The sequence below is a fragment of the Syngnathus floridae genome, chromosome 4 (genome assembly GCF_059516105.1).
Source record: "Syngnathus floridae isolate MCC-2025c chromosome 4, RoL_Sflo_1.0, whole genome shotgun sequence".
NCBI classification, from domain to species: domain Eukaryota; kingdom Metazoa; phylum Chordata; class Actinopteri; order Syngnathiformes; family Syngnathidae; genus Syngnathus; species Syngnathus floridae.
The window spans coordinates 12623076-13127216 of NC_142416.1; the positions used below are offsets into that span (position 1 = coordinate 12623076).

Here is a 504141-nt window from a genome sequence, read left to right on the forward strand (position 1 = left end):
ACTACTTAATGATAGGTGTGTTACCTGCATGACTTGCGGTATTTTAAAATGTTTTATTTGAAGAAGAGCTATTACCAACTACAATGTGCGGATAAGAATCTAAAGCATTTCTTTGTTCAATGCTCCTGTTGTCAAATAGTTTGAGTCTGTGCGTGTGTGTGTTTGCGTATGTAGGCGTGTGTGGGTGTGCGCGTGTGTAATTATGTGTGTGTGTTTGATCGACAGCAGGGGTGTCAAACTCATTCTTTTCGCAGGCCGCATTGTAGTCATAGCTTCAAACTGACAAATAACTCATTTTCAATTCAGACAAGTAAAAACTGGTCAAATATTTAAAAAAAAGATATTATCAAAAGTGAAGACAATTTGCAATTCTAGTAATGACACACGAATTTTATACATAATTTGTCTTCGCGGGCCACATAAAATGATGTCGCGGGCCGTATCTGGCCCCCGGGCCTTGAGTTTGACACCTGTGATGTACAGGGAGATAAACATTGCACAAGATGCCTCCATTAAGTTTTGTTTTGTGCTACCATAGGAACCTCTCAAAGAATAGTCGATTGTCACTGCCAGTAAGGTCCATTAACAACGTTGAGGGTGTTTTCACCATTTGTTTTGTGTAAAGTCATTACTTTCAATTTGCTTCAAACATTTAGGTCATTGTTTCAGTGTTGACAGCTAAGGTGCGTATTATCATTAGAAAAGAATGCAGGCGCAGCACCTTCCAAAATAATATGTCATGTATTCTATCAATAGCTCTTCGATGTTCTCAAACATTGAACCAGGCCTTCTGGTGTTGATACAGTTGGTGTTTATGCATATGGCAATGATGGTTATCAAGGGCACATTGAGTCCCAGGAGTTGTCTGACCCTCTTCATTTAAACCACTAGTAAAGCGGCCTCTTCAGAGTGGAAACTACTGACCACGGTGATGAACAGCAGAGCTATGGTTCACGTGATTTCCTCCCATAAGCGCATGTATCATTTAGAGAGTTATGTTTTTTGCCTTTATATTAAACTACGATAATGCATTTGAAACCGAAAAATTTATTTGAAGTTTCATGAAGCTTTAAGAGGTTTCACAACACTGGCTTTACTTGGCCATTGAAGATTAGTCAATGTATTTTCCTCCAAAAAGTTGTAATGTGTTATAAAGTAGATAGTGGACTCATTGGCCTACAAAATTGAAAAAAAGGTTGGCAATACAACAAAAGAATTGAAAACCACTGGTAACTTAAAACAAAGACAGCTGGATGGAACTGAAAACATTTCTGAGTAAAAAAACTTCCTTCAATAGAGAAGCGATGTAAAGAAAGTTCCTACTAGCATCCAAATGATAAAATAACATGACCGAGTTTTGTTCTTTTAAATCAATTGGTGCATCATAGGAACTGTTTTTGTCCGTTTTTCTTTTCCGTTTGTGAGTGGTCACCTCAAATGTGTCTATTAGGTTTGCTGTATCAACAACACACTCTCATTTGAACTTCTTTCAAAGTGTTAAAATCCTTTTTGATTGCATCAACAGAGCAGCTGTTTTGAGCATTATGTTGCACCATAACGGCCACAGTGGCAGGAGTTTCAACTATACGGTGGTACAGTCAGTCTCCCAGCTCAATGGTATGTTCAGATTTATCTTTATTTTTTTGTGTGCATAAATTCAACTTTATTTAAATTTAGAGACCTGAGGCTTTTGAGACTGTCTGTTAAATGTTGTTCCAGTTCATATTTGGCAGCGATCCATGGTTCAAGGCTTGCAAGGTCACTGAAGGAGAATGCTAAAATGCCTCATCGTATGTCAGATCTTTCACACTGTTTAATTTTGTGCCTTTTTAACAGTTGTGTTGGTGTATTGCTATTTTCCCTATCAGAGGATGATTGGTTGTAGTTTCTGGTGTACTTGATCACTATCGAGTCGTGTACATACACAGACAAATTTTTTTTTACCTAAAATGTATAAGTCCGTTTCTATGTTAAAAACATACAGACTAATCTAATATATGGTCTACTTACTTTGACTATTGTGCTATCTTTTTTTAGTATATTTTTTATACACCATCAATAAGGACCCCTGCTACGTTTTATGAACTTGACGTGTCTGGCATGAGTGAATTATCTGGCTGAGCTATTTATGCTCTATTTACATATATTGCTACAGAGCGGCATGGCGGGGCATTGGTTAGCATGGCCGGGCACTGGTTAGCACGGCCGCCTCACAGCTCAGAGGATGAGTGTTCGATTCCAGCTCCCTGTGTGGAGTTTGCATGTTATCCCCGTGCCTGCGTTAGTTTTCTCCGGGCACTCCGGTTTCTTCCCATAAACATGCATGGTGGGCTGATTGAGCACTCCAAATTGCCCGTAGGTGCGAATGCGGATGGTTGTTTCTGATTGGCTGGTTCAGTGTGTCCCCCGCTTACTGCCCGATGACTGCTGGGTTAGGTGCCATCACGCACGCAACCCCCGTGGGGATAAGTGGTACCTTTGAGGTGCATGCAGCCACATTCTGTATTACAAATGGAAACCAACCCATGATGACATATTATGGGAACTTATTTAATCCTTTCATACACATACAAACCAGTTATACATGAGAGCATTTCAGACACAGCTGAATCATTGTGGTTGTTTTGAAAACTCTGACGCATTCACTTGAATGCTCATATGATTATGTCACACAAAGGAGTCCATTAAATGGCTAATTGAGATGATGATAGGCGCGGAGGTTTAATACACAACCACTAAAATCAACTTTCACATTTGTGTGCTCAATTGGGCAAGTCAGGTGAGTTCATTCAAAATCCTGCGCTTCTCAGTTGGATGATTCATTAGTGCCTCCTCGTGTCACAAGCAGAAAAATGACAAAGGACAAGACAGAAAGTGAGCAGCAAGTAGATCAAGATAGTACACACACTTCACTTTTATGTGTAAAATTTCCATTTCCATTTTTTTCCACATTGTTTGATTTTTGAAGTGGTTTCCTTTAAGATGTAATGATTCTCATTCTGCACATCAGAAGCAGCTTTCTCCTCTGCTCTAAATAAATTTTGCTTTAGAGTGACATGCATCATTCCTATGCAAAATCTCCTTTTACAGTTGTCTTTATATTACAGGCGCCCACAATGTGTTCATCCACGTGTATTCAAACAGGGCTCCTCCATACCGAGATCTGAGTAGATGAAACCACAGTTCATGGAACAGGTGCTAACCTGACTACTTGCTACAACCTAGTGTACATGGTGGTAAATTACAGCTTCAACACCGAGAAAATCCAATAGAAAAAACAAGCAGTGTACAAATATTAAGCGAAAAAATGATAATAATTCCAACGTTTCCTGTTGGGATAGACTAAATGTAAAAATGCATGAAATATCTCTGGCAGTCTGCAATGGAAACACGCTTGGAAATGGAGTGAGCAATAATACTTGGCTGTGGGCTTGTCTGTGTCCCTCTCACAGTCTGCACTACAGTCAGGCAGACGTGAAAGCTCGAATTGCAAACGGCTTGCAGCAACCCAAACTCGCCCCAAACGCAGACAAGATCCAAGTACAATAAATTCAATATAAAAAGAATAAATAGATGAACATTTTATGCAAGCTGCTGATAGCACACGTTTCACGCATTTAGATGTAACAATACAAAGTATTACACTTTTATTTCCATAACGTATATTAATACTGTACTGCTTGCAAAGATGAGAGTATTCTTTCCAGTAACACAGCAGGGATTGTGTTGTGATGTGTTTTGTCTGAATTGTCGGAAGACTGAAGTTATTTTTATCTGAAATGTGCTATCACACGGTGGTAATTTGATTAAAGTCCAAATCACAGTGTGCATTTAGGTCCTAATGAGCTCCCCATGACCTTGTACCAGACATGGACTCATTACATGAAGCGCCAGGTTTGCTTCTGTCACATGTGGTTACGGTCAACATAGGAATTAAAGAGACTAAAGCCCCCCAGCACTCCTGCCCCTCCTTGTAATACAAGAGTATGCCCATTCCATCCACTGGATTGGGGAAAGGTCATTAGGAGAGTCGATACCTCTACAATATACTATTGGAAAATAAATGGGAATCATTTACATGCATTTTATAATACTGGGCAACGTTTCATCTAGTTGTTGATTTGCTATCATTTATCAAAGAATCCTTGTACCCCAAGCATCTTTTGATTCCATTATCAAATTTCCAGTATGTGCAGTGGTCGTCTTACACTACGTGAATTTGGAATGCTTAGAATAGCAGAGTATCTCCAGTGTACAATTCACTACCACTATGTTCAGCCTTCCTCTCCTCAAAGGAAGCCTGCAGAAAACAACTAGGTGGTCATAAATAATCTAGATGCACATCCATTTTTGAACCCACAGAGAGAGCTTTGACCTTCTGCACATTTGCCGCAAACCTTCTAATGTTAGACCAGGCATGCAGCTATTGCTATGGTTCTTGAGAGTAGCAAGTTTATTTTGAGACAGGTATGTGCTTCTTCAGAGAGATTGTTTGTGGTCACCTTTCCACATAAGTAGTCTGCTGCATTCTGTACATGTTGGCATCTTTAAAGTGAAATGCTGCACTGAGAGATATTAGGGTGAGGATTTGGACGCTTTGCTCAGTTGTGCATTCACTGTTTGCTTGGCAAGCAGAAGTGCCATAGTGATACTTGAGCATTCTCATTTGTTTATCTTTGCAGAACAAACAGAGAATTCTGAAACCTCAGCAAATGTTATTTTGATGAATCGTTTTGTAATTACAGACATGCCACGACAATTATAGCCTGCAGTCAAATTATAGCTTGCAGTCCCATCAACGGATTAATTGAAAAACAAGTACCCATAACCGCTACACACAGAGTGTAAGCATGCCGTGCCAGTCTAGGTCTGACAACACGATATAATTTCAGTTGGGCATCAAGCCGAATCATGAATTGTTTGTTTTGGATCAAATTTTTTAGAGTTAATAAATTTTGGAGTCAAATTTAAGCATTCATTGGTTCATAAGGCTGATATGTTAAGTCATCGATTAATACACAAAATTGTTTATTTCTTTATCTATCTATCTATCTATCTATCTATCTATCTATCTATCTATCTATCTATCTATCTATCTATCTATCTATCTATCTATCTATCTATCTATCTATCTATCTATCTATCTATCTATCTATCTATTTTTTTATTAAGTCATATTTCAAATTGGATTTTGAAAACTATTATTTTGTGTTTTTGCTCTCCAAAATGCTGTTGTCAAATCAAGGAGTGGTCAAAACCATATGGTAAACAGGTGACCCTCAGACCCTTCTATTTTTTTTTTTTTAAATAGGTTTGATCCCTTCTAATGCGTTCCATGCAAAGTGGTTTTCTGCAGTTTTTGGTTCTACTACTTCTAAGTGCTATTATTTTTACCCTCTCCTTTCCAAAAACCATCAACTATGTGTGCTTTTAACATTGTTTGCCCCCCTTTCCCTCTCCTTGGATACCCTTCCAAACACTTCCCCAGGTCATCACAAGTTTAGTTCTCTGCAGTAGATAGTCTGCTAAGCATAGAACTAGATAAGGCAGCTTGTTCCTGCTTTAAGGGAAGGACAGAAGAGCACAGGGGGGCAGAGAGGGAGAGATGGGAGGGAAAGATGGGAGGAGCATGAAAGGAGGGCAGCTGGAGCAGGAGGCGACTTTGACAGTTGAGTTAGAATGAGACAGGCGTGCTTGCTTGCTGGAGAGGGTGAGTGAGTGAGCAGCAGTGCTGGCAACGGACTTGCTGCAGTGCAGGTGGATCGCGTTCCTGCTTGCTTTAAGAGGAAGATTCAAAGGCACAGAGGACAGAGGTTTGTTGCGCTTTTCCCTTTCACAAAAACTGAGAGTAGCCCGGTTTCTGCTCTGTGACAGACATAATGAGCACAGTGTTCTCCACCAACAGGGCTGTTATCTCACTGCCCTCTATTCCTGTTGACCGTGCAGTTGTGATGGTTCCCAGAGCTGCCAGTACCAGGGAGCTGCATGCATGTTTTTAAGGTTGTCTCTTTGGCTGTTGCTGTAATCTCATGCAGCAATGCTTGAGATTCAGTCATAAACTTAAAAAATAAAGAGGGGGTGAACATTCCATTTTGGCTGCTTCAAGTGTGTAGCACACGAAATGAAATAGCCCTCATCCCTCCTTTCACTGGTCCCCCTTTTTAAATACAGAGATGAATAGAATGGGACGAGATGAATGGACCCGACATCGCTTTCTGTGTGCACAAGAGAGGTGCCGCCCTCTCAAGTGTCAGCATGCTTAGCCAGTGGATGCAGAGTGTGTATTTGTGTGTGTTTGTGTGTGTGTGTGGGGGGGCAGTTTTCAGATGGGGGCAGGGCTTGTTGCAACTGGCCCTCATTGATAAAAGATAAGCTATTACCTGTGTTCCCCTCTTCATATCACATATGTGTGAAGAGTTGCAGAGTTTTAAGTTGCTTCATACCATTCTTTCCCTCATACGTATGACGAGGTGATTTTATCAATACCTTCAGTGCCTGAAGTTTGTAGTGAGAAGACTCCTTCTTGCTCTTTCTGGCAGTTGCTGTATGTGTTATGCCAAAGGCTCATATGAAATTTTAGATCATTTTTTCTTTTTATCATAAACCCTTAGCCCTACAGTATCCCCCTTTGGCTTGCTGGTAGTGTTATTTATTTCTAGCAATGTGTCTGCTGCATGCACCACATGCACAGATCCTCCCTAGTTTAAACATGATTAAAAAATGGACCATATCACCACAAGTTTAGTCTGCCTTTTCATGGGGATGGACGTGCTTTACACTCACTTTTTTCCTGGAATTAAAGTTCATAGCTCAGAACTTCTCCTTTTCTGGTTGTCATGGTAACACAAAGCTTAATTCACTTGGCAACACCCCCCACCCCTAGTAGATGGGGGTTGGGTGACCAGTGGCTCATCTCATAACCCCATTTCCAATGAAGTTGCGAATGTTCAAATTGAACATCCTTCTTCTTCTTCTTCTTCTACTTCTTTTTCTTCTTAATATTATTATTATTATTATTATTGTTAAAGAATGGAGGTTGAAAAGGATTTGCAAAATGCTTCAACTTCATTGATATTTGGGTTTGTACATATGATACAAAGGTCCTCCAAACTCCAGGTTGCAATCAATAGGAATGTTTAAAGGTGTGGCAGTTATAAAGCCACTAGTTGTTGGAAAGATCTGTTGAAGTGCCTCTGCAGCACTGTTTGCGTGCTGCTTCCCTATGACATCTCTCCTTGCATACATGCCTGTGTATGATCTGATTCCCTCTGCAGTGGGAAACACCAAATATGATGCAGCTGAAATTGAATTACCAATTGATGAATTGTAATTAGTAAAAATGAATGAATGAATACATTTAAGTGCTTGACATGCAGTTTTTTTAAAGTCATGTGATAAAGAAAAACCAAGAAATTAATCAAACAAATACAGCTGACGCCACAAAACATGAAATCAATCCAGAGTCTTTGCCTGCAAACCACAGTACAGAAATCTGCCTACCACCTCAGTTTGGGTGAATTTTGCCACAAATCTCTGCGGTGTGTTTTGACTGGCAATGGTTACTCTCATTGGGATTGAGGAGGGACCTAGGAGATTAGGGTCCAAGTTGTGTCTTGTTCTGCAGTCGATTTTGAGATAAGAACCTTTTCAAACTGGTGTTTAGTGTTGCCACTAATGGGTGTTTCTACACTTGCTGACGTCATTCATGCATGCACCTACATGCCGTAAAAAATTAATCATTGACCCACACTGGCTGGGTAACTGCTGTGTTTATTTCGCAATATTGCTATCGACTTAAATTGTCAGACATCCAAAAACCACATGATAGATATTTTTGCTCCAAGTAATGGCGCTGGATAAAAATAAATGAAATTAGTATAACGAATGAATAATTATTGAAAGTTGTAATACAGTGCGCTTTTCTGTAATAACAAATTAAGATCAAACACCCACGACAAGCCTTAACCATGCTGTCATTAGCATTTTACAAACATCAGTTTCAAATCCATTCATTACCCCAATTTTTTCTACAACTCCAAGTGAGACGCTTTATTCGTTTTTATGTATTTTAATTCTAACCAAAGTTAGAAATGACTCCGTTCAATACTTCCACATCAAAGTGGTTCAGAATTTTGGCCCAGCAACCTCATTGAGCCACAAGAGCACTATTTATTTTCTGCCCTGTTTCTCTTTATGACCATTGGGGAGAAAAAAAAAAAAACACTGGTGAAATTTTGCAAACCGGTTCAGAATGAGCACTGAACCAATATTAACAAAAAAGACTAAGAGGAAGCTTACATGTGGGATTTGATAGAAGAACTAAACACCCCCTAGCTTTCATGTGAATTTGCTCTCAGGGCTTCAAACTCACTGTGATCAAGTTTCTCTGCTAGCAGTCAAGATCACTTTGTTTTGTTATTGTTGAGGTTGCTCAGAGTTCAATTTCTTTGCACAAATTAGTCTTGGTTTCCCTTTCCCTGAAATAAAAGTTGAGCGTTTTATCAGATTCAGTCATTTAATGTTTTTAGAAAGGAATTGCTGTATATTGTTGGGACATAGCAAATCACTCATGTCTAAATATAGATTGAAATGGATGAATTATGCCACATAGGTGCTAACCCCTAACCTGTCCTGACACAGCCGTTACCATCATGAGTTATGACGTGTTGGATGAAATTACCCCATCACTTACCATTTCAGAGGTCATGGGAGTGTTTTTCTGAACTGGTTTTAGATCTCATTAGATAAATTTAAAATGATCTAATAATGATTCACTCTGAAATGGCTGTGACTGTAAAGACTTTTTAAATAAACAGCACAAAAGTAAGAGCATTTGTTTTTAGATTATTTCTTTGATGAAACAATACTTGGCAATAAATATTGGAGCCTGTTTATTACCCCTTTAAATAGTGCCACATTTGTAAGGAGCATGTATTTGTGGGATGAGCAGCAGAGATGGGTATGTGAGTTGCGGCTATGAAAAACTACCCATGTCTTCTCTGCCAATACCAGACAGCTTATTTTTCTGTTGCTATTTGCTCTTGTTTGGTTTTTGGTGTATTGGATAATTGAAGTTTGCAGAAACAACTTAACCACTTCATTATTTAATATTCAGGACTCTCACTCCTTCTCATGCTGCTTACCAGCCTGGCCACACACTGCTATGGATGACATCCTATTCTTCAGCATTTGTTGCAAGTCCGCCAATGTGGTGTGTTGTGAAAAGCATGCCCAAAATGTTCTGCTCTCCAGTCTCTGCTTGGTAGCTGTCTCTGTGGCGTTTGCATGTTCTCCTTATCATTTAATGGGATTATCCTGGTTTACTCCTACATTCCCAAAACCTGTACCCCAAGGTGATTAAGCACTCTCATGCAACAATGTAAATGTGAGAGATAATAGTTGTCAGTGTGTCCTGTGACTGTGCCTTGGACTGGTGACCCATCCTGCCTCTCACACAAATTCTGATGAGATAGACTTTAGATCACTTGAACAGGATATGGATAGATGAGATAGTTTGTTATTGTTGTATCAATTCTTCTCAAATTCCTTCCATGAAAGGACTTGAAATATCAATTTCAGACTTGTTGACGAAACAAGGAATTGAAGCCATCTGGACTGAATATGCCCAGTTTGATGTGAACAAAGTAAGAAATTATCCAATGACAATGAATGGTTCATTTCTATTTTCTCACTATGTTGCCATTTCCTGTGCAGCTGGTTCCGTCACAGAAAAACAGAACCTAAGAGATGAGAAGTGTAAACAGCAGTCCTGCCAGTGGGCTGGGCGTTCCCCACTGCTGAGACATGTACAGTCAAATGAACTTTGTTATTTCGTAATCTGAAGCTGCTGAGGAGGCAGGGTCGCATATGTGATCACTGCAGGTTTATGAAATAGGCATTTACAAAGTACTAGCTAATATTGCACAAAAAATGGGAATGTTGATTTGAAATTTTTGGACCAAGTTTTAGAATGTCAGAATTACATTGTGGTACAGTAACACTGTGAGCCACAGGGCACCAAAGTACCTATTAAACATGGTGGGAGCAGAGGTGGCAATTTGTCCAGCTCTCTGAAATAGCTCTCTCTATTTGTACTGACAAGCAGTTCCAGAGATTTACAGTGCAGCCATGACCCTCAGCAGACACTGGGTTCACTCAGGTTCCACTTGACATCTCGTAGGCCATGGCCCCAATAAAGTATTCTCTTAACGGGGGTTGGAAGGTTTTCACACCTGACAGTAACCTGCTTCTACGACTTGTCACAAATGGGAGATCTGCAATGTATTTTTGCAAGGCAACTTGATTGTTAAGGATAGTAAAAAAATTGGATATTTACTCAGTTCTGGGATGTATTTGTGTGACAACGGCTCACCAGTTTGCCTTACGGCCATAGTGTTTTGTTTTGTTAGCATAATGTTTTGGGCAACATCCAAACCCAATCATGCAATGTCTTCTTTACATCCTGAGAGGAAAATGAGCTACTCCAGTAGAACATATTCCTGTGCAAAATTGTTCTATTTGCTTTAAGGGAACACATTTTTTGAACAGCCAATGGAGATTGAGAAATCTGAGATTGTGAAAATTAAACTGTTGAGAGTAAATGTGAATAATATTGAATATTTTCATAAATATGTTACTTTCCTATTATTTTTACAAAGCTCTTACGTCATTTCACAACTGTCGTTTTTGAATGTTTGACAATGGGTACGTTGTGAAACACGAACTATTTGTCATCGGCAAATATTGAATGAAATAAATTCCCCCAGTCATTTCTCTCATACAAATGTAGAAACATGCTAACCACAATTGATACTAAAAGTTAAAAATAATTACCATTATGCAACTTCTCACTGGAAATGAAATGAAAAGCGGTTTTGTCTTTAAATAAATAAATATAACTTTGGCAACAAGATCTTGTAGTCCTTCAGGACCATCAAGTGATCAAGTGTCGTGGTATTTGAATAACAGTTAAGCCATCCCACACATTTTTTTTTTAAATATGCAGCAACACCTGATTATCACAATATCACAGGCTTACTGATCCATCCACTTAAACATTCACGACAGAACGAGGGCATACACAGTTTTTTAAAATATACTTTTACTCCACAGATTCTTTTAAAACGTTTTTAAAACATATCTAAACACACTTTTTAAGTAACACTTATCAACTCAGTCATAGTGAAACATCAATTCATATGAAAATTTCTCCAAAATCTTAAATAGACATATTTGTTTGACAATACATGGTCAGCTTGCCAAATGAATCATGTTGATGCTAGTCCACAATGTGCACATTAAATGCTGACATTAGCCAAAAAGTTCCACCCTGTCAGCGATTGCTCCTATATTGTCTCTTTGCAGTTAAGTAACTAAAATAAGTGAAGAAGTTTGACCAATATGCATTTCTAACAGTATAACATAGTGTTAAAACTATGAATATAGGCTAAAGGTCAATGGGTCAAATGTCTGCTTTATGGAAGTGAACATCTCAGAGGCACCTTATCTGGAAAGTGACTTAAATGAGAGTACACAGGTATGTCTGTGTCTCGGATAACTAGCGCTCTTAATGCAGTTCACCACTTCAAAGCGGACATCTTGGCTTTTGGCCACCACACTCGTCATCAGTGCATGGAAAGAAGCTCATTCTGAGTCTGATGCTTGCCTCATGCTGCCTGGGGTCTGGCAGGTAAATGGATCAGTCTTATGGAAGTCATTAAAATTCCTTGGAAACATGTGGACACTTGTTTATTTTTCCGCCTGTCTTGAGAGTGGCAGGCTGCCAGGATAATGCACTGTCCTTCCTTGTCGTCGGAGGAGATGCGAGTGGTGTGACAGAAAGTGAGGTGGGAGGAAGAATGGCAGTTGCAGAAGAAAGACGGCTAGAGGATGAAATGAAGTTGAATATGGACGGAGGAATGCAAAACACTGCCTGCTGAATGGTGGTGAAAATGAATAGCTTTAGTGGCATGAGAAAAGAAATAGACTCAAGTTGAGAAATAAACTAGTAGTGTTTGGTATGAATGTATATCATTACTGTATTTTCCGCACTACAAGGCGCACCTAAAAACCTCCAATTTTCTCAAAAGCCGACAGTGCGCCTTATAATTAGGTGCACCTTATATATGGACCAATATTGAGCCACTACAGCAGGCGTGTCCAAAGTCCGGCCAGTGGGCCAAATGTATATAACTTATATATGGACAAAGTTTTAAAATGGGCCATTCATTGAAGGTGTGCCTTATAATCCAGTGCGCCTTATATACGGACAAAGTTTTAAAATGGGCCATTCATTGAAGGTGCGCCTTATAAACCAATGCGCCTTATAGTGCTGAAAATACGGTAGTTATTTTGCTTGAATTTTGTGCGATTGTAAAAAAGCCTTCGGTTCATCTTCAAACAAAAAATCTAATATCACAACTGTCACCATGGCATAAAGGGATGTGCCCGCCGTCAAGCTGCTTTTAGAAAATCTCAAATCTGATCTAATCTAAATCTGCAGTAATACTTGCCAGTGGAAAAGCCACAAATTCGCAAAGTGTGCTTGCGTTCAAGACTGAGGTCTGGCTATTGGGCTGTCTATGAGCATTTTACAGTTACACTGGCCGGGCGTTCTCCCTGATTGGTAAAACAGACAGGAGCTCTTGAAGGAGATATTAATTCTCAGCTTTTGTAAGAGCAGTCTGTATGCTCCATTAGCCAGTTTCTAAATCAATTTGGAAGATTTTTAGCGCAGTAAACTTGTTCAGAATGTTGTCATGACTGACAAAATGTGCAAATACCACCGTCTCTTCTTGTATACTATCTGAAAAGCAGATTTAAAGGACCAGGGTCGGATTGTAATGACACCACAGGGAGGGTAAAGAAAGAAAAATCAGGTCCTGCTTTGTTGGACCATAGCGATGGTTTCAAAGTAGCAACAGCTGAAAAATGTATCAGTGTGAACGCTGTTGCTACAGATACTCCCGTCATCGTGGGACAAGAGACAAATATTACGGCAGCTTGCCATTATTGACGTCACTCTCTATCTGTCCATCTCCTACCTACATATTTTTCTGTGTTGGATCATCAAGTGTGACCGACCCTTGTTTTTGTTATAAATACTACACCACAGAGGTGCAGATGGGATTTTGGAAGTGGGGGGGAAAGGGACAATGTTTAACCCTATCTTTGAAACCCTGACCCTACTTTGAAACCCTAACCTTAGTTTGAAACCGGGGTGTATGGCATTTAAGAGAAAACTTCTGGCTGGGATGAGTCAGGGCAATCCATGGACTTGAATGTCGAAAGCTGAAAGGTCTTGAAAAAATTGTAAGAAACCACTTGCATGAAACCCAGTTCTCTTCCACGGTGGTCTCATCGTGTGTGGTTGCTTTAGAGGCCCAGAGAGAGAAGTTGATAATTGGTCTTTTTCAGGTTCAATTGGAAGGCTGCGTTCCACAATATCATGAATGAAAACTTTTGTGTAGAATAGTGTTGAAGTCCCTTTCCACATTGGAGAAGTATTTCCCATCTTCAGTCAAATGCTTGGTCAGCTCCTGCCAATTTCACATGAATGAATATACTTTCAAAAGGATAACACCCACACAGTCACCAAAGCTGTGACTTCTGAACCTGTTCCTCTACTGGACCCCACATCCTCACAGGAAGCTTGTCCTTCCTTCATGCTCGCATGTGTGCCCATACACACTTGCATCTGTGGCAACTGGCATTGCATCTGAGGTGGATCCTCACCCAGGCAACTGCCAAATAACATGATAATCAGACACGGATGACAAAGCACACAGACAGATAAGCTCAGGAAATGATAGTTAAACTATGCCCCAGCCTTGACTCCCCCTTGAGCATTCAAGAACCTCTGACTTTGGTCATCCTGACCAAAGTGTGTGTGTGTTTGTTTTATGTAGTCTTTGTTGCCGGACTTGACTTATTGTGACCTGAATGTTCAAAAAATTGTTGATGAGGTGAAGAAGACTCTTAGGAGTCTCCAACAAGGTGCTTGACCTTCTCCGTGTCATTGACTTTCCCTCTCACAGACGGATGCTTTGTTTTGATTTGTGTAGCGAACCCCAACAGGCTTTTGGCTGACGGGGTCGAAATCACGGGGGACTCGCTTGAACACATGAACTCCGGACACACCACTCTCTCACTTGACAGTTTGTTATTGAACGGTCAGATGTGATGGAAAGGGTCAAAGCACAGAGCGGGGACAGTGACTCGCTGAGAAAAACGCTTGTTCTTGTTTCCCTTCCTGTCATGGTACGGACGTGCTGAGATTCTCTTTCATACAAAACAAAAACTCCCATTGGCCAAATTCCAATGTGTCAAGACCACCCTTTTGATCTACAGTGCAACACACATGGGTCCAAGATGGAACAGATTTTCTGTTTTACTGAGCAACAATTTAAATAATATCGCAAAATCCTTAATCATAAAGATAAGCCGATGAACTTGATGAACGGATTGTGCACACAAACTGCAGTTATGTTGATAAGTTTGTATGACTACAATTTCCCAATTATAGTTGATTGGAATCACTGCAAGGCTGACTTTGTTCGTGGTTTTTAATCTAAGGTTCATCAGATACTCGATGATTTTGATACCTGAAGGTTTCTGTGGCGTTTTGAAGTCTTCAAAGTGAACAATTTGTAATATCAGACTCTTTTTTTTTGAGGCCCTGGGCTGGTGCTCCCCACTTTCATTTTGTCTCACTGTCTTCACTTTTGCCCTTTTTCCTGCTCGGATGGGGTCATCGCTCTCTGCGGATGTTTGTTTGCCATCGCCATGGAAACTGGTGAGTGCGACTGTGAGTAAGTGGCCCCTTGTGCAAATGTGTGTGTGCTAGTATGATTAGACCGCAGTTGTAGTTCACAAATAATGACCTCACTTAGACACAGACCCCAAAATATCAAATCTGTCTTCCCCGTCAAATTGTGTAATGGATAGTCCCGGAAAACAAGCCAGCACTCCGGCCCCCTCAAAATGCGTGCGTGTGCTTGCATGTGAGAGAGAAGGAGCGCTTGACCAGAGACCAGTTCATTCTTTTTCGACAGCAGGGAAAAAAAAGTATAATTGATTTCAAATTTAATTCCCTAATAGTGCAATACTATGTTCATTGGAAACAAATTCCGAAACCAGGAGAAGAAGAAAAGGGTAAATGGAGTTCATGAGCTGACAACGGAATTCAGTGTTCGTGGAGTGTGCCGTCTGTGCTGCATTGTACTGGCTCATCATTGATAAAAATGTCTCTCTGCGTGAAAATGTGCAGCGCCAAATGCAAACTCAATTCGTGCAATTCAAAGTTTGAAGGGAAAATTATGACTATGACTAACTAGAAGTCGCCTTTTTTTGTTTAACTTTTTATTTATTTTTTCAGAAAAAAAACCCGGCCTCAAAAATATAAACTCTTCCAGGAGACAAATAAAGTAGGGGCCCTCACATTGAAAGCAATTTTTGGCATGACCATACACCTACACGCCCTTAAATTGTATCACAGCTGCTTGTGCACCAATCACTGGGATTGCTCAGTTATTTTGGTGCATACTATAATGACTTGAACATTAAATCTACTTCCTGGTTAAAGTAGAATTTTTGCTGCAAGTGCAAATAGACAGGACAGTTTGTACTGTCCAAATATAGTCAGTAACAAACAGGAAGGTGTTTGCGGAAAACATCAGTGATAGTCTTACTAGCAGAACAGTGGAGTCTATGTAAAAGGAGCAGTGGCCTTTGAAAGTCTCTTCAAACCAGACGTTGATGTCAACAGGCGCTTTGAAAAAGTCATATAAGTCACACAAAAGCTAATTCAGCACTCAGCTCCTCATTGTGCCACGTATCCATGGAGCTGCAATGATCGTTTGGCTATTCACGCTGTGGTTGATCGTAAAGCTGGTGACTTTGTGTGCATATGGGCCAGGCCAGAAAATGAAAAGAATGAATTGTTTTATCCACTTGGTGTTTTACAGTCCTTGCAGGTTGGTCTAATTTTTATTGACTTCTTTTTAGTCTTCACATTTTTGAATTAGTGTCCACATTTTTGCGTGCTTTGCTTGTATGACATCATTTTGTGATATTTCTAGTAACAAATTAAAACATTTTCTCATTTATTGGGTTTGAGGCATTGCAGGCCATTTTTTTTTGGCATTGTGGCGGTTTTGAGATGCAAAATTATCCTTTTGTGGCTTTGACAACCACTCATGGAACACAAACATATCCACATTTCTTTGACTCTCATGTCAAAGTCTTAACCAAAGAGTCCCCAACATGGATTTGATTAACTCTGAAAATGTCACATCTGCTTTAACCATTGATGATGACATTGGATATGCTCTCTCTATATATCTATAGTATATGAGTCATCTCACAGTGACATAATTATAACATGCCATGCACTTCAAGGAAAAAAATATTGGCAGCAAATGAGAACAATTTCAATGTGTTGCCTCGTCAGTCCTGCATAGTGCCTAAATGAGTAGATGCAATGAGTGCCCTCGTGTCAGTTGAGTTCAACTTGAGCATCTGATGAGATGATGACCAGGCAGAGACTTCCTGTCGTCACTTCCACAACTCATTAAGTCTCAATCAATGGAGGAAATGAAGCAATAACTCTGATGTCTTTGCAGATCCAAACGCACACGCTGCTCCATCACTTGTCTGTCTGCTGTCAACATTTGAGCCACAAGGCCAAGGTAGACTCCTTCCACACAATGTTTGACTGCATTCTCCTTGCTTTGTTTTTTTGGTCCCCGGGAATGCGACAACGTCTCATTGCATTAAACATGTGCATCCGACTAAATGCCTGCTTAATCCTCAAAAATGGATTAGTGGTGATTGAGGATCACTTCCACGCTAGTGTGAAAGTAGACAGGCTGTTAAGAATGGCTGGAGTGACAGCTCTCGCAGTATTTAGGTGTACACATGGATGTGTATTTGGATATCCACACTAGGTGGTGTAATACGTGGGCCTGTTCAAGCCTCCAGGCTTAAAGTTATCAGGGCAACAACCCACCACATGAGTCATAGAAGCTGAAAACCTGCTGGTATTCTTCTGTTTACATAAAATGGAACACTGGGGGTTTTCAGCATATTTTGTAATTAATAAGTAATTTCTTTATAAGTGAAGAAATAGATGTTATTTTATAGAGGAGGATCATTTCTGCTAATTTTCTGAGAAGTCTCCACACCACTATGGCTTTTTGTTCTTGGAGAAAAACAAATGCAAGTCATGAACTTTATGTTTTTCATTCCAGTGAATGGATGCCAGGATGCATTTAGTCTTGGTTCTCCTCTCTTGGGGTTTGTTTTTGTCACAAGGGTCATGGAGGGGATGAATGACTTCATCACTGTATGGGATTACTTAAGTGTAGGGGTGGACAGATGATTCATTAAGCAAACTTTTCAAAAGGTTTGCACAGCGGAGGCCGCATTTTGCTGCATGCATCTAGTTTGACGTCATTGGGATTTATTTTAAGTTGACATGAAGCAGTGATTTTGATCATCTCCAGCCTGTGATTAGGTATCTGGGGGAGACAGACCGAGCTTTATCAGTGAGTCACGTCTGTCACCAACTCCGTCCTGCTGTAGTTGTCCTGGTGTTTTGTGTTTGTGTCAGTCAAATGAGAGCAATGCTCGGACTTTTATAGTTTAGACCGGACTGACTGGCAGGATCCCAAAATTTGGGGACAGCCACACAGTCATTAAAAATGCTCTATTAAAGTAACGAGAAAATGCCTTAGCATATAACGGGATAGGCTCAGAAAGCATTCCAGCTGTTTAAAATAAAACTTGTCACCCTTCTTTCATCAGTAACATTAAGAGAAGGATGTGGGGCACATATAATGTGAAAATTCACAGCCACGTACTTGAGCTTGAGAATTTCTACCATTTTTTTTAAAAAACGATTGCAGCGCATGGTGATGTCATCATTCATGATGAGGTAGAAAATGTTTCCCATCTGTTCAGTAATTTTAAGACCAACACAATTTAACGTTTCAGTTGTTGAAATATGGGTCAACACCCACTCATTGTTTTTCCATTTGTTGAACAGGCTGTAATAAAAAGTGAAAATAAATCAATTGCTTTATCATGATGTGCAGTAAAATGTAATTGGAAGTTCCTTAGTCAATGTACTTAAAGAGTGAAATCTGGATTAAATAGTTATAGTGATTCCTACGGGCCATGCAACCTTATTTTAGGACTTATTTAAAAATGCATGATAGACTCACAACTTATTTGCACACTCTCCGCCAAGAGATTCATGCTGCTTTAGCAGAGGCAAAACTGTTACATGTGTTTAAAAAAAAAAAAAAGTCCAAACAAGTTTTAGGTGTGGCTAAAGCCTGCCACTTTTATTTTAAGTAAAAGTTATGACTCAAAACAGTGAAGCGGAAATATTAAGATAAAAAGGCTGGCCTTGGTCCATGACTGGCAGGTACTAAAAACAACTGCTGGTTCCATGCAGTGCATGAGAAATTCTGTATTGCGCAATCTTTTTACTATTGCTTTCTGAAATACAAGTTCTGAAACATCTTACTTAACATGAATTGGAAGAGCAGGTTTTAGAGCTTAGAAATCATTTTAAGACATTTATTCAAAGCACATTTGGCATTGTTGTAGATTGAGTAAGGTTACTGGCAATGTTTCACCCTGGCAGGTTTAGAACCAGTTCATCGATAGGTGCAATTACTTCCTTTTTAAGATACCAGAAAAACAGAGCCTCGTTGACAGTTAAACTGAGTGCTGTTAGTTATGTAATCCCCAAACAAATCTGTTTTGCACAAGAACTTAATGCTTATGTAGTGTGCTAAAATAAGACAATGCAGCACATTAAGCCATGTCAAAGTGAGAATATAGTAAATGTGGCCAATCCCCTAAGGAAACTGCATGAAATTATAGTTTGTCTTAAAAGTGTAACAAAATAAAGAAGTGGCTTGCTTAAAGATGAATCAAAATTTTGATTAAACATCACATATGCTCAATTAACTCCGAGTGACCCTTGATGCTGACTTGCGATGTGACAGAGGATCATTTATATTTAAATATTGATCTTTGGCAAATTTGTCACCTGAGGGGCCATCCGAGTCTAATATGTGTCTTTTGCAAACAACTTTACAGTAAGTCAGTCAACTGCAGAAGGCTGTGCGGTCTGCGGCTGGACGGCATCATAATCCCCGACCTCTAAGTATAGTTGCCCGGAGACAGTTGTGGGCTATGTGAGGTTGTGTCAGTAAGAGATGTAAAGAGAGCGAGGATTGTGGAATGTGGAAGAGTGTCTAGGCTTTGAATTGATCAAAGAAAATGAGCAAAGGGGGGTGTAAAAAGTGCAGAGCGGGAGAGAGCGAACGAGAGAGGAGGTGGAGGAGGCAAGGGTGGAGCAGGAAGGGCGATTATTGTGTCAGCCTGCTTCTGATTGGTCGTGTTTGGCTGTGTGTGTGTGTTTGCACACGGATGTGTGTGCATGTGCGTGTGTGTGAGAGCCACTGGGCGGGGGATTAAGCCTGCATCACGTGGTTCCTTTAGCTTCTTTTACACACATACCGTCATTTGCAGAGGGCACACACACACAAACTGATCCTCTCACATATAGACTCACAGCTGTTGATTCATCTCTCCCTGATGAACGGCGAGGAGCAAAGAAGCCCTGCAGGGAGCTGAAGGAGAAAGCAGCTCTGCCGTTTGCCCCATCGCGACTCCACTTGAGAGCAGCTACATGGAGGATCTAGATTGACAAGTGCACTGATTTGTTTTTACGATCGCTTCCTGGTGTTCCCTTAGGTCATTCTGCTCTTGCTCTCTCTCTCTCTCACACAGCTCTCTTGCTTTTCTTATTTTCTGAATCTGTGGGAGTTGATGCAAGATTTCAGGCAGCAGGTTAGAGGACAAAAAGAGACATGTGCTTTTCTTTTGGTTTTGCCACCTACCACCACTGCTGCTTCTCTCCCATTCATTGACCAAGGAGGAAATAAAAGGTTGGTTGGGCTTGTATATTTACACCTGCTTTGGCTTTCCAAGTAGGCTGTCCTCAAACTGTCTGCTAGAGTTTATTTTACACAGCCACATTGTTGTTGAAACGTGTCTCGTGTTGTGTTGCACCGCAGCTGCACCTCCCAGTCATTCCATCCCTGTGACTGATTTTCAGTTTAAGGGGAATTCCACGCTAAGTTGGGTTGCTTGGGCCTTCAATGCCGCACTATAAACACACATGGTGCTAACTGTGCAGTGAGTGTGAGCGCCAGAGGAGATTAGCGCTACTTATTATCTCATGTGTGGAGTCTTTATGTGAAAGGCAACTCAGACGAGGTGACTTGGCCTCACTGCGGCACCAGAGCATTATTTTGTGAAATACAAATAAATGACTCCGAAAAGTTTATGCAAGTTGAAAAACAGACCTGCATGTTGTGTGCGGCTTTCAGTTGCTCCGATTTTGCCTCACTGCTAGCTCTGTCTTCCTTGTCATACTGGCTTGCTTAATCGTGGAAACACGCCCCCTCCTGTGTCTGCGTGTGTGTGTGTGCATGTGTGTATCGGACTGCAAGGCTATGTGTGGATTTTGCATGTGTGGATATAATTAGCTGCCCTAGAGATTCTTTCCTGGTATTGTTACTTTTGAGGTTGTAAAGTAACCCACAAGGCTGTCTATATTTAGAGGTGGCAGCCACACAAGCAGTTATAATTTGGTGTCTCCCCCAAGCATGAAAAAGTTATGCAGGTGGATGTTTATCAGTGGTATTGCCTCCACCAAGGCAGTGACAGTTCTAATTTAGCTCAGCATCACATTTGAAACCTTAAGACATTATCACGACCTGCCGATGTCTCATTTTTATTTAGTTTATTAATATTAATTCATTAAAACATCTGCTTATGAGGTGCCTTGCATTTGGCTGGCTGTCCAGGGTGTATCAAACTTTTCTCAAAATCAACTGAGATAAGCTCCAGGTGACCTTTGACCTCCACAAATTTTCTGCAAGTCAGTTGATGTGTGTTGAACGGGCGATGAATTTGATGTCACGTAACCCTTTCTAAATAACAATTGACCAACTCTTTCCAGTTCATCTCCACATTGTGATGGATTGTTCCATGAGGGAAGGTTTCCAAGAGCTCACAAAATTTACGCTCTTTTTTCCACCATGTGGAACCTAATCAGTATTGACTGTTGGCAAACGCAGGTACTAACACGTTCTGTTTCCAGCTGGTCTTCCAAATGTACCAACCTGATAACCATATGCTTGACAAAAAACACTGCGGGGCTCTCAGTTTCCCAGACATGACAAAACACACACACACACACACACGCACGTAGGCGTGATTACTGTTGACTGTTGTGCTATTGGGACCATGATTCAGCACAGTTCTCATCTTTTTGGTTGAAATGAAATGAACAAGATTTATATTCGTATGAATGATATTCACTTTGTTGGGACAAAATCGTAAATCAAACTTGCTCTTTTTAATAATTTTTAATACTTGATGGCCACTGGCCAATCCTTTGGTTGCTTTCACATTATGCCTGTAGTCATTATCTGTCCAAAACACTTCTGAATTATTCTGCTGCTTTTATCAGCAGTCACATGTTTTCTTTGGCAGCCATACTGGCCATGGAACAGTTGAGCAGCCAGTTGTCCCATTACTTTTGAGCCCTTAATAAATGGAAAGCATATTTGCAAACTGTTGTTAGTCCTACACCTAATTTGGATGTACACGCAAATATCCTCAAATTAAAGCTCAAAATCTGTCATTTTATTTTAAATACATTTTTATGATATTTAGAGCCCCAACAAAAAGAGAATGCATGGTTGCTTGATTCATGTGGAAGATGGAGTGATGTGTGTTGTCTGAGCTGCTGGCTCTGGACCAGCTCCAAATGTCAGTGGAGCACTGGTGCATGACGGGTGAACATTCCTGCTAATAAACAGTAAGCTGTTGTAATTGAGATCGAAGGGGAAGCTTATTTTGTAAACTAAATGAAAGATGGAATGCAGTCGCGCATCAATGTCACTCAAGTTTCATATTACAGTCAACAAGCGTAATACAACAGTGCCGCAGGTCTGACATGAAGATGTCTGTAAGAAGTCTTGTTTCATTTAATCGTTATTCTAGAAGCAGCAATTAGCGCTGGTGCTGCTGCCGAGCTGCTCTGGTCTTGTCAGCCCTAATTCGTTGGAGTGGAGTGGAAAACACTGATTCAATCACCAGCGTTATGTTAATTGGACTAATTCAAACTCATACGTGCAGAAAAAATCTGATCTCACTGTCCGCTCCCATCTGTTGCAAAGGTCCAGAAAAAATAAAAGCAGGAATTGTGACTAAGCGGGGTGAGGTGTGCAACACACCATTGTCACAGGTTTTCGAGGTCATGGTCACCTTGCCTGAGCCTGCAGATTCCTCTTGAATAAACACAGTCACAATGCAGCACTGTATTCCAACATCACATTTCATATGAACTCAACTTGTTACTCGGCATTGCATATGGCATCTGATTTATCGCTAACCTGTGTGAATATGACTGAATTTGTCATAAAATATTGATCAAGTTACTGCTGGATATATATATTTTTTCTCTTACAAGCATGTCATGTTAGAACGCCCCTCAATATGGCTAACCACCCCTTATGCTCCCGAACAGTCACGCTCTATCTGGGTGTGAACAGAGATGGGGTTCACGATGGGGACAACATTCTATTGACAGAGACCGAAAAGAGAATGTAAAACAAGGGGAGGGGGCAACTCATGCCGCTGGATTTATTACACAATCCTGCAACCCTGTGTGTGTGTGCGTGTGCTGTATTTGTTCCCACTCCTAGAGTTTAGGGGGCTTATTATATTTTGGTAAGGCTGCAGCTGTTGTATTTTTTGACATGCTGAATTCCAGGCATTTAGCAAATTCTTGGCATCCAGACAAATAACTCTTTGCCAGATATCATTTTTATGCACTTTACTGTTAGTGTGTGTCTTTTACTTTCTGGAGCTAATCCAATTAGGTTGATCTCTCATGTAAAATAACAACTTTAAATGTTGATGTGTCAAGTATTTGTTGTCGGTGGCACTAAGATTTTCTATGATTGTTCAAAAGACTCCCTTACAGGCAAGCAGGGGAGGCGAATTTAATATCAGGTTACATAACAGTCTTATCCATGCACGGTTTCCTTAGGAGGGAATGCGGTCAGCTTGTATTCATTTTGGTAAATTCTCATCCTCTGGATTCCTTCCCTAAATTTCTTCCTCTCATTCCTTCACCCTTTGAACCAACACCATCTGCTCGGGCTCACATTGGCCCCACCCCTCCCTAATACACAGGCGGCTTATCCTCAGCAACAACAGCCACTGATGCAAATTTGTATTTTCTCTCTGGTCCTCTTTCCATCAATTTCGCTTGCTAAGGAGGTAAATCCCAGCTACCCATCAGTTTATCTGTTGTTTTTTCCCATATGAAGGCAAAATTGTGCAATTTTCATTAGCATCCTTTGACCTGACAAACACTATTATTTACAGTAATTCAATGAACGTAATCTTTTTTAATTAACTGTAAAATTGTCGCAGCTGTCATCTGATATGAGAAAAAACAATAATTATAGAGAAAGAGCATACTCATTGCTGTGTTGATGTGTCCTGGTGAGTGTGACTCAATTTGTACGGTTTATATGGTCATAAGTGCAAGCTAATTAAATTGGAGTGCAGATTTGATTTAGTAGTGTCATGTGTAACTTCTTCAGGTTGTTAGAAGATGCCAAAAACAGGAACAAAAATAGTTTTGTTTTCATTTGAATCTCAGTTTCAGCTTGCTTTCAAATTGAAGGAGTTATTTGCAAAAATAGTTTTTACTGGGGGGCGTGTTGAGATTTGGATTGCCACAAGCCATGCTGTATGACAAAATGCCATTTTTATAGTTGGTATTGAATTTTTATGGACTGGATTTTTCGTCTAACCTCTTGACCTCTCGATATCTATCCTCAGGCGTGATTCAGAGCGGCAGCCATTCAGCAAAGAAGTGAAAGGCAACAGGGATGAGTGTGGACAGCCACCAGGGGGTTGTGACCACCCCTCCCACACCCAGTGGCAAGACCAAAGAGCGCTACTTTGATCGAGTCAATGTCAACGATCCAGAGTACCTCCGAGCCAGGAAAATGTCGCCTGACCTCCGACAGGACTTCAACGTTCTGGAACAGAAGAAACGGGTCACGCAGATATTACAAAGCCCTGTAAGTTCAAATAACCCGTTGTTTCCACTACTTCAGCACACTTGACACAACTCTTTTGTACCAATCAGGTATTTTGAAATGCATTCAAAACTGTACTACTTGCTGGCTTATGAGACAATTTAACTCCTCTTAGGCATTTTATAGTTGCTATTGTCAGTATACGATAAATCTCCCAAATTGATGCTGGGGTCTACAACCGACCAGAATGAAATGAAAAACCAGATGAATTCTTTCAAAACCCACACGCTAATAGTTTGGATAAGCACCTCCTATGGACTTTGCCCTCTTCTGAAACCCCATGCATAGCATATTCAGCTGTATTTTTTAGCAACTGGAAACGGAATGCCAGTGGCAAGCTAAAATCCTGAAAGAAGCACCATGTGCCACACCCTTTGCCTCCAGAATTCCTCAAATGCCCTTCAGGCCAGCAGCCCTCACGTTGGATCAGGTTTTGCTGTCGTCGGCATCCTAGTGAGAGCAGAGCATATTCTTGCCAATGCTCGTAATGCTGTTGTTTGCTTTTCTATCCCCGGCGGTCCAGGTTCGTGAGAATTATTTGAGTTGTGCCAGATAAACTTGAGATAAGTACTGGAGGTACAGTTTGTGATTTCGGAGCTCTTTAGCAATTATTTTGATGCACAAGGTTGTGTGAGGGCACAATTAAATGGTGCTGTGTACGTGAACAGTATACAAGGTATTGTCTTGTCTCTCTGTTGTCTCCAGATTGAATTGGCTCCAAGGCAAAAACCTTCATAGCAACACGATTTAAACACAGCTTGGTGTCGTGCTTGTGCATTGTGCTTTGTAATTTGCCCCTTGAACACTTCATATCACATTTTGTCAAGATGGTACAACAAACCTAACCTAACCTGTCATTTTAGCCCTAATAGGGTCTGGAATATTTGTTCAACACTGTTGACTCAAGGCTGATGTTCAACTGCTCTAGGTTGTATGCAACTTGAGTCACTCAGATGTGACGATGACGAATGATAAAAAAGGTCAATCAAAGTTTGGTCAGATGCTATCAAACTGAATTGCAGATTCGCGCTGACTTTTTAGTTTGGGTGTCAGCAGGATTGCTGAAACTATGGTGGAAAACAGCTCTGAAAAAAAAAGTGCATCACTTGTTCGCTTACAATTGCACATTTGAATTTCAGTCGATTGTACATTCCCCTCCAAAAATACAACCACAAACTAATAACATTCAGTGCTACAGTGACACTGACGTATATGGGACATTAGATATGGCCATTGAAATCCAATGCAAGGGCTAAAATTTGCCCTTGACCAAGATAACCATCAAGACCTATGACATTTGCACAGTACAGAGTGCCAAATGGATTAATAGTAAATATTGATGACATCATTTTTTTGGACAATTTTCTGCGACATGACACATCGACTGAATGGTTATGCACTTTACATATAGTCAGTTAATGTCTCTTTTGGAATAAGGCCCAAAAGTTCCAAAGTGTTGCTTTCTCAGTCTCTTAATCCAAGTCATCTTTTAGCAGCAATACAAAAACAACATCGTGTATGCGTCAGTAGCTCAGTGGCCTCCTTCTCACGACTTGTCTTCCTTTCGCAGTCTCTCCTCCTTTTTGTTTGTTTGGATTCCACTCTTCAAGGACTAGTGGAGTCGTAGATTACATGCTTCTGGTGCTCAGATTGCAGGTTGCGTTTAAAGTCAGACCAATATAGACCAGGCTTGGAGCAACTTAGCCGTATCTATCATGCAAGCGTGTTTACTTTTGGAAGTCTATAACATTGAATCCTTGACACTGTCTGGATTCATAGACATTGAAGATCCAACCCGCCATAACATTATGACCACATAACACAATAAAATGATAGCCAATACAAGAGCTCTATCAAATCTGCTTGTACAGATGATGTTTTTTTTATTTACACTGACATATTACGTAATTATCACAGTTAAAAGCGTGTATAAAATAATTTAGTTGCAATTGCCTCCCTGAGAGAAAATGTGTTTAGCTTCGATTGAACTTTTCTAGGACAATGAGATGCATACAGAAACTGGACTACCACTATCAAAAGCACACCTGACTGTGTGCACACATAGATTTAGATCACAGACGTGATCTGTGAGTTGAAGATAAACTAGAAAAGGTTGTGTACTTCAGATGATGTCACCACTGTGAAACTAAATGGGTGCTTAGAGAAGGAAACTAATCAACGTGTCCAGTTTTAGTGTGCGCTTTATTTATTTTTGCTAAATGGAGCAAAATAATTTATGACATTTTCTTGAGGGGGTTTGAGTTGTTTTTATTTGCCTGTTTTTTTTACATATATACAAAACTAAAATGGATTTGGATGCAAACCCTGGCAGCAGATTTGCAAAGCTAAATTTTTTGGGGGCTTCTGAAAATTTGTTTGCCGTGACTCATTCTGTCGTCTAAAAGGTCGAAAGATTAGAGCGCCTGAAATTGAATTTCAGACGCAGTTTCTCATGCTCCTTCTATTTTCTGCACCTTGTCATCTGACTTTCTGAATGCGTTCTCCACTCTCCTGCATTTTTTCCGTATGCGGAAACTTGACGTTACTCATCTCACGGTATTTTTATTATGAATTAAAGGAAGTGTGAATATTACTCGCTTCCTCTGCCACTTGTCAGCAAGCATGAGTAGATAATTGATGTGGTTTGGCAGCCTGTGCTGAAAACCGTCTTGCGTGAGGCTTCATATAACGGCTGCCCTCTATTAGGTTTCTTCTTCTCTTTTAAAGCCCCGATGGGCTCTTTGATAGAACATTAGTGGTTGAACTTCCTCCAGAGATTTCTTTTTGAAACCGCTCTTATTCCCACAGAGCCAGCTGTGTTTCACGAGTCGTTCCTCAGCATCTATTGGGTTATGAACTTAATGAAATTTCCTCATTGCCCGCACAGCATGAAGGGGTTGGATAATTTTGTGCAAAAGGCAAATTGATTTGGGAGTTAGGATGCATTTTAATAATTTCTTATCTCACTAGCTTCAAGAAGAAATGTATGACTGTAGAGATATCTACTCTGCACTTGTTAGTTGTTTTCGACACTTTTTGTGTACTGTATGGAAATTGGCTCAAAATATTATATTATATTTTTTTCTTTGAGTAGCATTTTGGAAAAGCTCAAAATAAAAATAAATTCTTTGAGGAGCATTTTTACATAGCAGTGATTTAATTTAAGGAGCTACTTTGCAATTTAAGTGACCTTTTTTCTGCAGGTTCAATTTGGGGACCTGAAGCAATAAAAATCTGACAATATTGCTGTATGGTGAATATTTTAGGATTTGAGTATCTGACAAAATGCTATCACATAATCAAATTATTTTCAGCTTGATAAACACGATATTTGATTTAAAAAAAAATATTTTTAGTGACATCAGCAATTATCTGGTTATGTAGCAGCAGCTCATGTATAGACATAGTGAGTGAAGCAACATGCTTTTAAAACAAGCCGCATGATATTTATAGACCAGGTCCTGTTCCACAGATGCACTCATTGAGGTTAAATTAGTATAATCGATTGCGTTGCCTGGCCTGCAGGCAGACGCTCTCCTGCTCTGCAACATTGTCACGTTGTTAGCTTGTGAGTAACGTTGTGCTCACAAAACAGGCTGTGTCTAAACAAGTTTTAGGAAATAGATTTGATGATATTTTTGTGGCTTTTGGAAATTATTTTCTTCAAATGTAGCTTATGCTACCCTACTGAAATCAATTGTACTATTAGGACTTATTAGGGAAGGAAAACTGATGCCAAATAATCAGTCAATGAGCAATGAGTGACCTTTTTTTATTTCATGTAATACATTTGTGCAAGTTTAGGATAAACTTCCATTTTGTGCTTTGGGAATAGCAGCCACAGATGTCACAAACCTCACCTGATGCTTTATTTTATGATTATTGCAAACCTCAGCAGCATAAACAACTTCTTTGTTGTTGTTTTTGTTGGTGCAGCAGCGGTCAGGGGGGTGGTCCAAATATTAATGATAGATCCACTTTCAGCCCTGGAATTAATCTGTTTGCATGATGCAGTCAAATCCCTGCTGTCATAATCTTTTTGAGAATTTAGTACTCACACAAACTGTTGAACAGATGCCTGCTAGTGTGTGTGTCATTCTAATGTGCGCATTTGTGTGCCTTTTGAAAGGCAGCTTTCGCTCTTCTTTTTATGAAGCTTGCTTGGATGGGAGGCGAAATAACTTTTAAAATCACCAGAACAGCCCAATTAGAGTCAACCCAATGCCCTGAGAATAAAACCAAAATACCAATCTCTGCAGCTGGGCTTTGATTCTGTCTTTCGAACACAAATGTGATGGCAAACGAGTCTCTTAAAAAGAACTCTCTGAAACACAACCCTGAACCGTTCACAGTCAGACATCCGCTTTGAGGCGGTCACCACAGCAACACTGCCACCAGGGACAGAGGAATGTTTGGTCATGGTTCAGACTCAGCAGTGCACCGGGACTCTCGGTGCTCCCATAGAGGGGGTTGCTCCAATTTTCACAAAACACCCTCACACGGGCCTGTTCTGTTGGCAGACCGCCCACGGATGAGCCTATGGTTGGCGTGTTGGAGGCAGCATCAAAGTGCAGGATTTTCTTTTCTGCAGACACAGTTCAGAGAAGTCGCAATCAAAACAGCAATACTCTTTTAGAGTATGCTTGTTACTAGACTGGAAATGGTTCCATGACCCATTTTGCTAATTATATAAAATATTTTACTGTATGTATAACCCACATTTTGCAATGCATTTTTAAGTACCTCAGGTATTTCTCACTGAGCCCAGGCAGAGGCTCAATCAGTGAGTTACGTAAACCTTGATTCTGATCCAGAAATGGAGTGCAACCTGATAGAATGAGAAGTGAAGGGAATCTTCTCTTCTAAATGTAAATGAATGGCAAATGTGCAATCCAGATCAATTTCGGACACTGAAAACATTGAGCGGTTCTCATTCTTTTCAAGTTACAGAATGCATTAAATTGATTTCAATTTTGATGACTCCAGTACTGTGTCTCTCACAAAACAAAATTGATCAAAACTGCAGCCGAACACTATATTCAGAACCCAATTAGTAGATAGTGTGTGGCTATTCTATTTCCCACACAGGATGAATATCATTCTATACGTATGTCCACCTTTCTATTTGTAATGTAGTCATCAACAAAAGCCTTGCTCGGTCTTTCATTTCATGACAAGTTTGGCTCAACTTTGGATGTTTGTATGGTTTCTCATGTTAATATGCTTTTCCACGGATTTAAGGGGTGACTCTGATCTGGATGTCAAGATTAGCCTCACAAACACAAAAGACGGCACATGCTGTTAGCTATTCAGCCTATGGAGTGTACTCTTGTTGATCAGCCAATCAGTTTCGTTGAGGCTGCCTTCCTGCTGACACCTAAGGAGCATGACTAATCTGTGATTAAGTGCTGCTTGTGTCCCACATCTTGTTCCCACAGTCATTCTTCCACTGTCTTCCCTACGTGTGCTCTAATCTGCCATGCCTCAAGATCTTTACACACAAGTGTGCACATGTGCCATCATTTATCCTGATGTCCTGAAAATTGAGCACATTGTCATCTAATATCTTCCTTTCCTGACTTCCATCCCCAGGCCTTCAAGGAGGAATTGGAAAGTTTGATCCAAGAGCAGCAATGCAAAGGGAACAACCCCGCTGGTCTGTTGGCCCTCAGACAGATTGCAGACTTCTTCATGGCGAGTTCAATGGCCGGTTACAACACTTCCCCACTAAGTGAGTATTCATTGCCATGTGACCTGTCACCGTGGTGACCAGTCAACAATATAACACACACCCAGAGTTAAAAAAAAAAAAAAGCATATTTAAAGACTTTCCCTTCTTGAAGGCTGATATGCTGATCTAGGCCCAGACACCGGAAGAGCCATGCATTTTTCTCTCACTTTAGATTCTCTTGGAGTTATGACTTGCAAACTACTTCCATTTGCACATGTGGAATGTGCAACTGAATGCTGGATCATATGTTAAAGGGATCAGAGCAGCTCAGTCTTTTAAGTTAGTATATCAAAGGCTGCAGCAGTAAATGAGCCAGTACATGCTGAGTATTTTCAGAATCGATTATTCCATCAATTAATTGGATACAATTTTATTTACATTAGACTGTGTTAAAAATATTTCCCCCGCAATTACAGTTTCTTAACCAATATTTTTTACTTGTATTATTTAGTGATCATAAAAGAACTAAACAACAGTTAAGCAATATCACACAAGATCGATCATTGTTTTCAAACGTAAAAGCAGATGTTTTCAAATGTCTTATTTTGATTAAACACAAAAGATAAATAAGTCTTCTTTCATGAAGGACTTCAGAAATCAGAGGATTATTACATTTGAGAGCCTGAAATCATAACATTTGTACAATCTTTTATAAAAAAAAGTCTCCAAGCGATTACTTGATTATTAAAATGCAAGGCGATTAATTAATCGATTAATTTTTATACCTCTATATCATTAAATAAAAGCATATTTCTTTATTGCATGCATTTTATTTTGTATTTTCCTGTTCAGGTTTGGGGATGGTCATACCCATTAACGACTTGTACAATGTGGAAGCGAGTGCCATGGTGAAAGGAGAGAAGCTGACACGCTGTAAACTGGCCAGCCTCTACAGACTGGTGGACTTGTTTAACTGGGCCCACTTTGCCAGCTCCTATATCACCGTAAGATTCCCTAAATTCATCATTTAGAGTACAGGTGGACAGGTCACTCTTTTTATTAAGTGTACTTGCACAATATATCATGAGATACAATGACACCCACAGTACTTTTTCATCACGACTCCATCTGTTGGGTCTATTGGTGCATTGTCCAATTCAAATAAAGTTCTCAATTTGTTCAGTCTTTTTACAGAGCCGCATCAAATTAGATGGTTGCTTTGCTGGTTTTGTGTTTTTTTTGTTTTGTTTTCTTTTGGGCTAATGCTGAGTGTTATCAGTGGAATGGTGATGCAGGGCATTCAGTAGAACTTCATTATTATGTTATCTGGTTGAGTATATACTTTAGAGAAATAAAATCAGTATTTTCTCATTCCAAAGGCCCGAATCAGCAAAGAGCAAGATCACATCCTTATCATCCCCAGAGGGCTCTCCTTTGCTGAGGCGTCTGCATCAAACCTGGTAAGACTCAAAAAATCTTTAATTGCAGAAAGTCAAACATGTTTTTAAGACACAGAAACACTATTTAGTACTTATACCAAAAGACACAAAATGAAGAAACCTGAAGTGTTCTTGGCTTTGTCCTCTGGCTGGACTTTGCTTTCAAAATGACTGAAGCACATATTCGTTGGCTGTTTATGTTAATAATTAACATTGTTAAAAAGCCTTTGGCCTTCGCTGAATTCACTGCATTCCTGTTTTACTGGATTAACATTTTACTGCCTGTATATTTTGTTTTAAAAATAGGCTACATGGAAAATTTTCTGGTTTAGTATTGACACAAATGTACCCATCATTGCTTTGCTTCAAGACATAAAATGAGCAAAACCACATACTGTAGCCATCTGACAGTGACTAACTAATTCGATTCTGATCCCAAAATAATGGCAAAGTCCAAAAAAGAAGAAATACTGTAATTGTCTGTGCAACATCTGTTCTAACGTTTTGATTGAGCAGTGTGGCTGCACTGCATCTTTCAAATCCAGCTATTAAAGATAAATGTCCCAAATACAGGGGAAATAATTCACTTTGAATATGTGTCATCATGATGGTCACTTCCATTCTGCCTCACCTCCACATGTCTGTTTGAGATCCAATGTCAATTCGAGTACTTTGATTATGGACTTTTGTTTCCAGGCAATTATTGGCAAAAATGTTAGAAGTTTGATCCAAATCCCAGCCAACTATTTTAGATGATGGGCTCTGTTCCCTAGGTTGAAGTGGTCAGCTTGCTTCCTGTCAACACACACCAATCCCTCCCCCAATGCCCCTCACTCTTGAGTGTTGTTGCCATTTTTAGACATTTCTTATCATCGTCGTTTAAGCATGTCACATTTAATAGCTTTCTGACACGTCCTTTGACATATTTTGACATGCTGTGGATATCACAGGGGCCTCTTTGCTGTAGAGTTGTGTGAGTGAGCAGCAACTATTGAAGGTCATGGCGGTGAAAAGTTACTGGACATGTGATGGACGCAAATCAATTTTCACTTGTCTGACAGCTGCTTTTGTCTGACTGCGTCGACATCAGTAGTGGTGGTTCGGTTTTTGAAAGATCAATGAATTATCTACCCATAATGTAGTTTCCATCTGAGTTAGGAGACGCCAGACCAATGTTTTAAAATGACCGGTGCGGTCAACAATCAGTAAACACCAAACTGAATATTGTGTGTAAATTGTGTCAAATGCCAAAGTGACATGTTTGCAACTTGCAACAATTTTCTACTGCTTATCCTGTTAAAAGGCTACACATTGGACTAACCACAAGCTGGTTAATTTAGTTAACCCCAAATGGATTTTCTGCTTGTTTTTTTGAATGGGCTTCTTTTAGCTGGAAAGGACACAGGACTGAAACAGAAAAAAACTTGTAGTCTGTGTTCAACAGGGAGATGTAAAATTGATTCATGTGCGTCCAACTGCATGATGAATGCCCTTTCCTGTTGCTACAACTCACACTCACAGTTTTTGTTGTGAAAGGGAAATGCGAGCTTGTGGTTTTCTGCTTTATATCAGAACAACATGTGCATGATGCCTGCAGGCCACAGAGGCTTTCTGTTTGCGATTAACTTTCAACCGGACCCTCACATCTGCACACACTTGGGTCATTTCTTTTTCTTCCGCTTCACACATCTGTCTCTCTGACCAGGTGTCTTCATTCTCTCCCGTTTGTCTATGTCTGCTATTCTCTCTTTCGGGTCGTGTACCTCTATGCTGAATCCAATATCACTCCCAATCATCCAATAAGGGAATGGTAATGCAGTTGCCTTATCGCTACTGTATCATGTTGCAAGTAACAGTCTAGTGCGTTTCCTATGGAGGGGCTTGTCGACGTGAGGAGCGGTTGTTAGTGTGATTTATGGTGTTGGTTCTATTGCTTTTGTGGACGGATGGATTTATCTGCTAGATATGTGTTACAGCAGAAGTTATGTGAGCTTTCAATGTAAAACCATTTGATGGTACAAAGGTTCTGGGGGAGAAAGGTTCAGATTAAACACTTGGGAAAAAGTCATGCTGACTCCAGCTGCGTTCCTTCCTTCCCCAGCTGAAGGTCAACATCATCGGCGAGGTGATCGAGCAGGGTTCCACCAACCTGAGCATCGACTCAGCCGGTTTCAGTCCCCACGCCGCCATCTACTCGATACGGCCAGACACCCGCTGTGTCATCCATGTGCACACTCCTGCCACGGCTGCTGTAAGTCTCTTTAATTTCGTACAACCAGGTAGCCCGTGAGGTCACCGGTAATAGGAGTGATCATTTAAAAATGTGAACAGAGATTTGTGTGTTGCATATATTTTTCCTGTTCCCTATATATGCACAAATATTCTGCTCCCGAAACCATTAACATAATGATTCACGAAGATTGATATCATTATTAATAATTACACACACTATTGTGTCAAGTCAATTTTATTTACGGTATATAGCCCTTCATCATAGAAGAGTCTCAAAGGGCTTCATAAACCCATATTTGACAAATATTAATAACATCCCCCTAATCTTAATCCCTTAATTAATCTTAATTTATTATTTCAAAAATGGGGTAAATGTGATTTTCTCCAAAATGATGCTGTTTATTGTACACAGATTACTGACTATGTACCTTCTGCCATCTAGTGGAAAAGCGTGTAGTTGTTTCACACGCCTACAATACATTGGTGGGATGGATTGGTGCACAAAGCAACTTTATTGTTGACAATACATTGTTTCATTAAATATGGATAATTTTGCTTGCACAATGGTTGGGAATCATTGACCTATTTTGATCTTATTTCTCCTCCCTGCTTTGTAGGTGTCCTCTATGAAGTGCGGCATCCTGCCCATTTCTCAGGAGGCACTCATCCTGGGTGACATCGCCTATTTCAATTACAATGGCAATCTCGATGAGCCAGCCGAGCGAAGAGAGCTGCAAAAAGCACTCGGGCCTACAGCAAAGGTGAAAACGCCTTTTAAACATAAAATAATTTAAATCATGCAAAGGGTGGGTGTTTTTTCACACTTTTAGTGTTTAAGCTTTAAAGCTAAACAGACATCAGTCCAATATCAAATATGTATGGCGAAAATAGCAGTACGTGACTTGTCAACAATTGAAAACAATTGAACCATGAATAATATGCTCTCTTTTTTAAAGGTTCTGGTGTTGCGCAATCATGGCTTGGTTGCTCTGGGTGAATCTATGGAAGAGGCCTTTCATTACATCTACAATGCGCAATATGCCTGTGAAATTCAGGTACAATCAGACTGAACAACACTCAATATGGCTGACATTTTTGCAAATCTTTGTTTTCACTTTTTTTATCTCGGTGTGTCCAAATCTCCTACATAAATGCTCGGTAGAGCAAACAAAAAAAAAAGAACATTAATCCTGCAGCAAAGCCCAGCTTAATTTCTATAAATAAATCCCTCCCAAGCATGTTTTTTGTGCTATGTGATTTATTCCTTCGTGTTGTTGAAGTCCTGTGTCTTTTGCAAAATGACATTTTGTCCTTGTGCAGATTAACAAAGAGCATTTCTTGCACTAATTCAGCATACGGAGGATTTTAGTTGGCAAAATTTGATTGACAGATGTTTGTTGGTTAAAAAAAAAAAAAAAAAAGCCCATCTGTCAAGTGTGTTGCGCAAACTGACATCCATCTCCCCTCCTTCTTTGTGGCTGCTTTTAGGTAAATGCCATCTCTTGTGCTGGCAGCATAGACAACCTGATTGTGCTTGACCAAGAGAAATACAAATCGCGAGTGTACGCCGTGGCCTCAACCGTTTCCGGAATTGTAAGCAGCCCGTACAAGTGGAAGGTCGGGGAACTGGAGTTTGAGTCACTGATGAGGATGCTGGATAACCTGGTGGGTCAATTGGTAACCATTTATGATTTTATCCTGATTGTGACCGAGCTTCCATCTTTGATTATGTTCTTGATGTTTGCTCTCCAGGGCTACAGGACAGGTTATGCCTACCGCCATCCCATCATGCGTGAGAAACCGAGGCACAAGAGCGACGTGGAGATCCCCGCCACCGTCACGGCGTTCATGTTCGAAGAGGATGTGGACGCCACGCACTTTCCCTTCAAATTCCTGCAGCAGCGGCAGCAGCGGGAGAAGACGCGCTGGCTCAACTCACCTAACAGTTATACCAAGGTCAACGTGGAGGGTGGAGATGACCGGTACAACCACAACAGGACAACCACGGTAAACACAAGTTACAAATTTCTTATCAACAAGATTCACAACTTGAGTTGTTCACATGAATATGGGTGTAGTTCTTCCGTTTAATAATCAATGTAATAATTTTTCTAAAGATGCCAGGGTCTAACTACTATAACACTCTAGCATCATACTGCCATCTGCTGGTTAAACAAAGCACTATTATACTGCATGGAACACCAACTTCATTTGCCATCATTGACCTTTAGTCTAAGTCTTAGACTCACCAGGTCAGGTCTATTTTAGGTATTACGGTTCCTTTACAAAAATAACTATATATATTTTTTAATGGAATGGAATTCCTCCAACCATCCATCTCAGGGGCAGGTTCATGGGATGATTGGTAGAATAATCGATTGTAACATTATTTGACAATGCCATACCTATTATTGTTATTATTATTATTATTATTATTATTATTATTATTATTATTATTATTATTATTATTATTATTATTATTATTTCCATTTACAGTGGATGAAAGCAGAGGAGACTGGAACGCCAATCAGGATTGAGGACCCCAATCAATTTGTCCCTCTCAACACAGACCCCAAGGAGGTACTGCAGAAGAGAAACAAAGTGAGTCTGACATCACGTCACACAATTCCGGATGATTTAACAGCCAAGATTCAACAGCCCTGCAAGTGTTATGTAGTTAAAGATGGGCTTCTGAATGTTGTGTTTTTTGATGACTGCAAGTTTAGTTATTTTGCTATAAATCTGATATTGTGTTTACAATCCTTGCAATTTTCTGAATGTTTTGGTTTTTGATGACTGCAAGTTTCATTATTTTGCCATGAATCTTATATTATGTTTACAATCCTTGCAATTTACCCAGCAGAAATTTTTAGGTTAGGGGAAGTATATGCTAACGTTGCCTGAACTGCATCTTTTCTTTTCTGATCAATAGTAAAAATATGCACATGAGAAATATGCAGACCATGAGTGTGGGTTAGAGTTAATATTCTTCTTATTCGTATTCTTATTTTTGTTTCACAGATCAGAGAGCAGAATCGATGCGACCTGACAACATCAGGGCCGCGCTCACAGCACCTTGCTGGCATCCCAATTGATCAACCACGACAGGTAAGATGCAAAACACACAATGACATCATGATAGAAAACATTTAAAAGTATAAATAAATACCAACTAATTTGTAGGAATTACTATTGTAGGTTTGCTTTGAGGGTTTTATTGCCAAAGACCATGCATAGCACTGAATGCAGCTGATTTGTTGTAATCGACTGCCGGTGATAATCTTGGGTGTAGTCTTAAATGTTTGCAGGTCCAAAATGATTACACAAAACTGATTAAATAGTAACACCTTATAGCCACTAGAGGGAGACAAGTAACAACATCCTGCTGCAAATGCTAACCAAAGTGCCATATTCAATTATTTTCTATTTCTTCTATCTTTCAATGAATTGATTGTATAAGAAAATTGCTTAAATACTTTACGATTATAAAATGATAAAAAATAATTCACACCTTACCTTTTAATGCTGACATGAGTCTGGTTGGTATCTTGTGTTGAAGGCTGAAGTGCAGATACATGTTCTGGTAAATACCCGCAAATATTAATGAATGGTTGTTTGCAATATATTTCAGAATTTTCCTCACTTTTATATAGTTTTGTGTCACAGCACCAAGAGCATGTTTTGTTGTTTTCGAATAGTCACAAGCACATTCACCCATTGTGTGTTGTATTCGTACAACAAATCATTGTGCTGTGTTCTTAATTGGATGATAACATGTAATGGTGTGTTTGAATACTCAAATGTAGAGATTTTATTTCACTGATGTGGTTGGATCGTGGTTTGTATGCATAGCCTGCATGTTACCACAATGGCAATGTGTGTGTGTTTCATTGTCTAGTCTGTGCAGATTTGGTTTTCCCATCTGGGTTCAAGATGTCAGAACGTTTCTGTCTTGAAATGAGTCAAGTTTGAAGTGGTTATTCAGTTTTCCTCAGTTGAAGAGCTTTTTTTTGTGGTAATGATAAAATATAGACTGGAGTAGATTCATTCTTCTATACTTACTGTATCATTCTTTTTTGCCTTTTTGGGGTTACTAGAATGTTTATGTGTGTGTATATGTGTTTGTGTGTGTCCACGGCAGCCATACGTGCCCACAGAGGAGGAGCAGATGGCCCCACTGCCTCCCAACCCTTTCAGTGAGCTGTCAGAGAAAGATTTGCAGGAGTATCACAAAAACGTGGAATTGAGGCAACTGGGTCTCGGTAGGTGGTGCACGGCCACACACAAATTTGCTTTTATTTTTTGTGACATTTGGTGCTTTACTTCATTCTCAATGACAAAAATAAAATTCCAACACACGTGCGCTCTGAGAAACGTAACAATGTCGCTATCTTGTTTCCATACCAGATGAACCACAAACATCATCTTATAGTGGTTTAGTTATAAGATCAAATATTTGAATATAATGGCTCATTAAATGTGGATTTCTTAAACAGTAACTCACAGAGCCAAAATACTAGGCACACTATATACATATATAGTGACTTTTTTTTATCATCTTGTAGCGAAGCTCATTGCACAATGCACCTAATGTGGTTGTTGTGTGTGTTTATAGAATGTAGCTTAGCAGCAGCCACTAGGGAGCTAAAACAACACAACAAACACACTCCCAATAGACCCTTTGTTTCTGTTCACAGACACACCTAACGTACACACCAAACACCAAATGCTAATCATATTGAGAGGCATGGGAAAAATCAATAATGAACAAATAGAGAAGAGGCGGTCTCAACAGTCTGCATGCTACTTAAACCTGCCACCTTGCATTTAGTACGTGTGTTCATTCATGTATGCGCGTGCGGACAGTGCAGTAATACAGTGTCAGTGTAGCGTGTGGGCACAAGAGGCCCAACGATGGCAGAACGAACAGACAGCAGGTCTTCACACCAGCCTCAAGACTGCCGGTCATTGCTATGACACCGTTGCCCCTCACAGCCCTGTGAATCCCCACTGGCCAATCTGGATGCCAGCTGGAGACCGTCTGGACTGGCCTAAAACATGACTTGGCTACACACACACACACTATATGGTCATCCAAAAAGCCATTTCATATATTTCAAAAGTGCATATGAAATAAGATGTTTGCACTCTTGAAATCTCACTTGTATGGAAATAGGTTTTCCACAGGCACACACTCACAGACATAAAGCAAATCAACTTATTCCACAGCCTGTTATGCAACATGAATGCATGTACGTGTTGTGAGCCAGGCCTTGGCTTTCTGAGTGTGTAAACTTGAACGTGCTAATTAATCTGTCATTGTGGTTTGGGTGCAGCTTTTGTGCACTGTTAAAAGCATTCAAGCCACTTTTGCTGGGCTGCCCTGGCACATTAACTATACTAACATTGGCACTCATAGGACATTATGGTAATGCATAAAATAAGAAAATATGTTCATAACTTAAGATTTGGGCAGTTTGGTAGGTTTAAGAAGTTAAAAAAAATAATAATGGTCAAACTCCTGCAATAAAAAGAAAATAATCTGAAAGCTCTTTGAAGGACAATAACATTTTAAACTGGCAGGCTAATATTTTTACTCAAAGAACAAGTTGGATGTTTTTGTTTTGTATTTATATATTTTTTAACAGATGGGCATGGTCATCCATCCCAGGTTATCAATCGATGATGTAAAATGGAAATTGCAAAAAAATATAAAACAGAAATTAGTTAAAATATTTTTAATGACAAAATTACATTTTTATATAGTATTCAGTATAAATTTTGCCCACCACTTGTTGAGAAGCTATAAATACATATGCCAACGCCAGTCTTGTTCTAATGCTTAAAAAAAAAAAAAGAAAGAAAATAATTACATCAATTATGATGGTAAACTCCATAGCGAAATAGAACATCTTGAAGGACCTACATGTATATAGTGTACTCCTGTCAAGATAATAATGTCCAGGTAAGAGAAAACCCTGAAAGGAATCCAACAAGGATTCTGTCAAATTTTCAGAAGAGTATCTGTCCATGTCTGAATCCTAACTTGTGTGTGCTATCACTAATCTCTTGACTCACCTCCCCCCACTTCCCTCCTGACCCTTCATCCCAATCCCCGCATCCTCTCTGGACCGGCTCGCCCCCGCTGTTTTGCCACTGCTTCAATCCACGTCCACGCACCACCATCCCGCAATCCGCTCATCCCACACCCGCTCACCCCGCCACCACTACCTCCCCCCTCCACACAGATGGCGAGCACGAACTAACCTCGGACGACGGCTCCACGCTCTCTCAGTCTGTGTCGCTCACCCAGTCCCCACAAAGCACTCCAGCTAAAGGTATCAGTCACGGCACCAGAGCCGCCTCTTTAAGTTCCTGCCCTGTGCATCTGTTAAGTTCAAGCGACTTTCTCACGGTAGCTATCACTCATATCCATAGTGTTGCTTTAGTAGGCTACACACTTGGAAATCTATAATATGATGTCAAATTTCATTAGAAACAGTTGTGCTAGCTACAACACAAATCTTAATAATAAACGATGACACAACTTCGAAGCAGCAGCTGAGTCACGACAAATAATCTGTGATTCTTATCAAAAGCTTCACCATTACAATAAATTCCGTATATAAAATGTCTACTTTTATTTAGCTAATAGGCTCGAGCAGTTCATTTGTAATTTGGGGGAATAGTGATGCTCGCTATCCTGTTTCCATGGCAACTTGGTGCCAATTGCGATATAAAGCATTATGATGTTTTCAAAAGTGACCTTTTGATGAATTCTTACAACATACCTACAGTAATACCTGAGCTTGTGTTGGCTACTGCTCACACACAGGTGCTCACGTGCACCCCACCTCACTAGGATCCACCTGTTAAAGGCACATGCATGTACTGTACACAGACACTTCTATCCAGACAGTATTTTCTAAACATCTTGGGATTGCAATTAGTTTTATTACACTGCGGTACATTTACAATACGTTTACATTTTATTATCAGCTTTTGCAGGAGGGTCTGGAATACCTCCTCCACCATAAATGTGTGTTCACTGTACCTTTCTCTTCTATTTGTTCCATACGTCCTTCACATGTGAAGCCAGCAGCATTACCTCATAGGGCCGCTCCTACTTAAATAGTAGCTGACAACATCACAGGATTTACTTCATGTCACCTTCCCTCATAGCCCAAACATACACAACCACACACCAGCAGTAGCAATTAACCCATAGCGCTGTGCGGACTCGCGGGAGCCATCTTTTATGATGGCGCTGCTGTGAGGTCAGATACTTGTGCTTGAATCCGGGTCAGTTGTTCCATGCTCCATTTTCACGATGGCCTCAGTGTATTGTTTGCTTTTTGTTTGAACCACGAAAATAACCTGAGAAGTGGTGATAACGTTTCATTATATTTATTTAATACCAGTGCTTTCTTGGTGTTGTTGAGCCCATAGGAGGAGTTGTACACTCACAGGCTCTTAAGTGAACAGACGATATAGTCTGCTGTAAAAAAAACGAGGCTTTATTTTTTTTATTTATTTTTTTTAAAGTGAGAGTAGGACAGGCTCTTTAGTCTATGAGGTCAATGGGTTTCACGCTGCCATGTTATGAAATATGTAGCGCACAAGTACAGTGGCAATGCAGCAAACACCTGAAATGTGTGTCCAAGCCAGCAGCGACATATTTACGACACGAGCGCAGTGTAGAGTATTAAAAGCATGCTTGGTAAATGTTAATGAAGTTGAATTTAATGTGCCGGTGTTATAGTTTGAACTCAGATGATTTCACTATAATTTCTTCCTCTTCTTTCATAATTATGAGTGTTGTTGACTAGCCTGCCACATTGGAATGAATATAAAAATCGCCACGTAAATGAAGCAAGGCTTAAATAAGTAAAGTCCTCCCAGTTATGGGCTGCTGTATTTTAGCTTTGCATCTGTATTGTTTCCTGTAGGCTCACAAATGATTCATTATTAGTATGAATGACAATCTCGTGTGTTCACGGGTCCTTTTCCCCCAGCAGTCAACCACGCGGGCCTGATGAACGGCAAGGATAACCACTGCGACGCCAACGATGAGCTGTGCAAGCGGGTCAGCCAGCTCAACACTAGCGCGGAGAGCGTGGAAACGACGGTGCGCTCGGCCGACAAGATCGAAGAGGTGTTGTCTCAGGAGAGCTCGCCCTCCAAGTCGCCCAACGGCAAGAAGAAGAAAAAGTTCCGCACGCCGTCCTTCCTAAAGAAGAACAAAAAGAAAGAGAAGACAGAGGCCTGAGGGCCACCAAGATGATAGAAAGGGGAGGGCATCTTTTTATGTTTTGTCTTTTATGCTGTCTTTGTTTTCCTGGTTTTTGTGTTTAATCCTTTTCAGAGTTTTTATATACAAAGAAATGATTTGGAGAAAAAAAAAGAATTGGCAAAAATAAAAGAAAAAACTTTCCCACGCAAATGGACGGGATAGTGTGGTCGAGCATTTTCAAGTGAATCACAAATGCAGTACTCAAAGTTGATTCAGTGACATCTCCACAACTGTGCTGAAATTAGAATTGTTAAAAGTACGATCATTTCAACATAATTCTCAAGTCAAGAGTGTATACTGCACATTTTTTTTGTTAAATCCTCATCTGGTGGTCCTCTGCCTTTGCATTGAGTTTATAATCACTAAGAGGCTTCATGACCGATGACATCACACTGGACAACTTCTCCCCATCAGTGGCCACAGGGTATGTGTCCATTTGTTTACTGGCTCTTCTTATTTTGCACCATTCTTCTCGTTTTTGCGCTTCTGCGGCATCGACACACATTTACTCACCAAACTGGAGTCATGCGCCTTTTAGCGTTAACATCTCAAAAGAGCCAGTCGGATACTATTAATTTACATATGTAGCATTTTCCTACTTACTTTTGGGACAAACCGGAATTTTTTTTTAGTGTAGTTGAAGTCATCGCATGAAATCTGACCTTTTTTATTGAACATTTTGCTTGTATTCAACATCCTTTTGTACTCATTTCTAGGCTTTTTCCAGGCGCCTATTTTGTCTTTTGCCAGGAGGAGAAGTGATTGCTCACACTATATTTTAAAGTAGAGTACATAAATATAACACAGATATATTTGACAACTGGATACGTCGGCTATAGATTTGTAACTATATATTTTTTTATTTTATTGTGCTGCACTTTCCACTGTAGTAGGATGGTTTCACCCGTGAAAGAGACTGTCAAGTCGTATGTGGTCAAAAACCAAGCAAGTAGCAAAGCAATTGATACAAGTGAAGACTCAGAAAGTGAAATCAGTATGAAGGAGAAAAAGAAAAAAAAATAGGCTTTTCATGTGCAAAATGATGTCTGCACTCAGCAAAAATCAGGAAGTGTGTTGTGCTGATATGTCTAACCTCTGCAGTCGCCAGCTGAGAATAACAGGAGTATTAGGACCTCACTGAAGTGGTGAAAATCGAGATATTACCAGATACGAAGTTGTAATGGGAGAAAAAAATGGCCGGTATCTCCATAAAAATGGAATTTTTCACTGCAATTAGTATTAAGTAATGGTTTAAAACATTTCAACATGGAGTAATCTTTTTAAAACCTCTTGTAATATTACAAACAAAATTACATATTTTATGATTGACCTATTTTCCCTGTAAAATGATTATCATTTTCTTGTAAAATTACAACAGTTGTAAAATGATTGAATTCTTTGTTTCTCTTTTACAACATTATTCTTCAATTTAATTCTTGTAATCCAGCATCTGTCACAAAATTACACCTCGCAACATTTCGATTTCATTTGTGTTTTATATGTTCAAATTAAGTCGGTCCTGACATTTTTATTCCTCTAGGGAGGAAAAAAAGATGATTTCATTCTTGTATATTAAGAGTTCTTCTAATATTTTATCTGTGTCGTATATTTTTCCCCCCCGCAGTCTGGCCCTAATCCTCCTGTGTCACGAATGAAGTATGAAGCAGGGATGACTTTTGTATAGTGTTGATATACGTGCTTAAAGAGTGTGTGATTTAAAGCCATATTGTATTGTTTTTGGACAAGGGGTTGTGAGGCTTCAATGACCCTGACAGGACCTCTTGTTTAATCCCCTTAATGACTGCACGGCCCCTTCTCTCGGGTCCAATAACCAGCACTCTTCTTCACTCCTCAAAACGCAGCTTTTCACACGCGCATTCAATCTCGTACGCCCGTTTCACTCCCCTCGTGCAACGTTTTGGGTAAATGTGGTATTTGTCGGATGACCCGTCGTTGACCTGAACTCCAAGTGTAAGAAGGGAGGGAGGACTTGTAGCATGCTTTCAGCTTTTTTCATCGCATCGTCGTCTTTGTCATCCTCCATTTGTATGGCTATATTTATTCTATGTTTATTCATTAGATATTTTATGGGCATAAATTGCTCCCGGGTGAACCGAATGTGCGTTCCTTCAGTTTGACTTTTTGGTTTCTTTGCACCTTGCGCTACCAATGCTTCCCAATTCATCTTTTCTGTTTCAATAAAAAAGAAAAAAATGATAATAAAAAAAAAGTTTGCTTTGGTATGCCACAATGAGCCAAGCGACTTTTTGATCTGTGAACACCCCCTTATATAAATGCTAATCTATGGAATTGCTTTTAGATGTATTGCTAATCAGTGTACATTCACAAATAAACTGTATTTTGCCAAAATGAATGCTCATTTTCATCTTTTTATGCATCCACATCACTCCATGTATTGTTCTGCCTTGCGCTGTATTCATTCACAATCATGTTCTTTTGCATCAAGTGAGCCAAGTTAAATCTAAACCATTGATGCTTGCACAATGATCATTGGCTGCATTGTAGCGCTACAAATTGGAAGAGCTCAACTGTGAGGAGGAAATAACTGGCTCCTTTTATTTGTCTTGGATGGGAATGGATATACAACCTGTGTGTCTGTGAAATGTTCAATCACATTTGCGACAATGGTTGTTGAGTCTGACCAATAAACAATTGGACAATAACAGGCACAGGATATGTGGACCTTCTTGACAGGAATACCAAAGCCATGAGAAGAGGCCTTGAGAATATCGTGAGAGACATGCACAAGCTTCTTTGCTCTCCAAATAACTGCGTACCATTTCATAATGCGGCTGCTATTGAGCCACCCGTACTGCAAAAACTGGGTCAAATGAATAACCTGCAAAACAACACCCCAAAATTGTTGCCCGCCCCTTCCCTGACATAAAAAAAAAAAATCTTGTTTACTGGGTGTTCCATTTGAAATTTGAGGGTCAAATAAATAACCAAGAAAATTAGGTTATTTTTGATCCAGCTGTTATTAGAGTGTAAAATGAGTTTGACCATATTTTGTCTAAATTTTATATTGACTATTTTCAGTGTCCCTGAAATTGCTGTCCACCCTTCCCCTTTAAGACATCTAGTTGCAGAGAAAATATTTCCATATAGTTTTTTTTCATCATATCATGTGTCTAGTTAGATAGTGTCAAGTTTAGCATGTCCACTCTGTCACAGTGAGATGATAAAAAGAATATTTCAGAGAATTCATATATATTTGATGAACTGCACACATTAAGATTTTTAACAGAATCATGACGCTCAGATCCACCACGTGGCTTAGCCAAAAATGTCAGCAAGGTCAAATATTTTGCTGTATGCATGTATATTGTCTGCTTTGTGTTGATATATATACTGTATATTTTTGAAACATGTTCTTATTTAGTCTTGTGTGTGAGTAGTCACATTGTTGTGAGGCATGTGGCAACCATTTTGTTTCCTGCAAATAGCCAAATATGTTTCCTTGCCCTTTAAAGTCCAACAGATACTTCCAAAGAATGACCCCCACTCCTGAAATTCCATGCTACTACTCAATGGCTGCCTGTCTTTGTTTTGCACAGCCAGTGTGCCTTGACTGCATTGCCAATATGAAAAAAATGGTATCCAAATGATGTGTTGTAACCTTGCTGGATTATTCTTGATGTGCATTGTAACATATGTACTGTATATCATACAGAAGACAAAAAAGTACAAAGTGGTGATATAAGCATTAATATGAGTCTGCAATTCTCTGTGTTAAGATAAGAACAGAGGAGGATGGATTATTATGTTGCGATCAGTTCAACCATAAAGTGCTCGTATCTCAAGTCTGCGCTCACAAGTCAAAGGAAAAATGAAGCAGTCAGATGACGTCTGGTATCTCCTAAATCAGATCTTGGCACTTTAAGGCACTGCTGTAACATATTAAGTTTATTCTTGTAATATTATGATTTAAGATTACAACATTTTCTGGTAGAGTAGTATTCCAACTTTATTTTTTAGTTTAGTACCTTTTTTTTTCTTTAAAAAAAACTTTTTTCTTGAAATAATATAATTTATATAAGATTAATTAAATTAAAATTACTATCTCTCATCATTTTGCTTTTATTTGTTTTAAATTATCATTGTAAGTGAAAAAGTAAAATCAACAAATAAAATCTATTCCTTTGGATAGTCTGTCTTACTGCCAGAACAAGACTCTGCTTTTCAAATGTCCTTATCTATGCCATAGTGCTTGGTGGTGACTTCATCCTTTAAAATAAAAATCTGATGAAGGCAAACTTGGTGTCATTATCATTTCCATCAAATCATAGTTACACAGTTAAAATGGTGATTCCCCAAAAATGACAAACAACTGTGTAACCATGTGTCACGACTCGTCCCCGTTACCATGGTTTCTGTTTGCGTCGCCCCCTCCCCTCCTGTGTTACCTCACAATCAATGTAACCAGTCACCTGCCTGTTACCTGTCTTGTATTTAAGTCCTGTCTGCCCCTCACTCCCGTCAGATCGTTGATGTCATCTCATGTCTTCTTGTTTCTTGGTTCCTGTCTTTGTCAGTTCTGTTTCCGTGAGCCAGTCTGTCGGTCGGTCCGTTGAGTTATGTTAGTTTGCCGGTTCTGTCGGCTTGTTCCCCTTATCCTCCCTTCCAACTACCTTTTTCCTTCAATACACCCTGGTCCAAGCTGCATTTGGTCGCCCAGCTCCATTCCGATCCGTGACACCATCAGGATGTAAAAGTAAGTGTGTAAACAGATTCAATGACATTTTAAAACAAAACAACATCTTAAATCTTTGCTTTTTAGGAAAGCTTAACAATAGTTTGTCTTCTCTGTAGGAAATGAACAATGCAGACAAGTATGTACAGTAATGAATTGTACTCTTGATTATAATGTCATCTCTTATGGCTTCGGCTTGATCAACCAATGAGCCGTGTTTCAAATGAGTTCATCAGATTGATGTTTTGTCCAAAGCAAGTTGCTAGCCAGCAACCATGACAGCCGCCATTCAAGCCAGAAGCTGATCTGCAAGACAGTTGCACTTCTTGTGGGTCACCCCCTCATATTTCATAATATCCAATTATGGGTATGATAAAGAAATAGTTTTGGACGGTGTTAAAAAAAATGTGGCAAGCTTTTGCGGGTCACATAAAATGACCTTAAGTCTGACACTTGTGCTTTAGATACTAACTGAAGTGTGCTATTGCATGATGTCACATACGCCTAATAAAGGCTTGACCTTTAACTTTTGTGACTTAAGAGACATATATTTCATGACTTTGCAAGTTGCACTGTAAAATGTTTCCTTTTTCCGGATCATACCTTCCATGCATGAGAAGAAACAATGTCATCCTCCACGAGCACGAGCCAACAATCTATTTTTAGAACGGCAGTATGCTGGAAGCTAACAGGGAAACTTAACTCCATTGCAGCCCTATTAGAAAGGCGTCAAGTAGGGGAATGAGAAGATGAAATGGACCAGACCCAATTTCTCGTGGTCAAAACTTTGTGAAGAATTGCGGCTGTGGCTTGTGTTATTTACAGCCCGGTGTGTGAGCATGCCCAGTGAATGTGATAACCCTAGTTCAGCACTTGATTTGGCAAAGCTCCTGATATAAACAATAAAACCAGATCCGACGACTCAGCAGTATTTTGCGAGTGTCATGACTGCGGCTCGTTCCGTCAGCTCGACGGCGGCTGCTGACAGTGTCACACACACACATCCACTGCTCTTCCCTCCATCAAGGTGATTCCAGTGCACTCAAAGCACGCTCATCTGATTTGTGATCATTATCTTGTGGCAGCATATGGAAACACAGCAATAAAAGAGATTACACTATGGATCCCCTTTGGAGAAAATTGGTTCCAGATCAATAACGGTTCATTACATTAGTGTGCTCTTGTGGCAGGAAAACATAATAGAAAGGATGGAAAATGGTTGTTTATTGGTTTTGCTCCAGAAAAAAAAAAGCTATTGGCCTTGCACACCTCCAATTTCAATCACGTCCATCATGGTGAATGCAATTTATTGTGACAGAAGGACTGATCACTCTTTTCAATCATAACACTATTTTTACAATAAATCACATATACACACAACATAACACTTATTTATGTATGGGTTCACAGTCTAATACAAGAAGTGCATGCAAAATTAAGCTTGTACAAAGTTGATAATGCTAAATTTCATTGGCGCTTTTTTCAAGGTAACAGTTCTAGACAACTCCAACCTACAACCAAAATAATATTTTAAAAGGCAACAGCGATTCTTTGTCAAACAGAATTCACAATTTTGTATGTTTGTGAAGGTGGATTGTTATTTATTCATTTTGTTTAAAACCAGCACTTTTTTTTATTACATCCGATTAGCTTTCATATGTCAACCTAATGTCACGATGTACACTTTATTCACATTAGTTTTGAAATGTTAAATCAAAATGATGAACATTTTATTATTAATTGGTATTCATTTTAAAAATTCGCTATTTGCTCATCCAATCAGATTTTTAGGCTTACTCTGGTCATTGTCTATTGTCATCTGTTCAGTCACCGTCTCACCAATGGTGTTGGTATTTTGTAAGTAGATTAATAGTGAGTTGTGTAATGTTCCTACTAGAGTCTTATCATAAATATGCCTTTTTGAGAGTCATTAAAAATGTTTTAGGACACGTACTCCTGGGTTTTCTTGCTCGCGTTCCTGTACTTGTGTCGACCATTCAAATATTTTCTGTCGTTTAGATCTAAAAGAAAAGTAATTAACAAATGAACATCCCTTTACGTCGACATCCAGATTTGTTTTATTCATGCATTTTATTCTGAGTGGTATTAAGATGGAGGTGATTGTGCTTGTTTGGGGAGGAGGGTGATTTGTTTCTCTGCACTAGACAGCATCATGCTGTGAGTGTCACAACGATGAGCCTGATTCCGTCATGATGCATGTGCTACTGTTGTTGGGTTTTGTGGAAAACAGGCTAGACCTTTTTAGGGCAAACCCCCACCCACGAGCACAATTGCCTGGACCCAAACATGCCCACGCAGACACCTCGACATGACTCCCAGGCTCACAGCTAGCGCATGCCAGCAGGAGGAAAACACACACACACACGGGGGGGCAGTTTGTCCACACCCCATTGGACCACCCACACACCGGCTTTCTTGTCTATGATAGCATCACAAATAAGCCTTTTGTTATTGTGTTGCAGGTATTGTGGTTGTGTGATGTACAATTAACACTGATCAACAAATATTTTTTGATCAGAGATTCAAGTTTACTACTTTACATTGTTGCGTCACTCCAAATTGTGATTGTTTGTCAATATGTGCGCTGTGATTGGCTGGCAACCATTCCAACGTTTGCTGCCTCTAACCCAAAGACATCTGGAATAGGCTCTCGATCACCCGTGACCTGAAAGAGGACAAATTCTATAGATAATAGACGGACTACCTTTTGAAGGAAGTAAAATACAGGTCGTATCATGTTGTTGTGTTATAATTCCTCTTCCCTCTTGCTTGCCAGGCGTTTTTTAGTATTCAGGGACAGAGACACAATAAAATCCAGAACAAAAGTGGACAGTGGAAGGAACAAGCAGGTGATGGATTGGTCTGTGGCATGAGCTCCTGAGTTGGCTGGGAAAGTCAGACTGCGTTCAGAGGGAACGACGTGAGGAAATAATTGAACTCTAGTCATCTTTTACATGCACAGCAGATGCTCTTTGACGATGTTTTATGAACAGCAGATTTCACAGGATGTGTCAAACAATAAATTACAATGTTCATGTTTTGCACGGGGTAATACAATGCATCGAAAATGCAAGCGTCAAAGCCCTTATTTTCCTCAGGAAGGTGTAAAACATTCTTGCACTGTAGAGTATATGGAATGTTATCCTCTAAGATGATATATTTATAGGTATGATGCGCATGGACTTCCTGAACATTTTTTTCCCTCCGACATAAATTAATCTAAAGTCAAACGCATCATATTATAATTCACTAGACCTGGTTGTCAGGAACGCTGGCTCAAATCTATCCTGCTCAGGGTTGCTAATAATAAATTTCTTTTTGAAAATCTAGGGGGGGGAATCTCAGGATGAATAGTGCCATTGAAGTGGTGTTACATGATTGATCTGTGGAAGGAGTAATTTTTTTTCTATAGTTGCCATGAAAAATTTTAATTGAAGACATGGGCAGCATCGTGAATGAGTGGTTTAGGTCGCTCCAGTTTGCAGGTTCTGGATTTGAAAATAATTTGTGTCTGTACAACTTTGGTGGTAATGAATGTAACTCAAACATTCGTATCCTTATAATTAATATTATTATTAACCATAGGCGGATGGTATTGGACGACGAACCCTATCCTTAAAGAAAATATACCACAGTTGTTTAGGAGTTGAAGTGGCCTCAATGCTCCTGCTGATTTAAGCTGTGGAAGCAGATGGAAAGCAGCTTTATGCTCTCCTACAATCAAGGGATCTCTGTGACAAATGCGGCCACTGCACACAAGAATTAGTGGCATAGATTGCCTATGGGCCGCACAATCATTTGTCCCGACTATTGACTCTCTGCTATGGCTTATATATAGGCCACTCTGTCACATCCTCCTCCCATTGTACAATGAGATTGTATCCTTTTTCTATTGGAAATCTCATCCTCCAACCCAGATCAATAGCCTCCTATTTCCTCATCACTTGTCGAGGACTCAATAGAATAATGCCGTGGACTGGACTGCTCGTCTGCTGAATTAGTGTGACTCATTTGACACAAACTGTCCAAACTTTCAGATTTTGGCCAGTTTTTTTTCATTGTTAAAGATGCATAGGCAGCATTGCAGTTTATAATTGCTACACTTTGCCTCAATCAATGTCATGATTTGTACAGAATGGATTATTGTGTGCCATACTAGGTTTAAAATAAAATCATTATGGCATACACTTGCACACATGACATTTATGTATTGTTCTCCCAGATTTTGCAATTAAAGTGGCTAAAACAGGGCTCGGAAGTTTCTTTCCCACTGGGGGACATTGACTATATCGGTAGTAATAAACAGTTGTAGGAATCAATGACACAAACAGGATGGCTCTGAGGTGTGAGTGTATGCGTCCTCAGCAGAAAACTGAAGCTCACCCTCAGTTTGTCATTGTGATCTATAGTCCAATGATGGCACACACACACGAAGTGACCTTTAACCCGCTTGTCACGATAAACCATGTTGCAGGAAGGAAGCCCCGCATGATACAAAAGTGTGCTGACCAAGTTATGTTCTGGGTGGTTTTCCGTTTCATTTTTATAGGTTGAGTAGCTAAAATGTTTTGAGGGTGAACTGGGCCAGACTGCTGGACTGGACTGGACTGGATTGCAGTGGACTATAGCACATCATTTTATTGCCTTAGGCCCTGACTCCACTGGATGAACTGATTGGACCAGACTGTGTGAAATTGACCTCCACTTTGAACTTGGCCAGACCTTACAAGAAACATGTTTTAAGGAAAGCTGCAAATAGACTCCAAGAGTGTCATTCAATAAATAGAAAGCCTTGAGGTCAGGTTACCTGAGGAGGAGCTACATACATATGTAGAGAGGTCTTTGAGAGACATCCATCTAATTACTGAAGACTTCACTCCAATATAATCCTTAAGAGAACCCAAGAGACATGATCTCAAGCCCGTGACGCAAAAATAAGTGACGTGTCCCAATTCTTTAGTCAACACCTGCTTGTTTCATTTTTTGCAGACAATGGCAAGTACCTCCCCTTTCAATTAAGCATTCGTGATTGACAAGGTAGAATTGGATTTGAGTCCAATACCTTCCATCCCACCCTGTCTTCTAGCCCTAGAGAATATGCAGTCTCTCCTCCTTGATAAATAAATAGATGAGTGTGCTGTACGTTCCACAGGGTACGAATCTCCCAGTCACACGACTTCCTGATGTGCACGTTTGCTGACAATGCCTCAGCAAGGACACTGTATCGTCTTCCTACCCTCTTGGCTTCCTTCCTCTAGCTGGATGGAAGCAAGGAGGGTAGGAATAAAAGGAAGATGACTAAGACAAACGCCAAACTTGGGAAAAGGGGTGTTCCTGTCATAAAGGGGGTCAATGAGGTGCAACCAGGCTACTGTGCTGGGTCTTGTGGGCTGATCGTCTTCTTTGTATCAGCCACTATGTCTACAATGGGCCACTAATGGGGGACTTAGATTACCCTAAGTGACACTGATTAATGTTGAGAATGAAGGCAGATCTTTCTTTCTCTTATCGGTGCAAGAATTTAATTACGCCTTTAAGTTTGACAGAAAGATTGCCCTGAAGAGACTTTTCTTATGACTGCTTATATTTTCCCAGATTCATGTCAAAACTAGATGTTTAGACTTTAGAATGCAATTTTATTGGAGAGAAAAAAAAAGGCATGATTATCATATGACTAGAATTACATGAACATGTATTTGCTCTTTTGCATGTGCGCCCTACTTTAATGTGTAACACAATCCCAAAAATAGTAAAGTAGAGACAGCTAAACTAAGTAATCATAAAATGCTGTTTTAAATGATCTTTATCAAGGGAGAAGAATCTATTTAAAGCAACCTGACCTTGTGTGCAAAACGACTTGCCGCCCTTGTTAAATCATAAATTTACTGTAGTCAATCACATTTGTCAGTTCATTTTCACTGACCACACCCAGACCTATTTAATCAAGTGGGCACGGTCCTATGAGCTTCTTCTCTTTGGGCTGTGAAAATTTGGAGCAGCATGGAGGAGGGACGAAATTGTGACTTCTCAGTGACCGTTTTTGTGCGAAGGTGGAAAAAAACGCACACAAGAGAGTAAATGTGTGGAATGTAAATACCATATTTGAAATGGGAATACAAAATGTGGTTATTTGTCGGCAGGAGTGAAAGGAGTGAAAATGGGGGAGGAGGCTGGAAGAAGGCGGGATACAAGAAGTAGCTGTAGCTTCATCCTCTCATTGTCACGTTGACCCTCCCTCTACCCTCCCACTCAGGAGTCACACTGACCTCCATTCAGCGCATACTAACGAGGGTTCTGTCACCCCACGATACCCACACACGACCCACTGTAGCACATCAGCACATGCACGTGCACACAATGCTCTCATGAAGTTTTCTCTCATTCTAATCACATGCCATGTTTTCATGCAGGCAGCCGTGTAAACAATCTCTCCTTTATCCTTTTAGTACAACATACACAAGCACATGGAAGACACAAGCCCACGACAAGGCAGAACCACATTAGAATGTAAACAGTCTATTCATAGAGTATACAGAGAGTGTTATTATGGAATTTAACCAATGTTTGATGGATTTTTAGTATTATCAATACAAATGCACCCTTTGTCATAATTGAAGCAAAATTTGTAGTTGCATGGAGTAAAGTGCCTTTTATTGGACAGAGACGCTCTCTGGTATTTCTAGTAATTATTTTTTTTTAAATCACTAATAAACGTTGGCAGGGAATCATTTGAAAAGAATCCTGGCAGACAGCCATGAATGTCTAATGTTCCCTCTCACCTCAGCTTTCATATAAGCTTCATATAGGCATACTGTACACCTACGCACTCTACAGACACACAAAGCTATTAGACTTCCTCCCATGAATTACTTTAGCCTTCATCGGAGATTTTACACACTTGCATGTGCGCACATACTCTATTCAATCGCGTTTGCCCTTAGGGGCACATATTTGCAACATTACATTGCTCCTTTTGAATGGCAAGCAATATATTCCAATCTTTTTGGGACTTTATCATGAGCGCACTTTGAATTGTAAACAGCCCTCCAAGCCCTCCCTGTCTTTTCTTTCTGCTCAACCAGCGCACACACACACACACACACACACACACACACACGCACACACACACGATAGGCTACATACTTTCTGTACAGTGTAAGGGACATCTGCCAGAGAGCCTACGTACGTCCCCACTGCCCATTATAATGCACACATTGTGATGAAATCCCTGTGAGTCTGAAGTGGGCTGACAAGCGCCTCACTGTGAGCGTGGTCCCTCCTCATAAGCCATTGTAAGCCTTTCCATATCACAATAAAAGCTCCCCCTCCTACCAGACAGGATATGGGTTAATGGGTCAAAGGGACGGAGCACCGCTGTGCATTACATCGGAATTATGACTCGGCCTCCCCTCATCTTGAATATCTGCTATAATCACCTGCAGATTATCCGATACTGAATGCCGGCCTTAATCAAAGTACGCTTAGGGAGAGTAGACAAGGCATGTTGACATGTTATGGTGTAGCCTAAACATGGCTGGGGTGGGCTCACAGCTAATTACGCACATCGAAACACTGTGACAGTGTTATCTTAGTACACTTCTCCAAACAAGGGCAAGCCTTGTGAAAACATGTCAAGCTGCTCCGAAGGGTTGTCCTCTAAGACAACCAGAACAGTACAGTTGCGATTGATTCAATTCCATAAAATGATCTGGATGGATGAGAATATTCAGGCATAGTCTGGGTTTGGTTAAACAATGATGGTTATTTCACTGAAATGATGGACACGCTTGTATGTACTAGCCACTTAAGTACAGGTGACAGAACCATATCAGATTGAAACGAACTCACTAGACCCATCTGACTTTTTCTAACCAATCAGCAATTAATAAAGAATTTATTATGATGATGATTTTGATTATGATTAGTAGTAGTATTATTATAAAAACTGCATGGTCGATCACACGTTGCCATGGGATGGCATTGCACGCTCAATGTCAAGCCCGAATAATATAGTTGATCACACAAGTGCTCAGTTTTCAGGGTAGTATTGGTATTTCCGCATTTGAATCAATGCATGTATTTCTTTTATTTTTCTGGTTTATCTGCTACTCTAACACTTCTTATCATACATGTCAATTGTTTTGGGGTGTTTAGGCTTAACAGAGGGGAAAAACATATTGAAGAGCTGGAAGAGTTTGTTTGTCAGGTCAGCTTAATCTTATCATTGCATTTCTCTACAGTACAGCCCGTTTGTTTTGCTTTGTCAGACCGAAACAGTATGCAATGCTATTTCAAAGTGAAACATAATAATATCTTTATTATACAGTACTCAAAGTAATTATCTTGCTGCCTATCAGCACAAATTAAACTTTACATAACTTTTACAAGGGGGTTTAAGTCCAGCACTCCCTCCCGCCTGCATTCTTTTCACCTTCGTAACTGTGCATGTGACCTGGTGAGGAGCAAGGGTCATGGGCCAGTGTTGTGGGGGTGTTAAGGTTTTGGAATGGAGGGTCCATCGGCTCTAAGCCTTTCTTGTCCTGAGCAGAGCCCCCCTTGTCAACCATCTCTTTCTTTGAGCAGCTGAAATGAACTCCATGGGAGGGCACAGCGCAACATCGCAGGCGTCTGCTTTGCACCACCCCGCCCAAAGCCAAGGAGGGCCAGCCATCTGCACCCTTTGTCTAAGAAGGGGGAGAGCGCACCCTATTTGCTACTCCTGCACCCCTACGCACACACATACAGAGCTCACATGAGCAGCAATGGAGTTAAGCATATTTCTCAAGAAGAAAGAAGTCTGTTTAGCCAAAGCCCCTCCTCTCACTCATTCACTCCCTCCCTCAGTATGGAATATCAACGTTGCATCGTCTTTTTTCTTTCCCGTCACACATTGTGGTTCACAATGAGCGGCTGTGTTTGCTTGGGAGTTGCCGAGTGACTTGTCGAAATTGTTCACATAGCTCATTGTGTCTGTCCAGACCTTTATGTTTTTAAGACGAGGGGGGGGGGGGTGGCTCAGTCTCCCTGGAGGATCACGCTTGAATAACTCAGCAGACTGATGATAACTTCTTACCAAAGTCACTCTCACTAAAATAGTGTCATATTTTAATATAAAACATGATGCAAGGTTGGTCAATGACACAATGTGTCAATTACTTTTCAACTCAATTTAGTTTGTACTAAGTGAAAGAAATCCAATACGTCACATCTTACATGAAATCAACCATGGAAATGGTCACAGAGCAGGGTTCATGGCCAGGAGGCTTGTACAAAGCACATCAAATAACCATTGAGGGGCTATAAACGTATGTGAACAGAGAAGAGATCTCTGCATTGGATAAAGCACAGATGTCCAATAGGGATGCCACTCCTAAATGAGACTTGGATCCTTCTGGCTTTTTTTTTTTGCAGTGAATTGAGAATATTGAGCATGTTATCACTCCAGTCCCATTGTTTGTGCAGGATGGCTCAGTGAATAGAAGACCTAGTTTAGGGCTGTGGAGGTCTGGAGAACCCGCTTTGCCACTCTATCCCATTGGCCCTCATTGTTTGGCTGGGGTTCTGCCTCGCTTGAGGCCCACCCCAGACCTACTTACCCACAAACAGCAAACTGCTGAGGTTATTCTGCAGCCACTGAAGGTCGATGGCAGGATGGAGAGTCATGTTTTTGCCAAGCATGGCTGTTTTCAACGTCAGCCAGTCTCACTCACAAACATTTTGTCAGTGTGTCACTATCTCAAGTTTTGGAGACTGAAAACATTGGAAAATCCAACTTGATTGGTTGGTTGATTGGTTTTCAGGCTATCACGATGGGAATCATCAAATAATTGCCAAAGTGTCAGCATCTAATGAGCCGGAAGTGAAATTAGTATTAAGTAATGTGCTATTGCCTCTACCCACCCAGTGAATGCAAGCTTGATATTAACTTTCTACCCCAGACCAAATCTAATTGAAGTACCTTTCACTTTCAATCCTAAACTACCTTAATCACCTGCTAATTACAGACATTATCATTTGGAAGATGCAGCGGCAACTTGTGCATTTGGTTCTGGAAATGACACTAATTATAATGTATCCAATTTGTTGGCCAAAAGCAGAACGATTCGCAGAGGGGGAACATTAATGAGAGCATTTATCATGATTGCACAATGTCTCCCAGATTGCTTTTGCTAATCTTGTTTTTCACTGTTTCCTCTTAACTTGATGATAAATAAAGACATATTTTACATAATGTTTGCTGATGGTTTACTTTAGGCTATGACACACAGATATAGAGGTTGACTCACAAAAGTCGTGTGTGCGGGTAGAAGTGTCCATGTTTCACAGAGCCCAACTTGACATCATCCGCAAGTGGAGATCTTGCAGTTCCTTGTAAATGGACATTGCGCTTGCTGATTGGCAGCACAGCAAGTCCGTTATGCTTCTGCCCTGAAGACCGTGCGCCCCACCTGCACTGAATTTAAAAGGGGAGCCGCTTTGATTGGCCGGGATTCAAGTCAGCTTCTTTTACTCCCACAACGGCGCAAACACCCATATCTGAACGCCAAACGAAAGAAATGTGCACACTTAGCACTTTGTATTACACCTGCACTGGGCACAAACATTGAGCCCTTGATCCCAACCCTGGTGGTAACCAAGGGGATAACTAAAAGCATGATGCAGTTGAATATCATTACTCAGCACTTTCTGGCACACCTGTCTTTGTATGTTATTCCCGACTCATCATTTTGGAAGACTGGCAAACAGTGTCAATACATTCCATTTCCTGGCATTCTAACTTGCTTGACCCAGGCGCTTTGCATGCCAGTGGGGTGCTTTCTTTTGCTGACAGTAACAAGGAAGGATTAGGATTTAGCAGCTGCAGTCATGAATTGAGGGTGCAGGGAGCAGACTGTGCCCAAGACCATCATGGGGTTCAGTGGCTGTCTAGAATATGACATTGTATGCATGTGCCTATATGACAGAGATATTCTCTGAACAGGGATCCGAAAGTGGAAGCCACTGAGGTTTAAATATGCCCCAGGTTGCATCAGCACTAGTCCTTCAGGGACTAATTAGATGCAGCATTTGATGAATGAATTGTCAATGTGAGCAAGAGTCTTGGTATACCACAACGTTCCCTCTGGATCTTTATTCTTCAACCAAACAATTCTATGGTGTCAACTTTGTGTACACAATATTGGAAAGATCATTTTTTTGTGTGTAATGCTAATCAAGGATCATAAAAGCTTGCCTGGATGTGTTTGGTGTTGAAGAACCCAACCCCACCAAACTCCTTCTGCGTTTACTCAAACTAGAGCAGAACTAGAAAAGCGATTGTGAGCGAGTAGGTCTTGACTGAAGTCCATTGAGTCTGACCTAAAAAATTGTTCTTCTGGATGAATTGAGTCTTGAAAAAATGTGGAAAAATCTTACCCTTTTCTTGTGATTGATCAAATTATAAGGAAGTATCAGCCTCTTTGTTATTGAATATTTCTATCGTAAAATCCAAATTACCCCAATTAAAAGACCACCATTTCAAAACCTGTAGATGTATTGAAAGAATCCATCCATTCAGTCCTACTCTTCAAATGTATTGTGGTACAGTTGTCTTTTGTCATACTCAATGAACCAGGAAATTGTCTGTTGACATTTTTTTTTACCTTTGTTAACAGGTTCAACATTACACTGGAGGTCTGCGCTCAACTGAATGGCATTTTCATTTGATCTCTGTGTTTACCCCACAAAGAGACTTTGACTGAGATGAGCCTATTGGTTTGTTTTAAGATGGCTCCAGTCTGACTGACGTCGCCACAGCCTCTTAAAGTAATGTTTCAACCACTGCACCGGCTGCTGGTGCTTCACTACGAAATGGAAAACATGGCCCTAGTGTGTCGAAAAAATCTGCACACCCACAATAACCCTACTGATTAGACTTGTCAGGAGGATAATGGGTGGAGCTATGCTGGTAATTACATGATGTCATGATTAATTGTAATGATAACACCAAGTCATGTAGTTTACAGTATTTAAACACCCCATGTGGGAGGAACAGACGTGTGGGAGCTCCTTTCATGCGTGAGTCATTGCAATACTTTGACTACACGTGAAAAAAATTATTCTGGGATCTGAAGGGCAATATGTCCTCACTAGATTCCGTTTCGAAATGTATTGTGGGCAAACCTTCAGCCTCCACGCCACACCTACACTGTTAGTCAACTTGTCTTAATCATTTTTCGACAAAATTGATTATTTAATTCTATGGAGAGTTATTGTGAATATTTATAGATGGATAGTCGTCATCACGATCTGATTTCACTGCTCCAGTGGTTTATTGCTGCAGATCAAGGTTTCACATTGACAGCTTTAGTTCTGATAGGGCAAATGGTCAAGGCCATTAAAAATATCAGAAAGATTACATGTTGAGATTACACGTTTTACCATCCTGCCATGCATTTTCTGTTTCGGCTAGCCTCGTTGGAGCGTATTCCACCTTTGAGTGAGAGGCAGGGTGCACCCAGGACTGGTAACCAGTAAATTCCAGGGCACGTACAGACTTCCAATTATTCTCACGTAATCACACCTTTGGGCAATATAGAATCTTCAATGACATTTTTCATGACTGTACACATTAACATGAATGATTTAGTAATGTGGGAGGAAGCTGAGGTACCTGGAAAACACAACGAGAGAAAATGCAGGAGATCTGAACCCCAAATTCAAGCCTCACTGTGGGAACTGTGAGGCAGATATGCTCACTACTTATCCACCATGCTGCTCACACATCTTACCATTTTAGATCAAGCACATTTTATGTTGTCATTTTCATTCCCAGTGCATTACATTTAGACATACTAAGTCCTCTCCCGAAACCAGTAACACAATGCAATAGATCAATTGTGTGCAAACACTAGATGACCAACAAATGTACTTCTTTGTGCAGTCTGTATCCGGAGGTGGAAATGTAAACTTGAGTTTTAGTATTAGCGTATGTAACAAAGTTGAAGAGGCAAAACAAAGACATTTGGAATTTGAACCCCTGACCATCTGGGTACACACACACAAACACACACATGAACACACACGTATACACACACATATACACACATACACACATACACACACGACTCCTCCCGCTGTGCTCCGTCTTATCCTAATGGGATTGCTACGGTGGAAGTACCCCAATAATGCAAATAATTAAATCAGCAAGAACGCAAAGAAAGGTTTGTACTCCTCTTGCAGGGACCCCCACCACACACACACACACACACACACACACACACACACACACACACACACACACACACACACACTACTGCCTCCCAGCTCAAATCACAGACAGAAAAGCACTGGGCGGCTAGGAGCGGTGGAAGAGGGGGGGGTACTAGGAGATTTGCCGACAGTACCCAGGCAGGGGGGAAGGTTCAGGAGTTGGAAAGGAAGAAGTAAGTGGCAAAACGGAGTGTAGGAGAAAAAATGAGATGCTTGATCAAATCTGTCAGATGTTCACCACCATCACAGACACCCTAATAAAACAATTCAGATGCAAATGCAACATTTAGAAATGGCTTGAGAAGAGTAATGGGTCATTTTTGGCTTTGCAAACTGAACATGACAATCCACAATCCTGGGCAACCACTACTAGTGCTTGAGTGACCTTTTTTCACAGCAGTATTTTGGCATTAGCAAAAGCAATAGATGGTAGGATATGTGGAATGATATTAACTAGGTTTTGTTTCTATTGCTCAAATATAAGGATAGATCGACAACGGCATTAGGACTCCTGGACATGACACATGGAATGACACGTGACACACGGGAAGCGAAAAGATGCACTTAGTTATTCCCTAATTTCATTAACTTTTTGACAAGATTCATCCAGAGGAACTTTCATCAGTTCAGGCACTGATTACAAATTTGTCCAAACTGTCTTGATAAATTGAAGGATTAAAACTCACAGCTGACATACAGAGGAGTCCGTATTGATTAATGAATTAAGAGATGTGCCACAAGACTACAGTCATAGCCATCCTTTTTTGTGACACTCTTCAAGCTAAAAGTCACGTTTTGTAACCCCACCTAATTTGGAAGGATGTCCATTTGAAGCACTCTTCGCTTTGACCAAGCTGAACAAGCAACAACCATGAGCTCATGACTCTTTTCCCATCCCCTTTCTTCATCCCTCCAGTAAAGTCCCCCCACAGACATGACCCCCACTACTGCTCCCCTCCCACACAGGTCCTTTGAACCTGCCCTCTCTTTCTCTCGCTATCCGTCCCACACACGCCCTCCTTCCTTGCTCTTCATCTTCTCCATCTCCTCTGTAATTTCCAGAGTCGGCATACAGCCCCAAGGCTCTTTAGCTAATGTGGCAGCATCCTACATCAGACTGGAGGGCTTGCTTTAACAATTTTAGGGGAGTGAGATGACCTGAGACAGTTTGTCTGAAGCCGAGAGAATAAATGACAGGCTAGTGAGACCAGGAGCAAATAAATTCACACTTTCTGTTTGACATTAGAAGACTTTGAACTCTCTACAGCTATGTACAGTAGATTGTGGTTTTAAAGGCCTTTTCATGCCACTTAATATTATAATTTCAGATTCTTAGCAAGATTATGTTTAAAAAAAATGCATATTGTATTTTGACATGTAATGCAGGGCTTTTATTCAACATCAGACATGCACATGGCAACTAAACTAGTATCACATCAGTCCAAAACCTAAGATCATAAAAAGCGATGATTTACTAGGGTATGTTAGTCCCAAGAAATCAAACCACCTGTATATCAAACTAGGGCATATTGAACAGTTTGTGACACCGATACAATTAGTATTACTTTTTAAGAATCAGTTAAGGATTTGATGCCATTTAATTTTTACGTTGTGAATTGACCCAAATGGACTTTTAGGAAATTTGCTATAATCATGTTTTTTACATTTTGGCATTTGCTGTTTTACTGTATCAAAAAGGGGAGGGTGACTATCATGAGTGATGCTTTCCATCACAATATGTGTAACTACGGCCCTGGACTGAGCTATGTAATCATTTACGGCCCAGACATTGCTGACAACGGGTGATACTCATGTGAACTGCACGACACATTGACCGATGACTCTTCATACGTGTCACTGTAATATGCTTCGATTGTGCAGCGACATTCGCACATATACTCATGTATGCTGTAAAATCCTATCAGGAACTCAAACAATGAATCGCAAAATTGTATAAGACAATCCAATATATATTTATTTAGATAGCGCTTTTACAACAGCTGCAGCTGTAACAAAGCGCTTTACCTGACATATAAAATGATAAATACTGTACACTACTGAGTTTGACAGCATGTATGTTTTTCTGTGTGAACATCTTAACACAGTATTATTCAGCCATTAGATTATAGTTGTTACGAATTGCTCCAATTTCTTGGTTTGTTTGTGTGTGTGTCTCGGGGAGATTGTTTGAGCAATCATTAGTGGAGTCAGCCACCTTCTCATTTGTCTGCTTGTGTACATTTCTGCATGTGTGCAATTGCAGACTTTTTTTCCCCCTCTTTCCCGCCGTGTCCATTGTTGCCAGATGTCAGTGCCTGGGAACAGAAGTGAACAATAGTCACAGAGAGCCAAAGGGCAACTGCATGTTCGGGGAAGGGTGACATCAGTATGTCATCTCACAGGTTTGTACTTCACCACTTCTGCCAGTACAGCAGTGTTTGTCAGTAAGTTGGAGCTGTTTCAAATGTCTGTGCTAACACTGACTGAACTATCTCGAAAGAGCATGGAGGTGAGAATTGAGATGTGCAACAGTAGTTGCATCAGCAGCATTTCAACGAGGAATTGGGTGGGGTGCATTTGTCTAATGTGTTGTTTTGATACAGTATCTCAAGGAAGGGCTGAGAATATCCTGGAATGGAGATAATACCCAGGAAGCCTTTCCCCCCCAGCGGCCACTCGGTTTGAGCCAAACAAAAGCAAAAGCTGCCTGGGATCTTGATGGAAGACAGATAAGTATCTTCATTAGAAAACCCTGACAAAGCAGGGACCCACACAGATCACAGCTCCTGGGAAAAAACGGACCGTAGTGTCAGCGGTGGTGTCAATGTGAGGTCAGTTAAAGAGGCTGACACTGCTTTGTCACTCTCACCTTGTCATTTTCCTTGATTAAGCCTCCCCTCAGCGCCGATGCACTTTGTTTAGCGCACAGTACAAAAGCACCTTTGCTTGCTCACTGTCTGTTTGCACAGTGTCACTATAATGTAAGTTAAAGACAGACAGCGGCATCTATTGTGCTGCAGCTGCGGGCAATTGCGCCTCCGGATCTGTGAATGTAAACGACAGACAGCCACCCTGGCTTGGTTGGTGGAGAGCCAAAGAATTACATAATTGGCCCATGGAGGGAACAACAGCAGGCATGACACGTATTCAGTGTTTGTGTGTTTAGGTTTGACCTCCCACCGAGAAGCAGTACCGCATGAGAAAGATGAGGACAGGAATGAGAGGTTAAGAATGAGGGTTGCTTTCAGGGCCCTTATTAGCGACACCACACAGGCCGAAACAAAAGAGGTTGATTTAGAACCGTGCAACTCTCACACGTCACCTATACTATTTGGGAAATGCATCAACATTTACATCATGTGTATTAGTGGGCCCTGTTTTATTGACGCTGGACTTCAGGCAAATTACAAATTACGCAATACACTTTTAAAGTTGATTCCACAAACTCCACTCTGGGATGAAACGAGAATGGAGAAAACAAGAGTGCTCATTTTGTTTTGAAAAGTCCAACGCACTGGAAAATGTGGCTGTAAAAAGGTCAGATTTATGAACGACCCACTTTTGAAATCTCTGCTAGGACAAGTGTGTCCATTTTGGAGTGCTGTATTGAGAGAGTTTCTACAAGTGTTTCTACTTTAAACTTTTAGATTCATGTCATGCTAGCTCAGTGATGCCGGTGACGAATGTTGCCTAATAGTCTCAGAAAAGCACTTGCTGAAATGGTCTTTGAGAATGATGTAAGTCCTTGACATTTATGAAAATGTGAGATTTCACAGGGAGCAATAAAAGGGTGAGGGGAAAAAAAGATCCATTCCAGTCCACCGTTTTATAAAGTCAATTTGTCATCCGTTCTGATGATGCATATGATTTGAGGGTTTCATTTTGTAGGAGCACTCTATCTCGAACCCCTAAAGATTGCCGAATGACGCAGAATGGCTCCAGCAAAACAAACCCGCATCAGATTTTTCTCATACCATTCGAAAGGTTAAAAAAAGATAAACATTTCCCAAACTGCTGCCGCAGTCTTTGCAGTGTGAAATGTTTCAACGTTAGCATCAGAAGTCGACCATCAAGAAGTTGTTTTCAACAAAAAAATGATGATGCAATAATAGCTGGGTGTCTATTTTTGTCTTCTTAAATGTAAAGAATATTATGTTATATACATTCCAAACAAATACACATTTAAATGAAATGTAAGAAAGCTGTAATTATTATTCGTGTCAGACACTGACAATAAAATGCTTTACCCCTTTCTTTCCATTTCTCCTTTTGATGCCTGAGCTCTGAGGCTTTGGCTTGTTGCACTGTCTGGAAGTGATTAAAGCAAAGTGCTCCCTTTAATCGCAGCGATAGCATGAGGAGAATTTGTTGAATTCTTGTTGGTGGGTGTCTACAACAAGGAACATCCATCTAAACCTTCACATTGTGACCACAGTCAGCTCGTGGGACAAGCATCTTCTTTGCAGCATTCCATTACTTACTTGAGACCTGCTGGTGTCCCTTTCTATGACCGTCTTGCTCTATTGTGGACATGAAGACGTTTGACCTAATAAACATTGCAATGTCCTTGATGTGGCAAAAGAATCAATTGATCTACTCAAGGTCTGCAGCAGGCAGAGGTGCATGAAATATTTTTCCAAGGTTTTGCTCAAGTTAATTTACTTGATAATGACATCTTATTTGCTGTTGATGTGCTTCTGTGCACTTTTATTTCATATACTGATTTGCTCGCTAACAGTCAATCAGAGTGATCACATTATTGTTGAACGGCCAAGTGAAGTGACAATGCTCCAATCGCATATGGATTGCTGCGTCCCCCGCATAATGCAGAAATGTCTCGGTGCAAGAGGAGCTGCTTTGATTAGTGACAAATGTAGCCAGCAATGTTCATGTTCACAACGGCGCAAACTACCCTTTTTTAAATTCCCCTAGTTTGCATATGTCTACCAACATCCGGTCTAACATGGCTCTGTGCAGATTTAAACCGTGCATCATGCCAGACTTGCACCAGTCAGGAAAATAGAGGCCTAAGAATTTGGTCAGCCCTCTTTATGGAATACCTCCTTTTGAGTACAGTATAGTAGTATCCCTGCCGGCCAAAAACGACACCATTTTTATCTGCTCCACCATAGGAATGTTCAAACGGGTTTCGGTCTTGACAGCCGGGCCTTACAAAAGGTGGAGCGGGGACCTTCAAATGTCCTGTGTGTTGCACTTAAAAGTTTCTGTCCGTGTGAACTTTACATCAAACGAACACAGGCTTCCACCGGCACTTTGAAGTGGCAAAGTAGGTGGGTGTTTGAGCTGTACACAGGCCCGCCTTGACATGTTCTGGTTGAAAATGGACTTAGCCACAAAATAGAAATGGCCCTAGATCTCTCAAAAAGAGGATTCATTGGAGAAACTTGCACAACCTTTTGTGATTATTATCATCACCGCAATTACAGTAGCACATTACAAGAATTTAAACGCAAAATATTGACAATAAAATAATGACAAGTGTGGGTGCGAGTGAGGATGGTTGTTTGTCTCTGTGTGCCCTGCCATTGGCTGGCAACCAGTTCAGAGTGTCCCCCGCCTCCTGCCCGATGACTGCTGGAATAGGCCCCAGCATGCCTGCAACCCCCGTGGGGACAAGCGGTACAAAAAAAATGAATGGTTGGATATTAATATACTCCTAACACTATAAAAGTATCCTTGTTTGCGAGGTGTGTTTATTTGAATTGCTAATAGTGTCCAAAGCGAGAAAAAAAACTGACAGATGAATGAGGAAATAAGATTTATTGCGACTCCAATAAATATTGAATGAGCAAGACGTATTAATTGCGTCGTGACTTAATTGATATTCCTCCCATAACTTGGGACTTGCTCGAAACCTGAAGGTTACGATTTGAGTCTTGCGACTTGCACAGGTGTGATTAACTCCTACTGGTTTTTACATATGAGCGTGTGCGGGTACAGGTGAGCCTCAATCCATAGATATATTTTTTAAAAACCCGACAAGCACAAGGACCATGCAGAGATCCTAGATTCGAGGGGGCGGGATTAAGTTTTCTCATGGACCAGCATCCACTGACATTGGCTGCTGCTCCACATTGGACAGCCCGCATTCATATAAAAAAAAAAAAAAAAAAAAAAAAAAAGCTCAGGATCAATCTGACACAAACAGCTTCCACTCACTGGCACAAGTCTCACGGTTTTTCCTCAGAAGCCACGCAAATTTACAGGGGGGAAAATGGCCAAAACTGAGAGTCAACGAAGAAGTTTGAAAAGCGAGGAGTTCTTCTTTGATTGCGAGGCGTCTGTCTTGGATCAGCAAGACTTGGAGATGTCCAGTTGTCCTTTCAATGACGTCTTCAACCCCAAAGACTCCCACATGGATCAGATCAACACTTTTCTGAAAAATGTGCAAGTATTGTTGGAGGCTGCTCGCTTTCTCGAGAGCGCTGAGAGGAAGGACGGAAGTGAGTTGATGTGTGCTGTGCGATGTCGTTCTGCATTTGACGAACACACTTTATCATGTGCAGTCAGACAACAAAGAACTGAGTTAATTCAACTAAGATTTAGAGTATTGTCTACGCTTGGTCACTACCACGCTCACAAGACGGCTTATCCTTACAATAAAAAGATGTTACACCATCGTACGTGGATCTTTTATCTGCATTAAATGGCATGCGATCCACACTGGAGTGTGTATGCACTTCTCCACGTAGGAAGGGATTTCTTATTGATCTTTGCACAGTTGAAAATAGCAAAATGTGACATATTGATTGGATGAGTGGGTGTGCATACTGGCTCTCACTCAGATGCAATACATCTGACCACATTGCAGCGCGCTGCTAGTCACTTCTAGGATGATGTCATTGCGCCCCCGCAGAATGTCATAAAAAGCCTCCAACTCGCATGAGCAAACGTGTAGGACGATGCGATATTGAAAGAGGTGCATTCACAAAACCAGCATTCTAAAATGATGAGTTTTACATTGCGTTCTATTGATGTTCTGCCGGATGTCATTTAAATGTGATTATTTTTGTTCTAAAGTTTTTATAAAGAAACAGGAAATGCAGCTTTTATTAAATGAGTACTTTAGGTAAATTACTGGAAGATTCGCTCGTACAGTTCCTGTTTCTCCACAGTTCTCTCGATTGTTTGCTTCCTGCTATTTGTGGGCGTGTCGCGCTGGGTTCCACATGGCGCAAAATCGCTCTCTGATTGGATAGAGGCGAGCTCAACCCTCGAAGTCTGTCAAAGATATCTGCCAATCAAAGACACGGTCAGCAGCTATGTCACGTGTTGCTGGGCCTGGCTTTGTCTGTTAACCACGCCCCTAGCTCTTGTTGCCTCATGGGACTTGTAGGTCTTATCGAGCAAAAAGAATACATACTTGAACTTTCAAGTCACTCTCTGTTCATTAATAATATTCAGATCATCACTGTTCAGTTTGCTTTACTGTATATACATGCATATATGATGTATGTATGCATGCATGTTTACATACTGAATGGCCTTAGTCGGAAAAAGACACACTTTCCCAGAATGCCCCTCGCTGATTGCGGACCCTCCTTCTTTATGTCCCCGCCTCCGAGCTGTACAGCTATGGAAAGCAAACAGGAGAGAGGAAGCGAGCAGCAGCAGGCACTTGCTGGCGCAAGTCACCCCCGGGGATTTTTTTTATTGTTTACATTTAAGTTTGTAGCAAATAACAATCGTATTAATGTGGACGTTTTACTATTCTTATACGCTGATTTTCTGACAACCCAGCAAAGGATTGGCTGCAGCTTGCTAGCTTGTCAACTCTGGAAACACGATTTCGCATCCTTGCAAAAGACCCCAAATAAGAGAACTAAAGGACTTTTTTTTTTTGCTTTTAATGTACATATATTGAATTTGTTGCACTTTTAACCGAAGCACTGTCTTCCGTGTGTTTTGTATCATTGTATTACTGCTGTCAATGTTAAACGCTAGCAATAAGGTGAACGACAGCAAGGCTCAGGAAAGAATGACGGCTGTTCAGCTAATGAATATCCAGCGTCTATTGGAAGCCGCGGAATATCTCGAAAGGAGAGAAAGAGGTAAAAGACATGTGACATTGTCGACAGGAGCCTATTAAAGTCTTTCCAGGAAAAGTCCCCGTGCAAAATATGATTTACCTCCAGTTTATTTATTCAGTTTATTCAGTGTTCTTAGAAGAGTGATGTTGAATTTCGCTCATGGCTAAAATGCTAACCAAATATATTATTCTTCAAACAGAGTGTGAACACGGATATGCATCGACGTTTCCTTCAAATACGGACACAAACTACCAGAGGCAAAGGAAATTCCGAAATAAGAAATTCAGCAGTAACCACAATAGGTAAGAAAACTCCTGTGCTCGTGACAGTGCGAAAGTACACCTCCATTGCTTTGTGCGCTTTGGGGCAGGAGGGCTCGTCCTTTGCAAAATTGAGTCACTTGGAATTGTTTCTATAGTTAACATGGTGGTTTTGGCATAACACAGGTCACTGATTTAAATTATTGACTTAAGGCGGAAACAATAGCATGTGATTAGAGTTTGCACTGACCCAAAGTTAAATACTTGAGCCCCTCAGCTACTTGATCACAACATTAGATGAAACTAATTAGAGCAAATACAAGACCATTAATTCACACAGCACCAATAATTCAGCTCACCAATCATGATGACGATGATGAATCATTTTGATTGGCAAGCACAGTAAACAAGTGATTAGCACGGCTGCCTCACAAGAGGCGAGGGGTTCTCATCGCAGCTCTGGCCTTCCTGTGTGGAGTTTGCTTGTTCTCCCCGTGCTCGTGAAAGTTAACTCTGGGTACTTTCCGCATTCCATCAACATGCATGTTGGGCTAAATGAAGACTCGAAATTGCCTAAATGTCTGTGAACGTACTATGTGTACGTGTGAATGGTTGCTTATTAATGTGTCTTGCAATCGCAGACTAGTCCAGGGTGGTGCCTTGTCTCTCAGTAAACTCAGCTGGGGTGGGCTCCAGCATTATGGAAAATTGAATATATCAACAACTCCTCCTCAATAAACTGTGCCATATTCCATTGAGTGGTGTCTTTTAATAATGCACCACTCATGTTACTAAATTAGGTCATCCACATAGGTCTTCGATTGTGTCTCACTAGCTGGTGCAGATGTTTCTAATGAAGTGTCTGATGCATGAACACTAAGGATTGATTTTCATGCATGACATGTATGTCACAATATTTGCTGTTGATGAATGTAACTTGCATTTAGTAGAGGAAGCAAGTCTCCCAAATGAAGACCCATTGGCATTGTGTTCTCTTTGGTACAGTGCTGCTCACGTGAATCTGTCATCTGATCGCCATACATCAAACGAAAGCCCCACTCGCTTGCTCTGAATGCTTTAATATTAATGTGAGAGCGAGCCAACAAACAGGAACTGCGCATTACTCATAATCAGCACAGAATGCTGCCTACTTCTGCATGGCAACAGTCAGGATCATAATTGGATTGAGGTGCTCCTCATAATGCTTCCGATGAACAGGGCATTTGTTTAAGAATGCAAATGATGTTGCACAAGCTGGTTGAATACAGACTCAAAGTCACCAGTACGGGGAGGAGTAGCACTGCAAATATATTTTCAAATGTGTAGTTCCTCATAAGATGTTTTCATTAGAGTGATAATGCAAAAGTGAGCATGCCGGCCAGTGTGATCACATCCTTGATTTTCATGCAATTCACATTTTATATTTTCTGTGTAATGTCTCATGCTCCATTTTTACCATTACTTTGCTTATAGTTACCATTATTCCCTTTCATGGGAAACATATGAAATTATCAATCTAGCTACATGTTTGTTTTCAGTTTTGCACACCATCGCACAAACGCATTCAAAACGAGGTCAGTAAAGTAGTGCTGGTTTAATTTTCACGTCATTCATTTGGCAGCACGCATGACAAACCATTTTTTTGTTTTAGCATCATACAAGCCCATTTACCTAACATGAGGATTTTCCAAATCGCCCCAGCGCATAATTTGACAAAAACGTATTTTATATTTTTTTCCCCCTAAACATTTTTGGGGTACTGAGCACCTCTGCTCTGTCATTGACAGGTCATTCAATGAAATGAAACAATTAATAAATATAACATTACATTCAGTATTTGTTTTATTTTTTGGGTTTCTGAAATAATGCTTGAGGTGGTTTTATAAGGAAGATGACAAAATGATAGGAGATAGAACATTGCCAATTTCCACAAACAGTTTAAGTTTTTGTGGCCTTCTTACTGCCTTCTCTGTAACGTGATAACGCTTCAAGTGATGGGCTTATCTGACTGTCCTCACTTGCCTACCGTTTATAGCCAGGGCGCTTTATCTCATTGACCCACTCGTTCTCCGTGTCTACATGCACATGCAAGTACACTCGCACAGACGCACGCATTTGTGTGTCCTCCCTCCCCCTCGCCCAAGTAAGCATACTGCAGTTGTGGATGGCCTGGAGCCAGTTCATTATCTGGTTTGAAGTATTGGTGAGCTGCAGACATGTTGCTATCTGATTCAGGATGAAGGGAAAGTCTTTGTGATGATAAAGGGCTATAGGACAGCAAGCTGACTTAGATTGATCCCCATGAATGTGTGACTATATAAAGGATGTCCAGAGTGCCAGCCTCATGGCTCAACTCTGAATAATGGTGTGTCTCTTAGAGTAATGGACAGTGTAGGTGACATCAGTGTTGCTCCAGTTATTTTTTTTTTCTTCTCCCCACATATTCATTTGGATTTAACACTTGGAGATTTGAGCCGATCCCAAGTCAGAGTTTGTTTGGCCTAATATATTAGCAAGTCAACCTGGCCATTAGTGGCCTTGTCATCTAAAATCATATCCACTGCCTCAGCTGACTGCACAGCCACTCTTGCATACCTAAGTAAATGAACTAATATAGTCTAATGCAGACATATGGTGTTTCAATTTGTCAATTATTAATCCGGAAGAGATCATTTCATCCAAGGCAGTCGCACTGAGCAATTGCACTTTCCTCCTTGTAAATCCAGGTTACAATGATGAGAGATGTGATAAGAGACATACTGTAGCCTGTTTACCTACCTCGAGGGCAAGTTACACATGTCACCCCCCTTCAAATCCAGCAATCCTTGAGCTGAGGAGTCGATGGGAACCCAGCCATTCAGTCAAGGGGAGGGGTGTTTTGTCTCCTTTCAGTATGTTGCCCCACAAAGGCAGTGTTAGGGACCATCTCAATCACATTTAATTTTCAACGGTGCACTGCACCCGGCTTGTTGCCCACACAGGGCATGCACATGTTCCTCATAGTCTCCCCAACAGCCCATACACGTGTGTGTATACACGCACACACACAAGCACACACACACATTGTGCAGTGTCAACTCAAGTGAATGCAAGTCACCGTTACATGTGCAGCCCCACTGTGCAGTGTTGTGTATTATTGAGGAGGAGATGATGATAGTGCTCTCCTGCCTGTCACATTGATGTTTTGATGGTGCAAAGGCTTCAGTGGGTTCTGCTCGAACGTTGTTGGAGAGTCTCTTCTTAGTGATGTCTATCGGATCCAGCTGTGCATATTCCTTGGAAACTGGCTATACTATGAGACATCTATTTTGTCTATCTTTCCGATGGATAGTTGTATTTTTATTCCAATTTTTTTTTCATTTTGTAAATCAAATATTTTATAAATATGTGAAATAAACTTAGATAAAATTGCAATTAATTTAATGTAATTTCAAGCAAATACGTTTCACTATATCAGGATATTTGTTTTTATGAGGATGTAAAAATACCAGTACAGGGATATAAAATTTTGTCCATACCGCATAACACCAATGCAGAGCTTAATCATCATCATCATTATCATCATTCACCATGAGTAATAATTCAGTTAATCACATTTCATTATTAGGACACCATGCTTTGGCTTGCTTAATACACTACATTAAAGCATTCAAACATCTGGCACTTAACCCTACCAAAAAAAAATGCTTTCGGAAATACTGCACTCTGTCAACCATACTGTGTACAACATGTATTGCTTTTCTTCTTAATATAGTGTATTTAAACACCTATTAATGTTCTCTTCCCCTGCAGGTCCACACACAACGAGCTGGAGAAGAATAGGTGAGTGGACCCTCCCAAACATTTCATCTTCAAGTCCTAACACACTTTAATAGGCCCTTTTTTTTTTTGCTTTTTTAAATTCAAGCTTTGCTCCTCAACACGTTCCTGTAATCAAGACTAAGCCGCTCTTCCTTTCTTTTTTTATTCTTCACCACATTTACAAAGCACATTTTTATACTAAGGTCTTTGATTAAACACGAGTGCAACCACCAGACCAGACATACAGTGATCGTCTGTGGAAGATTAGATGTTTTGTCAGTTGGTACATGCTATTGTCAGCTTTATATACAAATCATAAAAGTGTCATGTTTGAGCTTGAACATGCCTTCATGTATCAAGTCTTATGTAAGATGGTGGACAGTGGGATGTAGGGGTTTCCTCTGAACATTGCCATCTCTGGTATCTTGAAGGCCATTATCTAATTTGAATTTTGGGTGCCTGCTGCTGTTTACTATTTTATTTTAAGATTGTTGACCGGAACCGTCATTCCACAAAGAGCTTTGTGTGTGTGACACCTTAAATAACAGACTTGCACGATTTATAGTATAGAGGAGAGAAGAGTGTGCCTTCCATTTCATTATCTTTGAGGATGCAGGAACACTGAAAAGATGCAAGAGGTGTAATTCACATAGCACCTCGGCCTGTTGTTCTCACCATCTTCCCTGGTGGAGTCCAGTAAAACGATTGGAACGTTGGTTTCAGTGTGTTAAATATAGACCAGTTGATGTGTGATGTCGCACATGGCAACGCAGTTGGCGGGCGAGTAGCTCTGGCAGATTGGAGCTCCCATGCCGGTTAGAATTTTTTTTATGGGTAGTATTTCATTTATACAAGCACGTTTCATTGTTTGTTCATACAACATACTGAGTGCTGTTTATGAGTCCCTCCACATTTTTTTGTTTTCATTCTTTGAAGCATTCCCTTCACATCCTCCCTGTCCTGCTTGTCCTTCGCTGTCCCAGGCAGGCCTTCAACTCTGCCAAAAGCTAGATATACAGAAATGGATCTCGGATCTTGAATCATCTGATATTTCTAGGAGTTCACTTCCTCTCCTCTCTGTATAAGTAAAAATGTATTTCTGGTACCAAAGAAAGTGAGTCGAATTGATGTGGTAATCCATCTTTTTTGAAAGCGCACTTGTTAAAATAATTTATAATCCCCCGTCTTTGCCAGCGGTTAATCCAATTCCCTTTCAGGACATGCCCCCACTGTAAGATATATGTATCAGCCTAAGTTGTTCACCCGAGTGTTTCAGGCTTATACCACGATTCTTCTAAGGCAGACTTACAAGTTGTGAAAAAGTCCCAGTCAAGCTGAACCATGATGGAATTCACGTTTAGAACAGTACGGACTTCCTGGATTTGTTGTTGCTCGCATGCCGGTCAAAATAGTCTCTTCCATTCTCATCGGTTCCGTCACCACAACGTCGGGCTTCACTGTCTACGTACTTCGATCATTCTTGAAAACCAAGTGTCACACATGATGGATAATTTTTTTTATTCGAGTGCGTACAATGAAACGCAAACTTGTTAAGAAGCGACTCGACATTATAGTAGGTTGAACATTTTCTTCTGGTACATATCCTTGCTGGAGCCTTTATAATAGCGAGAATTGAACTGAGCTTTGTTGCGAGAGCCCTCGGGGCGGGATGAGCCGCTAAGCATGAAAAAGCCCGGGCTACATTTTCTGTGGCTGTGCTAAAGCTCTCTGTTCCCTGCCCAGTGAGTGCAGCCCATTCTCAGGCCTTGCCGCAAGCCCCGGGACTGGGACCATTTGTCCCGACCAACGTGACGACTTGTAAGCTTTTCTTGGCTGAGAAAAGCCGCTTAAGGGGCTTGATCTTTGGTCTGGTGAGCCCAGCTGCAGCATGTGCACGTGTTGGAGCACGTTCATCAACCTCCCTAACAAACGCACGCACGCGCACAGAGGCCGCCCGGTGCGATTCTTTAATAGCCTCGCTTGATGCTGGATTAACAAACGATCGAGTCAGAGGACAAGGAACTAACTGACAAGCTGATAGGATGAGCAGGGACGTAGTCAAACACACCTGACTAAGGGTTACTTAAAGCAGCACGCAAGCCTAATCTATGCTCCCTTGTGTGCCAGATTGTGCATGGTGAGCCTTTATACCCTGTACAGTAATTAACGCAATGAAATATGAGCCAGTATTAAGGCTGCAACTTCAGTCCTGATGAAATAACGCTTGAGGGATGGTGAAATTGTGTCGACGATTCATGTATTTATGCTTCTGATTTCCTTTGAGCACAAGAGAAGTTCCAAAGGAAGCCCTCTATATAGCATGTGCTAGTTTTCCCCCTGGTTTGATCAGTAAGAAGATTAGATTATCGGAAAAGCTTTTAGAAAACACGGTTTGGGTTGATTGACTGACAGTTGACCAGTGATGCGACCAGAGAAGCAACTTTGCCTTTATCGGTGTCAAAATCAAATCTGTACCATCAGGAGATGCTTGAGGGGCCGAAAATGAAACAAGGCAGAAAGGAAGGAAGGAAAACAAGATGCTAGCAGAAGAAACATGACTCAATTAGACTAAATCTGACTCCAGCTTCTATTTTTAGCTTTACAGCTGGGGCAACAGAGAGAAAACACCACCGCCTTCTGACCAATCACATAGGTTAGCTGTGTGCCACCAATGAGAGCCTTGCGATGAATAAGCAGTGAAAAAGGTTGTCACTCCTTATTTCAGTTAAACGGGCTCTGGTTGCTACCACAGACAATTGCGATAAACGCAACATTGGAAAAAAATGATGATTACTTTTTTAGTCGCCTGTTGTCCTGGTGCAAGTGTCTATTGCCTTTGTGGATGAATTGAGGAGTGTGCGCTGCTGGTGACTCTGTGAAGGATTCAATCTGCCCCCATAGGCCCCGGTTCAAATCCAGATTGACAGTTACAAATGCTCTCCGAAGTGGGATGATTATTCACGAGGCCATGCATGACATGCCCAGTGGAACTCTTGGGATAGGACATGGGTTTTTAACACAAGACGCGGGTCTAAATCAGTTTTTAGGGTACTGCTGCTCAGAGAATTCATAACGAACGTGATGACAAATGGGATAGTTAGCTGTAAAGTCATCCGAAGCACTCTGCGGAAAGGTGACCCCTGATTGACTCACACGGATGGAATTGGGCCGCGGAAAAGAACACGTCCCTTAATTTTCCGACCCAAAATATGAGTATTCTCGTCCGACAAGTTTTAAGAACATGAATCAAAACACAATTCCGCATGACTCAGTGCTACCATCCCAGCCCACTGGGACAGTGGAAAAAACATAAGTGCCTTAACACAAGGATGTATTTGCACTTTAGTTCTGACATTTGGATTACATACAGCCATTGCTGAACCACCTACATGTGTTATACTACCATCCCCCAGAGACAACATCTGGCCAAATCTCTCTCTTTTTTTTTTCCCCCCTTCATCAGACTCATTTTAGAAGCCCATCCATATTAGTGTTGTAATCCAAAGCTCCTAACCCACACCGCTCAGGTCACACTGGGTTCAAATGGGAAGTTTGCATTCATCTGGAGGCTTTCATCCAATCATAGACAAAAGTAGATGCTATATTTAATATATTGATTATTCAAGTCAGATGTTGCATGCTTGGATACAACTCGGAGGTACAGTGCAGGACAGGGATTAGGGGTTAGTGAATTTCAAATCACATGATCTGTACGTGTAATTAGGAAAGAGATTTAGACAGTACATGCAATTGTTGTCATACTATGCTTGTTTGTTGTAGGTTTTAATCTGAGACCTAGCACCTCTTTGCCCTTGTTTTGATTTTTTTTTCCATTGCTTGTTTCTCATCGGAGCAGATTAAAAGGCAGTGTGCACGTGTGAACTAATCCATGAGTTAGTGATGGGTTTCAGCCCCGGAGTCCCTTGGCCCCGTCATGCAGCTAGCACATTCCCCTGCCGCCCCTCCCCTCCTCCCTCAACAGTGAACTTTGCACGAGCATTTGTGTGTGTAAGCGCGTGTTTTTGCCTGTGAGCGCTGCTTGAAGAGGGTCAATTGCTGCTCTATTGTTTTATTCTAAATTTTTTTTCCCCTCCTTTTGCCCATCAGTCCTTTGGTCCCGATGCGTCATGTTGCTCTGTCTCTCAGGGTGGCCTCGGCAATGAACGTGACAACAATATTTGTCCGCTTAGTGATCAACTGCAATTGCACGTTATTTACTACTTGTGGTCATGGTATTGGTTAGGCAGGGCAGGAGGTTCTTTGAACATTTTATTGTCCCCAGTTTGCAGTGTCGTGCTGAAAATATATTTGCATTTTGCTAAGGTTTTTCTTGCTCACCCAAATATTCTTGCTCACAATAAATCTGGGGATTGAGGTCACAACTGCATGCTGAAGTACTATTAAACAACCCACTCTAACGCTGCCATGAATTTTCCTTTGCGTTTGTTGGTATGTGAGCAGAAAATATAGTAGGTCAGTAACGGATCATATGGAATCCCTTCACTCGTCAATGTCATTGAATGAGTGAGATGAACAGAGTATTCCATTTCAAACTACCAATCAGTCTTTAGCATAGCTAGAAAAAAGTTGAAGTAGTTTTCAGACTATTATAAAAGTTTCTTCTTATATATGGTCTATTTTTCACTCACCATTACTAAACTTAGAATTAGTCCTGACTAGCTCCCGTTTTGTGCCAATGGGCAGTTTCTGGGCAGATCTCACATGCACACACACACATATAACGCACCCCTCTCCTCCCCCACGCTTTACATCTCTCACCTGCTCTATCTCGCGCCAGCTCTTCCTGTATCTCTCCCATCTGTCTGGATTTCATAAAGACAAGAGGGACGTATCGGCCAGACCAACAAGAAGAGCCTTCAGTTTCTGAAGGGAAATTATTCTTCTAATCTGACGTGTACGGAGGCGTGATGGACTAACTTTTGTTTACAGAAAATAAAAACAACTTTTACAAGTACACATAGCTGCCTTTGACTCAGGCACAAGTAGAAAGGAGAAATGTTATGAGCAATGTAATGAGTACACACTGTAGTTGTGGGATTTAAAAAAAAAAAAAAAATAGAATGAGCACTTCAAACATCTCTGAAATCCTCTATAACAAATCAGTTCAGAAAAAAAAAAAATCAATACTCAAGGACATGACTTATTCCACTGCTCTCCTCATGACTAATGTTCCATTTGTGCTATTTGAGTTGACTTTTTAGGGCAAGAAGCTGTTTGAAACGTCACGGTCATTTTGATGTGTCGCCTGGAGAAGGCCCCATACAAGCTTATTGGTGGATACTTTTAACTGAAGCTTGTCAGCCAATAAGAGAAGAGGTTCCCACAGCAGCAGGCAAAACCAAAAGGTCCAGGAGATGTTCAGAATTAATTTTACTCGAATCTGAAGGTGTTTTTTTTTTCTTTTTTTTTTTTTATTAAAGCAGATTTTCTATAGGCGATATCGAACAAAACGTATCATCATATTTTCAAAATTCTTGGTGTGTTGTACTCTGGTAGAAATTTCAACCAAATTAATAATTTTCACTGACGTGTCAACTTTAGGGGGAAATCTTGCTATGTCGCTAATATTACTGGTAAACTGTGACTTGCCCATTATCATAGGAAAAACGTTGGAATACACACATGCAATGTTGACCCTTTTTTTTCTGGCCACTAGTGGTGTATGGATTTTTTTGCTATGATCCAGAGCACTGGCATTTCAGTTATGGTTCTTCCTAATTGATGAGCAAGGCCAGCCTGATCTTGTTAAAGGAAAATAACGACCCTGACGTGTGAGCATGCCTAAAAATAGGCTCACTGCCAAATCCAGAGGTTTTCTACTTATAGTTATGCCACACATCCATACGTAAGTGCAATTTACTGAACTTTATGGTTCATATAATAAAGCTGTGGGTCAACGCCCATGCGTCAGGCCCCAATTTAGCAGCTATGCTTAGTAGCTCTTTAATGACTGTTCCAGCAGTAGTGAGTGGTAGGTTCCCCGTCAACATGAACAGCCCATTCAGTCAGGTGCTACGTGTTGTATCGGGGAACATGTGACAATGCGCATGTGAACGAGAAAGTGAGAGAAGGATGCCCAGCTCCATGAAACACAGGCACAGAAATACTTTGTGGGGGGATGTGAAACAGTATTGTCCTAGCAGTGAGGTTCTTATGAAAAGAAATGTCCTGTTTTTTTTTGGTTTTTTTTGCTAATCACCGACCCATCATCTTGCTCCACCAGCTCAGAGAAAAAGACAGTATGTTAAGGAGCAGTATGAAGTTAACTTGGTATAGCGATTGTACATCCAGTGACGTGCCTTCGGCAGTTCGCTGGGACTAAGAGCAGTCAGTCAGTGACAGTAAAGCATCATGCAGGATGGATGGATGGATGAGCTACCACGTGAGCTCAGCCCTTCCCTTCTCGCCATATATATTGCATGTCACCATCTGCACTGTGGCTTTTCTTTGTGTATGATGTGGGAAGAAATTGTCGTACATAAGATTTTGCTTTGATGACCGGTCTGGATTGTTCCAACAAATGAGGAATGTGTTCAGCTCAGCAAGTACAATAGAATACAAACTGCCTGCACGTTGACTGGGGTTGATTTGATTGCATTCCTCCGTGACGGGAGATAATTTGACATTGACTTCATGTTGTGCCCAGTGGATGTGGATTAGACTGCTTCAAATGAGCTTTTGCATTACAAAATATTCTAAATGTCTTTGTCATCACTCTGAATTAGGTTTTGGGACTGCTTCAAATGAGCCTTGACAATAAAGAAGCTGTAAGAGCATCGAGGGAAAGTCGAGCTCTTTTTTTTTTCCTCCCCATGAAGATCATCCTTTGTTATAATTATGATTTCCTTTGTAAATCAATTTAGGGGGTTCACCTCTGAGACGGACAACGCTGATATGTAATTAGTGTAATAACTGGATGAAGGGTCAGATTTTCTCTCCCTCCAGATGAATTAGAATTGGGTCAAAGTGTGTGTACGTTAAGGGCTTGAGAGCGTGGGGGATTTGCCATGATGTGTATTGACTCTTATCTGGGCTGCAAATGTGACCCTGCCTTTAAGAGCATAGCCAGTGATAATGTCAGACATATTCGGTTCTGAGAAGTTATCTATTATTTATGTATTCACAAGTTTTAGAATCTAGGGCAGTCTTTTTTTCCCCCCCCTCCGTCACTCGTGCTTTAGCTTTAAGTGTTGCTTTAAGACGGTTTTGATTAAGTCGAAACACGGTTTGGTTTATCAGTGCAGCTTTTAAAAACAAATTACAATGTTCTTTATATTTGTCCTTAGGCTTGTGCTTATTGCAACTAATTTATTCAAAGCTTAGAAACATTTGCTGAAATAGCAATGTGAGTAATATAGTCAAATTTGCTTTTACATTACCTTCATGCTATCAGAACTAAAATATTGAACTACATTAGTACAAACAGATTCCCATTTAAACTCATTTGATAACTCGTTGGATTATTCCTAAGGGAGGCAATGACGGCTCTTTATCATAATTAAAGTTTTTTTCGCGGCATCTGTTAACATGCTAGACAGTTGCTCATCATATGTACCAGTATGTGTGTTCAGAGATGATAGCAGAGTGCGGAAGGAGGCGAGTGGTGAACTGCACTCCTTTGAATTGACAAAAAGAGATGTACATGTGATGTGCGTTGGTTCTGTACCAGTAGGTGGGCAGCTCTCCTATACCAGATGGGGGAAAGAATCAAAGTGCTTCTGTAAAAATAAAACCCACATTGAAGTCTGTTTGCTCACATTTCAAAGCTGGAATGAAGCTGCTGCAAAACACATTTTAGAACAAAAAACAACCAAACAAAAAAACCACTGCATTTACACGTTGCTGTAAACGGGAATGAGTTAGTCATGCAATTGAAAAGGCACTGCTCTTGTGATTGGAGGGGAGGTGAGCAAAGGTGGGGTGAGCTGGGGTGCGGTGACCCATGGTCGGTTGGCTCCTCGCTCACATGTCGAAGCCAAAAGGCAGAGCTGCCCTTCTGCGTAACCATCTGGGGACCGTCAGGAGCACAAGCCATAAGAAAACATATGTACACAAACATGAAGAGAATGGGGCAAACATAAAGTAGAACTACCACAAAGTGACGCATTACCAGATCTGTATAAAAAAACCACACATGTAAATATTCTATTTTAATTGACACTGTTTTGCAAGGGTGTCAAACTAATTTGTGTCGCGGGCCGCATCATAGTCATAGTTTTTTTTGGAGGGCCATTACGACTGTCAACACCTTATATTACATACAGTATAGGCTACACACCAAATTTATGAATAAGTTTTGAAATCATAGACTAGTAAAAACTAGTTAAACAATTAAAAAGATGAATAGTAATACAGATTGCTAGTAATTTCATTTTTTTTTTTCTCAAAGTGAATACAATTTGTAATTTTAGTATTGACAGTAGTCCATTCCCAATTTGTCATTGCGGACCACATAAAATGATATGGCGGGCCATAACTGGCCCCTGAGCCTTGAGTTTGACACCTGTGCTGTATTGTCTTGGCCAGAAGTAGGACACATTGTTTTAGTAGTTGAACCTGGCTTTCATTTTTTGGATGTGGATATTATTCTGGATACCACAGGAGCCTTCCTTTACAATACACTTTATAATTATTGGCACCCCTGATAAAGCTTTTATGCCTTCTACTAAATTCATTTGTGGTAGGATCTTGATTCTGTTTGTGGTGAACCATTTCTACAATTTTCAGGATGAGAGTATGCTTCTTCAATAAAGAGAAATGTTTGAAGGAATTTAACTCATCTAAGCAGGGGTGCTGATATTTTTTTGATGGCACTGTATTTTTCCTCGATGTTCCACCATTCTATTCTGAGGTTGTCACTGGTTTTTGAGGACTGAAAGGACTCCGGCTGTGCTGTGTAACTATTTATGGTAGCAAGACAGCTCTCATATTGTTAATAGGAAATGGCTTAAACTGTGTGTCTCCATGATAACGTATCAATTGCAGGGCTTAGGAACCCTTTGGAGGGGGGGCCCTCCCAATAAGCCACAAACTCATGGCCTTTAACCTCCTGGTGACACATTTCAAGATAGTGCTGGCAGGACAAACGAATATGATAAACCTGCATCCGCTTTTAGCTATCTTTAGTCATTAGCTTGTTCCCTAACCACAAACGAAAGGATAATGTTTTTTTTACAAATATTTGCTTTTCAGGCTCGTTTGACATCACAGTAAATAGACAGACTGTCTGTCCTCCTCCTGGTCGTACGTGATCAGCTGAGTTCTCCATCAATCATCAAAGTGTTCCCTACAAGAGTCTGGCATGTGTCCAGACTTCAGGACAAAAAAGCCATGTAGATGTTTTGCAATCTTGTCTATCACTGACAGACACGTTGAGAGTGCTTGAAGGCAACATGCTGCCAATGGACCACTTGTGTTTCTAAAACAGGAGATCACATGGTGCAGAAGATAGTGTTAAAAGCAACATAACCAGAACTTGGAGGGCTTTGGGTTTACAGACTGTATCAACAATTTGACAAAAGGAACAGAACCAGAACTCCAAGTGCTTTGGCAATACAGACTGGATCAACAATTGGACATGATATGCAGGTCTATAAAGTAAAGCCAGTGCAGAAGTATTTGATCAGTTGCCAAGACTTCTTCCCAGATCTTTATGTTAATTACATGTATGTCCTGTAGCAATGATAAAACAAACTGAGCTTCAGGATGTGGCTTCCTTTTAATGTGCTAACATAGTAACCTGTCGGCCCAGCTAGAACGATGCATGTGATTGTGAATTGTATTTATTGTCTTTTTAGATACAGCATGTTCTGGTGCTTTTTTTTTTTTAAATGGCAAAAATCTGCAATCGCTCTGAAAGTTGAATTCATCGATCAAAATGTTCTCCGAAAAGCTACTCGTCCTACAGTTGACATGCTGAAATTATTGTTGGCCTAGTAGACCATAGGCTTTTTAGTCTTTATCCAGACAAGCAATGTAGGTTTTTTTTCTCCTACATGACTGCACGACAGCATCATTGCCATGTGAGTGTTAAATGATTCTTGTGATTTCTCACGGCCTTGGCAAAAATTGCGCAACAAGTAACGCCTCACAGTCTCAAATAGAAATCATGGTGCAAGAAACCAAAACTGAATTTACCAAGACAGCATGCTGTACTCTGTGGATGCCCCTGCAGATCCAAAAGAAGTGTGTTTGAGGAAAAATAGGAATGAGCAGTGGGGTCCGTGGTGATTGGATGCCTCTTGATATGCCATTGTGATGGTTTTAGTCCTGGTCCGAGCGGAAAACAACAACTTGGTGTTTGGGGTCTGGAATTTGTTAACTGAACTTTGACATGGCCAGACAGGTCTTCAAATGACCTGCACGTTTACCTTCATTATCTATCACGCATGCCGTTGTAGCTGAGCAACCCAAAATGCACAGATGTAAATTACTATTTTTATCAAGACATTTAAATACGATTGGGCAAATCAAGTAAATCTCTTGTGTCTGTTTCTTGTTACCAAGCCATTTTTTTAAAAGCCAATCCCGAGCAGCCTGTCGCATTATTATCCTTATTTAGCCTGAGTTTTGGACAGCAAAACTAGCAGGCTTATGATCTGTCTCTTCACCAAGCATTATTGATTTATTCATTTGTTTTATGAAAACGGGCCATGCATTAGCGAGCTGACCGGCACGGTGCATGGTCCCAGATGGAGCCAGGCTTCTTGGAAAGAGAGATGAACTGTCAGCTGATAACACGATGGTTGAAGCAGGGCTGTGGGTGTCCATGTGAGGCAGACAGACTTTGCTAGGCCCCGTCGGTAGAAGATAAGGCGTTGACAAAAGACCCGAGCCAGACTGATAGACATCATGCTCACAGCCAGATTAGAAGCATACTTCACGCGTGTTTCTCTTGACCTCCAAACTTTGAGCACTACAGATTGCATCATGGCACCTCCTCCTTCATTCAGACCACTCTTCTTGCTGGTGTCGAGTTAAAACGCACCCTCATGCATACTTGCAATACATACCGCTCTAATGGTTTGCACTCTTGTTCTTATCAGCGGCATCCATGTATACCTCAACCTTCCATTCATGCACACTGATGGATGGATATTCCGGGCTGCATTCTTCTGCACCAGTCTTAAAGCAACAGAAAGTAGTTGAATCCCAGTTGTTTTCATCTACTGAGTGTGGGTCACTAGACTGAGCCCCCAGATTCCTAATAGCCCCCCGCCCAGCCCTTCAGGCGGGCTGAAAGGGCAGCTCCTGTTAATGGAGCGCTGATTGCGTTATAGCCATAATTATCTCTCTTTATCTCTCAACTTCGGGCCATTAGCCAGGATAGATGTCACCCCGGGCCTTTCCCCAGACACCCAATAAGGTGCTGTCTAGATGATGGAACGTATGGGCCGAGAGAGGTCCAGGAAATGCCATTACACCTTTCCTCTCTTCACGGCACCTATCATCTAAAACATATTTGTTATGGAGATGAGCGGGGTAACCTAAGCGGCCTGAGAGAAATGCCAACAAAGTATCATGTATCGCCCAGAGGCTGAAACCATATGCAACTTGCTGAGGTGCTTACTATCACTTAAAGCTTGTTGATATTGCAGGAAACTGTTGGAGAGCTTCTGCTTTCTTCAAGTATGCATAATATGTGCCGTTTCATATGTCTCAAGATTACATAGCACATCTTGCGTTAGGGTGCTGAAGTGCAAGTCTTTCCCATCTCCTCATTAGCACTCGACTGTGAATGAGTTGCTACGGTAAAGTCAGTAACGGTCGACATCTGTGTTTAGCCTTTTAAAATGCTCACTGATTCACACTGACATGCGATGGGGGAAAAAAAAAACTAAAATGGTGTGTACAGCAGAACCTCGATTTCATGGACTAAAGGGGCAAAGTAGTATCTACATTTTTGATGCTAGTTTTCATCAGATTTGTTTGAATTTCAAAGAAAATTCCGCCATTAAATGTAATTACTTTGGGGACTTATCCATCACCGTCATAAAATCTTTATTAACTGTATCAGCAATAATTTAAGTAAAAAAAATTTTAACATCACCCAGCAAGTAGAAGACCAAGCAACAAATCTAAATGATAATCCTTACTCATTAACATTAACAGCATGCATTGCTTTTATCGTTTTCTTCCCTGTTGTCTAAAAATTCCCCTCCCTCTCTATTTTAACTATAGACGGGCTCATCTGCGGCTGTGTCTGGAGCGCTTGAAGGCCCTCATCCCGCTGGGACCGGACTGCAGCCGCCATACCACCCTGGGCCTGCTCAACAAAGCCAAAGCACATATAAAGGTGATTCAGCTATTCCATTTTATCCACAGTTTTTTTTTACCAGAATTCCTGTGGTGAGTTTAATCCTATTCTAACTGATTTTAGACACTTATCCATTGTACTGCTTTCACACTGGAGCAGCCTCGCTCGGCCTTGAGTGAGTGAGTGAGAGGCGCGGTACAACCTCGACTGGTTGCCAGGAAATCACAAAAGACAAATCATTTGCAATTCAGCGTCTTCAATTAAACAAACATGAATGTTCTCGGAATGTGAGAAGAAGCCACAGTAAAAACGTGAGAACCACATGCAAACTCCACACTGAGATTTGAACCCAAACTTAAGATCTATAGTGTAAGATTTGTTCAAAGATTCCCAAAGAAGCTCATCGTATCGAGAAAACGTGTGCGTCTAAATTGGGAAACTCAACTACCTCGTGTTGATGTGAGCGCAGCGTGCATGTGCAATAGGGAGAGAGATGGAACAAAGGCCACATTGTTGCTGCCTAGTTGATCGGGCAACATCCACCAACACTCGACTCGTCTGCTGCTGTCACCTGGTTTCACCAACGATGACCCCATTGTTTTAGTTTGTCTCCGAGAGTCGCGCTTGTCACCAGTGACATAACGCGAATGAAAATAAAGGGGCTCTGAGGCCAAGAGTCAGGATACACTCTGGAGTGCTTGCTTCTCAATAAGTTCTTCAGTGAAAGTAACTTTTCTGCCTCACCTGTCAATACATGTCAATTTAACCCCGCCCCCTTTGTCTCCTGCTTCCAGAAACTTGAAGAAGCCGACAGGAAGAGCCAGTACCAGCTGGAGTCTCTGGAGCGTGAGCAGAGGCACCTCCAACGCCAACTAGAACTGCTGAGAGGAGGCGGCGGAACGGCCGTGGAGGGCGAGAGGATACGCATGAACAGCGTGGGCTCCACTCTAGGTTCTGAGCGCTCCGACTCCGACCAGGGTCAGTTGTTGTTTTGATCTACTTGCAGTAAAGCCGACATCATCATGACAGGGTCTGTGAGCTTCAAACTGACATTTTATCAAAGGACCAAGCAAATACGAGTAGAAATGAGGTAACATTAGTGCTAGCCGCCAAGTTAATGTCAACTGAATTTACTCTATCTATAATTTACAACTGAATGATCCAACTCGCATTCACCCTGTTGCTTTCTGTGGACGTCAAAAGCAGAATTGACATTTAATCATCTTCAGCAAAAACTACTTTGAGTTGAATTTGTCGTACTTCCTTTTTTCAATTTTCTAAACTCAAATGTAGTCTCACTAAATCATGTGCCACTATCTACTGGTTAGCAGAGGAATTACACGCTTCCTTTCTTGCTAGCGTCACTCGAGTAATTGACGTTCCTCTCTCTGCCACAGAGGAGATCGAGGTGGACGTGGAGAGCACGGAGTTATCCCACGGAGAGCTGGACAGTCTGAGCACAGCCAGCACCAGCGACCTGGATGACCACAGCAGCCTGCAGAGCATGGCCAGTGATGAGGGATATTCCTCTTGCAGTGTCAAACTTGCCTTCTCCTCCTAGAAGCTACACAATGCCACCACTGCAAACACCTCCTCTTCCTCTCGCCCCTCCTCTTGCTGCTCCCATCCAACCCTCCTACCCGGTATATCCGTGCTCCCATCCAGCCGTGCCCACGGGCCTCTGTTCGCCTACTTGCAGTGTGCCCATCACCATGCAAAGGCACTGTTAAAGCTGAACCCAGTATCTTGGACAGGTGCTTTCAAACTTTTTGAGTCTGGGAACCTACTTGGGAGACATTTTTATGAGGAGCCCCTCTTAATCCTTATGCCTACTAAATATATTTTAGCTACCACGTGAACCCCTAGAAGCAAAAATAATTATTGTCTACCGTATTTTCCGGACTATAAGTCACTCCGGAGTCGCACCAGCCATAAAATGCATAATAAACAGGAAAAAGACATATATAAGTCGCACCGGAGTACAAGTCGCATTTTGGGGGGAAATTTATTTGATAAAATCCAACACCAAGAACAGACATGTCATCTTGAAAGGCAATTTAAAATAAAAATAGAATAGAGGCAACAACAGGCTGAATAATTGTACGGTATGCTGTCGTTACATGGCACATAAACAACAAACTGAGAACGTGCCTGACGTAACATATTAAAAGTTATTCAGATAGCTATAGCATAAATAACGTGCTAACAAGTTTACCAAACCATCCATGTCACTCCAAATCACTAAATACATTGAAATCTTCATCCTCTGTGTCACTTTTAAACAACTCCACTAACTCTGGAGGGAGAAGATGCGGCACTTCCTCTTCTACGTAGCTTACGTCAGACTCATCGTCAGTTGCAGTTCCAATTATTCCACAGGCCTAGAGCGCCCTCTGGCACACTGGTTTCGTGTGAAATTAACATGTAAAATTATATAATAGTGTGTTAATAATTTCACACATAAGTCGCTCCTGAGTATAAGTCGCACCCACAGCCAAACTGAAAAAAAACTGTCTTATAGTCCAGAAAATACGGTAATTTTTCTACCTAAACACAGTGTTTCCCCAAAGAGTAAAAATCTGAAAATAATTGACCCCCCCAAATGGTCCTAATTGCTTACAGATGACAGATGATGGTAGAAAAGCACTACTTTTGTCTAAATGAAGCTCCTCAACTTAATATCATTTATAAGCACTACGATGCCTCAAGATGGCACCAAAACATTTTTTTTTTAATTTTTCCATTTTTGTTGCTTTGGCCCAAGCATAGAAATAGCAAAATAATTCGGCAAATAACAAAGGACACATCCCTAGAAATATTCAGCAAATTCCAACCCTTTAGTCAGATTAATGTGGTGCATCACAGGAGGAATAATTTGTTTACTGCGTTTGTTTTATTGGGCTGCCCGTCCCTATATCTAGGTTTGCACTTTCAAAAAAAAAAGAAACCACAGCATAATTTATTGAAAACGATTTTGCGGCTCACGGACCCCCATTTGAGACCCCTGATCTAGGACCCCTAAAATCTGGTTTTATGGCAAAATACTTTCAATTAAAAAATGTAAACCCATGCATACAAGCCCATGTATGACCCAAGATGCACTTGAAGCCCATTTGCTGTTGAAGTCGCTCCAAGCTGATGGGTGATTCAGGCCGATGGAAAGCACACAGCGCGGTAACATTACCCCACGCCGCCTAATCTGTCTTATCTTGGACACTTGACTCGGTGCTATTGTGCAAGTCCTCCATCAGCTGGTAAAGCAAAAGCGTCCGCTTCCACGCGCTAGCCCGGAGCAAGACGACCACACACAAGTCATTCCTGGTAAATGCGGCGCCTTCTCCCTCATGCTCTCTCAAGCGATGAGCGATCCTGCACTTAAATACTTTTCAGCTGACGCGGCACAAACTACAGCAACAAGATACGATGGGAATAGACGTCCACCTTTTCTCCAGCAGTAACAAGCAATAACTCTTCATCTTTTTCCCTTTGTGACCGTCCAAAAAGAAGCAAAGTCATGTTTTATTTTTTTTCCCTTTGTATATACAAATAGCTTACTGAATTAATGTTAAAGTTGAAAAAAAGTTAGAGCTCATGGATAGAACTTTTGCCTCTGTTGCTGACTTGTGTTTATTGTGCATTTGAAAGTGGAAGCGCGGTGGACGTGGCTTGGACACTTAGTTTTTGCTGGTTGACATCCTACAAGTTAATTAGTGTGTTGCTGTCTGGTGCTGCGCAAGGTAACGGGTTGGAAGCTGCAGAGTTTAATTTATTACACGTGATATTCTCTTGGAGTGTGTGTGTGCGTGTGTGTGTGTGCGCGTTTGTGTGTGTGTGCGCGTATGGCATTCCACTGGTGGTCAGGTGATCCCACGTTAGGGAAAATAAACGGGTTGTCAAAGTTAGCCATCCCAACTCCACTGGCATTAAGAATTGCACTTCGCCCGCTGTTTTTTTTTTTTCCCCCTCTCTTCTGCCCTTTGGATTTCTAACAGAACATCATTTGAATATTTATTTCTCCATCCCTCTAACAACAGACAAGAGGGAGAAAAATAACTTATTTTTGTCCTGTCTTACTTTAACTTTCAATGCGTATTCCTGATTCCTTATTTTAAGAATAATGTATTTTATGTTTTATTGGTCTTTGGGGGCATTTGGGAGGGTAACATAATGTAGCCATTTTCTTTTGCTTTGGATGTTTATTCAATGGACACTTGAAATGTAAATGACCCCAAAGCTGCTCTTTAGTTGCTGAGCCTGTTTTAAGTCACCTGTCTTGGTTGGAGGTCGACCCCTGCCCCCTCGCCGCTGCCAGCTTCGCACTACAAAGTCACGTCCACATGTTATACAACTGGCTTGGCTTCACTCCAAAGCCAGTCTGCTAGTCAAGTGGAGACTATTGTGAGTGTGTGTGAGAAAGTAGGCTAAGGGGGCGGGTCTTCGCCACAGGCATATGCTGAGCCAGCTACTACCCAAACTGGGGTCTTTCAAAACGCCACTTTCCTCATACAAGAGGACTTGTCTTTTTAGTTGATAACATGTGTCTTAGACTTACAACATCCCCATAAGGTGATTCAACAGAAAAACAACAGTAGGGTTTCAACTTGTTGGCACTCAATCAGAAAGTGACCACTGGTGCTTGATCCTACAAACACAAATGCCAAAACCACATCAGAACACCTCAGTGTCCTCTCTCTCTCTTTCTCTCTCTCGCTCTCTCTCTTTCTCCCTCTCTTGCTCTCTCTATCATTCTACCTGAGGGACAGCATACATTGATTCTGCCCCTCTGTGACTTTTTAGCCATCTTTGTTTCCATTTTCTTCTCACGTTACTTTCCCAAGACTGCTGTTTCACTTCTCTGACTCTTTCAACGCTACAGGGTGTGTCAGAAATGTTTCAGGACTTTGTGTCACAAATTATGTATTTTTCATTTTAATGTGTGGAGCAAACAACATTTACATGCAGTGAGTATTCGGGTCAGAATTGAGGTTAGTGAAACAATTGGAATAACGTGCCTCAATGGACAGAACTTACATTTAAAGAATCCCGATTGAATATATCCTGCAGATCGACATCATTTCGTGCACAGAGGTAACCCGATTGCATTTAGAAGCCGAGATATACAATGCGCTGAGCATCTGACAGTGCCTGGTCGAGAAGAACATCGTCATGTTAAGCGCCCTATTCACGTGACCTTATGGTTTATTTTTGTTATATTACATCTTGGGCTCAAGAAGGTCCTCTTAAAATTCTCGGTATTTGTATTAGTAACTGCAGGGAATTACTTCCATAGGAATAAACTTGTCATTTGGTTTTGAATTGCGATATTTTGTGACACAAGTCCTGGAATTATTCTGACAAACCGTGTTATTTTTTTGTTTTGTTTTTTTTACATCTGCTGAGGATATGGTCCCGAACAAGCAACCTTGAGCGTGTGGTTAACTTTGCAAGTGGGCTTTGTTCTGCTTTTAAGAGTCCAAGCAGCCCCCCCCCAAAAAGTTGATGTTGCAGTTTTTGTTTTGTTTTGGGAAACCACACTCCATTCAAGTGTCGTTGAAGAAAACGGGTCCTTGAGGTGAAGTTAAGGCAACGAGATGAGTCCCTTGCGGGGAGTCGTCCGGTTGTTCTCAACCTGTGACCATTCTTTGTATAACATGCACTCTGATGAACGTGTTTTGTTGCAAAGTTGGAAATGCAATACTTACAATAAAAACGAGATTTTCAAACCTAAACCACTGACTCAACCTTTCCATAGCATTACACAGATGTATGATATGATCGATGTGCAGACTTTACGCTTCAATTGAAGTTTAATAACCATTTTGAAATGAATACCATTTTATGCACAAACATTTTAAAATCAAAGAATACAGAGTCAGTGCATGCATAGGCATTAATTCGTTTTCCTCATTGTAGGGCCACAAGATTTGTAAAAGTAACAGAGATGCCAGATCTTTTGCAGATGAGGTGTAATAAATAAAGTCAATTATGGGAAAGAGTTGATCATAAAAAAACATCACTTTTCTACTTTATGACTGATTTAATTCTAATTAAATGTAATTGAGCAGTTATTTAACAAAATATGCATTGAATGTTATATATTTACGTAGAATAAACTATGTTAGTTGCAGCACATTTGTAACCCTGTGAGGTCATCTGTTATGGAAAATGGATGAAGACTGGAGAACATAAACTCCACACGGGAAGACCAGAGTCAGAAACGAATACTGCACCTCTGAACTGTGAAGGTGAGCTTTTAACCTATGCATCACTGTGCTGCCTGTTTATTTACTTCAATTGGGGCAGATACACATAATGTTTAATTCAAGGCCGCAACGGTGACGACCTTTACGTGTTTTTTTCAAATGTGCTTTGAGGGAGGCTCGACCTCCCGTGTTGAACAAAGGCACCATGTCACTGCATGGAGAGAGTCTTCTTTCAATGATGTCAAAGTCAACAAGTTCCTCCTAGATCTCAAACAAAAGAAAATCCTCTTTATAGTGAGTAGAGCGCTAAAGGTCATCATACACCTTCAAACTGACGTTCGCTTAAGGCGATATTTAAAAAAGGTTGCCTTTCAAAGACAGATCCTATGTTTCGATCATACTGCAATCTTTTTATTTTTCCTTTAGCCCTCCCTTGTTGATAAATACGATACAGTTGATGCACCCATTATTTTCCATGCAATGTGAGCATTAGTATCTTTTTTGTGTAGAACTGACAGACATATTATTTGATGTTACGAACAGTCGCAAAGAACTGGTTTCTGCAGAAATACGTCAAACGGCACAATAATGTACGCCCAGTTACCACTTTCTTTACATTAATTGTCGTGGCGTCGAATGGCTGCTCGCATAAATATTTGTTAGCGTAGTAGTGATAGAAGACGCGAGTTACGACGCCAGTGCGCATTCTGGGTTACGTCGTCCTTGTCGTAAATCGAGGACCCACTAATTTTTTTTAACCCGTGAGCAGTAGTGCTTTGCGAGGTGGATCGGGGTCCCCAACCACTGGTCCGTGAGTCATTTAATACCGGGCCGCACAGAAAAAATATATATATTTATAGTATATATAATATATTATCGACGATCAATTAATTCATGTCAAGACGCTCGTCACGGTCACATGACATGTTTCCCCAGTCGAGCCCGCAAAGTTAGCAAAAATGAGTAAGAATTTATTTTGAAAAATATTTAAAAAATGTCGGGATTCTCTCCCAATTACATCCATCGGTGCACCTGTGCCTCTTGACACAGGTAAATTCAGGTCAAGACGCTCGTCCCGAAGTTAGCAAAAATGAGTAAGAAAAAGAGATGTTTATAAAGAGGAAAAGGCCCAATGTGGAGACAGTAGAAGAGGCTACAACTTCTGAAAAAAAAAAAAAAAATCTGGATTAAAATCAAGGCAGAATATCCCAAGATTGCCACAAAAGCACTGAAAACCCTGCTTCCTTTTCCAACGGGATTTTCTGCGGTTACAGCAACCAAAACAAAGCTACGGAGCAGATACTGAATGGTGAGTTTTATTTTTATGCGCATTGTATTTGTTTTTATGCCAGTTTGATCATTTTATTTCATCGTATTTATTTATTTATTATACATTTATTATTTATTTATTTAAAGGCCGGCCCGTGAACATATTGTCTGACAGGTAACCAGTTTGTGGCGCAAAAAAGGTTGTCTGCCTGATGAACAAGTCTTTCATTTTTCTGAATTTCCTTTCACAACAAACAAACAAAGAAAGAAATAGTTATCTAAGTTTAGTTAGGATTTTATAGCGACAACGTAAATGCAATTATCTACTGACGTGTACCTCTAAACAGCATGTTTTTATTTTTTCTAATTTATCTATGTACCTAAAATAGCGTGTAATACCAGTAATACCGCAAACGCCGCTAGGGGTCAGTGTCGCTCTACAAACACCTTGCTGTTCTGCCTCATTGGCCTGTCTGTCAGTCTCCAAAGGGTAAGTAATTTTATTTTCAATATTATACCATGCTTTGATATTCCATGCTTAACTAACTTCTCTTCATTCTGTATTCCTACGAGTTACAAACACTAAAAACTCTTGCCATGCCTGTCGAGTATTAATAATTAAAAACACTCTTCTTTTTTGGAGCTATGCATTTACAATTATGCACTTGTCTTCACTGCTATGCTATAGGTGTACAGAATTCTAAGAGTGCCACCATTGCATACACTAAAAACATTTTGCCATGCCTGTCGAGTATTAATAATTAAAAACACTCACTCTGTTTTTTTGGAGCTATGGATTTACAATTATGCACTTGTCTTCACTGCTATGCTATAGGTGTACAGTATTTCAGAGCGCCACCACCATTTGCTCTGTCAATTACCTTATCAAAAAAAAAAAAAATAGTGGAATATGTGCATTGGAGACATTTATCTAAATGAGATAAAGACGGAATGAAAAAAATGAAAAATTACAAAAACATTTTAAAAAATGTTGGCATTGTTTTGTTTCCACATTGGTTGTGAGTAACCTTATCTAGGTATATTAAATAAGGCGGAATAGGTTCGCCCGAAAAATCGTCAAATAGGTAAATGTATATGCCAAACTGCAACTATGCAGCTGTCCAACATGTAGTATTGAAGTCATAATTTTGGTATCGTGAGACCAAATAGACTTTGCTGCCAAATAGAAGAATTATATCCATACTTTGAAGTTGTTGGAATGAAATAAGAGTGATGGATGACACAATTGAGCATCACAAACAGGGAGTGGAGTGGGGGGCGTGAGCTTTGGGGTTTCTCGCCCCCAACCCCTTAAGTCCCATCATGACTCATCCTCAGTAGCTCATCTTGTAGTTGTTTTCACTCCTCTTTCCTCGCTGGAGCGCATGCCACCAATTACGATGCTGAAAGTCCTTAGTGGGAGTCCATGGGGGATTGCCAGGAGTTAAAATAAAGGAGGCCAGCGGGGCAGTGTGATAGAAATGGGGAGGTGGGTGGGGTTACTCCAATGGTAAGCATGAGTCATTGTCCCCAAGGCGACTGGTCATTTGACATTGGAGCAACTTTGATGCTCTCTCGCTCTCTTTATCGCTATCTCTCTATTTCGATCTCTCCCTCCAGAGCAGTCAGTCGTGATGACAAGCTGATGGATCATTCATGCTTGGAGGAAGTGGGCACCCGCAGGCACGTACTTGGCAGTCGAACAGGAAGTGGGACCAGGTTTCATGAGAAAGGGCCTTTTCAAAAGTGTTCACCAGTTGCACTTTGAAGCTGCTCATTAGTTGAGGCTTTGAGTTGGAATTAAGAGTGCCATCTCATTTCTCATTCCAATTGCGGTACATTGCTCTGGCAGAAGGATTTCAAACCTGTTTTGATCTTTTGAAAGTATTTCATTCATCATTTTAACGTATTAGACATTCTTCCCATGTTGTTTTAAAGGAAATACAGTGCAAGACGCTTGAATAAGTGAAGTTTAACACATTAAACAACTCAACTGAAATACACTTCAACTAGATAAAGTGGGGTACATGATGGTGAAACCAAGGATAACACAAATAAATAATCGGAACATGCTGCCGTTATCCCTTCATTAGCGATGTCAACTGTCTGATTTGATTAGCAAATAAAGAAGTCTTCGCCTAAAACCACATGCTTGTAAATTACTGCATAGAAATAGAAGACCGACAAATAAGCAGCAACTGAACATTTTTTCACTGCAGGCTTCCTGTCCATAGCAATCTACCGCCTACACTACCTTCCTGTGTGCCATGCATTGTGACAGCCAGCTAGTCATGCATGGTTCAGTGACAAGGTCTCAGTCTGCTTCACACCCCCACCCCCAACCCTGTTTTGCTGTCCTTCAGCGGGATTGTTGCTGAATGGGAAGTAGCACTTTGCTGATGAGTGGCATGTCATTTCTTGCACACACACACACACACGGTGACATACGCACATCAGCATACTTCCACTGAGCTGACTCGGTCACCATGTCACATGCTGACCTTGTTTGACACTCAAGGTGAATGTTCCGCTAAGCTTTGCGCTTCCTCCACACGATGTCATTTGACCATTATTAGCTCTTCCTTGCTCACAATTTGCCGTCTCTGTGCAGTGTGACAGCCTGAGGCTTGCTCGCAGCCCTCCGAGGGGGTGACGGCTACTCAGCTGTTAGAGGAGGGCCTCGGGCAGCCTTCAATCTCACGGCTGCATTTATTCTTAAATCTTTGCACTCGTTGCTCCCGCACTGTTCACACTTGATGGTTCGCTGAGAGCCGTGAGTCATTTCTACGCATAACCAATGTGGATGTGTCTCCATTTTAAATGCGGCTGCATTTTACCTGAAAAACAGAAGCACGACTAATGTTTTATTCGTAGCTTGAACAGCGGAACTTCTTAATTTGTTTGTATTTGAATTCTCCCATAGAAGGTATTGGATGTTCTCAATTCCTGGTTCTTTAAATCATTCCAAGGACTGGGATTGACTAGGGATTATTGTGCGATTTATTTATTATTTCCTAGTTTGAGTGAAGAGGCTCTTCAGCATTGTTTGCATTTTGTAATGTGTTAATGTTCTCTAATGATGTGTCTGATTTCCTGTTTTCCTCTATGAGAGTTTGCACTTTTTGTTTCCAAGAGTGATGCTAGTGCGGAGAAGAAAAAAAAAACTGATGGAAGGGCACGGCCGTTGCAGCAGCTGCCCAAGTGATGTCTCAGATGATATTCATCCACACTCGTGCTGTTGACTCACACTTGCAAGCCTTGGCAGGTGATGTGTGCGGCCGCAAGATGAGCACAATCTGTCATAGATGAGATAGGCGAGGCGAGGCGAGGCTTCATGACAGAAAGTAGTTGTTTAAAAACAAATCATGAATAATTTATAAGAACTGACTAAGAAAGTTTCTATCATATGATTTGATAGAAAATCAAGTTGTTTTCAACTTTGTAACTGTAATCTGGTTTGGCTTGCGTTTACACCATGTCTGGGCGTGTAGGCAGGATGGTGATAGATAGCTGTGTCACATATGTCAAGCAGGGTACATGCATGCCGACAATCTGGACATAATTGAGCATTTCTCCTCCCTTGCGATTAAAGGCCCAATTCCGGGATGTCGCAAACATGGATTTTTCCAGAGCGATTATACTGTGGTGTGGGTTGTGTTCAGAGTGTCTTTCGACTTTTTTTAAGTACTCCTTTCTGTCGCTTGTCATGAAATGGAAGAGTATTGTATAACACTTGGAGGAAATGAAAAGTAGAAATTGATAGAGCACACAACACACATAGGCCTCATTCTTGCTTTGGGGTTTATGATTATGTGTTTTTATGAATGTAGCTGTGTGTCTGTAATAGAACAGTGGCATGACCACAACAGCATGTGTCAGTGATGCGACAGAGATGCATCATGAAGTAAATTAACCACAAGTATGTGACCTTAGAAGACTTAGAAGATGTTTTCACTGGGACCACATTGCTCTGATAAAATGATAAAAAGAAAATGATGTCCCATTTTAGATCAGTACAGTTTAGAAGTCCACTGAGAGAAACGGCAGCAATTTGTGCAACCTACATTTTTTTCTGAAAGGCAGAATCACCTTTTTTTACCCCCAGGTCTATTCTTTCCTATTGCCGTTTGCTATGTATATCTAATTTGATGATAGTATCTAATCTTCGACCACATTATGCCGTGGGTCTTGAAAATGTCACAGCGCTCTAAAATGGCTGGTAGTGAATGAGTCAAAGGAGTACAATTGAAGAAATGTATTGGTGATGTGAAAAGAGGGTTGGGGGCGTGGATGGGTGCTTGATGACTCACCCGTGTTGCTCCTGTGTGTGTGTGCGTGTGTGTGTGTGTGTGTGTCACAAGACGCATCGTCGGCCTCAGTATTTCTCAAATTCTCCCATTTCCAGCTTTGTGTGTCTTTTTGTAGTAATCCATTGTTAGAAAATAAATACCTCGAATTCCATCAGGCTTCTGAATCACACACAACCAGAACAATGTTTTACAAAAGATTTTCCAGCTACATGATTTTGTCATTGCAACATCACACAAATCGTGCAGACAAAATGAACAAAATTATGACATCATGAGATGTCTCAATTCTTTTTTTTTTTGTATGTTAATAAATGGCAGGTTTGAGTGCAGGCAGAACAAAACACGTGTGGGTTGGGAATCTCAAAGCAGATGCAAATGAATCAATAAGACACACTTCACCTTGTCAGCATGCAATCACTCAAACACTGAATAACCTGAATCAGTCACAAATGAAAAAACTTGTCAGCATAAAAAAAAAAATCGTTCATTTTATGATTCAGTCAATGAATAATTAACGATACAATGACAATTGCAGCCCTGAAACGGCTTCATAAGCAACTTTTATATTTTATATGACTGCGGGTTTTGGTGCCTTTTGATTTGCTTTCATTTATAGTTTATTTGTTTGCCATTCCAGGTCCAAAGCCCAGATAAAAAAAAAAAAAAGAAAGAAAGAAGTTTGTAGGTTGTGTCAGGAAGCGAATCCAGTGCAAAGCAAATCATGCAAGTGACTGTTGGGACAATTTCAAAGTCACAACAATAAATAGTAATCTTTGACTTCGGGACAGTTTGGGTTATGGGCCGCAAAAAACAGTATACTTTATTTTACTTTGTGTACACATAAATTGATACAAATCAGATGTAGATTTTGTGACAAAAATATGTGTAACTCCAATATTTCCTTTGATCAGCAAGCTTGTGACCCTCCATTACCCAAGACGTGTCCACATAGCTCAATGAATTGAAGTTCTGCCGCCACCGCTGTGCATTAATAAGACATTTCCTTCATGCAAATCTGTATGGAGAATTTTCCAACCACCTACTCAGAGCAAAGAGCGGGCAAAGCTACTTGTACACGGATAACAGCTGACGATTTCTTCTGTGCACTTAAACCACCCAGATAGGTTGATGGTACTTCAAGACAAGAATCATTTTACCTACGTCAAGAGTTCACCTCGTCCTCTGTGTGAGGATCTTAGTGAAATTCAAATTTCTCACAGTGAATCTATGTGGGTGTGGGTGTTTTTCTGCATTCCTAATACCTCAAAGAATGCGTATTTGTTTTGATCAGCCAGAACTAGAGAGTCCTTTGTGTAAAGGAGTCTCTCAAACATTCCATTGTTTGCTTCTTTGTCTCCGAGCAGCATTCGATTGCAGCCGCAGCACCCTCAACAACGACAATATCATAACTCAAGTGTAGTTAGCACCAAACCAATTAGAGGTGAGACCGTGGTAATGTAAGAATCCGGTCATATGCCCGATGTGCGACGTCATTGGCACTTAATCATACAAGCATACAGCTGCTAATGAGACCTTGCTGGTGTGACACAGTTGACATGTTGATTAGAGACTCCGGTTGTCCCTCTCTCATGTTTATGTGGCCGACAGGAAGTGACACAAGTTGAATCACGCCGCATGCATCTTAATAATGTCTTTTCGAAGGCGCCGTTGTTGCATCTTCAACAATGACTGGAGGGGGGAGGGGGGGTTATACAATCTAAAAATAGAACACACACAGCTCTCATTGTGATACATTATGACATTTAATATAGTTCTATGAAGATAATAATGGATACCTTTTTCAACTGATATTACTGTGAACTCATAATGAAGCATCTTTGTACTATCAGAATATACAGGTCTTAGATTGAACTTCATTATACTGTGCAAGTCATATCAAGGCTGTCTGTTTGTATCGACTTTATATTAAGGTTGAAGTGCAAACTGTAATTTCGTTCGAAACTGAAACAAAAGGTCAGTCACTACCAGTAGCAAACACTGCTTGATTACAACTGGAGGAAAGAACTGGCTGGATTTACATTGCATGGTTGGAGCGACACCATTTTTGTTCTCATGTGACAATTCAGATATGTTTCAAAGCAGCATTGTCTGTTTGTGTGAAAGCATGAAATCAAATATTCTGAGATCGGAATTAGTAGGCCTTGCATGCATCGGATATCTGCCTGTGTGTGTGACTCTTAGGATAAGTGGATTTATTAACTAAAGATTGTAGATAATAGAAACGAAACGTCTTGCTGACTCGTCACGATTGCATTTTTAATAGCTGCAATTGTCACTGAAGATATTGATAACACAATTGTGACTAGTCAAAACGACCTATAGCGAAATCTGTAATTCAGTTTTACTTCCAGTCCACAGTAGAATCCAGAAATCCGCAACATCATTCTGCCTTGAAGACAAATGATGTCACTTTTGCCATTTATAAGTAGGCAATAAATGGTTTTCCTTTTTCAGATATAATCTATATTTCAATTTCAGACATCCACAAGCAAATCCTTGCAAAGAGGATATTTAGAATGTGTCTCTGCAAGTGCATGTGACATCCATGTTAATGTTTTGACGAAGATGAGTCACCACTCGATTATATATGACGGCTTGCTGAACGTGTGTGTGCTTCTTTCCTCGCTGTCTTGCTTTTGGCTTTTCTTCCCCTCGTATATTATTATCTCTTTGTTAGTAGATGAGTGTGTCCCCGGGCCGTGCATGGTTCAGCAAAATCAATCATTTCCAGTATTTCCAATCCAATTTACATTAGCTCTTTCTGAAAAAACAATCACCATCTTTATAGAAATGATAATTGACTGAATTTTGCCCCAAAGCAGAAACAATTTGGTCCTATTTTCCCGTACCCATCCATGCAATATTCCTAACCAGTTGAAGAATTGCTTCCTCAGTGTGCAGCAGGTAGAGACACACACGCGCACGAACCAAAAACCTCATGCTGTCTGACGTCAGAAAAATGTTGAAGACATAATTAGAAGATAAAACTGCATCTAAATTGGTAGCGAGAGGCTGGGCGGAGAGTGTATACACGTGACATCAGCATGAAGGTGGATCACTGTTCGCCCCCTAATGATGTCATTTATTCATGTGCGTCAGACAGATAAGGCAAAGCAGACAAAGAGAAGGAAGGGGTCCCTTCCACTATCTGAGGTGCTGTGACATTGCTTGTTTGCGAACCTGCAGGCTTGTCTATTTACATTTGATTGAGCAGTCCAAAAATGCACTTAACATATGTTATTTTCACGCATACAGATTCACTATGGCCATCCAGTCCAAATCTGAGGTTAAGGTCCTCAATTAGAATTTAGAAAAGGATGGAGTGTCCTCTCAAAATAGGGAAAGACATTCCTCAATCAAGTGGAGGAGTTCTTGTAGCTATTGGGTGAGAAGTTGGATCAGGTGTAGAGATGCTGGGTTAGTTGACTCAGGCATCCTGTTAGGATTCCTCCTGGACGCCACCTGGGTGGGGAGGTGTTCTTGGACATGTGCCCTGGCATAATCCGCGGAATAAATTGGATTGATGGAATACAGACTTTTATTCCTTTTATAGTCTTCCATGATGTAGCTCAATGACATGTTCCCAAGCAGGCGCATGGGCAGACTCCCTCAAAGCTGTCCAATATGCAGACTATACAACCTTCATCCCAACTCACACCACCAACATAAATCTAAAATAAACATCCACCCCCCCTTGACATACAGTAAGAAGGCAAAACAACATCCTTCCAATACTAAATGCACACACACGTCACAAACATCACACTTAGCCAACCTGTGAGATGATAGATGATAGACAGAACCTTCCAGCTCTAAGGGGACCAGGCAGAGTTGGAATCAATCCCTGAGGGATTTGAGTCATCCAAAGGCCCAAAGGGAGAACTGGTGCCTGCAGACGTCAAGGCAGGTTTTCCGAGAAATTAAAAACTGTTCCCTTCAGAAACAGGAATAGCATCAATGTGAGTGTGAACGTGTGACAATAATGGTTGCCATTTAGGTGTTATTCTTTGAGCAGAGTCAGATGACTAAGGCTACTTGGGAGATATTGATTCTCATACTTGCACCACTGAGAAAAAGACATGGTTATTAACCTAGTCTATCTTTATTTATTTATTTATTTATTTATTTATTTATTTATTTATTTATACCTTTCGGCTGACAGGTTGACAATGGGTTACACCATCTCTCTCAAAAGACTTTCATTTCTCTCAAGGGAGTGTCACGTGACACATGGCAAATATATCTACAACAACACAAACAGGTGATTCACATGAAAGGCACGTTCATACACAGCACCAAGGGTGTGTTTGTTTTTCCATTTACAAACACGAGACATGCAGATGATGGTTAAGCACACCTTTAGTTATTTATGCCAGGCCTTGTATTTCCTACTTATGCGTCATCACGTGAATGGAAATGCTGGAACGTTTACTGGTTTATTATTAAGCTGGAAACCTTGTCTGAGTGCTGAGTCAATGTCCGTCACGCCTCCCGTCATCACTTCCACCCATGTAAAACTGCATACTACCGCCATGCTTGAGGTCATTTGCAAAATGAGAAGCACTGTGGCATTTATAAGAGGAACTGTAGGAAATACCCTTGTTGATTGTCTGGAAAACACTTCGATAAAAACATCACTACGCATTTGACAAGTCATGTTATTTCCCCTTTATTTCTAAATTAAGATGAAAGTGATTTCAAAGGGAATTTTTGGTCAAACCACACACTTTCTCTGAGATAAATGAATTTTCGACTATTTTTTAAAAAAGTATATATATGTTGAAATTAGCAGGTAATGTAGCTATGTCCAATATCTTCACCGTTCAATACATTTAGTGGCTTTCTGGGTTTCTCACAGAAATCTTTTAAAGTGGAAAACCTAACAGTCTAAACCGAGGTGGTGATTGGAAATCTGAGTTTGAGTCCGGAAAAGACATATTCGGGACTATTGACATGAAAATGACCAAGTAAAAATGTGAATGGTTATGTTTTTCAGTATAACACAAGAGCCCAATACTGAAAATGCAGAACTCTCCATTTTGCTGCAGACTGCTTGAAAGGAGCAGAAGCACTTGAATGTTGATAAACAGATTGGACTGAATTTCTCTCTGTTGTCTTACTCTAAGGCTGAGCCAGGATTGTTTGCTCGTGCCTAGAATCTGCGGCTTAGCTATCCAAGTGTGAGAGAAGCTGTCACATCGTTTTTAATGGGTTATTGGTACCAGGATAGATAATCAAATTTAGAAACTCCAGGAAAAAGACTCCATACGTATCATCGTTTTCCAGTTGTCACTGTTTATTATAATTGCTGTTACATGATTTTCCTATGTAAATGTTCTCAACTGTCTATTTTGAGATGACAAATGATAGTTGTACTAGCGAAACTTGATCACGCCACAAACTTTACTGATGACTGTTTTTAATCAGCAAGAGGGGAACTAAAGTATTTTTTGGTGGAAGTACACTAAAAGGGAAACAACAAGAGAAACCGTAATGTGAATATTATTACATTACAACCATTCTCTGTGTAAGACTTTGGTTGTAAGACATGACAGGAAGATAGAATCTTTTTATAATACCGAAACCAAAAATATTCATGCAGTTAAACTCAGGATAAGATCATAATTGTCGGTGCGGTTGGAGGAGTATTGCAAGTTTTGCCATCCCTCGAGCCCCCGACAAAAGCAGGTCCACTTCCCGTTGAGGAAATGCAGAGCTGGTCCTGTGTCATTCCGCAATGTAGGGCAGGAAGTGTAGGCTGGTCAGAAGGGACTCATTTCTTTCAGCGTGCCAAATGTGCAACTCTGTTGTTTCCATGAGCTTTATAATCAGCTGTGGTAGTACTTACTGGATGTACAATGTTGTTTACCCACACAGGAAGTCTCCAACTAGTCAAACCTGTTTCAAGGTAATAGGAGTCAATCGTAAGTCACAATATATGAGCAGGGACTAATGTTAAAGTCTATAAAAGACTGAATGAATAAATGATTAGCTTATATCTGTAATTCCACGTTATCATAATCACCGCACATGTATGAGTATAATTTAAATGCAAATTAGAATTATGATGAAATGAAAATGAGCAGGCAGTTAGGAGTGTCATTTTAATCGCAAAAATCCACAATGAAATGGACATTGTGTAAATGGATTCTTTGCTCATAAAAACAATGTTTAATTCTAAATCTGATATATAAAAACGTCACAGTGAAATTTATAGTGGCGTCATAGTTTATAAGCAATTTCCACTCTGGGAAGGTTTCATTACAGTTGTTTCGGAAACAGGAAGTCTACCTTATTTGTCTTATTTACCTTCCTCCTTTTTTGTGCGTCTACAACAGTGTCCAAATACTTCCTCTTTTTTTTTTCTGAAGAGTAATATTCAGAATTAAAATGATGTATCTAGCATTTTATTTTTATCTCTCTAAAGTCCAGCTAACTTCAGATTACTTCATGATACATCGTAGAGTTTTATAAATTAAGTTAGCTTTTCTTTGAATACTTACAACATTTATCCCAAACGAAACCATATCCAATGCCATAAAAAACGATTTGCCCCTTTTCTGATCAACACAATTTTCACAAAGACACTGAACCCCCTTTTGCCGCTGATGCTGCACCAAAAGTTACTAATCCTTAAATTGATTTATACCACAGAGAGTCCATGTATAGAAGACACAAGGAGTGAAAAAAACAGATGAATCAATAATGCAAAAAAAAAAAAAAACATTCTTGCACGTCATCACAGTGTCTACATCACCACGCATTCCCTCTGTCTTCATTCAAAGGAACACACTAGAAACACAGAAATCACCACCAAAATCAACATGACCTCAGACAGGCATCAGCCCTCTTCAGCAGCAAGCCTCATTAGCACACTGCCGACGGCAGCTTCTAATATGACTCCAAATTCACACAAGCAACAGCATGGCGGTGAGTCATTGGGTGAAGCCCGACTCGTGCAGCCTGGCCAAATGAAATGCCAATTTAAGGGAAAATAGAGCAAAGTTTGGAACGAGCTACATAATTGCTTTTGTGAGTGCAGTTGCTTCACCGGCTCTATGAATCTTATTGACTGATATGAGCCAATAAATTATATGAGAAAGAGCTCACATTAGATGGAGATGTTCGAGAAGACTAAAAGCTACTTGAGGAGAGATTTATCAGGTTTTCGGTGGGGGGTGAAACGAAAGTACAAGATGGCGGTATGAGTCAAGAGGCAAGGTACGTAAGTGTCATTAAACGTAAGAAAATAAGACACATTTGCTAGGTGTTGGTGGGGAGGAGGTGCTCATTCCTCTGACTCAAGCTTTCTCGCTTTGGCGGCATCATTTTTGTCACTAGACTGCAACATTGCAAAGGAAAATTAAAAGCCTCTTACAAATTCACCGCTGTCATTTTCTCCCTGCCATTCAACTTGTCAATTAACAATCTATTATACACGGTCTTATGAAATGATAGGAAAAATAATTAGCCTTCTCCTTCATGGATGTTTGTAGTTCCACAGGGATCCATCTGTAGATCTAAAGACGTTGTTGGAAACCTAATCATGTTTCTCCAGCTGCTCCCCACCCATTTATAATGATTAGCAACCCATTAATCAATATATCAATACGGGCTACTAATCAACTGTGACAACTCATTACGTAGCGTGGTCAATACACCAGTCGTTTTAGTCGATAAATATTGTAATAGTTGCGTATTTCATTTGAAGCTTTGAAGCTGTTAACTTGGATTTTGTCAAAAATTGTGTTAATGGGTCAAATTGTAGCTACACTATGTAAAGTCACGTATAATCACACAAATTGTCCATCTGGTGTAGAAACCGTAATGTTTAAACATCAATGTTCACAACCTGGATCCGGCACTCCGTTTCGCTCAAGGAATCCCATTTGTCTAGCAAATTCCTTCGTCTGCGTCTAACCCCGCCCGACTCCTGCTCCCTGGAGGACGTCTGCCTGCCTTGTCCCCTTTCATCAGACCTGGAAAGAGCTCATGATAAGAGGCTTGAGCAGCAGCCTTGATTGGATTCAGGTAGAAGGCCTCATTTGCAGCCATTGATCGCTTCCTCTGTGAGCAGACATCACGGAGCCTTTCACATTAAGTCAAGTCCATTTTAACATATATATATATATATATATATATATATATATATATATATATATATATATATATATATATATATATATATATATATATATATATATATATATATATATATATATTTATCTCGGGGACACGAGGCTCCAGTGTTTACATACAATGGCAGTAAAACAAAGACAAGAGATAAGTCAGTTTGCTCTCATCTCAGGGGAGGGATTTCTGCTAAATGTTCCATCAGTCAATGTCACTGCTTTGTCTTACAAAAGACAGGAAATTACTTTGAATTATTTTCTTCATCCTTTTTTTAAGAGCCCAATTGCTTTTTGGCAATCTACAAAATTATGATTGGCTTGTAGCTGGAGGGGACATTGGTGAAGCACATAAACAAAGCATTTACAAGCAATTCAGAGAACACAAAATGAGACTTTAATGATATGGCATGCAGCGTGCGCTCACACTGTTCTGGCATAAGAGGTAGAAAAGTGGACAAACAGGAAGAACAGAAAATAAACTGGGTAAATAAATGATCAACGGTGAAAAACAAATGAGAAATGTTTGGTTCTAGTTTGCGTAATAACTGTCGTGTGTCGCTATATATTTTTTCTTTATTTGGATCAACTTGCTATTTTGTCTTATATTGTCAGTTCATTTTATAAAAACCTGAAACATCTTGTGAAGGGAATGCATAAATTTGTTTTTCCTGGAAACATTTGCAAAAAACGTTTCATGCTGAATTATTTATCACCATTTCATTGTATTTTTTTTTTAACACGTGTAAAATGGCGCCCAGTGATGCATAAAATTCTTCGCGGTGTGACAAATTTAGAAGATATTCATTTTAGTACATCAGAGAACGTGTCTCAACATGATGTACCTTTCAAGGTGGAGCAAGCGGCAATATTAACAGCTTGTGTGGATTTGGATTTTTGAATGAATGTATGAAATTTCTGCCTTTTTATTTTTTTTTACTAATTTATTGTTCCTTATGGTTGATTGTTGTGAAAAAAATCACTGTGAATTCTCAGTGGATAACAACATGACTAAGATGAGATTCATCACTTTTAATGTAGCTCCCCCGTGTTGTTGTTGCTTCTTTGTTGCTTGGGAAGTAAACCGGTCGCTGCCCTCCAACCCCCATGATGACTGTATAAGGCGCTCCCTCAAGAGCTGGATGTCCTCAGTTGTGTATATTTCAGCTTGACCACTAAGTTGAAGTTTTTTTTTTTATTATTACTCTTGTTGCACATCATTTCTCTCATCGTTGACTCAAGAGTGGGATTCGTTTTCTCCCATGCTGAGTCATAGAGTGTCTTTCAAATGTCACCTCAACTCATTAAAAATCATGTAATTCTGTATTGTGTTTTCAGACACAATCATTTCTTTAACCACCTATTCAGTTTGTTATTTAATTGACATTCATTCCGTTTGCCATTCCAACTGATGAGTCTTAATCATGAGTCATGACAGTGGTGGGTGACCATGGACAACTAGTTAAGGATCGGCATTGGTGATAATATCCGTGGCGAGGACAGTTTGGGATAATATTGATTTTTTTTTAACTTTATTTTGTCAGTCCTGTGTACACAAATATGGCAAATAGTCAATGCTGACAGTGACTCATCCTGTCAGTCACTGCCACTGCAATTTCAAGGCGCTCCCTACATAGAGTATGTGTCATTGAAATACACAGATACAAGCACTTTATTGAAATCGAACCCATTCTTACACAATCTGATCCGGTGTACATGATACTTTGTGTCACGTTTTCCAGAGATCACCATGAAGGTGGTTTAAGTTGGACAATGGTTGAATTGCCCGTGAGTCAGTCATTCACCTTCATCACATGTTAATGCCAATTCACAATCATGTTCAGTTATTTAAAGGCTTCCATATAAAATGATGCACCATGAACTGATTTACTTTAATCAGTATTAAAAAATTCATAGTAAGGAAAACAAATTAAACACAATTGTTATTTTGTAACATGCTCGCATTCCAGATTGGTGTAGTTGAGTCTGACATGCTTTTCCAGAATGAATTCCTTGATATAACGTATAATCAATTTGCATTTATTCAATTTGGAGCAACCCCACTTGCATTCTTAAGCAAATTTTTGATGAAATCTTCATTAATTTTTGCACTGCATTTATTTACTAGTCCATGAGAGCAATCTGTTTCCTTTTTTAAACCAATCAACCAAGTGGTCATATTTTCTCTCATTCATCTGATTCCCATTTTGCATTTTGAATAGGATGCTTGCTGCCACCTGAACAGTTTCTTGACGACCTTTGACTCTACCTCTACTTTGGACAGCCCTACCAAAAAAAAAAAAAAAAAAAACACACTGAACAACTTTATCAAGATGCAGCGGTTCCTCGCAATCAAGACTGTGGGTTGCGATAAAAGTAGTGTCTTGTTCCATTTGATGGCTCTATGAGAAGAAAGAAGGATTGCGAGGAGATGGGTTTGCTCCCAAAATAGAAAAATTATAACCTTTCACTCCTTTCAATCAAACAAGCCTTGCCTGTAGACTCTGCGTATTGAAGTGGTTGGCTTGGGAGCTCCAACCGACAGGAAATTTAGAGTCAAAACCACCTACGCCCTTTACTCCCTCCTCCTTCACTAATTGAGGGGAGGTTAGATGTCGTATGAGTCACCAGACTGTCCCCCTACCTTAGAGACCTACTTAGCCAATGTTGTGCAGAAGTTTCAAAACTCTGTTCACATTCAAAATTGGTTCCTTAAATCATGGGCCATGAAAGATGGAGGCTGACTAATTCTGTTACACGCTTTCTTATCTCCCATGATCTGTTTTTCTCTTTCTCGGCTTTATCTTGACTTGGGACCGGCGCTGGTGTGATCTATTGACTCGTGTTGTGATGCTCGCTCGCATCTGAGATTGGAATAGCTACAGGCTAGTCAGAAATGTTTATCATTACACCGCCTACGGCAAGCTACAGACTAAAATTAGAAACTGATACTGCCACTGGCACCACAGGCACTTCAGCCCTAGTTACTTCCAAAAAGGGTGTGACAAAAAGCAACACAACTTGCTTGCTTTATTTTAAACCACTTTTTATAGCGTTACGTAAAGGCACAATCATGAGCAAAATGATTCTACTGTCACTCTACTATATGTTCGCTGTCTGTTTTTATCCTTCTTCAAATGGAAGCATCCACCTTGAGGTTATTCCAGATAATATTTTTAGAATGTTCCACTCTAATGTTCCTTTCAAATGCACGACTCTCCAGCAAGCCCATGTGTGTTCCCGTGCAAAACGTTCCTTTCTCTGACACACTGGCACCTGCCTCCAATGATAACAGTGTGTGCCTACACTGTGTGCGGTTTGCGTACGTGTGACAGCCGTGCCCACTTCCTGTGACGTGTGCTACTTCCCCCATCGCATCGCCACCCTCTCCCAGAGCTCCTATCTATTACATCTTTCCAACCCTGCCTCTGCATGTCTTTCCATCCACTGAGTGGGAGCACTTCTGTTCTGTGTCACTGTGAGAACAGTGTTAATGTAAGCGTGTGTGTGTGTCTGTCTGTCTGTCTGTAAGGCAGATCAGCACAATCTGTAAGGTCCTTGTGAGTTTAATCTCATCTGAGTGAATTGGGTTTTGTGCCTCCCACACAGGTGATGGGAGGGGAAGCCGGCTGGACATCACGGGGGTGAACAAGCAGTGTAGGGGGGAAACGAAAAACAGGCAGGAGAGAGGGCGTGGGAGGCACTCGACAATATTGCGTTACGAAAACAAGAAATCTTATGTCATCATCAGCATTTGTGTAAGGGAAAATTTGTGACATTTCCTTTCATTACCGTAACATACTCCGGGGTTTACATACACAGTGGCTGTTCTCAGAATCACTACCGATCCGCTGTCTCGTGCTCTGGGTCGCCATTTTCTTGTGCTACTCAAATATGTAGTGAGTTTAGGTTATCACTTTATCATTAGTATTCAACATTTATCATTTCACTGATAAATGAAATATAATCCTAATGGAAGAGTGACATTGAGTAAATATGTAATTCCCAACACAGCCAATTCTAATTTTGCATTAATACTTACCTTTTTTTTTTTTTTGTATACAATAATTTCTTCATGTGGGACAAATAAAGGAATATCTCATTTGTTTGGCACTTATGCATGTATTACTTTACTTTTACTGCCTGAAAAGTAATACAAAATTATTACATAAGTGTACAGTACTGACTTGGAATCTTGGAGCAGAACTTCACACTCAGTGTGTATTCTATTCTTAAAGCATCATCCTGCCTGGTTTCTTTTGTGTAAACTATATGAACTCTAACTCTGACTTCCTTCCTCATTCGTTATTGCGAACCACTGCAGTGACATGGTGTACATGCATGTGATTTATTCATTGTAAAAAGTTGAACTTTGCAAAAGAGTTGCAATGGTGTTTGCTGTGGAAATGTCAAGTCTAGGTGTTGATGTGATATTTGTCAGTGATCCTCTCACCTTCTAATGTTCTAATCCAACATCCTGTCGGAACAGGAAGAGGCTCTGGGAACGGATTTAGTGCAAGAGGAGCCATAATGTCTGTGATGATGAGAAATATGGAGCAGAGGTCCTTTTGGATAGAAACAAGAGCTTTGTGTAATGTTCCATGTATGTAGGACAAAGTGTTGTATAGTATTTTGTATCCTACTGAAAAAATTATCCAATAATCAAATAGTCAGGTAAAATATATTTTGCTTGATTAGGGAGCAATTGAAAATAAAAAAGAGAAAATAAAACAATTAATACTGACTGACCAGAGTTTCCCTTTTTTATAGCAGTTTCTATTTATTAAATTCTCATTGTACATAGCAGCAACTTTCTTGTGTGTAAAGATTTTTCATGGGAATTTTTAAATACAAATACAGTATACATTCCGTTTCAATTTCACATTCCTTGTATTAAAAAAACAATGGCGTTAATTTAAAAAAAAGCATTATTATCCTTTGTACAGCTTCAATTGAGGAGCTAGCATTTTTGCAAGTGCCATTACAGGTTCATGGCTGTGCGTTTATGAACTTAGACCAGTTGAGAAGGAGCAAGACCAATCTACTATAAGTTTTCTTCAAACTAAAATGAAAACACCAATATTTACTTCATTCAACTTCACTAAAACACTACAAAATATGACCGCTTGGACGACTATTAAATTTAAATAGTTGATTTTGCTATGAATTATTCTGGCAGCAACTTTTGCAAATAAACATGAGGAATAAATACAAGAGTAAGAGAGTAAATATTTTGAATGAGTTCTCTCCTTTCTGCAAGAAACAACAATAAAGCCTCACCTTGTTTATAGGGAATTATGACACAGCTTTTCAAGTGTGAGCATGCAAGATTACCGTATCGGTTCATTTTAACAAATGCACATTCAATATGTGAAAATTACAATGAACACGATTTCCAATTAAACCCAAACTACAAAATGACACTGGACACTATCCATGTATATGAATCATCAAGTGAAGAATACAACAACACCGCGTAGAATTCCTTAATGAAATCCCACCACACGCATTTCTCTGGAACGCAAACAACCGAAATGTGTCACATCCCGAGGCCCGAACTATTTTTATCTACTGAAATTTCACTTGGAGTGACGTTCTGTGAGAACAATAATGGATTTCAGCCAAAGGGTGAGCTTACTTCTACTGCATTCGCATGTACTTATTTGATTTCTCTGCCCTCATTTGTCTTGCCAAGGGATTGGCTCGTCTGGAAGAGTCAAGTCATAACGGAGCCGAGTGTGTGGGACTGAGGAGTGACTCAAGCCTTTGAAGCATGTGCGTATGTGGCTGACTGTGTTTGTGTGCATTATGTGTCATATGTGCCATCAGATCATGACTTGAATTCATACATGCCAAACATTCCTGTTGTATTCGGAATCTGGCAAGAGACTAGCAATCTATGACATGCAACTTTCTACTCTACAGAAAATTCAGTTCTGCAACATTTGGCTTCACTATACGACACACTTTTGCAATTGACCATGAAAATGTGCTTAGCTGTTCATCTGTGTTGAAGTAATCAGTCACAGTAAAGGAAGTAACGAGATATTTTCTGCGTGCCGTATCTAATCAATTTTTGAAACATTGATATTTTGAAACTTGGGTGCAAACTGTGATCAAGTCATGTGATTGAAATGAGTCACACAGCCCTATTGGGACATGGAGGCAAACCAGGAAACACCTGTGCCGCTGAGGAGGGGGTGGGCCTATTGTGTTTGGGTGCTTTTTATAAGTCACATGGAAAACGGGACTATCTGGACAGGAAGTGGCATGACGCATTCGCATACCATACCAATAGCGTCTCCAAAAAGCATTATGAAAATGAACAGTCTGACAACATTTGCATGAAAAATATTTGACGAGAACACTATGTACCTCTTGGGCAAAAACACCAGCAGTCAGATTGAGCATACTGGATTGCACAGTGCATTTGAGAGGAGAAAAAAAAATTCATTCTTCATCCCTCCAATGATTTGGACAACTACAACTTCATGCATATTGGGCATTTTAATTAATTAGTACACAATATATGTATCCGTGTATTAGACATATAACAAAATGAGATACAACTTCTGTAACTGTATTCACCGGTAGCCACACATTTTCGCTCACAATGAAGAGCTTTGGGTAAACCAAACACATCAGCTAACGTGCTCTTACGTGCACGTTAGCAAGACACACATTAACTATGTTTGATCTTGTCATTTGTTGACTTCCATCATCACCACTCCTTTGTGCTCGCAGCCATGCTGCAAGAGTGAGAGCAAAGGCAGTGTTTAAAAGAGCGACTGGTAAAATTAAAATTAAAGTAAAATTTATTCATTAAAAAACTAATAAATAAAAATTCACATCAAATAAAAACACCCTAGTAAAAAAGCCATAATTTCTTGAGGAAGAAAAAAAGCGAAGCCCCCTTTGGGGTCTGTGTTCACGTGCCTGCAACAAGAGAAAAAGAAAATATCACAATACTTGCATGCAAATCTTCTTTACCTTCTGTGAATTAATATTATTGTGAATTGGTTCGCCGCATTAAATCGTGTTGAATTAAGTCATTACATTTATGTTATTATTAAAACATTGTCGAGTGCTCGTTGTTGCTATTAAAACATTGTCGAGTGCTGGTTGTTGCTATTAAAATGCATCCCACACAGTATTGTTTTGTTTTGTTAGGGACCGGATGAATTACTGGTATTTCCAGAGATATTTCTGAGAAATTCCTGGTAATCTTCCACATAGCTCTGTTTTTATGGGTATGACAAAACATGAAAAGGCTTCCATTCATGTCTAATTAGTTCTTACATCACAGTACAATTACGGTCAAAGTCATGAGCCATCAAGGAAATTATCTGAAAAGATAAATAATGACATAGCTGAATGAAATCCTGTTCCCGTGTAGGAGCTCATGCTGCTCATGTGTAAACCAGCAGAGAGGGAGAGAAATAAGAGAAAGCTTTCACAAAAGCAAGCAGAAGAGACATTATGTTTGTCTGGCTCACACGGGTCCACTGTTGTTATTTGCAGCTGACACCAGCAAACCCCATAATGAAATGAGGGCTCGGGAACGGATGGTGGGGCTCGGCGCACTCATCAGCCGTGATGTCACAAGCCCAGATTAGACCTGACCATATGGCACACTGCCTGCTGGCCCGCTTAGCTTCAGCCTTTCAGACATCTTTCCCTCCATCCAAGCCCACACCAAACATGCACAGCACTGTCAGACTGGTTCATCGATTCATTTGGCTTCTTCAAACAAAACCCACTCTCTGCTTCGTGATGCCGTGATGACCGAGATTTTAACCTGATGTCTGACACAATGTTACCGCGGCTGAACATATGGAACAGTATGTGGTATTCAATACAAAGTAATTTAATTAATTGGCAATTTTCCATTTTAAATATGGTCTGAGTAGGTGTTTGTTTAGACTGACTCCAAGGACACTCCCACACTGTGCCGGAACCCCGGGCTTGGCAGAAACCAGTCTGGCGAATTGACAAACAAGCCTTGCGCTGTCAGGTGATCAGGTTACGCCAACATTTTCTATGTGAATAGGACCGTAAAAATATCATAATAACCACATAGGCAGATACAGAACCTCTTGTAATGTAGAAAAGGGTTATTAAAGGGGTTATTAAAATAATAAAATAAATTGAACACATATCTTTGCTGTCGAGCGGAAATCCCATAGTCTAAATATAGTAGGTGCATATTTTTTCACAAATCCATTGGTCAGTCGCCATGTGGTCTGTTATATTTTTCAAATCATTAGGCAATAGCTTGTGAGTAAATCAATTAACTCTCTTGGACACACACGGCAAGTGTCAGTGTTAGAGAACTCCACCTCTTTTTGACTCTTCAGGTAGCCTACAATGTTTAAAGCCAAACAAACAGCACTTAGTGTGTATGACCCAAGCCCGGAGTCCTGGATTGATTGCATGTCATGTGAGTGCACACAGCGGGACATTTTAACCTGTTAGTTCATTTGTCGGCTTAGGCTTACATGCCAGAGGATATAAGGCGGGTTCATTCAGCTAGACGTGAGCCTAGTAGGAAGTTAATGTTTGCTACTCATCAAGCCACTGAGCTCTCTGGGAAGTCTCCTATAGCACAGCAAGGCAGATTCGAAAAACAAAACGTTTTTCATACTAATGACTCCCCCATCAAGATGTATTTGCTTATGTTCTGTTAAAGAACTGAACTGTGTAAATAGTTAATAATATTGGCCAGTATACATAAATAATAGCAAATCACACTTTTAAGGGCAGTTTTTCTCATTTTATTTATTAGAATATTGTCACACACAACATGCCGCAATAAGATAATCAGATGCATAATTATGTCGGCGCCAGCGTTCATACTACCTCTCAAGGCTGAATAGTCACAAGATGACTCCACCATTTTGTCAATACTGTTTACTCATAAAAACAACACATATATGGGCAGAAGAGCTGTTCCTCTTTGAGGTAACCAAAATGTCAGACACAGCCCTCATGCAGTTCTACAACCACAGTGCTGATCATGGGCAGTAACAATAAGTTGTTGGAGATGAGCTAGTCAGCTTTCTGACGACTGTGGATGTGCCCTTGGGCAAGGAAATACTCCCCCCCCCTATACTCCAACACACCCTCCTGTATTCAAGAGGTGCAGCACTTTTCTTGCATGCCTGTACATACGTGTATCATCTAGTACTCCAAAATTGTTAAATCAATAGCTCTCTGCGAACATGTCAATCAAAATTAGTGGAGAGCAGGCAAGGACTGCTCTGCTGGTCTAAACAAAATAAGAAGCACTGACCTACATTTGTGTCCTAAATTTAAATATTTCTTTCCATCATTATTTCTTTATTCCAAAAAATCTATTCCCTTCATTCAGTAGCATCTTTTCGTCTACTATCGAGCCACGTCAATCTGTCCAGTGCCTTCGAAATCAGAAGAACAGGTCGATGTTGATGTAACTAAGCAAAGAGAGTGATTTCTATTGGGTATGTTTCTCATAATGCCACGGGGTATGCACAAGTCACTAGCCTGTGTCATTATGGGTAAAAAAAAAAATAGAACAGAAATAGTGCACTGCAAACAGTAAAACACCAATAATTATAAACACTGTTTACTTATTTAATTTTAGAACATTTATGAATAATATTGGCGAAATGCTAAAAAAAATACTAAAATATAGGCCAAAGGCTAAATAAGATTTTTGTTTTACACACACTTGCGCAAGTCAATACCCCATAATATTAGGGAATTGTTTGTAGTATTGAAAAGCAGACTTTTTTTTTTTTTTTTGCATAATGTCTATTGTAGTCTAATGGGTTTGTGAAGAATTGCATCGGGTGCCAAGATGACACCAACGACTGTAAACAAATTCCATGCATGTTCCTCATTGCGCAGAAATATGATTCACATTCCCACACCGTGAACGCTCTTGTGCTCATCTGTGGTGATTTCAATGTTTTCTGTTTTGATGAGATAATATCACAGCAATGCTTCTCGAAACTGATCTTAGAAACGAGTGAGAAGAGGACGTGAGATGAGTAATAAGAGTTAATCAATCGCTGTGGCACGTCACATAGAGGGAGGAGTTACGCAACTGTCGTCATCCTCGCGGGTGGGTCTTTAGCTGCAACCACGCCTCACTGCTGTCCATATATGGCTCGTGACGTCACGCACAACGAAGTCCCATTCACTAGAAAAAGACTCCGCCGGAATCCCCTTGGAGGCAATGTAGGCACTGAGGCGCGCTGGGCTCATCGTTCGCCCGCAGCCACTCTCATTCAGGAATCTACACGCATTCTTTGGGCAATAATAAACATTAAAAAAAAATTAAAAAATGAAAGTGTCTAGCATCGACGGCCGCCACTTGCGGAGGATCATCAGGAAAGAGCGCGGGAGCTGCCTTATCGTGGACTGTCGACCTTACTTGTCATTTACGAACTCCAGCATCAAAGGCTCCGTGAACGTCAATCTCAACTCCGTGGTGGTCCGGAGGTCACGGGGAGGACCGGTGCCTCTGCAGTTTGTTATCCCGGACGAGAAAGCCCTCCTCCGGCTCCGGGAGGGGAGCATATCGGCAGTGGTGGCTCTGGACGACCGGACGTCCCACTGGCAGAAGCTCAAGAAGGACAGCGTAGCACAAATAGTAATAAACACCCTGACGCATGTTGCCAGTGGGACCAAGATTTGCTTCTTAAAAGGTAACGAACTTTTTTATTTTCCCAAAAAAAAAAGAAAGAAAGAAAGAAAGAAAGAAAGAAAGAAAGAAAGAAAGAAAGAAAGAAAGAAAGAAAGAAAGAAAGAAAGAAAGAAAGAAAGAAAGAAAGAAAGAAAGAATAGTGAAGATAATTTGCTTTTACGCAATGACACTGACTTTTATCGGAAATCACGCACAATCAGTCAAGGCGATGACATTGATGCCAATGTATTGACACACAATTACATGTCATTGACACAAAATCTTTTCCCTTTGACAAAAAAAAAGGAGAATAACCTAAAATCAAATTAATAAACAATTGCAATGACGTTTTTCAATTGGAGCTACACAATCTCTTTTGGCCTTTTAAAACAACTATATGATCGGTCTTCTTCCTTAAACTAAATGTGCGTCAACGGAGCCGATGAGTCAGTGCTGACAAATATGAACAAATTGTGAAACCGACTCGCTGTGGCAAGAAACAATTGAAGATCGAGAGGAAAAAAATCTAAATAATTAGCCGGGTTTGTGATCATGTGTTAAAACACCTCAATTTCAATTTGTCGCCTTTACATCCTGTGGAAGTGAAAAGGATTAGCGAACTCCAGTAATTAATGGGGCTCTTATAATCAGTTTATAATCCGGCGCTAAATCTGTTTCATAAACTCTGTGGTTTCACAAGGTGTGTATTCGTTTGTTAATTATTTTAAATGTAATTCTTTGTGCCCCCCCTTCTCTGACACCCCTTCCGTCTCACAGGAGGATATGAGAACTTCCACACGCAATACCCTGAACTTTGCACTGAAGTGAAAAGCATCGAGCTGAGCGGAACCGAAAATGAGAAAAGAGCCAGCAGTGAGAAACTTGGTCACCACAAACCAGATTATGATCAGGTGAGGGCAGCACATCCTCATCCACCCCAAAGCACCTCCCCCCAACAACAAACACATCCGTCTTTTTCTAGCATAACATCTAACAGAATAATATAACACTAGTGGTTTATATTTGGCATACCGTATATATCTGTTTACAAACATACACGGCTGTGACATTTTGTGACCTATTTGCGTCCCAGAACGAAAGTAGGCCAGATGGAGGAAAAACACACCCTTTCATCCATGACCTTTCCAATATCTCAAATATTGAACTACTATATTGTGTGATTGTTGTTGACTCCTTCAGGATTCCTTGTATTGTAGTGAAACAAATCGTAAATCATTCAATCGAGTTACCATCCCAACACTTTCGGATTTACGAGGTGTTGCTCATGTTGCAATCTTTTTACTCTTCTTTTTGACTCCACGACAACATTCTTACGAATATCGTATGAAAAGTGCAACATCAAGTTCCACATAGCAGCTTTACAATCATTTAGATGGGAGAAAAGCATATTGATTTGCTTCAGGTTGACAAGTTTTTAATCAAATGGATGCGTCTGTCCCAATATCACACCTTGTTGTATATTGGGCCTACTTATCTTGACTCACATTTGGTTTCCTCCCCACCCATTTCTCACTTTCAGGGTAAACCTGTGGAGATCCTGCCTTTCCTCTACCTCGGTAGTGCCTACCATGCCTCCAGGCAGGACTATCTCAATGACCTTCACATCACTGCCTTGCTCAACGTGTCGCGCAAAGACATGCAGCCCAACAAGGTCCACTACAATTACAAATGGATCCCGGTGGAAGACAACCACATGGCAGACATCAGCTCCCACTTCCAAGAGGCAATAGAATTTATCGGTGAGTTAAATCTTTTAAGATGGCAGTCCAAACCGTTTTTCTCAGGGCTTCCACCTGAAGGTTTATTTCGGATTCATAATCCTACATGTTTATTTCTTGTCTTGACTCCCCGCTCAAAATCGTGTGCTCAGCCAGACTATTTGGCAAGGGACATATATGCACCATCCCAAGGAAAGAGCTTTCCCCAAAATAACACCACCTTCAGCTTGTGTATATTTATAGTTGCAGATTACACGCAAGACTTAGAAATATTCTGTCTGAATTAGGCGACTCCTATGCATAGGTGTTTATTTTTAAAAGGCGTCTTCGTCAGCCTCAAATAAACCCTCACTGCCACCATTCACAAATAGAGGGCTCCAAGAAACCCAGTGGTAATCAGTTTAGCTTGATCGCCTACCCCCAAGCTTCCGCCAACGCAGCCAACCAGTCCCATCCATTCAGGATTTGCCGAGGTGTTGACGCCCTCCTGGTTCTTAGCTTTAAAAAGATATTCGCATGTTGTCATGGCCTGCTCGCCTAATCTCCAGTGGATGTGGTCGTGCTGTGAGGTTGAATGAGGTGGAACACACCTCGGCAGCGGTTGGTTGCTCACTCACAGGTGGGCCTAAGAGCAGCAGCCTGTGGTGAAAAGAGTGTGTGGGAGGCTGACGCTGGATCATAACAGCAGCAGCAAACGACGCACACAACGTGTTGGTGCTTATTTATAGACTGGAATAAAAAGCAAGGACAAAGCCCAGCCAGGAGCTACTGGACTGACCATTATTGGTTGGCTGCTATTGTGTATTGTTTGAGGATGCAGCCTACATTTAGTCTTCATTACATAAGAGAGCTAATTGTACCAGGAGCAGGATTAACCTACATTTAGCCTACAGTAGCTCCAAAATTCATCTACTAAGCTCCTGAGTTAGTTCAATTAAGTGGAGATGATTGACAGTTTGCGGAAGGGGTGGTTAAGCCTTTTCCAATTTTGGGCTATTTTTGGCCTGACAGAATTTATGGCACAATAAATGATTATATATTATGAACATCTCAAGGTTAAATGTGATACAGATGTTTAGGGGATAAAAATAAATGTTGTTGACCTTTGACTGAAAAGACAACACTACCAGCTTGCTCATTAAAACAACCATCAAGGCAAGTGGAGCTGATTGAAATGACCTTTAAGTTAAAAAAATCTGTTAAAGGTTCCATGCCAGTTTTCTCCAATTTTTAATCTAATGGATTTGTGAGATAATTTGGTTTGGAAATAAGGAATCCCTTTTCAGGGTTTTTTTTTTTTTTGAGAAGGTGCCGTTTTCTCATTAATGTTGAAAAAATATTCAGTATGTAAATAAGCTCTGTTCGAATAGGGCTGTGGTTCTTCTTAGTTTTATATGAAAAACTCCTTTCCTCTGATTGGTTAGTTGTCGATATGCAGGTGTTTTGTCACCATGTTAGAAAACAAATTGCGTATTACTCTACATATGTTCCTAAAAAGAGAAGCTGGGAATAAGCAAGAACTATGATGTTAGTCGAACTGCACGCTTCGCTACGACATGGTGGGTAGCACCCAACACCCGCAATGGTTTAGGAGGACAAGTGTGGAAAAATGACAGATTTAAAATAATAAAAATATACAAAACCTGGTCCCTGCAAAGGTTCTCTGTGGTATATGTATACTTAGTAAGTAGGAGTAAATGGCAGGTTATTTCTTCAGTCCCTTCAAATGTGATTTATTATTTTCTATACACCCCTACAGTGTTCCCAGTTGTCCATTTGAATGTCGATTGCGATTGTAGAGCTAGGTTTGATTTTCAATATTATGTAACCTGCTTGAAGAAAATTGCACATCCGTGTCCAGTGATTGACTTGTTTGCTTTTTGTTCTGTGTCCAGATCACGTAAAGCAATCTGGGGGAAAGGTCCTCGTCCACTGTGAAGCGGGCATCTCTCGTTCCCCCACCATTTGTATGGCCTACATCATGAGAACCCAGCAGCTGAAACTGGATGCAGCATTCGATATCATCAAGCAGCGCCGGGCTGTTATCTCACCCAACTTCAGTTTCATGGGTCAGCTGCTGCAATTTGAGTCTGAGGTCCTTTCGACAGCTCCCGCTCATGCAGCCACACCTGAACCTGCCACTCCCTGTATCCCCGAGTCTGCTTCCTTTTTTGCCAATGACATCACCACCTCCTTCAACACCAAAAACTTTGAGCCATCTGTATTCACCCTTCCTACCTCTTGCCTGAAGTCTCCGGTCCATCATCAGTTCAAGCTGAGCCCAATAACTGCACTGCCTTAAAAAAACAAAAGAACTGCGACTGCTCATAGTCTTACTTGAAAAGGAATCAAATTTAAAAGCTCCCCGTGTGCCTGGTATTGAAACCAGCAGACCAGACTGGAGATGAGCAAGTCTAAATTGGTAGTTGTACACATTTCATAGGATGACACTGATGCCACTGTAGTGGCAATAGCACAGTGAATAAACTGCAATATAACATGCCTTAGGTTGATAATGTGATTTATATGTTCATTCACAAATACAGTCAGGCATTTGAATCTAATTTATTCAAAATTGAAATCTTTGTGATTTTTTTTCAATAATGTTGATGTTAAACTGTTTAATAAAAGTTGAAAACCAAAGTTGTTGTAATACAATCATTGAATGAATGTCAAAGGTGGAAAAAGTACCTAGACTTTGTACTTTAGTAGAAGTACTGATTAAAAAATGCAGTTGAAGCATTATGATTCACTTGGTATAATAAAGATAATAATCATTTTAAGGACTTGATCTAGTTCAGGAAATGAGAGGATTTTTGTCAAATTCATAATTTTGCAATTTTCAAAATCTTTGCACAACACGTATGTGGAGGGCTCCAAGACGTTTGCCTTCAGCCTCCACATGGCTCAATATTACACCCCTAAATAAAAGCAAAAAGTCATCTGAAAACTAAATACTCAAAGAAAGTACTGATACCTTAAAAATGATACACTCAGGTAAAATAGCTATTTATTTGTACATTACGACTTCTAAGGTCATTACGACAACTAAGAAATACACAGGGATAGGCATAATATTCATGTAACCCATCATGGGGCTAAAAAAATTAAATACAGGCGTTGTTTTTCTGTAGTCTTAGTGAATTTGGCAGGACTCTGTGATTTTGTTTATTCAAGTACCAACAAAGTAAATTAGCTACTCATGAATAAATATAGTGCATTGTTTTATTGAATATTGTGTCCATACGTAGAACATTTTATTATTAAACCATAGTACAGTTTTAACATTTGTGCAATTCCTATCGCCTGCTTCTCTCTCACTCATTTCGCGCCCAGAAGACAACCAGTTGCTCTGTACCAAATCTACAAATGGGGAAGCACCTAACGACCAATTTTTCAAAATTACTATTATTTGCACAAAAATAAATATATAGTATCGATTTTGTTACATATAAAACTAAAACGTGGATTTCTTTGGCCAAATTTGGTGCAATGCAGATTACTGTTCCACGTTTACGTGTGTTAAACTCATCATTATCACCCTGTTTTCACATTTTGGTATGATCCATTTCATCCCGCCCCCGCCGCCATTTTCTATGTTTTCCATCACTGCGAAGTGGTACACTAATTTTAAATGCTGAAACGAAAATAATAGTAACAAGTGTGGGCTTTTATTTACCCCCCATCACCATTACGTGGGGCTGACCGATTTGCTCCTAATTCAGACAAGGAGACCCCCGAAATAGACGATGTACATCAAACAGGTAAGCTAACAACACCAGTGTGTTCCCGTAGCTTGCTCTTACTGGGCCGAATGGGCTAGCATTGCTACTTGCTGAATGAACGCGTTTCTGAGGACGCAGCTTCAGTGCAAAACCTTGTTTAGTGTAAGTAACAAAGCTGGTTGCATTCACGTTAAAATGAATGGCCATCACTATAAATTTAACCAAAACTCCAAAGAAAGTCCTGCGTTGAATTGCCCGCCCCCCTTTTGAGGATGCTAGGCTAAGGCTAGCCGAATCTTCAAACTGTGAATATAAGTCTCCTGTCTCTCTCCCTACTTTCTCAGTCTTTCTCTGTGGCTGCAATATTTGTTATTTGACACATTTACATTGTGATAAACGCAATGCATTTGACACTCCCTTCCCGTAAAAATGCATTGAATGGTTCTTGTGCAGGTTATCATCCAGGGGTTCCGAAGTTATCGGGACCAGACTGTGGTAGACCCGTTTAGTCCCAAGCACAATGTCATCGGTACGTACCGGAATATTGACACCTCAACCATCAAACTGGATTTTATTTTGGACTGACACCCGAGTTATTTGAACGAAGACTGTATGAGTTCACTAGATTACAAAAATCCTGTATAATCTCAAGTACCCACACATGTAATCACAGAAATCTGGACCTATTTGATTCAACATTCTATACCGAGTCATAATTGTTGTGTAAGATGTTAGAAATCCTCGGTATAGAATGACCAAAGATACATTAGCTGTGGAAAAAATAATTTTCAGACCAATTAAGTGATTGTGGATCGTTTTACTTGGCATACCTGTTGTTCTCTCATGGCACACTGATGTGCTGTGGCATATATCAGTTTATTTAATTTTCCCTTCTTTTTCACAGTTGGACGAAATGGATCAGGAAAAAGTAACTTTTTCTATGGTAAGTAAGCCACTGAGGATAACAGCTTCCATCCATGACCTTGTTAGAGCTGGGGTTCATTGTTTATTTCTTCCTCCCCAGCCATTCAGTTTGTGCTCAGTGATGAGTTCAGCCACCTCCGACCTGAGCAGCGCCTGGCCTTGCTCCATGTAAGTAGCACGTAGCATAAGCTGCAAATAACTTTAGTGATCATGCAAATTAAATTTCCTTGGCTTTTTTTGTAGGAGGGAACCGGTCCTCGAGTCATTTCTGCATTTGTGGAGATTATATTTGACAATTCCGACAACCGGCTGCCGGTAAGACTGAGACCAAATACTGTGTGTATTTATAACATCGGTAAACACCGTTGCCAGAAGCCTTTCAACACAGGAAAATCAATGTAACTCCAAATTTTGTTCCACTGTTATTTAATACATAGTGTTTGCTATGTTTTGGGGCTGAATACAGTACTGTACATTAAAGGAGTCACACCCACACAACATGTAAGCTTAAACCCTGAACATGGCCACAAACAGTTTTTTTTTCCTGTCCACTACGTATTGTTTAGACCATGAAAGCATTACACGGGATAATCATTTTTAGTGTGTTTTGTGTGTGTGTGTGTAGCTAATTGTGAATATGCCTCTCTCCAGATTGACAAAGAGGAAGTCTCCCTTCGTCGTGTCATCGGTGCAAAGAAGGACCAGTATTTCTTGGACAAGAAGATGGTGACGTAAGTGTTCGTGTGCCTGTAATCGCAGGAAATATTGGCCCCACTGAATTCATGTGATCACAAGTTTGGTGGTGTTTATGATTGGTGCAGTAAGAATGACGTCATGAACCTTCTGGAAAGTGCCGGCTTTTCCCGCTCTAACCCCTACTATATTGTCAAGCAAGGCAAGGTGAGAAAGAAGTCTGGTCTGATCGTCAACTTGCTCGTCATAAATGGCGGCATAAATGGTTTCCATTATAATATCGGCCACATTGTGACTTCACTAAAGTGCAATATATACATATATTGTAGTGTAATGATTTCATTATTTGCTGCAGATTAACCAAATGGCCACAGCGCCTGACTCTCAGCGTCTGAAGCTGCTGAGGGAGGTGGCAGGAACAAGAGTGTATGATGAACGAAAAGAAGAAAGTATTTCGCTCATGAAGGAAACAGGTGTGTTCTAAGCAATTATTGTATTCTATAATTAATTGCCCTTAATATAGGTAGCTGAGGTTTTCAGTTGCAGCTCTGGGTTCCTCCTGTGTGGATTTTGATACTATACCAAGATCACCAATCAATTGGACAGGTCACACTCGCCAGCTCTAAGTTGGTTAAAAAAAAAAAAAGTCATTTCTACGTCACACCCATACTCCCAAAAAGTCCTTTCTTTGACGGCTGCTTCCGTTTCATTTTTCAGTGGTAGAGCAGTTGCTGTCATGCTTGTAAATGGTACTGTTCATGGTAAATAGAAGCGTGATGTCCTAATATCTGTAAGAAATAAAAATGCAATTCACTCTTCCTGAAATTGTCCAGCCTTAACTTTTACTATAGTTTAATCATGTCATGCCAGAATAGTAGTTATTTATCCTCATTATCTGCCTATTCCCATTTTGCGAAACAAGCTGTCATCATCAACGGCTGAACATACCTGGCAAATTATAGCTTGTCGTATTATCATTTCAATAAGCGTGCTCCTCTTTGGTTTGATGTTCTATTACCCTTCAAACTCGATATTGAACAATACAATTATTATAATGTGTAGTTATATCTAAATCAAATAATGATCTAATAATAATAATGTGTTCACCAGAGGGCAAAAGGGAGAAGATCAATGAGCTGTTGAAGTACATTGAGGAGCGTCTGCACACCCTCGAGGATGAAAAAGAGGAGCTGGCTCAGTACCAGAAATGGGACAAGATGAGAAGAGCTCTTGAGTACACCATCTACAACCAGGAGCTCAATGAAACCCGCGCCAAACTAGATGAGGTGATGTTCACAAACCTCGTTAACAGTGTTTGTAACAATGTTTTCTAAAATACTTTACACGATTGTGGAACTAATTGTGTAAGTAATGATGTGTAGTAGTGATGATGATATAAAAAAAGTTCCATTTACGTCACATTGTCTTTTGTTTATTTTCAGCATAGTCATTTAATTTTTGTGTATATATTTTTTAGCTGTCTTCCAAGAGAGAAACGTGTGGAGACAAGTCACGGCAGTTACGTGATGCTCAGCAAGATGCCAGAGACAAAGTTGAGGTAAATGAATAAATAACGATCTCATCTACCTACAAATTAGCAAAATAGAACAAAAATGAAACACTGGAAGTAAAATGCAGGCAATTACTTTATCAATAAAAGCAGAATTTGTTTTTTAAGTGGCATCTGTAGTAGCACTGCAGATGGTATTAAAACGGAAAATTAACAAATGGTCGCACCTTAGTAAGTGACTTTTACTTAACTTTTTACACAAAATTTGAGTGTTTATTGGAAACGGCTGAAGTAGCTCATATTCACACTCCTACAACTGGCTGGTGATGCACTGACAACAAAGGCTTTATTTTGCTCGCTCTACAATGTGCCAAGTAGTTGTTGCCATTACACTAAAACAGGTACTGGTAGCCCTAATAATAAACACATAGAGGAGCTCCAAGAAGCTAAGCAGTCCTGGCATGCCAGATGAATATAAAGTAGTTCAATCCCTTGAGGAGAAATAAACAGAAGTTTGAACCCCTGAATAAATGGAATCACCTTTTTTCTTTCCTGCCGCCCTTATGTAGGAGACAGAGCGAGTTGTCCGAGAATTGAAATCTAAGATCTCCGCCATGAAAGAGGAGAGGGAGCAATTGTCTGCTGAGCGCCAGGAACAGATCAAACAGAGGACCAAACTAGAGCTGAAGGCCAAGGACCTGCAGGATGAGCTGGCAGGCAACAGTGAACAGAGGGTATGGAAGCCTCCCATCTACGTCACTCTGCTTTCCAGCAACACTCACCCTTCCTCTGCATCACTGCATGTATCTCCCCTACTGTCACTGCTACCAGCAGGCGCAATTGTGCTTTTTAAATAAGTCACTGAGCCTAGCATGTGGAAAATGCCACAAAGTGTTGCCAAGGTGTCATTTCATCTTCCCATTAACCCTTAGTAATCAACTAGCAAGTTTTATTTCTTTATAGCTAAGCTTGTGATTCAAGAAGCGTAAGCAGCAGCATGCATAAATCCCACTGCACATCTTTATTGGCATTGGTTTACGTGCAGAGCTGGTATGACTCACCCTCAGTATGGCCTCATATTTGTGGGCATGTGTGTGTATGTATGAAGAGCATCATAAATAACAGCTTTATTGGCTCAGTCTTACTCATGGCCATGATGGGTCCCAGGCAGAATGGTTGGTGGCAGCTCAGCATCAGCCAAATGTTACTGGAGCCAAATGAAAAGGAATGCCTTCTGGCTGCTGGCAGTGTGGTTGCATTGTTGGCCAACTGGAAAAGTATATCAATGTTTGATTTGACTGTCTTTTAGGAGAGGTGTTTTTATGGTCTGCAACTTTGTCCATGATTAGCAACCCATCCTCTCATATGATGCGTGCTATAGCAGGCAAAATCTACATAACTCATTGGCAGTGTATGGCTAATTGCAAACACAGCACATTGTTGCAGTCTTGTGAGTTGCTTGCTCTGAAAGTCAAATTAGTATCCCTAATATAGAAAGATTTGGTGCTGTGACCACAGTCATACTGTCCTTCCTACACTTAAAGATACCCTGCAGGTTGCTCTTTGTTGGTTGGCCTAGTTTGTTTTGGCCATGAATTTCAACCTTGCAGCTTAGAGATTTTTTTCCCAAATCTTTAAATGCAAAGAAGCCACCATGAGGATTATAAAACCTGTTCCACTGTTGTGTAGAAACGTCTGCTGAAAGAGCGTCAGAAGTTGCTGGAGAAAATTGAAGAGAAACAAAAGGAGCTGCAGGAGACAGAACCCAAATTCAATATGGTGAAAGAAAAGGAGGAGCGAGGTATCTCCAGGTAGGGATGACTCATTTACAGCGTCACAAGTTTATCGAGCAACTGGGGAACAGACCTAATTTTGTAAGTCAGTCATCTAAATCTCAATATATTTGGACGGTGGCAGTAGCAAGTACATATTAGGGCTGCAGCCTGCAGCTAACAATTATTTTGATGATTGCTGTTGGTTATAATGTTTTGTTCATTACTCAATTAATTAGTTTTCATTAAAAAAAAAAAACATCATAGGAAATGCACACGCATAACTTGTTGATGATTTAGTTACTGGTTTGTCCATTTAAATGTCAGAAAATAGGCAGTGGTTTTTGCATTAAAGTGGATAATAAAACCATACTTCCCTCAATTAATATTTATCAAGCAGTTGTTTTAAAAACAACTACCTACCTAAAATGGTGGAAATGATCTCTGAATACTTGAAGAAATATATCAGATGATGGAAATTTTTAAATTTTCATTTAGACTTGCCCAGGCTACCCAGGAGAGGACCGACCTTTATGCCAAGCAGGGCCGTGGCAGTCAGTTCACCTCCAAAGAGGAGAGGGACAAGTGGATCAAGAAAGAGTTGAAATCTCTGGACCAAGCCATCAATGATAAAAAGAGACAAATTGCTGCCATCAATAAAGATCTGGAGGATACAGAGACCAACAAAGAGAAGAACCTTGAGCAGTATAATGTAAGAATTCATTCTAATATATGATAATGTGTGTGTTTATACAGTGTAATCTGTATTTTTATTTTTATGTACAGTGAATATACTGTCAACACACCCTTTTTCAAATGCCATTTACATGTTCTCCTTAAAAAAAGTGAGACCAAGTTAAACCAAGAACCACACAATATGTTTAGTTTTGATTTTTACTTCATGCCCAACACTTTGTATGCATCTAGGTTGTTCTTGAAGTGCTCTCTAAATAAAATTGAGTTGAATTGCATTTTCCCTTTTGTCTCTAGAAACTTGACCAAGATCTTAATGAGGTGAAGACTCGCGTTGAGGAGTTGGACAAAAAGTACTACGAAGTGAAGAACAGAAAAGATGAGCTGCAGAGTGAAAGAAAGTAAGATTCATTTTGGATTCGTATCGCTTAATTTTACAGCACACAGGATTTGTCTCTCAAGGCAAAACATCATGTAAAAGTAAACTTAAAAATGTACAACAAGGAAACTAACCTTTTCTCATGAGGTAAAAGCACATGATTTGAAATATTGATTCAACAAGACATCATTTGCTGTAATGCATTTTAGTTCTTCAGGCATCATAATGACTCCATTAGCAACAGCACTTCAAAACTGAAAGAAGCTTAGCCGTAAGCTTAAGTATCCAAAATATAAAATATTTGCATTAGCAACAGCACTTCAAGACTGAAAGAAGCTTAGCCATAAGCTTAAGTATCCAAAATATAAAATATTTGCTTGCATTTATTTTGCTTGTGGGTCACAAGTAACTAGGGCATATCCCAGGTAGTTGGTGTATACATAAATTATATATTTTCACTTGTGTAGAATATGCATGTTATGCACTTCCTTAGTAGACGAGTGCTTTCTCCTGTCTGACTCCTTTAAATGTACCTACGATAATTTCGGTGCGATCGGTTGTGGCTTGTGACATAAGCGTAACCGTGTGCACGTGTGTACCTGTCTGCAGCTACCTGTGGCGTGAGGAGAATGCAGAACAGCAGGCCTTGGCGGCCAAACGTGAGGACCTGGAAAAGAAACAGCAGCTCCTCAGAGCTGCCACAGGCAAGGTCTGTGACTGACTAGTCTAACACAATATCATAAATTTGTGTGTATGCTGCTGTCTTTTCTTGCCCCGTAGCTATTAAGCCTAACCTTTCAATGCATTTCAGGGCTCAATCGTAACTTTCTTTCTCAGTTGGTCACAGCCCTTTTTTAGGTAACAGCACTATGCATGCGGATGGATAAATGGTCTAAATTGACATATCATAGTTCTATGTTTGGTTGAAATAAAGCTTGACAGTGAATTGTGTTTTTATACAGTGGAACTTGGATTTAATGGACTTATGGGAGGGTGGTTTGTTAGAGCCAATTGTCTGTTAAATTGAAGCAACAGAATTTCCAGACGATAGATTGCACCTAATTAAAGCAGCAACAGCTAAATCTAGCCATAAAAACAACAGCTTTATTAGCTGCGGGTCTTCACATTCATTATAAGTGGTCTTTTCAAGCTTCAGAGGTCGGCTCTCTTTCTCTGCTTTTTGTGTCTTCACTGAATAATGTATTTATTTAACAATGTGTTTTTCTTCTCTCCAGGCAATCCTGAATGGCATTGACAGCATCAACAAAGTCCTTGAGCATTTCCGCCGCAAGGGCATTAACCAGCATGTGATCAACGGTTACCACGGCATCGTTATGAATAACTTTGAGTGTGAGCCTGCCTTTTACACCTGTGTGGAGGTGACTGCTGGTACCAGGTGTGGCATGTTCTTTTATTTAACAGTTTTCTTCTTCTATTGTTAGTAGTATTTTTTTATTTTTTTAAAGGTACTTTTCAATTTAATAGCAATTCATTTGGAGTTGGTGAATAAAGTTTTGAGCGTCAAGAAGCCTTCAACCTCGAATCGATTCTTGACAGAGATGTAAATTTATCGGCTGTCATAACTAATGGCTAGAAAGAGATACTTACAATTTGCTACCTGCAGATTTTTTTTCAATTTTGTTTTTAATATTTTCAAAGTATTTGTTTACATCGTTGTTGATGTTGTTTAAAATGGTTTCACTTTCAGATTGTTCTACCACATTGTGGAGACCGATGAGGTCAGCACCAAAATACTAATGGAGTTCAACAAGATGAATCTTCCGGGAGAAGTCACATTCCTACCCCTCAGCAAGCTAGATGTCAGGGACACCGCCTACCCAGAGACCAATGTAAGGACGTGTGGGCATATAATTTTGTTGCACACACAGCCAGCAAATACTAATTGTGCCGTGGGCTCCAGGGGGCGCCACAAAAATGTCGAGCACTTTCCAACGTATTTTTTATTTCAATGCATTGCCTTTGATCTTTCTAGTTTTCAAGTATCCTCTTGTCATATAATATTTGACTACCTATTGTTGATAATCTTTCATCAGGATGCCATTCCAATGATCAGCAAGCTCCGCTACAGCCACAACTTTGACAAGGCCTTCAAGCACGTATTTGGGAAGACATTGATTTGTCGTAGCATGGAGGTTTCTACGCAGCTGGCCAGAGCTTTCACCATGGACTGTATCACCTTGGAAGGTATGATCAACAACACCGCCGTCAAAGAAACAATGAGCCAATTAGAAGCAAATCAATAGAATATGTTGAAGAGGTATGACATCTGTTTGCCTTCGTAGGTGACCAAGTGAGCCACCGTGGAGCTCTGACAGGAGGCTATTATGATACTAGAAAGTCTCGGCTGGAGCTGCAGAAGGACATGAGGAAGGCTGAAGAGGAGCTGGGTGAGCTGGAGGCCAAGCTTAATGAGAATCTGCGCAGGAACATCGAACATATCCTTTTTGATTTGCACTTCTCTGCTCATGCATTTTCCATGAGAATCTCGGATGTAAAATATATAATCAAGTTATTATAATTAACCCGCCAGTCGTGTCTTAAAATCGATTAGTGTTGTTTTTTTAAATTCTACCCATTATGAAGCACTGAAAAAAAAATTAAGAGACCAGCTTGGTTTGTTCCTGTATATTTTAAAAGCCTAGTACAACTAAAGGTATATTTGTTTGGACCAGTGGATTAAATGGGGAAAAACAGCTCATGAGGGTTGGATTGAAGAAATGCTTGATACATTTTTCAATTTTTTTTTTTTTTTTTAATAGCCAACGTCACTTCACAAGTTCTTATATAAATTGGTATGGCACTTGGTGCTTTTAGGCATTCCATTATTTCTTTTGTGTTAGTTAGTTGGTTGGTTGGTTGGTTAGTTAGTTAGTTAGTTAGTTAGTTAGTTAGTTAGTTAGTTAGTTAGTTAGTTAGTTAGTTAGTTAGTTAGTTAGTTAGTTAGTTAGTTAGTTAGTTAGTTAGTTAGTTAGTACACTTAGCACCAGACATCAAAATGAACAAAAAATGGAAGAAAACACGGTGGTCCCTTAATTGTTTTCCACTCTCATAATTTTTTTTTCATATTTGGGTTACATACTGGAATCACAAAGCTGGGATACTGTGAGGGGCCTGAGAAAGGTAAAAAAGGATTAGGAAATAGCAGGTTGTATTGGACCGAGCAACAATGACTCACCGCTGTCAGAGCTGGAATGCACGTCAGGATAAACAAGAGAGAGGCTTTGTGTTGCTTGTTTTGATCACATGGTTACTTCATGTGTCTGCACATCTGGGGTAAATCAGGTGATGTGTGCGTGTGCGCATTCACCTGCGGATAACTCTGTGAGAAGACAGGCAAAAGAACCAATGAAGGAGTTGTGTGACCGCATCTTTCTCTTCCGCAGTGGTGAGTCACAGTTGTCATCCATTATTTAAAAGCCCATCGTTGTTTTCTGTCTCTCCGCTACTGGCCTGTGAGAGTCCCTTGATTCACCTCACCCGTCACTTATATTTAAGTGTCTAGTCCATCTTCATTTTGGTCAGACAGACAGGGAAAGGAAGCCAAGCTCAGATTCTTCTACAATTCTGAATCTTGTATTCATTCAATATCAAATGCGGAGTGCGCATCACATTTTTTTCAACATTCATTTCCTATCTGTCGTTTTCACTGAGAGAAATGCTCTTGAACGCTTGCTTCATTGCTTGGACCGTAATTAAATCAATTAAGCCACCAGTTATGGATTTGCCTGCATTAATAGACTTGATCGAAAACTCAGAGGCTCAGTGGAGTGTAGACGTCATGGACAATCAATAGTGCCGTTTGTTCATTTAGCTTTAAGATGGCAAGGCTCCCGCCAGATCTTTAGTCTTGAAAAACATTATGTATATACACAAATCTAAAAACAAGGCCTTAATTGGCAGTGAAACATCAGTCAGCTTTATTTAACGTGGAAATGTTGTATGATAATAAAACTGTCTCGTATCTCGTTACAATTAACATTAATAAAATACTTTACCAAATGACTCGTGGTAACACACACAATCAAGTCATCTGGAACAAGACTGATGTTATTTTAGTGGGAACTGTTAAGAGCACGTCATTTATGTACTGTAGCAACTTTGAGAACATTATGAATTTAATCTTAAACTTAATTTCAAATGGAACTTAAAAGTCTTGGATTTAACTTGCCTTAAGCAGCTGTAACCCTAAAGGAGGATGTTCAGCTATATTAAAATCATGTCTTTGATGACAAATTTGTTTTTGTGGTGTTTTGTTTTAATGATAACCCCAAAAATTGTTATAGACTTCTTTAACACATGTTTTCACGTATCAACAATGAGATCGACCAGCTGATGAACCAAATGCAGCAGATTGAGACACAGCAGAGGAAGTTCAAGGCCTCCCGTGATAGTATTCTTTCAGAGATGAAGATGCTGAAAGAGAAGAGGCAACAGTCAGAGAAGACTTTCATGCCAAAGGTGACCCAAATTATCCTAGAACTCTATGTATGGGACATACCAGGAGTTGTGCTCATTTAACTTCTAAGTCAAGGCTTCATTGAATTCGTGTAAAAACAGGAACTTGATTGTCTCGCTTCGTATCACTGACTGATGTATCGTCCTTTTCATGTTTCCTGTGCAGCAACGAAGTCTTCAAAGTCTGGAGGCCAGCCTCCACGCCATGGAGTCCACCAGAGAGTCACTGAAGGATGAGTTGGGCACAGATTTGCTCTCCCAGCTCAGCCTGGAGGACCAGAGGCGCGTGGATGACCTCAATGATGAGATCCGCCAGCTCCAGCAGGTTAGGAAAAAATGAGGAAGAGTGCTAGAGAAACAGTGCTGTGTATGAAATAACCACTGATTAAACCACGAACAAGACCCTCTTGGAATAAGTGTTTATTGTTTGACCAACAAAGAAATTGGTTTTGGAGGTGTTAGTATTCCCAAATAGTCAAATTCTGTCTTTCAAGCCCCTGTGTCCTGGTGAAAATGTATCTAGTCCAGGGGTCCCTATTCCCTAACACGACTCATCCAAATTTTAATCTGTAGCACCCCCAGGAATGTTCAAAAGAGCTAAAATATCCATGCACATCACTGAACAGGGAGTCTTTCATTTTTGCAGCTATTTTAATAGTTTCACCTAAATTAGCACCTGTTCCCAGGCAATTTTCTTTACTGCTTGCAGAATTTTGAGAATTTAACTATTTCTGACACAAATGGACTAGTTCATGTGCACTTCAGTGCAGCACCGTTGCTGTCTTAATCTTGCCACCATCTCTTATCCCTGCTGCTGCTAATTCATTCAAATGACCTGGGTGCGGTGAAAGGCGCAGGCAGCAGCTGTGTGTGGGAGGTTCCTGTGATCTTTTTTTTTTCTGTACCAGCTTCTTAAGTCATATCCCCAATTGTGTTATACAACTTCACCCACACAGCACAGAGCCTTTCATGCACGTTTTGGCAGTGTTTGCACTTCGTTTGCATGACATGTAACATAATGTGCAATTGTGCATTTTATTACAGTGAATGTTGCCATGGTATTTTGAATCTCTGCTTTCTCGTTGTCAAAGCAAAACCATTAGCGCAAATAATGTTGTTTTTGTGCCAACTACAGGACAACAGACAGTTGCTGAATGAGAGAATCAAGTTGGAGGGCATCATGACTCGAGTGGAGACGTACCTTAATGAGAATTTGAGGAAGCGTCTTGATCAAGTGGAACAGGTACGGTGTGGCCTTAATGACCTGTGAAAGGGGGGGGGGGATAATTATTTAATTCCCCGTTAAATGGTATGATCTTGCTCACGTTTAATGAGTAAAATAGGCATTTCAATGCCCTAACAAAATGCTAATTAATATTTTTTTAAAAATGGTGCCACTCCGCTTTAGTTACATTGTAAATTCAGATATGTCATAATGATAGAGTTGTGTTTAAATGCCAGGTGTTAAACCTGTGAGGCTATGTGAATTAACTTCTGATCAGATCAACCCAAGTACATGCTAATATGTGGTCTGGGCAAGACTTGAAATAAAGTTCACCTTTCATGGAATGCAGAATGGGGGTTTGTATTATATGTATATAATTTATTTTGATTTGCAAACACAGGAGCTTAATGAGCTGCGAGAGACCGAGGGAGGCACTGTACTCACAGCCACAACATCTGAGCTAGATGGCATCAACAAACGGGTCAAGGAGACACTAGCCCGATCAGAAGGTATGATCATGTTGCAGACAGGAGAAATACATAAGGCCTTCATTCATTGTACAGTTGATAGGTGTATAAAGTAAGAAAACCAACCAAGCTGTATTCATTAGTTGTTTTCCAATAATATAATAAACAAGTGACACTCCAAAATGAGAACTACTTATGACATCCTTTAGATCTGGACACTTTGGTTGACAAGACGGAGTCGGAGATCAAGGATCACATTAGGAGCATGGATCGTTGGAAGAACATAGAGAAGGAGCAAAATGATGCAATCAACCATGACACCAAGGAGTTGGAAAAGATGACGAATCGGCAGGGCATGTTGCTCAAGAAGAAGGAGGAGTGCATGAAGAAGATCAGGGAGTTGGGCTCGCTACCTCAGGAGGCTTTTGAAAAGTACCAGACCCTCACACTCAAGCAGGTATAACCGTCACGCCTTCAACTTGCTCAAAACCATTCAGAAGAAGGACCAGTAAAAACAAACATTCAAATCACCAACTGTTTTAGCACAACTTTCCAAATAGTCAAAAAAACAATCCAGAAATTAAGAGTATAACATTTGATAAAAAGAAGATGAGCCACAACAACGTTCTTGATTTAATTTTCTCTTCTATTTCTATTCTCTCAATTTTCCAAGAGTTTCATTTATTTATTTTTAATGCATTAAAGAAAGCAGAAGCGCCCCTCGGGAACAAGACCTGAGGCCTTTGCCCACCCACTCTCTCAGCAGTGACTCACATATGAGTCAGTGCTCAGCTTGTTGCCTCTGAGGGAGGGCTCTAACTGTGACTGAGTGCACTTGGCTGCAGCTTCATTAATGTCTAAGCATGTGTGTATGTTTACCGTTTGCCTTCTATGACAATGCTGAGAATAGCCCCACATGTTTTCAAACTGCCCACATACAGCAGCTCATTCTCTGGAAGCATGATTGTAGCCAGGATGATGCCATTGATTGCAGGAGTTGATCAGGCAGATGATGGACAATCTTCCCCACTGATCCTTCTGGAACTCCAATTAATTTATAGGTCATGGGCCTAGAGAGATTTCTTTTCATTTTTTTAGCTCAAGCATTTTACTAATTCATCAGCTAACCTTGTTTCAGAGGATGATAGAATCTGACCATGCCTTCGAACTCATCTGAACATACTAAATGGGATGAACATTAATAAGTATTTCTACTTTTACTGCTGAGTTGTGGTCTTCTAGAAAAGTACGACTTCAGTGTCGAGTAACACAAGGAGGCACATTCAGATACTGCCATATTTAAGGTTTTTAATTTGTTCCATATTGATGCCTTTGAAGGTCTTGCCATGCAAATATTTACTGTAATTGTCACTTTTCTTTAACATACATTAGTGAGTGGTAGACTACAGTGCGTTACATCTTAGAAGTTCCTTCTCCTTCATAAACCAGGAGACCTATACTTTATTCCCTCAAATCGTGGCCATCCTCCTAATAGACATCGTGCCTTGGTTAGTCAGTGGGTGAATGTATCATCCCAGTTAAGAGGCACGTAAACACCTCCCGGAAGTATGATTGCTATCCATCGGGGAAAATAAAATCTGTTAGTATCTGTAATGACCTTAATTTATAAATAGCATTTGTTGATGTCTCATAAATGGGATTTCTCTGTCAGTAATGTAATCACGACAACAGCTTGCTACTGTTTAAAATACAACCATTGAAAAGACTCATATATATTTTTTAAACTCCTCTTTAAAGATTCATGTAGCATAGTGGCACATAGGGTAAAAATGCAGCATGATCATTTGGAATAACTGATGTTATATTTCTTTTCCCCAACCAGTTGTTCCGTAAGCTGGAGCAGTGCAACACGGAGCTGAAGAAGTACAGTCACGTAAACAAGAAGGCCTTGGATCAGTTCGTCAACTTCTCTGAGCAAAAAGAGAAACTGATCAAGCGTCAGGACGAGCTGGACCGAGGGTACAAATCCATCATGGAGCTCATGAATGTGCTGGAGCTGCGCAAGTACGAAGCCATCCAGCTCACATTCAAACAGGTACTGATCTCTGAAAACTTTGTATGTATACAACCCTCCAGAATTTAGTTAGTCAACCGAGCCTCGTCTTCCTCGCACCCGCAGGTGTCAAAGAACTTCAGCGAAGTATTCCAGAAGTTGGTGCCTGGAGGTAAAGCCACGCTGGTGATGAAGAAAGGAGACGCTGAAGGCAGTCAGTCCCAAGATGAAGAGGGCGGCGCGGACAGCGAAAGGGGCTCCGGCTCACAGAGCAGCGTGCCGTCCGTGGATCAGTTTACCGGAGTGGGGATCAGAGTAAGAAATCCAAGAGTTTTTTTGTTTGGTTTTAAGATTAAGACACGCTTTCATGTATATCAACAGTTGCCCAGTGGTTATTTAGCTGAAGCCAATGCCAATGAGGTTTAAAAATATTCCAAAAATGGTTTCAAAAGTGTGTACAGAGCAATTGAACTAGAACAGAATTTCTCTATATATCCAACTCATGAATGATCATGATGATTAATTGTAAATTTGGCATCTGCGTCATTGGCAAAGAGGAGGCAAAAAAAGTAATTACAACAAGACGTCCTATGAGGTCAGTTAATCAGGAGCTTTTTCCTCGCCGAGAATTGTCGTCATACACGCTCAGGAATATGTTCAGTCTAGTCAGTCCTTGTAATTTGTCTTGTCAGCCACAATGTCATCATTCTAGAAACCCCAATTGAACTATATATGGGTACTTGTAAAATAATGTATTTTTATTTGACAACTTCTGTTCTTTTTGGGGTGTTTTTGATTTGATTATTTGAAAGGAAGTGCTATTACATATAGACAGAGAAGCTGACACAATTCTGTGTTGTAGGTGTCTTTCACAGGCAAGCAGGGTGAGATGAGAGAAATGCAGCAGTTATCTGGAGGTCAAAAGTCTCTGGTGGCCCTGGCTCTGATCTTTGCCATCCAAAAGTGTGACCCCGCCCCCTTTTACCTTTTTGACGAAATCGACCAGGCCCTCGACGCCCAGCACCGGAAGGCTGTCTCAGGTAACGGGCGGCGATTTCACACAAACAACGGGTATGCGCCATCAATGTGGATGAAGTACTAACATGTTTTCTGTTTGGTGTCCAATGGAGACATGATTGTTGAGTTGGCCGGCCACGCTCAATTCATCACTACAACCTTCAGGCCTGAGCTGCTGGAGTCTGCTGATAAGTTTTACGGAGTCAAATTCAGAAACAAGGTGAGCTGGGCACCTGCGGATCTCTTAAAAAGTCGACATAGATCTTGCCAAATTTGCATCGGCATCTTGTTAGAACATCAGCCTCAGATTGGAAGTTTGGGGTTCTAGTTTCTCCTCTTGGACCTGATTGTGATTGTTTGCTTCGTTGCCTTCTTCCCACAATTGATGCAAGTGTCCTTAAAAATATGGGGTTTGATGTGCTGAAGCTGCGTCGGTGAGGCTTTTTCTCTGCCTTACCACTTGGTTGCTCTCTCAGAACTATAACAACAGCGCCCTCTGCTGGCAGATAATGTGATGATTTATGATTCCTGTTCTAATCCAAGCCCCATCCTATTCACTTTTTCTTCTCACCTTCTCATCTCTGCTTTGTTTTGAGTATATTATTATTATCATCATTATTTTTTTATAGTATAGTCTCCACTGGGTGTAAATTGAGTTTTGTATTTCTTTTTCTAGGTGAGTCACATTGACGTGATCACAGCAGAGCAGGCGAAAGACTTTGTGGAGGATGACACCACTCATGGTTAATAGGTGACTCCTATTGACTTCTACCTTTCTTCTTCTGCGTTCTTATGGTTCAAATTACACTGTTAACTTAGCTGTTCACTGACATTCTTAATTTGATTTGACTGAATTTGTATGACTTGAACATTCGGAGGTTAAAGTTCTGCAGAAAAGTTTTATATATGTATGTTTTTAATGTTTGTATAACTTGTACCCGTTCCAACCTGTCCTTCCACTTGTCCCACCATACTATTTGTGGGCCATCAAAGATAAAGGCTCTGTTCTATACTTAGTAGTTCGTACTTTAAGTCATTTTCTGTTTAGCATATTTACATACGTGCCATTTGAATTCTGCGACACATACCAATGATGGAAAGTTATAACAGTTTTTTTAAATTTCCTCATTGATGTTGGTATTCTATTAGGTTGAATGTTTTTTGTATGTAATAAATTGGATAATGAATTTAAAAAAAAGCTTAATAATCTTTTACACCTCCCTTTGCTAACGTTAGATGACGCAGTTTTACGGCAGCACTCAATGATTGTTGATGTTGAGTTCTAAATTTTGTATTGTGCCAAAATTCAATACAAAATTCAATACAATTTTACCCTTCAATTTGAAGCAATTGTTTCAGACATATTGTACAGTGGCTAACGGTAGCAGTGACTCGTCACTGCTCCTGTGGTGTTGCATGTCAGATGGGATCCTACGTCGCACTCGTTTGGCACTCTTGCTACAAGTCGAGTTAATTAAAGAGCCAAAAAATGAGAGTTGCAACGAAGTCTCAATATTTATATGGCCCTGACTGCTTAAGTGTCAAAGGCCAGATAAGTTTGAGTGTGATTATGCATTTGTACTGGAATGGCGTCACTGCACTGGTGGGTGTCTTTGGGCCGAGTGAACCACCATGACCTCACAGGCAGTTGGTTGGAAAGCAGATGGCCACATGTCATTGAGCTGGGTGCGATATTGACAGAACACCTCATGTCCGTGCGCCCGTTAGCCTTTGCTTGCCAAGCATTTACAAGCCTGCAAACTATTGAATCTGCTGCCAATTCACATGACAGATGGCCACCATCGGGAAGATCCGTGCTTCTTGTCGCCCGCCTGGCCCCACCCGAGACGTTCACGAACTCCTCTTCCAAACATGTTCCAAAGCTCTTTTTTTTTCCGCCCCTCCCTTCTTTCGTGCAATATAAACAGCATGTCTTCAAAGCCCCAGCCTGGCTACCCTCTGCTATCACAAAACTGGAGAACAAATGACCATTGCTCCACAAACAAGCCACTCATCATTTAACAAAAAAAGCATAAAGTTGTGATAGCTGTCGCAGTCAAGAAGTTAATTCGTTGTTTAACAGCTGGCAGTGTTGAGTCCTGCCAATACTTTGCTTGTGTTCTTGCACTTCGCGGTGGTCTTGTCTGACACACTCTGACGTCTGATTTATCAACCTGTCACAAGACCACATCCACCTGACCTGGCTCATCTTCGGCTCTCAGCCTAGCCTGTGAGTTCACAGCAAACAAGAATTTAACCAGAAATGTTATCTTTTTTAAATGTTGATTTTATTTTTATTATGGGGGGGGGGGGGGGGGGGGGGGTTCTCTTTGTATATAGAATTAATGAAAGTGTAACGCAGCAGCAACTTTTTATTGGGAAAACATGGTTCTATTTTATCACTCCAGACCGCCAGGGGGCAGTGCTGAAAGCACAAAATACACCTGGATGAGTTGGATGTGACGACCTAAAAGCCTGTGACACCCACAGGACAGTATTCATTTAGGAACTTGATCATAGGCTTGTATGAAGTTGTAAAATTAACAGCTGTCTTATACTCATGGATAGAATTTTAAATGCATTACAAGAACCTTATACTGTTGAGGTACAGAGTTTGGTGGGCTAAAGTCAATAAAATCAAATATGTAAGCAAAGACTTAGAGTAAGTGGACAACATCATTTACAAGGATGCAATACTAGTATCACTGTCATTCAGTTTTATGTTAGCTTCTATTTTGGAATTCTTTTTTTTTTAATGATCTGCTCTGTTTCAAACTCTTAACATTGGTAACATGGCTGGATGATGCAGTGGCAGGATCTTACAGGTTGGTTAGGGTAAGGGGGCGGGGGTATACGCAAACAAATGTTATATTACGAACAATGGAATTTACAGTGTTGTCAGTGATTGCATGTGCTTAAGTTGGCTTTGTGAGCTCATAAATGCCAGCGCCAGTGTCACTTTTTTTAGATAGAGAAAATGCCTTGAGTATCTTGTATAAATCCTTAACACTGGTTGATGTTCATATCATCTTTAAATGCATCAAGGAATCATATGTATGATATAGTTATGCAGCCAAACGTTTTCATGAGTTAGTATGTGTGCAGAAAACGAGCACACTGAAATAGATACCCTCAATGTAAGGATATTTGACCTTCAGTGTCATGTGCGTATGTACTTGTATCACATGTGGTCTGCTCGGCTTTAGTTGGACAGCTAGTGTCGCCCTCTGGGCTCTCAACATAAAAGTCCGCCTCTTATGAGGTTAAAGGTAGAATATTAGAATGATTTAATTAGCAGAATAATCCCATCTAATGACTTCACACATGTCATTTTAAATCCTCTGCAGAATAAACATTCTCGCCTTCGTGTCTATGTTCAGCTTCACTGTCCCATTATACACACACACCAAAAAAAAAACTAAATAACATAAGATACAGGAACTGTATCAAATATTTTGCCACACAATATTTATTATTCACTGACACTCTCAAATACATACAAAATAAATCTATATTGTTATTGTAGTTGTTTGTCATGTTGTAGAGATGTACTTCATAATTTTTCTGTTTCAAATAATTGGTAACTTGAGTTACATGAGCGAGAAATACAACCCGTGTATTGAATGTCAATGCATTGTGTTAATGATCATAATGTATTTGGACAGTGTATATGCAGTGCAAGGTGTGTCAGAGAAGTTCCAGGACTGGTGAGTACAGTACACTGTGACCTCGGCTCGATCTCTGCAGGTAATAAACCTTTTCCACATGCTTTTATATATACATACAAAGTAACACTGGTGGTGATTATTTATCTAAATCTCAGTATCACACTTCAAACATTAATCTGCAGGTGTCATCCATGTAGTGAGATCATTTTTTCTTTTCAGTTTGAACTGAAATGAATGTGAGCAGTGACGGTAGTGGAATGATGATTCCCATTTATTTACCTGGGTTATGAAGCCATCAGGTTTGCACAATTTCTCTTCAAGCAGACGATAAAATGTGAAATTGGATGTCATTTCCAAAATGCTTACTTTTTACTAATCTGTGAGATCCAGTTACTTTTATATTACAGCAGTGCTTACAGTGATTGTGCATTCTTAAATACTGTTGTGGGAAATAGTGGCGTGATGGTGTTCTTTAGAAGGCTTTATCACTTGACTATTATCATGTCACGAGACTCTCCGTCATTCCGGCTTGCCTTATTGTCAACACCAGTTGATGCTACAGTGGTATCTGCTTTCTCACCGAGCCCAAAATAGAGTTGTCGCACACGGACATTTGTATAACAGAGCGCTTGGGAGTGAGCTTTTCCGGATGGTTGTCAGCACAGAAAGAGATATCTGCTCAAGTCTGCCATTTGTCACTGAAATAGACAATGTGGTGATGGTGCACATTCCTCCCTCTGTAATTAATTGGGGTGACTGTTTTGGTATAATGTATTGACTCGTGTCATTTAGTCAATGTATGGACATGAATCCAATTTAAAGACCGTTCAGTTTTTTTTTGGAAGTTATCCTGGCTAATTGTTTTTTTGTTTTGTTTTGCCCAAACAGCAAGTGTATCCTTCTACAGACATAGTTTTTGCCATTTTTGTTAACAATACTCTGTGGTTTTAATCTATACAACATTTATTTCACTTTACGGGGGACTTCAACATTTTACCACTATACAGTATAATTGTTTTTTTTTTTTTTAGATGGCACACTACGTGGTTCTACTCCACTTGGTCAAATCCTTCATGCTCCATAAATTGTCGTGATTATCCAATATTATCTCGTTGATGTGATCGCTGACCTGAAATGACGAATAGAATTAAATACTGACCTTTCAGTTGACTACCAAACAAGCCTCACCTTTAGTCTCACCAATGGGAGACCATAGTGTGACAATTACATATTGACTCCATATACAGTATGATTCAGCAGTTAGATTGATCCCAGTATCCCGAGTCACCGAACACCATTGCTTCCCACTATTGGCCAGACTTTACATGCGTCTGTTTGTATGTGTAAGCGTAGAAGCGCTAATCAGTGTTGGCCCGAGAGGATTTCTCGTCCCTGTCGTTGCTGTACCGAGCTTGTCCCAGCCAGGGACTCCCATTTGGCCTGCTCCAACTCAACCCCCTTGTGCCGTCTCTAGAGCCCACCCCCCCTCCAGAGAGCCATTCACTCAATCTTCCGTGGCCATTGGAAGAGACCCTATTTTGATAGCCCCATCTTTCACGGGGAACCGAATTGAGAACATAGTCGCTTATAGAAAACAGGAGGGTGGCTCTTTTGTCCTGTGTTGATCTTCTTTTTTTTTCCTCTTCCCACCTGGCAGCCAGAGAAGAACTGAAAGTTGCCGCTGCGAGTGGTTGAGGCTTAGGAGGTGTGAAAGCTGCAGGTGGTGCTTGGATCGGAGTAGGAGCCCGGATATATTTTTAGGTGGGCTGAACAAAAATGCTTGGAAAAGGACAAAGTGGTGGATACTCCTCAGAGACAACTGGAGAAGTTTCACAAAGGTAAGACAAAGTCCAAGCCTGAATGAAACTTCGCTCTAGCATGTTTGTCCACTACATGAACATTAAATGCAAAAAGATTTTTAATTTTTCTTGAGTAAGTATTTCTTTAATATTTTGCATGGGCTTGTGAAGTCACAATCAATGTGAACAAAATTTATACAATATTAATTACTGTTAATAAAATACCTCCCTTGAAAATGCTATTAATATGATTATTATTAATACATTATTTACTTTACATATTTTAAAATGAAGAGTCCTCAGATGTATTTTAAATATTAATTTTATGTGACATAGAAAAACATTTCGCCAGCGATTACATGCTGATACTAAATAATGCTACATAATTAATATAAAAAAATCTACTCATACATAATTCATTTCAAATTATATTAAAGCTGCTTCACGACAACATTTACCAAAGTGCTTTATTAAGGGTTAATATGGTATTTACTATAATGAGTAATACGTACGTATGTACACAACACAAAACTAAATGCAAACTGAATTTATTAATTTAAGTTTTAATTTAAACCTTTTTTTAAGTGTGTACCAATATTTACAAAATATATAGATGCATTTTGTTTCTGGTGTTTTCCCGTAGCTTTGGGGCTCCTGCTGTATGTCTAATAATTTATAACCGTTTGGCAATGATGGTTTAGAAGGTTGCCTTTGAATGTGAGCTGCTGCATGGAGTTCACTTGCTTATTTTAGAACATTATGTCTCAGATGAACTTTGTCCGATTAAATTTTAACCATAGATGGTATTATTAAATTATGTTTGAGGAATATATAATGTACAATTAAATTAAGTCTTAGTTGGGGCTAGGATTTGCACTTGAACAGAAGTCTCAAAACAAAAATTCTGAACATTGAAAAACAAGCTCTTTTCTCATGGTTTGATTTGTTGTGCTTATTCAGTTTCACTGCTTCGAGTTGTCATGTCATGTACCAATTATCCCGTTACAAGTTATGGTTGGCATGGCAATCTTTTGAACATAGGTATATTTATGAAATGCAAAATCGTAGAAAGATAAAAAACATTTGCCAATTAACTTTCTGACTGCATGTGCTGTATGATCTTGTATGCTTATTTCATTGATTTCAACGCATAGCCTCCCGTTTCACTTGTTGACTTTCCCCCCGGTGCCCCACCTGCCAACTCTAAATCATTGCGGCAATGTGTCACAGAAGGTTAAGTTGCCTCGTGGCCACTCACAAGGGCTCCAAAGGTCTTAAAAGACCCCTTAAATATTTATTGTGCATGTTGAACGTGACCACACCAGAGGGAAGGAAAACTTTAGGGTGGTTATTGAGAGCAAGTATGCCGCCAAGTATGTATAATATGCCGGCCAACCTCCTTGTCACTGACAACACAACGGGTCACAACACCGGGGTCATTACAAAGAGCAACTTTCCCTCACCTCACATGGTAGAACGGTTGTCAGAACATTGGTGTTGGGGTTGAAATTGCTTTTCTGAGCTCATATAGGGACTCCTTTGAAATCAGTATAAACTTGCTTGAAGCACAGCCGGATTAGTGACTTTACTACATTTCTTTTGGCACGGCTCCACCTGGATTCTAGACTACCCGAAAAATGTAGCTTGAAAGGGACGGTTGTAATGTGAGCATTAAGGTCATAACATTTAATCCTCACAACTTTATTGGGTCTGTTGCTCGTTTAACTGCTATCTAACAATGTCTTTACTCCTGGTTTGTTTTTGACTATTGCTTAGAGAACTAAATTAAGCAATGACAGGTCCAAACAGCGTCACCTCCTGCAGTCTTACAGCCTCCGACTTTCACTGCTACAAATGTTCTTTGTGTTGACACATGGCCATTACGAAAGCGAATCGTACTGTTAAATGTGTAATAGTAACCGACAAGGACACAAATCAGATGAGCTTTATTTCATTTTTTTGTTCGTTTTTTAACATTGCCTTCATGTGCTTTGTTAGAACTACTGTGTTCGTCATAACTCACTTCCGGTATAAATTTAGAGCATGGACTACGTGCATGCTACCTCCAAGGTTTCCCAGAAGGACATGGAGGGTATAGAAATGGCACATACACCAACCTCCTGTTTTATGTCCCATACTGATTCTGATGTCCAAAGCCAACAGCTGAAGCAGGGGACATTAAAACACATGTGCTCATGGCACCGTGCCTTTCACAATGTGGGGGGGCAAGAAAACAGGAAATGCAGCAATTTATTATATGTCACAGGTGCAAAACACACAAGCGCACATATATTAGCTAGCACAAAGTGTCATCAAGTGGTTACTTATAAAATACTGTTTTTATTTGTCAGAATCAGTTTTGTGATCTTTTTGACCTTGAAAATGCTTGTATAATAATTTAATCAAAATATAGTTTCCTGTGTGGGTGACGGACGGCAAACGAACCCCTTTGGCAGCCCAACAACATGCTTGACGTAAATGAAAGAAACAAAGATCCCCTTTTTCTGCCTAAAACATGCCTTTCTACAAAAAAATAAGACTTTCTATACAACGCGCTTACGGAGTTAACCCCATTCCCAAATTCTGGACCCGCGTAAAATCGAGTTTCAGTTGTACTCCTTCATTTTGCCACGCACAGACATTTAATCACTCACACAACTGATCTCCCAAACTCTGTTGCTAACCAAAACAATATCCCCTATCAAAGCATGTGAACAGTCTCTTAGATAAATCAAAGCATGTCGGCCGTCTTTTCGCCATGATCAGTAAATACAAGCCCCCAGCTCAAATGATTAATCATGAAGGCAATGAGTAGCTTCAGTTTAGCATTTCAGAAATGCTTGCGGTTACGTGGAAACCAAAACCTGGCTTATATTCGATGAATTTGCATGGTGATAATCTATGAAATCCCCTCTTATTTTGGAACGGCAGAGCTCACATATTTATGAGAACATTAAGGGCAGAGAGAGAAGAACAGAGGCGGCGACATGCAGTTTGTTATACACAAAGGATTTACTCCAATTTAGTTGGTTCCACAAAGCAAAAGAGCAAGTCTGTCAGCCATTATTGAATTAAGACTCGAATTCTGTCATTGGGATGATGAGTGGAGGTCTGGCTATGTTTAGGTCCTGAATAACAGATAGCAGAACCAGCCACTCAGACAAGAAAGAGATTCAAAAATCAAAGCAAACATGATAAGTGGTGACGAGTGATAATTACCATCATGTAATTCTTCATAATCTCTAGATAAATGACCTGAGAGGGAAATGTGACTCCATCAAAATTTAGCACGATAGTTACTATAACAGCTTTTGAGTCGTTTGTTTGTCTTGCCACTAAGCTTTGAAAAAGTCATCTGTTGTGGGTTTTAATGAGATTAAATGGTTAATTGGATGTCAAGCCGACTCATAACTTTGTTGAGTGTCAAGATACTGGATGCATGTGATGATTCACTGCGCTTGATACTTATTAAAACCGTGGCTTCATGTTGCTGTTTCCTCTTAAATGTCATGCACATTGATGGATTTGTAACTGTAAAGACGTGACTTTGGTGGGATAAACTTGTTCCGCATATGCAGCAAGCTAGACCAAATGCATTTTTTGCCGCTAGTTTGCTTTTTCGTGGATGTTGTTGAGGTTTTTATGTGGAAGAATTATGTAGTCAAGGGGTCCAAGGTTGAAGGTGATAAACCCCTGGCATTTGACCTACGTTTTACAGTTTAGATTGTGGTAAACAATTTCCTGACCAACAATTTGGGAACTGCAGGAAAAACAACCATGACAACAAAATTCTTGTCTCAATTTTAAAATTGCTGTAGGCACGCAGTAGCTCAGATTGTTTATTCCTGACTGGAATAGTTGAAATATTTTCACCATGTGCAATAAAAATGAAAATAGATATGTTTAGGGATGCGCGCGCCTTGGACCATTGATTAATTTATAAAAAGGGGAAGTTTTTTTTTTTATATATATTTAAATATATTTTATATATTTACTCAATTTTTAATATATTTTATTGTATGTTTGAATACACGTTTAAACAAAATAAACTGTTTAAACTTACTTTTTTTTAATGTACAGTTCAAACCAACAACAGAGGCATTTTTGTTGAGCCTATAAAATCGTATCCAGAGAGCTTTTCATTTCATTTCATTTTTAAACGTTAAATTTTTTGATCAGTGACTAGTAATTGAATATATTTGTAAAAATGTTATGTATTCGTAAAAAAATTAAATTGATTCGACATAGGCGTTTCCACCCGCCGGTGAAGATGTGCAAAAATCTAAAATATAATGAATAAATGCAAATTTATTAGAAAGACATTATTACAATTCAGTCATCACAAGTTCTCCTTTTTTTAATAAACTGTCATCAATAGATTGCATTGTAGAAACAGCTGCATAAAAAGCTTTTTCAAATAAGCACAGCAAGGTTTCAAGATGCATGTACACTAAAAAAATATTGTGTTGGATTTACTCAATTTTGATTTGTCAAGTGGTTGCACACAATAAAATCATCAGAATTTGTTTTTCAGGTCGATTTAAAGTCAACTTAAAAATACATCTCGATCCAGATCACTTTATTTTGCGCAACCACGTGACGGAATAAAATGAAGTTTATTCAACACCATTTTTTTTTTCAGTGAAGGACAAAATCCGTAAATTTGCCCCCCCCCCCCCTTAATGGAACCTCTGTCAAAAAACCTCCGTGTTAACAATGCCATTGTTCTCACTTACACCTGTGCCCCGCTGTGTTATGTGCACAATTCACTGTCGACCAACCCCAGTTCATGTATTTCAATATGTACTCTGTGAGCCCTGACAGAAATATAATTTTGGCTCATTGCCTTGCAACAGCTGCACTATTTAATAATGCTCTGATTTTCTTTTCTCTCTCTTGCTCTCCTTCAAGACTTGTGAAAGACACTCCTAATACTTATTTGTAGCGGCTCATGACGCATGAAAGCATTACAGAACGGACTTAGTTGTTGTTAAGAGTTTTAAGTTACATGAGTTATTCCACAATGATGTTTGAGGCTATTTTTTATCCAGCCAAATTGTTCACACTTCTGTTTGACTGCAGACAGTCATGAAAGCTGTGTGATTTGCGTTGGCAATATGATGCTTTTAGACATGTTAAATGGCTAACTCCGGATCGTGTTGCTGTTTGATTTTCACCTGTTTCAGGGTGTCTGAAGACAGTGCTGGAGGTTAGTGTGTTAAGCTGCTAGATTCTGTGCGTAATATTACGAATGAGGTCACAAGGTGAGGCGTATACAAACGATGGGGCACGCCACGTTCCCAACGCTTTCTTGATAGCTGCGGAGGATTGAACTACAGTAACCTTAAGAGTCCGCGAATGCCAATGTCACCACGATGCTGACCGATGTTAATGAATAAAAATGTCAGGTATTCACTGCGTAATCATGTGATTGGCCTCTGCCGCTTGAGACGCAGCAGGTGAACATAACCACGGGCATTCCGTAAAGTTGTCGACAGCTGAGAACGATCACCTTGTGTCCTTGCATGGGACGTTTATAAAAACGCCGCACATGCATTCAGCCTTCAACACACACTTGTGGTTTTCCTTGAGCAATTTCATTTATATCTGTCAAGCGTTGAATAAAGTTTTAGGGCTGGACTAATATAGCTTATGATTAACTCCATGACGTCTTATTCATCTTGACTTTATTCATAGAACACTTTAAAACTGTACTGTGACTGTTAATGCAAATTTGTTTTTTTAATTTCTCAAATCAAGGCAGAATGAAGAATTTCTCCTTGTAATAATTTATCACAACTTGTTATTGAGATTTTATGACCGGTTTATACAATTTTTGATTGGCAAATATTTTTTTAGACCAGTGTTTTCAGTGTGAGACAACCACAATGACATATTATGTGATGAAATATTCAAGAATGTGTCCAGTGTCTGTAAACTGTTGTGATGAGAGAAGAGCTCACCATTTGTCTCCTGGGGGTTATTAAGTATTTGGGTACACCACAGCTGCATTTTATTAATCATTTTTTCCATTAGTTTTTCCGTCACATTTATGCTAGGAAATCAAAATGTGAGACATGAACATTGTCTTTACAGATACAGTATTGAACACTTACAGAAGTTGAGCGAGTGAGTGAGGAGGTTTGCTTTTTGTCAGCACGAGGTTAAATTTGATAATTTAATTGCCGATAACATGCGCCTCAGGTAAGAGTAGCCCTGCTGCACACATGCAAAAGCTTTGGTTCTTTAGTTTGAGATACTCAGGACAATTTTACCGTTTATGACAATCTCATCTATTTCAGTCTGCCACACATAGCGATGGATTGCATGGCATGAATTAAAGTGGGATCATGTTTGTTTGTGTGTCTGGATCTGCTCAGACACCCGCTTGTCAGTAAGTCATCAGTTTGAAGATAGAGGGGCAGCGACAATCCCTCCGGCCTACCCGCAGTGGTAAGCGTTGAGGTGTGCAGACCGGAAGCTATCTCAGCCTGTTTATTTTCCGCTCCTGATGAAAATACTGCCGTTTATTGTGTCTGATAGATATCGGACACACCTGTAATAGCTGGCAATCCGTGCTCCAGAGATAAAAAAAAAAAAAACTTTTTTAAAAATATGGTACGTACCCTTTCGACTCCCTTCAAATATATTTGAACTTATCAACACTTCAACTTATCAAAGGGCACCTTTTCAAATCTTCCCTAGCGGCTGTTCTCACGTTCTCGCTCACGTAATTCTTCAAATAAGTTGTGAGGCGTGCTTGTGTGCTCTTTGTCACTCCTATTTCAGGTTTTCTGGCACAATAAAACAAAAGAGAATGATATGGGTAACAACATATTCAACAAAGCCATATAAAGATCCAACTTGGTGCTGATACGAAACGGGAGTTCACTATATTTTCCAGTCGATGGAAATGTTAGTTTTACCCCATCATATAAGGAAAAACACCGACTGTACCTCAACAAAAAAAAAAAAAGCTTTGAAGCTAACGACCACGGTAACGAATTAATTTGTTGCTATCTTGGGTGCACTGACTTATAGCTGTCCCAGAGGACGTGAATAGTCTAGATGCTTAAAGAAGTTCTAGAAGGTATAACGCTCTCATTAGCGCTTAATTTAACTGGCTGTGTGTAATGATCTTGAGTGATGTTGGAAAAGACTCCACCGCAGAATTGTAAGTGAGCTCCAATTCTACATTTTAGAGCACATGTGTTGCGATTCAAAAGTGCAGAGCCTGAGACATTGGAGAATTTAGTCACGTCAATAAAGTCTCTCATGAAGGACAGGATGGATAAGGTCTGACCAGACAGCGCCAAGTTTGCTTCTTTTCCATATGTAGTATGTAACACAGAGGGCCTTTTTTGGTAGACTGGTGCTTGGCGTTAAAATAGGCGCATTGTCATTTTCGTGCCGGGCCAATGTTCTAGTTCAGCATGTTTCTGAATTTGGTGGACCCGCTATGCCTCACTGCAGCGCCACCCACGCATCTGCAAATCTCTCTTACATTTAGAATGATGATAAAAGAAAAATTAAAAAAGATCCTTGAAAATCATCACAAATTATTGCCCCTGAATTACAGAGCAGCTAAAATAAAAAAAATTACAGAGCAGCTGAAATAAAAATATTTCCAACCTGTTTGAACCTCGTAGGCCATCCTTAAACGGCTGCTTTTAATTTGGAAAGCACTGGAATAGAATGGGAGTGATGTAAAAATGAAAATGAGATGGTGCCGATATGGAAGGAGGGGTAAGGAAGGGTTTATGACTACATCGCCTCGTCGACCAGTTTAGCTCTGGTGTTGCTGAGCGCAGTCAGCGAAGACTCCACTAGGTGTGTCCTGCACCTGTTTATTCTAACCTGTACACCTGTTACAGCAAGTCTAACTACATACATAAATGATGTTTCAATCAAGAAAATTGTATAATTTTCACTAAATAGCTCAGCCAATGAAATAGACTATGTATAGTCAGGCAGTGGGCTATAAATAAGTTTCAGAGCTGCAGCAAAAAAAAGAGTTGGTCTGCCTCACTTGTCACAGCCAACTATGTCCTGCCCCCACTCCTCACATTACTTCACCTCTCAGTATTAGATTAAATGCACACCTCTTAGCAATTTCTACACTCCAATTTGGCATTCATTAACCGCCAATTAATTAAATTCTTTATCAGGTCTGACCATATTTAAAAAAAAAAATACATAAAAAAAATGATTTGACCAATGTGCATGTTGGGAAACTCTCTCACCCTGCTCTCGGCACCCCATTTATTAACGCTCAGCAGAATGGCAGTTATTTGGTCTGTTTTTCGTCGCCCCTATCATCACTTTCAACACACAACTAACTAAACCCGATAGTAGCTCTGAGAAGATGATATACGTGCTGATAAACTGTCACAAAAAACTCAGCAAGTCTCACACGAAATGCAGAACTTATGTATACATATATATATATAAATTATGTCAAGTTAAATATTCTCTCTCTCTCTCTCTCTCTCTCTCTCTCTCTATATATATATATATATATATATATATATATATATTATGTCAAGTTAAATGTTATACCTCTATATTACATATATATATATTGTAATTATATACAATTTACAGATATGGCATGTGGGCACTGATATTAAATTTCTTTGGCAAATCCATCGGGCAGGTGCCACTCTGATCTATTCGAGTGGGAACAGTGACAGCAGACGTTAAAACCTAATTGTATATGTAAGGCAAGGGAATGTATTAGTTGGCATGTTCTTTAGGTTTTACAGTTGGCAGCTGTCAAAGTTTACTCCGACCTGCATGTTTCTCACGATCCCATCTGGCACCGTTACAACAACTGAATAATATGCGTACTGTATATGCGAGTGTTGATATACATAGAATGACTTTATAAGCACAAAGTGAACTCATTTTGCGTGTTTGGGAATTTGACTGCCCGTGCTGCGCCATGCTGGCCATTCCAGGAGACAGACAGTGTTTTCTTTTGCATACTAGCGCACACTGGGAAATTAATAGATTATCTGGATCTGGATTTTTGCAACCACTAGATGAAAGAAAACATTGTAAATTCAACACAACCTTGTTTACATACACCTGACAATTTGATGGCTAAAAGTATACTTTTCACCTAAGTCGATGTTTTTCATGAGGGAAAATGACTGTGCTGGCCCACAAATAGAGAAAAATCTAAATGGGATTAAAACCAATTGCAATCAAGTGTGTGTGTTGAACTCCAAATTATCCATTCATATGCTACTTTTAAGATACTTTATCAGACTTTTCTCCTTTTCTCTTGCGACAGAAGCAAATTTTAGCAGCTCAGTATATTACGCTTTCTTTTGCTTGTCAGGAATAGGCAATGGGAGTATTAGATTATTTCATTATATCAAAACATGGTAAAATGAGTACCATGCTGAGCAGGGGGGCGTCACCCGAAACAAGGGTACTTTAAATCAGGAGCACCCGTCCATCTGTCCGTCCCTCCCTCCAGTGTGACTAAGCCAAATGTGGTGTGAGGGACGCCGACCCTGCTCTGCATCATACATACCACGCCCCATATGCAACTTTCCCTTCACATTGCTACAAAGTCTCTCACCTCCCTGACCCCGTTCCCCTCAGCCCTATGATCAAGGACATTATGTTGCGCAGAGTAAAAGTTTGTCTCGTCTTCTCATTTACTGCTTCTAGTAATGTAGGAAAAATTTAGTAAGCTTCCCAACAACCAAATGCAAAAACTTATTTAAATGTATTTGATAAAATTTAATTCACTGCTAACAAACAATTCAACTTGTCACATATGTTGATAACAAGGAAAGTGCCCCCATTTGGCATTCTGTCACTTTTGGAGAAAATGTGGCACCATCTAGTGGCTTAGTGAAGAAGAAAATCAACTAGTTTTAAGCCTGTGCCATAAGTTTAAAGTTTGATTTTCTCTGAGCTAAAATAAAAAATATAAGGGTGACCGTTCAGATCTATTAATGGGGAAGTCAAACCAGATCTTAATATGTTTTATGCACCCCCAGTAGCCTAAAGATGATATTCTGGTTAAAATTTTGTGGAATACAAATGAAGCAAAAAAAAAAGATCTGTCTAGAGATTGGCTTGCTGTATAGACTTTTTGTCAGGAAAAAATACTTTTCTGTGTTGTTGACAATGGACGTGCGCTTATAGTTATTTCTGAGCCCATCAACAAGCAGTCCGGAACTCCACAAATTGGTCAATTGGTCATTTAAATAGCGCAGAACACCTTCACAACCTCCCCATGTTTCATCAATTGGGTGCACTATTTTGTGTTTGTTTGCCATCTCGCGTCTTTTCTCATTGTTGACTTTGAATTTTATACTGTGTTTTGTTTAAGTATTGGAGTATTTGTCTGTCTGCACCTACACACGTCTTCAGTTGCTAAAAAAATTATCCTGGGTTATACTGGCAGGTGCTGGCAAGTAGACTGACAAAATAGTGTCAGTGTTAATCAGTGAAGGATGAAAGCAACTTCCCTAAAATTACATTCAATGACATTTGAATGAAAACAATTTGTTTACTTATAGGATTAGAATACAATATTTTGACTTTCACAAATTTGGCTGCAATGTGCCTCAAACTCCACACAGGCTAACAGCAGCTCATACCGTAGCTGGCACCGAATGACCCCCGGCCTCCTCTGAAAATACTTTCGTCACAATGAGTGTCGGTCAAGCCCCCCGTCCCGCACACAAGCTGACCACTTGTGCCTTTTCATCACATGGGCCCCCTTTGCCTGTCCGCTGGTTAATAACGGAGGCCGGCCGCGTCACTCGCATAGGCTGCAGAGCACTCGCGGTGATGTTAAGCCGGTGTACATGTCTTATCACATGAGGGGCCGAGCGAGTCATGCATCTGTCTCAGCTTGGGAGTAGAGGTCGACACTGGGTGGAAACGCAGTGTGTCGCTTCATGTCACAGCTTTAATTTGGAGCCTTGCTGCACCTCTTAAAGGTTCGTCTGCTTCTTCCATAAACTTGTAGCTCCAAGTGTGGTGGATTGAATGAAGTGTTGCATGCTGAACTATGCCGGATAACACCAGCAAGGCAGGACATGCGGCTGGCTGTGATGCTTTATCGTGTGTGGATATGGGAGGGTGTGTGAAGCATGTTTCCTCAGGCTCGCCGGAGGACTTTTCTGGGTTTGGACGGAGATTCTAACACTAATTTGTTATTTCCTCCGGTGAGGATGCGTCGACTGATCCATGTTGGAATTTTGTTATGATTGTGCAGCTGTCTGTTTTGGTCCTGGAAGGGATTGCCAGGAAACAGATGTTAATTTTTTTCCAAAAATTAATACTATTGGCCAATCCCTACTTGTGTGTTTTATTTTTGCAAATGATTGACCTTTGATGATGCAATTTTAATGGTTTGGTCTTTTGGGCTCCTGAAGAATCTCTTTGGTGGTATAAGGATTCTGCCCGAATTATGGCAAGCAAGATTGATTTTGTGATTAGTTGGTTGACATGGCTGGGCATCACAATGAGCGTAAAATACTTTGATCAAGCAATAATCCTCATGAATTCTTTTAATAAATTTTCAATGAGTTGTTTTTGCTTAGATGTTTTTATCAGGATACCATTACCTGAGACCAGGCTACATATTTTTTTTTATTAATTTTGCCAAAGGAAAAGACATATCTAACTAAATGAAAAAATGTGACGTGAAATCACAAATTTTGTTTTTAAGTTATCGTGAACATTCAAGTGTTTGGTTTATTAGCGTTATAAGATTCCATATGGTGTAATGAATAATATCAACTACTTCACTGTGAATTTACCAGAGTTTTAGATAAACATTGTGAAGTTCAAAGTGCTCTTGTCATATATCCTTTTGTGTGTTCCATGACAATGGTGAACCTCCAATTTATTTGTACGGAGCATGTTTTACCAGAAATCATGAAATAGAAAGAGATAAAATAGAAATCATGTCAAATGAAAAACGTATTAGTTATAAAGCAAAGTCACATTTGAAAATTCTTTGCTGTCGAACAAGAAATAATTAAAAAAAAATACTAAGCATTTATAAGTTTCATACTAGTGTAGAGAGATGTTAACGGTAGCAAAGGTTGATGTTACTGGGCAAATGCACAGAAGGAGGAATAGGTAAGTCTCATTACATTAACACTTAAAATAAGTGACTTTTTCCTCATGCCATTCTTATTTCATTGTATACATTGACCTTTTCTTTATCCAAATTATGCTCAGCAGCCAATGCATAGACTCGTGCAGCGCTTTCTGACATCGCATTAAGTTGTATTTGAGCTTCTCTGGTCATTACACTTTTCCATTTAGACAGCCCAGGTACCCACACGTATGTAGTAATATCATGGAAAAGCCAAAAAAAAAAAGCTTTACAAACTCGCGTATCAATTAAATGCTCCCATGACGTTTCAGGTGGCTTAAAGCTTTCAGCATATCAATATGGAAATAGATTGTATGCAATCAGTATAGTGAGCATTCTTTCAAAATGGATGTGGAATTTCTAAAATTCAGCATCAATAAATTGTTGTAAAAGGACATTTTCAGTGTTCCAGCTGACTGGTCTATTAAGGACACTGTGCTGTGATGGAAGGGGGCAACTCTTGTATTTATAGCTTCAGAGTCATAGGCTGGGATGGTGTAAGGGTATCACGCTCCATCAACATGCATGTTAACTTACGAGTGTTTACGGTCCACTACGTGACTAGTTATTGCCTATTGTTCAAAATAAAATCACTTGTCATAATTCCACTCTATGTATTTACAATAGATATGATATTTCACATCTCAAAAACATCTTCAGGTAGTTTAAACTGAATGATGTCACTTTGTTTGCAGTGTATGCTAGAGAATGACCATTTGATGGCAGGGATGGTGGTAGATATTTTTTTCTAAGGCTATTAGTCTAAAACCTCTTTAGTATGATGGGGCAACAGTGGGTTCAAGGTTACTGTTGTCCACAACTTAACAGATGATGTGATGGATAGTTCAGACGACTAATTTTAGATAGAATGGGAGAGCATTTGTTTGAAAACAAAATGACAAAGCGGTCAAAGTGGGTCATGATAATCGTAGACAACTTGTTCCTAAGCACTTCACTTCACTTACAGTACTTCTATGCCGCATAAAGGAAGCTCGGAATGAACAACATGTCATCAGTCATCACTTTGACTGACTTATGAAAGAAAAACTTTCCTTATTAAAAAAAAAAAAAAATGTGACCAAGTTTAATGCCCTTTTTATTTATGGTAGAATTTTGAAGTATCATCATAATAAGTTATACGTTGTCCCTGCCATTAAATGATTTTTTTTTCATAGTTGTTTAATACGTTAAAGTGGTCACAACCGCTGGTGCATAAGCAGAATCTAATAAAAACCTGTAGCATTCTGAGAATGTAGCTTGGTTTTGATTGACAGATTTTTTTGTAATATATATAGCTCGCAGTGGTTAAGATCTGTTGTCACGACATACTGAAAGAAGTTTCCTATTTGTCAATTTAACCATAATGGTAATAAATACCTCAATAACCGTGTCTGTCGAATCTCAGGATTATTATTTCTATTCGGGCAGAATTTTTGTATTTATACTGCGGAGGTATGTGTTATTGTGGTCAATACGTGTATGGAACAGATTACTAGAAAATGTTTGCTGTTTCTCTGTAGAATAAGTCTAATTGCCTTCCCTCTGCCATCAGTGCAGTGCCAGTGGACAGTGCGGACAAGAAGGGCCCTAAGGTGGGAAGCCAGCTGTCTGGCAGTTTGCAATTTGGGGCCCAGCAGCAGAACCAGCAACTCCTCCTGACCCCAGCCAGCCTCCAGCTTGCTCAGCTCCAGGCCCAGCTTACCCTCCAACGCCTCAAGCTGGCTCACGGAGGCAATACAGCCACCGCGGCCACTGTTCTCAATCAGGTTCTTTCCAATGTTGCCATGGCACAGCCCCTCTTCAATCAAATGCGGAACCCCCAAGTTGGCTTCCCAACAGGGGTGCTTGGTTATCCGACTTCAAATCCAGCCTTGGGGGTTGGAGGATTCAACCAGAATCTAGGGAATGTGAGACTGAACCATCATGGTGGGGGACCCATCGTAGGCCAACATGGTGTGGAGTTTGGTATAAAATCCGGGCCCACGTATCCCTCTGACATCGACAGGCGTCTTCAATACAACGTGGGAGCGACGTCGACGGCATCAGCCCCTGCTACCGATGGACATTATTCCGTGGTCAACACTCAAGCAAAACTCAACAATGTTGGGTTCAAACAAGACTTCTATGGACAGGATATCTCCAGCCAACAAGCTGGATTCAACATTGCTGATCAGAACATGAATCTGTACAACCGCACTGGACAGACAGAGCAATGGGACGGGTCAACAAACGCTAAGAACACCGTGAATGCGCCGTTGGTCTCTGATGCCACCAATATTTGGACAGCAGCTGGGCAGGCAGTGCGATCCAGAAATCAACTGTATAACCCAGAGGAGCCCACTTCTGACCACAAATTCAAGGGCAATAGCGAGGGATCGTCTTTTGTCCCTGACGGCTTGCAGGGTTTTGGGAGTTACCAACCGCTCCATGGAAGCGAGGAAACTTTGTGTACGGGTACTAGGACACTTCAGCCGTACCAAGTTAATGACTACCATGCTGTCACACCCACTCAACTGCCACATCAGTGCAGCATCTGTGACAAGAAAGTCTACAACCTCAAGGTGAGTCAGTTGTTTGGTGAAAAGAAAGAAATACACAATTTCATGATATATTATCATTATTATTAATCAGATTGAAGTCATGCTAAGTTGCAATTCTTAATCAAATCAAGTTTTGAGCAAATCCCAAATTACTGTGGCAAAAATTAAGCAAATTGACTTACTCAGTCACAACATAGAAAGTATTTGAATATTAGCCAGTCTGCACACAGTATCTGCACATATGTACTTTATTACGAGACTGTACAGTTTATTACTGCATTTCTTCTCAATTAAACACATACCAGACGTGAAGCTTAGCTCATGTAGCCCGTGATTTTTATAGTCACTGATTAGTCTCTTAGGTTTAACCTAGCATGTTATGTCCCCTTTTTCAAATTTTATCAAAACCAAAGCTTTTTTCAAATGTAATCATCTCTGATGCTCCCTCAGTGATACTTGCTTCACATGCTGGCCTCTGCACTCCACTTACTGAGCGTTTCCAGCTCTGTGCACAGTACACATAATAACCAATTTCAAAAACAATTTTTGTCAAAAAGATTTGTCAAGTCATGGAATTCAACAAGTCAAGTCCAGTTTCAAGTCCTTCATAAATTCGAGACAAGAAATTGACAAGTTCTAAAATTGGTACAATCACAAATCAATTCCATACAAGTGATTAAGTTAATCGTTTTTTTACACAGATACACGTGCAAATGGGCTCATCACCTACAGCTCTGAATTAGTACACAAGAGGGAAAGCTTCGATGAGGTGTTCATGCATGTCAACTTGGGTGTGTGTTTTCAGGACTGGGAGCAACATGTAAAGGGAAAACTACATCTGCAGAACCGAACGCTGTACAATAACGAAGGGTGAGTGTTCAAATCAGCGCAAATTTTTAAAGTAGTCCCGTAATAACATACAGCATACTGTTGCCACCAAGCAGACCCACTTACTCTAGGTTCCCTTGTCAGTGATTGCCCAAAATTTACTTTAGTCAATTTTCATTCATTCTAGAACAGATTTTTTATTATTTTTATTTGCTACTACATTCAGCTGTCTTGGTGTTTCCATAAAAGTGTGCACTGTCATAAGATACGAGGGCAGTGGGCAGCTAAAACGAGCCGTGTGCTTGATTGTTCCAGCTCAGCAGTGGTATCAGCCGGAGCTGCTCACTACACGCTCGGTAGGCCCGCTGATGGTGCTCTCGGTGGAGGAGACTCAATGAGCTCCACTGCTGCAGGTCAAGGTAAGTTATTCCCGAACATGGTCTACACAAGTGAGTCTGTCGGTGTGCAGTTTTTCAAATGGTGACAATATGTAAATGAGAGTGGCTGATGGGGCTGAGAGAGTGAGGTAACACACTATAATTAGATAGGTGTCAAGATTTAAAAATATGGTCCAATCTTCTCCCATTACATGCTTTATATATGATATTGTATGAATATTGAGTGTGGCAAAAATAACATAAAAGCAACTTTATCATATAATTTGATAATCAATTGCTTGCCAATTAATACATTTTTTTTTTTACACCTCTTTATACAACCATCTTCAATGGTTTCATATCACTTCTGTAACACTTGCCCACTCTACAAATTGGAAATTGTTTCCACAGATGTTTCCTCAGGAGTCAACACCTCATACTTGCCAGCTGCAGCCATGACGAATTACCCTTTGACCAGCACGGGATTTACGTCACACCAGCCAGAGTCAAAGGTCTGACATATATGTGGCCTTTTTTTTCCCATTCAAGTATTGTACCCCTAGAAATAAAAAAAATAGGCTACTGAAGGTTACAACAAAACAGCAGCTGTCATCTTATTTACAACTAGACACGCTCATAGTCACTCATAACCAGGTTTCAGTTCTATCACTATAAATGTACAGTATATTTTGTCTCTTTATAGGTTAAAAAAAAATTGCAGGAAAAATCTAAATAACCTATCAGAATGGAGGACTTGAAAAATCTGAGATAAATACAGGGGGCTGTACATACAAGTCCATTTTCATACTGGCATATAATTCTTTGTATTAAAGTTTCATGTTGTCCCCCTTCACCGAGGATGGTGTCTTCAAGAAACTAGAAACACAAAAACAATAAACACAGGATTATAGTTGTTTGTACTGTTATTAGCACTGCAGTACAGGCCAAACAACCTCCAGGCAGCTGTGTCAAGCTACACATGGAGTAGAACCCAGTAAAGTGATCCAGGGGATCAGCAGGGGAAGGCTTGTGGAACGTTGGCAGGAACTGTTAAAGTAAGCGGACCTACTCCCCTCGACCATCAAACATGAATACTGCTTTGTACAGGCGAATAAACATGTCCTCTGAGTCCTGTCAATCAGTACCATGTCGAATAGTTGTATACCTTTATTTGGCCCGAGTTGAATATATTTATATATTCAACAATGGTGCATGTGCCTGAGCAAATTCAGAATTCAGTCAAGTTTATTTATATAGCCCTAAATAAAAAAATGGCTCTGCGGACCACCCCATATCACTCTGTATTAACTTTAGTGACAGTCCACAGAGTAAAAATAAGTTAATGCTGAATTATAGATGTAAGTCTGTTTAAAAGTCTGTGTACTTTATGGAACTTCTTGTATGTATTCTTCATATTTTGGGCCATCTTAATTTGTGTATGTTTTTATCCAAAGGGCTTTCATTTACTGTTCGTCGCCTTAGTCACCCTCAGCAGGGATCTCATTGCTGCGGTCAAATCACCTGAATTTACACAAGCACACAATATTTGCAGGTCAAACGCCAGCAAAGTGCAGAGTGCAACGCCCAAGCCTCTTCTTCTCTCAAACATTTAGAGAACATTAACAGTCTATAATGGGATCTGTTTATTGAGCCCAGTGTATATTGACCTTTATGTGCTCTGATGGTGGCACTGGTACTGGCCGAGAGTTATTGACAGAATTAGCGCTCATGTACTTTTCAAACTGCCAAAATCAACTTGCTGGCCAGAAACCGTTAAGTTGTCACCATGATGCAGACTGCCCACAGTTTGTGGCCCAAAAATGTAGACTTTAAATTAAAGTGTGTGTGTGTGCGCATGTGTGTGTTTATGTATATGTATACATACTGTATATTGTATGTTCATAAGAAATGTATGAATACATGATTTATATATGCTTTATATTTTATTAAATGGAAATTCAAGACATGGACCATGATAAGCACTGTAATTAAAATGGTGCCAAATATACAACACCACAAACCAGGTCGATATTACATCTGCTGCTATGTTTATGGAAATATGAGCTGTGTTTCAGTATGAAAAGAAATGTTGAAAATGCAATTAAATGGAGGGAAGTATACTTTGCAATATGAAATGTTGGAAATATCTCATGACAGTGAGATGACAAGCGGATACGTTTGAATGTGCTAAACTTTAATTATACTGCTACGGTTCTGCAGTTGCTAATAATAGACAGGGCTGAATCAAAGACATTCTGTGTGATCGTGTTGCCTTGATGCAGAATAGTTTCCTGCTAGAATCTCTGCCAGAGTGTTGGATTCTACTGACAAATCATATGTATAAAAGATTTTATAATACAACTATAATTACTATGATTCCTTTTCTGCTGTGATTGACAAGGACTATTTACATGGTTATGTGTCTAAGGTCAGTTTGGAACACCTGCTTAGATTACCAATTATGGTAACTTCACACTCTCTGGAGGCCCTTGGGGAAATTCTATTACACTCTTAGAAGAAATGTCAGAGTCAGGCTCTCCGCAACTGTGTCACGCCCCCGGGCAGTTGGAGTTTCATGACCTTGCTCAAAGGCAACATGTCCCATTTGCCAAGTCAAAGACAAAGCCACTGCTGCCAATCTTTTCATTTTCTCAGTTTATGATGTTTTTCTTCTCATATTTACAGACGTTTCCCCCAAGAAAGGCCACCACGGGACGTGTTGTTCACATCTGCAACCTCCCTGAAGGCAGTTGTACCGAAAATGATGTCATCAATCTGGGACTGCCTTTTGGCAAAGTTACCAATTACATCCTGATGCGCTCAACTCATCAGGTATAACTGAATATTTTTTTGTCAAGAATATTTTTTTAAATTATTGATATAGGCTAAGTAATTGCACATGCTACTCCAGGTTGCATACGTAGTAGACTCCGCAATTTACACTATATAAACAGACTTTGCGTGTGACAATCTCATCCTAGCGAGTCAATTTGTACTTCTGCAATGTTAAATATTGATTTTATCAGAACGAAGGGAGTGAGCCAGGAGTCGACTCGTTCCATCCCACAATGGTGTACAACAGCTGGAACCTATCCCAGCTCTCTTTGGGTGAGAGGCAGGGCACCTGAACTGGTTGCAGGGCACAAATAGACAAAGAACCATTTACGTGTACCGAAAATTTAGAGTCTACAGTGAACCCACCATGCATGTTTTTGGAATGTGGGAGAAAACCAGAGTGCATTTGAATATGAAAAATATTACGTGTTATTAGTTTTTATTCTCTCTTCAATCAGGCGTTTCTGGAGATGGCCTATATCGAGGCAGCTCAAGCCATGGTTCAGTACTACCAACTGACTCCAGCTATGATAAACAATCAGAAACTTCTGATTCGAATGTCTAAAAGGTACCAGGAGCTACAACTAAAGGTAAGACTCAAGTTAAATGTGTATGAATTGTGTTCAAAGGTAAAAAAAAAAGGATACAATTAAATTTAATAGTTGCCATTGTATTATATTTTTATAGAAACCGGGTAAAGATGTTCAGGCAATCATCCAAGATATTGCTTCTCATTGGGAAAGAGATGAAGTGCAAAAACTTGAGCGGTAAGGAAATGTTTCACTTTTCTGCATCATGAAAAACATCACAGTTTGAAATACAATTTGATTCGTCACAGTAAAAGTTTGCTAGCCTTTTGGGTAAAAGTACCCTTGTAGATGACAGTGGCAAATTTAGTACATAATGTAAAAAAAAAGACAAATTAAATTAAAATATATATGGTGGTTGGTTGATTCATGTAACTTACCTTTCTCCAGCTACATGCCAGACAGAGCTCGCTCCCGCAGCCCCGTCAGAAACTCCCTCAGCCCTCAATCACACAGTCCCAGTTTCACATCATGTAGCTCAGCCCACAGCCCCCAGGCGGCCCCCTGCAGGGGTCCGGAGCGAGGCACCAATGGCCTGGGCCCACACCAAGGATCTTGGGATTGGTCTTCACACTATAGACGAGCTGAGGACGACATGGAGAGGGATGAACCCTCCAGACGGAACGGATGCAGCATTGACAGCGACCGCCCCAACGAACGACCACCGGACCGCCGGAAAGTCTATGGGAAACCCTCGGATTATGTCGTCTCCAGGTCTGCAGATGATCGAGGATTTGATAAAGGGATGACCGGAAACAGAGACTTCCCTAGAGGCAGTCCTCAAGGCAAGTCCTTCAACTCCTACCGGAGCATGGAGGAAAGCTTCTACATGAAGTCGGATAAGGTGACCAGATCTTCATACCAAAGACACGATAGCAAGTCAAGGAGGAGGAATGGCAGTGACCACAGCAGGCATTCGAGGCATCTGGAGAGCGAGGTGATTGATGAGCCACCTCGTAGAACTCCAGAAGATAAGAAGCTGCGTTCACCCAGCAGGGGGAGGAGTAGGAAGCCAAACAAGAGGTGCACCCCTACTGAGAAACATGACAGCCCCACTACAAATACTGTGAGTAACAAATACATTTAGATTACAGTGAACCACAGTTTATATTTGGGAATAAGTTCCAGACCCCCAATATCTAAAATCCCTGGCATAGAGAGACCACATTAAAATAATTAATTCAATAAATAAATAAATACACTTTTACCCCACACTTAAAACACATAAACTGTCAAAGTATGCCTTAGCCTTTGTTTTCACTCTTCGGTCTCTAGTCGAAATACCAAAGCTTGCTGTTTGTCAGTTACTTGTTGAAACTCAGGTAAAATTGACACTGACAACAAAAGAGGATGAATATCATATCTTTAAACATCAAATTTTTCAACTACACTATAATGTATTTACCTGCGGGCTCACTTGATTAGAAAAAGCATTTGTGGCTAAAGCAAAACGGTGGCAGGGTTTTTATTTTCTGTACCTGGATTTGCCATCTCTGCTGGAGTTGAGGCTGGTTGCCAATTTGGACAGCTGTCAATTTAATATAATATTCTGAGAGAACACCAATGGCGGCTGAATGGCTCAGAGGGTGGTCTGTTGACTTTAGACACAGGGATTAAGGTGTAAATCCTGGTCAGGGTGAATGGTTCACCCATGGAAAATGGGTGGGTTGTGTCAAGAAGGGCATCTGGTGTGAAAGTTGTGCCAAATATATCACGCAAGTGACTTGCTGGGGTGACCACTGACAGGGCGAAGTTGACGGTGTTTTTCTTAAAAGATATTGGTGATAAAATTTGAATTATTTTTAACCACAGCTATACTGATAACCTGGTAACCAATATCTTGGAAGCTTGAAGTCATCAGTATGGATACTTTTTAGTTGTTGGATCAAAATCTTGACATGCTGGTATGGCACACAGGTCTAAATCAGAACAACAATTACTCAAAAATCTGCAACACAGTAAAACAGGGGCATGAGTAAGAGGGGAACACTGCAGCTGAACGTACTTTTTATGCGAATTCACTTTCCTTTGTAGGATGGCCAATCAAAAGAACATGTGTCACCTCAGCGCAGCGACAAGTCAAAAGATGTTGCTGAATGTTTTAATCACAAGGACACTGTAAGTAACAAGAAGACAAAAAAGGAAGCAACATCTGCAAACATGCTCAGCTGTGTATTCATTTTTTTTCTTGCAAGGAGAAGAACTTGGGAAATGAAGAAAACACTGATGACGACTGCTGCTATCCCAAGAACATGGAAGAATTTCTTACAGTTGATGAAGTGGGAGAAGATGACGATTTCATTATTGAGCCAGACCTTCCTGAGCTGGAAGAGGATGCGACCTGTCCTGAAGAGTCTGCAGAGGAACAAACGCAAACAACAAAGGGGACTTCACTGTCACCTTCACTCCCTTTGGAAGATGAGGAGCAGGAGATTAACAAATCCATCCAGGAACAGACATGTGAGGAAGCTGAAGTCCTAGAAACATCTACAACTGAGAAAGAAGTTCCAAATGAGACAAGTTTAGAAGAAGCTATAAAGAGTTCTGTTACTTCTGAGCCACCGATTGTGAACCTAATTGAACTTCCCAATGAGGAGTTGAAGCCAGCACTGGAGGAGACGAGTACAGAAGACAAAGTTTCTGACAGTGGGCCCTTAGAGGAAAAGCCGATAAAAAATCACATTCAAATATCAGATGACTGCAAGGTCCAGGATGTAGTCCAGGTCACTGAGGCCAGTTCCAATGTCACTCAACACAATGACAGCATTCTTAAAAAAGGTACTTTACACCAGATACAATATGATATGATATTATATGATGTTGATATAGATGCTTTTTACTCATTGCCAAAAAAATACATACAAAATTTCACCAATCATAAATGACATAGGTTAGGTTCATCAACAGGTATTTTAATTCTGAAATGGCATAGCTATGCATTACAACACATGGTAAAATCCAAAGTGTGCAAGTTTTTTATAGGCCAAACTTAAGAAAAATGAAAATATCACAAAAAAAACGATGTACAAGAAAAAAAGTAAAGATATTCCTAAATCGGTTTCAAAATTACATTACGGTGCACACAACACCATCTCTGATTACCAGTATAATCATTGAGACCAACTGATCATAAAAATGTAAAATGATCACAAATAAATACATGTTAATTCTTTTTATAAATTGTATCCACCTTCTATTATTTTCAAATAATCTTTTTGCAGATATTGAAGCGCCCTCATCATCTAATGAACAGGAAAAGGTTGTCATTGAACACATCATCCCTTTAGGTAAGCAAGATCATTTTTGTACTACACTTCTGTTGCAGTGAGATGGGAATGCAACAAATCATTTTGGTTCCCCAGTTATACCCAAAATAGAAAATGGTCATTTATAACTTTTTATAGCTTATCATTCTAACAGCCTAAGGATCTCAGATATTAGTGTCTGCTGTCTTAGTGTGAACGTTAAAGCGTTATCATGTACACTGCTAATAACGGCACTGACAACCTGTTGCATTAGCACTCTAATTGACGGGAATTGGCTGGCCACTTGCTGACCTATTTCCGTGATCTGCTTGTGAACTGCACCCCAGAGAGATGAGTATTTATATTATTATTAGCACTGGAATGGCACGGCCCAGCACATGCTGCATAGGGACTTACATAAGCCGCCTCTGCTGCGTGGCAACAATAGATCACAGACACGAGAGCTGTCTGCCATGAGTAATGGGGTTATTTTAGTTGGATGATGCCTCGACAATTTGTGTTTGTATCCAGTACAACCTCTGCACAACTCGAATTTGTTTTTCCCAAACCCAAGGCAATTTAGGATGTCACTGTGTAGGGTTGTTGTTTGTCTGCAACAAGTAACTTCAGTTTTCTAATCATTCTCACACGCGCTAAAAAAAAAAAAGCAGGATAGCCATTTCAATGTCTGACTTGTCCGTTAGTGTTAATGTGAGTTGAATCGGTTGCTTGTCTGGATGTGCTCGGCGATTGGCTGACAACCAGTCTAGGATGCACCCCGCCGTTCGCCCAACGTTGAATCCAAGTTAGAATGTCCAACCTTCAAATGTTCCTTTCAAATGTAAATGCAAAATATTGGTAGCAACTGCAACCCAGGTACTTCGCACTAAATTAGATGATGTATCCCGCAAAATGTAATTAATTTTAGTTCCGTTCAAAAAGTGAAACTCAGATATTCATTCCTTACAGAGTGAAATAATTCATGATTTTTTTTTTTCATTATTTTGATGAGTTTATAGGTAACAATTGCGATCCCTGGCCACCACGTAGCTCCGCCCCTGGAAGTGTCTAATAATAAAGTGTCTAAAAATTCTCTTTTAGACAATAAACGACATATCGCTCATTGCTTTGCAGGAGTGGAGTTCATTGAGCCGAGGACTGGTTTCTTTTGTAAACTTTGTGAGCTGTTTTACACCAGCGAGGAAACTGCAAAGATGAATCACTGCCGCAGCACTGTACACTACAGGAACCTACAGGTGTGTGCTGTCAATGTCCTTTGTCCTACAGCCGGGTGAATTATGTCGCTGTATTAATAAACAGAAATAATAATTTAACACTTTATACTTTTTCATAATTCTATACAGGCAGTTCAATATCAAATATAAAAATGATCAATTTTCTTTTCTTATCAAATTATAACAGTCAAGTCATTTGCTGCCCCAAATACTAACATGACAAACAAGTCATGTGTTCACTGTATTTGTAAATCATAAACGATAGATAATTAATCATTTATAGGTGCTTTTATCCAAAGGAAAAAAAATAAAACCATTAAAACAGTTAAGTCAACTCTGTGACATTCAATATTTATAGACACACTCAGTGCACACAGAAACACAAGTACGTATTTCATGTTCGCGTGATCCATAACTGTTGTATGTTACAATATTGACCATTCAGCAAAAAGCAGTGTCACATTTCTCTGCTAGCTGGCAGCACAGCTGACCCAAGTAAGGGGAGAAATGATTCCCGAGCACTCAATGTGTGACATTCCATGTAGAAAAATGTTCTTGACACTTGTGCTGTCTGTCAAATCTGCATGTGGTCCCTATGTTATGTATATACATTTTTAATGGTTTACATTTCTCCAGACATTAATACCCATGAGTTGAAATGATATTTCATAACAGGGCTGTTGTCTTATTTCTTTCCCAGATGAGAAGTGCAGTATATCAAAATAATATATTTCAGATTTTCTGCATCTGTACCAATTTGACTGAAACATTATAATTCACATGCTGTGCATAATAATGTTGTATTACTGTAAATATAAACATAAATAAAGACCATTACAATAAAAGAGATTAACTTACACACTACTCTGTAAACCTGTTTGAATAATTCTTTGGGTGATGTTTCCTTTCCGATTATGCAGAAATACCTGTCCCAGCTGGCACATGAGAGCCTAGAACTTGCTGAATTCTCAAGCACACAGTGACATCCCGTCCTCTTACCACAAGCAGCACAAGTGGAATTCATGGAGGCATAGAAAATACGGATACTTGCACTTGTTTTAGGATAATGGAATAATGGTCGGAAATGTTAATCATAATTGTGTTCAATTTTGTACATACTCCAATGTATAGCAAGACTATTTATTAGTTTTATTCTTTGTACACACAAAGCTAAGTGTTATTTAATTTGGATGTTGACACATTGTTTAACGAATCGACTTGCTTTCAAAATCTGATTTCCAGTTTGGACTTTGATATGTCCAACTAACGATAATAGATTGTACTATTGCAACTGCATTGTGACTTAAATAATGCCAATGAATGTTTTTACTCAGTAAAAACTGAGACAGATGCTCAGGTGAATTTTGTTTGTTGAGTTTCTAACTCAGTGTGTGCAATTTATTGATAACTGGCGTAAAGCTTTTCTTGAACTCTGGTCTTGTGTGCACGACAGTTGTCTTTCAGGTCAAATTAATTTCATGTGTAATAATGATGCAATGGCTTTGCAATCAATCTCTACTGTGTATAAACATCAATCCCTCAGTCCCAGCTTTATTAGATTAATTCAATGCCTCAACATTTTAAATATGGTATATTAAACTGGACCAGTCCAAATACAACAGTTGCTTTCAAAGCCAAATGTCTTTTCTACACAATATGAAGCCTTATCCTGAATGTTAATGTTGTTTTCTTAAATATAATTTTCATGTGAATAAATACTTTTTGGAGGGGTTTGTGTTTGTTTGTTTATTTGTTTGTTTACTTGCTTTATTAGCTTTCTTAAAGTACAAACAGGTTGTTGAGTGATTTTTAGGCTTGGATTCTTTACCTGCTGCTGCATGGTGTCATGTCTCATTCAGAGAGAGGCTACATTACATTCATAACCTGCTCATGACTTTGGACGGTATTGTTGTATAACAGCGCCCCTAAGTGTTGAGGCAGAATAGTTCAAAATTGGGTAAGAACTCATTTGAGGTACAGGGTACAAAACTGAATTGACCATTGGAGAGTGACTGCTTCAGCAGAAAATCAAAATATTCATTTGCAATAAAAAAAGCAATTTACACAGTATCACAACTTACTACACTACAACTGATTAAGGAATTTGAAGTCTTATTTTTATGGATTGATTCTTTTTCTCAATAATTTAAATTTGCCAGGGTTGCCTGTGTGTCAAATTTACAAGACGTATTTACTTTCCCTTTACACGGACTCTGATGTTGTAGCTAAACTTTTACAGATAAAATGTATATTTTTGTTCATGTTATTTGAGATTAAAAAAACTCACATTTCTATTGGCTGGGGTGTTTTTAAAACCCCGCCTCTGTCAGCCAATCAGAGACCAAAACAAAGCGCTGACGTGATGGAGTTGCTGGGTAGACAAATTGAAAACGACGTAGTTCCAAGTCAGCACAGAGCTTGAGGACTGCAGACGAACACTGATTCATTTGTGAGTTATTGACCAAATGTACATGCCATAACGTGTTGGCAAACATGGTATATTTTAATGCATTATTAGAGATTAAAAAAAAACGATACGATGTATGCGCATTCCGACGCGTTATTTGTTAATTTTATTACCGTAACCCGTGTGTCGTTTTAATCGTCGTGGCTGCTAAACAGACAGCAAATTGCAGATTTGCATATAGCATTCGCATTATCACGTCAATACAGTTTATATTTTTCCCCTGTCAGTGAGTGGTCGTGCTACATGCTACTGCTAGCCATTGTTTATCAACAGTACAGTGGGACTTTGAATGAAGGCAACCGTGGGGGTGGGCCTCTGTTGCGTTGGTTTGTGTCTGGGCATATTTCTTCGTCCAACCTTTGCATTCTGTTCTTGGATATTACAGGTTTTAACTAAATCATTTTTTGCTGTTGCAACATCTATTCACTGTTGTCGGATATGGCAGCTGACTGCGAGGCCTGGCTCAACTCGAACCCCGTCGGTGAGTGTGGGCCATTCCGAGCCATTTTAAGTGCATCATCAGCTGTGTTCGAATGAAGAAAAGTGGTTGTGTGCATGGAAGTCGTCTTTCTTTTCGTTCTTTCAGAAGTAATCAATTGTTTTGGCACGTAGAGTATCGATAATGCTAGATTTGACATTTTGGGAACTTAATTTTTAAAGTGCAGCCATGTCGCTGACTGTTCTGTATTCGATAATTGAAAGAAACACGAAAATAAGCGCATACGTCACTCCTCAGAAAAGTGAATGATGTCATTTGATATAATCCAAATCATTACGCACTAAAACATGACAAATGGAGTAGTAAAAGATTGATATCATGTTAGGCGTCTTAGTCTAGTGATCAAGTTTACATATTCTGTGCTTGCTGAGGGTTTCTTTGGGTTGTCTGTCTTCTTCCCAAGTTCCAAAAAAAGTCATGTTTGGTATAATCTTCTATGTATGTATGTAAATGGCGCATTGGGCTACTGCCCAGTAATCAAACTTGCACGGCATGCACTACTAGTGCAAACATGTTAACGGAAGCTTCTAAATTATATATTGATGTGAATGTGAGCGTGAATCATTGGTTGGCTGCAATTGACTGGATCGGATCCACCTTATCCGCAATTCTAATTATAAGCAATATAGAAAAAGAAAGGATGATGTCTTGTAACAGTTATTCTATACAAGTAGATCAACAGCGCCTCCACGGGTTGACACTAATTAGAGCACCCTTTGTTTTTGCCTTGTGTGGCGTCTCACTTAAATATTTCTTTTTTCTCCCGATAGAGGTTGACAATGTGAGTGACTCATTTGAATCTGAAGACGAAAACAACACTGGCACACTTATCGCCAACAAGAACATCAGCAACGAGGTCAATGGCAACTGGTTGTTGTCGTCGAGCAGCAGCATCCACGAGGCGCGTCTCAAGGCCAAAGCTAAGCGGAGGCTCAGGAAGAACTCGTCCAGGGATTCTGGCAGGGGGGACTCCCTTAGTGATAATGGTGATCTGGTCAGGGGAACAGCGGTGACCCCCACCAGCCCCAAAAGTAAGCTGCTGGATAGGAAGTCCAGACTGGGCAAAGGCAGAGGTCTGCCAAAGAAAGGTAAGACAATGTGTTAAATAATAAGTGATGACACTAATTGTTGGGTATGCCAGGAAACGTTTGTTGTTGTAAACGTTTGGTAGACATAACCTGGTTAGTTTGCAAACAAATTGTGAGGTCATGGACAAACAAGATGCTTTAAAAATCTGATCATTACAACAATATGAAATCAATGGGAATCACAAATCTCAGCACTGAATCAGTAAACTTGAGTTACCCACCACTACTTTACATTCTTACTCCCCTCTTTCTTCTTGTTGGGGCTGCACCTCATCCTGGAATTTGGATTGTTTTGCAAAAGAGGTCAGAAGGACATATGCAATGTTACAGGGATCTTTTCTCTCTCACACACATTTTACAGTAAATATCAATGCACGTAGTGAGGGTTTAGTCTTGTAGTTGAAATAAAAGGCAATTTCTCTCTCCACAGAATCTAGCACACCTTCTTGCACTTCGTACTTTGAGTTACCGTGATAGCCACACACACGCACACCACAGACTGAGCCAAATGTGTTCACGTAACCAGCAGGACTAAATATAGTGAGATGTTAAGTAAAACTTGGCACACAAGCTGCTTTGCCATCCATCTTTGCAAAGTGCCTGCAATCTGCTGTTGCATGAACAAGTTCTTAACAACAGAACGCAATGCTGACCAAAGAAGTGTGTGTGTGTGTGTGGGGGGGGGGGTGCCACTGGGATTTGCCACTGAGATTTGTCTGAAACTGGTCTTATGCTTGAGCCTGAGTGGCTCACAGTCACAAGAAGCAAATCTTTTTCATTTGAAGTACATGAAAAGCTCCCTTGATCTTGGGTGCCGTTTCAACTCAGCATTAGTGCTCGTTTTGTCACGTTGTTTGTTACGTGACATTATCGCCTATAACATGTTTTGGTTTCTACTAAAATATCATATTGCAGACACTTCATGTACTGTTACCCCTCTCCTGCTTATCCTTTTGACCTTCCTTTACAATTATACAAACCACTGTGAACATATCATTTTATTTTAAAGTTCACACCATTGGCTTTGATTTCAAACATTGTACTTAATCTTTGTGTGCAGGTGGGGCTGGAGGCAAAGGTGTGTGGGGCAGATCCGGTGAAGTGTATGAACCAGAGCAAGTAGACGAGAAAGACCCAAACTATGACGAAGCTCAGGTACTGACTGCTGAGTCGATCTACACAGAGGATAAGGAATATTCTGTGCTCAAGTACTTTTTTCTGATTCATAAAATGAGTTGGTAATTAATAATTCCCAATTAATTGTGTGAGTTGTAATGTGTAAAGTAGCCCACCTGAAAAAATTGCTCAATAGGTTGGCTGAATAATTATGTTATGCATGATCCAAAACTAAGCTTCATCATTTTATTTTTTCTGGACTCCAACATGGGATTTTCCATGTTTCACATTATTATTTGGCCTTTTAATTTGTTACTCTTTCAAAACACATTTTTGCATTTTTTCTTTGTGAAATACAGTAAAGTAATAAAATCCAATAATATTTATAACTTACATGTCCAACGCTCTGAAAAATCCTCATTGATTAATGCTGATATATTTCGGTGATGAAAAACAACTAGAAACTACAACCAGATAACTAAACACAGTTAAACCCATTGTTGTCATTAGGCCAGTCTTAAGAGCACTGAAGCCTTGCTTAAGCCCCTCTGAATAATTTGGTGGTTAATAATGCGCTCGCATTACCCCAGACAGTTCTAAAGCTTCCATTTAATGTTCCTTTACATATTCTCTTGCTGATGCTAGTCTAATCCATTCTGGGGTTTACTATGCAATAAAAGCAAATGTCAAAATGGTCGATTGATATTTCTGTTGTGAACATCTGGAATGTTTGGCCAGGAAAACTGTGTGTATGAGACTGTGGTCCCTCCGCTGGACGAGAGGGACTTTGAGAAGACGGTCACCCCCATTGTGCAGGAGTACTTTGAACACGGAGACACAAATGAAGTTGCGGTAAGCATGAGGAGTGCAGTCCACGAAGAAGCATAAAGATCTTACAAATAGCGTCAACAACTCCCTCCTCATGTAGGAACTGCTGGCAGATCTGAACCTGGGGCCCATGAGAAGTGAGGTGCCCTCGCTGGCTGTGTCGTTAGCACTGGAGGCCAAGGCCAGCCAGCGGGAGCTGACCTCCAAGCTGCTGGCTGATCTCTGTGGACCCGTCTTATTCCGCAGTGATATGGAGAAGTCCTTTGACAAACTCTTACGAGAGCTCCCAGATCTGGTGCTGGACACACCTGGAGCCCCGCAGGTGAGTGTTTCTGTCATTAAACTTAATTGTGTGATGACATCACAAAAAGTCAAAGAAAAAGTGGCGTTAAGCCTTCAGATAACATTTTGTTTGACTTTTGAGGCATTCCAATTGCAACACTGTGTGGTATTTGACGATGCAACTCTCGTTTCCACTTTATTCTTCCTGAGGGTTTAAACTTGTTGAGTTATACTTTATATTTCAAATATTTTGTTCAAGCATATTTTTTTGTGTGTGCATGTCCTTTTTGTGTAGCATAGACATGAGATCTGTGGTCATTGTCTGGCTGTGCAGTAAAAATGCAAGCTCAGCAGTGTTCTGAAAGGCCTATTAGGAGCCCTCTCCCCATGACCCCTCCCTCTCTGTCTCAGTTGGTCTTGCTTGTTCTTTCTCACAGATCTGTGTGTGTTTATAGGGCCTGTATAAACCTCCCTCTGTATCCCTCACTCTAGTTTTCTCACATTCTCATACATCTACACAGACACACACACACATTGTCTTTTGTTCTTCTTGCGGCAGCCTGTCAAGCCTGCACCGAATTGAGAGTGAACTGACTCGTCTGTACAGGAACAATAGTCAGAGTGCTGAGTGCATGCTTTGTGGATACCAGGGCAACAAAGCCAGCTCTTTCGATTACCGAAAATTACGCGTACACAACTGTAAACAAGCACGTGTAATTAGTTACGCACACATGCCAGTGACACCACTATATGTTGTGTGTTATGGTAAAGTTTTGTCATTCGTTCAAAGTGGATGATATTTCAATTATATACTATTTCTGTCTTATGATATAACACTGTCCATTTTCTAGATACTGTACTTTTCCTATTTAGTGTTGTGGATGAGCTAGAACCTATCTCAGCATACTGAAGGAAATCCATGGGGATAACTGATACATCTAGAAATTGTGATATTAAAGACACATTTTCTCTTTCTTGTGTCCTAGCTCATGGGCCAGTTCATCGCACGAGCTGTTCGTGACCAAATCTTGTCAAAGAGCTACATTGAGAGCTATAAAGGCAGAGTTGGCTGTGAATACACAAGGTACTGTATGTGATTCAGTGTCGGATACATGTTAAGTCATGGGCAGGGAAAGTTTAAAAAAAAAAAAAAAGTACTCAAGTAAGAATGTTGTTATTTAGATTATGACTCGACCGCGTGTTTGATTAAGAAAATGGATGTCAACACTTTTTTGCAATATACAACTTCAGATATTGCTCAACAATAAATGAAAACTATAAAATAACAAATTTAGGAAAGTTGTTCTTTTTTTCAGAAAGTAGTTTCACGAGTTTCCCAAGTTCAAAGTGGAGTTTTTCTAGGCTGAAAAATTGACATTTTTAGGCAGGCGTAGACAGCAGTACATGTTTTCCCATAGTCTGTATGGTTCAACATATTGTACAGATTGAATACGAGGCCAGCGGAGCTATGTGAGTCACATGCCATTGTTTCCTCCGTTGGGGGGTCGAGCTGTTGTGTTCGAAGTGTACCTAATGTTGTGACTTGCATAAATCATCATCTTGCAGGGCGGCCCTCGACCGAGCGGCTGTGCTTTTGAAGATGAGTAAGGGTGGCGTTCGCATCGACAACCAATGGGGCATAGGTGGGGGCCAGAGACCTGTCACACAGCTTGTCAAAGAGGTACCGTCCTTAATATAGTCGCATCATCCATTTTATCCATTCGCTGTTGACATTTAATGTCTCGAAGTCCACTGTTGCAGTGTAAAACATTTTTTTGAAATTATTATATCAGATGAACCTCCTGCTAAAGGAATACATCCTATCTGGAGACAGCAAGGAGGCTGAGAGGTGTCTGAAAGATTTGGAGGTTCCTCATTTTCATCATGAGTTTGTCTATGAGGTAAGTCAGTCTGCTATGCAGTCAGCTATCAACAGACCTGGCTCAGTTTTCTGACTTATTTCTTCAAGGCTCTAGTAATGGTATTGGAGTCCAAGGGAGAGAAGACATTCAAAATGCTTCTGCAGCTTCTTAAGTTGCTCTCTGTGTCCTCCATTATCACTGTGGACCAAATGAGAAGGGTAAGATGCCACCAGCTGTTTAACATTTGTATTGCATATCCATGCACTAAGTATTGTTGTTTTTCTTCCTTAGGGCTATGAAAGAGTTTATATGGATATAGCTGAAATTAACATAGATGTTCCCCGTGCGTACTTCATCCTTGAGCAGTTTGTTGAAAAGAGCTTTAACATGGGAATCATTGATGTAAAGTTACGAGACCTTTGTCCCTGTAGGTAAGTGCTCACACCTTCTTGGCAACATTATTAAAATATACAAAATTTGTGACCTATGTCGTTTTATTTTACCTGTCAGGGGCCGCAAGAGATTTGTCAGCGAGGGAGATGGGGGTGTCATCAAAACTGACAGCTAAGAAGTGGTTTTAAAGCTCCAATACTTTTTTACTTGCATATTTTTCCAAATTAGGAGCAAAAACAAAACCCACACTTTTGAAACTGAAGTTCTTTAGATGGTTTCCTCTCGTGTTTCAACATAAACGATAACATAAGCTAACCTTGAAAGTGCCACACCTCTGTGTCAGTCATTCCATATTATGATGTACAGTATTCGACTGAGTTTACTGCCGCGCATTTTGCGTGCTCTAGGTGGCAATTTGTTTGTACACGCGACTGCTTTGTGTCAAGAGCTTTATAAAACAGTGTATGGAAAATAAAGGGGAGAATGTTATATGCAATACTTCTGCCCCCTTTACTAGCTGCTTTTTCTATGCTGTGTGACTCATTTTCTTTTATCACTGAAGGTCAGTTCAGGTTCCAAGAGGTGGTCTTAGAGTGTTTATTTTTATATCAATCACATACTGTTACAATTGATTTACCAAGTGTTTCTTCCAGATTGTTCATTAAAACTACTATAAAGAATAAGATTTTTTAAAATTATTATCTACATAACAACAATTGACAGCTGAAGATAAACTCAGGTTATCAAAAAACACAAGACATAGGTGTAAATAATGAATATTTCATTTGATATCATCCCTCCAATCCACCCACTGGTCAATAAAGCAATATAAATGTATTTCATTGCTGGCTGGTTTGTGTATCCAACAAGTTGGATCCCTCTTTCATTCATAGTCTCTATTGCGACTGCTCCTTCATTGCAATTTCTTGTTGTTTGACAGCCTCTTGAGCCTCCATCTGCATCTTCTCCAGCTTCTCAAGTGTGACTGACTTGAGTGGGAGGAGTTTGGGTTTACAAAGAACCATGGTAGGGACATCTTCCATAGATAGTTGGCCTGCGATGACAAAAAAAAGTCAGCAGCAACATGAACTATAATTTTTACTGCTAATTATACTTCCCAACTAAACATAGTGTCTCATAGTTTTGCATTAATCCAAAACGACCAGCAGTACATTGAGTTTGAAGCTTGTCCATAATAATTTCATGAGTAAACATCCCTGTTCTATATCAAACGAACTTAGTGACAATGGTAGTTTATGCAAAAAAATAAAATAAAAAATATACATGTAATTAGTTAGTGTGAACCAAATGTGTTTTTGTCGATCTTGAAGATACAAACCTTGCTTCGGCAGAACTTCTCTGAACACCGACTTCACCTCTGGCATTGTGTCTTCTTGATTAACCTATTGATGTGTAGTAAACATTTTATTACATTTGTTTTATTGCACTTTTTTTGTCAATCGAGTAAAGGCCATAAAAGACAAAATATGACTTTTATATGACATTTGAAGGCACGATACAATCGTTTTCACGAAACAACCGTCACTTAAGTGGGCATTATTGTCTTTGGAACGGTTTGATGTTTGCACTGCGCCTATTTTATGCATGCGATGGACACTGCCCTGCAAAGTGCATTTGTTAAATATTAAATGCGGCTAAAAAAATACGGTAAAGTGCGTTGTAACTTGAAAACAACATTGAGCTAGCTGGTTCGACTGACGCTACCAATAGCATGTAGCTAGACTATCTACATAAAAACTGCTTCATTGTATAACACGGATGGTTTTGAGGAACCCGCTCACAATTTAGGCTTTGGGCTGCATTTAAAAAAAAAACAAGCGTTACTGTGCTGCATCAATTACTTCCTAATAATACACTACGATCTTGGACTACTCACCTTCACTCGGTCGGTTGTCAAGACAACATTACCACCAGATTACGTCATTTTCTTCCTCGCCTTTTCCACCATACGAGTGTTATACTGACATCTACAGGCGACATTTAGATGAATACAAACAAAAGCTCTCTCCGACCTTTGCCCTTATTTTCTATTTAATAGGGAAGATTAGATGCGTCGAATGTGTTTTTCTTGTTGATTGTGTGATAATAAACCGTTTTATTAAGAGTTTGCGTCTCTTTGATAGTTGTGTTTTAACGAATGTGCTGAGACAAGTAAAAAAAAAAATCATGTTTTTTATTCTTGTTATTGTTTGCCTTGTAAATTCTCCACATTATTGTGCAATTCAGGGAATTATATGTGTGCATGAAAAGATTGACAAGTTGTGGTATCTCAAACTTCACTCAACTGAATCTTGTATGTGTGCGTATGTGTGTTTTTCATTTTCATTAAGTGTGCAGATCATATTTAGCTATATTTCAAAGACTAGCGATAACATTCAGGTCATTTGAGATAGCTGTGCCATTCATGGTCAAAGGTCGCATATGTGATGAGGCAACAATACTCTTCAAGCCTCGTAGTCAATGTTAACCAGTGCCCATTTGCAATAGCTCTGTATCTGTACAGTTGCAGAATGCCATTTTACCTACTTTTCTTCACCTTTACAAAATATTCAAGTAGGATACCTTTGTAGTGTCAAATCACTGATGTGTTGAAAATTTGTGGCAACAGAGAAAAATACATTGGATCCATAAAATCTTTACAAATTAACAATGTTTTTCTAACACTAGGTGATGAAAAGTGAGTGATTAGCACTGTCTAGAACTGCAAACAGTAATAAAAGCTTGTGGTTGCACCACTACATATGCTGTATCCCAAAAGGTTTATTGCGCTTGCCCACTTTTGACAACAGGAAATGGATGCCACATCCTGGAGAAAACTGAAAAGGTCTATTACAAAAGAAAGTGAATAGCAGTGTGGAAATGATTACAAATGGGGTGAAACTTTCAGTAACTTTCGGTGAGGTTCGTGGCCCATATTTACACTATAAGTATGGATAATTGGGATGCATAATAAACATTTTTGCAAACATTGCAGATGTGAAGCGAAATACAATAATTAATCGTAGAGTAATTTTACCAACAAACAGTGATGCTGCCTTTGTGCAAGTTCTGCTTCTTTTGAGAGTTAGGGTTAGCGAGATTACCTAGAATAAATCGGATTAACAAATATTCTTTGTTTTAATTGTATTGTACAGACTACAGAGGCTTCATGCACAGTGGACAGGGACTATGAGTGAATTTCCTGTTCTTGGAAAGCTGCAGAGAAGTTCATTTCTTTTTAGTTGCAGCCTGTCGTCGCGTCGTCGGCCGCCGAATCCCACTGCGCATGTCCGCTTTGCAGGCAAGCGAGGCGCAGCTGGTGTCGAAAAACGCGATTGGTCAGTGCGGGAATGACGCAGTTTGGTAGCCATGAGGGCGGGGCGGGGGAGCCGAGCAGCACCAGTGTTGCTTGGAAAAGAGGAGGAAGCAGCGAGGATGGCGGAGTCACACCTCTGAAGGTAAAACACTATATTATCAGATTTACACTTGACATTTCACACACGGTTTTCCTTGTCACGCAGGTCCAGAGACTGTACACTAACCAAGCTTTTAATCAAACCAACGTAACGCCCGAGTGTCATTTTACTGTAACAAATACAAACGCACTCTTTTGTTCAGCTTCGGAATGGCCGCTGTTTTAGGAGTGTTTTCTTTTCTGTTTTTTCTCTTTCTTCGGCTAACACTCAACACAGGAACCGTTCTGATGCTGTAGTAAAGAGGAGTCCGCGCTCTATTTGTCGTCATTGCCTCTTGCGCCAAGATGTCGTTTGCTTCCGTGGCTCTTGGTGTTGGGTGTCTACCCAGCGACCGATGGCCCTCAGCTGGCCTCAGCGGAGGCTTCGCTTCTCGGTCCAAGTCGTGGCTGGCGAGCGGTTTCGCGTCAGCCAGCCGCTTCGTTTGGGCCTACGTACCGCTAGCTCAATTTGAGACAAACATCATCGCTAGCAGTTAGTGGCAAACATAAGACGTTTGCCACCTCACCAAATACGTGAACGCTCTTAAACTTGTTTTAATGCATCTAACTGCAGCGGTTTGTTTTGGACTTGTTACATGTCTTGGAATTCGGTTAGCTCGAGATGCTAACCTGCTGGCTCGCTGACGTTAGCAAGTTAGCACTCTGCAACACTGACGTTTGCTTTTCACGTTTAGCTTACTTGCTTTTATTTCCTGTGTCCTTGTCAGTTACATATTTAAATATTTTCCTCTTCATGGGGTTCTCCAAAATGTTTTTTTTTTTTGTTCATGAATTTGTCGATCATCACCCACGCAATCAAAACTGTGTCTTACGAGATGTTTCACAACACTTACCACAAGTCGACGTAACCCAAATAATTACGTCAAATTGTATGTTAGACATGAGACAACGTGGTCAAGATATTGCATGCACAAGAAATAATCTAGAAAAGTGTAATGACATGCATGACTGCTAATCTGATTCTAAGGATTTGTCATTAGCACAGTCACCGTCCAGAGTTTTAACTGTAGTCCAATTAACTATCGAATGGTTGTCGATGTCAGCAACACAGAAATTGTAATTTCTCAACCAATACTTTATGCTTTATGCGACTAAAATCCAAACCAACTGCATGCTGGCGTACCTGACCGCCACACATCAATACATTAATCAGTATTGCTATGCTAGATTACCCTTGTTACCCTTGTTAACTGCAAATTTTAACCAGAGATGGCTTTATGTGCCCCTAAATGTAATTTTGATGCTAATTTAAAAAAATGTCTTTTTTGTATCAAATCGGGTTTTTGAGAAATTTTAATAGTTTTTAAATTTGATCTATAAAAGCGTGCTCTATATGGATTTCGCTCTGTTTCAGAATGAAATAATCCATGTTGCTAAATCTAATCTATGATTCATAAATATTACAAATATATTATTATTGTGACTATATTATTATATTACTATATATTACCCCTTGAAATTTTGCCCTGTACTAGTTTATGGTAGATATTTTTCAATGAAACTTGCCAGACAATTGGAAAAGCGGTTCACAAAATAGCAAATGAACCGGAAGTGTCGAGGAGATATGCTCAGCAATAGCAACATTTATACTCTTAGGTGAATGTGAAGGTATCGCTCAGAAACACATTCTACAAAAAGGCAATTTTTTTGCTGCCACAAGGAAACCCAACTCATTTTCTCTGGAACCCATCATACGATTTCCAAAATTCGCTGTACTTGTACTGTGGTTATAGGGGCCATTCTCTGCATGCAAACCACATTTAGCATTCTGACAGACAGTCATTTCTGGAAACTCTTGTCACATTTCTACTTGTAATTCTCTGTGTCCTTGGACTACCCTTTAAGCCTTTTTTTAATCCATAAAACAGGCTCATTAGACACTTGGCGATAGTGTGTAGCACACTATGTTATTGTTAATGGGCCTGCTCTCCAGTTTGGTTGAAAAGCAACCACATTGTCATTTGTCCTTTTTATTTACATAGAACAAGAGCTCAAACAATTCTCTAATTTGTCAGCATCTTTTTAGTGACAGCCGGATTTGTTTATTTATTTATTTATTTATTTGGGACTAGCAACTACTACACTACAATATGCATTCTGCAAGTTTAAGGCTAGCACAGTGGGATATTTGGCATGCTGCTATCAATTGTGATTGAAGCTTGAATGTCTATCCCTTGAACTGAAAACAAAGCTCATTGTCTTTTTTTCTACCGTAGTCCCCCTCCTCTCCTACGTGTAAGAAGAAAACCAAACTGAGGGTATTTATTACAACAGGTTCTGCGCTGTCAGTTAAGAAGACTCGTTAAACACGTTGTAAATATGACATTAATCAGGATTTGGATGGGAGCAATAGTTTTAAGTTAGTAATAGAAGGGTCCTTTCTGTCACAGTGGAATCTCAGCCATCCAATGCTTTTTCAGCTTGGAAAATTTGATGCTCAAGCAAATGTTTCAGGAAAATGTGCTTTACATGCCACGCATACTTTGGACATTGGACGGTCAAATTGTAATGTCAGCGTATTCTGCAAGCTGTTTGTCCTCCACAGTTTTAGACTCCGGCTCCGTCCAAGTACTTTTGACTGGCGTTAGTTCAGTCTTATGCCAATTAGAGATGACTGCCCTGAGTCCTGTGACTGTAGAAACCTTGGCTCCCTTGACTGCCGCCATTTTTATTTGGGTGGACTTCTACTGCCTGTTTTTGTTCCCGATCCCATTGGCTTGATAGGATGCTCAGCTGGAGCTGGGGTTGACCAGCTTGTTTTTGTTGAAAGCAAAGTACTTTTGATGTGAATATTTTGTGTATGACTGTTGTTGTGCATTTTTCTGTGTGCTCTTTGAGCACTGGGTGAGTTAAATGTCAAAAGAGGAGCTTTGGCGGTGAATATTTACTTTGGTACTGTACCTGCATAAAATATCTCAATATTGATAAAAAATGTGAAATTATAGATGATTGCTAAATAACTTGGGTCGCATTTACCTGCAGTTTGAACCTCGCCAAGTAGTATTTAGATTCCACTGCACCAAACCCTGAGCACAGGTGATTTCCAGTCGACAACAAGTGGCAAAATGCGTTCTAAAAGGTATTCATTATAAATTGCAAAATAATTAAGTTATCAAATTAATTACCAGTACAGACATTTTTAAAAAATCTTTTTACTGAAAATGGCTAAATAATGTTAATCATGTTATGTTGCTACAAGTTGTAAAATTGGGACCTTCTGTATAGAAAAAAGGTTTATGTTTGGTGGGTTTTACATTTAGTTTTGAAATACAAACTAATCCAAGAACAGATTGTGTTGTTGTCATTCAACTGTTATAACTGTAGTTTTAAAAAAGTTAGATTGTATGTTTGGAATTGTGTAGCCATGGCATTTAATACTATAATTTGTAATTTGCTTTGCTCTTCTATTTTTCAAACACTCCAGTCATTCATTTCTTCATCCTTCCTCTGAAATCTGAACTGATTTGGTCGCCTGCACTTCCTTTTTAACTATTTATTTCCCCCAAAGCTGCTTTTGAACCATTAGGAGATACAACCCCTGATTGCTTGATGCGTGTTAAAAAGATAATAACGTATTAGTAATTTGCACATTTCATCTTGCCTAAAACAACATGAATCTAACAGTAACTCGTATGCTGTGTGCAACGTCAAAGCATGTTCTCATGATGCTGGGATAAGGAACCCTAACCATAAAAGGAAGTTTCTTGTTCAGTTTGGACTGGATGACAATGGGGGGATCTGGCATTTCTCATTTTATGTTCACTATTTTACACAGGGACAGACACACCTGCCTCAAACCGTGCAGTACGCGTTAGCCCTTTGATTGATGATTTAATGTTTCTTTTCTGAAAGGGTCTGTCAAACTTTGGGCTATGTAAGGGGTGTTGTGGTTTCCCCTGAAGGTCATACGACCTCTTGTTGTGGGGGCTCAGTGCTTTGAAGGCCACTTCTAAAGATTAGTCTCAGCAATGGTAACCTTTACACTTGGTCTGATCCTCATCCAAACATGTCTCTCTCTTTGCCGCGGCTTAGCATATACCAAGCAGCTTTATCCACTCTCTGAGACTAAACGAACACAGTCCACCACAAACACCACCATCCTGCACTTCATGTTACGGATTACGTACTGACAATTAGAAATCGCAAAATGCAAGTTGAGGTGGGGCTCCAGGCATCTGTAATGGCAACAACCGCTGAGTTATGTTTATTTAGTCACAGAAAGGTGACGTGAGAGTCAACAGATTTGCTTTGACTGTTACAACTTCCATTTGTGTGCTCAATGTTATGTACTGACACCTCACCAAACCTGTCACAAGAACAATTTTGTTTTTAAATGTTTCTCATTCACCCAGTTACACACAGTACTTAGATTTGGAGAACAAAAGAATACACCAAAAACAACGTACGTATGTATGTATTATTATTATTTTTAAATCTGACGATTGTACGCGTTCGCTGTCCCACATTCGGCATATTTCAAGATTTATGGTCACACTAACAATGACAGTAATAAAATAGTGTGCATTCTTTTGAATTAAGTATAATTTTTTGCTCTTAAATTATTGTTTTTTGACTTTGTAGAGAGAATGTACTTTTTTGTTCGCTTTAGTGAAAAAATATAACTCCAGTATATGTGACTGACTGAGCAAGATATTTTGACTTGACTTAGGACTTGCTTTGAACTCAGTAATGACTTGACCCAACTTGCTTGAAATTTTGTGGCAGCTCATCTTGTTTGATTTTTTTTTTTCCCCCCTCCCCTTTCTACCACACAGTATGTGTTAACTTGGGACTTGCTTGAAACTTGACTATTATGACTTTAGACTGACTTAAGTTGCACATATGTGACATACTCCCACATCTGCATTTATAAAGAATCCAGTAAAGGGATATGGCCGTGACTGTGTGTGCTTTCATACAGCAACAAAGCATTCTACAAACAGATAAAAAGATGTGCAACCGTAATAGGTCATTAGTGTCTGAAAAGTGCTCGTCGTACAGGTACAATTCCTTTAAGTACAACAGGCCAGCAGACTTGTGAACCTTCACACTTCACGCTTGACTTTCCAACGTTCCCCTTACACAGAGGCCATGCTTAATTTGAACTATTGAACAGCAAAAGCTCAAACTCACTGCTAATTGTTACGTTTTTCTTCAACAGAGGGATTACAAAGACCTTGATGACCCTTTGAGCCTGAAAGAATTCCACAAGTTTTACCTAAAAGTCCCGCGATTGTATGCAGCTTCAACGCTTGAGAATGTGGCCCACGGATGCCACAGTCCAGATTCTTCAACAGAGTTTTAACTCACTGGCATTTTAACCAAGGAACAACATTTTAAAAGTGTTACGAAATCTTCTTTTCCCTAGGAGAATAAGAAGTGTGTGCTCCTGCAGAGTGATGTTCTCTTTAAAAACCTGCTCAATTTTCCGCATCCCTTTTTCCCCCTGAATAAGTAACTTGACAAGAAACTCATGAGCAACTCTGCAGGACACCCGATAACGTCGACATGAGTAGTACTTTAGGCAAAGAAAAAGATTCAAAAGAAAAGGACCATAAGAGCGGTTTGGGTGGCAAAGAAAGGGAAAAGGAGGCCAAGGCTCTTGCGGGTCCACTTAAGGATGGGGGCAAAGAAACCAAGACCAAAGGGAAAGAAACCAAAGAAGGTAAGAAGGACACCAGCAGCTCAACACCGGGTGTTGCCTTCTCAGTTGACAATACGATCAAGCGGCCAAACCCAGCACCAGGTACACGCAAGAAGTCCAGCAATGCCGAGGTGATTAAGGAGCTTAACAAGTGCCGGGAGGAAAATTCCATGAGACTGGATCTCTCCAAGCGGTCTATTCACATGTTGCCCACCTCCATCAAGGAGCTGACACAGCTGGCTGAACTCTACCTATACAGCAACAAGCTCCAGAGCCTACCGTCTGAAGTGGGCTGCCTCTCAGGCCTGATCACTTTGGCCTTAAACGAGAACTCCTTGACCAGCTTGCCCGACTCACTGGACTCCCTTAAAAATCTTCGTATGCTTGATCTCCGGCACAACAAGCTGAGGGAGATCCCGCCGGTGGTCTACCGACTGACGTCGCTGGGCATACTCTATCTACGCTTCAACCGTATCACCACGGTTGAGAAAGACATCCGGAACCTTTCCAAGCTCACGATGGTCAGCATCCGGGAGAACAAGATCAAGCAGCTTCCCGCAGAAATAGGTGGGTCAAACGTGGATGGCCTTTTCTTTCTAGATCAGGTCGCCTGTTGCCGTGTTTACGTATTTACGCAGGGCCGCTGTTCTTTGTTTATTCTTTTTCCAGGGGAACTTCGCAACCTCGGTACTCTGGATGTTGCCCATAATCAGTTGGAGCACTTACCGAAGGAGATTGGGAATTGCACACAAATAACCAACCTAGATTTGCAGCACAATGAGCTCTTAGACCTCCCAGAGACTATAGGTATGCTTTTTACAAATCAGCATTGCATTGTCTGTGATGTTAATAGGAAATCTTTTGTTTCAGGAAACCTTGCCAGCATAAACCGCCTGGGTTTGAGATACAATAGATTGTCAGCCATTCCCAGATCATTAGCCAAATGTCGAGAACTGGAAGAGCTAAATCTTGAAAACAATAACATTTCAGTGTTACCAGAGGTAAGTCGAAACTGTAACTTGGTCAGCAAAAAGCATGTTTTTCCAAATGTTTTTTACGAAAGCAATGTAATGTAAGTTTAGCAAACTAATACTCTCTTGGAGCACATACAGTAGAGTTGACCAACCAACTTATGTTTCAAAGGATGTCCAGTTCAAATGAAAGCTACTTCCAGATTCTTTTTGATCACAATTGGCTTCTGTTGTGCCTCTCTTTGTAATTAATCAGGGTCTCCTCTCGAGTTTGGTCAAACTGACCAGCCTGACACTAGCAAGGAACTGCTTTCAGTCATACCCTGTGGGTGGACCATCCCAGTTCTCAACCATCGACTCGCTCAACATGGAGCACAACCGCATAAACAAGATCCCTTTTGGAATCTTCCTCAAGGCCAATGTTTTAACCAAGCTTAACATGAAGGTACATGTTTTGAAATCGCCTTCAATTCCTTTCAGCATGACCAATTTACTGTGCCCACAGCGCCTGATGTCAGGTTCTGTTTTATAGACGTAATAGGTAATAACTACCCCAAGATCTTTTGCTCTTTTAGTTTTTCTTCTTTAGAAAGTCATAAAACACTATAGATTCTATTGAACCTTGTAGAGTGGAGAATAAAACTTGGACTCGTATATATCATTTCGATATATTCAATTCACAAGTTGTGTGAAATGTAAATCTAGTGGAAAGTCCCCAGTCTTGTTTTTTTTTCAGTATTTTGTGAGGCTTGGCTGCATGTTAAGACAGAGTTACTGTACTGTCACCCCGTCATAAAAAGGTAATCACGACGAGATATAAAGATGTATTATAATCTCTACCTTTCTTCCAAGAAGGCTAAGCAGTTCCGAATTATGATGAAATTTAATCCTGATGTGTTTTTTCCCCCCAACCTGTGTGAACAGTAATTGTGAAGTCTGAATTGGCTTTTGTGGAGATATTGTTTACAGACCCATCAGCAGTGGGGACCATTTGAATTTAAGTCTGTAAGAATTGATTCTGGCGTCGGCTAACGGATTCTTGTATTGACCCTCTCAGATGTCTCGCATCTTATAAACGTACGCCATTGTATTCCTCAGGACAACCAGTTAACTTCTCTGCCGTTGGACTTTGGCACATGGGCCAGCATGGTGGAGCTAAACCTAGCCACCAATCAGCTGACGAAGATATCAGAGGATATCTGCCGTCTGGTGTCTCTAGAGGTGAGCCCTAGATGCACTCGATGCCACAGCTAATGATTTGAGTTACAGCCAGAAAAGGCTTTGTACGTGTCCAAAAACATGTTTATGGCCTATTCGAAACTTGATTTGAAAAAGGTGTGTTAAACAAATGCTAAGTATAAAGGGTAAGGTAAGGCAGTAAATTATTAGGCTGCACCTTATTTGAAAAGCGTGACAATGTGATTTTTTTTAGACCTCAAAACATATTTTGCTAAATTGGGGGGGAAGGAGAACATTTACACGCGAAAACCAGCATAGCGTTTCCCTTCTCTCTCTCTGGATTATTGGTTGAGGGGTTTCCATTGGCTTCAGTAGCCAAGAAACTATGCTCACTCAGAGGAGAACAGGGGCATTGGCGTCGCCAGGATTTTTTCCATGGGTTGAGAGCAAGGAGGTCCGACCCGCAAACCACCCCCCCCCTTTTTTTTTTTTTAAAAACAAACTCAAAGCAGTTTTCTGAAAATGCTGATAATTCATTTTTTCTTCCATTTCTGACGGTGGGTGGGAATATATAATTATAATAATAATACAGAAAAAAGTAAATAAGCATATTCAGAAAATACCCAAAAATCAATTATATGGTCCTGGGCCTCGGGGTCCAAACATATTTCAGGGCGGCAGTGCCCCCCTAGCTTTGCCACTGCACAGAAGTATATTGAGTCATCTGTACAGCTCTAAATTCCATGAGTAAATTGCATTTGACACTTTCTTCCTGGTTTGCAGGTATTAATTTTGTCCAATAATCTTCTGAAGAAGTTACCACATGGTATCGGCAATTTGAGAAAGCTTCGGGAGCTTGATTTGGAGGAAAACAAGTTGGAATGTCTCCCGAATGAAATTGCATATCTCAAGGATTTACAGGCAAGTTTTGCAAACAAATGGTTCTGTTTGAGTAGCATTCACACACGACCTTGAGTCTTTTAGTCTTTTCTACTTTGTAACTGTCCTGCACTCTAAATCCATCAGAAATTGGTGTTGACAAATAACCAGCTGACAACATTACCCAGAGGCATTGGCCACCTTACCAACTTGACTCATCTGGGGTTGGGGGAGAACCTGCTGCAACATCTCCCTGAGGAGATTGGTAAAAATTTCATTTTCTTTCTTTTATATTTAGGTTGCCACTCTATGCATTTTTTTTTTGCCACCTTGTAGATTTCAGTGTGACACCCTTGATTAACAATAGTTAACCAGAAGGGTTCAAGAGCTTAACAGTCCACAATTTGTCCCACTTTTGACCCCGCCGCTGGTTGATTGGGCGTGGTGAGCCCTGTTACTGTTGAGTTTAAGCTAAAACAAGATTAACAAGGGGGAGGCGGGAGCTATGGCTAGTAGTGGCTTAAGATACACTTAGTGGACTTGGCTGAAGACGTGTCTGTGTCTTTTTGGGCTTAATGCTTTTACCCTGGTCTGTTGTTGTCAATGTTCTTTCTAAAACCAAAGTGAAATATGAATTCACTTGGACAGAATGTTGACGGATAAATATTACTTTTATGGCTACGCTCTATTGTTAGATATTGGCTTACTGGCGCTCCTTTACTGCCAATGTGGCTCCGTTAAAGACAATAGTCAAGTGACGTCCGAAGCTCTATTGATTTATTTGTACTTAGCAGTGGCAAAGCCATTTGCAAAATCCACTGTTCAGTTTTGTTATCAGGATTTTTGCTTCAAACTATGGTTACTGTTAGAAACATCAGTGACATTTTGTATCAGTAGCTTAAAAGTGCAATAACGAGGCAGACATTTGATATGTTGTGACATTCAAAGTACTTAGTTGAGATTCTGGCTGCAAGAAAGGAGACATTACTAGCTCCAACACGCTTTTCTTTTACTGTATATGCAACAAACAAATGCTTTAAACAAGTAGGGGCGGGCCTGTAAAATGGAGCTTTCTGTCAAACTAATGTTATGGGCAGTCAGTCAGAGAAAGCCTTCTGTAAAGAGTTGCTGCAATTTAATATCTTGTTGCAGTTATACATAACATTAGTTGTCATCACACCAGCACACTTTGGTCAACGAATTTCCATTTTGGTGAGGCGTGTTGTTTTTGCAATTTGCAGTTTAGCATACCTTTGGAAAGTGTTTTTTTTTATTTTTTTTTTTTTATGGTTGTGACTTATAATAAAAGATTGTTGTCATAAAGCACTAAACAGTCAGTATGTGAAACAAATTGCTGCCGCTCCTAGAATGTGGCCGTCTGCTTCTTGGCAGCTATCCTAACCAGTTTTCTTCTCATCTTGTCATCAATTTTGGATGCACGTCCAGTTCTTTGTCATTTGATTGTTGTGCCAGATTTTCTCCACTTGATGATGACGGTGTTGAATGTGTTCCATGATATATGTAATGTTGGTTTGAAACTAAGGACCATTCTAGTAATCAGTGACCCTGCCCATTACTTTGTTAATGGAGCTATGAGTCGTACGAGAAACATTTTTCAATTTCCATCTCTTTATCACAAATAAAATTGGTCAAAATAAAAGCAAACATTTGCAAACAGGTTAAATGGAACAAGTTCTCTAAATAACTGATTGATTCTCAAAAATAGTTCTTGATTACTTGTGGATTAATTATTGTACCTCCAATTTAATGCCTTTTAAATGTGAACAATAAGATTCCTCTGCTGTAAAAGCTTTCTGCAGGCGCTTGCTTTAGCAGGAAGATGTGACTGCAAATACGTCAGAAAAATTCTACTGGAACGTCTGAACTTTATTTGGTATTAGTCTTTTTTGATGGTGTCCTGTGTGCTTACTTCTGTTTATTAGGAATTCGAAAGTCTTTGGTTAATTTTGAACACAGCATCATACCAAGTTATGTGGGTGTGCATACGTATGAAACTGCATAATCTCAGTTTTGTTTTTTTGTTTTTTTACTCACCTTTGAAAATATGTCATTTTGTTTTACAGTTATGTTGTACATGTTATGGGTCCAATTTATGGTGGAAAAAGTAAACTGATTCATCACACAAATCTGGCATTTGAATACCCTACTTTTTGTGTTTTTTTTATTTTTTTTTACATTGACAGGTAAAACCCTGGCTTGTTAGAAACTGCAAGTATGTAGTGACAAGAAAAGTCTTGAGACTTTCATACTGGCAGTTGATTTCCACTTTTATTGCTATTATTTATTATGATCATTTTGTGGTTTCTTTTCCTTTTTGCCCTGGTAAATTGCACCGATTCAGATCTATGTTAACATGAAGGCTTCCACTGGTCTTCCTCCTCAGGCACACTGGAGAACCTGGAGGAATTGTACCTCAACGACAACCCCAATCTGCACAGCCTGCCCTTTGAGCTGGCCCTGTGCAGCAAGCTGTCCATTATGAGCATCGAAAACTGTCCCCTCAGCCACCTGCCGCCCCAGATTGTGGCCGGGGGCCCCTCCTTCATCATCCAGTTCCTCAAGATGCAGGGACCGTACCGTGCCATAGTCTGAGGACAGAGCCCACACACATGCCTGCCCGCCCACCCCATTCCGTGTATCATACACTGTAAAGAAGTCAAGGCGTCAGTGTTGTTTGGGAAGGAAGCAGAGGAGATGGACGCAGAAGGAGACTTTCTCTCACCATTTTTGTGCAGACAAAAAGAGACACGTTTGAGACTCTGCATTGCTCCACTTAATAACAATTATTCTTGGACCCCCTCATCACTCACACTCATCTTCCCATTCCGAATTGTACGGGAGGAAAATATTCCCATCTCTTTGCCAAAACTGAAGATAGTACATGAATTTCTATATTGAGTAACTGTGAGCTAAGTGGCAAGTCTTTGAATCATATAAAGCGTGCTCCCATTGCCAATGTACGTATTTACAGTAATTACAAGAATCTACTATGTGAGCAAGGATACAGCTATATGCAAAAACAAACAAAACAAGTCTTTGGGTCGTAACATTTACTGCTGCTGCCATAATTTAAAGGTGTCATTTTTCTTTTGTATTTAGACATCAACCTCACTCTCTTGTGATGATTACTTGTGTTAATTACTTCTTGACCACAGAGAACAAAGGTCTAATGATGGCGTGTTTATACTTTTTTTTTTTGTACTTTATTCTTGTTTATTTTCTTGTCTGTCTTTTTTTTCAACAATTTTTTAAAAATCTTTTTTTTTTTTTTTTTAAACTGTGCCTATGTTTAGAGTGATCCAGTGGTTCATTTCTAAACACTATTGAACATGAGAATACAAAGACATAAATTATTTCAAAATGTTCTTTTCATTACTGCTGTTTTCACCTTGGTGTTGCTATTGGAGGAATCTATTTCAGCGCCATCATCGGTTATGAAATAGGGCAATTGGAGATTTTTTTTCTTGTAAGAAATAGCAGCAGTAGTTGTCAAATGTAGAGCTAGTAGTCATGTATACATATGAGAAATACCAATCAAAAAAAGCAAGTTGGACTTCTTTTCAGTGTGGGTGGTGCCGTTTGACTCCGCCCCCACCTGTTGTCATGTGATCAAAAGAAACAGGTGATGGGGTAAATGATAGGAGATGTTTTTATATAATGTATACAAATTCTGGTTGTTGCCTTGAGTGCAATTTTAGTTTTGTTTACTTGTTTGATATTCTCTTCAGTGTTGGGCTGCATAGCTGTCATCCACTCGATCATCGACCAACATATCAAACATTTTTAAAGGACTTCACTTGGCAAGTGTATCAGAGCCTCAAAAAAAAAAGGTTTGATAATAAATCATTGGCAGGTAATCCCTTGACACCTTTATATATATATATATATTATCCTTAATTTGTATCATTAAAAAAAAGTTCCCGTCTAATTTAATTTGTTTTTAATATGATATTTTGTCCCACACTGTCCCAGTAATGCTGCTGCTCTTATGCACTTTTTTGGAATAAAAACATTGGCATCCTCTGTTTAACACAAACGCAGTAGCCTCTCATCGGTTATTTTTCAATGGGGGCATTTTCTTTCATTAAGAAGTAATTGATCTGTAAGTTTATCTTGGAAGTTTGCATCACTTGGAAAGAATTGTGTTTTGCAGGCTTAGAGTAACAATTGACTTGTCTTTTGAGGAGGTTTTATCCGGTCAATGTTAAAAGAAACTTACTCTCGTGAACTGTAAAAGTTTGCATATCCTGCTTCTTTCTTCATGGCGAGTGAAATGCTCAGCGTGTTTATTTTATATCATTGAATGTTTTCTTTTCTAAATATGTGTATTCACTTAGTATTATTTCAAGTGACTGTACATTAAAAAATGCCAACAATGGTAATCAAACCTAAAATTTTGTACATGTGATGAATCCTAGTACTACACAAAAACTTCCATATCACGCGTACATTGAATCAAACTGAAATGTGTGGTTGTCCCTAAACAGCATGAGGTGTGAAAATACTCCTCTAATAATACTCTAATGCTTAATATAATGTCAGTCTTTGCAGTTTAAATGCAGCCAAACAAAAACTACACAAGAAGACTACAAATGTAGAAAAGGAATTGGGTGACACCCAATTCCTTTTCTACATTTGAGTGGAAAAAGGTGTTGATTAATCTTGTATTCTCAAGATAGTATCATCATCAGGAAAAAAAATAAAATAATGTACCAGTATGTGCTTAATAGTTAGTCGTACTGTTCGTGTTGTTTTGAAAATACACAATACAGCACCTCAAGCAGCTATTAGATTTGCGGCATGCTAGCTGCACATGACCCGATTTTACATTTCATCTCAAGTTGGGGTGTTGATCAGTAGACTCAATATGTGAGTTGAGAAGACAAATAAAATGTCTTTTGGACCACTGCATGTTCATCCTAATCCTAATCAGCAATTTATAATAGTTCACTTTGAGGACTGCTCTCTTGCTGTTTAGGATGATGAATAATGCAAGCATTACGGACCATTTGTCCTCATCCTGCTATTTCAGAATGCAGGCATGTTGGAGATTTAACAGATCATTTTAAAGCGTGCATATTAAGCAGGCTTCTCGCATACAGCTCACTCGTGTTTTAGTGGCCATCTGGTATATGGCTGCAAATGTTCCACTTTTCTATGTCAAAGCATTGTGAAATCATCATGTTAATCCTTATATACATTAATTGTTCGTGTTTATTATGCTGTTCTCAAGGGTACTTGACAAACATCTAGATGTAGTTGTTCCTTTTCCTCTGTAGTAATTGCTTTTACTAAATTCATTCATGCTAAATTCATCTTTATATATATATATATATATATATATATATATATATATATATATATATATATGTGTGTGTGCATTATGGGTATGGTATGGTTTTCTGGGGGTTACCAAACTCCACCACAATCAGGACTAGATGGTAAATGTGTAATGATGCATTTGTTTTGACTGTCCCTTTTGTTCATACTGACCATTCAATGGTCCCTTCCCAATATGTAATTTATCGTTAAAGATGGCAGGGGAGAGGCCTGGTGTTCTTTTTACAAGGCTTTAGATCATATTACCAGCAAGTGTCAGCAGGCATTACAGAGTAGTGGCCAAACTGCCGTTTGATTGCATTTTAGAAGCACAAGAAGAAATACTGGCCCCACAATTCGTGGTCCTGCAATGCAAAATGTAGCAGCACTTTTCCCAACATGCCTGGGGTCAGTGAAGGAAAAACCTACAAAGCATTTTCAAGTTGGTGTTTTTTTCCCCTCATTATAATGTGTTACGTTAGTCCCAAATATTTGGTGGAAATTGCATGTCACAGAATATTTTAAGCATTATAGGATAATGTTTCTGTACACATTTTTGCAAGCAGTCAACCTCTGTAGGGAGATGCCAAGGGCCCCGTGAACTCCAGGGGGCGCCAAAAATTTGATGAAAATTTACCGTCAATATAATTCAGAATATTCGACTCAAAATATAATATTTCTAATAACTCCAAAATTCAAGTTAAAATGAAAGAAAATTAAATTGATATGATCAAAAGAGTGAAGAAGAGGAAAGTGAAATAATTCAAAATCACCAATTTTGTCCAGCAAGAGGAGTAACAGCAGCATCTTACGCCGCACTGTTCCATGATTATTCAAAATAGTCTAATTTTTGGTAAAACTATAAAAAAAATAAAAAGACCAATACGCCCCCCCCCCCCCCCCCCCCCCCCCCCCACACACACACACAAATCCATACACAGCGTGTGTTGTAAAATAATCCTGGTGCAATTTAGGTGGAGTAATGTTCTGAATGGCTACAAGAATAAATATGACATTCGTACCAGCCAACAGTATTTATTCATCATTGTAGATTCAAACAAACTAACAAAACCCACAAAGAATATATGATGGTTTAAGTTAGTGAGTCAAATAATGAAACATGAGGTTAATTCTGTACAAGGCTACCCCCTACTGGTCAATTTAGGGACTCATTAAATAATAATAAAAAAAATTACATGTCCCCACAGATTGCTGTTTGAGGATGACGCTGCCTGGAAGGCACTTGGAGGAGACGACAGATGTCACTGTATCACTTCATCTGTACCTCCATGCATCAAGCAGCGTCACACCAGACGGATGTTTATCCCAAAATAGTGAGTGCACATCAGCTGCTCTAAGGCACGTGTGACAGCCTGCAATGAAGCTAAAATACTGGCAATATTATTATACAATATATTCATTTTCCTTAGTGCCTGTCGTCATATAGGGTTGATTTGGTGAGCTGCAGGAGCCCATACCAGCTGCTTGGGCAGGAGGCAAGGGTGTACCCTGGACAGGTCCCCTGCAGCGAATCACAGGGCGCATATGCTGTGCACCAGGCACTGTTTTGTGAGCCACAAGGAAATTATCACTGTGAAACCATCCATCCATCCATCCATTTTCTATTCAGTGTATCTTCATTTGGGGCGCATTAGAGCAGGGGTCTATCCCAGCTGTCTTTTGAGTGAGTACAACCTAGGCCGATCGCCAGCCGTGTACATTGTCAATTGATAACCAACAATTAACGTTCACATTGACAATTATTCGCAATTTTCAACTCCATAGTGACCTATCATGCATGTTTTTGGAATGTGGCAGGAATTCAGCCCGGCCAAACTACCCAAAGTGTCCCCACAATTGAAATTACCGTATTCTCCGCACTATAAAGCGCACCAGATTATAAGGCGCACCTTCAATGAATGGCCCATTTTAAAACTATGGCCATATATAAGGCGCACCGGATTATAAGGCGCACCTTCAATGAATGGCCCATTTTAAAACTTTGTCCATATATAAGATATATACATTTGGCCCGCGGGCCGGACTTTGGACACGCCTGCTGTAGTGGCTCAAGATTGGTCCATATATAAGGCGCACCTGATTATAAGGCGCACTGTAGGCTTTTGAGAAAATTGGAGGTTTTTAGGTGTGCCTTATAGTCCGGAAAATACGGTAGTCAAATTCCTAAAATAATCTACCGCACTGATGTCATTTCTACATTGTTTTGCGTCTGTGGAGGAGAAAGTATATATTTGTGTTATTAAATAGGGGAAGTACAAGTAAAACATCATCCGGAATATAAATTCTAAAGACACCTGAAAAATATACTCATGTACTCATGTTCAAAATTGTTAGCACGTCATCACATCCGGCCACTGGCACTGTAAGAACATGTAAACATGAGCTTTCAACCCAGAACCTCTCAACGAAACCAACTAAATACAGCTACTGTATATCAAATAATATTTCCTGCATGTTATTAAACGCTTTCATGCCTCCTGTCACTGAAGTGTCATGGTCCGGTGCCTGCAGTATATCTTGGGCACACACCACTGAGCGGCACACACTGCAGTGTGGTCAAGTCAAACGCTGTGCCTTTAATTTTCTCATTGAGCGTATAAAGGCTGGATCTGGAATGAAACATTTTTCCCTTGAAGGGGATAACGGCAAGCTATCATGAAGGATGAGAAAACTAACTGGAAATATATTAAATATGTATTAGTTGACTCGCGACCGTGAGTACACGTCCCAAAAGAACATGTTGCAATAGCAGTTTGTTTTGATTCTGTGCCAATTTCGTAAATGAACACTCCCAGGTTCCTAATAATACACAGCACAAGACCTGTGAAATGATTGTGTTCGATCGTTCACGTTTCACTGTCTGGACTCGACTACATAAAACCAACTTCATTTTATCTTCTGACAAATATTGGATGCAGTTTTCTGGAGACGAGTCGAAGACGAGCTGACCGCATTCATGAGTAATGTAGCTCTCCCTTAGTTTCTCAAGAAGTTTCATTTCCCATCTTATGACCCTGAGGGGATCTCAAGTGTGTAACTTGGTGGCAATAAGAACTTCACTTCCAGTGTGGGAGTTTGGGAAAAAATTGGTTCTCTCCATCTGCCTGTCATGTCTGGTAGGTGAGGAGGGAAGATGTGTCACCCCCAAAATGGCTCACATATCAGTTTTTATTTGGCAGGCAATAACAAAGGCAGTGTAACATATTTTATTGATCATCAATCAGTCACACATTTTTAATTCCATTCAGGTTTGTTGTATCGTGGATGTGTATCTTCTGTCTTTGACGTTATAACAATACAATATGTATTTTATAGAGTTTGTGTGTGTTTTAGAGCTATTGTCAATACTAAACCCAGTGTGTTTGTTTTTTTTGCTGTTGTTATTCAGGTTTGAAGATATTTGCCTTTTCATGCCTCACTTAGAGTTTATCTCTTGCTTTCAGCAGATACACATCAGCAAAACCTGATGGACAGAAATCTTGACGTCAAGGTAACACAGATGCGAAGAAGATTGACGGCTTCCGCGTGCTTGTAACCCTCCACACTTGCCAAGTGAGTATCTCTCAAGTTTTGTCTACAATTACACAACTGGGATGAGCTCAGTGTTTCTTGCATGTGGTGCACTTGTCACAAATGGAAGGTGTCTAAAGACTAATGATAAAACACTGGAGCTGATGACTGCTGCTAGGCAACCAGCTGCACACTGCAAAAAATGTCTATGCCGAAAGGCTGTGGAGCTGGCTTTGAAAAGTCTACCCCATCTAGCCATGGTTTTTTGGGGGGAGTCTGAAATGAGCTGGAGATTGTTCCTGGCAAGAGGCGGGGGATATCTTGGACTGGTCACCAGTCAAGTGCAGCCTTACAATCACAATACATGTGGAAGAATATGCACAACGATGCAAACGATCAAAACAAATTCTGTTGCCAATTTATTCTAGCTCTAACTTAAACGGATTTCTTTTATACATGATATTATTAGTTCCTGCTGGATAAGAAAACATCTGCTTTTTTATTGCTTTGGACTTCCCTAATTGTGGCTAATGGATGGCTTATTGATTTGAATGACTTTTTGTTGTGTCATACATCACACAGACCAAATATCTTCTGCTTTGCCACCACTCTTTCTTCTATTGAAAGATTCAAATGTTCATGCTGATCTTATTTAAATTATTGCCAAAATAACAAGTTTAATAAAAAATACAAACTAATCACTGATCTGATCAGATGAACCAAGCTATTTAAACAACTTGTTTCTTTACAACACAGTTGACCCCCGCTATTCATGGGGTATTGGGACCAGACGGGTCCTTGAATAGCCCACATTTGCCGTTAATTGATCCTTGTTGAAGCACATTGGGAAAAAAATAACAATTAAAATCTAAATATTCACCATAATACAAACGCCCATGCTAAAAGGCTGATCAATTACAATTTCAGTCCATTTAAATAAAAACGGTGCCTGGTCAAATTAGATTCCAGACCTAAATTTTGGGGAACCCTGTCCTTGAACAAAATGACCACAAAGGTTCACTTCAGTAGATCACGACGGATTGACCCCCTTAATTCAATTTGTGAAGATTACAATTTTGCCATGTACCTCCACACCAAAGAGCAAAGGCTCCATTATTAATATTGATCCCCCCTGCTTCGTGGGCGCGGTGATAAAGCTAATCAAAATAATCGGAAGTCTTGCAGCTACTCTTGGCACCGGCACACGTCGACGCGCCTGCATGTTGCGCGGAGCTGCGTGGCGCACGGTGGTCAGCGGTTCACTTCTTACAGCGTGCGGGCTATAAAGCGAGGGAGTGGCGCCCGGTTACGCGCACTTGGAGAACAACGCACGCACACTGTAGCTCGGAAGCGGCCGCTTAGCGTAATAACGCAATACGAACATGATTAGCGCTTTATTGGCTCCACTCAGGCTGAGTGCGAGTACATGCCGCACGCCCGTGGAAGGCTGTCCGAGCAGGACGGACTTTGTATCCGGCTCGTGGATGGATCTTCTTGGCTTCCTAATGATCCGTTTCAAGAAGTTACACGCCGACAGTTGTTAATGTCACTCAGCCACCCAGAGGATCACTGCTGCCTCAGGTAACATTGTTTGCACTTTATATGCAATTTTCAATGTTGGCGTTGACGTCATCATTATCATATCAAGTCATTTTATATAAAGCAATTTTATATATTCCTAAAAAAATACACCGTTTTATGCTCACACTTATGATAATGTACGCTTTAGCCTAGAGAAACGTTTATTTTCCCTGTGTTCTTATCCTTACTTACATATGTTTTTGTAGTTTTCAATTGTTATTTCAGTCATAAAACCAAAATAGCATGTTTCCGGAATCTTGTATCACAGATCACTATTAACATCAGACACACTGTTGTTTTTTAGGCCAACAGTGTGTCTGATGTTCTGCCCTAATAAATAAATATATTTCTGTAATGGAATATAATATATTTGTTTGTTAGGGCATGCTCAATATAGCTTTATTAAAACAACAAATGAAATGGTGTGACTAGTGTGCTCCTGGGACCTGTCAAGGTTCCCTTGACCAATGCGACCAATGAGTTCAATCCAATTAAGCACATCCCTATTCATTATTGGAAGAGGGAAGGGGTGCCCTCGCCTTGACAATTATCAATGCATGTAACAAAAAAATAATGATGATGGATTATGATAGTATAAATGTAAGCTAGTACTAATCGAAACTGATTCAACTTCACATTTTCAGATGGACAAAACTCCTTCTCAGTGACCAGTCAGTGCACCATGAGAGAGAGAGCAGCCTGTCCCCAAAGGACTGATTCATTTCCTCTCGCTCCCATGTTGAGTATCTAGCTGCGTGCTTTCTTGTGGATGATATTTGTCAACCGGGCAGTAATCGCGCAGGAAGCGGGACAATCTGCCTCCATGGGGTTCGACAACGCCACCAACCACACGGTGCCGGGGGTGAGCCCGTTGAGCCTGCAAGTCTCCCTGCCACTCTCGGCACTGGTGAGCATCATAATACTGCTCACTGTGTTTGGAAATGTACTGGTGGTCATCGCTGTGTTTACAAGCCGGGCTCTGAGGGCACCGCAGAACCTTTTCCTGGTATCTCTGGCGTCGGCGGACATTTTAGTGGCCACCCTGGTGATGCCCTTCTCCTTGGCCAATGAGATCATGGGATATTGGTACTTTGGCGAGGTATGGTGTGAGATCTACCTGGCCCTAGACGTTCTTTTCTGCACCGCCTCCATCGCACACCTCTGTGCCATCAGTTTGGATCGCTACTGGTCCATCACGCAGGCCATCGAGTACAATCTGAAGAGGACGCCGCGCCGCATCAAGTGCATCATCTTCATCGTTTGGGTCATCGCAGCCGTTATCTCCTTCCCGCCGCTAATCACCATGGAGAAGGAAAACAGCACAGAGGGCCCCGTTTGCAAGATCAACAATGAAAAGTGGTACGTCATCTCCTCCTGCATCGGCTCCTTCTTCCTCCCCTGTGTCATCATGGTGCTGGTCTACGTCAGGATCTACCAAATCGCCAAAAAGAGGACACGAGCGCCCCCGGGGGACCGCAAGCGGATAGATAAGTCAAATGCCGTCGCAACCTCCAACCAGAAGGAGAACGGAGTGGCCGAGGCTGAGGCCGAGAAGCTGAAGGAGCATGAGGACATTGAGCTGAAGGAAGGAATCGCAGGCAAAGAAGGCGAGGTCAACGGTGTGGACATTGAGGAATCGTCCTCTTCTGACCACAAAGTCAACAATCCCTGCTCTCTGAAGAAGAAAGCCTCCAAGGGCAGAAGTAAAATTAAGCCAGGGGACAGCGAGGTGCAGAAGAAGAGCTCTAAAGGAAGCCGCTGGAAGGGCCGGCAGAACCGAGAGAAACGCTTCACCTTTGTCCTGGCGGTGGTCATCGGCGTGTTCGTCATCTGTTGGTTCCCCTTCTTCTTCACGTACATGCTGATGACGCTGTGCAAGTCGTGCCCCGTCCCCGACACCCTCTTCAAGTTCTTCTTCTGGTTCGGCTATTGCAACAGCGCGCTGAACCCCATCATTTACACCATCTTCAATAATGACTTCCGCAGGTCCTTCAAAAAAATATTGTGCAAGAGGGACGCTAGACGATATGGATGATGACCTGTAGCTCTTGTAAATACTTTTTTTTTTCTCCATTCATAACTGACATGATGAATATGCCTCTGGTATGACTGCTTGGAGAGCAGTGGCGTAACGTTGGTTGCCAGCGCTCAGGCAAATCTGGCCCTCTGGTATGGCTCGCTTCCACCAATCTAATGCTGACCTTTTAGAAATTAAAGCTCATGTTTGGGAATTCAATGAGCCAAAACATGTGCTGTGAAAAAAAAAAAAAAAAAAGGGAAATTTATGGTCGGTCCCGTCTTCAAAGACCTCACCACTGGCTACCATCATGTCTGATGGGGAGTCTTAAATGGGGAGCATGCTAATTACTATCTGAAATAATATGATCTGTACTTCTATGACTGTACAAGATATATATTTTTTCGTCAAATGTTGCCCCCCTTCTTACTCCATTTTTTTTCTTCACTAAACACCCTCTCCCTGCCCCCAGCTTACGCCACTACCCAAGAGGCTTTTGCAAACCGAGCTTTCCATGCACCATTCGCTTGATTCCTTTTGATTTGAAAATCATCTTCCACAAGAGCTTCAGCACAGACACAGACAGCATAGCGCTCAGCAGTCAATTTATTGTAGGTAAATGTCTCCTTATTTTTATTTTTTTTACTAAAACATCTAAGTCAATGGAATTGTTTTATTTTGCTATAATTTGATGTAGAAAACCTGTCTGGATATTGCCATGGATATGTATTGTGCCATTTTGTATGATATGAATACTGTGTAGTGTTGATGACGGTGATCAAAATATTGGGAAAATGGTGGCACTTGAATAAAACCCATTTCCTGAAACTGTTTCTAGGCTGCACATTAACTTGTGATATCAATTTGGTGATGTCATCTGCATCAACGGATGTACGCACACACACGCACGCACACAAACAGAGTCTGAATTTATTCCAATAAATGATTCGACAGATCTGAGAATGGAAGCTATGGTCTAATCTCAATCATGTGGTAAAGAAGAGGTCAACTTTAATGAATTAATGTAAATTGATTGACCTTTCCACCAAAATCTAAGAGAAAAAAGTAAACCACCAGTGAGTCTGACCTTTATAAACAATTAGAAAGGAGCCTATTTAATGAGCCCGAATTCAACATGTGTAAATAATCTCTGGGCCTGAATTGTCTGGCTTTAGATGGAGGTTGTTTTGTTTCATATATCCGATTCTCCACAGTAAATAACATTTCTCATTATCTTGGAGGCTTCAGGGTTTAGAGCTTATGAATCCAGTGCATGTGTGAAGCACTAAGAAGCAAGAAATCACAGAGGTAATGGTTCATTTTCACGTTTGTGTTGTGGTGTAAATGTCACAAAGTAACAAGCTTGTCAAACCAGAATGTGTCTCCCTTTTCACAGCGCGCTCAGTCAAGCATAAAGAGTCGGGTAGTGGGTAAAACAAAAGAGGCACAGTGAATTCAGAGAATTTCACTTTTCCCAGCAGAGGGAGTGTAAGTGAAAGTGTTCCGTCTGCTCGGCGCAGGCTTTTTAACGAGGCTCAGGAAGATCAATGATGCTTCTGAGAGTTTGTCTGCTAATCCGTCTAGTGGCTTGCCATGTGCGGAGTGTCTTCCTGCACGTCTACATCATTTAAACATGCGGGCCTGTGAAAATGTGAAGGAGAGGGGAGTGGGGGAATGTGTGTTTGAACATGTAAACAGTTGGCAGATGCTTCACTGGCTTGACAAGTTCACTGTATTGTCACAGGAGCAGAGAGCATCTGAACTTTAACTTTAAAGCAGACATATGCGTTCCCTGCCGCACTGCGTGCCCATGACATGTGTTGCATTGAGACGTAAGCAAGCTACTACTAGCCCAGAGGCTAGACAGCACAAGAGAAGATTATATTTTCCACCAACAAAAAGAACTCTTGGTCACAAGCCACCGAATTACACGCATTGATTTGGGTGCTGATCTGCTCATGTGGCGCATGTAGCAGAGACATTGCACACAACAGCCACCAGCCCTGACCCTATCGACTACTTCGCTGAAGACTCTGACATGGCGCTTATCTTAATCTAACACTCTCACACGCTCTGCTTAGCATTTGGCCGACATGATCGGTGTAGTCCTTCGAAATGGTGCACTTGGCAAAACTTTTGTGGAGGTGCAAATCTACTTGCTGGCTACTGTTGTGGTGCCCTTGAGCAAGGGATTTCTTTCAGAAATATGCAGATCACCAAACATTGTAGTCTTTGGTAACTTAATTGGGTTTAACTCTCTTTGGGTCACCCATGTCACTTATACTCCTTGTAATATTTCCACCATACGGTCTGTGCCACCTTTGTTGCCTATTTTGCCCTCCTACAATAATCATGCACATCACTTCTAGTTTTTTTCCCCCCATCAGCTTTTTTGCCTGGGTCACAGCTGTCAGATTTTTCCTGCCTCCCTTGCCCCTTATTTTTCCTTGGGTCAGATGTGGAATTCACATCATCTATTCCCCTCATGTTGCACGTCACCTTTGTGGCCAATTTTGATAGGGTCACCTATGTCATCCATATCATTATTTCAGCTAGACTATGTGACTTGTATTGCCTGCTCATATATTTTCTGTCAATTAGAATGCTCACGTTACCTGTTTTCATATATCGCTTTAGGTAAGAGCAATCATACATTTGATATGTTATTGCCTTCAAAGCATATGCACGCACCTTTTTGTTTGTTTGGACTCATTTAAAAGTGCGGGGGAAAAAAACAGTTGAGCAACATGATATATGTGTCAATTTTGTTTGTCTTTGCTCCCTTTCTCCCACTACGTATCTGTGTGCATCATTGTAACCCACTCATCACCAAGTAACAGTGATTACTTACTGAGAGTCTATTGGAGGAAGGCAGCTGTTGAAGTCAGAAGATTCCCTCCACCTCCATACACAGCCACGCGCGCATGCGTACGCACATGTCGCCTCTGGGAATCGAATCGAAGCATGGATCATTATGTCACATCTGTCACCAGAAGGCTACAATTCAAATAGACAGCGACAAAGTGTCAACAGGAGCGGCAGACTTCGGGGAGAGCCGCTCATTTGTACCCGAGAATGAGACAAGGCACAAAAGTTTCATTTGTAACATCTGAAAGCAAAGGATGATTTCAATTCTTTGGGCGCGGGATGTGGGAGGATGGGCGTGTCGGCTGTGTGCAAACGCTCCGTAGGTGTTGGGGTGAAAAGGACGCAGTGATAATGAGTGTTAAGTGTGGCACCCACATACAGCAAACTGGCGCGCATGTGTTTTTCAGAGTGACATCCACCCATTTGGGATGGCTTCAATATGACTATTTACAGCGTCACCGATGACTCACTCTTGTTTTTTTCCTACTTATTAGTCCCACTTGAATATGGCAATTTCACAGGTGGTTCGTTGCAGTCCATGTGACCAGCACCATCCGTCCAGGTTTTAGGGACAAGCAACATTATCGCTAGCCGTCGGCTCTTTTTTTTCCGAGACTTTTAAAGTGTCTCTGAGCTATCATTTCAAATGGGATTCCAGTCTCATTAAGAGGAGCTGATTAGCTGTCAAGCCTCTGGGTATGATTGGACCCGCAAAACAATGCAGGGCCAACAGATATTTCCCTGGAAAATAATTTGTCTAGACAAATGTATTTTCCAGGAGCTCATTATGATCGAGAGCAATCAGCTCTGATGAGCCCAGAGACCAGGCTGCACGATGCAACGTGATTATTGGACCTGCCAGGCAATTCATTTTGGCCGAAGGAGGGACATGTTGCTGGCTTTCATGTCCCTGTTTGAAAATGTTTTCAAAGTTGGAAGAACGGGAGCCCAATTTTTCCAAATAGGTCGGTTCTATGCCCGAAACATTTTGAGAGCAATGTGGATGAGAATTTTATGATTACAGCGCGGAAGTAAAGAGAGGGGTTCTCAAGTGAATGCAGGCAACTCCCAGGGTGACAGTAATAGAAAAGGCATCGGGGCATGAGGAGAGATCACAGTCGGCTTCTGGCAGCAAGAAAGCAGCGCTGTAAAGTTGCACCTCTTGTTTACTTTTATTCAATCAAATGATTTTGAAGTGTCTCCATGGTAACTTGCTACATCCACTGCTTTCATGTCACGTCCTCCTGCTTGGATACTTGATGTCACCGGATTCAAGTGTAGAATGTAAAGGCTTGAATTAATTTTTCACTTATGCATATAAAAAGATGTAAATCCCGACAATAGATATTCTATACACAGTTGAATAAGTACACCCTCAACCAGTTTTCATTAAACAAACAATTTTCTGAATTTTGATGATGATTGGATTTCCCTCACCTGGGTAAATTCTTTAATTTATCCCGACCCTTGCTTATACCCTGAAGTATGAAAATGTTTTGTGTATTCAAAACTGCAAGTTAGAAGTGTGCAGGAGAGCATGGTGATGTGCAAATTGCATAAAAAAGATGTCGCTTATCGAAAAAATTCCCATCAGCTTCAGGTAAATCATTCATTCAGAAAGCACACTGCCTGAAAGAGCAGAAGAAATAAATTTAGAGATATTGTATAGGCAATTGCCACACATCTTCAAGCCAATTATAAAACTACTCTTTAAGTTTGTCAAATGTAACAGCCTACTTTGCAGCAGTGATTTTTGCTCAATATCACAAGAGGATAAAGGGAATTTATGTCAGTCCAGGGACTGTTTCTGTTTTTGGTGGTTGACCCTTTTAGATGCTAGAAATGGCTCTTTATATTAAACAGTTGCTCTGTTTGCCCTGGAGCCTTGGCCAAATATATTTTAGGGTTTCCACTCTTCTGGAATGTACTTAACAGTAAAACAAATACGTCCACAAGACATTGAAAGTGCTACAATTTACAAAAATAATCTGATCATAGATTTTCTAGAAACATCTCAACTTCACAAGTTAGAACCTTATGAAGTCAAAATGCCCTGACCTTAAGAATGTAATCAACATAAATACAAAACATTTTTTTTTCTATTGGACGTACACAACCTCACAGCGCTTGTCTGTCATCATTTAGGTGTCAAGGGCTCTTTTGGTTGCTGATGATGGCGAGGAGTTACATCAGAACTTTTAATTAGGTGAAAGATATTGAAAAAAAAAACAACAGCATCCCATTCAGAGCATGGTGGTGCACTGTGTGGCTCTGTAATGACCACACATAAGGGCTCTCTTTCATGGCTCTTCTGGACCTGTGTGATAAAAAGCCCGCTCTCTCCACAGATGATGGACAGCCCAGAAGAATAGAAGATGGTCAGGGTGAGAGCAGCAGGGCCAGCGTGGAGGAGAGGGCAGCACAGGTGGAAAGCTCTTGTGTCTGTAATGGTTTGTCTAGTGCATGCTGATGGGTGGACTGGTAGGCGTTTGAAGGAGTTTACATCTAAGCACTTACTCGTTGCAGTTCTTACGTCATGGCCGCGGCTATTTGGTAAATACCCTAGCGATATGTTTGTCATGCTTTAAAGATTCATACAGAAGATGATTCTTTTATTTCATGTCTCTTAGGACTGTATTAATCTTTCTTTATTTCTCTTCGCAGGATGTTTTGAACAATTGCACAGAGCATCCAGAAAGTTTTCACAGTGATTAATTTTTTTCCCATTTTATTTTGTTAAAGGGTTTTTATCAAATGTGGTAAATTACGCTGGTCAAAAGCAAATTTTAAGTTGAGTTGACATACTTTTGCCCACAGCATGTCAGATTTTTGCGATATTTTTTTAAGTGTGTCATATCAAAGCTTGCGCAATATGAATTTTACAGTATTTATAGTTGGATTGAGTTTGTGATTATTAATTTATCAAATTAGTCGCATTACTGATTGATTGATTGATTGATTGATTGATTGATTGCTTGATTGATTGATTGATTGATTGATTGATTGATTGAGAATTAGGGCACCATTTCTAAACAACCCTCTTAAGAATAGTTGATTTTACAGTGCTGTTCTGTGTCTGACACTCCCTATAAAACCCTAAACCCAGCCCAAGGTCATGCTAATCTGCATCCCACAACACTCCACCTCTGTTTAGCTGTTGCCTTTGAAAACAATAGTGCTTCTGTGTAATCTGCTTATCTTATGTCAAAACAAAATGTCAGCTCTTTACCTCCAAATTATTTGGTTGTGTAATTCCGCACTTAATAACTGGGAGGACACTCCAGAGACATATTTGTACAGAAGAAATTGAAAAGTTAATTTTCTCCAAGTATGTGCTTTTTAAAAAAAAATCATCCGACATCCCTGTGCCAATTTCTGTTGCTCCATGCAGAATCATTTGTGTTTGTGCTGACTTGTTCTCCAATGGTCCCTCACTAAGTGATGCGTTTGTCCAAATGGAGCCTTTTCAAAGCAATGTAGTTATTGTGTGAACCATCATAAGCCATTATGTTGCTCAATAGCTTCCAGTAATGTGTAACCTGATATTGTGCTGTTTTCATAACTCTTCCTCTTTCAGATGGCTCACTCAAGCCTACAGGACAGATCAGGTAATAATAACAATAATAATAATAATAATAATAATAATTCCACATTTCCATATCACTGTACAGTTTACAGAACCTTTTTTGTTCTGTACTGTGGCAAAGATGTGAAGAAAGATGATGAAAACAATTTGTAAGACAAAGTACAGACAAAACCAAGCTGACAAAGCTTTTACACCGAAAAGGACAAAACCTAATCTTGCTCTCCTACAATCACGTCACAATGTTTGATTGACACAGAATATTTAAGAATAGCTTCCTGTGCGTAACCTGACAGAATTTTTTTCCCCCATTTCGGAGCACAAAAATTGTGGCAAAACTATTCTCAAAATGAAGGTTGCCCATCTGAACACGCACTTAGCAACATATTGCTTCCTTCAGATTGAGAACACAAGAGTTTAAAGTAGTCATCTTAGTATATACAGTAACCTTCACCAGAGTGCTTCTGCTTGTCAAAATTTCAAATAAAACCAAAAACTAAAGTTACTATGATGCGTTTACATGTTCACCATTGTAACACAGAATAACAACTCTCCTTTAAATGAAGCATGGAACTCAGCATTAAGATCATTTGTGGAAATACGTAACAGTCTAAATGAGATATATATCACTCTAACTATGCTACGTTTTGATTACTCTTCTTCACTTCATCCACCTGGCATGCACACGTTCTATTGTGAGTAATGATCTGTGGTCAGACATCATGTGTTAATAGCACAATTATGCATACTTAGGGAACCTGTTTAACTGAGGTCTTATCTGGTGTCATCCACTTAACAGCTATCACACATCTGAAGCAATCTTTCTATACATGGACGAGTAGCCTCTCGTTTCTCGTTTGAATAATTCCGAGCCATCCGCTCTTACTGTGGTCAATGGTCAACTCTTTGCACTGTAAGCAATATAGTGACAATATCAGAGCAATCTGATTGGACACTTAATAAATGTATATATGGAATTGTTACCATATAATTATTTTTCCTGCAAATACAAATAGTGTTGATATTTCACTAGAATTTACAGTCTGATTATTCACGAATCTCATCTGTTGAAGATTAGTTTACCTACCTATGTTTATTGGTGATGTAACACAACCAACAATCAACAAATGAGCTCTAATAAAATCAGAAAGAGGAAACTTCAAACAAACATTCATGACACCAGTGTGAACAAAGAGGAAACACCATTGAAAATGTGACTGAGAATGATGGGAAAAATTTGCATATAAGAATAAAATGCCTGATGAATCTAGCTGCAGTCTTGTAAAAAGTAAGCCTCAGTCTAAGAATTACTGTGACTAAAAATCCAATAACTCGTCTTTAAATATGGACATTTTTCCAAGGACCGGGTAGCTTTGGAATGATTGCTAGTAGATTGCAGGACACATATGGACACAAAACAATCCCACACGCCCACCTAAGGATAGTTTAGTCATGAATTAATCAAATATTACATATGTTTTGGGAATGTGGGAGGAACAATGAGCACTGAGAGGAAACCCACGCAAGCACAAAGAGAGCTAGAGCCAAAAGTTGAACTGCAATCTCCACAACTGTGAGGTACTGCTACCACTTCAACAATCATTCAACTAATAATTCTGCGAAGAAACAACGTGAATCGTCCAAATGTTTGTCTTTCAGCATTCATCAAATTATCAGAGCAAACACAGTGAGCAGGCTCAGACTGCGTGGGTGTTCTCCTCCCATCCCTCCTGGGGGTTTCCTGGACGGCATCTAGAAGAAATGGTCTTGGGATTCAGTGGTGGCAAGTAACAAGAGTATAAATGGCTGTATATTTTCCAGGTATCTATAATTTCCTTTTCTGGCAACTTTTCACTTTTACTCCCTACGTTTAAAAAGAGATTCGTAGCTTCTACTCTTCACTTGGTCAACCCAGGCTTGTTGCAGTTTCCACAAGTGACAACAAAACTTATGCGTTAGAGAGAGGTAAAGTCAACTGAGGTTAACAGGGTCTTTTTGATGTTCTATTTTTTTCCTGTCAGAAGAGAACCCTCCTCTCAGCTGTTGTGGCATGACGTGAACAAAGCATTTTTTTTTTAATTTTTTTTTTTTATGCCGTGACGAAACTCATGCGAGAATTGCAGCCGGGGCAAAGTAATATTTCATCTTCAGTCTGCACGGAGCATACTGTAAGGGCAGACGGAAGACAGTAGCCAAAGCAGATGACAGCAGAGGGAGTGTGCATGACAAAGAGCAGCAGCAGCAGAAGCAGCAAAGCACTCGGCCTGATTTGATCTTGTGAAAACAAAGCGCTAATTGAGAGCACCGCCAAAGGGGTTGAGGTGCACAGGCCGCAGGTGTGTTTTATGTATCTGCGAGCGAGTGGGTGACCTTTCGATTGAGTACACAAACTGCTTTGGTGGGAACACAAAGTCCATCTCATTTTTATGCCAAAGGCTTCCACTCCAATTGCACGACAAAATCTTGGAGCCTCTTCACGCTGAAGCCCGCTAATTCCTGAATATATCACCAGCAACCCAAAATGCATTGTGAGCAACCTCCTCTTATCGAGAAGTCCGCTTACTATCCCATATATTGTGAGTCCACCTCTTCCCATCAATAAGAATAATTTGATTTCCGCGGGACACGACTCATCTTTCATATCAATGCCAGTGGTAAATTAGGCTGAAGCTCAGCCATGGTAAATGGACATGATGGTCAACATTTATGGCTAAAATGGGTTATGTGGCTTCAAAAACAAATGGAAGAAAACCACTAGCGTTCTCTCCGGTACGCTCCCAGCCACTATGAATGCAGCAGACAAGTGATGTGTGCATGAATCAGTGGAGCGGATGGAAGCAAATGGGTTTTGGAAGCAGACAATAGCCCAACATTGTGCATAATTAAAAAATAACAGCTGCTCGTGGTCTGTCACGCCAAGTGAGTGCCAGCGCATCTGCGCTTCCCTGACAGCCTTCATTTTCCTCAGTACCAAACCAAACAACAACTTAGTGAACGGCTTCTAAAGAAGAGTCGAGTTTACTGTCCCCTCGGGCATAGCGCATTACGAATAAAACAAAATCGCTCGAGAGAGATCAGGTGGGCGCGTGGGAAATAAATGGCCTTGGTCCATCCAAGCTGCATTCCAAGCTGCTCAGAACAAGGAAATCTCCAACTTGGAACTTCCGAGGTCCAAAGTCATAAGTAAACAATAAACATGACCTTAGTATGCATTAGCAGTACATTCAAGTCATGCTGTTTTAAAATGACTTTATTTTATTTCACTTTTTTTACCCTCATTTACTGCGGGGAGTAATAATCAAAGATCTTAAAGAGATTAAAATCTGTGCTTTAAAGAGAATAAATAAATAAATAAATAAATAAATAAATAGATAAATAAATAAATAAATAAATAAATAAATAAATGGGGAGAAACTGACACTGTGAAACATAAAACAAAACATGTACATAAAAAAATTCCAATCATAATTTTAACCACAACAAATAATACCAAGAATGATAACAATAATGATCACTTTAATATACGTATACACGTAATGGCTGGATGATGCAAATGCAAAGCTGCCACTGGCTAACATTTCACATTTGATTCAACTTCAGTGTTTACATAAAATGACCATCAAATTTCATAATACCCATCCACCCATGCATCCATTTTGGATGTGGTTAGAATTTTTAAAAATTGCCTGTAGTGGCATAAAAGGCACTGGGTATTTTTAATATTTTATATTAATAACGAGCAAGGCTATTGCGCTGTCACAGTTCTTCATTTCAGTGACGTCGGGAGACATCGACTCGCTCTGCGTAACTTGAAATGGCATTCCAGGTAACATTATAACAGTCACTTCACCATGACTCTCCTAAAGTCCGTGTACCCTTAAAGTGTGCTTTTTAAATGCTTTTTTTTCCAGACATGATTGAATCTTTTGATATAAGAAAATATTCCACTGGTCAATACTTCCATTCACTCTTCTAGGCTTTTGTCCTTCAGCTCAAACGTATTCTGTTTCTATTCTCCTTTCTTACGACTTCTAAATGGATTTTAAAGAGATTCTAAAAGCAGTAACGAAAATTCTTTCAGGGATTAATAAATTGAAAAGTGAAAGAGGAGACAGCGTGGCTATGTAAGAGCAGCAGAGATGTAGATAGAGGCCAAGAAAAGACCTGCTGCTGAATACTGATGCTGCAATCATTTCAGTTTTTTCATGCAAAAATCCAGTCAGTGCTGGACCGCTGAGTGAGAAAACAAAGTGCGAGCTGAGCTTTGGGGAAAACCAAACATCTGGCACAGTCGCTCACTCCCGTCACGTTTTTTGGGTCCTTGTTTGTTTCTTGGGGAATTGTCGGGGCCATGTGGGAGTGATGTGAGGGAAACATAGACATCAATCTCTCTTGCATGATGACGAACGAGTTGACTTGTTCCCAGCACATGGACAGATATGTATTTATCAACAATTACGTGACTTGACACTCAAACGTGCGTGCCTCAGTCATCTGCGTTTACTGTGGATTTGTTTGCATGAACGCCATCATCCATCATCAGGATCTTGACAACGGGAGTAGTTTCTTCATCAAACAGCTTCCAACAAACCTGTCACGGAGGATCAGAATGGACTTTGACTGAGCACCCTTATTTATAACGCTTCGACCCCTGCTGAGTTGTGAACGTTGTCGACATTAGTGTGTGCGCGCGTGCTCGTGCTACAAGGATCCACAGTAGTCGGTTCTCACAGGATTTAAGCTTCCTCTGAGGGAATGAAAGCATAAACAGCAAAGATTATTCTGGAGCTGCTCTCCCCCGCTCATCCTCCTGGCCACATCGCCTCCTCTCTCACCATCATGACTTTTCTCCTTGTGACCCCCCCCCACCTCCCGTATCACTTCTTCCGCTCCATTTGTATTTTTGCTTGCCTTTCACCTCCTTCATTAATTCCTCCTTGCGTTTTCCCCAACTCTGTTCTCTCCCCCCCCCTTCTTTGTCCTCTCCTTTCCAGTCATTACCCTGCTGTCCTCATCTCTTTCCCCTCTTCCTCCAACTGGAATCTGGTGAGCTCTCTTTCCAAATGACCTCTTGATTAAGTGGGAACTTGCTGGAGAAATATGAGGCACCAGGATGTGGCCGCTGCCGATAGTGATAATTGACATGTTGCCTGCTCATACACACACCACACACACAAACACGCACATTCACACTGTCAGGGCAGGTGCATTAAACAGCAAACTAAAAGTACAGATTTAACAATTTAATTTAATAAATTGACCATGGAAATAAATACATCTTACTAGCTACCCAACAGTGGTAAATAGAGGGCCACAAATCCTTTTTAAATTTTCATTTTAAAGGCCATTTATTGACATCGATCAGGTCACATGTAATCTGTAATATTCCAAAAGGTGTCATTTTCATTTCAAATAAAAAAATACAAACTGAAATAAAATGTCATTTCCGTTTTGACACAAATTAGAATAAATAGTTGAATAAAAACAAAACATGACCTTTGTCATGAGTTCAACACAAATATATGGCAAAAGCACTTATTGCGAACGACGTGCCCTGTGAGAAATCATCAGGTATGAAACAGGGAAATTAGCCCATTCCACTTAAGGCAGAACATTAAAATGCTTTTCCACGACATGGCAGATGGTCTGATTAACCTGTGTACCACCTATTGGCATTCTTACAACAGCCTTTAAAGGACAGTAACAAATTAATTTGTACTTTATTTGCCACCACCGCACATATGGTGCATATAGATGCACACACACGCACGGTGTCAGACGCAGGCGCCCAGAAAGAAGCACTCTCACTCTGTCAGAGCAGGTGCATCGGGCAGATGGCAGGTAATGGCGCCAACGCATTTGCAGGACAGGAAACCTACGGGGTCACCTGAAGGAAATTCAATTGCAGGAACCTTGTGTGCAATTTGAGGGTGCTCCCAGAGGTACTTCCTCCATGCTCCCATTACGATGCTATTTTGCAGGGGATGATGAACTCAGTATTTCCATGCCACACAGAGGAGCCACAATACCAAGAAACCCATCTTGTAATGGCACAATTAAGATGAAAGTGCAGATGGAAAAGAGTAAATGATCATTTTTGTTTGTTTCTAGATTAGATGACTTTAAAAAAAAACATGGATTATGCATGTCCTTGTCTTACATGACTGAGAGATGAGAATGTTTTTCCAGAGGGAGGCCTGTCAGTCATCAAACAATGGGCCATTGTTGGTATAAGTGTTGGTGAGGAGCACAGGCTGTACGTGTGCGTCATCTACAATGTGATGCCTTGAAGTATGTAACAACACCTCATATGATTTGGAGGTTCAAATCATCAACTATCAGCTTTTATGAGCACTTTTTATCTTCAATATAAATGAGGGATTGCCAACTAGTTTCCTACGGCACATTAGCATGCCAGGAAAGATCATCAGGTGAGATGTAAGATTTTCTCTTTCCTCCAGTAAGGCATCACCTATACCACAGTATACCAACAAATCCTGAACTTCTGTATTCAAAAATAATATTTTTTTTATATATGTGGTTCATATGCTTTATGAAGATGGGAAGATATTTTTCATGAATACATTTTGCTTTAGGAAACTTGTATTGCTATCATAGACAATATATTTTTTTAAATGACTTTTTAAAATGATTTTTCTCACACGGCAAGATAAAGAACAACAGTGGTTGGAGGAAGATATTAGTGTAGGCTAATGTTGGCTTGGGTTCAGTCTGTTCGGAGGAGAAATAGGACATTACCGCTTCACTCAAATTTGATGAAGACACAAATGTTAATTCTGCGTGCATACAAATGTACAATTAGGGTCCCGCGACTGGTCACACTCCTGCATATATTACAACAGTAACAGTGAAAAGCTTTGCATGCTGATTCAGAGAGCAATTTAACACATATTCTTCATGCGGGTTATGGTTTTGGTTAATGTGATTTGTGTCCCACAGGCAGACAATTGTTTGATGCATCCAGGCAATGTGTTAACAATATTATTTAACATTGTAGTAACTCCGCATTAGCCTTGATCTCTGTAGATTTCCAAAGCTAATATGAGTTTTAAAAAAAATCTAATTTGCAGCAAGCACTTTATCATGTGACACCTTGACTGCTGTGAAATCTGCATGTACCTTATGTATTGTATTCCATGTATTGCTCCCAGTGGGGGATTTTACCCATTTGGTGTTTCCGCCAGTATTAGCTTCTCCCTACCCCCATTCTGCACACGACACTAATAGAACACCTTTCATGTCAAATGGAACAAATGGAATAGTTGTCAAGATGCACAGAGTTTGAAATAGTACACAGGTTGCTGCCTTGCTCTAATGGGATAAGCAGCTATTTCATCAATGTGTGGCATTTTCCTCTTGACTGAGGAAAACACTTGGAAATGGAGAGTGGGGAAAGGGAGCCGCATGACTTTTCACAAATCTGAATCCTGCTGGAATAGCATCGTGTTCTTGCCAGCCAAAAAAACAGAAAATGGCTCATTGTATTTTTGTGTGGGCAGCCTTTACTTCCGCAGATTTGTTAAAAAACAGGCTTCTAACTTGACATGCAAGCAGAATATGCTTCTTGTTATCCACATGCAAACATATTCTAAAATCCCTGAAAATAAAGGTATGGATGTTAACATGCGCATCATTTTATTCTTTAATTTAAAAATGTCACGTAATAATAAATTAAATGGTGATTATCGAAATAATATATAATCATAGTATATATAAATTCATGACCGTCAAAAAAATATGACAGAGCAAAGGTTGGTGAACAGTTCGGATGAAAAGATGATGTCACACTTTTATTTTCCAGACAGCTATCTTCTGTTGCTATGAACATAGACGAAATGATGATAGGGTAGATACTGCATAAAAATAAAGTTGTGAGCGTACATAGTGTATCATGACTTTCAGCTTGTTTGGACACTATTGATGTGCTTTTATGACTTGTTGCTATGTGTTAGACTTGGTATCGAATACAGTCCACATGTAGAGGTGGTTCAATGAAGCATCAAAATTGAGCAGGGGACGGTGGATGATTATGCAAGGATATCTGTGACAGAGACACCCCAAGGCAATGTCAAGTTTCCTCCTCAGTACAAAGAAGTCATATATTGAGGAGGGACAAACCCAATTAGATGCTTGGCCTTTTTCAATCAGTCTTATCTGCCCTCCTATGCATGCGAAGGCGTCTGCCTGGAGGTGAATATTCAACAGATGTTCTATGGGAACATCCAGCTCTGGAAATCATCATGGTCAGGGTGAGTGGGAGTTTGAAATGGCTAGGTACAAGTTTACGCTTATTGATTCCCCAAACTAGCAATCACACAAATTGATGGTTGAAATTTCTTTGACACATTATTCTTTTCGCCATTCATGTTCCTCTTCTCTTGTTCCCAGTACTCCCCATGAGGTAGCCTCTTTTTTTCCTCCATTGATTTTCTGCCTCCGCTTGTGGGCTAATGGACAAGATCAGATTCACGAACGCTTTAAGGGTGGCCGTCCTTAACCTTCAGCGCCTTTGCCAGCAGCGGCTACTGGCATTTAGTGCAATTCATTAACGCAAAGACAACAGGGAATTGGTATCAACTCTGCCAGAGTAAGATGGAAGCTCTCATTACGTAACGCGGTCGGCGGAGCTGAGATGACATCTCAGCGTCACACTGGCTGTGCAAGTCATGACACACTGCTCCAATTTGAATGCAGTTATGCTGTATTGACCACGAGATGTATGTCTCCTAGGTGAGGCAACTCCTTTCTGCTATCTGCTTCATTTTGCTTTACCTCTAAGTGGACCAAAAGTACAATTCACTTCAGTTGCACAATCAATGACTGTAAAGTTGACTAAAATAAACACCATGCTTGATTGAACTTGAACATAGGTCACCTCAAACTGCCAGTGAGGCAGAACAAATGACAAAGATATGAATTGAATCGGTTAATATATAACTACAAAACACGAGAAACAAATAGGAAGAGCATTATAGAAATGACCCTCATGCTGTAAGTGTTCTGGTGTTGTCCAGTATATGAGGTGCGAAATTTACCAGTAAGGCATTAATGTTGCTAACTTCTCTGTTGCCTGAGGTCCCTCCACCTTGTTTTGTCTCTGCAATAGAGTATTGAAGTTTTAAAAAAAACACACAAATAATTCACTTTGATGTGGTAATAAATTAACCAAAGTTCAAGTTAAAAATGACTCTGAGTTTTGCTCTTTGTTCAAAATAAACTGAAGTGCAAAATAATACAGCTTCAACATGTAACTGAAGTATGACACGATTGCAGTGCTTCTCGATAATCTTCTGTGATGACCCCCCTAGGGAGAAGAAAACATTTCGCGCCCCCCATGTTATTGACATTAAAGAAAACAAGATATAAATAAAAAAGAAAGATCAACTTACAATAAGGAATAACTATTAATAACATAGTTTTTTAGTCTGTAACAGAACAGATTCAATGTGCATCACTTTGCCTGAAATTAAAAAGAAATTATAATTATTTAAACTATAAACATTCTTGACCAACTGCCATTTTATGCTGGAAAAAATACGATAAAATAATAATAATAAACATACATCATATTAAATTAAATAACAGCAATAAATAATATTCAATTCAAAGTAATTAGCAACATTAACTCAGGAGCACAATATATAAAACATTTTAACCCACAAAACAAAAATGAATAAAAACATTAAAAATAAAACAATTAAGAAAACTATTCTTTTCATCCCTGTTCAATACTTTTCCATGGTGTCCCACTGCACTTTTTATCGCCTGCTCTGTGCTGTGTGTGCGTGCGTATGTTCCGTGCGCTCGACACTGTAGAGTAGTGTTGGCTCGTGAGTGAACAATTCGTTCAAAATAACGATTTTTCTATTAGTGAACGAGAGTGAACGAATCACTTCCTAAAGTGATTGATTCTTTTGTCAGTTCATATGACTTCAACCGGTAGACGTCAGTAACGCGCATTGAAGCTGGTGCCACCTCGCCGTAAAACAAAACGAAGAAGAAAATGACGTAACTTCCTGTTCACTAACGAGTCTTGAATTGCATTTCCCGTTCATCAACTGAACGTATCTGTGAGTGAAAGCGTCAGTGATTTACATTTCCAGTTCATCGCGAGAACGGATCAGTGAGGGAACGAATCCTGACTTTCCCGTTCGCGAACGAGTTAATGAACTGCCTTCCCGTGTATCAACGGATCAGTCAGTGAACGTGTTGCGTCTCCCTCCTGGCGTGAACTATGTAAGCCAGAATGTAGACTTACGATTTGCCAAGGAAAGAAAGAACCACTCACTGAAACACCACTTCTTGTATGCGCATTTTCTCCAAGCTAACGGCTAACTTTATTGCATGAAGGGATGCGCCGTTAGTAGTTTTTAAATAACGTGTATGCATACATACGCCTAAATATTGTTATCCAATATATCTACTGCAATTTCACATTAGATTGCTGGTTTGAAATTTACTTTTATTATTATTATTATTTTAATAAACATTAAAACCTGTTAAAACTTGTCTGGTGTTTTATTCCTTGTTTTTATTTTTTGGGGCATGAAAACAAAAATCTGACATTTGGTTAATTGATTTTTATGACACTATGTATATGTGTTTTACGTTGTGTAATATGTGTTGGTGTCCCCCAAAATAAAGAGCAAGTAGTCAAATACACATTCTTGACACGTACAAAAAATGCATAAAGTTATTAGATACACCTGAAAATGGTGGTGTACATCACAGATCAAACAGCCAATCAGAGAGTGGGGGTGAGGGTGGGTGTGGCACTTTTCACTTTCAGTTAAGCTTTGGCCATGATTTTTTCCTAATGAACTGGCTTGTTATTAGGTACACTTGAAAATGGCGGTGTACCTAATGGAGTGTCCAAGTGACGTCACTGATCAAACAGCCAATCAGAAAGTGGGGGTGAGGGCGGGTGTGGCACTTTTCACTTAAACCAGGGGTGCCGACTTCCAGTCCTCGAAGGGCCGCGTTCCAACATGTTTTTCGAGTGACCCTCGTTAAGCGCACCTGCGTGAAAAGTTTTAGCTCCTTTCACGTTCTGCAGTAGCTAAAACTTTTCACGCAGGTGCACTTAACGAGGGGATCACACAGACACTCCATTAGGTACACCGCCATTTTCAAGTGTACCTAATAACAGGCCACTTTATTAGGGAAATATCATGGTTAAAGGTCACAGGTGTCAAGCTCCAGTCCTCGGGGCCGCGTTCCAATATGTTTTCCAAGTTACCCTCGTTAAGCGCACCTGCGTGAAAAGTTTTAGCTCATTTCACGTTCTGCAGGAGCTAAAACTTTTCACGCAGGTGCGCTTAACGAGGAAATAACACGGACACTTCATTAGGTACACCGCCATTTTCAAGTGTACCTAATAACAGGCCACTTTATTAGGGAAATATCATGGTTAAAGGTCACAGGTGTCAAGCTCCAGTCCTCGGGGCCGCGTTCCAATATGTTTTCCAAGTTACCCTCGTTAAGCGCACCTGCGTGAAAAGTTTTAGCTCATTTCACGTTCTGCAGGAGCTAAAACTTTTCACGCAGGTGGGCTTAACGAGGAAATAACACGGACACTTCATTAGGTACACCGCCATTTTCAAGTGTACCTAATAACAGGCCACTTTATTAGGGAAATATCATGGTTAAAGGTCACAGGTGTCAAGCTCCAGTCCTCGGGGCCGCGTTCCAATATGTTTTCCAAGTTACCCTCGTTAAACGCACCTGCGTGAAAAGTTTTAGCTCATTTCACGTTCTGCAGGAGCTAAAACTTTTCACGCAGGTGCACTTAACGAGGGAATCACAATCACATAAAAAAAGAATAAATAAATAAGAAAATGTAGCGAACCATTCTGTGAACAATTATTTTGAACAAAAATTTTGAGTGAACCGATTCTTAAGATTCAGTTCACTTAAAAACTGGACTGCACATCATTACAACAAAAGAGTGCTGACGGCCTAGGGCTGCCAGGTCGAAATAGCCGACTGGTTAGTGACACAGGCTCTTGCTCGGTAAGGCTTTGGTTCGATCGCAGATGTGAGAATATATACCAATGTGGTTTTATTGTGCAATTAACCCTTTATTTATTTATTCTTTTTTTTTTTTTTTTACCTCTTGTAGTGTACTGATTGAAGTGTCCATGAGGTGTACCGAATCAGAGGCCACTACATTAGGGAAAAAGCTTAAGTGAAAGTGAAAAGTCCCACACCCGCCCTCACCCCCACTTTCTGATTGGCTGTTTATATATATATATATATATATATATATATATATATATATATATATATATATTACATATTGTCATATAAAGCAGTTAGCCAAATGTCAGATTTTTGTTTTCATGCCCAAAAAAATAAAAACAAGGAATAACACACCAGACAAGTTTTAACAGGTTTTAATGTTTATTGAAATAATAATAATAATAAAAGTACATTTCAAACCAGCAATCTAATGTGAAATTGGAGTAGATATATTGGATAACAATATTTAGGCGTATATATGCATACACGTTATTTAAAAACAACCATAAGTGTTATAAAATCAAGATTACCCAAAGAGAGGCATCATCTCCCCGTTGTTGCATAACGGCGCATCCCTTCATGCAATAAAGTTCGCCGTTAGCTTGGAGAAAACGCGCATAAAAGAAGTGGTGTTTCAGTGAGTGGTTCTTTCTTTCCTTGGCAAATCGTAAATCGACATTCTGGCTTACATAGTTCACGCCAGGAGGGAGACGCAACACGTTCACTGACTGATTCGTTGATGCACGGGGGGAAGGAAGGCAGTTGACCCATTGGCTCGTTCGCGAACGGGAAAGTCAGGATTCGTTCCCTCACTGATCCGTTCTCGCGATGAACTGAAAATGCAAATCACTGACGCGTTCACTCACAGATACGTTCAGTTGATTAACGGGAAATACAATTCACGACTCGTTCGTGAACGGGAAGTTACGTCATTTTCTTCTTCGTTTTGTTTTACGGCAAGGTGGCACTAGTTTCAATGCGCATTACCGACACCTACTGGTTGAAGTCATATGAACTGAAAAAAGAACCAATCACTTTAGGAAGTGATTCGTTCACTCTTGTTCACTGAAACAAAATCTGTTCTTTCGAACGAATCGTTCACCCACGAGACAACACTATTTTGTACTTACCCAACGGGCGCGGAACGAAGTACTAAACGGATACGAATGACTCGAAGTGAAAGCGGGGTGATCGCCAAGTTTACCACGTTTGGCGAGTGGCTCCGGCGCTGCGCTCGAACACCCTAGATTTAGGGTTCGACGCCCCACCCCTGCAGAATGTGCTAAGCATTAATATACTAACGCTTGTCAAAGTTCTCCCCGCATTGCGCGCATTTCTCTTCCTTTTTTTTACTTCTTCAAAAAGGAAGAGCATATTGTATGGATTCAAGATAAAGTACAAAAATCCACTAATAATATTCATTTTTTTTCTCAGTTGATGAAAGGAGGCAGATGTGTAAAATTAGTATGTGCATGAAATAATGTAATAGCAAAAGTCACCCAAATTGAGTTAAAACATAGACCTCCAAGCTAAATATTAGTAGCAAAACACCAATAACTCATTGTTATTTGGTGTTGAATTATTATTATTTTCATTAAAAAAAAAGGTCTTTTCAGGCGTGCCTGGCTACTCGAGTTATTTGTATCTGTATCGTACTTTGTTCTCTTTTCTCCACTTAACCAAAACTTTTGACTACATGCGGTTGCTCTCTTTTACCAGCTGTTTGGCTCTTTCATTAATTCTCTTTTTGCTCTCTATATGTGCATCCACCCTGCAGAGGGTTTTATTACTCTCTTACTTGAATTCCTTTGTTCTCAATAGGAAGAAGCCCTGGAAACCTTCAAAAGCCATCACATAAATGAGTTCTAACGGCATGTTTGAATGTTTTTCGATGCTTAATGATGAAATATTGAAGTCACATTGTGGACTTGCCTGCAGGCAGGTGCTCTAAACCCCCAGTGTAGTATTGGCTCCTCTTTTCTGCTTTTCTACACTACAGTTTCATTCCATAATTTTGTTTGCCAAATGAAATATTTAATCACGTGCCGAGCTGCGCTTTGCAAATACCCTCATTCGTTCAGTAGTCATGTACGGCGGGAGAATGTCATTACTCGCCTATTCCCCAGGAGAATAGACGGAGATGATTGTCAAAACGAGAAACACAATTGGTCACGTTTAACAAAAGAAAGACATTGGTTTTGCATCTGACAGATTTGTACTGTCACACTATGTTCCGCCACGATTGCAGCGTCCCATTGTGCGCGGCAATCATTATTAGATTGTGTTCCCAGTGGAGGCTGCCGGAATGCATGAAATACGGAGCGTTCCCAAAAATTCAACACCATTTGAAATTGACATATTTGAGCCACTCAGTGACATGCAGTCAGAGCCTTCAAAGCTTTCTCTGTTGGTTTAACCATCATCAATACACTGGCCATTGATGATATCACATTTATTTTATTTTATTATATCTATTAGCTTCATGTGTCTTGGCTACATAGCTGTTTTATTCATTTGCCCAATCAGGTTTCAGCTTCTGTGTGCTACCATGTCAATGTAATTTGCCCAGGGCCTTCATAATGTTGATGACACTTCCTGCCTCAGAGAGATGTCTGCAATGTAGTAATGTGGAATGTAAAAAGGCTCACCTCTCAAACACATGCGTTGATCCGGCCTATGCATGTTTGCCTGGGTGACCACGCAAATTCTTGTTGCCCTTTATAAGTGGTGAACTTATTTTTACACTTGTATGGCAGCTAAGAATCAAGTCGATTCAATTTCAGCAGTTAGAATAAGTCATTTTTTAGATTGCGGTCGACTTTGGAGGTTCCATTTGATGTGAAAGGGTTTTGCAGCCAGTCCAAACAGTTTTAAGTTATTAAACTTTATTCAATAGCCTGGTGTCATGGGAGCTTGTTCGTTGTCGTTTCCAGCATTGCAAATGAATGCAGCGCTAATGAGGCAAAGTATAACACACACTGTTTAGTCATGTCTTTTCATTCAGATAACATTTTTTGATTATCATTAAGACAACTTGTTAGCATAACACTAGAAAGGTCAATGACCCAACAGCTAAAGTAGCCCATTTAACATTAGTGTTGTTCATTGCTCTTATGTGAGTCAAAGAATCAGAGCAGAACACTGTCTAAACTCCAGAGTTCTAATGTGAAGAAAGAAGAATATATGGGAATTGGCCTCACATTTAACTTGGTGGCACTGTGACTATTGCCTCTTCAGGACACCAGATGGGCTCCTTTTTCTTTCCTTCTTTTTCTTACTCTTGAATACTCTCTTGTTGTGAGTTCATGAATTTGTGTGGCCAGCGAAGGACGAGAGAACATCGACCCAATGGAAATGCGTATCGGATAAGACCTCGTCACAGTGCATTAACCTTGCTAGGCGTCCATGCACAGGCTCCTAATAAGGTGTGAGGATGCTAGCATTCAAACCCCTTGGGTGAAACGTGCTCCCAGTCCAAATTCATTGAATTTCTTTTTTTATTCCGACGTTGACTGCTTCAGAGTATTTTACAAATTGTCCAATTAATTCAGACACGTCTTACGACACACGCCTGTCTAAATCCAATAGCTCAACTCAGCTCAAATGTGTTTATATTTTACCATAACAGTTGCAAGAACTATCTATAAAACAAAAACAAGTGACCTGTCACCTGACCATGAGTTTTTCGAGATACGAGCCACAAAAGGAGGCACAAAATTAATTGGATTGCAGCAATTAAATTATGATGCACAACTTTCATTATTTACATTCTGCTTAATGATGGTATGACTCCATGTATTTATAAAGTACAATTTTAAAATAAAATAAGAAAAAAATAATGATTTAATAAAATATATATATATTTGGGTGGTGGGGTGGTCGGAGTGCTGAAATAGAATGGTAGCGTTCCTATTCATTTCAATGATGACGGATGATTTGAGATCAAATGTAAAGGCTCATTTTGATTGACACTATCAGAGAAGCATTAACTTTAACAGCATTCATCTGACAGCTACATTGTACAGTCAGGTGTTTCTGCTAACCTTTCTTTGCAGTTTTCTAAATCGATCATAAAAATATTAGAAACTGCTCTGAGTTTGATGAGTTGCACTGGAAACTACAATAACATCCACATTGTTGCTGCTCAAAACTCACCAAGCGTCACATTTTCATTTAGCCTTTTTTTCCACTGGCAAAATTCGCTGAATATTAACTAAAATCAACAAATAGTATGGAAGGGCAAATATGCTTGTTGTAGTTCCCTTGTGGAGCCTTTCATCAAATATTCATATTTGAGTTATTATCACATAATAATAGTCTGAATATAATTTTACTGCATGCCTACTTGAACAAGTGAGCAACTCCAATACTTCAGCATAGTGCTTGTGCCCTCTAGTAATGGCATCAAATGCCAGCTAATTCAGGTCTAATTTGAATTTTGTGGGGCTTATTATATTCCTATGACTTAGCTGTTTAAAAAAAAATCATCACAAGCCTCGGATGTCATTACTGCAGTGTGGATTATTCATCGCTGATTATTACCAGGGGTTCGTCTGTCTCGTTGGTAATGTTGTGCCACTAAATGGATGCAATCACTCAAAACACAGAAGTTACTTGTCATGCAGAAGAATCATTCTGAATAAAAAAGCTTTAAAGGCGCTTGGTGAGTCTGCTTCCGTTTGTCTTGATCCTGTATCATTTTGCAAATTAGCACTCATAGTTTGATGCACATGCCGACAAGTACCAATGGGAATCCGAACTCTCGAAACACTCAGACCTCAACATAATGTGCTGGCACAAATAAACAAGCATTGGTTCTTTATGTTTTGGAGCCCAGTTTGTGTTAGTTTTGACCCGTAGTTTTAAGAGTGTGCTGGTGGCAAGAAAAGCTGTGAGCTGCGAATATCTAGTTAATATTCAGGTCACACTATACCATTTCCATATTAGAAGGATCCATTCATGCATGGTTAATCTCATTTAAAAAAACACATGCCTTACATTAACAATAGTCAACAGGGTTACGTACATTATCACCCATGTGTTGCATAATTTTAGCTTGTGGCATTCTTCTTTCTATCAATTGTAACTTTAGCATGGATGCATGAAAGATTCTGCAAACTATGTGTCAACGTTTATACTGATGCCAACTCATCCTGAGAGATTTTCTAGCTGGTCCACAAGCCTTCTTGACCATAAAGCACAGAGCACATATGGAGACAGACAACCATTCACTCAAATTCACATCTATGGACAATTTAGAGCACAGGTGTGAAATGCAAGGACTCAGCACATCATTTTATGTGCCCCACTAAAGTCAATAAAGCGCATACTATACTTCATTTTTTGGGCCAAATGGATTTGTTCTTTTCGTTTGGGTAGAAAATTGGTACCAAAATTCCACATTTCCACTTTGAACAGATAATACAAGCATTTTTCTTCTTGACATTATTATTGTTAATAATACCAATCCAGTTTTACGAATAATCCTATTTTGTAATAATAAAATGGCATCATTTATATGAAATGAAGTCACGATAAAAATGAGTTTGACTTTCTGAAATTTCCGGTGGTGACTTGATGTTAGACAGTCAGGTCATCAGTCATTTCATGTGGGTACCATGACGTTGAGTACAAACAAAAGAAATGACTGATGACAGGTTGTAAAGTGTGATTGAGACACACCTGAGTCTCTGACTGGGGTCCTCCGAGTTCTGATCAATCCTTCTCTTCAGGCCTTTGAGTGACAGTCCTTCCTCCGGCGTCCTTTAACATCTCATCCTTATGCAAGTTCAAGACTGGACCTGGGTCAGGGGCCAAGGGTTAATGAGCGTAAATGTGACAGATGACTAAGCCTTCATGAGTGTAATCCTCCCGTATAGTACATCAGATGTGGCCTGCATGAGATCATGTCCAACTGCTCTGTGGCCTTGTTAACCTTTGCAAGGCAAGGTTGAGGTGTGTCGCAACACAATCTCTTTCTCAATGGCTCTTTTGGCCATGACAAGCTAATTTTTCTCATTGTTTTGATAGTTTTTGATTAAAATGTTAACATATATATTCTATTTCTTTGTTAGCAGTGCTTCTCACGGATTTAATACAGGAAAACAGTCAATCGGTCTGCCTTCCTCTCAGTTTGAAAATTGATTTTGGAGGACTAAAAAGGCACTAATATTCAGATGAATCAAAAGTTAGATTCAAAGTGTTTGCACAAAGAGCCTTCTCGTGGCAGGAAGAGCATTTCCATACCTTTTTGCTGTATTTATGTGAGCCGGTTTCCATAACAATGTCGCCCTTGTGAGGCTGCTTGAATAGCAACTTTCCCCAGCCTCCTGTCAATAAACACCTCTTGATTGCTTTGACGTCACACGGAGGGTTGCAATTTATGCATTTGTGAAGCCAAGCAGACAAGTATGAAGAGAAGATTGATATTCAACTTACTATTCTTTGGATTTAATTATTTGTGCAGGGTTATTTGAAATGAGCAGCAGAGTACGATTATCATTCTAGATATTAAACTCTGCGTTTGCCTCTAGAGAAATAATTAAGCAACACTTCATGCTTTAAAACAATGACTTTTTTAAATCAGGGGATTTGCTTAGTTGTCCATGATTAATTGTCCGATATTCAAATTATACTTTCAAGACATTCTCTAATTTTTAAACACTAAATACACTTGTAAAGCCATTAAAGGCATGTTTGCAATTATAAATAACGTAACAAGCGGCAAAATTTGTTCCAGATGGAATCTAGAAGGGCACATTTTATTTGATGCTCCATCCATGCATTCACGCCATGTTGGCATCTGGCAGACAGCATATTACGCAGCTCTTCTTGTAATTCACGTCTCAAAATTATAAACGTACTTATCATGTTTATGAAGCCACTCCACCATGTCTCCCCTCAACCACGACACCACCACATGCTCATCCTCATGCTGGTGAAGTAATTTCAATGAAAACTCCAAATTCATTTTTTAAAGTATAAAACAAAATAAAATGGGGAAAAAAAAATGTAGTGACTGGCATAGCTGCCTTATTTTTTTTTTTCAATTTTTTACAACATCTGTTTGAATGTTTAGGGATATGCTCCCAGTGTTTGTGCGAGCAGATGGATTGTGTGCTCTGCCGCTTAATTAAATCACGCTTAGTGTTTAAATTCACGTGTACACAGGATTCATTAGGTTCATCAAAACAGAACTGCGTGAATAATTTTGTAGCCTTGAAAGTTTGCACCACATTTAGTTATACACGGCACTTTAGTGCTGCCTTGTGTTTGTTAAACACTTAAATCTATGTACACCAAACAATCTGACAATATTTTAAGAGTAGAGAGAAGTAGAAATTAAATATAGACTTGTAGTATACTCGTGAAAATACTTCAAAATTCCACCCTGGAGAGATATTTTTTCCAAGTCATGTCATCTTTTTTCATGCTGTAGCTCGTTGCATTGTTTTCTACATCATTTCGACAACATTTATTTATTCAGTTTCCAACTTTAATCCACGGATATGTTTTGACTTCTACATGACGATAATTTATGCTGCATGAGATAGTTGAGCACTTGAGATTACCTAACTGAATCCTCCCTCAGAGGTTATTTAGCATCCTCCGCCTGGTAGTCTCCTATCCTTGTTCTAAACTATCTTAAGCCTAAAATAAGCATAGCTTTCAGCATCAGACAACAGTTGGCATTCTCAGAGGTGGATGACCACCTTTGATTTATTTTTTAAATAGAAACAAATGTATTTATATGTATTTTGTATCAATCCTCTAATACACACCACTTATAATCAGAAAGGCAGAAAGTCAAAGGCAGTCCAAAGTATGAGGAAGTGACTCTCTACCCTCAAAACACAGTTTAACAGTAAGGTTGTGTAAGAGGTAAAAAGACAGAAAGGGTGACACATCTTCACCGCGTCACCCGTTGTAATTTCTGAAAGTGTCAAGTGATTGAGAGGACCACTGGGAAAATGAGTGGCTTCAACCTATGAGAGACGAAATGAGTGTTGTGACGTGTTGTGAAAATTGTCTACTTGCATGTCAGAGAAGCTGCTCGGTGGAAGGAAAAGTTCAATTACAAAAAAAAAAAAAAAAAAAGACACACTCATACACTGGAATGTGCTGGAAGAGAAATGGAGTAAAATCTTGCAGACTAATAGCACATTAACTCCAACCTCCATCTTTGCTGGCAAGCTTCCATGGGAATTGTGTTAAAGCTTCTGACCAGCTGAGTGATGTTAAGCAAAGTAAACACAAGAAGATAAATGGCACAAAGAAGCACACGCTGTCAGTCACATTGTGGCTTTAACAGTAGCCACTGTGTTAATGAAGAAGTTATCAATGTTTGGCAAGACGGACTCTGTGTCACTCAACCATGCTTGCACTGTGCTCATGATTGTTTACTCCAGTTTCGTTATGATCACACAGTGCAGACCAAACAGAGAAGAAGTTTGAGCTTCTACACGCACTGGCAACTTTATTGGTTGTAAAATATTTGGAAATATTTTATATAAAGTATATAAATACAAAATATAAACGGCACTCATTTAAGAAGCAGCTACACTATAAACAATATTTTTGATGGAAAAAGTTTATAAGCCAACCAAGCAGCCGTAACTATTGAATGTAATTGCCAACCTCCAAATGCATCATATTGACCTCATCTGTCCAGGAAGCCAGATTTTGATGATAAAACTACTGCCTGTCATTTATCCAATACACTGTAACGATCTAAAGAACCCAACAAATTTGTGTTGATACTGTTAACAATTCATAATTGCACCTGTTTACCGTATTTAAATGAAGCTTCAAAAAGCATCTGTTTCACGTAAGCCAAAGACTTGCTTTATAGTATATTTCAATGATCTGCAATGGTCTGTTTACAGAAATAAAATCCAGCAGATGTCTTGCCTGAGGCACACTGAAGGACAAGGAGACTTCTCCATGGTTACCTATATCTGCACAAGTGGGAAGCCTGACTGGACAGCGTAGCAAGGAAAGCTGGATTATTGGGATAACGTCTAATGAGGCAGAACGGGGCTAATTCTATTTGAACTTCTCCTCTTGAGTCAACTTTACGGGCACGGTTAGCTCGCTGACACGAGAGATGGGAACATAGAGGGGTTGTGGGAAGGTGACGACGGCAGGAAATAAAATCAATTTCCTCTCTGGGCAGTTCAAAACAAATGTTATGAAATTAATATTCTGCCTTTGACTGTAGTTGACCCACTATTCCTCTGTGTATCTTTACAAGGAAAACATTGACCTCAAGTGTTTGCTATTTCATATTTTATTAGCTTGTGCAATAGTAAATAATTCAAGCTATTGGAACCAATAATATCAACAACTGTAAGAATAATTCCTTCCAACTGAGATGTTGATAAGGGCTCTGGAGACAAACAACAGATTGATGTGACTACTGGCATACATTCTCTTTGTATACAGCATATTCTCATGAGAATTTAGAAGGAACACAATGTTGTGTTCTTAACTGGGTGTCCTGTTCGGAAACACATCATGTATGTTATGTTCTGAAGCTATAATATGTCATAAAGTTAATAGAAACTGGTTGGGTTTGTCGTATAGCATTTGATTTTATCCACCCATGCATGCATTTTTTCTCATTACGGTTGTAGGTGGGCTGGAGACTATCCCAGCTGACTTTGGGCAGGAGGAACCTGGACTGGTCCACCAATCAATCACAGGGAACATAAATAAACAACAATTCACAGTCACATTCACACCTTTGGACAGTTTGGAGCGCAGGTGGGAAAAGTAGGGAGACTGGAGTAAATTTAGCAAATTGAGCCTCCCTTGTTGCTAAGAAACCATTTAAAAATTCAGCATGTTGCTACCTTTTTGAAAGGAAGACTCGATTAAATGGGATCTGTGAAGGTAAATGCCACTTGGCAAAAGTGGTTAGACATTTATGTTCAAAACAACATTTTTCACAAAAGTATTTTCACTTTTTCAAAAGGTTGAAAATGGCTGTGTAATGCACCAAGTACTGACATATTTATTTATGAAATATTATTTTTTCTTTTGTTTGTTTGTTTTGCTGAACAATTATGTGTGTCACATTTAGATGACATTTACAGGTAGGTCAGATGAGCATGACCTGAGTACCCAAACTACACTTGCATTGGTTATACACGGTACATATGAGTGAAAAAAGTGGAATTGACCTGGATCTTCGTATAATCTTAAACTGAACACACAGGTTCAGCCCCCACTGAAATCCTTGACAAAGCAGCCAAGGATATTCGAGAGGGAAAGGCTCATTGTATCCCCCTGCTACGTGGACAAATGGAATATGGAGTAAAGTGGGGAGGTTGGGAAATGGATCGAGAGAAAGAATGAATAAATGAAAGCAAAGAGTATGGAGAAGCGAGGGAGGGAGGAAGAAAAGAGATGGATAATGAGGATGGGTGTTGATCTCCACGTTGACTGACACACCAAGAAACATCCTGTTTCAAGAGGAATCAGCTTTCGTCTTTTCTTCCAGGGCACACATTAAAGCATGCTCAGGCTGTTGACATGCAAGCAAACTTTTCAAAATGATATTTTTGTTGATTCAAAATCTGCCCTCATTTCTTTTTCTCTAGCAAACTAAGTTTTCATAATAGAAACGCCAATATAATGATAAAATAATAATAAAATGAATCTCTTGACTCAAGCCTATCATGATTTCCTAATGTTTCATTCAAACATTGTCCAATTTCAGAGTGAGAATATCTTTTTTGTCAAAGGGTCTTAACACATATTATTCTTGAGAGGAACCTACTTGTGTAATTGGCATAATAAATTAAATGTTCATGAGGTGCCGCACTCCTCAAAGATTTTGTCTCTGTTTCATCATATCGTAACAAAACGAGACAGCGTCCTTGAATCCATCCTCGGGTTTTACTGTTTGGAAAATACAAGCTATGAATCAAAACAGTGTTCTAAAAAACATCATCTCCAAAGCGAGCTGCCTTACCCCACGAGGGCATCAATCAGAAAATTCTCAATCTGCCCAGTAAAATGGCCAGCAATAATGTAAAATGTGCAATTTTCTTTTTCAGCGGTAGGCAAGATAACATAGAAAAGAAAGCAATCATAGAGTGGATTTGCATCACAATTTAGTCAGTGTCATGAAATAAAAAGTTGGAGTACAATGTTGACGGAATAGAAGCTTGCAAAACGGCGTGGGGGGGTCAAAGGTGAAAATTACTGAGCCACAACCATCAGCACATGTGACATTTGTTGTCACATTTCTGTGGAGCAGCAGAGGTGCTGTTTGGCAGAACGACCATGCACTTCTCACTTTTATAGTATTTACATGAACAAGGCTGCTTTCAGAGGTAGAAAATGGCATATAATCATATTTACGATATCTCCCACAATGCTGACCGTATCCCATGTTTGACCCTGAACTTTCTGAACAAAATATGCCATCGATAGTTTCTCGCTTACGTGTGCCAGACACTGCAATGCTTAGTTACCGTCACCTGGAAACAGACTGCGGCGAGCGGAGGGACTTTTGAACCATTATTTTGTGTGCGGCATTGCTTTTAGACAGTCACATTAGAGCTCCACTCGTGTTGCTGTCCTGTTGATGTATTATTTCCAGCAAATAAGCCCTTAGAGCAGCATCATTTCCATTTGGGTTATTAGAAAACTTGCTTTCATGCAAACCCAAGTAGCAATCTTTTTTTCATCACAGACAGCAACAAACACATCACTGACAGATTTTGCGTGTCTTTGAAAAATTTTTCAATCCAGCAGAGGGAGTTTGAATGCATTTCACACACAGTTGTGTAAGGAAAAAAAAAAAAGCCCAAAGACTATTTCTAGTACGATCTGTAACCTTCATCTTTTGAGTGTGGGAGCGTGAAAAGTTCATTATATAAGCTTAAATGATCCAGACACAAATCGCCATTGACAACATGCAAACGTTCTCCTTTTGCAATGTCAGGAAAAAACAAACCAATCAAATGGGTTGATTCGAGTGGCTCGGAGTTATAAACATTCAATGAAGCGTCATCGCTTCATTTCTAAACACCAATCGAATGTTTCAGGGAACAATCGAGTTGGGGCTTCGACCTTGACGACCAGTGATTACAAGACCGGCGAGTCAGGCCTTTCTTTAGAATTATCCAGAAAAGAGTTTCTCACAGATGTTATATCATGGTGATGGAAAAATGAAACTTCAAATTTGCCTTATGACCTAGTTGTATTTTGTGACTCCTATAGACGGCACTATTTGTTAGGAGTTTAAGAAAGGGCAAGTCGGGGACTAAAATGAAGACTGCAGCGCCAGTCAATACATCACAGCATGTCACAGCACCAGCAGATTTAAGAGCCAAAAAATATTTCTGATACACTTTAATGATTAAATAGTAAACCATTACATTCGTTGCTTTTGAACCATTTGTCTCATTCAGGAATGTGCTCCTAACTAGCCAACACAATCCATTTCAGCATTGCTGGTCTGCAACAAGCACATTTGCATCAAAAACTTCTGCAATAGTGAAAGTATTACAATATTTTGTATGCAGCGTGTAAGGACAAAGTGTGCAAGTAGGAATAACAAAACAGAAAGCCTTTTTAAACTTGCAGGCAAAGAGTCTGCCCTCATCTTGAAAGCGTCTATTCCTTGCAGATACAAGAACCTGATGGAATGACGCACTCTCCACCTATTCATTATTTTTCACTCATCTGGGAAGTAGATGTGCATCAAACAGGAAAGGAGGAGAGCTCATTGTCTCTCTGTTCTGATGATTATTTCAAATAATATAGTTAAACCCTCTATTCCTACAAAAAATGCATATTGACATTGCTTTCATTTTGAAATGGCAAGAAATGTATCTTTTGTATTCCTGATGCACATGCCATGAAAAAGTATCAGAATAGAATTTATTTTAACAATACTTAAAATACTAACAAAATGTTTTCCATGAGTCAATCTCATAGAGCAAATTTTAAAATATAGCTATGTCATTACCCCAAACAGAATATTCCCATTGAAGTCCCTCGGATATTAGCTACTAAAAACACTGCTCAAAAGTCTGAAGTTCAAGAATACAACCAGCAGCGAGGCCCTTTGTGTCATCTGTGATTCTTTCTGTCGAGCTATACTCCTGCGTATGTTGTAGAAAGAGAACAATATTCCACCATTACAAAATGGCCTGCGGTAACACTGACAGCTAACGCAGACGAACGGGACTTGACCTCAGCATACATCCATCCTGAATAGGGTCACGCGTTTCTCTACCTTGAAACCACTTTGGGCGCAAATTGGCTGCTGAATGTCACAATCCATCACTTGTTCAACCTCAGCACTCTTGAAATGTATGACTGAGAAAAAGCTCATATCTGACAGTGGTTCTTCATTTAGATTGTCGAGCATGTAGTAGCTTTAAGATGCAGTGGAGCTCATTATCTCTTCTTGTTTTGCCAAGGTGATCAGTGTGAGGGCACGGTGGCATCATTCCCAACACCTTGACAGCAAACTATTCAACAAGATTATGGTGGCCCTGACGAGAAGACACTTCTCAATAGGCCTAATTGAAAGCATCCGTCAATGTTGACCGCCTCCTTCTTTCTCTCGTTCCTCATGCCAGATAACAAACACACGGTTGCTGACAAGATGGGCGGTCATGTCCGAGTCGCGACTCTTTCAAAGCAAAACAGCACCATCTGTGTCTGGATCGAGAGTCACTTAAATCCGTGTCATCGGGCTGCCAAGATTCTGCATCAAGCATCTGTAACCAGCATGTTGGGCATTTGGAAGGCTGGAATCCAGCTGAGTGGTGACGGCAGATCAGATTGAGAGCACACAGAGCTTTCCACTGTGAGACTGTCACTTTTTATGTCATACACACCGTCAGGCACTACCCATTTACATGCCAGAAAAACAATCGTGTCTAATGTAGTGTTCCCAAAGCTTATTTGGGCCAAGGCACGGATTCTGACATTGTGCTCGCAAATGTACTTCAGCATTTCAGTCGGTCAGTTTACATACACACCTACACACATATATATTTCTAATAATAATTTAAATGCTTTGTGAACCTTCTCATGGTATCTGTGTGCATTTATTTAACATCATTAGCAATTCAAAGCCCACCACATTTATATGCACTCTGTGGAAATGCTATTTTATTACAGGGTCTTGTTTCTTTTTCATGTAATAGCAGCACTTGGGAGAAAGACAAGCAAATGAGTGAGCAAAATAATTAGTTTATATGCAAAGATCAAGCATCTCGCTGAAATATGTGCAAATTGACATCTCCTTACTGCCACATGTGTTGAATAACTCGCTGCTGTTTAGGAAACACTTGTTGCCAAATTTGTGATTCTGGTGCAACCAATGAGTGTTTTACATAAACACATGAGATATAATTAACCAGCACTTGTATCTTCTTAGCCGTGTAGCAGCTGGTGACACGCTTGGCCCCCTGTGTGCATATTTTTCACAATATTATAAAAAGACTCAAAGATGAAGCACTTTGAAAAGTTGGGTGCAAACACACCTGCAGGTTTGCACTGATGCCCAACTTTTAAGTTGTGGGTTACAGATATTGAAGTGCTATAAATTTGCTTAAAGGACTTTCCAAACAGCAAGCTTCAGCAGAGGTTGAATGATCAAGGCACAAAGGGCATTATGTTTTATATGTAAGTACTGGACAACAAAATATAGTATTCTGTCGTGACCTATTTAACAGCAAATGCGACCGGAATTACAGCAGAGTAGGAAAACAGCCAGTTGGAAACACGGATCAAATCATAATGTACGGCGGTAATGACACATGTGCACATAAGCAGCTGAGAGCCTCAGCAATGTCATGTAATTTAACATAATGGAGGCAGCCGTTCTTAACCTGAGCTCCCTTCCCCATTAACACGTTGAGCTATTTCAGCAACACCGCTGCACGGACAGAACAAACAAGCACACCAAAACACAACTTAAAATGACTATGAGAACTAAGGAGTGGATAATGGGGGGGGGGCGTTGACACTGATGGGCTGGATCCATTATGTTGGCTGTAAGTAATGGAACGCTTTTGGTCACGTTGGCACAGGACTATTTACCGGATGTTGAGGTACCATGGAGAATGTAATTCCATTTGTTTGTGCTCCTTGAGTGTTATGAACTATATAGCAGGGACGGTGCATATGAAAGGGGTGTGGGTGTGTGTGTGCGTGTGTGTGTACGGGGGGTGCAAACTGATGATATAATTGCTACTTATGAGATATCACACAACAAAATATCCTACAGCATGTACTTAACATGTTAACCCGGTTGGGCATTTTGCCACTAGTGTTGCTTTTTTTTCCCTCATATGAATGAATATGAATGAGCTCAAAACCACGAGATTCATCGACGCAAACATTTTAGCTTTATTTTAATGTAATGAGGGATGACTTTATATCTTTTTTTTTTTTTATAAATCCTCACTATGTTTGGGGCTGAGTTGGAGTGTATCCCAGGTAACTTTGGACTGGTTGCCAGCCAATGGCAGTGAATGTCAATATTTCCAAACATTCAACCGAATTGAAAAAGCAATAACCACTCTGCACTTCTTTTATTGACGGCTGGGCTGAAATGCTAGCCTTTAATGAATTTGACACTCTTACGTCATGACCCTAATGTGGACAAGTACTATAGAAAATTGATGGATGATTATACTACATTTAATTGGGACTTAATATTTTATGGGATTAGTTAGTATTTGGGATGCTAAATTAATGGTTGTGAATCTTTTGTCGGTGTAGTCAATATTATAATGATGGCTGTACATACTTAAAATGTCAAAGACTTCATTAGAAAGATGTTTCACAGCAGACTGACTAACTTGGTTGCATAAATGAGTAGAGAATGAAGCAGTTGTTTGCGTTGCCAAGCCCAGCTAAGACGGAATTTTCACACATGAACAAAAAGCTTCCAAATACATTTGCTTTAAACAAATAGACACTGGATTTGTAGCATTGACATAACGAGATCTGCCTTAACGGATGTCAGGCCGGATCTGTCGTTACCAGAGTGAAGTCACTGTCCGCAGAGTAATGACAAATAAATCAACAAAACACACAGGCTAATGATAATGCTTGCACACCATTGTGTTTTATGTCTGACAGGATCCACCAATGGGAGGCAAATGAAGTCTTGGCTGTGCATGTTATACTATACTGAACGCAACACGAGAGGTGGTGTGTTGGAAGAAGCATTTTGCTAACAGTGCCGCAGAGTCATGATTATTTTGTCTGTTATCAGTGCTCGCATGATGAATTCCTAAATGTTGCCATAATGTGTTGAAACGGCTCATCAAGCGAGTTTATTCCATATGACGTCAGCCATGTTGCTTCACGAGTGACCTTTTTAAAGCTATTAGAGAAAATATGCACTCAGCAAAAATGTGCTAAACTTTCAAATACCAGCTATGGTATTTGAGTTCAAATCTTGACTCTGGCTTTTCTGTGGGGAGTTTCAACGTTCTTCCTGTGCTTACATTTCAGAAACATGATAGGTTCATGTGTTCCCCACCAAATTGTGGTTCATCACATAGAACAGATTGGCAAAGGATCATTTTATTCATACGGTTATTGGAGTGTTGTACCAATTGTGCCGCAACATGCTGGGCAGGCACCACAGAGGTCTACTGGAAGAGATGCTGCATAATTACAAACAAGTAGAAGAGAAGAACTCCAGCAGAGCTCCCATAATAATCGCTGTTACTATAGAGAATCCAATCTTGCGCTATGCTCTTGTTTGTACGCATTGCTGCTCCAGGAATGTTGAGGTTGCAGGTGTTGAGACGTGTGAATGCTAACAAGCACACATACACACATAAGCAGGCATTAATGAGAGAATTGGATCTACTGTAAGTATGCACGATGTCGTGCTGGCATGTTGGTCTGTTTAACAAGATAAGATGAGATCCATACAATATTCTAAGCCGACTCCTTGGGATGTAAATGAAGGCAAGCTCTGCATGTTCATAAATCCTGGACTGAAGGTCCGCTTGTGACACAAGTGTCAATGAGGGGTTTTGTTGGCTAGTGAAGAAAAATGTCTCGCAAATGAGGTAGAAAATGATTTATATGTTAAGCTTGTTTGTTATCTAGCTGCTGTTATGTCATAAACAAAACACACAGAATCCAAACACAACCTCTGAGATCATTAGAATACTGATGTGAGGAGGGATGAGAAAATAATTGGTTTTTATCACTTCATTTCAGGTTCTGTTTTGTTTTTAAATAAAAGGATAAGACAACACATTCAAGCTCAATATAAGAGTACTTAACTGGATCTTCCTAAGTAAATGAAAGATTGCCGTACAAAATTAGGTGTTCCAAAAATCTATTATATACTACAGTTGGCCTACATATTTGATCATATATGTATCTATGTCAGAGATGTTTGGTGACAGGCAGAACAATTAAATGCTCTTCCATTAAATGGCAGAAGGTAACTTGCCTATCCTTTTTGTCTGACATTCTTGCTCTATAGTATGCCTTGAGAGTCATATTAAATATATGCCTTGGTTTAATCGTATTAACTTGCTTAAACAGAACTACAGTATTATGAAAGTGTAGGTTTTCCATATTTTGTAGCACCCGAGGCGCCTCGAGAGTGAACTTACAGTAGCAAGCAATTAACCTCCCAAATGTTTGCAAAACTGATTGAGCTGATGGCCCTATGTGACCGCCTCCACATCCTGCCTTTAAAATGGTCATTGGTCACTGGACAGATGCAGCCACGGCATTAAAAAAAAATCAGCTCGAATAGATTGGAAATATGTTTTGCATCATGTCACAATTTAGAAATGATCGTGTATCAGCATCATCGTCTTAATGCAAAGCAATGCACCCGTCTTTCTCACTTACACACACCAATGTGCTGATAATATAACAAACGCAAATAAAACATGCTCGCTCAACTTCCTGGGATATCGTAAATCAGTGGAGCCTGCTCAAAATTCCCACAAACTCGACAATTCTAAGAGCTCGCCAGGAATTAAAAATAGTTCCAGCATGTTTGCGTAGCTGCGTGTGTTATGTCACTAATACTATGAGTTATTTAGAAGCTGTGGTGTTATATAATCATCATGATTTTTTTTTCCACTTAAAGTGAATACGCTAGATTCTTGACTAACAACTTTATTGCTCCAGACAGTGAGCAGAGACTTAGAATTTAATCTATTTATTACATTGTCTGTATTATAGCTATAGAGAAATCTTTGCAGACAAAGCCAAAACATTAAAGTTTTTAAAGCAACACTAATCTTATTCTCAAATAAAAGGATTGACATCATTCTCATAATACACAGGCTTGTTATAATAGAGAACAGCTCATCAACATGATTTAAAACTGATTGTTCACAAACATTTAAATGGTATTTGTTAGTGAACCAGTGAACAAGACAATTCTGCCACAGCGGCAAATAGGAATTTACTATTATTTTTCAATTTTTACAATATCTTTCCAATGGCAAATAAAACAAATTTTCAAAAAAATAAAGACCATTAAGTAAAAATATACAACATGCACCGTGTTTCCCATTTACTTTTGTAAAATGGAATTGCAAATATCCACATTTTGGGGATGAGAGAGAGCGAGAGAGCCTGTCACCAGATTTTCATCCGTTGACAGCATGCTACATTTGGCCATGCGTATCTGGAAAAAATGCTGCTAATCCTATTTCAACTTCTGCCTAAAATCCCACTCAGCTGTTGGAGCCATGTGGAGAAATGCTCCTATAAGAACTATAGAGCAGTAAACAATCCGTTTGTTCTCTGGAGTTGTCAGAGACAGAAAACTAAGTCTGCAACTTTGTCTACTTGTGTTCTGTTTTATTGATTTATATGTTGAATTGTTAGTTTAATGGATTAAGTGAGAAAAAGATGGGAATCTAAAAAGCTCTGCTTCCTCCTACTCCTTTTCGAGCATTCTATGCTGTTTTTTTCTTTGCTGTTTTTTTTGTGTATTTTCTGACTTAAATATAGGACTTTAAAGTGTTATTTATTGTACTTAATTTTATTTATTTATTTTCCCTCTTTTCATGGTTTTAAATATGTTCAAAATAAAGACATATCAATTGATCATTTCAGATAGTATGAGTGATGTTGATCTGACAATGACAAAAAAGACAAATGATAGAGCTCCGATCTTTATGGCTTGGCATCTTCACCTGAAGCTTTCACATCTCATTTTTATCGACTGTCGCTATGGGAGAGCTTAATTTACAAATGCATAATGTAGCATGTCTCCTGAGTTATGCAAAGCCATTAAAGCGCAACTGTACATCTGATCACTGCCTTGTTTTAACATTAGTGTCAATACTTGAAGGTAGGGATGGATGTGTGTGTTGAAATGGGGGGGGGGATCCCAGCAAACCAAGAAAGAAAAATCTGCAAATACGCAAACCTGTATGTGCACAACTGCAACTATAATGGGGTCAACTTTAGTTTTGAGTTGTAATTTCACCAGTCACCACAAGATGTCTGTTGTGGTTAATAGAAACCCTACTTTGAAAACCTAACCCTAATTTGAAACCATTTTGAAACCCTAATGCCAGTTTGAAGCCCTAATTTGAAACCCTAACCCTAATTAGAAACTTTACAACCTTGTTTTCCAGCAAGTCCTTGGTGGCGCGTTGACTAATGCAGATGACTTGCTCATGGGAGGCACTGGTTTGATTTCTGACATGGGCAGTTTTCAGTAATCTTGTTTTCATCTAATTCTATTCATTTATACTTAAGAGATGATGTATTCTTGTTTTCATTTTCTCAAATTCATTCAATTGAATGCTCACTAATTACATGTGCGTTCAATTTTCACATTCAGCATTTCAACATTCACACATAATTTGTTCAGAAATTGCATTTTCGAGTTGAAAGCAAAATTCTATTTCTATTTAATTAAGTGCAAAGAGTACCATAATAAAGAAAAACAGTTCTTTGCCCAAGGCGACATAATGTGTTAGAAATTGAAAATGCAGGCACACATCAACATTTGCATTCTTTTTGAATCCTGTTTCTGTCCACCAGTTTTCCAATATGCACTTTCATTGGAACTCTCTTGGGGAAATATGTGACACTTGAGCTGTTAAATCATCGGCTATGCTCCACAGCTGCGGTTTGTTGCTGGGGATGATGGGCAGGTAGTTACCAGACCGTTGGAGCTGGGAAAAAAGCGCGTCGACTGTGCTAATGAGATTCGACAGAAGTAAAATTGCTAGATGGTTGGCTGTCAGAAACAAGTTGAAGGAGGCCTCTACATTTGTTGAGTTACACAGTCTTTGAAAAAAAACTGAGATGATTTACTCTTTAGAGAGGCCACATGTCTGATTCAAGGACTTTGGGCCAAATGTGGCCTGTGAGCCACAAGACGTGATTGTCCTAAAATAACTCTAAACAGTGCATGGTCATTCATTTTTTGACAATACATGCTAATTGTGTTACCTGCAGCTCAACAAGTGAGACTGAGAAATGCAAATGATCCCCAAATGTCCAGGAAAAGTCACATTGATGCAAATGGAAGGTAGTCTCAAGCAAATTGGACATATGTACTTCAAGAAGAAAAAGTGGGATGCCCTTTGTGTTATGAGGCGATGTCGGCAGTCAAAAAGTACAAATTACACCGGCAAAACCAGACTTTATGAAAAACAACTACCGTATTTTCCGCACAATAATAACCTAAAAACCTCCAATTTTCTCAAAAGCTGACAGTGCGCCTTATAATCAGGTGCGCCTTATATATGGACCAATATTGAGCCACTACAGCAGGTGTGTCCAAAGTCCGGCCTGCGGGCCAAATGTATATATCTTATATATGGAGAAAGTTGAAAGTAAAATGGGCCATTCATTGAAGGTGCGCCTTATAATCCGGTGCACTTTATAGTGTGGAAAATGTGGTAACTGTATGTGAAAAGTATGTGATTTACAAAAAATACAATCAAAAATAATCTGTGTTAAATGCTACAAGTCACATACACACCTCTTGTGTGTTTTTGATCCGAGTACAAGGTAGGAAGGCAGAACAGGGAGATTCCTAATCTATGTTCCAAAACCCAAAGAAGGAGATCAAGGGGTGAGGGATCATCAAGAATCTCAAAATTCAAAGAATCAAACACTGACATGAAATGACTTGGATGTGTTCAGCAACCTTTCAGAGATTCAAACAGATCAAGCACAAAGCCATGCGAGTGACATAGGAAGACAAAGGAGGGAAAAGGAGGAGGTGGACGAGCGTGACGAGGAGGAACGTCAGGTTTTCTCATTAGCGTAAAGAGGATAATTGTCGCCTGACCCCTGAAGCCTGACATCCTCTGCTGAATAGCATGTGATGGTGACTCACACTGGGCCAGCACATCAGGAGAAATGGCATCACGTGCACACGGGGGAATCATTGTAACCCCTTCATCTCACTCTTTAATTTCGTACATTCAAACCTGTAACATTAGATCCCTTCATTTGTGCATGCCTAGTACATATGGACTAGACTTGTCACACTCTAATGCGTTTAATTAGGGTTCCAGCACTCTGAGCCATTTGTGATCTGCTGTGGTGAAAGAATAGATTTTAGTACACTGACTTAGCTACACTTGCACAATATAACACAACCTAGTGCAAGAGTAGTATCCCAAACCGCTTTAACAAAGATGAACATTTCTAGGGGTCATAATAATACACATCAACAGTAATTATCATCATTGAAAAAGGGTTCTTTTTCCGTAGCGTTCTTTTACTGCGTCTCATTATGCTGTCGTACTGAATATTGAGTGTAATGTATTTGATTCAGTGGAATCCTTCAAGTTGAATCAATAGATGATGCATTCACACTCTTTATACAAAATGTGCTACACTGTGAGGAGACGGTGATAAATTTTGAGCAGTCAATGGCGACTCCAATGAGTGAGTACAGACTTGCCAAGTGCATACGATGCAGCCTTCACACCACCTTGCCACAAGCTGACTTGGAAGGCCATTTTTATGGATGACATTATGGGGGGGGATCAATTGCAAATCTTGTGAGGAAGTAGGGGCACTGTTTAGCCGGAGCCACCTGCCAATAAATCTATTAATGCTAAATTCAGTATTTTATTATATTTTTTATCATATATTGTCTCCATAGTATATATAAATTTTATAATATATAATATATTATATTATATATTAATATTATAATATATAATATTATATAATAATATAATATATATATTACAATATAATATTAATAACTATTTTCAAATTTACTCCCACACTCAGACCCTCTTCCCTCCTCCTCTTTTCAAGAAGGAAATGGTTGCATCCTACCACGCACCATGTTAGATAACTGCAATTTGTGCAAAAAGACCAGGGCAAATTGACTTCACCTGAAAATATTGTACTGCATTTTAGGTTCATCTTTAAATGTCATCCACAAACCAATGTCATCAATTTTTACTTTCTGGTAGTCGTAAGCTCAATTCAGATTGGTAAACATTGTATCGGTGACTCATATTTGTACCAGCTACAGTATCTTCAAATGGACGAAGCTCTACAGGTAAAATTTCAGACGATGGAAGCTCAAAATTACTGCAGCCAAATGCCCAACACAAGATGACAGTGTGCACTAATGTGCAACCGTCCACTTCTGATGAAACCTCAGCCATGGATGAGGAAGCATGTAATCAACGCAACAACTTACATTCGCAATCATGCCACACCGATACAACACAGTCAAATTACGCAATGCCAAGGCCTTCAACATAATTGATTATTTACAGCAATGTAGTATTTCAGCCAGCATAAGTCGCCGCAAGAAACAAAGCGTAAAGTAGTTCACAGTGTTCACCTAATTTTTGGGTGCTTATGCCTTCCATTATTTCCATTAAGTGAGCTTTAGTTCAGCGGTGTTCATGTGAAACATTGACGAGTTTTAAGGCACCAGAGTTGAAAATTGCTTCATCTAGCCACTGACATGCAGTGAAGCACAAAATTGCAAATGTGCATGCAGCCTCTCCTCTAACATTTCAGCTCAGTTGCATCTGACACTGATTTTAAATATGTAATTACATCATTATTGGTGGCATCACATGTTTATTTCTATGTATTATTTTATTAGGACTTTAAAATTAGTTGATTCAAGCGCTGCAGAATTAAAAAGTGCTCAACAAAACTCATTGGCGCACTTTAGTGGAAGATCAATTGATGCAGGAACACTTGAATAAAATCATATGAAAAAAAATATAGAAATGAGAAATTATGTTGTTTTAGGTTAATTCAAAAGTATATAGAGTGGATATTAAGTCTACAGTTACCCTAGTTCAAGTGCCACATAACTTGACCACGATAAATCCTTTCAAGAAAATTCCACTAACAATGTGACCGATTGTATAGCCTGTGCACCTCAATTGAACAAAATTTAATATTTTGACTGGGGAAGTAGAAATAAACAACAGAATGAATGTGGTTGCACAAGTACTCACACTCTCTTCCTGAAGATGTGACTGTGTTCAAAATTAACCAATCACATTTAAAGTCATGGCAAATTTGAACCAGCACACAATTGTCACCATTTAAAGTGCTAGATTAACACCAAATGAAATTCAGCTTTTCTGACATCACTAATCTGCCCGAATCCTGACAGAGGTTCCTGCAGCGCATTGACGTAGGTAGCTCTCTGCAGACTGTGGCTGGGCTCTAAGATATGAAAACGTCAGAAAAAAGCCCCGTAGGAAATCTGAACTTCATTTGAGGTGAATCAGAGGCACTTTAAACGATGACTTTCTTGGTTAATTCTGAACACAACCAGTTCTAAGAGGGTGTGCACACTTGTGCAACCAAATGATCTAAGTTGTTCTTTTTTTACTTCCTCCCTCATTTTTTTTTTTTAAATCTGCTGAGTAGTACAGGTTATAGGTCATGTTAATGGGTGAACACTTCTAAAATAGTCTCTTTGTATCACAAAGTGGTTGTGTTATTTTCCGAAAACAAAACAAAAAAATAAGTCAAAAGTGGCTCCTGAAGGCAAAAAGAATGCTGCTTCTCTCTGCTGGAGGACAGAAGTACTGCAGTATTATGGGACACATTGCTATTTGTTTGAATTATTTGACCGTTGTATAAAATACATATGTTGCATGATGTCATTTGAATAATTAGTAGTATGTATTTTAGTTGATTTCTATTCATAGAAAAAAGGCATTTAAAGGATCGTCTTGCTTAAAATTACACACGAAGTGCAAAGTGGCACTGAATGACTTTTTCAACAGCAAATCAAACAGCTTTCTGTATAGGCACAAATGTGATGTCAGAATTTAATTGCATTTAAGGGCATGCATGAGTTGTTCCACTTTTGAATGAGGGGTAACACCTGATGTTTTACTTCATGTCCTTGGTGCTCCTGGCTAGAGACTCCAAGGCAGTAAACATGTTGTGAGGTGTTTCAGAATCCTCCAGCTGAGCCTTTGCACAGAAGTAAGGCGGGTAGAGGTCCATGGGATTGCTGATGCCAAGTACCCAATTGTAAGTGCTGGAAAAGGAAATTCAGTTATATGGTTGCATGTCATTTTCACACAGAAACTTCAGGACATGGGTACGCAAAATTTTATAATAGAAATGGTTCTTTAAAAACATTTGCTATGGCATGCCAGCTTATACCTGACAAAGGTCCATCCATTTGATGGTGTGTAGCTTGTGAAGGTCATGGGGATGCAGCCAGTCTCCGTGAAGACACTCATATAGGTGCCTGAATTTATGAAGATATGCAGTTGTGAGGGTTAAGGGCAGTTGCCTTATTAAGGACTACAGGCATTGCAATTCTTAATATTTATGCTTCTTAATCATGTGTTTTTGCTTTATCACACAATATTTGCAAATATTTCCCACCTATAAACAAACCTATTGCAAATTTTGGATTCTAAAAGTAACACCCTTGTGTATATTGTCAAAATCTTCTGAACCATGCTGTTAATGGACAGACATGTTTTTTGATCCATCAGTGTTTCTTCTCACCATTGCCGGGCAGCTCTCCATACCAGTTGTTGATCAGCACACCCATTCCCCATGAGGAGGAGGAGCCCAAAATGGCCTGACCCATCCAGGTGGCATCATCGGGCACTTGCATGGGAATGAAATCTGTGCTCAGGGGTCTCTTCTTGCAAGACAGTTTGCTCCAGTCGATCTCATAATAGAGTTTCTACAAAATAACATCTTGACTTTTAATAAATATTTAAAATTCAATGTTTACTGTAAAGTGATAAATATTAAATTGAAAGGCTTAGAGAAAAATCTCACCAGCATTGGGGAAAACATAAAAAAAAAAAGACTCTTATTACACACACTGAAGACATCAGATTAGTGTGTGGGACATTCCAAATTATGTGAATGAAATGTGAATTCAAGAAGAAAGAAAAATGCAAACATCCACGTATAAAACATCCTCACTTGATAGTGACCTTGTTCTTGTGATAGCATTTTTTATAACCCTTACATTAGATTGTCATTAAACCGTTCAAGGTTGTATGTACTCTTATAAAAAAAAATCAAAATACACCTGTGACTTATATTTCGAGCTCACAAAACCACTGGCGAAGATTTATAGAAATCTCTTCAGTTTAGCTTTTGGCTAGTTTTATCATTTGATTGATTTATTATAGTTGATGAATTTGTTTTATTTATACTTTGACTACCTTTTGAAACAGCATCAGTTGGTCCACAGCAAAGGTTGTATTTCCAGCCATGCCAAAGTTTCTAACCCGAATCTTCTGACCAAAAGCATCATATGTGATCGTTCCTGAAGACATGACGGAACCACTGAAACCCATCTGGAAAACAATTGACATCTTACTGGATACTAAAGGGAAAATGTATGCAGAATACGTACTGTATATTTTGCCTGTGTAAGTAGATTAGGGTGGAAAATGCAACTGTCTGACTTACCACAGAGACACCTCCACTCATCAGGGGTGGAGAATCTATGCCAAAGGAAATATTGAAATATACGGTGAAAAAACAGTGGTGTGTACAAAACACACATATGTAAATAAATGGCTGCATTTTGGCTTTACAAAAAAGCACTAAAAACATGATAGAAAATTAAAAACATTACACCCAAATGAACTCAATGAGAACTATATCAAATGTTTTAGTAATAATTCTCTGATTTCTTTAGTCATTCATGAAAACAGACTAATTTATCTTTTGTGTTTAATCTAAATAAAACATCTGTAAAAATCTGCATTTATTTTAATCCATCTTGTGTTATATTGCTTAATAGTTTAGTTTAATTATTTTTTAATCAGAGCACTAAACATGATCAGATAAACAAAACTAATTGGCTAATAAAAAGTAATCCAAGAATGTGAATAAAAAAAGTATCTGAATAATCTATGAAATAATCAATAGAATAATCAACTTTAAAAATACTAATTGATAGTGGCAGCCCCACTGTATATTACAATGACATGAAATAACAGTTCTCACTTTGTATAAAACCAGTTTATTTTCTATATAGCGCAGTGTCAAGAGCCGACTCACCACATGGTTTGGATTTCTGGGCACTGGCAGCCGCAAGGAGCAGGCCGAGGATTGCCAAAACACAGGTAACGTTCATGTTCAGAGGCTTTCAAACAGTCACACAGGAACAGGCGTCTCCAAATATACTCGAGAACATCTGGACAGGACCCACCATGTGTTTCCACCCACACAGATTCCTGTCTTTTAGTGGACGAAAAAAGAAAATATCAGCTCAAAATGGAACGCGCCACATATTGGTGACAGTTGATGTATCACAGGAGAGCCAACCCGCCAAAACTCTGAATTGAATATTGTATGCACATCCAAAACCATTGCAAACGGTAATTCAAATTGAACATTTTTCTCCAAAGACTCGTTTTAAAAATGATATGCATTAGGATAACAGTCAAGAGTTGTTGAGTTGAAGCCAAAGCACCTGGAAGAATTCTCACGTTGTATCAACCTCCACCTGCAGTGTTCTCACACGTTCTCAAATGTTATCTCTGAACAAATTACTTTTCATCACTCTTAATCATCATCATCATCGCTTTAAAGTCCGTTTTCCAGGAGCCGCTGGGTTGGACTGGGTTCTTGATATGGCTTTCTTCCTCCGGGAACGGTCCATGGCCATCTTGTGGTTGATGCCGAGTGCCTTCATGTCGGCTGACATGGATCACTCTTAATACCGAGGTAACAATTACTTGTATGAATGATTTCTGCTCTTCGTGAATCATGGAAATGAGAATATAGATTATTTAAATTTACCATTATAAAGACAAATTATATATTTTGCTTAGCTTTTCTGCAATATACCAAAAGAATAAATAAATGAATGGAAAACTCACCTGCCTCTTCCCCCTAGAGATTGCCACGGAGTTGAACTCTTGTGCATTATATGAAGAAAGGTTCTCTGCAAGCAAGTACCTTACATTTAAGACATCAACATCCATAAATGGGGAAATGGAAACATGAAGTAAAAAATAAATTGCAATGTGGCATCATACATATTTATTTTCCAATGTGTATAATTTTTTTTTTATCTTTGTCCTCATGTTTACTGCTTTGGGTTCTTGATGTGGACAATGAAAGAAAACCAAGCATATGATCAGAAAGGAATCCGATCATTATTTCAGTTACCATTCCAAGTTAAGTAAAACCCCCACCATAAATTAAGGAAATTCAACAACAACAAAAAACATTCCAATCCAGTAGTTAATCTATTAAATTCAACCCTTAAAAAAAAAATCTGAACTGGCAAATAAACAGTACAACTGTTTGAATGTTGATTTTGTACCTAAGCATCAGAAATGTACAACCTGGTGTAAACGTATGAATATTACCACAACAAAGTCCATATCGTTCCAGTGACATATGGGAATTTGTTTTTGAGTCGTGACTGTGACCAAGTAAGTTCAACGTGGGGCCATACCGTGTGACATCACATCTGTTCCAGGGTGACCATGAACTGGTGGGAGAGGTGGCATTGCTTTTCTGTACAGTGAAAATGGAAAACTTTATGGCAAAAGGGGCACTGGGATGGAACGTCGGCTGCATGGCTGCTTCTGTAGTTTGAAACTAGCAGTCACCCATCACTGAAAGCAGCTGCATTGATCCAAAGTTCCATCACACATTCATTGGCTCATCTCTTCCCTCCCAAAAGCAAGCTGCCATTGTGCATTACTCTAAAATAAATTAAATTAAAATAACACTAAGTTAGCGCTCTTTTTATTTTCTTCTACTCCCTTAAAAGACACATTTTAAAACAATCTGAAGTCCTTCTCATCTTTGATTTCCAATAGGCATCTGTCATCCTCCTGATTGATTCTTACCAGCTCTCCTAATGCAACTCGAAAAGTCAAGTTGTCAATATTAGCGTTAATCCTTCCTAAAGTTTGGTGACATCCACTTTCCAGTGTCTTGCTACTATTTCAATATTCAGGCATCACGCAGAGTCTCTCTTAATACTCTGGAGGCATGCATTGTAGTGTTCTTCTGGCCATTTGACGGCCAAACACTGCACTCCTGTGTGGGCTTGGTTATTGGCGTCCCTTTGGGGTTTGAGGAAAAAAGTACATGAAGTCAGAGGGCCCCTTTAAAATCCATCTTTCCTTGCAGGACAGACAAGAGAAAGCCCCTTCTTGTTGGATCAGCGTGACTGACAGTGAAAGAATGACAGACAGCTTAGAGGATGACTTCAAGAGCAAACAAACACTAGAAGGAGTTCCTGAAAAAACTGGGGTGGAGCACATTGAGTTGTTTTTTGGCCCTTGATGATCCACTTCAAAATCTTCCTCTTGTTGTCAGCAGTCTGAGATTTCTGAGGCGTCACTGGTGAATTTCCTACGCTGCCTCACAGATTTCTCCTCATCCTGCACAGTAAAACAAAGTTATTTTTATGGAGTACGACTGTGGCTCCAATTAGATTACTATTTTCTGCCTGAGTTTAAGAAATTCCATAGGCTTCACATACGTCTTTCTCCCGCTGTACATCCAGAGCACGCTACATCATGCAGAAGCACTCATCTTTTGGCCATTTTGATTGTACTCACACTCTGGAAGATTCCATTTGGTCCCCACTCTCCAGGGGACTGGTCCTCTGGGTCTTCTGCCTCATCTTCCTCCTCCTGTCTTTCTTCTTCTCTCACAGTGTCCATCCCATCCTCCTCATACTCTGTCAGACAGTCCGACTCCTCCGCTGAGGGGAAAGATTTAGAAGAGATATTACCGCAATAAATTATAGAGTGGCTGCACCCGCCGACATCCATCCAATGTCAGGGACGTGTTCTGCTGTGTTCCAATAAAAGATGTTTGGTGTAAGGCCTTATTTATTAAACCAGTTAAAGCTAATGAGATCTTGAAGGTGAACTGTGCAAAGTCTTGTCACAAATATGGAAGAAAGGCAGTAAAAATAATGTGATAAAGAATGAATTCTTCACCCTCAGCAGAAACGTAGTTTTGGACTGGCTCGATCCTGGATACAATCTCTGCAAGGTCTGTGAAGTCGGCTCCTTGACACGTGCATGACTGGAAGACACATTTTCTATCATTTATTCATGCTGAATATTTGCAGTCATTAAAAAATGCAGACTATTACTAGTATTCCTAAATATTCTCCTATCCTAAAAATTCTGAGCGTTCTCATATATAATAGCACCCTTTTTGTTTAAGGGTTGCTTGATTCTGAGCATTGAGACAATCAAGTAGAGTATCTTATAATTGTACTCGTGGCTCTCACATCAACTCTTTTGCTGTCGTTGTAGTCGGCCGATCGGTGGTCCCTTAGCATGTTTTGAATGATGTCACCTCGGGCCCAGCCAGTGAACACCAGCTTACCGTGCTGGAAACCCACATCCTGAAACACAACAAAATCGACAGGAGATGTTTGGAACAAAGGAAAGAGAAATGCTTCAGTTAAAATGCCTAATAGCTATGATTGGAGATGATTTAGAAAAATCGGTGACAACAAAAGTAGAGCCACCGGGACATACATTATATTTATACGAGGGTGTCTAAACAGGTGTCCAGGATGTGTCAACGTGCCTTTCCATACATAAACTGAAAGAGCAAAGTTTAATTAAGCGACTCACATAAATCTCGTCAAACTTGCCAAAGTCCATGGTCTTGAATCGATCGATGGGCGGTCTTATGTACTCGCAATAAGCACTTTTCTTGACCACCTCGAGTTGCCGCACACAAGACACATAGGCAAGCCGAGACTGAATCTCTGCCATGTCTGGGACCTGGACACGGTTAGGAAGATTACAATTACAACACAATAAGACTAAAAATGACATAAAAGTAGTTCATGGCCACACAAACACACTGAATGAAAGTTTTGCATTCATCGTGGTCATGGCGCTCATGCTGCCAACCTGGACGGACCTTGACTTTTTCAGCCCAAGGATTGATTCGTTTCCACAGCAACCACCAGCCAGACAGAGAGTCGCCATAGTTACAGAGGTCCGTCTCATCCTGACTGCCCACGTCGATGGCAATGACTGTTTTGGCGCCCATGTTCCTCGCAATATCCGCTGCGATGTCCACAACACAAACACCAGAATCGAGCCAAAGATAAAAGATAAAGATTCCTTCAATACAAGCCACTTTTATGAGTCCCAAAGTAAACAAACTAACACCACCAAAAGGTTTGTCGGCAGGGAATTTAAGGGCAACTGTTGACTAACTAATCTGGTAAAATTAATGCACAGAGTACTGTATAAAGATAATATATATCTTTATAATATATATAAAGAAATAATTGTCATCTTTTTCATGAACTGGCAAGTGTTAAAAAAATGGGTCTCAACATTGTGGTGGTGTTATGCCGATTTAAAGACAAAGTGCAAAGCTCTGATCCAGTGTCAAATGAGCAATAAATACTCTTGATTGATCAAACTTATCAGGGAGAGGACAGCCCAATAGTTTAGTAATAAAGGGCTGCTGATTTTACAAGACTGCAAGTCTGTTGGATCAATTTTTGAATCCACGGAGCGCCATATTTCACAAGCTTCCGTGACAACGATGGGTAGAAGATGAGATAGGAGTCCTATTCCAAACAAAGATTTGCAGCATGGAGCTTTGTGAAATGTGGCTACTCACAGAATCTCGAAAAAGTATTTTCATCTGCATAACATACTGGACTTCAGAAACTCGACACAGCTGACACCCGTAGCTGTAATGTATGTCTTTAAACAATGATTTGCAGACCAACAACCTCAACTTTCCTCGGTCTTTCCTCTGGTTGGAATGGGGACAAATGCAAAGAACAGAGCAAGACAAATACAAGTTGTGCTGAGTAATAGTTTCCATACATGAACCTGTGATTGATTGACTAATGTCCCATGGCAGTTTTCCAAAATAAATGTCGAAATAGCAGAGCACATTTTGCACTGCCTTGCTCTGTTCTAAGAGGGATGTACATTTCAACTCTGAGCACAATGACCTGATGTCAGTGAACTAGTGTCAGCCAGTAAAAGATGGAAAATCTTTTTTTTTTTTTTTTCAAGCTTACAATTACATTAACTGGACTAGATGTCGAAATATAAAAAGAGATAAATGAAACCAATTTCAAACCTCCCACACTTTCCAAAATTCTGACACTGGCTCATGAAACAGACATCAGATCCAAAGAAATACTTACATAGCACCGCTTTACTTTTTATTGGTAAAAACGTGCAATGACCAAAGAGCAGACATAAAGTCCTCGAAGACGTTTTAGGGGAGTGTTTTTCTTCAATTTTTAAATCGAGGGTGCGTTCACAGTCACACACAACCACAGCAGCAGCCTGTCACTTGATAACACAAACTATGACATGCTTGAGACGAGCGAGGCAATGTATTCAAAATGGGCAAAGATCCATTTTGTGGAGGATCTTGGATCAGAACAGTACTAGCCGAAAAAGAATGACAACTTTATACCCAGATAAAAACTAAGTTGTCCTTCTAAAATGTATTTCATGATACTAATGGAACATTAAACTATAGTTGACTTGTACTTTCAGCAGTCTGGATTGGACCCATTGAAAAATTGGTTTGCTTGACATAACTGACATGTGGATGTGAACGTACCCTTTCTGATCATGGCGGCCTGCCTCCCATTAAAAGAAACAATGTCATACTCACCCATCTGTGCACATTATTGACAGTAAATGACCAAACAGGCTTCCCTCAGTGCACTTTAAACGCATCCTTCCGGGCCACGGGCTTGGTGGATATTTTGACAGAGGGCACCACCTTTTACTTGCCTGGCAGGTTGTTGATGTAGCCACCATCCATAAGCAAGTTCCCATCTTTGGGGTCGCAGAGAGGCGGCAGGTACCCGGATAGGGTCATGCTCGCCCGCACATAGCGCCACAGAGAGCCTGGCACACCGAGGACGAAGTAGGAAGTAGGGAGGAGGAAGGGGGGATAACATCTCAATTTCTGCTAGGTGATTTATGTTAGTGTTGATGCAGATCTCAATCCCAACACTATGTATGCAGAGATCAGTCACCGAGAATGAGCCGATCGCTGCAAAGTTTGGGATTGTAGTTCTGCCCGCCTTTACACTCTGTTGCACACCAAAGCGAACCTCATTACCGAGCACGCAGACCCATTGTGACTTGTGCGGCAGGTAAAAGGCAAATGGCAGCCATCACAGAGCATCAAGACGGCACAAATCTCCAAACTGTCTCAACAATAGCACATTTACTTTTAGACTTATCCAAGCAACAATAAATGTGAACTAAATAGTTGGTCTAAATGTGTTGCTGCAAAGAAACCAAAGTTGTTTTGCGACAAGTTTGAAGATTGTGCCAGGGAACAACCAGCCTGCCTAATTCTGCAGTACATCTTAGTGCCAGCAGGGGGCAGTAGCAGACAGCGAGATGCATGGGTTGGAAGGATAAGGAGCACAGCAGAGATGCGCCAGGTTGCAACTTTGCATGGAGTAAAGGGTTCTTCAGGGTTCTCTTGTCTGACCTAATGGTCATTTTCAATTTGTACATTTTGTGGTCATAAATGGGCAACGGCAGGATCCAGAACACTTATTCCCAAATACGTGGAGAAACAATAGAAGTAAAAAACATAAAGCAAGAGACCAAGCACATTTAGGTAAATATATTCACTGAATCAACATGTCCAGAACTGGCATGCACATGGACGCAAGCAAAGCCAGGGAGAAGAAGGTTTGCTGAAGGAGCGAATCAACATGCTCCTTCAGGTGAAGATGAACGGAGAGATGAATTGAAATGAAAGTGTGACAACAAAAGACCTCCTCATGGGGAAAACACACAGACACATTTCAGCCCAATGACAGGTGCGGTTCTCCAAGCCAAAACAATGTGATATAACCACATTGCAAAACTATACTTATACAAAACGTTAGCTTCATTATAACATTAACACAAGACATTCCAAAAGTTGCTGACTATTCCTAAATATCAAAGCAAATATCTACCGGTCAATTAAAAGCGGCATTGTACAATGGGCATGAACTTTTAACCATCCCTATATCAATTTTCTAAAGCACCCATCTTCATCAGAGGTCATGGCCGAGCTTGGGCCGCTTATCCCACCTGATTTCCTGTGAGACGCAGGGAAAACCAGGGATTGGTCGCCAGACTATTACAGTGCACAGTGTCGGCAAACAATTATTTTCCATCACATTCACTGGACAATTTAGAGTCTTCAATGAACCTAACATGAATGCTTTGGGAATGTGGAAGAAAGGCAGAGTACCAGGAGAAAACCCGGGCAGCAGGGAATCCAGGAGGGCCCAAATCTTAACCCGGACCTCAGAAGTGCAAAACAGACGTGCTAACCATTTAGGATGCTGTGCTGCACATATTCCAAGTCTTATGTCAATACCAAAGCTATTTTTTTTTTTTCGATATGCAGGACAACAAGGCTCCCATCAGAAATATATCTCAGCAGTTAAGTTACAAAACACAAAGAAGAAAAAAGCTCAGGTGTTTGGGTGTTGGTGCACGGTGGGGTTTCTTGCTAGCCTAAGACCATGCAGCCTCTCTCAGGGAACCAGAACTCGACAAGTCAGTCAAAGCTTAGCAAATTTAAAATGATCTTATCTTCTCAAACTGATGCTAGTCCTCACTGCTTTGAAAACTGCAGTGCTCGATACATATAAGCACTGGCATTATCAGTCCAAATCCAGAGATGTATAAGAAAGTTCAAAGCATACACTGAAGGCCAGAAGCAGCCAAAAGATCATGCAACTATGACCCATAGATGCCCATAAAATTTAAGAGAATTTTTTTTCATAGAAGTATGTAAATTGGAGAGCTAATTGAAGAGGAGGAGACGTACGATTAGCGATTACTGATACCAGGATTATAGTGAGGTGGGCACAATTTAAAAGACACATCAATAAAATTGGTCTTTCCTTCCAAACCATGGGCTCCCCATGTCTAGCTGGTCAGGATGGGGTTAGTTAGGAACGGGAATAGAGAGGGAGACGATAGCCGAGCAACTATTTATCGACTATGAGGGTGAGGGAGGAGGTTTTGGTGTGCGGGCATTTTAAGTTCTGACCTGGGACATTGTTTACATAGCAACCATCCACAAGCAAGTGGCCATCCTTGGGGTCGCAGAGGGGAGGTAAATAGGGGGTGTAGGACGCGCTGGCTCTAACATACTGCCAGACGCAACCTGTCAGGAAATTGACATGGAGGAGGAACACGTCAAATATGGGTTGGACTCAAAGTAGCAGGGGGAAAAGAGAAGAGGAGAGAAAGTGTAAAAGGAGAACACAGAGAGATGCCATGGACATGAATGAATGGCAATGTGTTGATTCACTCTACAATATCTAATTTAGGCTATAAAACAGTAAATGTTTTCACTCTCAATGATAACACAATAACACTGTTACACTCTGTGACTATTAACAGAGCAATAAAACCTAAGTCAGTCCATACTACACTAATAGAGCACGGGGAATTGAATCCCAAGTGTTGATTGGAAATAATATTAGCGATGTTAGATAGCAAGCAAGAAAAGAGAAACATGAGTACAGTAGTGCGTGAGAAAGAAAATAGGAAGGAGAACATGAAGAAGAGGAACGGAAGTGGAAGTCTAACACTTCACTATCACTGGGCCTTGCACTACAATTTTCAAACAGTAACGCATGGAGAAAACTGTAACTTGATAAGATTGTGTTTGTGATGAGCTTCAAAATATCTGCGTTCCATTAAAAAATCTAATCAAACAAAAAAAATAAATGAAATGGAGAATTATGACACTCTGAGACACCCCAGCCCCCCAAAAAAGAAACCTAAACACGAAATAACCGACTACTGCAAGGTTAGGCAAAGACACACTAGTTTAACTAGAGAAAGCACTATATGAAGTTAAATGAGTGAAAGAGATGATTTTAGAGGGAAAAGGATGGAATGGAGTGTTCTGGATCCTACATACTGACATGGACATGGGAGAACTAAAAGGCATTGAGGGGGACTGAATAGGTTAGTTCTGCTCCGAAAATTCGATGCGCAGCTCTGTGATGTCTGTATGTACTGACTTCAAAACACAGCAATGACAAAATAGCCACTTTGATAATTCAGCTGATCAAATGAAAATGGGAAGGAAATTAAGCAATTAACAAACAAATTAAAAAAGTTGAAATAATAGGAAATGGTCAAGTAGTAAACGTGAACAGTGAGACAGAGAGGTAAAGGCTTTGCTTCAGCTGTTAATACACATGCCACGATGCAAAGAATTATTTTAGTATTAGAAAAAATATTGCCCCGAAGCACTCTGTCCTGTAAACCCCTCATATCCAGATTGCTTTATGGTAAAACTCAACTTTACAAAAAAAAAGCCCTGAAAACTAGAATAAGAAATATAAACTAGCACAGTGGCAATCATTTATAGTAGTACATTGGATTTGTGGGGTGAAGAGGGCAGCGAACTACAGTACTGTTAGTGATGATGCATATTCTCAAGTGCACACATCCAAATATTACTTTTGTCTACGTGTCTGAATAAATTATATTTTGTGGCGCTCTACAAACAGCATCTTGGAAATGTTTTGCACCATCTATCTGTACCAGTATCTTTTACAATAATTCAATTTACATTTTTGTTTGGAGTGTGCCACAATTGGGTATAAAATCGAGAGCATGCCAGTCACACTAAGCTTATTCCATATAAATTAAAGAGTTATTGTTACTTCGGCAGATAACTAATAAATACAGTACATTATTCCACTTGGGACTGACATTGAGTCTAATTACTGTACTTTTCAAAGTTCTTTTGAAAGTGGTATTTTAGCACTATGTTGAAGAAGTTGTGCATCCTATTGCTGAGTGTAGTTAGAAAGAAAATCATTGGTTGCCCTAAATTGCCTCAATTCTGCTGTCGCTCCAAATTGAATCAGCCGTCACTTACCATCTTGATGAACACGCATGGCGGATGCGGTGATATCTGTGGTGACGTTAAAATACGGCAACCACAAATCCTGAAGACATAAATGATGCCATAAGCATAAAGTAAAAATTTCCCCACTCTAATATTAATGTATTCAAGTGCTGTACACTGCAAATCACCTCAGCTTGTTTGTCCTGAAAAACTTTGTAGATGCTGGTATTGAATGCAGAGCCAGAAAACATGGAGGTGATGGGATAGGTCAGGTCCAGCACTGTTTTGAATACTGAGTTCATGGCCTATTAAAATACCAAAAGTCATAGCACTTAAACCATTCCACAATTTTTATCTTTGGAAAAAAAACAACCAACCTGCAAAAAAATTGATCACAAAAATCTAATTAAATTTAGTGGCTCATTTTGAGAGCAAAAGTGCGGACTGTGTAAATAAATGGGGCTATGGTAAACAGATCAAATTAAACTTACTACAGTGAACGAATTACGATACAATAAAAATGACAATAAATCCAATGCATCCTTTCTGGTTACAATTCTTGAATGAGAAAAATACAAGTAACGCACCTTTGACCACTCTCTGGCTCTCTGCTTAGTTCTAACGGCACTCCTCTCTTCAGCGTACAACGCACCAATGAATGATCCAATGGATGTTCCGCCAATGATGTCAATGGGAATCCCTGCTTCTTCCATGGCTTTAATGAGACCCACGTGAGAACAACCTCTACAGAGGACAAACAAATTGACATCAGATACAGTAGGATGATGCACATCACCTCTGCCTGACTCACCTTGCTCCGCCTCCTCCCAGCACAAGGGCGATACTGTTTCCGGTTAGCTCTCGGGCCAGCCGAGAAAAATCACTGTGTCTATCTGCTGTTTTCTCAAAAACCTTTTCATAAACTTCTCTCTACAAAACACAAAAGACATGTGTGACAACAGTGAAGTAACAAAATCACAACATGTGACATATACTACTGTAAGGGGATCTAGTTGGTTTTAGTACCAGTTTGCCGGGGCTACGTCTGGAAAAGACCCTGCGAGGACACTTCAGGTGAAGATGCCCCGAGCACCAGCTACGCATGTTTAGCCACTCGACTGTCCTGGAAGGACCTGGACTATCCTCTCTGTGAAGAAGGATCAGCTGTTTCAATGCACGGACTGCGGTGTTCTCCAGCATCTGCTCCAACTGGGGAAAAATATAACAAGAGGATTTGAATTTCTAATATCAGGTGAAAGATTCACTGACTTAGTACAAATACTCTGCTCTTCTTGTGACACTAACCTCTCCAACGGTAGGTTCCTGGTCTCCCAGGCCAACAATAAGGATGCAGTCTGCCTGCCGAATGCACCGCTGAGTCCATGGGGTCATGCTGTTGTCAGTCTGATACAAGACAATTCGATTGATGTCCTCCTGTTGGGCCAGCCAGCCGGACAAGCGGTACTCATGGATGCTGATGGATCGGAATAAAGACTATCATTAGTTACTGTAATCCACATAAGAGGAAAGGCAATACTGCCAGGAGGAATCATTGGGCCGTAGTAATTATATTAGGATTAACCCAGGCCAATTAAGATACGAATGAGAAGATGCTGACCTGTCCAAAGCGGATGCTCCAAGCCGCTCTCTGATTATGTCACTGGTCAACAGCAAAGTTGGCCCTTTATGGTAATAAATATAACATAATAAACCAGAAACATCCAAATAATCATCCAGTAGGAATGGGATCAAACTGAGGTCTACCAATGGCACTGAGGGCATGACTGAGCTCCAGATTGAACGCATTGATTGGCACGTCATCACATACTGGCAGCACAGCTACTGTGGAGAGGTTGCTAGCAGGATTGGTTACATCAGCACTGGTGGTCATACTGGGTAGACTCAAGGTTGAGCCTGCAAGTGAGCCAAGGGAGAAATGTGAAGGGTGGGGAGGATCAGAAGTGGCATTCACTGCAACAAAGAACCAATCACACTTTATAATTCTCAGCGTGAGCCCTTTACCTGAGAATGGACCGCGACCCTGCTGGAGGTTTCCCAGAATTTTCTGTCCTAATAGGTGGATCAGCCTCGTCACCACCTGAACAAACAGTGAGCCTCAGAATCACATGAGTACAACTGGAGAAAAGGTTAACCACGAGCCAAATCTATTTTTACCTGAGGATATCTTCTTTTGATGTTGTTGAGTGTTCCTTCAGGCAGCTTTACCAATTCAGTGTCTCTTACAGCATGGACAGTGGTGGCTCGTGGCTGTCTGGTCAATGCCTCCACCTTAAGCATATTGAGGTTAGTGTTATTTTGGTTAAAGGAAACAAAAATGTCAACAGCTATGAAAATTGTCTTCTAGGAAGTTCAAATTCACAAATGGCAAACAGGTATTGATCATAGTTGTGCCACTGGCTAAGTGTGCAACTGACTAGATTTACAGTAACTTATGTTACAACACCTGGTATTCCAACAGGGGTGTGTACACTTTTTATATCCACTCTGTTCATTATTCAAATGTACAGTGCAAGGAAAACTCTCACCACTCCGATAAGGTCTCCTCTTCCATATTCCCCCACGAGTTCTTTCTTGCCATTTGCCTTGCGGATAACCGAACGCAGACGTCCATTCAGAACAATATACGTACAGTCTGACTGATCGTCCTGTCTGTATGTGTGTAGACACAAAACACATAAGGTCTAATTACACTTATGTAATTGAATAAACCATGAAAATAATGCATGTAATCCAGTAAAAGATGGAGTGGAGTACCTGTAGAGGGCTCTACCCGCTTCCACAGCCATCCAGTCAATAGCAAAGTCCATCTGTCTGACAAATGGGGACATCCGGATGGCCACAGTGTGCGCTGCGCTCAACACCACACTGGGCTGCTCCCTCATAATCCTGAGCAGTGAAATTATATAATGAAGATGCAAAAGAAAGTGAAAGCTTTTAATCATAGTTCAATTATCATATATATTGTTGCAGTAACGACTGTGCTTCTTTGTAAGGACTTCATCAGGCAGGATACTTTCAGGAGACCAATTTGCTTGCTTTCAAATGTGACATCTGCAAAAACACTCACTCATAGAAATCAGATTTTGATATCTTGAGGTAAGTACAGTCTCGAATGGCCTTGATGGTGAAAATAAGAGGCTCTCCAGTAAGCACGGCGAGCTGTCCCACCATCTCCCCTGGGTGGGTCACAAACAGGCAGACGGCTTCTTGCTTATTTATCATCCGCTGATAGACATGCAGGCATCCGGACAGAACAAAGTGCAGACTCACATCCTTGGAGAGCGAAGACAGGGAAGGGAAAGCAAACATTATATGATTTAGTTGTCTGTGCTTGTCATTATTTTACTCACAATAATACCGTATTTGCATTGGGATAAGTTACCTGGTCTCCTTGTCTGGCCAAGACAGCTCCAGCTTTAGCATGATGTAAAGTAACTTTCCCATTCAACAGAGAAGGGTCCTGTGATGGAGAGGAAAATAAATAAAGGAACAAGAAACATAAATAAGGAACACTAACTGATTTATTTAGGAATCTGTTTGGGTTTTTGGAGATTTTCCTTGCCCTCCTGGGGTTCAAGATTAGAGGATGTCATTAATATTTCTCAACTGTGGCCATGTTAAGCCATTTGAGATATTTCTATGATTGAGGGCTATTAAAAAACATTTAACTTGACTTTTGATTCCAGCAAAGATTGCCCTTCGAGAGTCAAGCATTAGCATATTATTGCTTTTAATGTATAAACCGGCAATGGAATTGGTTTAAATTGAACCTATCAAATGTTTCTGCCAGGGAGTGTACGGGTGTGGGTCCTCTTTTAGTGCACCACACAATTCCTCTACGGGGGGCCTGCTGACTGACCTGCTTTTTCAGCATTATAGTATGTAAGCAGATGCTGCAGGGTGATTAATGTCAATCGGCTCATTCACGCAGCAAGAGACTTGTTTCTCAATCAATCCATAGGCTAAAGGTTAGATCTGTTTCCTTCGCAAACATAATTTATTTTCCAATTCCATTTCTTATGCCTTGTTATAGAACTAAAAAAAAAAGCAAGAATTTAATTGAATTCCCTTCATCTCAGAAATGCAACTTATCTCTGTCCCTTGTCTTCGATTGCAAATCTCTACTTAACGTATACATACCTCAATCCTCATAAGCTTAAGGACTTCTTTCTGAGCTTCCTCAAACAATGCTGAACTGGATCGACAGGTTACAGTTGTGAAAATATTATCCAGCCCTGTCTCTTCTTCTGGATAGAGGTAAATCCCTGAGGGAACCTCATCCACGGTCACCTTCTTCTCCCGCTGTTCTTGGGAAACAGACTGTCATGACAAGCACAATGTCATTGCTGTGAGTTAAACTATAATTTGTCAAAGTTATTTTGGTTTTAAATCACTTCCATGGTATGACACACGAGTCGTTTAGTTTTATGATCCAGAAGAAATAAAATGTGTATCACTGGTTAAACAGTACACAGTACTGACCCGAGTAAAGTTGGGTGGGGTGTTGCCATCTTCTGCAGACACAGAAATCCGTCCCCTTTCATATGCCATGTCAAAGTCTGATCTCAGACCTTTCTGAATACCTGCATGAACAGAGGTTTTTGAAGACATCTATCTGTATTACACCATTTACGCTACATGTCATATCCACAAGAAACTGCTTCCTTGAATCCCAAACATCACACGACATGAAACAATAAAACAAAGGAAAAACACCTCACCAGAAATATCCACAGGCATGGAGATGGTCCGACTAAGAGTAGCGCCATCCTTGGCTTGATCCCCTGTTATATGCACCAACAAATGGCAATTGAATAAGAGACCGAGATTAAATGTAGAAGGGGGAAAAGGTAATGCATTTGATTTTCTCTGTATCACATTATGGAATGTGATGGTCTTTGAAACTAAGCCTTCAGTCTCATTTCCTTACCAGTCAACTCACCTTTTATGGCAGCTTCGCGTTGTTCCTCAGGCACTGTCAGACTGCCAAAGCGCTTGCCGTGGCGGATAGGACTGGTGCGGGTCGGGTGGGGAGACGGAGGCAGCTGACGCGAGGGATGCAATTCCTGTCATATCGCGTGCATGTGAGATGATCGATGCGAGACGGATAGAGAAACAGAGAAGAATGATACAATAATGCATTGCAGTGCTTTCAAACAAGGGCATGGCAATTAATCATGATGTTTGGCCTCACACAAGTGTGTCTTCTGAACTTACATGGCTGAAGAGCTCATTTGTTAGGCCCAGGTAGTTGTGAAGGGCTAAGACTGTAACTCTCTGGAGACGAACCATGATAATCTGAAAGACGGTTTGAGGGATGAGTAAATCTGAATACATCTGGTGTATGAAGCCATACAGTGAAAGAATTTACCATCCATTTAAAAAAAAAAAAAAAACATATGAAAACATGGGTATGACACTCAGCAGATGATACATAGTATGAAAGCATTTCAAACTGAATCCACAGAGAACAAATCTCACCTGTACTACTCGCACCAGGCTCTCGGGGTACTTCTCAAATATAGACAGGAAGGCCTCTACTGGTAAACGAAGAACAGTGGAGACCTCGGCGGCTCGTGCCAACACTGTTCTGTAAGGCTTCTGATGGCCCTGAACAGACAAAAAAAAAATTAAAAATTGTATTTTTTTAATGTACACATATGAATATGATTAATTTAAAACCAACATGATAGAAAATAATAAATTTTACGAATTTAAAAAACAATATGTATAGCATTTTGGAAGAAATTTGTAGCAGTATTAATTTTATCTAGCATCTACTACTTGTATTATGGTGCAACTTTTATGGATCAGTATTTCTATATTGCATGTCAGAAACCTGGTTGTAACATACCGTGATGACATCCAGAATACTAAGGAGGCTGTGGACACTGTCTCCAGGGAAAACCTCCTTCACCACACTTTCTTTGCCATCCTGGAAGAAAAGAGTCAACAACAGAAACTAAAACAGCCTATTGCATAACCAAGTCTTTTGAGATCTGAGCTGAAAACTAAGCAAACAATCACCATAACCAGGAAGCTTTCTAACAATGTATCCTATAAAAAATACTTGACACCCTTTCACAGCCTTTTGCAAAATGTGGTTACCATTCCAGTAAGGCACAGTTCTAGTTTTCCATCTTGAACCACGTAGATGCTGCTGTCTGGCAGGCCCGGCCTGAAGACGTACTCCCCTTGTTGGAATTGTACAAACACCATGTGCTTGCAGAGTTCTAGAAAGAGAGGCTTCTCAAAGTGGCCCAGCACACTGCATGGAAAACAAACAGATGATGAGAAGTCACTTTATTTTATTTAAATCAACTGTGCAATGGCGCTCAACCTACCGGACATTTTTAAGCATATAAAGCACCTCAGAAGGAAGGTGAGAGTTGGCCACGTCAAATTCAGTAAGATCTGCCTCCAGCACGGAGGGAGGAGGTTCCTTGGCCTGCAATGTAGGCACTTCCTTCTTAAAGCGCAGGATCCTGCAAATGGAGACCGCTTGGGATGTCAGAAGAGCAGCATTGTGGTTTATGAGACTAGCGGTTAGCCTTCATGTACTTTTTGGCAATGTTGAGCATCTTCTGCTTCTTTTTCAGGCGTGGTCGAGAGGTGGAGGATGTACCCACCAGGGAGGAGGTAGACTGGGAGACCTTTTGAGAAATAATGATACGAGTTGGAATGAGAAACGGAATTCCGGAGACTTTGAGATCAAAACTTACTTTACGCATGATCTTTCGCCCATAGAACATAACTTTGTCCCTCTTACGAAAACGGTACTTGGGCGCCTCCTGTGCTTCTAGGTCTGTCAACAACAAAAAGCTCTCTTACAAATAGAAGCATTCATGTTGTAACTTTGTGGACGATTGTGCAAGCGCACGTAAGAAAATCATCACAAGCAAGCACTGACTTCTTAGGTGGATCCGCCGCAGGATGAAAAAGATGAGGATGGCTATGAGGACTATGGCAACGCCAGCACCAAGCACGACCCCCATCATCTGAAGAAAACACAATAGTGTTAGCTGCAATGTGCATTATGACATACTCCACTGAATCACATCATCTGAATGATTTACCATGCTGGTCTGGAGTTCTTCCTCCACAAAACTCTTGATGTCATTAAACTTGTCCTATTACAAACAGTGGAGGTGACATGATGTCAGTCAAGTTACTCTCATTTCTCTCCTTTTAACATGATACATTTATCTCGAAAGCATGTAACATCAAAATTGGCAATTCTTGATTAAAAAGAGGCAGCACAGGTTTTGTAGCATGAAACGATATACTTCTACATTTTCCTTGAAACAAACAACGGCAGAAAAAAAATTCCACTGCGGCTGCCTGACAAACCAACCTCTGAGCCATCTGTTTGGACCTCTTGTTCCGAGGTACTTTGTCCCATTGTAACCCTGTTGCTTCATACGGGTGATCCATAAAAGGCCGCTGGAATAAAATCAAGGGAAATATTATTGCTGCAATATACATAGAGAGTTGTGGTGTCCAGTACGGCAATAACTCAAAATGCAAACACCCTCAAGCCCTAACAACACAACATGTAGGTGACAAAATAAGCGTGCGTCTATGGACAAATCTCTCAAGCTGAGCAATTGCTCTCATCTCTTGCGTCAGTCAAACTATCCTATTTTATTGCTTAGATAAGAGCTTAGATAATTCCAATATCTGCCTAGGGTTCGTGAGTCTGACGTGATGCATAATTACGAGATTTCTGATATGATTGTTGACTTGTTTCACCCCAAAACTTGTGTTTTCAAATGTATTATCAATTTGATTTCATTCAGTGCTCCTACATCATGTATTGGCACCACAGACTGACATCAGCTGTATGACGGGCCTTATGTACTTCCTGCTCTATCCTGATCATCAGCGGATGGTTGAATGTCACTGAACTGCTGTGTAGGGATCAAATTGAATTACTGAAAGGCTGGGGGGTGGTGTCATGTTGCATGAAGTAAGACGCAGTGACAAAATAACCCTCCGGAAAGGATGCTGCTGCAATACACCGAGAGAGGAGGCTTCATTCGTCGGCCATTATCCAGCAAACAAGAAGCTTCAAAAGCGGTAGAGCACTTGTACTTCGGGTACTTACTGCAACCGCCGTAGGTTTTGTGCAAGAAAAGAGAAGTTTGTAGTAAAATCTAACCGGCTTTGCGCTTGATGGAAGTGACAACATGATAGAAGCCATTTAAAAAACAGTATTCACCCAGGCAAGCATCAATCTGAGTGTTAAACGTCTATCTCTGGCTTCACATGCCCGTGTGTTTAGTTAAGACATGGACTTGTTGCCCCATAGAGATGAGGCAATAGCCCGCCTCTTTTCTCCAAGCAGTGCCTCTCTCCACAGACGCCAACATCTTTTGTGCTCTGTGAAACAAAGCCAGTGTTGACACCACTGTACAGTACACACAAGATGCCTGTGTATGTGATGCCAATCTTTCTCTGTGGGATTAGTAATGTAGGGTTAGTTAGCAGATCAGACAATGTTGGCCCCTACATGAATGGGGGACACCCCCCAGTGAAAACTAAGTACAGAATACAACAACTGGAGTAGACGCCAAGACACCGAAGCTAAGTGACCTTGTGGTAAGGTCAAATGACAGCAAAAGATAAACAAGAGCGTGCATAGGGCACTTAAAAGGTGAACCTAGAAGGTGCCAGCTCATGTTTCACCCTAGTATCCAAAATAGTTTTTGCATAATTTGCACCCCCTGAGGTGTTGCCTTACTTAACTCTTGGAAATCAATGATCTGGTCTCGTTTTAATCACAAGGGGTAGGGCCCAAGATATCAAATACAATCCAAGGAACACACCTGCACAGAAACCAGCATTGATGCTATTTTCAGCCCCTCTAAATTAGCAACGTTAGCGCATTGATACCACTCCCTAATCAGCTAGGTGACTGTTGCATAATGTTTGCATGAGTAAAATACAAAAGTAGAGGCATGAGTTAACGTTTGAGCAATTCTCTTGTGATATCGGTGCATTAGAAAATGGAAAGCCTGGCAAGATGCACCTTCTCTGCATTCAGGGCAGAGGGCACCGTGCTGGCTGCCCGTCCCATTGGTAACGTCATTCCTGCTGGCTGGCTAACACTGATCGCGACAACATAAGCTAGCGGTCGATGCTACTGATAACGGTCCACTTAGCAGTCCACTTGAGAGATCACAATAAATAGATCCATATGATTTAGTGGTTATTTTGCATTGTTCTCTTCCCCTCCCTCTGACAGACAGTTTTCAGATAAACACCACCGTTTCGCACTCTGGGATGGTGAGATGTACTTTGCACTCCTCGCTTCTCACCAACACTATTGATAAACTCTCGGTTGACAAAAGGTACGACTCAGATGCATAATAATATCATATTCACATACACACGTGTAAGCACTTGCAAGAAAAGATAACAGGAGTGGGGAATTTACCTGAACCGGTGGACTCCAGATTTTTCTTCAATGACTGTCAAATAACCGAACTCATATTTGACTAACTCCTCCTTTATTCTTCCGCAAGACGCTAAACCAATCAGCAACCGAGAAGCTGCAAAAATGGACCAACCACAGTGCGTCAATGGGCAAGTGGCTGAATAAAGCCCTATACCGATGTAAATATGTCTTCGTTGTCCAGTGAGAATTGAGATAAACATTCTGTCGCTACGTTATTGGGTGACTTGGGGATTGATTGCTACAATGCCCAACAGCGACGCGGTCAAGCTTCCTAAGATGCTGGAGTGCTTTATTCCTTTTGCAAAGTTATTTTTTGAAAACGGGTGACCCAATTTTCCTCAACAAATTGACCCCAGCACAAAAAAATGAAATAAAAATACTTAAAAAAATAATATCCACAAATAGATGCCTGCAGGGTTCTACTTAACACCCCAAACACACAAAAATGATCAAAACAATATCACTTTTCAAAGTGTAAACAACTACACCTGATCTCAAATAATCCATCCATCCATTTAATTTAATCGCTTGTCCTCACTGCAATGGCATACTTCAGGGAAGTACAATTCAATGCCATATATTACATAGAATGTTTGTTTGGATGCAAAAACTATAAAAAGGAATAAATGTCCTTCTCCAGCCTACATACATACATGGCAGCTTCCTGTTCACAATGGGAGGTTTTACAACACTATTAAAAAGTGTACAAATACAAATTAAAAGACACATACCCAATGCATTTAAAATATGTAGTTTTTATTGTGGGGTGAGTGCCAAGTCAATGATTATAATTACAATTCAGAGATGGGCTTGTGGGGCCAATATGGATATTTGACCATGTCCAACTTGGTCTCGGGGAAGGTGTCGTTGAGATCTTCAATGGTCATCTGGTCGAAGGGGATCATGTTCCTGAACTTATCCAACTGCGAACATACAGGAAAGTGAGAAAGCTATATGTATGATTTCTTCAGGCTACTGGCTAAGGTGTTTAAGCAACTGTTCATTCTCACCTGTGCTTCATACTCTGCGACGCGAGCTTTTGATGCTTCCACGTAAGCTGTGGCATCTTTGTCCTGCAGAAGTCCATTGTTAGAAACTCTCATAAAAAAATGACTCGATTCCAGTGAGAGAAATCTTTTATACAATGTGTGGTGATGGTATTCATTATTTGATGTTAACACTTACAGCCTCGACCTCCTGGGCGTTGATGGCAGTTGTCTGCGTATCAACAGGCTCGGGGATCTTCAGAGCTTTGAACTATAAGTACAAGACAATGATGCAACCAGCAAAGCAAATGACTAGAAGATTTAAATGATTCAAAAAGTTCCAAAGTCATATTCTTAATGTTGGCTTGGATTCTATTTACCTTCTTCTCAAACTCATCAACCATCCCAGCTTTGGCCACAGCGCTCTTGTAATAGCTCCAGTCGATGGCAACAGGAGACTCTGGCAGGGAAGTTAGTCTAGTTAGGGGGGAAAAGGGAAAAAAAAAAAGAAAAACAGTACTGAGCATGTGTTGTTTAGGTAGAACGGCACATGCAAACAAAAGTGGAACTTTTTACAAATGCTGCCAAAGCGCTAAAATGACTTTCAAGTTATTGAGAATATCATCAGTTGTTACTACGCCTTCCTTACTACTGTAAACCATATTTCAGCGTGTCAAGACAATCTCTGTTTGTAGTACTTTTGTCTTTTCACTTTTACAGAGGATGTTAGCAGCAGAACTTGAGCGAACAAAGCAATTATTTTGGGCTCCTTGATGTTTGATCAGTTTTGTCAAGAGACGGCAAAAGTTAAAGAGCAACGACCCAAACTTGACAATCAAAAGCAATGGTGATGACATTCAACTGACTTAGCAGAAATTGCATCACTGCGGGTCTTCAGGGCATTGAACATGCTCTTCTGGTTGGGTGGAACACGCTCAGCAAATGCCACCCAGTCGACGGCCTTCAGGGCTAAACGCCGGGCTGCCATCTTGATAATCTGAAAGACACATAATTGAACACAATGAAAGTCTCGGACATCTACAATGAAGGAAGTCGATTAAAACGTGATGGATGTTTATAAATAACAACAGTCAAGTAGTTATATTCACAATTGACTTTAACAATAATAAACTTATAACTAAATATTGAAGAACACAACATCAGTTCGCAGTTCAACACAGAAATGCAGCATTCAAATTTCTTCTACAATCATGATAAATTGTAACAGATTTAAAATGAGAGAGCATCTCAGACTTTCATCAAAACGTACCAATAAACCAAGTGAGATTTTGACTAAACTGAGACTGCTGACATTAAACTTCGCTTGCTTACATTGTTTCTCAACATAAATATATTTTTTATTTTTTACATTTAATGAAATGTCACCTGCAAATACGACAAGATGCAGCCAGATGAATTCAGTGAAATAGAATCGTTTCCAATAGCATACTACTTAGGAGTAACCCATGCATCTTGCTAAAAGTCCTACTTTTGATGGGTGATGATGAAGTAATGAGTATCTTCCTAATAACTCGGCATAGTCTCATGCGAGTGCAACAGTCATATATAATTCTAGCGGAACACTAAAGCCATTCACATACACTAATTGTGTAAACTAAACTGTATTCATGCCACAATCTTCCCCTTCGTCCTTGGCATGAAATTGAAATTGGCTGCAAAACGACACTAGCATTGTTAGCTGGTTAGCCAAGGTCAGAGGAGACCTTTTCTAACGACAAGGTTTTTGCAAAAAATCGAAGGGCAACAAGTTCACATTTGCAAAGAACGGTCGGGTAACGGGTGCAATTGCACACAGGCACATTGGTACAAGCCGATTTAGCCCCAGTCAATGAAATCTGCCATGAATGTCGGCGTCCTTACCTCGCTTCACCAAAGGAGTCCGTGACAGGAGGAATGATGAGCGGAAGTGATTCTTCTTTGAGCAAAACAGGTCGGCAGTGAGCAAATCGTCGCTCTCTGCTGGTCAAAATGAACAATTACAATGTCGCGTTTAACGCGCTTGTGCGCGGATTCCCGTGGAGAGCGTTCAAGGACCGCCATTCGTGTTATTTTTAATAGTAGGTTTTTCGTAGAATAAGTGAAAAAAAAATCCAGAATGCTCATTTTAGCAATAAAATAGTAAGTCCGGTTTTAAATTTTTAATCACAGTTAATAAACCCCTAAAGAAAATATGGGTTTGAATCAAAATGCAAAATGTTTATGGTCATGTTTTATGTCATTATTTACAATTGATAAAAATGCAAAAATGTTCAATTCAGGCCAAAGTATAAAAATGTAAAAATGAAATCATCCAATTTCAATTAAAATAGATCAAAATGAATTCATACGTTTTAATATACCAACTTTAGGGGGAATGGCTTCATTCATTTACCGGATAAAACATTTTACTATAAGATTAAAAGAAATATGCTGTTTTTTAATATTATGTTTTTTTTAATTCATTACTATATAACCTAATCAACCAAAAATATTGAAGGTGCCCTGCTCTTTTTTTTATTATTATTATCTATATATTTTATTTATCAAATTGGATTAATGAATTTCAAAATAGAAAGAAATTTATTACACTTTTATTAAGTAGTTTTGGGAAAACGTATTGATAGTAAATATAATAGTAGATAACAAAATAAACTTTCTGTGGGTTGAATTAAAAAACAGAGTGGGCTTCTTGTGCCATACTTGTACTCATATATTCATGTACCCTGTAAACTCAGGCATGAGTTTAAAGTGCCCCTGCCATGAACATAGCGTGGCTTTTTTGCTGCATAAATGATAATTACAATTTAGAAAAAAAAAGACTGTACAGCAATAGTAATTTTCTTTGCAATTCTTTGTGTACAATGACATCCATGCGCCCATTATATGAGCCACTCACCCCGCACCTCGGATGTGCTGGATCTCAGCTGTCTTCGGGCAACAGGTGAGGTACATACTCCTCAGTCACCAGCCAATCACAGTGTGAACATGCAGTTGAAATCATCTGTTTCGTATTAAACACCAATGTACGCATGTCCTATATGAATCACCTATTCCCAAATTGTGTGATACTGTCTTTGTAGAGAACATGAATTTCAAAACTTGTGGAAATTACTTCAAATGACATAAAATATTTTACAAATAGCCTTGTACAATTCACTGTTTGCTCAGTTAATATTTTAAATCAGTCAATCACCATGTTCCAAGTTTCCAATTTACATGAATAGTTTGACTCAGAGAGATGTTCACGTTATTTTGGATTAAGGTAATTAGCGCAAACTTTTACCACATACTATATACAACACATTAAATTACCTTCATATATTTTTCTTTTGCTTTAAAATTATATTTTTGGGGTGAGGCAAAGGTCAGTCCTATTACACAACAACATCCAAAACATGTTCAGATATGTTGTAACTTTATTTACATGTCACTATAGATTTTCATATAGAAAAGTGTACACAGTACAAAAGATTCAATAAATACAAAGGTCCTGCTTTTCCTCTACAGCTGGACTTTTTATTTACATAGGCTATACAACAAAATCCCATAAAATTCTATTGTAATCCTCTTAAAGGCAACGTTGGCAGAGTAAACACTATTTGATACACACATTTAATACAGTAATAAATTGTCTCTCTGCTGACAACTTTGTGGTAAGGAAAATAAACAGCTGAAGAAGACAAAAATTGATGCTGGCTCTGAAGGCACTTCCTTTAAGTACTTTTAACTACTCAGTCTCAAATAGTCAATAAACTCATGCAAACCGCACTTTTTCTCCCCACAAATACACACATTTGTACAACGTGTTTAACAATATAGTTTTCAGTTTTTGGAGGTAAGAAGAACATGTGTCTAAAAATATTTTTTTCCAGTTGAAAATATTTATTGTGCCTTTAAATGTTTTTGCAACCTGTTTCCCATTAAAGCACCCACAACAATGCTAAGACAAATAGTACATCCCGTACGTGACAGGTCCACCAAAGAGCCCCGGCACCGGCAGATTCGGCCTAGGATAGGGGTTCGAGGGGGCCCAAGTCGCTGAGCCCTGCATGTGCGCGCTGAGGGGAAAAGGCAGTGCAAAGGCGGACAGGACGGGCTTGGAGGCCAGCTTAAACTTCTCTAACTCGGCTTCCTGTAACCTCTTGGCTTTGGCCCTGCGGTTCTGGAACCAGATCTTCACCTGGGTCTCGGTCAGGTTGAGCGAGCTGGAGAACTCGGCTCTCTCGGCTATAGAGAGGTACTGCTTCTGGCGGAACTTGCGCTCCAGGGCCAGCAGCTGAGAGGTAGTGAAGGGCGTGCGAGGTTTACGGTTGTTTTTGTGCTTCCGTAAGGTACACTGGGATGGACTGGAGCTCCCTAGTGCAGAGATAGAGATAGCAGTCATTACGGGGCCAATTACATACAATCAAAATGACTCGTTGCAAATGCATGTTAAGGAATGTTTGACAATGTTAATCATTTTACTCGTGTCGCAATATTGTGTGGAGGTCTATAGCGCTGGAAGAAAAGTATAAAACCACTACCTGGGGAAAAAAAAGCAGCAAAGTAGAAGCAAATGGCTTAATAATAAAGAATGGACGTACGCTTGTGCTTAAAAAGATGTTTACAGAAAGTCCTCAATTCTTCCGTTTCTTTACACCACAATGTAGTGATAATTTTGTAATAGTCTCTTAATCTCCTAACCCCGAACGTATGAGCTTGTTTATTCATAAAAATAAAAACACGAATCCCCTTATGAGTTTTTCACGCGTTTTGTTGAAGCAAAACAACCCGAATGCATTAAGACAATTTACAAGAGTCTTATATTATAACATGAGCAAGTTAGCCCAATTGCGCAATTTATAAGCAAACAGTACTTTATTATTATTCCACGCATCAGGTGATATTACTTACGAGAGTTCCCCTGGAACCAAGTGCTCTGGTCGCTGTCAGCCGAGTGCAGCGTGTCCTCCGTGGAGCCGCTGCAATTAGCCGGCGAGCCCTCCGCATAAAAAGTCCTCGGAGAGTAGTGCGCCGCGGGGTTCTGAGCATGCACAGTCGACTCGAAAGAAGTCCTACAGGTGCTCTTCTTGGAAATCAAAGACTCGACGCTGAACGGGAGGCGGCTCCTCTCCTTCTCCGTGGTCATGTCCTTGGGCTGCGCGTCCTCCGTCTCCTCCTGAGGATGGCCAACTTGCGCGTCCTGGGACGGCGAGCCCTGCGCTGCGTTCATCGTCAGGCGAGGCGATGGGGCCATGCACCTCCCGGTGGCCCGCAAAAAGGAGCGATGGAGTCGACGATGCGTTCACGGACCGTCTCTCGAGTCAGCAACGCACACTTTAACTTTTACGCACGGGCAGGAAGGTCTATAAGAGGAAGAGGTGTGTTACCATTCCTCGCTCCCACCAATCGGCTGGCTAATTTGGGGTCAGAGCGTGGTTTGGATTGGCTCACAGCCTTCTAAGGAAACATCAAGAGGCCTCTGAAAGGAAAGAGTACTTAATCATACAGACCCCATGCTGCGAGAGGCCATTCATGGCCCTCACAAAGTAGCTTAGACCAATTTTAGTGTAATTAACCAGTGGGGAGGACTCTCTCGACCATTTACATCCATTAGCCGGACAGTCCATCGGCAGCACTCTTAACTCGCGTCTGTTTCGCAGTCCTTCAACAAAGAATGCGACCTGCGTTAGAGCTGTACAGCTCACCATAAAAACGACTGAATGAATATCATGTCCTGCATTCAAAACCTGAAAATCTGAGTGCCTTTCTGCAGAGAGCTAATTTGGATTAAAAAAAAATAGCTGTCAAAATAAAGACTTTCCAGAACAAAAGAGTCAGCCTTGCATAGGAGAAAATCAAATTAAACATCCACAGAGAGCGACGAGTCGGCCTGATTGGGTCAAACACGCATGCAGTATCACGGCAATTAAAGGCCTGTCATGATCCTTTCTGACTTCACAATGGCCTCGCCTGAGAAGCAACAGGCCTTTTTTTTCTTTCTCCAACTCCAACTATTTAATAAGCCAGACAAGTTGAGTGTTGCAGGCGCCAGGCTTGGCTGGATCTCAAAGGAAGACACCTCGGGGAGAAAGGACTCGACCGTGCAACTCCACTGAAGCAATTGTCCCCCAAATATTTCATCCTGCATAGAGAAGTGTTTCTCATCCCACACATTTGCCAGTTTAAAACTCATGTTGTAAAGTTTAGTCTAAACACACATTTCATCATTAAATAACATAAACGGCATTAGCAACAACATCTAATCCATTATGTCAAATCACAATCGTAGCTTGCTGTTGTGGTTGACTAACGTCATTTTAAACTTTCTATTCGATGGTAAATTGAGCAATTTGTCATCATTGAGTAATTATCACGCAATGGATTCTGAGTACATTGTTTAAAGCATCCTAACATGTCACCATATAATGTGTATCAGGAAAACAATTACAACTAGTAAAATGAGTTATGTATGAATTGTATTTCACTTGACCAAATATTCCCATACATAGTTGAAATGACTTTAAAAAGCTGCATTGGGTGGTTGATGATGTAATAGCCCCTCAGGTATGGCACAGCTTTTGATTGGTGACTCAACCTGAGTAAATCCTCATGCGTGTCCCGTCCTATTTGACAAAGACCTCTGTCTCCACACACTGGCGCCTCGTTCGTTACCCACATGGTTTGGGTTTACGTCTCTGTAGGCACCCTTCTATCTGCTAGAAGACTCAGGCAGGGTTTCATCTGCGGTCCATGCAGGTACACCCAGTCATATAAGCAGCACATGTCTCTTCTCTCTTTCCTTTTAGTTTACTCACTTCTGCATTATGTGCCCCAAATGCGTTCGTGCAACAGCGTGCAGTGGAGTGAGCCATGTCAGAAGATGTTAGTGAGTTTGAAAGCAGATTTATCCATCAAGGTCAGTGCAGGCATGACAGGAAGCATGTTCCCTTCTGTTGGCGTCATACATGGAAAACCATTCAAATGCGCTCACTGGTCACTTCATAAAGCATGCTTTCAGCATTTGCTGACATGAAATACAAGGGAAGCACCAAAAAGAGATACTTTACAAAAGACAATAACACCTTTAACGATATTGGAAAGGTTCAAATTTTAGGGCAGTAAGTCATGAATCAGACAGAATGTGTGTCTTTACCACTTCAACATTTCATGTTTCATCAAACATTAAACATAAACATGTTGACTTCACTGAACTGAACTGATTTACACAGAATGAATAAATAAATATTTATAAATAAATAAATAAATAAATAAATAAATAAATAAATAAATAAATAAATAAATAAATAAATAAATAATGAAACTACTTCCTATTTTGATATGGAATCCGCAGACCAAACGTGCGCTGTGAGTTGAGCTCAGTTGTGAATATGAGTTACTCAAAAGTCTCATTCATTTTAATTTTTGTTCTCCTTCAGTTCATATGAGGTGACAAGGAGCCCAACTTCAGGTTGCGCGACTACAATGTAACAATATGATGAACTTTTATTTCCCACAACAACTAGATACAAACGGGATCAGAATTGCTTCAGTCCAGGTTTTAAAACCACTAAAAACCACAACCTCAAAAATTAAAAATATTTATCCCTGGCTGAGAATCAAGCTGATCTTTTTTTCGGAACATATAAAAGTAAAGAGACTCCAAGTGTCCTGTTGTGATATGCTCTAAAAGCCTATTGTGAAACAATTAGCATTTAAAGCTTAATACCTGGTTGTGTCTTTAGAATACATATTCAAAATCACAAGCAACATATTTGTCAACGCAAAATAAGAATCTCTCTCGTGTCAAACCAATTGGCTGATTTTTCTTGGGCATAGCAGACTTGACAAACAATGTGAATTGTCAAATTAGGCCGAGGACTGCAGGACATTTAAGTGGCCGTGTGCACACTGTGGTCACATTTCCGAACCCAAGAATGCTGCTGCAATTTTATTTGCTCAGAGTCCAAAGCTGTGTTGCAGTACATATAACGAGAAACACGGCAGCAGCACCAATTTTTCATTTTCATACCATGAAATCTTGAATGGGTCAAAACCAGATAAACAAATAACTGAAAAAAATGTTGTTTTATCAAAAGTTATAAAGTAATCACAGCTACAGTGCTAAATCGATGAACGAACTCCATCTTGATCAATCACTTCCTGGTGCCCATGGGCGCCACAATGGTGACCTCTACGTGAAACATTTCAATCACTTTTTAATGTTCTATAAAATTCAGTTTATGTCCTTGAGATGAATAAAAGCATTTAAAAAATAATGTCTACTACATCTGGTTTTAATGAAACTGTTATTCTTGTTCTTTTTGTGGCTCTGAAGGGAGACTTCAAAATAATAAATCACAACAATCCCAGATTCATTTTTTAAATCATTACATCCGTATGAAAAAAATAAAATGAATCATGTGACCAATAATTCAAATTCATTCAATTTAAACATGCTGACGTTTGAACCATCATAAAACGGTTCCTGACAGTGGAAGTGCTGACACAATGGTGCAATGAATGTGCAGCACTCGTCTTATAGCGATAACGTTATTGCAGGCCCTGAAGCTCAAAACAAATGTGTGTGTTTGAATATCGTGAGATTACAATTTCAAAGTGTTCCCCATGCGAAGGGGAACAATGGCGTGGGTGGGAAGTTAAAAAAGCGGGTCTCTTTCAAATAAACAAGCATGGCTTGCTTCTGAAAAGGATTGCAACGGAGCAGCCGCATTGGTTCTCAGAGGATTGGAAGCAGCCACCCTCTTCCTCCTCCTCCCCCTCCTCCTTCTCCTGCTCAGCTTCCACACACGGTAAACCCAAACAACCCGATGGAGCCTCCTCACGAGCAGAATTCAGCACATTTTTAATCCCACTTTAGTCCACCACCTCTGCCTTCATCTTCCCATCCTGCATGAAAGTCGAAGATGGGGGTGTCAAACTTCCTTTTTTGTGGGCTATTGCTTAATGAGCCTGAAAATACAATTGCACTGTTGCGGCTGTGAAGATAGCCTCCAGGCTGGTGTAAATTAGCAGTGTGAGGAAGCCCAGAGGGCTTGCTGAGCGTGCAGAATAGGGAGATGTGGCGAGTGGAGAAAATCCTGTTAGGAAACTGACGCGGAGGAATCCCGTGTCTTTTAGCCTCGACTGTGGCCGACGGGCTCACTTGTTGCACGGGCAAATCCCAGATCCATGACAATGGAGCGACTTCCTGACACTAGTGAACGCCATTATCTCGGGACGGTTTTGAACCCGCAATTCCAGAAAATAGCTCTTTTGAGGTGCTCCCTTAATCATCACTCAATTGAATTTTCTATGCTAGTATAAAATTTAAGTGAGGGTGCCGTGGTGAGAGTTTCCCACATAGCATATGTCCTCTCGTGAGCACTGGCTGCTCTTTTGACCGCTCCGCTTGGCATCTGCTGCCCGTAGCCTGCCTATATCTGCATTCTAATGCAACTATCCTGCTGGGATGTTAACTTTAGGCCCTCCATAATTGATGGCTTCCACACTTCAGCCGGGCCCCCCCCTTCCCTTGCCCTCTCCCCACTGATTGTTGGTATATCTCTGTGGTTTGGGGGTCTTTCACTCACTCATTGTTCTTTTATGGAGGAATTATAATAGACTAACGTAGGGGGGGAGCAAAGAGAAAGAAGCCATGGAGTAGATAAAAAGAGAGTCACTGCTGATATTTAGTGAACTCTGAAGGGGGAGTTTTCATTCTCATTCTGCAAGTTTGGCACATGCCTTCTGTTACTAAGTGGCAGTGCATTGAAAGAGAGCCTTGCATTTCCCATTCTGTGTCTCCGCTAGGTGCCTCGACTTACAACCCTGGCAGCTGTTGGGCCTTCTATGTTGCTATAGACTCCTCTCCACAGGTGAGCTGCCCTACCCAACTCCCAGTCTCCACTTCACTCAATGGAGCTCCTTTCAAGTCGTCGACCGTGAGTGTGCGTGTGTGTGTGTGTGTGTGTGCGTGTGTGTGTGCATGCACAGAGCAGCACAAACCAAAGCAAGCAGGGTGACTTTAAATATCTCACGAAATGCTTGCAATGATGCTACACCTGCAGAATCATGGCGTACCTCACATCAAAGATGGACAATTGGTATCCATCCGCACTTGGAAAAGAAAACATCCTTGTTCTAAACTCCCTTCAAGTCTTAAAAAATGTAGGTGAACATGGTGAACTGGTGAACATACTTCTTACATTAAAAAATGGGAGGGGTGGGTCACAGAAAAACAACTATCAAATATATTGAAATGAAAAATATATCCACTAATATTTAAATCCCCCATTTGAATGCATCAATAATGCATTATCAACAACACCATATAGTAATCATTTTGCAAGCATGCACATATTTTGTTCATATTTGGAATTGGCTTTTTGTCACACATCTGTATGTAGTACGTAGTACAATCCCCCCCCGTAGCAAATATTGTGCCACCCTTGGACATTGCCCATCCCTACCCGAGATTAAGTGTTTTGTTTTTCTGTGGCCATTTTGCAGCACCAAACTTTCAAAAAAAATAGGCAAGACAGACATCAGCATATTGGGTAATACCTCACGAGACCTTAGTTCAACAAGTATCACAAGGCTGGCTCTGTGTGTTTGTGTATTGCTTTTTCTTTGTTTCCGAGCAGCCTCAGCAAGGGGCTTTAAGTGTTGAAAAACATGAAGAGAGGAAGAATATACACAGCAACTTGGTGATTCAGAGGACTCTCATTGGAAGTGGTAAGACTCCAGTGTCACCACACCTGCCGTCAGTCGTTGTCAAAGTTTTTGCACTTTTATTACCAGTAAGAGTTAAAATGTAAACTGCTGGGTAAAAAGTAACCCAAATTGGGTTAAATAGCTAAGACAGTGCTGCATCCAAAATGGATCGAGCAAATGATGGGTTATTTATTATACCTATAAAATTAGCTAAAGATTTTACACTGGGTGTAAAGTACCTTTACAGATTAGTTAAACCTACCAATAAATTGTTTACCTGGTTACCAGTATGGCTGCAGTTCAAAATAGTTATATAAATTCCATTACCTACATTTTCTAAGAGGAAGCATATGTTTTTCCATTTAAGTGGTTGATTTTTGTAAATGTCACCAAAAAATTCCTTTTCAGTGCTTTGAGAAACCACTTTAAATGATGTTAGCAGTTTTTGCCAGGGCAGGTTTCAGCACCTTTTTCTTCGTCTGAAGTCGGTGGCAGAATATTTCCCTGTTTATTTTCTTCTTATTTTTTTCCCTCCCGTGTGATGCGAGCTGTTACATATTACTCCTGAGGTGTGGTGCCTCTCCCCTCAAAGGCCTCCAGTGTTTCCCCCAAACTGCTGCCAAGCTGGGCTATCTATTCATTTGGTTACTTAAGTGTAATTGCTCCCCTTTGAAGCCTCAGAGAGGCAAATCATTTGCTTTGGCCTCGGGGCAGTAATGGTCACCGAGCCGGCGACCCCCTCCTGGTCCGAGAGCGTCGGAGAGACCGCGAGAGGCCAGAACCCATACAGAGAAGAAATAATACAGCCAGGGCCGCTCAATTTCACCTCTCTTTTCATCCTATTCTTTGAAAACTTTTTATTAACAACAGCTTTCTCTCTCAAACCGGGGCGCCGGGACAAGGGGGGAGACGAGGCACAGGGAGGGGCTTGAGAGACTATCGGCGGAGGAGGTGGAGGGGGTCCCCGTCCCCCCGTAGATGTCTGCCGGAGTCTCACATGGTCTCGTGCTCACTCACATGCACACATCATCAACAGTGACAGGTCAAGGAGGCACTGAGCCCCTTCCCCCCTTCCACTCTCCCCCATGCTTCACACCGCTAAACAGGGACTCAAGTTTCGTACACCACGAGCTTACGCACACACTGAATATATGAATTTATTCATCTTTATCGTATATTTTGCATTTAACCCATGACAGGCCCTAGTAATACTGTATATTGTAAACAAAGAGCCCATTTATTGCTGAAAATTACTGTCACTTACTGTAATTGTCACTATGCCGAGAGCATTGACATTGTAATCTCATAATAGCATAATGGGGGCTGAAACTGTGTACAGGGGGACAATTAGAACAGTGTAGCACAGGAAAAACATTTTCCCATTCAAGCAGAGAGAGTGAACATTGTGTGAATGTGTGCGTGTGTTTGCTCGTGTGTGCATGAATGCGTGCATGTATGTTTTTATATTGCTAGAACCAGAAAAATTGGGAAATCAACTACAGTCATGGCCAAAGGTTGTGGCTGGGACTCAAATGTCATGTTTTATTAACTTGGCTCCTTGTGAGATTGTTTGTAATTTACATTGATTTTGTATTGTTGTATTGTGCTGCAGCTTTTATATATATGTATGTATATATATATATATATATATATATATATATATATATATATATATATATATATATATATTTCTTCTAAATAGCGTGATTGTATTCAAGGTCCCGGGGCAGAATTAGTGCAAGAAAAGTTGCTTATAAATGCTACATTTTACTTGCATCGTTGTGACTTTGAGGTTTTTTTTTTTTTTTTTTAAGAGAGAAGCTTTCCCTGCAGTCAAGCCAGATGGTAACAATTCTTGGACATATTACAGGTTGCTCTGTGCCAAATAGCATACCTTTGGGCTGTGTTTCCAGTGGGCTATAAAAGAAAATAATGTAATTTTGATCTATTTTATCAGACATCGCCCTGCCCTGGCTACACTGACACCGGATAAGAATTTGATATTTTTTACCTTTTACACCCTCGGTGCACATTTTCAATATCTGCCCTGCTGTGTGACTTTGTTTGTTTGACTTTTGCAATGAGATGAAATATGCAGAGAATTACTCCCGTGTTGTCACACATAAGGCCGTCAATAGGACACGATTAATAAGATACTCAAGGTTGTGCTGTGTGAATACATGTGAGGGATCTTGCAGACACTTTTAAAAAGGCCTGACCTTCACATCCCAGTGTAATACTGACACAGTAGCAAACTATCTTGAGTGGTCCACCATCAGTTCCATGACTCACCACTGACCTTGCAAAACCTTTTCCAGACCCATTTTGGAACCTTAAGGGACCATCATGCGGCCCTGCAATCCATATGAGATTCCATGATACTGAACACACCTGAGAACTTAGTGTGAACTTACATAAACACACACACATTAGTGAAGACAACAAATCTCAGAGAACTTTCCCACAATGTATCTAAAGATTGTGCAGTCACAGAAACAACCACATCAAGGTGGGACAATGGAGGACATTAGCTCAGGTTTTCCATTGTGAGGGTTATTTTCTTCTCGCTTGATCACACGCACGACCGGAGGCCTGCTGAGTGGAATTGCTCGCGCTAATGGCGCTACACACTTTTGTAGCAGGAAATGGGACAGCCGCGTCGTAACTGCTAAAACGGTGATTAAAAATACTCAAATTGCATCATGATGTGACGGAGAAAAACAAGTCCTGCAAGTGGAGTGACGGCCCCGCTCTGGGCTGTGTAAATGTCGCAGTTTTGTGGAAAGTAAATAAATAAAATCCTCCAAATGTTGGTTAGCTAGTAAAGTCTAATTAAAGCTCACAATATTAACTCTGTAATTTGCTCGTCTAGGCGTGTCCCTGCCTTAGTTTAATTGGATACAACATGCACCTAATGAGACAAATAGTTCCCAAAGTTGTGCCTGGCTAAATGTCGGTTGTGGATGCTGGAAAGTTCTTTGTACTCTGTAGGGAGGGTCATCATCTAAATGATGTGTTTTATATCACTTTGGTAATGAAAAGAATGGGCGCCTTGTATAAGACCGAGTAAAAAACATGGATTCAATTTAACATCATAAGAAAAGTACAGCAAGCACTATTTTGTGGTGCCTTTCCTTGTGATGCTTGTTGAAAGCCATTGAAGATAACACTACAATTTTGCTGAGATAAACTGTGGCAGACAGGCGAGTCTCAATCGGTACAAAACTTTCTTTGTCTGTCATCTCCAGCGGTCACTTAAAAAGACGAGCGTCCGCCTCCATGGGTGTCCGACTTTTTTGACCAAATGTTTTTCTTCTTTATTCCCCTCCTTTCCGGGAAATTGTGGTTGTATGCAAACCTTTAATGAGCTCCATCTTTGACCTGCTTTGTACTTTTCCAGAGATGTCATGTCTCCAAAGTCAAGGAATGACTTAACATGTCCTCATGATTGAATCTTAATAGAAGGCAGTCAGAAAAAAAACAGGGCTCAGTGCCCCCCTAATGTGAAGATCCTTGTAAAAGTGAAACTGCAAATGCTAAATGCAGCGCAAGACGATGGTAAAGTTAATATGCAGGATTATCATTTCCTCACTATGTTTGCTTTAAATGACGTAATGCACTATAACACAAAATTAATGTTAAATGTGTAAAATTCTCGTAGAAAGTACTCACGATTTTAGAAAGTTCTTATTTCTTTCGGAAAAAGGGAACATGATTGTAAGTGACATGCTTGCTGTCATATTGTTTGAGGTTTTTGCCAAAGTAATCAAATTTTGGATGGTTTGGAAAGCCAACGTCATGGTGTGCTTCCTCACTCAGGACATATTTTCAAATGTATCCACTTTAAATGGAAAAATATCCTGCGATATACTATGACCAAAGTTATTTTCTTTAAAAAAAAAAAAACAGTAAAAAAACATCCCTCGGGAGAAATAATTTCCATGCGACAATATAAACTTTCCTATTACATTATCCAGTTGTCATGTCCTCAAATCTGTTTGTTTTGTCATGTTGCTGCAGGCTTGTTTTGTGCGTGTGCAGGAAACCCCACTTTAATTAAGTGTGATGGAACACATGTGTCCTTTATCGGGGGCCAGCATCTTCTACTGTTGGCCTTTCAAATGACACTGGCTCCATGGGATAATTTGGCTTTGGCTTTAAAGGGGGGGGGGGGGGTCTTCTCCAGGGGTGCCTCTCCATGTGCCTGTCAGCATGGATCAGCTGATTTCTGCTGTGTCTTTAGGCCTTTTATGGCAGATTAACGACAGTACACGGTCATGGATAGGTAGTATTAAAATAAAGGAGGTAAGAGAAATAAAATTTTGCGGCTGCGTCTTGGGCAATTGTGAAATCTAATTTGACCACTGTACATTCATTTTTGTACAAACTGTTGTCATGTTCGTCCTCAGCTTCTGTGAGGCACGCTGAACATGTAGTTTCATTAAAACCATTTTCTCAAAAGTAGTTACATTTTTTTTTTTTACTTATTCCTTTACTATAAAAGTGGCTTGCTACTCAGCGACAATAAGAAAAGGTGACAACAGAGTGACACTAGTGGAGAACCACTGTTGAAGATCAATTAGTAAATTGTCCTTTCCTTGTTATGACTTCAATGCTTAAAGAAGCAAACAAAGAAACTTGCATCCTGGCTTATATAATCATGCATGCCGAGATGCACACACACACGCACACAAACACACATAGGCCATGACTCAGCTAAGTTTTGTAATTCCCAAACCAACATCCCACAATGGAACAGTGTTTACTGTCACGCTGCATTCTTATCACATCATCAAACCAACAATTCTGGCTGGCTAAATAATAAAAGTGACAGTAAGCCTGATTTTCATTGGTGTTTAGAGGCAAAGGTGGGGAGTGTTGGGGGGGGGGGGGGGTGTTCTTTGAGAAAATTGATTCCCAGCAAAGCTCTTGCGTCGTCTGCACTCGGCACCGCTTTGACCGACAGTCCAATCATCTCCGTGCCTTTGCTGGCAGCCTGCTTCCAATTTACCAACGTTTGATTTTGTTTATATATATTTTCTCCTTGGCACAAAAAGATTGGCCAAATCTGCCAACGTTTCAGAAGTGAACTCCTCAAAGGATTTTTCTAATAAATAGCACTAGATTCAAATTTTACAGCATGAGCCGTCAACAGGAAGAACGGGCGGCATGACTTGGGGCCAACAGCTTTAATTGGCTGTCTGCAGGAATTTTGGCTGCGGTGAACTAATTGACCCACAACTCCCCGGTGCTTTATCAAAACGGGGGGAAAACGCCACCAGGCTGATAAGCGGCCAGCCTTGTAAACCAATCTATAACCATTGGCCAATTTGAAACATGTGTTATTGGCTAGTTTACGATTGGTCCCTTCTTCTATATGACTGATGCTCAACTCTAAGCTGACGTTTGTAAGATTTAATAACTGGCTGTTGAAGAAGCTTAAGGAATATTTCTTGCTCCTGCTAATGTCAATAGAGCCTATTCTCTTTAACGGACAGAGGTCACATCCTAGATTGGTCGGCGGTCAATCACAAGGTGCATATACTAACAAACGACCATTCAAATATGGTTGTTGTAACATTCATTCTCTGAACATTGTAGAAGAATTGCATTTGTTTCTTCAGAACAGAGCTATTTAATTGAGTCAGGCTTGTCATTTATGTTGTTTTCGTGTTAAGATGTTGCACCAGGGGCTAGCTGACAGTAAACAGGACAGATTCTTCTACCTTTGGCTTCATTCTTCTCAAAGCGCACATGCTAATTGCAGAAACTGCTGCTCGCCGCAATGTGGTCGGGCAAATAAACAAATATGGAGCATCTTGCTTTATTCCCTTTCTTGGAGGAGGGCTCAAGTCTGACAAGAAACAAACTGACTCCGTTTTTTTTTTTGTTCTCCTCTGACTATAGAACACATTTACTTTTGCTTTTGCTCCATAAACTGACCGTTGGGGCATGTTTTCACGAACTCATGTAGGGTCACTGATCTTTTGACTTTGGACAAGAAAAATGATGCCATAAACGCTCCGAGTGGCTGCGACAAGTCGCAGTGATCAAAACCAGCTGCCAATTAACTTAATGACTGAATCTATCACATTCAATTAGAGGGAGTCTACGAGCTGCCAATCCAGCCCTCGGATCACTGGTGATACAAAAACACAGGCGGAGTGATCACTTTAGGAGCCATGTCTGTGTCTTTGTGATCCTTATCTGGCAGGCCCTGTGTCGTATTTGAAGCAGGCCCCCCCTCCCAACACCCCTGACGGGTCCCACGGATGAAACGTTGTATGGAAGGGATCACCTCAACCTCTGGAATCCATCGGCCGCTTTCTGTCTTGCCCGCTTGACAAATGGGTTCCAACAGCACCCGGGGAGCGTCGGAGAGAATTCCTCCTGATGTGTGACTGTGGAGAAGATAGGAGCAAAATCTAAGCGATCAATCCATCCCAAGTAAGATAGATGACGCAAAATAAAACATAACGAAAGCCCCTTTCGCTCAATAATCTGACTTTGGCTATTATTCCCCAGAGCAGCAGCTATCTGACAAGAGTTTGCTCCATGGTCAGTGTCTTTAACCCCACATGATAACACTTAGCCCAGCCATAAAGAATTGGCCCCTTTAACTGATCCATTAGCGTCTGATCCCTGAGAGAGGACCTGCTGGTGTCTACTGAAACTTACCAGGAAACCTTGAAAGGAAACAGCATGGCAGACGAGCGGCAAGATCAAAGCGTGGCTCCCTCCTCATCTTCCTCAGCTCCCATTCTCTATCTGCTTCTCTCCTATCTGCAGATTTGACACAATGTTCACATACCTGTAAATCAGCAGCAATCATTCTTTTCTTCAGCCGATGTGTGACATATTTATTATAAAATGAAATTCAATGGCTGACATGGGTCAGCCTGCGATAGATACACGTTGGTTCCATTTTAAAATTCACCATCCTTGAATGATATCATGTATGTATCAAATTGTCTGTGTTCTTTTGCTTGTTTTCACAGATATCCGACATCAATCTGCAGTCAGATTATAAAATAGTCGAGGACTGATTTGTTGCAGAGAATCAGTGTGATGGATCAAGATTTTAAGATTGGAATGCTCAGTTGTGACACCATTGGAGGGATTAATTGAAAATTATGTTTATTGTTGTGTCTGTCTGTATTTTCTAGCGGTGAAGAACTGCATTTAATCATACTTGAAGCTGTTTCTAATAAATTTTTCCTCTTGTGTAGCCAAACAATAAAAGTGCTGTGCTGCGCCGAAAAGAGCTAACAGATGATTGACGGGATGTTTTTCCCAAATGTCCCCTCATCTCGACACACTTGTTATTGGCCCTTGTTACAACCAGTTAGTGGTATTCATTTTTAGTGTGCTACTTTTATGACAATCACAAATGGTTACAATCATTCTGACTCTACCACGAAAGTGAACATTAGGTCTGAGATGCCTGACATATTCTTCCCCGTTGTCCTGTCCGGTATGTCTGTACTTTGTCTTCATGTCCCTGCCACTTTCCCTCCCGTTGTTATTCCGACGCATCCCTCCTCCCAACATCCCCCTGCTGATCAGCCTCTGCTCTCTCTACTCCCAAACTTTCCCATGCAGCTTCTCTTAACTACCAGCAGCCCCCTGGCTTCCTCCCACCAGTGTTTTCAATTTAGTACCACTATGAACCGGTTCACATTGTAACGTTATCAATTAGTCCGAGACTCCGCAGATTTTACAGGCCCAGGAGTGAGTTTTGGTGATTTACTGGCCGCGAAGGAGATGGAAGGGAGGGATGTGCAGACATGGGCTGATATGAGGCTTTTCTGTGGGAACAGAGTCGATGTGGTGCGTACCTTGAGGATTTGGTCCTGTGTGTGGTTTTGGGTCCCAGTAGAAATGTGGTGAGAAAGATGAAAAGGCTCGTGAGAGGAAATATAAAGGAAAAGGAAAACATTTGATATTTTCCGCAGGGTCAAATGGTTCTTATCATACGTTTTGGATTTCAACCACACAATTTATCTTTTCTATGCCATACAAATTGTATTCTGGCCGTGGAAATAGCCGACAAAGAGCAAAGTATTTTAATCCTAGAATTTGAATCTTCTCGTACGGCACGAGTACAGACATTGGGTGAATTAGAACAATGAAGCGTTATCGTTCTAATTTATCAAATGTTGAAGTTGAAAGAAGCTGAAGAGTCTCATGTTCATGAAAGATTTATACGGTGCGTACAGTCACTACACAGTCCCTAATGTAATCAAAACCTGAGTGTTCTGTGACCTTACATAACCTTGACCTTCTAACTCACAATAGCTTCTCACTCACAACCCAGCTTTTGCTAATAGGTTTTCAGAAAACATAATCATTAACAAATCAACTGCATGTCTGTTATCAAAACAGTCATACTAAAAAATATGTTTGACAATTTTGGACCACCATTGGAAGACACATACATACCTGTATGTGCAGTTATATTATGTGCTGAATTGCTTGCATAGACTATAATGAGTTTTGTGTGTGTGTGTGCGTGTGTGCGTGTGTGTTATAAGAGACCAGAGTGGGGTTTGTTGGCTTGTCAGTACACACCAGTGGCCCCCATGGTGTCTCTCAGTGTCTTCCTCTTAATTACCCATCATTCCTCTCAGGGCTTGGCCCCTCACAAATTACGGCACATTGTCCATTGCCGATCGGCCTGTCATCGCACGGCTCCACATTTCAGAGCACGGCTCCTTGTGGACCGAGAACAGAGCTGGGGGGCCGAGATGAGACATACACAACACGACCATTTAGTGTGTGTGAGTGTGCATTTGCAGACTCTCTTTGGCCATTAAGTGTGGTGCCAACTGACTCTGTGAACCCAGATGCTTTTCTGCCAAATCAGCAGCACCAAATGACAGTGGGACGGTATGAATATCCACTACACGTCAGCCTAAGAGAGAACAAGTGCAATGGAGGGTGTGGATGTGTGTGCGTGAGGGGGGGGGGGGGGGGGGTCTCCATGGAAAAGTGTCTTTTAGCCTAAGTGCATTACTCAGGCGATGAAGTGAGAAGAAGTGACCTTCTGTTCTACATAGGGTGATGAATACCATGAGTGAAACCCAGTGACACTGCATTATCAAGTGGATGCTCTTTGAGCAAATTACATGAAAATGCAAAATGAATGTGTGTGCGAATTAATAATAATAATAATAATAATAATTACCTGCACTGTAGTAAATTGTTGCATGCTGTGCAGGTGGCACAAGTTTGATTCCCAGCCACTACTGGTCTCAAGCCCAGTTAAAAAAATGGTGGTTCACTCTAAAACTCCAAACTGTGCCAAGCAAATCATATGGGTGGTTTGCTGTGGTAATCCCTGTTGGGACAAGCAGAAAGTATAAATTGTAACATAGCAGATTTTATATTAGCAACCATATCTTCCAGGACTGATTATTTCTCTATCCAGTACTTCCCTTTGGATAAATCATACTGGAATCCAAACTATTTGCCACTGTCCCGGAAAAGACCTTTAAGTCATATACATGCTCAATTACCTGTGATTGGCTGGCGACCAGTCTTGGGTGTACCCCATCTCTTGCCCAATGTCACCCAGGGTAGGCAACAGCTCACCTGTGACCCCAAGGAAGCAAGCATAACAGAAATTGGATGAAGATAGACTGTATGGTTATTTTCATTATAACAGTACTGTATCCGGCAGCAACGTAGAATAAACTGAGAAACCAAATATTTGATGTTATTATTTAGCAGTAGTAGAAGTGTGCGCTCTTCTGAGTATGATTCTTGTTCCATTGATGTTTTTCCATTTGGTTAATCCAGTATCATAAATACAACATTGTTCTGGATGGTTTCTTCACAGTGTGAGTGCAGCTTGCGTGTATGTGGCGACGCCGTCCTTCAACTTCTCTGAGCCGACTGCCTAATTCTCTTCATCTTGCTGGAGTAAGTCAGTTGAGAGTGTGCGTGCCAAGTTGTTGCATCATCTGAACATTAAAAACGGATTGAAAAACAAACACATAGTAAACTATAATTGTAGGCCTTGGCAATGAGGGCTTTTAATGTTACAAGTTCTCCCTATTATTAGCCTAAATGCGAGTAAAACGCTAATTAATAATCACAAGCACATGCTGTACAAAGCAAGGAATTTTTTATAGGGACGTTAGCTGTAAATTGGATTAAAAAGTGCAATAGCGGCTGGTCAAGCTCTTCAACTATCAAGGATTTTCCAGGATGAAATATGGCCGTAATTTCATTCAAAAATCATAATCGGCTGCACTTTTCAAAGCACGTTCGCTCAACTTTCCATGCTGCCTGAAATATTACCACAATGTGTCATGTGTGTAAAGAATGTAGCACCCCGCGGCTCCCAAAAACAAATACCTCTTAATTATAAGCAATTTCCCTTAAGTGCTCACTGGGACACATGAAAGCATCAGTAACTGTAAGAGTTGGAATTTGGGTATGGGGGGTGGTGAGACTCGGCTGTAAAAAAAAAAAAAAGAACATTACCCTCCCAGCTCTGAGGTTTGGTTTTCGAATGCAGGCTCCAGCTTTCCTGTGCAAGGTTTACATTTCTTCTTCCTCCTCTCACATTAAAAAACATGCATGTTAGGTTGATTTAAAAATTTTCCGTCACTATGAATGTGTGTGTTAAAGGTTGTTTGCTTGTGTACGATCAGTCCAGGGTGTTAGCTGCCTCTTGCACAAATTCAGCTAGGATAGACTACAGCCCACATGCAACACTACTAAAGTATAGAAAATGCACTATAATAAAAGACAACTTTAATTTTTGGGAGGCTAACACAGTGATACTAATTTGAGAATTTTAAAGAAAAAAAGAAGTGTTTTATGGCAAAGCATAAATAAATGAAATGTGATGTCATCTCATTGCACACTCACCTCATCGCCCCTCAATAAATCAGAAAATAATAAGAAAAGAAAATGGCATGATTAAGTTGCATGTTTCTTTCGTGCATTTGTACTAAATTTGCTTGAAATTACCAAAGCAGTTTGCTAGAAATCACATTAATGTTAGCACATTTATTTACTTACTTTTTTTTTTTTTTACTTACACCTATCTTTTTGCATTCATTGAATGCAATCACTTGCGTCCTGTCTAATCCCCTCTATCACCCAGGATGGGAAAGCAAAGGGGGTGATCTACATTTGGTACTGATTAAGACACGGCAAAATATTTTAAAGAAGTTGTCGGGGGTGCTTGGAGACCACAGAAGTCCCACACATACATCAGAAGGCTCTGTCTAATTTAGATGTCTAAGAATTTTCTGCCTCGTGCCAGTAAGTCTCAGCCTCGGTGCAAATAAATGGCGCAATGCGAGCGCACACTAGGCCCCATTTGTAAGCCATTAAAATATTTTCGATGTGACATATTAATTAAGAGTATTGCCTTGAAGGTCCTCAAGCCTGCCATTTTGAGCGTGGTGCTCCATGACGTAGCTGACACAAATACGTGAGCTGATGATCGCTTTCAATCATCTGTAACTCATCATGTCATGACTAAAAAAAGACGTACATCTCTTGAGATGACTCATGTTGTGTTTTGCTGCAAGTTCAAGTTCACTCCATCGTCCCAAAACGCAAAGGGAACTTTGACCAGAAAACCGAAAGATACTCAGTATCAGGAAATACAATCCAATTGTCACTTCTAGATATATGACGCTCACTGTGGCTTCTGCATCCCACTGCTGGGAGCGAGCAAACAATGGGACTACTCATCACTACTGGATGCAAATATATCTTCTTTTCAAAATATCGGCGAGGTCTGTACGTCACTCTAATGACAACAGTGATTGTTTGTCGACCAAAACAAACAGAATCTCTTCATGTGTTTGCGTCACTGATACAAATCCCTTAGGGAGTTTTTGTCTTCATCATGTGGATTGTCTTTGTATCTTTCGGAAGATTAGAGCTCTAATAACTTTCATCCTCGGCCCTCGTAGCGTCACTAAAATGTTTACAAGAGGGCAGCAAGCTCCTTTGGTGAAGCCGTGCATTCATTACACAAACTTTGACTCAGTTGACTGTGTATAAATATATCCATTTCATTATGGAAGCCGGTCAAGTATTTGTTTTGGCGCCCCCCCCCCACCCTCGCATATAACTTAAATTGCTGCAAGCTGTTGCACTTGGAAAAGACATTCTCATGATGCTCGCACAAATCACAGTTAAATGTCACACTGAAATGACTACTGGCAACCAGTTTATTCCCTGAATATCACGGCCTATTCAGGAGCACCTTGGTTTTGAATGGTTTTGATGATTTTTGACATTTGTTTATAATCACTCCTCTCAGCTTTCTTCCTCATCTCCCGTTGCCCATGAAACAAAAGTAGCTTTCAGTATGATATGTCATTTTCAGGAGGCAATTGAGATAAGTGAAGATGTCACTGGAAAACAGTATTCTGGAATTCTTATCGTGAGCAAATCATTTTTGAGTAAAGTTCGGACGACCACACTGCTGCCACACTACTGCCACCGTCTGACTCAGGCGTGCACAGGGTTGGCACAGTCGCACTATATTTGTAATATGTCCATTCAGGCATCCATTTTCTGAACCACTTCACCCTCACAAGTGTCTACAATTAATAACAAGTATTTCAAAAATTCCAATGATATAAAGATGTGTGCTATGCAGATCTGGTTGTTTTGTTTTACTGCTTTCGAGTGAGTTTTTTGTTGCTGAATCACAAACCAACAAGGAATTTGACTGAGTCATTTTTCAAAAGACCACCTCGAAAACAAACCTGTAACTTATCGCAAGCATCGAAAATGTCAACAATGTAAAAGGAATGGTTAAATGTCTCACGACGAGCTAGCTGTATGGCATATTCTAAGGGACATAGCCTGATGGGACAGGCACCACATCGGGCCTCTGCAGCCATGGGAAAAGACCCCTAGGTGGCAGCCTACCTCATGAATCCTCCACTGTAATAATTACATCAGTCCTGTGATAAAAGCACTGGCTTTTATTTGCTCAGTGGGCAACAAAAGGCAGTACGTCTGAGCCCGGGGTAAGTTATGATCAGTCGCTCCCGCCCTTTAAACAGCAGCTTGATAGGATCTGTTGTGTGCGCTCTCAGCTTGTCTAATGTTACTCCCATCAAAGAGGCCCCAGTAGAGCTGAATGGAGGATGATGTGTGTACTGCCTCTGCTTAGTGGAGGCATTTCCAGCTGGCGCCAGTGCAGAGGAAACCCACTGAGACATACAACAACACATACAGACATTGGGGTCAGCCCCGATTCACCCTCTTATTGCCTGATCACAGTTCCCCTTTTCAGGCCAGACTGCCTCTCTCTCTCTTTTGCTTTCTTCGGGCCTCATCCATTTGATCATACATTGTGGAGCCTAATTCATTTAGAGTAAGATGAATAAGGGGGGTTGAAGGTTAAGAAGCCACTGGCACCAAATGAGATTCAACACAGGAGTTGTAAAAATAGATGGCTCCGTTTTGATTGCTGCTGTCAGAGGGGTCTTCATTTATTTCATGTTTGATATTGTACCGAGAGTTATTCATGATATTTTGTGACCCTTGTGTAGCACAGTAATAAATCCAAATATTGCACAGGGTTCTCAGTATGATGCAATGCAATTCCACACCACTACATATCACAACACGTTATGACATATTAAAGTGCCTCAATGATTTTGTACAAGCGTACATATGGTAGGCAGCTTTTTTTCTTAACCAAATGTTAACATTAACGCAAATGTTTTTTTTTAATTCTGGGTGGATGATGTAGGATGAGCAACCTCCACACAGAAAAATCCGTGGTCTGCCTTTATACTTGCAACTATTTTCACAGAATTTCAAATTCAACAAAATGATATCAAAATTGGTACCTCAAAGACTTTATGCAGCTGACGTAAGTTCACTTGCATCACTTTTAAGACTCCATTTGACAGCAGTTAAAATCTAGAAATATGAACACAAAATGAGTGTTAGCACATCGCTATGGGCCAACTACAGGAAAGATGAAATAAAAATTCATCGAGTGAAGAATCTTTAAATAAATACTCAATGAAGATTTGGAACTTTTTTGATGCCCTGAGCCAACTGAAATCAAAATATCACCAATATTACTATAGAAAAAAAAAAGAACCCTAATAGACTATGTTTAAAAGTTTACAACGACCACACACACTCAAAACCCCGAATTACCGATTCCGTGCACTTGTGAGAACATTTGTGAGTCCAAATGAGATGCAGATGAATATCTACTGTACAAATGGATACAATTGTTGGCGCCATTCTGTTGAAGAAATTAAAGCCAACAGTAATCACTAAAATAACCTTGAAACAAAGTACTAATGAATAAAAATATACTGACAATATTAAAGCACTGAAAATCAGGCAGCAGCAAAACCTTTAAAACAGGCCAACAAAACAAAAAGATATTAAGAAGAAAATTATAATACCTGAAGTTAATATTTTGTTTAACAACCTCTTTATTTATTTAATTAATTTGCTCCTCATGTTTGTGTGTTTGAGGTCTTTTCAAAAATAGTTTTGTTTGAGAACGTTTTGGAATTTTTTGAAACCTTACATTGTCAGATGTAGCAAAGCAGCCCCAGAACATAACTGTGTGGGTTTCTTTTAATGAAAGAACAGTTATGTTCATGTGTGTCTAGTTTTAGAACTGCAAACCTCTAGAACTGGGATGGAAAGGAGTTAGAAGATCTATGTTGAATCATCTCAGAAGACCTCAGATAAAGAAAAGAGCTTCATGAATGAACAAAATCTACATTTTTATTTTATGTCCATGCACTGAGATCCGGGCAGATGGATTGTGATGTAAGGACAAGCTGTACTGTGATCTTACACTCCTACACACGCAAACACATTTTTGGAAAAAACATAACCAGTGAATCACCATTTGAAAAAAAGAAAAAGAAGAGGAAAGGAAGAAAAAGCTGGGAAAAGAGTGACAGTAGTGACGCATTAGGACACCAAAATTATATCAAGGTGACATCAAACCTCGTATAAAAATATGTATAAATGTCAATGTGTCCTCAGCCTTGGAAATGAATGTCCAATTAGTTGTAAAGTAACGGAAGATGTAAATGTTTGAATAAAAAACATGTCGCACGCTTGAATAAAACGAATGACTAAAAATGTAGACTAAAGCAACTACTCCAGATACATTCATATATTTAAAAATCACAACAAGACATTCTTTATGTCGTTTACTTGCATACTTGTAATCAAATGACAATTATTCTTGCATGGGCCATAACAGTCAGTTCTGACACTCACACATTTCTCATTTAACATCAGTTTTATAATGACAGAACATTTTTTTAAAAGAAATGTCACAACAGCAAATTGAGACGTGTCATTAAAATGTGTCACTTTCAACATCCCATCGTGACAACATACACCAAAAATATGGATACATCGTGAATTCATGTGGTGCGCACCGAGTTAAGTCACGACTCAGTGAAACCGCAAGTGACGGATTCCAACATTTTAATAACATTCTTGCCTCTGACCACAAACTTTAAGACGCGCATTCCCACGCACATGCACACACACAATTTCATTATGGCACGCTTTATAGCATCACTGACTGCCCGGTGAGAAAAAAAAAAAAAAGCACACCAATAATCACTCGTCTCTCTCCAGTTCACCTTTGACTGGCTGGCTGTCATGTTTGATGGGGTCGGGCTCCTTCAGAGCTCTGATGACCGGCAACCACGGCGATGGCATCTCAGGGGCTGTCCTCTTGACCTGGTTGAGGCGGCTGAGGGCGGCATACAGCCCAGAGTTGGTGCTGCCTTGGATGTCTTCCGGATTCTGCTGCTCGCTGGAGAACATCTCCAGAGCGGCCGGAGTGCAGTGCCTCTGCTGTTCCCACAGAAACAACAGTGTGACTGACGCACAAACCCACATTGAGGGCCTTGACATAGTGGAAACTTAAATTTGATGTGCTTTCCTTCATGAAATTATTTTTTTGAAGCCGAACATGCAAAGAAAAATAAAATTATGGCTGGTAACTTCTGACAAATGTTAAAGACATATTGTGTATTTCTACAAATGCAGGTGAGAATTCACACCAGTTCATCAGTACCGACAGAAGGTCTGTCATTGATGGACTCGGGTTTTCGGGTCAAGAAGGAAGCCTAAACATTGACTGTAGTCACCTTTGGTGGCTTTGTGGTGACATCATGTGCTGAAAAAAGGGACGATGCTATGTCATAGTCCCCTTTTTCATTCACTTGGGTGAGGGAGGAGGAAGTGCTTCCACACATTTTACTGAATTTGCAAGTAGAATGTGCACGCGGATTCCCAAACGACTGTTCAAATGTTCCCGTGCCCGTACAGTATTACCAAAATAAAAACATTTCAAATCAACCTCGAAAGCACATGTATGAAAGTAAGTCACAAAGATGAAGGATATTTCCACTATAATTACAGTTAGTTTTAGTTAGTTTTATAAACGTAAAATGTAGTTTCAGGTAGTTTTCTCGTTTGTATTTATTTCCTATTAAAGATTTCTTCAATTGTTTTAATTATTTGGTTCATTAACTATAATAACCTTGCTCGCCATTCACAGCAAAGAGGCAGCTACATTTTTTTTCTGATCTCCTCCAACAATTTGTCCTGAAACATATGTATCATTTAGTTTCATTTGTTATTAGTTACATTAGTTTCAGTTAGTTATCTCATTTGAATTTATTTCCTATTAAAGATTTTTTTTAATTAATTCGAGTTTTAATTATTTGGTTCATTTTCATTAATTATAATAACATTGCTTGCCATTCACAGCAAAGATGTAGCCACATACGTATTTTTCTTCCTCATCTCCCCCAACAATTTGTCCTGAAACATGTATGTATCATCCATCCTCACTTGACTCCAGCGATGCATTAGTTGGAAAAAAAACATTCAAAAAGCAACTGTACCTGACAAAAAACTTCAAAGGTTCCCCATTCCTCATTTCCTGCTGTCCCCTCATAGTTAAGCCTTTAATCACCATTTAGTCACGCTCAGCCCTAATTAAAGAGCCCACTGATTCACAGGCGGGTATCCCTGACCAGAAACCAAGCTCTGTCCCTCCCTCCGAGGTTCTTTAACTAACACGCGTTACGCCGCTGCCTTGGTACACCATGCCCCGGAGGTGTCATTAGGAGATAATGACTTTCCTGCTCCAGAGTGGAGAAAATTCTCACGGATGTGAGGGTGTGCCGGGAAACAAAGTGCCAGAGGAGCCACATTCTGTGATACTGCTATAAAGTCTACGTACTTTGGACAGGACCAGTTAATAAGCTACTCCCATGTGTGTGTGTGTTCTATACCTGAAGGATGAAGCCCTGTGGGCAGGTAAGACGGTCGTACCACATGGCTTTGTACATGAGAAGGAGGAGGAGGCTGGTTAGAAAGGCCAACATGATGAGGATCAGGCCTGTGATCTGAAGAACATACACACACACGCATTCATAGTTGAAAATTACCATAATATTCATTCTCTGGTCAAAGTTGAGTGAGTTTTATAACAATCTTTTTTATACAAATATTTTAGCATTTTAGAATGTTAGAAGAATAACAATCTTCAAATGTAGAATTACTAAAACAAGAACGTAAAATATTTAATTTTTTTTTTCTGTCGTTTTTGTGTCCTGTACATTTCCCAACTACCTTGGCTCTGTCAGAGACATTTTTATAGAAGTTGATGTTTAGCCTCTCAGTGCTGGGCATGAACAACTTGTTCTTTTTCTTTTGTTGCAGTTGATAATGAGTCGTCGTCTTCACAATAACCTGAGGAGGAGGGGGAAAAAGAATGCAATTAAAATAACTCGAATTTGCCCACAGACTAGTTGGAATTGAAGAGTAAGTGTGATGCAACAGAATTGAGGGAAGGTTGCAGCAAGATGAAATCAGCTTACTTCATCTGCAATGGACAGCATGTTGTGGTCATTGTGCAACGTTATCAGCAGAGAAACGCAAGGACGGACTTACCTTGTCCGCAAAAGACTGCTGGAGCTTGCTGACCTCCAGGGGTGTGATGAGGGGGATGTTATCAAAGCCATCATCTGCAGACGGCTGCTTCTCCATCTTATCAGACAAATTAGTACCCAGCTTCACCATGACTACACTGTTGCGGGCGGTCCAGGCAACTCAGACTTGGGTTAGAGGTCCTTGATGAGAACGAGAAACACCATACGGATGCGATAGGCATAATCAATTCTTGAATCGGCTTTATCATAAAGTAAACAAGATGAGAGCAAAGTTTGATCAAATTTTAGCTGTGATTTTTATCTGTTGAGCTGTAGACCCATTGTAGGAGGGGAATAGTGGATAGCTAGTAAAAAGTTACACTTATTTATTCAGATTTTTTTTCCAGAACAGTTCTGAGTTGTAACAACTTCCCACATATAATGCATATAAAATATTGGCTAAACGGCAGGATATGTTACGGACCAGTTTAGAGAATTTTTTTTTTATATATAATTCGTGCATCCACAGGACTCTTGATCATGTGAATGAAACAATCCATGGATCAATATATGCATTTTGCTGGGTGATTTGATTTTGCATTTATTCTGTCAGTGAGGTCATCATTCAGAAATTTAAAAAATGCTATGATTCATCTCCCGGTTTCATTCAAAGCTCTGTCTTCACTGTTTAATATGGTTCTCATTATACCGTCTCTTTTTCTTTCACATTTAAACAAGTGATCATCTAAATGTGGCAGGAAGAGGTAAATGAGTCATTCCTAGCTCATTCGCACGGTGTAATGATCTCGGGCCCACTGGGCCACTGCTGCGCTGACTCACTAATGACACGTCACACGACTGATGCACATAATCCAAGCCGTAATGGCGGTGTGAATGTGCACTTTGGACACGTCAATGTACAATTTTGGTGAGTTCCGTTTGAAAGGGGCTAGGGAATAAATCTGTAGCTTGTGCCTCAATACGTTTGTCATAAAAATCCATCTTTGGGCACAGAATCAAATCACAAGCAGTATGCAGCGGCTCTCTGAGGGACACCATTACTCAAGTACATCCAATGTTCACAGTGTGTGGGTGGGTGGGTGGTGGAGGAAAGTGTGAGAGCGATGAATCATCCTGATTGGCATCTGTGATTACCAAATAAATGGAGAGTGTCTAACAAACATCTGATGGAGCTGAAAATAATATCCATTTCTATTTTAACATAATGCTCATCGCTACAATTCATTGATATGACACTAAAATTTGTAAATGTACATTAATAATACAGTATCAATTCATCAAGTAATTGAAAGTGTTGAATTGATCTGTGATTAATTCTGTTTTAGAGCAATTGAGGAAAAATTTAGGCACTGCCAGGATGCAACCAGCAGAGGCAGCACTGATTTAATTAGTTATCTAACAAAATGTGAAGATGAAAGAAAGTAAACCCCCTTTTTTTGGTGAGAGATATATTTCAGTATTATTCACTATAGGTGAAAATTCGCAATAGAACGACCATAAAAAATTTATACTTTGCACACAGTTTGAACACATGTAAGGAGTATTAAGAAACACTTTCAAAACTCATTGAGAAGGGCTGAAAAATGCATTGGCAAATGTGACCGTCCTTTCCCGCATGTGAGGGCATTCTAATATGTATAGTGTAAAACCTAAAAAAAAAAAATTCACTTGCAGATTTCTGTAACAGACAATTGCCTTTCAACCCCAAAAAATCTGCTTTATGGCAGCAGCACCAACAGTGGACCGAGATACAGCAGTGGAACACTGTACATCCATTTTATGGATATTCCATCGGACATCGTTAATGACCTCAATACATCACTGGCAAAGATACAGGAGTCAAAAGAACAATTAGGCAATTAATTGATCAATAGTTTTCTTCTCACATTCGTAAAAGCAAATGGTGTCAAAAGCACATGCTTAGTGTGACTGCCTTTGCAAATGCAAACTTGCTGCATTGAAGCTACATTATCAAACAAAGGTGGTGCAGTCAGACAAAAGAGCATCAATACAACAGAAAATCCACTTGACATGTAGACCTGACAAAAAAAAAAACATCTATCAGTAAATGTGCTTGTTGGTTTTCTTTTCCTTCTCTATGATCTGACGATGGAGCTCCTGTTACAGATATGGTGAGCTCACTATCTATCGCATTCAACATAAAAAAAAAAAAACGTGTACCAATACAGGTCCAGTGTGTCACCGACAAGGTAAATGATGATGTCTGGCCTGCACTAATCAATAAAAAACAAATGAAATCATATTTCTTTACAATGAGATTGTAACAATAAAGCTGTAATATTTTAGCATCAAACTGAAACACAGAGATGAGAGAATTAACTTACTGCGGATGTCTGTATGGCCAAGCGGAGGTGATCGCACGCCACTGATGCTGCCGGGGACTTGGCTGTGAAAGATGGTTGCCGTGGTGATGTGTTGTTACCGCACTGCGCATGTCACCCAGCTTGCGGCAGCTTCCGGAAGGTAAAGATGAACTCAGCCTTGAGACTCATCTAAAGGGAGAGATGGAATGACAGAACAGTGTTTGGAAGCATTCACACATTTGATTTGAAAAGCCCTCAGATTTGATGACAATGGCAAAGTACACACATGTCCATGTTAAGAAGTCAATTACAATTGACAAGAGCTGTAATTTAATTAATTTAGGTCTTTTAGCCCATATAACATACATCGTCAAGAATGACTTGACACGTGGTCTAGGCCACTAACCTAGAGAAAAAAGGCTTTTCAGTCATTTAAATTCTCATTGTCCGTAGTGTATTTTCAAGCTGTTATTGATGTGCTCGGATATGATAAAAAAAAGTGCCAACCACTCAAACACCGGGAAAACTATACTCCTCCTATTTAGCATCATCTATTTTCTGATCATTCTAACCAAATAAGGGACACAGGGTGCTCAACTGATTATCCTTGATTACATGACATTCCATTTTAGTTCCATCTTAAAAATTATTTTTCTTTTCCGATCCGAAATGATTTCATTGTGAAAACTGTTGAATATGTGTATTTCTTGTTAAATACATGGGTGAGACAAAGTGCGGCAGGCATCCGCTTCCAGCCTGACCCCAGATAGTGCAAACCCTCACAGAAAGCAGAAATTGCATGGTGCAGCACCACCTACCGGTAGAATGCCTGAATTACAACCAGGCCATGAATAGTATTAAACAATGAAATACAACTTGGTAAGTACCGCAGAAACTGAATGTTCCTGTTGTTGCAATCGCCTCAATTTTTGCATCATTATTTACATTTTTTTCTGGGGAACCTACAGTATAAAATACTTTTGAGTGTTTTCCTTTTTTCTGAATTGTGACTCTGCAGATTCTTTTCTGCAGAGGTTCTGGAAATCATGTGTCATGTTAAGTGGGAGGTGGTAATTTAAAAGAAGATGCCTTTTAAGTTGGACAGAGGGTCAAAGGCCAGCAATCCAGGAGCACCGGTCGTACTTGCCTCTGACCTACGGAAAGATATCATGTGACCTCCGTGACCTGCAGAACCTTCAAACATTTTTATATCAGTACTATACAACCAGAGACAGCACACTGAAAGTTTTTTCTTTTGATGCACGATTATCTGGATCAGCACATTGGAAGACTGTAAGGAGGAGCTGAAGCATATGAAGATGTATGAAGTACGTGTGATAGAAGTTTGTTCAAGGGCTCTTTGAGAAGTGGATGGAGAGAACGGGCTCAGCTTAGGCTTGATTTAGCTCAACATTTCATGGGGACAAAGGGCCATCTTCAGCCATGCTTGGCTATAGGAAATAGGAAAATACTCATCTATAAATTTCAAGCCCCCTGCATGCCACCTTCCCCTCTCCCAAACCATCAACAAAGGCAGTATTTATTTTTTTGACCTTTTCTTGACAGCGTTATGACATCAAAGTGGATCGTCGATCTGTTGTCCTATACACAGAGACAGCTGGTGTCTACAATGTGAGAAACTGACAGTACTGGGGGGCACTGGAGTGACACTCCGTTAGCCGGCAGAATTTTTAATTTTCAAGAATTATTTGCAGTCACAGCTACAAAGGTCAGCAGCATAATTTTGATTACTGATTACCCTGATTACCCTGTACCATTTATATACTTGAGTGTTTTGTTTGTCTGTGGACCAATTGGGTGTAATATGTCTATTTTGATCTCTTTGTATGTATGTCTTGACATGTGAAGAAATTGACAATAAAGCAGACTTTGAATTTGATTTTCAACATTATGAAAATACCCGTACAGTGATCTTGGAAACGCCATGAAATACTTTTCATGTAAAATGGAGATAAGCAAAATCAAATACCTTTTCAAGTTAAACAGATAACACCAAATCTGAATTTTCTGGTTATTTTGTATTTAGATTGTATTTTGAAAAGTTTTATTTACACTGAGAACATTCCTAAGCTTATGCAATTTTTGTTTTGACCATTAAAAGTCAGAGGCAAGCAAGTTATTTGTTTTGAAAAAATTTATTTGGCTTCCAAGCAATTTTAAATCAAAATGGAAACAGGAGTCAGATATTTATTTACATGAACTTTTGAAGATGCTATTAAAATCAGATGGACTATATTTATTATAATGTAGATATCTAACAAATATTAAAATCCATATTTACAAATATACAGCTTGTTTTAATATACAAAGATGATACTAAAGTCTTCATTTGCTGGCCTGAGACCGACGTGCCTCAATATCTGGAATTGACAGAACAGTGTGATTTATATAGTATCACAAAATATAGTGGTGCATCAACTTATGAGTGACTAGACTGTTTTGTCTTGAGCTGCAAATAAATACTAGACGGTATTTTTTTGTCTTGAGCTGCGAGTAAATATTTGCATTACGCGAGTGCTAAATGGTGGTAGAAATTTCACAACAAGCAGTGGAAAAATAGAAGCAGTTAATAATTTTCTAAAAAAGACGAAAACACATTTTTGCATTATGTGAGTGCTAAATGGTGGTAAAAATTTCACAACAAGCAGGAGAATTTTTTTTCTAAAAAATAAAACGTGCTCGCTTTAAGCTGTTCATTGTTATCGCCAGTTGAAGACTAACACTAAATAAAGGAAATTTTATGCGAGGAAAAACGGTTCATAAGAAGAATGGCTGTTTTTAACCAGAACAGTGGAGGCTCATCAATAGAGAGCGCTAACATGACGCACTACCGCCCAGCTTTCAGTTTTACTTGCATGATGCTTGTTGGATTTCTGGATTACCACAATTTCTGGTAGTTGTTTTTGTAGGGCTAAAAGAGATCAATGGAATTTCAACTCATATATATATAAATAGGGATTTGCTTTGAGTTTTGAGCATGGTCACGGAACAAATTTCAGTCAAGGCTACAATGACCGCGGGACTATCATGCATTCTGTGTACTGCATCGTCTGTGTGCAAAAAATGGACACCTACCAGGTATCCTGTGAGGCCAAACATCATTACAGGCGGGGCACCGAGGCTCTGTCGCCCCTCTGAAGAATCTTGCCACACATGGGTTGTGTATTTTTATGCCACATGTTGGATTCTCACAGATTTGGCTCTGAAAATTTAAGGATTAAAGGATTTGTTTACTTTGTTTGACACAAAACCATCAAGATCAGCTTTAAAGGTGATGTTTCTTGGAGTGGACCTGGAAGGCAATGTTGCGACAGATGGGGCACACTTTGACCTGGTCCTGATACATCGTGCGGATGTATTGCTCCATCTCAATGATACATCTGGTGGATAAGCAGTATTCGCCGTTTTTCTGCACAGAATGAAGAATTACAAAAAGTGTATTTCTATCATTTGACATGCTTTGCAAGTTTAACTCAAATGTATATAAAAAGGTGAATCAAAAAGCTCTTTGCCTGTTAATTGATCAATATAATAGCCTACAGCTCTTTATTCTGGCAATCTGTGATTGCAAAAAGTTAGTTGAATTATTTCTGTGATGACGTAGTGAAGTGTATAGCAGCACTGCATAAGTGGTTAGCACGTCTGCCTCATAGACAAAACATTTACAATACCAATGCTGTTAAAAAAAAAAAAAAAACAGCAAAAAGCAATATCTCAGGTTCCAATTGTTTTCCTACCTCAATGAGCCAATTGTCTTGCACAAGTCGATTGAGCAGCTCTTCTGTGTCTCTCTTCTTTGTTTTTTTGGTCAAGGATTTGGCACAATTGAGAATTTCCGTGGAGTAGACCCTGCCAGTTTCTGAGTCCACAATCAGGTCCATCTTAAAATGAATAGTGCACGGTTATCAAGAAAAACACACAGTACGTCAGTGCACATTCATGTTGCTTTGATTAGAATTTGGGTCCAAAGATGTTAGAGTACATGACTGAACGTACCACTTTCCGGAAAATCTCCAGTTCATGATCGGCGTAGTCAGTTGTCATTGTGGTGGCGTCCGTTTCAATCATGTTAACCTGGACAGCAGTCACATCAAAGTGATTAATAATAATTCTGCAAGACTACATTTATTGCAGTATTTTTACTTAAAACATACATGGATTACGGGTGACTTGCAAAATGTTTACTTCATGATGCTGCGATGAACATCACTTACTAAAGCATAGTGCTGCACACCGTTTTCTTCACACATTCCTTTTCTAATCTGCATGAACATGGGCTCCAAATTAGAGTTGATGGTATCAATATAGTCATCGAGCTGGTCTGGCGCATATGAGGCTGGAAACAACACACAAAAAGAAATCCACATGTAAAAGTAACGTATGGAAAGGCCAGCAGTGCCACATATGTAAGCAAAGTTCATTTGTGCAGTGACTCACTGTTCTGCGTACTACAACAATGATGGAGGAGTTGCTTTGCATTTGCTTCATCAACAATGCCAATACGCATCAGCGTCTGCAAGAATCTTCTGTGGCTGTCGTCCATCTGGTGGCGCGGCTCTTGAAGTTCTAAAGATAATATTGTAGTGTTTTGTTCGTTTCTTTATCAATTACGTGTCAATGGTGTAGCATGCTAACAAATACGGAAATTGGTCGTTTCTTTAGGTTGTTAACACCAGCCACATTATGTATTGCTATTTATTCGAGGTGCTACTGACATTAAAATTCTACGGTGTTGCTATAAGCGTCGTTTAAAAATAACCATCACCACTTTTAAATAGAAAAACATTACCAGCTTTAAAATCAACTCAACTTCGGCGCTCTCTCGCCTTCGTCTTCCACGGCGCCATGGCTGCTTTCTTTCTTTCTTTCTTTAATGACAAATTGCGATGGCGCCACCTGCTGCTCCGGAGTAAGATCGTGAACATCCAAGACCTTTTGAAGGTTATGTGCAAGGTGCAATACTATTGTAGCGTCCAGAAAAATGATATTGAAACTGTTCTATACTCAAAACACTTTCTTCCACTTTCCTCTTTGTTCTCATTTCAGTTCTAAATGTGCACTACTGTGATTTTGAATATATTTTAGAATACCAAACAAATGCTGGAGGTGCTTGGGCTTCAGTGTAGCGCCATCCTTGGATCAATGTTGTACCTACTATAATTCCCTAACTTCATTAGAATCGGGGTTTGTATGTTATCGTTTGATCTGTTACAGGTCAATGTCAAATGTACTATATAGTGCCCCAACGTCTTTGGAATCGGGAGTTTAAATGCTGTCGTTTGATCTGCAATTTCCCTGCTGTCTGATCAATCAATAGTCTTTAATGATATTGACACTTTTAGCGAGTCATCTCCACCAAAGGAATAAATTGCATTGTTGTAATGAATTACATACATACAATGGTAATTGTAAATGCTTTAATAGCCTAACAAATTAAATAAGAACATATAATACAAGGTGTCCAGGTCTTTGATTGCAATAAAGTCTATTATAAACATTATTTAAATACAGTTATGTCATTGAATTTTACGGCAGCATTTAAACAAAACATCCTTAACATTATTCCACATATGCTCAGCTCAGTTTTTTCATCCAACTGTCCAGGGGTGAATTCTGACTAACACTGAGTAGTGAACGTCAGTGATGTCCGCTCACAAAGTGTAAAAACTCTAAGGAAAATTATGTTTACGCTGCTAAAATGGTTTACAGTACTCTGTCACAAAAATCAGAGTAACCAAAAGATCTAAATGGCTGAATAATGTTCACAACTAGCAGTGAAACAACATGAGAAAGAAATGGATGAATGATATGACTCTTGCACTGACACCTGTGAATCACACTTAAACATGACACACAGATCTTAGGGGCACTTTAGAGTTACCAATCAATCCGATATGCATTTGGGTTGGAACACGCAACTTCTGAATCAAATAATACAGCCATTAACTTAGCATTTACCACAGTAACACCTGCTCAAAAGATGCTTGTATTTGCAAAAAATAAATTAGCCACATACAGTAAATAGTTAGTGTCAACGATGCATTATTAGTGTTTTAACGCATTATTCTTGTTGAGCCTTATTACATTTATTTGGTTTGCTTTTCCATCCATCTATTTGCAATAATTGTTATCTTTAGAGGTAAGATGGGCTTTCACTTTGATAGGGCTTTTTTGCCTAGAAAGGTACTCAAAGCGCTCGGACTCTTGGTTCACCTGACTGAGTGAGAGGCATGGTACAACAAAGATGGGTTGCCAGCCAATTGTAGGGCATGTAATGTTTTTTAATTCTTAAAATCATATCCAGTGGCTGACTGTCTGCATTACACTCATAATTTAAAGAATTAAATCAAATGGGGGTGCATCAGTTCAGAGGGTGTGGGTTCGATTCCACCTCCGGCCCTCCCTGTGTGGAATTTCATGTTCTACCCGTGCCTGCGTGGGTGTTTCCATAGGCACTCCGGTTTCCTCCCACTTCCCAAAAACATGCATGGTAGGCTGATTGAGCACTCTAAATTGCCCATAGGTGTCAGTGCGATTGCGGTTGGTTGTTTGTCTCTTTGTGCCCTGCGATTGGCTGGCAACCGGTTCAGGGTGTTCTCCCGCCTACTGCCCCATGACAGTGGGATAGGCTCCACCACGCCCGCGATCACCGTAAACAGAATATTAAATGTGATTTTTTTTTTTTTTTTTTGTCGGAAAGGTGTGAAAGTGTTCATTTAGCACAGTATTTTCAACTATGATGGTGGCATTCTTGCTTAATTGAAAACAAGTAAAAGGGAACATAATACTGTCAAATGCTATTTGCGCTTCCTTCCAAAAGTGTTCACCCACTCACCACTGGCCACTGTGATAATATTCATGATTTTGAAAAAAATTATAAAGGAAAGAAATGGTACAGCATGTGCAACCATGAGAACTTAAAACACAAACTTCAGAAATTTATCAGACACACTTAAGTCTAAGTCCTTCTTTCACATTACTAGGCTTGAATTTTAGAGCTTAGATGTCAGAAAAAGAAAGGGCTTCTGGGCTAGCTGGATTTATTCTCCAAGGTGCCCAATGTGGACCCAGCGTGTGCATCTAATGTCTTCATTGTTTTGGTTGGCAGCAGTTGACTGAAAGGACACCAAACCTGAGAAGAAATCGCTGAGTGAGAAGAAATATCAGTTGTCACTGTTATGTCAGGAAAGCTGCATGGATTCTTAATAAGAAACACGTGGCTGTGGAATGGATGGCTACCATGTTTCCTAACAGACATCCTACAATTAGTACACACGTTGGATGAAATTACTATGAACTCTTTACGAGTTTCTGAAAGGGCTGTTTTTAACCAGGATGTTAATATCCAATCTAAAAACTTACATTTGTGACCCTTGTGTTACCCTTCCTTGAATTATAATGAAATGGCATACCTTGTGTTCTAGTGGGTGGGAGGAAACTGTTCATGTGTGTGGATGGACTGTTGCAACTTCTCCTCTTTGGCCCTTCTGCTGTGGCAAAGCTGTTCAGGAACATCAAGGCAATCAACATACTTCATCTTACTGGGCTATATTCCCCTGTTCCTGTTTGTTGGGCTTGCACATTTTCTATCTGCACAAATTCTCCCACCTAGACATTTGACATGCTCACCATTTTAGTCTGTAGAAAATAAATCAAGCTGAATCAAACTAATGTGCTTACGACTAAATACAACTGGGGTATGCGTGCTATTGCTGTAGATCAGTGGGGGACCAAGCGAGTCACATTATTAGGCGAGTCACATTATTATATATACACCAATTTTGATGACCGTCAGAAAAGGATGTTGTATTTAGTGGATGCACTGTAGGTCTCATCTAAAAAAAAAAAAAAAACACGTTGGAAGCAAAGATATGCTCTGATCACAGCGCCTCTTTGATCAACTCATTGAAATATTTTTGTGTTCAGTCATTATGTGCAGCCATGCAGTGGTTTGCAACCCCTGCTGAAGTTAATTGAGCAGAACCCGGCATAGTGCAGAGGGGATTGAGCTGGGACTCTGCGCGAAGGCCTGATTTGAAAGTGAACGGCCACTCAGAGCGCATATCTGACATTAAAGTCTGCAAATGACAGATTTGACGATGGGAGAATCGGTGCAGCCACAAAAGTGTGCAGCTATGCCCTCCTACGCACAGGGGACAATATGGCCCTGTGAATTGTATTACGAGCTCACCGTTCTCTTTTCCATGAAGCTGGTTAGAAATTCATCTATGTCGGTGCGTCCCTCTAAAAAGTTTTCAGCCGTGGTTTCAGAGTCATCCTCGGCTTGATGTGCTGCAACCTTTAATCGAGCCTGAAGAGTACTCAGGCTACAGCTCTAAAGTGCAGACGAGAAATGAAATTAGTGTAATTCATGAAAACGAATCCCGGAGCGGATTAAAGAAACGGACCGAGAGACACTTTTTCAAGTAGTCTCTACATTTTTAAAATATCCACAATGAACTTGTATATTGTATTTTTGTGTCTGTTGAAAATAGTATACATAAATGTACACTAAAGGTCTTGCTAGGGTTCACGTTTAATTTCTTTTGCATCAGACTGGATGTGCCTAATTCAAAGAAAACCCTCTGAATTCTGAAACAGAGAAATCCATTATGCTATGCTACAATGAGATTTACCTCACTGAGATCATGTTGTCGCTGCATCTTTGTCTCAAAGGCAAACTTCAGTTGTGTCAACTGTTCAAACTAAACACAGAAGAAATGTGAGCTGACAGAAAAATGCGCAATAGGATTTTGACTTACTATATTTGGAATAATATCAAACCTTGTCGATAATTTCTTGTCTTTTCCCTTCCAGTTGTGGCTCCATTTGAAGGTTTTTCTCTGAAAAACAGATACACAAGTTCCCCCCCCAACTCAATACAGCTTTTCCTTCCAGGCTGGCTGAACATTTAATGTATTGTCATGTTTGGGAGAGGAACGTACTTGCCATATCCACAATGTTGGTGACCAGCTCTTCTTTGTCACTCATGACTTGTTTGAGCTGAGGCAGTGTCATGAAGAATCTCAGTAATAAATCCTCATTTTCTGACATGTCGGACAGTTGAGTCAGACTGGGGAAAGGCGGAACAAAGTGTGGGTACACAAGTGTGTGTGTACCACAGGACGGACAGACGGACGGATGATGGACAGATGATGGATGAAAAACAAACACTATTTTCTTTAATTATGCTCAAACAGTACGCTTGAATAAAGTCTTAACAATTACTTCAAGTCAGAGAGTTCAGGAAAAGACTCTGGAATCTCAGGCATCTTGTACATATGTCCATTTAGGCCAACCTGAAAAGACAAATAAAGGTAATGATGAGAAAGCAAATAATTTTAAGGAAGTCTTTACAAAGGGCCATTAAAAAACTAAAGTATTGTCAATGATCCATCTCTACTGCTAGATTGTATAGTATACTGTAATTTCCAGACAATAAGCAGTATATTTTTCTCACACGCTCCAAACCCTGCAACTTAAGCAACGATGACTGATAAAATGTGCATAGCCAACTAAGAGTTGAACATTATCTGGGCTAATTACAATTGATGACCTAAGATTACATTGAGCTTGTTTATTTTGCTGCATAAAAAAAATGTCAGTCTTCTATTAGATAATAAAACTGTACTTTCTTCAGCTACATGTAAAATACCACAATAATATCGTTATCATGATACAGTATTCAGCAACCATATCGCTATGTTTTTCAGATATTGTGCAGCCCTAAACTAAACTACTAAACGAAGACTTTGAAACCCTAGATCTAAGTGTTTCATCATAAGATGTTTTTCCATCAGTGTACCTGCAAGTCTCCAATAGGGACAGGCATTGGCAGGTCAGTAATGAGGCCATAAGGGGTTGGACCTCGGGGGGACCCATGGACTCCATCAACTGCAGGATGAAGCACTGGTCCTACTCCAGATTGAGCTGGTGCGAGAGGTGGTGTCTGACTTTGCCCAACATGTCGAGGACCGTAGTGGTAGCCCGGAGTTGGATAAGGAGAGATGCTCGATGGCTTGAACATACTACTGTTGGTTTAGGGCAAATAGCATTGTGTTACTAAGATTACATTTATCTGAAGAGAATTGAGTCATTTGAGTTGCAGTATTTGTTGATACAAACTATTATCTTAATCAAAATAAGCCTTCACTTGTACATATGCTTTATATATACAGTATATTTACAAGCCTGACCTGTAACAATGTAAGTGACAATCACAAAGTCTTTTTAAGTCTCATGTTGGCTAACCAGTAATTCAAGGCATACTTCCTTTTAGGTTCATAGGCTCTTGAAATTTGTAGGTAATGTGTGTTTCGGAAAAATACTAGGTTACTAGACATATAATGAAACCGATTACCTGACCATTTGAAATTGATGTAAGGGGATATGCTTAGTCAGTTATCATCCTAGTTAGAGTTCAGAAAATGCTTGAGCAGAGTTTCATGAGAATTTGGGACTGAGGTTGGACAACAAAACAAATTGTCATCAAACTCAGTCGCTGAGTCAAAAGTACAGGACAATGACTACAATACATGAGGGATTACATTAAGTCATGTGCTCTGTGTGCTTAGCATTTGTTTAGGGTTCAGTATGAAAGCTGTGATGTCTCTTTTCATAAGAACTGCATACAAATAGAACAGACTCACTATGGAAAGCCAGACGGGCCAGTAGACATCAAGGCAGGAGGACTCTTCCAGAACTCATCCAGCAGACTTTGAATGACCTTACCGAGGTCTGAATGCATTCCAAACTACAAAAAAAAAAGGAATAGAGGTGAAAGAAAAATGTATCAATCTGTCTTGAGAGGTCAGCTTCATGTTTATGCTATCCTGTGACACCACACCAACGTTCTGACTCCACTATCATGCTTTGTGATCTTTAAAATGAAAACATCCAGTCTTTTTTTACCCAAAAGTAATCATCTGAAAATGATGTGATCGTCACCATGCACATCAGAACAATTCTACTGATAATACTAAAGTTTGGGGATCAAAGTCAAAGCTAGATCTTTTAACAATAGGTTAACATTTTCCAAACGTCCCAGCCATACTTACATTAGTGACGAGAGGGCTCGTGATCATAGTGCCATTATTGCTGTCGATGAGGTGGTGACCAACAGGAGGGTAGATGCTAACCACTGGCTTCTCCTGAGGGAACTGAGGAGGCAGAAGACTGGGGGCGAAGAGGTTTGCAACCTTGGCTTGAATACTGATTAAACTATACCGATTTCTCTCTAGATAAGACATGAATACTGTGCTGAGGAAGTGTAAAGTTTACATCTCACAGTGTTTGATGTAACACCTCTACTAAGCATTCTAGCGCGACTGCATTGGTGACAGACACTAATAATGAGAGCTAACCAAACACTCTGTGAAACAAGACTCGTCTCTAAAATTGTTCATTTTTTTCACAGAGTCAATTCTTTTTTAGATGTACTAAAATGCAAAGCAAGTGGTTCTATAATGAGTAGGAAATGTTCAAACTGAAGGGTTGAATATGATCAACACCCCTCTCGCACTCAGTATGGCCCAGTATTAGAAAAGTATAAACTCTGACTAACGGTAGTTCAGTTTACCTGACTCTGAAACCATGCTTAAGTCTGAGTGTGATACCCCCAAACTGCTAACGGTGTCTGCAAATATAAACTCACATGTTAACAGTGATAGTGGAGCTGTTGACTGTAAATGGGATCCTGTATTCCACATCTTTCTGGATTTCTGCAATGCTGAAGACAAAATACCAGTTAAATCATGAGCTTTCAATGTCTATGTGCAGCAGCAAAGTTGACAAGATTTCCCCAAAATGACAGTCTGTCAACAGTCTGAGTCTGGTTGGAATGGCCACTTCGACTAGAGTATCACGTACCAAGAATTCTGAAAATTGGATGATGGGTTCCAAAGACATTTATTGTTTTTGTCGTTGGGGGGGTGCGTGCCTTTTAGGGGAACGTTTTTGTGTGATTTTGCCTATAGCATCTGTTTAAAAAAAAATGCCTCCAAATAAGAGTAAAGCAGTAGAACATAGTCTAATCATGATCTAGTGTGAACTATTTCCCAGAAATGACAATCAAATCGCATACCTAATCGCTGAAATCACGCTGCGAGGTGCGCACAGGCTGATCAGAAAACAATGTACATCACATGTACTAAGAAAAAACACCGGGCAATTGCGGTGACTAGAAAAAAAAAACACCTTAAAAAATGCATCAATAGGACACGCGTGATGTGTGTGATATGACAAAACGTGACAAGGGAGCGCCAACTCTAAAGATAGCCATGGTCATTGTCACCGTCACCAACTGGATTAGCAAACACGCTGAGATACCAGGAAGTATTAGCAGCATGGCACACCGTCAAATGCCCACGTAACAACAGACGATTTGCACCTTTCCTAAAACCCACTTCGACCAAATCTTTATTCAGAGAAAATATTGTTTGTTCCTCTCCTGTAAAAAAATAAAAATACTGACTGGATGACTAGCGCCGTTAAGTCACATGCATTCTGTGAAGCTACAAAGTTAGCATATCATTGCGATTAAAATGACTCAAGACATCCACCCTCGGTATGATGAAACGATGAGAAGTTCCAGCAACCTACATGACCGCATTACGGGTGTCGTTACCTGGGATGAGCAGCTTTCAGAGACTCAATCTGTCGCTGTCGTTGCTGCTGTAGGCTGTTGAGTTGAGTGTGAGGTCCAGAACCCTTGGAGATGGGGAAAAGCCAGTTCATTCTCTGAACCTAATAAGACTTCACTTGGAAATAGATTACAAACGTCTGGTGTAAACTCAAGCGAAATTTCAGAAATGAAAGAGCTAATTGGAGCTTTGTGTGGCTAACCCCATTAGCTAGTAAATAACGATGCCAACTCGTTTTTGTCCGCACGCGCGTTTATAGCTACGTTTCGGAATCAGACAGCACACAGTGTTGTGCCAGATTAAATGTGCGCGGTCCTGTTTTATCTTGTAACCGGTTTGTCCCCTGTTAGGAGTTAAATTTATCACCGGTAAGTGAGCACATTCGGGCTAAAGGAAAACAACATTGAGGCTCAAGCAACTTTACGTAGTTTGTTGCAACAGCCTGGGCAGGGTTGGTTATCCTGTTGGTCGTTTCAAAATAAAACCATGATGCAGTTTCCTGTTGGTTGTTTCGAAATAAGATTAATACATCAAGTCACTGGTTCATGATATTTTTTTATGTATTGGTTCAATATGACATAAACGTGGATGGTGGCGCTTGATGGATAAATTTGAGAAATGCAATTGGAATATTGTGTGATGTGAACAACATGTTGGACTGTATTCTGATACTAGAGATACTTTTATATGCCGATAATGATATATCTCCAAAATGTCTTTCGTGCAACAAGTTCTTTGTGTGTGTGACATCACGAAATGCCTCATACAATCCGTAATGACAGTTAACTTGCTTGGCTGCAATAAAGTCTTTGAAGACACACTTGTACTAGCATATAGTGACTGAACACCTGCAACAAACAATATCAACAACTCCACATACTTTTCTTTTGACAATACCTAACACTAACTCAGGACATATTCTGTCCATCAGTCTCATGAAGAAATATCAAACGTTCATCAATGGCTACAAATTTATGATTAGATCAAAATTCCTAGCCAGATTCACACTCGGGAAGGAATGTCACGTCTCCTTATGGTGGTTGGCAAAACCATACATTTTAGAAACACATTTGTTCAGTTAAGGACTCCAGAAATAATCTCTAAAAGTATGGCCTGGACAAATAAATATGCGGCGACGGGAAGTCATACGCGAGAGCACTATTTTCACCACAAAGAGCGCTTCTATGCTTATGTTATCTTTGTCCAAACCTCACCACGTGACGTCTAGTAAAGAAACAAGAGCAAAGGTCAATTCAAATCTATTTGGACGCCTTATCACAGAATTAAAAGTTATAATCAAAGAACATAACCCCAGAAAAAATAGGTCAATGTAAATGTATTTGGACGCCTTAAAGCCTAATTAAATGTTATATCAAAGAACACAACACCAGAATTCTTTGCGCCGGTTGTTTTGATAGCATTTGTCTTTTATCATCTAAATCGCGCATTTGTAAAGCTTAAGGCCAAAGTCCCCGCAGACGTCGTTACATAAAAATATTAAATGGGTTTTGGGGTTGCTCGTGATTTAATTTGGCGTTCATAATGGTTAAGGCAAAGCACTGTGCGCTGTTTAATAAGTTCCGACCAAGAACGGGTACAGTCGAAATGTTCCGCAACCAGTACTTAGAAATCTTGATTAGATTAAAACGTTTACCACCCAAATTATGGAAATTGATTAATAAAACCATGTAACACACAAGCGAGGCACAATATATGTCTTCATATGTCTAATGTTGAACACTAACCTTTATCCACGTCAGGTCGGCCTTTGGTTTTAGCTTGCAGTTAGCTTCTATGACACTTGAGGGCAGCATTTTGACAATAAGTTTAGAGTTTAGTGAGCATTTACTATCAATTAGTTGCCTAACTTTAATATGTGCCCCCTTTTATATAGCAAATAGGCTAAAATAATGCAACAATATTTTCGTAGGTCGTATCGTAGCAGACATACAGTAACAACTGACGTCGAATGAACAGGAAGAAAGCATAATATAAACATAAAACGTTTGATTCGCTCTTTTAATTCTTTTTTGTTATGTTGATAGTTACATCAGTTAAATGTTAACTTACCAGAATATTGTACATGGAGGAATGGAACATTTTGATTCCTCATGGATGCAAATTAAAAAATGAGTATGCTTAATAAATCTTCGTAAGGGCCATCGTCCTCGAGTTAAAAGCGGTGACGTGCAATGTCCATTGCGCATGCGCATAACTAACTGCGGTAGTTCCATTTTCACCATACTCTTCACCAAAAATAATCCACAATTGATTCATTCGCCTGAGATATATATATTTAAAATTTGAATTAAGTAGGTACACCAATGTGACATTTTTAACAACTGATATTTGATTACATAACTAAACATAGGGTGAGCATATTACTCTTGCATATTCAGTACCTGAAAAGCCTCAAAGGAAACAAACAATTAATAAAATGAATAGGAAGGACTAAAAGGAAAAAACTGGAGTGCATGACAATCATGCAAATATATTAGTAAGTACATACGTAACAACATAAGTATCTTTATGGTCACTGTGCTGTTTCAGTGTGCATAGGTTGCACTGCAGGAGATGAACTTTTCTTATGGTGTAGAAGGATTTTGTTAAACTGTTCCAAAACTTAAGAGTATATTTCATTTTTAGACTCCACCCTTGTTCCTAAGCAAGTATATAATGTCTTGTCTCCCATCCAGGAATGCTCTCATTTGTCGCTTGGCCTCATTGACAACACAGCGGGGAAAGGAGGTATGGCATGGGGTCTTCACCTAGTAAACAGACAGCAAAGGGTGGCATGTTTGTGATAAAACTGAACAGTCATGATTTTTTCATCAGAGTATATTTCATTCAGTCAACATGTTACAATCATGTTCTAACATCAACTTGTAAAATGGCTAACACAGACAGGGTACGTGTAGAACACTTGATCTTTTAATCAGCAAATATGTAATGGGTACAGTTGTTGGTAATACCTGCTTGCCAGCTCTCTTTTCAAACAGGATCTAAAGGAGATGGCTCGCTCCATAGCTTTATATCCCTGAGAATGATGTCATGTCGTGACAGAGGAAAGGAAAATGCAGGGAGATGAATGAGAATGTTTACAACAGTATAAAAGACAGGAAAGCAGGAATGAATCAGATGTTGTTAACATTGTTACAAGGTTAAGAGAGGCATTTGGCATTTTGGAAGGACAACAGAGGATGCAAGAATGCATGAAAGTGTGGGAGGGGGGAAATAAAGACATAGGAGAAGTGGTTAGTTATAAAAGATAACGACATAAAAAAAACTACTGGGTCACAAAAGCAAAATTGGAACTAATGTTATCTTAATCTCATGCGACAATATTGCGTCTGCGCTGACATAACAGAAAACATCACAGGTTTTATTTCCCCTCCAGAAGCAGCTCAGTTCAGTGACATGAGGTGATTTCCATTTCTCGTGGAGTTTTTCACCACTTCAAATAATTAGGTGGAGTTGATAGCAGCCTTTTTTCTCCAAGCTGTCATAGATAGTTAAGATCAAACATGCTGAAAAACCCCCACAGCTTTCACTATGCAGCGGTGGTAGGAACGGCAGTTCATTTTTTGACTGTGCTGAATCAAAATAATCAGTTCATAAAAATCTTTCATTCATTTGTTGACTGAATCGTTCAGTGCTTTGTTGTTTCATTCATGATTCAGCCCTGAGGTGCACATTCACTCTGTAATATTTCATCTGCTATTGCAACTACTATACTTTCATTTGGAAAGGTGCAGGTATGGTCCCACTTCAGTGTTTACGTGCCATTGAGCAATGCATCAAACAAGTAAATGTGCAGGACACGAAATAATGGGACCCCCCACCCCGCCATGAAATCTTTCCGCTGGTGGGTGTCGATAGAAAAGATAGTTCCTCACCCTGGCGCCTCGGTGCAGCCTGTCCTTCATAATGCCAATGAACTCCTTGTACGAAAGCTGGTCATCGTGATCCACATCAAAGATCTTGAAGATAGTGTTGACCAAGTGCCGTGTCAGCTTGAGACCTGTGGCTACATACACTGCCCTTGCAAATTCATCTGGCAGGGGACAAAGACAAACACAGTGTGTTTCTCTACACATAGAAAAACAGAACCAAAGGTGCCCTTAGTCATCTCCTGTAGCAGCTGTACCAACCTTGTCCAATGGAGCGAGAAGCAAAATTGTACATCTGCATGGCAATGGCAAAGTCCTCAAGGTTGTTGAGAAATTGAAAGAAGGAGCGGAACTCATCAAATGTGATTCCCTTAAATAGCCAAAGGAACAGACACACATTAACACTCTGAGGCACGTCAGATCAGTGAAAACAAAGTAAAACAAAATGTGTGGAATAAGTTAAAGTCGTTGCTCATGGCAATAATGTACAAAGCGATTTACCATGTGACTGGCCATTTACTGCTTTCCCATTGAATGCCAAGTTAATTGAGAAATAAATAATCATGTGAACAGATTGATAGTGTAGGATTAAGTTGGAAACAAATGCTGCAGAATTCCAATAAATATGAGTCCATGTATACTAATTAGTGCCTGACCGACTAATCGGCCGCCAATATTGGCCCTTTGATCATCGGCCAAAATGATCAGCCACTTGCCAATTGTTTTTACTTTATGTACAGCATTGAACACAAGTAACACTGATTTCATTATTTCACATAATTATAAACCTCAAACACACAAAACTGAATTTACAGTTAGCCATTCAATGGCTTTTTCATTAATATCAATTTAAATTTAACATGATTAGATGCGCACTACAAGTAGGTCAATTAATTGACCTAGATGTCACTATTTACACGCCACCTAAAGTCACGGTTTCTTTATGGAAAATGAAAAATAAAACTACAGTGTAACATAAATAAAAAATAAATTTGTTAAATATAACACATATTCTACTGCTACTATTGCTAACAAAAACAAATGAGAAGGATCAACGCCCATGAATCTTCAGAATTTAAATACTTTAAATACATTTGTGTTTCATTGCATTTTCGTATATGTTTTTAGTTTGTTTTACAAAGCATGTGTTTTATGAACTCATACAAAAAAGATCATAGACATTTTACATTAATGTCATGCACTTTAAAGAGAAATGCTGTGTGTGCGTACGTGCGCGAGAGTGCATGTGTGTGTGTGTGAGTAGTCAAGGAAGGCAATGAAGCATTGAAGTGTAGAGAGCGACAACAGCCGCAGGCAAAAATAGCGGTGAGAAATTTCAGGTGCTATTCATGGCTGGGAGGCATGAGCACTCACAGAGGAAGAATAAATCAAAACAGATGTGTGAGGGAATTAAAGGAAGTCCTGCTGCTAGCTAAAGATAAAACGTCAACCTAAAACATCACTTGAAACTTCTGTTTGCAAAAACATGTCAGTGGATATCAATTCAATTTTTTACAATCCTGTTTCCTGTCAATGAAAACAATTATTTTTCACTGTTGGGGAAAAGAGAGTAGGCAAGTGTAACACAAGGTACCTTCTCATCAGGTATACTGTGTCGGACATTTTCCAGGTAGGCACCAATATTCTCCACATTGGTGAAGCGCAAGAGAATCTTGGCAAAATCCTCTTCACTGATGGTGGCCATTCCTTTAGAGTAGGTCAGAAATTCAATCTCCAGCACCTCAGTCTGGAGGTTGTCCATGAACCTGAAAATATAGAATAAAGAATAGCATAAATTACAGTAAAAAATATACTTGCTAACTGGTGGCGTGAATAGTTGTGCGTCAAGTCATCGTAGGCTTTTGTGCAAGCTATGGAATATTACCTATAAAAGTCATCAAACGTGAGCTCAGCTTTCCCTTTCTTGCCAAAAAAATGTACCAGCAGGGTAGTGTCAATTGTTAAATTCTCATCTGCACGCTAAAGTCAAAAGAAAATGAGACAAAAAGAGAAAGAAACATCTGTGAGAGACCATTCACCAAAACTCAGGCTTTTGCTTTTTTGTCCGTTTCTCAATACCAAACGAGGGAGTCACTACAGTGTATACTAATGTAACGCTATTTTGGTGGTCAGTGCACCCTAAGATAACTCACAAACTGAAATGGATAGTACTAGAGGATTTTGACTATTCTTGAAAAGATACAGAATTTGACTTGGTTCTCACAGGGTAAACACACACACACAGACAAATAGACAACAATGTATATTGAGAAACTGTATACAATAACCCAACAGTCCAAGCACATAGTCAGGCTAGCTGGTGTATCCAGATCGTATCAACCAATCAACAAAAAAAATAAAAAATCAGCAGTCACCATGACACAAATGCACCAGTTCAGGTCACGTTATTGTTGATTTTCTAAAGGTTTTACTCATAAATCAAGTTAGCAAATTAATCCACTTTTGAAAATCTGACAAAAACTAAAATAATCTTAATCAAGAAGGCCAGACTGGTGACTTTTGTTGTTACAGCAGAAAACACAATGCAAAGAAACTGAGTTTACACAAGTGATACAGCTGAAAGTGGCATGCTCATTGTCAACAAACATGCTGGAGGTAGAATCAGAATATAGGAAGGAAGAAGATGCAGAAGGAGAGACAGAAGATAGACTGAGGTTAAGACAGATGAAGTGGCCGGTGAAAAGATGCAATCAAGCTACCACATCCGCATGCATTTAGCTGCAAATGCCAAAGAGACGGACGGTCACATCATTAACAGCACAGCAACAAGAGCACACACGCAGAGCATGTGAGATGATTCCACCTTTTTTTTTCTTTCTTTCATTTGATCCTCTGATATTTCCTTCCATCCAGTTAGACAACTAGGTCTACATTGTTATTGTGATTATTCGAGCCAATTAAAAGACTTTGTTGTATTTATTATGTTTTTGCTCATGATGTAATCACTTGCTTATCATACTTCTAAACCCTTATAAAAGAGAAATAAGACGATTATGAGTAGTGAAAGATTCTTTTGAAATGACTAAACGTGGGGATAATTCAGGATTGACATGATTAGAAATGGGACTTTAGGCTTTTGATCACTTCCAATTAATAGTCAACAAGCATCAAGGCGGAAAAGGGGGAAGTAAATACTTTTCCATCACAGCCATGCCCATCACTGCCAAACCTTGTTTTTGATGGCCATGCTACTGTAAGCAGAATTGACACCGGGTCAAATCTCATGTTTGCCAAAGATGGGGGAGCATTTCATCATAATCATTTGCACCAAAATGTTGAATGGGGCTCTACCTCAAGATTAAAATCCTAAAACCCAAAGCAGGACAAAGACGGAGAAGTCAGAAAAGGCCGTTTATCAAGACATGTAGTTAATGCTATGCTTCCAAATTTGCTTGCATACCAAATCAGACGATTATGTAAAACTCAAGGTCAGATGATGAAGCAGGCCCATTAGGTCCAACTTTACCTCTGACCTCACAGGAGTTCACCCAGATGAACAGATAAAACATCTCAGACCCATCGCAACATCTTGTAGAAATATTTCCCACAATAGTGGAAGCTTACATGATATTGTAATGGACAAGTGTCCCAAAACATTTGCTTTGTGTAGTGTAGTTTAGAACATTATCTTTCCCGTGACCACAAAATGACTACTCGACTCATGGGTACAAGTGTGTGCGTTTGTTACAAAATATTTTTGATCATTTGTTAAAAGTAAAAACATGATGTAAATCCGAGATGGTCTTCTTGGTCCTCTATGATTATGTCCAAGGAGCAGCTCAGCTTCAGTCTGTCCGTTAGTCAGACCATGGATTTGGGCTACTCCATGTTTTCATTCCCATGACCTGGTCTTCTGGCCTTCTGGCCTTCTGTCAATCCTTTTTTCCCTTCTCCAGTCCCTTATTTCCCTGTCATAGCGCACGTTCTCAGTTTACGCTTATTTCCTTTCTCTTCCTAGTAACTGTCATTGCCTCCTCCTAGACCTGTCAGTCGGAGCCTCTTTTGCCACACAAAAGCAAAGAGCTTGACTAATCTGTTGAGTAAACACATCCTTCTTTAAATACAACCTGCTCCTTTCTTTTACCCTCAAAGTGCTTCCCGAGGCTCTCTTCTACCCACCCACTTTGTACCTCGACATTTGTTGTCCACTGACCTCCGGCCGCCTATCTAGCATCCCCTCACCTATTTGGCGATTTTATCTCTTCCTCTTTTACTCTATTTATCTGATCAACTACTTCTTATCTCAAGTGTATTCTATCACGTCTGTATTGCTGCTTCCACAATTGACTTTTACCTTTGCATATGTTTGCATAATCTTTCTGCACATTCTAGTGTTAAATCATTTGGCAGATGTTTTCCCATTTCATTTATTCTTTTTTTCCTTCTGACTTTGCCTGATCCTGTGTGCACTGTGGCCATCTGACATCCCAGCAGATGAAAGGCTCCTGAGAGTAAATACAAGGTCAGAGCCGATACACTTCACTGTCATTACCTTCACCTCAGCTTCCGCTGCCACGGCAGTGCCGCAGCACAAAGCCTGTCATTAGGCAGCTACCCAGTGTGCCATGTTTTAGCTGTTATTAATCATTAGAAACAAACAAGGTGCTTTTAGGTGAGAGCACAAGATGCTGCTTAACAAACCATTTCACAAAGTTTTACAATTATGAAAAATTGACCGTGATGTTATTGAACAGAATTAACCCTTATAGCTCTTTACAGGGCAAGGAAACAAATAGTTAATTTATTAAGTCATAATGCAAGACCCGTGGGATTTATTCCGGACAATTAGTGAGAAAGAAGTAATAAGAATTATGAAACCTACTGTAGATTCTAATTAAATATGAAAGATAAATATATCACTTTTTAACAATAACAACACTAAATCATAGACAAACTTTTTTGAGGTTAGCATTTCCAATTCCAAGCTGCTTAATTTTGTGTTCCATATATTTCAATATAGATTAAGACGCGCTGTAAATGAGAAATAGTTTGACAGGAAGATTAGCCACAAGATGTTAAAAAAAAAAAAAAAGACAAGAGATTGGTTATTAGACAAACACTACATCACACTTAGCGAATATTTTCGAACAATCATGGCACAACAGCACAGTACAGATTTAGAAATAAAAACAGACACATCAAGAATAAATGTTCTATATCTATTGGAAGTATTTAAAGTATGATTTCTCAAAATAAATACATAAATAAGTGAATAAAAGGGAACAGAAGTTGAAGTAAATCCACAAACTTTCAATAAAAGAACATGAATATAGCAAGGGGGAAAAAAACAAAAATGGGAGGCTGGGGAAAATGTGGTGGCATATCTCAACATTGAGAAACATCTATCTCGACTCATGCTAACATCATTGTGGAAGTATTTTGGTACATTTACTGTATATCTTACTCTGGTATGCGTGATGAAGACAAACACACAATGATGATCACTAAATTAAGAAAAAAAATGACAAAAATGATCAACTGGAGGAATGACAGCATAGAGGACAGTTAGATCTGTATACCTCAGCCAGGTCAGAAAAGAGGATTTGGCTGGCGCCTCGCCTTAGAACGTCCCAGTAACTCCGTGCCACAAACTCCTGACTGTCTTTTTTAAGCACCTGTAGGGGTGGTCAAGGGGGACCAGGGTCAGTTCACTTCCAAAACCACCACTTCAGGAAGTAGCTTTTGCATTTTAGTCATTAATTCTATTTTGTAATTTTATAATAATATCAAGTCATGATGTACCCTGGGACCACCTAGCCCTTATAAAACTACCCAACACACACACCCCATTTATCAAGCAGGTTACAGCCTGACTATTAAAAACTCTCATGCTAATTGGATACTGTTTATATCCTGCAACCTGCTTGTAAATATTCATTTTGAAGATTCAAAATATAAATTCCCACATTAAAGGGACACAGGCTTATTAACATCGAGCAAAACGAAAACTAGGTGACATCAGATCATAAAATCAATAGTGTGTTTGTTCCCCCCACAAATTCAGATACACCTTACTCCTTCCGTTAGCCCTCTTTTTACCCATTATAAAATCAATCACAGAGATGATGAGGAAAAAAAATCCAACCTTGGTTACATTCCTTCTGTTTACCTGACACTTCTTCCCTATCCCTTTCCAAATCCTAAAAGAATCCCGATGTTAAGCCATTTGACACGAAGCCACCAACAAGTACAGTTTTGGAGCGATTAATTATTTAATCTGATAATTGTACCCTTTGATGACATTCTGAAACAGGTGAGCAAAAACAACTACAGGGCTATGTTTTTGGATACATACGCTGTTCATGGGGGCAACCTGATATCCATACAGCTGCATATTCTACCACACAGAAAAGAGGCATGAAGAAGAGAGAGAGAGAGAGAGAGAGAGAGAGAGAGAGAGAGAGAGAGAGAGAGCAACGGCAAAGCATGCAGTCAGAGAGGGAGGAGAGAAGATAAAAGACATGTTAGTACATGCAAGGAGCGAGGTTGTGGATACACTCTGCATAGAGAGGGACATGTCATTTCCAGTGCATCTCTGACTATGTCTTAGAGCAACACACCTAATCTCATCAGGAAAGAAAGTTTTCTCAATTCACCGCACTCCAAAATATTTTTTCTCAATCATACATTTAAAATATGGATGTGGAGTTTTGACAAAAACAGTCTGACGAGAGCTTGAGATTCATTTTGTCAAAAAGGTTTTCCATGTGTCCCAACACTATGGATTAACATATCGTCTAAAGTAATCTTTAATAGTTAGGCATGTCAGTAGATGCCTATTTAAAAGTTGTTTCTAAGACTTAATCACAGACGCATGGAATTACACAAGAGCATATCCATTTGATTCAGTACACAGTTGGGATGTCACTGTCATGGTAGAACAGAGAACAAAAAATTGTAAGGCAGCATGCACTCAGTCATGGTTTGATGATGGGTTATTATCCTTCCTAATACTGCCAAAAATTGTTAGTTAATAATTCAGCATTTTAAATGCATCCACATGTACAGTTTGGCACAGCAACACCAAAGCAATTGTTGAATCACAATACCTTTGTGGATGATTTAGAATGATCACAGCCTACAATGTTTACTGTTTGGGTTGTTTTAGAATATTATTATTATTATTATTATTATTATTATTATTATTATCATTATTATTATTATTATCATAGATAATAGAAAGTATCAGTGTTATCGGTTTTCAGTCTATGGACATTTCATAATTGTCAAACTGTTGGTTACATTCAGGACGCTTGGCAAAGTGTGATGTTTTATTTATTGCATACTATTATAGTGTATGGCTCCTTGTTCACACATTCCTGACTATCAACTCGCTTACCAACTGTGCTGACTTCTCAGCATCACCTTTCCTCCCCTTCTTCTCGTTTTTCTTCCGGAAGATCTCCTGAAGCTGCAAAGAGGTCAAGAATAAAAACCATTATGATTATATATTCAGACTAAACATTTTCAACACCCAGGAAAAACTGTACCACTAATATAAATATGGACAGATTATGCCATGGATGATGGGTTGAGCCTTCCTATTAGAGACTTACCACCAAGAACTCTCTCTTGTCCACCATCTGGTTACCGTCTGCATCAAACATATTGAAAGCAATCTTGAAACCAGCATGGGGCTCTGCAGCAGAGAAGAACACACATGGTGAGTTTTATCAACAGAGTCAAATAGCCACATATAGGATACAGGCATTAGCGGACAATAATCAGAGTCCGTTTAAATGACCACGACCTTCAATTTCATTCATTCCTTCAATTCATTAATACAATTAAAAGCTTCTTTACCTATAGTATAGAGCTTAAGCAGCCTCCCAGCTTGTTTTTGGACCAAGGCCAAACATTTCATTTAATGAATTAACTGTTTTAATTATAGTGTAATTTACAGTATAATCTGATTTTCAGATACTTAAATTTACATAATATTTTACCTTCAATGTTGTGGCCTTTTAATTCTCAAAGTGTGGCCTCTCTTGCTTATGACCATGTCTTGGTAGGTTCACATTTTAACTTTAGTGCTTAAGATTTGCTCTGTACTTACTATGGGGAAGTAAAATTCGCTTTATAGCTCTAGATCTGTGTCTATATTTTGTTGGATTCTTTGTGTCTATCTTAGCCGGAGGGGAAACTGTAACTATGGCAATACTAGTTCATGTAATACCTACATGAACTTTGAGAGACTCACTTGTCAGAATGCAGAGCAGGAACAAGTACTCTGTGTATGAGATGATACCTAGCAAAGAGACCATGATGGGGTTAGTATGGCCGCACACACAAACGCAATAACACACAATCATTACTTTGAGAACATAGCATCTTTTGATGCATCTCCTTGATGGATAGCAATAATTCATCGGACCACACACTATTTCTACCAACGTGAAAAAGGCCACCATCTGGAATTGTCTAAAAAAAACAATAAATTAAAAAAAAAGTAATTTTCACTTCAAACGGCTCTAAAATTCCCAAGAAAACAATTGCTGACTAAAATACATGACCATCAAAACATTGGTCTACTGCCGACACTGCTCTCATTATTGCTAATGTCTAATTTTTAAGTCGAGTTTTCTGAGGGCAATTTTTTTTTTTTTTAATTAAAACCTGTTAGCTAATCTAAGAAAGAGTTTTCAGAGTCACCGGCAGATTGTGTCTGTGAGTTTGTGCATGTTTGCATAAGCAGATGAAAAATGTTTCAGGATGTGATCCTTTGTGGCTTTGGCCCCATTAACACTCTTTTTTGCTGTCTGATTGTCCAGATAGTTCAGGGTGACTTGCTTGAGTGTTGCAGAACACTGCGTTCTCGTGGATGTGGACGCACTTGTGTGTGTGTGTGTGTGTGTGTATGTGTGTGTTGGTGAACATGACACCAGATAGAACCAGTGACAAGCTTGTGTTTCCTAATGCACAACTACTTTGTGTAAAAGAGCTGATTTGGAACAGAAGTCGCCCCACCTCTTCCCATGTAGCTCGAACAACACAATGATCAGGTCTGGCACTCAAACTACTGAGGGTCCTAAAGGAGACAAATAGCAATACTCTATATACTTAACATTGTATTAAGAGTTCCATGGATTCTCATTGGTGCTGTATACTTAAATGAGAAATGGAGAGGAAAAAAAGAGAGGAGAGGATGGAGATTTGGTTTATTTTTAGTCTGGTCAGCAGGTTGGTTGGCCGTCAGTAAGAGACAGCATGCTTCCAACCTCGGATTAAAGACACCTACTGTGACTCACAAACATACACATTGGCAGGTAAACCCAGAAACGGAGTCAAATATGGTATTTGAGATGTGAGCCTCATGAATGTAATATTTAGTTAATTAAATAAATATACAATGATTACAAATAATGGAAAGTGCAAAGTGTCTTTCCTATTTGTAGCATTTGGGTGTTGCGTGTGCTCATATACTGTACATGCATGTGTATGCTGTACCCCGTTCTCTCAGGTTACGGAATAGTTTGGACGATCCTCTCCATACAGGTGGCGTATCTGAGAGGATTTTCTCCAGCTCCTGAAAAACACATGTAAAAAGTAAATGTCACTGGTAAAGATTCTCATGGGGATTGCCAAGTGTTTTGAATTGTATGTCTTGAAAGCGTAGCTTGAAACATGTTCCCTAATACTTAAGTCAAATTTAAGATGTTTTAGTCCTTTTTAAAAGGCCATTTCAATCAAATAATTTGTCAAATTCTTACACAGAAATTGTTGTACAGTACATGTTTATTGTGTTTGTTGCAAGATTAATTTTCAAAAATCAAATTTTTACGGATGCTAGTGGACACTGAATTGAGTAAACTGTATGGAATTGATTGTAAACGGATTGTTTTGAGTTCACACGAGTGCATTTTTGGCTGCAACCAGCGGAGGCACTGTTGATTAATTCTCAACTAGTTTCTAAAGAAAAAAATTGAACACCATATTAATTTTTAAATTAAATGTATAAATTCTTTAAAAATGGGTTGACCGGTTAATCAAACAGTCAAATTGAGTCAAATAGTGATAAGCTCTAACCTCTCCCTACGATTCCAATATGAAAGTGCCACTGTAACTTATTAGGGAGTTAAAAAAGAAAGTCACATTTGAGATTTAAACAAACAACTACATGTACAATACAACAAATGCTGACAACATGGAGGAAAGAAGAAAGGAGCTTTTAGAGTGTGTCTCCCACCTGTTTGGTCAGGGACCTCCAGGGCCTCTTGTCTGCCGGGGAGCCAGACAAAAGAGAGAAAAAGAAGGGAAAGAAGAGAAGAGGGTTTGGGTGGGCTCTGTCAGATAGCATCTGTATTATCTAGAAATGGTCTTAATGTGCACGGTACAGTCACAACACACATGCGCGCTGTATATACAACTGTGATCATCACAGGCCCATCTAAAGTGCCCTGTCCTCGTCTTTGTAGTAGGTGGAATGTCCCGGTAAAAGCACATACTACTTTTGTTCTGTTTTATACAACAAAAGTTCATCTTAATTCAACTTCAAAGGGGGCATTAGAGGATGTCGGCTGCTGAGTGGGCATGTGTGGCTCTATCATATGTCAGGAGCAGCACAGATGTAAACACTCATACAGGTGCATAGTTTGCATGCAACATTTGTCCAGAACTACATTTTTAAAAACATGTGTTGTGTGGAAAAAAACAGTTTGGATGATAATTGGTTATGATAACAAAGTGCAACTGTGAGCAAATGGAACGCTCAAGGGAGGGCTGTGCGCGTCAGTGTCAATGCAGGGTTGTGTCTAACATTAATCTTAGACTAAACAAAAGCTGTAGGGCCATCTGCTTTGAGCTGGAAAATGTGTTTATAATGGCAGCAGGTCGGCAGAGATAGCAAAGACAAGGTCAAGCATTTTGATGTATTTAAACTTGATCAGTCCTACGGGAAAGCTTAAGCTTGACACCAACCAAAACATTTCAGGTTGAACACATCACTTGAACTTAGAATTAGGTTGTAGATTTGAGGTGCGCTGTGAGGCAGATGTGCTGGCAATTTAAACACATTGCTGCCCGATTGACAATAATAATAAATGCTTTTGGCTCATTTTCTCTACATACATCTAACTGTTTATTTTAAACAATAATTTAATTTCTGTAAGTTGTGTGTGGGGGTGTGTCTCTCCCTCTGTCCATCAGATGATCATCACTCGCTTTGACTGGTGAATTGCGTTGCTCAACTACAAACTTGAGAGAATGTATGTGGTGGTTGGTTGTCCTGAGCTGTACATATACTGTACTTGACTGATATCATCTAAATGTTCTGCATTCATATCTTAAATGTTCATATGTCAATGTTGATATGAGGCTTGAGCAAAGAACACTTCTCTGTACTATAAGCAATGCTTTACGTACTCCTTGGCTCACTCATGGTGACTGACTCAATGAAGTTCTGAGGAGTCATGTAGACCTGCCCGTCATACTCCACAGAGCTAAACATACGGAAACGATGCTCATGGGATGACATGTGCACATCTCCTTCCTCAAAGTCCATTGGATGTGCCTGTAGAGCAAAAAAAAAAAAATAAAAGAAGGGTAAAGTTTGGAGGGGTAAACATATCACCATTTTGTCATCTTTCTTTTTTTAGCACAAAGCCTCTTCAAATTATAAATAGAGTCACACACTTTAATGCAATATAACAAGCTTCAGTACGAGAGCACACGCATTTTTTTCCAAGTATACTTTCAACAAGATTGGAATCTCAAAGCAGCCAGCCCATCAACTAGATTGGCTGCAGTGCTGCACCGGCACTTTTGTGCTGCATGAAGCTTTGTACTTACAAAACAGCTTTCCAAATTTAAACCTGCTTGGCCACTGGGCTCATTGCAGCGAAGTTTCTGCACAGCTCAGCTAACATGCTAATGAGCGTACCGATCCATTCATGAAGCTTTGATGTTGCATTGCTGCTTACACTGAGGATTCATAAATATGAGATGTGTTCTGCTTCCATACTAAGCATGAGAAGGCTGTGATTTTCACTCTAACTAAGGAATAACTTTAAAGAGGTACTCTACTTCCAGTGCCATGCGAGAATGGATGACTAACATGGATGTAACATTTATTTTTCTTATTTGAAATGAAAGGTTAAGTCATGTACTGTGTCTGCGTACAACCACAACCTCACTAAAGCCTTGTCCTCTTTCTTCTCGGACCACACAACTGATGGTGCACTCCTTTTTGTCCAATGATTTTGTCCAATAGTTTTAAAACCAAATACCAAGTAATAAATAATCCTGCAAATGCCAAAATAATGACCAACATTAAAACACAGTAGCATAGTAGGCGTAAAAGCCTTGTAACCAAATGCACAAACAGAATGAAAATGCTACACATAAAGACCATTCGGATGATATGCTGCAAATCCAAATGGAATTTCATTTGGGTTCACAGAGGTGGCATAATTCTTACGGCATTCGTGAGTTCTCACAACCGCGAGAATCCACCTTATCTCTAGTCTCGAGCCCACTAATTTTCTCCAAGACGCACTACTGGATAACCGGACCAATCGCAAAGCAGTGATGTGTTTGCGGGTGGGATATGTGGCTGCGACAAATGCCAGAAGCGCTGAGATCAGGGGACACAAACAAACCAACCGAACTGGCGACACCGGAAAAGAAGTTTGTGCTTCTGTAACTTCCTTATTAGGATTTGCATTGCCGTGATTGGTTAAAATAAAAGTTTGGCAGGCAAGTTGCCACATCGCCCAATCAGCTTGAAGTAATGTACTCAATTCAATTGTTCCTCCTTTCCCGAGCACATCACAGTGGAGATTGATATTGTGAAGAACTACGTTGAGTGATTCACGAATCAATCTCTAAACACTTTGTTGAAATGTCTAATCATCAGTCAATCCCAGGGTACAAACACAACACAACACCCATACAGCCGCACATTCACACCTATGAACAATTTAGAGCAGTGATTTCCAACCATTGTGCCACAGCATCATTATAATCTATAATTTAATACCAATATTTCATCTATTAATGCCAGATGGCAGAAATTAATAAAAACCTGTGTATGCACTTTTTGTGACATTTCAATTTTGGTGGTGTTCCCTGAGATGTAAAATATGACCTGAATAAAGGTCAGGAAACACTGACTTCTGAGCCTACCATGGATGTTTTCAGAATGAGAGTGAGCCTACCATGGATGTTTTCAGAATGAGAGTGGAAGCTGCAGTAGCAAAGACTCATATTTCGAAAAGTCCGACCTGTGAGGTCGGCATACCTTCTAACCACTAACCCCATCCACCGTGCTATCGCTGCACACCTGCTTCTCAAATTTCAATTCAAAGCTGTGCTGTCGCAAGTACTCATGTTGACATTTCAGCACCAGCGCCATCGGACAGCGCCACATCCATGTGCGCGCGCACATTGCCCAGCTGCCAAAATAGTGAGTAAAGCGTTTTCGGAACAAACATTACATTTGATACGATCAGCATTAAAACATACGACTTCACTATGCCCGTATTTATGAGGGGCATCTGAAAATAATCAAAGCTTTCTTTCACAAAGGATGGAGGAAAAAAAAATACACACAAGGCCGTGGTGACCAAAGACGAACAAACAACATATTTGACAATGAGTACCGAGCTGTCATTTGCCTCGTACAGATTCGCCACCCACCTTCTCTTTAGCTTCAACGGCTGGGATGGATGGCAGCAAACCGTGGATGCTGCGAGTCCCCATCGTCCTCCTCCAGCCTCTGCGGTTAGTCAGGTCCTCGTAGAAGTAAAGTGCCACTGCACCTCCCGTCGCCAGACATACTCCGACAGTGAGACACTTCCGAGTTCTTGAGGCCGTCTGACGCCCGATCAGCTCGTTTGTCGACACCGAGCGCAGGCTAAGCTTGACAGCCAGCGCAGCCACTTTGCGGAAGCCGGCCATTGTTGCTGTAGTAACCTGTTGTGGTCAGGATTTTGCGGACTGCTTGGAGCTATCGCGTGACTTGGACTCTATCGCGAGAAGTGCCGTATGCTGAGGCTGGTATTGTCATGTTATTTTAGTGTACAAGTGGCAAAAAATGTGAGCAGTTGTTGGTTTATTTTGAGTTAACTGCAATATTTTATCTCTGATCAAATAATCAGAAATGTATAAAATGTATAAAATTCATCTATAGAGACCAGGTACATAAACTTTATGTCAAAATGTAAAAATAAAAGGGTTTAATTCATATCTCATAATCTCAAATGTCATTGATCAAACTACTTTTACAAATCAAAGCTCAAGACCCATTTGTTTAGATTGTAACTGTAAGCGAGGCCACTATATATACTCACTATAGAGTCACTTCATCTGCTCCTTTTCGATTATTTTAATTTATAAGAATTATACTCTTTTATTGTATTTGTGGAAAGCTTTTAATGTCCTGCAGCATTTTTCACTTTTCTTAGCAGCACTTTTGTATCGCATTTTATTTTTTGTTTTATCTATTGTTGTTTTTATTCTATTGTAAAGCATTTTGGATACCAGTTGGCTATTAAAGGGCTATATAAATAAAATTTAATTGATTGATTGGTTGATTAATTGACTTTCACTGCAGATGATCTGTCAAACGAATGTCAAAGATCAATTGCCCATTAATGTCAGCAGATACATGCTGCATTAACACCAGCCTGATTAGGCTTTTCTCATGGCTCAAAGAATAAAGATGAAGTTGAAGAAATCGCCATCTTCTCACATTGAAACAATTTTCACCCAAAACTATGTAGTCCAATATGTTCACACTGAATTAAACACTTTACCAACAGTCTGATAGAAATTAATAATATTTTATACAGTGCAGATGCAAACTCTTTTGCAATCATATAACTCATCATAGTAGGATTTGATATGTTTTCTGGGATGATCGGTACACACCACTATGTATTTCATAAAATGATTTTAACCAACCCAGTGACCCTTAAAAGTGATAAATAAAAGTAATGCTGGGGTTGGGGTATGAATATCACATCTCGTGCATATTAAAAAAATATATTAACTTTATATTGTAGATATTATGACAAAATCCTCCATCCACTGGAGTTCAGCTATACCAATCTGTGCATTAACCTTTAGGCTATTTAGTTATTACCTTATCCAGCTATATGATCAGTAATGTCTTTGTGTAGGATGTTGCAGGTTAGGAGGAAAGGGGGGCTGGTACCCTGAGGGCCTCCTTCATGCACCTCCTACATACAGAAATAGTTCCTGCATGGTTGCCTTCACTTTGCCCCATCCCATTAAGCAAGCAGTACGTAAACAAAGAAATCATCTGGGATAGAGTCACGTGACCATGGGAATACTTCACTTTGCACCTCATGTGGAAATGTGCTGTTGTAGTTTGACGTCTTCATTGTGAACAGATCAATATCTAATATATCAGGATCTGATCAGCCTGGGGGCGACGCTGATCGATCCTTTGGGGGTTAAAGTTATTTTCTGGTCATAAATACTAATGAATCAGGGGAAGGCAAGTGGTAGGATGCACAGCATACATGGTACTTGGTATTTTAAATTGAAACATAGCCAAACATGCACATATGCAGCTTAAACCGAATAGCCATTGTCCCACAATGCCCCTGCCTTTTGTCTTTTGAAAGAAAGAGACGAGAGTACAAAAATGATCTATTTAGTTATCACAGAGGCACACAAATATGGACACACACACAAACACAAAGCCCGCTCTACCTCACCTTCAAGTCATTCATCAATGCAACTCCCTTGGGAGGGGGGCAGCTGCATGTGTGTGTATGGCCAACAAAATCAATGTAACATATCGCTAGAACTTGGGCTTCTGGTTGAGACAAAACTCCTTACAAAGTAGGTTTGCAAGGTTTGCCCTCAATGGTCTCTTAAGATTTCAATAGAGTTGTGAATGAATGGATAGTGAAGCTCTGCTTTATTGTTGTGCAGCTGTCAATTGTTTTATAATGGTACATTTATTTCCTTCCTTTCTGTTAGACCAGGGATGTCAAATTCATTTTTGTCGTGGGCCGCATTGTAGTCATAGTTTCCTGCGGAGGGCCATTATGACTGTCAACCCAAATAAATGTGTGAACAGCTCATATTATATACAATGTAAGCTACAAAACAAACTTTCAAATCAGACTAGTTAAACCTTATTGTTTAAAAAGAAGATTTTTAAAAGTGAAGACAATTTGCAATTTTAGTAATGACATGAATTTAATGCAAATATGTCTTCGCGGGCCACATAAAATGATGTGGCGGGCCGTATCTGGCCCCCGGGCCTTGAGTTTGACACCTGTGTGTTAGACTATTTTCAGACTATTGTCCAGCATTTGGAATGATTAATACATACATTTGCTTTTTGTTACTGTATGTGTATTACTAGACAAGCCGTTGCCGCGGAGTTCAACAATCACCCCTATAGGTCTATCCAAGCCTATTTTTTGACAGCACAGTAAGCTATATATAAAAAAAGAACTCATGCATTACTAATTGAAGTGTCATCTGTTGGGGTATTTTGGAGGTCTGCAGTTCAAACAGGTATTTCCCCACTCTCGCTTGTTTTCACCTGATCCTCTTACAAGATCTTCACCACTTTGAAGCTGTTACGTCTTTGATTCACCCTTTAAGACCACAATTAAGGATGTATGAGCTCTTCTTTGAACAGATCCCTGGAAAGATCAGTGACGGGATTGACAGTCAAGTGATGTCGTTTGCACAGGTGTACGGGCCGCTGTGTGTGTGTGTGAGTTTGCGCCTGTACGGGGCTTGTAAATGTGCTGCTGGCTTACATAAAACGCAGGGGCAATAAATCAGCAGCCGTCTGCGAAAATTACGCAAACAGGGGCTTTCCTTTTCCTCGTCGCTGCACCTGAGCCATTTCGATATGGGCCGGGGCGTGCATGGAGCGTAAATCGTTTTGGATAACCGCAAAATCACTTAATTTCATGCTCTTTGACACACGCACACTTTCGCGCAATATTTATTCTTCACACCGAGGTCGCTGCACTCGCAGAAGTGCACAACACCTCTTATAGGTTTAACAAGGATCCTCCGCCATGCCGGTGATAACGATTACCCCCCAATAAAAAACATAAAGTCGTGTTGGTTCTGAAGTCCACGGAAAACGTCACAAGAACGTGAAAGTGCGCATCAGGAGTGCATGAATGGGACGGGTGAATGGGCTGTCTTTTAGGGGCAGTGCAGAAATGCACCATAAAGGAGGAGATCGGGGCTCATTTCCATAAAAGATCACCCCGGGCGAGTGTCTACCCTGAGTGCATTATATAGCTACTGCTGCCTCTTGTGCTTTCAATTCTCTTGCTGGATAGGGCAGGAGACTGCGCATACATAAAAAGTAAGAAGTGAATTAAGGAGGAGGAAGTGGAAGAGAGAGAGAGCAAACCCTCCAACGTGCATTGGAGCAAAGAGGAGTATCCTGAGGAGAGGCAGTGCACTGCCGATGGTGATGATGATGATGATGCGCTGATAATCTGCAGCGCATACGGTTGTGCAAAGCGGGATGTCTCTATACATCCGCGTCACGCGGTGCTGATTAACTGCGCTGCAACTTTTACTTTTTGAACGGATCTCGACTTTGGGTCTTGTAAACCGGATCGGTTCGTTCGCACTGTGATGGGGGCAGCAGCTGAGGTTGGGATCTTCAACGGGTTTCTGGACAGCTTTGGTTCCGCGGGTGGCGCTCATTTCCTTCTCACCCCGGCGGGCGCGATGGAATACAACGCGGTGAGCGGACTCATGCAGCAAGAGCAGCAGGGGCACCTGATGTCCTCAGAACGCCTTTCCCGGAGCTTAGCGGACCTCAGCCACCTTAAGGGGATTCTGAGGCGGCGACAGCTCTACTGCAGAACCGGCTTCCACCTGGAGATACACCCCGATGGTACCGTGAGAGGCACCAGAGAGGACCACAGCAGATTCGGTTCGGAATACATTATTGTCATTATTTTTTATTTATTGTATAATTGTAATGTAAGAAATTGAACTTTCACAGTGTTTTTGCACACCACACAGAATAAAATCGCGCATGTAAGTATGTTTGAGTAAAAGGGTGCTGTACTGCTTGAGCTGGGGGGATATAGTGCCTGGCTCAAGGGCACAATGACAATAGCAGATTAACATCTCTACAACGATTTAGTTGCCTTTTTTTTATTCTATCCACAAGCAAGACATGAACATTCACTCTCCAGTTCCTTACCACTATCAGCTACTGCCATCCCACAAGTATCACCGTTTGTTTGGCTGCATATTATCACTATTGATGAGAGCGATTGATTTTCGCACTGGTTATAATGCATCACCTGCAACTTGGGATAACTTCATCTATGCTCTTTTGATAACGAGCAACATAAAGCTTTTCAATTTTGAATGACAACAAAGCGTTGGACAATTTGCTATTTATCACGCTTGTGTTGGTGTAGAACTGCGCTGCATCATGACTGGATAGTGAAACCAAATTTTCTCTTGATTAATTATTTTTTTTCTCTTTAGTGTCACATGCACTGCAGTTCCACACCAATGCAACCATACATCCATCCATTTTTTTAATGCATATTGAAATACTTATATTAAGTTTTACCACTGTGACGAGCTGCTCAAATATATCTGTCAGTAATGGGCTTCCATAAAAGTCCTTTTATATCACAAGGCTGAATAATAGGCTCCACTAAATGTTTGACTAAAGCAAAAGACAAGTATGTTGATACGAAATGTATTTAGTATGCTGAGAATGTACAGAGGGGTGTTTTGTTTACTCATGGATTGAAAGTTTTTCATTATGTCCTGGGTTATAAAGATGATCAAAAGCTTCATCATAAACATCAAAGTAGGCCGCGTAAAGATTTATTTTGCAGCTCTGAGGTAGTAACTCTTCTGGCACTTGATTAATTCCTCCTGAGTTCTAAATGTGACTTCATGCCAGAGGGCATTCCAGACTTAACTCTATATTAAATTTACTGAAACTTAGCTTAGAGAGTATGTTGGTTGATTTTTCCTGTTGTAGAAGTCTGTGTTTTGATGTATTGTAATGTGTGCGCAGGTATTTTGGAGTTTATCAGTTTGGCTGTGGGGCTGGTGAGCATCAGAGGTGTGGACAGCGGCCTATATCTCTCCATGAACAGCAAAGGAGAACTGTATGGATCGGTGAGTATGTTGCATTTTAGGATAGGTTTCTTAGAATCAAATCCTGACTGTTAACTCATTTACACTAAGTACACATACTATACAATAATTCTTTTTTTTAATTATTACTAATAGTAGTAGCAGTAATCTTTTTGCACAACTTGCAACAAGAGTGAATAAAACTGCACCTCCTGTGCTTTACATCAAGAAAAATATTGCATTTTTTAATTAGTAGATAACATTTTAATTAGTTATTTATTATTTATTTAGTTATTAATTAGACTATGCTACTAGTACTTTAATTATTGGCTTTTCACATCTATGTACAGCACTTTATCAAAGCTGTGGTTGTTGTGCAATGCTGAATTTATAAAGATGACTTGTGCGTCAATGAAATTGTTTCATGACAATCAAATTGAGAAAGGCATTTTAATTTTTGGAAAAAGTAAACACAAATTTACTTCAGCTAGAAAATCATCACCCTTCACTGATAAACCCCTGGAAGATAGTCACTTATTAACGATACACCATTCCCAACCAATGCATTTCTTAAGAGAGCTGACAAGAACGACAAGTGTAGTCTTCACTTAAGCCCGTCTGTAATTTTGTTGAGGAACCTATGATTAAGTCCATAAATCCACCATACCTGTTCTTATCCATGCGGACCGGGTTCTCCTCTGGATATCAGTGAAGCCACTTGAACGGCTTCTGAGTTTCACATCAAGACAAAAGTAGAGACGTTGTAGAAAACCTGCAAAGTGCCATTCCATATGGTGGCCATATTGGATAGGGAAAATTCACAATAATGGCAAGGGGCCACTCAAATTGGAAAAAAAAAAAAAACACAGGTGCAGGTGATAGCTGGTGACCGCCTGCAGTCTCGCTGCTGCCACCAGCTACCAACAGGCCATCAACAGCATTTCTCTAGATGGTTTGGGTTCAGTTGGTAGAGCGGATTACCATGTGACAAAAAACGGGCTGTTTTGTTTTGCCTTTTGCTGCTGGTCTTGCTAGTGACAGCAGCTGGTGACACCAGGAAGATATGCACAAAAACGCACACACTGGTCCGTTGAAAGAGCAGCAAAAGAAAACAGCCAAGATTTAAAAACATGACCCCTCAGCCCTACCTGCCTTACCAAGTGAGCCAAAGTCACCCAGCAAGGCACTGTTGCCCCGCTGATATCTGGTGAAACCAGCAAGACCAGCTGGTCCCCAGCTCTCACCATCTACTGGCTGGGCCCCAGTAACATACTGGGCCTACTGGGAGGCTATGGCTCACTTCATAGTTTGTAATTTATTGTGCTCATCTAAAAACAGATATACATCTTAAGAAAGTATTTGCGACTTAATTTTTCATTTTTATGGCTTAAATTTTGTACCTTTCGAGGTGACTCAGCTAGCCAGGAGTGCGGCGCTTCAGTGATCTCATTGACTGCCCATTTACCAACTGTTGTCACATTCTAGCCTGCTGACCTTATTTATTTTTTATTTTTTTGCAGCAGAAGATATCAGCAGAAAGTGTTTTTCGGGAGCAATTTGAGGAGAACTGGTACAACACCTACTCATCCAACATCTACCGGCATGGAGAAAAAGGAGCATTTTATTTTGTCGCTTTGAACAAAGACGGTACAGCGCGGGATGGAACAAGATCGAGGCGACATCAGAGATTCACACACTTCTTACCGAGACCTGTAGATCCAGACAGAGTACCAGAACTGTATAGGGATATACTTGGACAGAGCTGAGGCCTACCAAATATGTGCCAGAAACCGAACTCAAAAGTGATCATGTGCATTTAATACTTCACCCCAGTTGCGGGGAATGTTCGATTCAAAAGGGATCGAACCAAATGCACCAGATCCAGACTCCCGATTGCTGGTATGTTGGAAGGATAGCGACCCTCTCTGAACAGTTTTTCAAGGGACTTTGACAGAATAAGCAGCAGGGAACATCTGGGATAATGCAACAAAAACACACATATATTATCTTGTTATTGGCATATGCAGTGGCGTCAGCAGCCAAGATGGATTTTCCCTAAGTCTCCATGCTACCTGCTTGTCCAAATCTGCATGTTTAAGTGAATGAAGGCGAGTTGAGATTAAACAAGCAGTTCTTTTTTTTTCCTGCTGCTTTTCTCTTTCATTGCAGGATCCTTTTTTTTTTTCATGCTAAACATTACAAAGGCTGCTAAGTAAACCACGTCCAAAAAAATGTATGGCCCACTTTTCAGAATGGCTGGTTTACAGAAAAGGATCGTTTTATGCACTGGAAATCAGCCATGTTTGTGCTGTAGAAGGGAGCTGCAGCAATTTGAAAGGTCCTGTTTGCTGATGCACTGAAAATGAGAATGACTTCTTTGTGGTGGCTGTGTTCTGCTCCAAACTCTCATACTACAACCCAGTGAAGAAATTGTACTGTTCTCCTCGCTGCTTGCAGTCAAATGACGAGCACAGAATGAACATAAGGAATTCACAGACCTGTAGACAGATTGTATTCTTATTTATGAGGCTCTAAATCCTGGGACAAACAATATATTTATTTCCTATATTTATTTATTTTAAGAATATATTTTTACAGGTATGACAAAATAAAAAAAGATAATCTTTTTCTGCTGTTTCAATGTGTGTGTCATTTCTCCATGTTCTAAATGTATAATTCTGCAATGAAAAGGATGTATCGGAAAGTTTAGTAAAATGAAATGTTTTTTTCCTGCAAAAAAAATTAATTTAGTACGTTATCTTTTATCCCCAAAACAACAATTAAATTAAACATTAAGCTAAAATGTAACAGACCAGCATGGTTTTCATGACTGAAACATTATTGTCAAATTGACAATGACAATTCATTTACTATATGGTCGCCTTAATAAAGGTCACTAGAAAAAGGAGCTTCAAAAAAATCATAACCATGTTGCGCTTTTCTTTTTTTATTATTTGGTTGCAACAGTAGACACAATTGAATACTATCTGGTGACAAAAACACACCTAGTATAAACTGTAACCGTGTTTATTATTGGAAACAAAGGGATTCTTATTTCATTTATAGTCAAGTTCCTCTTTAAGAATGATGTCAGATGGCAACAATAAAATAAAAAAAAGAACGTTGGCAGGTGTCAAGACGTTTGGTTCAGTGAAGCCAAGCAGACGATGATAGACGTATTGAGGAGAAAAGGAAAAACAGAACATGAAGTCATCAGTGTGAAGAGACACTTTGCACTTCCACTGACATTCACCACAATTAACAAGTGACTGGCAGGCCGGATGCTGTGCAGCACGCTTTGATCCTCTCCCTCATCATTCCTTTATTTCTCTCTTCACCTGCCTACCGATAGGTGAGTCATTCCCTTTTCTTGAAACAACCCAGCAGAATGAGCACAGACATTCTTAAGAGGGATTGTGTCAGTAACATCCCAAAGTTGTTCAAAAATATCTTCAATGTCGAATGAAAAGTTTTTCTTCTCTGACTCACAAAAAGTGTTTCAACTGATTTTGAACTCTACCGCCTCCTAATGAGGAATTTCATGATCTGAACCATCAACCAGGATCCATCCATCAAACCATTTTCTAGAGCGTGTGTCCTCAATAGTGTTGCTGGAGCTCAGAAGCAGGGTACAACCTGGAAGACAAATTGTGAGCCACGTCTCGACAAACAAGTTATTTCAGCTCACATCTACACCTCTGGACAATTTAGTGTTCAGTGAACCTAAAATGCATGTTTTTGGAATGTGGGAGGAAGTTGGAGTACCCATGCAGAGATAACCCACACAAGTGAGAACTTGCAAACTCCACACAGGAAGGCCCAAGAAGAGGCAGACGTGTAACCACAAGGCACTATGCTACCCCACTTTATTTCATAATTCTGATCATTCTGATCCACTAGTAGTAAATATCTACTCATCTGAGGCTACTTGGTTAATCATGTGTCTTGATAATATGTGAGTAAGGTTCTTGCTTTGTTAGAGGATCGTAATCTTCGAAGGGTTAATGAAGAAGTTGACAAGAATATGTACCAATTGACTTAGCTGACCTACGATTTTGTATATCACAATGTATAATGTGTTCAGAGATTTGGAATGTTTTAAATATTACTCAAAAAGGATGAGGATGTGAAAACCTGATGTTGGAAAAGGTATCATCTTGAAATTCGTGACAGGCGCGCTCTAATTTGGTCTTTCACCACAACTATCTCGGCCTTTTGAATCAGATTTCATTTAAAAGGAATGAAGAACAACCTTTGATGTAAAAGCAACCTTTAGAAGCAGGGACAACATTGTGTCTAGTTAAGAAAAAACTCAGATTGAATATAATCCCCTCATAGGGGTTCACAGAAAGAAGCCTGAGTACCAGCATGTGTGTGTTTGTGTGTGTTGCTGTTTAAACCAGGACAGATAGAGTGAAGAAGGACTAGCTTGAAGGTTTGTAAGCAAAAAGTGGCTTTGTGAGAGGCAGAATTACCAACGGTAACGCTGCATGTGGGTTCCAAGTGTTGCAGCCTGTCATAGTGCAATCTTCCTTTGAAATGTCTGTGTGTGTGTGTGTGTGTGTGTGTGTGTGTGTGTGTGCGTGTGTGTGTGTGTGTTATTCAGAGTGTATGTGATCTATGAATCTGTGTGAAGGTGAGCCAGGGGTTCTCCTGACCAGAGGCATGTCTGACTGATGTGTGAGGGCTTGTGTGGGTGTGTGCGCACATGCATGTGTGTGAGCGTGTTGTGCCCCGCCTCTTATCCGATTTTTTTTCTCTGTGGGGTTTTCCATCATATGTGTCCTCTATCACAGATTTTCACTTAGTTTGGATCGAGCTGGAACAAACAGGCTCAATGTAGGCCAGTTTATGGCTTATTTTCCATACCTGAGCGATGTCATATTCCTGTAGGCTCACTGTCCGCGGTCCTGGCCATAGGACATTTAAAATAGGTAGCAGATTATATGTTCACCAAATTTAAACACAAACCTGCCTAGTTTGCTTCAAGAATGGAAAAACTGTAAGCCAAGTTGCCACTACCACACTGTGCCTGAGATGGCTGAGTGGTTTTGTTTTTGTCAAAAGGCAGGCAGGTGTGGAGGTGATCCCTGCTGGTAGGTAGCTCCAGAAAGCAGAGCCCACACAGGCCATCTTCCTGCGGTCGACAACACACGTGCGCACACATGCAACATCACACGCGCTGTCATTCATCGCCTCTCTGTGCGTGAGATTAATGGTGCGAGTGACTCAGCTGTGGTGAATTCAGACAAAACAAATCTCTTGCCCAACGCTCACAACAGATATACAGCTTTTGACTAACAAATGATTTGACCTCTCATGACTCCTGAGAGACCCAAGAGTGGCAGTGCTCACACCTTTAGACATCTCATATATATTTGAAAGCTACCAAAGAATTCCAAAATCCAAAAATATAAACATTATGGATCAGTTCTATGCAACTTTTAAAAGTGAATGTCCCTTAAATTGGGCATTCCTGAAAAAAACGGTGTCACCTAAATTATTATCATGAATTTAATTTGTTTTGAATGTACATTTATGTGCATGAAAAACGAATGAATGTTTGCAATAAATCAACAAGGCAAGAACATTTTGAATAGCTCAAACAACATTACCACCAGTCACTAGTTGATGAACGTCTTCATCAAGCTGTCAGCTATTAAAAGTTAGCCCATTTTATAGGTAAATGTAATTTCCATTAGGTGGGTGGGGGCGGTGTCAATAATGTTGTGTATGCGTTAAATAAATATTGTAAATGTCTAAGTCAGTGAAGAGAGGTCAAAACGTCATTTGGATGCTCTTAAACACTCCACGGATCCTTGTTTTATTAATGCACTCGTTTTATTGTCACTTGGCACACATTCTTTCTCTCGCTCTCTCTCTCTCTTCACTCTCTCTCTCCCTGGGTGGAAGTAATTAAAGCAAGTGAAGCTAAATTGAAGTGTATTGAACTCTTCTCTCGCACGCTCCCACTCTGTCAATAGATCACCCGCCAAGCTATATCGACCTCAAGCAAAGACTGCAAAACACTCCTCTCTACTGTGTGTGCATGAGTGTGTATGTTGGGGGGGTAAAGATTTGTGCAGGACAATTTTCACTACAGTAATTTCCTCACCACTCTGCCTCGTGTCTTTCTCTTGTGGGAGGTGTAATGATTTTTCAACCGAATAAAAGCATTGCACTTCCACATATCACTAGATTAACGGATCAATGGAACAGCATTCCGTGGTCATCTGTGTGCCTGCACAATCCATATGGTGGAGCTCGAGCAGTCATCATAAACACCCAGTGAAACCTCAGGTGACTGCACTGCGCCAGCCCATTTACTGATGCGCAACAAGAACAAACATGAGAGCTGCGCTGCAGTGGAATTAGCAGGGGAGAAGGAAAGAATAGGGTTTTATTGAATATTCATCAGGAATTCCCCTGAAGGTCTTGACATGACAAATGTCTCTCCAACATGCCAAATGGCAAAGGAGAAGAACGCGTCTGCTGTTGTCGAAATGCCGTTTTCCTTGACTTGATGTGAATTCAATCGGAGTTGAATTGATTATTTCCCTTTGGGGATCAATACTAACAGGGTTTGCTGACTCAGGTCCCCCGCTGTGATTTGACTGAAATCCTTTGGACCATTTTCTACTAAATGTTATGTTAATTCTGATAGCACAAGGGATTCCTAGGGGCCACCCTAAAAGGAATATATAATAAAATGCCCATTTTATTTCTCCTTCTTACAACATCTACACTTATAGACATACTGTGTAGTTGTGTCGAATGAGGACTGTGATATGGTCAAGTTACAAGAGTCTTGACAGCATTATCACTAGTAACAACAGTTTTTGCATTGTTCAAGAGAAAGACCTACACAAACTAAAATGACCTTTGGTTTTTTGTTATCCATCAGATTTATGACAAATAAAGACCCGTCATAATGTTAGGACTTGAAACATTCCGACTTGCTGTATATTCAGTGTGATCGTTGAAACGGACTTTCCCAAGATAACACAACAAATAGTAGAGCGCAGTTGTGCAAAACGGAGGTTTGAATACAGCATGGTGGTTCATTCCACCATGCTCTATTAAAAAAAAAACAAAAATCAAAGCAAACAGGTGCAACAGGTAATAAATAAGGGTACAAATAATGATAACAAAATAAGGGTGGTTATTGTGCCTGGCGGAGAAACGTTTGTGACAAAAAAAATAAAAAGAAAATAAAAAGATGAACTTGGACCAGTTTTTGTTTTTATTGAATTTTATGAACATTATTATGCCAGTGTGACAGCTGAAGCCTCACACCTGAAAGACTTTTTTTCATGTTCATGCTTTTTACTCTGAATTGAATGGGCCAGAAAATAAGAATGGCAATATTTGCATGGGGAATATTGGGTACTTGAATTCATTACAGAAATAAAATGTTTATTATTCGTATTTTATAGTTTTAATATGTTGTCCGTTCAAAAATGAGGGTCGGAATTTATAGGTTCATTGTTGTTAATGTTGTGGAAATTGGAGCATGCAGATGTTTTTTTACTTGACGGTCATAGTGAAAGTAGTGTCCCTGTGTTTGAGATTAAATTCTGCATTTTCTGTTTGTGCTGTGACAATCCCCCAAAAAATAGAGGTGCAATGCAGGCAAAATAAAATCAGCAGTTGCAATAGTGTTCTGTCATTGTCATGACATGCATAATTCTACTCTACACAACTTTTAGCAAAATAAAAAGGAGCACTTGGGAATACCTATTTGAAATGGCATTAAGAATGAAACATTGGGTAAGAAATGCAAATTGCATGTAAATACCCTTAACTCGTGATTATATCATTAAAATAAATGTACTGGTTTTCATAAGCAAGTCCACTAAAACACTCCTGGATTTTCCTACAGATTTGTGAAATATTTTTGATCCTACGACTTAGTTTTTCTTTCCAAGTTCAGTGAGGTACAGCAGAAAGCATCTGGCATACTCTCTACTGAAACCATAACTTATCACATCATGCAAAAGATATGTAAAAGAGAACATTAGAAGAGCCAGGTCCTCATATTGTACAAAGTGTAGGAATGAATACAAGACCATTTGGGAACTATATTTTGTAAATTCCCATGACAACATGACAACCAAGCATCTCCTGTTTGCATCAAATCCACCTGTTTTTTTTACTCTTATTTTGATCCTTCATCTCAGAGGCTGAATCCACGCTGAGGTGGCCCAGCTGTGGAGCACGGAGCCAGCACATGTTTGGACAGGAACATCCACACAACCTGTGATTTATCGCCGTGTGTACACATTCTCGCACACACATATACTCGCACGCACAAACTGCAAAGACGCAGTGACAGGTGTGTTTTGCATACGGCTTGGAAGCACAGAGACAAGATCAGTTGCTCTACGCGGTACGTGTGTAGTAGTGTTCCCACACTGATGCTTGAAGTCAGGTGGGCTGCCACATTACAAACATCTTTGAAGGTGTGTTTATGCATAGCACACGCGAACACACACACACACTCACTCACACACACACACTGACCAGCTGTTTTTCTCTTGCACAACACTTTGATGTCTATACTTTGCCATTCTATCCTCAGCACTTGCAATCTCCTCGTGGATCTTCCTTCCACCAGTCAATGTTGTTATAACTCCCGAAGAATCGGAAAGAAACTCAATTGTTATTGTGCTACCGCAACAGTCACGGCTGCAAAAAAATGCCGTGCATAAAATTATGAAAATAAAACAATCATAAATAACCAAACAAAAATGTATTTTTCAATCACAGCACACATCATCACATTAGTGCTTTGCATACAGGAGCTGTAGAGTTTTGTTCCCTCTTGTAATTTGAAGCTACTAATGGCTGAGAGAGGAGCTTCTCCATTGACGGCTACAAGGGAACTGGGATCGAGGGGAAAAACATTTTTGTGTTGATTTCCAAACGTTAGTAAGCAAGCTTACTACTTTTTCATCGTGGAAGATGACAAAGTATTTGGATTATAGCCTCCTGTAAAAACAGGACTATGTATTCAGCTCATGGACTCACCATTTTTGCATTTCCCCCCCAAACCATCTTTCCCTCATCTCTAAGCTGTCAAGACCTTCTAGTATTACCGTCGTCTGTTTTTTTTTCCCAGGCCCGGGCAGCAGGTGGATGTCCATTTGGTCTCTCACCACAGATACACCTGATACATGCTAGCACCCCAACAAACAATCACTCCACCCTCCAAGTCACCCTTAAAGACCCAGAGTCCCCCTCTTGCCTGCAAACCAGCTGCCTGCTTTACTCATGGACTCCCAACAGGAATGAAGGCCGTTATTGTTGCCGTCAGCACCCCCCCCCACCATGCGTATGTTATGTGTATTTTCTTTCTGTCTATGGAAGCCATCACTGTCTGGTGATCCCTATGTCAGCACTATTTCTATTGGAACGCCACATTCACCTTTGAAGCCCGCCCCCACCTTTATTGACATCTCCGTTGCTTTGATTTCCATTCGTGTCAGTGTGAACCTGTATTTCGGCGGACCAAGGGCATTTCTTTTACTTAACATCATCCGAAAGCTGTTCGCAATTCCTTATAAACGTACTTTGCATGCTTCGATCTTCTGCATGGACTGCAATGAGTCAATTTCTGCTTCTGCAATGTCAATGACATCTCTCCTGCGCTTAATTTAAAGGAAATGAGTGGAGCCCCTTTCATTGGCCAGGAGGTCAGTTGGCTGTGTTCACTCCCACAACGGCGCAAATGCTCTATTCTAAATCTGTGAAAACCTCAAAAAGACAGAAAACTCCACCCATGTGCACTGTTAGACTGCACTTGGCGCTAGACTTGCACTGGGCACGAAAATAGGGCCTTCCAAATTTTCTCCCAGTGGAATCGATTCTTTTCACCAAGTTCGCTGGTAAGCACCCGTAAACGGTGTCAAATCCAACCAACCTTCTTGTTTGCAAAAAAATAAACACCAGAACTAAAGCCCGCTACACTATTGCCTCTCACTTTTTACTGCACGTCACCAATGTGCCGAAATAGCCAAGTTGCTTTGAAAGCCCACGTGCAGAATAACAAGCCTTCCACTTGCAAGCTGATGATAGTTTGACTTGGCAGCTTGAAGGACAATGAAAGGAAACCTGTTCATGCCCTTTTACTACATTCACAAACAGCAGTAAGTAACGCCTCTGCAATATACATCTGGGGCGTTAAGATGGCAGTATAATTCTCCTTCCTGTTTAGTTTTCAGGGACATTTGTAAGTATGTGAAAATTGGATCACTACCAAGATCACACATACACTTTGAAACTGACCAAAATTTATATTTAAAAAAAAAAAATCACTCCAAAGATTGTCACGTCAGACGTTATCTTGTGTTCTTTCAAAAGTCAAAGAATCCTTCCCCAACATCCACAGATAAGAGTAAAAGATTGTTCATATTCTGATTTTCATTATGATGAAATAAGATGGCAAGTCACCACAAACGCAGGCAAATATTTTGATGCAAAGTGACCAGCATTGACAGCAGGTTATGTCAGGGATCTGAATGGAGCAGGGCGACCAAATGCAGCTTGGACCAGGGTTTATTGAGGGAAAAGGTAGTTGGACAGGAGCATGAAGGGGAACAGACGGACAAACTAACATAACGACCTAACAAAACAACGTGACCGACCGACAGACTAGCTCACCGAAACAGAACTGACAAAGACAGGAACCAAGAAACAAGATCACGAGACGACATCAACGACCCGACAGGAGTGAGGGGCAGACAGGACTTAAATACAAGACAGGTAACAAGAGGCAGGTGACTGGTTACATTGATTGTGAGGTAACACAGGAGGGGAGGGGCAACACCAACAGAAACCATGGTAACTTATAGACATAATAAAGCAACCGGGGACGAGACGTGACAGGTTACTGGCATCATCAATCATCATATACTTGTCAATAGAAATCTGTGTTCTTGTGATAGAATCTGGCATGCCATCAATATCACCTATGTGTGGTTTTTTTTGTGAATGTGACCAAGTGAACACACACAGGGTCAGTTTGATGGATTGGCCCTGTAGTGTGTTCTGTCCCGATTATTGACAGGAAGGTATTGAAGAGGCAGCATGAAATATTAATTGTGTAGATTGCATCTATGGTGAATGAAAGTGAAACGAGGGCAAAGGCAAATGTTTAAAACCTGAAAACCAAGCGTAGAAAAAAAAAGTTGAACTTTTACAGACAACACACTCTTTTTCTACAATTCATCTCAGAAAAACAAACAAAAGTGAAATAGATAAAGAAAATTAGGGGGGAAAAAAGGTTTGCGCAGTTGAATCATTTTCCAAAGTGTTTCCATCAACATCTCAATTTCCTTTGGTGCTTGAGTATTTTTTAAATCAAAATCTAACTTTCGCGGACTTTTTATTTGCAGCGTACAAAAAACACCGTACTCTACTGTGCCTATTGACAAAGTCTACAATTACAAAGTATACTTTGCCACTATTTGTCCATCCATCCATCCATCCATCCATCCATCCATCCATCCATCCATCCATCCATCCATCCATCCATCCATCCATCCATCCATCCATCCATCCATCCATCCATCCATCCATCCATCCATTCATCCATCCATCCATCCATCCATTTTCTGAACCACTTTGTATACTTTAAACTTTGACGTGAGTTAAACATTCCTTCACAGTGCATGTCTATTATTTGCAGGATGTGTGTATGGAATATATTACTGATTTAATCCAGCTAGACTCTCCAGGGATGAAATTGATTCGTAAGGGTCGCAGCAAGTTGGTTGTGTTATGTTGCCACCTCTCGTCCGGATGTGGCATCTCACGAGACAAACAGTAACCATGGTTACATGATTACCGTAGGTAATCAAGTGAAAGTCTCATTTTATACACGTATGCAATGTATAAAATTTACTTTTACACATATATAGGTAACGAACAAGCTCCAGGGAGTAAATTTCATGTGACTCTTACAATCGCTTACTGCACGCAGCCAATGGGGCACCACGTAAATTAGTTGATTGGGTACACCAGCCGCTGTTGTCCGACTTAAAAATGTGCCCACTGCAGACGAGTGATTCATTATTGATCGTTTGAAAGACGTCAAACGAGCTCATCCTGCAGTTATGGCCTCCGGTATGTCTCCCAGGAATACACCTGCCGACCGCATCAATAGATTCAAGAACAAGGGCAAGGATCCGGCCGTAAGTTTGAGTCAATCATGGGTGTAAGATAAGCGTCAAGCGAGAACCAAAACTTACCTGTCCCGTTGTTTGTTTGTGTGCAGAAACTCCGAGAAAAGAGGATGACGGAGCACGTGGAGTTGCGCAAAGCTCAAAAGAATGAGAGCGTTATGAAGAGAAGAAGCATCACGCTGTCTTCCCTTCCCAGCGAGGATACGCTTTCTCCTACATATGTCTCCGATGACAAGGTCAGCTGGTGAGCACATGACGGTTCGGAAAGGCCGGCTTTGGCCTCATGCTGCTGATCTGAACACTTTCTTGCAGGTTTGCACTATCACCCTTGAGGAAATCTTGAAAGATGTCCTCTCTGACTGCAGGGAAGATCAAATTCGGGGCTGCCAGGCTGCCAGGTGAGCAACACTTTTTCATGGGAAATATGCTATTCTCTTAAAGCAATGCATCAAGCAGAGAAGCTGCTAAAAACTGCTATGAGCATTTTTAGGCAATATGCATATTATCTGTTTTAAAAGAGATACAATTTTTAATATGCTCCTGAGCAGAAAGCTACTTTCCCAAGAGTTGAAACCTCGCCTGAAGGAGGTCATAGATGCTGGTCTCTTAGCCCGCTTTGTGCTCTTCCTGGGTATGGAGGATGACCCCAGTCTGCAGTTTGAAGCCGCATGGGCGCTGACCAATGTCGCCTCTGGAACGTCTTGGCACACGAAGCAGGTGAAAGTACTGCAGCAGCACCAGTAGGGAAAACATTGGCATAAATGTAACATTTTGGGTTAATTGAAATTCTCACATTTTATTTAATTTTTTTTTTAAAGAACAGGGGCTAAAAATATTTCGGTACACAGGTGGTAAAACATGGTGCTGTACCCAGCTTCATTTCTCTGTTGGCCTCCCCACATTTGTACATCAGCGAGCAAGCGGTATGGGCCCTTGGTAACATTGCAGGTGATATGCTGAATTTACTGTCACATAAATCTACATGTAGTCTAACGAGAATTTGAAGACAAGTGTAGTTTGTGATTTTACAAGTTTAACACTCTAGATGGTGCATGTAAAATGATTATGCTTTCCATGTACCACGAATGTTTTCAATGCTGCTGTTTTTCCTTTCTACATAACTTACAGGTGATGGTCCAACTTACAGAGATGTCCTCATTGAATGCAATGTGATCCCTGCCTTATTGGCACGGGTCTCCCCAGAAACTCCTGTAAGTCGCTGCTGCTGTTGTTGTTAGCTTGTACATAGTTCTTTACCATTTCTGGTAATCAGGTGTTCCTGTTGTAAACCGGGAAAGAGCTTGGCCTCAAAATATTCTTAGCCTCTAAATTGTAGCAATTTGAAAATCTAATTCTCATCCCTTTCAGGTTGGGTATCTACGCAACCTTACATGGACTTTGTCAAACTTGTGCAGAAATAAAAACCCATTTCCAGCCTTGTCTGCAGTCCAACAGGTAAGTCCACGTTGCGTTTGTGTAAAGCTTTCTGAAATGTACTGGGAGATACGGTCTCAATTATGTAGCAAGATCACTGATTTTGGGCCTTACTTTCAATTTGCAATTGTTTTTCTTAACCTAATACACACTGATACATTATCAGTCGGTTAACGTTAAACTATTTGTGTGTGTGGATTTCAAAAACTGCAAATCAGTGCTCAGCAGTTACACAAAAGTAAACTAATGCATGGACTGGTTGTCTTAAAATAAGAAGTTGCCAATGTGAGGATAAAACTGTTAAACTCCTCCAGATGCTTCCTGCATTGGTCCAGTTTCTCCATCTTAATGACAAGGACATCTTGTCAGATGGATGCTGGGCAATCTCCTACCTGACGGACGGTACCAATGATCGTATTGCTATTGTGGTCAGAACAGGTATTGTCCCTCGTTTAGTGGAGCTCCTAAGCCACAAGGAGCTGACTGTCGTGGTAAATAAACTTGTCACAGTTTGGTCTAATTGTTAATCTAATAGTTTATCTAACCTTTGTCCTTTTCAACCTGTTATACTTGAGACCCCTGCCCTTCGTGCCATCGGAAACATAGTGAGTGGCTCAGATCTGCAGACGCAGGCGGTGATTGATGCTGGTGTTCTTGGCATACTTTCGTGCCTCATGAATCACCCAAAGGCCAATATACAAAAAGAAGCGACATGGGCCTTGTCAAACATTGCAGCCGGACCATGTCAGCAAATCCAACAGATCCTCACATGTGGTCTACTCCCTCTTTTGGTAGAAAAAGTTAAAAATGTAAGTGATAAAAAATGTCAGAATTTGCATTTCTAAACAATTTAAGGTCATGAATTGGCAGCTAAGTCATGTTTTGTTCCCTAAAGGGAGATTTCAAGACTCAAAGGGAGGCTGTGTGGGCAGTGGCAAACCTGACCAGTGGGGGCACTGTGGAGCAGGTAGTAGAGGTGGTGCATAGTGGGGCGCTGGAGGCAATACTCAAGCTTCTGCAAGTTAAAGATGCCAAAATGGTTATGGTCATATTGGATAGCATCAACAACATTTTTATGGTGAGACACATTGCTACACCTGACCTGAAACGTGACTTGGTACGATCACTTGGAGTCTGACGTGTTCTGTTAAGGCTGCACAGAAGATCGGTGAGATGGAGAAACTCAGCGTGCTGGTTGAAGAAGTGGGAGGACTGGATCTCATTGAAAGTCTCCAGAACCATGAAAACGAGCAGGTGTACAAGGGAGCGCATAAAATCATTGAGAAGTACTTTGCGGAAGTAAGTCCATGAATAGTGTGCATGTATTGCTCGTTGCCTTGAACTCTACAATTGTGTATTAATGATGAACGTTTAGCTTAATGCTTGGTGATGGAGAGATCGAACAGACTGCCTTACTTTGTCAAGAAATTTACAGCTGCACTTGTTTTACCTTGCTTTTCTCTCTAACAGACTGAGATGGAGAGCCTGACTGATGACACAAAGACAGGAGATTCTGTGTTCTAGAAACTCCCTGACACTCTCAAAATGTTTTAGACTACTGTGACTTATAAATGAATAAAACATATTTTCATACCAAACTGGATGTCTATTTCTGATGTCATGTGCCACAAACGCTAGGTGCCCAGTGTATTCTGGTGACTTGGATGTGAAAGTAACTTATGCAATTTGCAATTTAAACTAATAGTTTAAGTGCACGAGTCCCTGAAATATGCCGCTTTCACCTTGATCGCTTAGAATCTCTTGATCCATGTGGTATTTTGACAGATGTACGCTATAGACATTAAGTCACCCATGAATAGGTTTGAGTGCATTTGTTGGAAAAGGACAAATTCAAAATTTACCATTAAATTGCTGACCTTGGGTACCTATATCTGACTTAACATGATCACAATTTTTACAACTGATTAGTGAGCTAAACTGTCAAGATGATGCAAATGAAGTATGCATATACTTATTTACAGAATATCAAAACTATTCAAAAGCATTTTCTGTGTTTAACAATCATGCTACATGGAAATGGGAGATTTTTAATATGTAACATTTATTCAATCAAGATAACTCAATGTAGCAAGTTCCAAAACATACGATACATACAATTACAACTAGCTTAAATACTTTAGTAAGAACTTTTTCAAATGAATCCAATCTGTGGATTTACTGCATATAAATCATCTGCATGTGAAGTGGGATGTCGTAGTCATGGAAATGGTGGATTTAGGACTTAAGTTGCTTAGATCAGTTGCTTACATTATGGTTTCAAACAGGATTCAGAAAACTTTAAAATGACATGGTCAATGTAGAGGAGTTAATGGAGTTTGGCTCTTTAAGGAGAATTGGAAAATGTGCTTCTGAGCTAAGGTATCAAATTATACAAACTTACATCTTTTCATAGTTGAGTTCATGACCGCAGGTCGTGCAAGTTTTCTTGTAGAGGTCCTCTTCCAGATCAACCACCACTTCTGGTCCATATTCATGTTGATGAGCGCTAGTGTCTTTAGTCCACATGCTACTCCTCACTGCCCGGCGCAACTCTGTCAAAAAAAGAAATGTATTAACAAGTTGTTCAACCTGCACGTTGAGGTGCTCCATGCCAATCCAATGCTCAAGCATTGAACTGACCTTTAACTTTCTTGTTGAACCGTTTTTGTTTCTGCACTTCTCTGTTTTCTTCCCTGGCCTCCTTGGCTTCCTCCAGCGCCGCCTCCGAACCCCACACCTCCATACATCGCTTCTCGACATGTATTTTAAGGTAGAGTTTCATGTCCCCCCAGCGTGGGTTGTGAGGGTTTTTCCTTAATATGAACTTGAGTGGAGGCTCCCGCTTGTCCAGGTCACAGTCCTTCAGAAGATAGTTCTGCTTGGCCTCAGTTCTGGAGATTAACTTGTGTTTCTCGGTGCTGTCCCTGAAAAAGAGAAACTGTCAACTTTTTGTTTAGATTAGTGGAGTGCATAGAAGATATTGCAAAGAAAAAAATGGACTTCTGCTTTTAGTGTCAACTTGGTCTCATATCTAAACATGAACAGCATGATGATGATGATAACTGTTTAAGAGTCAAATCTAACTAAACAAGGAATTGCATGGGTCAACCTGTAGCAAATGTTTCAACTCCTTGCGAGATACCAAAACAAAAGGTTAGAGAAGACTGTGGGAAAGTATTTTACAGTCTAAAGGTGTAACGTGTCGAATTTACCTGCACTTGTCACACACAGATAGGTCAAAGCTGTTGCTGAGGTAGGAATCCATAAAAGGTTTTTGACAGTCGTCGCAAAACAGATATTCTGGCTCAATAACCGGAGCTGCGAAACAATACAGGTCATGAGAATAAAAAATGAACATCTAAACATGCAAAGGTACCTACCTGGCTGGTGCACCACTTTATTGGTCTTCTGCGTCTCCTCCAAACCCTCCTCTTCCTCGATGAAAAAGCCCCCACCAGAGTCAATGGTTTTGCATACTTTGGCAGAGGTCGCGCCCTGCTCTGCGGCCATAGGGCGGCTCGCTATCCTGGCTTGTCGGAGCATCAACGCCCGCTGTCGATTCCTCTCAATTTTTGCCCGCATCGCAGCAGAAAGTTCGGGCTTGGGACATTCTTCAACGACGGGACCGTCGGTAACAAGCACCCCCGACGACCCAGAAGAATCCTCCATATCGCTCGTTGCACCCAAAATTAATCAACGAGACATTAACAAGATTTCTACTCGGATACAACCAAGCTCCAAATGTACACTTTCCACGATTCCACTGAGTCGAATGATTAAGCACTGTAACAAATGTTACGTGCCACCGCTATGTAGAAACCAGACATAACGACGTGTCTACGTGGCGGCCACATTGGCAGGGGCGAATTTTCCATTCAAGGCAATGCACATACATTGTAATCAATTTCATGATACCTGCATGCTATTTATCAACGTCAAAGTGTGTGCAGTCAGTAATGCACATTAGGGAAATACCGGCGCTCCATTAATTTTTACCTTTAGGTTATTCCCAGTTCTTGTTGACGCGTTTGTACGCAACCCGTTGTGTGCAACCGCACAATGTGCCGTCATTCTTATTCAAGTTTGTTGTCCAAACATTAGCAATGTCAGGACACATTTGCCCTTACTATCTTAGCGTTACTGAAAACACGCATCTCAAAAGTACCGCATCGCATATACCTATGTTTACATCTATGGGTTAGATAAGGCATGGCTTCATTTCGCGTCTTCTTCGTTTTACTTCAACGTAGGTGCTTTACTCACTACTGCCACTCTATGGTATATATGTGGACTGGAAATGACGAGGTATACCACTGCATTATTTTTAAATACAGTAAACAATGATGATAAACAGCAGATTTGGAGAGGCAAGCTATTCCTCGTCCATGGCCTTACGAAAGAGCAATGTTTGATTATCGGGATGATTCATTTGCAATAATTGCCATTTGTTGTGTGATGTGTCTTTTGCTGCATAAAAAAAAACAATTGCTGCTGAAATTTAAAATAATCTCCGTCTAATCTGAAAATACTCATTCAAGGTGGATTTTGTTTTTGTACAATTGATTGTGTTCAAAGACTTGCACACATTTAGCACAAAATCCAATATTGCTGTTTATAGTTCAGCATTAATTTATTTAGTAATGTTTTATACAGTGAGTTGAGGAATTACATTTTTATACATTGTTATACACGATTCAAGTAACAAACGAGAAGGATTCCATGCTTGCATGACAGTAAGATGGAAATTTACAAAAAAAATACATGTTGGTCAATGATGGATGAACTCTTGCAGATATTTTTGCAATGGACACGTGCCCACTCACTGATAATCATCAAAGCAACAATTTAAAATCTTACTGCATGAGTGCCCTAAAGCTGACTTCTGAGAATAGACATTGAATTGACTATGATTACATACAGGACTTTATATACAGTGTTGTAATATAGACCTATATATTTTTACAAGTATACACATAAATGCAAAATAGAACGTATCCTGAAAACATTATCTGAGTTCACTTTATATCCTTGGAGAGAAGAGAATTGAGATGTGTATCTGTGGTGTTGTTGTTTGGAATCGATAGCAAGATATCTTTGTCTAAATAGGTACTACTTCTAGATTGTTAACCAGAGAGGAAGGAGAAACACACAAATAAATGCAGATGAATATGAAAGAAAAGTTTGTGAGTCTTGGAAAAATCTAAAGGGAAAAAAAACCCAGATTGCAGCACCTCACCAACTGACACTTTGACTATACAGTACGCGTATCATGTGTTCTTAAAATTGCACTGAAAAGGTTGTCACACAAAATTATTACTTGAATTACAAGATCAAATGCAGCAGATGGTGTGTTATTCAGGAATAATGACTGCCTTTAGCGGACCTTTAATTATTGAGACAATATTTAATGATGATGAATGAATGACTTACCACTTACTGTGCGTAGGTCCCCGTAGATCTGAATTATTCAGCTAAGTGCTATAAGGTACATTTTAAAAAGCCTGAATTCCAAGAGAAAATTGTGACACATTTCACAGACATGTCTTTCTCAGAAGATTTGAATATTGTTACAACTGGCGGAGTGCTTTCTGTAGATTTCTGTAATTTTCTTTCTAATCTTCTGCAACAATTCTCTCCATCGCTTCCTGTGGCCCATGTTTACTGTGGTCCACTTCATGTCGCCAAACAGCACAGTAACGTGATATAATTACAAGACTTGATATAGTTACAAGTAAATTACAAGTATATTTATAAGTTTGAAGACACTTGCTTTCGAGGACATACTTTGGTTGAATGCTCAAATTATTTTCAATCTTTTCTAGGGGTAGAATCATTTTGGTCCAGGCCTGTTTCATGAGTATTTTTTTAAATAATTCTGTTGAACCACAGTAGCATAGGCGAGGGGGGGGCATTTTTTTTCATATTAGGGGGCTGCCATTTTGTCACTAGCTGCTGAAACAAAATGACGGCACCACTGTCAGGTAAAAATGTGAAAATGTGAACAGTAACTGTGCAAATGATTCTGATGAACTACACTGATGATATTGACGCAGTGCATGAAATAAAACATTTGAACATCTAGCTTTCACACAAATGAAGTGTCTCTTTTTTCCCCTCCACGATCATTGGAATCCCCTCCAGAGCTTTGCAACACAAATAATGTCCATTTCAATCCTCTTATTATAAATCACATAAAGTAACTTCGGGTTGAAGAAATGTTTTTCGCACACGTAACCATCGCTGATGATGAACCTTGCTTGACTCATCAGGATCAGTCATTGTTCATGTAAATTTTCCATCAGTTCCTTGAAGGAAGTAGAATCCCTCAAAACGGAACCTCACGGCTGAAATCAAGTTATTAAGTGGCATCAATGTACCCAAACATGCTCCTCTCTCAGACGGTTACAGGGCACATAATAACTTTGTCCTCCAGCAAGACGCTGACGATGAGGAAAACAAAGTAGAGCATGAACATGAGGAAGCCGAGCACCTTGCTCATCCTCCACTTACAGGCCGCGATGGAGATGATGACAAATAGGAGCATGAGGAAGAGGAGGACGATGGCACAAAAAAGGCCGTTGCTGCTCACCTCCACCGGCTTGAAGTCATTGATGAAGTTGTAGATGAGCCAAGGGAATGGCAGACTAGTAAGACAGTTAAAGTACACTAATGAGCTGGGGGGCAGTGGGTCATATCTTATCTCATTTCAACATTCCACTTACCCCACAGTAATGTCAAAGATGTTCGAGCCTACTGAGCTGGACACAGCCATGTCACCGAGACCTTTTCGGGCCACGATCACACTGGTGATGAGGTCAGGGATGGAAGTGCCCGCTGCTAGAATAGTCAGACCCATGATCTCCTCTGTGATCCAGAATGTCTCTCCAACCTACAGGGCAAAGAAACTCTTGATTTATGCATCCATCATTACTGTTAGGGTTGTTGCTGATGAGTAACCAGTTCAGCCCTCTGGATAAACGTTGCCTGGCTTTGCATGAAACACCTGCTCTGGGAGGGATCTTAGTTTTTTCGTCATCGGTAGTAATAGTGGTTTAACTGACGACAACACTAATAGGAGATGAACAATGATACTCTCCTGAGACCCAGAGAAAAACCTTTTGGAATTTCAAAAACACAGCATAATTTATAGGGCTGAAAAAAAAATATTGCTCTATGAAAAAAAAGTCAAAATATGGTTTTGTTTCTTTTTTTTACAATGTGTCCTTTTGAGAGGACCTCAGGGGCTGAACATTAACACGCAGTCATGAGGCTAAGGCTTCATCTTCATTTACTTATTAATATGAGCCAAAGACAACTGGGATGTTCTCTCGATCACCCGTGACCTCAATGATGATAAGTGGTATTGACCTTCTAGGGCATGATGGGTCTTTTCATGTCTGTCTTTTGCATTTGCACCATTAAAATAGAGTTGCGGGTTGATCTGGCTGTGGCTCAAGGCAGATTAGCCAGGGATTAGCAGCAGAGGTCATATATTTAACACCCTGCTACCAACTGTATGTACGTAGCTCTAAAATAGACGGGAAAGAATAGAAACAAAAAACATTCGCGTGTGTGGGTGAGTGTGTATGCCAGTTACCTGATGTGCCCACCACACCATCAGATAGGAGAAGAAAGCAATCCAACTGATAGCGCCAAGAAAGGTGATGGGGAAGAACCTTTCTGAGGTCTGAAACAACCAAAGAGGATACAAGTATAGCTTGAGTTCATTTTCCTGACAGTAAGGTATGATGTAAGTGCATGCCAGGTCATATTTTTTATAGCCATGCATGTGCATGTGTGTATTTGTGTGTGAATTTTCACCTCTCTCCTGACATCAGGCAGTGTGAGCCAGAGAGGAAAGACAATCGGGAGGATGATGAGGTAAGTGATACGTTTCCTATTGGTATCAGGCCAGGCCAGACTCAGAGGCTGATCTTCATCTTCCTCCTCTTCGCCACCCTGATGGAGAGCCCATTTACCATACTGTATTTTCTGTTCACATTTCACAGCTATATTTATTTGTTTAAAGATTCATCATGAAGCAAGGTGCAGACACCGTACCTCGTCTCCTATGACACCGTTCATGGGAGGCGTGACTTCCACTGCGACCTTGGTACTGATGGGAATGGTTTTAATTGCTTGAGGAAGAACACAAAGAATAAAACATGTATTTAAAGAGAGAAAGAGGTGAAGCTTTGTGTTGTATCTGGGTTAGGGTTTACATATCTATCAATACTGACAAAGAATAATAATTAATTACATGCAAGAAGACTAAATCAGGTCAAAATCATAAGATTATACACTGCGGGTTCGAATCCGGACTCCGGCCTTCCTTTAGGCTTTAAATTGTCAAAGTTAACTGTGACAAGAAAATGGATGGATTGTAATTGAATAAGACTGTAACTCACCAACACCGTTGGCACTGGCAGCCAGATCTTCTTTACATTTCTGTTTTGCCATTTTGTGAAGGATTGATGCCTTCTCTTTGAATCGTCCTAAAATTGGTACAAGAAAGTTTTGTTTTGTGGTTGCATTGGTGCATTATGAGAAAAAGTCTTGTTGTTGATACTTATATATTACGACCTGGAATTGTCTTGTTGAAATGTTGGAGAGCAAATATCAGTATTTTGCTTAAACACACCTTCATTACTCAGAGGGTCCAGCGTGTGTATCATGAGCTGGAAAATGCTGTTTCTCATCAATGAGTTGTGCAGTGAAGCACAGCTACCTTCCCTCTGTAACCTTGGTTTTGCCTGTAAAAATACAAATGGGTCATAATATTCTTTTGGGAAAAAAAAACTTTGCACTCAACAAAGCCGACTCACCATTAGTTTGTTCTCATCATCTGCAGCAGGGGGGTTGACCTGCAAGAGAAAAACAGAGGGAAACAATGCTTGTGTCTACTCCCTCCAAATATTTGCACAATTCCTAATATTTGTTCAGTATATCTGACCATACCACGAAGGGACACTGTCACGGATTGGGGCCCCATGGAAAAAAAAAAAAAGAAAAACTAAAAAAACATTTTTGATACATCTATGTCTTGGCTTGCTTTTTGTCCCTTGCTGGTAATTTCTGTATTATACTTGATATACTTTGATTTTGTATTGCACACCACAGGTGGAACACAGATTCAGATTCATGGCCCTATTCATGCCCAGCACATGTCTAGCGAAAATCGTAGTCTAATTGTGCCTTTAAATTCAGTGCAGGGCAGAAACTGACTTGCTGTGCACAACTGCAAGCACACTTCCATGGGTGGACGATGTAAAATTGGCCAGAGTGATCACAAATCAACACTGTGAAATGACCTTCCTACATGATTGTTCGTTAACCTCCAAATTCACCAAAATTGTATAACAGCACTTGTGCCGCAACTTAGACTCGCTCCAAGCTGGTCTAAGGTCTAGTCTACTTTTAGCCACCTAATTATTGGAGCCTATAAAATAAAAAGCCCTCGGTACACAGGAACGCCAAGCATCGGACAGTACGGTCTGCCAAATTCCCCAAAACAGTAAAGCAATTTACCCCAGGATAAAAATTAAGACACATGTGCGCTCTCTACAAAAAAGCCTTCAGAAAGAAAGAAGCGCAAAGAGTGCTGCAACTCTTGAGCTGGTGCCCAGCTAGAATCTCATTTATTTGCAAGTGCAACAGTGATTGATATAGATATTGTGTTGGACATTTTGTACAACTGATTGAGAGCGTGCTAGGATGTGTGTTTGCTGCCGTCACTGAAGGTAAGAAGATATTAAGGGGATAAAAGAGGATTGGTGTCTTCCGTGCTATCATTATGCAAACCAGTAGCTGCTCACTCTTTTTGCAATGGAAACTGAAGTAGATATTAGTTTTGGTCTCCCAACAATGTCCCCAATGGTCGTAACACCAGGATGTTGTCAGTCTTAATTGTGGAGAGGTCTTCTTGCTCTCTACCCTTCTGTGTGCTGCTGTGATTCCCTCTACCACCAGAGAGTACCTGACTATTATTAGCGTCTTTAATGGGATTGAAGAGCATTAACCTTTGGGATTATTTAGCAGCAACCATTACATGAGGACAGGTGGACATCAAGAGCCTTGCAACGAAAATGGAAAAGCTCTTTTTGGAGGTGATGTTACGTAATCAAAAGTACAGCCGATTCCCAGAAGGCAGCAAAAGCCACAGGACAGTTGATGGCTTCAATATCCTCATCACGTTTCAATATGCTATACAATATGTGCAATTTTGGAGGAATAACTCACATCAAGACATTTCATGTTAAGGTGGAAGCGGGTTTTGAAAATCATAGTAGTGATGTTAATAGTTCTTCTTGAGAATCAGTTTGTTACCGGCAACTGTTGATGATCATCATCAGGGACGGAGGGGATAATGCCACAGATTCAAAGCATTGACGAGCGTCAAAGAGGCATAAATAATCTTGGTTTTGCATCAATCTTTGTTTGACCTTGTACTATGTCACACACCACAATGACACGACATAATTTAGACTTCCACCATGAAGTGATTGAACAAGTGGATGTCAAGTGATTGCCTCTGTGAGTGTGTTATTAATACAAAACTAATCCACGGACAGCATAAGTGACATGCAGAACAAATCCAGCCACTGGCCCCGCAGATGAACGAAAGTGAAGGGGCATCTTCACAATGTCAGATAGAAGACAAAATGTGTTGAAAGAGGAAGTGTTGATGAGAAAGACAGTCTCTTCTGCCTTTTCTCAAACTTTAAAATACAAAGTGTGTTTATTAAATCAAAGAAAGCCAACATCATTTAGAGAACTTTCCACCTAATGTCTGCAGATAAACCAAAGTAGCATCATTTAGCTGTTACAGGAGCTCCATTGTGAATTACCTGGGTTGTTCTGTAGAAAACAACACATTTTTGGACATAAACAAACCAACAAATTGAGTTGTTGTTTTTTTTGGAGACAATTTTAACCCAGCAGCTTTAAGGGTATGTTCTTTAAATTCGCACGAAGAGGCCGTGGCTTGTCTTAGTGTCTGGTACTGTGTGACAAGAAGTGCAAACATTTGCCTCCATGTACAAAAGAATGCACATGACTTTGACCTTCTGTTAATTACTGAGTGGTGTATCAACACCTTGGCTCATTATCCTGTCTGGCCTCATAAAGGGCATTGCGAGAAATGCAATCTCTCAGATGCACATGACAAAAGCCGCTTTTGCAAAATATTTGGTAATGACTTTTAACTGTATTTGGTAACATATTTAGAGAATCTGAATTAAAATAAAAAGGCTCGTGCTAGAAACCAATTCGTGTCGGGCGTGTCATGGTTTGGTGAAACTCTAGCTTTGTAACGTGTGGTTGGATGAGCAGAGATAATACATGTGTTCATGGAATGAATAAAAGATTTATGGATGGATAGATGAAAATAGGGTTGGCTCAATGGATGGACGGTCGAAAGGAAATTATGACAGATGGATCATGTATAGTTGGTTCGGTTGTATGAATGTAATGATGGCTTCAGAAACCAACAAATCCAATTATTGATTGATTGGTTGCTTGATTGGGTTTATAGATAACCAAAGATGTATGGATGAAGAAATGTAGAGATGGGTGGATAGAATTAGGAAGAGAATATGGATGAATCGATGGACAGATGGACAGATCGATGGTGTGATAAAGGGATAGACAAGTGTAGTTGGGGACTATTCAGAAGATGGATGGATGGATGGATGGATGGATGGATGGATGGATGGATGGATGGATGGATGGATGGATGGATGGATGGATGGATGGATGGATGGATGGATGGATGGATGGATGGATGGATGGATGCATGGATGGATGGATGGATGGATGGATGGATGGATGGATGGATGGATGGATGGATGGATGGATGGATGGATGGATGGATGGATGGATGGATGGACGGATGGACGGATAGATGGGTGAAGGGAATGAATGATGGATATAGGGACGATTCAATGAAAGTAGGATTGATTGTGGGGAAGGATGATTTATGGAAAAGCAATGCAACAGGGTGATCGTTGGACCAACACATGGAGCGATGGATCAGCTGGACAAACAGTATGAATGGATGTATGAGTAAATGGATAGTGAGTAGAACGAACAAATGTGTTGATGAACTGATTAATGACAATCTGGCACTTGGTGTGGATAAACGGGTGGACAGGTGAATGGGTGAATGGAGTGACAGATGGCTTAAGGGACAAAAAGTGTAAAAAAAAGTCAAAAGCAAAAAAAAGTGTGGAATGGGTAAGGATGGATGGATGGATGGACATACAGGCAAATGGACAAACAAACAAATGGACAGATAGCGAAGGAACGGTTGTGTAGGTGAAGAAATGGACATACCTTGGGTGCAGTCTCGATTATGTTCACCTGGTTGCTGCCCAGTATCCTTTTGATGACCAGTTCTACGTTGGCGTTGAACTTCATGAAAGTCACATAGGTGAAGTAGCACATGAGCAGGGCAATACTTTCCGTCAGTGTGATTTGATTATCCAGAAAGAAGTAGATGAGCATGAGCAAGCCAACAATGTAGAAGGAGACGTCTCTGAACAGAGGCCACCAGGTGAGGTTCAGCACCTCTTTGGAGAAAATGGCGCACATGCCGATCACAAACAAAATGTTAAAGACGGCGGAGCCAACAATGGTGCCGATGCCCACGTTACTGTGGGAAACAAAGACTCCTATGACGGAGGTGAACAACTCTGGAGCCGAGCCGCCCGCCGCCATGAAGGTGGCTCCTGCTACATCATCAGAGATCTCCAGCTTTTCGGTAATGACCGTTAGGGCTGGGACAAAGAATTCATCGCACACAATGGCTAAGGCTATAAACATGTACAACATGCCAAACATATGCAACACCACAAAGCCTTGGCGTCTGTCCTCCACGCTAAAGTAGTCTGTAGGGTAGTCCCCGTGATTCATCTCAATTTCTGATGTTTGTTGGTCACCCCCGGGGTTGGACTCGTTCTGGTGCTCCAGGAGAGTTCTTTGGGGCACCTCTTCATCTCCCGAAACCTCCGATTCAGGCTCACTGGGCACCCCCGTGGTGACAAGAGACAAGGCACTCCATGAACACACTGTGCATACCACCGCCATGCTGAAGATCAAGCCAAGAATTCGCCCCGGCCGCAGTTTCCTTTTCACACCCTGGTAGCGGTGCCTCATGCAGCTATGAGGAGGTCCGAGAAGCGGAGCAAAGCTGGTCGAATCCATGGTGTCTTGACTTCTTGTCAGGAAGTAGTCCATCATCTTTGGTTCTCAGGCAGAGTGGAAATATTTACAATCACCCCACCGAACGATGGGTTGATGGTGCTGTTGGCTCTAAGGGCGAGGATCTGATAGGCCACACTGGTTCACCGATTGGTTTGCATGTTGTTTCTCCTTTTAAATCCAATGGAGGCCCTTGAGTCGGATTCCGGGGTCCAGCCCATTTAAAGGCTTCCTCATATTACTCCCTGGACAGTGGACAAAAAAACAACAACATTGTAATTCAGAGGAATTATCACTATATTATAAGTATGAACAAAAATGTAATGTTAGGTGACACAATCCTATTTTGGTGAAGATGGTAACTAATGCTCAGTTTTGCATGACCGATAAAGTTGAATTGATCAAGCGTGCACGGCATCATACTGAGCGCTCGAGATAACAAATATTTAATAATAAAAAATATTAATAAGAGTCCTCAATATAAAGCAATGTAGATGCTCACCGATGCAACTACATTTTGACAGAAATAAACATATTGGTAAATTTCTTTAATACTGATCGTGTCAGATCTGAGCAGTGTGTTATACAATCTCATTAGATTCAAGTGCAATGATGTGACCCCGTACAATCTATAGCAGAGACAACAAATAAACTTAAAAGATTACATAAATTGTTAAATAATGATAAAAAAAAAAGGGTTGTTATTAGTCAATACTACCACACTTGTTTGCGTGTCTAATTAATTGGTGGTCAAAAGAATGTAGGGAATATTAGTATTAGTTATTTTACAATTGGTTTTTTTTGTTTTGTTTTTTTAACTTACATGTGTGCTGAATTGTAATTAGCAAGACAAACGAGAAGTTTGTCATTGACAGCCGATAGAGAATGATAAAGCTTGCATAGAAAAAAAATACGAATAGGTTCTTTTTCTCATACGTGATTAAATGGAGGCAAATTGACTGCATTTTCAACACCAATTTTCGGCACTTATTTTAGTGCTTGCAATCAGGGGAGTTATACTGTCCATATTCAGTGTCTGCGGCAGCCTTCTTAACATTGTGCTGAGAACCTGTGAGCATTTGACATTAGTGAAAGCTTATTAGGAGGCTCGCTAATCCCTGATATACTTAGCTAAGCCACACAGTCAGCACACTGCTGCTTGAAAAGTATACAGTCACAAATCAAATGTCAACTTTAGGATCAAAACTAAAATAATAACATAACTTTCAAACTTCATCAATTAACCCTCAATTAAGAAAAATATGATCATAGAAGCAAATGAGATGAACATCATACACATTCAAAAATAAAACACACACAAATACACATAGATAATACTGTAGTAAAGAAGAAATCCTCACCTGAGTTGGAGGGTGCTCTGCCAGTTGGCCTAAAGATGGAAAAAATAGTCCAACCCCTCTCAAAAAAGTCCCGATCAAATTTCTAAAACTGCCAATGGTAAATCCTCTGTGAGATCTTCGCCACGAGAAGTTCTGAAGTGAACAAGCCGAGCGCCGACTGCCAAATGCTCCTCCCACGCTCGCTCTCTATTCCTCCCACTTAGAACCTGCCTCCCTCCTTCTGCATCTCCCTGTTCCTCCCCCTTCCATTCTACCTTCAATTCAAATCCAACGTCTGTCTTGTCTCTTTTACCGGCACCATTTGCCACCTCACCCCGCCACACCTGCTCTTCATCCTCACACCCAAGTCAGTGGATGTTGTCAATCTCAACCAGCTTAGAGCACAATAAAGCTGTGGCCCATCGTGTCATCAAGTCAATGGCCTGTGCATAAGGGCCCAGCAGATGGAACAGCAAACTTCATCAGGGATGATTAACTAGAACAGGGATCAAATTTTTTGTAACTGAGAGCTACTTATTGGGTACTACTGAAATGGTAAATAGCACAGAAATTTGCTCAAATCATCTTTATTTATGCATTATTGATTAACATAATGTTAATTTAAAAAAGTGTAACTCCAAAATTTGAAAGATTTTCTCCCCAGAGCACAGAGCGCTGTGGGATTTAAATAACCTGGCCTTTTGTCTCACGTCTCCTACTGTTTCTATCCAATTAAACAGGAGCATACTTAATGGAGTGGCCCTCTCACTTTCACTCCCAGCAAATGGTGCTGGGGAGGGCTTAGGGAAAGATTGGCTCCATCCTGAGCCTGCCAAGACCCCCGTCAAAATCCTCTTCCATCTGGGAAGACATTAACAGTAAGTAGAGGAGGACTAACCTATTTGTCCTCACTATGCATTCTCGTGTTGGCGAGTGCCATATCACAACCTGAGGTAACTTCTCATTTGATTTACAATGCTTGAAGGCAGTAGTTGCTGTATTAAGGCCCGTGCAATGTCCTGTCAGGGCTAAACTTGTTATATAACCAAGCAAACTAAGCTACCCCTTCCAGGTAGCCTGTGATGTAGCAGATTGCCTGGGTGACCTGAAACAAAAATAAATCTCTTCCCATGCAAGACAAACCACACTTGACTTGGTCTACTCGAAGAAGCATGCAAGCATTTTAGTATCTCTCTGGGTTAAGCCAAAAGGGAAGAATACTTGTGACTTGATTATTCAAGTCATAAAAAGTGAATGTTCAATTTGATAGTTAATTTGTTCCATTACTTTTGGTTCGTTAAAGAGGAGGAACCATATAGACAAACTGCTGTGATTCCTGTACTGTTCAAATATTAGAATTTAATTTGCAAATACAAGTCCGCATGCTTCCATGTTTTGGCTGGCAGAAGGCCATGCTGGCTCTGACGCTCCACAAACTCCTGGTACTATATAGTGAAGATTTTCTTAGGGTAGGAGGGAAGGAAGGATTGATATTGGTAGCTAGAAAAAAAATAAAATACAATGACTTCTGGTATGCGTATATCTTCTTTATTAGGCACAAAACGATTGGATGATACAAAATGGAAATGTAACCTGTGACTATTTAGTGCATCTTGTTGAGGATAATGAGCAGCATTGGCCACAGTTTACAACACTGGCTTCTAATCACAGTTGTTGATTGCTATTTCTTCAGTCTAACTGTCCCTAGGAAAGAACCCAACCCGGGTTTGTGCCACCTCAGAGGACAATTAACTCCTCTTCCTGATTACAAAAATTATCTTAAAGCAAATCACCCACCATGTTACGCCCACATGATTTGGCTCCTCACCATTTAAGTGCTTCTCTCCCCATCGCAATTGTCTACTCACAACGTCTATCCACAGCACTTGGCTTTCTTCCCATAGCTGTCCACCACCTCCGGTGTGACGCTCTCGTCTTCGCCGACATCCTCAGTGACAGCTTTGCCAACCAGCTGGAAGATGTCCTCAGCCACTACACCCATAGGCTCTGCCACCTTCACCGTCAACATGTCTAGACTGATGACGGTTCCTTTGGTGATCTTCACCTTAGCCACAACTGACTTTCCCAGCTGGATAAAAAAAAAAAAAAAAAAAAAAAAAAGGCATGTCATCACCATCTGTTTTACAAATGCAATCTGTAGGATAAGCGTATCAGAAAGATTTTTCCTTGATTATTGTTATTAACTGGTTACTTTTGTTTATTTAGTGTTATTTAGTGATTAAAAAGCAAAATCACCCAAAAAAAAGGCAGATATTTACAAATGTCTTATTTTGATCAAACACAGAAGGCAAATCAGTCATCTTTCAGGAAGGACTAGGACTAGAGAAATTAGAGATTACGTTTGAGAGCCACAAACAAGAAGATTTGGACAATTTTTCTTAATAAAATGTCTCAAAACAACTACCCGAAGTAGATTTATATTATACGCCCAGCAATTGCAATAAGAATATTTTAATCTCATCAAGCAGAGTGGTGAAACGGCACCTTGTCGCGACACGGCTTCTCACAAGGTAGCATCTTCTTGAGCCCGCTTCCCAGTGCCCTCTCCACCAGTCGGATGGAACGAACCAGCTCAGCCAGCTCAGAAGCCACCAGAGATGCCGCGTGGTCGCTTCCTTTCCAGGTCTTGTCAAGTGTAATGTGACGCTCTACAATCTTTGCTCCCAGAGCAACAGCCGCCACTGAAATACTGATTCCAGACTCGTGGCCGGAATACCCAATTGGAATATCAGGGAATTCTTTCTGGTATTCCTGTTGACGACGACAAGTGGTTTGACAATAAATCCTGCTTGTACCATATCATCTCATCAGGTTATAGTCATTTGTGTTCTATTTACTGTGATCACTCTGAGGTTCACATCCTCAGGCTCAAGGGGGTAGGCACTGGTACACTGCAGGATGGCAAAATTTTCATTGTGCTCCTTCACTGTTTTGTACACCCGCCGCATCGTCTCTATAGACTGCATCCCACTGGACACAACCATGGGACGCCCTGACACAGGAAGTGGAAAAGCATTGTGATTTTAAATGAAAGCAAAGTCATTTCCCCTTGCATCAATAAAATAATGACATGATTTGAAATAACCCTTTTTGGGCAAAAATGTAAGTGCATAATTTTCCGAGAAGAACACTAATCGTAGCACTATGGTTGGGGATCACTGACTACCGGTAAAATAAATTACCTATCAAATGCATGCCGTCCCAATACCTTCAGAAAAAGACAACTAAGTATAATTACTTGTTCAATATTCTGAGAATATTTGACAATGTTGCTAACTAAAACAGCAGCAGCTTCCAAATGTTCTTAAACAGTCAATCAGATTATGGAGTGAAGATTTGCGCGCTAAAATGATTCCATGACATTATATGACAATATCTTAATGCCAATTAGAGCCTGGCAGTGCTGACATGTGATTGGGCCAAAGTGTTGTGGCGTGTGTGTCCACGTTCAGAGACATAAGACGCCCACTGTGACATTTAAGTTTCAGACGAAACTATAATGTTCATGCTAATATTGTTCCTAATTCCAAAAAAACGTGCACAAATAGATTATGCAACTGACCAAATACATTTTCATGAACACTAACTAGTTGAGGAAATGCCGGACTTTGGAATTGTTTACTGAATTAACTCTCAATTTGGGTTGTCCCACCTTTCTTGGCAGTCTTCTCTAGGTAAGGGAAGTTGTTGGTGTCTCCTGAGCCCACTTTAAAGAAAGGCACATTTAGCTCATGAAGGAATTCTACCGCCATCTAAAAGGTGCAGAGTTAGGATGGAATATATGTATTATATACTTAATTGTTCATAAAGCCGGCAAATACATTGAGTGACCTACCTCATCCATCCCTGAAGCAGTGAAGAAGATCCCCACTTCCTTTGCATACCTCTGCAGTTCCTTGTACTGCTCATGGTTGAACTCCAGGTGGCGTTTATGTTCTCCATAGGTATCCCCCCACGAGTGTTTGGCCTTGTATGGACGCTCTAATGCACGTTTGTTAAACTTGTACTCCAGCTCACTTTTTTGGAACTTGGCACAATCAGCACCACAGTCCTGTTAAAGGGCATTAAAGTTAGGCCGAGCAGCATTTTGAGAAAGACGTGAATCAAGGCGTAACATCAACAAGTATTAGCACAAATATGTATACATTGTCCGCAAGGAAGGGAGGAGACCGTGATAAGGTGTGTTGTTGACACAAGACAAATAAAACGTCACAAGCAAACTGGTAGCAGACTGGGAGCTTTAGAAATGAGACCATCTTAGAATGACTTCTTTAACTTGAGGTTCATGTTTTTTATACAAATTAACCCTTGTCTAAGCCCATATGGGGTTCAACACAAAAAGCGTTTTTGGTCGCATATCCGAGGAACAGTTTTTACCTTTGCCATTTTGATCATTTTTTTAGCAAGCTCGATGTCCCCCTGATGGTTTTGCCCTATTTCAGCAATAATGAAGCACGGGTAATTGGCTCCGATCATCCTACCGGGGCAAAGTTCAAACTTTAAAGGCATGTTGACAGGAGAGAAAAGAAAACCAAACACTAAACTAACGATGAATGAAATTGCTCGAGGAAGTTGATCTTATGTACTCAGGAACGCCGACCCGGAAAAGTAATAGTGACGCATTTCCCGGAAGTGGCGTACGGCGCACGACTTTTTTTCCCCCCGCCCTCGATAATGAGACACGTATTATAACACATATTGTCATAGAGTGTGATATTTTATTTAGTGTAAGTTTGTTTTTAATTTAATACAGCTACTTGTGATGGTGCTTCAATGCATCATGCCGGTGGAGAAGAGATTTGGTGTTTACCACGTGCACGCAACTCTTCTCATAAACTTCCATTGGTTAATAAAAACTCTTTCGTTTTAAAAGATATTCTTTGGATTTTGTTTGTAAAATTGTGTGGCAGCAGGCAATACCATATGATATTTACATACGTATGTAAACAGTAATACGTAATCTCGTGCATCTGCCAATTTGGTTATTAAAAAAAAAAAATTGATTTCCGACCGCAAAAAACAGGTATAACCCGAGATGCAGGTGGTGTTTGCCAAGCAAATTTACTTCCACAACAGTGAACAAAGGCTGAAATGTGTTGCGTCTATTATATCAGTTCACAGCCCCCTTTGCGCATAATGCAACCCGTCAGACATTACTAATATAAAATCACAAGCGTGACAATTGATATTTCTCGCAGTAAGCAATAACATAATAGTACTGATTTTTTTTTTCTCCATTCTGGCAAGCTAGATTTTATCCAAACAGTCCTTGGGCAAGAGGCAGGGTACACCCTGGAATGGTTGCAAAAGTACATATAGACATTCACATTCACACCCAAGGACAATTAGCATGGATATGCATGTTTTAGGAATATACAATACACAAAGCAAATAAGAAGCCCCTTTTTTTTCTCACAGTTTGCTAGAGTAGGCTATGGGCCATGTTGGATATGCAGGAACACATGTTCCAGTCTAGTTTAGCAGGTCTTTGAGTTCTTTGTGGTAACTTGTGGAAAACACATAGTATAAGGAAAGGCTTCTTCATTCAAACAGCATTATTTGAGATGTCTCCCCCTTGTCTGAAAATATCAACACTTGGTGAAGCCCATCCCCTTGCACAGTTAGACTATGCTTCACGTCAGACTTGCGCTGGGCACGAATATAGCGATAACGTTCTCAGTTCCTTGTTTATGTGTTGATGTAATGTTAGCATACTGTATCTTCAGCCTGTTGTTGCTTATTCTATTTTTATGTTAAATTGCCTTTCAAGGTGACATGTTTATTCTTGGTGTTGGATTTTATCAAATAAATGTCCCCGAAAAATGCGACTTATTCATTCTCGACTTATATGTGTGTTTTTTTCTTCTTCTTCATTATGCATTTTATGGCTGGTGCAATTTATACTTATTTATACTGGAGCGACTTTTAATTCGGAAAATACGGTGATAGTATTTAGTTGAAGCAAATTTGTACATTCCATTCACAATTTGTAACATTTAATACAAGCTGCTGACTTCTGAACAATAATTATACAGTAACAACTTGCTACGTTGGGGGAGAAATCCCCTTCCATAACAATGAGTCATATTTTGGAAAATATCTAAAGGCCATCCACCACCTCTGGTGTGATGCTCTCATCTTCACCGACATCCTCAGTGACAGTTTTGCCAACCAGCTGGAAGATGTCCTCAGCCGCTACGCCCATGGGCTCTGCCACCTTCACTGCCAACATATCTGAACTAAGGACAGTTCCTTTGGGGATCTTCACCTTGGCCACCACAGACTTCCCCAGCTGGGCAAAAGGTGTAAATCATAATAATTGACTTTTTGAGACGAGACACAGTATTCTCTTAACAGCCTAATAATCATGACGTAAAAAGACTGTAGGGACAGACCAATAATTGCAGCCATTTTTGTTGTCGATTTAAGGGATGTTGATCTCTGGACTTTATCTAACATCATTTATTATTGTAGTAGACATTACTTCCTTATGCTGACGGCAGTACTACCACCCCAATATCTCACCTTTCTGTGGAATGGCTCCTCGCAGGGTAACCTTCTCTTGATTCCAGTTCCCACTGCGAGCTCCACCAATCGGATGGACCGAATCATCTCAGCCAGTTCAGAGGGCTCCAAAGAACCTGCGTGGTCACTTCCCCTCCAAGTCTTGTCCAGTGTGACGTGACGCTCTACAACCTTTGCCCCCATGGCAACAGCCGCCACTGAAATAATGATTCCAGACTCGTGGCCAGAATACCCAATTGGAATATCAGGAAATTCTTTCTGGTATTTCTATTAATGACAAGTGGTTTGACAATAAGTCATGCTTCTCTGTCATTATTCAATTGGATTTTGGTACTTTTGGTTATATTTACTGCGATCACTCTGAGGTTGACATCTTGAGGCTCAAGAGGGTAGGTGCTGGTGCACTGTAGGATGGCAAAGTTGTGGTTATGATCCTTCACTGTCTTGTACGCTCGACGTACTGTCTCCATGGACTGCATTCCAGTGGACACCACCATGGGACGTCCTGACACACACGCACGCACACACACAACTTTGTTCAACTTTGTAATGTCATTCTTAGAGCAGGTTTTCGGCACCTGGGCCTTCAGTGAGTCTGACAGGACCATATCCCAATACTACTACTATCACATCACAGTTATAGAAACAATCAAAACTATACTATATGTACTGTATATATTTTTAACAACAGGACGAAAACATGAATATATATATCACCTTTCTTGGCGACCATTTCCAGATAAGGAAAATTGTTGGTGTCTCCTGAGGCCACTTTGATGAAAGGTACGTTAATCTCATGGAGAAACTCTACCGCCATCTAAAATGTTCAATGGTTAACGTGAAACTTTCTATTTGTTCCAAGAGTAAACCCTGCAAATAAATCGAGTGATACAGTACCTCATCCATCCCCGAAGCAGTGAAGAAGATCCCCACTTCCTTTGCATACTTCTGCAGCTCCCTGTACTGCTCATGGCTAAACTCCAGGTGGCGTTTGTGTTCCCCATAGGTATCTCCCCATGAGTTTTTGGTTTTGTAAGGACGCTCTAAAGCACCTTTGTTAAACTTGTGCTCCAGCTCACTTTTCTGGAACTTGGCACAGTCAGCACCACAGTCCTGTAAGTACATTTGGAATGGATGAGACGCACACACACGCACGCACACACACACAGTATACGTACTATACATACTAAGTATATATGGTACACACACACACACACACACACACACACACACATACATTTGTAATATAATAAATTCTAATCTTACTTGTTGCAAACAATAGTGAACAGTGCAACATGCAAAATGAAACAAATGGTCACTTATTACCTTTGCCATTTTGATCATTTTCTTGGCTATCTCAATGTCTCCTTGATGATTTTGTCCAATTTCAGCAATAACAAAACATGGATGATCCCCTCCGATCATCCTACCAGGACACAGCTCAAAAGTCAAAGGCATTTTGCTGACAGCCCAAACGAGTTTTAGTACAAGTATAAGCTTGCGTTAATGAGGTCTAATGAATAGGACACGTTGCAGTGCCGAAGAAGGACGCAGATGCGTTGTAATTGCCTATTTAAGCAACAATGGGCGTAGTTTTCAGAGGTGGGGCCGTGGGGGTGGTTACCTTCGTACAGTGTACTAGACAGTTGTCGGGGCCTTTTAAGCGTTCTCTTTTACGTGTTTATTTTGTCAGAAGGCCTGGTTTCTTTTTAGTCTATGATGTTTCCTTGCTTATACTTTTATGTCTCTTTATTCTGTCAGGCCTGATGCCTCACATCATTCGTATACGCTTATGTCACCTTTACTCTGTCAGGCCCGATGCCTCGCATCATTCGTATACGCACGGGTAACTGTGATGGGTTGTCAGTCTCTCAAGCTTTCTTCCAGGGAGAATGTCTAGTTTTCTTTCACGTCTTCTGTGTCCACCCCTGCTCTCTGTTGATACTTTGTAACAACTTTTACTTTTCAAATTTGTGCCACGTCTGCTTCTGGGTCCAAATCTTGCTCCACATGTGCCAAAATTATGGAGAAAGCCCACAATGCAATGAAAAAAAAAGCTTCCTTTCTCCAGTAATGGCCGTCTTGTTCTTGTTCTGGTCTCTTGATCGTGTCAATTGTGCAGCACTATTTGCCTGGCGGACGGACATGCAACCAACACACCACTCTTCCCCCCAGGGACTGTGTGTCTGGTCACATATCCCTCCGCCCACCAAAACGGTGTCGCACAACAGGGCCTACAACCTTTTTAAGTGTATTAGACGTCACAAAAATCACAAATTATTACGCAAAAGGGTCCATTGTTGCTAAATCAGAACGGATTAATTCATTTTCCATTATGGGAAGAATTTAATCGGATTCCAGTTTTCTGGAACGAATTATAGTCGAAGTCAGAGGTTCGTTCTATTGTACTATAGGCTGGCTTTAACTGTGGCAGCAGATGCAGCTCCAACAAAGGAGTCACGTTTGTTTGCATAGCTGAAAATTTTCAGATTGTTATCAGATAATGATTAACAGACATTTCCCCTAAAAGAAAGCCAGGTTTTGGACATGGAGTATCTCACAAAGGTCACTCATCCATTTGATTTTTGTTACTATTTTATTTTCTATCTTTTCAAGTGAAAAAAAAATGTATTTCCTAATCTTGTTATCAGCAACACAGCTCAATTGTAGTTTTCCTTTAAATCTGCATTCTTTTTTCCATTCCGTAAAAACTTGGTACTCTCTGGGTTGCGGTATCCCCCGAGCCCTCCTCTCCACACACTCTAACTTACATTTTAAGGAGCCCTGCTGCAAAGGATAAGATGGTTCAGCAAAATGATACTGTCATTGGGACTAAATGAAAGCGATGATGACCAAATTAAATTCGCGTTTGAAGGATTTAATGATTTGGATTGACACAAGGTTTGAAAAACGTATTTATGTTATAGTTATTTGATATATTTTATTTCGTGTAGCAACTTGTATATGTTTTTATCGTTACAGTTCAGTAGTTGTTGGCTCGTTGAACTCTTGTTTTGTTAAATAAAGAGCCGTTTACCAAACCCACGTGTTTTCTGGTACTTTGTTAACGCTACAATATAGTTGTATACTAGATCTGTGCGGCGCGCACGCGGCGTTGTTGACATAAAGGACGAGGAATTTGATCGATGGATTTAATGATTAGGAGTGACACAGATGGTTTGATAATATTGTTGTTATATGATAGTTATTTGAAATATACTTTATATATCATTATATGGGTCTGTGGAATAATTAGAAATGCAACTTACGAGTCCGACGTCAGCGGCGCATATGTGGCGCATACGCGGCATTGTTTACATAAAGGACGATCGATGGATTTAATGAATTGGAGTGACACAGATGGTTTGATAAACGTGTTATTTATGTAATACTTATTTGAATAACTCTGAATGTTACTCAGGCCCGTTCTCAGCTCCTCGTTTGTGTATATGTCACGTTAGCATACCGTATCGTTTAGCCTGTTGTTGCTGGTTCATGTCTGTTCTTGGTGTTGGATTTTGACAAATAAATTTGCCCCAAAAGTGCGATTTATACTCCGGTGCGACTTGTACATGTTTTTTTTCACTGTATTGTGCATTTTATGGCTGGTGCGACTTATACTCCGGTGCGATTTATAGTCCGAAAATTACGGTAGTTCGAACAGACTGCGACCTAGGTGAGAAGGGTCTGTAGAGATGTTACTTGCTCGTTTCCTGGTCTTGGCCAGGTACATGTCTTGGATAGATGGGAGGTTGGTCCCGATTATCTTTTCCGTGGCCCTGATTCTCTGTTGCAGTCTGTGCTTGTCTTGTTTGGTGGCTGATCCAAACAGACAATGATGGAGGCGCAGAGGATTGGCTGGATGATGGCAGTGTAGAAGGTCTTCAGCAGCTCCTGTGGCAGGTTGAACTTCCTGAGCTGTCTCAGAAAGTACAGCCTGTGCTGGGCCTTCTTACGGACAGAGTCTATGTGGCCGGTCCATTTCAGGTTCCGAGAGATTGTGGATCCCAGGAAATTGAAGGTGTCTGTGGAGGGAATAGCATTACTGAGGATAGTGAGGGTAACGACGATGGAGGTGTGAACAGGGGGGTCGTGGAGGGGGGTGCGCATGACGATTGTGATGCAGGCGGTCCTGTTGTGCGGGTGGACCGTTCAAACCTGCAGTAAAACCTGTTTAGCTGGTTTGCAAGCCTTGGGTTCTCCACAGGACGTAGGGTTGGTTTCTTGAAGCCCGTGATGCTCTGCAGGCCTTTCCACACTGTTGAGGGATCAGGATAGGCAGAGAGGTGTCTCTCCAGGCTCTCCCCATAGCACCTCTTGGCTTTCCTGATCTCTCGGTTCAGTGTGTTCTTGGCCTGCCTGAACAGGTCCCGGTCCCCACTCGTGTAGGCCTGCTCCTTGGCTTTGTGCAGCATCCTGAGGTTTGGTGTAAACCACGGTTTGTTGTTGTTGTAAACACAGATTTTACAGTCAGGTGTTATTGAGTCCAGACAACTAGTTGATTTTCAGTTGGTGTTTGCATCTGTTTTAGAAAAGTCTGTCTTCTCTTTAAGTCTTCCTTATCTTTGTTTTATCGCTTTCAGATTTTTTTTCATGGTGTTTTGTTTTTCTTTACCAGACAGCAAAAAAAATAAAATAAATGTATTTCCTAATCTTGTTATCAGCAACACAGCTCAATTGTAGTTTTCCTTTAAATCTGCATTCTTTTTTCCATTCCGTAAAAACTTGGTACTCTCTGGGTTGCGGTATCCCCCGAGCCCTCCTCTCCACACACTCTAACTTACATTTTAAGGAGCCCTGCTGCAAAGGATAAGATGGTTCAGCAAAATGATACTGTCATTGGGACTAAATGAAAGCGATGATGACCAAATTAAATTCCTGTTGTACTTGGTGCGTGACAAAAGCGATGACATTCTCGGCATGCTACCACTAACTGATCAAGATGTAGAGGTGGCAAGAGGCCCTGATAAACATTTCGTGCGAAACAGGCTGGCTGCTGAACGCCTGGCCTGGGTCACAGTATGCGTGGGACCATGACGGAAGGACAGAGGCTCGACTCCGAGCAGGCCGCCAGACATACAGCACTCCTACTTCTGGATAGTGAGCTTGCTTTGTTCGACGTATCAAACGTATCGTGTCCAGTATTTGGGACACCAGTGATGAGTGGACAGCCTGCTCAGGTGAATCCCTCAAAGCACATCGACTCAAACTAGTTCGCTGCCACGCTACGCTCGAGGGTCTACCTGTTACCTGATTATAACAATGTGAAGTATGTTGCCTCCCCGATACTCCAGCTTGAAGGTCATTACAAAACCCAGTCAAACTTGTTTCCCCATGTCCAGTTTAGTACCAATGCTCCACTCGTCCTCTGCAACACTGCTTCTGAGGTTTGATGTCGAGATGATCTCCATCATTTGATAATTATTTTTGGAAATTATTTTGGCTTGTGCTGTTCCTGGCTTTCATGAGCAAAACACCTCCAATCTCTTACTTAGCAGTGGAGAGGTCACGTCTCTGGACTTACCCAAGGATCCCCTTCGTCTTCAAGTTACCCACCACTACAATCTCAAATGACCAAGATACATCCACTGAGGCTCTGGGTGGAGCTTTCAGTTCATTCAATACGACGGTAACATAAACAATTGCTCCATCTGATCTCACTGAAACCTGGAAACATTACATGACTTCTTCCAGCTTGCTGAAATAGTTTTTCTTTTCTTGGTAAAATAAACAATTGCAGGGAGGGGTGGGGGGTGGGGGGTGGCCTCACCATCCAACGCTGTCCCCTCTTACTTCTCTCTTAAATGTTTTCCTGTAAAACTCTAATACCCAAACCTTTTACCCCATGCTGAGCTGGTGACTGTCCCTCCTCATCCCTTAGCGCCCTGGCTCCCCAGAAATCTTGCTCAGTCAAATTTACTCACAGTGCTCCCTGAACCTCCTCTGAATGAACCCACAATAGTCAAAAGCACCGCCTGTGAGTTTGATCTACTTTGCACCTCTTTCGTCAAAGTCTGCTTAATGTCCATTTTTCCCTTGATCACCGGGGTTAGATGCACAATTGTGGCCTTTGTTTTACGTTAACAATCAGGAGTTTATATTTAACAGAATATGCCAATAAATATTCTTATCTTGTATCTTGGACCATATATATATATATACACAAGATTTTTATCTATAAAATAACGCAACCCGACCCCGGATATGCGGAAGAAGATGGATGGATGGATGGATGGTTGGATTTTTATCTTGTACGTATGTTGGACCATGATACAAGATAAAAATATACATTAGGAGTTATGTTATCTTTATTCTTTGGACCCTCTTTGGAAAGAGATGGCATATTCTGTTGAATATTAACTCCTGATTGTTAAAGTGAAACCAAGTCCACGATTGTGCATCCAATGATTTATTTATCTATTTATTTATATCCTGGTGCTACTGGTCTCTTGTCTCTTCACCAAAAGATTGTGAAAATGCTTTGGTCTACTGACGTCAAACATTCCTAGCTGTCAGTGTTCTATGAAATAAATGAAAAACAACAAAAACACCGGGCTATTCATTACTCGTATAGAGAAACAAGGAAACGTTTGTCATAATGAAAAACTTAAGCTTCATACAAAGATGATGGCACTTTTTATGACTCACAGTTGAACATTATGAACACGGATGTTCTTGTAAAATGAGGTGCAATTTGTGCAACTCTTTTTCTGATGTCTTTTGTGGAAGCCTCTTCCGATTCAGCTTGTCCCGAACTACTTTTACGAGCCGTAAATATTCAGGTTAAGGCCAAAACTCCGGTTTCTGAAATATTTTCAATAACCTGTTTGCTTGTATGAGCAGTTAGTCCCGTGGTAATCGCAAGGCACAAATGTCAGAACGTAAAGAGACATTATGTATTTCTACATTTTTTTTAGGAAATAGTAAAAAGAACTATATTATCTCAGGCATCTATTTTTACTTCCGCTTTTGAAAGTTTTTTTGTTCCAAAAGGGGAACATAATTAAACTACTAAATTAAGTTGTATCATCTCAACTATTGCTGGCAGTTAGAGGGGTGTGCAGAGACTTGTATCCACCATTTATTATTGGCAAGTGTTGATTACAGACAGCACGGTTTCAGGGTTTTATCCTGTACAGTTAAAACGTGCAAAGTACGTACCTGCACTAATATGAGTTTGTGGATCTCTTTTCTAACAAACAACAAATAATCAAAGAATACAGCAGATGAAAGACAAGGTGCCTGCAGTCCCACTTGGGCCAGAGACAGGCTAAAGTGAGGAAACCAACTTTCCAAAAGTATCAGTGGTCGAACACCTCTGCTCTGCAGTGCTTGTCTGCATTAGATGAGCAGAAGCCTGGCCCAAATGACTTTGGTGAACCTACGGATGAAGTTCGAGCATTAAAGGCATTGTTAAAAGATCTGCATTTTGGATGTGGTGAGTTGGTAATTCCCTAAAATATAATACAGGTCGGTGCCTTATGAATTACGCAATCAAACATTCCCCTCCGGACAATATAGAGACTTCAGTTAACACAAAATGCATGCTTTGTGGTAGAAAATCAAGAGCAACCGTCTAAAATCCACACAAGCAATGGCAGAACAGACAAATTCCACAGAGGAAGGCCGACGGTGAGAATTGAATCTGCGAGCCAATATGCGAGGCAAGTGTGTGAGCCACGACAGGAGAGTTGCTTCAGTATTTAACGAAGCGAAAAGAGAAATTACCCACTTCCAACAAGAACCAGTATTACTTGGTGTGCCAGTAATGAGTTGTGTCATAAAGCAAAACTTTTGAAGGTTACCATTAGATGGGAGGACACTCTATGAAGTGAATAAGAGGAACTAGAAAGTCAAGTGTTTTGATTCATTGTTTACTGATATTGAAACAAGTGGGCAATGGACATGCATGGTCAAACAACACTTGACGTATATTTTGTTTTCTTCAAAACCACAACAGTCAGATTTTTTTTAACATATAGGTTTAAAATTCTGTTTATATATTGCCTTCTGTATATGTACATAGGTGAACATGAAGTACGTACACACACACTGCGCTATCAACATGTTTGAATTGTAATGTAATGGACTATTCCCAGTAGACTAGGCGCTTTTCAAAAGGAGATGCATAGATTGAACACAAGCAGGCACTACACTGACACTTAAAAATACACTTACTGATTTTTTTTTTTTAATTTGGTCCTTAAACAGAAAAATAATCAGATCACATTGATGTGAGGTTTTAAAAAAAAGGAAGGTATAAATGAAATCTTACAAGAGGTTGAGGGGATTACAGCATGGTATGATGGGACTGGTACCATCTGCTGGCTTGATGGACTTGCATTTGATTGGTCGGAGGACACGCCATTGAAAAAATATTCAGTGGCTAAACAGTGATTTGATGTTCCAAGGCTAGGCCGGTCAGGAAAAGAATACTCTGTGCGGTTTGAAATCGTTGGCTATATCCGTCCACAACAGAAAACCAGCGAACAGGTATAGACGGAAGGGGAATAATTCTTCCAAATACAGATGTGGGTCATCAAGATGTTGGTTGTGTTTGCATTAATGGTGATACTGAATGATGTGTAGCCCAGCCTAGCGGACAAGCGGGGACTGCTTCAGGGAGATGAGGACGGATCGCATGCGGGACACATCTTTGGCCTGCTTGCTGGACTTTGGGTTGAAGTCGCACAGGCGAGCCACTCGCTCCCATTCCGTGCCTGGGTTGTTCTCGTCCATGTCTGAAATCATGGCCTCCTCAGCCGCCCTACGCCCAACAGGGGGAAGGGGGAGAATAGAAACTTATCAGCACAAGACGTGATGTACAAATGATGACAAAATATTAAACGGCTCTGAGATATTCCTCTGTTGATAACCAGGGAGCAAAATCCGAATGGGAATGTGAGAGTCGCTGTTTAGAATTTGGCTTTGCTTACGAGAAATTTAGTTCACAATTTTTTGGGGGGTTAAAAAAAAAGTATGTATCTGACCTACTTTACAGATGTGGCTAAGATAAACTTGACACCTTTTTATTCCATTGCGTAGCCGTGAATGACACATTTATGCATTGAAAAGTGTTACATACTTATTTGCTATCAATCATGTAAATGTATCAAGTGTGAATTGGTTCAACAGAGGTTACCCGAGAGCGAAAGACAAGGGAAGACAGAACACAACTTTAACGACCCTAATTCTCTTTTAACATAACAGTGCAGTTACCCATATTTGTGACTATACACAACAGAATAGTTTGTATTAAAAACTGGGAGGGGGGAAAAAAAAAAACATCCAACAAGAAAATGTGGCGCTTGTTGGTGTAGAACGCTACTGTTGAGTTTCAAGCCATTCCGCAGCTGCATGCTTATAATTTTCGGCACTGCAGGAGCTCGCTCTAAGGACGCACTCCCGTCACTAATAGCTGCCCTTGATTAAAACAAAACTACACAACCAAGTGTTTTGTTTCTTGCTTTTAACCAAGTCCATACAGAGTTTGAGCAATAGTAGCCTTTTACCATGCATGGAACTGGAAACTGGTGGCTTCTTTTAAATGGATTTGATGCGTTTTGGAATTGTAAAATCAACTCAGTTCTTCTCAAACTAAAACATGTAGGCTACACTTAAAAACAGTAAACACCACATGTGGAAATTGTAGTTGCGTTTTTGATTAGGTGTCATATATGAGGGATATCAACCTTAAACCTGGCCGACCTACGAATATTGTATAGAAAACAAACACTCCAAGGTTCACTACTAGCTACAACACCAATTACACAAAGCAAAATGGGGATAAGGAGCAAATCAAACTTCACAGTCACAACAAACACAATTCACATCACAAAAGAGGCAATACAAACAACTGGGTTTATACTGTATATGGGACTAATATTCAAAACTTAATCTAATCCCATCACAATAGCAAGATGAATTTAAATGGACATTTTGGTGTTTTGTTACTTAACTGGTCTAGGCGGTAGCAAGGATGGTTAATGTGTGTGCTTTAAAGGTGCATAGGAAAAGAAAGGAGGGAGAAATAGTTTCACAGGTCAGAATTTAGAAGAGAAAAAAGGGGGAGGGGGCAAAATGAAAGACAACCAAAAAATGAGCTCAATGCAGATGTTTTAAACCAACGTGCAAAAAGTGAGTGGTTTCTTTTTTTTTTTTTCATTTTTATTTCATTGGAACGTTATAGCATGACCAGCGAGCAGCCTTCACTTTGCTTCGTGGAAAGCTAATGATTGACATTTGCTTGCTACACACGGGGACACTGTCTTCAGAATGAAGGGGCAACTGATGAAAAAGACTAGTCAAAGCAAACCTCTAAAATGAGCAGTTTTGTTCAACGCTACGTATGCAAATTAGGTTCTTCTACTGCAGATAGCAAATTTCGTGTACAGTACTTACCCAGTTCACTGCATTGAGGTGTGCGATAATTCCCATAGGCTTACACAAGAATTACAAATCATACAGGTCTATAAAAATTTCAATAATTCAATGAAAAGAGGACAAATTACTGCCAATTGTACACTGTTGAATGGATTGGCTAAAAAGGTAAGGATGCACACCACAATGTAGACTGCAGAACATTGAAGGCATCAGACAGTAAAAGCAAAGGCTGCACAGGTCACGACTGGCTGGCATGTCCCATTTGAAGCAGGTGTGTATACGTCTTGTAAAAAAAAAAAAATCTTTAGTCTCTGTCTCACTTTAATTGATTATTTAATTAAATTAAGGCAAGATTGGTGTTACAATCCTGACATTGTCCGTGTATGCAGTTAATGCTTTTCCACACCGCGGCAAAAGAGCAAGAATAAAAGGTAGCCCGAAAAATCTTTATTAGATTAGATTTAAGTTCTTCAGTCTGTGCTTCTGCTTTTTTGTTCCCTGAGAGTTTCTTCAGTCTGTGCTTCTGCTTTTTCGTTTCCTGAGAGAAGACGCGAAGACGATGAGGCACACAACTATTTTGGCGAGATATTATTTGAAATAAACTGAAATGTGAAGTTTTATGGACTGTATGAACACGTTACATGTTTTTAATCAATAAAGGTCCTTATATGGTATTATATTATATTATTATAAGGTATTGGTTGTTTTGTGGCTCACCATTTTTGAGGGGAAAATGCCATGCAAGGAAGCTGCAACTTAGGCAAGTTTAAATTTTTTTTAGAGACAATCAAGATGAGTATTTTTACTACTGTACACAACTGCTTCAAAATATCCTACACATGAATATTCAGTAGGCCTACATTTATTTGGAACCAATTACATTACTAAGTTAAAAAAAATTCGAGTGCCACCTAGGCATTTTTTTTTTTTTTTTTTAAATGGGTGACAACTTGCACACACAATTTACACAATTGTGATAAGGAAAAAAAAAAAAGAACGATTTGACAGCTGCGGCAGGCAGTGAGAATGTGAGCTGTGACATGCAGTAGCATTCCTCTCATGGTTGACATGCTGAGAGAAATCAGTCGCAATTTTGACAAGAGCGATGCTGCTGAGCTATGGTGGATGGGAGATACAGACTGATGGGAAACTACAATGTCCTAACTAATGGGATGAATATGATGCCACATGGTTGGATCATGGGTGAGAATGCAAAGATTAAAAAATAAAAGGCATAAAATGAGGACAGAAGGTGTTAGTTGGAGCAACATACACATAACCAATGAGCTCAGAGAAGGGCTGCTTGTAGAAGTCTTCATCGAGCACCCTGGACAAACATCCGCCCGTGTGACAGAGCAGCAAGAGGGCAGAAGAGAAGAAAGAGTGAGCGGGAGAAATGAACAAGAGACCGGAAACAGGTGTTATCGTACAGGACAATCAAGTGTGGTCACACTTTTTGTCACGGGACGCATTGTCATTGTTGTTCCGCTCGAGTGCCGCTAATGATGATATGATATTGTAAAGGACAATCAAGTGCTGCCATTGTGGCAACACTTTTTGTCACGGAACGCATTGTTGTTCCTCTCGAGTGCCATTAATGATGATATGATCACCTCTTATTACAGAGCCATCCATTTTCAATTGATAAATGGTAGTGATGGTAGTAGCACACAACACAGTCAGGAATTTGACAAATTAGCCTAATCGCTCTATTATCCTTTGTCTAAAAACTGGTTTCCCGTAGTCACAATTTTAATATTTTGTGTAAACAACTAAAATCAGAAGAGCAGGCAAATGTCGACAGTCGAAACATTGTAGCACTGATCAAGGCCCAGTCAGTACAGTTGGAATAAATTTTGTAAAACAAGAAAGAGGGTAGTACAAACCACAAAAACCTCTTTGTGCCAGAATAACAACAAAGACTTCTAAACAGGAAGGAAGTGAAGTCTGGTTATGCACTATTTTGACCTATTTACTAGCGTTATAGACGTAACAATGTTGAGGATATTTTAACCCTATGTACTGCTGTTATTTACGGGAGTAGGGGAGCAAGACGGGCAGCAAATGAGAAAAGTAAAGCACCCAAAAGTTGTTCACGCTTTTCTTATTTCCTATATTTTGAAATTGTCTCCACGAATAGGTTCAATCCTGAATATACACCTCACGACACTTTATATAATAGCCAATATAATATCAAACTGATTACAATACATTGGTGCCTTAAGATGACTAATTTGATCTCCCAGCATGCTTGTATCACAAATCATTTTTCCCCAGTGAAATCAAAGACATTAACTCATTTATTAAAAAAAAAAAAAAAGCTTTTTCCTGATAAGCCTACACTCACCAATACTGTACTGTATAAAAATACATAAGCTTTGCTCTCAATAAAACCTTGGGAAAATATCAGCACTAAACACACCCATACACATAACCATTCTCCTTTCTTGTCCTATTTATATAGTCAATGGAAAGTTGGCAAACGGCTCATTACTGCCACTAACTGATATAAGCCTTCCACTGCAAGGAACCCGACTTGAATGGATGGATAGTAGCCAGATGTGACGTGTGCTGCCGCCCTCTAGTGGTGGAATTTGAGAAGCACATATCTCTCAAAATTTTGCTCATGTCATGACAGCGGTAAAGAGATGGCTTGTATCCGTCAAAAGGTGTTAGCCAATACATTTATATCTTAAGGCACCACTGTATTACACTTACAAAAAAATAAAGGTTTACATCTAAGGAAGGAACAATTTAATGCATGCCAACATTTCTCACACTTTAAACAATCAAATTCACCCTATTTCTTCTGTACACAAACTGTACTTACCATACACATACTGTACATATAATAATAATAATAACAGTCATTCATATAAAAACAGTGGTTCTTAACCTTTTTGGAGGTACCGAACCCCACCAGTTTCATATGCGCATTCATCGAACCCCTCTTTAGTTAAAAAATGAAATATTTTTTTCCAAATTCAAGACAGATGTTTTTTACTGGTGCACAAAATAAGCTGTGCATGAACATCACCTTGTTCAAAGAACAAAAACAACATAATATTATTAGTATTATTATAATTATGAAAACCCGATTTACGAGAGTGGAAAAAAACTATGTTTAGTGTCCGACTTATATTTAAATGTACATTATAACACAAGGCTTTATTGCTGACACAGAACTTGTATTATTATTATTACCAATACTATCCCCCAAGACAGAAGCAATCTTTCAAGCCAGTACCTGTTATTGGCTTTGGTTTTCTCCAGTTGCTCATTTTGCCTGGCATGCCACTCCTCAAGTTCCACCTTGGCCTTGGTCTTCCACTCAGACTCTTGCTTGCGAGAGTTATCATCTGGCCAGGAACGTAAGCATAGAGAGACCACATTTTACCAGGTACATAACCAATCAGAGGAAGAAGGGAAAGAAGAAGGGAAGGAGACGGGCAATTCAACCACGATGCTAACTAACGCATACTCATATGGGTGCCTTTTGCAGAATATACATCACTCAATGTAATGGAGCTCTTCTGGGCTTACCAAGCATCTCCAGTCGCTCTCTTTGCTCCTCCCTCCACTTGCGAAGGCTTTCAGGCTCTGCCTGCAGGCGGTCGGCGTTGGAAATTGCTGCATAGGCGTCAGATGGGCCGTTGCTTTCCTAAGAAACATGATATACAGAGTAGTGACAACCGATACTTCTTACAATTCTAAATGGTTCCAACCACTAGCTCAGAGTTGCAGAATTCATTCTTGCAGTTTTTATCCCTTAGCACAAGTGAAATTTGCAGTTGTGTCTCTGTAAAAACTAAATTGAGGCCATTTTTTGTTCTTCTCTTATAGGCCAAAGGAAGTCCTGACAATGCAAAAGGCAGCAATGTTGCAATGACAGCACAGGAAAGGGAAATTGGGAAGGTTCTAGAAGCCAGATATGTTCAAACATTTTATTGTATTTTTGCCTGTTGCAAATTTTAATGTGGTGATCCACCTTGAAAAATACTACAAGGTGGAATTGTGGTAAAACTCTGGCATGCAACTCTTATGATGGTTTCGATAAACATGCTTAATTTCAGAAGTTTCTCGAAAGATTTACATGGGTGGTATGCAAACACTGTTCACAATTGATTTGAATAATTAAAAATGTCTGCCATTAAACCATTTGCTATGTTGATCTGGAGTTGCAAACTAAGGAACAATAAAAAAAAAAGATGTGATAATCTTTAAAAAGATTGTCAAGACTAATTACCCCATGGAACTCTCCATTGACAGCACCATCTACAAAGACAACAGGAAATATTGTGTTAAACAATGCAGCAGAGTTCTTTAAAACCTAAGAACACCTCTACGGAAATATGATCGGTGAAGTACACAGTGCAACGATTAAAAAAAAAAAAAAAAGGACTTCATGCCACTGCAATTCAATGCGAGGCTTTCATTCACTAATATAATCACCAAGTCTCAAACTTCAACTACAATATATCATGAAACTTAAGCAAAAATTATGTTTTTTTTTAAAATCACACAGTTACAAATTCCTCAGAATTTACATTTTGCAACCTTTGAAGAGCAGTTTGAGGGATTATGTGGCACATTTAAAGGAAAAGCTACTGTTTGTGTTTTTTTTTATTATTATTTTGTTTCTTGGCTTTTTATTTAGTCACTCAAACGTTATCATCGTTATGTCATCCTCGATGTTCTCTTCTTGGCAGCAGACCATAAACTCACACAATTCACTTAATTTTACACATACCCATCAAACGTTTCTGTCCTTATCATTGTGATATTTTTCCCCTAAAGCACTGTGTTGTCAGGAGTCAGGTTAGCATAGCAGAGCTAGCTGTAACCGAGATGGACAGAATAGTACATTATTAACAACTTGGGATCTATCTCATGCTTTACTGCAAGACTTTTATCAGGGATGTGAGATCAATCTGTCCTCCGTTGACAGGGACAGTCACCCACCGTTGGAATCCGCCAGCGACGAAGGGACCTCTCCACTGTCCAGGATGCTGAAGCCTTCGTCGTTTTCAATCCCCGCAATTTCGCTCTCCTGTTGGGCCAAAAATGCCGCGGCGGGGTCCTCATCTGAGCCGACGCCGTTACCAGCGGCCGGTGAGTTGAGCATGTCAAAATCATCCATATTGCCTTTTACTCTGTCGAAATGTGCAAATATTTAGCAGGTGTAGGTATTGCCTATAGGGCGATTAGCCGAAAGGAAAGGACACGCCAGAAAAAAAGACATGAAGCTTATAGACAAACGGAAATGGACGACTGGCAAATAAAAAGCCATGAAAACTGACTGATTGGATGAAGAACCAATAGGAGAAGCCCTGTCTTAATCTCTGTCCAATCAAATATGAATGCCCACCCCCATGCAGGCTCGTGACCTATACGTGCTGTCACAACTTCAATGAAAATAAATAAATAAATAAAAAAGAATAAATAACCCATTCTTCATACTTAAACTACGCAATCACCAGCGTCACAATTATTTAGACATTTTACCATCCTGAACCACACAATTTCCATGAAATATGTGATGGAAAATATTTTATAAATAATAGTGTTTATTGTTGCTTTAATGTACTCTAGCGATACTTCCTATTTTAATTAACCCTTCTTAATTGACGACTTGATCGTTTTTAAGGTGATCCTTTAATTGCAACCTTTAAAATTCAAACCTACGGCAAATTTACGCACAATGAAGGGACGTGTATTGTACGCCAAACTCGATTCAATCTCAGATTTACCTCATTCTTGATCCTCAAGGTTACGCGCCGTAGAAACAACATTGGTCTCTAGCCCAGGAATAACGTCACAGTGGTTAATTATTGAACTGCCCCGACAGCGTCCCATCGTTCAGGTGAAAAGCACCTGACTCAATGTACCAAGTTTCAAATATTTCTGATTATCAGGTTTCAGGTTGTGCTTTGCGGAATGACAATCATCACGACATACACACCCCAAATATTCTCTTTTATTCAAGTACATATATATTGTTAAATGACTACCTTGAAGGTAGGCATTGTAAATATAACCCATTCATTGTGTATTCCCTTGGACCATCATTAACCAAATTAAAACAAACAATGGCGGTACATTATAAAGTATACATACAATGTGTACCACTGAAATCATCTTCCATAGCAGCAAAAACAGTAAGTTTCAGTCACATGATTATTCAGCCTATAATTTAATAATTAAATTAAATTGTACATTAATTGTTACTAAAGTCTTTGAGACAAGCAACTAGAATATCATTATTTCACTCATTCCAAGTCTTTAAAGAATGACTGGTAAGTCATGGAACTATGATGTTATATTGTATCTCAGTAGGGGATAAACATTTGTAGAAAAGTGAAACAGCAAGCGATACAGAAAGATATTGAAATACATATCTAGCAAAAATTTGGTCATTGGCAAAAGAACCATCTTAATGGACTACTGGTTATTATTTTACAAACAGAAGCAAATTCCTGCTTGGAGTATGTTGTTATGCTAGTTTTTTTTTTGTAAAAAACAAACTACTTGCTTTTTTTAAAAAATCCAGAAATCAAAAAAGATTTTATGTGATAGAAGAATGCACAATGGATCCACTTGACACAAGAAATACATATCCAGGCAACCTTTGATTAAGGATCAATTAATTTCAAACCAGTGGAAATTGGTTCCATTTTCCTGAACACAACATATCACCAAACAGGAAACGACAGAAAAGGCATTTTTCATTTTTATAAACTGAATTTAGATATGTTAACATATGTTTGGAAAATCAACTTCAAGACGATGTCTTCTTGATGGCTCAAGGAATCAAGAGACAAGTGTGTCCTTTAATAAGTCCTTCTCGTAGCATAGTCTAAGACCATGCTCGCCGCTCCTAGTAAAGCGGGTTCTTCCAAGTCTGACGTTACCACCTTGGTGCTCTGAGCTGGTAAGAGGGCTCTACTAGCAATGAGGTGCTTCACCGGTTCTTCGTAGATGGAGGCCAAGACACCAGATAGGATCACAAGTGAGGGGTTGAGTGTATGCAGGATGTTGATAATGCCGACACCTAGTGCTGTGGAGGCTACAAAGAGGAACAGAAAAAAAAAACATTTTGGAATGCATATTAACTATTTGCTGTCACGCATTTTTAGGTTTACCTGGAAATGATTTGTTTTGTTTCTCTTCACATTCTACTATTACACCATATTTGATGTCAGAAGGAGACGAAAGCAACGGATTGCTTTAATGTGGTTACTCATTACATAACAAGAGACCATTCCCGTTTTTTTTCCTGATGTGTCTGTGTGTGTAGGTGTGCTCGTTTAGGTTTTAACCTTTGTTGAGAATAGCTACAGCTTTGGCATTCCCCAGTTTTGCTGCACTGATGAGGTGAGCGGCAGTGATGGGCTCAGACCGTTTCAGAGCCAATCCCTCCCCTTTCAAGAGTTCATCTGAAAAACACAACAGTATTTTCTTATTGCATTGGAGTTACCTTGGAGTGAGAAGTAAAGAACTGGAAGAACATTAACATCATTTTAGTTATTGAGATCCCAAGTTGCAGCTGTTCACTCTAACTTTGTAACAGATGAAAAACCCAATTTTTGTCGAGAACCCAATTTCACTTGTCTTGCTATCTAGCTAATTAGTAAATCCTAAGCATTTAGTAAGCCTCATCATATACACAAATATGATACAATCCAACTGTCACTCACCATCATTCATTTTTTTGGCCTCTCTCTGCAGGGCCAGACCAGAAGCGTAAGCCTCGATGCATCCTCGGCTTCCACACGAACACTCCGGGCCGTCTAACGACACCATGATGTGACCTAGTTCAGCTCCACAAAATGTACTGCCATGGATCAGCTCGTTGTGCTGGATAATCCCTCCTCCGATACCTTTCAAAGTCCAAAATTGCAAATGAGTAGGATGAACCTACACTCACTGTATCAATGCAATTTCAACAATGAGTAACACAGATACAAATTAGGTCAACTCAGTCCTCAATTCCACTTTATTTTTTCAAGCATTTTAAGAACAGAATTGTTGGTGCCTCCCTGTTAATGAAAATAAATAAATAAATAACCCCCTCACCCACAAAAACAATGCTCTTGGTTATTAATATCGAGCTTGAGAAACAGGAATTTATTTGTATTGACTCGAAAAATATATAATATAATATATAAAAAGGATACCCATTGATCTTTTGTTATTACTAATTGAAATGTCTTGTTTTTCTATTGTATTAATGTTTAATTTGATAGATGCAGCCTGACATTCAACTCCCCTTTAATTGTTGTATTTTTTTTATTCTTTATTATTAATAATTTGATTGGATAACTGAGTGTCTGAATGTGAATGGATGAACAAGTCTGTGTGATGGAGGACAGCAGGGAATGAACAAATGACTGCGTGAAAACTATGGCAACTCACCTGTTCCTGTGATGACTGTGACAAAGTTCTCCACTCCTTTTCCATGACCAAACTTCCTTTCGGCTAAGGCAGCACAGTTTCCGTCATTGTCCACCCAGACGGGCAGGTGGAAGGCATCTGAGATGGGTGTTCTCAAATCCACAGATGTCCACTCCTGAATTAGCTTTGTTGAGTCCAGTACCACACCCTCTTGTGGGTTTACGCGTCCACCAGTGGATACTCCTAAGGATGGAAAGATTTGACGCAATGAGCATAAATTTATTGTTTTTTTTCATACAGTGCTGTGTATCATAGTTTCATACCAACTCCCAAAATCCTACAGTTGAGAGACACTGCATCTTGCATGGCATGTTCACACATTTTCAATATGAGCTGCATCCTGGGCTCAAAGGTCTTTGGATTGGGTTGAGTATATTTCTTCACTACGATACCCTTGATAAAGCAACGGGCAGTCAAGTATAGAAAGAAAGAGATGGGTGGTGGGGGAAAAAAAATCTCAGTAGAGAACTAATAAAGATTGATTATATGTAGTATATAAAAGTCTTCAGATGAGACTGGTCAACTTACCTGGGAGCAAACAATTGCTACTCTGAGATTGGTTCCGCCAAGGTCCACAGCCAAAGCACTTTGTTTCTCCAGGATGTGATCAATGTCTTGGGATATGGAGTCTTTCACCAAAGGAAAGCAGAAGGTCTTTTGAAGGGGCTTATTCAGGTCAACGGATTGTAAGAACTTGAGAATGCGAGGAACAGCGTTTCCATCACCATAGATCTTAGAACTGGAAAGGGAGGAACATTAGGAAGAGAACTGAGAGAATGCAGACTGCCGCTGAAGCTTTAACAAATTCTGGAAGACGTACTGAACCGCTGTTTTGAATAAAAAGGAACATTACCAGGGGTATCGCTTTCCAAACTGCAGCTGCAGAGCATGGTAGATCTTACTATGAGAGTCAGCATCCCTCACATGCAGAACATTTTCACCTAGCAGAAAGAGAAGTAGAATTTTGAGCTCTCCCAGCCTGAAGACATTTCATTGTTCAATTGAGATAGTAACAGCCAAATATGCACAGTAGGGGCCGCTAGAGACTCAAATTCACAATATCACATTCTCACCCGTCTCTCTGCCTGTTTGTCTAGTTCCCAGGTTGATGACCGGTGTGCCAAAGGCCCCGGCCTCTCGCACACCACAGCTGCTGTTCCCAATCATGCAGCCGGCATGGCATACCAGTTGAATGAACTGCTCAAAGGGGATGTGCTTCACTGCCCGGAAGTTGGGATGTGTCTCAATGCCCTTTTTTCTCATTACACGCACCATTTCCTTACTTCCTGTGGACAGGATAAGTATTAGAGTATATTCAAGAATGGGTTGGGCTATGGGCTCCTTGGTTCTACTCATATTGGCCTATCCATACATATTTGATCATTTAATAAAGATCATGCCATAATAACCTATAATACCAACCAGCATCAATGTTGGGAAAGAGGATGAGTGTCCTTTTATTGAAGGAGATAAGTGCATCCAACATAAGTCCATAGATCTTAATAGAGTGCTGAATGTCAGTGGTGACTGGGTGCTGCAACGCCACAATGTAGTCATGATCCTTCACATTGTCGCCTGTAGAATGCAATAAAAATATGATACACAAATGAGCTGACTTATTGAGTTCAGGGTTCCTACACATTTGAGATTTCAACATTTTACCAGACCCTGATTTTTAGAGTTCTCTGTCGATAATAATTTGTAACAAATTGATGTGTATCATTCTGATTCTTGAACAGTTGCATATAATCAAGGCTGATGCTCAATCATCAGGAATTCAGAGATGATACAAATCGTCATTTGCCAATGAAAATAATTAATAACACTACCGATTTATAATTTCATACATTTTATAGTCAAAATCAAGTTTTACTGAAGCAAATGTTTTTCCACTTACAATGCATGAGAGATTGACTAAGAAGAGTAAACAAATGTAAACACGCAAATAAAATAATCACATACGTATGTACTGTGATTTTTGTTCCAGTGCAAACGCAAAACTACATTAATTGCAAGAACTATTATTTTTTTTGCAAATCAACTCACTCAAAATTTTAATCTTTGTATTTCACAATTTTCCATCCCATTTCCTCATGTGTCTGATCTAGAAATTAATGAAATCAAATGTCATACTTTTCCATAGTCGCGTAGGGAACCCTGACATTTTCATGACGTGTGTCTGACATACCCAACCAGCTCTTGATGATATCCAGATAGTCTTCACGGTTATGTGGTGACAGCAGCTTATCGTAGGAGGGACAGCCAGTCAGTAAGATCCGAGAGTGGTCCTCACACATGGAAATGAGGTGTTGCTCTGCCCTTCGCGTGCAGCAGGCATGATAATGGGCCAGTTTACTGATGGCGTGGCGGATTGAGTCATCAATTGTGCCGCTCACCTAAGAAATTAGCCAAAATGAGACCTGAGATCATGTACAATGTACAGTAAAACAAAACATCTTTAAGTGAGAAGGTAACTCTGTAGAGCAGTTTTTCACCCAAAAAGTGAGATGTTTTTCCTGACCGATTCACCTTGGCATGTTTTGTGATTTTTGCATAGTCTAGAATACTTTCTTCCAAACAATTAACAGAACCTCCCTCATGGTGAGGCATCAAAAATCTATTTTGCCAAAGCTTTCTCTTTTCTTTTCTGACCAGCTCTTTGTGTGAGGCGGCATCTCTTCATTCAAGTGTTTCTTTTCCAGAAAAGAGGCATTTAGTTTTGGACATAATAATAATTGTTTTATATTTTACTTTTCTGTGCAATATACTATTTTGAATAAACACTTTTAATTTTTTAATTCATTCTTTAAATTACAGCTGTTTCATATTCTGACAAAGTTTGAAAACCACAGTTTGACTAGAATACAAACTGCATAATGTTAGTGCTGGCATTCTGTACGATAATATTAAACAAAAATTATTTTTAAAAAAACTGCCTCGTTTTTTTTTGTTTAATGAATATTTTGGCCCACTACACTGCTGTATTTTAACGTTGATCATGATGGTGGTATTTTGTGTAAAAGGTTCCCTTAAATATTCATCAGAATCTTCTCACCTCTCCTCCTTCAAGGTGAAGTATTCTAATGTTCATCAGTGCGGCTGAAGTTGCTAGAGCTAGCGCATCAAAACGATCTCCATGGATAATGACAATATCTGGGCGTAATCTTTGTAGCACATCAGGAAGTTTGACCAGAGCAAGTCCAACACTCTCCACCATGGCTGCTTCATCCTCCCCTCTTACAATCGTATGAAGTTTGGAGCTGATGTCAAAGTCGTCCTGCTCAATCATACGAAAAGTGTTCCTATGACACAGGCAGAAAACAATGTTGAAATGACAACTGTATGGTGGACCCCTGCATATTTGCGACCTGAGATTGAGTCCACTGTACTCCTCAAGTGGTAGTGTAAACATGACATATTTGTTTACAGTTACACCTACTAAGCAGCACAGCTTTATTTTAGGTAGGTGTACGCTAGGTTGCATCTGTATCTTACCCATAATCATCAATAAGATGTGAACCAAGGACCACTACATCCAAGTCATAGTCATCAGGGTGGGATTTGATTCCAAACATGATTGGGGCCAGTTTCGAGTAGTCAGCCCTGTTGCATGTCGCCACGCACACCCTCAGCCTCTTCTTACACTACACCAATGGAACAACAGCACATGTCATAGAAGTTGATACTTGAATATGTATAATGTTTTTATGCAAGTTAATTTATCTGTCACACCTCATTCAGATTGTCCATCTTTTCCCTTTTCTTTTTTTCTCTGCTTTGCATCCTCTTGTAGTACAACTCCTAGAAAAAAAAACACAAGGGTGTCACTGAGTTCCCACACAATACAAAAACATTTCTCAGAGCACAATGGTACACAAAAGATAAGTCTGTGTGCTTTAGCAAAGCAACCCACACCTACGTACTCATCAGTTAATCAAACTTTACTTCTAGAGAGCTTTTCATGCATGTAAAAACAACTCATATTTCATAAGGAATTTAAAAGTCAATGTGCCAAAGGTCCAATATAATCAAACCCATACCGCTAATAAACTATGGGAAGCGCAATATAACATATGTATAGCTTATGTAAATAAAGGTAAGAAAAGTAAATAGATAAATATTAGTTAAAAGCTCAATTAAAAAGGTGGGGTCTGTGCACTCTACTAAAACACAGGGCTGAATGATTAATAAAACCAACGTCCAACACATGCTGGCACTTACGTAAATCTGTCGAAACCTGCTTGCTGATCGACAGCTCATTCATTCAAGCCAGACAAAGCGTATTCTTCACACGCAACTTTATCTAACAGTAATTGCTAAAGAATTTGTGAACACAAATAATATACAATGAATGACAGAACCCCCCCAAAAATTCAAGATACATAAATATATCTACATTATCTCTTAAATAAGATCAATATCAAGCACAAAACACATAGCACCAACAAAAGGATTCATTGGGATAAAATTAGGACAGTAAAAGAAAAAAAATACTCGTGGATAAAATTCTGCAAAGAGAACTATTTAAATTTCCTGTATAAGAAAACACCGCTTTAAATTGTTTTGGTTTTATTGAAATTATATGTATTGTCTTTTTAAGTGAATGGAGTGCTCTGTTTGTCTTCTTGAAATATTGTACACCACACTATTGGATGCCCACTTTTTTCTCCCTTGCCATGTTTGGTGTTTCACGTTTTATAAATCTCTTAAGAGCTACAATACGCATGCCTCGCTTTTGAGCCGATTAGGCCATCATGGAGTGGAAAAGTGGAATGACAATGTTTCCCCTCTGTCTTTTGTTGTACATCGGTCTAGAATGCAAACTCCCACAGCATATCACATAGCGGCAGCAAGACTGAAACAAGGTTCAGGATGGTGAAAAACTCTGCAAAAATAAAACTTGCCCACTACTATATGCAACAGAACAAGTTGTACCGGATCTGTAACACCCGATAGGACTGGCGATAACAAAACAGTAACGCCTGAGTTTACTTTCCATCTTCTAACAGGGAGCTTTTGTGTAATACGGAGACAATGACACTAGTGGGTGTGGAACAAATGTGTTTGCTCACAGGAGGACTTCTTATTGTGATGTCAGTAACAGAGCGATGACAAGTTTTCTTATCTCGGTTATCAGTATCAAAAGACACATTCCTTCATATGATCATGTTATTGTTGAGTTGCACAGATCACACTAGTGATAAGAAACATTGTCACGTCAAAGTATGTCCATCCGATTATTTGAGGATGGCCCGAGTACCGATACCAAGTTTGGTTGTACTATACCATGTCAGTATGTTGTATATATATTAGCACATACATATACGTCTTTATTTAATAATTATGTGTTTTGGGAAAATTTCAAATATTTCGTACTTGGTACCGGTATTGGTGACTTGTCAATAGTTGAATACTTATGTTGGTATCAATGTGGGAAAAAAATGTGTTGTTAAACTGAATTTTAGCTCAATGGTCAGCTGTTATGAATAAATGAATGAATGAATGAATGAATGAATGAATGAATGAATGAATGAATGAATGAATGAATGAATGAATGAATGAATGAATGAATGAATGAATGAATGAATGAATGAATATCAATCACAGAAGGCTGGCAGCTTGAAAAGTCAATCTCGGGCCCAAAAGGGTTTGGAATCTCTGCTCTTGTAGTACAAACACACAAGTAGACATTCATGTTCAAAGATCACATGGCAGCAGGCATTCAGTGTCTTACAATGGGGCATACTGTGCGACTTTTGGGCGTAAAGGGTCTGCTGCATTTTTGTTCACTGGTTATTTGCCCATAGACAATCTGATTCTTTACTATGCTACAACAAAAGCCTTGATGCAAAGTTATAAAATAATGAAAATCTAAAGTAAAAGATAATAAAAGAAAATCTAAAAGAAAATAAATCTAAAGTTGCTACACAAGGTGCTTGATGCAAAGTTACGAAAACAATGGAAATCTAAAGGCACTAAGTTTAAGTTTACAGTAAAATATTTTTACGAATAAGCGACTCAATACAACCGAATGCAATCAATCACTTTTGACTGGACACTCACAGTCAGAGAAGCAGATTTGTACATTTGCTACCAGCTTCATATCAGAATAACTTTGACTTCAGCAAACAAGCCAGTGTCCTTAGCTATGTTTGAATCAATAGAGCAAGTTTGTTTTCAGCATGTCATGGCCACCGACAGATGAGCCACCCTGCCCACGGGAATTTCTCTAAAGAGAGAAAACAAAATTATCAGCTTTGCCTAGACAAAATATTTTGACTAAAGACAGAATGGGCCGATATACTGGTAAGAGTCGTGAGAGAGTTTTCTCCTCTTCCTAAATATCTATTTCAATGTGATGGGCACTTTACCAAATTTTGTCAGTCTGTCCTCTGTACTTCGTCCCCAACCTGGGCAACCTTCAGTCCTCGTCCCTCCGTCATAATAGTCATCCTAGGCCTTCCAAGTCTCGTTTGCCATGTGGCTTGCACGCCGAAACTAGTAAGGTAAATGAACAAATGTTACGATAACGTCTTGAAAAGAAAAACAAAAACTATCGTTACATACACAAGCTGAATTTTGTTAACCGACAGGCTGGGCTTGTTTCTGCCGGCCGGTACTTGACCCGGTAGTGGACGATTACAATGATAAAAGAAACCCACTTCCGTCCTTGCTTACTACCGTTCTTTATTTAAAACTTGAGCACTCATCCGGTTCAAATAACATAATGGATGAACAGGTTTTTACAGTGGATGTCAAGCATGATAAGGAGCCAGTTTCCCATTCATCAAAATGTAACTTCATCTCCAGCGTCACAAGACAGCAGCAGCAGCCAGCACTTGGCTTACTGTGCTGGGGGAAGGCACTACGCATGCATGCTGAAACACAGGGATGACAAAGCAGCAGACATACAGACAGAAAAAAGAACCCCAATTCTTAGAAATGTCAAAATGGATCAAAACAGATGATAAAAAAAAACAACACACATTCGTGAGAAAGCAGACAAAAAAAAAAAAATCACATGACTCACATGGGGGTTTTTGCACACAAAACCACAAGGCTTTTCCATCCCTCCACGACAAGATCTTGAACCAGTCACCACCTATGTCGCTTGCAACCCTTCAGTCTATTTGTATTGCTCTTCAAATGTGTTAAATTGCTAAGCGGAAATGTGCAGGGAGGCGAGGGGAATGGAGCGACAGAGAGACGGTGAGATGGGCAAGTAGTCGGGGGGAGGGGAGGAATTGCCTTTGGCTTATTTGAATTTGAGTCAGTGATTGGCTGAGAGTGTGGAAAAAAAGGAGAAAATGAGAGGAAGGTTACAATATTTTCACATTTTCTAAAAAAGGCAAGACGAGGAACAGGGTTGTCGCAAGTTCTGTAAATGATTAATTTAGTAGTAAAAAATATAATTGCTCATTTTTTATGTGATGTGTTCTATTGTGTTGTTATTAAATGCATTTTATTTTAAAAGATGATACATCAATTAGATAAGCATTTAGATATCAATCGATTAATCGTTGCACCTCTACATGAGAGAAAAATACAGCAAAAATTGGAGGTCCAAAAGGCTTGCTCTCCATTGTATCGTATTCAGAGCAAGAAACTTTGACCACAATAAAAGCATCTTTCATTCAAGTAGCCTTTGGTAAATTTAATTTTTAATTTTAATAATTTTAAATTTTATTTGTGTTTATAATTTATTCTAATACTTATACTTATACTAATACTATTTATACTAATACTACCTGTTAGTCTTTCTACAAACGGAATGCAATCATTCACCTATTTTCAGCCTGAGGGAGGAAGCAGGAGCAGCCAAAGGAAAGAACTGATCACTGAAAAGAATGACTGTGTCCCATCCACACCCACCGACTCAAAATAATTTCAGCCTTGAAATGAAAATGTATCCTAAAAAAAACAGAACAAACAAAAGGGGTCACACAATGACAAATGCAAAAATAAATTATCTTTCTTTCAGATTATTCTTCAAAGCAAGAAATTTAAATTATGGACTATCCTTGAAGCAAGAAGCGCTCCAGAAGCCTTGTCTTTGGTTTTAACCCATAGTGCGTATACTGTGGCCATCAAATTCAAAACAAAAGTCAAATACACCATTTTTCAAGTGGTAGGTTTTTTTAAAAAATAAAATAAAAACAAGATAACTTATTTGTTTTATAACTGTTCATTTTAATTCGGTTTTCCGCGGAAAAATAAACTTTGCTCTCTGCAGAATCCCCTCCTACATATTCCTAGGGGGACTATAAAATGTTGAATCAGTTCGCCAAGTTCCGGCCATGGTGACTAGTGGTGTGACGTGGTCGACGCCAAGAGTGGACGCAAAATCTAAAGAAGCCACGTCATGAACTAGTACTCATGTTTTATCAGTGTGTATGCTGCTGCTGCTGCCTGTAGCACCCTAAAGACGTTCTTGTTTTCTCTCGAAAGCCTGGAGCGGCTGATAAAATGATGAATTCGGGTACCACGGCAATGCAGTACGACGAACCGACCATGCTAAACTTGTGCTAGCACGTAATACGAAATGTAACCGTATCACAGTTAAATATCGGGATGATTTAATTCTGCGTTAACCTCAAGTCATCTTGCCGAACATACTCAGGGTGTCGCAGTTAGCAAAGCTGATTCACCATCACTGATACACCTACTCGGTCAAATCGATTTCCAAGTTAGGCTAATGGTTAGCCGAAGTTCACCATCCAACACTAGTTGCAGACAATAACAAACCATCGATGATGGCGAAAGTTAGCTATTTTCCGGAGAGAGAACTTAAGCATGCAGTGGTTAAGGGCCGGCGTAATTACCTTTGTCTGCAATATTTGCACGAGAAGACAGCGAGCCGAACCAATTGTACTGTCCAATTGTGAAGGGTAAGGAGAAATTCCGAGTTTCGAGACGTAACGTGAACGCCTCCCATTTCTCACTAGTTGCCATTACTATAATGACATTTGGCTCCCCCTGGCGGCTTAATGTGTGACACTCCTTGCAGATTTCAAGTCTGTCAAGTTGCCAGTCTTGTTTTATTATGCCGCATGCGGGCATAATAAATGGAAATTCCTTGCCGTTGTATGTTGAGAAATGTTTTTTTGAATTATTTGCTTATGCACTTTGTGGTCAACCTCAGCTCTTCCTTTCTTGTGAGCAACTGAGCCTTTAAGGATTCACGTTTTCTCACTTGTTTGTAATTATCCTTTTCACCTTTGTTTGTTTGTTTGTTTGTTTGTTTGTTCCTTAAATTACCCAGTCTTTTGTTATCCTGTTCCAGCTGTCTTGTTGCAGGCACCAAATTCAAAATGAGACCAAATTTTGCTATAGCTGTCTCATTCAACAAGTTTCATATTTTGGGGGGGATTATTGATAAAACAGTTCAACGTTATTTGTTATTTGAAACCCAAACCCAAGTTTGAAGCTGCTTCCCTACCCCCAGTATGAGTTGCACCATTTCAATTGCTATGTGCACTTTCCAATGTTGTCCAGGAGGGGGCAATGGTGTAGCCATAGTCTTGTTCTTGTTCCCGTCATAATGACTGCAATGCAAAGCAAGGTCTCTCTCAAGGGCACACATCATATCTGCAAAGTCAAATGAAAAAAACAGGGGGAGGCTGTGTTGGCGATTTCTGCTGGAGTAATTAAGAGGAGGAGCAATGTTTTTGTTGCACATGAACAAATAACACTCTTGATTTGCAATAGCAACAACTGTACAGTATAAGAGTGAAATGCAATAATGACATATACAAACCAGGGGTTTAAAATAATGAAGGACAGAACTGGTCTGAATGGCAACTCTCCTCCTACATGAGGCTGAATAGCGATTAATAGAGAATTTGTGTTTTGCTTGCAGCAAGAACAGTTGAGCCATCATACCTTCTCTAGTGCCTTACCTTTTTAAAGTCATCAAATATGCATGGCCCTGGAGTGTCCATGTACAGTAATGTATTCACAAATCTTTGTTGAATTGGAAAGCTTCCCATCAGCAGTTTGCCTGTATGGGTGGGTGCATGCGGGACCATGCAGCAAGTACACATAAATCAATAACTCCTGATTCACGGTCCACAAGAAGAAAGTAGCTTTTGCTGTGGGCCATATACTGGTCTAGTACGTTTTGAATTTAGACTTCAAGTAGACTCCAACTGAAAATGTATTGTAAACTCGCTAGGCTGCTCATAAAACATGCATGCGTGCAATCTTGGGCTGGGTGTTCAAATTATACAATGCGGTGTGAATAAAGATCAATGATTTGTATTACTCATTATCAATTGTGTAGCATGTAGCAGTTTTTCTAGTGCATTACAAACGCCATTTCCCCATGTGACTTAATTTCCCATATCTGACATTTCGTGCAGATCATGTGAACCTTTGGCATTATGCTATTTATGTTCCTTGATATAGGAACATTGCTTCCAAATTCTTTATGAGGGCGAAACTAATGCTTCTCATTAATTTCACTTTTCCCTCCCCCAACTTCTCTGGACTCAGGCTTACAGTATCTCTCTCTCTCTCTCTCTCGCTCCCTCTCTCTCTCTCTTTTTCACCCCCTCTCTTTCTCTCTCTTTTTCTCCCTCACTCTCTCTTCTGCTTTCTCTCTATGGACATGAGTCATTGGTGGTTACTGTAAGAAATATTGTCAGCGTAATATTTATTACTATACGGATGACTAGGCTACATGTGCATACATATGTGTCTGCCTGACACATTAGCAGTGGTTGTGCATGCATGTGTGTTTATACATAGACAAACACCATGACGCTAATCTATTTATGAGCATTGCCTTATTGATATGATCTACTGCGCAGGGACTGCAGTCACACCGTCAGAGAGAAAGACAGAATTGGATAAGCTGTCTTCATGACAGTATTTTGCATAATATCTTGTTACAGTGCAGCACATGATCCTGAAAGGCACCCCCAATCCTTTGTAGCTCAAAGGGGCATCTGTTAGAACACGTGCGGTCTGTCACGGCTGGCACTCTGCGGGGAAAATACCTTCAATATAGTCTGTCTCTTCAGGAAGATTTGGTCTTGATCCAATCATTGATATTATTATTAATTTTTATTATCACCACCTGCATCACCATACATTTCAGGGGTATACTGGAATAATCTGTTTGACCAAAATACTACAATTTGGGCCATTCTTCCAAGAGGGTAACAGTAAGGTAATGTGCTGTGGCTTTAAATCCGTCACTGCTCTTTGACCATGCTTCCTTTTGAAATGTGTAACATCAGCTGTTCTGATTTGATGGACAGGAAGGGGTAATCTCCCAACCTATAGATGCAACCATATGTCATCTCTATAAAATCTAGCGAGAGGAATTCCCATTTTCTAAACTTGCTGCTCCTGCTCTTGTGTGACTTGCGCAGTGGGTGTGAATGGAGTGCCTACCCCGTCCCGTCACGCTCTCTTCTCTCCCCTGCATTGCTCCGTGACAGTGCTACTGCACAGGCTTTCTTACTAGGCACCACGCTTCCCATTCTGGTGCTTTCCAACTCTACTAGAAGTAAGACGGGGACTGCCTTTTGCAGTGTTCTGCTTCTATTTCAACATGTGTTTTTGTGTAGGTGGAAGGAGTGGATGCAGGCAAGTGGTTACATCTTGCCATTCTTGATTCTTGCAGCTGAAAAAGATGGAGGAAGTTACCACAGTCATACTAATAACCCTGAGAATGTAGTGAAATCTTAAAAAAAGTGCTGCTCTGGTCACAACTCAGAAAGAAGAGACGATTAGTATTTACTAGCATCCTTGCATAGCTCCTTTCTTTCCAATTCCTTGCAATTGTGTGAAAATCCCAGTAAATCCGACACCGCCCTACACTTACATCACGTTTCATGTCTTCACCATGGAGTGTTTCCAGTTGTCATACTGAGCTGCTTCCTTGGCCACTCCTTCATCACGCTGCTGGTCATGAGGCAGGAAGTGATCTCTTGACACCACAATCTGGTTATCTTTGGTGCCACGCCCCGGTGAGCACCTCCTGTCTCTAACAATTGGCACAGGTTAAATGCATAATGAAATTTGGTGGCTTTTTGAAAAAATTTAATCAGAAAGTGCTTTAGTGGGCCACATACTGTATGAGAAAAACAGCGTTAGTCATTCCAACTCCTAAACGTTATAAATGCCTTGGATCACACAGAATCCCCAGAAAAACACAGGTAGACCTTAGTAACTTTGAAATAGAACATCACTGATGTGACCCATGTTGCAATTTTGGATTTATTCTCTTGTTGTGCAGCCTTGCGGAGTCACTCATAAAGAGATGCTGAGAATCTATAAACGACAACATCACCTTTGTCTTGCGTTAATCTTTGCGGCAACTAGCAAGTCCGCCGGTCGGTTCTGTACATGAAGAGGTGCCTTTACGCATTGCAGCACAGCAGCACCACTTGCTCACTGCACGGGACCTCTGAGGGCCTTGTGGGCTGATGGACACGAACACACACACGCACACGCACACGCACACACCATTGCCTTCAATATCTCAGCCCCTCCCCCTTCTGTCTTTATCCTCCCCCTCTGCCTCCGCCTTTCCCTCCACCCTCTCTTGGGACCTGAGAGTGCTGCATGGATGATAGACAGCAGACTAATGCAAAAGCTAAATCACTCCTCCCCTTTGACTTCACTAAACAACCTCACAGAGCTCACGGCTCCAAATGAATATGGTAATATGTATAAAAGAGAGAAATTATATTCAAAAGATGTTCATGTTCCAATGCGGCTACTAATTCAAAACAAAATGAAACAGTTTCGATGATTTTCATCTCGCCAACAAATTTATACTCTAAATTGCTTGGTGTTCTCATAAAGTGCCTCACCCACTTTTCTCATTGTCATGTCATAAACAACAATCCCTTTACACGGCACAGTTCTCAAAGGAGAATGCTCTTATATGGCGCCGTGGTACTGCATTAGCACAAGTGGGGTTTCCAGGTCAGGTGTGAATTAGCTTCACGGCGAGGTCGGAAGCAGTCAGGTGCAGAGAGAGTTCATTTGAAGGACACAATGCTCAACTGTCCAGACCCAGCAGAACAGATGTCCCTCCCAAAGCAATTCTTTTAGAGCGGGCTCCTTTTTCTGTGCACCGATGAATGGTAGCTATACCAATGGATCAGGGATGTTTTGAAATGCATAATCCTTGCGCGGTTTCCTTCCTTTTTTTAGGTCGGATATTTTGGTACTGTATGCTGCTATCTGGCTATGAAAAAAGGATGCAGCCAGAATTTCAAAAGGCTTTCTCTGAGGATCTACTGATGCAGAAACACAAACGGATGCCTTTTTACTTGAACTTGCCGGAGGAAATGGCATTAAATTGCTACATTTAATTTCTGTTACATGACACAATGTCACTGTCATGCTGCTGCAATGCAGTATGAGCAGATGTGATGCGTGAAACGACAACATCCACGCAGGCGGAGAAACGTTAAAAAGACAATTTTATTACCTTTTTTTTTTTTTACAACTACATTCAGTGATTTATATATATTATGACGGGAATGTGACACAAATGCAGTAGAATTGAACACACGCTGGACCTGAAATTTTGTTTTGGCATACCGGTCATAAAAACTTTATGAACATTAATGGCGCTTTTGCAAGGTGCAAAACACACACACACAGCTAATCCTGACTAAAGTAATTATTTTGATTTTGACTCATTCTTACGATTATTTTGTAGAGGTGTTAAAAAAAAAAACAGCACCACTGCTGTTTGTGTGACACTATTTGTGTGACAGAAGCACTATGTAAATTCTGACCTTTTTTGAATGGCAGCCAGTCCCTGTAGAACTCTGTTTCCTTTGAAAATGGCTGATGGAGATTTAAATGGCATTTCGGGAGCTCACACCTTGGCTTCTTAGCCTGCATGTGGAGATAGGTTCCGAAATGTATTGAAACTTTACTGAGACTGAAAGACACCCCAAATAATGTGAATGCATTATTGAGGCATTAACCAACAATTATATGCCTAATCTAGACTTGTTGAGAAGTGAAGTGTGCGCCCCTTTTTCAAATGTAGCTGTCAGAGGGAAATTGTGGTGCAGCGAGGTCTTACATAAAAAAGTCTAATGTTCAATCTGAAAACATTACTGTGAATTTATATTTTTGACCTCAAACCAAATGCTTGTAAATTGTGGGCATGTGACGTGTGCATTTGTGTGTCTGTTCGCATGCGCACTGCATGTTGCAGTTGTCTCTGAGCGTTTCCAGGCTATAAACGAGGTGATGGATGTGTTGGTGCCACAGTGGGTTGACTGGACACAGTCTCCTGCGTCTTGATTAATTGATGTGAGATGCAGCAGTTTAAGCTCCCCCTGGTCCTCTGTGTGCTCTCAGTCTGTCCATTCCTATTGAGTTTGCCAATGTAACCACAGGGGGAAAGGCAGGGATGCTTTAAGCTTTTGCAGGGGCATGCTATTTTAGGGGGCCAGATAGCAAACACAGCAAAAAAGTAGGTAAACACTTCAGCATTTCAGATTTTTGAATGATGTGCCTTTGTATTACAGTATCAAATGGGTGTGTAAAGAGAATTTTTTTTGCTAAAATTGTACTGAAGGAACAGAGGCCACATGACATTGAGCAGGTCCATGGCTGTCCATTATGATTAAATTGGGATCGGTTTGGATTAGTCATGACCGGAAAAATTATATTCATGAATTTTGGTCGAGGTTACATCATATCCATTGTAAGTAGCCCATTTGATTTTTAGTTGTTGTTAGTTTTTTTTTTTAAACGTTTTTACACATATTTTCTCAAAGTACAGTATATTATTAGATGCTCAACAAATTTCAATGGCCACTTTTGGAACGTGCACAGTTACAGCGTCATTGGTAAATTACAGGCTCATTCTACTCTTAAAATTGCATGGATACATCCAAACTGAAAAAACTGACAGTGGGCAGCATAGCCAATATTATTAGATGGACAGTATACATATAGTTATGGGTATATCTTATAAGATAATTGGCTCGGAAATCAACCCAGTCTGTCAGCTAAGCAGACTGTTTATTTGTGCAAAAAGGCAATATTCCTCCCAAAACCTGATGGAGTGGTGGAACTAGGGCTGAAAAGGAAACAATAAATTGGTGCCAACTGTGCTTGACAGCTTGTGTTTGAAGCAACAAACACAAAGAGTAAAATCAACACTCAAGTGTTTGTGTTTTATATATACTATTCCATTTATTTGAGAAGATTGTTTGAGCTGACTAAGGCCACAATTTTTAAGGGAGAGACATGTTTTTCCACTGACTGAAAACTTGTTTACAATATATGATACCGGCTTTCAAGCTTGATGGAGTTCATAGCGTTGATTGGCTGAGCACAGCAGAGATTCAGGCGATTCAAATGGTTTATTTCTTTATAGAGTTTTCTCCAAATTAGCACTAAAAGTGGAGCGAGACAGTTTATCTTCAGGTTACAATAAATGTGTTGCTCTGTGTCTACCGAGTGTGCAAATAGTGCTGATGCTAATATCGGACCTATCCGAGTTTCTGTTTTGAATCCCTGCATGTATATAAACATTCAAGTGTGGTTCTTGAGATCAAACCACCAATGTTTAAACAGCTGGATGCATTTGTTTATTTTGGTTGTGTTTGAAAATAGACCAAAAGTGTGTACCTGAATGAAAGACAAATGCAGTGTTATTTATGTATGTTAACAAAAATTGAAGTGTATGTGGTGCTGACCATACAGTCTTCAAGTAGCCACTTCACAGTGCAGATCTTTTTCTGCCATGTTAAGACTCTTTTGTGCGACTACCCCGCTGCATGATCAAAGTCTGCTGTGACCACTCCCACAGTGGCGCAGCCCTCCCTCTCATCAATCAGCCGGCTGCACTAACCTGCAAAATAATATCCGGTCTAACCCACGTCTGCATAATTAAGCCATACTGTATATGATTTACACTGATCATAAAATGAAGCCCTGAGTGTGCATGAGAATGGACAGACAACCACATTATGTAAGTGAAGTTTAAAACATTATTTGTTGCTAGTTTTTTTTTACTCTCATCCTTCTAGGAATGAGTCTGTTCAAGAGATTGTATAAAAAATATGTTTTCTTTTTTTTGACACAATAGCAATAGCACCCGGCTATTTAAATGGAGCTACTTACGGTCATGCACTGTTCCCCTCCCCTCCCCTCCCTCGCCCTCTGCATGTTCTCATCTGGTCCTGCAGAAACCCACTCGCTTCTTCCTCCTCCTCATCGTCCCTCCTCCTCCGCTGCAGCCTACAACCGGCATGTCTGCCAACTAAGAGGCTCGATTTATCCTTTTTTAGACGCAACAACTTGTATATTCCGCGACACCGCTCGAGAAGAAGCAGGCTATTTGTAGACCCGCTGCGCCTTTTTTCCTGATTTGGGCTGAGAAAGAAGGACGAGGATCCAGATCAAGGTAAAGGATGAAACCACTATTGGTGCACCGCGCGGGACAGGATGGGGACATTTTTTGTGCTCCTACCAAAATACGCCGATCGTTCGCCGAAATATTGAATTACTTGCAAAACGGGAAATGTATCGTTCATCTGAATGCTGAGTTAATAAGGGTTCACGTGAGGAGAAATTGACGCCGCATGCAGCAGACGATGCTGAAGAGGAAGCAAAGGAGGGAATGATTCGAAGAGGCTGCTGCAGATTAAGGCAACCGCACTTAATGAGTGCCGCAAGTTTTGTAATGCAGCAGAGCACAAGCAAACGCAGCCAATGTGTCTTTTTGATGTATTATGTGGAGAGAAATGTTTAACAATGTCCAATATTATACCACATTTTAGAGTTACAATGTCACCCGAACTTCAAAATAACTGATTAAATCATTCACATCCAAGACGGATTATATGATCTATTCACTTTTGAAATATAGAAAGCAATTATGACATCATGGAGGTTATCGTTATCACATCATGGCTTCTATTGCTACCTTGACCCTCTTCGAGCTCTACCGCTTTCTCCACCAGTGCTTTTTCCCTATGATGATACATCACAGGTAGTTTTGTCAGCATAAATCACAAGATGGATTGCAGTTAAATCAAGGACGGGTACATCTAGAGAAAAGTCAGATCATGGTACAGTGGAGGGTAAAGACTTCTCTAGTTTCATTTGCAACATTTTTTTGCCCTTTATAAAGTGATTCATGAAACACAATGACATCGTGAATAAAAAACTCATGTAATGAAAAAAAACACTTTTCTAGGAGCATTGATGCTTATTTTCACGTCGTCCTAACTGGAGGTCATTCGCTCTCTTTTGTGGATCATCCCCCCCTCCTCTTCGTCCCATCAAACTCTCGTGTGTGACGCCCAGCGGAATGAATGTCCTAACAGGCTTAGCTAAAAGTGTTTTGTGCCCCCGCTGCAGGTCCGTCCGTCCGTCCTCGATAACGTGACCCGCTGAAGGAAGAGAACACAGAACTGCTTCATCATGAATTTTGTAATGAAAGCTGCACTGGGAGGTGAGTTGGCTGCCAGGCGACGGCTTGATTTAACAGCACTGCAGTGTAGACCATGTGAACGGGATGCTCAGCACAAGCGGGTGCACAGGACCAGCTCTTGCAATTCAATAGGACGGTGGATGCTTTAATCAAACCTAACTTCAGTCCTGAGCAAATGTTGAATTCAAACAATCTCTACTCATTGACATTATTACAGAAAACGGTTGCACAGTTTAAATACGTATTTTTAGTCACATAATATAATTTTGTCGTGATGCATCCACGTTTTACTCCACACGTCCTTAAGAGGCTTTTTGACCCTTTTCTTCTCGAGCAGTACACAAAACAAGATTCATAATGGCAGAGTTAGCCTGAGGCATTAGCAAACTAAGTGGTTAAAAAGTGAATTTTTTTTTTTTCTATACCATTAAACCACAGGTGTCAAACTCAAGGCCCGGGGCCCAGCTCTTGCGCACCGTATTATCTTATGAAGCCCACAAAAGAAATAGCGCACAATGATGTCACGTTTCTTGCTAAAATACCAAAAACCGCAAGATAGCTTTACTTTTAAAAATATTGAGACATTGCCATGAAGGATACCGTAACTACGACATGGACGGTGACAAAAATGAGTTAAATGCAGGTGTAGCTCTTGTATCAGTACTAGTCAAGCAGCTGTGGTGGTGAGCGGGCAGGCCCAAATCCAAACACAAGGCATAAAAATCAAGGTAGGATGGGTTGGTGTTGAAGAACTTTGGAGGCCTGAACTCAGCCCCATTAATCGCCTTTGGGATGCACTATTGTATGTATATATACTTTTCCCCGTACAGTGTATTATCTTCTCTTAATATTATAATAATTTGCCCCCTAATTAATCCTCAATCCGTTCATGTAATTCATCCTCCTTACTCCAGCTTTTCGAGGACAGCAGCAAAAATGTCCGTTATAATTCAGATGCAGCACACGTAGCGCTGAGATGTGAACAATGCAGAGCTGTTGTTGTGCAGGTTACAGGGGTGTCTTTGGGTTACAGTGAGGATGGGGAGATAAGAAGGAAGAGCTCCCACTGCTCATTGGGATTCCGAGGAGGATGTTGCTGCCTCATCCTGCTGTATTTCAGAAAGCAGCTGCGCTTTATGAATCCCAAAATCAACTGCAATGCATCGGCTGCTGCTCAGCAGTGGGCTGCAGTCTGCCTGCAAACCTGTTCAGGAGTTTACATAGTGGCGCCACATCTTATACAATACAGATTGTTGATTGTAAAAAAATTATTAATTTACATGTAAGGCTGATTATTATTTCAGTAATAGTTTCAGGAGTGTTTGGCTGTAGTCGATTCTACAGCAGAGCACAGTGACCTCCTTGCAAACAACATCTGTGAAATTGCTGACTGTCCGCTGGATCACAAAAGGTCGCTGCATGGGGGAGAAGCGGAAAATGAAGCAAAACAATTATCCAGAAAATCAATCAGCCAAGCCTTCATTCCGGCTCTCAAAAATTGTCAATCAATACATCAGTGCTGGTGAGATATTCTTAACTCAATTTTGTTTTTAATGGTTAGGCATCTGCATGGCCTCGTGGTCAAAACAGCCTCACATGAATTGTTGAAACACAAATAAGCCAGTATGAAGACAAACACAATCCAATACAAAATTTACATTGAAATGTACATCTTTATTATCTTACAAACATGGATGAAAAACACTTTTTTTCTTCTAATTTTTCATAATCTGAGGCTCTGTGTACCCTTCCTATCGCTATCATAACGAAGCTACAAGAATAGTCAATAATTATCACAATTTACAGAGAACCACCATAGAAGCTTGTTTGCACAGTTATTTCCACATACAACTAAATTGTGCTCGAGGAATGCAGAATTAATTTCTGGATTACTGTACATCAAAATGACATTCATACAAATTAGGTTCACCTTGTAGTGTGAGGCCATTGCCTTAGGCTTGAATTTCCACCACTCCCGAGTACTTGACTGCTGACTCAGCACTTCCCGGCTCATCTTGAGTTAGTGTGACAGACTAAGGGGCTGTTAAATGAGGCGGACATTGGTTTGAGGGAATGAGTCTCCTCCACAAAGTAGCCTCAACTACGTAGTATATCAGCATAAAAGTTGAGTGTAAAGAAGAATGATCTCAATTTATCTGCATTTGTGCATCTCATTATTTTTTTATTTTTTCATTTTATTTTATTTGTTTATTTGACAGGGACAGTGTAATCAATGAACATTTCTGTAGATGCACCAGAATTAGCCAAAAGGCTAAAATTATTATTATTATTATTATTGTCAAACAACGATTTGCTTAATCAAAAACGCTACTTCCCTTTGTCAATATGCTCTTTCAACTATATTTATGGCTTTGCCGATAAATATCCATATACACAAAATTATTAATAGTATCGTCAACGAAAAGAGTGTTAAAAGCAACTTCTAGTCAGGTTGAATAGAACGTAGTGCTATTAATATAACGATCTCCTGCCCTTCATCAAACAGCTGTATTTATATTTATAACACGTTCGGTGTATTTGAAGTCAGACAAAACAGTGTCATTGGAGGTCAGATGAGAACAGAACACACCTTCCGATGTTTTTCTCTCACCTCAGAATGCATCGGCAGACACTCAGATATGATTGCAAATCAAGTCTTCATTGCTTGATTGACCTTAGACAGTCACACACAGCCCCCCCCCCTCCCCCCCCCCCACACACACACACACATGCACACCTCCCTATTTGTGATGTGTTTTTATTGTTAATCTTTGTCAACTTTGGGAACACTTAAGTGATATTAAATTGAAAGGACCAAGGCAAGCCATTAGCCAATAAGATACATTTCGTTATAAATGAAGTTATGCTCAGTTCACCCAAAACTAGACCTTGATGTACTCTTCAGGCTTTCTCTCCACTCTTGGAGAGGATTTAGAGAAAGATTTGCACGAGAACCTCGTGGTATAAAGGAGAGGGGATGAATTGCTTTAATCTGGCACTGTTCATTCCAAGTTCATGCACAGGCAGAAGAGCCAAAGGTTAGTCTTTCTTCCTGTCTTATTGAATTTCACAAATACCTTTGGAAGAGAGGGATTAGATCAATTCAAACAAATCTGCTACTACAAAACCTAGCCCAGAGACCACTTGAAATCTGATGATTTTACTTGTGAGTCAATGAGTCACTGCCCGTATGACTTCATATTAATAGTTTGTTGACTCATTGATTGTGACTTCAAGACCAACCTAACAATTTTTGTAGAATCAATGTTGCACAAACCTTTACATCAACTATGCACATTATTGCCAGCTCATAAATGGGCAAGCGCTCCCATCAAATTATTCTCTAAGCAAGACCCATGTGACGCATGAGCGCTTTAATAGAACTGCTTTGACAGGATGTTGCTGTATCGCTTGCAAATGGCACACAAGAGCTTAGCTCGCGGCTCAATATAACTCAGGCTTTTGTCTCCTAGGATCTGCTTCTTCTTCTCCTCCCTTTTTTGTATTATCTTTTACAGCCAAGCAGAGACAATTTGAATGTGCTAATAAGCTTTCAGGATCAAATGAGGAAGTCATCGTGAGAGAATCATTTGACAATGAGGCTAAGATGACTGTGAGTCACCGCTTCATTTACCACTGTGTTGATATCAAGGCTTATTTAGTTCAATCCTGAAAGTGCATCAAGATTTTATTCATTCTAATGTCAAATTGTAGTTTGTAATCATAAATGTTTGGTATGCACAATTGATGTATGCACCATTATAGCTGCACAACACGGCATCATTACAGATGTACGTGCATATAGTAGTTCAATCGGGAAGGAAATATGAGCCACTATTCCATCGTGAAAGTGTTGCCTTGAATGCAAATCACATAAGATTGGTCATCCATGCACAATGACGTACACATTCTGTAATGTGCACGTGCATTAAAACACAAGAAGTTGTTCAGCCGAGCATTACTAATTAATGCATGCCGAAAATGGAGCGAAGTCATTATTTATATAATCCATATAGTGGCTCTTACTGTAAATGTATTGCAGCTTTTCTTTTCTTTGACACCATCCCCATGCGCATATTAAACACATGGCCTTGTCATGGTTGGCTGCATATTGCCATGTCAACTTCTGGGCTGCTAAGACTGTAACACCGGACTCGCGTTAGATCTCTTGATTTATGTTGTTTCTTTTTATAGCTCACTTCCAATCCCTTAATTAAATTGATATACTGTCTTACAAGAGTAATTACCAACGTGAATGTGAGATTCTCGTGACTATAGCTTGCCCAAAGATATTAAAAATGGCAGCTAGTTAATCATTGCAATGCCTACAGAATGCTGACTTCCTAAAATTATGCCATGATGACGCTTGGTGAGTGAATGATCAACAAATTAAATCTTAAAGTGGAAGTCAACCCAAACATTTTCTTTAAAATAATTTGTTGTCTTTGTCCCCACTAGTTTAAACATGGCATTCTGATTAATATTGTGTTTGTGTAATATGAGTTAAGACGCAAAATTCAACCCTTTTTATCCATCCCAGGGGGCGGCCAGTTTTTGCTTACTGTCGACTGAAAATGACATCATAGTTGTCAGGTCTCATGTCACAACCAATCTCAGCTTCAGAAAACTGGCGAGCCATGATCGGTTGTGACTGAGCAACTGTGATTTCATTTTCAGTCGACAGCAAGGTTAAAAATTTCCGCCCCTAAAATGGATAGAAACAGGTGGATTTTGCCAGTTTGATTCATATTCCACAAACAAAACATTAATCAGAACACTGTGTATTGACTAGTTGGGCTGCACAGAACATTTTCCAAGAAAAACTGGGAGTTGACTTCCCTTAAAACAATAACAATGAGATTCCATCAGGTGTATCCAAAGTAATACTGTAATTGCTTTGCAGTGAAACACAAATAACGATGATCAGGTCCAATAAAAAAAGAAATTAGCTAATACCAAACCGTGAACATGCTCCACTGTATTGTCTATGTGCCTGCATATTGATAATGTGACTTAATCCTCCCCAAGGCAGCAGGCATGTAAAAATGTCCCATCCGTTAACCAGCCCTGGACATCATATTTTCTTATCTGTCTAATAAAACGCTCACATTTCCATTTCATTCTCATGTCTCTCTGGTCCCTTCCACCTCATCTTGTCTTTTGTCTTCTATCTCTGCAATGTGCCGCGCTTCCTTTTCATTATGCTGATGAGTGAAAATACCAACAATACCAGCGGCGGTACTCGTCTCACGGATTTTCTTTCTCGCTCGCTTGCTTTCTTACTCTTCTCAGATGCCCCCCGTCGGCCGGCCCCCCAAGACTTCCCGACGCAAAGCCCCCGACAGCCCACTCTGCTCTTTCCTGCGCGCTGTTGCCCTCTTTCTTCATCCTCATTTCCTTTAGTTTATCCTCTATCGTCTTTCATTTGTCACTTCCCTCTAGTCACGCTTTCGATTTTTTTTTTTTTTTTTTTTTTTATGGGGAAACTGAAGCCTGTTGGATAATCCCACTAACGGGAACAGCTCAGAAAATGTTTCTGACACATTCCCACCTCCTCATTAAATTTCCCTTTTCTACTAAATATACACAGAGTATCATTATTGACCTCCTTTTTCTTTTCCCTCCCTTTTTATCTACTCCAGTCTTTTCCTAAACCCGCTGCGTCAAACATGTTTTCATCACGGCCACATTGCAGTCTTACTACTTTTCTAGATGTTGCTCTTGGTTTAAAGATAAATACTAATGCAATTAAAATGTATTAAATTTCTAATACATTTTTAGATCAAGAATGCCATTTAGAGGCATCACAAGTGCTTCATGAAGCTTTATTTGTCCATCACTAGATTAAGATGTGGTGTAATGTTTTAAGTTTCAGTCAATTCATGATGAAATTCTAGCTTAGCTTTTTTTAAAAAACATGATATTCACATTAAAAAAATTAAATAATGGTGTGGTTATTTAATTCCACACGAATGGTGAGAAGGCTTTCCAGAGACCCAATGTTCAGTACACAAGAAATGGTAGAAATGATGAAATTATATATATATTGCGTGTCCAATTTAAAACAACTGAAGTGGGGGAAATTTGAGAACCAATAGGTAATAAGATTCCGTGGCACTTGAACACAAAAAAATTCCATTGTCCTTTCTTCATGCAATCTTTACACCCAAGCTTTTTGGCATCACTCTTTCCAACCGCACACTTTCATCTTCCATTTTGACATGAGAGAGTACCGTGTGTCTCCTGACAGCTCTTAATTGAGGCATGTCTCTCATCTAGGTGGTCCTCCTGATGTTGGCAAGATGCTGGGTGGTGAGGAGAAGGAAGAGGACCCGGATGCAGCAAAGAAAGAGGAGGAAAGGCAGGAGGCGCTGAGACAGCAGGAGGAGGAGAGGAAGGCTAAATACGCCAAGATGGAAGCCGAGAGGGAGCAGATGAGACAAGGCATCAGGGATAAGGTACCATGGCAATATTCCCATATTCCACTATAAGGTTCAACTAAATCAGTGCAAAATCGGAAATGAACAAGAGAATTAGTGCACAAGTAAGAGTGCTCTTGTCACTCTTAGCAATAAAATGCTGTCCATCATATTTGAACAGTTTCATGATTTTGGATTATGTCCTCATTTTTAGCACAAACTTCTAAAGGCTCTGTGTCACCTGCCAGCTTTTTTTTTTCGTAAAGGTATTTTTACAGCAGACTGTGCCATGGAAGCAGACAATTAAAGAGCTATTTTTAATTGCTTTGTTTCCTTTGGTGTGAACTCCAACTTCCCAACACTGTGTAATAATGCAGAAGAGCAACAGAAAATAGCTGAGGAGAATTAAAGAAGCAAAAGTAGTCATTAACAAAGCAAATAATACAATTATTGCACAACAAATGGAATTTTGTGTGCATAGTGGGAATATCTGTATTAATTTCACACAGTAGGTGGAGTGCAGCGAATAGAGAATACAGAATGTTTGATTATTTTCTCTTTTAGGTGCTGCTCTGAGAGTAAGAGTATGTTTGTATAATTTTCAATGGTAAGAGATTTTATTCAGCTTTCCGCTGCTATTTCTGCTGCCATTCGCTTTACTACTTTGTATTTGTCAAATAACAATCCAGTTTTCTAGTTAAAATATTTCACAATAATCAAATTATAATAAAACTTGTGGGGCCATTTTTCATTTGACCACTTACACTTTTTCAGTAAATTAATAGAATTTTAAAGAGAAAATCCCGCCCTGATAGTCCATTTTTCACTAAAATCTCAGTTTATATTTTTGATCAGGAAAATGACATCAGTTTTCATTTTCTGTTTTATGAATGAATCTTGAAGGAATAATGAAATAACCATGACAGATGCCTACTTTTAATTAGGATTATGGCCACCCCTCCCCCATCTCTATTTAGGCCCACTTCAAACCCTAAAAACAAAGCAAAACAATTGGAGAGCAAGAAATGAGCTGCCAATCGCAGCTTCGGTGCTGTTTCTGTCACATCTGTACACGTATGATATTGTCTATTAATATGGGTCTGGAAGGTTTCCCTTGAAATAAACGGTGCATGATCATTATCTGATCTCTTATCAATCCTCGGATCTCCATGCTTTGATACACCAGTACGGCTTGAAAAAGCGTGAGGAGGCTGAGGCTGAAGCAGCGGCTGCAGCCGAGGAGCCTGCGGCGGGCAGCTTGACACGACCGAAGAAGGCAGTGCCCACCGGCTGCGGGGATGAAGAGGAGGAGGAGAGCATCATGGACACAGTGATGAAATACCTGCCAGGTCCACTGCAGGATATGTTGAAGAAGTAAGACGAATTGCCAGCCAGTGATAGTGCTCGCTGAAGTCGTTACCAGGTTGGCTTCAATCCCAAAACTCATGCTCAGATTAGCATTGTAAATGATTCAAATTTGGTTTATTCAAAGGTGACTATTAAAATTTTTGAAAAGTGAATCGCCACTGTCATGCGGATGTAGACCGCGCCATTGGGTGCGTGTGTGTGTCTAGCAAAGGGGCCATTGACACAATTCGAAAGTCTTTCCTTTTTCTCTGACTACTTCCATTGAAGAGCTTGAAGCATCAACACGGTGTTCTCCTTCACCTCGCTGTTCACTTTAATTGTACATAAGCAATCTATATAACAAGCCTCAAGCAAGGCCAAACAATCAAAGATATCCATTTATTATACTGTCTGTCTCTAAACTAGAAAATGTGATGACATGATAAGCCATATTTAAAAAAAAAAAAAAAAAAGGATATTTAAAACAAAATTTGCGCAAGCTCTTAAAGCTGCCGTTTGTGTTTGTGTCGAGTTTATGTCAAGCCGTTTTGCACAGTGTTACACATCCTCCGTGAAAAGTGTTGTCTCTGTTGGACGTCAAAGTGTGCTCACCTTTGTGTAATGTAGGAAATGTTCCGTGTGTCTCGCATGCCATTTGTCTTGACGAGTATGTGACGATGTACAAGCCACTCCCTTTTTATCCTCTTCTTTGTTATGCAAAAAATATTAAGGCAATAACTCCTGAGTTTGTGTTTTTCCTTTATGTCAATGTAACAATGAATACTAGTAATAGGAAATAAAGCATTTAGGCCATTTAATTGACAGGTTTGGAGGGCTTTCTTTTGTCAGTAGAAAATGTAACTCTACGGTGGTTCTGACAACAGTCAAGCTTTCAGCCATAAAACCGCCAATTGTAGTGCAGTAAGTACTGTTATATAACAGCGAGAGTTGTGAATGGCGTATGACATCAGTATTGGACGCTTACAACAATGTTTTGTTTCCCGTCTTAATTTGTGGATAAACATAACATCCATACACTTACTGTCACTGAAGTGACCACATGGTAATAGAAGTGTTTAAATGATGTTTTATTTGTTGTGGTATACGAAAGCGAGCCGCCGAGGCGCCATAGACTGTCATGAGCAATAAAGGATTATTATGTATGTTTCTGCCTCAGAATGAATAAAAACCTAAATATCTTGTTCACATCAGCAATGTTTTATTTCCTTTCTTAAATACTTTAAAAAGGGATGGATGGGCTAAAAGTAACATCAAACCCGAAGGTAACTTAACTGTTATGTAAAATGTTTGCTTTCGGGCCCTTTTTGAACAGACAAATAAAGCCAGTAATGGGTAGTTTCTATTTGGGTATTTCAGCTTCCAGGTCATGTTTTTTTTCTTTTTTACTCAAATAAAAATCTCAGTAAGAACAGGAATGATATAAAATGTCAATATTGTTGTTGCATTAGATAATATAAACTGGAGGGAACTGGAGGACCGGCGAAATCCCAAGCAGGCATGGGGAGAACATGCCAACTCCACACAGGAATGCCAGAGCCGGAATTGAACTGTGAGGCAGACGTGCTAACCCTTAAGGGAACGTGCTGCAATTTTTTTTATCTTAAATAATTATTTGTAATTTATCATCATGTTGTCAAAAGTGGAGTGAATTCAAGCTTTCAAGGCAATTCAGCAAATGTTTTGCTAATGTAAAAATTGGCATACCCACATTGTCTAAAAAGAAATAAGGGTTTATAGATGGAATGGTTGCTTGTATTCTATGCCAACTTAAAGCTATAAATAAAACCAACTCACTTTTGGAGCAAGCAACTTCCTTGCTTTGATGTGCGAACTAAAATTGTTGCCATAAATATCAAGAATTTATATTTTATATGTAAGTTGTATTTTTTATTTGTGTTATTGTCATTATATTTTTTCATAGATCAAATTCTTCGAGCAAACAGCATCGAATTCCATTCCCAAGCACAATTTGTAGGTTTATTTGAAGTTAGACGGTTTATGAATTATGCCCATGATGTCACTACTTCTCAGTACCATTTGGCATGCACTGCATTATTACTTCCGAATCCTACCAAGTAATGACACAGTGCTCCCTTTAATTTCAAGGCACATTTATTTCACATCCCACCATCCACACTAAATGTGAACTAGCTAACAAAAACTCTTAATCAAACGCTAATCAAAATAAAATGGAGACAAGTGGACACACAAGGCCGCAAATGTCACTGAATCATGTTTACATCATCCATAATTAACATTTGTTGTAAATGACATCAGCTGCCCATTTCTCCAGATCCTTCAAATAGCAATAAATATTTCATTTTAATTTCAGCAAGCAAGCTATTTGTTCCTGACCCTGACTAGATAGCAGCTGCATTTCCCTCCTCATTCTAGTATAAATGCTGCCAAATGCTCCACATTGAAGCAAGCGCGTGCTGGTGGTATCTAGTTAGTAATCAAAGACAATGTTTGGTAAAAAGAACATCAAACCAGGTTCAGTGCAATGACACACTTAAAATGTCCAAAGGGTCCAATTAAAGCCTCATCTGCATCTGCTTCAAAGCTTGTTTGAACTTTATCTATTTAAACTTTACCTCAATTAAATGTATCTGCCTGATCAGAATTTCATGTTTATGCTGCGGCCAAACATGTCTTTTAGTGAAACACTCTAAACTTAGCGTTAGAGGTTTATGTGTGCCTGTGATCATCTGCCAGGCATCTCATTTTAAAGTTCAAGTTTTAACTTTAATAAACAATAACAACAAACAGGACTTGGATAATATTGTAGGAAAATCTGTGCTCTGTCATAAATGTTCGGTAGCCGTCCCAGCTTTAAGGCTTGAATGTAATTTAAGTATACATTTTGTATATCATCCACAAATTAATCATAGCGTAAGAATTCTCAGATTGTTCATGAAATAATAAGCATTAATATTATGTGAAGCTCCAATTTAGAGTGGTCGCACAAGCACACAAAGCCACCCTGAGCCAAGATTTCAAACCAGAAAGTCTCAATTGTGAGGCTAAAAATTAACCATTCAACTCCAAATTAGACCACTATTGGGATGTAGTATGACAGTAAGTTTATGTTTGACAATCATGATAATAATAATAACATTATTATAATTCAGATAAGTTCACAACCAGGTGAACATGGAATATTTTACGCATCTATAGCACTTTATTTGTTTGGTGTTTGATGCTTGGGATCTGAATACCAGTCTGATGCTGATTGAAGAGGAACGTGTGGGTAAGTAACCATGTCACTTACCACGCATGAATAATATTAATAACAATATACAATGGTAGAAACAGGATTGTCAAAAGAGGCCGTGAAGCCATCATTTAGAAAACAGTCCAAGACGTCAAGGCACTACAGTTGCTAATAAAAGCCTCTAGATGGCAGCACTGTATGGTTACTAGTTTGCACAATTCAAACATCCCAGCACATAAACATTCAAAGAACAATTATTTCTCCTTTTACATGCACTGGATTTTCTGGTGGACATTGTTGATCACACCATCTGTATCCTCTAACAATCTACTTTTTTTTAAAAAAGTCCCCAAAAAGGTTTCTCTGAACCCTGAATTGCACTTGCATGTCAGAGATGATGAGCAAGGTCATCCGGAGAAACCGTCGTCGGACCCTTTGAGGTCAAATGGAAGTCATATAGGGATGGGGAGGACTTTTCAAAAAGGCAAAAACGGGGAGTGGAGAGATGCGAGGCAGGGGAAGAGTGCTTCTTACACATTTGTCCGACACTTGGGAAGGATGGGTCCTCCTTCAAGCCTTCTCTTTCTTACTGTGGATTGAGAGATGACATGTGAGAGGACGGTAACAACATGAGAGAAAAGGACAGAGAGAGAGAGAGAGAGAGAGAGAGAGAGGGAGAGAGAAAGAGCGCAGTCTTTAAGCACTTAAGTGAAAAGAGGCCTTTGCTCCTACGGGGTTCATATGCTTCTTTCGAGGTCAAATTACAAGCACTTTCAAAATTGCTTTTGAGCCTATCCACCACATTAGTACAGTGATGCATGAATTATAGATGCGTATATACTGTACATTTTATGATCTAAATTAGGTCTTCCGAGTGAATATGAGATCATCTTTTAGAGGGGGTTTATTCATTATTTGTGCTCAAATTTGAGCAAATGAAAACAAATATTTTGTTGGGCGTGCAGGCTTAGAAAGATTTGGGCTATGGCATTACACACATACAACTTTCCAAAAATGTTCTTCTTCACTTGATCACAATTTCAAGCAATTCCAACCCTTGAAAAGCATCAGTAAGAACCCCATAGTAGCATCTCTTCACCTTAGCACTAGCGGTCTGAAAGGAACATTGAAAGAAAGGAAAAAAAATGTGCTCCACGCAACTGACTTCAATTGAAGTTTTAGAAACGACGCATTCATTGTTTTAGCTGATGTTGTTTTTATACACAATGTCTATTTTTTTACTTTATGTACTGCAGTTATGGTTGTTGGGTTTTACTTTACTTTAGATGGTTCCCTTTGTTTTTGTCATTAATTCATCCGTCCATCTTCCCAACTGTTTATGGGGTGCTGGAGCCTGTCCCAGCCAACTTCGGGCAGTAGGTGGGGGACACCCTGAACCAGTCGCCAGCCAATTGCAGGGCACAGAGTCTTACAACCATTCACACTCACGCCCTACAGATAATTTGGAGCGGTCAATCGGCCTACCATGCATGTTTATGGAATGTGGGATGAAAAGACAGCACCTAAGGGAAACCCACGCAGGCACGGGGAGAACATGCAAACTCCACGCAAGAAAGCTGGAGCCGGAATCGAACCCACAACCTCTGAACTGTGCAATGAGAGTTGGTGCTTATACACAGTAGCTGGTGACTTGATGACAGTGCAGAAATTGCTGAAAGGAGCTCAGGAGAAGTAAGAGAGGCTTTGAAAGGAGATGGCGGCAGTTCCAGTGTTGTGGAACAAAAGTGGAAGCTATCGTCAGAAGAAAAGCAAGACTGAAGGACCACATGTGTTTACTTAGTCTTTAACTTGAACTTTTTCCCAAAGGCCCGTTCCAGCTCAGGGACGGACAAAGTGAGCGTAAAGGAGCCATCGGACTCGGACCTGACAACCCGGGCTTCAAAACGAGAGGAGGAGGAAAAGTTATGTCCAGAAATATGAACCTATTGTCACATATACAAGCATTAAGGATTGCATTTGAAATGAAGAAGAGCTCGCAGAATCCAAATTCTTCTGGAATTTTTTGGGGGGGTATTTTAGAAGACAAACTGACTACCTAGTAGGCAATAACATGCATTATATATAACATTTTATTTTCAACACTAAAGCAAGAGCTATTATAAACTTTTATATGTTAACGTGTTCTGAACACCAAACTCTAGGAATTCATCCTTTACTGGGAGTGCACATGGGCAATGACGTAACTTCCCTCTCATGCACTGTTCTTTTATGAGTTATTTATTTTAGCGCTGATGTCATCATTTAAAAAAAAGCTTTGTTTGGGTTTGCCTCGGCTTTCAGACGGCACTAAGTGTAGCGGCTGATGACATCACTGGGCATCTGATCAAAGTAAAAAAAAGTGGGATGATTAAGTGCAGATAATGGGACAGCTTTGGCAAAATATAACTGATAACACTGCCAAGTGCACAATTCTACAAAGTGCTTATATAACCACTGAGGTCATTCAAACAGGATTGAAAACAATGTCTGAAGAGTCTGAGGACACTTGACGTAACATCGATGTTTCATGTTGGCTACATTCTGGTGTGACCATCAAGTGTAGTAGTAGTGTAGTAGTTTGCATTCATTTCCTACCAAGGTCATTGTTGTTCATCATGGCGTTGGAGCCTCGGAGACGCGGGCCCTGCTGGGTGAAATGGTAGCCGAACTTCAGCAATGTGGTGTTTTTCTCCAACATGCTTGCTATCTCCATCTCCACTTTATTGCCTAATGGCTGGCTCTGCAGAAGAAACATGGAAATCTTGTTCAAGCAGCTATATTGCCTGAAGGTCCACTGGCTTGTAACAAAATATTTAAAAAAATTGGCATCTCAGCCTATGTGACTTCAACTTAATTAGTGACTATTCCTTTATCCAAGCAGATTCCAAATTCCCCTCACAATGTTGTTAGGATTTTTTTGTTTCTCTGATTGGATGCTCAGAGCAACATTTGTTACAGCCAAATGAAACTAGCAAAACAAAGCTGTAGTGCTCTGCACAAGTGATTAATTTTGATAATCAGCATCTGTCGTGAGTACATGTACTACTGATTTGATTGTTTTTATATTGTCTTTGAATGAATGACTCTGAATACTTTAGGTGAAGGTATAATTTCGTTCAGTACCTGATTATCAATCTTGAGCTCCAGTAATGTCGTGTTGTACTGCAGTGACTCAACGAGGGCAAGGATTCCAGCCCCTGTTATAAAGTTTGACTCAACATTCAGGCTCTTCAGTGTCGTGTTAACCTTGAGCATCTCCGCCAAGGCCTGATAAGAAACACAGCACACGTGATTAATTGTCATTTTGCTCTTTTCCTTGGAAACGTTCACCCTGCCTCGAGTTTTCAAACGTCAACAAATCGCGCAAGCGTCAAAGTATGAAGTCTGCATATGTGTTTTGCTTTTTCTAACATTTTGTGTGGGTTTCATATTTCGAAAGACTGAACAGCCTCCACAAGTACACCTCTGCCCAATCATAGCCAATAACTCGTTAAACATTGACTGGCTGATTTACGTAAGAATGAGGTCATACAGGTATTATGACTGGAACAAATGACTGTGCATTTTTGACATATTGTTTCGGGGAAACATATGGAAAGTATGTACTTGAAAGGGGGGGGGGAAAAAAGCAGATTGTACTTACAAACGCTACGGGGTCATTGCTTCTGGTTCCAACGATACTGAACCTCTCCACCACTGTGTTCTCTATCAGAGCCTGAGAGTATGCCTTTAAAGTTGGGATGGGGATATTCTAAACAAAAATCAAATAAATAAATAAATAAATAAATAAATAGATAGATAGATAGATAGATAGATAGATAGATAGATAGATAGATAGATAGATAGATAGATAGATAGATAGATAGATAGATAGATAGATAGATAGATAGATAGATAGATAGATAGATAGATAGATAGATAGATAGATAGATAGATAGATAGATAGATAGATAGATAGATAGATAGATAGATAGATAGATAGATAGATAAAGCGCTGTACATGACCATGCAGACACAGACACACTTTGATACCTTAATGTTGTTGAGGTTGACCTCCACAAGCTCAGGGTCATTCCTTTTCATTCTTATGAGGGTTTCCTCTACGTCCGTTGAATTGGGCTCCTCATCGGGAACTGGTTTGTACTGGGTGGACTGGATCACACCTGCCACACACTTACAGTTACTACACAATATTGAATTACTGGAACAGTATCATTTGAAATCACCATTACATGGAAAATAAAGATGTCATGCCAGCATGTACTTCATTAACACCGATTACTATTTTGTTTTGGTATCATCTTCTGGCATAATGAAGCTTCAAATTTGCTTTATGAAGCAGTTGTATTTTTGACTTCTCTAGATGGCACGGTTGGTTGAACGAAAGGGGTTCATGAAGCCAATTTGAAGATCAATTTTCCCATCAGCACTAACAATTGTGAAAAGCTGAGTTTTTCATTGAACAACTGAGGACAGGTTCCAAGAAAATATTGGTGAATTTGCAAATAGTCTACTGTATATGTGAGGGATTACTGTATTTATGGCTAGCACATTACAATTGTAATAATCAGCAAATATGCCCGCCCTCATGAAGCACAGGGATGACAAGCAAGCAATCCGATTTGACACTAACTGCTTTTAACCACACTATCACATCCAGTAATTGCAATGCCTACATATTTATTTGAGGGGATAAACACATAAACGGTGTCTCTAAGCATTTCCACAATCATAATTTATCTCGACTACTGTGTATGTGCCAAAGAAATCATAACATTCTGTACTATTCATGGTCATGGTACAGTTTCCCACGGTCAGTTGTCATGTTGATGAACGAGCGACCACATCAAACTGAGGTGAAAAGTACAATTCTAGCAGTATAACTGTCTGGTAAAATAAGAACATAAATAAAAGCAAATAATTTGAGTGGCATTCCAGGGGCATCCAGTGTTTTGTGCATGGAAAACTAATTGATTATGCATGCGCCACTCCACCCAAATTTATGCTGTATTGGGCTTTAGTATTTCTAACTCACCAACAGTTCTTTTGGACTGGGAGACCTTTTATTGGGAAAAAAGAGCTATCTGCATAATTAAATTTACCTTCTTTTTTTTCACCCAGATATCTGATTTTGATTATGGCAAAACATCAAATTGCGTGTTACATACTGTTAAGTCCTTGCTTGTTGACTATGGTGCTGCTTGCCAGCGCTTCATAGTACTGCTGGTTACTCATCAGAGTGTGCATACCCAGGATGGCTGGGAAAGGAAAGGACCATAGAAAGAATGGAGGTCAGCAACAAAGGAAAATGAACACAAGGGAAGAGTCATACAAAATGTGTTTCAGCTCTGTACTTGACAACCATGCAAAAAGAGGATGGTACATGCATATGGATACTAATAGACAGGCTGCTATGTTTTAGAGCTTGCACGACAAAAAAACATGGTTGAGAGCTTCCTCTAGTGTTTGGTTGATGCAACATAATGTGAAGTCAAGTGAGGTAATAACAATAATAATAATAATAACAATAATAATAATAATATAAATAATAATAATAATAATGATTAAAAAATAATAATAACCACAACAACAATAATAATAATAATAATACATTAATGAGTAGATATCCCAACTATCACCATTCTGCATTGAATAAGAAAATTGTGAGGAGATATCTATAATTAGAAAGTGTAATAAGTAAAGTTTTCGCCTACAGTACATTTACAGGAACTACTTGGAGGTAAAAACAGTTTCTCTCGCTCCATTGTAGAATATTTACTGAAACCTTTATGTATACCTGAATGTAAAAATGTTGGTTGCCCATTTAAGTAACATAAAAAGGACAAACAAGTAGAAACACATGATTCAAACGGATGGAGAGTTTTTGCAGTACAAAAAAAAACATCATGCATTTTCTATAGCATGCATTTAATTAACTTTATGGCTGTGTCTTCTTTTCATGCGAACACATGTATGCAAACTGCCGATACCCTGTTTGGTGCCCAGCTAACAATGATCCAGCAGAGGTGGAGCAAGTGAGGGGGTGATGAAGAGGAAGGGTGGTGGGGTTAGCCTGAAGAGAAGATGAGGATCAGGTGCTAGTATGGGAGATCGCAATGGGTTTTATATTGATTAGTGAAACAGATTAATTCCTAGAGCATTAATCATATGAAATATTGGTTTTAAATGAGAGATGTGAGAAAAACAAATACAGTGCACCAGAGTACAGTATACGCCTAGATTGTGTTGACAGGAGTTAAATGCAAGTTGTTACCTGCTATATCGCAAAGTTCAGCATCAGTAGCACTGGCCAGTGCTTCTTCAAGCTCAGGCTCAAGGGTCACATTCTCCATAATGGGGTCCACCATCTTTTTCGGCACCCAGGCCTTCCCTGAAAAACAAAGCGTGTTTATACATCCACCATGTCGCTTTCCCTCATTCACACTCACATTTACACCTATGAACATAAGAGTCTTTAGTATTTAGATAGGTTAACTAGGTTTTAAATTGTAGTATCTTAGCAAATAGAAAGAATTCAGACCCAGTCAGAGATGTCTAACTTACTCTTAGAGGAATAAATACAGCAATAGATGACAATGTTGCAGGCTTACCTCGCTTTTCCCCAGTGAAGGGCACCAAGTCTTCCCTGTCTGGATGTTCTTTGGCTTGCTTCTCCAGGTGGGCCAACAGGTCGTCTCTCTGGAACGTTCCTGTAGGCGCTTTCTTAGTCTGGTCCTTCTGACGCATCCCGGCAGGCAACAGTGCATTCTAGTCAACAATGGAAATGTACAGCATTAAAAACATTGACATGCTACATTGGCAATGGGCCATCTTTATTTTTACGTCATTTTGTTATCACATCTAATTCATTAGATGATTTGGATCATTCTAGGGTAAAAAAAAAAAGGCCTCCAAACAATTACTCAATTATTAAAACAGTTGCCGATTAATTTGATAATTGAATACTTGCCGATTAATCGATTATTTTAACCACTCTACTTACCATATTTGTGTTTTTATGGTTATAACTTGGAGGAGGAGTATTACATTGCATCAAGCTGAGAGATTATTCCCATATTTTAGTTTCTACACATAATAGGCAAGAAAATGCTTGGAATAATAATAGTATCAAAAAAAATTCTTACAGCATCAATCAAAATATGAGCATTAATACCTTTTAGGCCATTTTTTGATACAGTTCTTAAATCGCACAGTTGCACAACTGTGGGCTGAGAAATTTCCCACAGCTTTGCTGCTCCGTGTGTTATTTTTAACTTAAATGCCCATTCAAAATGAAGCTCTTGCAAGCTCTGCTTATAGCCTCATATCTTATCTTTGCTCTCAACACTCTATGGCCTCACTCTCTCTCCTCTCATGACTCATTTATCCTTTTCAAGCTGCCGTCAGCCTCCCACTGTACTTACTCAAAAGCGCAAAGATGAACAAAGTCACAACTATTTAATTGCATAGGGGCTTCAAAAATATATTTCACAGCACACAGAAGCATTTAGAGGAAAGCTGAGGTGTATATCACATTGACACTGGCAGGCTCATATCACAGTTACATCACAGACAAGATGTCGCTTGCGTTCAGCTCCACTGTGTTATTTTTAACAGTGTGAAATTCAGTTGTCCTCTCTTCTCCAGTCGGATTGTGACTTCCTTCTCTGCTTTCACTGCTTAAACATGGCACCTCAATGTCTCATCTGGCAAGCATTCACACAGCAGCAGCCACTGGCCGGATCAGTTGGAGGGGCTCGGCATTTGGTGGCACTTGCTCTTTGGAGCTGACATCAAAACATGACAACTTATGTGCATGGCTGAGAGGCTGGCATCTAAAATTCCCACAGACACACTCCAATAGTTTGTAAGTCTTCCAGAAGATTGAAGCTGATGTCTTGTGAAGTTGTGATCAACCCTACACTTTGGATTCTATTTTGACTTTCTTCAGATTATTTATATTCGACGCAATACAAGGCACACATAATTTTCATAGACAGCAACTAGTGAACCCAGGTGAATGTTCCAACAGTAGTAGAATTTGACAGAACTATCAAACCATCAGTGAAGTGTCAGCAAACCTAGTGAGACCTCTGCTCAATGAACCTCTAAAAGATCAACTTGCTTTGTCTTCGGGGTTTTTCTGCTATTTTTTTTTCAACACAGACAGGAATAACGTAACTGTCAGTCAAGTATTAACGAAGGCCACAGATTAACTTCACATTCTTTCTTAGACAATAGAACCTTGATGTCAACCAAGGTCCCAGAACGACTTGTGTTTGACATTGATGCTTTCAGAAAACAGTATTTCTTAAAAATGGTGATATTTTCACCATAATGCGATATAGACCAAATAACTCATCAGTAAACGCAGTGCTTGGCTCGTGAGTGAACAATTCGTTCAAAAGAACAGATTTTTTTTCAGAACGAGTGAACGAATCACTTCCTAAAGTGATTGGTTATTTTTGTCAGTTCATATGACTTCAACCAGTAGGTGTCGGTAATGCGCCTTGAAGCTGGTGCCACCTCGCCGTAAAACAAAACGAAGAAGAAAATGACGTAACTTCCCGTTCACGAACGAGTCGTGAATTGCATTTCCCGTTCATCAACTGAACAGGTCTGTGAGTTTACGCGTCAGTGATTTGCATTTCCAGTTCATCGCGAGAACGGATCAGTGAGGGAACGAATCCTGACTTTCCCGTTCGCGGACGAGTTAATGGGTGAACTGCCTTCCTTCCACCCGTGCATCAACGGATCAGTCAGTGAACGTGTTGCGTCTCCCTCCTGGCGTGAACGATGTAAGCCAGAATGTAGATCTACGATTTGCCAAGAAAAGAAAGAACCACACACTGAAACACCACTTCTTTTATGCGCGTTTTCTTCAAGCTAAGAGCTAACTTTATTGCATGAAGGGATGCGCCGTTATGCAACAACGGGGAGATTATGCTTCTCTTTGGGTAATCTTGATTTTACAACACTTATAGTAGTTTTTAGATAACGTGTATGCATAAATACGCCCAAATATTGTTATCCAATATATCTACTACAATTTCACATTTGATTTCTGGTTTGAAATGTACTTTTATTATTATTATTTTAATAAACATTAAAACCTGTTAAAACTTGTCTGGTGTTTTATTCCTTGTTTTTATTTTTTTGGGCATGAAAATAAAAATCTGACATTTGGTTAATTGCTTTATATGGCAATATGTATGTTTTACGTTGTATAATATGTGTTGGTGTCCCCCAAAATAAAGAGCAAGTAATCAAATACACATTCTTGTCACGTACAAAAAATGCATAAAGTTATTAGGTACTCCTGAAAATGGTGGTGTACCTAATGGAGTGTCCGTGTGACGTCACATATCAACCGGCCAATCAGGAGGTGGGGGTGAGGGCGGGTGTGGCACTTTTTACTTTCAGTTCAGCTTTGGCCATGATTTTTCCCTAATGAAGTGGCCTGTTATTAGGTACACCTGAAAATGGCAGTGTACCTAAAGGAGTGTCCGTGTGACATCACAGATCAAACAGCCAATCAGAAAGTGGGGGTGAGGGCGGGTGTGGCATTTTTCACTTTCAGTTAAGCTTTGGCCATGATTTTTCCCTAATGAACTGGCCTGTTATTAGGTACACTTGAAAATGGCGGTGTACCTAATGGAGTGTCCAAGTGACGTCTCAGATCAAACAGCCAATCACAAAGTGGGGGTGAGGGCGGGTGTGGCACTTTTCACTTAAACCAGGGGTGTCAACCTCCAGTCCTCGAGGGGCCGCGTTCCAATATGTTTTCCAAGTTACCCTCGTTAAGTGCAGGTGCGTGAAAAGTTTTAGCCACTTTCACATTCAAAAGGAGCTAAAACTTTTCACGCACCTGCACTTAACGAGGGAATCACACGGACACTCCATTAGGTACACCGCCATTTTCAAGTGCACCTAATAACAGGCCACTTTATTAGGGAGAGATCATGGTCAAAGGTCACAGGTGTCAAGCTCCAGTCCTCGGGGCCGCGTTCCAATATGTTTTCCAAGTTACCCTCGTTAAGTGCAGGTGCGTGAAAAGTTTTAGCCACTTTCACATTCAAAAGGAGCTAAAACTTTTCACGCACCTGCGCTTAACGAGGGAACCACACAGACACTCCATTAGGTACACCGCCATTTTCAAGTGCACCTAATAACAGGCCACTTTATTAGGGAGAGATCATGGTCAAAGGTCACAGGTGTCAAGCTCCAGTCCTCGGGGCCGCGTTCCAATATGTTTTCCAAGTTACCCTCGTTAAGTGCAGGTGCGTGAAAAGTTTTAGCCACTTTCACATTCAAAAGGAGCTAAAACTTTTCACGCACCTGCGCTTAACGAGGGAATCACACAGACACTCCATTAGGTACACCACCATTTTCAAGTGTACCTAATAACAGGCCACTTTATTCGGGAAATATCATGGTCAAAGGTCACAGGTGTCAATCTCCAGTCCTCGAGGGGCCGCGTTCCAATATGTTTTCCAAGTTACCCTCGTTAAGCGCACCTGCGTGAAAAGTTTTAGCCACTTTCACATTCAAAAGGAGCTAAAACTTTTCACGCACCTGCGCTTAACGAGGGAATCATGCACACAAAAAAAAAGAATAAATAAATAAGAAAATGTAGCGAACGATTCGGTGAACGATTCTTTTGAACAAAAATTTTGAGTGAACCGATTCTAAAGATTCAAATCACTTAAAAAACTGGACTGCACATCATTTGTACAAAACAGTGCAGACGCCCATAAATTGACACGTCGAAATGGCCGACTGGTTAGTGACATGGGCTCTTGCATTGTGAGGATTTTGTTCGAATCCAGGTATAAATATATGCTTAACGTGCTTTTATTGTGCAATTAACCCTTTATTTATTTATTCTTTTTTTTTATTTTTTATCTCTTGTAGTGTACTGATTGAAGTGTCCATGAGGTGTACCTAATCAGAGGCCACTACATTAGGGAAAAGCTTAAGTGAAAGTGAAAAGTGCCACACCCACCCTCACCCCCACTTTCTGATTCGCTGTTTATATATATATAAATATTGTCATATAAAGCAGTTAACCAAATGTCAGATTTTTGTTTTCATGCCCAAAAAAAATAAAAACAAGGAATAAAACACCAGACACGTTTTAACAGGTTTTAATTTTTATTTAAATAATAATAATAATAAAAGTACATTTCAAACCAGCAATCAAATGTGAAATTGCAGTAGATATATTGGATAACAATATATAGGCGTATATATGCATACACGCAATTTAAAAACTACTATAAGTGTTACAGAATCAAGATTACCCAAAGAGAAGCATCATCACCCCGTTGTTGCATAACAGCGCATCCCTTCATGCAATAAAGTTAGCCGTTAGCTTGAAGAAAACACGCATAAAAGAAGTGGTGTTTCAGTGTGTGGTTCTTTCTTTTCTTGGCAAATCGTAGATCTACAATCTGGATTACATAGTTCACGCCAGGAGGGAGACTCAACACGTTCACTGACAGGTCCGTTGATGCACGGGAAGGAAGGCAGTTCACCCATTAACTCGTCCGCGAACGGTAAAGTCAGGATTCGTTCCCTAACTGATCCGTTCTCGCGATGAACTGGAAATGTAAATCACTGACGCATTCACTCACAGATCCGTTCAGTTGATAAACGGGAAATGCAATTCACGACTCGTTCGTGAACGGGAAGTTACGTCATTTTCTTCTTCGTTTTGTTTTACGGCGAGGTGGCATCAGCTTCAATGCGCATTACCGACATCTACTGGTTGAAGTCATATGAAATGAAAAAAGAACGAATCACTTCCTAAAGTGATCTAAATCTTGTTCACTGGAAAAAAAAGACGTTCTTTTGAACGAATCGTTCACTTACGAGCCAACACTACAGTGTTGAGCGCACGGAACATACGCACGCACACAGCACAGAACAGGCGATAAAAAGTACAGTGGGACACCATGGAAAAATATTGGACAGGGATGAAAAGAAAAGTTTTATTCATTGTTTTATTTTTAATTGTTTTATTCAGTCTTGTTTTGTAGGTTAAAATGTTTGATATATTGTGCTCCTGAGTTAATGTTGCTGATTACTTTGAATTGAATATTATTTATTGCTGTTATTTAATTTAATATTATGTATATTATTATTTTGTTGTATTTTTTCCAGCATAAAATGGCAGTTGGTCAAGAATGTTTATAGTTTAAATCATTATAATTTATTTTTAGTTTCAGGCAAAGTGATGCACGTTGAATCTGTTCTGTTACAGACTAAAAAACAGTGTTATTAATAGTTATTCTTTATTGTAAGTTGATCTTTCTTTTTTATTTATATTTTGTTTTCTTTAATGTTAATAACATGGGGGGCACAAAATGTTTTCTTCTCCCTAGGGGGGGCATCACAGAAAATTATTGAGAAGCACTGAGTTAACACAACAAATTAAGGCTGAATTGTGAAAATATGACAGACAATTGTTAGATCAAATGATATATTTGCCTCCTGAGTTGGTCTAATTCTAAAATGTCTTGCCAAAGTCTTCCAGGAATAGAGGTGGCAGACCTGCTGGGAAGGCTGCAGTGTTTTTCATTGCAAAAGGGTACTTTACTGTTCTGTAATTGGTAATGCTCGTAAACAGACGCAAAAGAAAAGTACACACGCACGCTTTGACTCTCCATGTTTGCGTCATCAAGTCCCTCCGGGCCAGGCAGTGCCGGCATATGAGTCCGTGGCACACAAACGCGCACATGCACGACGAATAATAGCCTTGCTTACAGTCATCCTCCTTTTGGGATTGAGGAGACGACCACAGCTGCTATCACCATTATGACTCATGATAGTATATCATTGAGTTTATGACAGTTTACACATGCTCACAATGAACCCAAGATTGCAACATTTATCTACCGCTGTACTCCTTATCTCCATTAGGTTCATCTCAGTGGGGAAAGATAATTAGTTTTTTTTTGTATATGCTTCTTTTTAATCTCATAGTTTCACCTACTGCCACAACAAGCAAGGATTCACTGTCTGTGAGTGGATGATTTTATTACAATACATGCTAATAGGGGTTAAAGGCAGCAATATTGTCTCTGTTCATCCACAGTAGACCTCTGAGCACAGCTCACTAACAACATTACTAATGGGCCCACAGACGGCACACGACAACATCTTAAACACAATGAGCCATAGCAATAACAGAGCTGTAGGTGATGCTGATATGTAAAGTCAGCGTGGTCCACATTAGGGCCTGAATGACTCCATAAGTCTACAGTGACACCCGCCAGCAGCACGCTGGCAGAAAGTAAACTTACATCAGGGTCCAGCTCCTCCAGTTCATCTTCTAACCGCTGCAGCTCCTCCTCGGAGAGCTTCATGAGCAGCTCGTCCTCATCAATGTCTCTGTACTTGTCCATCTCCTTCCTCAACACCGACATGATGCCACACACCTGCAAATACAAACACCAATGTCACAGTGACATTCATTTGGGCCATTTTAAACTCAAGTTGCTTTAGTCCAGATGTTTGTCATTCTTTGCAATGTGTCTTTTATGTTTACTACAGAGCAGTAATTAAATTGCTAATTAACTGTGACAATTGGACTGGGTGCATGGCTAGTGGGTCTTACCTTTACTAACTTCAAATGAGAAATACAATACAGATGAGCAGCTGGGACAACTCCACATCCGTTGCGAAGGCTGAAGAATAATGAAAACAGACCAGTTGGAATACAAGAGCATTTTTTTTTTAATACCACTTGGGCGGTATGTGAAATAAAGTAATAGTTACCTTTTTGATGCAAATTGAGACTGTGTTGACCTGCAGAAAGGTACAAAGATTTGTTGCTGTGTTTGCATAAACAAGAAGTTAATCAGGCAACTAACATTTGTCATCATTAGTAATTCTAGTCAGTGGAAAATCTGTGTCCCCATGTGACAACACTTGAGAACCAATGCTCTAGTCTAGATGACATCAGTAAAATAACTTCAATGCAGCCAATATCTAATGTCCTCTTTATTAAATCAAATGAGGTAAAACAAAAACATGCTGCATAACTCTGGACTTTCTCCAGCCACTATCCATGACAAGACAAGTTTTCAAAAGCAAAGATGAAGAATTGGGCTCAGATCCAAATAATTGGAGTGGAAGAAGCTGACCTGCTCTGCAGATAGCAAACAGAGCTGGCTCTGTATTTATGCTGCTTTCCTAAAGCTTCTGCTTGGTTGGAGCGAGCAGGACGTAAAGCTGAAGCTGAATTTGCAAAAGTAGTAGTCATAAAAAGACTGAAACTTGTACGTGTGGATAATAAAATTTTAGCTACTTTTTTTGTTAACGCCCTGCACAAGACCAGAACAGAACATCGATTAGTACAAAGTATTACAAAAATGCAAATTGGCGTACAAATGAACTCTTTAAAGGCCAAGTAGGAGAAGTCATCCACTGATGTAAGGTAAAAAGGTGTGAGTGAAGTAGTGTGCATTCATGTTGTTGCGTAGTGTAAAATCTTTTATTTTTAAAAATACACCCAATGTTTATCAACTACAGAACATCAGCCAGTAAAGATTTCAGGATAGTAGCCAAAAACTTTTCACAGCTAATAAATCAACGAAATAGCAACAGAGCGGGCAGCAGGACCTGTTGTTAAACTGTTCAGCGGACAAATACTGCTCAGTGTCTTCAGACAGTCACAGCACATGATGTCAGCATCATTAAAAACATCAGCTTCACGCACACTTACTGTACACGAGAGCATTTCATTGTTGACATTGGAGTTTTTTACACTTTATAGCTCCATTGGAACATTTCAAATGGTGCATATTCTATCTGCAGTAGTTAAATAATGATGAAGCATGTTGTGGTGGGTACATTTGACTTTAAAACATGTCATATATTGCTATTTTCAGAATCAAATATCTGAAAAGCCAATGCATCATATCTGAACCGCTTCTCCTCACGAGGGTTGCAGCCATGCTGGAGCCTATCCCGGCAGTCTTTAGGTGGTAGGCGGGAACAACCTGAACGGGCCGCCAGCCAATTGCAGGTTAAACGAAACTAATCGTGTTTTGCTTTTTGTGATATCTGAAAGTAGTAGTATCAGTCGTACCATTAACATAACATGTGGAGTTCGTATTATCAAATAATCATTGAAACAAATTTATTTTAGAAAAATCACTTTAAAAGTAATGTTTGTGAGGGAGAACCTTATATTAGGAGAATTGTTAATAACCTGGAACTTTCTAGAATCTACAATATATTTGCATGCACATAAACCTTGACCTTGCACAGGGTATACATCCCCAGTATGTTGTGCAGTCACGTTATGTAGGTCACAGACATTACTGATGGCCAACATGCCATCAGACAACTGTTGCATTGCACAGCACTTGTTGACTGATCCTAATTATGCAAGGCATTTGTACTGGTCTACTTAAGTTATACATATTTAACACAAGTGAAACCTTTGAGGACAACTCCAGCATGTTTTGTAAATGCTTTGATTTAGCAGGATCAAGGATTGCTACAGTCTATCAATGCAATATAACATTGTCAAGGACAGGGGTAGGGGTGTCCTAACCAAAAGGGTCCCAAAAACACATAATGAGAGGGAACTCTCACCCTCTCAAATAGAAAACCACAGACTGCAAGGACCACAGTTGTATTAACTTGTACAGTACATTTGTCTCAGTAGTAGCTTTAGTGCAGTGAAGTCTTCCACGGGCAGCACTTTTATTTTGCATGCACTGACGTACCTCCAGCAGCGCTATTTATAGCCGGACGGTCCGGATGGGTGACAGCAGCACCGAATACTTTGACCAGATATGGTTCCCTCAGAGCGGCGTGCACAAGCGATGCAGGCTGCTCCTCAACAGCTACACGAAGCGAGGATCGAACACAAGCCCCCTCGATACACACCGTCCATGCGCCGGAGCGCAAGACCACCGGATATTGGTGCAGAATGGAGCGGACACGGAAAGTGTCCTCCCCCGATAGCAGGTTGCAATTGGGACTTTGAAGGCTCAAAGTCGTCTCCCGTAAAGGGCAAAGCCGAGAGGACCTCCTCCCACCACAAGCCACCCCCACCGACCTCCAAGCAGGCTGCACTGTCACTCCTGCAATGACGCGCTCTTTTTTGAGATGCCTGAATTTCATGTGATGCATGTTTACCACTCGATTCAATTCCTATGCAGCAGCAAAGTCTTGTAGTAGTAAGAAAATTAAAATTAAATTATTGCAACAAATACTCAAGAACTCTTATGTAGGCTTGGCTGATGCTGATGAATAATAAAAAAAAAAGTCACATAGGTATAAAACACATTTTATCAGTGTGGGTGCAAACCTTTTGAGTTGCAAACATTACACCAAATAAAATCCTACTTTTAGTAATTATGACATCTATCATGGAAAATGTATAATGGACTCTAGGTGGGATTCACATTTAGCAACAGTGCAAGAAAGACCACAGCATAATACTGATAATCCAGTAACAACTTTTTATTTAACTTGCAACTTTTTCAAAACAGACGCATGACAACAAAAAGATGTGTGATATTTTCAATTAGCATGCACAGAAACTGAACACCTCAATAACATGGAAAAAAAAAGTATGATGAGAAACATTTCTCAGTTACTACAAAGGAGAAGATGTCTCACTGCAAAAATCCGCCATGAGGGTGTGTATCCAAACGTCCTTGTCTTCTACTTGAGTGTCCACTAAATAGACCGTTAATTTGCGCTCCCACAGTTCCTCTTGGACCTCCGACTCATCTTGTACACTTTCGATCTGGGCGACGAGCGCTTGCTTCTCCACATGGTTCCTGAAGACCAAGGACGCCTCTTCTGACCACTGGCACTTTGGCACACCTGCAAGACAGAAGGCACAAGTTACTCAATAGATGACTCAAATAAAGAGGTGGGGAGGGTTGTTGTTTTATCATGTAATGCTCTGGCTCATTGTATCACAAAGACCACACTAAAGGTAATTCAAGAAATAGAATAGGACACTCACTCCTGTTGTCTTTGGATAGTCTCTTTAAAAATCATTCAGGACACAGTATGAAAAATGAGCACCAAGTGTTCAACTCACCTGCCAGCTGTGCAATGATGGCCTGAAAAGGTAGCTGCCGAAATTCCTCAATCAAGGGTTGGAGGAAAGAGCTGCGGATGAGCTCGTGTTTTCCGTGGTCCAACTCGTAAACAGAAATCAAGCCGTTGGACAGAATCCCCTTCACCACAGCACGGTACCAACTACGTGGAGTGAGTCACAGGTGTAAAGGATACTCCTTTTATACATTACAGAACCACCTCATCTACAGTACATAACTTTCATAAACTCAGTTACCTACCTTTTGTTTATTTTGGCAGCATAGATGTCTCCTTTTTTGATCTGCACATCTGTGGGGGTCACAGTCTGATTGTAGTGCAGCATCATCTCTCCCATCAACATGACCAATTTATGCAGGTCCTGCCACAGCTGCAGCACAAAGTAACCAGGGTGGCAAGCTGCTGGTATGTGGACATCCATGTTCTGACCAGGCTGAAAATTAGAGCACAAAGGGAACATAATGATGATGGGAGCGTTCAAAAATTGCATTCGGAGAGGAAGGAAAAGTGTGCTCCGCTCCTGTACTCACTTACATATGATTCAGACAAGATTGCTTTAAAAAAACAAACACAAAAATTAATTCTCATACAGACCAGGGGGAGCGCCAGAGGTGGGGGCATCGTGGGGGTTGTTTCTACTGAAGATGATTCAAATAGCTGTGGATGAAGATATGTTGGGCTGCTTACATCCAGTCTCTTGATTGAAGCACTGCCATCTACAGTTTGAAGAAGAGAAACACGCAACACATTGAAATTGACTGGAACAACATCAATTTTGTGGGTTATTGGGTGTTCACATGAGCGTCTCAATGTCCTTACTACCAGTGGCCGTGAAGCTTCTGTTGCTGTTGAGTGTCTGCCACACTTCAGGGTTGCTCAACTTATGGTTGATGCTCTGGTGCACGTCCTCGTGGTCAGCATGAACAAACAGGTACATGTGCACAAGTCTCCCCTCCTTATGCTCCTCTAACTTAAAAATCTAAAATAGGTAAAGCAGTTGTGAGAACACAAACACACAGCTCTCGTGTTGGTGTGGAGTCACAGTTGTGCAGCCACAGCCTGTAAAACAAGTAGAATTGCACATCCCCAGGTTCCACAGAAATACGTTATAATTATATTACATTTTAGTGTAGCTCGCTTGGCATTCACAAGGCAGCACAAAAAAAAAATGCTATGTTACCTTCATTTTACAATCCTCAACCCCCAGGACAGCATTCTTCAACCAGGAAACGACATCTAGGCTCCACTCTCCCTCTGGAATCATCACATCCACCAGACGACATCTGATGGCCTGAGCAAAGAGAAAGTAGTTTTCACTGATTATAAAAAGAAACAGTTTGTTTCTTAGTCTATCATGGATGAAGAACCATTCACATTCACAGTATTTAGTGTTACGTGTTCTGAAAACCCAACAAGATTTTTTGAACAACTGCAGAGCATTTTACTTCCACAGCGAGGATCTAAATGACAAAGGAGAAGAAGAAACTTCTCCAAGGAGACAAACCTGTGGCGGGATGAGGGCAAAGTCTCGGAGAAAAAGCGGGGGTATCTCTCGAAGTTCAGTGACCTCGACTGTTGCTGAGACACCCAAATCAATTAACACAACTTCCATGACCCTATTACCATGAAGGTTGGTTATCTGAAAACAAGAACATGATCAAATGTTTCTGATGAGCCCTAACTGCAAATAGGATGGTAACAAAAAAAAAACAAAAAAAAAGCCCATACCTCCACTCTGCACCATTTATCTTTGTAGCAGGTCAGACACATCTTTCCAATGAAGGGTTGAGAAACCAAGTACTCAGAGGTCATCTGATGGGGACAGATATCATTTTTTGAATTAGGATTGCAGAAAATTTCACTAACAATGCAACACATAATGCCTGAGAGCGGTTGCTTCTGTCGCTGAACAATCACACTCATAGGTCCACAAGTCACAGTAGATCCTACCTGAGAGAGCAAAAATGCTTTTGTTTCTTCCAACAACTTGTTGAGCCTTGTGGTTCCTCTGGAAGGCAGCTGGCAAAAGATGATGCCATCCACACAAATATTTGTGACACATACACCACGATAAGTAGAATTCACCTTAAAGCAACAGAGAAATGACACAACATCACACAACAAAGTAATAATTGATTCAGAAACCTTGAAAAGTTGACCAAATACTGATTTCCAAACATTTTACATTCTTCAGGCTGTTACTGCAGTAACACACCTTCCTGGCTGAGGCTGAGCTTTCAAATGCAAAAGCCATTCGGATTGTACTGTACATACAGACGATTCGAGTCATCTATATGTGCATCACTTAATCCCATCACACTTACAGTTAAAGGGTTATTCATGGTCTGGTCCTGCAATTCCTTTAGGCAGAGAGAGTTTATGTTGATGTCATCCTCTTGTGAGGTGTCATAGAGTAAGACCTCAGGCAAGTCACTGGGTGAAGTTGAGGCCAAAATCTCCATTAACATAATCTTTCCAACAGCAAACGTCTCCAAAGAGGACAACACAGATGGATGGGAACTGAATGCCTCTAAACCTGAGGAGAGGGTAGTTAAGTGTATTACGGTCAAGTAAAGCAAACACTGACCTGGCACAACGTGATGACCACCTGCACAATATCATATCCAGCACAAGAGCTGGAACAAGTATTCGGCTTTTACAAAGTAAATAATGTTCCTTTGTGATTGATATTGTTACAAAGTATCATTTAACATGATTGTAGTTTGCAGCCGTGAACTCCCTGGCAAACTGCAACGCACGAGACGACGACGGTGGTTATGGCTGGTCAAAGGTCATTCCCTGGCATCAGATATACTTATAGTATGAGAAATCATAATCATTCAAAGTGAATGTGATACCTGCCATCCTAACAATGGTGGCTTGAAAGGGCAGTGAAAGGAAGTCATGGTGCAGCTCCAAAAGACTTTCTCGAGGAATCTCCACAGTAAAGCCATGATCAACATAGTAAACCTGATGGAAGAAAAATAGTGTTTCTTCTTTTCAATGGCTTTATAATTGCTGAACTGATTTGTTTCCATGTGAAGACGAATTACTATTTAAAAAGAACACGCAAGGCAGCAACAAAAACTCCCCCATTTCTCAATCAATTTCCCATCTCTCTCCTTGTTGTTAACAGTGTCAATCAAGTGCAAGTAATCAATCATACAGTCAAGTAACTTGATACCTTGATGTTAGCATTGGTCACCTCCGTGACCTGGGCTCTCGTCAGTTCGTTGCCATTCTCTCCCTTGACTGCTACCAGCTGACCCACGGCAAGCTGAGAGAGAGGCTGGAGTGTGGAGTTTTGTTTATACAAGGCATGCATAGCATCCTCCATTGCCTCCAGGGCTTTGGAATAGCCATCGCCAACATACCTGCACAGGGAGAAGACGTTCTTTTTTTAGATAAAAAGCAGGATTACGACTGACCCCAGTTTTTAGAAGGGCACATGTAACACCTGCAAGCATCATCAATAAACTGAAACTAAATACGTATGATGTGAGACCTTTTCCAGCCATATCACCCAGCTTGTACTCTTGAATATATATATATTTTTTTTTACTGACAAACTTTAATTGCCTTCTGGGGATAAATAAAGTAATTATTTGATTGAAAATTCTGCTCCACATTTCAACCTGTTCATCAGTAATACAGTGGAAATGAATAAAAATATTTCCCAAGTCGATATATAGATTTTAAGTCAATACATTTTCAGCTTCTTGACATACCTTACAGTCACAGCATTACTGCTTTTGGCCTCAGTAATCAGCACAGAGGGATACTGGACTGAGGGATGAACTAAACAGGGAGGAACTACAGGGCCAGTAACCTCCAGACCAGATGGAAGGTGGTGCCTTCTGCTCTTCTGACTGCCATTGCTCTCAGTGTCTTCTAGCTTTTCTCTAAATGGCTTAAACAGGATGGCCTGTTCCAAACAAAAAAATATGCAGAATATTTGTTTAGAGTGCTACCCAAACCTCATCACCCCCAACCAACACCACTACCCTTAAAAAACATAGTTACAGTATGTATGGATGAACTTGCCTTCTTGCTGTCGTGTGGAATAGGGTATTCCACGGTGCACAAATCCGGGAAGAGAGATAATGTATCCATAAAATGTTCAGGGAATGGGGCCTTGTAAGCATCCATGAAAAGTTTGGGCAATGCATGGACCCATAACCCATTACTGTACTTGGATAGAAGCTCCTTTATTCTGTAACAGAAATCAGCTGGCAAAATGGCAGCACAAGACTCAACGGGAGGACCAGAGGAGGAAACAGAGTTTAGTGACAATGTGGACTTTTGTGGTGGTAAATCCTCAGAGCGGAAGTGACAAGAAGTTAATGCAGGAGGGTTGGTTTTTGGCGGATAATTGCCCATAGATGCCATAGAGTAAGAATTTGGTCCACCATTGACAGCAGTTGAGACCAAGTTGGCATTACTTGAACTGACTGTGTGACTATTACACAAGTTTTGTGACATCTTCAAAGAAGTGAAATGATCAGTTGACTGTGGAGCCGAACCGATTGCTGGCTTGGCGAAGGCTTCTCCGGGGCTAGCTGGAGGTTTTGAAACAGAATGCGCTCGGAGAGGGGCAGAGGTAGACACCTGGGAGGGATTTAATGTAGACATCATGCTGGAGTGGATGGGGGATTTTGAGGGGCCTTCGGACAGGCTCCTTGCTGAAGCAGTCGAGGAAGGCAAACTAGGATAAACCAGGAAGTCACCTTTGGTGCTGCATGATTTTTCTACCTGTAAAGACCAGAGGAGCATAGTACACTGGGAAACAGTCCACAACAATGACTAAATTTAGAATTTCAGCAAAACAAGCCATATCACTCAAATCAGCAGTCATACCACGTGACATCCTTACGCACCTTACAAATGTGTGTCCACTTTTCCAACTCACTGGTCACCTGAGGAGGCAGCTGCTGACCGAACATTTCACTGAAGACAGTGGGCAGTTTTGACATCCACAGCCCAGAGCAGTACTTGCTCAGTAGCTGGATTAATTTCTCTTGCACCACAGTCTTGTCATGCATTGTTGACTGTGTAAAGAGAATTCCCAACCAAATCAGTTTTCTTGCATTCAGCAGAGTAAAACTTTGAAGAAATGCACTCAACTCTACCGGTAATTGAGTTCAAGGTGACACAATAGATTTGTCGAATTTGTGTGCCTCTTTAACAATCAAAACAGCATCTTGAATTTTTAATACAACTCTTTATACTGTGTGTGACCACAAAGTCGATTTGGAGAAAATTGCAAAATTGCCAAGCAAAATCAATTTATTTCTAAATGTCTCTAAGTATGTTGAGCACTTTCAACTTCCAAAACACAATTTTTCCTGTGTGGCTGCATAAAGGTAAATAGTGAATGCAAAGATGGGAAAGAGCGATTTCTATACCTCCGAGTTGTTGGTTCCGGAGACTTGTTCATAGGGCTTCTCTGTGTTAACAGAATATTTATTCATTTATTCAAAATACACCATGGCACACTTATAATAGATGAAATATGAAGATCCCAAAGTGCTCTTTCATCACAAATAAACATTGGGTGATTGATGCCAACAACAACAAAAAAATGCTTGTACTAACCTTTCGTTTTCTGCGGAATCACTAAATTCTTGGCCCTACAAAATGGACATGTATTTAATTGTCATGTTTTCCCAACCAATTTACATAATCTAAAGAAAAATGAAAAACTCACTCATGCAATTCTCACCAGATTTTAAAGCAAATGCTATTTTACTCTAAAATAAAACTACACAGTGCCCTCATCAGTAGCTTAATCTGATTACACGAAGAAAATGTGCTATGACGTGACCACAGATCAATAAGGTGGATGCAGGACTCTTTCTACGTATATCATCACCAGTTTGGGACAGCAGATTGTTTCACAGATGGCTGAGGGGCAGGTTGTCTGTGTGCTATTGGTGGAGAAAAGCACTGGCTCGCTAGCCTGACAATTGAGGAGAACATTTAGTTATTAAGTATAAAAAAGACTAAAAACCTTAATCATGCCAAATAACATACACAAATCCCCTCCCAAAACTCTTGAATGTAGTTAGCCCTAAAATATGTTCCTGTACCTGACATCACCAGAAGCACTGAAGCCTCTGTAGCCACCGTGGAGTTGAAAGCGGTTGGCTGGCCTGAATGCGCCACCAGCTGAAGGCTGCCGTAGAGAAGACATCGGCCACCCTAAATGCACACAAAATTTACATTTAGAACAAGGATTGTCAACCAGTGGTCTGTGGTCTTTTAGTGGTCCGTGGTGGTATTGCAGGTGGTCCGCAAAATTGGAAACAGAAAATAATTGTAACATTGTTGAAAATAAAATGTATTATTTAGACTTGATGTATTTTCCAGCTAATTTTAGGAATCATTTACCCATCCAAATTATGTCAAATGTAGCTGAGATTCCCAAAATAGACATACAAATGCAAATAAATAGCCTGAATAGGTCTACCCTCCTCCGGTGCAAAACGAAATAATATTCCAAAGCAGTGGTCCCCGAGTTGCTTTTTGTTTATAATGGTGGGCCCCTGATTTAGAGCAAATAAGAATCTTTAAAGTAGGTGGGCATTGAAGAGAAAACTTGCATCTACTGGACTTTATTAAAGAGGTATCTAAATAAGTAAAGGGAGACTTGAGTTGGCAGTTTTTTATGCATTGTAATTGCAAAGTTATCTTACCACGATTCATGTAAGGCTCGGAATCTTTGCGTCTCATCCTGCAGTTAACGAATTGGGAGCACCCTGATTTCTTGGCGCTCTTCTGTCGCGCCACCAGCTGGGCAATGTGTGCTGTCTCACTGCATACTGCAGCAAAGCATCTCAACTGTAAAGACGATTGCAAGTGACACATGTATCTTTCTGTGAAACACATATGCTGTTTTATTACTATCTGTTTGAATTTAGCTTTTAACTGGAAAGGTAAAAGGATACTAAACCTACAATGTCAACATTTTGTTGTTTTTAAATGTGCATATTTCTTTTAACCAATATTTCCTTAAAAAAAAACATTGCATCTGCTGTCATCACATGGTTGCTAAAGGTTTTAATTTTGTTTCTCTTTCAGAAACAATTTAGTATGATCTAAATGGACAAAATCAAAATCCATTGATTGATTATTGTTGATTTCACCTTGGTTAAGAAAATCTACTTGATGCAAACACTGTAAATGATACACAGTGTTTGAACCATACAGTGTCATTTGTTGACATGATCTAATCCTCACCATAGACAAATCCGAAGATACTTGCCATTTGGCACTCCTAATGATTAAAACCAATTTCTTACGTCTGCATTGCGGTAGTCCATCCGCACCACAGAGGGTATGCTTCTGAGATAATCCTCCAAGTTGGTGAAGCCCAGTTTCCTCAGAGGGATGGTCTCTCCACAGAGTGAGCGGTACTCCGATTGCAGTTTGAGAATACTCACGCCATCCTTGCTAGACTGGAGTACAGACCGCAACATTTTTTTGATCGACTCGCTGTCTGACATCCTGTTTTGGATGAAAACAAGGAAAAAGTTAGACCAGTGTGACTTAAGTGATGTCCTGATCAATGTGCTATGGCAGAGTACAGCTCTTTGCAATAATCCAATCACGATTTTCTTCCCCCTAACACCCGAGTTCATTCCACTTGAGTTGAAATTAATATTTTTGAGATGTTTTAATTTCGATACTGTTTTACTACTCGTATGAAATAAAAAAATGCGTTAAACAATTTACGATTAAATTATGTCACTAAAAGTACATGCATGTCTGACATCTAGCAGCTAACATTAGCCATCTGCAGCAAATGATGGAAAACTATTTTTCTCGATTACGAGAAACGTAACGATTATAATTAATTCTTTCTGCGTTCAAACTAGAATACTAAGAGATATTCTGGCGTCCAAATTACCTGTTGTTGCCAATGTGCTAACTTTTTACTGTCGAGTGTTGCCACAGACTAATTGATGCGTTGTTTGTTTTTTTCCTTCCCTTAGGCGTGTTCTCGTCAACATGGCCTCTGCCGGAAGTTTGCTATTATTGCGACACACTATTGAGCAGTATTTAGTGAAATTACCGTTTTAGATCACTCATTAGAGTATTTATGATAAATATTTGCCATGTAAGTTTAGTAGAAATCAGACGTGTGTGCGCTAATTAGGTTCACGTCAAACTTCAAACCCTCTCAATTTGATTACCATATATGTATTTATCTGCTTCAGTTAAATTAAAAAAAGAAAAAAAACACATACACACACAAGCTGAAGAATTCCGTTTATAAAAGTTAATGGGTTCAGGGAAAATAAACAAAACATACAAGATATTAAAAGCCTGTCACACCCCCACCAAATTGTTCACTTTTATACTCATAACCACAATGCACTGCATGTGCTATATTGATAAAACAAGGGAAAATATGGACAAATTTATGTACTAAAATGCACAGTCCCATAATGACCTGTTCAGCAATGAATTCAACTATGTCTTTAACTTCTTTGTGACTTTGTTTCAGGCCTCTCACCCAGCAAGCAACAGTTAGGGGTCAAACATTTGTCTTTTGTGATATCATGCTGTCTTTGCTGCTGTGAAGACTTGTATTTAGCCACAGTTATTGGCAGACAGTCATGGAATAAAGATGTGTTCCTCCCTTCTGACACATTTTAAAATTTTGGGCATTACTCAATCTTGATGATAGAACAGATACTTAACTCTTCTGATAAAAAAAATACCACAGGAGTTCAGCAAACCTGTACTAATAAATGTGAATTGATTTATTTAGAAATCATTTTAAAAAGATGAAACTCTACCATAATTACAAACTAAAGCGTAAACAAAGTCCAATTCAATTTTTATCAACTTATCAAATCGCAAGTGCATTTTGATAAGACCTCCAATCAGTCACAAAATATGTATCAGTGTGTATGTAAGTTATGCTGGTTGTCCGGCGTTTGTGTCTCAGTGCTCACTGCTAAGTGCACCGCTACTGCCTTGTTCCTCTGTGTTTGTGAAGCCATGACCCAAGCTTGCAATATTGTGTCCGATTGAAGCGAAGAAGACGTATCCAAAACCCCTAAAGAGGAGAGATGCTGCTTCCTGTGCAGAATAAGATGAGGGTTCCTCAAGAGGGTGTATAACAATGTCCAACGTCTCCTGGCTCGACTGTTTGCAGAATACTCTGGAAAGCAGAACAAAAATATGAGTAACAGAAAAACCACATCAGCAGAATTTTATTTCTTGTAGTTCCCGTTGAATGAAGTTTACAAACCAGATGGCGTGTTGTTTAATGTGGAGTATGTCGGCAGTCTATGTTTGTCCAGGGTGGTGGAGACAAGCAGCTGGCAGAAGCACACCATAACTGGATTGTTATGATAGTGGTCAGCAAAGATCATCCCAATCCACGTACTATAACCTGGGAAATGCACCAATACAGTTAGATTTGCACACAGTTCTTTGTGGAGAAATGCACTAAAAATACAATTTTGTCCCCTTTAAGTTGTCTTAAGTAACTGATTCAAGCATCATATAGTATTAAAATCACCCGCATCCATGGTTTCATAGCCTCGCTGCATTATTGTGCGGTCGATACGGGACACCAGCCATGTTCCCAGCACAATGCTGATCAGCAGTCTCATGATGCAGTTGCATATGCCCATGATCACGTTATAGAAAAAGAAAAAGTAGTTGAAGCAGTGGAATGCTTTTCTAAAGGCAAAAAAGAAGGGACAACATTCATATTTTAGGTGATTCATATTCCCATGTTTCATTACAGGTAGATATTTTAGCAATTGACACATACATGACAAATTCCAGATGTCAGGTTTACAACCATGACCAATATTTTGAGTCTTTATACTTTTTACATCACAACCCTTCTCTCATATTATATTTGCAATATTAAAATATCTATACCCACCTATTATTGAGAGCCAGAGGTTTGTGTTTATCATCAGGAGACATTTTGTCCTGGAGAAAAAAAATCTGGACCAAAACTATCTGAAGGATCACCATAGCGACCACCAGACCGATGGTCAGACTATAAGAAGAGGAACGCAAAGAAAAGAGTAAATGTTCTCATATTGATGATGCAGTGGATATAAGTCTACACACCCGTGATCAAATGCCAGGTTTTTATGACTGAAAAAAATGAGACATGTATAAATCCTTTTTGAAACTCTTAACTAGGATGCGGTTGTGCTCATCCAATGAAATTCTAACTCATATTAAATGGGAGTCCGCATGCACACATGAAAATGTATCTACAGTGCCTCTGATTAACCTCAAATATTGTCCAGATGTACGAGTAGGTTTTTTCTTCCTAGCAGAAGCCTGAAGGTTAACACTGACATTTGATTTCGAACTGTTTATACTGCCATTCATGTCAACTCAATATCCACTGGAGCACACATATATGTAAATGCTTACATTAGGATGCCCAGGTTGGACAGCATGGTCAGGGCTTGTCCATGTTGGATTGGAATAATAATCACATACACCACCAAGAGTGCAACCAGGAAGTGAACAAAGTGGACCATCAGATAACCTGCAATATAAAAATTTTTAAAAACTAATGCTAAAAATCATATATCTATGTGATTTAAAAAATAATAATAATTTGAATGAAAACTTACCCCAGAGCGTAAAAGCAATTTGCCATCCAGAGTAGCGTGCGATGGAGGCCTGCCCAAAATCCAGAATTTTTTTTTACAATTTTTAAAGTTGTACAGTAAATGTCATGTGTGTTGTGTCACACTCACCACACTGACGGCAGACTTTGGCTTGAGAAATTTCTCTGGGAGAAAGCCCTTCTCACCCCTCCAAAGTCTCTTTAAGTGTTTCCTGTGGAAACGATGCATTATTATGTGGACGTGTCAGAGTTTGCGCTGTTTAATTGCATTTTCTTGATCCACTTACCGGTAACATACCATTACATGGAACGTGTAAGCAACTGAATTGAGACTAGCAAAAATGGTGGTCGCCAACCAAGTCTCTAGAATGAAAGAAATTAATAGATTGATTAAAACATGTATCGACATTAGGTTTTGACAGTCTGTAATTTATTTTCTGCTATATTTTAGCGCGTTTCTGTAACACAAAAGTTATTAGCGATTCTATTTGTTATCGCCTCCATTTCCAGTCAGTCTTTTTGTGTGTTAGTAGTAGTTTGCAATTCACTAAATGAATCAAAAATGTATACAATTACATATACAAACAAGACATGGAGGTCATGCGGCCAACTTGAGGTCAACTCACTTTTGGCCACGTTGATGAATTCTTCCAGTTGTGGAATCATTGCTTCCAAAGCTTCGGTCTGATTACAGGACGCCAAGTGTTTGAGTGTGTTCTTCCACCTGACTACTTGCTCAAAAGCGATATTACTGAGACTGTAGTCAGCCAGCGTAATCTAAAAGCAAGAACAGTTGATACCAACTACTTTTGGAATTAAGCATGCAATTGTTTGTGTTCATTACCGTATATAGACCTATGAGGGATATGATGGCAGTGCCAATGATTCTGTTTGGGAACTTGAAGTGTGGATCCCACTCATACATTCTGCTCTGAAACCAGCTTAGGGCCTTGCTGCAACAGTCACTAAAACCATCTTTAAGTGTAGTTTGAGTCAAACTTGCGTCACTAGAAATAATAAAAATCAAACCAATGACACAAATGGTGATGAGATACCTGCACTTCTATTTCAATTTGTAACAGTTCCACCCATTCCATTCTGTATTGTATTTTACCTGTGTGTACTTTTCTTCCTCAAAAGTCTCTTAACATGCTGCACTTGATGTTGCTGAGTCAGTTCATCCGAGTCCTGGTGGCATATCAATCTTAACACTTAACATTGTAAACATGCATTCAAATCTAATGTAAAAAAAACAAGTTGTAAAATGCATTAACTGTGAACAAGACTATAACAGTGGCAAAAAAATAAAAAGCAAATTTCAATGATTACTCCGTGAGTTCTGATTTATATGCTCTGACCTCATGTTCCAGCTGCAGATGTATTCGAACATCTTTGACCAGCATGTAGACAAATCGTCCCAAAAGAAAAATGAGAGAGAGGATACAAGGCCACTGGATAATTATCTTCTGGTATTTCCCCAAAATCTTTTACAAAACACATGTATGTATTGATTTTCTGGCATCAAAAGTAAATACAAACAAACATGTCGGGTGGGCACAGCACTCACCTAGGAGCAGTAGTACCCACGTACCTTGCCATCTGGACATGTGAATGTGTCCCACACTGTAATGATAAGCCTGAAGACAATCAAATAGACATTATAGTAATTTGGCATCATGTTTGCCCATATTAAGACATGCACTCTGAATGAATATTTACCAACACAAAGAGTAGAGAATCCCGAGCACAGCTCCAGCTGCTCTGGAGGGCGTTGACAGACAGGCAAAGAAAGGAAAGTTCACAAGCCCCACCTCCAAAGCTCCAACTAGGTAAACTACAGCTGAGGAGGACCAATTAGTTTATGTGTGTACAAGAGAACATATCTTGTTGGTAAAAATAAATAAAAAAATGTCAGTACCTCTGGCCCAGGGTGGGACACTAAAAGGAATGTAATGTTCCGAGAAGAGCAGCAGGACGCTGTAGGATACCGCGCCAAAGGCGAACCCGTATGACCAGCGATTGCTCAGGCTGCCTATGGTATCCAGAGGTCTACCAAGGACATGAAGACTCATCACCCATCAGGCACGCATGGGTTGGAATAAACATTTGAGTTGTGTATTTCATAATAAGCATTGGACAAGTGTCCAATACCAAGGGAGCAATTTGTTCCTGAATCTTCTAACAGTGGCTCCCTGAAATGACCTTATTGCTATTATTACAGACAAGATTTGTCTCTCCATTGTTTGTTGATTAATTTATTCATCGGATCAAACAAAGGTTCAAAAACAGGACAAATGTTTAATTTATAGTGCAGAAAATGCACAAACATAAATTAAGATAAGTAGCTTGAAGCACGAAAATCTTGCTCTATTTGAGTGATAATAGTTTCTAAGGAATTTTTTGCAAAGGTTTTTATTTTTTCTCTGTGATTGACTTACACCACAATGCCAAAACGCCTTTGCAGGAAAGGAAGTCTGTGGTCAATCGCCAATGGTTTGGCTCTTTTCTGAAGGAATGACAGCACCAAGGTAATCAGCACCTGAAAGACAACAAAAGCTAACAATTGCAAAACTTGTCTTTGTATTACAGACGTAATCTACAACTGAATTAATATTTAAAGAGATGCAGTTATGTACTTAAAAAAATATGACACTACCTACTATGATTTTTTTTTTTTTTTACCATCTAGAGGACAATGAATTCACCCACAAACCTTTTCAAATGTATTTGCTCTAATGAAGTTCAAATATAGATATACTGTAAACTTAGGTAAAAACTTCAATGCACTTTATACATTCTCCCTTAAAGTAAGGTAAAATATACACAGCTAAAAAAAATGGAATCCTCAGACTCCTTTTGCATATATTTGGCCACTTGTTGCTTTATAGGGGTCAATCATAATCACTCAAGTGGCCAATAGATTTAAAAAAATGCATTTTGAATGGCAAATTGGCTGGAGAAAGATTAGGCAGGAACGTGACGTCAGACAGACACACACTTGGTAAGTCTTCTGTATTAATTAGAACGTGAAAAACAGCACAATCTTCTGTATCATGTGGTGCACTTCAACCCTGTGACTGAATGAGTTATTTCTCACAGATTTCTCCCAAACTCGTGGTTGAATGAGTAAGAGAAGAGTCAAGTGTACATTCCTTGCAATGAAGTACCTGCTCATTCTATCTCAGCAGTGTTGCTGTCGTGCTTTTACTAAACCTATTAATTAAACAAACAGTGAAAGTTTATGAGATTGTAAAAAATCAGTTTGTGGGCACTCTGCTGACTTATAAATAAACACAATTCAACAGTCGAGTTTTCAAGTTCTTGTTTAAAAGGAGGGACGACTTACAGCGGGAATAAGTGTGAGATGCAGAAAGAGGTCAATCGATATTCCATTGTGACAGTCCTGAACTATGGCTTTCCTGTGGGAAAAACGTGAGAATTTTTTTTATTTTGGAGATGTATAAAGGTTGTTTGCTTCGGCGTAGAACCATGCTGCAACAAAATTGTGTTTTTAAATACCTTGACCTGCTCATGTACTGAACAAAATGGGTAGTAAACACACCAAACTGTCAAAGCAACTGTCAAAGGCCCTAAACTTGACCCTTAAGTATGGTTGAAATAAACAAAAGTAAACTCACAACATACTTACACATGCTCCAATTGTTCGGTAATCATTGTTAGATCATCCATCGGCTGTCAAAAAGTCCTCAGCACGTCTGATGAGCACACTGTGTGGAGAGCCGTCACTTCCCTATTTCCTGGTTTCACTCATGTGACTCAATCATTTGAACTTTGACCTCAGATTCACCCTTCTCTCATGCACGCCCTTTTCCCTTTCCAGTTGTCATTAATTCTCTCTCTCTCGCTCTCTTTTTTTTAATTCATGAATGAATTCTTTAATTTGTGAACAAATACTGCTGATATTTACTTTCAACGCATCTTATCAGTAGATCGACTCCCATTACGGTCAATTCAAACGGGTGTCCTTATTGTCCTGTGGAGAGAAAAGACCACCTTGAGCTTTACTTGAACTTTTCTGAGATCCATCTTAAATCAGCTAGTATAATACAATGGGCAAAGTAGTAATGCACATGGAGTTAAAAAGCTCAAATGTTTTATGACTTGATTTTGTTTCCCAATGGAGAAGTGCAAAGATTACAAGATACACTCAGGATATTTGTTCTTAATTCCTATTGTTTATCTAGTAAATATAAATGACCATGAGCTACATCCTTATCTGTTCCAAAACAAACAAGAAAAAAGCTACGCGTTGAGTATTTCTGCAGAAATACAACCATCGTTGTTTCTATTTTGATCACCAGGCGACGCTTTCCAGATTTTCCAGAAACAAAATGTGCAAAATAAAAAATAACAGTAAATCAATCAATTCATCCATCCATTTTGTTTTATTTACCTGCAACCACACAGATGAACAGAAGTCCTACAAAAAGAAGTCTCCTCGACATGATGAATGACAATGTCACGCCGTCAGTGCTGTATTTATCAACGTCAGATTAATGTCTAATCTATGTCAATACAGAAGAAGCACACTCAGAAACAAAACACGCACACAAAACTATTTAAGCCCTCGTAGACCATGGGTCGTTTATTACATACTGTCATTCCGGATATTTTGGTTTCACTGCAAATGAAGATTTACGTTGCTCATACTAAATTAGTGCTTTGAGAAAACATTAATTCATCCTGTAACCACACTTGCAATTCATATCTTAAATCATCTTTTGCATTTGAAATGCAAATGTTTTCAATCCATTAAAATTGTTGTAATGTGTACTTTGAAAGAAATACACACTTTGGATCAATATTGTAATACTGAGTTTCCCTACAAAGATGGTCAAACCTAGTGCCAAATAACAACTATTAACACATTTCTCGAAATACCTTTATTTATGAAGGGGTTTTACTGTGAATAAAACAGTTCCACTGATGAAATTCACTTTCGGGGCGTTACGCAGGCTCCCTTATAGGCAATCCAAACATTTCTCCCTACTTGGCTGTGGAAAGAAAATAGAATTATTTCACTTTGATTAGCAAATGGTTTTATTTCATCTTGTGCAAATTGGGTAAGGTAATACAAGTACTAGGTCATTTAAAAGTTCAAAAGTAACATGACAGAGGACATTTCTTGAACTGTGTTAAAGCACATGGGGAAAATGACTCAAACTTCTTCTAACTTGGTATTAATTTTTTGGGAGAAATGCAAACTTGAAAAAATACTCATGAAATTCTCAAACTATTTCTTCCATAATAATTATTTAATTATGGCCATAAGCAACATTCCTTATCTGTTCCCAAAAAAAAACAATAGTACACTTGCTCTATGGGAGGCTGCTATCGGCCAATCAGAGTTCAGAACTGCAGTTGTAGTTGTTTCTATTTTAACCACCAGAATACACAATACCAGACCTCATGTGTGAATTTGCCGTGTGTGTGAGTTTGCATGTGGGTGCATGAGAGTAGTGTGAAGTACTCACTGGTTGTGTTCACAGAGAACACACACATTGGAGTAAGTGGTTCTATCTGCACCACACACAGGGCTGTAAATCTTGGTGCAAAAATGAATTGGCCCAGCTGGACACATTGGCTGACAAAGAGCAAAAAAAAAAAATAAATGAATGAATAAATACATATTTGCCAAGAATAAGCAGTGGTGCCTTAAAGTTCACAGTCAATGTGCAATAATTATACATTTGTGTTAGTTTTAATTAACTCATTATCATGCATCATACTGATATTCATTAATCGAGCTCATGCGAGCTAAATTAAGAAAAAAAATAAAACTACTTGTTACTTACAACATTCTATATCACTTCTTTCACACAGAGAAGCTGATAGCAAATGTAAATATTTATGATAACACTCACGTTCAAATATGGGTATGCCTCTGTGTCTGTGAAAGCGGAAGTTGTTTATAAAAGTCAGTTCAATTTTTCATACTACACCTTCAGTACACAAAACAAAGGAACATGAGAAATATATTTGACTTGCATTATAAAGATGCAAGGAACTACCAAGGAACTACCCGTGCATCTTTATTAATACACTGTAGAAGAAAGTTGGTTTACGTAATGTTTAAAAAAAACACAACACAGCAATTCTCATGGCTAAATAGCACAACATTCAGTAATTAAAATTATGGATATTTGAAAACAAAATTCACTAGCGCTGATGGAGGACCTCATAGAAGCGACCATGCACTTCCCAAACAGATGTATGACAAAAATGCTATTTTAGATATCGACAAAACATGTGAAAATCCACATATAGTAATTGCAAGTAATTTCTTATTGAAATAATTTGGGAAAATTGGGGGATTTTTTGGGGGGGGGAGTAATCGCTCCCTAATTGCAAATAAAGCTGCAACCAGACTACAAGTAAACGGATGTCTACTGTAATATTTTAGTTGAGTGTATAAAAACATACTAAATCAAATATTCATTTTTGTATACCTGCAACCACACAGATGAGCAGAAGTCCCACAAGAAGAAGTCTCCCAATCATGATGAATGCTGGTCAATGACTAACTCACAATGACAATGTCACACTGTCAGTGCAGTGAATTTATTGCAGTCAGATCACTGAAAATCAATATCAACACACAAAAACAGCTAACTCAGACAGTAAACATGGACACAAAAACTAGTTAACTAGTTGTAGACCATGGATTGTATTTGTAGATGACTTCTTTATTTATTTAATATTCCTTCGGATTGAAACATTGCTGCTGATTTGATCTACTTGCTGAACAGCTGATCAGAAGCAGGCTTCATTGTGAGTAATCAAAACATCCAATTTTGTTGTCCTGTGGGGAGAAAATCAAGTACTTCAAACATCGCTGGAATTCCTTGTGGATTTTATTTCATTGTGTACAAATTCTATATGATTGGACAATGGGACAACTAAGGGGAAAAGTAGGTTACTGTGAGTCACATCCTTATCTCTCACAAAAGAAAAAAGGACAAGTGTAATCTTGTGTGGAGGGTCATTTTCAACCAATCACAGTTTTGAATTAGGAATGTTGTTGAAGTTTCGTGCCTGTGAATACATTTTGCTTTCTGAAAAACTAGTGTGAGTGTTTTGTCTTTTGTATTTGTGTGTTTGTTTGTGTACTTACCTTCTGTGGACACAAAGGGTACACTCATTTGCGTAGGTGTTTCCATCGCTACCACAAACAGGGGCATAGTTCATGGGGCATGCCAAAAAGTCTTCAGGGCCAGGACAAAATGGCTGCAGAATAACACGTAAAATTTGTAACTTTTGTGGCGCTAAGTAAAGAACTACTGCATTATTTTTATTTTTTTTTATGTTGCAGCTGTAGATAATTGCAAAGCGTAAATTGCAACCACAATAATAAACACCAACATGAGTTTAACAAATTTGTATAGAATATGTGTGCAATAAAAGGTACGTCACCATCCTTGGGGTTGCTGCATTCTGTGCATCTGTGAAGAATGTGGAATCATCATTTCAGTCTTCACACAAATACTTTTCAGAAATACATCATCTTATACTCTGGGTTATGAACATTAAAACATGAGCTTGACCTGGTGGTCTATCTTTATTGCGCAAGAGCATAGTTAACGTTTAACCAGAGTTTGTCAGTGTAGCTTGTTTACTGCTACGATTGTCATTTCAACCACTGCATTTAACTCTTCCGACCCGGTTCCTTATTCAGCTATTTTGAATTAATTTGAATCGTTTTCCTCGAGGTTTTTAGAAGGTGTGATTGATTGTACAGATTAAGACATCTTGCTCCCCTTATTACTCTGTACCACTTCATTTTTAAAGGAGGTCCTCTTGAATATTAGGTCAGTTGCTTCTGGCCATTCTCAATAACAATATGGCTTGCGGTGTAGTCCTCCAAAAGATTAAACATACTGTGGGGCAATATAAAACATGATTTCATTCTCCGGCTTCCAACTCATCTTGAGACTTTGTACTGTTTTAGTGTTTACTTTTTTATGTAGGTATTAAATTGTTTTAATTGTCTTATGTTTGCATTTTGCATTCAGCTGTGGTTGTTTTTAAAGTGGCTCATAAATTGAGTCAAGTTAAAACTTATTACATACTGTGTATCAAACATATTTGAATAAGCAAATATAATAGGAAATGATTTGTAGCATACTATATATTTTAGGAAACCAGTTCTTGCGTACCTTAATTGATACAGTACATGCGTCACATACAAACATACACTTTTACAATATAGAAATAGGAAATACCTGCAGCCACACAGATGAACAGGAGTCCAAATAACAAAACTTTCCCAGTCATGATGAATGGTGATCGATGAAGAACTGAATTACACTGACACATCAGGTTTGTGATTTTACTGGAAGTATTATCGAACGTGGGAACACTGCAGATGTAAATGAATGCCAGACAAAATCTATTTAACCCCTTCTCGCCCTTCTGTGTGTGTGTGCATGTGCGCGTGCATACATACATACATACATACATACATACATACATACATACATACATACATACATACATACATACATACATACATACATACATACATACATACATACATACATACATACATACATACATACATACATACATACATACATACATACATACATACATACATACATACATACATACATACATACATACATACATACATACATACATACATACATACATACATACATACATACATACATACATACATGCATGCATACATACAATATACATACATATATATATATATATATATATATACACATACGCATACATACATACGCATACATACATACACATACATATACACACACACACACACACACACACACACACACACACACACACACACACACACACACACACACACAAACATACACATGTATGTATTGCCAGTATTTTTTGACTAGTGTGTTCTCATGTGTAACTGTACATGTTCAATTATAAGTTTAAAAAATATAGGCTAATATAGTTTTAAAATAATTAGCATGCTACACAGTTTAATCCCCCAACCCTCCATACTTCACCCTCCCCAAAAAGTCAACTAAAGCTTTTTTTTTTTCCCAAAATGTATGAACTTTATTTTGATAGTTAACACAACAGGCAACAGACTCAAACAGCTGTTGTTTAATACTTGAAAAAATGTAAACGAATAGTAATATTGAGCAAAAGAGGAGAAAATCACTTTACCACTATCTCTTGATTTCACTGAGAGCAATTGGACATTTCTCAGTCAAAGCACACCTTGCTAAAAATCACCTTTAAAAATAAAGATTGGATACGGTCGTGCAGCACTTTTCTTTTGGGACGCACGGTTCAATGTCTTTTAGCCTTCCTAAGGGTCCACAACATGCTTTCTAATAATTACAGAGCTGTTAGGAAACACTTTGCAAGATTTTACTGAACATTCAGCACCAGTTATCTATTTCAACCGTGCATCTATTTGGTCAGAGCACTAATTAAATCGCAGTGGTCCCCGATTGTGTCCGATCGTGGCAGCACAATTAATATTAAGAGTTTGGCAACTTTTCACCGTACAGTAGTAACGTGTTGTAGTTTGTTTTTAGTTGACCTAATGGAAAAATGATCATCATCATCATCATTACAGCTTTAAATTGTACAAAACAGTTGCCTTGTCAGTATTCTGCTGGTTGATACATATTGAACTCAATTTGGCACGGAACTGTTTTGTCATTTTTGTGTGAACATCACAAGACCTCAACTGTACATAACATTGACCATCTTTAGTTCCATCACAAGGAAAGCAGAAGTACAACTGACATCAAGCATAAGTATGAGTGCTACCTTTCAGATTTCCCATAGCCTACTAATCCTCTTCTTCATTTAGAGCCTTCATGTTCATGATGTTCAAAAAAATCTACAAGGAACGAAGCAGTCTGCAAAGCTTCACCACACTCACAATATAGTGATGTAATTCCACTAGAGTGTGTCCAGGTGGTGAAAAGCATGTATCTCTCATCTCCTTAACATCTTCTTGTTCATCCACTTCCAGTTTTCACTTAAGGAAGTCCAAGATGGTGGGCGTGAGTGAAAAGATGGCATTACAGCTGCACACCATGTACAGATATCAAGAAACAACATTTTGTTTTGTTCTTTGGAAAGGGAAGGACTGGGGTTTTTTTTTTCTCCTTTTTGTGCTTTGTCAAATGAGCTTATACGTCCCTTTCCAGTCTCTATATGTGGATGGTTTTGTTAATGGAGTGCTCACATTAAATCCCATTTCACAATAGGCACTGTGATGAACTAAAAGTCATGACATGAGGAACAACAACAACAAAAATGACAACAATGTTATCAATCAACTGTTATTCAAAGAAGAACAGCAAAATTGCGACTTATCGTGAATCGAATTAGAAAAAGTGTCACAAATTTTGTGTTCCTCCCTTGAAATGGATTGGACTGTTTGAGCCACATGATGCTTTATAAAAACTGCTCCTGGTAACGAAGATATTTGACCTTGAAAAGGGATTTAAGTCTTTAAAATCCGTTTGCAGTTGGCAGTGAATGATTGGAACATTCTTTTCCACCTTCCCCAAAGTAGATTGCTATACTTTTTGGAATGGGCTTTCAATTAGATTTCTTCTGACAGAGTAGCACGGCTACTTTTCCAGTCAAACATGTCAAGTCAAGCCTGACGCCGCCGCTTCAAGTGTTCGTAGTGAAGGAGAAGCACCAGTCTCCAACCCTCACAAAAGTATCTTCTCGTCTTAAATATATAGATTTCTTGCATTGATTTGCATTGAGTTCAGTGTTTCATAATACCTGCAGTCTATGCCTCAGAATATCTTTCGAGGCTGTGCGCTTAACAGCAGGTCCACTGAGACGTAATAAAAATAAAAAATACTACAAATGACAACAAAATAAAGTGAACTTATACTGTCTCCCGCTTCTGTTTTTGTGGCGCACATCATGCCCGTGGTCAGAGTCGAGAGTGACGAACAGCGACACCCACTGGTGATATGCTGGAATCAGACACAGCTCTCCCTGGTTTTGCTGTCCATGAGGAAAGAGTTGAACTGGGAAATGTTCACGACCACCGCATCTCGTTTGCTCAGGTGGACGTCTTTCAAGTGGTCCTCGTCACTTTGGTCCTTGGCAAAATTTACAAACACCTTAGCGGGAGAAAGAGAAAGGAAGATTAGATTAGATCTGTGGCCAAAATAAAAGACTTACTGTTTATATATATACAAGTTTTGGCATTACTTGGTCTAGCGTGGTCTGAGAGACAGAGTAGTCCTCTATTCTGAGTGCCTCCTTGTTGGTGGCCAGCAGGGAGAAGATGCGTGCAAGGGAGGTGAGGGAAGAGGGCAGTTGATACTGAAGCATGTTGCGATGCTTCTCCTTCAGTGTACTGCCAGGAAGTTCCCGTTCGATGAACTCCATCACCGGCCTGAGGTCAGGATCAGGTCCGGCCACCCTCAGGATGATGGTGTAGCCATCTCCAAACCTGAGGGGAAGGACAAACAAGTTTTATTGTCGTGTTCATGTGCAGCCGAAATGAGTATCATTGACACTTACGACGTCACACTGAATACAATTTGGCAACATTAATTCCCTCACTTCATATCACCAATGAGAGGAGAAATGCCACATTTAAAAACATTAGCAGATCTCTCTCAAGGCACAAATGTGCCAAGTTTTGTTTGAAATTCAGACTCCATAAGTATATTAAAATCTGATTGGCAGTGTCTGGACATGCTTCAGTGTGTGTATTCTCAACAACATGTAATTATGGCCTCCTTGATAGAATAACTTCTTATGAAACCTTCTTGGCCAAGGTCATAAGGTCGGTGACATTTTCTGCAGTGATTCCTACCTGTTCTTCAGGTGCTGCACACTCCCCAGACAGCGGAACCTGCCATTGACCATGATGGCCATCCTGGTGCAAAGTGCTTCACACTCCTCCATGCTGTTAAAAAAATAGGCCACCAGATCAAATTATATATGTTTGGGAAAATACAAGACATCAATTACTCAGCTGGTGACTTCAGTTTTTAAATTCTGACCTGTGGGAGGTCAGAACGACAGATCGACCCTCTTTGATAATGCTCAGTATGGCGTTCCAAAGGGCACGCCGTGCTTTCGGGTCCATCCCTGTTGTAGGCTCATCCTGTTAAATATTAACATGATGTGAATCCCTTTCATTAAGGAACATCGAGGGCGACTAATGATTGTGTCCGTTTTCCTCTTACCAGGAATACAACAGGTGGTCCTCCTATGAGAGCGATGGCGGTCGACAGTTTTCTCATGTTGCCTCCACTGTAGCTACCTGCTGATTTGTCAACATACTTGACCAAACCCAACTTGCGAATGCCCCACTCTGCCACCTGATGGAGAGAACCAAACATCAGCCTTTTTCCCCCACCATGCCTAAACTAACAATGTTTGTAGCCGCCAAGGTGCTCTCCAAATGCTTATTTTGGTTTTGTGTGTGCGTGTCTTGTGTGTGTATTACTGACCTCACACACTTCCTTCTCAGGAACACCCCTGAGAATGGCATAGAACTCAAGGTGCTCTCGTCCCGTCAGCAGGTCATTGATGGCATCAAACTGCGGACAGTAGCCCATGTTCTGATGGACCTCATCTATTTCTGTTGTAACACTAGAGTGAAGTGCATAAACACAAGGAAAAATATGAGCAAACATTTCCAGCAAAAAGTTCTAATGCCGCTGAAACGGCATAAATTACAAAGTACTTTTAAGTGTTACACGGGTCGTACCTTTTGCCTGCCAGGTAGGCCTCTCCACTGGTAACCACTGAATCGCCTGTTAGCATTTTGAACGTACTGGTTTTTCCAGCTCCGTTGACTCCCAGTAAACCAAAACACTAAAACACAAAGAATCAAACATTCACATATCATTTCTATTCCATTAGAAACCAGATCAGGATTCCACTGTGGTGAGCTCGATGGCCCAATTTAAATGTGTCTATAGTCAAGAATGTTGAAAGAGTAAGAAATGTATTCCCTACCTCGCCTGGGGGAATGCCAACGCACAGGCGGTCCACTGCGGGCTTCTGTTTCCGTTTATAAATCTTAGTCAGCTGACGAAGCTCCAAAATATCACTCTGTCCTGCACCGCTGAGGATTCTTTGCCTTTCTCTGGCCACATCTTCATCTTCTTCTCCGATTGGCTTCAGGTGACTGGATGAAGACCTGCAAAGACAACGTGTAGAGTTGAGGTCACACTCATTAAGGTATCAGAGAGACAAGAATTAGTCCCATTGTGAATGCTTAAAAATGTCAAAGAACACAGATAAATTCTTTCCATGCACACACCTGGCCTTGATACAGAAACGATACTGGATGAGGATGGTGATGCAGAAGAAGATGACTCCCTCAATGGCCATTGCAAACAGGTTCTTTCCCACCATGTCCCAGGCCAGAGGGGAACGGAAACGGTTTTCCCCTAAACGCCCAAAAACATCTCGTCAGAACCCACAAAAATGTTTTCATGGTTCATATTAAAAGTGGCACGGACTAGTTTACTTTTTCTGCCAGGCCACTCTGCTGCGCTTACCGAATCTTTCCAAAGCATCAGCCATTGCTTGATTCTTCACCATGTCGATCAAACCACGTCCCAGACAGAAGTGAGGGAAGATGAGGAATACGTTCTTCAGGATGTCATTGATGCCACCAATCTCCTGAAGGGATCCAAACATTCTCTCTCAATTATTATAGTTTGCTGTAAAAAATGGCCACGAAATCCAAATGAGAGAAGTTGATATTTACATTGCCTCCAAACAGCTCCAGCACAAACGTGGACACGCTGCCGTTTATTCCTATCAGTATGTTGACACTGGTCAGAACGACGTAAGCTGTGCTGGGTATCTTAAAGAAGAATGAGGCCGGGTACATGAGAGGTGTGATGGACCACCTGGAAAAAAAGAAAAGACACATTAAAACACTATTTACGTGTGCAAGGCTGGTTTCAAGCACATAAAAATGACACAAATACACAATAAACATATTTAAAATGGATATTACATAACAAAATTACACTCCAACTTACCCATACAGCAGCAGCAGCAGGGCTAGCACAGGCAGGTTTGTGGAGGAGACATAAGCATCTTGTTGGAAGCAGATGAAAATGATGATCACCAGCGTGGCGGGTACGATGTAGTTACACTGTAAGAAGAGGACAGAACATAAATAAAAGAATATTTGAGTAGGCTGCAACCATTTTGAGCATCGTAGATGTAAGCTGCAACCATTTTGAGTATCATGGATCTTGTGTGGTTTGCATGGCACATATTACCTAGCCTGTGGAATGAACTAGCAGTAAATCATTTAGCCCAACCCCAACAGATAAACGAGATTTCAAAAAGAACTTTCATTCATGCAGGTATTTCGTTTACAATAAGTAAGCAAGGCAGCTTTCTAAGGTCACATCATTCACAAGTAATCCTCCTATCACAAAACAGATTGGAGAGGAATGTCCTACCATGTCCCAGACAAAGTTGGCCAGCCAGTAGAGGAAAGGTTGCACTCCACTGATAAACTGCAAGTGTTTGGCTTTGTTCACCCTCTCCTGGATGAGAAAGACGACAAAGCTGGCAGGTACAAAGGACATGGCGAAGATCACGCAGATGGACACCAGCACATCCACCGATGTGGTCATTCTGACAAAATAAATAACAAATGAAAAAGAAAGTCATGATTAAGTTTTCTTGAAATTATGTTTTTTTTGGGGTTTTTTTCAGGGGTTGTTTCAGTTTACTTACAGGGCAACTTGTGACAGCTGCTCCTTGGTGAGATTGAGGGGATGATTGTATGCCGTGATAGCAAACTTGGCGGGGTCCTGGCCAGCTGGCAGACTTGCTCGAAGGATGCCATTGTTCATCACATTTAGAAAAGAGCCAATACTGTGCCAGCCCTTGTTGTTGAACCAGATCTGTCAACAGATGGGACATCATGCCAGTTGTTGTCAAGTTGTACATTTTCAGTCACCCTTTTATTATGCATGTGAGCATGCACTAACCTTGACATTATTATTGGTGTCTAGTCCTTGAATGAAGTTGGAGAGACTGCGAAAGAAACGATCTGCTGCGGTTCCCTAGATGGTTGGTGAAGAAGACAGACTTTGAGGTAAGGTCTTTAGGTTTTCCGTATCTTAAACAATTTTTTACGCCCATTTTGTTTTCAAAGAGCGAAAAAAATGAATTCGGACATTCCTTACCCTTTCGAGACGGAAGCGCCTACGCAATTGAGCAATTGCCTCATCGATGTCGTCTATCTGGGCTGGCGACTGAGAGCCCTTGGCGCCAAGCGAGAAGCCACCATATCTGTGCACAGATAAGTTCTTTTAATACCAGAGACAGCCCAGATTCAAGCTCTCAAGAGGGATTGAATGTCAGCTAAAATACCTAAACTCGTTGACCCAGATCTTGTTCTTCAGGCTAGGAGGTTTTAGAAACAAAAAAGATATTAATGACCACTTTGGAAAAATGACCCTATAAAGCCAAATAATATGGGAACAACAATAAAATGTGTCACCTTTTGCCAATGATCTGAGCGTAGGTCTTCACCAGATAATCTGACACGTTTCTGCCTGTCAAATTCTGAAGAGTGTCGGTGTCACTGAGCTTCATCTGAAAATAAAACCGTCAAAATGGTTAGGTTACAGTTTAAGTAGGTAACCTGTACATTATTTGGCTTTACTAACTTGAGGAGGTGGAAGGCCTCCTGCACCAGCTGGACATTCAGGCAGCATCCTTTTGCGCCCCTCGCAACTGCATTCACACAGAGGTGATGGATTCTCCATGGACCAGTTGCCGTTGTCGAACATGTCCTTCACGCTTTGAGGAACTTCTGGAATCAACCATTCATTCTCCACGCCGGCGCACGAAGTGTCCCTGCAGCATACAGAGATATTGATACACATTCATTTACAAAGTCAAAATAAAATGGATGATCACTAAAACTATTGCTAATAATGAACATATTTTGTTTTGAATCCACACAATTGATTCTGTTTGTTTCTATTATGACTCACAAAAGGGATTCTCCTTCCACGCAGCGTGTCGTAAATCCCGATTTGTCTGTCAAAGCTCCAAGTAGTTTGTTGGCATGAGGGTCCTCAGGTATGTCATTACTATAAAGGCACACAAATAAGTTGAATTTAATGTGTGTTTGTTATTCCGTTGAATGAGAGGGATGAAATCAAATGTGTTTCCAAGCAGTTATTTTCATAATGGCTGATTGATAAGCATACCTGACAAAGGTAAACTGCTCTCCATACATGCTGGGATGCAGAGCCAGGCTGGGGTACTTTCCAAATGGTGGAACTATTAAGCTGAACACCAGCGCAATACACACAAACACAGCTGGTAGGACAATCTAGTGGGAAAAAAAAAGAGAATAGCATTTTTTTTTTAATGAAAATGAAAACAATATAACTTGGAAGAGAATGACAAAATGTGGACAAAAAATACTGAGTGACACCTCTTAATCAATCGCTGATTGGGCTTAAAACCTTAGTTTCATTTAAATTATAATTCTTCATTTTACATTGACACTAAGGACAATTATTTGCATTTAACTTTAAGGTAACTGTTTTAAAACACCCAAGTCCGTTCTGTTGTAACTGCAAAGGAGAAACCAACTCTAGATATCTCAATGCATTTGCCCATCTAATCCATTTGTTTATTTGAAAAAAAAAAAAAGAAGCTTGACATACCTGTGCGAAAAAGCCTTTCCTGGAACGTCGAGCATAGAGGAATCTTTTCCAGAGCAGTGCCACAAACTGTTGCCGCTTCAGACTCCAGCCTTTCACCTGGAATGAGCCTTTACCATCACTGCCACTAAGCCAGTCTGTCTCACGGGACTCTGTAGACACACACCACAAACGTGCGCAAGCATTCAAACCGTGATTCTTTATTACTACATGATTTTATTACATTTTTGCATTTAGGAATGGCAACAAAGACTTTCAGTAATTCCACCACTGGCTCACCTTCAGAGTCATTGAAATCAAAGTCATCTTCAGTGAAGGGCTTCAAGCAGCTCTGATGGTCTCCAAATGCATGACGGCGACGTGTCCTCGTTGGCACTACCCCATCTGTAAACATGTTATGGCATGGTTGTTACGTTTCCTTAGGCAGATTTTGAACATTTTATGCAATACAAGACTTTCAATTGATCAGAACTCACCTGAAAGTTCCACAGAATCAACTCCACTGTCCTCAGCCACTTTCAAGAAAATCTAAAAGAGAAGACATGATTAAAATTTCAGCGGAGGGTCATTATTAAATCACATAAAAAAATATGATCCATGCACACTTGATTGCTCACAGTAGTATTAAGGCTGAAAAAGGCTCTTTACCTCCTCCAAGGTTGTGTCTGATATTCCATAGCTCGATATTCCTAGGTCGGTGAGACGGTCATCAAGCTCATGGAAGAGCTCTACAAAGGCTCCATCTTTAGCTGACTGATAGGGTAAGATATAGGTGAGCTCGTGTCCGAGATCCTCCACCAGGCGAGCCTTTGACACATGCTTGAAAATCACGTTGGAGATGAGGGAAACATCTGACGGCACAAGAGAGGTCTTGGTTTTAGTTTGAAAAAATAACCAATGTGTTTCATTTGTAAAAATACCAATGGTGGTGGTTTCACTTTCTGGTTCACTGCCAAGGCCAGCATCGGAACTGCTTTCAGAGACGCTATCCTCCTAAGTGAATGAATTTAAATTTAAACCAAGACTGTATCATCCCAACATTTCAAGTGAGACACACACACACAAGCCCTCCTACCTTCTCGGGTTTCTTGCTGTAAGACACGGTGCTTGCAGAATTCCTGCAGGACTGAAGAGCCAAATCGTAGTCTCGCTTGACCAGGGTCAGGTAGTAGCCAGTGCCCAGTTGGGTCTTCAGGAAGAGGGAGGAGCCGACACAGCATAGCTTGCCGTGGGAGATGATGGCGATGCGGTCACCCAGGATGTCAGCTTCATCCATGTGATGGGTGGACAGGATGATAGTGCGGCCTGACAGAGAGACAACAAAATTGCTTTAGGGTCAAATCATTGTTGGCGTTTTTGCCTAACCACAAGCCAAACTGACACTTAAGTTTGTCGAGTCCTTAAATCTATTTAAGGTTCTGACCTCAATCGTGGTGTTTTCATTTACATGTTTCCATTTTATTTGATTGTATGAATATGATCCGTCATGTTTATGTAGTGAAAATGAATGGAATATCCAATTTACCTTGTCGGTATTTAAGAAGCAGATCCCAGATGCCCCTGCGTGCATAGGGGTCAACTCCAGCGGTGGGTTCATCCAAGATTACAACTTTGGAGCCCCCAACAAAAGCCAAGGCCACTGACAATTTCCGCTGCATTCCACCTGAATTAAAAGCCATGGGAGAAGTGTCACAAGCTGGTTTCTTGTTTATAGACCAAAAGATTAAAAATTGGGCAAAATAAAAGCGCGCCAACCTGAAAGTGTGCTGGTGCGTGACTGTCGCTTATGAGGCAATCCAACATCTTTGACAATTTGTTCCATTTCGGCCTTTACAATGTCCTCAGGCAGTCCCTTCAGGCGAGCATAGAACCAGATGTGCTCTTCCACTGTCAGCCTGCATTCACATCAAGCAAATCATGAAGCAATGCCAACACAATTTCCAGGATTAGCAAAATGCGTCTTAATAAAATCAACCATCTCTCATGACTGCAATTGACTGTGATTACGTACATGCTGAAAAGCACATTGTGCTGGGGGCAGACACCCAGATTCTGTCTGATGGTACTAAGCTCCGAGCGGATGTCTTTGCCTAAGATGTAGGCTGTTCCTGAAGTGGGCGGGAACAACCCCGTAAGGATTGACCTAAGAAATAATAAGCAGGGAAAAATGAGTCGATCGCCTCCTTGAACGGGAACATTTGTTGTTGACACACATGACGTGTTCCCTTACATTGTTGTGGTCTTGCCGGCTCCATTGTGGCCCAGGAAAGAGGTAATCTGTCCTTCGTAGAATCTCAGGGAGAGCCCATCAACTGCCAGCTTGTTTCCATGACTGTAGACCTTTACCAGATTCTCAATGTAAACACCTGGATCTATGTGGCTTGGCTCCTCCTCTATGCACGTGGCTGGAAACAATTGAAACACCACATCAGTATGGTTTAATTACGTTTGAGAAAAAAAGCAGATTTGTACCATCAGCGTTGCTCTTCTTGGACATAGGAGTCGATATGTCCTTGCTCTGTTTCTCGCCACACCAGTAGGTCTTAGTTAAAGGGAAATACCAAGGCCTGGGGATTCCATACTGGCCTGTGATGGAAATATTTACAGTCTTTTAGTATCTTATCAACAATGTTTCTGATTTACCACATCTGCTGATTTGCATAAAAGTAGTCAAACACCGATTGTGAAAACACTCACCCGGGAACACAGCTTCAATGTACCATGTCATTAGTCCATAGAGCACAGCGTCAAAGAGCATGAGACAAATGGAGGTGGTCAGATTGTAACTGTCCTCTTCAAGGGGGCTCGCCAGCAAATTGGACCACTGGATTCCCACACCTTGCTCCTCAAACAGGGATAAGTATTCACAGCCAAATCCAAAAGCCACAGGAGACAGCAAGCTCTGCGAGAAGCATGGAAAACACGATAATCAGTCAATGGTCAGAGAAGGTAAATTCACAAACAGGGAGTTGAGTCGGGATTATCAAACTCTCCACACACCACAACAATTTTTGCTCCATATCCCACGTAGTCTTGCCAGGCAACACACAGCACGTAGGGCAGGTAGAGGGTGAAATAGATGATTCCACCACAAGCCGCTGCCAAGTTAGCACGAGAGAACAACGTGCTGATCAGGAAGCACTGCATAATGGTTACCACGCCAAAAGAGCTCAGGAAAAGGAAGACCACGCCTGAGTCGCTGTAAGGCAGCAAGTTTCCCATCTGACAGGAGAGAGGGAAAAAAAAAAAAAACGCGCATACATTTCATTCAAAGTTGTATTGGAACAGAAAAACAGAATCAGAGTTTTGATTGGTTACTGACCTTCAACAACAAGACCAATAACCCGGCGCTGATCATCAATGGAATCAAACTGCTAATGAACCAGCTGAGCCACAAGGTGCCGTTGTTCAGTCCCATAATCCTCATGGTCTCCTTGAGCCGGGCTTCCTTCTCGTAGACCACACCCTTGATGATGATGGCCACCGAGTACATCCATGCCAACGTCATGAAAAGAGGCATCGATCGACTCATCACCCGCAGAAAACTACAAGAGCAAGCGAGAACCAGAACTTGATAAATCAGCCTCCTGCATCATTGTTTTTACATTGTGGCGTCACTTACATGTCATCTACGTAGCAAGGGTAAGGCATCTGCTGAATGTAGATCCCAGTCTTTTCCTTGGTGCCCGTCACGGCTCGGATGATTCCCTGTTCAATCACATCCTGCAGGTAGGAGAATCCGCCCCAGATGTAGCGCAAGTCCTCAAAAGGGTCTGCCCTGGGGCCGGGGTCCCAGTAGCTATAAAACACAAAATTCAGAAAGCTCCTTTATAGCTCGAGTACTTGTTCCTGAGGAGTACTTTAATGGCACTTCAAACATACCCATCCTTGATCTTGTTGGTCCTCTCAACATTATCGATGTCCATGCGGATTTTGTAGTTGACTTTGGGAGGCAGGTCAGAGCTGTTGCCATGGGTGATGTCAGGGAACACAATTCCTGCCCAGAACTTTTGGTTGTCGAGCAGACCCATGGATTTGTTGACCAAGCGCTCCTCGTTTGCTACTGGCTCCAGTTTGTCCAGGTTCACACACTGATTTGGAAAGAGGGAAAGGTGGGTTATGGCAAGAGGTCCACATTTGAGGATTAAGTACCGGTAAATAAGACTCACATGAACCCACTTCTGAAAAATATTACAATTGTGATCCTAAATGGTCGATAATGCACATGGGCTTTGAATAGACAGTGCAAGAGCAAAGCACAAGCTGAGCCTCTTAACTGATTTAAGCTGTCCTGCACCAGGTGTCTTTGAGGACAGTGAGTTCAAAACCTCATGAAAAGACAGCCTGAGGACGACAGGCATGACACAAAGTGTTTGAACTATTTGGCCCTGACATAGTTCTTGTGAAGAAAGACAGCAAGATGGCATTATATGAGTTCCTTAGGAGGTGGATTCCACCAAGTAGGTCAGTAGGTCGAGATCTTGCTTATAGTTGGGCTGGACATTGCCCATGTTATGCAAGTAATGGCATTTGCCACATGAATATAAAGAGACCAAAAGAGAGATTTTACTGTATCTGCCCTAATCTGAGCATCAGTTCCAAGAAGAAGAATGTCACAAGGCCCACTGAATTAGCAACCTTCAACAATTGTATCCCTGACGAAGATAAATAAAACACACAAGGTCCTTTCAGCTGGGAGAGAACCCTGGTTAATTTTTGTTGGGAGCATGATGTCATGGCTCTTTAGCCAAGCCTTGGCATGCTGACCCACTAAACATAGAAAGAGACAGTATCATGAATCGATTGACATACTGTAGTACTGCTACAAGAGCTTGAAAACAATGTTAACACGATGACCTAAATGGCCAATTAGGAGTCAGCTTATTGCCTTATTGAGTTTCCTCTTGCATAACAACCTAAATGAGAAGTTATTTCTAAAGCAGAGAAAATGTTTCATCTGTGCTTTTGAGCTAGTTAAATTATAATGCAATAATTTTTTTCTATATTACTTTTTTTTTAATGTGCTTTAATCATACTGACTTCCATAAAGCGGGTGATGGTGTGTATGGCCTGGTCAGTTTCATTGAAGACATCCCTCCAGGTGTATGCTGATCCGGCTGGTCTTTGGTCAGATGATGATTTGGAAAGGAAGTGCGACACATCGGACACCCGCCACTCCGTTCCACTGAGTTGGGTGTTCAAGAAAGTGGCACTGGCGTTGTTTTGGAGCAGCGTCTGCAAGAAAAGAGTTTTGTTTAAAATCATAAAAAATGTATATGACTTTTAATCATAAAACAACAACAAACACTCTGCATGCTTTATGGCTAAAATCAGACCCATTTATTATAGCTCCATTTTTGGATATTCCCTCTCAGGCTTTTAAAGTTCATCTTCCCATTCCACTATCAGGGCAAGACAGACTTTAACTGGGTGGACATCCATCAAATAACACAGTTTTATAAAAATGAGTAGAGGATGTTATTCGATTGCAAATCATTATTATTATCATTTAAATAAAAACGACTTGCAAATTATAGATGTATATAGATATACAACTATACAACTTGACTCTCATAATAATTTCATTTACAGCTAAAGTTAGGTTGGGTTAGGTCAGTTAAGTGTTACCCATTTTATAGCCTATATTTGCAACACAAATTTAAATTCATACACGGAATGAAGAAATATTATTGTGTGTTAGTGGTGACTTTTGGTGTGATTTCGTTTGAACATTGAGCACTAGGTGGCAATGATGAACGTTTAACTTTAAAGCGGCCAAGAGCAACCATTTTGTGAGTATGCCATCTGAGAACTTGAGAGAAAAAAAAAATCTTGATATTTTCATTTCTCGTTAGGTGGCTGCATTTTCTTTCCTGTTAATCTGCCCTAAATCATATGTAAGACTAATTATATATCATGTAGAATTGTTCATGTACTATATTTCTTTACTTTTCTTTTTTTGTGTCTTGAAAATGACTAGATGTTCTGAAAGGGGTTGAGAAATTGGATCCCTGAGCAATAGTCTCTGATGTTTGTCCCTCATGATTACCCTGAAAACAAGTCAGTCCGGTGTTCATTTTCTCTACCTTATTTTCACACAGCCTGAGGATAAACTTGGTTGTGCAAAGTTGTTTATGTATAACAGTTGTTATATAAGGTCATAACAAAGCAGAATGGATCGTGACGCCAGTCGAGTGTTTTGGTACTGAATTTAGGCAAGCGCCTAAGAACACTGCTGTCACAAGTTTAGAGCAAGACAAGCTGAATGACGTTAATATAGTATGTATGCGTGTTCTGTCAGCGTAGCCCACTCACCCTGACCAAGTCCATTTCTTCACTGTTCTCCATGAAATTCCACACTTTGGGCTTCATCTCATCCCACATCCCACCAAGGTCCCTCAACAGGCCAAGTTCCTGGAAGGTCTTGTTCACCTGGAGGAGCCAATCCCGCACATTAATCACCATTTAGAAGGGATGATCTTCCACCAAGACTCTAAGTGTATACCTCGTGGATTATCCTCTGTGTGGCTGGAGTATCTGGGGTGTACAGGATTTTTCCCACCAGCAGAGGCTTCAGAGCTCTCCAGATCATCCTGGAAATGGGACTAGACTCCAGTCTGCGCATCATGCTATTGCAATAAGGAGCTTGACAGAGAAGCAACAAAGAATTTAGAATTAATGGACATCATTTCAAACTACTTCTCAATAAGAGCATTATTGGACACTTACTGGATGTATTGTCATAAGTGGAAAGTGGCTCATTATCGCTGTCGTTGCCATGGTTTCCAAACAGTGCCTTGTAGTTGTTATCTTCATACCAGTTGAGAGACTTGATTTTCAGGCCGCCTCCCTCTGGGTGGCCGCACACAATACGTGACACAGCCTGGTACATCTGATTCGGAGATCCCGTGGCATTGGCAGTGAGATAAAGGATCTCTTTTCGCATATCTTTCCAACTCTTCATGCTAGCAAGCTGGAGAGACAAACACAACACAGTGTAAACAACGGGAAACATGCTTGGATTAATTTGGCATGGAAGAATTCAGGAGCCCAAACCGTACCCCCCTTTAACTAGATAGAATTGTGAGTCTTTGGGGTCTCTCTCAGGTCAAGGATGTGTGCAAAGGTCATTGATGAAAATACCTTTCCTTATAAGGCATATAAATGTTGACGAGTTAAGGGAATAGACAATTCTACGAGCACAATTCTATGTGCACATTATTTCAACCGGAAAGATGAACACTACAGGTACAGAGTACAAGTGTAAATATTTGACCATCAAATATCTTCAAGGCACATTTCCCTGTCAACAGAATCTAATGTTCACTGTGTAACAAAGTCACCAGTGGTTTTAAAAACACCACTGTGGTTGTTATTTCAAACGTTTTATTGTAAACGCCGTGAATATCAGATGTGCCAAAGATCAAGTGTCACAACACAGTGAGTGTCTGCGAGACCCTATTTTGAATTTACTGATTGTCATGATCAGCACTCTTAATGGTATTCCAGACATGGCGCCGTGTGTGAGTGTGTATGCACTGCAGTGGGGGGGGGGGGGGGGGCACTGTGGGGTGGAAGGCACTTAATAGTCAAACAGATGGTGATAAATCTCCAGTCTTATCTACTGTTCTTTAGAGTGTGAGCCTTGATAACATGCGTAGGCTGCTGCAACACTTGCATACTCTTCATAATTTTTAAAAGGCTTGTGTGCCAAAACGCTGTTATTATTTATGACTGAATAGAATATGATTTGCTGTCGGACACACCATTATAGCCAGGCCTGGTATTATTATATGTAATGCCTACTTTTGGGGAAATATGCTTGTAGGAAAAAAAGATATATTAACAATTATGATGATAATCCAAATAATAATATATTCAATTCATCAATTTCTACAATAATTCAGGCGGTTTGATTCATGCTGATGTTATAGTTAAGAACGAAATGAAATAACATCAAACACACACACGTATGTTTGCCTGTGTCTCAATCAAACCTGCACCACAACTTAGACCTGCTTTTCTTTAGTTTTATATCTAGTCTGTCTTTTGTCACCAAATTATCAGGTGGGCCAGATGTGTTTAACCGCAAAACTCCTTCGGTCTGCTGGAACCCCAAAAGGCACAGATAGACGGTAAACAAGACTTGCCCCAGCACGAAAATTAAGATATGGCAGTTTTTACACCCAGTGCACGTGCATCCGTATAGCTTGTCGTGGTAGATTTAGTTTTTGTTACTGCTGTTGTTTTTTGTTATGTCAAGTGTAGCATTTATTCAGATTTTGCTTTTCTATATTTTGTGAAATATATGCTCACATGCATTTGACACATTTGTCTGGCCTCTTTCACTTCCTTTGTGCGAGACATACGGTAACTACGTGAGCAGAGAGGCACCACAGTTGCCACAGTTTGAGAAACAAGTCACCACAAGTTCTGCATTAATTACATCGCGTCACCGACTCGTGATAGGAAGGAGTGGAGTCGGAGTGTGACTATTTTGTGTAACAAAGAAAAAGGGGCGAAGGAGAAACTTTTGTGTCTGCAAATGTGAATTAGAGGTTACTTGAGTTCATCATTTAAAACTATTGCTCTGAGGTAATGACACAGGTTAGGGCTACCAGAAAAATATGAGCAAATATTTAAGGGAAAATAAGGAAATCCTCAGATACTGGAAAAACGCTGGAGACGTGAGGACAAAGAGAGGTTACTATCGGTCATTCTCCTCAAAGCCAACCACTGCAGGCTCCACAAGTACCCTGCTATTACACTGACAAATGCTGCTTAGCACTCACACACACTCACGTACACACACACACACACACACACACACACACACACACACACACACACATACTTCACGGACATGCATGGCTGTTTCAGAACAAAAGAATTGTATTCTTGTCAGGATCATTTCTAGCTTAAGTAGTTTAACTTAACACATTCAAACTGAATGTGCATATTAATGAAGCACATTGGGGCAGTTTGTTCTGAGTGTGGTTATGTTTGGGCTTTGCTTGCAGACGTATCAAATTTCCGTGCAAAAAAGCAGTGAGCGTGTGTGAAGCATGTTTTATAGAATGCATATCTGTGTGTTTGTGTAGGTGTCGATAGTGATGCAAGCTACTGAGAGTTAAACTGTGGAATGGTCTCCATGGGCAACAATTTAGACAATCTGTTTATATGAGACTAAATAAATGTCATTTTCCAAGAGACACAATAGCTTGGTTAGTATGGTTGACCGGGCGAGTCACCCGCACGTCCACACACACACACACCTCAGCTGCCCGTTATGCCTCATAATAACCTCCTCCAAGCAGTCTGTCTCAGGTTACTTTAGTTCATCGGCATCATCCAGCTTTAGAAGTCACAATCACCAGGGTATGAATTGCTTATATGTCCAATTATCCAGTTCATTGATAATTGAAGGCACCTACAATTTACCATCTTATGGTATGCTCCATTATCATCATTATACGGCATGATAATAGTATACACACTAAAATTATCTTAGATATATTTTCATTGGTGGTAAATGAAGTGCAAGCACTTTATTATATTTAAATTGATTTGTCAGGTTATCTGTACTTTTGAGTATAAATCTGACTGAAGAACTTGTACTCCCTTCAGTTGAAAACAGATGTCTGTACTATCTACCTCATACTTTGTCTCAGATGAGAACACAACTTCAGAGTGGGAGAAGTATGATATTCCACATTCATGGTCTTCTCAAGACAAGGGTTGATGTACGCTAGAAAATTGATGTTCAAATCATTGTTGTATTGGATGTATTTCATTCATAAACAACAACAGTGGGCATCGGACCCTCTGACTCACTGCACATCAATTCACTCACCACACACGAAAGCGAATGATCCCTAACCACCTAAGCAGCTTCATACCAAAGACTTCAACACTCAACATCTATTACAAAACAAATATGCTCTTTCATTTCTGGTTCAGCTCAACACACTTGAACCCCAAACACGGCCAGACTGCAGAGCATCAAGTTCTTTCCCTTTCATCAACATTTTTTAATTTTCTTTCTCAGTTCCAAGCAATTGGTAAGGAGGTACCCTATAAGGATAAAAAATGCTAAAGGTTGCAATTGTCAATGTCTGAAAGTAAACAGTTATTCTTACTGCAGGAAACACGCGTAAGCACAACACACACTGTACTGTAATGCGTTGTCAGCAAAGTAGAGCACAGGCCTAGGACAGGGGTGTTTGTGTCTGAAAAATCTAGCTAAGATCCAATGTTTCTCATTTCTTGTGTTAATGTTCTGCAAGAATGCGTTGACTTGGGATTAAAGTTTTACTTTATTAAAATAAAATTGCACAATGAGAAATGAATGTAAAAGTGTAACCCAAGCGTGAATAGTTATTAGAACATGTGTGTGCGTATGTGTGTGTGCATGTGTGTGTGTGTGCATGTGCGTGTGTGTTTGTCAGTGAGGCCTAACCTGAAATTCACAACTGCTGATTGTTGAGAGTGACTAATTTTGAGAGCATGCTAACAAGAAACTGCACTCTGGACACAAATATTTAGTTAGTTTTATTTCTACAGTGCCTCATAAGTCAATGTTGTGCATGTATGCGTGTAATGCAAGTGTAGTTCAAGTACCTCCACGGTCAGCTCTCCCAGGCTCTCCAAAAGATAGTCAGTGGCAGTGGAGACTTCCTGAAGAATTTTGGGATCAGACTTAACATCCTTCTGTGAAGAGAACATAAATAACATTTTTAGGCTAAGTTTATGCAAGAATTCAAAACAATATTTTTCCTCAAGCATTTTTTGTAAGTAGGATCAATCAGTAAGCCACCTCTAAATCATTCTATCACACTGTGTCATTGGTAGTTCATTGACGTCTTGCAAATACATTTTCATGGGGACTAAGATTTGTTTTTACCTTGGATAAAGATGGGTGAGTTATTTGAAAAAAAATCAAACGAGTTCCATCTTATATTATAATCAATAGTTATTAGATTCATTAAAATGGTTGTAGTTTTCTAAAATGAGTTTAAGTAAATACCAGAGTGAGAACCTTGACATTGTTTTGGGGGGGGAGGGGGGGGGTGAATATTATACAAAGGGGAAGGAAGGAAGCTGTGAAAGAACAACGGGCCACAGTCTCTTTGGCCTCTTGTGTTCCCGCCTGTCATACTGTTGAAAGTGTGTGTCTGTTCTTGTATGTCACACTCAGCAGTCAGCTGCTAAAATGTCTCACACACATTCAACCACAAGTGTTGTAAAGCAACCTTAGAAGAGAGAAATGCTAAAATGGTCTTGTATACTTGAACACGGCCTTGTTTTGTCTTGTACCAAACATGCAAACAATTATGCTGTTGGACTGCATGACAACTTTATTTATGCACTTGTCTTATTCTAATTTCAATTTTTTCCAATTCTATTCATGAAAATGTTGTAAAACTCCAAACAGAATTGTTTCGAGTGAATGTGTTACAGTACTCCTAAGTTTTCAGATAATCAGCGTTTCTGTCCGTATGCAAGATTTCATCATCTTTTTTCAGCCGCACAGAACATTTCATTCACCTCTGATCATCATGACTCACTTGGCTGTCATGGGTACGAAGGGAAAGGGGATGGCTTTATTGGGAAAACAAAAGTAGGGGAAAGGTAACACTGGTCAGCAAAGGAAGCTGATGTGTTGAAACAGGCAGAAAACCAAAATAATTGTGGAAAGCAGATGAGAGATGTGGGCTTAAGGCAAACTTTCACGTGAGCGATGTATAACATATTTGGCTAAAAAAAACAAACTTAAAAGTGCTTTTTATGAATACACTTACGCGAATTGGCATGAGAAAGTCCAAGTTGGACAGGAAATGGCTCTGTGCCTTGTCCAGCCAGTCCCTGGACGACTTGCAGATAATTTCTTGCGTCAAACGAGAGACATTGGCATCAGCTATATGCACAAACTCCTCCAGAGGCGTTATGTTGCACAGGTCTCTTAGATGAAAGCCAAAACCTTTTGTCAAAACCTGGAAACAAGAAGGAGAAAGGATACAAGACTGATTATGCTTTGTTGTTTTTTGAAATGCTCCATGACTATCAACACAAAACACTTTGTACATGTGCAAGTGAAGGTAGTAACAGTGCCTTGACATGCAGTACTGTGATTACATATAACATGGACTCTACTGTTTTTCTATAAAATCCAAAACACAGAATAACGCTTGTATGTTTTTATTCATTGTGCATTACGCGCTTGCATACACCATAAATGTAGCCTTGTCCTCTTGGTGTTATTGACCGGCTTGTTTTATGTTTGTCCTGCTCTATGTACTGCAAACAAAAATGTTAGTTATCAAAGCTGAAGTGATGAGTCATCAGGATTTACACAAGTGTTTGGGGATTTTGCATTATAATGAAAACTCCCCTCGAATATTGAGCAATGACCTTGATTGCAAGGTTACTGGATCCTGATTGATCAATAGATATCTGGGTAGCTGGAGTGGGTGGAGCTGAGTCACATCGCAGCACTGTGTCTGCACGTGAGAAGTGACGGAGGGAGGGTAGGAGAAAAGGAGCAGTCATGTGACTCTTGCCCCCCACTCTAGGAAGTGATTTTTCAGCAGCTGCTGCTGGCGCGTCTGTACATTACTAACATTTTTTCATGTAAGATGGTGACCGATGGACAAATAAATACACACGTACATATATGCACATAGACATTAAGTTAAATTAACAAGCAGATAGCTGCACTAAAGAGAGGATGAATAAAAACTTTTAAATTCAATTGTGATTTATTTTAATTAAAATTGAGCTAAATGTAATGCAGAGGGCATCATTTCATCTGCACCCATCTAAACCCACCCGAGTTTTTTTTTTCTGGCATTATGGGCTTAACATTCTCTACTGAGTCAAGGTTACTGGATTTGTGCATGAGTATCGAGGCTGGGGAATTACGATGATTTCCCATGTGGAAAAAATACTCCACATACTGTTGAACACATTGACAATGTGCATTTGAAAATCTCGAAATAACACTCATCATAATATTCTACCTTTTCCAGATTGACATCGGCCTCCACTATCTGCTTTAATGCATGGCGAGGTAGTGAGGCGTTGTGATGCAAGAAATGGGAGAGGGTTTCGTTGTCCTTTAGAAAGTCCTTCAATTTGAAACCTAGAAAAGTAAAATCAAAAAGATTAAATCCAGAACCTTTTGGAACAACAACTTTAGTTACACAAACAGTATAAATAATATGTTGGATCGTGAAGACCTGCTCCGTCAATAAAATCAGAGTGAATGTCTTTGACAAAAGGTACAACCGAGTCTTCTAATCATTAAACCACAATTTGGAATCATTGAGTATTGTCTGTGCAATTCACATTCTGGTCAGACCTGGTGGACCTTTCCTGGAATGCAGGACTGGACATAATGAATGACTAAGACAATTTGGTGCATGATAAAATCGATTGCTCCATATCACATGCATTTGGTTTGTTCAAATCACAAAATTAAAGATTCTTAAGGGGTGGTGTTTAGTGATGCAAAGTATCACAAACTGGAACAAACTGCTCTGCTGTGACTTGCTGAATTCAGTGGATGTCAAACAACTTCTCTAAACAACCTGACTCAGTTCCTTGATGACTTGCCCGTCCGCCTGCATAAACTTGCTTTGGTTCAAGAAATGAACTCACTAAAGGTTACTTGTGGCCATTCCACTTTGCTCTACATCCTGCCAGATGGTTCCTTCCTGTCTTCTGCACACGCAAAACAGCTTGCTGCAGTCAAATTGAACATTCCAAAGAGGAAGTGAAAAACTTTAAGGTTCTACTGCTTAGTGTGGGTGTTTAATTGTGCACTTGCGTCCATGAGTTGTCTTAATTCTCTGAGGTGAACCTCCATGGAGTGCTAATAGGCTCTAATCAGTGTCCCAGTGGGAAAGAGAGGCCCCCATTACAGGGTATACAAAGGGCACAGAGGACAACAGCAGACTACAGTACACGCTCATTAAAATGGGAGGTCGTGTGGTCAAGAGACGAGTGTGGGGCCATTCCAGTTTTTTTATCTAATCTGCATGTGCTTGTTGTGCTGGATGTGGAGGATTACAATCTCCATATTAACATTAATGTGACTCGGAAAGACTCTGATGGCGCCTTTTTTTGTTGAAAAAACAAACATTAGTTCAATTCACTCCATGGTGACACGTCCCACCACTAACCAATCTGGTCTATAAACAGGCTGCTGTCATTGTGAACAGGAACAGAAGTTGCTATGCGGCTTTGACAGCAGTGAAAACAATCCCACCATTCTGCATTCTGGCTTGTAGGTTGTGATCCGATAAAAAAATGCAGGCGTAGATTTAAATCCACCCAGTCTTTCCTGCTCTGGGTGTGGAACAGCTAGGAAGGCCATTATCGGAATGACGCATAAAGTTTAAAAAAAAACATTCGTATAAAATGTGCATAAAGGGCAAAGTTGGTTGTGTTGAGCAATGTTTGTATCGGGAGTAGGAGGAAAGATTTGTGGACCATAAGGACATGCACCCATTGAATTTCTTTGTGGACCAGGATGAAGGTCCGAGTCCAATTTGTTTTCCATAACCGTTGATGACATAAAATATATGACCCCTTTGAAATTGTCTTTTATTTCTCATTAAACATCACTTCGGTTGAAAAACGACGGTTGACAAATTAAGAATATTTTGATGGATGGAGGGTCTATTCTCAACTGAGAGCCATTCTACACAATTTAAAAATCTACCTTTTTTCTAAGCGATGCATTCCACCATGTTAGTGGAAGACCACTACACACCGCACATTTAAAAATTGACAGTTGCACAAATTATTCAAGCACTGGACTGGAAAACACAATAATGCCGCATTACTCAAATTATGGGCAAACAATAATATTTACAATTCTTTGTAAATGTGATGTTCTACTTCTACTAATGTATAATATTTGAATTTTTGAGCAAAAGCTATGACTTGCAGGGCCGGACAAAAAGAACAGATGGTTTGCAAACAAAAACCCTTGCTGTTGTGCTGACTTGTGTAATATCTGCTCCATGTCAGAGTCTCGTGATGCTTATCTTGGGCACATTTATTTATGGAAACAAACTGAACTGATCACATGAGTATTGGAGACATATGTCAGAAGCAAACTGATAAAAGTAGAACATACTCAAGCTATTTGTTATATTGTTTTGGTTGTCATATTTGCTGGGCAGCACGATGAGGTCGTGATGGTTAGGCCATCTACATTTGGAAAGTTCTAGTTTTGACTCCTGTTTGGCGCTTACGTGTTCGGCCCAAGTGCCTGTGCTTCGTCCCACATTCCTACAGCATGCTTGGGAGATAAATGAAGGACTCTAAATTGTCCATAGATGATAGATAGATAGAGAGGTCGAATGGTTGTTTGTCTATATGTGCTGTGTAATTGACTGGTTACAATGAGGACAAGGAATATAGCAAATAAACGGAAAAAAACGTGTGGGTTCAAAAAAGTAAACGTTTAGTAAAACCAGTTTCGTTTTTGAATGTGTTGAAGTGTTTCTGTTTTGTTGCAAAGTTAAAACAGGACTTTTTCTTATTTGAAACGATCTGCACCAAGTGTGCTGCCAACAAGCAGACGTTATCTTAGAAACGCAACCTTTCTCAGCAGCAAAGGTCATGGCTATGACTCTGGATCTGTTGCTCCCACAATCATTCCAAACATTGCTCTAAAAGTCTAAACAAAAATCTAAGTGTGCTTAACGCTTGAACATTGTGTGACAACTGAAATCTACTGCCTCGGCATAGAAAGTATCAACATTCAAGTCGGGACAACTTTCAGATTCGTGTCTTGGCTACAGAATAATTGTCAGGGTGGTACATATGAATGTCTTTCCTTCACTGGCACGCAATATCACAGGCAACACCCAGTGGCCTCTGGGAATCCGGGCCCCCCAGCCTACCGTATAACTGATAAGGAAAAGCTCTCGACTTTGTTATACAAGTTGTTACAACATATTTTTTTAATCTACTGAGGATCCATGACTTCCTCAAAAAAAAAAATGTGATGATGATTTTTTACTTGGAAAGTGAACCCTTTCAAACAGCTACATAGTATAAATCAAGTAGATAACTCAATGTTTTTTAATAATTCAGAAGTCTCAAGAAAGACACTTTTATGTAGTTGCAGGAAAAATAAAAAAATTCTAACTGCATGAAACTGGTTCACTAAAAGAATACTGTGAGCTGGTAAAGTTGTGTTGGAGTGTTATCTTGTCTTTCCTTATCAACACAAATAGAATTTTAAATGCAAATACAGTGCAAAACAAACTGATAAGCAAATGGTCCTTACGGGCAGTATTCTTCTGCATCTTGTGGAGGGCCCTCAGAAGCTCTCGGTAGCCCTCGTAACTTTTGTCGTTCTGGGTGTACAACAAGATCTTCTTGGCATCAAGGAATAGTCGAGAGATTCTGAAAACATATGTGGTACATTTCCAGTGAGACTAAATAGAGAAACTTTGTAATCCACGGCATACAAAAGATAATCAATGCGCTACGGTATGAATGTTGAAGAAGGTCATTTTCATCACTCACATAGAATCGTTGAAGTTGCCAACCACCCCAGGACTCTCTCCAGGGGTTGGGTTTCGGAAGCAGGGATTGTTGGCGTTACAGATGATTCCTTGTACCCAAGGCAGAGTGCCTGCTGATGGCATGGCTTTGTTTGGGAAATGGCCTGAAAATGTATACAGTCATTATTTTCTAGTTAGTTTCATAGTCCGAAAGACAAAGTAAATGGGGGAAAAAAAAATCAATGGGAATTTTTTTTAGAATATGTGTTAATAAACAGATCCAAATCTTTCATACCACACATGTGGCCTTGACTATACTGTTGAAGAGACCAATCACTAACTTTGCTGCCACTGAAGCAATTTACTCATGGATTGATAAGCATTAGGGGCAAATTCAACAACTAATTTGCAAACTCTCATTTGCCTTCATTGACTTTCTATTCATGCAATATTTATTTAAAAGCAACTACATATATCATAACTGTAAACCCAGTAAAATATTTTCAGAACATATTGAGCTGTAGCCTTCATTGAGACATCAGTTCATGAAAGAGTTGTGTTGCAATTTAATGATTGTATTTCCATGAAAACCCTGTCATATGTCCCAAGCGTCCGACCAAATATTGACAAATTCCCAACATCCTCCTGAGACAACATACATAGGAAAACACACAATATCGATTTTACTGAGAAATTACAGGCTAGCTATGTTTAAAAAGGGGCGATTAACAAAGATGACTACAGCAAATACATTTTTGCAATATATACTGAACATTGTTTTTTATGCTTAATGGGGAATATTGTTCATTCTTGTAACGGGCATCTTACATTCATGTTGTTCGTATGGTGGATAGTGAATTCGAACTGAGATGAGGATGAGGAAGATGAAGAGGGGCCAGATAATCTCGATCAGCAGCTGAATCTGAAAAATACGCAAGAAATAGAGGAGATGAGCTCAAAAGATCAACCACATCCTCTCAGTAGAAATCAAAATCATATGAAACCTGTGCTCAGTCACCGCTTTGCTCAGCTAAGATCATTTTAATGTGTAAGACATAAACAAGTGCATGTGCCCGTGATGACACGGAGTGGTCAAGTAAATAGGTTAATAAGTGGAGACAGAGGCAAGTCTGCCGTATTTAGAAGCCGCTGGGTATTGCGCCCATCTGTTCCATATGGCTGCTAAGTCTGAACCAGACAATCACGAAAAGCAGTAGGAGGGAGGGAGCGACAATACAGACGTTCTCTCTGAGACTGCTCTGTACTTCTTTGTTGAAAATCATTGGGCTGAAAATAAAGCAGGCCCTGCCGTCACTTCGGGGAAACGTCGTTGGGATAAAGGACTACTGTATGCAAATGACAGCACTTCATTTGAACAGAAGTTGGCTCTGTGCTCTGTCCGGCCCACTGCTGAATGCGATTGATATAACGTTGAGTGAGTGGATGATAGACTGCTCAAGATATTAACTGGATAATTGAGCCAATGTGCACTTGTGGCTTCACTAATATCAGGAATACTTTTTAGACTTTGAGCCCATGTGTGGGCAGACATCAAGCCCTCCACTTGCAGTTTCTGTCAGTGTGAACAAAAAAGAACCAAGAGATTCTAAAAGTATCCTAACAATAAAACAGGTGGTGAAAATCAGATTAATATTTCTAATAAAATACAAGGTTCCTGCATTTTAAGGCAAGTCACTTCGATATATTTTATGCCTTTTTAATTCCATTTGAAATTAGTCGAAAGAGCAACTTTGCAATATTCCCAAAGTTCCGTGTTGTCCAAAGTTGCTCTGCTGTGATCACGTAATTGGTACTACAAGAGTGATTTTCTTAAATTGTTGCTGTTTATGAATGTTCATTTATTTTAATACTTGAGATACTGTATATCCTACTGAACATGTGCCAAGACTTTTGAAAGACTGATTTCAGACATTTAGTGTCAATCTACACCTTGTTATTAGATTCAAGGACTCAGTCTTTTCAGATTTCTTAAGAATCTGCAGAAACCCTGAAACGGCAAAATACTAACAGAGGAATTGGAACACTTGTTAAAAAGCTACAATGTTCTAACCTTAACTATCTTCCATAATAATTGAGGGTATTTAAAAAAACACATTAAATCAAACTGTTTTGACAAGCTGATAGTAAATACATATTTTAAAATTAAGAAATAAGTTTTTTAAAATAATTTTACTTGTGCCTTGATTACGTTTAGCAAGATACATTAATGTTGGCAAAAAACAGAAATACTACAACATAAAATTAGACACAATGACATTTAAAAAATAAAAGTCATATTGCCACTTGACCTGCCATTGCTTCTTTCACTTTACCATGTTACTTATACTTACAGTCTGTCTTCTTCGATAGGTAAAGTTCTTCCAAAGCAGTAAACCCAGTTGAGTGGAGACAGCCATCACACTTTGTTCCTGAGCTCACTGAGCACACTCCGGCTCCTCACTGCAAATCCACACACACAAAAAAACAAGCAGTGGGTGTTATAGCCTCCTCCATTGACCACAGGTAAGACGAGACCGTATCGAATGGAATATAAAAAAATATAAGAATTCGGAATGGATAAGTCAATTTAAAATTTGAATAAAACACAAATTACAAACCAGTTAAGCCTTAATTGTTAACATCAAAGGACTTCAATTGCCATTTAACTGTGAAACTCCAATAATTATACTTGATAAAACCACGGCGATGATTTTATCATCATCAGTGGGCTTCTTTGGTGAACATAAACCATAAATACTGCTCATTTGGTCACCCCACTTGTTGAGATAAACCTGATTGGATGGGACGCAGTAAGACAACAGCAACACCACTTCGAGGGCAAAAGGATGTGTAAACATGGTGTGTGTGTCTGTGGGTGTGTGTGGGGGGGTATATTTGGGTGAATAATTGCAGAAAAAAGGCCAAATCAGATAATTTGTCTGATTTTTTTGCATTACAAGTTTTGAACATTTCAATACATCTCAGTTGATACTAATTCAAAGGTTTTATTTGGTTTGTGCGTGACACGATAGTTGAGTCCAAGAACATTTACCAAAGATACTGGTACGTATCACAAACTTTCCCTAGTTGTGTGCATATATTAACCCAATTCCCAGGAATGCATAAAATGTTGCAATGACAACTGACCGGAACAGTGGAATGAACAAACAACGCAACGACCTGTGGACTTTATTTTTCTCTGTGAGTCATTGAAATTAATGGAGAAAAAAACTGTGACACATTTAACCGCAAGGCACCACTGCATCGTTCCTAAGATTTATGATTCACTTATTATAATACACAAAAAGACATATCAGGTAACTTGGGGACGGAAACCCGACCATTAAAGAAGCATCTTGAAGAATGACTTATTCACAAGCATTTCCTCAAATTGGATGCTTCTAATCATACATTTAGCATTCTGTAAAAGATCCCTATTACATTGAGTCCCTCCTTATTTCCAAACCAACAAAGCTGTATGTAAAAAATAAGGGGTGTGGGTGTTGCCGATTGTTTTTTTTTTTTACATATATAGCTTTTCAGGTGGTAAGCCACAGAATGACATGTTCATTTCAACCATGATTAGAGCTTCTAGTGATTCCATTAATTGTCACTTGTTTTTTCATAGTGCACAATAAAATGTTCTACATAAATCTAACTATCAACTCATTTGACAGTTTTGCCGTCGTCTTAGTTCATTTAGGCACTGACAAGCATGTTTTTCATGTTGCCTTCAAGCAGAATGGTGCAGAGCTGCAGCGCCCTTAGTGGTAAACCCAAATATGCTCCGTTTTATACTTGTTTACCATCAATTCTAGCTCACGTGTTATTGTATCTACCCCCACTCCGCAGCAGAGCAATGAGATCATTATTTGACAACACGATTATAATAATCCTGTTCATCTCAACAAAATATTCACGTCGACATTTTTCGCACCTTGATTCAAGAATTTCAAGAAGATCGCAATAACAAAATAACAATAACAAACGTAAATATTGTACTGCAACATCAACAACACGCACAAACAAAAAGAGCAGTGCAAATACAAATACAGCAATAACACAATCAAAACTAAATGAGTTTGTGTAGTTACGGCGAGACGGTTAAAAATAAAACACAAGATTGCTTTGACCTCGCAAAATTTTCAAAGAAACAATGCTCATAAAAGTCACAGCCCCACACAAACAATACAGTGACAAGAGTGGCAAGATTCAACACCGCTTGATTACGTCGCCTGAACAAACGCTTTAATTGCTGCTTTGGAGGGAGGTTACTATCGGACATTTATCTTCTTTGTGTTTACACACCAAGGTGTCAATTTCTGAAAATAACGGAACAAGTTTCCCCAACTGAAAATGGATAACTTGATAATGAACCGCCGCATATAACAAAACATGTTTGTAAAAAATAAAAAGTTATTATCCACCAATTACAATATCATGATACAACATGCTTCGTCTCTTTTGTCGCTTAAAAAAGCAAAGTTGCGTTGTAAAGAGGCAAAATTTAGACGTTTATTTTGAAAGCAATTTACCTAAGCGTTTCCTTTCTAACATTTAGCTTAACCATAATCCATCTCAGAGCAGACGGCAAAGGAGGATACTGACATCACAATACGACACAACGACCGCTGACAAAGAAAACACCAACACATTTTAATAAACTCTTGCAAAAAAAGAAAAATGTTGCTTTCATTAAACATGTCCTTTCAGCATAATGACACACTAAAATACGTTCGTTGGTAAAAGTACATTTATTACACTAGACTTATGCAAAACAATAGTTTGCCTTCCACTAAACTAAAAAAAGAAACTCGACAATATTCAAAAGAACGAGACGTGAATATTAAAAACCAATTGTGTCATGCATGTTGCGTGCAGTGAGTGAGTGCATAAAAGAAAATCACAATAAAAAAAAGTCCAAACTCACTAACCTTTATTCTGTATATCCTCTCTCGTTATCGCTTCTCATCAATAGAATGCCACGTTCAAGACAATTAAAAATGAACAGAAAAGAAAAAAAGAAGAAAAAAAACAGTACTCCTGATCCGTAGCGGTGCTTCGCATCTGTGCGTCTGAGTCAGTGCAAAACTGTAGTTCAGCCCCCAGTTGGGTTTTATACTGCTGCTCAATGCGGAGCCGAAAGCCAGCAGCAGTAGAGGTAACTAGCGGTCACCACGAGCTGCCTTTATCCCATATAAGGAACGCACGTGCCCAGTCAAAACATCTCTTAAAGGGCCAGCGTCGGTGCAGTGGCGTCCTGTAAAAGATAAAACATAGATGGAAAACTAAAGTACAGTACAGCAGTGGTCCCCAACCTAATTTGCGCCACGGATTGGTTACGTGTCAAAGATTTTTGCAGACCGGCCTTTATATAAATAAATAAAACAGTTGAAGCCGGATGGCAGCCATCTTACGTTGCCATCGTTACTGAGAAATTCTAAATAAGAAATTTCCACTGAGAGGTAAAAAGCGCTAAATAACGTTTATGCAACCTACATAAATTGAAAATAAATTTGACCAATTTCTCCAAAACTCTTAACAGAAATGTTTAGTACCATGGCTTGGTACTACCCATCCTCAGTGCTGATATGATCCCTATGCGCTTGTTTTTTGGCATCTCCAGTGTCTTCACTACCATTCAACCTTTGCTGTTGTATGGGAAACTGTTTTAGGGTGTTGTCATCCAGCATATCCTGGATTACGATCTACAGGCGCCAGTTTACGTTCTTGTTGGATGATGGGGTCATAGATTATGGAGCAGCACAAGGGACTGTCTTGTCTCTCTTTCTGCTCTCCTCATACACCTCAGACTTCCAATATAACTCTGAATCGTGCCACTGAGATTCTCTGATGATTCTGTGGTGATTGGTTGTATTAACGACAGACAATATTGTAAACATCGTTATAAAATACAAGAAAGTCAATCATATGTAACTGTAAATATAAACCACATAAATATATTTGATTTTTTTAATGCCCAAATATGTATGGACTTGGATAAAAATAAAACAAAAATGATACATGTTCATCCCTGCACACAGAGTCCATCAAGGACAGCAATTTCCCCAAGTGTTTGCTATCCAACTTGTTCGTAGGAGTGCAAAGCAGTCTTGATTATTGCACAAAGAAGATGGCAACCATCTGGTAGTGATTATCTGGCCTAGACTGCCTTCTTTCATTCCTTTTGCTGGAAAATTTCAGTACAGCACAGAAAATGCTGGGAAAGTTTATCCTTCTCATTTTCCAGAACTCAATACAGACACATAAAAAAAAAGAAAGAAAAACCATCAGCGGTTTATTATTTGTACAAAAGGATCAATCAAAGTAAGTATTAATTATTTATACATATTTATATATATATTATATATATTCCGTAAAATGTATTTACCTGTATTATTTAGGTTGCACAGATTGTTAATTCTACCAAATGTTACAAAGAGTAGGAAGCAAAGGAAATTTCAGTCAGTAGTAAAACCTCCTTGTATGGAACCTCATTAAAACTGGGCCCTTAATTAAATGGATTGGACATTTAATCCATCTCCACCATTACAGAATCTCCCAAACTGTCAACATGGATAATGGCAGATAACAAGCACTTAAGATAACAGAATTAATGTAACATGTCTAACATGTCATTGTTTTGTCTAATCATTCAGGGTCCATGTAATAAAATTATTTTTGCCTTGTCAAAACAGTGAGGTGAAATGAAGTAGATTTTAGATTAGATTATTATTAAATTTGTGCTCATATTTACTATTTGCATTTATGATACATTCTGTCACATTGACAATTCGGGTAATTTTCTTTATTATATACAGAAGTGTTTTTCCCCCGTTAATTATATCTCATAAAAGTAGCTATATATTTATTCTTTTTTTCCAATAATAACTAAATTGTTTTCAAAAATATGATTGCATGGAATCCATTGACACGAAACTAGTATTTTCTAAAAGAATCAAAGTTTAATTCTTGTATAAATCTGTATACAAAACCAAGGCATGAAATTACTAAATATGTGTAGTTGTCTAAAGATTTAGAACTCAGTTTCTGCACTCATGTTTCAGTAGTTGTTCAGTCATCATGATCTTGTAAACTGTCAGGAAACATTATTCCACTGACTGGAGAACAATACTTGAACATAACTGTGACAGCATGAGACATGCACAAAAGGCAGATGGGATTACTCGCCCAAAAGCCGGTTAGGAGTGTCAGAGTGATGCATATCAGCTAACAGTAGAACATCAAGTTAGAAAATACCCAACCAAAACAATAAAAAAAAAAGATGATTTCAGTTTCTGGTTCGGTTCATATCCCTTACAAACTTGATGATGAGCCTCTTTTCAGTCACCTTTCCCCTCATTTAGTTCTTTAGTATGCGGTGTTGTGTTTTTGCCCTGTGGCACACATCTGATAGTTCCTCTCTCTTTGGGGGATGGACTTTATTGGCATGCATTTAAAACTGCAAGACTGTCTTATCAAAACCCACAAATTATTTGTTTTGGTCAATTTCTGTAATTTTGAATTAAATTTACTGCTATAATCATTGCAATCCCTCAAATGGAAATTCAAATGATGTCCAGATGTATTCAACAATGGAGGAGGCTCCTCCGTGACACTTCACTCAATGAGTCAGACTCGGCCCTCACCTGTTGCCAGATTGGCGGTACACGTAATACAAAATTGATACCTTTGGTAAGTTTTATTTAAAAAACAAAAGGTGTAACCCTGCCTCTTGCCTGAAGCCAGCTCGGATAGGCTCCAGCACAGCCGTGACCCTAATGAGGATAATCACGATAAAAAATGGATGGATGTGGAGAACACAAATTTTCATTTATCACATTGAACATTTTTGTGTTGACAGTGAGAAAGGCCTCGACATAGCTTTCAAAACATCCAAAACTTCCTCCTGCGTGATGCCATAATTGCAGTGCTCATTAAACTATTTTGTTCTTTGTGACAATAACAGGCGCGCATGCGCGCACGCACGCACACAAAATAACTTGTTAATTGTGGAATTAAAGATTTTGCCTACCAGGCACGCAGGTATAATTACAGGCGACCGACGCCTAGTTAAAACCTCAGTTAAAAACGGAGGAGGAAGGAAAGCTTTGACCGATAGTAGCCTCGGAGATGCAAGTCAAAGAGGAGGGGCGCTTTGACCGATAGTAACCTCGGCAGGCAGTGTAAAAATGAGCGTATTAGGTTGAAGAGAAGAAGAATACTGTCTACTATTGTCATAACAATGTTGCAAAATGTATTTAAAACATTACTCCTTGTTGTTTTATACAAAAGAGACACAGAGTGTTCTACCTAGCTATTTTGCACAACCATTTAAACGTCATGTCATTTTTTTTTCATTTTTAAGAGAGTCATAATTCAAAGTGGCATTTAACATCAAGCAGAGAATTGTTGATAAGAAACATTGCTACGCGAGGATAAAAAACAACTTGGTCCATCGGTATGTAAGCTTCAGAGGCAGCGCATGTGTGACATTTATCTGCTGTCGGAATTATTTAATCTGCGTGATTTAAATCATTCCGTTGAATGACTAGGTTTTAAAATATCGTTCCTGTCCCTACGGATTTTTTTCCAAACGTAACATGCAACAAGCATCTTTAAAAATTACGGCACTGTGCACCGTCTATTAAGGAGCGTACTTTTTGTTGCTGTTGTTTTCCTTTTCCTCATTCTCACAAAAAGAAATCGACGCTCCGTGACTACGTTTAGTGAATATACGCTTACGCTGAAAAGCTTTTTCTACGAGTCCGCTGCTTTAGCATTACATTCGAACGCACAATCCGACTATGAGATCTCGGAGATGTGGGAGGGCTCATGCGTCTCGTTTTGACCGCAAGTTACCTCGCACTGCAGCCGAGAGGGAAGTGGGTGAAAGGGGAATGATGTCACTGGCTCCTTGAGAACAATAAATGACTGAAAATGGATAATGGGCAAACGTGTGAAAGGAGAATTATGATTTTTCTCCATTTAGTATATTTAAGGCAGCGCTTTTCATTAATGAACTAAGGCATTTTACATGACAGAAATATCTTAGCACACTCTAAAATCACACTAAGCATGAATTCTGAATCAGAGGCGATCTCCCCTCAATTTATCCACAAAGTGACTCACTCGGTATATAATTTGGATTTGAATTGAACACAAGTCCAACGCAAGGAGCCATTGTGTGTTCTGTTGTATGAATGGCATCATACGGACACGGTTTATTGTACCACCTGCTATATCTAAGGGAGGAATATTTAATTGTTCTGCCTGTCATTATACTCTGCTGGTATAGATAGGTGGACAGATGTTTTTAGTGAATGGTGATTTTAGTACAAATAATGCAATGATGACCTGTGCCATCTTTAGAAATGGCTTATTTATGGATGGTGGATAAATGAAGCCATTGTTATGCCAATGAAGTTCATGTTTCTATGTATTGCATGATGTTCTCATAAGACCACAAACTAACGATTGTTCTGCTGTAGGACACGTTGCACAATAATGTTGACATGTTTATATAAAATGAACAAAGGTTTCTAGTTTCTAGGAGAGAATGGGCACAGCATGAACAGTTCCAATGCTCATTGCTCACATACTAGCGTTCGTCAAATCTGTGAATACAAATTTGTAGAATACTGCGTCTAGTCATCGTCCTGTGAGGATATAAGTGAAAAAAAATGTAATCGACTTCATTTGAAACAGTGCTGTCCTTTCATATGTTCAAAAAAAAGAAGTACTTTCCTTTTGACCTGATGACATAATCTAACTAAGGTTAAGGAAAGCTTGCATAAAGGTTAGAAGATTGGATTTAGAGTCTCTCGGCCCCATGGATCAATATCTTTCAAAAAACAAAAGGTATATAATATGGAAGCAGAACTACCCTCCTGTTAGCCTTCATTGCCGTACGTTGATTAAAATTTCATTTCTGTTTTTGAATGCAGTTTTGCACCCTAGTCTCCCCCAAAACAGATGGCCACATTTTTAGACGTAAAGCAAATATGGCTGAATTTTATGCCAAGAAAAAAATGCAATGACAGTGGTAAAGTTAACGCACATATTTGGAATATAAAACAGAAAATGCAAATGTAAACCTTTTTTGTTAGGGTGGTTATTTATTTAAAAGCGTGAGAGAGGTATGCAGCATGTGTTGCATATGAGGCAGTATTTAGAGTAGGTGTTAAGTTGTTTGTTGCATAATATGTTCATTCAGTGTTGGCGGTGGGCACTGGCTTGGAACTCAGTGCTGACCTCGCCATTATTATTTGTGAGGGCGACACAATGCAACCGTTGCTGTTATGTTCTTAGTGCATACCGCATAGCTTTCTGCATTCAAGTACATGTTTTTAAAGGTTGGCAATGTAGATTCAGTTCACACAATGTTCATTATCTTCAATTAGCATCTCATGGTGTTGGTTTCATGAAGCGTAAAGAAGCTTATACTGTATTCATGGATAATCTGAAGTACAGCACAATTTTTTTTTAACTATCAAGCTCTGAATGCAGCCTGACTTCACTCCCACCTGACCAAAATCACTGACATGCACTGTTTGCAACATGTACACACTTCAAATATTGTTCTTTTTCTCAACTCCAACAATGACACATTGACATGACATATTGTTTCTACACTGTCAGGAAAAAAAAAAATGCTAGATTTGTGTCTCGAGGGGTCGAATGGATTGTCACAGGGGCTACTTGGATTGTACTATAGCCTCAAGGATAAAATCTGATGATCAGAAATGATCTGAACTTGTATTTTCTACTGAACTCATGCTTATTATAACCAGTTTATCATAGCTGACTGGGACCACATTCACCCCTTATGGGCAATTTAGAATCTTCAGTTAAAATAGCGCATGTTTTTTTATTATGAGGGAGGCAGCCCAAGTACCTATATTAAAACATTCCTAAAAGCACGAAAATAACATTCCACAGAATTTGACCCAAAACTCATCCACAGAACACCTGACTCAAGATTATTAATTTATTAATCTTTTGACCCGCTTATCCTTGCTAGGGTTATGAGGGGTGCTACAGCCTATCCCTCCTGAATTGGTCGCCGGCCAATCGCAGGATTCTAAATTACTGCTCTATAAATTGTTCCTCATTAATTTATTCAAAATGTCGATGATTTCTGTTTGGCCTGTGTATAAACATGAGAATATACCGTAGGAATTAACTTCAGAAACATTTGGCTGCTTAAGTGGAAGTGTGTAGAGGACACAGTATATTGTTGGACTGTATTGCAGGAAGATGTCACCATTTTTTACTCATTACATCATCCCAACTGTCTGTTTTCTCTCACCTATAAAGTTGCTGACTTTGTGATTATTTTATCCATATAAACATTATACCATACTTTTATTGACTAAACCCAAAAGTGTAGCACAGTTATTAACTCTCCAGGTCTTGGAGCAGATTTCGCAAAAAAAGCAGTCCCTCCAATGCTGTCCACAGATGACCTTGTGTGCAATGGTTTCAAATTACACACACACACACACATGCACACACACACGCACACACAGTATTACAGCACAGCTCTGTTGCCATTCCCAAAGGAGAGCTTGTTCCTATTTTAAGCAGTAGGCAGGATATAACGCTGGAAGAGCTCAAGAGGGAGGGAATCAGTATTGTAAAATAGTCGATTGCATAGCTATGCTGACGACTATCCTATTGAGCGTGAGGGGAAATGCCAGTAAGAATTATAAATCAATGAACTTTGGAATGTGACACATCCTAAATTTGAAATGAATAAATACACGTTTTCTTGGGAAGGTTAGATCTATTGACACTGGTCGTTGGTCAACAAATTGAGAGGACACAGCTTAAAGTAAACACACAAAAAAAACAACAACATTTACCTGCACTTAGGCTCACACAAAGTATAAACTTGGCATTAGTGTTGACCTATGTGACCTATTATTTTTATGTGTACTTTAAAACACATATTGAATTGCAGGCAAAAGTGGAAGAATAATTATGGAAACAAACAGAGGATTAAAATACACAAATCTTGATTTGCTCAAACAAAGATACAACAACAACTTTGTTTCCCAGCATGTTTGCTTTCCTTTGATTGTGGATTTAATTGCGGAATTATTTCCGAAGGGTTGCCTTCAGGTCTTTGTTGGTGCAAACTCGACTACAATTATCTTGTATAAAATCTGCCTTCATCTGTGCTGTGTGTTGGATGTTTATGATGCTAAGGGCAGTTTAACATTCCTGTGACCTGGTGCATGGGTTTTTATTAACTTAAGCTGTGAAAAAGCATGGAGTACATTTTGAGGAAAAATATAATGTATTTACTACTAATGTCTGTGTTGTCTGTTGAGCTTTTTGCTATGATAAAATATGATATTATATAGAATAAATGGAAACAAAGACAAGACAGAATGAAAGAAAAAGCCAACAAATGAGGTCAACGAAGCACAGAAAAAAACAATAGATGAAGACTCAAAAGGCGAGTTACAGGAGTGCTGCAGTTCTAGTGTTAGAGACAAACCCCCCTCTTTTTTGTTCCCCCTCATGCTGCTGGTGCTGCATCCACGTGAGGGAACACATGCAAATGCAGAGGGAGAGAGGGAGGAAGTGAAGATGTTGGGATGAAGAAGAGGATGGCGATCAGCAGCGGATATTTGACAAAAACATTACTTCCTCAACTCTGTCATAGCTTTGATTATTTACACATGGATTATAACGGTAATTAAAATACTGTATATCTATGTGCATAGCATGCTATGAGCACATCCTCATACTAAATTTCAATGTACATACATGACACAGCTCATTGAGGGTTTTATTCAGAACCAGGATAAGCTGGTTTGATGATCTTCGGTTTTATTGAGGTGGCGTTAGAAATAAATCTGTTATGTGACAGTTTTGGCAAGAGGTAATGGGGAGTCAGTCTAGTATTCCATCAACTCAGTAAAAATGAGGTCTCATAACTCTTTCATGCTCGGAATAATTCAGCTACCACATCAGTATCATTTTAAACAGGACATAGAGTGCCCTGAAAAATATTTGCCCTCTTCATAAATACTTAATTTTGCGCATAATTTCCCTACTCATGATCATCAACAAATATAAATATCAACTGTAGCTACAGTCATGGCACACAATTACATATTCAGTAATTTCTATGCAAACTATTTCAGAACTTGCCATAAATATGGCAAGTTGTCAAATCTGGTGAGGTAAAAAAAATATCTTGTTAAACAGAATAAGACACTTTTTGTAAAGGGGATGAAGAAGTTGCAAAGTAGACCTTTTTCTGATTCCCATCACCCTTAACATTATATTACTGGAAGTGTTACTCAGGCGCTGAAAAATGACTCATGTTTTTCTGTGAAAACAGGAATAGAAATACTATACTGCGGCGACATCTACTGGACATTTTGTAGAATTACACACAGCCATGCCAATAGAGCTGGTCAATTTGAATATTATAGCAGTATTCTCAAACTGCATATTTTATTGCCTATTTTATTTTTATTGACTTCATGAAAATATAGAATTATCATAAAGATGAAATTTAACAAATAGCTGCAGATGTAATGATGCTTGACTAGTTAACCAAAATGTAAATGCAGGATAAAACTATTCCATCGTTAGGATAAAAGTATTTGAAAGCATTTTTAATTATTTTTTTCCCAAAACATTGTTTTTGCACTGCACTTTTAATAATTTTAGTAAGATACTTCTTATTCCTTTATATTGCGTTTAAGTGTATTTGACCCCTTTGTTTGAAAATGCTTTTAAACGTATGTATACGATGCACATTGTTTATGGAATGCACGAAATTGAATATAGATGGAAAATCAATTTATTTCAATTTGTTTCAAAAAGTGAAACGTTAGAAGTGAAATGCTATTATAATACTTCACCATTCACCGCACACAAAGTGAAATATTTCAAGCCTTTATTCGTTAAAGTTGGATGATTACTGCAGAAGTAATAATAATAACAATAATACTAATAATAATAATATTCAATAAAACTAGAACATCATGACAAAGTTCAACATTGAAGGCTCCCTGTGTCCCAATCTTGTCAGCTAATTTAGACCAAATGCCTGCAGAGGTTTTTCTCAGCCTTACATGCACTTTTAATGGACTTGCCCTCTAGTTTCTTGGCACCCACCTGCACGAAGATGAAAGTGCCTTGCCTTGTCCAAATAATGTGCTTAAGCAGTGACCTCTAGTGAGTAAAAGGAGTAATAAAATGCAATGGTTCATGAATGGTGCATGAGACGCTCAAGTGACAGCACAAGCCCTGACTTTGCAACGCTGCACTACTGCATGGTTATACTAAAGTCCTTCGTAAACATAAAATTGTGAGGTGTTTAAGTTGCTTAAGGCGTTAAATGCTGTTTGACAACTTTTTCCCCTTTAATTAACAGTTGATAGTGGCAACAAACAAAAATAAATTCAATATGACTGAAATCAACAAATATTGAACAAAAATAACTTCAATTTTTCAAAAAATAACAATTTTATTTTATTTCTATGGCACCCTATAACTACTGCACACATGTGGACCTCAACTGAGAGAGTCACTGGCGTGAAGGGTAAACAGACTTTGGTGAAGTCTCAATAATTCCAAGTTTTTACCCAAGTTAATATGACAAGCTTTGTAGAAAATAGCAGATGTTGAAGTAGTAATTAAAGTCCCAGACAATGGAGTTCCTCGGACCACTTGGACACACAAACCAACTGTTGCCAACTGGTTTTGATCCATAGATCATTCATCACCTATTATGCACACTCAACCAGGGTGGGAAACCTTTTCTGACAGTTTGACAGCAGGCAGTCAACAATATTTGCAGCGAAATGCTACATGAAAAAGAAACTTGTGCCTTAAAAAGGAAAGTGCTCAACCATATTCAACTTTTACTGAGCCAAGGCATAATTTTACACAAGAATCTCATGGCACGGTTCCATCAATCACAATAAGTCATCCAGGTGCTGAAGTAGTAAAGCATCCCCAGACCATCACACTACCATGGCCATGTCGTACTGTTGGTATGATGCTCTTTTAAGGAAATGTTTTGTTACATGTACGCCAGATGGTCTGAAGCAATACCTGAAATACTGATGTTTTTATTTACACCATCAGCCAACATACACTAATATCCACTTAAATTCTGATCAGGGGATTAAGCACCCATCGCAGGCACAGTATAATTCCGACGGCTGCTGCTGAGCACATTTATTGTTCTCGCAACCCACCCAAAAACTCCCTCAACAGTTAACAAAGCCTGCAATGGCACTAAAAAGGAAGCTACTGTGACATCACACAAAGACATGCATGTGCATGCACACACACAGATGCATGTAAACAAAGAAAAAAAGCTGTGACTATTCAGAGCCTCTCCTCCTGCTGCTTTGTCCTTAATTGGTCGGCCTGTCTTGTTCTTCCCACATCTCAGTATTTTTCCTGCTGTGTGTCCTGTTTTCATCCATATTTGAACTCATACAACAAACAATTTTCTGTTATGCCGACAAAGACATTTGAGCAAGAGAAACAAGCTGCGTGTTTTAATTATTTTCATTTTGACAATTTAATTATGGCAAATAAGTATCTTGTCCTTGGAAATACTTAAACTCAAAACCTCCGAATCCTAACTCAGGCTGGTGCTATAATACTGCACTAATGCATACCCTAAAAGTCTCTTCTCGTTTGTTCATTTTCATTTTTTTTTTTTTAATCAACATTGAAATCCAATTTACTTTCTAGCTCAATGTGCTTTTATATCCCTGCACCACTAAAATTTAGTTGAGTTTTGTTATCAGTCCTCAAGGTCAGAGGTGATTAAAGATATCTGGGCCACAAAATGACTAAAAAGCAGAAAATCATGTTCGTTAATTTAACGATAGACATTTTTAATTAAGATGACTCGATTAGCTGATTGGTAATTTCAATTTATTTTGGTCCTGACCTTGTCAATTTACTCATTTCTTTTAAGCTTATCCTTCCTCTGTATGTGTTGACAGCTTAAAAAAAAAAAAAAACCTACAGTAAAAGGGTAATTATAGTGCTTACATGCAGTCACACACACATGCAAGAGATGCTGAGGTTACAGAATATTTGTAGAATTGATTATTCTAGAATCTCTCCCATTGATCATTCAAGTGATTGGCGAAAAAAATGATTTTGCATGATTACATAAGATGCCAAACAAAGTATCCATGTGAGATGCTGGTACTGTTTTTGCCCACTAGGAGCTGCCATCTACACATGCTACACTTTTGTATATGTGGATCTAAAAGAAGCTTTTAAAAGGTTGGATTGGTGAGTGACATGGGCGTCAGCAAAGTGTAGAGTTGGCTGTTCTAAGATCTGCTGGGTAAGGGTTAGCCAGTCTGTACATTGTCAGTTGTAGCTGTGCCATGGAAAATACAATTGTGACTGTCTACCATTGAACAAAAGCTACACTAGAAGATGCAAAGAGTCTGAGAGTATCCAAGTCAATCTCCAGAGTTAAGGCCTAGCCCTAGAGAATGTCCTTCATGCCTTTTAGAGAAGAGACCGAGTGTGAACCCCTATTTTAGATTATGACTCAATATAACTTGATATATTTTAATGTAAGTGCATGTCATCCATCTCATTTCGTAAAATTCACATAAGGTAATAGGTTCAAATCTATTGGAAACGTTGAACTGATCTCTTTTTTAAATGTCATTTGTTAACGTTCACAATGAATATTTCAAGGGAACTTTATAAGCAATTCACTTCTTATCATTACAAGCCTAACCTAAGTTGAATGACTCAGTCATTTAGTGACTCACAAAGTGACTCATTGTTTATTATGCTGAAAAAGTTGGATAATGCTGGGGGAAAAAGTTGGATAATAACTATCAACGTTCTGGAAACATTCTAATTATACAATAAGTCATTTTGAAATACACCAAATCTTTTATTTAGTCAAACTAGAGAGATGAGTGCACATGAAATGAGAACACATGGAATTTATGATCTGAGGACCATATGATACGCATACTACTCCTAATACTTTCACTATCCTTCTTTCAATTATCCTTTCTAACATCATTAACTTTCAGGCTTGATTTGGAGCGATCTAAAATATTCATAGCATTCCAGCAGGTAATCCCAGTCAAGCAAGTGTGCACAGGAGGGCATGCACACACACACACGCATGTGCACACACACAGGTTAACATCTGCTGTGTATTGGGATGTTCAATATTTCAGCAGTACGCACATCTCTCCACCAACAGACCTCTGCTGTCAGCAATCAGGGGATGTGTCAAGGCCAAAAAGCACATTCTTGACTTATTAATGCAACAGCAAAAGATGCTGCATGATGGATGACAGAAGAAAATAAGATTTTGGTCTTATGATGAAGGTGAAAATGGATGAAGGGTATATTATTCATGTTTGCTCCAATGTGCTAATTATGATAGTTGGTTTAAACTTTCTAGGGGGCATGAACTTGATCTTTTTCACTTTTCTTCCAAAGACTCTTGTCTCACAGTGTTTCCATGTATGAATGTTCCACTTATGAATGATTTGGAGGAAGCCATCTTGCCACCATAAAAGCAAAATTGTAACATGAGCAGGCAATAAATTTTCAATATATTCTCTTCATACTTTACGACCAAGAGTCAGGCAAGCATTTGTGTTGGATAACAGAACTGGTTTCCACTTTTTCATTACTATTTAAAAAACAAAGAAATCCAGGATGAGTAAACAGCATTTTTCAGATCATATACAATATGGTACACAGACAGCTGATATGATGATTCATGTACTACAATTAAGAATAAACAGTACAAATATGACAAACTAAGTGGGTAAGATAAGATGATGGGGAGGGAATGATGGGTGGGGTTTGATAGTAATCAAAACTTTATAATAGCCGATAAGCCCCCGTGAACGTGGAGCCCTGGCTCACCATAATTTCTTTTGTTTATTTATTTATTTTTTTACACCACTGTAACACCATTGGCAGCAGGATTTGAATACTATGATGAAATGGTAACATTGCTATTTCTGGGTAACTAAGTAAGGCAAGGTAAATTTATGTTCATTGAGTTTGCGTGAATGTGGGAGGTTCTTTATCTAGCGATACTTTGATGGACCCAATTGACTGGACTGAAGTAAACATGGAATTGTCAAACTGATACGATGCACCATTACATTCACTGTGAAGCTGAGGTACGAGCAGATATTTGATCTTTTTATCGTCTTAGCAAGCAATAAATTAAGTCTCTTCGAGTTCATTATTATTATCAGTCATGTCTGTGGATGCTATGAGTCTCAAATATGATTTCAGCCTGTTCTACAAGTCCAAAGAGAATCCAAAGTCACTTTCCTGATTTAATATTGCCGCTCTCTTGATCTATTCATACAGTACAGTGCGTCTCCATCAATCACACTACAATATATCATCATCATCATGCATCACTGAAAGGAAATGTGAGGCTTGCATATACACCCACAAAAAGTAGGTAAAGAATAGTGGTAAAACAATTTCAGCTGCTCTTAAAACTTGAAAAACTTTGTGATGAAAAGCGATGAATCAGTCAGGCATTGAAAGGGGATACATTCATTTTAGTGTGTCACTTCAAACGCTGCCAGGAATGCCAAAGGACTGTGGGAAAATAAACAACTGCGTCAAGATAAAATGAGTTTCTCAGTAGGAAGAACAAACATGAAAAACAGGGAGGGGAGTGGGAGAAAAAGGTAACATGGAGGAAAATGTGACTTTATCCCTCATTCAAAGTGGCAGTGGCATATCTTAATGTGAGCAACAATTTCAACTCAATTTACTTTCCCATTAAAAATGTAATTGCACGACAAGATGCGATAGTGTTTTAAATCAAAACTTTTAATTCAAATCATAGGAAATAATGTAAGGGAGTATAGTAGGGTGTTTAGTCCTATGGCCATGGCAATTCATTTGATCTCAGGTGTAAAATGGGTTTATTTTTTGTATAGTAGGGTGTTTATTCCTATGGCCATGGCAATTCATTTGATCTCAGGTGTAAAATGGGTTTATTTTTTGCAGATAATTTCCAGGACTGCTGTTGTACTTCCAGGTACATCGCAGAAAAGTTGTGATTTGAAAAAAGAAAACAAAAAACAAACAAATATAAAGCATGGCTTGTTATGCGCATCATTCCTTTTGCTGAACTTGTTAAAAGTTACAGAAATGAACTTTATTTCAAAACATCAACACAGCTCAGTACAGTAACAAGGATACCTTCAATATACAAACCTACCTCATTTCAGTGCAGGCAGTGTGTGTTTAGTTCTCACAGTCACTGTGTGAATGTGAGTGTGAATGTCTCGACTGTATATGTGCCCTGTGGTTGATTGATGACCTTTCGCCCAAAGTGATCTGTGGTAGACACCATCTACCCTCACCCTAAGCGCTGTAAGCGGTATATATAATGGATGGATGGATGGTTTAAATAAAGAGTTTGAAGAAAAAAACAGTTAGCGTTGAACAGAAAGTGCCATCTAGAAGGGTAAAAAAAAAATCCAACAACTGGTTCATGAACCTAATGTGAAACTTCATTTTCCCATGACCACTGTTAACTAAAGTGCTTGTCCTCATTTGGGTCACAGTAAACTGTCACTGTAAATATATGCATCTATAAATACAAATATTGAATTAAACATTTTTTTGCAGTAGACAGTATAATTAATAAATTTTGTGCAAAGCCCCCACGCATATGCAGCCAGTTGACTATTTTGATAGTTAACACTGCAATATACAAGTTCAGCAATATGCACCTTAAAAGTAAAAGTTATAAAACATGTTTAGGACTTAGGGCTATTCTATTTATTATGACCATTATTAATACCTACAGCCACCTACAACCACTTTATGACCTTTACAACACAAGCTGACTTTTCCAATCTGCAGACAATAAACTATGCAGTGTGGCCCACACTGCAAGCCACAGGAGCCACAATTCGAATATAGACACTACAAACCAATTGATTTTAAGAACACGAGACAGCTCCTTGTGGGGGAAGGTAACGCAACGTATGCTGATTTACTTTGGAGCAGAGGCTATTAGTTTGAGGAGTGTGCTCATATAAACATTCCGCTGCATCTCGTTCAGAGCAGAAATTGGTATCCAGAAAGCAAGAAGGGCTGTTGACATGCAGTACACATCCAATCAACTCAAACCACAAAACATCCCCTTTTGTGTTAATTGAACCACAACGGTCAAGCTCAATTACCATTCTGAAATGAACCTGTTTATTCACGGACATACTGTCATCCCTTCACATATACAACTAGCCCTAAATGTTCAAAGTTAAAAGTATAGTTCAGGTGCATGGATGCATTGTCCTTTGAAAGATATCATTAAAAGGAGGTGTAAATGTTTTGTTGCTTCTCATCCCGACCCCCTGTGGCAGGTACATTGCCTGTGTGGACCTTATGTGACTAACAATCTGCCTGTAATTGGCGTTCAAACTTTTGATGAGGCCCCCTCTCCTTCATGTGATTCTTTTTTCTCCTTTTTAAATCATCTTCATCCTCACTCATTTTTAAAGCCTTTACTTCTAGATTTGCATTATATTTGCATTTATGCTGCCTGCATGTTTTTTGTTTCAAAGGTTGAGGTCCTGCATCTCCAGTTGGCAAGAATATAAAAGGGATATCTTGGTGGATCCAAGAACATCTTTACATTTTGGTCTGGCTGCTTTTCAGATTGTTTGGAGATAGTTCACAGTGGCTGTAGAGAAATGGAACCTGTGTTTTTGTGCAAGACCTAGAAGTAAATTCTATTAGAAGATCTGAGCGTGACAGAGTGAGAAAAAGCAAGTAAGGAAGACAGAGTGAGTTTACCTCTGGAATGAGCTGTCAAAATGACACAATGTGAACAACATTTTGAATACTTTGTTTCAACCTAATTCACTAGTCTTGCTCTGAGAACTTGTGGAAAAATTCAAAACGCAATCTCCAGAGTAGCTTGAATCCATCCATCTGTATTATATCTTTAGTTTGTAGAAATGCATGGCTGTGATGAACAGATAATATACGCCTGTGCCTAATTTATTTGTGCAATTTCTTATAAAATTAATTCATTTGCATGTAGCTTGGACAACGATTCTCCATACTTTGTAAAGAAAGTGCAGCATCCTATTCACATTACTCTTAAGTAAATTTTTTATTACTATTCCCCAAAAGAAAATTACATGGAGAAAGAATCTGAAGGGATAAAAAAAACCTTTGAAATTTGAATTTTCAGGCTGCTTCTTTTAAGAAGAGAGACACGAGAGCAAGGGCACAGACACACGACATCAGCATGTGAACAGAACATAAATCTTTGTCAACCAAAAGTTCTTTTCCATCACCATCCAGTCTCGCCCGATGACCACTCCGATGAACAACTCAAAAGGTTAGACTAATGTTTGTAGGTGTAATGTTTGAATATTTAAGTCGAGTAAACTAATGCATTCATGCAGGATGAATAATATTGAGTTTTATTCATGTGCGGAGGAATAAACTGTGCAGACTGTTGAAGATAAAGTAGCTTGTTTATGATTGGCTTTTGGCTCTATTGTGCAAATTGATGACCTTTAACTTGTCTTAGTCTTTCATATTTGATTGAGTCTGTGGCTAGAGATTCTATTCTATCATTACCTTTAGAATCAAGATAAATGGGATGGCATTGCTCCAGGAACTAGAAGAGCTACAACAAGCATCGGCCTACATCAATGAGTAATATAATCGGTAAATAGTGGGGAGTGAAGATGTCAATGCCATGCGAAGGAAGGTGTTTTTGCTAAATTAATTTCACTTTTCATCTTTTGTCAGAGTGCAATAAGTCATGGGAATCAGAATTTGAATTATAACCCAAAACCTCCTTTAAAAATCTTTTTTTTTCTGTATTTTCTTCTAACAGAGATGACTGAACTGTGGGCTCCGCTAAATAAACCCTGGACAAGCTGATTTGTATGCTTTCATGAACTTCATAAGCATGCAGCCCACAACGCACAGGAAACGCCGCTCACAGTCACTGTGCAGCAACACGGCGGTAAATCTAACGCCGTCACATTCACTCCATGACAGTAGCTTACTTGGGTATGCAAAGGTGCAGGCTGAATGATCTTGGGGGCAATAAATAAAATAAAGGAGACAGCAGCATCATTATTAACGCCATATCTCATATTCAAAACGACTTCATAATGCATCACTCCTTTGTTTTCTTGTCAAGTGGCTCTCTCATCTGCGCACCTCCAAGTGCTTGTATGTGTTTTATGGTCTGTTCTTTCTTACTTTCCATGTGCGGTGTTATCTGAGCTTCTGCTTACTTGCTTGGATGATCAGAAATATAGTTTTCTGCATGGTGACAGTTTGACCTTACAACAGATTTATTCAAGTCGTCATTCTTTATTTAGAACAATTTTGCAATTTCAATGATGAAAATTCCTGGAAATAAAGATGATAGAATGTTTTTCTTTGAAACTACAAGATGCTTTAGGCTGTTGTCTGCCTTTTGTCAGATGGGATTAACTCAAGCAAACTTGGCCACCCTGCACGGGATGTTGAAAATGGATGGATGGATGAAACGACAAGATGAAAAATGCAACAGTACCAATAGGACCTATGGTCAAGACCCACAAAATGCATACACAGTAATTCATTGGTGACTCACCAAATAATACACAGACTAAATAGACAACAATCAATAAAATAAAAATGAATTATAGAACAAAGAGGCAAAACTAATCTGCGCTAATCCATCTTAGTCTCGTTATTGTTTTTCCTCCTCCAGCACCACGTCTCCTTGAGACAATTAGAGGACTGCAGCAATGAGGAAACTAGTCAACCGTGAAGATATGCATGGACACACACGCTCACACACACACGCACACACAGTGGACATCAGTGCAGTCTGGTGGGGAGGACAATGGGAGAACAAGAACATTAGCTATCTACCAAAGGGCCCACAAGGCACTTTGAACTGTATTACTATTTCAAGATAATTACTGCACAGCATTCACATCTATTGTCCTTTGTCATGACCCCTGCAACTCACTTTTCCCTTCTTCCCAACCTCCTCATAAATCTTCTTACCCTTTCTGTTCCATGTCATCCTTTTGGTCCATCCCTACTCTTAATACTTGGGCACTAATTTCCCTTCATCTCTTCTACCTGCATATTGAAACAAGATCCAAGACTAGAATTGTACCCTGAAAATACTTTGCAGTAATGTATTTTGGTGACTTTCCTTTTTAGAACTTCTCACAGTATGTCGCAGTCGAGTCATACAACACAAAGCAACAATCGGGAAATATAGGCCTCTGACAATCAATACAGGACCGAGCAAATATTCAGGTGAAGTGTACAACAGTTGAGGGTGTTATTGACCTAGTACCGAAGGAAAAATAGCATCACACTATTACTCACTCTGTCTTATGTCTTATTAAATCCACAACCCAGCAATTCTAGAAGAATCAATAATATACAGTACAGTATATAGCGTCTACAAATGAGGTCCCTCATTTCCTTTATTAATAGCATCAAATGTCCTCAAAAGTCCCCACTGTATAATAAAGTTGATTGAACATCACCATTCTCATCAAGGTGACATTTTCAAGATGAGTTGTACGTGGCCCAGGGCCAGCGTTGGAATGGGGCCCCGTGTCCTGGATGTGACGGTCTGTGTGAAGACTTAGCACAAGAGCATTTATCTCAATAAAGACACGATGCCTGAGAGGAGAGCAGGGCATATTTTTTATCGAGGGAAATTACAATAAATGATAGATTGGGTAGGTAATTAGCTCTTTTTTTAATGGCTCCAGTGATACAAAAGGCGGAACAGGAGGAGAGGACAAGTTTGACACCGGTGAATGGGGGATTTCATGAACATTTTGTGCACTGCTAGACATGTTCGAGGGATCAGAGAATGAAATATGCTAATATCCTAAATGCCAACAGTTTCGAACTTTGAAGGACCTGCTTCAACTTTTCACCTGTGCATAGTAAAATGAATACAAGCCACATTGTATAAAGAAGTGACTGAGCATTCTGTCCTTGTGGTAAAGCAGTTTGAAGACATCATGAACTCTTCGTATTGACATTACACGGAAAGGCCGTACAAAGTAGGAATAGTAGGAAATTATAAAATAGTATTTCCTTCATCTGAAGAATAATCATGATTATGTTTATAAATTAAGGAGTAAGATATTTCAGTTTTTGAACCTAGTCTTTTTTTCATGGGGCGGGCGTCTTTTAAGAAATCGCATCAGCATTCACGGATTGGTCTTTTGATGTGATGTATGTGACGGAAGTTCCTTGGTGTAAGAATTAGTAATACGACTTATTTCTCACTCTACCCATAGGCTTTCGACAGTGTTGAAATGTTGCCGTGGGATTGAAGTGTCAGAAGTAACGCCTGAGTTGCCCTCATGCTGATTTCAGACATCTGAATATAATGTTCACAAAAAAGGCGTCCCCAGCCAACCTTTCCCTCTCATCACAATCAAGCGGAAGAGAAAGTGACTCTCTCTTGGTTTGCTGTTATCTCTGACGGGATGTCTTTGGTGCACACAGAGAACATCTATAAAACGCAGCAGCGGTTACAGAGACATAAAGTTGAGAAAAGCAGGATGGGGAAAAGCATAACTTTAAGGCACATGAACCAGTTTGGGGAGACTGCTACGGTACATGTCGAGCAAAACACATTACAAAAGTATGACATGCAATTGTAGGTCCTTCCTCCAACAAACAAACTAGAGTAAAGGGCTTTGCACAGTCCTAAAGACTTAAAAATCTGTAACACTTGAGGTTTAGTGAGACGACAGCATCTCCAGATGAGTCTCAAAGGTAAGGTAGAGTATATTATTTTTACATTTTAGAGTGGTTAACATGTTTTTGTAGTTATTTGGCAATTAACACATGAACACATTAATATTAAAACATGAATGATGAGTCATACATTTGTCATGTATCATTAATGTCAAGGCCACGTGTATTAATTTTACTTGTGGTGAGACTTGATTAGTAAAATATAAACAAATAAAGATCTTATGGTTAATTTAATAAAATGAGAATAATTTTGTTGTGGTTGTCAGATTTTAATGCCATCGATTTTGCTCAACAGAGTTTTATTTTCATTCAAAATACTACAAACATACATTGGAATAGTATTTTTAAGTTTGATTTACCGAATATAATTTTAAAATGCTTTTTGAGCTGCTCTAACTCATGAAATCAAGTTGAATTCACGAGTTTAAAGAACATTTTGTAACCTCAAGCTATTCTTAAAAACCTAATTGTTCTACTTTCACGTACACTCATAAGCAGGGGAAACCTGCAAATATACATGCACTTGGTCAACAACAGTTCATACAAAGTTGCATTTCTAACATCTGAAAGGGCCAAGCAACATAAAAAGAAACACTCCCCTGACTGACCTAAATCCCTTCATTCTGCCAAAGCCCTGAGCAATAATTGCTGTTGCAAAATAGGCCATAACAGTTTGATGAACACCTTCGTGTGATTTAATAACAACAAACCCACTGGTTTCACAGTATCTCTGTTTATCTCTTTCCGACAGTTACTGGAGCAAAGTAGCAATGTTCACACTAGAGCGGTTGGTTTTAACTTGAGCTTTAGTGTTGTCCTTGTTTGCTGACACAACTGTTGGACTAATTTTGCTTTTGCATGAGAAGTGAATGAATGAGAATGAGAAGTGTTTGTTACATACATGTTCTTTCTTTTCTTTCTTTCTTTCTTTCTTTCTTTCTTTCTTTCTTTCTTTCTTTCTTTCTTTCTTTCTTTCTTTCTTTCTTTCTTTCTTTCTTTCTTTCTTTCTCTCTCTCTGCAGTGCTGCAGCTCTTGCATTGGATACCAATCAGCTCTTATACAAGAACAGGTAGACGATTTTTTTTCTTCTTGTGCTTGTTTCTTCACCGAGCTCTTTTCCTGAGTTAGACTGTCTCCCTAAGCTTTGCTTCTGTTTGTACCGATGTACCCATTATTTCTTGTCCTCATTTCCAAAACAAATGAGCGACAGTTGTCTGATTAAGTTGCTACCCATTGCGGCCATCAGGTGGCAACACAAATCCAGATATGAAATCACAGCAGCCCCCCCAACCCAATATTAAATATGACACCTTCTCCCTGTATTTGGCTCAGTCACTGAATTCCAATTAATTTCTTTTCTCCAGCAAAACTGTTTTTTCCACCAATGATAACATCAGTGCAAATAAACAAACAGTGTTTCTGTGAGCGATTCAAATGAGACAAAACTAATTCAAAATGAGATTTTTTTTCTGTTGTTTTCATCTATAAATATGTTATCATCTCTAATACATTTTGCATACAGTGCTGTTGATTTTAAGATGAGATGTACACTATATGAATAAAGATGTTTCACAAAATAGGATTTAATAAACCATTTTATGACTTTTGGTAGAGGATGCCTTATGTTTTGTTCGGTGCTAGTAACTAATACATTTTGTACACACGCACACTCTTAGATATTTGTTACTAGTTTGTGTGTCCGTGCATGTGCTATGCAATGTCCAATATGGTGAGGTGGCAAAACTCCCCAATAAATCCAAGGATCATTACTTATTATATGATACAGTAGATCAAATAATATGAGTACTTTTAAGGTAATGGAATGTGGTCATGAGGCAGTAGTGTATTAAACCATAAAAAAGCAAAACTATTTATAACATTGAAATGCTTTTAAAAAGAAGAACTTAATTATAAAAAGTTTGAGAAATATCAAGTATGTACTGTATGAGAAGTAATGTAATTCACAAGGTTTTTTTTTTTGTTATGCAGTCATAAAGTGAATCAATGAAAGGGGTGGTTTTGAATGGCACATTCAACAGACCAAATTCCACCAAAATTAGATACAGCAATAAAAAGTGAGATGACCTTTCTGGCCACTAATTGTGGCTTGTTTGTTTAGTCCCCGAGGATTTCTTCAGTCGACTAACAGGAACCAACATTTTAGTCCACCATTCATTTTCTCCCTTCATCCTTTACTTTTTTTTTTTTTTTTTTTAAATACTGCTTGCCATGAAAGATCGAGGATGAAGTAGAGCCTTTCCCAAGCTGACTTTGATCAAGAAGTCCATTGTAGTGCTCATATAGACAAACAACCATTCACTATGGACAATTTGAAGTCTTCAATACACTTAATGCATGTTTTTGAAATGTAGGAATAATTAAACAATCAACGAAACAAGCATAAGGGAAAATATGAAAACTCCACCCAGAAATGCCTTAACCAAAATCTAAATTGCCAAAGCTCATTATTGTAAAGTAGTCCTAATCACGTGCGGCCCAATTCATTTGTTTCTTTGTTTGTTTTTTTGGTTTATTAACAGCTGTTCCCATCATAAATTACAGACAATTTCTGAAATAATTTTCAGTAGACTTGATTTGGTACTAATGCACATATCCATAAATGTGTCTTTTTTTGTGCCACAGGTCCACTTGTGCTTATATAAAAGCCCATCTCCAGCGAGATTTTATTGAGCCTTCTTGTTGAAACGAGGCTTGCGCTGAATACTGAACACGACTTCTGAGTCTGTCAAATACAATAACAATCTGATGTTAAAAGCAGAAATATGCACTTTTATTGGACTTTAAACGATGCAAGTGATTGCCCTATGGAATTACTTTGCCACCATTCTATGGTTGTCATTCTCCTTCCTTACTGGAAACAATACAATCACCGCCCTAGAAACCATACAAAAGAAAAAAAAGGAACTATCCTTCCAAGTCACCACACTTGGATAGTAATTGGCTATATTAAGTCGTTACCGTCCCCCGAAAAATCACTAGAAAGAGCCAGAAATAAATTCATTAAAGTTCTCAGTATAAAATGCAAAGGATTTGTGCACAATGGTGAAGAGATTGCTATGCTAGCAAATCCGTTAATTTCCCACGAACAGTTAAAGCCTTTGATATTAAAAATCCAGACTTCAAGACGAGAGCAAAATAAGATCATCTCAGCAATGAAAGGGGAGCTAACGTGGTATTAGCACCATTATGATTATTTTTAAAAAAAAAATCAAGGTCAGGTTGATGAATGGTTCTATCAAACTGGGCCGGACGCTCAGGTTCTGCATGACAATTGGATGAAGTGTCTGAGGCCAAGTCCCTCTTTGATCGACAGTGAAGTAAGTGAATCAACAACCTTGTGGTATAACGCTTTAATCATTTCAAAAGTTTATTCTGTTGTTTGGAACTTATCCAGAGACTTTACCAAGTGTTGTTGCCTTTGTAAAAAAAACCCACCCCAAAACAAAACAAAAAAAAGACAGACAGACTACCTCATCGATTCGATGTTGCAATAGTTATCTATAGTTAGTTTAATAAAAATAACATTGCTATTTTCCACCGAGGACAACATTAAACTAATAAATCAGATTATTTGACAACAGTGGGCTTACATCCTTTAACTATATAATAAATAAATGTGACTTCTTTTATTAATTTTGTTTGTTGACCAGCACACAGCACAAAAGCAGATAAAAACAAACTGAGAAGGCAAAGCAATTGGGTTTTATAAGAAACACCCACTCATAACCATGTATGTATTTGCAGGCTGACAGAAACTTTAAACATACATCCAAGCAATAAGGCAATTAATAAGTGCTTTTGGCATCAAAACAGAAACACCACATTTTTTAGACAAACACGGCAAACATATATTCAGAAAACATTTTAATGAGGAGCAGTATTAATGCTGGCTAAAAGTCTGACATGTTTGCAAACAGTTGCCACTAAGGTTTGCAGTGGAACACTGATAATAAAAATTCTTGGTTTATGTGGAATGTTCTTTGTGGGTTATGATCTCCTGGCCAAACACTGGTTCGCGACATAATAAATTGGGAATATGATTTCAACGGTGGCCTAAAAAGTGTTAGAAGGAAGGGATATTCTAGCAAGCAGGACAAGGTGCTCCTGTTAATTTCACACAACTTTCAGCGGCTGAATGTATAACACACCATCCATCGTTGTATGTGCGCTGGCAAGCAAAAGAAAATTGATGCACGGTGGGAGTGCAGCCTTATTAAAGCTCGGCTCATTTCGCAAGTTTGAGGCCACTTTATGGCAAGAGGTGGCCAAGTGTCGCTCATGCTGACAGCTAGCCCACCCAATCAAATATTCTGTCAACTTGTCAGCACGACATAGTCACCACTGGGGAGACAGAAAAAAAAAAATGTGTTCATCCAGACACCTACAGTGCATTAGAAGATCAGGGGGCACTGCAGCTAAAGATGTCACAAGTTGAACGTCAAAGTTGAACACCTTTACATTTTGAACTTGGATCGTGTCAGAATCTGAATAATCATGAAATCTATTCGTTTTCCTTTGAGAATGAAACTTATTACAAATGTCTTTTTTTGTATGTATGCATGTATGCTATTTGTTTAATTTAAGTGAAAGATTAATGAAATATTTTTAATATTTAAATTGGATAGTTCACTTTTTACTTTTTCAAAAGCAATGTTTCAGCGTTAACATAAAACTAAGCACCTTATAAAGACTATTGAATCAAAGCCTCCTTTTCTCCATAATTAGGCTCAATGTTGGCTTGCACCATTATGAAAGCTTTTTATGCAGACATGGCATATTAATTTTTTGCTGAGCCTTTCCAACGTTAATTTTAATTGGAGGGGAGGATGCCAGTTGTCAGCTTGAGTGCTAATTTGTCTTCTTGTCCACCTCTTGTGTCTCAATATCAGCGGTACAAAGGTCTCGAATGCTCATGTTCTAACACAGCTGAATACAAATACATGTAGAAATGGACTTAATCAAAAGAGGATAAGAAATGGGACCGTCAGTACGTGTGCATTTTCTAAATTGAGAATGGAGGTATCATTTTGTTTAATCTCACACGGCTCCCCGTCTGTGTGCAATTTCAAGGGCTCAGCTGGATGTATGCGTCCTTGCTTTTGAGGAAGGCACCCTACCTGTTGGGGGAATTTGTCGAAACACGGACACCATATGGCATAGACCATGATTAATTCTTATCTGTCATGGGCCAAAACATCACACGTGCATGTACACACACGTGCTTAAATATAGGGTTGATGTTTTACACCTGTAATACAGTAGTCTTATTCATCTTCAAAATAAATATACTTGTAGTTAGGTGAGAGGGGTTACTTAAATGAAGCATTATTTTTATTCATGAATATTACAAATATATATATCTTAACTTGTCAGAAACAAGTCAAAATTGTTAAAAAATTATGGCTGGGCGATAAGAGCAATCACAAGTATATTGGCTGAACAAAATCCCATGAAGCAAAAAAATTATTTCACAAACGACATTAAGAATCTCTACTGTATAATTGCCATTGAAAGATACAAAAATATACGTGGAAATGGAAAGAGAATAACTAACTGTTTCCTCTCTGGTAAATAAAAATAAAGAGTTCTTAATATGAGGTACTGAACAGCCACATTTCTCTGTCGTGAGTAATGATGACGACTATCGTGATCCAAAAATTCGGTTTACCACAAGGGCACATTTAAATTATTCATATATTAAATAGGATTTCAAAAATACAAAGTTCCCCTCAATGATATCTTTTACATCTGTTAAATAAATGTGTGCGCGTGTGTGCATGACCTGGCCTCTGTCATACACAAAAAACTACAAGAACAATGATGCTTGCTTGGAAAGCAGTAGGGGATTCAATTCTCAAGTATTTTTTTAACAAAAGAGCAGCGTGATTGAGTGTGTCTGCCTCCTGAATTCAGTATTTAATTTCCTTGCAGTCCCAAGAGCCATGTCTCTGTTTCCAATTTGTCTTCCTCGTGAGATCAGGATCAGGTACATAATGAAGGACTTTGGCTCCATCTTTGCCCTTTTAGTAAATCCCTCATTTTATTTCTTTATAAATTTATAGGTGAATTCAGCATAAATTAAATCAAATACTTTCTTAATGGTTCAGTAATAGCAAATATTATTTAAAAAAAGTATAATGATATATTGTCTTACCTTGATCTGTTGACACATTTTCCTCTTAGCTGTCAAAGTAAAGTAATGGCTGCAAATCCGATTATTCAATCTAGTCACTTTTCCGTTGTGTTTCTGTTGTTATCCTCTTGAAAGTCCCACGTATCGAGTACGATAATCGCTCCACAGTGCATTGTGCCATAAACTACAGTGACCAAATGACAATATCTTGGTATTTTCAAAAACAAGAAACATTGCAAGTGGTTTTTGTCACACGCCTGCACCACCTGCCTCCCAACCGGTAACTTTTTTGCAAATCATTCTCAGCCCCACCCCTGCAATCACCGGCATCTGTCCCTGATTGTTAACGGTACGATTTAAACCCTGCACTTCCAGCAAACTGTCAGATTTGGGTTTCTTGAGGGTGGCAGGGTTAGATGAAAAATTATAGATTTATGTGTGCCCCCTGGCTTTATTTTGTGTCCCCTCTCTTAAAATATTGCTGTAATTGCTAGTG

General features: G+C 39.9%; 32 protein-coding genes, 4 long non-coding RNA genes and 1 other non-coding gene across 71 annotated transcripts; 14 read left to right on the forward strand and 23 right to left on the reverse strand.

Moving 5' to 3' along the window:
* Positions 1-5666: 5666 nt before the first annotated feature.
* Positions 5667-44221, forward strand: add3a (adducin 3 (gamma) a). Of its 7 annotated transcripts, none has more exons than XM_088373389.1 (16): positions 5667-5813; positions 16623-16688; positions 23950-24194; positions 29805-29943; positions 30736-30887; positions 31263-31343; positions 33424-33573; positions 34172-34315; positions 34511-34609; positions 35043-35219; positions 35307-35561; positions 36051-36155; positions 36576-36662; positions 37696-37816; positions 39803-39892; positions 41570-44221. In XM_088373389.1, the coding sequence occupies exons 3-16, from the start codon at positions 24000-24002 to the stop codon at positions 41821-41823; spliced, it is 2049 nt and encodes a 682-aa protein (XP_088229515.1). In that variant the 5' UTR covers positions 5667-5813; positions 16623-16688; positions 23950-23999; the 3' UTR covers positions 41824-44221. The 7 variants fall into 7 exon arrangements, with proteins under 7 accessions (XP_088229515.1, XP_088229517.1, XP_088229518.1 ...); XM_088373392.1 differs by lacking the exon at positions 5667-5813 and adding an exon at positions 14777-14794; XM_088373390.1 differs by lacking the exons at positions 5667-5813; positions 16623-16688 and adding exons at positions 19501-19729; positions 19810-19967.
* Positions 44222-65983: 21762 nt separating this feature from the next.
* mxi1 (max interactor 1, dimerization protein) lies at positions 65984-89951 on the forward strand. Of its 2 annotated transcripts, none has more exons than XM_088373833.1 (6): positions 65984-66297; positions 68084-68186; positions 71937-71966; positions 84147-84261; positions 85017-85200; positions 85620-89951. In XM_088373833.1, the coding sequence occupies exons 1-6, from the start codon at positions 66069-66071 to the stop codon at positions 85781-85783; spliced, it is 825 nt and encodes a 274-aa protein (XP_088229959.1). In that variant the 5' UTR covers positions 65984-66068; the 3' UTR covers positions 85784-89951. The 2 variants fall into 2 exon arrangements, with proteins under 2 accessions (XP_088229959.1, XP_088229960.1); XM_088373834.1 differs by lacking the exon at positions 65984-66297 and adding an exon at positions 67417-67905.
* Positions 89952-91464: 1513 nt separating this feature from the next.
* Positions 91465-93766, forward strand: LOC148399209 (uncharacterized). Its single transcript, XR_015858112.1, has 3 exons — positions 91465-91734; positions 92084-92184; positions 93315-93766. It is a non-coding gene; the product is annotated as an uncharacterized LOC148399209 (long non-coding RNA).
* A 20567-nt stretch (positions 93767-114333) lies between these two features.
* On the forward strand, positions 114334-119205 carry dusp5 (dual specificity phosphatase 5). The gene is made up of 4 exons (XM_088374334.1): positions 114334-114845; positions 115601-115734; positions 116364-116583; positions 118458-119205. Exons 1-4 carry the CDS (start codon positions 114482-114484, stop codon positions 118862-118864), a joined length of 1125 nt encoding a protein of 374 aa, XP_088230460.1. The 5' UTR covers positions 114334-114481; the 3' UTR covers positions 118865-119205.
* Positions 119206-120142: 937 nt separating this feature from the next.
* smc3 (structural maintenance of chromosomes 3) lies at positions 120143-136789 on the forward strand. The gene is made up of 29 exons (XM_088373546.1): positions 120143-120326; positions 120741-120816; positions 121192-121230; positions 121312-121379; positions 121455-121526; positions 121863-121942; positions 122033-122111; positions 122260-122377; positions 123015-123190; positions 123382-123462; positions 123984-124148; positions 125104-125225; positions 125685-125898; positions 126177-126280; positions 126868-126967; positions 127494-127654; positions 127967-128108; positions 128313-128463; positions 128562-128712; positions 130584-130737; positions 130901-131059; positions 131870-131977; positions 132360-132468; positions 132636-132883; positions 134270-134482; positions 134567-134755; positions 135303-135480; positions 135571-135677; positions 136134-136789. The coding sequence occupies exons 1-29, from the start codon at positions 120312-120314 to the stop codon at positions 136203-136205; spliced, it is 3651 nt and encodes a 1216-aa protein (XP_088229672.1). The 5' UTR covers positions 120143-120311; the 3' UTR covers positions 136206-136789.
* A 994-nt stretch (positions 136790-137783) lies between these two features.
* On the forward strand, positions 137784-166443 carry rbm20 (RNA binding motif protein 20). 2 transcript variants are annotated; one of them, XM_088373547.1, is made up of 15 exons: positions 137784-139424; positions 140783-140963; positions 154616-155624; positions 156409-156473; positions 156747-156850; positions 157220-157320; positions 159494-159640; positions 160102-160233; positions 160331-160410; positions 160621-161296; positions 162265-162348; positions 162426-163008; positions 163452-163517; positions 164610-164731; positions 165631-166443. In XM_088373547.1, the coding sequence occupies exons 2-15, from the start codon at positions 140902-140904 to the stop codon at positions 165691-165693; spliced, it is 3294 nt and encodes a 1097-aa protein (XP_088229673.1). In that variant the 5' UTR covers positions 137784-139424; positions 140783-140901; the 3' UTR covers positions 165694-166443. The 2 variants fall into 2 exon arrangements, with proteins under 2 accessions (XP_088229673.1, XP_088229675.1); XM_088373549.1 differs by lacking the exons at positions 137784-139424; positions 140783-140963 and adding an exon at positions 151783-151894.
* A 614-nt stretch (positions 166444-167057) lies between these two features.
* pdcd4b (programmed cell death 4b) lies at positions 167058-174082 on the forward strand. Of its 3 annotated transcripts, none has more exons than XM_088374243.1 (12): positions 167058-167159; positions 167563-167658; positions 168447-168764; positions 169825-169919; positions 170619-170732; positions 170809-171030; positions 171977-172074; positions 172557-172671; positions 172784-172891; positions 172960-173070; positions 173144-173283; positions 173363-174082. In XM_088374243.1, the coding sequence occupies exons 2-12, from the start codon at positions 167616-167618 to the stop codon at positions 173418-173420; spliced, it is 1422 nt and encodes a 473-aa protein (XP_088230369.1). In that variant the 5' UTR covers positions 167058-167159; positions 167563-167615; the 3' UTR covers positions 173421-174082. The 3 variants fall into 3 exon arrangements, with proteins under 3 accessions (XP_088230369.1, XP_088230368.1, XP_088230367.1); XM_088374242.1 differs by having other exon boundaries at positions 173144-173279; XM_088374241.1 differs by lacking the exons at positions 167058-167159; positions 167563-167658 and adding an exon at positions 167690-167765.
* On the reverse strand, positions 173829-175214 carry bbip1 (BBSome interacting protein 1). Its single transcript, XM_088374244.1, has 3 exons — positions 175143-175214; positions 174585-174648; positions 173829-174299 (listed from the first exon to the last, which is right to left on the reverse strand). The coding sequence occupies exons 2-3, from the start codon at positions 174628-174630 to the stop codon at positions 174142-174144; spliced, it is 204 nt and encodes a 67-aa protein (XP_088230370.1). The 5' UTR covers positions 174631-174648; positions 175143-175214; the 3' UTR covers positions 173829-174141.
* Positions 175215-176589: 1375 nt separating this feature from the next.
* Positions 176590-189808, forward strand: shoc2 (SHOC2 leucine rich repeat scaffold protein). Its single transcript, XM_088374044.1, has 9 exons — positions 176590-176703; positions 181882-182931; positions 183034-183171; positions 183235-183365; positions 183592-183780; positions 184434-184556; positions 185298-185435; positions 185541-185658; positions 187798-189808. The coding sequence occupies exons 2-9, from the start codon at positions 182229-182231 to the stop codon at positions 188004-188006; spliced, it is 1749 nt and encodes a 582-aa protein (XP_088230170.1). The 5' UTR covers positions 176590-176703; positions 181882-182228; the 3' UTR covers positions 188007-189808.
* Positions 189809-193286: 3478 nt separating this feature from the next.
* Positions 193287-211957, forward strand: LOC148399216 (uncharacterized). Of its 2 annotated transcripts, XR_015858048.1 has the most exons (5): positions 193287-193870; positions 194201-194306; positions 203079-203283; positions 203395-205891; positions 205973-211957. It is a non-coding gene; the product is annotated as an uncharacterized LOC148399216 (long non-coding RNA). The 2 variants fall into 2 exon arrangements; XR_015858047.1 differs by having other exon boundaries at positions 203079-205891.
* Positions 195457-198690, forward strand: adra2a (adrenoceptor alpha 2A). Its single transcript, XM_088373908.1, has 2 exons — positions 195457-195845; positions 196490-198690. The coding sequence occupies exon 2, from the start codon at positions 196615-196617 to the stop codon at positions 197878-197880; it is 1266 nt and encodes a 421-aa protein (XP_088230034.1). The 5' UTR covers positions 195457-195845; positions 196490-196614; the 3' UTR covers positions 197881-198690.
* Positions 211958-240625: 28668 nt separating the features above from the next.
* LOC148399218 (ependymin-like) lies at positions 240626-242996 on the reverse strand. Its single transcript, XM_088373387.1, has 6 exons — positions 242861-242996; positions 242264-242298; positions 242014-242148; positions 241337-241520; positions 240983-241070; positions 240626-240854 (listed from the first exon to the last, which is right to left on the reverse strand). The coding sequence occupies exons 1-6, from the start codon at positions 242934-242936 to the stop codon at positions 240704-240706; spliced, it is 669 nt and encodes a 222-aa protein (XP_088229513.1). The 5' UTR covers positions 242937-242996; the 3' UTR covers positions 240626-240703.
* Positions 242997-243085: 89 nt separating this feature from the next.
* LOC148399219 (uncharacterized) lies at positions 243086-243842 on the forward strand. 2 transcript variants are annotated; one of them, XR_015857970.1, is made up of 3 exons: positions 243086-243180; positions 243395-243529; positions 243702-243842. It is a non-coding gene; the product is annotated as an uncharacterized LOC148399219 (long non-coding RNA). The 2 variants fall into 2 exon arrangements; XR_015857969.1 differs by lacking the exon at positions 243086-243180 and having other exon boundaries at positions 243301-243529.
* pnpla6 (patatin-like phospholipase domain containing 6) lies at positions 243833-262293 on the reverse strand. Of its 4 annotated transcripts, XM_088373386.1 has the most exons (37): positions 262152-262293; positions 260067-260155; positions 259789-259842; positions 259623-259710; positions 259435-259517; positions 259274-259365; positions 259057-259197; positions 258821-258980; positions 258567-258647; positions 258194-258322; positions 257930-258010; positions 257655-257778; positions 257434-257496; positions 257195-257295; positions 256853-257032; positions 256095-256172; positions 255780-255985; positions 255467-255598; positions 255238-255361; positions 254867-254980; positions 254714-254789; positions 254456-254605; positions 254310-254373; positions 253997-254165; positions 253718-253900; positions 253503-253621; positions 253279-253435; positions 252880-252996; positions 252722-252791; positions 250868-250984; positions 248584-248700; positions 246722-246870; positions 246427-246579; positions 246075-246191; positions 245776-245863; positions 245389-245534; positions 243833-245208 (listed from the first exon to the last, which is right to left on the reverse strand). In XM_088373386.1, exons 2-37 carry the CDS (start codon positions 260112-260114, stop codon positions 245140-245142), a joined length of 4140 nt encoding a protein of 1379 aa, XP_088229512.1. In that variant the 5' UTR covers positions 260115-260155; positions 262152-262293; the 3' UTR covers positions 243833-245139. The 4 variants fall into 4 exon arrangements, with proteins under 4 accessions (XP_088229512.1, XP_088229509.1, XP_088229510.1 ...); XM_088373383.1 differs by lacking the exon at positions 248584-248700; XM_088373384.1 differs by lacking the exons at positions 248584-248700; positions 250868-250984.
* Positions 262294-262911: 618 nt separating this feature from the next.
* atp5pd (ATP synthase peripheral stalk subunit d) lies at positions 262912-265141 on the reverse strand. The gene is made up of 6 exons (XM_088373531.1): positions 265040-265141; positions 264025-264155; positions 263539-263635; positions 263358-263429; positions 263183-263245; positions 262912-263095 (listed from the first exon to the last, which is right to left on the reverse strand). The coding sequence occupies exons 2-6, from the start codon at positions 264144-264146 to the stop codon at positions 262964-262966; spliced, it is 486 nt and encodes a 161-aa protein (XP_088229657.1). The 5' UTR covers positions 264147-264155; positions 265040-265141; the 3' UTR covers positions 262912-262963.
* A 1449-nt stretch (positions 265142-266590) lies between these two features.
* On the reverse strand, positions 266591-268752 carry LOC148399222 (homeobox protein MSX-2-like). The gene is made up of 2 exons (XM_088373579.1): positions 268052-268752; positions 266591-267514 (listed from the first exon to the last, which is right to left on the reverse strand). Exons 1-2 carry the CDS (start codon positions 268392-268394, stop codon positions 267099-267101), a joined length of 759 nt encoding a protein of 252 aa, XP_088229705.1. The 5' UTR covers positions 268395-268752; the 3' UTR covers positions 266591-267098.
* Positions 268753-271429: 2677 nt separating this feature from the next.
* Positions 271430-287682, reverse strand: LOC148399223 (uncharacterized). The gene is made up of 8 exons (XM_088373577.1): positions 283372-287682; positions 283041-283193; positions 282425-282587; positions 281692-281706; positions 280532-280636; positions 280152-280254; positions 273202-273256; positions 271430-272047 (listed from the first exon to the last, which is right to left on the reverse strand). The coding sequence occupies exons 3-8, from the start codon at positions 282435-282437 to the stop codon at positions 272015-272017; spliced, it is 324 nt and encodes a 107-aa protein (XP_088229703.1). The 5' UTR covers positions 282438-282587; positions 283041-283193; positions 283372-287682; the 3' UTR covers positions 271430-272014.
* Positions 287683-288582: 900 nt separating this feature from the next.
* caly (calcyon neuron-specific vesicular protein) lies at positions 288583-294307 on the reverse strand. Its single transcript, XM_088373576.1, has 5 exons — positions 294159-294307; positions 291815-291993; positions 291494-291613; positions 291154-291267; positions 288583-289702 (listed from the first exon to the last, which is right to left on the reverse strand). The coding sequence occupies exons 2-5, from the start codon at positions 291941-291943 to the stop codon at positions 289463-289465; spliced, it is 603 nt and encodes a 200-aa protein (XP_088229702.1). The 5' UTR covers positions 291944-291993; positions 294159-294307; the 3' UTR covers positions 288583-289462.
* On the reverse strand, positions 294171-299021 carry nsmce1 (NSE1 component of SMC5/6 complex). 2 transcript variants are annotated; one of them, XM_088373575.1, is made up of 8 exons: positions 298948-299021; positions 298596-298724; positions 298373-298494; positions 298155-298232; positions 297896-298039; positions 297451-297567; positions 297234-297360; positions 294171-294326 (listed from the first exon to the last, which is right to left on the reverse strand). In XM_088373575.1, the coding sequence occupies exons 2-8, from the start codon at positions 298699-298701 to the stop codon at positions 294310-294312; spliced, it is 711 nt and encodes a 236-aa protein (XP_088229701.1). In that variant the 5' UTR covers positions 298702-298724; positions 298948-299021; the 3' UTR covers positions 294171-294309. The 2 variants fall into 2 exon arrangements, with proteins under 2 accessions (XP_088229701.1, XP_088229700.1); XM_088373574.1 differs by lacking the exon at positions 294171-294326 and adding an exon at positions 296275-296518.
* Positions 299022-299561: 540 nt separating this feature from the next.
* Positions 299562-309043, reverse strand: vps37a (VPS37A subunit of ESCRT-I). Of its 4 annotated transcripts, none has more exons than XM_088373514.1 (13): positions 308870-309043; positions 306784-306866; positions 305812-305886; positions 305216-305333; positions 304808-304911; positions 303964-304189; positions 303387-303457; positions 303104-303231; positions 302943-303001; positions 302795-302863; positions 302350-302493; positions 301571-301659; positions 299562-301290 (listed from the first exon to the last, which is right to left on the reverse strand). In XM_088373514.1, exons 1-12 carry the CDS (start codon positions 308897-308899, stop codon positions 301579-301581), a joined length of 1188 nt encoding a protein of 395 aa, XP_088229640.1. In that variant the 5' UTR covers positions 308900-309043; the 3' UTR covers positions 299562-301290; positions 301571-301578. The 4 variants fall into 4 exon arrangements, with proteins under 4 accessions (XP_088229640.1, XP_088229638.1, XP_088229636.1 ...); XM_088373512.1 differs by lacking the exon at positions 308870-309043 and adding an exon at positions 308545-308628 and having other exon boundaries at positions 303964-304186; XM_088373510.1 differs by lacking the exon at positions 308870-309043 and adding an exon at positions 308545-308628.
* On the reverse strand, positions 307706-307915 carry LOC148399227 (small nucleolar RNA U3). The gene has a single exon (XR_015858400.1). It is a non-coding gene; the product is annotated as a small nucleolar RNA U3 (small nucleolar RNA).
* A 28-nt stretch (positions 309044-309071) lies between the features above and the next one.
* micu3a (mitochondrial calcium uptake 3a) lies at positions 309072-324672 on the reverse strand. Of its 5 annotated transcripts, XM_088373507.1 has the most exons (15): positions 324346-324672; positions 322072-322219; positions 320897-320928; positions 320158-320236; positions 318911-318958; positions 318267-318349; positions 318050-318121; positions 317006-317047; positions 316230-316325; positions 312575-312669; positions 312284-312455; positions 310951-311059; positions 310696-310853; positions 309772-309836; positions 309072-309567 (listed from the first exon to the last, which is right to left on the reverse strand). In XM_088373507.1, exons 1-15 carry the CDS (start codon positions 324604-324606, stop codon positions 309564-309566), a joined length of 1464 nt encoding a protein of 487 aa, XP_088229633.1. In that variant the 5' UTR covers positions 324607-324672; the 3' UTR covers positions 309072-309563. The 5 variants fall into 5 exon arrangements, with proteins under 5 accessions (XP_088229633.1, XP_088229634.1, XP_088229631.1 ...); XM_088373508.1 differs by lacking the exon at positions 317006-317047; XM_088373505.1 differs by lacking the exon at positions 309772-309836.
* Positions 324673-327910: 3238 nt separating this feature from the next.
* On the forward strand, positions 327911-332425 carry LOC148399229 (fibroblast growth factor 20-like). The gene is made up of 3 exons (XM_088373542.1): positions 327911-328606; positions 329723-329826; positions 331305-332425. The coding sequence occupies exons 1-3, from the start codon at positions 328303-328305 to the stop codon at positions 331548-331550; spliced, it is 654 nt and encodes a 217-aa protein (XP_088229668.1). The 5' UTR covers positions 327911-328302; the 3' UTR covers positions 331551-332425.
* A 9392-nt stretch (positions 332426-341817) lies between these two features.
* On the forward strand, positions 341818-345001 carry kpna7 (karyopherin alpha 7 (importin alpha 8)). Its single transcript, XM_088372836.1, has 12 exons — positions 341818-341978; positions 342062-342205; positions 342282-342367; positions 342518-342686; positions 342818-342917; positions 343098-343180; positions 343338-343424; positions 343718-343894; positions 343979-344212; positions 344299-344481; positions 344556-344702; positions 344874-345001. Exons 1-12 carry the CDS (start codon positions 341901-341903, stop codon positions 344925-344927), a joined length of 1542 nt encoding a protein of 513 aa, XP_088228962.1. The 5' UTR covers positions 341818-341900; the 3' UTR covers positions 344928-345001.
* Positions 345002-345446: 445 nt separating this feature from the next.
* On the reverse strand, positions 345447-347646 carry xpa (xeroderma pigmentosum, complementation group A). Its single transcript, XM_088372839.1, has 4 exons — positions 346784-347646; positions 346616-346721; positions 346044-346327; positions 345447-345955 (listed from the first exon to the last, which is right to left on the reverse strand). The coding sequence occupies exons 1-4, from the start codon at positions 347070-347072 to the stop codon at positions 345801-345803; spliced, it is 834 nt and encodes a 277-aa protein (XP_088228965.1). The 5' UTR covers positions 347073-347646; the 3' UTR covers positions 345447-345800.
* Positions 347647-348001: 355 nt separating this feature from the next.
* On the reverse strand, positions 348002-358156 carry slc24a2b (solute carrier family 24 member 2b). The gene is made up of 10 exons (XM_088372835.1): positions 357965-358156; positions 355737-356848; positions 352229-352267; positions 352045-352156; positions 351812-351898; positions 351465-351541; positions 351225-351362; positions 351001-351090; positions 350126-350292; positions 348002-350047 (listed from the first exon to the last, which is right to left on the reverse strand). The coding sequence occupies exons 2-10, from the start codon at positions 356640-356642 to the stop codon at positions 349798-349800; spliced, it is 1866 nt and encodes a 621-aa protein (XP_088228961.1). The 5' UTR covers positions 356643-356848; positions 357965-358156; the 3' UTR covers positions 348002-349797.
* A 1313-nt stretch (positions 358157-359469) lies between these two features.
* Positions 359470-362589, reverse strand: LOC148399233 (N-acetylneuraminate-9-phosphate synthase-like). The gene is made up of 6 exons (XM_088372837.1): positions 362342-362589; positions 361800-362015; positions 361617-361716; positions 360802-360956; positions 360449-360715; positions 359470-360032 (listed from the first exon to the last, which is right to left on the reverse strand). The coding sequence occupies exons 1-6, from the start codon at positions 362471-362473 to the stop codon at positions 359817-359819; spliced, it is 1086 nt and encodes a 361-aa protein (XP_088228963.1). The 5' UTR covers positions 362474-362589; the 3' UTR covers positions 359470-359816.
* A 1354-nt stretch (positions 362590-363943) lies between these two features.
* Positions 363944-366132, reverse strand: LOC148399234 (N-acetylneuraminate-9-phosphate synthase-like). The gene is made up of 6 exons (XM_088372838.1): positions 365816-366132; positions 365387-365602; positions 365207-365306; positions 364840-364994; positions 364490-364756; positions 363944-364256 (listed from the first exon to the last, which is right to left on the reverse strand). Exons 1-6 carry the CDS (start codon positions 365945-365947, stop codon positions 364065-364067), a joined length of 1062 nt encoding a protein of 353 aa, XP_088228964.1. The 5' UTR covers positions 365948-366132; the 3' UTR covers positions 363944-364064.
* A 6215-nt stretch (positions 366133-372347) lies between these two features.
* On the reverse strand, positions 372348-380129 carry clta (clathrin, light chain A). Of its 2 annotated transcripts, XM_088373898.1 has the most exons (7): positions 379835-380129; positions 379119-379147; positions 378416-378533; positions 378120-378231; positions 376146-376199; positions 374449-374484; positions 372348-373256 (listed from the first exon to the last, which is right to left on the reverse strand). In XM_088373898.1, the coding sequence occupies exons 1-7, from the start codon at positions 380010-380012 to the stop codon at positions 373085-373087; spliced, it is 699 nt and encodes a 232-aa protein (XP_088230024.1). In that variant the 5' UTR covers positions 380013-380129; the 3' UTR covers positions 372348-373084. The 2 variants fall into 2 exon arrangements, with proteins under 2 accessions (XP_088230024.1, XP_088230025.1); XM_088373899.1 differs by lacking the exons at positions 374449-374484; positions 376146-376199 and having other exon boundaries at positions 379835-380126.
* Positions 380130-380827: 698 nt separating this feature from the next.
* Positions 380828-392281, reverse strand: gne (glucosamine (UDP-N-acetyl)-2-epimerase/N-acetylmannosamine kinase). 6 transcript variants are annotated; one of them, XM_088373920.1, is made up of 16 exons: positions 392149-392281; positions 391112-391237; positions 389698-389824; positions 387059-387127; positions 386822-386970; positions 386382-386628; positions 385515-385722; positions 384749-384901; positions 384400-384612; positions 384180-384267; positions 383855-384065; positions 383590-383719; positions 383288-383509; positions 382570-382752; positions 382192-382308; positions 380828-381938 (listed from the first exon to the last, which is right to left on the reverse strand). In XM_088373920.1, the coding sequence occupies exons 4-16, from the start codon at positions 387107-387109 to the stop codon at positions 381703-381705; spliced, it is 2208 nt and encodes a 735-aa protein (XP_088230046.1). In that variant the 5' UTR covers positions 387110-387127; positions 389698-389824; positions 391112-391237; positions 392149-392281; the 3' UTR covers positions 380828-381702. The 6 variants fall into 6 exon arrangements, with proteins under 6 accessions (XP_088230046.1, XP_088230049.1, XP_088230045.1 ...); XM_088373923.1 differs by lacking the exon at positions 389698-389824; XM_088373919.1 differs by lacking the exons at positions 391112-391237; positions 392149-392281 and adding an exon at positions 390357-390522.
* A 1808-nt stretch (positions 392282-394089) lies between these two features.
* On the reverse strand, positions 394090-395794 carry LOC148399237 (uncharacterized). Its single transcript, XR_015858094.1, has 3 exons — positions 395628-395794; positions 395160-395321; positions 394090-394958 (listed from the first exon to the last, which is right to left on the reverse strand). It is a non-coding gene; the product is annotated as an uncharacterized LOC148399237 (long non-coding RNA).
* A 3696-nt stretch (positions 395795-399490) lies between these two features.
* Positions 399491-409737, forward strand: cplx2a (complexin 2a). The gene is made up of 4 exons (XM_088374335.1): positions 399491-399728; positions 400688-400781; positions 407040-407218; positions 408366-409737. The coding sequence occupies exons 2-4, from the start codon at positions 400751-400753 to the stop codon at positions 408555-408557; spliced, it is 402 nt and encodes a 133-aa protein (XP_088230461.1). The 5' UTR covers positions 399491-399728; positions 400688-400750; the 3' UTR covers positions 408558-409737.
* A 904-nt stretch (positions 409738-410641) lies between these two features.
* Positions 410642-427820, reverse strand: tmod1 (tropomodulin 1). 2 transcript variants are annotated; one of them, XM_088372961.1, is made up of 13 exons: positions 427505-427819; positions 425544-425573; positions 425383-425452; positions 425069-425203; positions 418373-418529; positions 418036-418152; positions 416930-417019; positions 415794-415924; positions 415405-415512; positions 414885-415028; positions 414357-414501; positions 413559-413658; positions 410642-412350 (listed from the first exon to the last, which is right to left on the reverse strand). In XM_088372961.1, exons 4-13 carry the CDS (start codon positions 425189-425191, stop codon positions 412332-412334), a joined length of 1134 nt encoding a protein of 377 aa, XP_088229087.1. In that variant the 5' UTR covers positions 425192-425203; positions 425383-425452; positions 425544-425573; positions 427505-427819; the 3' UTR covers positions 410642-412331. The 2 variants fall into 2 exon arrangements, with proteins under 2 accessions (XP_088229087.1, XP_088229088.1); XM_088372962.1 differs by lacking the exon at positions 413559-413658 and having other exon boundaries at positions 427505-427820.
* Positions 427821-428231: 411 nt separating this feature from the next.
* tdrd7a (tudor domain containing 7 a) lies at positions 428232-437005 on the reverse strand. Of its 3 annotated transcripts, none has more exons than XM_088372957.1 (22): positions 436765-437005; positions 436157-436361; positions 435551-435695; positions 434945-435056; positions 434728-434814; positions 434451-434485; positions 434261-434301; positions 433733-433903; positions 432900-433607; positions 432584-432780; positions 432040-432229; positions 431714-431825; positions 431180-431391; positions 430806-430940; positions 430584-430667; positions 430360-430494; positions 430036-430146; positions 429678-429834; positions 429450-429571; positions 429098-429288; positions 428839-428999; positions 428232-428615 (listed from the first exon to the last, which is right to left on the reverse strand). In XM_088372957.1, exons 2-22 carry the CDS (start codon positions 436358-436360, stop codon positions 428383-428385), a joined length of 3543 nt encoding a protein of 1180 aa, XP_088229083.1. In that variant the 5' UTR covers position 436361; positions 436765-437005; the 3' UTR covers positions 428232-428382. The 3 variants fall into 3 exon arrangements, with proteins under 3 accessions (XP_088229083.1, XP_088229082.1, XP_088229084.1); XM_088372956.1 differs by having other exon boundaries at positions 429675-429834; XM_088372958.1 differs by lacking the exon at positions 434728-434814 and having other exon boundaries at positions 429675-429834.
* A 109-nt stretch (positions 437006-437114) lies between these two features.
* On the reverse strand, positions 437115-444434 carry stra6l (STRA6-like). Its single transcript, XM_088372960.1, has 19 exons — positions 443891-444434; positions 443126-443470; positions 442823-442895; positions 441915-442015; positions 441395-441525; positions 441196-441316; positions 441068-441113; positions 440835-440960; positions 440591-440664; positions 440321-440483; positions 440103-440253; positions 439764-439839; positions 439607-439688; positions 439481-439529; positions 439275-439392; positions 438766-438885; positions 438391-438554; positions 438118-438261; positions 437115-438027 (listed from the first exon to the last, which is right to left on the reverse strand). The coding sequence occupies exons 2-19, from the start codon at positions 443164-443166 to the stop codon at positions 437765-437767; spliced, it is 2043 nt and encodes a 680-aa protein (XP_088229086.1). The 5' UTR covers positions 443167-443470; positions 443891-444434; the 3' UTR covers positions 437115-437764.
* A 1594-nt stretch (positions 444435-446028) lies between these two features.
* Positions 446029-447878, reverse strand: spink4 (serine peptidase inhibitor, Kazal type 4). The gene is made up of 4 exons (XM_088372963.1): positions 447720-447878; positions 446911-446939; positions 446612-446724; positions 446029-446299 (listed from the first exon to the last, which is right to left on the reverse strand). The coding sequence occupies exons 1-4, from the start codon at positions 447811-447813 to the stop codon at positions 446251-446253; spliced, it is 285 nt and encodes a 94-aa protein (XP_088229089.1). The 5' UTR covers positions 447814-447878; the 3' UTR covers positions 446029-446250.
* Positions 447879-448517: 639 nt separating this feature from the next.
* Positions 448518-477803, reverse strand: LOC148399243 (phospholipid-transporting ATPase ABCA1-like). Of its 3 annotated transcripts, XM_088372892.1 has the most exons (49): positions 477622-477800; positions 475039-475147; positions 473516-473609; positions 472710-472851; positions 472468-472586; positions 469181-469302; positions 467963-468154; positions 466782-466871; positions 462891-463134; positions 462667-462806; positions 462477-462593; positions 461202-461396; positions 460044-460252; positions 459784-459960; positions 459484-459706; positions 459162-459383; positions 458859-459063; positions 458634-458747; positions 458392-458566; positions 458173-458304; positions 457917-458056; positions 457687-457824; positions 457237-457466; positions 457082-457154; positions 456810-457012; positions 456638-456689; positions 456441-456545; positions 456165-456313; positions 455700-455824; positions 455481-455579; positions 455151-455340; positions 454982-455076; positions 454852-454884; positions 454665-454770; positions 454467-454541; positions 454210-454379; positions 453930-454107; positions 453498-453613; positions 453218-453362; positions 453006-453129; positions 452765-452894; positions 452458-452641; positions 452207-452313; positions 451947-452088; positions 451680-451814; positions 451494-451597; positions 451304-451396; positions 450691-450934; positions 448518-450599 (listed from the first exon to the last, which is right to left on the reverse strand). In XM_088372892.1, exons 2-49 carry the CDS (start codon positions 475102-475104, stop codon positions 450456-450458), a joined length of 6807 nt encoding a protein of 2268 aa, XP_088229018.1. In that variant the 5' UTR covers positions 475105-475147; positions 477622-477800; the 3' UTR covers positions 448518-450455. The 3 variants fall into 3 exon arrangements, with proteins under 3 accessions (XP_088229018.1, XP_088229016.1, XP_088229017.1); XM_088372890.1 differs by having other exon boundaries at positions 456810-457154; positions 477622-477803; XM_088372891.1 differs by lacking the exon at positions 477622-477800 and adding an exon at positions 475306-475462 and having other exon boundaries at positions 456810-457154.
* Positions 477804-504141: the final 26338 nt, after the last annotated feature.

What these genes read in the sequence shown, in the direction of transcription:
- add3a (XM_088373389.1), top strand. Translation starts at nt 24,000, where the DNA reads ATGAGTGTGGACAGCCACCAGGGGGTTGTGACCACCCCTCCCACACCC. An exon ending in CGCAGATATTACAAAGCCCT is followed by an intron (nt 24,195 to 29,804) that starts GTAAGTTCAAAT and finishes TTCCATCCCCAG; the next exon opens with GCCTTCAAGGAGGAATTGGA. An exon ending in AGGCGTCTGCATCAAACCTG is followed by an intron (nt 31,344 to 33,423) that starts GTAAGACTCAAA and finishes TTCCTTCCCCAG; the next exon opens with CTGAAGGTCAACATCATCGG.
- mxi1 (XM_088373833.1), top strand. Translation starts at nt 66,069, where the DNA reads ATGGCCAAAACTGAGAGTCAACGAAGAAGTTTGAAAAGCGAGGAGTTC. An exon ending in TTCAGCAGTAACCACAATAG is followed by an intron (nt 68,187 to 71,936) that starts GTAAGAAAACTC and finishes CTTCCCCTGCAG; the next exon opens with GTCCACACACAACGAGCTGG. An exon ending in AACGAGCTGGAGAAGAATAG is followed by an intron (nt 71,967 to 84,146) that starts GTGAGTGGACCC and finishes TTTTAACTATAG; the next exon opens with ACGGGCTCATCTGCGGCTGT.
- dusp5 (XM_088374334.1), top strand. Translation starts at nt 114,482, where the DNA reads ATGAAAGTGTCTAGCATCGACGGCCGCCACTTGCGGAGGATCATCAGG. An exon ending in CAAGATTTGCTTCTTAAAAG is followed by an intron (nt 114,846 to 115,600) that starts GTAACGAACTTT and finishes TCCGTCTCACAG; the next exon opens with GAGGATATGAGAACTTCCAC. An exon ending in ACAAACCAGATTATGATCAG is followed by an intron (nt 115,735 to 116,363) that starts GTGAGGGCAGCA and finishes TCTCACTTTCAG; the next exon opens with GGTAAACCTGTGGAGATCCT.
- smc3 (XM_088373546.1), top strand. An exon ending in AGAAGACTTTCATGCCAAAG is followed by an intron (nt 130,738 to 130,900) that starts GTGACCCAAATT and finishes TTTCCTGTGCAG; the next exon opens with CAACGAAGTCTTCAAAGTCT. An exon ending in AGATCCGCCAGCTCCAGCAG is followed by an intron (nt 131,060 to 131,869) that starts GTTAGGAAAAAA and finishes TGCCAACTACAG; the next exon opens with GACAACAGACAGTTGCTGAA.
- rbm20 (XM_088373547.1), top strand. Translation starts at nt 140,902, where the DNA reads ATGCTTGGAAAAGGACAAAGTGGTGGATACTCCTCAGAGACAACTGGA. An exon ending in ACAGCCCCACTACAAATACT is followed by an intron (nt 161,297 to 162,264) that starts GTGAGTAACAAA and finishes TTTCCTTTGTAG; the next exon opens with GATGGCCAATCAAAAGAACA. An exon ending in TGAACACATCATCCCTTTAG is followed by an intron (nt 163,518 to 164,609) that starts GTAAGCAAGATC and finishes ATTGCTTTGCAG; the next exon opens with GAGTGGAGTTCATTGAGCCG.
- pdcd4b (XM_088374241.1), top strand. Translation starts at nt 167,711, where the DNA reads ATGAAGAAAAGTGGTTGTGTGCATGGAAGTCGTCTTTCTTTTCGTTCT. An exon ending in TTCTTTTCGTTCTTTCAGAA is followed by an intron (nt 167,766 to 168,446) that starts GTAATCAATTGT and finishes TTCTCCCGATAG; the next exon opens with AGGTTGACAATGTGAGTGAC. An exon ending in ATCATGAGTTTGTCTATGAG is followed by an intron (nt 172,892 to 172,959) that starts GTAAGTCAGTCT and finishes TATTTCTTCAAG; the next exon opens with GCTCTAGTAATGGTATTGGA.
- bbip1 (XM_088374244.1), bottom strand. Translation starts at nt 174,630, where the DNA reads ATGCCAGAGGTGAAGTCGGTGTTCAGAGAAGTTCTGCCGAAGCAAG. An exon ending in AGAAGTTCTGCCGAAGCAAG is followed by an intron (nt 174,300 to 174,584) that starts GTTTGTATCTTC and finishes TTGTCATCGCAG; the next exon opens with GCCAACTATCTATGGAAGAT.
- shoc2 (XM_088374044.1), top strand. Translation starts at nt 182,229, where the DNA reads ATGAGTAGTACTTTAGGCAAAGAAAAAGATTCAAAAGAAAAGGACCAT. An exon ending in CATATCTCAAGGATTTACAG is followed by an intron (nt 185,436 to 185,540) that starts GCAAGTTTTGCA and finishes TAAATCCATCAG; the next exon opens with AAATTGGTGTTGACAAATAA. An exon ending in ACATCTCCCTGAGGAGATTG is followed by an intron (nt 185,659 to 187,797) that starts GTAAAAATTTCA and finishes CTTCCTCCTCAG; the next exon opens with GCACACTGGAGAACCTGGAG.
- adra2a (XM_088373908.1), top strand. Translation starts at nt 196,615, where the DNA reads ATGATATTTGTCAACCGGGCAGTAATCGCGCAGGAAGCGGGACAATCT.
- LOC148399218 (XM_088373387.1), bottom strand. Translation starts at nt 242,936, where the DNA reads ATGAACGTTACCTGTGTTTTGGCAATCCTCGGCCTGCTCCTTGCGGCT. An exon ending in CCAGAAATCCAAACCATGTG is followed by an intron (nt 242,299 to 242,860) that starts GTGAGTCGGCTC and finishes CCTTTGGCATAG; the next exon opens with ATTCTCCACCCCTGATGAGT. An exon ending in AATGGATGGACCTTTGTCAG is followed by an intron (nt 240,855 to 240,982) that starts GTATAAGCTGGC and finishes TTCCTTTTCCAG; the next exon opens with CACTTACAATTGGGTACTTG.
- pnpla6 (XM_088373386.1), bottom strand. Translation starts at nt 260,114, where the DNA reads ATGGGACAAAGTACCTCGGAACAAGAGGTCCAAACAGATGGCTCAGAG. An exon ending in AAGAACTCCAGACCAGCATG is followed by an intron (nt 259,711 to 259,788) that starts GTAAATCATTCA and finishes TGTTTTCTTCAG; the next exon opens with ATGATGGGGGTCGTGCTTGG. An exon ending in AGGAACCTACCGTTGGAGAG is followed by an intron (nt 253,901 to 253,996) that starts GTTAGTGTCACA and finishes ATTTTTCCCCAG; the next exon opens with TTGGAGCAGATGCTGGAGAA.
- atp5pd (XM_088373531.1), bottom strand. Translation starts at nt 264,146, where the DNA reads ATGGCAGCCCGGCGTTTAGCCCTGAAGGCCGTCGACTGGGTGGCATTT. An exon ending in TTGATGAGTTTGAGAAGAAG is followed by an intron (nt 263,430 to 263,538) that starts GTAAATAGAATC and finishes TTGTACTTATAG; the next exon opens with TTCAAAGCTCTGAAGATCCC. An exon ending in TCGCAGAGTATGAAGCACAG is followed by an intron (nt 263,096 to 263,182) that starts GTGAGAATGAAC and finishes GTATGTTCGCAG; the next exon opens with TTGGATAAGTTCAGGAACAT.
- LOC148399222 (XM_088373579.1), bottom strand. Translation starts at nt 268,394, where the DNA reads ATGGCCCCATCGCCTCGCCTGACGATGAACGCAGCGCAGGGCTCGCCG. An exon ending in TTGGTTCCAGGGGAACTCTC is followed by an intron (nt 267,515 to 268,051) that starts GTAAGTAATATC and finishes TCTCTGCACTAG; the next exon opens with GGAGCTCCAGTCCATCCCAG.
- LOC148399223 (XM_088373577.1), bottom strand. An exon ending in GATGGATTCCAGAGGTTGAG is followed by an intron (nt 273,257 to 280,151) that starts GTGATCCCTTCC and finishes TTCTTTTCCAAG; the next exon opens with TGCGGATGGATACCAATTGT. An exon ending in GGTACGCCATGATTCTGCAG is followed by an intron (nt 272,048 to 273,201) that starts GTGTAGCATCAT and finishes ACTTTCATGCAG; the next exon opens with GATGGGAAGATGAAGGCAGA.
- caly (XM_088373576.1), bottom strand. Translation starts at nt 291,943, where the DNA reads ATGGTGAAGCTGGGTACTAATTTGTCTGATAAGATGGAGAAGCAGCCG. An exon ending in AGCAGTCTTTTGCGGACAAG is followed by an intron (nt 291,614 to 291,814) that starts GTAAGTCCGTCC and finishes CCTCCTCCTCAG; the next exon opens with GTTATTGTGAAGACGACGAC. An exon ending in CACAGGGCTTCATCCTTCAG is followed by an intron (nt 289,703 to 291,153) that starts GTATAGAACACA and finishes CTGTGGGAACAG; the next exon opens with CAGAGGCACTGCACTCCGGC.
- nsmce1 (XM_088373574.1), bottom strand. Translation starts at nt 298,701, where the DNA reads ATGGACGACAGCCACAGAAGATTCTTGCAGACGCTGATGCGTATTGGC. An exon ending in GTGTGCAGCACTATGCTTTA is followed by an intron (nt 298,233 to 298,372) that starts GTAAGTGATGTT and finishes ACTGCTGTCCAG; the next exon opens with GTTAACATGATTGAAACGGA. An exon ending in TTGGCCTCACAGGATACCTG is followed by an intron (nt 296,519 to 297,233) that starts GTAGGTGTCCAT and finishes TGTCAATTCCAG; the next exon opens with ATATTGAGGCACGTCGGTCT.
- vps37a (XM_088373510.1), bottom strand. Translation starts at nt 308,613, where the DNA reads ATGCTGCCCTCAAGTGTCATAGAAGCTAACTGCAAGCTAAAACCAAAG. An exon ending in CAACATTGTGGATATGGCAA is followed by an intron (nt 303,002 to 303,103) that starts GTACGTTCCTCT and finishes TCTGTTTTTCAG; the next exon opens with AGAAAAACCTTCAAATGGAG. An exon ending in GACAACATGATCTCAGTGAG is followed by an intron (nt 302,494 to 302,794) that starts GTAAATCTCATT and finishes TCTGCACTTTAG; the next exon opens with AGCTGTAGCCTGAGTACTCT.
- micu3a (XM_088373505.1), bottom strand. Translation starts at nt 324,606, where the DNA reads ATGGCCGGCTTCCGCAAAGTGGCTGCGCTGGCTGTCAAGCTTAGCCTG. An exon ending in AGGTTGCCCCCATGAACAGC is followed by an intron (nt 316,326 to 317,005) that starts GTATGTATCCAA and finishes CCACCCCTACAG; the next exon opens with GTGCTTAAAAAAGACAGTCA. An exon ending in TCTTTTCTGACCTGGCTGAG is followed by an intron (nt 312,670 to 316,229) that starts GTATACAGATCT and finishes TTTTGACTTTAG; the next exon opens with CGTGCAGATGAGAATTTAAC.
- LOC148399229 (XM_088373542.1), top strand. Translation starts at nt 328,303, where the DNA reads ATGGGGGCAGCAGCTGAGGTTGGGATCTTCAACGGGTTTCTGGACAGC. An exon ending in AGAGGACCACAGCAGATTCG is followed by an intron (nt 328,607 to 329,722) that starts GTTCGGAATACA and finishes ATGTGTGCGCAG; the next exon opens with GTATTTTGGAGTTTATCAGT. An exon ending in AAGGAGAACTGTATGGATCG is followed by an intron (nt 329,827 to 331,304) that starts GTGAGTATGTTG and finishes ATTTTTTTGCAG; the next exon opens with CAGAAGATATCAGCAGAAAG.
- kpna7 (XM_088372836.1), top strand. Translation starts at nt 341,901, where the DNA reads ATGGCCTCCGGTATGTCTCCCAGGAATACACCTGCCGACCGCATCAAT. An exon ending in GCATCAACAACATTTTTATG is followed by an intron (nt 344,482 to 344,555) that starts GTGAGACACATT and finishes TGTTCTGTTAAG; the next exon opens with GCTGCACAGAAGATCGGTGA. An exon ending in TTGAGAAGTACTTTGCGGAA is followed by an intron (nt 344,703 to 344,873) that starts GTAAGTCCATGA and finishes TCTCTCTAACAG; the next exon opens with ACTGAGATGGAGAGCCTGAC.
- xpa (XM_088372839.1), bottom strand. Translation starts at nt 347,072, where the DNA reads ATGGAGGATTCTTCTGGGTCGTCGGGGGTGCTTGTTACCGACGGTCCC. An exon ending in TCTGTGTGTGACAAGTGCAG is followed by an intron (nt 346,328 to 346,615) that starts GTAAATTCGACA and finishes TCTCTTTTTCAG; the next exon opens with GGACAGCACCGAGAAACACA. An exon ending in GTTCAACAAGAAAGTTAAAG is followed by an intron (nt 345,956 to 346,043) that starts GTCAGTTCAATG and finishes TTTTTTTGACAG; the next exon opens with AGTTGCGCCGGGCAGTGAGG.
- slc24a2b (XM_088372835.1), bottom strand. Translation starts at nt 356,642, where the DNA reads ATGATGGACTACTTCCTGACAAGAAGTCAAGACACCATGGATTCGACC. An exon ending in GGACCCTCTGAGTAATGAAG is followed by an intron (nt 351,899 to 352,044) that starts GTGTGTTTAAGC and finishes TACCAATTTTAG; the next exon opens with GACGATTCAAAGAGAAGGCA. An exon ending in ATCTTTGACATTACTGTGGG is followed by an intron (nt 350,048 to 350,125) that starts GTAAGTGGAATG and finishes CTGTCTTACTAG; the next exon opens with TCTGCCATTCCCTTGGCTCA.
- LOC148399233 (XM_088372837.1), bottom strand. Translation starts at nt 362,473, where the DNA reads ATGCCTTTAAAGTTTGAACTTTGCCCCGGTAGGATGATCGGAGCCAAT. An exon ending in CTGCTTCAGGGATGGATGAG is followed by an intron (nt 361,717 to 361,799) that starts GTAGGTCACTCA and finishes TGCACCTTTTAG; the next exon opens with ATGGCGGTAGAATTCCTTCA. An exon ending in TGAACCTCAGAGTGATCACA is followed by an intron (nt 360,716 to 360,801) that starts GTAAATAGAACA and finishes CGTCGTCAACAG; the next exon opens with GAATACCAGAAAGAATTCCC.
- LOC148399234 (XM_088372838.1), bottom strand. Translation starts at nt 365,947, where the DNA reads ATGCCTTTGACTTTTGAGCTGTGTCCTGGTAGGATGATCGGAGGGGAT. An exon ending in AAATGATCAAAATGGCAAAG is followed by an intron (nt 365,603 to 365,815) that starts GTAATAAGTGAC and finishes ATGTACTTACAG; the next exon opens with GACTGTGGTGCTGACTGTGC. An exon ending in CTGCTTCGGGGATGGATGAG is followed by an intron (nt 365,307 to 365,386) that starts GTACTGTATCAC and finishes TGAACATTTTAG; the next exon opens with ATGGCGGTAGAGTTTCTCCA.
- clta (XM_088373898.1), bottom strand. Translation starts at nt 380,012, where the DNA reads ATGGATGATTTTGACATGCTCAACTCACCGGCCGCTGGTAACGGCGTC. An exon ending in GTCGCTGGCGGATTCCAACG is followed by an intron (nt 379,148 to 379,834) that starts GTGGGTGACTGT and finishes TTGTCTTTGTAG; the next exon opens with ATGGTGCTGTCAATGGAGAG. An exon ending in TCAATGGAGAGTTCCATGGG is followed by an intron (nt 378,534 to 379,118) that starts GTAATTAGTCTT and finishes CATGTTTCTTAG; the next exon opens with GAAAGCAACGGCCCATCTGA.
- gne (XM_088373918.1), bottom strand. Translation starts at nt 390,395, where the DNA reads ATGGAAAAGCCTTGTGGTTTTGTGTGCAAAAACCCCCAT. An exon ending in ACAAACAGGCAGAGAGACGG is followed by an intron (nt 384,268 to 384,399) that starts GTGAGAATGTGA and finishes TCTTTCTGCTAG; the next exon opens with GTGAAAATGTTCTGCATGTG. An exon ending in TTTGGAAAGCGATACCCCTG is followed by an intron (nt 384,066 to 384,179) that starts GTAATGTTCCTT and finishes CTCCCTTTCCAG; the next exon opens with TTCTAAGATCTATGGTGATG.
- cplx2a (XM_088374335.1), top strand. Translation starts at nt 400,751, where the DNA reads ATGAATTTTGTAATGAAAGCTGCACTGGGAG. An exon ending in AATGAAAGCTGCACTGGGAG is followed by an intron (nt 400,782 to 407,039) that starts GTGAGTTGGCTG and finishes TCTCTCATCTAG; the next exon opens with GTGGTCCTCCTGATGTTGGC. An exon ending in GACAAGGCATCAGGGATAAG is followed by an intron (nt 407,219 to 408,365) that starts GTACCATGGCAA and finishes TTGATACACCAG; the next exon opens with TACGGCTTGAAAAAGCGTGA.
- tmod1 (XM_088372961.1), bottom strand. Translation starts at nt 425,191, where the DNA reads ATGTCGGTGTTGAGGAAGGAGATGGACAAGTACAGAGACATTGATGAG. An exon ending in TGAACTTTGCGATATAGCAG is followed by an intron (nt 417,020 to 418,035) that starts GTAACAACTTGC and finishes TTCCTTTCCCAG; the next exon opens with CCATCCTGGGTATGCACACT. An exon ending in CAACAAGCAAGGACTTAACA is followed by an intron (nt 415,925 to 416,929) that starts GTATGTAACACG and finishes AGTGTGTGGCAG; the next exon opens with GTGTGATCCAGTCCACCCAG.
- tdrd7a (XM_088372956.1), bottom strand. Translation starts at nt 436,360, where the DNA reads ATGTCAGACAGCGAGTCGATCAAAAAAATGTTGCGGTCTGTACTCCAG. An exon ending in CCGGAACCAACAACTCGGAG is followed by an intron (nt 433,904 to 434,260) that starts GTATAGAAATCG and finishes CTCTTTACACAG; the next exon opens with TCAACAATGCATGACAAGAC. An exon ending in ATAAATGGTGCAGAGTGGAG is followed by an intron (nt 430,495 to 430,583) that starts GTATGGGCTTTT and finishes TCTTGTTTTCAG; the next exon opens with ATAACCAACCTTCATGGTAA.
- stra6l (XM_088372960.1), bottom strand. Translation starts at nt 443,166, where the DNA reads ATGGATGATCTAACAATGATTACCGAACAATTGGAGCATGT. An exon ending in ATCTCACACTTATTCCCGCT is followed by an intron (nt 442,016 to 442,822) that starts GTAAGTCGTCCC and finishes GTTGTCTTTCAG; the next exon opens with GTGCTGATTACCTTGGTGCT. An exon ending in CATGTAATGGTATGTTACCG is followed by an intron (nt 439,689 to 439,763) that starts GTAAGTGGATCA and finishes TCGTTTCCACAG; the next exon opens with GAAACACTTAAAGAGACTTT.
- spink4 (XM_088372963.1), bottom strand. Translation starts at nt 447,813, where the DNA reads ATGTGTCAGTGTAATTCAGTTCTTCATCGATCACCATTCATCATGACT. An exon ending in GTTCATCTGTGTGGCTGCAG is followed by an intron (nt 446,940 to 447,719) that starts GTATTTCCTATT and finishes CATTCTTCACAG; the next exon opens with ATGCACAGAATGCAGCAACC. An exon ending in ACCCTTTGTGTCCACAGAAG is followed by an intron (nt 446,300 to 446,611) that starts GTAAGTACACAA and finishes TTCTCCCCACAG; the next exon opens with GACAACAAAATTGGATGTTT.
- LOC148399243 (XM_088372890.1), bottom strand. Translation starts at nt 475,104, where the DNA reads ATGGCTGTCTCCACTCAACTGGGTTTACTGCTTTGGAAGAACTTTACC. An exon ending in CACAATGTGCTTTTCAGCAT is followed by an intron (nt 458,057 to 458,172) that starts GTACGTAATCAC and finishes ATGTGAATGCAG; the next exon opens with GCTGACAGTGGAAGAGCACA. An exon ending in CTCAGACCACGCTAGACCAA is followed by an intron (nt 450,600 to 450,690) that starts GTAATGCCAAAA and finishes TCTCCCGCTAAG; the next exon opens with GTGTTTGTAAATTTTGCCAA.